The sequence below is a fragment of the Anopheles maculipalpis genome, chromosome 3RL (genome assembly GCF_943734695.1).
Source record: "Anopheles maculipalpis chromosome 3RL, idAnoMacuDA_375_x, whole genome shotgun sequence".
Lineage (NCBI taxonomy): Eukaryota > Metazoa > Arthropoda > Insecta > Diptera > Culicidae > Anopheles > Anopheles maculipalpis.
In genome coordinates, this window is record NC_064872.1 from 2,432,445 (window position 1) to 2,996,508 (window position 564,064).

A 564,064-nucleotide genomic window follows, 5' to 3' on the forward strand; every position below is an offset into this window, starting at 1 on the left:
CCTTAAGGTGGATAAGATAAGAACTAAACGAAGAAATAACAAAAAGGAGAGTTTGTTATGTTTAACCCACCCCCCAAAGTTCCGGAAATGCGTGTGCAAGGATTTTTCATTTTTCCACCCAAAACACACACACACAGCCATCACTCACTCGTACAGGTGTTGATGAACCGAATGTAGCGAAATTTTATCAAAAAAAATGTGCGTTCTGTGCGTGTAGAATCCTCCAACACAAAGAAAGGGAAATTAACCTACTTTCGGTCCATGGTCCATGTGCTTGTGCAGAAAACAGCCTCTGCTGCTGCTGCTGCTGCTGCTACTACGCTTCACGGGCCGATGCTCCTGCGCACAAAATTTCCACCATCAAATGCGTGCCCACAGTGGGCACGTACTGCAGAACGGTTTTCTCCCAACCGCCCACTTCCCACCCCCCCCCCCCCTCCCCTTCCACTCACTTGCGTATTTCCTGCGTACCGGGACCGACCGGCAATGGCACAACAAAGAGAACGCATGTTTCTTCTTACGCACCAGCGAGGGCTCTTTGATGATGTGTTCTAGCGTGTGGCGGGAGATGCTGGAAGTAAATCGTACCACTGGAACGACACTGAGGAAGGATGAAAAAACGTCGACAAGCCCACTACGGACATGCTTCCGTGGTGATACGCGCCTCGGGTACTCGAGGCACCAGCAACGCAAGTCCAATCCGCCATAAATTGTGCATGGTAATTCCCTCGTATAATCGACCATTGGACCATGGTTCATATCCGGGAAGGTTGCCGGAATGTCGGCAACATTAAGCAGCAGGACGACATTATTAAAGGACGATCCCGAGAGCCTGGGAAATTGGGAGCGAGTTTATATACGATTAAATGCTAGATTTAGTCCTTCTTTACTCATCTTTATTTGTTGTTTGTTCCCTTTTTTCTCACCACTCAACACAGGATTGGGCTTCCGGCCGCTACCGTCGGAGGATAATGTCGAGAGTACGCTGATCTGGTACAAGGGCACGGACGAGAAGAACTACAAGATGTGGACGGATGCGTTGGACGATTTTCTGCAAGGTAAGAACCAGCATACCGTGGATTTTCTATATTAGCTCGTAAGGGGTTTTTTTGTCCTCCTTTACGATTCGGTGTCATTTTTCGATGACAAGAAGATGAGCAATGCTGCGCTCATGTGTATTGCACTCAAAAACCAGTCAACTAATTAATAAAATAATGGACCAATGGAGCGGTGCCAGCTGTTCATGTCGCGGAATCGTTACGTTACGGGAACAGTAGGAGCAGTATGGCGTGAAGCACTGTTTCTATTTTCGTATTGTTTATGACATTTACACCGCATAGTCTGCCCGTTGGGGGACGATCGAGTGCTGCGAGTATCCTACTGCGAGCGACAGTGAATTATTCTTCACCCGGTACTAGACCAGAAAGAGTTAAAAGTGATGCTTGAGGAAGAATTATGAAGGCTGAAGTTGCAGAGCGCCTGAAGGGAAAAATCACATAACAAAAACCCCAACAATTCTCTGCCGAGCTCACATGATCGCAAGGAACGCTATTAGTTCTGTACCGAAAACACCGAAAACCCTAAAACAGGAGACATCACGGGACACACGGCGTAAATCCCTCCCCAAGCGCTGCTTCTCGCTTACGAAAACCAATATTTGCTCCTCAATTAAGGCCCAAGGACGTCATGCGGTTGAATGTGAATTTTATTTATATTTTGACAGTGCTTTCCCCTGCACTTTGTGTCCTAAGCTAACAAGTGATTTGCTGCTAGTACTTCTTGTGATGATTTAATGACACCTGGTAGTATCTAACAAGTCGACTGACGAAAATGTGTCCTAAATGAACTTTCCTTTTTTCTTCATCGCACAGACTACAGAACTCCCGGACAGGTTTCGGGCCGTGGTCAGAACATCTACAACTGCGATTACAATTCACCACCACCGAAGGGTATGGTGTGCGACGTGGACATCAAGCAGTACGGACCGTGCACTCTGGAGAACCACTACAACTATCACAAGAGTGCCCCGTGCATATTCCTCAAGTTGAACAAAATCTACGGCTGGATTCCGGAGTTCTTCAACGAGACGAGCCACCTGCCCTCGAACATGCCGGACGATCTGAAGGAGTACATCAAGGAGAAGGAACAGAAGGAGAGTCACACGGTAAGGAGCAGTTTCAGAAGCCTGTAGGATAAGCGGGAGTAACATGGACAATTTCTTCCCTTCACAGATGAACACGGTGTGGGTTTCGTGCGAGGGTGAAAATGCGGCCGATATTGAGAACGTTGGACAGATCCAGTACTATCCGCGACGCGGATTCCCCGGCTACTACTACCCGTACGAAAACTCGGAAGGTTATCTGAGCCCGCTGGTTGCGGTGCACTTCGAGCGTCCAGTTCGTAAGTATCTCTAGTTGATGTTTCGCAGTTTTTGGAGTAGTAATATCTAAATTTTTCCTTCATTATCCATTTTCTTAGGTGGAATCATCATCAACGTTGAGTGCAAAGCTTGGGCCTACAACATCCGGCACGATAATGACAGACACGAGCGACTCGGATCGGTCCACTTTGAGCTGATGATCGATTAAGACGGTGTCAATCACCGCGTGTTTTCAGTGGCGGGGCAGCCCTATGCGATCGTGCGCTGCCTGTACACGAGCCGCTGTACGAGACTCTAAAGTAAACTCGAATCTCTCAACAAACATCATCTGCGAAGCGGAAGTAGCTGCCGCGCACAAACAGCTATAAGCGCAGAATGGACGGAATCTCTAACCTGCCATCCAGGATGCTCTGGCTTGCATACACCAGCCACACCCTTCACCATCTTCCACCTCTTCCACCATCATCGGGCGCGTGCATTCTTCTCGAGGGCCCCAACCACGCTGTTGTTGATATGCAAAAAAGTGTGTTTGCATACAAGGGGATAAGCCAGTTTGGAGGGTGGGCAATAATTTTATCAATCGTGTTAAGTTCAACAGTGTTTTTTTTATGTACATCATTATTGTTTTCCTTTTCCTCTTATGCAGTGCAGATGTGTGTTTTTTTTTTTTTTAGTTTGTTCTCCTTTTACCATTAAGACCCATTCTTGAAAATGCGTGTGTGGTAGCGTTTTAAAAGGGGCGTGATTCTCTTTGTGCTTTTATAGTTTGAAACCGAATCTCCTACGCGTTTGTGGCAGCTTGTTGAAGCTTACTGCAGTATCTCGTTACATCCAAATTAATTCATCGTCAGATGGAGAAATTTTCTTCGTCTCTAAATCTAAAGCTTACACGATTATAGTACAGAAAAAGGCATACAGTTCTTGCGGATCTCAGCGATCAATTTACCAAGAGAGGTATCATCGGGTTAGGTCTTATTCTTGTACGTCTGTAAATATATGATCGCAGGAATTAAAGATCGCTGCAGCTACGTGCTGTATTATGAATAATGCTAGAAACCGAGTGTGCTCGATGGAATTGCTTCAGAAGCTACTCCCATCGGACATCACATCGTCCTCGTCAGCACTAGCCGTTACACGTCAATATTATCAACTCGTTCATTTTGTGTACTACTACTGCCAGTTGAGCAATAATAAGCGAAAACTAAAAACATCCAACAACCACTGTTCATAACTGATTGACATAGGCAACCCCTGATGACGTGATACAATTTTCGTTCTAGTATTACATTAAAGGTCAGATTAGAGGTCAGCAAAACATCTCGGTGATCTCTTCCCCCTCCGTTTAATAGTCAAAACTACAATTAATTTCTTTACAGTCTTTCGTTAACAATCTATGCGCACACTACAGTGTCAAATCGAATGATCTAAGGGAACAAATCTTTGTATGAATAGCAATAGAAAAACAAAAAAGGAGCATTATATTAAATGTGGCTTGAAATAGCTAAGCAAAACCCTTGTAACACCACCTCAAGCAACGCACAACACACTAGCAATAGCTCACAATTTTGGATGTCTTTTACGCCATTACGACCACCGTTTACTGTACACTAAACTCAAGTGCCAATCAGTAGAAAGAGTATACTTTACAAAACCGTGCAGAACCGTATCGTATTCGTTAAATCAAATGTTTCAAACTAAAAGTAAAGCCAAACATAGATATCCGCAGCTTCCGCTTATTGCCGTAAAGATGGCGCTAATTGCCGCAGCATGAAAGCTTTCTGGGCAGGGTTTGCCAACGTTACAATCGTGTGGAAGCAAACAAGCATACGTCGAAGACATGCAGAGCAGTGTGACATTTTTACTACAAATTTTATTCTAATTCTTGTTGAAAAAGGTTTCGGTAGATCTTTGATACTAATATTGCACTACTTTACAAAAAAATATTTCATGTGTCAGCCATCAAAAAGCTTCCTCTTAGTAAACATTAATCCGTGATCCATCACAATTTCAATAGAAAAAAGTGCAGTTCACACCAATCCCACTGATCGATTATCATCACAAACAGCCTTAGTTTATCAAAAACTGTCCAAAAAATACTTTCAGCCTGTTTTTTTTTTTTAATTCCTTCCTTAATGTAGAATAGTATTGTACAGAATTAGTTCCCTCGGTGTGTGTCCCTCCTTCAATATATTGCACAAAAGCACATTCGCGTGTCTGCATGAGTGTGTATGTGTGTGTGTATTCGTACTAGCAGAATAATGCTGTTTTTCTTTGTTAACTTTATCAAATTTTCTATCTATATATGACTATAAATTATTCTCTCAACAACAAAAAAACATCTCTTGACCAACTTTGTCACCATTCGTCCAAGGAATCAAAATTCCGCACTAATTTTACTATTGTTTGATTTGAATAAGAACAAGAAAAAGAATATGAGAATAATCTATTTACTAAAATCAATATCTATCACTCTCGCTCGATCGCGAAAAACGGAGCGAACTTTAAATCATGTTACAAAGTTAAGAAGGAAGTTGTAAAACAGATCTGAGAAAAAAACAAAAAGACAGTAGCATGATAGAACGCGTTCAAAGGATGCAGAAGGCAAGAACCAAGTTAGGTGGAAAATCAACATCATTATTGGGCGCCCTTACCCACCAAACGCGATGCTGCGAAAGGAAACATTACAAAGAGGAATCGAAGGGACATTTTTAACAAAATTTAGTAGATTTTCCAGGTCTCTTTCATCAAACAGCTCTAGCTGACCTTAAAATCAAATCTAACGCTTCAAACAGTTACTGCTTCATATATAAAAAAGTGTCCCCTAACAGTGGCCATCGTTTTGCCCTTTCGTATGCATTGCTATCGATAGTGCTATAATTGCAGTGACAGAGACAGACAGAAGAAACGAATCTGTAAGAAGCGATTTTCGTGTATCTACAATACCAATCGATCCGAATAAAGATTACAAAATGGAAAGACCATTTCGCGATGTGCACATGTGTTTGATGTTGGACCACCGTGACGGCGCCATGGGGTGAGTGCGTGTTGCGTAGTGTCGCATGTCGATGAGACTTCTATAAAATAATTCCTGTTCAAACACTTGTGCTAAATGAGTATCATAAGCAAGCGTCATCAACAGCAATTATCGACTACAGACGATTATCATCGAACCGTTGTGTAAGCGTGGTGTATTGAGCATTACCGACAGAATCGTACTAGTTACTAGATGATGACACCAGATAAGAGAAACACCATTTTGATCCAGGCTAAAACATCGCTCAAGTCATGTGAAGTAAGTCAACTTTTTAAAAATATTTAAAAAAAGAAAATCAATAATAAAGATGTCTGTTCAATTTTAAACGAAATTAAATGGCAACAGGAACATCACATCGTGCATCCTCGCTTGCCACTACGGAGCGATAATTAATATAGACCATCACGGCACAGCTTGAAGTGTCACTTAACTGTTCAATCGATCTTCCACACCAAGTCCAATTGCGAAGTAATAATAACAGTTTAACACATCCTGCTGGTTCTCGTAAAACTTCGTAAATGTCTCAATTAGATAAGCGCGGGGATGTCTTGTCTACGTCATGGTCATATACCCTTAACCTCAATTTGCTGCCACTGCCACTAATCACTCTCGCGCAATTCGATTTATGTTGAGATATTATGCGGACTGCAACTCCAATCGAGGTACGCAAAACCCACACACTTACACAAATTAAATGCATTTTCCATTCCTGCCTGGCGCCTGCAAGGTCTGCAAAGTCTACCGAGGAATGGTTTAGGGATATGAATCATTTTATCAGCGTAGCGTACCACGCGATACTCGTGCCCAGTTCTTACGCAACAAAGCCGTTGATGGATGGAGACACTGTTGCTGTTGTTTATCCTTTATTTCTTCGCCCTAGACATTCAGCATAACGTTTTTACCGTGCATGAGGTCGATCATAATCGGTCGCGTTCATGATTACACTCGCCACCCACCTTGTCGCAGTGCATGAAAATGCCCGACGCAGATAGCTCTGTACTGTCCCAACGTCATCGATGGTGATGGTGTTCGCCATCAAGATAAGTTCATTTCCTTTGATGAAAACAGCACCTTGAATTTCCGTACTCCAACATAATTAAAAGGAATGATATTACACCGATCGAGATGAAAGGGTTGGAAGCGCGCATAACCTTCAACCAGCTCCAGCGTCCGCCCATTACAAATCATGTACAGTGAATCCCTAATCTGTGATTGACACTGCGCCAAAAAAGCGAACGGCAACGGCTCTGCGGAACGCAACGACCCATCCGATTAGATAACGATTTTACCGGTGCTCGCCCTGCGCTGGAATTTGTAAGAATTCGATCGGTTTTTGTCATGTCGCCTTATAGGTTTCACTACAATGAAGATATTACACGATCTTCTTAAATGTCCTGTGATTCATCGTGGTTTTGTTTGCTTTTGTTAGCTTGCCAAAAAAGTTTTCTGTTCCGACGCAATTCGTGCTTAATTAGGGACTATGGAAAAAGAATGCCGAATGTGAAGCATGCAAAACAGTCAACAAACTGGTTAACAGCATCCGGTGAAGTTATTCAACCTTCTAGTCGTGGCTGTTTGTGCAAACAGCAGGTATGGGTAAGCTTAATCAATGCCTTAATATAAAGGTGATGGGGTTCAAAGTTGTATAACGTAGTATAGAACAAGATATCAATGAAAAAATGAAACATCTCTCGAAACATTCTTAAATCTTTCATTTTATTTATCAATTAGTAATTCCTATCGAAATTGGATGCATCGGTAAGAAATTTAGCACCTCTTTCCATGCCCAATAGATGCCAACCGTTGTGAATCACTAGGACTGTTTAGAGCGATAATGCAGTTACGAAACTTACAAAGGAGAGAAATCACACATGGGACGTTATTTTGAAGTCATGCTAAATTCGAACGTAGCTATTAATTAAATCATGGTGGATAGAAAAGTGTTACACAGGTGTCAGCAAAAAAGTCATTGTCCTAAGGAAAGATCAATGTAGAAGTTGAATTTAATCGAACTATCCATTATTTCGTACTGTATTTGATACCTCTCTTGGGAGAAGATCCTCGGGAAAAGCTCCTTTGACATGGTACTTTTGAAAAGGTTCCTTCGAGAACTACTACGCAAAAGGACTGTATCCAAGGACCCTCTCCAAACGTCTGCTCTTACACAAGGCCTCTTTTGATGGCAAGGACACAATCAGCATCCTACTACGCCCTCCTTTACCCGCTCCACTGTACACTTCTTAGACATGTGAACTCTTTCAGGATTTAATTTTATAATTATTACCATACTGCCTTGATTTTTCTGTGAAATCTTCTAAAACAATACCCTCTCGATACTCATGTCCCCACAGAGATCAGATAACCACCCGTCGCAAAGGGCATTGGGGCAACGTAACGTATCGACAACGTGCGTAAAGTGTGTCGTTGTTATCCCTACATCTCACCACCAGAATCGAGTCAGTCAACTCAATAATACGCGAACCTGGTGCAATCCGGTTATATCCCATTCATGCTTGACTGCCGCATGCGTGCTTCATTATGCCGATCGCTCGAGGTGTTGTCTGATGAGGAAGGTGAGGTACGCGTATCCGGTTTTAAACCATTCAAACACACACGCAACACCGTGCTGAAGACTTACTACTGCTCCAATAAGAATTGACAGCATAGTTTGTTGCTTTGTGCTGAACTTTAGATGATCGTGAAAATTTATAAGGTTTTTACTTAAAATTCTATTTAGCAGCATACGTTTTATCCCGCAGTACAGTTTGTTTATCTCGTAAACCAACGCCACGCGCCGTAGAAGAACCTGTCTCTCAGGTTTAATTACAAATTCAAAGCCGAGTTATTTCGTGCAGTACATAGTGTGATGATTTCTCGTACGCCCACACGATCGCACAGGAAAGATGTGTGTCTGCAGGGTAGTGCAGCTGGAGGGTGAGATGGCCTAAATAAATCCAAACGGTGTTCCTAAAATGTACCGCCAAATTACTTGGCAGCATGGATGAAGTCTTTCGAGACTAAAAATACGTAAAAATTTTATGTGAGCATCAACGAGTGTTTTCGTTAAATGACTGAATCTTGGAGTATCTTCAGGATATGCTTTAAAGCATCAGACAATAGACCAGCTATTATTAAATTGTCAAATGACAATCGTCCTCCCCCTTACTTTCAAGCGTTCCTATCAGCAGCATCCTGTTAAAACACACCATTTTTCCTCCAGTGCATGATTATGCTCAAATTCAACCACATCCCGAACGTCAATAATTACGGCAGCAGCACATCTCCCAGTCATCAAAAGCTGATATTATTAAGCCTCCCGAAAGGTGTGGCGAAGATGCAGTGCAGCGAGTGATCCCACCGGTAGCCTTTGGATGCACCCGGCTAAAACTGAACGAAACTAGTTCCTCCCGACGCGAATCAGTCGCCCAGCTCTCACCAGGTAACTCTGAGATCAGCACCAGCAGCAGCACGGTGACTTCGCATTTGTTGGGTGAAATATCTTGAGGGACAAACACGCTGAACCGAATCAAAACAATCGACATCGGTGGGAGCTGTTGCTCCACATCCAAAGCCCAAAATGCATCTTGTGGGCAAAACAGGTTTAAGATAGGGTTGAAGAGCAAAAGCAGCAACAACAAAAAAACACATGCTTCGGAGAAACGATTTAACCCTGACCGGACTACGTGCAGCACCACGAAGGCCACCAATTTTTGGAGCCCTTCATTATAGGGAAGCAAGCCCTCAGGGTGAAGAAGAGGGAGAAAGGTGGAGGAATCCGGTAGCGCGGTGGGGGATGTGACTGCTAACGATAGTAAATTTTGGAAGGGCACGGAGCCCTTTTTGGATGAATGACAGACGATCGTCAAAATCGCGTTAATCGTACAGTGCTCTCCAAAAAAGAAGTTCATCTCTTATTCTAGAGTGAGATTAAATCATTACTAAATAAATTGCTATCGAGATTTTGAGCTCAAAAAGCTCTTATTATGAGTCCAAAGTCTAAATTAAAGCTTATTTTAGTATGAAAATAATTATCAATAATGATCGTCATTCCCCAGGCCTGTCCATTATTCAGAACTAGGCATTACAACACGTTTCGCGTAGAAAATGAGATAAAAAAAAGCACGAAAAGTACATCGATTTCCGCACATGGTGCATGTTGAACCTTACCTGACCATTTTCATGAGCTACCAACCACCCCTACAGGGTTGTTGCGTTTATCAACGCCCTGCCACAAACCTTCACGTTATCAATCACCACCGGTTTTTCGATTCGAAATGTACCGTACCAGTGACGTCACGCTACTCATCACTCTTCGGCCACGGTAGGGTAGGCTACCAGACATCTTTTGCGTGCCGTACTGTGACGGTATGGTTGGTCTTTATCAAAACGATTAAGTCGCGTTGCTTATGTGGACAGAGAGAGCGAGAGAGGGCTTCCGATTTAAAGGGTTTCTCGATTGTGTCTCGCCAAGGGAGAGAGGGAGCCACGTTCATGGGAAAGCGCTACAAATTAGTTAATACAACAACTTATTTTTCTTTCCACAAGACTCATAAACATAGAAAGCTTCGATCATAGCACACTTAAATAATCGCACCTAGTAATTTGTAGCAGTAATCAGTTCAAGCGCCACCCATATACTAACCCTGCACGATTGCTTCTCTCGCTCACTGGCCTCATCGGGAATCGGTTTCCGAAAAACGCATCGTAAACAGGGCTGGCGCGATCTAACAGCTGTCAATTGTCTCTCGGTCGTCCACATGTGCGTACGCTCGTCTGGCTGCGAAAGCGCGACCATCAGCCGTAAGATCCCATAGTTGCCCAGCATCGTCTAGAGCTGGAGTAATCTGTTTCCAATAGTATGTGAGTGTCCGTGTGTGTGTGTGTGTGTGTGTGCCGCTGAATGTGTGTTTTTGGTGCTGCTGTACAATCTCATCTTTTCTAATCCACTTTCCGGCGGAGAAACAAACAAACGAATAAACAGTAACATAAATCGTAGTAGACAGTGGCGGTGTGCGTACTATCCAAGTCTCCAAAGTTCTAAAACAATCATTTGACAGTTTGCACACTTTCTTGTTGCTGCAGGGCGTGTAGATTTTATTTCCAAACCATTCGTTTACGCCGTTCGGAAGCTATCAGTATGAACGAAAGTATTAGTATCAGTATTAGACTCTTTCTTCATTAATCGACCGCAATTAGTGCAGTACAATTAATGTGTAGAGGAGTGTAGCAGCAAACAGCAGAAACAAAAGTATTTATTTCATTTATTTATTCACCTTTAACCCTGGCAGCATTTGCAGGCAGTGATCTTGATCGTGAGGTGTGTTGTGCTGTTGAAGTGGGTGAAGCCGTAAGAGGAGAGGACGAAAATCTCTCACAGTAGAAAACTAATAACATACAAGTAAAACGTATTGATACGCCGTAAGAATGCCTGCAGAAAAGCGCGTTAGTCAACCAAGGATCGTGCGAACGTACGAGTTTCCTACAAAGCCGGAGAAGCAAACACTTGGCCAGTATCTCTACAACACGCAGGATGGCAAAATTCTTGGCCGAACGGCGAAAAACTGGGGTAAGTAGGGTGTGCTAGTGACTAGTTGAATTTCAGCTTCATCGTTACACCAGTCGCCTTCGGTATATTGTGATGATCCTTCTCAATATAGTCCTCTTCAATCCGCACATCAGCGACAAAGGCCTTGGAAGTATTTGAACACACTTCCACACAGCCTGCTTAGCTCGTCCCGTGACTGATAACGTTATCATTAAACTAGGGTTGCGATGAAATGGTTTTAGGACCGTTTGCTTGGTTGCGGATGCATACACGCGCGCTCGTGATGTCCGTAGTGCCCATGATAAGGGCCCACCACCAGAGGGAAAGAATTATGCCTCACCTCAGCTCTCACCACTACTCCCCCCGAGAGTGTGGATTCCAGCTGGACTGGTGGTGGGGTTAAGCGTACGGGTGTTTGGCGGATTGTACCAGGTCGCAGAAATTGCAACACCACGGTCACATGGTTCCTGGCATCTTGGCACTCAAGTGCTCAAGGGCTATGGCTATGTTGCATTCGAGGGACGACTTTACGGTTTAAACTTGAAGCAAGTACTTCAGGCACGTGTCGTAATTGGTAACTGCAATAGCAAAATCGGACTCATCGGTATGTTACAACTGATGTGCGCTTTGAAGCTCAACTCGCAGTTCTAATCAAGCATTTGTTCGCTTATTATTAGAAACCCAAGGGATTTATCCCCGAAGCCTTTGAGCTCCGCTGTTTGATGTCTAAAATGGTCTTTCAACAAACACAATAACAATAACTGCCTGTAGAATCCCATAAACAAATTAAGGAAATTTTTGCAGTTGCAAAACAATTTAATCTATCAGATTTGGCTTTCCCATCATCTAGGACAGTAATTTCGCCATTCCATTCGAAGTTGACGTAACGTCTTTCGTTAGGATGTTAATGCTAATCATCATCCTTGCGTATTGATTATCACTTTGTCTATAGCTAGGAATTGGTCCATGAGACGATATGCTGTTAACACTACAAACGTATATCTCCATATCATTCATTTCGCGTACCTCCATTCTATATCGATAATATATCGTCTAATTAACACATTTTGTTTTTAACTTATCTTAACTGGATCGAACTAGATTCCATACGATCTGGATTTATCTCACTAATCATGGATGAGGAGTTTTTTGCCAAGATATACCACTTTCTTCTAATTATCTTTTCCTCATTCTTGGACTTCTATATCAGTACGCTGAGATCTCTAATCTCTCTGGACGATCCGTGCGTGCCAAGTAGCCAATGTGTACCGATCCACTTCCTACGGATATCTCAATTGCACCAGCAAACTGTCTGGTAGCATTTTTGGAGGTTAGCAGACTTTAGCAGAAAAATTTGAATCATTTTTTGAAGTGGATCATCACGAATATCGCTTAGCAGCATCCCATCTGGCTGTCTAAAAAGGGGGCAATGTTTTAGCGGTTTTTTAGAGGTCTAAAAATAAACGACGCGCCAAAAATCCATGCGGTTTCGTTACTTATCGCTCCATTTCGTCGCCCGGTGAGGCACAACTATAATTTAGCACGCCCAACAGGTGTCTTCAGTACGCCCCGTGGTGTTCGCGCGAAGATCTGGCTTGGTAGCGTGGCCAGAATCGAACCTAGAGCAACCTAGTGGCAACACATGGACGACCAAGGTCAACAAACAGTGTAAATGGGTCGTTGTACGTTTGGCCGCTGTAATGGAGCCGAACTTTGTCAAATAGAGGGCCTGGCACGGTTGCAGTTGCAAATGTTTGTTTAACGCGATGGAAGCCGGGATGGAATTCTTGAAGCAACTTTGTTGAATTACTTTTCTATTTACCATTATTTGTCCCAGAATTATGTCTCCGGTGTCTGTAACTCTAATGTCGCTCCATAGCAACATCGGCATGGAATGATAGTGTTATCATGCCCCCAGTCCTAGCACGGATGATTCATTCATTGAGAAGTGAATCCGGGAAACGATTATGCTTTTATTTTACCAAGTCTTCTTAGTGTCTGCAAAAGGAGCAATAAAAAACGAAACTTGTACGGCATGGCAAGATATGGGATTCCACAATTGAAGACACCTTCTCCATCCGCCCTTTCTTTTCCCTCCTTGCAGCTTCATTTCACACGAAGCCATGCTGTCCCATGCCGGCAAGATATCTGGCGTTATCTTGATGGCACTTAATTCGGTCGGTCCCTGTGTGTTTGTCTCACCGCTCGCTTGCCATTTAATTAGCGGATACGCCAGTTTCGGCTGCTGGCCCCGACTGTTTGCGAAGTGGTAAAAGTGTGAACAAAAACACACACACACACACGTGCACACGCACCGACTGGAACCTGAAACGGAAGAACTCGGATCCGGCGTCTCCGGACCACCTTCCCACGAGCACGAGTGCATCGGATGAGATTAAAATCGACAAATGGTGCGTTGTTGGTTCCGTTGTTTGGCTCTCATCGAGTGTTAAATTAGCAAGAGGAAGAGGAAATGCACCACATCTCGAATGATCGATCCGTGGTAGATGGACTCAGCACAAACAATGGGAAGGGGGTATAGTTTTCCATCTCTATTTTGCAGATCGGTTTGTTTACATAGCGCGGTTCAGGGGACGACTCTCGGACGGGTCGAACGGGCTGGAAGAGACGCAAAGTAAATTCGATCCGTGTCTATATGATGAACAAATTAGTGGTCGAATGATAGATTCGCAGTGGTGCGCAGTATTTTTGATTATCGAAGGCGTTTTGTGTGTGTATAAAGCACACAACAAAGAAGAAGACTTTAGCAAGGATAGCTGGAGCAGCTTATATCGCGAGATGGTGTAAATAGCATTTTAATGTGTATTTACTTTTGGGGAAGCCTTTTTGAGTTTGAGTGTTAAGATAAACAAAACACAGAGCATCAAACTGTGTGGCTTAGATGAGGACGACCTTCACCTAGTGTTTTGAGTTACTACTAATTCCTCTCAAGAATTGTCAACTAAGTCGTCTTATTTATCGACAGTGACACGAAAAAAGGACTGAGTTCTGTATGTGTGTGTTTGAATAGCATGATCCGACCAACATTTGAACTCCTCTACCTGGAGTGCTGTAGAGTCCCCGACTATCGCCCCCGGCTATCAGACCGCCCTTGATCGCCAACGCTAATACGTGCTAAAATTGATCGTAGGGCCATACATTATTGATCGAATCGAAGGTGTATCGTTATAATAACATGGAAATAATAACACAAATAACGAGTTTCCTCTCCCATAATTCTCCATGAACAGCTCAATCGAGGTGCTATAATAACGATCAATATGCGTTTGCACTCAAGCTCAATTTGCTTTGCCCTGCCGGTGCAGCTTCATCTGCATACAAATCAATGCCATTTTTGTTTTCCATTACGTCCATACACGTCAAAACTGCATCTCGATGTCGTGGTGGGTGGACGGTGGGCAGGTGAGGGTGTCAATCGTTCATGTCCACCACTAGTGTGTATCGCGCACTCCCTCGCATTTAACCGTGCCTTGGAATGCAAGTACGTTGGCGTGGGTAGAATGTTACGATGAAGTGAAAATGTTGGGAAATTGTAGCAGAATTCCGTTCGGCTAGTATTCTAGGAACGTACGCCATCACCAAAAGATAGAAGAGACTCTGCCAGACACAATGTTTCAGCAAACAGATAAAGCTTCATTTAGGTCAGCAAAATAACTCACACGTGCAAATGAGCATCTCTGCTTAAATTTCACCGACATTAACCGTTTTGTTTCGTTCAGGAAATTCAAACGCTTTTACTGTGGTTTGTAAGGCTCGGTTGTCTGGTGTGCAAAAAGAGCAGCTTCAAAACAATACAAAACAGAACACTTTCACCCACTCTCCTGCTTCGGCTTCTTCGCCTGTGTCCACCCATAGCATGCACCCAACAACTACAACCATCCATCCATGAGAGCTAAATTTAATCATCCAATTTCAACCGGTGTTTGTGTGTCGCGTTTCGTCCGCTTGCTCGCCAGTTTGCTTGTTTGATTGCTACGCCTCATGATAGGTATCAGTGTAATACTTTTTCGTGTCGTGTAACCTCGCCTAACCCTAAGGTGGTGGTGCCCGCAAACACGGAAGGAGTGCATTCGGTGGGACAGACGATCAGCTGCACGAGCAAGAGAGAGAGCGAGAGAGACCGTGAGGCATATTGCGATTGCATCGAACCGGATACGGGTGGTTTTTGGTTTCTAAATATACAGAAAACCGTTTAAGTCTCCTCCGCGATTAAACCGTCGATGGTACGTCGATGTGGCGGACTAATGTTGTGGTTGTTTTTTTCGATAGCTAGCTGGGTTGAAGGTTTAGGGTTTGCTCTCTGTTTACCAAAATGTTTGGGTTGAAACTAGAAGCTCGTGTTGTGGTAGCGTAAGAAATTAAAACAACACCAATTCCCACTTTAAACCGGTTTGCAATGTAAGCCTCTCTTAGCTCCATGATAAGATAGGATAGCCTCTTGGTCACACACGATAAATAGATTGTCACTTCCGATGATGTTTATAGCACCTTCCACCATTTAAATCTCATGATGCATTTGCAAAATGGACAGCAATTAGAGCGATATTAAAGCACCATTACGCCCGGTGGCTCGAACGGAGTGCGTTCGTTGATGCATATAATTTACAGCCACCCGATAACGAGTGCAACTGCAACTACGACCGAGCACTGTGTTGATCACATTAATTGTTGTCTGCTTGCCTACAAACAGGCGGTACTGGAGTGGGTCGTTACTATGTGCTCTTTGATTAAGATACCTTCTGTTGACGGTTGATCCAGTTATCGTTGATGTCGGATAGATCCACGTGTCGTGTAGATTGTTGTCCTTCTAAGGACGTCATCTTGTGATACGGGCGTTTTATGAGTTCGATTTCAGGAAGCGATCTTCGTGAGGTTCAGCTCCATTTAAATCAACATTTCTTCCCGTTACGCCGATTATGGAAGGCCTCTTCAGTACTCCAAAAAATCTTCTACATCTAGATTCCTTTAATGATGTCGCTCCCTTCTCTTCCATTCCAACAGCTCAATTGATGCTATTCTATGCCTGCTTCTACACCGTACTGGCTGCCCTCTTCGCCATCTGTATGCAAGGACTTTTGGTCACGCTAAACCATCAACACCCCAAGTGGCAGCTGGATGAGTCCCGTATCGGCACGAACCCTGGTGTCAGCTATCGTCCCCAGCCAGAGGATGCCGAAGGTGCCAACTCCATCCAGTACGTAGCGGCCAACAAAACGGACGTGACGCTATGGGTGAACATGATCAACGATTTTCTAGCACGTAAGTTGAAGGGCTTGGTGAAATGGTGCGTCAAAATTGATTAACTGGTTGGCAATGTCTTTACAGCGTACGCGGACCATACACTCCTTCCCGGTGGAGGCAAAAACCAGGTGATCTGTGATTTCAACACACCACCAACGAGTGGCAATGTGTGTGCCTTTGATGTGAAGAACCTTGGTCCATGTTCTGCATCGGAAGGATACGGTTACAACCGTTCAGCGCCCTGCATTTTCATCAAGATTAACAGAGTAAGACGAGAGGGGACAATCACTTAACATTCACACATAAATTGCTAATGTGATTCATTATTCCTCTTCATAGATTTATGCTTGGCAGCCCGTATTCTACGAAGACGTCGATGATCTTCCCACCGATATGCCCGACGATCTGGTGTCCCACATCCGATCGCTTCCTGCTCCTGAACGCCGACAGGTGTGGGTCTCCTGTAAGGAACTTACTAACAGCGAAGACAATCAACTCGGCCCGATCGAATATCTGCCGAGCCGAGGTTTTCCAGCGTATTACTACCCATACATGAACGTCGACGGCTATCTAAGCCCACTGGTGGCGGTACATCTAGCCCGACCGAAGCGTAAGTACCTCCGTCACGTAATCTCGCCGTATTACACTATCTGTGCTTACCTGTGCCTTTTTTTCTTTCTTCTGTCTCGATTGCAGCAAAAACGACCATCAGCGTTGAGTGCCGTGCCTGGGCGAAAAACATCATATTCCGTGGAGGAAGCCGCGACCGAGCAGGTTCGGTGCAGATATCGCTGCGTATCGATTAGATAGCGATGCGGTTGAATCCCACCTTGCAGCCATCGAGCCATTTGGGAGAGCATTGAGAAACGAAACAACCGTACCTTCCCCGCAGTGAATGTCGAAGAAGCGTTGTTTTTCTTTTTTCTTAGTTTTTTGTTATGTCGTTTGTCGTGGTAAATAGCGGTAAATCAAATTTAAACAACGGGGATAAATGTACGATATGAAATTCATTAGGGTGTCACAAATGCAGCATAGAAACAATCAGCGAAATACCATCGTCCTTCACCACGCCACACATGTGCTATGAAAGAGTTTACTTAAACGTTTTAGTCAAGTGAGAAATTAATAAAAAAGGAAAGTAAAGTATGAAAACCATACTATTTAGCGATTAATGTATGTACGAAGTTAGCACGTGTTCGCACGAGAAAAGAGAAGCATCCGTTTGAAAACAAGTTGAGTTTGAAGGTGAAATATTTCACGGTGAAAAGTTTCATTCAAACGCCCGTGGAAAGCACGTGCGTAGCCGCCGTTCGTATTCATCCGGGTTTTTAGTTTATAAAACTGTTGTTGTACTTTTAAACATTAGTAAGAATAGTGTTAAAAATCGTGTTACATTGAACAAAATAGAATTTATAAAGCTTCCATTAGTACGCTACAAAATGTTTTTCAAACATGTCGATTTCGCCCCAGTTTTGGAATTGGTTTGAGGGTTTATTTCTGTCTTAGTTGGTTTAGTTTGTGATAGGCGAGAAAATCTATGTAGTTTTGGAAATAGATACGGTTGCGCTACTATTACACATCTCGGTACACAACCCGTGTGTGTCATTCTTGCTTCTTACCCCCATTCTCTCGATCGCGCGAATACTTTGGGAAATATTTTTTTATGAACTAGTTAACGTTTTATCACGATTATCTTATCCTCTCTTGCTTCCTGTCCTTCTCAAAGGTCTAAATGTACGAGTGTTTGTGTGTGTGTGTTCCTTATTGCTTATTCAATATAACAACTGGTGTAGGGTGTCGCATATCGTCTGCTGCATCACGTCACATTTACATCATTAACCCTACTTAAAGCATTTCTTCACATATCGCTTAGTTTAACGATCTCTCGATCTACTGATCACGTCTTGTGGTTCACTGTTGTGTTATTGGGAATGATATACAATTTTAGTCTATCGCATGCCCGTCCTAACAGTTTCTTCCTTCATCCCATTTTTCCATCTGTAGTATGCTTTATTGTCAAATCTTTTGCATATCACTCACCCGGATTGTTTGTATTGCTTTCTTGACCTAGGCATGTTGCTTCCTTTCCAAACAGTTTCGCATTTCTTGCTGTCCATCTCATGCTGCTAGTTTTGTTAAATAATAGTTCGAAAGAGTGCACAGCTAGCTTCGTGCTGCCGAAGGAACTCAGGAGGAACTATCCTTGGGTTTAAACACGAACTAGACTAGCCGCTGGACACTCTGAGCAACGTTCTTAGCTCATCCTCTGTTGGACATCACAAAAAGTTATCACAAAATACTATTTCGCCATCATTATTGTTGCTGCTGTTGCTCTCATCTTAGTTCTCTCTCCAGGGGTCCGTTTCGCGGTACATACGATCGACGTTCTCTTGCAGAAGTTTCTGTTGCTCTACAAAAGTAAGAATCGATGCTTTAGTATAAAAAAAATGTTATGATGCTTACAAGATGCTTACCTGATGAAAGGTTCGCGATTACACTCTGCTTCACAAGGAACTCATTGCACAACTCTCGCGAAAGTCCAAATGCATGCATATTGCACGTGAAGCTCCTGCAAAAATGTAATCTCTATACGTTAGATTTCTCGAGAATTTTTGCGTGCATATGCTTCACATACCCTAACTGTCCGAAGCTAAGATTCTGATGATAATGTTTGTCCTCCTGCAGTTCGGCTGGATCTGTACGATCACAAGCACTGGTAGAGGAGGATCTTTCCATCTCCGGAACAGTAAGGGTGGTCGCACTAGTGGTACCGTCTTCCGTACACCCCAGAAAAGGGTCTGCTGCGTTGAGAGTTGTACTGCCCTTAACCGCATGCTTTACCTGTGCCGTTGGAGCACTCGGCGAATGTTTAACCGTCGGAGGCACCGGCCGATGCTTTCTTTCCATCTGCAATGCATCGAAGAAGGCCGCATTCCAGAAGCGCAACGTTTGCCAGATCGGTTGATCGCGCAGATAAGTGTACAGGTACTCCCGGTACGGATCACAGCCCGGCACATCGACTGTCATGAAGAAGAAAGAGAAAGATTGATATTAATTTAACTGCAACAACACGACACTTCACGATTACTTACTATCATGGTAAAAGGTAAAGCACATGTTCATAAGCGTTTTGGCCGGAGAGTAGTCCTCGCTTTCGGCACACTCAAACAGGACGATCGCAAAGTATTGGATGAGTGAGTAGAACGTCGACTCGTCCACACGCTTCGTTTTTGCGCGCTGTGCATTCACCAGGCGTGAAAACCATAGCCTTCCCGTCTCCGTCTTGGAAAACGGTTGCAAAATATTCGCAGATATGTTAAATATTTCCCCAGAAGAATTTTTCCCTCTCCCTCCTCTTTGCTAGGGAACACAAACAACATACACTCACCCTTGCGTACTGTCCGAAGTCTGACTTTAGCTGCAGCGTGATGCTAGAGCTATCGTGGAAGAGAATGCGCACGAATCGCTTCATAAAGTCCAGCACCGCTTCCTCCGACTGACTGTCCAGGCTGATGGACGAAGCCCACGATGGTACCGAGTTTTCCGACTCCGACCGTATCCACATCTTTAGCTCGGACGACTCAAGCGTACCACTGAAGGCACACGATTCGTTGTCACTGGTGGAGGCACTGCTTGGAATACCTGAGCGTGACCCGAGACGTGGAGTTTTAATGTTGGTTGCATTCCATTTCGAAATTTCCCCCTTTACACACACACACATACAAAGGTACAGGCCCACTTACCTAACCGTGGCTCTCGGCCGTAATGGAAGTCTTTGCCCCAAGGAAACCCATCCGGAGTGGGAACGGTGTTGATGGCCATCTTTAGAGCCGGTTCTCCGACTTCGGGTCCACCACCAGCGGACGGTTGTGGCGACTTGGAATCGAGCGAATACGAGTTCTGGCTGTAGTTGCTGTGGCTAAAGTCGGCACTGATACTGTGCGAGGGTGCTCGATCCGCAACACGCTCCTCGCTCTCTTTGCTGCTGGTGGTCGTCGGTTTGACCGTGGTCGTTGCTGTTGGCACCGGTTGTGATGGCGTGCTCGGAACAGGAGGTGGTGGAGGAGGTGGAGGTGGTGGTGGTAATACTGTCAATGAAAAAATCGTTTAAAATGTTTATTCCACCAAAGTTTTTCTGTGGACGTACAATGCGAAAAGGCAGGATTCCGATAGCGTCCCGATAGGACTTCCTCGTGGGCTCTTCTCTCCTTCGCCCGACGCAGCTCGTAGTCTATTTGATGTTCACCACGGGCATCATCTGTTAATATTAAGATATTATTCTAGCAATTTTTATGTAAAAGAGATGACACGGGGGGTGAGACGCTGACCTGGATGTTTCATGTTGGACGACTCGTACTTTCGTCTCAACATATCGTCCACCTTCATTTGGTTGCGGTTGGCCGTAGTTTCGGTATCGGAGGACGAGGTGAGACTGAGGGCGGCATCGATCTGCAAATAGGTGATGAGAAAAGTGGATTGGAGGTAAACCCTTACTACTGATTGTGATTCGTGTTATGATGAGTCTTGGGTAAGGGCTTTTAGTGAATGATATTGAACGACAAACCCTCCTTCTAACTTTTGCTTTTGTGGACTCTTTGTCGTACATTCTCAATAGTCTAAACCTTCGAAATTCAAAGACCAGTGAAACGATTCTCCGTAAATAGCTAACTAACAGCATTTTTCAACCTTACACCTTCATCTCATTCATCTCTTTTCTCATAAAACTACACTTTAAAGCCGCTTCTGAAGTAGACCCCACTAGAAACGTTCGCAAATTGATTGTGAAATCCTCTCATCCGTCCCCGTTTTCACGGACCGTTCCTGTTGATGATACATTGTCCGCGTGAAGTAATCATAACCTCACGAACCACTCACTTAAAATTAACGTCAAATCATAAAACAGGACACCACTTCGCACCATCTCCCACACACAGCTACACAGAGTTCGTGAGAGCAGCGCAAAAGGCAATGGCAATTTCGCAACGGCAATGCCAGTAACTAGCCGCTATCATCAGCCGTGAGCACTTTGTGCACCACCATCAAGGTTCGGTCAAGGACGCTCTCGAAGCGAACGAACTGATCGGGGAACCTTCCATGGGTTCCATTCATCTTCAACCGGGGACACCGGGATTCAAATGAAAACCAATCAATGAAATGAATGAAACGAGAAACGAGCTATCAGATGGTGGATGATTCGATGTCCTTGCCACCACCACAAAGGGCCGCCACGTGCCGGTTGTCGATGTTGATTGCCCTTAGAAGTATCGGAGCCGTCATCATTCGAGGACAGTAAATCCTCCAGAAGTTTTTTTTTGTTTTTTATCGTTTGCATCTTTGGCCCAATTTTGGAACGATTTGGAACAGAAAGAGCAAAAACGTCGTTGGATTTGATGTGTGCAGAGTTTTAATTTTTCGTGCACAGAACCGTTGTGTTAGGTTGTTTGAATAACAGCTACCCAGTAAAGGAGGAAAAAATGAAACCAAACCACCGGTCGGTATTTTCCAGCAGTCAAACGAACATTCCCGGGAACGTGTAGCCTCCGTGAGAGTCAGTACAGTCAAACATTTGTCCAACACGTCGGTCGACATGATGTTTGCATCTATTTTGCATACATGGAAAGCAGAACAACGGAAGAATGCTGTGTAGTGGTGTGTTGGTGTGTATTATCCTTTTTTGTTTGCTTTTTCGGTAAACTTTTCCTCCCCTTTCTTGCACTGACCACTAACGAACAGTGTTTCCTATGGCATTCCTGCACGATGCGCCAGCAGGACATGATGATGGTCTTTTGCATGGCCACGAACCTGACTGTGTTTACCTGACCAACTTTTACGCTACCTGTCGTTGAATTATTCAGCCCTGTCTAATTGACGCTAAGTGTTGTCCGGGGAATTACAATAATGTTTATTGGGGAAGGATTTTTGCTCTACATTCTGAGAATTTTGTTCCTATAATGATATTTTCTTAGAGCTGTTCTACCTCGAACAACTTGACCACAATAGTTCAAAACCTCAGACAAAAATTCCCTACAAAAAATTGAAGCACTCCTCTAAGTCTAAAGACTCTTCCAATAATTCTTCTTGTTTTGAAATGCTCTACACTGCAGGACTTTACTGCTGTTACGAGAACTTTTCAACCTATAAATTTAAACTATGCACGCTGTCCTTTTTCAAAGCCGAGCCGGTGTAAATAATGTTCCTGCCTGCAGCACTGGATCATCCTTATCTCTCTCCAAGGCCGTACCAACCGTTCACACCTGATCACCGGAAAGGCCACAAGGACACAACCGCTCCTTATTCTCCACTCTTTCTTCCTTAACTTCCTGCTCGTTGTCGACTAAACAGCCAATTGAGCGAAACTGGATAAGACGCAACACCGGTCTGGTCTGGTCTTCACTTCCCACATTCCCCTAGAGCGCTTGACCTGCCCAATCTACCATCTTGCAGCACCGCTCGGCCACACACACACACTGTGTCGCAGCACCACCGCACCATAAACACCGATCAATATCTCGGGAAAAGTCGCGCCAGTACACATTCTTGCACAACTTTTCCGCACCATAAATTCCGAGATTCTACCGCATACGGCCCAGACGTACGGGTAAGTGAGCAACAGTGGAAATGACTCTACACACACACATGCGCTCGCACACAGCAACGGATGGTTGTGGTTGCTCCAAACTCCAAACCCCAAAAAAGAGGGACAAAGATCACATTTTACCACACACACACACAACCACCACAACCACCACAATGGTGTGAGTCATCCTTTACATCCTGTGGGTATTGTACGTTCGTCTGTTGGAGGGGGCTTTTTTCCCAAGGACGGACATTGCTCACTTCATCGAATCAGCGACACTGAACTGCACACCGGGGAATCGTTTGACACTATCCACAACCACCTGGTTACTGGAAACGGGCTGGCTGCAATGCCGATAGTGTGTTTATGTCTAACTTTTTTTCATGGTGGATGAGGACACTTTTGGTGGATGAGGGCTACACAAACCCAATACATAATTTATGCAACGACCAGCTAAGCGATAAAGCGCGCGCGCGAACGCTTGTAGAGGCCCCACCGTACACCGTCGTCCACAGGCGACGGAAACACTTTCCGATAAATCCGTAGCAGCAATTTGTTTTCTAATTAGTCGCATAATGGGGTTGCGACTTGGGGTTGGAATTGCATCACAATAAAAAGAGGAAACGGACCATTACCAGTGCCGCAACAGTGCGTGTAATCAGAGTAATGCGTGTGATGGGAAACGATCGAATATCTGGGTGATTGTGAAATAAATTTACACGAAAAGAGAAAAAGACTGCAAACCGTCTTTTTTTAAACCGTTTCGATTGGATATTACTGCAATAAATATTAATCCGGTTCTGCTGACTGATACATTATTTATTGCGCTCTTTTTTCGACACAGCCTCAAATCAACCTAAGCTACGACCCGCCTGAATAATTTATCCACTTTAATCAAGCAGTAAAGAGGCAGCGAATCTTTTAACCATTTAAATTCATGCATTCTGGCCGACCCATTTAGGGTACTAGGTCAGCACTATGGGCAGCCAGTGGCAGTTTCAATATTAGCTTATAAATGATCCCACACAAATATAAGCAACAAAATTTAATTTTATTAATTACTAAGAATGACGGCACCGTCAGCTTATGGTCCAATTAAATTTAAAATATGGGTTAGAGAATTATTTTCAATTCATTTCAATTCATTTGTTTGACTAGTTACTTAAAAAATAGAAAAATCTAGCATTAGGGATGCGATAAAGGAGCATTGGCATGATGAGATTCGAGGGAAACTAAACCGAGTATCCGACATCTGACATCATAATACCCGCTCGAGGCGGTCTATGTGGATCTTGGCCGAGGGCGACAAGAGCACAGAACAGTATTCCAGCAGCGATCTGACCAAAGAGACAAATAGTACCTAGAGACAAGAGGCAGCGTGAAAGTCCTTAGCAACACGCTTAAGCACACCAAGGGTCCTCCGAGCCCTACGGACTATGGAGTCGATATGAAGTGAAAAAATGAAGCCATAGTCAAGGAATACACCCAGGTCCTTAACAACAAAAACACGGTTAACTTGAACATGTACTGGGGCAACTGAATAGGCATGCAAAATCAGGACCAACAGGAGAACAGGTAAACGAGCTAACAGTGTTATTACTATAGAAGATTATATTAAAAGTTTTTTTGTAACTTACGGTTGGATTTGTATTTAAAAACTTTTTAATTTCCTCGTGTATTTTTCTGTAGATAACACTCTACTTTTTCCTATTATTATAAATGTCTTAATCTCTCAAGCAGTGTTGAATAATGAGCACTATTTAGAATTTTTCTAGGGTCCAATTTTCCTCATCAAGACCACTGTGCACGGGTTACATCGTAGATTGATGCTTCTCAATACCCCTTTTTTTTAGGGGTGAAAAGAATCGAAGTGTTCGTGAAGAAGGTTCACTCGAAAGGATCATTGGTAAGGGTTTCATCGCGCATCTTGTATCCCTTGCAATACAATCCCATCTAAAGCGCGAGCCATTTTTACGACTGATTCCATCCGATGTAAGTGCATTAAACATTCTGCCATCAGTTCATGGGATCGGTAACGTTATTTTTCTTCTAAATGAATGTTATTCAATAGGAAGCGTTTCTTTTTCCTTGCAAAAACGAGTAGAAACACCTTTTCCCTTGACTGTTTGTTGACACACTTTGGCAGTGCTTTGTAGCAAACATCGAAATAAACCCTTTTCGTGAATAAATCAATCAAGCGCCATTTCCCATCACTTCCGCTCAATCAATTATCCTTAGACAACAATTTCACAACCCACCAATTCGTGTACATACGGAGGTACGATACAGCATAAGAAAACCGAACTCTAAGCGATCGATTGGGTGAAGGAAATTCTTGGAAACTCATATCTAAACTCTATCCCAGGACCAAACCGGTTCCATCGCCGTGTAGAAAGCAGCGTGAAAACGAAAGCGGAAAAGCGCCGTAAAAGCTGCGTTTCATAACGTGGCAAAGGCGAGGATGTTTGCTCGTTTTACTTATCGGAGGAAGCCTTTGCTGGCCTGCGCCTCTGTAAGAAGGTGTGCTTCTCGGTCCTTGAACATCGAACACCAGATCGATTATCCGTATGCTCCGTACCAGGCGTGCTTTGCTTCGAAACAGAAGGTCGCGCATGGTTTTCCATATTTTCACCTACGATGAATTTGATTGGGAACTGATTTGAATGCAAAAGTTCAAAGGAAGAGACACATGATTCGAACGGAAAAAGATGCCGGATGTTTGTGATTCCATACGCTACAAGAATAATCCATTTTTTTCGAGCAATCGTTGTCGAAAAATGTGAAACAAATTGATCGAAATAATGGTTTCCACGGAAGTTCTTTTTTCTGTGTTGATAAATAATTTATCCCGGTCGTGATGGAAAACTCATCCGACAATGACAGCGTACCAGAACTACCTTCCAGGGGTAAAAGAGCGCCTGTTTGAAGTTCACCTTGAAATCACTTTCACTCGCTCGTTCCATTCAACTGAGTGATATTTTAAAAGAGGTCACAAGAACTTTGCTCCACCGAAAGTTCGTCCTAACTCCACTGGCTAACGATAGCGCAAAGAAAGGGTGACAAAAACGTTGGACAAACTTCACCTAACCAACCACACCGATTCTCCGATAGTTTTGAAGGCAAGCAAGTTTGATAAGCCGTGAAGCGCTCTGAACTCGCCTTGGTCGAGCCGCGAACAACAAGTTTGCACCCGTATTTGTCGTTCGTCAGCTTAACACCCATAGGACACACACGGCAGTGCAGTGCAGCAGAAACGACAACACTCTGGTGACCTTTGTCTCAAGGGGACGACCATCAAAACACCTGCTGGAGCAAGCAATAGTAAGCCGATAGTCAAATTTGCTGTTCAGTGACGCTTGTCGGTCGAATGAAAAGAGTTTTTCATTGCAAATTATAAAAGAAACGAGTTTGTATAAGCATGTAATAAACTTAAACTAACCAGTAATGTTCTTAACTTTAACTGATACTGTGATATCATCTGGTGCTAAAGTGATTTTTGATTATTATAATGAGACATTGTCTAGCGAATTTTTTAATCTGTCTTTTTAATCTTCGTGTTATAATCATGAGCCTTTAATATTTAGTTAATTTTACCGATTAATTATCTTCAGTTTACTTGGAGTCGTTATTAATATTTAAATCCTAATAATTGCATTAAATGCCACTGAATAAAATTATTCCATCGTATTGTCTCCTTATTACATTAATCAACACTCGCTCCAGCGAATTCCAATCAGCTGATTTAATTAGCGCATTCACCCATAAGGTCCATTCGACAGCACACCATATGGGGACCTAGATGAGAACCAACAAACAGACACTCTAACGTAACATAGACACTCAAATAAATAAGACACGTGCTTGTGAACTCATCCATCCCAACCGCGGGACGACGCATGCACTAATGCTAATTAGTGACACCTTAGTGGGAGAAAGATTTATCCATCGATTACACCAAACAAAAAGCCCACTTCATGGCTTCCCTTTCGCATTCCCTTATTCCCAATGGATCCAAATAAAGCTTACCTTGTTGGAGATTCCGTTAATGATTTCGGTACTGTTGCCCAACACGGACAGAAACTTGGACTTGATAGCGCTCGGCGTTTTGCCCATAAACGTCCGGATCCGATTCGCTGCGGCCGGTGAATCGCGTGGACTGTTCGGTACCGTCGTTTCCCTTCGCTCCCGTCGCTCTCCTCCCATCGCACCACCGTTGGGCAACGATTCGCGGGTACGGTCGGGCTTACCGTTGCTGGGTTCGTTCGTTGTGGCGAGCGTTGTTGCGGCCATCGTTTGACTCGCGGTTCGCTTCGGACTTAAACGTGAGCCACGCGAAAAGGTAGAAAGGGCCGATCCATCCATCCTGATGTCACACACACACACACACACACACACACACACACACAGCACAGAAGTACTCAATGCAAACAAGCAAACGTGTGTGATAAAAACGCTCAAAGTGTGTAACTATTTGCACACGGCTATCGGCACTAGTTGGTTGGTGCGTGTGTTCCAATTAAAATTATCCACCTCCGTAGTTCGACTCCATTTCCAATTGTTTTAATTATTTGCCTTTGTTCCTTCCGATCCGATTAGTTAGAATTTCTAAATTCTTCATAAGCTCGGGGTCTGTTTTTTTTCTGGCGATAAACAACGATCGTCGTATCACGAGGCAATTAATCGTGCGCCATGTGAGAAAGCACGTTTCCTATAAAACACAATTATTCTTCGATTTTCGCGCTTCACTTCATTCTTATCGCGCTCCTGCTCTTATTGTCAACAGGACAACCGCAACCCATGTCCTTCTCGTGTGAGTGTGTGCGTGTGCGAGCCTTTTCTTGCTGCTCTTTATCGACGACGATGACTACGACTACGACGACAAGGGGTTTGGTACTTTCAATTTATGACCCAAGGATAAACCGCTTCGCCGTCGTCCTTTTGGAGATATTCATGCTGTTCCGCTCTGGCGTACGCCGACGTATCGTCTTACTGTAGACAAGCATACTAAAGTGGGTCCGTGAGTGCGTGAAACCCCTGGGAAACCGATCGGTGCCGCATTATGTCACAGCCGCCACACGAAAAAAAAATGGGAACTTCAACTTCAACGAAATCTTCAACGCTCACACGCGCTCATTGTGCTTTTCACAACCTCAAGCTGCATTTCATAACGATGATTTATTTAGGCACACACATTTGTAGCTTCCAAGGCTTTTATTTTTCGCCCAAACCACAGTGCTGAAACTACAATTCTTCACAGAACATTCTCGATAACTACTGGTGTTGGTAGTAATTAGAATAAACCAAGAGGGAGAAACACTTAAGCGCCACAACATCAAACACAAACGCACACACACACACGAACGCACTGCGGCAACACTAGGTTTTTTGCAGGTTAAATTTTCCGGCCACACTTCGAAGAAAAGCCGATTGACCGATAAACTAGTGCGGGTGCACAAAGGGAAGCAGACTGCGTGTGTGATGAAGCGCTTACGGTAGAGGTTCAGTTGTTGTTCTTGTTTTTGCTGTGAAAAAAGTGGACCAAAATCGAGCCAACTCGCAGCCAACGCAGCCGGGCACGATCGCTTCAACTAACCTACGGAAAAGCTACGAAACAACTGACTAGCAGCAACACTGCGGAATCCGTGCTGCAAGTGTTTCGTGGAAATATGCAGTCGAAAGAGAGCGAGAGAGAGAGAGTGAGTGAGAGAGTGCTCACTCGGAATGAAACAGCCTGAGAGAGAACTGTCAAACTTCGGACCACGAGTGTTTATTTTGCTGCCAACAATCAACCCACTGCCGTTGTTTGATGCATCCTTCTCTGTTCACCCTATTGATGCCGGCTGCTACGGAGAGTTCCTTGACTCTGCGCACACGCACACTGTACTAATTCTGATGCCGGTAGTGAAAGAGAAATGTCAAACGGACTCCCGACATCGAATCGCATTTCCCCTCTTCTCTAATGCTTTTGGCCCGAAAGTGTTGCGAACGCTTTTTCCAATCCCAGCTCGTGTTTGTTTTCATCCATCAATCAAACGGATCACCGTAAAGTGTGAGCGTGTATTTTATTGACACGGAAGTATATATGTGTGTGTGATGCCACGGAACTGTCAACACTCGCACTAGCGTAGTACGTGCCTGTTGAAGCCTAAGAACGAGGTCATAAAAACAAACACGAAAAAGCTTCCCCGCGTGAATGGGTTGTTGTACACACAGAGCAGTATGAAAAGAAGCGAAACGAATGGGCAAAGGTTAATGTCGATGAAATGGAACGCAAGGCTCGTCTGTCAATGCACGTCGTCACGGTTCGATGTTTGACTTTGGCAAGGTCTATGTTAAGAAAAGGTGAGTTTATTTCCGTATTTCGGTAGGTGTTGTAACATGATTTGCAGCAAAGAAGAGGCAAAAACTTATTCAACCGAGTGGTTCGTTCGATGGAGACACCTGGTGCTTTGTAGAAATGATTTTACTTTTAAAGTTTCAAATCGAATTTTTCACAACAAATTTCAATTTCTTAAACACAACTCCAAAAGAGTCCTATTTCATGGTTTTTTGTTATGTATAAATATTCCCACCTTTTGGGGCACAATTATTTTATAAACTACTAGGCGCCTCCACCATCTCGTCCTTGAGAGGCGTTTGACAATTTAACAACACCGCTGAGTGATCAAATCTACCCACCATGTCCGTACATGCTTCTTACTCTCTCTGCTCCTCCCTCAATCACATCCATCAAACCATTTGACGTGGTACCGCCGGCTATGACGCAAAAGTGAAATCGCGCGCGACGATTTCGAAACGTGCTGCCGGCCAAATCGAACGGCTGTCGGCAAAAAAACATGATCCTCTCAACATCCAAGCGGCAGTGGCGAGTGTGTGGGTAAGCTCACACACAGCGTAAGTCAAGCGGAAAAGTTCGGCTAAAATTAGGTTCTTTCAAAAGGCACAGTCGGCTGCCTGCTGGTGGTGGCTGATGCGTGTTTGCGGGACCGTAAACGAACGGCGCAAAATCGCTCAATCGATGCAACGGGAGTAGCTTAGGATAGTTGAACTTTGGTGGTAAAAATGGTTCCAAATTATCTTAGGAAAACGTTCAATCTTTATACTTTTTATTTGCATTACTTCACCAAAATAAATTTAACTTTATATTCGTCTAAAATAAGGCCCACTGCAATACATTCATTATACTATTTAACATCACAAGTATACAGTAGGAACTAACAGGAAAATGGAAGCTAAGACTTCTCCATTGTCTCCATAGCAAAGGAAAATATCACAATTTTTCCAAAAAATATTCATAACACTACTAATCATCCAATGTGCCAAAACTCATGCAGAACAAGAGCGAATACTCTGTCTGCTACTCATCAACACTTCACAATATCTCTTTCTCTCCCTCTCATCTACACCACACCGACTTAGCTCAGACACTTTCACCAGTAAGTGATTGAATCTCGGCGCGTACGCAACTCGGTCTCAGCTCGGTAACGGCCTACAACCTATCCGGTGGTAAAGTTATATAAAAAGGAGCGAGAGTAAAAATTTTCTATTTTCACTCTCCCGGTGCAAGTCGGATCGTGTGCTACCGAAAAAGATACACCTGGAATTTGCCAAAATAAGTTTGAATCTATTTTAACATTGTTTTAATTCTCCAAAAAAGAGTTTGCGTGTGTGTGTTTTTGAGAGTAGTGAAAAGTGTGCAGTTGGATATGGTAGTCCTGTTCAAATTTTTGCCGACCATCCGAAACCATCCAGACTTTTCGACCTAGCTCGCGCAGCTTACTTTCCTCCGCTGCATAAGAAAAGGTGACCGATAGAGTAAAATACTGTGTGAAGTTTGATTCTACAGCTAATTAATATTGCCATTTTGCAATCGAAGTGAAAACCCGATTTTCCGAAGTAATCGTCATTTTATTAATATAGCGCTCCCGGGCAAAGGAGATTGCGATGAGCGTAAGTGATGTGTGTGTGTGTGTGTGTGTGTATGTGGAAGCAGTGTGGAATTATGGTGCCTATGCATTGCCAAACCGAATATCTATCGCTCTGTGTGTGTGAGTGTGTAAATGTGCGCTAACTGTCTGCCCTCAGTTGGGCCGTCTGCCTGCACTAGGATTATATTAAAAATAGAAAATCGGTACCATTTTAGTGGGTCTCGATACGTTGTGTCGTCCGGCCCACTCTTCTGTTGCGTGCCCGCTTTAAAGCCGAGCCTCCAACCTGCCCTTGCCCCTTGCCTTGCAATAATACCGCAGCAGTGCCGCAGGTTGATCACTGTGGTCATCATCGTCCAAATCTCTGCCTCTAACGATCTCTGACATTACCGGCCCGAATGTGAGAAGTGACGTGTCGTAAGAAAAGAGAATGCTGTGAGATTGCTGTGTGTGTGTACTTATGGCCTGTAGATGAAGTGACATTCCTACTTCACTCTTGTAGAGGTTTGTCTGGAGAGACTGCTTGCTTATATCTCTGTGGCGCCAACGATGCAGAGACGCTCATCAGTGTGATGTGTCTTGTGAGAACCATTTTCAGACTGAAATTGTGGAATGCGGAAATGTGACGACTCTGATCTCATGCTATAGCAATTAATTCACTTACAATGTACAATGTGTGTCTGTAAGCAACACAAGCTGGGGATTAAGTGACTTATGTAATAAATTGCTCTCACAGGTCGCACATGGTGTGAGGCTACAAAAATAAGTGTGAAAAATGAATTTTAATTTTCTTTAAATATCGTTTATTCACACAAGCGGGCGTGAGACTTGCAATTCCGTTCTAATCAACCATTTACGTCAATATCTATTACTTTGACATGATTTAAATAAAACATTTGACGATATTCTTGACGCAATTTCTTGCTCTGTGGACCTTCCTATTTTTTCTTATTTTCAACTAGTTTTTCTTTGCCTGAAGGTTGACAATTTACTCCTGAACTTGGTGCAAGGTGCAAGGATTTTCTTCGGTGTCACTTTTAGCAGCGAACAGTCAATGAACGGGAACCGCACGAATCGCTTTAAATAAATTCGCACAACAACTCTCGACTCGAAAATGTCGCTACGGGATTCTAATTTAGTTTGACGATTAGCGACCCTAGCGTGTTCCCGCCATCGGTTTAGACAAATGGGGGGGGGGGGGATGACTTTCTGTTTTGCTTATTACCCCCCCCCCCCCCCCTGCTATACTGGCTTGCTGGTGTTTTCCAGCAGTGGGAAACATGTGGAATATTTTATTTTTGGAATTGGGTTGAGAAGTTGCATTTTTTTCAACCAATTATGATCGTGATCGAGAGTAAATAGAACCAAAGGAGTTGATGCTGAGTTTTCCTTTCCTTCCTGTTTTATAAGGTGCTATGAAATACACATTAACCTCGATTCATGGGGTAATGATGTGGTTTATCATGAAGTTCATAAAAATAATATTAAAAAAGGGCATAACATGGTATTAAAAATGCTCCTATCGTATTGATTATCAATGACATCAAGTAATCATTGATTCCTTTTTGCATTCATAAACACATTTATCACATGGGACTTTCCGAAAAAAAAAATCTTTATGTAAACTTGAGCCCACACGACCGACGAAAAGCACCATGCTTCTCCATCACATTAAGTAGGCTCATTTTTAAATTATTTAAAGAAACCACTACTACAGGAACATATATTCATTCCATCAACAATATAAGAATATTTTCTCTTAAAACTATTCGTCATTTTCCAACAGCAAGTAGATCATTTGAACACAAAAAGTAATTTCGGTTACCAATAATGAAAAGTACCATGCGTCTCCATCGCTACACGAAAACCTCTCTCCGCATACATTTCCTGTTATTTCTTTTGACGGACTGAAAGTGAATTACACACATCAACAAAACACATTCGATCTATTTGTATTGAAAAGAAAAGGAACACAAAAAATAAAGATAGGAAAACCATTACAAAACATCACACATTAAACACTGAACTCGAGCGGTAAGTGCAGTGGAATGTTTGCACCGCGTACATCGTACCTTACCTTCGCAACAAAACTCGTACTTCGGACGCACAGCCGTACATGCAACTTGAATGTAAATAATGTTTAAAAATAAATCACCATCTTGAGAAGATCACCATTGGTTTGGTGGCGGTGATTGTGAGGCACGTACTGTTTGTTTTAGTTGATATGTGAACGAGAGAGTAAATAATTTGATCGCTTGCTGTACAAACAATTGGAAGGGCTTATCAATCCTTTTCTTTCATATATCATTTGGATAATTCCTCGTATCTCATTTAATTTACTTAATCTCTTTACATTTTAAATCGTTTTCTTTCGAACAGAACTATCCACCAGCTAGCGCAACTCCATTAAATAGTATGGCCTCCAGCCCTTCAAATAGATTCCGCAGCCGAAATATGCCAGCTTGGGTGGTAAGAATAGAATGAAGCGCTAGCTTTCACAGTGTACCACAAATCATTTCTTCTCCATTCGTAACAGACCGAAAGCAGTGATCGTGTTGGTCCACCACCTCCACCACCACCGATCAACAACGATCCAGAGTATGAGGTCATCGATGTGGCGAACCAGCAGCAATATTCCAATGCACCTCCTCCAGTACCACTCAAATCGCCAGGTAGAGCAAAACCATCTTGAAAAACCCTCCTTCCTTATACTAATACAAATATTTTCCTGTCTGCATTTCACTTCACGGCGCCATTTGGTGGAAAACAACAACGTTCTTCCTTTGCCCGAAAAAAAGCAGACATCAAACGACTCACCGTGATGAAGTGCGATCTGTGCGGTTCCGTGGCGCCCGTCGTACGATGCGAACAGTGCGATCAGAATCTGTTCTGTGTTTCCTGTGACGATCGTTACCATCGCCACCCGAAACGCCAAACACATGTCAGAAAGGTAAGGTAGTGTGTTTATCGATGGCAGTCTCTGTAGTCATTTGCTAGTTCGTTTCATTCCGATGAATGCATGCCATTTGTTGCCATTTGAATCTGTTTCGTCCTCATTCCAATGTTCACACTGGACCTCAAACCACGCACTACCGGGAAAGGTTGTGATCTGCGCATCTTCTCACACGAATCCACTCCATCCTTGATCACCCTCGAAAAGCTTTTGACCCATCGTTCGCCTCACTAATTCCGTTCGCCGGTCAACTCTGTGCACTTCCGTACCGTATTTTTCTTCTTCGCAGCCAATTGAACCGCCCGCGGTTGTGTCGCCGGCCCCAAGCATGGTGAAACCGCCGCTGCCACCGAAAGGTGAGGCCGGATCGAGCGGGCCACTGCCGCCGCCGAGAAGGAACAAGCGCCCCGGAAGCTTCCACTTTCCCAGTCCCATGTTTGGCCGCAAGCAGGACCAGCAGGTACGGCGCTGCATACTTTCGTGAGGACGGTTGTTGACTGGCCACACCCCCCACACTGACCCACTTTCCGATAAGAAGAATAGTTGCAAATTTTGGACAAGAAAATGGCTGACGTACTGTGACAAAAATAATTATATAAATTGGCGAAAGAATCAACCTACAAAACAACCTCAAATAACAAAACTAAGTCGTAGACGATCGCTTCACTAAATACTTGTTACAATGAAATCTCGTAAAAAGTTCCTATGAAAAGATATTTATTTTTATTACCGGAACCTAACGCTTTTAGACGATTTTAACTACCACAAAATGTTCAAGAAAAAACAACGAAATCGAAATATACAACTTATCTACGATTGCTTTTTGACAAATTGTGCATGTGTTGTTTTCTTATTGCGTTTTGTATTTTTTCAAGATGGTTTGTCCCGCAGCTTTTGATTAGGTAGTACAAGCTTTAACCAGTACTAGTAGAAGCTAGTTTGAAGTTTTTTGATAATAAAAGCTTCCGAGGAAGAAATACTGCTTGCTGTATAATTTTCTTTTCCTATTTTACATTCCCACCTCCCATCTCTTCCTGAAGACTATACCAACGACGGTTCCACAAGGACAGACGGAGCAGCAGCAGCACCAGCAGAAACCGCCTCAACCGCCGCCGAGTCCAGCTCTCTCGTTGCGAGAAAAAATGAACTCCCTCAAGCGCTTCATTCATCCCTCTAACAGGCCACTACCTGACCCCCCGGAGAATAAAATTCATTGTAAGTGCATCTCTTTACAAGCCACACACTTGAGGCTAACGAATTGCTGATTCTCCAATACTCTTCTTAGCTTCCAACTCATCCCTGGACACCGTCTCGAAACGTTCGCCATCAACTGGCCCCAGCCGGGCCGTTTCAACCACGATGGAAAAGATCCAAAACAATACGGCCGCCACGCTGGATCGTATGACGCTGCTACAGCAACGCTACCGACAGCACCAGGAAGCGATGAAGTCTGACGGAGACCGCAGCAGACGAGCGAGTCTTACATCTAACATGGACCTGCAGGTAACGCATGCAAGCTTTTGGGCGAATGGACACGGGGTCTGAATTTTGGATTTTGTTGTTTTGGGATGGGCAAAACTTAGTTTTTTTTTTGTGTGGTCAGTGTATCTTCATTTGTGTCTGTGTGCTCAAAAATCATCGCTTTCAACGTACGATTTGAAATGCACTATGTGACACGAGTTCCCATTTGTGGAATGCCAAAAATTGTACCAAATTATTGCTTTTACTCATCACTGTGCTTCTCTGTGTAACTGTCCTGGTTCAACTACAGTCATCCGCCACTGAGTCATCAAACAGCTTCCGCAACAAGACATCAGGTGCTTTTCAGCAGCATCAGCAGCAGCAGCAGATACAGCAACCTCATCTACTGCATCAGCCGATACCGTCTTCGCAACAGCTGCACTCACGGTGGCTTAATCCACCGGCACCCAGAATACGATCTGGCAGTGTTGCTTCCGGCATTAATCTACTGTCCGTCCCGGGGACACCGAACGGACCAGGCGCTGGCTATGTTCACGAACTGACGAGCTCACCAGGCAATAGTAATGCACCGTCTGTCTCTCCTATACAGCACTCGGAGTTTGGAGATACAATGCCGACGATGCCCAACGGGAATCGAAGTCTCAGTACGTTCAATTTGCATCAGCCACCACCGCCACAGCCAAACATGTGGGGATTCAATCCATTGCATCAGGTTAGACGATCCTCCTGAAATAAATCCAGACTAGTTGATCTAATCTGTATCTGGATAATCTTTATTACAGGCTCAGTCAATGGCACACTTTAATCCGATGCAGTGGAATCAGATGAATGCCTGGATGGGACGAGGATCACAGAATGGCTCCAACATGAGTCTCAATCTACCACCACCACACGGCTATCCACCGCAGGATCCCTCCGGTTATCCACCGGCGTGGGGTAACGCATGGAATGGCATGTATCCCTACCCGATGGGTATGATGCCAATGATGCCAGGTACGCTCGAACACAAACCCACCCCCGACAACATTTCCACCTCATCTCAACCCTTTTCTACTCCTCCTCCAGGTGTCGCCATGCCACCACCAAGATCCCGAGCCAACTCACGATCGCGTGCCGCTTCACCAGCACTCAGTATCAAGTCGCGCAAATCCACCATGTCCATGCGCAATCTCAACCGTAACAGCTTCATCGACGACCTTACCGATGACGAAGATTCCGACGATGGATTTCACCGCTCGCGAGGACGTGGTGGTGGTGATCGCCGTCGCCGAGAGCGTCTCAATTCAACCAGCAGTATCGATTTCAACGAACCTGAACCACCGGCACAATCCTTTGTGCGTTCGTCAAGTGTAAAACATTCGCGGTTCAACCGGGATCGTCGTCCAGGAGCAGGCTCCTCCGCTCGATCGCTGATCGACTATCCAGTGTCGAGAAAGGTCACAGCTCCGGCCGCTCGCTACGATCGGGAAGAGTTGACAAGGGATCGCTTCGACAAGATGTCTCTTTCATCGCCCCGCAAAGAGCCTTCCGATTCCTTCACAAACGATTCCGATCTTGAGCCGGAGGGTCGACGTGTCGCATCCAATCGATCACGCTCTGGAAACGAAAGTATCAGCTCACCACGCAAAATCAACTCCGATTCGCTGACGAATGATTCCGACGCAGACTTTGAGCGTAGACGGCAAGCGAAACTGAAGGCAGCTCAGAACAATCTTTCCGCTTCGAGACGAATGACGTCCGATTCGCACACGAACGATTCCGAGCCAGATCAGGACCGTCGCCGGCAGCAAAAGAGTAAGGCTTCTCCAGTACCTCCAGTACCAAAGAAACCCATACCAAGCTCTGATTCGGATGGGCGTGAGAAACAACGGCGAAAGAGCGACACCAAGTCCCCGAGTGTGAAGGTGGCCAGTACTGTACCCAAGAAGATTCCCTCCGATTCTCACACACCGGACACGGATGGTTCGGAGCAAAGGAGACGCTTCGCCTCAAAGCAACAGCGCCAGCGCAAAAACTCCAGCACTGAGTTCATCGCCAACGAGTCGGACGAAGAAAAGCCGGCAAAAACGATCGACAAGGAACAGGTTGTAAATGGATTGCTCGAGTTCCGCACCATCTCTCCAACGAAGTCGGACTCTGACGAGCAGCGGCATCTCAAGACGGTTGAGATCAAGAACATCATCAACGACACCCGTTCGGAAGTGGACTATGACCATACGGACATCCCGGAAAATTCACCTCCTCCACCGGCTCCCGTCACACCCGATCGTGAGTGGGAATGTGAGTTCTGCACATACGTCAACGAACCCGGTGTGAAGATATGTGCCATCTGCTGCAAAACGGCTACCATCGGTGTAGTGAGCGGTGTGACCCGTTCCGAGTCCGATCCACACACACAATCACCTCAGCCGGACATTGTTCAGGAGACGCCACAGGTTACGGAGGTGAAACTGCAAATTGTACCACCCCAGAAGCCGACCAACGGTAAGCCACCAGGAGAAACGAAGAAGAAAGGTAGGATTCGTAAAATATCCTTTTGGCCCGGTACTAAAGCGAAGTAATAAAGCAAACCATGTTCCACCCCTTCACTGTAACCCTTAAGCACGGTAATAAGCACGCAAAGCACCCGCATTCACCCGTATGCACCAACTCCATTTATGAGGACTAAATGTCCACACTTGCCAATCCAAACTTCACACCTTCTAATAAACGTGACGTACCTTCCTTTCTGTTAATATACGCGAACACAGTCTTATATATCTTATGTTAAGAACCCTGGCAACCGGTAAACGAAAACTAGGTTCAACCCTTCAAGAATTGCCGTCCATATCATAGTAATAATGATACGTGTTTCTGAGTGCTTTCTTCCGTTCCAATAAGAGTCCAAAAAGATTTTAACCAACCCAACATCAGCACGATCGTTACCCGCGTACTTCTAATCAAAACCCTGAAAACCCGTTTGTAACTTAGTGAGTTATTTATATGTGTTGCATAACCTCAATAAAGGCCGCACTAGTTCTCGTGCAAAATGTACACCTGCATTGAACGATGGGAGGGAATTTTCGAACCCGAAATGTAAAAAGTTTTTGGAGTGGATTCTTTTTTAATCGGAACCGTGTCTTTTCTCGTGTTCTCTCTCGTTCTAGATATTGACGACGAGATGGACACCGAGATGGACCAAGTTGTTGAGGGCGAGGTTGTCAAATCGTTTGGTGAGGGGCTTAAGGAAACGGTTGAGATTCTCCCCGCTGACGAAACTGACCACGTTGAGAAAAGGGTCGTTAAAGCAAAGGTATCCACAGGTTGCGGTCCTTCGCCTCCGAGGGAAATTGTACAGGTTAAACATGTGCAGGCGGAAGAAGAAGAAAGATCTCGTGCCAGAGCATCCATTGGAACGTCACCACCACCACAAGATATGTCCACTCAGGTAAGGAGAAACAAGGCTGGATGGAGACTAATGAGGATTAATCGTTGTCCAGCGGGTCCTTGTCCAAGGAACAAGCCTTTTTTTAAGAACGCTTTATTTAATTGATTCATAATTGATATTAATCTTCATGCCGACTAAGATAAAAAGAACCACACATTAGGTAGCAAACTATACTTTCAATACAATTTTTGTCATACCATCACAACCAGACATATGACTCATTCGAGCAGGTGCGTCACGAAATTGCCACCCACCAGCAATCCATCGATAAACCCGACACCGAACCTTCCCCGGAACCGACCCAAGCAACGTCAGCACTTTACAAACGATCGTATTCGCTTGCCACACCACAACTTCTCCAAGTGGAACGTCCCGCAAGCCGCAACAGCATCTCGAGTGATACGCAGGTACGTCGTTATAAGAATCGACCCTAGACGATTAACTCTCCCAGACGCTCCCGGTGATTATGCATCGAGTGTTCACTATCGCGACACACTTCATTATTTCATCGTTGACAGACGCTGTTGTTGTTGATCGTCTATTTTTGGCCTGTGTCTTGTATTGAGACGCATAAAAGACGCATCAGCCACCGCACCAAACAGCTCATTAACAAGACGCTTCCTTATGGTCTTCCCGTTCGTCACGCCGACTTTTGGCAGTTGCGGCATTAAAATCGTTATGCACAAAAATAGCTCACACGCACGATGCGATGTCACTGACTCTCTCACACGATTCGTTACGACGAGTTTCGTGAGATATGCGGTAATGCTGTGTCTCTAATACACTTCCTTGCTAGTCAGTGGACGTTCGGTAGAGGATAATTTGCGTCTACCATGACGTCGTGATAGATAATAATGCTTGTACGATTTATATGAGCCCCCTAGTATCTCACTACTAGCAACCGATCGTGGATCGATCATTTCCGAAGGGTAAACGTTAGAAATAGACGTACTTCATAGCCAGAACGCGACAGTGTGGTTTTGAGTGTCGGTTGCTATTTAGCTATAATCGGTAAGCGGAGTCACGAAGTGCTTTTAACAATATCCTGCAATCAACGTTCCAAAAAACTACTCATTATAATCATGCAACATGAAACTGATAACCCGCTTCGTGATCATGTTTCAGAGTCTACCACCATCTCCACACGAACTGAGCCCTCAGCCAGGCCTGCAGAGCTCGTCACGGTACCACGCCAACCAAGCATTGAATCAAACGTCCCATCCGACACCTTCATCAGCCCCATCTAATCGCTATGGTCAGCAACAGGATGATAGCCTATCCTATCTGGACCGAGCTATCCATCAGATCATTCAAACGGCCGCCACTCAGACACTCGGAGCTACGGGCCGTCCGGCAGCAGTTCCCGAGGAGAACATGTATCGCACATTTAACGATCTTCGTCACATAGATTCGAAGACACCTGCAAAGATTACCACACTGTCTGTTGGTGGTGCACAAGTGCAACCGAAACAACCAACGGTGAAAATGGTTCTCCGCTTCCTGTTGAAGATGCTACGCTGGAGAAAATACTGACTCAAGCTTTTTTTGGTTCGTAATTTTTCTAGCAATCAGCAGCTATGGACGATCATCGGAATCCCGAAGATGCAGTGCCTCTGCTGGCGAGAGAGCAGTCAAAAGAGATGCAGAACAAAGAGGAACCTTCCGAGATGACACTACTTTTGCGGGTATGTCTGAAACAGGCTCCAATTTTTGCCATTTGCGTATTTACTAATGCCTCAACTCAACCCCACTCAGGAAGCAGAACGCTATCAATTTACGGCCGAAGAATTGCAGGCCGCTATGAATCACTGTGGTGAGAAGCATCCGGTACAGTGGCTACGAAGCAATTGGAACAAACTGATCGAAACCGTACAAACGTTAGCCACCAAGTATGGGCATGAAAAGCGGGAAAATACCATCGGCACCATTTCGACCGTGGAAGCACGGGAAGCACTGAAAATGCATAAAGGCAACATCTGGCGTGCGATCACCGAATGCATTGAGCAACGGCAGCGCAAATATCGCGAAATCGCCTCGAAAGGAAACTTCACCCGGGAGGATATTGTCACCAGCCTGACGGCGCACCACGGTAACCTTGAGCTGGCGCTCGTTGAGCTAAGCAAAACGCAGCTGAAACCGTTTCTGATGCGCATCTGGGGACCACCGAGCGGGGCCGACAACGATAGTGGCAACTTGCTGCTACACCAAGCGCTCCAAGAGGATCGCACCGGAATCAGTAAGAAACGATCGCACTGATCGCGGCTTGTAGCGTGGAGGGTAGTAGTGTGTGGTCCAGTGGTATTAATGCTAGTTTTCTCTTTCCCTTTTCCTGTGTTTTTTTTACTTGCATTGCGACACACTGCCAAACAACGGATGGAAATCCTGTAACAATGCTGTGTTTCTATGTGTGTTTGTCTTGCGTACATGTATCACCCCTGCCCTGGTTGAACATCCTCGTGACTCCTTTAACGTGTTTGTGATAATACGAAATCCTTCCCTGAATCTGGATGGGTGGATCTTATCGAATCTAGGCAGTGAAATTCAACAGTTCATCAGTGCTCATGTCGAACAAGAGCTGCTTGGCATAGGTTCAATGGCAGATAATGCCGAACATGCGCCGGAGCCTGAGTTACAATCAGAGAAAGAGGACATAGAACCAGAATTACAAGAGCTAACGGAACACGACATCACAGCAACTGCAACGTCACCACCACCACCGGAAGAAGATCAGCACGAAGAGGTATGTGAAGAACGAACGACATCTGCTTCCAATACGGAAATACTAAAGGACATCGAGGCACTGATCACGCAAATGGAAAGGAAGCAACAATCCACCAACGGGTCTGTCCTCCGCAACATACAGCAACTGCTCAGTCAGCTGGTAGACGCTGAACCCAACTCGCGGTCTCCATCTGCAACCTCAATACGATCGCAGGCAAGTGATCAGCGTATCATGAGCAAAAGTCCCATTCCCGTACGTGCGAACAGTAAGCCAACTCCACTCCAAACACCCGATCCCGATCGATCCATCGAGGACGATGTACGTGACTTTGTACAGGAAAACATACAGGACATCCTGCCGACCCTGGTCCAACAGGTACGGCAGGAGCTAGACGCGGTAAAAGTTAATCTACGGACGAAACCGAAATCATTGGAAGACGACATACGAGAAACGTTGATGCGGGCAGAGTACACTGAGAACGATTACAGTAACATTCATTACTTTCCATTCGATAAAACCAGCGACTCGCCGATCGTTTTCCCCGAGCGTCAGCAAACGGCAAAGGTTACCCAGCAGTCAGCTGCTCCAGATGAAATGGATGAGTATGCCAATATTCAGAAATTTCTTGAACGTGCGATAAGGAACGAAAAAACGACTACCGTCTTTGATCAGATGAAGCGAAGCAGCTATCTGATCGATAGCAGTTCCGATGAAGCACGGCAAACGGCGGAGTCTACGGATTATTACGATATGGTCTTGATCAATGAGAAGTTGATGAACCTGTTCACTGAAGCTCCTTCGAAGGAGCTTCAACCAGTGCAACCGATCGAGATAGTGACGAAGCATCAAGCTTCGTTAGCTATTAATGAAGTGGAACCAGTTGTTCAGCAAGCACTCCAAGAATTGACGCCACCAGTAGAAGCAGTGGCTGAGAAGAAGGGAGTGAAGAAACGACGAGGATCTCGCATTCCTGTCAACAAGAATAATTATCTCTACCGACGCCCTGTCAAGAGTTCCTCCGAGAGTGACTTTGAAGTACTACTGGCGACCAGCTCCAAACCAAATCAGTCCTCTGTGGTAGCAATAGATCACGTGGCGGAATTGCGGCACGTGGTAGATAACATTGAGCGTATCGAGCAAGCTATTGAAGTAGGAGATGAAGCTGAAGAAGAAGATTCTCAGAATGATTTTGAGTTCGTCGATGAGCCCATCTACATTAATCTGCCTCCTCAGCGAGATTCTCCTGTAGAGGATAATGTGGGTGAACCACAACAGAACGGAATTGAAGAACTGGGAAACGAAGAGTCTGTTGGGCTAACAGAATCTATTGCTCTGATTGATCCTATCAAAGAAGAGCCTACGCAACAAGTAATGAAGGATCCTCTACTAGAGAATTCGAATATTGTTGAAGAAGCTCCTCAGCAAACTATCAAAACTGATGCCATTGTGGCTAGCGAGCCTAGTGTCGAAGAACTTAAACCAAAAGATTTTGCACCTGTTGTGCCAAGTGCGGCTGTGGAACCTCCTCTTCAACAGGTTGAACCTACTACTGATGCTGTTATTCAGCCAGTTGTAGAAACACCAGTTCAGATTGAATCTCAAATTCTTCCATTGAGTAGTTTGAGTATAAATGAGGTCCAGCTAAACGAACCAGAACCCCTACGAGAAACCCAACCAAATGTTGAAACTACAATTTCAGATGTAAGGGAATCTATTCTGCCAGATCAACCACAAAATTCGTATAATCATGAATTTCCCACTTCAGTAGAAGAGACTCCAGCTAATCCGACTACAGAAACAGGGCCAATAGCTACAGCTTCTGATCTAATTTCAAACGATTCTGTCCTAGATACAACGCCCACCGCACAGGAAGATACTCAAGAAGAAGACGTAATTAGGCATAGTTCTAAGCTGGCAAATAATCTATCTGAGCTAGTTCTAGACACCAAGCGGCTCATACAACAAATGAAAGATGAGATCAATTCTGACATAGCAACATTCAATGAAGATGACGCAGCGTATGAAGAAGAGTATTACGAAGACGAGTACGAAGACGAATGGGAAGGCGAGGAGGAAGAAGAAGAAGAGTGGGATTCCAACGAGGAGTACGATGTGGACGAAAATGGTGATTTCTACGAGTACGAAGATGATGACGACGATGGATCGGTAATGTTCTCCGAAATGACCATCATCGATTCGGCCAACGGGAAGTCGAGAAGTGTCCAACAGCCACCGCATGAAGTGATCCCAGTTCAAGCACCACCACAGATGATACTTCCCATGATCAACATGGCGATCGTAAGAGAAAACGAACGAAACAGTGCATCGGAGGTGAGTGATCTTCCACTGGACAGTGATTTCAACGATGCTATGAGCGTGATCGAACAATCAGTAGGTGAGCTGCGAAGCATGCTACACCTAACCGAGCAAGCACTTGGTCCACTCGAACTTGCCTCTCCACTGCATCATGCTTCCAGCGTGGAAACGCTTCAGAACAGCTCGGAACAGAGTGAGATAAGTGAGATAACGCTTGTGCCTGAGATCCACAGTATAACGGCGGGAGAAGAATCAAGCGATCGGACACTCGTTGCGGACGAGAACCTACCGATGACAATGAAGGATGTGCAAACGTTGATGAACGCTAAAGCAGTTATTGGAGGGTTTATAAAAACTGTGCAGCAAATAGAACAATCAGGCGAAGAACGTGCGATGCAGGAACAGGCGTCTTTGCCAGAGGAACCAATGGTAATATACGATTCGGTGAAGACATCCTCCACGGAGACTACGGATAATAAACCGCCTTCCGTTATTGAGAGGAATGCTATGAATGGAACGATGACGATTATTGAGGAACCATTCGGGACAAAGGATGAAACACAGGTGGAAGCTAATGATGAGAGTGCAGGTTTTCCTAGTGCAGGTTCTCATCATCGAATAGAACCTGCAGGAAATAATACTATTAATCCTCAAATCACTCAAGCAGTTGAAGGTTTGGCAAGCAGTCTACCATTGCCGATCGTTACTGAAGCTACAGTAAAACCTCTTCAACCACCAGATTTATTTGAAGCTGCTAAGATGGAACAAATTTTAGTAAATCCATCGACGTCTTCTATGCTCTCTTTAGCAGGACATCCAACAACAAACATTATAAATGCTCAAGATCATTCGCTTGAGCCTGCCTCCGAAACTGTGCCTGATCTTCAGGTCGAAACCGGAAGTACACCAGCAGAAAGTTTGAATCCAAATGAACCACCCAATGAAACCCAAAATATTGTTTCGATTGAAAATGCAGCACCAGAGTATGTGAATGTAAACGCCTTAGATGCTAACGGTTCTAGTACAGCTATTCCCGAATATGCCACAGTATTCAAAGCAGGATCTAAACTTCAAGTTATTGAGCCTTCTGTGGAAGAAATTGATACTTCAAATAAGAATTTAAACAATCAAGAAGCAACCACAAATGGAGAGAGTACTCTTGGCCCAGCTGCAGAAGCCTCAGAAGCACCTGAGAATATTCCTAATGAACTACAAATCACATCAGTAGTTAGCCCTGTTTCTATGCTGCCAAACAAAGAAGAATCAAGTGTTGATGATAGTAAACCACCCGCAGTAGTTGATACTTCTTCAGCAAGTCCCCAGGGATCGCAAGTAGAGGAGGAAACTTCTGTAGCTGATGCTCTGGACCGTACTGTTAGTAACTCGCAAGCTGAGAACACTATCAGTCCAGATGCTGAGGATCCTGTAAAATCATCAAAAACTATCGCATCAACGACAGACGATCATCATACCGAGTCATCGCCTTCAAATCTCGCACCAATTTCTACTGCTAGTATAACTGAGCAGCCTTCACTAGAGCCAAACACGAGCCATTTGCTCAACGGACATGCACCGGACAATCGTACCCAATCGCGTGCCTCTTCCGAAGAGCCTTCATCCAGCTTCGTTGAAATACAGTCATCACAGGTCATTGTTCACTCACCACAGACCGAAACTCTACCACCACCTGAAGCACCACCCCGTACCACAAACATCTACCAAAATGTGGACATTCATCCTCCTGCTTCTACTACCACTCCCGCTACTACCACCATCTCCACCCCCAAGGCTCCACCCACCCGTTCAAAATCAAAAGCCCCCAAACTAACCGTTAAAGTTGCATCCGCCGCTACTTCGCAGTCGGAGGATGGTGCCTCCCCGACAACACCACCAACTCCCACTGGCCAGAAGGCTAACGCCAAAGCTTCCAAAACTAAATCCGAAAGTAAGAAGAAATCCACCACCACCGCAAGCGCCTCATCCCCTACGGCCGATTCTACCGGCCGTCGGCCATCGGTGACGCGCAAGAAATCGATCGGCGGTGGCGTGTTTGGTCCAGTGCAAACCAACACGGTCAAGAACATGCAAAAAGAGTTCCTTAATAAAGCGAAGGAATCACCCAAACCGAGCACATCCAAGGTTACGCCCAAACCGGCCAAACTCGTACAGCCAAAGGTGTTTACCGCACGCTCGTCCGCTACACCGCCGGCTTCCACGAGCAAAGCTGCAACGCCGGCCTCCGAGGAGGCTAGTACGTCCTCGGCTAGGTCCACCCCCGGGCCAAGCGAACCAATGCCGGGTAGTTCGCGCGATACGACGTACATGTGCGAAAAGATGCTGAAGAAGAAGTATCGCGAAACGTGCTTTAGCGATGAGTACCAAACGACCGACGATGAGGACGAAAGTCGGATGACGATCACGGAAAGCGAGCGCACCATTATCAAGAGCCTGGTGAAACCGTACGAACCGAACAGTGAACCGCCAGAAGTAAGTTGCGTGCGTGCGTGCGTGTGTGCTTGTAGGAACCATTCCTAGTCCTTTCGCCACATAGGTAGAAACTCTTCTGTCTCGCTTTTGGAAAAGAGGGAGTTCGGGAAAAGTCATCATCACTCACTCCAACTATTGGAAACGTGCTGAAGAACCAGTTCCTATAAAATTTAATCAAAAGTTCATGTAGACTCTCTTAATACCTCAGGTTGTCTCTACCTTGCAATTCTCGTTCTTCCTTTCCGCAGGTCCAAGCGCAGCAGCTGCTAGAGGATGGTTTAGTTCAAACTCAGGCCCAAGCAGAGCTTGCCGTGCAGCTGATTGAGCTTCGATACGCCCGCGATAATGCAATCTGGGCCGCCACACAGTCTCACACGATCGATGAAGCGCGTGATCTTCTGCAAAAGGAATGTGAGCTTTGTCTCGGCTTGTTCCCGATGAACGAGATCGTGTCGATGCTTAAATGTACTCACACTTGTTGTCTGGAGTGTGCGAAGGAGTACTTCACGCAGGAGATCACCAACCGATCGATCACCAACTGTAACTGTCCTTACTGTAAGGAACCAGATCTGAATGGACCGGACGTTACGGAGGACGACGTGCTGGAATACTTCTCCAATTTGGACATTCTGCTGAAGAACATAGTTGACGTAGAGGTTCACGATCTATTCCAGCGCAAAATCCGTGATCGTACGCTAACGAAAGATCCCAACTTTAAGTGGTGCGTTCATTGCTCAAGTGGGTTCTTCGCTCGGCCCAAACAACGACGTCTGGTGTGTCCGGACTGTGGTTCAATCACCTGTGCCTCGTGTCGGAAACCGGTAAGGAATTGGAACTTCCAGCATTATTTTGATTTTGTGGGAGAATTAATTGGAGCGACTCTCTTCGTTGACAGTGGGAATCTCAGCACGAAGGACTTACGTGCGATAAATTTGCCGAATGGAAGGAGGCAAACGATCCGGAACTCCAAGCGGAAGGTGTCCAGCGTCATCTGCAGACGCACGGTATTAGCTGCCCCAACTGTAAGTTCCGCTACTCACTAGCCCGTGGTGGTTGTATGCACTTTACCTGCACGCAATGCAAGTTTGAGTTCTGCTACGGATGCAACAAACCGTTCATGATGGGCGCAAAGTGTAGCGTATCACCGTACTGTGCCAAGCTGGGTTTGCATGCCCATCACCCGAGAAACTGTCTGTTCTATCTGCGCGACAAGGAACCTCGGGATCTTCAAAACTTACTGTTGGTAAGGATACAGTTTAAGTGTTCGATAATGCCCGAGGAACTCATCGCAAACTTCTATCACTCTTTTTCAGATGAACAACGTATCGTTTGACACTGAACCATCGGAGCAAATGAAACAGGAGCTGACGAATGGAGAAGGTGCCATCATGAAGTGTCCCATTCCACTGCAAAAGGAAACACCAGCCGGTCTGATGGATATGATCTGCAGTGCAGACGTTCCCGAAAATCATGCCGGATTGTGCAGGTAACTTTGGGAGGACATCTGTTTGCTTCCTCAAATGAGGGCAAACGCTACTTTTTTGAGCATTTCAGTTATTCCTGTGAAGCGACTCGGTATTTTGGGGTAATTGATGACTTCTTAGTGACATCAAAAGCGTAAATCTTATTAAATCGCGATACCATGCCGATCAAGCACCAAACAAATGACCGGAAATTAAACAGTCTCGACGTCTCCCAAGACCAGTACTAATACATTCCTTCCGCCTCACTTTTCATCCTTGACCACCTCACGGTACCTCCACTCTTCTAGAGCGCATTACATTGAGTATCTTAGCTTCCTGGTGACGCACAATAGCATCGATCCGATCAACATCCTCAATGCGGACGATCTCGAGTCGATTGTGCGACGTGCTAACAAGCGTATGCCTCCGCGCCCGTATGGCATGGTGGATGGCATCTATCGCGAATACTTGCTGCAGGTGAGAACGGGGACCTCCGAGCATGATGTCCACTAAGCGTTGCGTTTTTTTTTTCTTTTTTCTATCTGCTTCTTCCAGAACCCATTACGTTGAATATTTGGTCGGTACGGTATCGAAAGCGCAGATCGATCCGCTACCGATACTGGATCTAACCGATTGTGTCCAAGAGTTGCGCCGGCGCGGCATACCACTCCCGGAACGGGGTCCCTGGGACACCGATGAAATTTATCGGGAAATGTGCCAGAAGGTGAGCGCGAGAGAGGATGCTTCATGCTAGAACGCTTTTTCGAGTAAAAAAAGGGGAAATTCCCCGGTCTGTGTGGTTGGGAATGCGTTCGTCGAGACACTTACGCACAACGCAATCACCACAACCGGGACCTACCCATTTGCGCTTGTAGCTCTCTTTTTATGTGACTTTCATGAGAAACTGGACCCCACTGGACACATACGGTAGCGGATTCTGACTGCACTGACTGCCATTTCAATGGACGATACCATGTTACAAGCCGAATGAAAATATTTTATGTAAATGTTTGTAATGTACAAATGCACCGTTTTGCACCTTTACACTAACTTTTGTAGCGATAGTAATAATGTCACTAACCAGGGTGGATTTAGAGATCGTGACACTAATTCTTACTAATGCTTTTTAATCGACTCCCAAAAGAGTTGTTGAGTTGTTAGAGATGGATCTAGAACTTCTGAGGCTCTAAGCGGAAATGATGTTGGGACACTATCATGAAGGACCCTGTAATTCAACATCCTGTGGCCAGGGAGCAAACACGAACTGAAGGCCTTTGCAGGAGTGGATTTCGGGGCCCTTCACTATGGGCTTCAGCTCGAGGCCGCTTAGAGGAAGATCCGCCTCTTTTGACACTCACTGGAAATCGATTTTCTGTGATGACTAGCAACTCATTCTAGCGAATGAGTTGGATTAGGCTGGAGTCACGATACTTGGTCGTACGATTGTTTCAAATTTCTTCATCTCTTTCATACTTTCATCTGTCAAATTGTAAAATTTGAAATGATCATATGATCAAAAATCTTACGACTGAGCAATGACCCAACCCTAACTAATTACTTCTTTCATAAGTATACCAACAAAACAATATCAGAGATTATCTCTTTAAATAGCTCTAAACGCAGTCTGTTTCTTATTTTCCATTTTCCACAGCTCGTTAAAGAGAAAATTCCTCTCGACAATTAGCAGAGTTGTCGTCCGAATCAGGAGGATCCAGCTGATCCAATGGAAAAGATACTTCTACTTAATAATTAAATAGGAATTCAACATGGATTCTAGGGGACTGATCCTAGAGCTGTCCTTTCACCATTCAACGGGATTTGCTTAGGTTAAGAAATATGTATCCAATAAATCTATCTAGATATTCTCTTTGTACAACCTTTTATTGCTACATCTGCTCCTAGCTTCTGCTATACCGTAATTTCCCTACTGGTTGGTTAGCTTTTGGCTTTGCTTTGCCTTTATTGTTCGCTTCACCAGATAAGGAATTTTTGAGATATTGCTGTATCAACTTGAAGTCCGCAGGTGTGTGTCGATTGTTAGCGCTAGAAGGAGTATTGGCCGGAGTGGTCCTGACACCCTTAACTGATTTGTTATTCTGGTTGTTGCTTAGCGGGGTTGATGGCATCTTCAAGCCGGCTTTTTCAATCTTTTCGTCTGATTTTTTCATCGGGTTGTTGTTGGACGGCATTGATGGTATTTTCAATCCAGCTTTTTCAATCTTTTTATCCAATTTCTTGGTCTGATTGTCGGACAGTTTTGTTGGTATCTTCAAGCCGGCCTTTTCAATTTTATCTCGCTTCCTTTTCCGCTGCTTTTCCTTAAGCCATTGATTGTAGATCTCCTTAAATTCAGCACCTTCTTCAGAATCTGCTACCGCTGAAGTAGAAGCTTTAGGTGTGGGCCATTTCACTTTTGGATCCAGCGGGATTCGTGTTTTGTACGAACAAATTTGACACGTGTATTTCTGATGTAGAACGATGTCACATTATGATATGAAAACATTTCTAGATGAAAGATTGATTAGTTCAACACTTACCGCAACACGGCCCGTTCGCGTTTTCAGATATTTAACCAACGATTGTTGCTGTTTGGTGAGTTTGTCTTTGCATTGGAGTTTTTCTATCTGCATTCGGCTGCGCTTACAACCCGGTACAACCTCCACGTTAAAGAAACCATCCGTCCACGGTATGTGACACTTTCGGCACATTTTATTATGTTCGTCTGTATCTATTGTCTCCCAATCACCGAGCGATTTTCTCCTAAAAATGAAGCAAGGTTAGAGGCAAAGTTCCATTAGCGGAGAACACACCGGTTAGCGGTGTACTTACAGCAACTCTAGCTTGAGGATAGCATGAAACTTATTCTCTACGGGCAATTGCTGCCCAAATCTCCATAATCGTTTGTCCATGTTGCACAGCACAAAAATACACAAAAAAGAAGCACGAGTAATTTTTGAACACACAATTCTATCGGGCCGCACAAGAGAGAGAACACGCGAAACCCGCGAGGAATTGTAAACAATAACAAACCAGCTGTTTGACAGTGTGTCTGCCGCAAGCTGACAGCATTTTAACTAACAGATATTTGAAATTTGAAATTTGCTACTCTTTATATATGAATTATAATTTAATTTGTTTATTTTCGATTTAAATTTTATTTACATTTTAAAGCACAATTTAATAAGCATTTAATCTTAAATTAAATTCTCCCGACTTGTTAAACTGACAGCACTCCGAGTGACATTTCGCCCGGTGTCAAAATTCTTGCCAGAGACAGATTTTCACGCAGATTTTTTGCTTTTGTCGCCTTCCACTCGTTCGTTCTGTGCGCCGCGAAAAATAAGGACCGTGGTGTAGCTTTTCCCTTCCCAGAGCAGTGAAATTCCGTGTGGTTTGCCAGGGCTCAGAAGCTATCACGCCCGGATAACTATCGTTTCGCGATAGCAAGATGTCGTTTATCGCACGAAATGTGGCCAGAACGTTGGCACAGGTGGGTAGCACGGCAAAATGCGACCTCTTCCGTACGTATCGGGGTCGTTTAAATTTGTGTTGATCAATGTTTATGTAACACCCGTGTTTCGGGACGGCGACGAGAGGACGGTTCTAATGGCTTTTCGCTTTTTAATGTTTCGCAGGCGTCATGCCGTGGCATTCATTCCACGGCCGTAGCTCAAAACCCGGTAAGTATTGCAGAGGGACTTCCTATGCCAGTAATTGTGTGTTTGTAATTCCTTTGTGTATCCACCTTTTCCAGCGTCAGGGAAAGAGTGAAGGTCGCATCACTTGTACGCTGATTCCCGGCGATGGTGTTGGTCCCGAGCTGGTGTACTCGGTGCAGGAAGTGTTCAAGGCCGCCGACGTGCCGGTTGACTTTGAGACATTCTTCCTGTCCGAGGTGAACCCAACGCTGAGCGCACCGCTGGAGGATGTCGTACGGTCGATCAACAAGAACAAGGTGTGCCTGAAGGGAATCCTGGCAACGCCGGATTTCAGCCGTACCGGTGAGCTGGAAACGCTCAACATGAAGCTACGTAACGAGCTCGATTTGTACGCGAACGTCGTGCACGTGGTGAGCCTGGAAGGTGTCCATACGCGCCACAAGGGCATCGATGCGGTCGTCATTCGCGAGCAAACGGAGGGTGAATATTCCGCTCTGGAGCACGAAGCGGTACCTGGGGTAATTGAGTGTTTGAAGGTTATTACCGCCCAAAAGTCGGCCCGAATTGCCAAGTTCGCATTCGACTATGCGACCAAGCACAACCGCAAGAAGGTCACGTGCGTGCACAAGGCCAACATCATGAAGCTGGGTGATGGATTGTTCATGAGGAAGTGTGAGCAGGTAAGGATGGTCAAACTGAATGAAGATTGCGGGAGAGTAATCCGAATTTCATTTTAGATCGGAAAACTGTATCCCAGAATTCAGTTCGAAAAGATGATCGTTGACAACACGACGATGCAGCTGGTCAGTAACCCGAATCAGTTCGACGTGATGGTGGCCCCGAATCTGTACGGTAACATTATCGATAATATCGCATCCGGACTGGTTGGTGGTGCAGGTGTTGTTGCAGGTGCTTCGTATTCCGCCGAGCATGCCGTCTTTGAACCGGTAAGTTGGAACTGCTTTCGAAGAATAATGCTATAACCGCTAATCAAATTCACGAATTTCATTACCTAAGGGTGCACGACACACGTTCGCCGAGGGTGTTGGTAAGAACATTGCCAACCCAACGGCAATGCTGCTCTGCTCGTCCAAGATGTTGCGCCACGTCAACTTGCTGCCATACAGCCAAATGATTTTCCAGGCAGTCCAGAACGTACTGCGCGCCGGTAAGGTCCGCACCAAGGATCTCGGTGGTCAAAATACGACCAACGAATTTACCCAGGCTGTCATTCACAATCTGCGATAAGTAATGGACGCAAGATAGTGGAGCCAGAACGAATTTGACCTACTAAAACTCTTCTCACAATCCTGCGGAAATACGATAGAAAGTACTTGCAATCCGTCTTTCTTTTCATCCCAAATCTAACTTATTTTGTTTCTGGATACTTTAAACCGCCCACGGTCTATTTCGAAATGAATGCAAGGTTGTACCTTTTTTAGTGGAAATCTGTTTGTAAAACAACGGTTTAGTAGCCCTATTTATTGAACCCCCTCTACCAAAGCACCAGAGAAAAAATCAAGACACGCTCGTTGATCGCCGTCGATCACAGTCAGTCAGTGTAGGAATGCCATCAGAATGCTCGGATAATCCCGAGAGAGAGTATTAACAAAGTTTAAAGACAGTCGACAAAGACGAAACGGTCTCCCACTAGCAAAAATCGACGAGTCATCGAATAAAATAATAACCACCGTTGGTTGGTAAAGCAAATACTCTTCTAGTTCGTATAACAATTATCGTATTGTGCTTTTCTTTCTGCTTAAACACACGCGCACAATTTTGATTACAAAGTTTTACCAATAGTCAAACAGCTCAACAAACTCAGCTTACTTTTTCGCCTTTTTCGGTTTTGCCAACTCCAAAATTCGATCGGTCGGTTTCGCCTTTAACGCGTTTCGTTCCACCGTAAACGGATTATCTCGGTATTCGTTATTTACGTTCCGATAGGACTTAGCAACTGCCAACTCTGCCACCCGACTAGATGCCACAGCTTTCAGAACGTTTTCCGGTAGCCGAGTGTCCTCCAGGATGACTCCTTTCGCACGCCGACGTCTTTGAAGGGGTTCGGCAAGCCTCGCTACATGTTCCGACGGTATCGCTTTGAGTGCGGCCGGTTTCGCAGCCGGTCCTGGCTTCTCCGGACCGGCAAACTTCTTTCGTGCGAACCGTGGTTCCGATAGGCTCTCGATGCGATTAATCAACACCGCCAACGGTTTCCGATCGCGTTTCGGTTCATCCGGAGCAGGTGCTTGCTTTGGCTGTGCGTTCCTGTTCAACCAATCTTGATGCTTTTGCCACTCGTCCGGAGACATTCCCTTCAGTTTGTCTACTGACGGTAGCTGAACGTTCGCCAGCCGGCTGTACACCGTAAAGATGCTCTTCTTGATACGCTCTTCGAGTTGATCCTGTCGGCGCCGGGCGATAAAGCGCCGATATTCCTGCTGTGCCGCTACCAACTTCCGGACGTGCGGTAGGGCTAGCTGCTGTAGCCGCTTCGATGCGTACGGTTCCTTGTACGCGCGATGCACTTCCGTTTGCTTGGTGCCACGTATTCCGGCACGTGGTTCGTACTTACACCGAGGGAGGCGCGGTTTGGCCAGATATTGGGTCCGTCGCGAAACCCGGTGAACGGTGGGCATGCGAGGCTTTTCACACCGGACCTGGTGCTGCTGTTGGCGGAGGAGTTTTCCCACCGGACAGTGACACGGCGTGAAGAGGAAAGAATTTTCGGCTTGCTTGGAAGTGGCACCCTTCATGCAAGAAATGGCCATTTTCTACGTCCCTGTTTTTTGGCAAGCAGAGTGAAGCTTTTTTTCTCCTGCACTAGACTAACTAAACTGGAATGGTTGGATGTTCCCGATAAAATGGTTGCTATGATGATGGGCTTTTTTTGAAATCAATAACATTACCAACGACCGCCGCTACTAACGTTGGTAACGTAACACACCGGGGAAAGATAGTAACGCAGTAACGTTATTCCGTTGTAAATAGTAGCTTTTATTTTTATTTAAAAAATGCAGTTATGTAACAGAAAGCAAACAAACCATAAAGAGTTCTAAGGGTATTGATGTTACGCTAAACAGGAGACGATAATAATAATCAGTTTCGAGCCCCCGGGGGGAGTCAGTTGGGGTAGTGACCTAAATTAAACACGACCGACGATCCAGAAAATTGGAACGCTAGAACCTCCCCACGGCATAACGCTTTCTTTCGCTAACGTACTTAAGTGCTACGAAGGACCGTTCCAGATATACACGAATACAGGTTGAACGAAATGATTGGTGATGATAACACGATAACGCTTAACTTCCTATAAGATTGTCTTCCCTTACTTGCTCGGGTAAAACTTCTTGCCCGAATCTTTGGCCATATCGAGCAGAGTTTGTGCCGGTACGAACGGTGCACCGTACAGATCGGCGTACGAGCGCATCTTGCTCACCAACCGCTCGGCACCGTACTGATCAACCCAGCGGAATGGTCCACCGGTGAATGGTGGGAAGCCAAGTCCGAACACTGCACCGACATCACCTTCCAGTGGACTGTCAAGGATTTTCTCCTCCAGACATAGGACGGCTTCGTTGACGAATCGTGACACCATACGCAACTGCATGTCCTCCACGCTGTTAGCACCCCGGGACTGGAGGGCGTACTTGGACTTCAGAATGGCCAGCGCATCCTGGTTCACTTCACGGTTCTTGCTGCGACCTCCCGAGTACACAAACACACCCTTACCGGACTTGCGGCCCATAAAACCTGCCTTGACGAGGTCCTCCATAACGCCAAGATTGCCTCCAGAGAATCGGTCACCGAACGCCTTCGCCAAATCGACCGCAATATGTGCTCCCACATCGATACCGACCTCATCGGCAAGGGTGGCCGCACCGACTGGGAATCCGAACGATTTGGTCATCTTGTCTAGTTCCTTCGGATCAACACCCTCTTGTAAAAGTCTGTTGACCAGGAACGAAAGGAAAATATTGAGGGTTAGAGAATTTAAATAAACACTAGAATTTGGGCTCTCTATCGCTTACCGAATTGCCTCAGACAACATCGTCGAGAGGATGCGCGTCGTGTAGAAACCTGGACCATCCCCTACCGTGATGACCACCTTACCCTGTCGCAGACCCACCTCAACAGCAGCCGCTGCCGTTTCTTTCGACGTCCCCGGATGCGTAATAATCTCCAACAGTTGCATCTTGTCAACCGGGGAGAAATAGTGCATGCCGACCACGTTCTCCGGCCGAGAGCTGCCGGCAGCAATCTTCGTAATCGGAATAGCGGACGTGTTCGTGGCGATGATGCAATGCTTCGGCACCACCTGCTCCAACTCCTTAATTACACGATGCTTAATGTCGATATTTTCAAACACGGCCTCAATCACGATATCGGTCTGACGGAACGGTTCGTAGCTCAGGGTGGAGGTCAGGTTCGCCAGGATCTGATCACGTTCGATCGCACTGATGCGCTTACGCTTGATCGCACCCTGCAGTCCGGTCTGGATCTGTCCAATACCACGGCCCAGTCCCGCCTCCGTCGTGTCCTTCATTATCACATTGTAACCCTTATCGATGCTGACCTGCACGATACCGGCACCCATCAGACCGGCTCCCAGCACGCCGATCGTTTTCGGTGGGTTTGCTGGCCTGCCGAAGCGATTCTTCTTACACTCGGTTTGTCCACGGAACAGCCCAATCAGACCCTTCGATTGGGGAGTCTGCGAGAGTTCCCCAAATCCTTTCCGTTCCGCCTCGTAACCAGCATCCGGACCCTTATCCACGCCGACCCGGATGACATCCAAGATCTTGAGCGGTGCCGGGTACAGACCGCCGGAAAGCTTCATCACCTGTTCGCGTGCCTTCTCGAACACTTTGTTCTTTACCCATTCGATGCCGAACGCGAATTCGGTCACTTTTGCTACTAGGCCAGTCTTTTGACGGTTCACCTTTAGCTTTTCGGTGGCGAGGTCTTTGGCGACCTGTATCGCAACCTGTTCCAGGTACTCGAGTGTGTTTTGATCCGCTGGCTTTAGCCCGGGTCCGAGTGGATTCACCAAAAGGTCTACAATTCCAAGCTTCTTTGCCTTGTCGGCCTTTACTGACTTGCCGGTTAAGGCAAGATCCAGCGCGGTTGGGATTGAGGTTAATTTCGGCAATCGCTGAGTGCCACCAGCTCCTGGTAGCAGGCCCAACATCACCTCTGGCAAACCCATGGTCGTTTTCTTGTCCTTTAACGCTACCCGGTAATGGCAAGCGAGCGCCAGCTCAAGTCCACCGCCCAAACAAACACCGTTGATGGCGGCCACAACAGGTTTGCGTGACTTTTCCAGCTTTGCAAACTGAATTTGTCCTTCGTGCGAAATCTTCGTGGCCGCTTCAACCGTCTTGCACTGCTCTAGCATGGTAATGTCCGCCCCGGCCACGAAGCATCCCGGCTTGCCGGAGATCAGCACAGCCGAACTTACGGCCGGGTTCGTTTCGACCTCGCGCAGCACGGCATCAAACTCGGACTGTACCTCAGCATTTAGGGAGTTTACCTTCACACCAGGTGAATCCAGCGTGATGACCATCACGTTGTCGACGATGCGGGTCTTCATGTGTTTGGCGACGGCGGGCGTGGTGGCCAGACTGCGCACATGCATCTGCGATTGTAGTGCTGCAAAGGGAACGGGAAGCGATCGAAAAATTGAACATTCATGCATTTCCGTGTTTTTGTCGATGTTGCCAACGATTGCAATATTCCCAATTCCCTCATCCGGCATATCAGTACAATCGCTGGTAACAGTTTGTAGATTGTTTTGAAATCGGAGTTGATTTCATAACGATTTTCAATGTTTCTCGCGGGCGGCAACTTATCAGCTGTAAAAATGTAAAGCCGGACCAGACAGACGTAACCAGCACAACCAACACCGTAAACCACAATCCCGTGTTACGTGTGTCTCCGCCTGTGTATGTGTTTCTACACGGGGAAGCGAAGAGTCATGTTTATGCACTCTACCCACGACGCATGCACACGCCCCACCATCCCCTCCCTACCGTCCTACCCACATCAAGTCACGGCGGTCAAAGTCCAACGTGTCCAACAATCTTTCGCGATTAGTACGAATCTTCCCTTGGCACCGCCGATAAAGCAACACACAAAAAAGATCTGTCCCAAAAATGGAAGACAAATATGTAATCCCTTACCCTTCAATCGGAGCGCCCGTCCAAAGGTCACATTTTGCTGTAGCGCCGCACCGATCAGTCTTACGCTGGCCATTTTCGGTTTTGCTTTTATTATGCACACTTTCTCCCTATGCTTGTAGCTTCTCTCTGGCGATCTCTCTTCCGGAGCCTGCAACAATCAATCAGTAATAATCAACATCGATTAATATATTCACGGCCGCCGTAGGTGTAACATAAGATGCGCCGGATACTTACTCTTCTAAAAAGCTAAGCACAAAACGAACATAAATAAAATAAAAGAGCTCTGTGTCCGCAATCTATCGGTGGCCGCCGTGTACAAAATCAGACTCTCGATTATTCGGATCGGTGCACGAACTTATACACAGGCACGAATAAACCGGATGAACGAGATTGAACAGTTCTGTCACTTGAATGTTGACAGCATGGCAGCAATTCTGGGGGATTATTTGAATTTATCGTTAGAAAATCGATAGGATAACTGAACTTAATAGTGTACGAGAACATGTGGCATTAGTAGCTGGACCGTAAACCTTTAGAAGTAATGGTAATAATACAAAAGCACGGTGTAACTCGGGAAGACCCAGGAAGCTGGATTCCTATCGTGGCATCACCTCGACGAAACAGAAGAGGAATAGTGTACGTAATAATGTTTAAGTGTGAATTAGTGATGGGTGGCTCGACCCGAACCAATCGGGTCGAACCCGAAGCGGTTCAGGTCGTATTCTCAATTACAATGAGCTCGGGTTGACCCATGGGTTCGGGGGTGGTTTGGGCTTCAGGTCAGGGCCCCTTTCGAGCCGCATTGTTTTTTTCTCCTTTATTTATAGAGGCTTTGAGTCTTAGAGACTACATTCACCTCTATGCGAGCCGCAGTTCCGCGGACGCTCAGTCTGCTGATAGAAAGCTTTGTCTCTGACCAGTCAGATTAGGATTTAAGCAGATTGGATGTTTGGGTCCCCTTCATATCCAATCTGCCAATCTGAAAGCTTAAAGGAGGATAGAGAGTCACTATGTATTATCCCAGCTTTTACGGGGCATCCATACGATTATCTTTCCACACACATCGAGCCATACATTCCGCTGAGCATCTTCCTCTCGTAATTGGGGTATGGATTGTTGCGATTCTGATCAAGTAAGCTTCAGGTCGTCTTCAAAATTATAAAAATTATTTCCAGTTAAAATCAGTTCCTTATACACTTTAAACTGTACATATTGCCCTTTAAACTTCTTATGCCATTTGCTCATCATAAGATCCTCACCATGCTTCTTGTGATGAAAGCAATTAATCCATAATTAGATCAAAAGGTTAAGTTTTGTCACTCACCATTCTGTTCCAGCTCTATTTCCCAGCGTTCGCTCCGTTAAACCTCCTACAACCCACAACAACCGAGCCACTGAATTACAGCCGGATTACACACGGATCCTGAGCGAAAGAAGCGCAAAGTAAATACAAATATTTGCGCAACAAATTCAAATCGAAGCTTGACGACAAGCTGTACAAATAGAAGCAAATTCCCGGTCCGCGCGCACTCTTCACGAGTGGGAGTTCTTTTTCTGTCGGCATCCTTCTCGCATCCATCCCTCGGCACGCTTCCAAAACCGAATGATTGAGAGTATAAAACACTATAACCCACGTCTAGAGCAGCGTATAGAAACACTACACCTAATCAACTGCTGCGATTGCCTCGGGGGTTGGGTCGGAGTCATCGTGAGATAATGCGGGGGTGCGAAGGATTGGTACTTCCGAACAGCGCACTGGTTTCCGCTCGAACGATCCAAGCATCCGATTTCATTATATCTGAATTAATATTGATCTAATAGATTATCGGTGGCACGTTAAATGCCGCTCATCGACACCCGGGCGGGAGGAAGCTCGTGGATGTAAAGGTCGGTGGCATCCGATACTTGTGTAACCGAAGGAACACAAACAATCCGCTACGCGAAGGGAGATTCACTGTTGCAAGACAAAAGAAGGGATGCCGCGACTATCTGGTCCTTATGCAGCCCTTCGCCGTTTTTACAGCCCTCCCATGTTGTTGTTGTTGATGTTTGGTATTACAACGCTTTGTCACGAGCATCCCGAGCATATCCTTCTTGCTATCCGTCCTGCACGACGAGTGGCGTTTGATGTTCCCATTATATGATGCTAGAAAAGGGAGTGAACTTAGGGAGTGTCCGCTTTCCACGTTGATGCTGCGGCCATTGTTTGCTATCATTTGTACCTTTTGTGTGTATGTGTGTGTGTCTTTTTCGTCTCTCGTTCAGACATCCTCCCCTTTTGAGCACCTCTTTCCTCCTGGATTCTTGGTCCCGTGGAATGGTACATTTTGATTGAACGATGGATGGGAAACGAAAGGTCGGTTTCGATCAACTCCGATTCAGCTGCCCCGGACCACGATCTGGGCGACGAAACGAGAGGAGAGCAACGTCCTGACTGTATAAGCACCGGTAAATGGAAGGATAATTACATTATCTTGTGGTTAAGGACCCGTTGTCTTTCGGAAAGCGACTCGTGCGACGATCGGAACCGCATGTTGAGATTGATTTGGTGAGGATATTGGAATGAATACGTGGGAAGTGCAGGCATTTGCTAGGTGAGGATGTTTTGCTACATTTTAGACAATTTTATCAAATAGTTGCAGTTGGCAGAACTCATCTTTCTCTCTTTGATTCGACCTCAACCTGTAACGCTTTGTCAAAAATTAATATTGGCATGTCTTTAGTACCTTTAAGACCATAGATATCAGTTGATCTATCATCTTCTAAATCCATCTCTGCAGATAAGCATTGAAAATCGCTTCTATCACCGAACATCGAACCCACAAGGAACCTCCCACCGGTCTGCAGCTTCAATATGACAGGGTCACTCAACTTGCACTCCGCTTAAGGGCTCCGTGGCTTCAAAATCCTCCAGTGGTCTCTTCTTGAGCCTTGAGTAGAATATGTTTTGAACGAGCTTTGTAAATCGTCTTCTGGAGTGGTCATCTCCAATATGGCGACAAATCTGCGCCCTTTAGATGGATGCACTGACAGGAACTTGTCTCCTATTTGAAGTTCCCATACCCAAATAAATAAATATATTCGTCCTCCTCTATATCACTCAAAAACTGTTCATCTCTAAACGTGATTTAATTCCTTATCAGTTCACATCAATCTTCACTGTCACGGTTAATTTTCCTCTTCCACGTGTCAGCTTTTAAACATAAAACAACTTCATTTTCCTGCTGCGTGTGTGCGTGGGAAAAGGCATTTTCCAATTTCGATCTGATTTATTCTACCGCACGCCACCACTGCACATTTAATCCTTTATCCTGTCTGATCTGACCTCAAAACAATCTATTTTTAAGCTGTTTGTGGCGAATTTGTTAAAAAAAACTCATTTTTATCGTTCAATTCTGCAACGACACCCGTGAGCTGGATTAAATTGAACAGCATTGATCCGATACGGAAGGTCCAGCTTACAGGGAAAGGAAGTGATTGGCCCTTTACATGCGGAAAATTATTCACTAACCGGATTACCGGGACCGACGTCCGTGCCTGCCTGGTCCGATTCCGCATCATGCACAGGAAATGCTGCATTTAACGGGCTGTCGAATTACAAAATTTGCGCCACTTCAATCGCTCATTGATCGCTCATTCCTTCTCCTCGCTTTTTTGCTCCCGTGGCTTACCCCTTTTTTCCTTCGGTTGTTGGTCGCCGGAAGCTGCCTGCCAAAAACCCGATGGTTATTTAACGCCCGGCAGGGGTTGATTGAATTAACACCTCGTCAAACGCAACCACCGCACCCCACAGGAACGAGCAATACAAAGTGGCAATGTTTCCCAACGCAAAGAAAAACCCTTCCAGCAGAGGAAACACCACCGGGGTGCGTCGAAACGAGTGACACCTTTCGGGCGATCAGAACTCTGGTGCGAGAAGTGTTCGTAACAAATCTGCCAACGAACAACAACAATATTCTGCTTTCTGCTGCTCTGTGCCGAAAAGAAGGGACAAAAGACGTCACCCCACTAGCAGCGCGAAGATGGCAACCGATGGTACCGCTACAAAAGTGGGCCAACTGAAGGAAAACGTACGGAACGTGATCGAAAATTTGCACACAGAAAAGGCTCAAAAGGCAGTGAAAAGAGAAAAGGATAATGATGGGTTCATTTACTGCGTTTAAGCGTTCCGACCCATAGGGCTGGGTGCTATAGTGAGTGATTTGGAGGATAGAAAAAGGAGCAGTGAAAATATTTAATGCACAAAGCAATGTAATCACCCAGCGCCACTTCTTTACACATGAAGTGTTAACAGACTTTAAGCAAATTTGTTTGCCTCCTCAACTGTTAGGGCCTCTGAAGTCTGAAGCACTCACTGTAAAGACGATCACCCCTGTTTTGTTTCGAAATTCGAAAGGGCTACGACTACGGTACGGAAATTACACGGTAGCGACTTTTACGGCGTTTTATCTTGATTGATTTCTATCCACAATCAGCGCAGAGGACGCGAAGAATTGCGTGAGGCACTTTTTCCTCAGTTCTCACACCAACTGTGTCTGTAAGTGAATGGGGTGTCTCGGTTGTGTGTTGGCCAATGTTGATTTTTCCTCCCCAAGAATACCTCCAAAGAGCGGTGCGTGTAATGGCAGTTACACGCTGTAAGGTCCTTCTGTGTATCCTTACAAGAAAGGGCACTGGTCTGGTTTGATAGTTTTGTGATCGTGCTGAGATTGATTTACCGGGAGATAATACTGTCTCGGTAGGAGATCTTAAAGGAGATTCTTGTCAGGCATGTGGAACTCAAACTGGTAAAGGGTGAAAAGGATTAGTTTCCAAGGCAACTCAATACGAGGTGATGCTATAAAGTTATAAAATTATTTAGACAAAAAAGGCAGCTATAAAATGGTGACATTTTGAGTGTGAAACATGCTGGCTAGGGTTTCTCGTTTCGCTCTTTCTTAAGTCGAGAATGACTTAAAGTATTTTTTAACGGAATATGAAAAGAGTTCGCCATAAACTTATAATAAAGTTATTTACATTGCATCGAAACAATGTAACGGGTTGAAGGATATTTCTGCTGGAATGTCGTTGGCACGAAGTACTTAATCGTAAAGTCAACAAGGATTCAAAAAGAGCATCCAAAAAGAGCGATCTTGTGCTTTAAAAAAAATCTTGTTAAGTGCGATTTTACGCTCAAGATTTCAATGATTGGTAGAATTGAAAAGTTCGTTCGTTTTGGTCCAATATAAATTATTTATGTTTTAAAAGATTTCTAAGGTTCATTACGAGTTTTGCTCCCATTTTAAGATATTCCATTTTATTCGAATAAAGAAAACTTGTCATATTTTAATACAGTTTTCAAAACCTTTTCCCAACTACTCAACATACCCAACATACTTACACCACATTCAGAGCATCGTTTAAAAATCCAATCAATCATAATTTCCCTAAATTATCCAAAGTAAATACGGAACAAGAAGGAAAGAAAAATCATTCCAAGCACAGATTATACAACTACCTGTCGCCGTGTTCGTGTTCAGTTCAATCCTCGCTGGCTGCGCTGGCCGGCCATCACAACTACACGTCACAAATTGGCCATAATTGCACACCATTCGGCGGTGCACTTTCATTAACGATATTGATAATTATCGAACACCGTTGGCGGGAAGTGGCAGCGGAAGAACGAGGCCTGCCGGCATACAACCGACAACCCGAAGGATCTGCTAAATGAACCTCCCTAAACCCGAATTTCGCCCGAGCATCCCTGCGTTCGACACCCATTCACGGAGCACCACCTTCGAGGCAATTGCGTGATTGTGCGTTTGCGCTCCATCTTTCGCTCCGGGTTGTATGCTCAGGCAGGAGCAATCGGGAAGCGAATGGACATTGCTTCGGGCGGGTGATGAACCGTGACGAACGGCGTTGCAAACGGTGCAAAAACAAACACTCAATTTTCGCGTCGTGTCGAGTCATGACTTATTGGCAGGAGAAATTTGGGAAGGATCTTGAAGATCACATGAAGATCACTGTAACATTATAGAACGGAAGCTACACCTTGCTTGGTGGGTTCGGAAACATAAAAACACAAAAATCCGTTCATCCCTGACCCCGTAAGCGAGGCTGATTAGCGGTCGTTTTCGGTGGGGCCAACATGCAAAGCGATCGTTTCGGGGGGATCGATTTAAATGCGAGCAACAGCAAGCTTTCCCCCTCCATGTTTCCCAACCTTTATCAACACCCAACCAGGTCCAGGTCGATTTTGTCGGTTTGTTAAATGTGACTTTTACTTGGAGGCCTCGCCCAACGATCGACGCTACAATCAACGCAAATTACCACGGTACACAGCAGCCAAAATGAAGTTATTATGTCGCGGCGGGGCAGATCCGATCCTGTGTGCCTTCCCGGTACATCGCGAGGCGTAGAAACCCCGAGGGCGAGGGATGATTATTTTTCCCAATTGTTTTTCTCCTTGTTGTCGAGCTTGTTAAAGTACAGTCCCATTATAAGTGGAGTGCGGAGTGGATGTGTTTTTTTTTTTCGGAGTTTTGTTTTATTGGGAAAGGAGACTCGGACTTGTTTGCGTGCGCCCGATACGTTTTGGGGAAGGCAGTACTACTCTAAGTACCAGCCAGGAGGATGATCATAGGGCTTGCCAAATGTGTGTCATTGTAACAATGACCGTTTTGTCCCTGACATGTCTGTTCCAGAGGGGAGTCCTACTGGTTCTTTAAACCGTTGTGGCTTTCCACAACGAGACTGTTCAATTGCAAGAATTCCGCTCAAAAAACCCGGTGTTCAATTGCCTCTTGGCATTTGACATGGATGTTGTTTGTCCTCTTTGAAGTGAAACGATTGACATCGTACCATCATAATGCCGAACTACGTGTGGAATCAAAGCTTGGTTGGTACCGGAAGAAAGGCAGCTAATAAGCCACTCGAAGGATAACCTTTCGCACCATATCCTTGTGCGTCAGTTTCGCACGCATACGCATACACTCTCTTTCTCTCTTCTCCGGCAGAAAACGGAAGAACCCATCGAACCTCATCGATCAAAGTCTGGTGACAGCACAATGATTTCTAATTGAACACTTTCCATGCCCATCGTGCCACGAGCCTGGTGGTCCTGGGTGTATATGCTCAGGCACAGGTCAGGATCAGCCGTCGTTTAGCGGATCTCTATGGTTGCAAGGGATAAGCTGGTTTGCTAGGTTGGTGGCGTGTGCCTCTTTACCAGCCTAAACAAGCTTTATACAAGCACTTGAAACGAGTCATTGGAAGCAAATAGGCAAAAAGGGACGTGAAAAGAGGAGTAGTATGTGAAGGGCGAAAGTATTTTTCTATTACTCATCCATTGCCCTTACTTTGTTTGTATTACAGTACGTTATTTACTTTAATACACATTTTAAAGCCTCTTTTTTTAGCTTTCAGTAAGATCTAAGTTAGTCCAAGAGAACTTTTGGTTTCGCAGGACTAACCAACACGCTTGGATTCAGGTTCATATCCAGGATTCTGATCCATGCTTCTTCCCATACATTTTGTATTGTTTGTCTCAGACAAATATACTCTCACACAGAGCACTTTCATCCCAAAACGGTTTCTTTTTGCATAAAAACAACCACAATTGTGTTTCTGACAGGACAGCATATTCCACGTGACGTTTCCATAGTGACTAAACCTACCATAACCGTTTTACCGCCTTAAGGACCCACAATTCATCAGTGTTTCGAATCAGTCGGCAACATCCGACGTCCACGGTAAGGTAACATTCCCAAAATACAAATTATTATCTGTGCAATAAAATCTTCTAAAAGACACATACACACGGAACACGGAAGCAAGCCACAAAATGAAAGGTCCCCAAGGCAAGTTGCGCTGTGTTTTTGGCATTCCGAAACTATCCGTTTCACGCGACTATTCACCGCATCCAAGAGTGCGTGAATAATTCCGTTTGCGATAGTGTCAAACTCGGTTACCATGGCGACCCCTCCGTCATCCCGGAAAGGGCTCGGCGTACGTTTCGTCTATAACTCCGGAACGAGCTGGTACGAGAACCCGAGAACAATAACCTCTTGAAAGTCACCCGCCCCTAAGCAACCACCATCCCTTTGTGGGCCCCCGTTGGTGGCTGTCGTTGCAAGCCGTGCGATACAGTAGCAACTTTGAAGCGATTTTTGAGGAGGTCTTTCTGGCGCTTGCTTGGACGGAACAGCCAGTGAGACTCAGAGAAGCAGGATTTTGTGAGATTAAAGCAATTCAACAAGAAGCATACAATCGTGCAGAGAAGGGGATTGTGGTTGCTAAGGAAACGGTAGTGCTTCCTGCAAGACATCAACCCTGTAGATCTCGTGCTAGAAACTATTGTTGTTGAGAGGGTCTGCCTCTTGGAAGGTTTTATTGCGATTGTATCATGCACCATATTACACGGTCGGAAGGAATTATGCGTGTTTGTGGCTGTGAAGGTTCTGCGATGTTTTATTGGGCATTACTTCTGTGCGAATGTGTTTTCGCGCTTGTCGATCGTTTGAAATCGATAGCTCGCCTGCTGAAGAACGCCTTCTTGAGGTCCTTTGAAGGGTTTCGCGCCAGTGTGGTGTTCCGCATTGCTGCTAAGAAGTCTTTAATTACACAAAGGGAATAGTTCTCATAAATTTAAGCGAAGAAAAGCGAAGTACCGAAGGGAACAGTACAAGAGTTCTAGAAACGTTCTGCACAATGTAGAAGAACATACGGACAATGAAGTGCTTTAGAAGCCGTTATTAGCAGCTTGTTTGTTTATTCTGTTGATGCAAAAATATGTAAGCCCAATGAAACAATTACAACTCTAATACAAATCACCCCACACGATAAAACCCACATCGGAATAAACAAAACCGTACCTACTCGCCTACTTCTCGGCGGAGATATTCATTAGCGACGACTTCGCCTTCATGTGCAATTGAGCAATTATTTCTCATTTCTGTCAAAAAAATGAATTGTTGCTTCGTTTCTCACATATTCCATCCCCCGGGGCTGGGATTTTTGGCACACACACATACACTTTTTTCGCAAACGGTCACTAAACCCTCCGGCAGAAGGGAGCGACGAGTGTTGTCGAGTGCGATCGAATGCAGTTTTTAGGCTAATTTGCATAACACATGTAAACCTCGCATTGACACGGGGATGATATATTGTGCTCTTTTAATTATGCACGCACTCATAAAAGCACCTCCCAACGTATATTTGCCCACTTTTCGTCACACCTCTCCGCTTGTCGAAGTCTGTGTCCTATCGGGGAAGGGCACGCGCACGCTTTGGAGTCGGCAAACGGATCTATCCAGACAATTCCGGACGCTCTATTTAACTTACTATTCTACAAAGCCAATCGATAATGTATGCAAATCACGGTGATTAATGCGACTTTTAAACGTACACCCAAGGCTCAAAATTGGATGTACAAAAAACGGATTTGTATTCAAATTAGTTTTTTTGTCTGCTCACTTACTTCGGTAAAGATACTTCAATTCCTGGTCCCCCTTGAGGGACTAGGACGAGATGACAATTTGTGCAGGAAGAGTAAACTCTCGATCCGATCGATGCTGAACGCACGCGTTTCGGCTTCGATTACCGTCACTAAACGTCGGTAACGCTAACTCTTCCCTGGGAAGAGGGAAGGCTTTCCCGTTTTACGGCCCAATGGAAGGGTGTTGAACGGGATACGGTTGCGGTCATCGAGCCCAGAGAGCATCATAATAGAAATATAAATATTGTTTTGATAAATGACATACTTGCAGCACCGTTTACCCTCTCTCTCTCGCTCTCGGTAGCGTCAAATTCGGGCGTTCGATTTCAATCGCTTCAAGGACTTCGTTATAGCCAAAAGCCTGCCAAAAGGCGTGCACGGAACGCGGGCGCGAACTTCTGTCCCACTCGCGCGGTAGGACCTTCCCACGATTGGCAGGACCATGAGGTTCACTTCATTTAACGTATGTTAGCTGTTTAGCAGGGTTTGCTGGTAGGTTTTTGCCCGCTTAATTGCAGGGGCGTACGACGGATCAAATTAATCAAAATTCTAACCCCTCTGGCTGCGGGATGAAAAACGGCGCCTTGCCGTGGGATTATGGTGAAAGTTGTTTGTTTGCTTCTTTTCCGTTTTGCGTGTTTTCCATTTTATCCTAGGTGTTGTCGATTGTCGGTTTTTTTTCGGTCGGTGACGGTTGGCCTTTTTTTATTGACTGACTGCATTTCCCTTGCTTCCTGACCTTTTTTTGCATCACTGGGTGAGGGGTGATTTTCTGCTTTCTTTTTTTTATGTTGCACCGGTGTGGATGCCAGTGGAAAAGTGGCATTAAAACTGCCGTTATGACACGCTTTTTGAAGTGTGTTGTGAGCGTTTGTCGTGTCCTTTTTCATCCTTTTTGGTTCGTTGCGGATGCTGTTTTGATGTTTATTTGCTTGTAACCGTTTTAAATTGGTCCGATAAAAGCTCATTATGTGACATTGATTTTTTCAAAAATGTATGTTTGTGTGCGACTGGTGCGAGCGAAAGAAACAGGGGGAAAGTAATTGACGAGAAAGTAGAGAAAACACATATAGCCAGTATAGAATAAATGTGAAAAGTGTAAGAGAAGGAATGATTCGGTGAATATTAAAAACGAAACATAAATCAAAGCAACTGAATATAAACAGAGAAAAAGAAAATTGCACAAGAAACTTTTGTTATCATTTATATCATAATCTTTTTCTTTATTTTTCACAAATATAATCAAATTCCAGTGACTAGAACTGTTTTAACAAAACAAACCTTACACAACTTATCAGCCATTCTCAACAAACACCGGTACTTCACCTTAGTTGGTGAAAGTTTGTATGAGACCGAGAGATACGGATACAGATAGGGAGAGAAAGATAAAAATATTCTCATCCACCTGGTCTGTGGTAATGTAAAAATAATAAGAAAAAAACACGCTAGCAATTATCCTATGAAACATCCCTACCTTGGTACTTTGATTTACGTTCCTTTGAGTGTTTGTCTTAGCTTAGTTTTAATCTAAAAACTGAAACTAAGTTAGAAGGCTTATTGGCTAACTTAATTTGGAATGATCAGCACAGAAATCAAGAACAACACAAGAGATCACCTTCCATCTACTATCTACACATGGATGAGTTAGAAGCCGCCGCTATCTGTCTAGCTGAGGTATTCACACTGCTCCAGTCCGTAGAATTGTTGGTCCAGCTGATGCTGATTGCCGACGGCACTCGAACTCTCCTGATACGTCTGATTCCATCCCTCCGAGCTCGTAGATGATGTCCCCAATGTAGTCTGGAAGAAGCTATTGTTCCACCAGCATCCACCATCGGCCGTCGTTGACTGTTGCTGCTGGTCACAAGAAGTCATGCTCGAAGCTACCAACTGTGTCGTCGGTACCATCCGTCCATCAGTCGAGTGAGGCGATGAGGTGGACGTTTGATGAGTCAACGATTGTCCCAAACCCGCCTGCCCGATTATCGCCGTCTCGTAGCTACCGTACAGCTGGGACGCACTCGGCGAGGAAGACGCACTATAATTCTCGTAACTTAGTGTCCCGGAGCCGTACGCAGTACCATCCAGCTGAGTGTGTTGCGTGTGTACGTGGTGGCCCGGGTCAGACGACTTGCGATCATTAGTCGTCGTCGGTGACACGCAACTTGATTGGCTAATAAAGAACGAATTGATGCCATCGCACGCACGCAGTCCGATCTTGTTCATGTCGAGTTGCGCAAGGGAGTTGTTGTTGGTGGCGTGGTTGTTGTTGTTCTGGTAATCGACCTGCGGACTGGCGTAGTACGCAATATCGTCTAGAACACTGGAGCATCCACTGCTGGTAAGACTCGCCGTGTCCGTATCGGTACTGCTTTCGTACTTGACACAATCAAAGTATCGACCAATGCCGGTGGAGGAAAATTCGGTGCCTCGGTAGGGGGAGAACTGATCGGGTTTACTGCTGTACGTAGATTTGCCATCTGTTCCCAGGTCCAGATCAAACATGTTGCCTGGAGGAGATCCAACTAGCTGTTGCTGCGGCTGTTGGTACTTGTTGCTCACGGTGCCAGTTACTGGACGTAGCGGTTGGTCGAGCTGGAAGATCTCCTCGGGGTGGATAAAGTTTGTGTCATAGAAACAATTTTGTGAATAATCCTGTGGTGGGTTCTGTGCACATTGGAGAGGTGGTTGCTGTTGCTGAAGCTGGTGCACTTGGGAATGGTGACTGTTTCCGTAGTGGCAACCGTTCGGTGCGGCAGTTCCGTTAACATAATCTATTTGGTAGCTACTCTCCTCGAAGGAGGAATCTGGCGATTTGACGACCTCATTTGACGAGAGAGAGCTGTAGCTAGTTGCCTTTGCGATGGTGTAAAGCTGCTTAGACGTTTTCCTCGACTGTTTGATGCCATTTATCTAAAGGATGAAAGGAATACACACGGAAAGGATCTTGTTAGCAAACGTCGCAACTTTATCCCTAAATCACTTTCACCTTACCTTGTTCATTTTAGACTGCACCGTCCGTAGTACACGCTCACGACGTCCCAATCCCAACACTCGACGCGTTTCACCAGATGATTTCGCTTCCGGCCGTGGATGATCGTGCACTCCTTTGGCTTGGAAAAATATTGCGTGCGGTGTGTGACGCCAAAAGTGAGTCACCGGGTAACCACAGTGTCCCCGGCAAGGCAGTATCTCCAGTATACCTCCAATGCACAATCTAATTGCAGAACAGAACCATTAGTCACTGTTGTCACGGGTGAGTATCGATTGAGTCGGTGTACAATTCTCACCTGTTTGGACAGGCCTTGCCTTGCTGCTTGCGCCGTGCCTTGTCACATATGGCCGGCCGTAGATGTATCTTATCCCCGTTCGGCAGGATGCACCCAGCCGAACATACCAACACACCGAGGCAACTCTTCTTCAGGATATTCACATTGTGGTTGTTGGTGTTGCGCATCGCCCAGCCTGACGAATGGCGCTTTGCCTCCTCGCTCGTTGCCCGATAGATATACCGACAGTGGCCATCGCTCCACTCGTTAAATCCATCGTAGTCCGACTCGGTCACGATCGGCACGCTGGGATCGTTAATGTCCCAGTCGATGCCAAGCTGTCCACCGGCACCGCTCGAGTTGATCACGTTCGATTGCCTGTTAGCGAAAACGATAATCAAAAAACATATTCGACACCATTAATCAAATAACGAGTACCACGGCGACACTCCAGAAACGGAAACTGCTGCTCCGATTGAGCTTGATCGATCACGGCACGCAAACCGTTCCAGAAACTTACACAATCACCATGCTGCCGGTTTGGGGCTGATGTCTCAATGGGCAAGTTGCGCTATTTTTGCTTCCCCCTAATTCTTCGGGAACTTTGAGATCCTCAAAAAGGCTCAATTAAATTTCGGGACAATAATTTAATTTATCTTGCCAAGCGGTTTGCACACGGTCCACTCTTCTTTCCACTCGCATCGGTTCAGGGTGTAATGATTGGAACACACACACAGACACTGTTTCTTTATTTCACGAGTCAAGTATCCAAACGATTGTCACTTAGAATTCATTGCATTTTTAAAGCACTCACTCGTTGCTCGTTGTTTGCGCAGTTCACATAAATTGCACTCCACACGTCCTCGAAAACATCATCAACAACTTCGTCAGTCAATATTTGCCTTTACTTTCTGGCCCCGGATTTCCCGTGTCCTAGCGGGTCGACTGCGTAATGCAAACTGATCGGAGACTGCGTCCTCAGCGAGCCTCTACGACCCACAGCAACTGCAGCAGCCTCTAAACATACAACATAACTGAGCATCGACTCTCTCGGTCGCTCTATTTCCCTCGGAGAGACACTCTTTCCCGATAGCATAAAAACATAGTGCAGCATAAAAACCGAACCTTGGCTCTCTCTCTCTTTCGCCTGCTCACCGCAAACAGCTTCATGCTCTCGCCCATCAACCGGATCCGTTCCACTTGAACGCACTTATGCTCGCTTAGCTCCGCCTTCCGTGTAGTGAAGCACAACGAATCAGATGCCTCGAACAACGACAACCGGACGAACTATTCGGTGGAAAACTCCATGCAAGTCTTGAAAGAATCTCCAGTCGGTTCTTTTTTTTCCCAAAGTCCATTAACTTCCAAACCTCCACAGAGATTGCAGCATTATGTTTTAATTATCGATGCACAATATCCTGTCCACTCAAGACTCGACGACTCTGACTGACCTTTAACTTGCGTGACCCCGAGAAACCTTGAGCTTACTTCTGCCTTTACTTGGCCGCCTATTAGACGGGTGTCACAATTTAGTGGCACAATCTCAGCTCGTACACTTTGTTGTCCCGGTCAACCACCAGCAGAAGTTGGTTCCGTTTTCGTCGGCGGCGCAAAGCAAATCAAATTAAAGCCAATCCATTGTCGCCATGCTATATGTAGACCGGATTTATAATGCCCCCTCTTGGACCCTATTCCTTGGGGTTTTGTTGCAATCTTCACCACCGTGCTGCTGGTTGGGGATGCTTCGCGGAGTGGATCTCATGTCATCATTTGTGGTTATAGGTCGGGATCGCAAAGCTGAATGAGCCCGGATCTGACATTGATCAACTGCTCTATTACGCTAATACGTCCCATTTGCTGATCATCATTTGTCGCGCCCAAAAAAGTGTCAATTAATCTATATTAATACATCAATATCTTGGACATCTTGAGCACTAGCTGCGGCTGGATTCGTCTTCAATGGCGGCTGATTACTGAAGTTTTTGAGTTGATTGACTAAATGTTCTAATCAGAGAGGATTACTCTCTTGTGCCTCGTGAATACTTTTTGTAGAATTTAACCTTCATTGATTCTCTTAATTTTAAGAATTTTTGGCTTTAATTTCCTTCCAAATGTTCTTTTATTTTTCTTTCCAGTCCCATCACATATCCCGGGTTCCGTGCCGGATCCTTCTCCCCGTAAGTCCAAAAGTCAACGTTGGCAACGAGATCTTTATCGATTGGTCATTGTTTCCCGAGGTATCATGATACACCAGCCAGGTGAGCAATACTCAACTTCCGACAGCAAAATTCGCAACGATCGTTTTCAAATCCTTCCCCACTTCCCGAAGCTAATTGCTATCACCTCAAACCGATCTGAGCTCCGAGATTTTACCGAGTGAGAAACGACCGGCGACTGGTGGGCAAACTGGGCGCAAAAACAGTTACCACACAATTCCCAGCCCTCAATCCCTTTGGAATATCTGTGGACGCCCTAGTGTTTGTCTTATCAGCAGCGAGGAATCGCATTTAATGAGCAGCAATTGAACCCGTCAGCTTTCCCGCCGGTGTGCTGACGCGTACAAACACACATTTTCCGGATAAGCTAACTGCCGGTCGTTTGTCTTGTTCCCGGAGCGTCCTCGTAGGAGCTCATCGGAACTCTGGCTCGGCTAGGGGTGATTCTAGCTTCTTTCTTATCGTGATCCAACTATCGGTCGGAAGGAAAAATATGATTTTTCCATTCACACCACGGGTGGCCACTCTGGTGTTTGAAAAGTTGCAGTTCGAGTGTTGCATTTCTCAGTGCTATTCCCGCGTTGTTGCACACTCGGCAAACGATGGGAACGATGGACGATCGTCAATTGAAAATAAGAGCAAAAAGTAGGACAAGCGGAAAATGCAAGGCTCCGAAGGAAGGGACTCAATTGGTTTCAGTCCCTGCTTGCCGTCCCTTTTGCTCCCTTCGTTCGATTGAACCTTGCCTCAGGATTTGGTGTCCGCGCTTTGTCCGCTTCAATGGATGGATAATTTTTATCCGATTAGGAAATCTACTCCATAAAATACAATTAAGTGGTGGAAGTGGTATTCGCGCGCAAACGATGATGATCGGATCCGGTTGTTTATCTTTTCCGTTCTTGGAGCAGTAAGTGCGACGTAGGGAAAAACGAAATCTTAATGCGTTCACAGTCAAGAAGTGCCCCTATTTTTCCTTCTATTTTCCTTTTTTACTAGACACATCCGGTCGCCGATGTCAAAGTTTGAATGCAGATTAGGACAGGAAAACCTTCGTTTGTCTATATCCTAGAACACTTGTCCTAAGTTCCGGTCCCATACTAAGGAAAGCCGAGTTCCACAGGTGTCTTTAGCGTGTTTGTATTTTTTTCTTCTTCTATCCTGCTCCATTCCGTGAGAAGATTTCTGTATCAAAACTCAGCATGAGCCGGATTTCCCTACCGAGATATCCAAATTTGGTCGGGGCCTTAATTTCGGATGAAACAGAATCCTTCACACGGGTCGTCTGTTCTCGCTGCTCCCTGCCCTTGCGTTTGTGGTGTCTTTCCTCCCGCAGCTCGTCGATACAGGAAAGGGAAATTCTGAAGGGCTCCGTCCGGCGTCCGGGAGGAGCATGCCAATAAAATATTGTTTATGATTGAGTACTGCAATAAACGACCTTCCACTCCGGTACACGCCAGAGTTATGTAGGGAAATTTTAATAACTATTAATTAATGCATCGATGCGGGCACTTTAAAAAGCAGTTCTTTGGTCGCTTCGTTTGCATTGTGCACGTCTTGTTTGGAGGGTTTGGAAGGTTTTGTGAAGTATACGTATTTGGTGGCACGATCTATTTCATACGGTTGTGCATAAGGATTTGAAAAGTAAAATAACTTCTCCACTCTAAAATGGTGGCCATCTCCAGGAATGGCTTAGCTTCCTTTGTGCACGACCAACCAACCATACGAACGGCCATTTGCCATCAAAACAGCGTACATCAAACAGACTCAGAAACAAATTAACCCTCTTCTTTCGCGTGACGGTGATGACCGGTGGGAGAACTTAAGCTTCCTTTGTTACCGTTTCTTTGGGGTGTAGTTGACACCAACTCAACTCCCACAGGTGGACACGGTTATACCGGATGCACACATACACACACAAACGCACACCGAAAGTGCCCTGCGGATGCTCCCAGGTGTGTCCAGCCACATACAATTGATTGTTTACAGTGAGTGACTTGCGGTGCACAAAAAGACCGGTGGGCCTCCTTTCTTAACGTCTGTTGCAGCTTTGTCGCCAACCAGCATCTTTCGATTGGCCAACGATAAGAAGGGGGTAACGGCAAGACTACCTTACCAGAGCTACCCCAACGTACATTTGTCCAGATGTGCGTCCATTTCTTCGCTACGATTAAGCAGTTGGCTAGACACGAAAGAACTTCAACGGTCTTCCAACGGAGGTACGTTCCCCGTGCTTCGAGTCCACTGAACTGATGATTAATACACACACCATACCAAGTAACACCGTCGTCCTCCAAAATGTGCACGAGGCGTGTTAATTCATGGTGGCCCTTAACGGAGCGGAATTTTCTTCCCAACTTCGCTCGGGCGGAAAAAATTGTCTGTTGCAGCAGAGGCTGCAAAATGCACCTCTTCCATCCAGACACCCGCTCACCCAACAAAAGCAACAGGGAGCAGGGTAACGTACGCTAGCAAATGATTTGATTATTAACTACGAGAGAGCTTACTACTCCACCCCACAGCGGTAAGGCACTTTTAAGCATCAACATACTACAGCCAAGGTCCCTGGTTTACAGCCGGGACATTCTTCTTCAATTAATTTTCATTAAGCACCAAAAACTCCAGGCCCATAATCACACGCACGCACTCACTGAACGTTATACCAAATTTAGCGTCCCGAAAACAGGGAATTTTCCATGGCGATACGATTTGCCGAGCCGCATTTTATGTGAGAGGCCACTTAATTGAGTGTAACGCGTTGCGAGTATTTACCATACAGTGCCGTGGGTCGCATCATGGGTATGGAAAACCGAACAAAATGGAGTTGATTTGATGTCTTTGTGGAAACGATCAATGGTGCGTAGCTTTTGTGGCTTTTCCTTTAGACCAACGAAAGAGAGCATGGTGAGTTTATTTTATTTTCAATGTGGATTCTGTCGGATAAATCTGATCAATCGTAATGCAGAGGAGTATCAGGTCTTTTGTTGGCTAATCTAATCATAATTATTCTTCACAGTACCATCATTATTTTACACCATACGGCGAAAATCAAGACACTTTTCCTGAAAAGGAGAGTTTTTTTTAACGAAAATTTATTAATTGTCACATTCCATGAGACAGACTGACTGATGCAAAACCAAAATTGTATTCTAGCGAAGTAAGGGCTTTCTAGAATCAATGATCGAGCATCATCATCGCTTCAAAGTTCGAGCTCTGCACGGCTTTCACTACAGGCAACTAAAGGCTCTAGAATCTAGAGAAATAATAGCCCGCCTTGCTCGTGTCTTAAAAAAATTTATTTATTTAATTCCAAATTTAAGTTGATAGCACTGCTCAACTAAGAACACCTACCTCATAGAGAGCAATGATCCGACATACAAGTTCAAGCGACAGTTGATGAATTTGAATCTTTAAGGACTTTGCCAAAAAGGACAAAATATGAAGCTTTAAAAGACTTTCTTTCTCACATAGAGGAGATGATCGCTTTATCGACGATCCTGCTAGACTTTAGAACTGCTTGTATATCAATCATTCGCCAGGCTACAGGAATTCTAGCACTAAACCCAGTTTTATTACCTCTTATCAGTTTTACGTTAAAAACGGCCTGCATATCTATATCCGAAACATTTGAAAAGTTTCAATTTTACAATTATAAAACAGGATTCCAAAACATATGTCCATAAAAACACACATATGACATCACACAAATTACAAATCAACAAAACCAACAAAACAAAAAAAAAACTCCGAACCAACCGATTTGTCCACGCCCGGTTGAATCACTGTTGTTTGCGATAACGTGTAATCGAGCCACCCGTGTTTGTTTGTACATCTAAATTAATCTCTAACTTCCATGCCCCATTCCCGGGGCGTAAAAACTCCACACCGAGCGACGAATCTCTATTTCCATCGAACGTCATCAGGCATCGGGAAAAGGGCGCGGGAAAATCAGACCGACCATGTTTAACGAAGCGATTCACGCCCAGCGAAAGATTAGACCACACATAGACACATGAGGACACATGATCTGGGGTTGGGAGTGGGATGATTCTATTTCTACATTTTCTGCGCTGGCCAATTATCACAGGTTCAGGCTTCCGGCACGAGTGACTGCACATTTATGTAGTGATCGGATCAGCAGAGTTCCGGTTTTGTGGCTGCGGTTGTCGGGTTGTGGTACAGATTTCTTTTATGTTCGTCTACTCCTCTCTGCTGTGCTCCTCATCTTCATCCACCTCTCTAATTAGATATTTTATCAGATAAAACATGTGTGAGTGTGTGGCTCCACTCGCATGTTGTGTAGTTCAACCGGATGATATGCGTCATCGTTTGAACTGGAAATCGCTTGCCAGGACATCAACGATACACTACTGCTGTACTGTTTGTCTCAAGACTGTCATCAACTCCGTTTTCATCCTTTTTCCGATAATAACTAGAACCTGGAAAGCTTCGTTTGTTCCTTCATTTGATTGTGTTTGAATTTAAGGATGAGCCGTTTTACAAGCCGGCAAACGGAAGGCTCACACACGTAGCGATAAGAAAACAACAGAGCGACGTTTGTGTGTTGCATCGATGGTGTAGGGTCTTTCTCTCTGCCGGAGAGATGAAACACAATCAGTAAATGAAGCTGTGCGAAAGCAAACCAACCGAGTCATTCGAGGCAGCAGTTGATTGGTTCGGTATTGTCTCGTACCTGAGCAAATATACAATCAGGTCCTTCCAAATTGCTGTTTGATGCTGTGAGGACTGTTGGCAATTTCTGCGCTCAGAGAAATAGTTCTGAAATAATTGAAATTCTGTTGAGCAACATCCACTGTGATGAATATTCAATCAAAATCCTCGAAAAGTTAATCTCATGAAGTCTCTCAATCAACTTTTTTGGGATCGGAGTGCCAATCCCGCGATCCCTAGCAAATTAAATTCCTTTTTACGGTGTCAAACCCATTCACAAGCGTGTCTCAGGCATAACAAACACCCAACGCATCGCAAGCGCACGTAACGTACTTTTATGGAAATAGTTTCCACCTGCCGTTGCATATCAGCCACAGAAAGAACGGTAAAGGACTCAAGAGTCATAATCGTTCAACGGTTTCAAAGTGTGTGTGTGTGAGAGAGAGAGAGAGAGAAAGAGAGAGAGAGAGTGAAAGAGAAGTCGAAAAAAGGATTGCCAATGACTCGTGGGTTTATGTGTCCTGCACAGCCATCCCTTCTCGGACGATCCTGACGATGATGATGAGCAGATAAAGGCCAATGTTTGTACCGTACCGTTTTGAACCCTTCGACTGGTCGAGAAGGCACGCATAATAGAAACATAAAAGGCAGATGTAAATCCTGGTGAATTAATACGTATTTAACCGCAACACACACACACTCACAGTAAGACAACACTCGAGGTGCAACACAATAGTACTGTCTTTGACACGGGGACGACACCAGGGGATATTCCCTCGTCGGCGGATCTTTCCCTCTCAGTGTGTTAATCCGATGATTGCGGTGTGCATGTAAGTCTGCCAGGGATACACATACACACACCAAACTAAAGACGCATCAGTAAAGAAGGAAAGGAATGCAAACAGTCAAATAGGAAGAAGTGATCACAACCGTGAACTATCCCTGCAGAACCCTCGGCAGCCCTGAAATCATCATCTTGCATCTGCGCCCAGCACACCGTCTAGCTGCAGCCGGGCCTTTTGCATAAGAAATCATAAAAAGGGAACGCAAGCCGGGCGCGCGCGTTCGCGCTCACGAGCCGTTGAATCAAGACACACGTTCCCCGTGGTCTAGGAGACGGGTACGCTTTTGACCGTTGTGGACACATGATTAAGCCGTCTGGATTGAGTATGCAGGCTTGGTGCGCAGATGGACGGCACTGAAGCACGTGCTTCGTTTGGCGGCAGGCTAGATCGAACTAGGCGTAAAGGTGTGCACCCTGGTGGCAAGTGGGCTGGAGGAGAAAATAAAAACCTGCGTAATCGTTGTGTGTTTCTAGTAGAGCTGCACTCTCTGGACTCATTAAGCATGGTGGAAGCAGATTGCAGCAGTGACATTGGTTTTGCAGCTTGGTCTGGGACGATGGCGGTATCAATAAAGCACAGATGGTGGTGGTTTGCACATGTTTCGCGCCACCTTGAGGATCTGGTTGAGTAGGTTTTTCAGTAGGCATTCAGAAAAGGTTGGACTGTAATTAAAACTGTATTTTATTGTCGTCTTATCGATGCTGAAGGAGATTGCTGGAGGCGATAAATGGGTAGCTGGTGGGTTTGTTATTTTAGGAACAAATTCATAATACATGTAAGCTTAAACAAATTCTTCATATTCCTGTAGTTGTTGGACAGTTTATTCGGGTTGGCTTAACTTGTTTTCTGCCAATAAGTTGGTTAAATTAATGATCAAGTTCTACTACATTTTCGACATCGAAGTCTAAAGACTTTTACTAATATATCATTGAAGATGATCGGATTGGGGCTGGGAGAATTCATGATAAAAGCTTTAAAATACTTCAGGCACTTCAGGAACCATTTTCGTCTATTGAACTCAGATTTTGACTAAACTCGATCGTGGTCATAAAAATCATTCGATCAAACCACTATAATAATACGAGACAACCCAACGTTATATGTCTAAATTATCCTACGAGACGGACGATGTTTGGTAGACTGAAATCGAGATGCAGGCGACAACACAGTCGACCTAGCACGCTTTAGATTCTTTGATTTCGCATCCAAGAGGAAGAGGCTTAATTTCCGATGACAAATGGCGATTAGCATTTTGAAAGCCATAACTGTTTTCGATCCATAAAACGCAATTTGCATTGAATTGTTCCTTGTTTTTTTTAGCGAAAACTTTTTTACTACTCAACGGATATTCCACGCCAATGATTGACAGATGATAAAACAATATCTAAATACAAACGTGCAATAAAATGTCCACATGCGATATTGAACGATTTCGTTGCTTATCGATACTCGGCTGCATCCATCCCGCTCAAAAACTCGTTCTCGTCAATATCCCATACTGATGCCAACGTTTAGTTTCACAAACATTATGCGGGACTCATAACATCCTCGTCCTGATGTGTTTCTGCCGTGCGAACCAGGATTCGTATTACATTGTCAATCATTGCCATCTACGCCACGCTACCGTATCCTTTCCTTGGTGCAAGCTACACTGACGATATACTTGACATTTATCGTCAGCTCGGCACAATGCAACCGTACATTTCGGAATAGAGTATTAATTTACGCAAATTTCAATCCCCTTTTGCGAAGAGGCGGATGGGAAGGACATTTCGGGGATAAAAATTCTGATGAACAAAATTTACGATTACGTCCCAAATATTATCAAAAGCGAAGCGCATCAACCAGTAGGCACCGAAAGGATTTATCGAGCCACAATGTCACCCATTAGGGGTACTCGTATAGGGCGCACTGCACTGCTGGTCGTAAATATTCACACGTAAAATACGGCGACCGCAGTGGGACAGAGTTTGCAATTATTGCAACCAACACGCTTATGGATGTGTCATTTCATGCGCCATCATCATCGGTTTTTGTGGAAATTCTCGTCCCAATCGATTGGCAATGATTGGCGAGCATCAGAAACTCATCAGCATACGTGTGAGCAGTGACAAAACCACATTCGAAGGCCCATCGAAGAAGGAACAGCAGCACGCTGTCAGTCATAATCGTTAACTTTTACCACAATTCATCGGGCATTCTGTCGAGGTTCATAAAACGGTTCGCACTATTCTGCACTCATCGTGCACCGCAGGACGTATCCCAACGGTGACTCTCGTATGCATTTGGTCGTGACGGTTAATGGTTTGTTTTTATCGCTTTCTGTGCGAGTTATTCGACGCATCTGTTCTGGGTTGAACTGGGGAAAAGCAACATTATTGCAACAAATTTGAATCGAATGAAACAATGCGTACGTGTGAACGAATGTACCGATGACGACACGGAACACTCACGGAAAAAGGGTTGTGGTTGAAGTTGCGTTAACAAAACAAGGGGACGAATAACATTTGTCTTCCGTGAAGTGCAATAGGGCGATAGTCAAACAAACAAACGAAGCTCGCTGTCCTATCCTATTGATTTTGTATAATCCTATTGATTTTATTAAAAGCATATAGAAACAATTAATGAATAACTAACAAAAATGGTTAAGAAATTAAGTAATGTTTAATACAACAAGCAAACCAACATACTTTCCTTTGACCCACTGAGTCATAGAACTCATCCAAGAATTCCTCATAATCATCATCATCAGCTTCTTAACCGTTTTTCTTCGAACAACTGCTAATTGGCAGCTCGCTAGCTTTCCTCACCTAACGATCAACTGATCGTCATCACCGGCCGAGAACCAAAAAAAAAGCCCAGACGAACAAAAAAACAATTAACCATTTCCACGCTCAGCGTTCGTGATGTCTCAACTACGAACTGTTAATGGAAACATCACCTCGGCCTGATTGTGCCGCACTTCAATGTGGCCAACGGTGGAGCATAATTTATGCTTGCTGCTCGCTATCGAGCACCCTCAGTGTCTAGCACGGCGAACATTCCACGCGTCCGGTCAGCCGGTCAATGCGCGAATGCGCCCCAGATTGATGATTCTGTTTTGACGAGCTGAAGTTGAAGTGATTCCTGTCGGGTTTGGGGCACGTTTTTCCATTTGCGGTGAGTGAGTGTGTGCAAGCGCGCCTCCAACGAGAGCGTGGGATCGTGTCAAAAGGTTGTGCGGTAAAATTGTGTCCTTGATTGGGCTAGAAATACTCGATCGAAGGCAAGGAATTTTGCCCTCTTTTGGGAAAGAGATAACATTGTACGGCATATTCGCGAGAGAATATAATAGAAATGATAATTATGATTTTGTGCAAAACTAATGCAAACCTTTATACCGTGGGAAAACAAAACATCCCGTACTTGTCACAAGGAATAATAATTTTATGTGTTTTTAAAAATTGTTGCCTGAAAAGGCTTCAAGAGCGAGCAAAAAACCCCTTCAGCAGGTCAACTCAACGAGCGGCGTCCTGTGAAACCTCTGCCGCTCAATTCTCAAGTGGCCACTTGGCCAATTGTTCGTCGTGCAACATATTGTGCCACATATCCTGCTGTGCCCGCTTCCGTACCACCCCTTCATGCTCATGCGCTTAATGTGGCAACAGTTTCGTCTCTTGAGATTTTTAATTTAAAGCTTGGAGTGTCACTTTTAAGGCTGCAATCGGTCGGTGACATTTCCATACGAATAGCAACCGTAACCCGTCTCGAGGGGACAATCGTTTAGGAGCGGTACGGCGTTCGGCATAAGAATGTCCTCGTCCGGATGATGATCCTTTTGTTGTGGAGTTTCATCCGTGGTCTGGGAGACACTCTCCGGGGGTGCTTGAGGACGATCTTCCCACGTGTAATTTTTGAATAATAATTAGAATCTTTCGTTTGAAATAAAGGTCTTTAAACTACTTTTAATAGTTAAAATTATATGTCCGTTGCAATGTAAATATCATAAATAAATTCTCTTTCAACTTCATCTGTTCAATTTTCCTTTTAAAAAAACCCTTCGTAACATTGTATTCGATGTGGCTACTTCAGCAACTACTTTAGCTGCCCAGCAGGAGCTCACCAACGCTCGAAACGCGTGCGCCAAAATCTTTCACCGTGCGCGCCTGCAGCGCGATGACACGCACGGATAAAAGGAATGCCTGTCAGCCTGCACTTTTCATCATCAGGCAGCTCAATCCCTCAATCAAGCTACCGACCACCGAGAGCGTAACTGGCGGTTGGAAAAACAAGAACAAAAGCGCATTTAGTACGCGTATTTGATTTCGTCATACTGAAATTTTGAAGCCCATAGTTTGATGATCGAAGCGAGCAACAACCACTGGATTCGTCTCCACATACTCGAAAGCCACCCGGGACGACCTTTTTCCCTGATTTTTAAACACTTTTCCAACACACCGGAGAGGATGCTCCGCGCTCGTGCGCTTATTGTTGTGGTCCACTGCGGATACGAAAGGACACGAGCCCGTGTACACATTTCTTGTAGACAGGGCTAAAGGCCATTGCGGCTCTTCCAGCGATTCCGCCGACCACAGACATCCAACCGGCCGGAACCCTGCGGTGCAACATAAACAGTGCGATGCAGCATAACAGCAACCAATCGACTGGTCGTTTCGCTGATCGGTGCAGGATCATCGCATAGGGCACGCATTGTTTCGAGCAGCGACTGAGGATGGTATGTAAACAGATATCGAGGTAGGGGAAGAATAAGAGAAATTCCTCTTCGAACGGTGACGGCATAAGGAGACGAGTGTCTGATCCAGTTCGAACATTCTCGAAACATGCAAGAACTTGCAAGAGAAGAACAGTTTTGTTGAAGAAAACAAACAAAAATTTGAAATAATTGAAATCGCTCAGGTTCGTCGCTTAAAAATTATACGATCATTGAAGTCTTTTGTTGCTTTTGTGAGTTTAATGTTTTTAAATAATTCGTGGGGAATTATAATGCTCATAAATTGCTTTTCCTACCCATTAGGGGGATAGATCACGATCTGCTCTGCTTATTCTATCAAGATCAGCCTCTTAATATGATTCAATGCCAAGTGCCTTCACGTCATGATGGACCGCGTCATCCAGTTGGCGAAAACAAAACCTTGGCCATGGTGCGCGGTGCACAGCTGGAAGCTTCTTGCAAGAGAAGTGTGCCTCAACACACAACCATACCCAGACCTACACTAACTAACAAGACGGTCGACAACGACAACCAAACATCGCCAGACAAAACGTCTTCGCTGAACCCTCTTCCTTGACGTAGGCCCCCTTTCGGAACATGGGCAATTGTTCAACGCAAATCGTCCTTTTTGGTGATGCTCACTGGAGAAGGGAAAAAAAGGACTACGAACAATACATCCAACCGAGGGAAGCATTTTCGATGAGGTATTAATTTGATCATTTAGTGCGACACCATTTGAAGAAGACTTGGTCTTTGGGGTTCTTTTTATCCCTGCTTTCGTCTTTCAGAAACGCCATACACAGGGTACTTTAGGAAGGATTAGTGGACTCCACTGTGTCCTTTTTCGTGGGTTTTGTGGCCGTTAATTTGTTTTTATAACACACATACACACCAACCAGGAGGAGGCATATTGCTCGCTGGACGCGATTAAAGGATAACGCTGATCGTTTTTTCCGAGAAAATCGTTAAACGATTTATGTATCTCTTGCTGATATTTATTACCAACGATGAGCTTGTAATGAAGATGATACGTAGAAAAGGGATGAGTTTTCGTTTACACATGTTATCGAACATCGATTGCTTAGGCCACCCTGGGAGAAGAAAAGGATATCTTTAGCTGTCTATTGTGGAGAAATCATTGTGAAAAGGATAACATTTTAATAGACCTCTCGAGTCTGGTAATCATAAAAGAGTTCATTTTGGTTGCGTGTGGTATGAAAATGTGTCAAAACAAACGCTTTATGAACCTTAATGCTGGTAAGATTTACGACTGAACACCTTTCATATGACATGATGGAATTTTAATTATGAGTTGTGAATTTATGTCAAATGTTACTCAATTAAATACAAGCGGCTTTAACGGACGATCCTTTCAATACGTGACATATGTCTTTCAACGGACAAGTAGACTAAATTCCCTTAAACAACATGAATCTAGAACAAACAAATAAACAAATAAACGACTTTGAGACATCTTCACAGAATCTGCACACAAACAAATTGCAATTCTGTAATCGAACATCACTCATCAAATGACACATCCGGAAAGCAATCACGGAAAGCTACACCATTGTCCCTTGCCCTGCACTGCATATGTAAGGCACTGCTTGACAAGGCCAAAATCAAGGCCACAGCACCGTAAACATACAACCCCCTTTGGAAACGCCTCTCGTGCGCGTGCTCGCGCCAAAAACAAAAAACCTCCAGAGAGATATGATAGCAAAGCCGAGCACCTAAAACGGGTAGCCCAAAATGCAACCGGAGCAACACACGAGTCGCGTGCCATCCGCTTCCTGTCAAACGTCAGCGCGCCGGGCTGATAAATGCACAACGTCGTGCGCACACGGTATCCGGAAGTTATTCGAGCCGTTTTAAATTGATTACGACGGCCATTGTTGGCGTCGAGCGCTAATAGTTCGGTGTCTATCAGTAGCGCCCTTTTTAACCCCTTTCTTTCGCCTCGGAGAAAAACTGCGAATGAGCGCTGGAGAACAAAACCGGGCGACCGACAAAACTTTAAACTTCCTGTCGTAAATCACCCATTGCGTCATCCTTTTGTGTTTTTCTGGGCACCGAGTTTAAAGCTGATGTTTCCGGAGATTTTTTACAAAGTTTTCCCTTTTTTTCTTTTTGCCGCATGTAGAACTTCCTCTATTTGTGTAATATGTAACCCTTTTTTTCCATTTTCCCGGAGTACAAAAAGGTTTCAAGTGGAAAAGCGAGCGCACCCTCTCCACCCAGGGGAAAACTCATCGCGAGTCTTTCCGGGATACGCATGACCGCTAATAGATGTCTGCTTTTGTCAGTTTTGTTGTGTCAACATGGCCGACTGGTGAAAATTTAATCCTTTTTCATCCTTTGTCGTTGGCGGTAGAGTTTGCCATGGCATGATGAGTGAACTGAAGTTGATGAACCTGATCAAATTACAAGCCTTTCCAGGAGACCCTTGTTTTCAGAGCATCTTTTGGGTGGTTGGCCCTTGTCTGGGCGAGGTGAGCGAGGGGTGCCTCGTTGTGGCGCGTGTGGCGATTATGCAGATTAGCATCTTCAATGCTGAATGTGATCTGAAGTGTGTGGTCCATCTCCTACGCAGAAGACAATAACGAACCCAACCAAAGGAGTCCTAACCGTTTTGGTAAATAAGAAAATTTTATGTAAATAGAGTGGCTCTTCATTAACTTTTAACCTATGCAAGGGTAAACAAGAAAAAGGCATTCTGTCCTTCAAGGGCACAAGAATTTCCTCGAGAGTTTGTGACATGTTCCCAAGTTCAAGTGTTTCGGTTTCTAAATGTCAAATAGTCGGAATCCTTACACATACACACACAGGAAACACATGGGAGCAATATCCCACCAGCTAGCTACAACCGCAAAACCTTTGTCGGGAAAGAACTAACACCCTACAAGAGAATTAGATCAAATTTTTGGAAGCGATTTTCTCACGCCTTTTCCATCGGCCCACTAGCGAGAATGCCGGTGAGTCACGCTATACATTGGATGGGTGTTATGTGTGGTCAAATTAACGTAACTAATGGAGCGATTTATCTTCACTTTGGGCAATTGCGTTCCGCGCTTCCAGGTCATCAAACACATCGGACTTAAGGGGATTTGCTCTGTAAAAGAAATTACTACATTACTGCGTCCTGAGCACTTGAGATATCCTTTAAGATATTTTAGTTAAAAAATAGCTTCAAAGTTGCAGATTCTAATAATGTAAACATTACTACAAACAAACAAACTTAATATACTCTCACTCCAATCCTCAGTACTTGTGTTCTCGGAACTTCCCGGTACGATTGTTCCGGCTCATAATTACCAATGAGCATAAATCATTCCACCCCTCGGCTTGGCTAAGCCAACTTTAGCCCTGCCAGACAGGACAGGAGAATATGTTTTTTGTTCTCACTGTTCTCCACTCACATTATATTTGGCACGGGACTTTCTTCTCTAGGTAGAGGTAGAGAACGGATGCGATTGCGGTTCTCGGTTTATTTATCATTAACAATTTAACAGCTATTGAGTTCGAATTAGGGGTTGCGCGTTTTGAGGTTAGCGTACGTGTCGGAAGAAAGTGCCTCAGAACCGGAATAGGAAACGCATAGCAACAACAGCAACAATACCAACAAAAAAAATTAGGACCAACAAAACGGTGAGAAAAATCGAACATTATCAACCGAAAGCGTTACGACACGCTATGTTCCGGTTGCCACGTGTCGAGATGGACCGTTTTCTTCAAGGTGTTCCTCTCTCGATCCCCCTTTTCTCACCACCTTAAACCTTAATTCTAAGTCGATCCAACTACAATCGGAATGCCGCTAGGCCGGAGCGTGAGATACCTAACCCGGTGCACTCTCTTTCTCTGTCAAAAGTGAATTCTGCGATAGTAAAGTTTCCTATTCCGCTAATTGCTTTGATTAATGGTGGGATGGTGTGCCGTGGAAACGGTGAAAGAAAATGCCGCCGTCACCCCCCTCGCTTGTGCCAATTGCCATCGCATTGCCGGCTTCGGAAGGTGATTTTGATTAATGGTTGTTCCGCCAGCGAGCTCCATTCGAGTACGCAACGGAGTCAGAATCGAAAGACGCACAAGGATCTGTTGATGGGTCGCCGGTTGATGTTTGTTGTGTGTCTCGTCAAACAAGGCTGACGAGGAGGGATTTGGGTTGATGTGTGGTGCCTGTTTTTGTTGTTGTGTGTTACATAATCAAAAGTTAATTAGCACTTGTTTTTTTTTCTTCTCTCCTTTGTTGTAATATCACTTCTAACAAGCATCGTCTTAATGGGTCAACTAAACCATTTTATCGGGTCATGATCGTTTTGTTGTAATCGGTTCTTTGATTGTTTTTTGTCACATTTTTTTTCATTTCTTCGATTATTTTCTTATTAGTTTCGTATTTTTTATCTATTTTTAGCTAGTTTTTAAGTTAAATTTTTATTCTAATATTTTGACTAATTTTTTTTATTTATTTTCAACTATTCATCATGACATTTCCATTTACTAAACAATCTGTGTTGCCTACTCTGTTTTTTTCAGTTTATTATTCCGTTCTGCTGTGATACCTTGCTTTCGTCCTATATTACTCTCATAAATTTTCTCTTCAGTTTTTTGCTTTACTTCGCTGCCTGTTTTGTCTCCTTCATGTCGTTTTTCTGTATCTTTTTTATTGACTTTTCTTTATTTTCTCACAAGATAATGTTTTTTTACTTACATATTTTGGACAAAGTTTTTTCATCAATTTCTTCATTAGCATTACAAATATGCACGCTTTTTATGCACATATTTACACAAACAATTAATGCTACCGGTACGTTTCTTTTTTACTTTCACATTTTTCCCTCATTTCTTTACTTTCCTTTTTTTTGCTGCTGCTCCTTTTATCAACAGGATTTGATTACAGCGCAGCATACGCGTAGATTGTGTACTTAAATTTTAAAATTCACTTTTTTCCCGGCCACGGCTCCACGTGGGCCGGTTTGTCCGGTAGTTGCGCAACGCACCGTGCCGTGATGTGGTTCTTTATCACATAATTACTCCTTTCGGGTTGTCACTTTCGCCCCGATCATACTCAAACAGATTCGCCACTTGTCCATCCTAATTAAATTCAGCGCCCAGCGCGCGCGGGTCCATCAGCCGACGCTACGCTCGTACCGAAATTAAAAACAAACAAATGGCCCCCTGAAACGAGGTGAAAAATATCGACACCTTAAAAACGTAACAACCCTTAAGGGTGTCCGAACCCGCAAACTTGCCCCGTAGGTAGATAGAGAAAAAGAGAGAGAGAGATTAATGACAAAGAGGCATGATGAAGAAGCAGTAACAAAAAATAAGGAATGTTTTCAAAGGACAACCCCGAAAAAAGCTTCCCGAAGCAAAAAAAAAAGGCTGTGTGACCATCTTTGCCGAGGGTGCTCATTAAAAACCACTTACCGGGTGCTTGGACAAGCGTGTGTGTGTGTTTGTCACAGTATCGAAATTGCTACAGGCACTAAATACATAGCACATCGGTATCGGCTACACACAAAAGCTCACAAGCGTGTTCTGGTGTCCTTCGTACACCAAAAAGGACACAATCATGTGCAGTCATCGTTCGTCATACTCTTATCAGTTGGGTGATGGGGTTGATAAGACCGGGAGATGCGGAGATGGAAGGGTAAACAGCTGGGAATGCTTTTACATCATAAAATCCCGTTTCCCTCTTTACGATGCCGATTTTCCATCCTTCGCGACATAACGATCGCGATTGTCGCGAGTGTTGATCGAATAATTCACGCATTGACACTTTCGATGCAGGTAGCTGTGCGTAGGGAGGCAGCCTACAAGTCTGGCGTCAGGTGATACGAATCGCGCGAACCGTAATCAATAATCTGGCTCCTTTTGCCACCGCAAATATGCTAATGAGAAGACAAAAAGCCATGTCATAAACAGAAGAGTGGCAGGCAAGCGCGAAAAATCCCGAAACGTTTTACAGTGTCCGTGTGTCCTACCACTAAAGTGCATGGAATTAACAGCTTCGAAATCGAAAGTGCATCACTCATTGCCGTGCCGTGTAGCGTCGAACCGTCGTACAGAGAACACCGACGAATTAAGTGTCCCGAAAATATCATCCGCCCTGTCGTCAGAAAAACACCTTCAAAAGCTCCTCACAAAATCGCAGGTCGCGTGCATCCACTGTTAAAGCTGAGTAGCGAAAAGCCACGAAGAAAAAAAAAGCGCAACAGTTCACAACACCCAGCCGTATGAATAAATTACCTCCAGCAAACCTCCTGAAGGCCCCCTGTTGGGCGTTGGGTGTGCAACTGCGATTCATAGCGCAACAGCTCCAGGTGCACAGATCTCTTACGCTACAACGTAAGCGAATGTTTGTGATGTGATGTGTTGCTGCCGGCGAAAAACATATGCGTAACCCGTTGAAGGACCCCGGAACGATCGATCGCTTTGCTGTACTTTTTTGCTGGCTACTCTTTTGCACCGGAACGATTGGAGAGAACGACGTAGACCAAACGAATACGGAACCCTACATCTGACAACTTTATTCGCCACCGATTCTTCTCGGCGGACTTCTCGGGCCCATCATCATCATCATCGGCATCGTCATCTTGCGCTTCTCTTGAGCCAGAGACAAATGTTGCCGTGGAATGTGGACACATAGCAGCTAGATGTAGCAATTCCCGGAACATCCGCGATCGCAACCGGCTGATATGTTTTTTGCTAGAACTTGCCTTCCAAGTGGTTTTCCTGCTCGTGCACCGAAGAAGCTGACCTACGCCAACAACGACACGTGCGTCACGTTCAAGTGCGAATCGAGTGCATTCTTCCCGCCCAGCTTATGCATGGTTCAAAGTTCATGCCGCGTTCGAAACTGCAATGGAACGAGCGGACGAGGAGTGGCTGGCGATGGTGAACAATACTATCGACAAATCGATTGGAATTCAGTTCGACGGCCGTATTTCACTTTTCCGTTCGTCGATCGCCGGTACGGACCGGACGCTACACCGTACACGCGATTGGAATATTGTGGTTTTATTCCTTCACTGTTCGCTGCTTATCTGGTGGCACTGTGTGAATGACTATTTTCTACACCGCACCTAACTATGGGGCGCAATTACAGCAACTATGCGAAGGGCTTCCAATCGGGCAGATGGCAGGCAGGTTCTTGTATTTTGTGCATACCGCTTAACGATAAGACGCTGGACAAGGGAGAATTATGAGCTATGGTTGAAATGTTTTTGCTAGCAGGATTTATTGTTCTTTTGAACCGTGACAGAGAAAACCCGGGGCGAGGGAATTTTTCAGAGAGAAAAGGTATTTTAATAGAAAAATTCTAATTGCATTTTGGGTACGAGTTTATAGAACCAGGATATCAGGAAAATGGTTGCCAAAGAGTTTTGTTTTCTAATTTGCTTTTTAAGACGTTTAAGAACGCTTATTAACGTCCTTTTCCCGAGGTCAGTTCAGAGGCTTCTTCCTTCGATGATTGGTCTTATGCACTGAAGGTATTTGCATCCGAATATCATTAAAAGCAGAGCAGTTTTTAAAAAAATTGCAGAATGTTTAAAAATATTTCCTTGGATGCGAACCAGATTAGATAAAAGAGGACTGCGCGAAAGGACTGGTAGACTGGCGGCTCAAATGAAGATTTTTGTTAAGGTTTTCTTCGATGATTCACTCAGATAAATTGCTATCTAAACCTTGAAAGCAACGTCTCTCTGATCGATTGCATATGTTTCTAGGTGCAATAAGCAAAAACTCGAGGTGACACATCGCTCCAATGTCATCTTCCCTCAACAAAGCCGTTTAACTATTCAACTATGTAAAAAAAAAATTAAAAACAAAAAACTCCAACCCTTCCAACCAGTAAAACACTTCAAGGGAAGCGTTACTGTCACTCGGATGCGCGCGTGTCTGTGTGTGTCTTCAACCTGGGCAGGGTGAATAATTTAGCAATAAAACGCTCATGAATTAACAAACAGTGAGCAGAAATTGAGAGCAATGAAACTGAGGCGAACAACACAATAAAAAACCAACCAAAAAAAATAAACGCACACAATACGCCGAAAAACCAAAGGAAGATCAGGCTGAAGATCATGGGTGTGAGTGAGTAGTTTTTATGCGCTTTTTTCGGTTCACTGTAGTGAAGCTTTTTTTTTTTTGGGTTTCGTCTTTTTGGGGTTCACTTGGGAAAATCAACCAAAAAACAAAAGAAAAAACTACAAACAATCCTTCCCTGAACATCAGACAGGGTAAAACAAGTCAAACAGAGCAACAACAAAAAAAAAAACGGTGACCAACAACATACGGTTGTGGCGTGGTTGTAATTTATTGAAATGTTATGTAAATTATCCCAAACACAAACACACAACAGAGCGAAAAAAATACCCTTTCTCGCTGTTTGCTCCCTTTCCCCTTCCTGTAGACTTTAGCCACACGTTTGTTAGGAATTGATGATGCAGAAGCCACGACGAGGCGTTTCGTCATCACATCCAACCAAGCCCGCCTTGCAGACTTCTTCGTCGTCTGCCTTGTCCATCATTTGGCCATACACCTAACAAACGATTTGTCTAGGATTGCAGAGTGAGTGAGTGACGATATTAAATTAATTTTCTGATTGACAGGCCCAAAGCTCTCGCTGCTAGGCTGCTTTGGGGCATCGTTCCCTTGGCGTGTACCTGTTGCCAACTCCGCGCAAGCAGACGAATGTTTAAATTGTTTCAACAAGCAGGCACGATCGCGGGTGCGGTCGGAAACGATTCAATAAACGATATTTCATTCCAACTGAAATAGAGCTCTCGGGATCCATTTCTGTGAAACCATTCTTTCAACAAGAAAAAAAGCATGTTCTGGCGCTATCGGTCCCATTGGACAGTGAAGCAGTCGATCGATTATCGTGTAAAATTAATCAATCTTCAACCAACCAAAGCACGACGACGAAGAAAGTAAGCTTTGGACACAAAGAAAACGCTGCTTAAAAACAATAAAACACGAACGAAAGGTAAACAATCGAAAATATCTATTTCACCCATCAACCGTGTGACCCCGGGAGCCTTTACTAACCATTAATCATTAGCCGAAATACTTGAGTGTGTGTGTATGACTAGGATTGTGAGAAGCAATCGAGACTGGTTGAAATTTTTATCCTAAACGAGAGCGCTGACGTCATCGAATCTGAACACAAGATGCAAATGCAATTCTACAGCAAGAGCTACCGTTCGCAGCTGTTCAACCCGTTTGAAGCCGCGCGCAAGGATACTTAAAGTTCGCCTTAATTACTCCCTTAGCATCGCGTTATCCTCCAACAGCATAACGGGTGAAGCTTAATGAGGTGCGAGCGCCTGATCGCGGGACATAAAGAAGGTAGGAAACAAAAAACCTGCTTGATCGTCGAGCTCGAACCAACTAAAGCACAGCTGCGCTCGGGTTTCGATTGCAATACGCAAGGATTTGGAAGATTTTACGCTTTTTTGTTTCAATTTCGCTGCCGTCGTCGTCGTAGATAGGGCGCACACGACTGTGTATGTGGGTCAATCGATATGAATATTAATGCACTGTGCACAGCTAGTGAGGCGAACGGGCGAGGTGGAAAGAGATTGTACATGGATGGGTTTTAATTTCTTCAGGACTTGCATGGTGCATTTAAACACACCAAAGGAAAGCTTGACAACATTGATGAAGTTATGGAAGTTTTGATAGATTGTCTGGATGCCCTCTATCTTCAGTGTGTTTAGTCAAAAGATGGAAGTCATAGACTGAGCAATTGTGTCTCTAATTTTCCAATTTCCAAATTCAAGACACACAGCGTGCCGTTTTTAGGGTTTAAAGTTCAACCTGATATGAGTAGGAATGAGAACGGCTACGTGGCTGAATTATTACAGCATAATTTGGGTTAAGAATAAGGCCTACAGCACAATTTTACGCAGTGGCGCATCAAGACCTTGGGAGGCTCCACTCCCACAGCAAGGACCGCAAGTGAGGGCATATAGAGTAGATACTTTCTGCTTTCGAAGAGGCCCCTTAAAATTGTTCGGGGGAAGATTTGACTCTGTTAGAGGTCCATCCCTACACAACGAGGAATGTGTCGGGCTTCTGCCGAGTATTTAAATGAGTCTACGAAATCGAGACCTCGTCTAAGGGGCTTAACCTATGAAAAAGTCTCATTGACTATGGGATAAAACAATTCCAATTGAAACAATAGATCTGAGGTAAGGAAAGGCAAGGACATGCAAGTGATACTAAAGTTTAAAAATAAGACTTGTTCACTGAATTAAAATCTTTTTCTTCGGAGTTTATCCTCTTGCTCAAGGTGGCCGTCACAGTAATGTAAAACACTACACAGTAATGTGACAATAGCTAAAATATAGCTGCAATTGATCGACTGGGATCTTAGTAGCAATGCCACCTCAACCACCCGGTCAGTCTAATCGATCATACGTTCTCCACACAGCTGGTGGCATCGCTTTTTTGCGCTTGTTCAATTGCCCAATCATAACTCTTGGGGTGGGCCATTACAAAAACGTATTGCAAAACATACGCTCTGCACCCCCCCTGGGTATTCCATTTGTGCAACAACAACAAAAAACCCATCCCGAACATCCGATAACTGCTGTCGTTCATTAGCATAAATGAAAGCATTTTTAATTATTGTCACCTCTCTTCGGCGAGCTTTCCCTACCAAGCCGTACAGTAAGTTTACCTTTTTTACGTTTTTTTTTGCACACAAAAAAAAGAGCAAGACACTGGATGATGCATCACCGTGTCCGATTGGCGTGTGCGTGCACCTATTGCGCATATCACGTATCCCTATTTGCCTATTGTTCAATTAGTGACGAAGGGACGCGTGCTATTTAAAACCCATTTTTACCACACAGGTAACAGATAAAAATGAACCGGGTCCGGGTGTTTGCCGTGGGGTCTTTGCACGAGCTATCAATGTGTGCGAAAAAAACACCTTAGGCACAAGCATAAGGCACACGCTACATAACTGCTGTACAAGAGATATGCGCGCCTCCATAAGGCCCGATTTATCACAAAGAATGTGCGTAAACGCGCTGTATTGTGCACGTGCCCGATATTATGAGTCGAATGGGGAAGGAGACCAGGAAGAAAATGGGAAAAACGCCGTTACGGGTTGTTGCACAGCCCATCGGGGTGGTTAAGAATGAGACACGACTCTTTATGCTCACCTGAATTTTTGAACCAACCCGATGATGAGTTTGTTAAAGTTCCCTGTATCAACTCAGTTCGATCGACTGCAAGAAGTTGTAGTAAAAAGTCCCACTTTACATTAAAATTAAAAAAGAAATAATATTTTGACGCCTAATTTTAATAAGACGTAATTCTATTATGCTACCAGAAGGACAATTGAACAATACCGTGGCATGCTTCACTGTGGATGTGCCATTCCACGTCCATTCACCTACCGACCAGGTGATGATCATGCCCTTTTTCTGGCCCTTTTCTATTTTGCCCACATCGATCGGTCATTCTCTGCTGCTGCTGCTGCTGCTCGCTGTCATTGACACCGTTGGAAGTCCTTTTTCGCTTTGCTTTCTACACCAAAACCACTGAATTTTGTCTCCTGGTACGGAAAAGGGACCTCCACTGTAAGCTTTTCGCTGTTTCAGGGACAAATAGCAATCGTATTACACTGACCACACCACTTCAAAAACCTTCCCTTCCCGGACAACGATCTGTGTCCGATAATTTATGAGGCTCTTGTGGCCGTTTTTTTTTTTTTTTGCTTTGTGATTCTTTCCTATTTGAACAGGAAACTCGTCCCGGATAGATAGCGTGAAGGAATCGATTTTCTAGTGCACAAAATACATGCTGGGCGGTGGACAATGTGCCGCACGAATGGCAATGCTAATAGTGTTCTCCATTTTCATGTACCATTTATTGGTGGTTGTTAATGTACTCGATGAAATTCGGAAGTCTCGTGCGCGGATTGGGTGCCTTTGGCTCTTTTCCGGACGGGAGTTGGTGGTTCATTAATATTGGTCATTGATTGTTGTGTTTTGTTTTGATTATTAGTCATAGGCGCACACATACACACATGTGCTGACCACAAAGCGATATGGTTTCTATTGGATTGATGATTGAAATTTATGTGCGTTTAGCTGTGGTCCTTTGGGAGCAGCATTGTTCGGGAAATTTGTTTAACACCACCGTAGTTAAAGTGATGGTGGTTTTGTGGTAATTTCTATGGAGAGATTTGTTGCACCGGCATTTTTTCGGATGTAGATAATACACGCGCCCCATAAGCTAAATGAGCAACTTTCTCCTGGAATGCTTTTAATGTGCAATTGTTCGTGTCCCTCATAAAAAGAGCGGCATGAAACGGCTTTGTTTTAGTAATTAATTAATGGGGTTTTCTCCGTTGGCTCGACATTTTAAATTGGTAGAAAAATATGCAGATCTTTCCAGGTGGTAGTAGACAGAGCAAACCACGTGCAAGATAAATGCAATACCTGCTAAAGAGCATGTCATTGTGGTGATACACAAGCTCGCCATTCGCCAATTGTGTGACAAGCCGGTGTATGATGAGCCTTCTTCTATCAGGCTCCCCATCCATCCACCTAATAACCCACCGACTGGAATTCACCGCACGCTATTTACCCAACCAGACCTCACCAAACGGCTGCTGAATGTTTAAAGACAATTGAGAAGCGTCGACGACAAAAACGAGCAAGCGTTAAAGAAATATCACCTGAGCACGATTAAAACACCCGCATGATGCCCATTTTTCCAGCGAGGCTTTTGTCATCTTTTCAATATATATTTTCCACCACCGGCCGGGGCCGGTTTCGGTATTTCGTTTCATTTGTGTTGTGGTCCGCCGACGAGGTCTTTCGCATCGTTTGAGTTGCTGTCTTTCTTTTGTACTTATTTTTTATGATTTTCCTCGCTAAAGGGTGAAGAGAGCATCACACCTTTGATGGCTGGCCACCCGGAAAATTAAGTTTGTCTGCTTTAGGAGCATTTATGTATTATTTTCATGTAATCGATACTAATTTTAAGAGAATTTTTTTTTATTTTATAGGAACGATTGAACTCTGATGCTGACGAGAATCGAAATCGAGAATCGAGGTATAAAAGCCCGACCTGCAAGCCACAGGAGCATGATGTGATGGACGATCTGTAGGTAAGTAGCAAGATCTATCCTTTTTTTCAACTTTTAATGCTAATGTCCGTTCCTATCCGTGCAATCGAGGAACAAATTAGAGCTTATCTATCATACAATATCCACCCGTAATAATTATCGCCTACATCACTTTTTCATAATGATCATATTTTTTCACTTCTGACCCACCGTGGATCATCCCACAAAAAAAAAAGGAAAATCACTTAGCAAGTCCATAAAAATCCTTCCCAAAAACCACTTTTGTTCGCCTGCCACGGACGATAGCTACACTTTTGAAGCATTTGAAACATCCCCCTGGTGCCATATGGTGCCATGACGCGGGCTACAATTTACTGGCAACGCGACGCCTGCTTTCCGGATACCAGATGCACCCGGGATGCATTTGCATTTTTCCGAAACCATTTCCCCTCTCGGGAGCCTCACGCTAAGCGAGTTATTCCGTCCGAGCTCATCCCTCTACGTGAAAAACGCAGCAGCAACCCCATTGAATGTGTTATGGCACGCGCGATCCACGGTTTAATTGAGCGTCACGTTTTTATCCTCCATCGTTTTTTGGAGGACGTGTCAAAATTGTTCTCGCTTAGCATGCAATTAAAACTGACCACTTCTAATGGTGGAATGGGACGGGTGGGGCGGAGGAGGCGGACAATGATATGTACTGCAGACTGGTGAACAATAGAGATATGGATCTAAACTGTAGGAGTGCAGGCTGATCGGTGTTACGATCAGCAGACGTGTCGTGTCAGATCGAAATTGGTCATGGGTTGGTTGGGGTGGACATTGAAGAAGTCGTCTAATTTTTGCAAATTTCAATCCCTGAAGATCAAGAAAGATCCTCAAGAATATTGAGCTTTTTTTAAAGAACTCCAGAATCAACCTTCAATCAACGAGAGCTTCAAGCCTATTCATCCTCCAAAGGCTAGAGTGTCATTAGAATTCTCTTCCGTGTCCTCCAGGAACCATATGGCCGATGTGTCGAGGATGACACGCCAACTACGCTGCTGACTAGCTCATCGACATGCCTGTTCTGGCCCTTCCTTATTTCGGAAGCACTTCCATTCCTTTATGGACAGACAAGAATATATTAGATCCTATCAACACTCGTGGCGCATGGTGTAGCCCTTTAATGTTTAAATTGCCTCCACTTGCACGCATGGACACGGTTTTACGATATGGATTTTTCCACCCAAAGCCCCGACAGTAGCGCTAGCTAGCGACAGGGGATCGGTGTCCAGTGGAGCATTTAATTTATTCACGCATTGACCAGTCTAAATTAAAGGGACTTTGCCGACTAGTTCCCCCCAAAAAAAAGAAGCCCAACAGGGGGATGCACTTAGGAACGTCCCCAGCGAAAGATTGATTGCTTGACTGTTCACAGCCATCCGTCCTGATCTGTCACTGCCTCTGTCTGGGTGCAGAAATCGCGGAACAAACTGAAACATCTGTTTTTTTGTTGTTGAGATGTGGTGCATTTCGTTTGCAGAGAACCCTCTGGAACTCTCTTGCTCCTGGTTGCATTTTACCACCCCAAAACCCAAACTGTAAAGTAATGCACCCGTGCACAACTTAGACACACACACACTGTTTCCCAATCGCGTGCTGTTATCAGCGTATGTTGCCTGTACAGGGAAAGATAGCCGATGACTAATTTTTTTCCGACGTGTGCTGGCCTGGCGTGTGCAGCAGCGAGTGGATGCCGGTGGTCTTTTTGATGATGTTTGGAAAATTTATCGTCCATCACCGGCCGATGAGGGTACGCGTGCATCTTTGCTACTGGTGTGCATTGCGATGCAGTGCTTGGGGGCAGCTAATGCATGTAGAGGTGAATTATGACACGTGGTGGTCGATCGTTTGGTACCGTAAGGACGGGCGCGTTACGCATCAATGGTTCGTGCTGGACGATTAGCGGCTAATGCTATGATGTAGTGCTATTGATTTGGGATTGATAGGAGTTGCAGCGTCATCGTGAAAAAGTATCATCGTTTGTTGACAGAAGGTGTAGCCATTATAGGAGGATCCATAACCAACTCGTTATCGTTATTGGGGTGGAAATTAGGTTAAATTTGATGGTTAGGAAAAGTTCAGCTAAGGGTATGATTATATAGAATACCTGTAAATATACTCAATTGTAGTATACTTATGAGCAACTCTAAACAACTTTTACAAGAAAGTTTAAATTCACATTTCAGAATACATAGTTCGGACTTAGGGTGATCCGGTGGTAAAGGCGACAGCGGTGTCCATCTGCAGGATCCTTGTATATCCTGACGGAAGATTTAAAGGCATCAATAGTCCAGAGAGCATATGAGGCGATGTGCGAGGCGTACAACCGACTGAAAAGCGAGACCAATACAATTGGATTGAGAATCATTGAGACGAAGACAAAATGCCTGCTTGCCGGAGGCTCTAACCCTGTTGGAGCCCGACAGGTACGATCGTAACTTCGGACAACAACGTAAGCAACAAAATCCGAAGGCGCATTGTTCAGGGGAATCCTGCCTACTATGGACTCCACAAACTCCTGCGATCCAGTAGACTCCAACAACACACGAAAAACACAACATATCGCACACTGATACGTCTGGTAGTCCTCTATGGGTACGAGTCTTGGACTATGCTGACGGAGAACGCCAGCTGTCTTTGGCAGTGTGCGCCCACCAAGAAGGCGCTCGTCAGCGACCCGTTCGGCAGGAGCCATAAAAGAGCAGAGAGAGCCCGTTTGCTGGATCAAGTGGAGTCAAACCTGTCGGTGATCGGATGCAGCCGTCGATGGAGGACTGCAGTCCTAGACTGGGGTTCCTGGAAACAGATTGACGACCTGGCCATATCTACGCGACGTGCTCAACCCTAAGCAGATCAAGAAGAAGAAAAAAACTCCAGAGAAATAGGAAAGATATTGTTATACTATGCTCCTTGGAGATTTTTACAGCATTTCACCTACATAGAGTAAGATGGACTGGGTCAATTGTAGTTACTTTCTTTGGTTATGACATAACCAGAGAAAAGTTTAGAAACTTTTCTTTGGTTATGTCTACCATCTCTCTCCTCTTGCCATCCATACTCCACAGGCCCCAGAAAGTGATTCAGAAATTAAGTATTCTAACTCTCAGATCTTAACAAATACAGACAAATAAGACAAGAGGCCTTGGCACTACAGTTCGTTTAGTTGTGAATTTTAGTAATTTGTCAACTATTCTTCTACAAATGGTTTTTTATCATGTTGAGGACATCAAAGCGCTAAAGAGCTGTTTTCTTTGTGAGCGAAAGCGTATATCTCCTTCCTACTATGAGGTTCTACTCTATGAAGAAAAGTGTATCAATTGCCTATTTGACTCGTATCGTAAACTCGTAAAGGCAAAAAATTCTCACGAGAAAAAACAAGACTCCCCTACCGCAGCATTTCAAGGTGTTTCCTATTTATGACCGTTTAATATTCTCACCCCTTCGCGATGGATTATCTACCCTTAAGCCTCTAGCAGTGGTGAAAAAGCAAAACAAAATGTAAAAAAACGCTACCCACCACTTCGACGACCACAAATAGATAAACCGACGTCACCGTTGATTAGTGCACCTTCAAAATAAGGACTTCTATTTGTAGGGGAAACGAGCTACAATACAAAAAAAAGCAGTGATCGATAAAAACAAAAACACAACGAAATGACTCCCATTATCTCCCCCTTCGGATCTCGCAGACGCAGAAGAAACAAAAACAAGGTGCGCTAGTTGCAAGCACCCGCAAAACGCAACGGAAGGACGACGACGACTTCGGCACGATCGTTCCCTTCCGATACGATTCGACTTTGAGACAGTCGAACCCCAACAATAAGATCTTCCGACCAGCCATACCGGGCCACCAGTATGAAAGTGGCGTGGAAAAGCTGCCAAACAAACGTACCAAACGATGGATGATGGTTTTATTAGCACTCGTCGAACGTGGGAACCGTTGGTGCGTATCCCGTTCCGACGTGTCCTGAGACTGCGTTGCGCCCTACTTGAGCGCGCGTCCTTTTTTTCCACGAGGCCAGCAGAATTATGAGGGTGGCCTTGGCTTTGTTTTCCCGGGGTGGCCCACGGTAAATCGGTTGCACGAGTCCAAACACCAAGGAACTAGGTGAGCGAAGCGTCTTGTATTTCCCATTTTCTCTCGCACGCCAAACAAATATACAAATTGAAAAGCACACACATGTAGCGAAAAAGGCACAAGAATTGTCTCACATACATACGTTTGAGTGGTTTTAATATGAAATGTCAATACAGGCAAGCTTTCTCCCTTCGATTTTCCCAATCCCGAAAGTGACACTTTGTTTATGAGTGTTTTTTTTTTTCAATTTAAATTTTAAATATCCGTAAAAAATCTTCACTCCTCATCAGAATGTGTCGAGGGTGCATCAAACACTTTCACACGTAAGCCTGTCTACACCATCACCGTCATCCTGCGTTGGATTTCGGGTTGGTGGTGAAAAAAAAAAATTGAGAGTGTTGGATTTTCATCAATTAAGTCCCAATAAAACGTCGGAGAACAACACACACACACACACACAACAACAACCGATCAAAAAAATAGAAAATATAATCAATTTCCATCAAAAAACCCCTTGCGCCCGGGAGTTCAGAGTTGGTTCGATGTTGGCCGAAATCACTGTGCCGGTGTGGGTATGGGTGAGAAAAGACCTCCGCGCTTGGGGTCGTGGCGTAGATTTTCCAATCCCGACCCCGACGGACGGGATAAACACAGCCCAGACGCGCAGTTGATTATGCGGGCAGTGGGTAAACGGTGAAAGTGGGAAATCGGGGTACGAAACTTTCGCCTCGGAGCAAGAAGCACCAACAAGTACTGGGAGACAAATGCGGCACTTGGTGTGGCATTTGGATGATGGGAAAATGACACTATTTAGAATGAAAAATTATATTCAAAATTTATAATAAAATTTATGAAAAAACTTTTCAAACCTAGATATTTGTAGTGAATTCCTGACTTTTCCAAACCATAAAGGGTAAGGTTTCTGTTCGATTGATTCTAGAAATTCCATCCCAAGTCAAGGGAGGCCCTATCTCTGTCTCAGACAACGAGGCAATCGATCGAGAACTGGTTGACGATGGTCATTACGTCGATGGGTTGCACTGACGGCCACGAAACGGCATTGCATCGTAAATCACGACATTCCTCGCAATGAGTGGAGGAGCAGTAGGGTGAAAGTCCACTGGAGGCGATTATTGATCGATATCGGTCAAGTTTTTCAGTTGATTGGTGAGAAAAACGTCACACCCTCGCATAGCCAAAACGGCATTTATGACAGAAGGAATGAAGTTCACCAGGATCAGTTCATCCGCTGATTGCTAATCAATCTTTTGACACTTAATCAAGGGTGTTTTTGGGTTTTTGGTGGAATAAAATTTCGTCCATGATACTGGGACCTCGGGGTAGGTCGTGGGAAATTCTTTACTTGTTTGCGAATTGGATTTTATTTGTAATTTGGACTTATTTGGGAATTGGATTGTATTTGTATCAGTAATCCATTTTGAAAGATTATTTTTAGTTTATGGTGTATTCCACTAAAGGAAGGTCGATAGACTAGTAGGTAGTAGGGTTCAAATCCCATTCGAACCGTTTCCCCCGTAGTGCTGGCAATCCAACTACGAGGTACTACTAAATCTATTGCTTGCTCCCAATTTACCAGCTTTGTCTATCTAGTAGGCCGTTAGCCTGAAAATTAGAAGAAGAATATTTTAGTCTCATTTTGCTTTACTATTATTTTTCTACTTAATTGTTTAATACGATTTACCGGTTTAACTGTAGAAATTATTACAATGAAACGAACTTTCTTCACCCTGCTTGTGCTTCACATTAGAGCAGCTCAACCATTTCAAAGGTATTTTCCCTTGAAATGTTGGAAAATTTTCCAGTTCCGTTTTACACATCACAGCTTTCCTTCCCGCCGTCCCATCAAAGCAGGCGGTGCTTATTTTCATTGGCTCCGCGGAAAAGGTGGAGCCTTTTTTGATGGAGTTTTCAACCGTGAAGAGAGCGAGAGAATGTGTGTGTCTTAAAGGTTTTTCCTACCCTTTTATAATCTCTCGCTCTTTCTCACTCTCTCACTCTCTTCCAAAATGTCACCACATCAACATCAGCATCGGAGCGCGTGTGCAAACGATGGATTTTCCACCCCTACCATAGGAAGCATAAAAAAGCTATCCCCTTGACAACAACAGCAACAAAAAAATGGGTATGGAAATTTTCTAGTGCGCGTGAATGAGAAAAGCGAACCCCTTTTTTATGGTACTTTCGAGGACGAAAAGAGTGGGATGACATTTTTGTTTCACCCTCTTGAATATTTCCCTATTTTTATAGCTTTTTCCCTTTTGTGTATTTTTTCTCTTTCTTCTTCTCTATCACAAAAAGGAAGGCTGACAGGGCGTCAGTACACTGGCAGACATTCCAAAGAACAAGAGCTTCTCGAGCAACTGGAAACGATCGTATTAGTAGCCCATGGCAGCAGTCGAGAAAACTCCCGTCACAGTGAGGATGTGTTTTGACAAACGAGATCCCACAAACGGTGTGTGTTTTTACGAGCAGCAAGAAAATGACGATGATGATGATGATGATGATGATGATTGTGCTAGAAGATGGTGGTTCAGCTGTGTAATTGACGCCGCCACCAATCGTCGCCGCCCTGGCTGGCTACCCGTGGGACAATTATTATGTGTTTCCCCTTCGTGAACTTGGAGAAGGCAACCGAAGGAAAAACTCCCGTCAAATTAATACGCCGCTCAGCAGAAAAAGATGTGAGGGTGAGAGAATTCGATCTCCCGCGGAATTTTGGTGGGCTGTATTTAGCTGGTTTTGGTGTTTCATTTCGCCCTTATCCCAAAACCCTATGTCCCGGTCGGTCTGGCCTCCGATCGTGCCAGGGCAGGGGAGCGCGTAGAAGAAAAAGAAGGAAAAAAAACGAGAGCAAAACTTTTCTATTCGCGAGAGACAGCATAAAGCGTGAGCGCCAGTGTTGCGAGATGAGTGGGAGATGATGATGGTACATAGCGTTACAAGAAACAAACACATTTCATCAAATTTCGTTCAATTGTTCCCGGCGACGATAGTGCGTCCGTCGTCGATCGTGGAAGCGTGCGCGCGCGTGTGTGTCGCCCATCGAGCTTGTCGTGGAAAAGTGGTCGCTGAAAGTGGTTGAAAATTGTTTTCATATTGAAGTGTTTTAGTGGAAGTGAGAGAAAGTGGAAAAATTGAATGAAAAGTGAAGTGAAATATTAAATAAAATAAAATAAAATAAGCAAAACAGTGGAAAAGAAGATAAAAATATAAATTAAAATATATAAAAAGTAAAATAAAGTGTGGAAAAAAGTGAAAGAAGGTGAAGAAAAAAGAGGAAAATGAATAAATTATTCGAGTGAAACAAACGCATATTGTGGTACTTAATTTATAGCACAAAAGTAGCCTAAGAATGACCCATGAACAGTGATAGTGAGCAACAAAACGGAGAACCTACAGCAAATATACTTAACTGGTTTACATAAATCGTTACAGTGATAGTTTAAGAAAACGTAGGTAACTCATAATGTTAAGCAAAACCAATCTCGCTTCAATCTTCGCTAATACAAGACTTGCATCTCACGGCTTACAAACATGCCTACGATACCAATCAAATGCAACCATTTTTAATTGATTTTTAACTGGCTTTGATCAAATAATTACACATGTTAGCTATCAGTGTTTACTGTCCACAGTCTCATGTAAGGAATTGATTGCGCTTCTGCACAAAAACCAGCTTAATTACTATCTATTAAAGTTGTAACAAACCACCCTAAAAAACCGAAGAATCGCCTTAATTGATCCGTTCTTAGTAGATTCATGATGAGTAAGTGTACGTTTCTTCTATGATTTAATGTTATCTACCGTTAGGAGCGTTTGCTGTAATAAAAAAAGGCTTCGAAGCTCAAGATCGCGTTTTCACGTTTTCACGTCTTCTAGAACAAAATGGCCGGCGGCGAATGGGACATTAATGATGCGCACATCCCATTCATCCAGGAGCTGGCGTACGAAAAATTTAACGAATGGGCCGACGGGCACGTACGGCACGTCTATCATCCGACGGACGATCACGCTCGCAAGCACATCTCCGGATGGGCGATGCGTAACACCAACAATCACAACGTTAGCATCCTGAAGAAAAGTTGTCTCGGTGTGCTTATCTGTACCGCTCGCTGTAAGCTACCGAACGGGGGACAAATCAATCTACGACCTGCCATCTGTGATAAGGCACGCCGGAAGCAGCAGGGACGGGCCTGCCCCAATCGGCACTGTAAGGCAGGCCGGTTGGAGGTGTTGCCGTGTCGGGGACACTGTGGATATCCGGTCACTCACTACTGGCGCCACACGGAGAAAGCGATCTTCTTCCAGGCGAAGGGCAACCATGACCATCCGAAGCCAGAATCGAAAACGTCCGGTGAGACGAGAAAGCTGATCGGTGCGACGGGAAGTGGTGGTGCGAAGGGTTCGGCGGGTAGGAGTAAAAAGCTGTCCGTACTTTTGCTGAGAGATGCGGCACTAGGCAATAAGGTAGATGGGTGACGTTCGTTTTTGTGCACAGATTTTAATTCTAATTGCCTTTTTTCTTCCCCGATAGTTAATGTCACTTAAAACATCCAGTAAGGTGCACGGTACTTCGGGGCCAGAAATTCTTCAACCACCGCCATTGATTCCTGATCCCAGTTATGGTACAGTTTTTTTAGTAACTTCGTGAATGCAAACTAGTTGTTTAATTACATATTTCTCCTACTTTTAGAAGACTCCTCAAAGTGCTCAACATGCACCCGAACACCGTGTGTCTGTAGAACCAAACTTGGAGTCACCTCTCTGTCTTCGTCCCTCTCAAGAACTTCTGAAGCAACGGGGATATTTTTCGATCCTTCAAACCAACAAACGAACCTTCAGAATCATCATCATCACCATTCCAGTGGGACATGGCAATCATACGAACCCAACATGGAATCCTTTACACCGTCCTCCGCATACGACACAACGGTTCCTGCCAATGGTTCCTGCAATTCTAGCCTAATGAACGAGTGTTTCCATCCAGAAGAAATCTTCCAGCTTGATCAGCCTCTTCGACAACAACAGCAGCCTCAGCACCAGAACACTAGCGGTAGTGCATCTGCTATAGTTAATCAACTGGCTACGACGACTCCTACCACTCTGCTCGATCTTGGTAGTGGAGCTATCTACAAGAAGTGTAACCAGATTAGCCCCGAGTACATATTTGGAACGAATCCTGTCACCAACACGGGTGCTGATCCGTTAACCGGGAATTATCACTCATCGAACCTATCCTGTTCTTACGGAACTCCTGCAAATGATGGCTGTAACGCACCGGTAACGTCAGACCATCACAACTCCCTACACAACAGCAAATACTTCGCTAATAACGATACTGGCTTCAGCAATCCTTCCCATGATGATACTTCTTCCAAGGATTTATTAAGATACATCAAAAAAGAAATTGGTTCAACCACGGCGGGGAAGCCCGTTGCGCTAGCAGATTCCTCCCTAACTGTGTCACGATCACGACCGTACGACTGTGATCAGAACCAATACAAAAAAGCACCCTACCCCTTCCGAGGGACATCCACCGGCACCTACTTTAGCAACAGTGTCAACAACAATAGTAGCAGCATCATTAATAACAATAGCATAACCTCGGTGATATCACCCAACAAACAGGCTAATTATGACCATCTTGCCAGCGAAGCATCCTCTGTCAATTACGGCTATCACCCGGCGGATCATCATACCACCCCGCCCGAGAGTCATGCGAACTCCAACTTCTCCGATCAGCAACCATATAGTGCGAGCAGTTGTAGCTATATGAGTGCAGCGATGGCCGGAGCATCGCACAATCAGGAGATACACTACTCCTATGCTGCCGGTGATAATTATCGATTTGGGAGTAATTACGTAAAGGGTTCGTCCCTTGCGCCCATTCATGGTGGAGGTGGTGGTGCATCGTTTCAAGCGACTGCAGTGCAACAAATGCATCCGGAGCTACCACTAGCGGCGTATGAGTTTTATTAGAGGTAGCGTTGGGTTTGAGATAGGTCAAGATCGTGTTGGGGGCGAATAAATGGTTGATTAATTCCTGTGAATATGTTCTTAATATATGCTGTACAAATGGTTTAGGTAGAAATTTATTCAAAATTTATTCGTTCACACTGTGATGTCGAAATACGAAGCGATGACGAATCTTTGTGACTAAGCCCTTTTATTCAGCAGCGATTCCTTGCTGTAGAAAATAATGGAAAAATGTCGTCTTACTAATGTTATTTCTATTACTATCCTAAAACTCCTCTTTAATCCCTTTATATCTGATTTAAACAAGACAGTCGATTGGGAACGCAATCATGTATCATCATTGCATACCATCAGGGGCGATTGTAGGAAGCGGTGCTAGCGCCATCTATACGTAATGGTTTTAAACAGCGCATAGCGCCACCTATTATCGAGATGTAGTACCAAACTGCTAACGCATCGTGTTTGTTGTTTATTTTGAACATCTCTATTGTTTATTTCTTTCCATAAATTACATGAATATGATTTATTACCATTTTTTCGTTGCTGATAAACTAGACAGTTTTAATGTGACTTCGGTTCCCTTTCCCAATCGTCCCCATACCTGCCGTGATGTTGAGAAACACTTAACATTCACAAGAACAACTTCGTGCAGACAGGTACACTCACCCAAAACCATATGCGAAATTTCCTGTTCTATTGTGAAATAGCAGCATTCAAATGGAAATCAATTCCGTTTTCCTCCTCCCTTCCTTTATGCGAATTGCTGTTCCGCACCTAAGAAAGAGAAGCCTCAAGAAACGCTAAATACCGTTAGTAGCCGTCGAGTAGCATGTATGGCTCAGTATGTTCCGAAGGCGGAAAGGACCTTGATCATCGACAGTGGCTCGGTTGTTCGTTCGCTCGACGTGGACCGGTTTTTGGGGTAGCGGGTGTCTAGACGGCTTGTTTGAACCGTGCGCCAACCATCGAGGCATCGGGCGGACAATAAATTGCTACCATCAGCACTTTATTGGCACCGGTGGCGTTAACATTAGAGCACGATCAACATTAGACTCTCCTCCATTAAAGGAGAGTCACCGAGTGCAACCATCAACATCATAAAACTCCTAGAGGAATTTTTCGAGACTTTCCCTTTCATTTTCTTACTTTGTATTTTCTAGCATCTTGGAACAGTGTGTGCAAATTGTCATCAATTCCCCTATTTCTAATTGTGATTTAATTATAAAGACATATATCCTCATTCATCAGCAGTATTTCCATTGCTGCCACTGAACTACTCCACTCCTCAACATGCAGCAAGTAGCGACTGTTGTAATTGACAGTGAAATATGATCAACACTCTCCTGGGCACGCCACTCAGTGGACAGTATTCCTATGCCTTCCATCCAGCTCTGCAAGAACACATGTGGAAAGTAAACTATCCGGATCGGATAGATCGGATAACAAGAAGTTTGTTTTCAATTCGCCAACTACTGCTGCTGCTGCTGCTATTCGATCACGTGTCGTCGATATGTGTCGCGTAGTTGTTCCTTGCCATTTCCAACAAACAAACAGTGTCGAGTGTAGGAATACAAATACGGGAATAACAAAATATACGCATTTGATTGAAGATTGTTTCTCAACGCGTCAAGCACGCACGAATCAATTCAAAAATGACTCATTAACTTCATGCTTATCCAAGAGGGTTTTGCGATCGACCACTTCCTCGATTCCCTGCTTGAAGTGCTCCAAGTGTAGTTATCCAAGTATTAATTCTAAACAGCGTCTTAAAATGTCGCCGGACACTAAAATAGCTCTCCGTCCCGTAACCTCACTCACTCTCTCCTTCCAACATGGGGAACTAGTTGATTTCCTGTCCAGAACGTCCAGAGAACCTTAAAACAAGTCGTGCCCATAATATGCTAAAACCCAGCTTGAATAAGTGCCGTGCCCCCATCGCGCGAGTCTCACTTGGCCCGGCGCTTGACGTAAACAACCGTATGGAGACGCATTTGCTTCATTTAGCTTCGCTTCACTCATAAGCACGCACACGCACACACAAACATACACTTACCCCCCGGTCAAGCAGGCGATAAACAACGGAACGGAGTAAAAAATAAAAGCCAAAACAGCTCCCGCCGATTCATATGGACACATGCCTTTACACTACCCCTTTCAACGGTACTCTCTAGTGGGGCGGTGCATCACTGCTTAGGGTGACGTGATGCTGGCGCTTAACAATGTGGTACCACTGCGCACTAGTCGGTTCTAGGTAGTAAACACAAACACAAGCCAGGTCAACCGATAATTATATCATCCGATTAGAAGTTGGAATCGATCGACACACCCTGGCGTCGTGGTCGTAGCAGCCCACGAGAGATCCGCGCTGATGCAATTAGTCTTGGACGGTTATTGGCATCAAAGTAGTCTCAGATGAAGCTGTCAGTGAAGACAGGTAGTCTGGCAGGGTTGCTTTATTGGCTGTCAAAATTTATTTGCTCTTTCTTGCAGATGTACTACAGAGGATACTACGAACACAATACCCACAATCACACAAAAAAACCAAAGATAGTGTTAATCGTGTGATCGTAGTTAAAAACAGAAACCATCCAACCTAAACAACTAAAAATAACCTTACCCTTTTGCGATATTTTTCAATGAACCAACACCGTCAATTGGTAGTAATTCGATACGATGCCATACGGTGCCCCATCATATCCTTGGCTTGTGTGGTTGGAATGTGTTGACCACCGAATATATAGGTCAAGGAAACTGACGCCGGCCACTTCTGGATAGCGAACACTTTCGATGCACCTTCGTCGAGTATCAAAATCTTTGCCAGAGCGCAAGTCAAAATCCAAGTAAATGTTCCACCAAGGAACGTGGTTGGTCGGTTGATCCTCATTGAAATGTTTTGAAAAGTCGCTTTGAAAATTGATTCAATCGGAGCATTTGGCTTATGCACTGTTTAGGACGGGAGGTTCGGGCATGAGGGTGTATACATTTGGTAGTCAATTTTATCCACCCCAGGGTTAACGATACGATTTTCGGCAATGTTTTTGTTTTCGGGTTCTGTGCATTAGGTTGTAAAGAAAGTTTAGAGGGGATTATTTACTAGAAAAGAAGTCCTAGAACTGTTCGCAATTTGGAATTTATTATTCGGTTCACTATTCTCCAATAAAAACAAACAGGATAAACAATCGTTTTATCCTTCACCAACGACACTTACTTTGCCCTAGCCCTCTGGTGTGGATTGGCGTTCAGTTACGTAACGGTGACAAGCCTTGCTACAGAAATAAACGCTACAAAACACCAATTACGATGGCTAGTGTTCGTTGACATTCTGATAAGATAAGAACTTTACGGGTCTAAGACTTCTACCGCTTATCAGGCTGGCCCGGCCCCAGTGCAAACGGCGCGTACTAATGTTTACTCACGATTCTTCACAAACCAGTTAGTTTGATCATGTTGATTCGTTCTCGGTCTATACATGTGGTTCTATCATTAACATACTGGGAAGAAATATTAGCGACTTCATAAGGAAACAAATGATGACTTACGTAGTGTACTAAACCTCCAGAACACTCTCTAGCAATGAAATAATGAAAGAGAAAGTGAACCTAAGTCACCTTTACCGTAGTACCGTATGAGCTACCTTTTTGCAGACACCAAACAGCAGCCAAAAAATAATTACAGATTAAATACCAACATGCTTCACTTCCTTATTTTTGGCTGTCGGTATAAAAACACCTTCTCCACCCCAAAACGTGGTGTTTTTGTTTACACACTGATCCATCCAGTCCGACCGGTCCGATGATCCGATCATCCTGCCTCAGCCGTACTTTGGAATGCCCGGCTTAAATTCGCTCGTGATCCAGATCACGTTAATTACGCTGCAAACAAGTACCGCTTTTCAGGTCATCCTTGGTCCGCCCCACGAACAAGCGTGTCAATTGTTTACACGCAAAAGAAGTGCACGGTGCAACAATCATATTTCACCCATCCGATCCGAATGACCTTCGGTTTTTCGGAGGGCTGCACGGAACTGATTAGCGGAACCTTCTTCATGGCGATCGACGATCGATGTGCCGGAGCAGCGAGAGCAAGCAGGCAAAATTTAACGTTTCATACAAACAGATCCAACGCTCGATTTGGGTTCGCTTCTAACATCAAACAGCTTCGCAACGCGTTCGAGATGAGATAAAGCATTCCAGAGCCCTGAAAACCTTAGTGTGAAGTTCTCTCATCATTCAAACGTTGCTTATTCTTAACTTTCTTGCGACATGTGCGCTGCAAGTGGTATTTTGACTGCAACATGACGGATTTTTGCGTCGTAGCATTCACATACAAATACATATGTAGATGGAGGGGCTGCATGTGCAGCTAATAAGAGGCAGAAAGTGATAGACACCGAGAGTCACACTTGATGCATCGCCCTGGGCACGTGATTTCGGGTGGAGGATCCGTTACGCGCGAGGCAAAGGGAAACGAAATTTGAAACAATGTTGAACGCATCGTGTCGAGGAGAAGTCTAGACCGATCTGTTTAGCCCTAGAGGAGTGGGATGTTTGTGTTTTACTTTCCTAATAGAACAACACGTTCTTTGGAGACTCTCAACTTGCAGTTCGGTCACGGTGTGAAGAACACAAAGGCGATGGCTTTGTACGATGTAGCATTTTTAATGGATTCTCTTCGCAACGGAGCTGTGAGCGATCATGCTCCAAAACGCGACGTTCCGGATGAATCCAATCCCTAGGGGCAACTGTAACCTCCGATGGGAGACATGTAGCAAAAAGGGTAGTTTAATCGCTTCACACGATTTAATGTGAAAGCTGTTTACTTCACTACACTTCTGAAAATTGCATCCGCATCCCCGAGTGTTGTTTGAACGATCACAACCACAAATATTAGAATCTCCCAACGTTGGAAGCAAAATATTTATTGCTTCCTGCTGGTGCTGCTGTGTACATCGGGATACAAATAGTTGCCAAGACGGAAGAACGGCCCTGCGAGAGGTAATTAAGATAGAAGCAAAACCAGCTCGAACTGAAACCTCTACTTCCCACAATGTATGTCCGTCGATCGAGATTAAAGCAATTGAAGGGGGAAACAAACAGTGTGAGTGTTGCAAACTGATTAGTGTCCGACGACAGCACTTTATACTTGATTGAGTCTAATGCCGCTTATGGAATGCCACCTCTAAGTCAATGAGCATGTCTTGCAGCTTTCTTTCGCACCTCAAAACCCTTGTAGGGAGTAGTTCGGGAAGCATCAGACCATATGTCAATGAGTTTTGGAGCTAATCTTAAACAGCTGGATTTATTTTTTCTTTTGCAACGATCACTAAACTCGTGGTGTCTTCTTCGTGCACAGTTATTCAAATTTATTCCGATGGCTATGTGCGAGCAAGAGTTGACCTGAACCTACAACCGAAGCTACGCACACATCTAGCTGTCAACTTCCTGAAGTTGACTTGCCCACCGCTCACACCACTTACAACAAAGCACGCCGGAGACCGGTTCGGAAAGAGTTAATTCTTGCGCACCCACGATATCGCAGCCAACCAACGGTGTTCGTGACCGGCATTCGGGAGTGTTTCGAAGTTGAAGTCTTTGTGCCGGCGCAAAATACAAAGACCTCTCGGTAGGAGCTTCTTAAGCCATTGAAAGTGTCAATACTGCGATACGGAAATGCGATGATTTGTACTTTAATGTAATTTGCAGCTCTTTACTAGCTACTTTTGAGGGATGGAATTGGAGAAGAAGAAAAGTCCTGCTAATGAACACCATCGCCATCGGGTCCAGAGGGCAATCCTTTTAAGGTGATCATCCCTCCTTCGCCATATCTTGTAATCAGCTTGTTTATTGGTTTATTCTGTTTGACCAGAACCAAACGAAACCAGTATCGTTACACCTTCTAGTATCCCCACTATCTAATTCCATCGGTCAGGGGGGGGGGGGGGGGGGGGTGGAAACAGGAAACAACATGACATTTAGATTGCGCTGACGAGATACGTGTTCCGGGCAGCACTGCCGAACCTTCTCTCCCACTGATAGGAAATCCATCGTAACTGACCTTGCCATTTACTAAATCACCATTCGAATGCATCGCCACGCGTGGTAAACAGATATAAATGATCTAATAACGTGTGGTGTTGCCTTCTTGTTGTTTTCGCTAGAAATCCATCAAAACGAAAATAAACGAAACGCATTTTACTTCGCAAGCTGAGCTTTGAAAACACATTCGGAAGCGGGCATTATGCCATGGCCAAGCAGGAAAACAAACCCCACCCGGGGCAAGGGATAAGCAGCCCAAGGTGGTGTAAACAACAGCGCGCCGGATCAACAATAACCGATAAACCGGATTTTGGGTGGTGTACTTTGCAAACCCAAAAGCAACAAACATGTGCGCCAACAGTAACAGCAAAGTTGACAAAAAGTGGGCGATAAGAAGCCTCCGCTCAGCACTCAGTAATGAGTGGGCAGTATTGCATCAGACTCGAGCGGTGTTATCGGAATCGGTGTTTGTTGTGTAGAGGAGCAGCAAAATGCAACAAACCTAGAAGAAACCGAATGGTTTCACATATAAATAAGTATATTCTTCTTACTACCGGCGGGTTCGTAGCGTTCCGGAAATCATTCCCGAAAAACGTGGTTCGGTTAGCGCACTCTGCACACATCTCCACATCTCCAACCACATGGCAAGAAGGAACGCATAATGGCGCGTAACTCACATTTTGCGCCTGCTTTTTTGTTTCTTTCATCTGTACAACCCCCCGAAAATAGAACCCATTTGTTGTTTGGGACTATCGGCTGAGAAATAGCGTCCTGCCTCTAGTCTAATCCCGTAGTCCAACGTCCAATGACCACACACACACACACACCACACACGGCCAAGACAGTTTAGTAGCATAAGACACATGGTGCAGGGTTAGCGTGCAGCTAATTCGATGCTCTTTTTGACACCCGTGACACATGCCTTTGTAAAAAGCTAATAATAATTTCTAGTAATACTCAGCAGCACAGCCATACTACCAATCGTGTCTCACCGTTGACAGCTAGTGGAAACTACTTGTTTTGAAGCAAAATGGCAACGATTAGTATCCAACCATAAGCAAACCCTTCAACGGTCCCTCTAGTCTAGAGCCGAAATTTGACCTAATTTCGTACCAGTAGGCGATGGTCGCCATTCGCGTTTTTTTTTTTATTTCCGTTGCTATCTTCTACCCTCCCTGGCAACCGTGCGCCTCCTTCAGGTTGCTGGGGTGAACGGATTTCTTGTCCCCTTCATCATCACCACCAGCGGTTGGTGGTGTGCCCAATCGCACCAATTAGGTATCGTTGGCGAACGTGGCATGCGGCACAGAAGACACATCAGCGTGGCCTCGGCGCTAGCAGCAGCAGTTCCGTACACAAAAACGTAGGAGAGAAGAATATTTTTCGACCAAATTTTCCATTACTTAGGCCAGTGTATGGATGTCTGCGTGAAGAAAGATAGCTAACGATAAGATGCGTAGTATGCCATGTGCGTTGCGATGATTGATAAAAACCGTCTCATCGCGTGTCTTGTGTATGGCAACGCATCACCACCACGTGGTTCTTTTTTTGACGAAGCAAGGCTCATTCAAAAGACAAGCAGCAGGTAGCTAAGATTGACAACTTCACGAGAACCTAGGAGGTTGAAGTTCGTTGACAGATGGCGCGCGTGGTCTAGTATACGATCGTTTTATCACGTACACACCCGTGAGCGGTTCCCATCGCGTCCTATCCATGCTCTCTTTGGTTGGCTGATGCAATACCAAGCACAGACAAATGTTTACTAAAACATCGCATCTTCACACCAACAGAATCCGATACTTAATTATTCCTCCGCACCACTACCCGCCCCAGGCCGACACCTTCACTGTCCTTGAGAGAGAAAAGGCGCGAAGTGCGAAGTGGAATACATTTGCAAGATCTATCTAGCGCTGGTGTGTTTGAGGGGTGATAAAACCGGCAGATGAACCCGGAGTGAGGAAACAATTTCAAGGTGAAATCGTCCGGCATTTCTAATCGCCAAACGGGCCACCGGTCTGTCTCTCGGAGGGGGGCTGCTGCTGCTGATGGCTCGAAGGTGTTTGACACGAGTAAACATGCGGCATTATCGGACGTGTCGGATTCCTATTCCAGCCCGCTTGCATGGGAAATGAGATACGTCGCAGACACGCTGAACCGAACCGATGTCAATACACCGTTACGCGCGGGGGAGGGGATGTTGTGTTCCCGCCAGTACATTCCGGATTCACTTACTTTGCATAGCATAGTTCGGGCTTCGGAACCGATACAGAAGGTCCGTTGCTATTCTAACGCTTCATTCATCTGGTGCGGAATTGAACACTTGTGCCAATAAATAGTCATAGGATGGGAAATTCCGCAAAAGCTTTCGCCCTTACTTTGTGAGAGGTTGATCAATCAAAACAAGCCACTGTATTTTTGTTGCTAATCGATCTTTTCTAAAATTGTAGTGAGTTTTTTTTTTCAACAATTCTTAGATTCGATGACAAATAGGTCCCAAAATGTCTGCAGTACAATGAGTCACTTAATTTCTGAAGCCAAGATAAGTGAAGATGAACTAGCCGACTTTGTTCGCAAAACGTGTCCTAACAGCTGGGTGGAGTGATGAGTAATCGCTCTACTTACAACCCACATCATACTCCTGGCAACAAAGCCGCATTCTTGATGATTAAGTCGAAAACCTTTCCATGTGCAAAACACCTCATCTTAAGCGATCTTCTGGTGTATAAAGGTGTTGCATTGTTTTTTTTTTTTAATAATTATCCTTTTCTTTATCCAAATACACACAACTAGTGGAATTTTGAACGTTCGATCAAATTCTCGACTGTCAATAATGATGATGCAAACCCCGAGAGGTCCGAAAAACCGGAATTTTTAAGTTCGACACTCGGTAACTTTCCACCAAGGGGAAACAAACTCTCCTCATCGTGTGTTTACTGTTTACCTGCTCACCAGTCAAAAAGATAGATTATACTCTTATCAAACGTGAGTCACGCTTTTTTCACAAGGGTTCTCCTTGTTTTACTACAGAACTCCCTTTTTTTATCAACCTCACAGCCACGTAGAAAAACACACACACACACACGAGGGAAACAAAAACAACAAAGAACCAACAGCATTGCTAAACCTTCGTCGGAAACTAAGTGCATTCAGTTTAAAGAAGGCAAGCAAGAACTTTAATTGAACCAGGAAGAAAAAGACGTAACAACTACAAGAAAGCAGTACTAAAAGTGCATGGTTTACGATGCAGATGGGATATAAACACAAACAGCCAGAAATATCTGCGTCACCCTTTTCCCATTTGCCGGCTATATTGCCTCCCGCAATTATTTTAGAGCTTAAAATAGCGCGCGGATAAAATTGGATAAATGAAGCACACATTAGTACGATGTGTGAATTTGTGATTCGCGTAGATAAAATATTATTGTAAGATGGTTTACACACTCTGCTTCCTTAAGACAGCGTGATCATGAGGCTTTTTTTCATGAAGAAGAAGTTATTTGCGTTCGCACTCAAGTTCAATGCACTATCGATCGCTGATCGAGGAATTAATGTTACCACCAACCAAACCGATGTCCAATACGGAGAAGTCTGCATTTGTTTATGCTCAACGAAGCATTGCAGCATGCAAAGCATTGACAATATTGCAGAAAAAGCGGTCTTTTTTCTGGAGGCTCGTCCCCATGAAAAGCAGCCATGCCCTTCATCGTTGACCTTCGTGCGGATGACACGGCGCAGTAGCCGAAATATGGAGTCGGACAAAAATTTGGTAGAGCCCTTAAAAAAAAACAGAGAAATGGAATGAAAAACCGGTTTCGGTCACTAAACGCACCATTGGAGGCATTGGTCGCCAGTCGACGAGGGAATTGTTTGCGTGGAAGATAAACAAACGGCGCTGAGGGGTTCGCTATCGGTGGTAATACTACACTCAAGTGACACTCCCTTTGGGCTGCGTGGTTTAACAAAAAGACTAATTTATCAATCATTTAAAACAAAAACGCTTTGCAGAAAAGCATTTATACATTGAGCTTGGATATCAACTTGATAAATTGATTCATCATTGTCCAACAAGCTGTTAAGTTTTGAACATTTCGGAAGCAGCCGACGAAATTTAAAATGTTCAACACGATCAATATACGAACGATCGATCGATCGATAAGCGCCAAAGTGTTTTGCTGATGCGTCGTAAATAAATAGACACACCGAAGCTTGACGATAAACTGCCAACGTACTACTCACTCTCTAATCAGTCGCCACTGACCAAAACAACGCAAACCGTTGACTGGCTGTCAACCGTGTGTTTTGCTTCCCTTCAATCACAGATAATCGCAAATGCGCGCGTTCACGTTCCCTATTTTTTGACCATTCTCTCACTCTTGGGATGTTTACTCTTGTTAATATGCCACACGATGTCAGTTGGACGATATTGGTGTTTACTACGATGGCTACTATGACGACCATTTGGTGCAATGGTGAGACTTGCGGCTCACCACCGTTCGTTGAGCATTCATCTGACGCAATCGGATGGATTGCCCTTTTTTAATTGCGCTTGCTACGTGTGTGTTTGAACGGTTGTCACAGCAACCTTCGTGCTTAACACAAGGATCGTTCGATCATCGGTTTGTGCGCAGCTTCACGTTTGTGATGATGATCATGATGAAATTATACAGTCAATGGGAAATTCGGTATTCGGCCGTGAGGATGACGCACCGTAGGAAAACTTCAGCAATTGAAGGACGACAGCCGTCCAAAGTGGATGCCGCCCTTTATTGCAGGTGTAATGCTGTCTTATTGTACCCCCTTTGAAACTAATCCCTATAACTCTAATCTTGTTGGAATAGAGTCCACTTGAAGGAAAGTTTATGATGAATCAGATAAGAAATCCAGTTAAAACCAAACTGAGAAACTGTTTTTAGGACTCAACTCTAATATGCTCAATCAGTTTAAAATACTAAAAATAAATAAAATAAAAATAAAAAAAATCTACGACCTTTTTTGTACTATTTGCAGCATATTATTTGCTTCTTCTTGAATGACATCAACCCGCCATTCAGACATTTCATTGGAAAAAGGGAACGAATCGGTACAATCTGGATCTGAGAGGAAAGATTACTAATTACCGTTGATATATGGGCCCGTCTGTGTTGTGCATTTGGCACAACTCACCTCGGATTATGGTACCGAAAAGGATTAAATGCCCACTACACCACGGTACAGAGCAATCATTGCTAGAAATTGACAGTAACGCTCTCCAGACGCTGATAATCTTTTCAAGAGGGTAATGAAGGAAGGATGAATCAATCAACCCCAAACGTGTACGGGGGTGAAGGATGGTGATCTTGCAAAAAGTTTGCAATCTTCCCTAATAAAACAGGAAAGCTGAAACTTATCGACGTCGTCATGATTTCACACAATCTTTTCTCGATAGTAAAAATAACATTTTATTGCTCCGATCTGATGTACCTCGCTGAGAGCTCGTCCGAGAATTTGCTCCCCAAAAACCGGGAGCCTCTTTGTTTCCAAACGTACGTAAGTTATCAAACTGCTGCTGCTACTACGAATATACGCTCACGAACGCCCTTTCTGTGTCTTATCGCGGTCCGATAAGACAGCTCCAGGTGTAGTTTTGTTAACAAAAAAACAGTGCCCGTGTTCTTCTTGCTGTTGGCCGTGTACAACACACGAGTACGATTTCAGTTTCGATTTCGCACCCACCGCGAACCAGTTCGGGCCAGTTCTGTTAAGGGTGAAAGATTAGACGCGTTTACATTGCGGATAGACATGGATGCCGCCCGGTGAATTACTGACGCAGCAGATGAAGACAGACAGGAGGCAAACCTATCATCGAGCGAGGAAAATGCCGTTGTCCGTACCGTCTCTGCTAGCACTGATAATAGTGCTTCGGCAGGCAATTGAAGGCAAGCTCTTGTGGCCCAATCAGCGGTGGCTCGCCTTGTGCCATCAACCAGGCCCGGTCCGGCTGCGTGCGTCAGAGTCATCGGAATTGGAACTCCGATGGAATCAGACGCCTGGCTTGGCTCACATTTTTGCACACAGAAGCCATACATAGCACGCTGTACTTGCTAGTTAAATAAAGCGCAATTGTTTCTTCCTGCTTGGTGATATCGGCAAGGCAAGGCGTGGCTTTTTTTGCATAGAATTATCACGCCACTCGCTCGAGACAACATGGTTCCGAGTTGTGAAGGATTGGGGATTCGGAAAGGGAAAAAAAAGATCGTAAGGAAGGGTAGGGGATCACGCCACAAAGCATCACAGTCCCACCAGACATAATGCGTCGTTTGGGGGTGATGTGCGGGGGTGGATATCAGTATGCAAAATATGTTGTTGTGGTAGGTGCTGGTTACAGATACAGGCCGTCGACGCTAGAACAACAAATTGCGCCTCCGTGCAAGATCTCTATGTATGAGGCACGATCGCGTATCTAATCCACCCACCCTAAACGTCCCATTTCTAGCAAACCTTCCACCGAACCAATCGGTTTACATTGCTTGTCTATAGTAGAATTCTGCATAACAACAAGAACTTCTGAAGGTTTTTGCTTTGCTTCAGCTTGAGCACCACAATTCCCCAAGAGAGATCATTCAGCACGCATTTGTTTATGGAGCTCGGACTGCCCAGTGTACCAACCGAGTGCGATTTACATTCCTTGCTGTGTGTATGCAAAGCCGCTTAAACCGGTTCGCACACTGGTGTTTGTAAACATGGCCACCATGACGTACCATGCGGGGCTATCATGGTTGAAGGGCTTGCGATGATCTTCTCCATGACTCAACTCAACCGAACAGAGAAACCATTTTCATTTTCATTTTTCAAACAGTCGTGCCTTCTTTTCGTTGGGTGAAGAAGACTTTAAAAAAAGCATAAGAAACACACCACCATTCCAAGGGCGAAGAGAGGTCTTCGGCTAAGCAAGAAGGCTTCAATTTTTGGCCCATTAAGAGCGACTCCCCTACCTTCTCGTCCAAGAAGATGAAACACCCAAAACTCATATAAAAACACATCATAAGCGCATGATCAATCCACCAAAGAGCATGAGAGATCACAAGAAACTTCAGAAGGAAAGTGTGTTATTTCGTACTTTTACTTTTTTTTTTTTTGGGGGTTATATTTAACATTGAATGTTACGCTGCAACGCTCCACGGCGATGTTCTTCTTAAAGAGCGTATCAAAAATTGTTGATATGCGCCACAAACTTTATCGCGGTGCCCCCTTCATGTACGCAAGAACGGATTGTTGTGCAGAAACATTTGTGGAAAATTCCCTACTGCTGGAAACTGTTGCTGTTACAGCTGGTTACGAACAAAAATCCCTGTCTTGATAATTTGAGGTGGGATACTGGGTAGGGGAGGCCATAAATAGAATTGTATTTTTTTGTTTGTTCCTTCTTTGGGGGGCATCTGGAAGTAGTGCACACGCGTTCAGTTTATCGCGTACAGCAAACTATTTTTATGTGCTTTTCCTTCACTTTTTCCTTTTTAACTTTGGGCATCATATTCCGATATCAAAAAACACACATGTCCAATTTTATGATTACACCGGCAACACACATCGGACACCGGTCGGCATTAAACGAGCGAGAACAGTAAACAGCCAGAGCAAAGCCTACTGCGACTGATGTAAAAATGCGGTACGCACACTACACTAAATTCGTGTTGCTATGTTATACACACATGCGTGCGTACAGCCAGAAAGACATAATTATTTATTTAATTTATCTCTTTAAAAAAACATTCAATATTCTTATACAAAAAAAAAAAAGTTTTCCGATAAGAGGACGAAAGCGTGCTAATAAATTGTCCTCATCACTTTTTCACAAACTATTCCACGGTGTGTTCCCATGATGTTCCTCGATCCCTATGCTGCAAACACACCGGCATGCTATTATTTTGAAGGCCACAGCCAATTCGTCGTGTCGTATCCAAAACATCGTCCGAGTTCCACCCCATCGTTCCCTCATCTTTTCTCCCCTCCTCGCTTTCCAAAAAAGCCGGTTCCACAAGCTCACCTGATGATGACGATACCTTACGCACACACACACACACATTACCCCTTACTTAACGCTATTAAGGGTATATGGAGGTATAACCTACCAAAGGTCCCGAGCGGGGGGTTGGTTCGCGAAGGGATGAAGTTGATGTAGATGGGTGGAGAAAGAATTGTATTTGCCTTCCTCGGTACAAAAAAAAACGCCCGATACGGGTGGAACCACCCGAAAACCGAGGGAAGGCTGAGAGGGAAAGAAATTGTTTTGAGAAACTGCGTCGTAGCGAAATCGGGGCCCCGGAACACGGGAGAACCAAGCCGGCATTTTGGTGTTTTGGCGTGTATATTTATGTTCTTGCTGTTCCGCAACCGGCAAATGTGTGTGTGTGAGTGTGTGATTTTTTCCATCAGCAACATGTAAGCAAACGAGCCTCTTTTTAATAATCTCAAACCATAATAAAAAACTGCAAAAAACGCTCTTCTCTTGGTGCAATTTTCCCTAACCGAACAGCTAAAATTTCATCTAGAAAAGGTAAAATTTACTTAAAAGTAAGCAAAAGTAGTTGGAAAATTTATACAAGCTTCACATTACTACCACCGCCGCCGGGTCCAGTAATCGCCGCTTGGCCCAGCGCAGAGTGTGCGCCTGGTTTTTGGGTACGGTACGTGATAAGAGAAGCGGCCACCCCTTACACGAACTGTAACACACGCACACTACTGTAAGCTGTGAGTTGCTGCTGCGTAACTTGCGTGCTATGTAAAGAAAGGGGTGTTTTTGGGTGGTGGGGATGGATTACCAATGGTAGCAAATGGGGAACTGTTGGTAACAATTTACCTGAAGAAAAAGGAAATTCGGTGGAAATTTGATTTTCACTCATAAAAATAAGCTTCTAATTTCAGGGTTTTGAAGACAGGAAATTGTCAATCAAATTGCATAATATTTCTATCACATTTACATGAATTTTGGCCCAACTTTTTTATAACCACCTTTTCCCTTCTAATCACCCATAGTGCGAGTACGATTAGGTAAGCGTAAAATCTACTCGCGGTTTCTTTTGTCTTTCTATGTGTGTGTGTGCGTGGTTACAGTTTTTCGCGATTACAACGAGCGCGTTACATCCGACACGAGCGCGTATGTGTAGTGGTGTTGTTTTGGTATGGCTTTAAATGCGGCGGGCACGCCGCGTTCTGGCTATAGTTCGGTTTCAGAGATTGTTCCGTGCGTACACCTCTCTCTCGCAAGAACGGCAAATAAAGCTACGACGCCACACACTTGCTTGTACTGCACCTGCACGCCAACCAGAATTATCTACCCTTCCGAAGTGCTGTTACACACACGTTACTAGTGTATCTGCCCACAGAGAAGAACAAAAAAAGAGTGTACAACCTGCTGCAGTTGAACCGAAACTACTCCAACATACACACAAACACTGCCTTCCAAAATTCACCGGTATTCTGTGTTGTTGTCTAACTGCCAACGAAAGGAAGTACAAATCACCTTCAAAAGTACAAATCGCTTACCACGCCGAGAGTAAGGAAACCCAGCACGAAAAGTGTTTGCTAAGAGATATCAAAACAAAAAGACAGAACCCAGCAGCATCATGTCGGCATCACCGATCGCACGTCAGGCCTGTGCCTCCATCTCCCAGGCCATCCCGTCCAAGCGAGTGCTCATCCATGACGCATCCGAGCTGCCGGATCTCTACTCCTCCACGCCCGGTGGCACCCTCTACTCGACCACACCCGGAGGTAAGCATAAGCAATTGTCCCCCGCAGAATGGGGTGAACCAAAGAGGTGGCCAGTGTTTTGTAGAACGTTACGAGCCAGAACGCACGTACGCACTCTGGTGGTGCGCAAACTCGGTTCTATGCTGCTAGAGGGCCGTGTTTCCATTCATTGTACGATGCCTCGGTGCCTCAGTGATGTGAAGTTTTTTTTACGTGAAAAAGCCGAAGAAAGTGCGAACGGGGAAAGAGGTGTATGTTATTATTGTTTGGATTAATTGGGCTCCGAATTTACGGACACGCGCGTAAAGAGTGTTGTTTGGGTGCCTTTGAAAAGCGAAACATTACTACGCAATAAGCAGATGGGGCTGATGAGAAGGCCGAACAGGTGTTAAGAGTAGAACCGATTTAATGGTAGAACCAGTGAGCTTAACAGAAACAGTGGCTTCAGGTCTTGGTGAGATAGAATCTGCAATTGATTGATGCAACTCCATCGAACTAGTCTAACTAGTTGTCAAATTTGTTTCAAAATGTCAAACTGTGGAAGAATGATCTCAGTAGGCCGCCGCAAATTCAAATGATGTGACAAGCAAATGGAAGCGCTAACACGTGTTTCTCCGTGGTGTTGCATTATTTGAAGTTCCACGTCTACACACGTTCTTAGGAACAATTTCCTTCTTCGTTAGCGTATGATGTCTTGGGAAGCTTCTTCTAGCTTCTTGTTGAGATTGGCTAAACGAATTATTTTTTTACTCAACGCAAAAAAAAAAACACTCTGCTTGTATGTGCGATGGGTGTTCGTTTTCTATTTTCGGTGTGTTGTGGCGAAACACTTCCCGTATTTCTGTTTGGACGTTGACGCACTTTGGCCCCCCATCATACAATTTGTGTTGGTCAAACCGCGAATGTGTGTGTGCGTTGTGCTCTATGCCCACATGGGACATTAACAATTCGCGTTTGATTTAAATTTTATTCCCCACTGGTGGCTTAACATGGCGGACAAAGACCCCCTCATTTTCTGACAGCGAGGGAGCCAGGGGCTAGATTCAAAGCTCTCCTTCCGTTTAGAGACACCTGGGAGACCCGATCTGTCTGCCTGTTCGCGGCACATTTGGTCCGTTCCGTGTCACTTCACCAGCTAATAATTGCGAATCGTGCGCGACACGAACACCGTACGAGGGCGCCTCAGATGTGGAAAGAAAACGCAAAACCGGTTCCTCCCACTAGACGTTAGTTGGGGAGGGGGGGGGGATTAAAAAAAGAAAAAGAAATCAAGAATAGACGAATGTCTCCAACCGTGGTTCCACAATCATTTAATTCCACAGAGAGAAAAGATGGATTCAGAATTTTGATGCAATGATGATGTCCCATATCTATCCATCCCCAAGTGGCGGAGGGATTTGTTCATTGCCAACAATCTCTGTGTTGTTGTTGTCTTTCCATCCTCAGGAATTCCCTCCGCAAGGGGAGAGTTTATCCATAATAAGAAGCTGTTATTGTTGGTCGAATTGCTACTAACAAGCTCGGAGTCTGATGAAACATCTCTCCATTCGAACGCCTTTCCTAGAAGTAGTCCAATTTATTTCGGAAATTCGGTTGAAGGACTCCTGGAACATGTAAGTTCGAGTTGCACTCATCCGTAGCAAACTCAACATTGGGTGACTGATGGAGAAACTGGTTTTACTGTAAAAATAACCAAGCATTCCAATCCAAGAGCTTCAAAATAGAAGGAACTTTATTTATTTTGTGGAACTCAACTTTCCAACTTCGCAGGCTGATAATTCTGCCGTGCGTCCTTCGCACGCATTTTTTTGTAAACTACTTTCATACGATCTTGATCCGCTTTTAGGGGGTTTAAAAAAAGAAAATGGCTCTCCCTACTGAACAGGATCTATAAATTGCCTACCGACTCGAAGATCGACCGGACACCCCAGTTTTGGTCTGGATGATTGTAAAAGTGAACGTTTTATGGCTTTTTTGTGGCCTCGTCTAGTATTTGAACTATTTGGACTACAACAAAAGGTTTTGCGGGATCAGAAGCTGGACATTTTGCACACGGCTTGCAACCACCAACACACCACTGCGGCCCTAAGATCGGCCATCTTATCAACCCGCACTCGCGTAAAAGCCAATGAACCGATTAACAACAACACACAAGTAGGAAGAACAACACAAATCCTTCGCTTGCTGTACCGAAATCAGCACAATGTGTGATTGTGTGTTGCTGCCACATGCTCTGGGGTCTCTAATCAGTGCCGCCGCTTGCCAAGGTCCTTTTCGACCAATCTTATCTTACTAACCCCGACGAGAGGAGAGACTTCACACAATCTAGCACAGTAAGCTCACTGGGGACAGTTATGGTTTCATTGTTTGGAATTGGAGGAGTGTATTTTCCTGGTGTTCCGTACATATTGCATAATTCGGAAGCTATATGAACAGATTGGCGGATGGACAGCACTGGCACGCATCGCACACCGTACACCCCCAGGGGTGGCAAGTTAAAAATAATCATCTAAATGCTTCTGTAGTTGTGAAGAACCGGCAGACGTGGTCGTCGACTTTGTCTTGCTTCAAAGATATCATCACTTTAAAGCGATGTAGAGCTAATAGAGCAGTCAGTCGAGAGGATCGTTTTAACTTAACTATCTGTAAATTGGTCGCACTCGGTGAGAATCAGCTGGGAGGCAGCACTACCAGACAGATGGGCGATCCCGGTTAAATATAAAGTACACTACCTACTCTAGTTGTTGTTGAGTAGCTGCTTAATACGACTCGGAAAGCTACCACAAAGGAACGCGCATTTAAAGCTGCCATATCAACCGATTCCTATATTGAGACATTGAACTTTGAGTCGTTTGCTTAAAAATTGGAGACTTCTTTCTAGCCTCCCCCCCCCCCCCCCCCCCCAAAAAAAAAGGCCAAACGTGGTCTCAATTTTTGCGATCTCCACGCATACGCATCTGTTTTGTGCGCGATATGCAAATGCAAAAAGTAAACCTTTCCTGTTGCTGTTGTGTGTTTGGGGGTTTATGTGTTGGGCCACCATGCGCCATTTTGGTAGGTGGTGGTAATCTTCTCGAATATTTGTGTTTGTGTTTTTTTTTACGCAACAAAAGTACACTAATGTATCGTGGAGGGTACTGGGGGGACAATAACAGCAATAAGCAATTTCAGAAGCTTCTGGAATTATATGGAAAGCGGGCAAACATGAAGATGGTTGCCAGATTTCGCACTCATTTGGCCCGATTTTGTTTGCTTTTTTCCCGCCAGCGTGTGCGACGTTCTGCCTTCTTATCAGCACAAGAAGAAAAGATTCTCGATCTCTGTGCTTCTAAAAGAGTGGAAGATCTTTGGCGAAATTTTTTTCTGTCTACCAAAGAATCTTGTACAAACATGATGAAGTTGCTTAAAGCTAATTGATATTGAAATCATCAACACACAACTTCTCTTCCTATTCACGCTGCGCGAAAAGATGGCGCAGACGGACAAGACACTCATTGGGGAGGGATGATGGGATGTGGGACCGGCGAATGCGAACGCAACGTGTGGTTAAACGCGCGTCCGGGGTTCTATGAAGGTCAAACTCGTCTAGAGTTTGGCTGTGTTCGTTGCTCAAATATCCAACACACACACACTGAATAGATCATGGTGTGCGATCGTTCTGCTCGTTAGAAGAGATCTTTCTCTTATAATGATTTGAAAGAATAAAGTATTAACGAATGGTCCTTCTCTCTTTCGACACCCCGGCATTCAGGTACTCGCATCGTGTATGAACGTGCCTTCCTGATGAACCTGAAGAATTCCCCGCTGGCACGCACTCCACCAAACAACGTGCCACTGAACCTGCTCCGATCGGGTGGCGGAAGCCCGAACTCAAAGCCACTGTCGACACTGTCGCTGAAGCAGCAGAAACCGGCCCGGAACTCACCGCCAAAGTACGACGAGCATCAGGAACAGTTCGATATGGATCTGTAAGATGGGCCCTTCTTTGCCCGCTTCTTGCTACTGTCGGCTGCACTGAGGATCCATCCCGGATGCCTTGGAAGATGCCGCGCAAGGAGCACAGGAGAAGGATCGTCTCTTGAAAAAAAAGCGTCGAGGACAGAGAGAAAGAGAGAGAGAGAGAGAGAGAGAGAGAGAGAGAGAGGGAGAGTGAGAGAGAGAGGGAGACAGTGGAGCGGAAGATATTATTATTACCTTTCCGTTTTACCTTTTAGTCTTTTTTGCGCAATTTTTCGTTGTCGTCTTGTTAACTTTGTTACACACATCTCCAGCAATCGCGCTGTGTGTGTGTTTTTTTTTTTTTGAAAAATAATATTATAGACATCTCTGATTATTTTGTGAGCATAGGGCAGCGGGACAGACTAGCTATGGGTGGGTGGCGTTCATTAGCCCCTTTTTCCCTAACTTTTACCTAACCGACGCACACGCTAACAATGGCACCCAGAGAGAGTAGGCATCTCGATAAATCGTTGGATGTAGACTTTATAAGTTTATCGTTCCTTCGGTAGTAAGATTAGCGTTCTATATGTGTTTTAAAACACGTGTGTAGACACACCCAATAGTCACGTAAGAATCACGACACACAAAAAGGAGCCCTTTTATTCTATTAGTATGACATTTGGTTCGGTTCACATCACCAGCAAGGCGCAGGAGACGATCGATCCAACGATCGAAAAACAAGAAACACTTTGTAAGGATAATGTGTAGGAGAATTAGGTGTCGTTACTACAAAGTCGATACTAAGCGTTCATCTCACGTTTTATGGACCCTTTCTTTTCGCTATTGCTGGTTCCGCGCACGTGCCAGAAAACTTGCGTGCGCCCTCCGGTGTGTCTCCCTTGAACAGATGAGCATAGCTCCATCCAATTACTTCCTAAAGTCGACAAACGGGAGGAACCCTGTTGTGGCGCCCAAGTTGAATGGCACAAGCAATCATCAGGACGGCAAGAGCTTAGAGTGCGAATAGGGGTGTATTTTTTTGTTTTGTTTTTGTCTGTTTAGAAGGAAAAAAGCCCCCCTCTACTGGTGATTTGTGATAATTGGTGAAAGATTTCATTGACTGCATCCCGCACCCGAACGAAACCGAGCGCCTCCAGAAGAGCGGCGGGAAAGTTTTGTGGGACGAAAACGGAATCTTTCATAGTTTTTTTTTTTTGTATTGTTTAAGGCAAGAGTTTAATTTTATCGCATGTAAGAATTTATGAAAACAAAAACACAAAAGAAAAAAGAATGATATAAAAAAAACCATTTAAAAGTGAAATGAGATTTTGAGTTTGTGCAACGTTTAGGATGCGGGAGAAAAAGCTTATAAAGCTCTTATAAATATGGTTTCCATTTTTTTTTCTCTTTGTGAGCAAGGTTTATTTGGAAAGCGAGCGGTTTTAGGTGTATTACATAGATTACATTGCAAAGCAATTTAAAATGTATCACCGCACACATGTAGCCCGTAGCAGATTTAGTTGCGATCTTTGGTTGTGTTTCGATGTGGTTCGTCTCTCGATGTCTCGTAATTTGAAATGTACAAATGGTCGAATATGCACCAAAAATAACGTAAATCCTTTTCTCATCAGGTATCGTATTGTCGTATTGAAACAATGAAAAAGATTGTATTTAAATCTTCGACACTCCTTATCATCCCGAAGGAATGGGTGAATACATTTACTAGCATTGGAGTATTAGCTGTTAGAGAAGCTGAAACCGAGTGGACCCACACTAATTGAGTCAGATAGAACTTTATAGAGCGTATTTGTATTCGTTATATTGCTAAAAGCGGTATAGTTACTGCTGCTGCTATCAGTCAGTCGCGCTAAGCACGTTCAAAACATCTCAACAATGATTACATATAAATATCCTTTGAGAAGTAATGGTGTAATGTATTGCAAATGGAATAAAAAAAAGCAAAGATTTCTCATATTACTACAAACAGGAACTAATCGAAATTGTGTATCTTGCCATTCATTTTCCATTCGTAAGTAGTTTGCCTTTAATCCAGAAAGAAAAGCGAACTTTAACCATCATTTTCCAACGCGTTTTATTCCATCCTACCATGCTTGATTTGAATCGTCTTGTTCGTTCGTTCGATAAGGTGCAGTTTTTTCACCGGGAAGCACGACTGACACCAGCACGAAGGGTGCCCGGAGCGTTTGACAGTCAGCCTGCGTTGAACTGTCAAAACGTTACGGAATTTTCGGTGTTTTGGTTTGTGGAGTATGTTTTGCGAAAATCGCTTTAAATTGCTTAATTATTCATCTAACCAACTCTTTCTTCTTTTAGTAAGTACCGATCGATCAAAATGCCGGAGGCTCCTGCTCGTAATCCGCTCGAAAGCTTCATGAATGCCGTACAGGCAACCATCGATGCGCCCGTAACATGGTTCCGTGGTATGTATGGGAAGCAAGGAGAGAAATATCATTTTTGGAGACTTTAAATGAATATTGTGGTGGTTTTTCGGTTACTAACGCTTCTTCGGGCCTCTTGTCGATTAGAATTGAGGCTAAAGAGGCATGTTGAAAGCGTGAATGCATCGAAACTGTGTAACATTTCTACACGCGAAAAGACCATTACATAATTCCCTGCCAACCTCCAGACAGCGGACGCCAACTACCGACCGTCACCGCAGTCGTTTGGCCGTTTTCAACACACTGAAATCAAAGTTTGTTTACCTTTTTTTTTTGCAGAGAAAATCGTCGAACCTAACCGGCAAACGTACCCGTGGTATCATCAGCAGTTCCGCCGTGTGCCCACGATTGATCAATGCTACACTGACGATGCGGTGTGCATTTTCGAGGCGAACCAACAGTTTAGACGCGACAAGTAAGTGGTTGTGATCTCGAAGGAAGTCAAAACAGAGAAACCAATAATTTCTCTCTAGGTTATAGAGCCAAAGAAGAAGTTGTAATTTTTTTTCTAAGCCGACGTCTTGTTTGATTATGAATCTTTTCACCATGTGAGGATGGACAAAGGGCTAAATTATAAGTGCTCTCCATTACTACTAGTAATACTACTAGTTCATAATATGTCACCTACGGATGGAAATCCAAAGGCATCTGCAGCTGAGAAATAACCTATAAGTCGAAAAAATCAAGAAAAAACGGTGAAACCACCATATAGTTTCGAGGCATTCCAAGAAAAGCTTTCAACTCAGCAAAGCAAGAAGCCAGATTCTGCATACCAAAGACTTCCTTGAAGGAAAAGAGTCCTTAACACCTTCTGAAGTTGTAGCTCCAAAGAAGAAGAACATGTTTTGAAGTCTAGACTTGTTCACTGCATCCAATCGCGGATTTAAAAGTACCCGTATTGAGCGGCCCCATATAAGGAAGGGGCTTTACATAGAAGGAAGCGAAGGGCCCCGAATTCACATAGAACTTCCCACCGGTCAGCAGCTTCAATTTAATTTAAAGTCCGCAACTTCAATTTCCACTCCGCTAACTTATCAATTTTGGCTAAACAGTCTCTATTTTGAATACATGGACTGTGAAACGAAGCTCTAAGAAGAAGAAAGAAAAGAATCTACCGGCTGGCGAAGTAGGCGGCCGCCTATGGCCCTGACAGCTGTCTCGTATAAGGGGTCTCGTGTTGAGAGACGTTCAAGTTGGGGGCCCCGTTAAATGGAAGCAGCCCCCAAGCATTATCCCCCCTGTCTTGTCTTCACAGGACCTTCAATCTCACTCCCTCACGGTCGACGCTTTTGATTTTGATGGTATTGGGCCCCGAAATACATTCCAATAAAAGACTCCAAACGGCTTGATTCGCCACTGAAAAGAAACCTCTCTTACAACCATTTAAATTCGCTGCTCAATATGTGGAGAGCATGAGATATTTATTGTGTCTTGCTCCTCATACTCTCCTAACTTGTCCCGACTTTTACTGTCCTTTATTTCCAATTATAATTCTTTCGAATTGCAATCGAATCGGTTGTCTTTTTTCGGATGTAAAATTTCAACCGTGTGGTCGTCGATTAAATATCAAACAATCTCCCACCTTTCTCGTACAATCGTCCCAAGCCGATGGGAAAGCTGTAGTTGTATATTTTTTGTTAGAAAATTCCTTACATAACACATATGCTAATAACCAGTCACATGTAGTTCTTTATCGCTTTCATTTAGCCTAGTCTTTGCCGGCTAAAGTAAACACACGCAAATACCACGAATTCGATTCCACGAAGAAGAAGAAAAAAAACCCCAAAACCCAGCGCGTCCCAAACCACATGTATGGCGCCACCACAGCACGCTGTGAAGCTCACTCCGCGATGCTCACTTGGCATTTCAGTGTTGGTCGTGCAAGTGTGCATCATCCATCCAGTCACAATCCATTAGCCATCGATCATAATTTGCCGTAATATCTTCCTTCCGTGCCTGATCGTTTCTGATCCGTCACTGTCGATTGGTCGGGGTGAAATAAAAATAAACGGAGGAAATTAATATTTTATTAACCGCAAGCAAAGCAGCAAAACAAATAAAACACAGAACACGACGGCACGTACGAAGAAATCACAACATGGTTGGTGATCGCTGAACGATGATGAGCCGAAATGTTGCGGACAGACAGCGCACACACCACACAGCCACATCACATATCGAAGAAACGTTCCGCATCCAGCATCCGTTTGCAGTAGTGGGAAGCAAACGAACGGGAAACGGAATGGAACACGCCAATGGAAGTGTGGTAACAGGGACGAAAGAAGCACCGAAACATATAAACACTATAGACACTTGTTGACAATGTTGTTGAGAATGGTAAAGATTTTGATCAATATCAGATAGAACAGGTTGCCACTGCCGAGCCGGAACATGCCACGCTGCACCGGTATGCATTTCTTCACCCGCACCTCGGCCGTGTTTTTGCTGTACTTTGTGTACTGCTTCGGGTTTGGCGCATTTCCCATGGTGATCGCTAAACGGCTAGAATTATCGCGTTGTACGTTATTTTGTGTGACGGGAGACGGGAGAGGGCACGTGTCGTGACGTGAATTTCGAGCACTCGAGCAACCTCGGTTACCTTGACCACGACCACCGAAATCCGTGTGTGTGCGATGAGATGGAATTGAGAATGAAGACTGAGACTGTGCTCGGTTTCGGGCTGAAATCGATTTTGAATGCTGCCAATACACGATCGCCGATCGATATGGTTGTGAACTATGGGAAAGTTTTACAATTGTGTGGTCACAATAGGGCAGTCCAGGAGCTCAATTCGGAGCTCTGGATGCCAGCAATGGCATGCCAAAACTTCTTAAGATAGATCCTGTTTAAAGTCAACTTTAAGCACAAATTTACATTTTTATACCCAATTTTCAGCTAGTCTTTTTCCCAATGTGCAATGGAACGATCGCGGAAAATGCGTTCCAATCGCGTGTCCATTCAATGTAATCGATACTCGATAGCATTTCCAACAGGTTAACGATCTTGTTTTTCCTTTTCTTCGACTTAGCTTTTGCTTTACCGATCCACAAACACGCGGCCGAGCTGTTGAAAGTTACCGGTCCCGTATTTATAGGGTGATTATGGCTTTATCTCGGCACATCCCCCCAACAAAGGGTTTGTGTGTGTGTGTACTTTCCCCGAGCTATAAAAAGCAATATTGCATCGTGCTGATTTGTACAGTTACAACCCGCAAGATCCGTGTATGATCTTACACATTAAAAGCAACTTCAAGTGCTTTCTCGGTGTAAACCTAGTCTGAAAGGTACTAAATCTTAGACCTTCGAGCGTTTGGAGGAGAGTGAAAAAAAATCCGCCACCGGAAATCCATTACAACGGCGAATGTTGTGGTTAAAACGCGTTTTAAGTGGCAGTGGTTTTAAATCCCGAAAGGTGTCGACGCTAGCAACACTCCACATAAACATCCTTTTGCACATAACGTGTGCCCATGCACCCCAGAGAGAGTACACACAATGTCAATGATCATCTGTTTTATGTTTTCAAACGAACGAGCGACGAGGTAGTAGTGCTGCAAGCGGTGGTCTGAAGAGAAGAAAAATATCAAATGTAAACTTACACGCGTACGACACACCTGCAACGGCAGTCGGCTGGCAACATCTTCATTCGGGTAGCATCGTCTGAGACGTGTATGTTTACTTTAAAAAAAATCCCTTACCTTACCATCTCCTCGCATCCCTCGTAAATCGTTGCCAAAATAGTTGATCGTGTCTCCGATCGGGCTCACGATTTACCTATCTAAAGCTCCGTCCGGCAATGAAGTGATCGGTTGCGAGCGTTGACAGATTATAGTTATTCTAATTAATTGGTGCTTTGATGCTGACGTTGATGCAATCTGCACAGATCCGCTGGTGATGGCGATGATGCACCGAGAAAAAAGGTTAACGATCATGCTAACATTTGCGATCGACTGTGTTGTAGAAACGTTATTTTGTGTTGTTTTTGAGTGGTTGAGCTGGACAAACGAATAATCCTCAACACAGTAATAATAGCTTTTATGTGACTTCCACGTGCTACGAATAATTTGCGAACGAACAATTACATTTTTAACATTTTGCTTGCCTTTTTGCTCCGGTTCCAGATGAGCAAAACTGCAAAGCGCAAAAATATTCACTTCGTATCGGGTAACGAGCGAAGGGAAACCTCTGGAACGCATAAACAAATGCACTTTTGCTATCCAAAAAAAAAAACGACTTTCGAGAGCAGAATTTGTTTGGTTGTTCGACACAATGTAAATAAAAGATATTTTTATCGCTCCCCACCGAAGAAAAAACAAAACGGGACAACATTATCATCTCATTTGGGTGTTTTTTTTTTGTGAAATATTGCGTGTTTCCTGTATTTTATTTACATTTTACATGTGTGATTTGTTTCAACCTCGCCACACTCGTTGCGAAAAAGATAAAGCAATGGAGACGCCTGGTCGTTTGTAAGAAAAATCCAGCAACACGTGTTCAATGGGATTTATGGAAAATAAAATAAAATCCTATTAAAAGAAGCTGTTTCACGGACAATACGATTAAATGATTTCATTTTGCCCTCCAATTATTGCTATTTTTGGATGTGACATTTGTTTACTCATATTTTGATGGATAATTTGTTTACCAAAGGCAAAGTCTTCATGTTTGTAATGAACTCGCGGGCTGATTGATGCAGTACGAACCGCAGGGGGAACACTATTTTCCTTTCCTGTCATTAGCATCAATTAAACTCTCAACGATCATTATTGCCTCGTCGAATCGATCGATGGAAAAACAATAATCAAAAATTAGTGTTTTAAAGTGCGATGCTGTGCTATCGGTCTGCCTTGAAAATTGTTTGGAGACTATCTGTCTAGGCTGGTGAGAATCAAATCTCCATGGACGGTATTGAAAATGAATTCATCTAGCTCCATCAAGCACTTGAGCGCCATGCTACACGCCCATCATTCGGGTTCAAATGTTTCAATTCGCTCAACGAGTAGTGAGAGATAGAAGAGTCATAAATAAAGGCAACCCTTAGAAATGCATTTTGATTTTTGCTTCAATTTACATGCTCATTATTATCATCTCGATAAGCTTGAAATATTTACATCTTTTCACTCTCTAATTCCCAGGATGGTCGACAATGAAATTCTGGCTATCTTGCGCCAACGTTTCGAGGACTGTGTGCTGTACGAGCAGCCCGACCACGAGCGCAAATGCCGCTCAATCCTAGACACGTACGAAAAGGCGGCCGAGAACTGGTTTATCAAGTGTAAGTAGTGTTTGCGCGAATTTTTCCAAGCAAACTCGAAACTCTTTAACTGTAACCCTTTCCAATAGATGGCGATCTCGGTGGTTATGCGAATGCGAAGACGGCCTACATGAAGCAGAAGCACCGTATGATCTGGGAAAGACGCCACGGACCGGTTGGTAGCGGTATGAAGCAGGTTGGCGACGACCAGCAAGCTGCCAGTGACCATTAGAGACAGGTGTGTGGATGAGCACAAAGGAACTTTAATCAATTCCTCTGTTTGATAGAGGCGTTCGATCAAAAATCGATGCTCGCTGAAACGGGGAAACGGTCGCGTAGTAGTGGAAATCCTGTCTTGTCGTCGCTCTTACAATTTGCTGAATTGGAGTGTAAATATAAAAGCAACGAGTAAAAAAAACGTTAAATTTGAAAATGCAACACAAAACAATCGATGGAATTTACGTGAAAGAAAAGTGAAACGAATTGAGTAACGAACGATCCTCGTTGAGTTGGCTTGCGCTCATTTATTGTACGCGATTTTCAAAGCAGATCTTGTTGCATACAAGATCGACTTGGGAAGATAATTAGGTTGTACAAATAGTTTGGATAGGAAAATGATGTTCGTGGTTTTCATGCCGCTTGACAATTTATGCTACTCCATTATCCCTGGAGAAATATGGAATGTAAAGATCATCTCCCAATTCAAACCACACTACAAAATAAAGCGAAACCTATCTCAACAAGCTTTACAGCCACCTTATGCATGTGCTCCTCCGCTCATCTCCCACTTAAGCAAAGCAGTTTCTCCTGAGTAAAGTTTTCTTTTAACCCGCCTGTTTACTCAGCCAAAATCACAAATCTCGCATGCGCATTAGACGCAACACTCTCACCTCCCTTACGCACTTGCAGACGGGAAGAAAATTCCTACGATCCGTGATTCACCTTAAAAACCAGCAGACCAAAGAGGATAATGAGACGAGGAAGCGAAGGATGATGAGTATTATGCGGTGCGAAGTGCAAGACCTCGATCATCAAATTAGCTTACACTTGTTTGGCCACTTACCGCAAAAGCAAATAATATGGAGATGGATGGCGCAGCTGCCGGTGATGGTGAAAGCAAATTTTCTCGATAATGAACGATTCATCGAGGATTGGTTGAAATGCTAAGGAAGAGAATGCATCTCAAAGTGCGCGATGACGTTTCACGATGTCGAATTACTCGACCACTTTCTCGATCGGAGTGTCTCGCAGCTACCAATCTTCGTACCTTTTTTTCTAGGTTTCTCTAGAATCGCCAGAACTACCATTCTAGCACGAAAGGACGCGCTTGGTGGGAAAATAATGACAAACCAAACGATGCACCTCGCTTCACTTCACAGCGAGGGCGACGACGGGTTGTTGTGGGGGCCTGGCTGGCTTCGCTTTTTTTTGTATCCCAGTTAAAAATATCATCCTGTAGATGGACAGGGAATGGGAGGAGTGAAAAGCGAAGGCAGGAGGATCGTGGGGGAAAGCAGCGAAAATAGCATCACCGCGCGAAAAGCATAACAAACACAAGCTGACCGAAAATTCCGAACCGAAGTCCCAACCGAAACAACCGGCCGGTTCCGAACGATGGAAGTAGTTTGGTGGACAAAACGTCGTTTATTTGAAATAAATGACAGAGATGTGCTCCAATACACGAGTTTCATCAGAATTCGGAGTACAAAAATTCATTGAGAAATTAAATAAAATTAACATTAAACGGAATCACTCAAAATATGGCATATATTCAAGTAATTGTGGCCACCGTAAGTGTAGCCCCACCGTGCATCGGTCACGGTTCCGAGGTCGTGAAATCTATAAATGCAACCACCCCGAACCCGAAGTGCGCCATTAATTCGTTCGTTAGCAAGCGGGAAACAATCCTGACAAACCACGCGGTCTCTCGGTCAGTGAGTGTGTGTAACGTGCACAGGGAAATACGTGCCTAAAGCATGGGTGACGGTACTTACAAGGTGCTGGAATGTCCGGAACTCGGTCGTTATGGTGTGGCCGGACGCGATCTGAAGGCAGGTGATCGACTCTTCGAAGAGCTCCCGTTTGCTGTCGGTCCAAAGCTGGACAGTCCACCGCTCTGTCTGGAATGTTGCTGTCCGGTCGATGGTGGTGAAGGTGGTCCAAGGTGTTCGCGATGTGGTTGGCCACTGTGCGAAGATTGTAGTGCTCCCGACAGCGAGATCGTTTATCATCGGGGCGAGTGTGAGGTGTTTGCGGCGAGTGGTGTTCGATTCCGGCCGGTGGAAGACTCAACGGCCGGATGTGTGCAGCTCGATTGCATAACGCCGCTACGGGTGCTGCTGGCGAAGGAAGCGGATGAAGCCCGGTGGAAACGGGAGATCGAACCGATGGAGTACCACGATGCGGAACGACGCGAAAGTGCCAACTGGAAGGTGGACGAAAACAATATTGTGTCGTTTCTGTGTGGTCATTGTAAGCTTGGGGACAGATTTTCGCACGAGTTGGTGCAACGTGCTATCGGACTGTTGGATGTGAATGCGTTCGAGGGTCGTACCTGTAACGGGTACAGCTTGCGTGGCCTCTATCCTCAGCTAGCGATCATGGCGCACAACTGCGTACCGAACGTGGTTCATTCGATTCATCCGAGCGACGGTTACAGGTGAGGGCGCGCGTACAACAATCTAACATTATTCAGGTCATCCAACCACATTGTCGATTGAACGTCGATCCCTGACCTGACCCCGTGCACGAGGGGATGGTGGGAGGGGGCATTCCTATCCAATCGAGCAATCGGCAGGCATCGCAAGCAGTACAGTAAAAATAGATTTTCCACCGTTTTCGGGAGAAAAAACCACTGTAGTCATGTAGGGCGTGTGTGAGTGAAGAGAAGGTAATATGGGGTTCCTAAGAACGGTGATCACACCGAGCCGGTGCAGCGCAGCAGCATCGATCGACAACAAAACGCAACACACATGTTGAGCAATGTTAAGGAAGGAATTCTTCTACGGCGAAGTTGACGGGACAGACCATTAAGTTTAGTGTGCCTTGGAGTGACATTCTACTGTTGAAACCATTGATGGGTAACAGGCTTCAATAGTGGTTTGGGTTGAACTTCAAGGATTTTTGGGGATAGTGGCGACTCACTTGAAAACTACAATCAACAAAATGGTGTAGAGTTTCACTATCTAATGATCCTCGTGAATCTAAGTAAATCCATCTCAATTTGGAGTGTTGTGATTATTCCGGAGAAAATTGGAGTCGCTTGCCGGAATTCTCAGTTGTCTGAAGTAGTTCAGAATAGACGGGATTATTTCAGAGAAATTCCAAACATTCTGGAGCATTCTCAAGGAATTTGAAGCTGTGAACTCCGAAATTTCTAAACATTTGAATACTACTACATTCCAGTTCGGGTCAGTCTAGAGTAGCTGGAATAATTTCGGCTCATATCAAGCAGAATGTTCTCTGTTTCGTTAAAACGTTCTTTAGTTGACTCTAAATTTCCCATTACTAAGTTTAGGAAAATTGAGAGTAATTCAAAAAGAATCAATCCGAACACTGCGGAATAGTGAATGGCGATCACCAAAGTTATTTTTCTGGATTCAAGGCCAACATTTCAAGAGTTTCTCGCTCTGCAGAAGTACGAAGTATTCCGGATCAACCTATCACTGAAATTCTCCATCTCTTCCCACATACAGGTTGGAAGGCCGTGTGGCCGTCGACGTCCCTGAAGGTGGAAAGCTCTACACGACCTACACCTACACCCTGACCGGCACAGTCGCCCGTCAATCGATCCTAAAGATGAGCAAATTCTTCACATGTCGCTGTACCCGCTGCCTAGATCCGACCGAGCTAGGAACGCACTTCAGCACACTCCTCTGCAACAAATGCCACGGAGGATTCATTACCTCTACCAATCCACTCGGTAAGTTACTTTACAGTTCTTAACTCCACATTCAAATGCTAACATTCGTTTATTGTATCCACCAAAAAAACATTCCAGATGATAACGCAGAATGGAATTGTGCTCAATGTAGCTTCAAAACATCCGGTGCCGCCGTCCAGAAAGCCGTCATGACCATACACAACGAAATAGACGAGCTAGCCTGTCTTGAGTACGAAGCCAGCCGGCTCGAAGCGTACGAAGCCGTCTACAAGAAGTACCGCAGTGTGCTACATCCGCTGCACTTCATCAACACCTCCATCCGCCACAGTTTGATCGAGCTGTACGGGCGCATTCCCGGGTACGAGATAGCCGAACTGCCGGACGTACTGCTCGAGCGTAAGGTTGAGCTCTGTCGCAGCATTCTCCGCGTGTTGGATGTGTTTGAGCCGGGAAAATCGAGGGCCCGGGCAATGATACTGTACGAACTGCATGCACCGCTCATCATGCTCGCCCAGTCCGCCTTCTCACGGGGCGAGGACAATCGGGATGGAAAATCGTTAAAACAACAGCTCACCGAGGCGGCCCACATACTGGAGGAATGTGGCGAAATACTCGAGTGGGAGGATCCAATGACACCCGAGGGTATACTGGCGAACGTGACCAAACAATCGCTCGCACAGCTAAGGCAGAGCATCGAAACACTCGACTAAGCAATTTGTTTTGTGTAGGATTAAAAATTATTTGTGATGTACTTTGTCGGGCTTGGGAAAGATTCCCCAGTGGTGGTTGCAACTGCCACGGGTAATCCCGACAGTTGTTTTCTTATGTGTTTAGGTGTCGCTCTAGGTGTCTTCTAGCTTTAATCGTGCGTTTCTCGCTACGACTCGCGAGCACGAGTTTGTTTTCCGTGTCACTCCGTGTTCATAATCATTTCCGTTACGATCGATATATTACAACAATAAAGATGGTCCCCTTACGTACCTTACGGCTTTCTTTCATTTTGTCAGTAAAAAAACGAATGTTTCTTACCTAAAAAAAAGACTTCTGTTTTAATGGCTTCAGCGTACCTGGCGTCGCTTGCTAACGGAGCAAAACTCATCACTTCAGAGCACTTTCGTTGACAATAGTCAATACAGCAAAACCCTTCCTCGCACGTTCAACGGTTGATTCTGGATGTATAAAATTCAGTCCACTGGGAAAGCGGGACACTGTTGTAAGGCAGGACACCGAAGATTATGATGTCCGATCGAACCTGAGGGTCCAAAAAAAGCAGCATTCGAGCGAAGCGGATGACACAATACTGGGCAGTGCTCGTCACGGCATGACTAGACTACAAATCCTTTCAATTTGATGGACTTTCCCTTTCTAGCTGAAAAAGTACACCGAATCGAGCACCTTGCGTAGATCGAAATCACCCTTGTCGGGGCACTGCTGCAGGATGCGGTTCAGTTTGCGCTTGGTGAGATCAATTACCGAACCATCATTACTGATTTCACTGGTGGGAAGAAGATAGCAATAGCATTTGGTTAATATTTTTTGGGATGTTACAGGAGACTCTATTGAAAAACTGCAAAATCCACCCCAATACGAATGCAATGGTGGATAGTAAAAACGCGCGAAATCTGCGGGAAGCGCAAGATCCGCTCCAACTGTAATAGCCTTGTATTTTGTGCACTTACTTTTCATCGTAGCTGTACTTTTGTACCAGAAACTTCGACAAATCTTCCAATATCGGTTCGGAATGCAGGGCAACAAACTGTTCGCGACAAATCTATTGGGAAAAAGAAATTAATAACCCGAATTAGTCAGCTATTTTACCTTCCAAAAACCTTCCCACTTACCCTGTTCATCGTTGGCACGGTGCAGGCATGCGTCCAGTAGCAATCGTGCACCGAAATGAACGTTAATCCGGCCCGTTCACAGTAAAGCGACGTCAGCATCATATGGCTCGAGTCAAGCGAATGTACAAAGTTGGGCGGAAACGCATTCTTCTGCTTCATTATGTTTGGTTTCTCGTACGAATCCATCGCAAAATGTTCTGGCAGCTGTACCGACTTGCTGGAACCGACCGGTCGATCCGCACGATTGTACGGTTGAACGACGGGCAGGCCGAGCGGTGTTACCCACTCTACGTTCTGTGCACAAACGGCCGATATTAACCGTGCACAGTCGGTAAACCAATCCTGTATTTCCTTGGCCGAGGTAAACATTTCACTTAGCGCATCGAACGTTTTCACGGTAAGATAGCTTGAGGCGGGCCAGATCCATTCTTTGGGAAATTCATCGATGTATTCAAGCTGGCGGGCAATCTGCTTGCGGGCACCGTATCGTGTTACACCGTACACGGTCGTCATCACAGTTTGTTTGATAACCTTGCGCCGGATGAAACCTTCCAGCACGGCTGCCACCTTAACGTTGTTTTGGGCATCTTTGGCTCGATTTTCTTCCACCAGTGCGGCGACTGCACTGTATACGTCTTGTGGAACGTCCGCTGGCGCTAGATTGACGCTTATTGCACCGGGTGTGTCGCGTCCCAGGGCGGCATAGTGTTGCAGTCCGTTGCAGGAACCATCCTGGTGTATTGGGAATCCGCTTTCAAACTCTAAAGGAGTTTTCAATAAAAATCATATAATTATTATCTTTCACATCAAAAATTGATTTCTTCTAAGATCATACTTTCCGGATCCGGGCATCGGTGCACCTTCGCAATCTCCATACAGCACGCCAGCGTTTGCCACGGTTCATCCGAGTTGCTCCACCACATCTTGCCTGTCAGCGGTCGATCGGCCGAATCCAGTATATCTTCCATTATTTCGTCCGCATACTTGAGACGCTCCTCAACCGAATTTCGCTTCTTCAAGCCGGTTAAATTGATGCAATGAAGCTTCAACCACCGGAACCCATCCGGGCCGAGTGGCTTTTTCTGATGAAACACCAACAAACAGCGGGCCAGATCGTGTCCCAGATGGTTAAGGTGCGGCGGAATCGGATAAACTCTTCCCCGGAAGTCAATGTTCTGTGGCAACCAGAACACTTTATCCCGATAGTAGCTTGCCAACGAGAGACGGTACAGTGCGTCACACCACAAGCTGTACATGTCACCCTGCTTCCGTCGATGGTAAAGCCGCTTCCGGAGCAAATGATACTTCTCGTACCCACTCATCTCACTTCTCGGAACCGATTCTACAATCGGTGGCAATGATGAAGGTGGTTCCGGTACGTCCAGTTTCGAATTGCCACCATTATTAAACACCTGTACAATCACGTCCAGAATCTGTCCGTTAACAACCCACGGAATGCTGGCTAGCTGGTTCAATGCATCCAACGTTGGATACATGTCCTGCGGATCTGCATCATCTATCCGCTCCGTTTGCTGGTGTGCTTGGTGTGGCAATCGAATAAGATCGGACTCGGCCAATATGTACCCACCGTTCCGTGGTGTACTCCAGGGCTGCGGTGGACATAGCATCGGGACGAGATTAACGTCAAACTTGAGTGTGTCTGGTTGCGATTTGCGGTACAGCTTCATCAGCACTGGATGCGGTTTTATCTGTTCCTTCGCCATTTTCGCCTCGTACCGGAAGAGGGTATAGAACGCCGGTACCAGTTTTACCTTCCGGTTGGATTTGTTCGTTGCATTGACGTTTATCTTCAGATCACACTTGAGGATGTTGTACAGAAATTTGCCCACCCCGAGCACTGCAGCCTTGGGCCACGCTACGCTCTGTATATCCATACTCGGGCCCGAGCTGCGCGTTTCGTGTACCAGGCGCTGCCAAAGCTGTCTTGGATTGTCGCTCGATTTACCCTCAGCCAGTGCTGTCGCGTATCGATCGTAAATCTCACACGTTTTCCCTAACACTCCGTTCATCCGCTTCTGTTCGACGTGATAGCGGGACTCTACCTTACGGCCAAGTTCCCGATGGAGTTGCGAAATTACGAAACTAAACGTATCCGATCCTTCCAGCAACATCTGTACCTCGTCCAGCAGGATCTCCGTAAACTGTGCCACGGAAAGGGCTTTGAGGTATGGAAACAGATTGATTGTACGGGATGATTTCGTTTCCGTGACCGCTTTGAGCGTATTAAAATCACGATGGAAAGCCATGGCAATCTGTTTGGACCACACTTTCTTCAGCTCGTCCAGTTCTTTGCGCTAGAAATAGAAAAAGGAGCATTCATTACAATTAGAACAGGACTTTCCTTTCGATTCGAGTTTTCCATCACTACTTACATACTGCATCACTTGCTCGGTTGGTGCGGGAAACTTTTCGATGCTTTTCACCGTTAAATAACCGCTCAGTTCAAGGTCAACCTGCTGCTGTGCTAACTGTTGCAGCTCTTCCTTGCTAAAGCCCGCTTTTGAGGTCATTATTTCCGATCCAGCGCATTCTTGCTCGGCGGAAGGCTCACTTCCAATAGGCAGCACGTTCTCGTTCAGCGGATCTAGCAAATGATTGTTGTATGTGAGGATTGGTGCCCGGTATTCGGGAACATAGTTTGGTTCCAGCCGGCGGAACAGCGACAACACAACGTCTAGCTGATCGTGCGAGAATTTACTCTGATCGAGAATATCGGTCATCGTGAAACCTGCCGTGCTTGCTTCCTGCAGGTACTGTTTCGCTTGTTTCAGTACCTCGGCCGTTGGTTCCAACCTTCCCAAGCATTCGAATATTCCGGCGTACATTTGTGCATTCGGTACAATCGAATCCTCCCGCATAACCCTCAAAATGTCCTTGACGCGTGAGAAATTTCCCTTTCCGGCGTACGCATGAATTAGTTGATTGTACGTCCCCACATCAAACTCGCGGCGTTTGCGTTTGTGGCGATAGTTAAGCGTGGTAGCGTACGCACGATTTACCATCCCCGTTGTGATGCAAATGTCCAGATATGCGTTCAGCGTCATCTGGAAGCTACGCTGCCGGGCAAGGTTCTCGATTTCCGACGTTTTGTAATACTTTGAGCAAAACTTTTTACCTTTTTCCGGCCCATCGTGTCCGCCGCCACGCTTTGACTTCTTTGAACTTCCAGGATTTGTGGTCGTTAAATCGATTGGATCTTCAAACACGAGTTCTGCTTCCTCTGGGAGTATCGCTTCCGATTCTAGCAAGCCCACTTCTTCCTCGAGCGCCGGGTCTAGTTCGTCGTGTGCCGCTAATACACCGCTCACGCGAAGTGCTCGGTTTTGATGTACTTCCTTGAGTACATGAACGCTTTCGATAATTTCCGAAAGAACGTCGGGCGATATGTCTGTTTCCTTCATCTCACCACCGATGTAGATGACCGGCGTTTCCTCGAAGTTCCAGTGTGACATATCTGCGGGTAGAACTGGTCCACCCGGAACTCTACTACTCGTGTGAGGTAGTTCCTGTGTATTTGCGATGGAAGACGAAATTGGTGTGCTTTTCGAACAGGCCTCATACGCGATCTGATCGTGTATGAAGTTGGCCAACTTTTTCGACTTTAGCTTCTGTACCGTTGCTTTCGTTTCTTTGGTTGCACCATCTTGCACTGCAAGGAATCAAGAGCATTAGAAAGAAAATTACATTAGGGTGAAATATCGGGCTTCAATACCTGCTAGTAGTTCGGTAAATTTATTCTCATTCGAGCGTCTCCGTTTCGTCTTCTTTCCTCCTACGGTGGAAACAATCTCCGCGGACGGTGTTGTCGAGTGAACGCGTTTTATGTTCACCGTAGCATTACCTAAAATCGAGATAACGAAAAAAGCCGGCTTTACTTCCACTTTTGTTTACCAACGGCGCACGTTTGTTAAAGAATGTGATGATGCAAGAAGGGGGTGAGGATTCGCACAGGGTAGGTGAAGTTCATCTGTCAAGATGCACGCTCTCGCGCGACGTAAAATAAAAACGCAATATCGCGCAAGCACATGTTTTCCCCCACCCGATGATGTAATAATTGGTCTCGCGCTTGGGAGGAAAATTCTTCACGACATTCACAACCCCGAACACACATTTTCCAATCCTCTCGATTGCTGGAATACGATTAGCTTACCTCGTGCTATAAGTAGATCGGGCACTCGCTGCCGGTTACATAAATGGGACAGTTTGCGAAACGGGCAGAATACCACACTGCTGCTGGTTGAGTCCACCCGTACGATTCCACTTTTGTGTGCGAGTACTTTGTTCTTACTTTGTGCTAAACTTCGCAAATTAAGCATTCGAAACATTTTTATCACGCAAAGCCACAAATTCCGTCGCCGTTTGCAACCATCGGTGCGCGCACGAGACCAACGAAAAGAATGTAAACAAACCAACTGTCAAACAAGGGCGAGCGAGTCGAGCTGTCAAACCGTGTGTATGTATCGTTTGTGTTGTGTTTTGTTTGGGAAGCAAAGCTGTGCAATTCTGGTGGTAGAATTAAATAGAATTAAAATAGAAGATTAGTTTGATAAATAGTTAGTTAAGTGGAGTAGGTACATTGAAACGATGTCTAGAAATACAAAAGAAATGGGTCGTTCGCCGTATGTTGAAAGTGTTTATAGCATCAGTTGGAGAAGCTGGAGCGTGCCGCACATATGTTACGAGCGATGGACATAAAAATGGTATTTTTAATATTTTTAAATTCTTATGCCTATTAATATTTCAATAATAGCAGAATAGCAAACTAGAAAAAATCCCGAAATAGGACTGCTTTATGAACTCCATCTAAACCCTCAACGCTCTCATCCCAAGAGCGCACTACCTACTCATCACAAAATACATAAAACCGCCCAAAGAAGATCATTACACCTTCACAAGGCTCTGGCCCAGGGCAATCCGATGTGTTCTTCTCCAGAATGGATAACGTTAATGATGTTGATCACTACACGGTGCATACGGTGCACCGTCTTTCGGTCTTTCATCGCCTCACCATCATTGTAACTGCAGCAAGAGGTGCAGCCACATATGCATCCCTCGCTCAAACCGATGCAGATGCATCCGTGCCGCAGGGATATAAAATTCTTGAAAAAAAAAACTCACCACTCACTGAGGGAGAGTGTTGTGTAAACAAAGCTCGTGCTCGCCTATGCGCGTCGCCAGAGGACCACAAACGTTAGCATACGATCCCTCCAAACACTTACCCAGTCCGGCCTTACTTGTAGGGACGTCGCCTATAGCCTCGTTAATGGGCTGAAAGTAGTCCGATCGTGAGAAGACGATAGCGTCACGTTCTAGCACCAAGCAACTCTTGGGAACAGTACATTACGAAGCACTTACCACATGAGAATAGTAAACTAAAATAAAATATTTTAAATTTCAACACATTAAACTAAATGCTACAACTGTTCATGTTGCCAATGAGAAACAAATATTGAGGAAAAACGAGCCTGAATTGAAGTAAAGTTTGCACAACTTATCCTTTTTGCGTCCAGCACTGTGGTTCTCGGATCTCAGACAATAGAAGTGAAGATCACAGCATCCTTCCTTCGTACCTTCCCTCCTGGTTCCCTGCAACAGACACATACAACCAAGCCAACCAACGAGATCAAACAGCAATCGGACACCTCTCTATTTCTCTCTGTTGCTTTGGCCACACATATGGGAGCCAGCCGCATCCAAACGGCACATAAACAGAGCTGTCCAGAACTGTGCGTTTCATCCGTTGTCAGAGAAAGAAAGAGAGAGCCATTTTTAAGGCGATGATCATCACGCACAAAGAGTCACCGGGAGCTGAAGTCTCGCGGATGGCTCGTCCAGATCCTTCATTCATTCGGCTGCCGTTGTCCGTGGAGATCGTTTGAAGTACTCGGCCGAAGATCATTCAGTGTTGTGCAGTAGTGTCACGGTGCATCGGAGAACAGTTTGTGCCATTCAGTGGACGATATTTAAGACGAGCGTTCTTAGCAGAAAGGTTTTTATTTTATTTTGATAATTAGTTTTAAAGTAATAGAACAAGTTACATAGATGTAAGACAAACTTTGTTAGAACAGTTCATCGAAATGGTTCCTCAAGAAGTACCAAAGAAATTCGATCCGGGTCCTCTTTCCATGGGCATTAATTATCCAGCATTTGTGAGCATGTGTTTTCCCGAGTCCCAAGAGCTTGCTGCTTGAGAGTAGCAGGGGGTCAAATATTATCCAAAATCTAAACATGGGAAACCCTAAACAGACAGGCCTTTGATTAGTCTCAGAGCTCAAGAGCACAGACACACTAAAACCCCAGTAGGAAATGGTTCAATTTATCAATGAACTGTTCGAGTTGCACGAGTTGAATTCGAACACCATATGCCCAGCTCGCTCGTTGAAGATGTTTACGAGTTTTGAGCATCAAATTTTAACCGCCAATCGTCCGTTAGTGGATTTATTTATGGGATCAAGTGCGGTCTTTTTCAATTTTTCTCTCTCCCTACGAGGGGCATCGAGATTCTAGGAGCAAGCGGGTTAAACAAACTGTGTAAATCGATTATCAGTTAGAAAGAAAAGCCAAATAAGACGAAAGAAACTGGTGAGGCAGTAAAAACCAAATCAAACAGAGGTCACAGAGTGGCGATCTTTGCTTCCTGAAGCGGTGATCGTCGATTTTATGTGCACCTTGACTGTGAGACTTAATTTTTGGCATGGAAAGGAAGCTCTATATAGCTTTCCCTTTGCTTGGTAACATTCTCATGAATGGAATCAAATTCATTAATCGTGCGACAAAGCAACTCTCAGACTTCGATCAGAAGATCAGTGCCGTCTATCAGAGCCGTCAAAGAAAGCTGATAGGGAGAGATACACTTGCAACAAACGAAATCGTCATCCTGTGATCGATGATGCGAATGTTGAATAATTTAAAACCAATTTATCATCATTCGTAGTTGAGACTAAAAACAAACACTAAACACACTCGCACGCAACTCTCCTCGGCGTGCGGCAAGCATCAACAAGGAAACGTAAAATGATCGGTCGATCGTCGACAGTAGTACTTGCTCGTGATGTGCAGATTGCTTGTATAATCTTCCATGCATCTTCGGAGCATGTTTTACATAGCTACAAAGGGAGAAAGATCTAAAACGAATCAATATTTTCTCAGAACTCACCATGGTAGAGCAAGCACAGAATCATCCATCCATCCGTCACACATCAACACTTCGCCGAGAGGCTTGCCGAACATGGAAAAGGGTCCGATTGTATCGTGCATGTCCTTCACACTAGCCACACCAGATGACATGCATTAAGTGCCTCATGCAATCCAATACGGATAATAACGACGGGTGTTAAAAATGTTTAATGGAACTGAAATTGCTTTTCTCTCTCTCTCTCCCTTTTCCTTACTTTGCAGCACTTGCACCAGTACTCTGTGCGTGTGTGTGTGAACCGCAACGATGACGACTCAGTTCTGTTGGTTGATCTTGTTGGCGTTATCCACCCTAGCGTATCGTGCGGCCGGTGCTGCACATCCTGCCACAGAAGTTACGTAAGTACAGAGAGACCTTCTGTCACTGTTTCCCTATTCCCTTGGTCGCGTTCGAGAAGTTTTTGGCAAACGTACAGAGCTCCAAACAATCGAAATCCCTCAGAGCTTCGAAAAGAAGACAGTCGCCAGAAGCGAGAAGATGAATGTTAATGACCGGCATCCCTTTTTGGCCCTGGGGTATCGAGTTCAAACAATCAAACGAACTGTCTCAGGGTCTTCTTTCCGTGGCTGTTTAACTCCCGACGAGTTAACCGACTCCGATGCCGATGCCGCATCACTATCATCGGATGGCAATGAACCCGAACGATAGAATAACCTCCAACCGCGGCCAACGTCAAAGAAAGTCTAGCATTCTGGTGGACGGCCGTGGATCGATAACGAACCCGGCTCCCCCATAACGCTCAGCTCCCAATGTGTGTTACTATAATTGATCATAATTGGTGGGACTTAACCCCGAAAACTGGCAGAGAAACCACGGGCCGATATAGCAGACATTGTTGGAAGCACGTTAGTGCTTACTCGTTGGGCAACGCGTTCGTCTTTCTTCCTGACTCGTTGCATTTGGCGTACTTTTGCTATTTGCTTCACGCTTCACGCGCCGCAATTTTCACGCGCATCTTGCCGCGTGCAGTTTATGACCGGCAGAAACGACCCTTTTTTGGTAGGACGCCTGGATGGCCGGTTGCTATATTTACTGCACTTTGCACTGATTTACCGTCTGTGCTGTTCCTGTGCATGTTTATCAAGAGCGATTCGGGGTCTTTCCAGGTCTCCTCTTTGTTCGCGCTGCCGTTGGATTGGATGTGCGCACATGCCAAGCTGCTGTAAACAGGAATTGAAAATGTGTGTCCATCAACTGCAAATGTGCTGCTGAGCTATGGTGATGTAGCGTTAAATATTTGTACACAGTTTGCGAGACATTTGATGGCCAATTTCTCATTCTAGGTGGCATGTTTATAAATGCTTCCATCAAATGGTGCATTGTTGAGACTTTCAAGGCTATGGGAGACTATCTAAAACATGCCGAAATCGTGGGATATCCCTTGTGGGATATTTGGAGTAGTTTAACTTTTGCATAAGACTACATTTTTACATTTTTTTACTCTCCTTTCAAATAGCAATCAAGAGATTCGTGATGCCATCCTATCACTGGTACACTCCTACAACACGCTGGACAACAAGCTGGAACGCCATGAGCAGCGTGAACGGGCCCATGCCGAGATGATTAAGAAGAGCTTGATTACGGTGCAGAAGAATCTGCGTGCGCTGGATCCACTGCCGGGAATGATCGGTCGTTTGGAGAGTCGTACCGGAGACATCGAGACAACGCTGATGAATGTAAGTTGATGCTGTTGGGATAAACTTATCGTGTTTAAGTGTTATCTTTATCATTTCTGTACAATTTCAGCATGATGACAAAATCACCACCTTCACCCAAGAGCAAGTGAAAGTCGCCAAAACGCTGGAGGGCATTCTGAAGTGGCTGACCGAGAACGCGCAGATCTTAGAGACGCGCTCGGGCAATGGAGGAGCGGGCCGTGATGAGGATGAGGAAAGTGTGGCCAACAAGCTGGATGAGGTGGCGACAACTGTACGCGAGTTGCGTCGGGAGTTGGCCGAGCTGAAGAGTGATCGTGATGCTACTGAGGTACTGTTTCTGCATTCGGATGCACTTTCGGATCAATATCATTCACTCTTATCGATCCATTCCTACCCTTCTCAGGACGTTAATCGACAGTTGCTTAAGGAAACGGAGAAACTCGTCAACTCGAAGCTTTCCTCAGCGGATGAAATCATCTCGAAGATGGAAGAGAAACTGTCCCAGTTCTATCTTACCAGCCCGGTCATTGCGACTCAGAACGTAGAATTCGAGGACAAAGTGCTGCGTAAGCTGGAAAGCTTAAGCAACACGATTCCAGCCGCAGGATCGGCCACTACTGACCCATCTTCCCTACCCGACAAGCAATTCATCCAAGGCCTTGTCAACGAAACACTGGAAGCGATCAACGATATGCGGCTGGAGGTGTTGACTGCATCGGACAAGAGCTTCACCAAGACCGCCACTCGCATCAAGGAGAATAACGAAGTGCTGCAGTCATCCGTAGACGAGATACTGAAGACACTGACCGAAGAGTTGACGACAGCTGAAGCGTTCCACAACACGGCACGGGATCAGTTTAATATGATGAACGCAACCATGGCACGGCTGTCCGATTTCCTCCTCAAGACGAGCGATAATATACTGGACGCGAAGCGTGGTATCGATTATGGAATATTGCAGATTACGCGCGACGTTAGCGACGTAATTAAGGCCAGCTCGGGTAACCTAAACTCAACCGTTTCGAAGCGCTTCGATGAGATCGATGCAACGATCCTGAACAATCACAACGGTGCGCTGGCGAACCTTAGCTCGAAGATCGAAACGGAGATCAGCCAGGTGTGGCGTCAGATCGGTATCATGTATCAGGAAATCTCGTCCAGCAAGCAGGCGCTCGATCGGCTTCAGGAGCAGACGGAAACGTACGTAAACGGTACGCTCACCACAATGGACGGTATGGAGGGCAAGGTTTCGCTCATTACCAACCGCATGGCAGAGGTCGATTCGAACCTGAACTATCTGCTCGGCCGCCTTTCGATGGTGACGCAGGAGTTCAATCAGATTAAGCACGGTCTCGGTAAAGCACTGGACGAGATTAAGGACAGTTTCGCGGAGGTACACAACCGTGTCCGAGGTCCGGGACCGCATCGAATCTCGTCGGACGAAGTGGTCGATGATTTGGGCAATGGCTCGGCCTAGTAGCAAGGGAAGGGTACAGAAGTATTCTTTATTAGAAAACCAAAAAGAAGGAAACATACCCACAAACAATAGGCCAATTGAGTGCATCCCTTGTGCGAAAAGCGTCAGCGTTTTAGGCTAGTAGAAGTAGAGTAGATGTAAGGTATTTTTTTAGAACATTTTCTTACAATTGGCAAACGATGTGCTGAAGCGCGAGTTGGCGAGGTGAATTGGCATTTCCCTTTTTTTACACTTTGCTGTATGAATTTACTTACTTAGACTTTAGAAAGTATCGACTGTACTGGTATGGTTAAAGTATGGAGGATGATAGAAAGCTGGATAAATCGTATTGTATTACCGATTATGATGCACCAAATAAAGTGTGAAAAGTGCTTGGAAATGTGGGTCTTAATCAGTGAAAGGTAAGTTTTGTTCATTACCGCTAAGCGAACAACCCGTTTGAATTCGAATATCGACTTTGGTTTAATCGAGGTCGACATACAAATGCTTCCAGGCCTGAGAGTATGCAATGCGCATGCTTCTACAAGTATCAACCGGTATGCAATGTGCAGTACACTCGGTTCGATCGTTTTTTCAAATTCAACAGCATTGAAGCAATGCAAATTATTGTGATTTTATCATTTGCAGTTGCACTGGTGGTTCAACCTATGGACTTAGTTAGCGGCCGGCAAAGGCTTCGGACGGACAGGGAGCCTCCCCGACAGAGCAGTTATGAAACGAATATGAGCCTCGTCTATGACCCACCTACGGCCTCGTATAAAGTTCCTCCTCCTCTATTATAACTGGGCGGGTGGGAGGGAGGGATTGGGTGGTTGAAAGAACGGACTGAATTGTTCCACAAAAATATGCATGGCTCAAGGATGGATCGGTATGCTGCATCCCCATATTCGACTAAAAATGAGCGAGTTATCGCCGATTTTCTGCAGAAAACCTCTTTTTCATTGATTAACTGGGTAGGATCGTGGTGTAATGCTCAATAAAAATATGGGCGGCCTCAAGACGTATCCAACAGTATGCCGGACGCCAGGATCGGACTAAAAACGAGCGAGTTATCGCCGATTTTCTACGTATCGTTTTCGAGCTTTTACGAGCTATAAGCTAAGCATTTCATGAACCGCTAAGTATGCAAAGCGCATAGCACTGCAGGCGGTGTTTTTTCTGCCAGCAAAATTCGTTGTTTTTTTTTCAGGAAAATGCTACCTCTGGCATAAGTATGCTCTCCTGTTACTTGAAAACAAAGTTTGAAGCCAAAATTGCTTGCACTTTCCGATACAAATAAGAACGGAATATTTTTCTCTTCGGAAGGAAAACGTATTTTAGTGCCAAACGAAATGTAATTCTCATTATTTTTTAAAGTAATAAATCCAAAATGGAATGTTTTTTTTTCTTTATAGGTATTAATCAGAGAAAAGGCGATGATACTAAAATTAGGTAAATCACCAAATTAGACCTTCCTTTGCTGATAATGTGCATATTTCTCAAGGCATTTCCTCCAAGTTTTTTTTTTTTGGTTTGCTTTTTGGCGAGGGAGGGATGTCATTGACAAACTGAACCGAGTCCCTGTAGATTTGCATAGACTCTGGCGGGGATGAAAGTTTGGTGGGATTTACCCACCTAAGACGAAAAGGGTTCGCCGTTGAAAAAGCTTTCCCCAACTGATTTTCCTAGAACTATTGTAAGAAGCCCACTTTTTTTCGCTTACTGATACGAGGATAAAGTGGAAAAGGCTAAAATTCACCTCTAGAGTGAGAGAAGTGAAGGACAAAAATCTTCCTCTTTTTAAGCGCTAGAGAAGGACACAAAGGGAAGAAAAAAATGCATCCTTTGAAGTGAAAACTACGACACGTACGACGATCACAGCGAAACATAAAAATGAGGCAAAATTTTATTTGGTTTATTTTGTTTTCTCATTTTTCTCCCTACTGTTAAATTTAAATCAAGTGAATTTGAATTATTTTATAATTTTATTTCTCTGGTTTTAAATTACTTTCAGTATCTAGAATAATTTCAGTAAATTTGTTTCATTTTCTTCCTCCTCCGCTTCTCTTTGCTCGTTTTTTTTCCTTCTTCATCATCTGCTTTTTCGTTTATTTTTTCTTCTTCTTCTGTATTTCTGCAAGCTGCTGGCCGCATGCGGTGGTTAGTGCTTTTCTTCTCTTTCTTTCACCTCTTGCAGGCATTTTATGTGCACCACCGCGCGATTCGCTTTTCTTTGTTTCTCGCCTCGTTTTTCACTACTTTTCTTTCTCCTTCCTTTTTTTTCTTCTGCTTGTGGTTAAATGTTTTGCGAATGCAAGTTTTTTGCTGTATGTATTTTTTTTTTATCTCTTCTCTTTTATGTTATTGCTTGCAGCTATGGTGTGTGTGTTTTTTAATTTTCCTTGTTTTGTTTCGCTTGTCTATATTATTCCTTTATCTATTTCTTTTGCATTTTTGCACGCGTGCTGCTTTGTTCTATGCATTTGCTGCACACACACCCACACACGTACGCGTTGAATAGTGCTGCGGATTAAGCTACATAACTGCAATGTTCTTAAACAATCTTTTTTACAGTGTTTTGTTCGCCTTTCTGCTTGGTAGGATGATTTTAGTTTACGCGGAAATTGATGTTTGTTTTAGTCTCACTTTTTAAATCTATTTTTCGTACCTTGTAGAAGATGAAGCATATGTGGGTGTGTGCGTTTCTTGCTTCTTTGTTTTGTCACTTTGTTTTACGTTTGTGAAAGATTTTCTCCCTAAATGTTCGCTTTTTTTCTTTTTACTTTTTCAACTACAGATATAACGTGCTTCCGGGTGCGTGTAAGCACATTTCTTTTGCTGCTCCTTATAATGTTGTGTTGTTGTGTGTTATTTTGCTTACTTTTATCGGTTCTTCTGGTTCCGTGTTCCGTAATTGAGTTTCGTATTGCGCACTACATTTATTTTTTCCAGTGTTTGTTTTGGGTTTTTCTTTATTTTGGGGTTGTTTGAAAGAATTCTCTATTTTCTTCCCTTACAGCTGTGTGGTTTTGTGTGTGCTTTGCTGTTTTTCTAATTGTTTTTGCATTCGCTAACATTGCACGGTATTCGGTAGTGAGTGAGAGACTGATTTTCCCTGACGCTTTTGGCCCTTCGTTTTAAATTCTACACTGTAGCCAAACAAACGGTGCTCGTTCAGGACAGCCATTTAATCGTTCACTACTACAATCCATCCGTCCCATATCTCATCGCTTTCATCATACACACCTTCTTCTCATCCACTTTATGTAGCGCAGCAATGGATGCCCGCTTTTCATTTGCTTCAGAGCTTTGTGACTTTCAGTTCTCTATTCCGTATAAGTATAACCATAGCTACTAAATAACATGTAAATGGCAAATCTATACACAAAATCAAGTTTTTTCCATTAATAAATAATTCCCCATTCCGCATACGCGGAAAGAAGCAGCTGGTTTTGTGCTCTCTGGCTTTCCTTATAGCCGGGCAGGAAATGAACGAACGAAACCGAGCAGAAGAAGCTTAAGCGCTTAAGTAGAAGTAACCGTAAGCGAGTCCGATTTACTTAACCATTCACACATCGATACTGCTGTCCACATTGACTCCAAATGTGCCCAAATGTGACGCCAAAAAATAAAAACGGGGGGAAGAAAATAGATCGTTACACGATGATCTCTTATCGTTTGATCGATGCATACCCACCAACACATAAGATGTAAGAACTTACAAGAACAAACTATATATACACTACACCATTTTGTACAGAGAGTAGCAGCAGTCACAACAGTACGTACAACGCTACAAACAGAGTAGAATAGCATCGTTTCATCGACGATTGCGTCCGATCGATCTCGCTAATATAGTGAATAACGTCGCGATGAAAAAAATGAGGAGGAGTTTGAGGGTTTTTTTTTTAAGAAACGGAATCGAGTTAATAGTTTTTGCTTCTTCTTTTTTCCAAAAAAAGGCACAGCCAAAATAATAATTTTTAACACACCCGAAACAAACGGATTTTGTCACTAAGCTTCTCCGGCGCGTGCGTTTGCGTGTTTCGATTGTTAGTTTCAGTCAAAAACATTATGTTTGCATCTTCACGGGTTATCTTTTTTCGTTTTTTTTTTTCATTTTTCTTTTTCGTTTTGTACATTCCGATAAATTGTTTTTGTGTGTCTATTTAAGTTTGATTCTTTTTGCTTGACTACTTTTGTTTGTTAGTTGTTGTCATAACTCTTGCTGTGTTTTTTTTTAGTGTTTATCTGCTTCGGTTTTTTTTCTCTATGTTTTCTCTACGTACGAGTAATTTCTCTTAATGTTTTTCCACTTTCCCCTTTACGAGGTTATGCGATTTTTGTTTTACTTTAAACGCCAATGTATGGTTTTCGATATTTATACAAGTTTTGCTGTCCGTTTTCTTTTCTTACATCATCCGAACCGGCCCACAAATTATGGAGCATTTCTAAAATGTTCTATGCCAGTGTGTAAGTGTTTACTTTAGAACGCTCATAGTTGTCGCTACTGGTTGTTTGGCTAATTATGTATTATCGATCGCGTGTGTCTCGTGGTTTTGCTACAAGTTTTGTGTATTATGCAAACTGCGTTTACGTTTTGTATTACCAACAAGTGCATTCAGGGGAAAAACAGGGATAAAGCAAACTACTTTTTATCTTCGTATCCCACCTCCCCTAAGGCAGCAGGTAAAGCAAAAGTCGGTTTTTGGTGAGAAACTATTTGCAAAAAACGGGGAAAATTCTACACTGTACACAGGAAAGAAAGGCCCAATTGTTGTGGTGAAGACAAGCGAAAACATTGGAAAAGTACATTACATGTGTAATTTTGTGAACGTGTCCGTGTGTACTATTTTGCCTCTTCTACTGCTGAATTATGCATAATATTTTCAAAGCCAGTTCCCGCATTAACGCACATACAGAATGCACATTTGACTATTAAATTCGTGTACGATTTATCAACCGCTTTTTTTAGTTGCTGCTGCTTTTATCCTTTTTATTCGTTTTCTTCCTTTTTTACTTTCCATTTCTTTTTTCTTATTATTTTTATAATAATTTTCCAAACCCCATTACATTTTCTTCTTTTTTTAATATTTGTTTATGTGTAGAAAAATAGTATGGCAAAGGTTTTTAACGGTGCAGTTTTGTGTGTGTTTTGTTCTTCTTTTCTATGTGTTTGATGTTATCTTGTTTGCTCTATACATATACTATTTTGATTTTCTCATTTACTATTGTTCGTTTGCGGAAAGTTTGAATATTTTTCTCTGTTTGTTTAAAATGAATTTCTGTTTTACAGAAAACAGCCTATATGTCCTTTAGGAAAATAAAAAAAAAGACAAACGAAAACTATTATTCGTGCCTGAACGCAAAAAAAGGAAAAAGACAGCTTTTCGTAACAGTTAAAAAAATCGCTTCACAGTTTGGTAACACACGCGAAATCAAACCACATTGGCACATGAAATTTTCAAATTTTAGTAAGAAAAACCGACCCAAACAAACAACACCATGAAAAGCTTCTTTTCAACAAGTGAATTTGCATTTAATAAATGAGTGAATTTGTAATAAACAAGTGAATTTGCATGCTTTGTTGGCGTTTGTTTTTTTGTGAATTCGTGCTTTACGTTTTTTTTCCTCCACTTTGTATGTATATTAAGTAAGTAGCTTATTTATTTGTGTGCTGTAGAGTAGTGAATGTTTCTTTTTTTGCGTTTACTTTATGTATTTTATTTTATTTTTTTCGTCATTTTCCTATGAGTGGTTTTAATGTTGTTTTGTTTTGTTTAAAGCATACATTCTAATTTGTACTTCGTTTCGCAATCAGGAGTCTAGAAAGTGAATCTTGACGATAGTGAATCGTACATGTATATATATCTATGTATATTTATTTATTGTATTTGTTATATGTGTGTGTGTTTTACTTACTCTCCCTTATTTCTGAGTGTGTCCGTTTTTTTTTTCTTGATGTGTTTCAATTATTTGCATGTTTTTTTTTTTTTTTTGTTTGAGAATGTTCTTTATCTGTTATGGGAGTTGTGTGTAATGATTTTATCGTCCTTTCTTCTACTTTCCGGTTGTGTTTTTTTTTTCGTCCCAGTTTGCACCCTGTTGCTTCTCGTTCGTTTGTATCTCCCGCGGAATCTTACGTTACTAAATTGCTTGTTAGTCTCTTTACTGTTCGCTACACACACGCACACACACACGCTGCCGAGGGACAGACGATTCTCTATTCGTAAAACATGAAACCACCATGTGAATGTGTGTAACAGTGGAGCAATTGTTGCAGCATAGAACACAGAATCGTAGCACAACTAGCAAACACAAGTTCACAGTTACAGCAAAACAGCATTCGAAACGGAAAAATTACACGCAAAAAACCCTTCAACAAACCACCCCCCCTCAAAGGGCGCTTTTGTTCGGTTTGTTAAAGCAAAACGACGATCGCCTTTTCTGCCACGATGTTGATTGTATTGGTTTTATGTTTTGTTTTTTTCCCGACCATCCATAAGGCAAACAGTTTCGCTAGTTGGGTTTTAAGTTCGCTAAATCTATCGCTTTTGCATCACCTGCTGTCCCTTAATGTACCGTGCTAAGGGACACATCAGGTGCACAAACAATACAAAACAACCGATATGGAACAGATCATAAAACAACTGTCCAATATGCCCAATAAATAATAGCAGGCAAATTCCCTTACTTTGAAGATTTATGAAGACGTGTTGCATTAAGCGATTCTTTTTAAATTTAATTTTAAGTTGCTTTTCAAACTGGCAGTTACACGAAAATTTGGGACTTTGCGAACCGAACCCTTTCTGCTCCTCGATTTGCAGCAGAAGAAGATTTATTGCAGTAGTAGTAAGCTCCTATTACTTATGAACGTTTTTCTGCCATTCGTTGTCATTCCTACTGCGCCATATGCATTCAGCCAATTTCTCAATACATCAACCACCAAACGGAAAAAGAAAAATAGTCAGCACATCGACACAGAGCGCGCCAGAGAGACGGAGAAATGCACACGAAAAAAAAAAAACACACACACATTCATGTAACATTTTCGACTTTGTTCGATTCCTTTCTTGGGGCAGGGAGTTGATTTTTCCACGTTTTCTTTACTTATATATCGGTAAGGTTCATTTAACGCTAGTAGAAGAAGCATTCGCGGGATTTTTCTTATTAAAACGGACTGAACTTTGTTGCTTTTGTAACGTTATTTTCGATTTCTTTTTTTTTTTACAAAAAAAATTACATGTAAGATCGACAAGCAGCATTGCTACGCTACTAACTATAATAATAATAATAATAATATATTTCGACTCGAATCCTCGCTCTTATCCACACACACTCACAATGGGAACTCGTCTCCGTTTTGGCGATGGGAGAGAGTGAAGAAAGTTTTTTTTACACAAAAAAATATAAAAGAAGGAAGCTTTAAGCTAGAAGGAATTTTATCCCAACTCACACCGATTTTTGAAAATATAAAGCGAAATAAAAATTAAAGGAAGCATAAGCAGTTGGTAGCAAAAAAAACCGAACGTAAGACTTATTTCTTATTTAATTTTTTGGGTTCCGAGCATGGTTTTTAACGCATCCATTCCATTTTCTTGGAGCGGGAATCCTGATTTTTATCTAAACACAAAACCGCAAACGCATTGAATGCTTTCAGCAATCAAAATTAAGGACATACTCATGTAAATTAAATTTTATGGCTTTTTTTTTCTTCGTTTCGATTCCTTTTTTGTTAGTGCTGATTTCAAATAAATAAATTTTGGTAAGGATTGGTAGCAGCAGTAGTAGTAACAGTAATTCCAGGCAAGAAGCTTCGATGGAGATACCCCATCGAAAGGGAAACCGTGGCTTGGAGGGCTCTGTTGCTTTGCAACTTGCCCACCAAATCAACAGTTTTTTGAAAAGATTGGCCAAAAAAACGTTTAACACCAAAATCGTGAATTGTGGTTCCCAAAAATACCAAAAGTGGAAGTCGAGGGCCTTGATTTCTGCGTGACACAGTGATTAGTAGTTTTACGATAATTTTCCAACACAATCTTTTATCGACCTACAGTTTAAAAAAATAATTTAGCAAATTTACAAGGACGTTCAGTTGATCAGAGCAGAATCAGCCAGTAAAGAAACAAGGAATAGAGCGAAAGAACCGACAATTATAACTGGCACTAGAATATGCTTCTTTCGATACGAGAGTAAAACAAAAGCTAATCGAAAGAAGTGATCAAACAAACGAAAAACAGAAAGTGGAAAACTAAACTTGAAAAACACAATACCTAACCACACGGTTTCGTTTGTTTTGGGATGGGGAAAACTATTTACATGCGGCATTTTCTAACACTAATTCTCCTCTGGTGCACTATTTTACGATTTTACCAATTACCGATGGTTTGCTTGTTCTTTACTGCTTCTTCTCCTTCTTCTTCTTCTCTACTACTACATTACTTTGTGTTTTTGTGTTGTGTGTGTGTGTCGTGTTATTTGTTATACATACTTTTTACTTTTTAAATCGTTAGGGGTTTAACTCTTGAAACGTTTGTTTTAAAAACAGTTTTGCCTTTTCTTCGATAACTTATCCTTTTAAGATGGTTCCATAAGCTTAATATGCGCTCTCAGTTTTTCGAAGCTGCTGCTGCTTAGTTTTCTTTTTTCTTCTTCTTTTGTTTTTCGTTCGTTTTGCTTATGTGCACATGTTTAAATGTAGTAGTTGTTGTAGTAGTAGTGGTAGTAGTAGTGCTAATAGTAGTTATCATCTGACGTTATCCGTTTTAGCGTTTTAACTTACTTGTTACTAGCAGATAGTTCGTTTCCTTCTACATGTTTATCTCGTTTTCTTTGCTCTTGTGCATTTTTTCGCTTTCTTTTCACTTTTACTGATCGTCTTACTTATCTTCTGCTCGTCGTCGTTCCGGGTTTTGTGTATCGATATAGTTAGCATATTTTAAACCACTTAGTGGTTAATTAAACGAAACTAAAATCTACTTTATCGCTCGTCTTCTGCTGCCCTTATACCTAACCGGACAGTGCCGCAGAACATCGAACAGAGGGAAGAAGTATTATCGTGTCTTGTCTAATCTCACAACTAGTGGATCTTTTTTTATCCGGTTTTTGCCGTATCGCGATTGATAAGTATTATTTAACACTTTTCGATGTTTCGATGTTAACGGCTCTCGCCGCAGTTTTGTGCTCCGGTTGAGCGGCTAATTTGCGCGTATTATATATATATAGATAGATGTGTCCTGTTACGCTTGTAATAATTCGCACGTTTTGTAACCGGAGCGCTCATTAGTTGTATGGTGAGTAAACCTAAGTTCCATATCGAACTTCCAGAGGCTCTTGGTCTACTTTAATCCTGTCCATCTGTCCTGCTCTGCGTGTCTATCATTATATATTTATACATAAATAATTTAGGTGGGAACGAAACGAATACCAATTAAAACACAAAACTTTGATTTTGGCTTGGACAAACTCGAAGCAAACGTCTTCAATTTTCTTCTTCCAAGAATGGCTTCGTACAAATGCTTCACCATCGTGTATGCGTGTGCTTGTGCATGAGCTTTCGCACAACCGGCCTACAAACAGCCACTTAGCCAGCAAAGGTTAACGGTAACGAAAAAGATAAATAACATTTTTAAGGTGCTAATGACACACGATACTACTCCTTAGGATACGATTTGCCAGTTGCGTAACGTTGATTCGCTGGTTCAGCGCCAACGGATTACAAACTATCAGTTGTCACAGCTACTCCGGACACCGGCGCCGGAGCTGCTGTTACTTCCTTTGGACCGATTCGGAGAATCGTTCTCCTGATTGCTGGCACCGGATGATGTACTGCTGCTGGTAATGGTAGCTGGCCCAATGGTCGCTTTCACGCTGATCGAAGCTTTCGTCGTCTGTGCACCGTGTCCATCCGGATCATCCTTCGCATTCGTTGCTGGAGCTGGAGAACCTGCAACACGTGGCGCATCTTCCATCGGTTCGTCTTCATCTTCCTCGTCGTGCTCATCCTTCCCTTCCGGCGATGTTGGTGGACATCCTTTGGCATCACGATCGCACCGTGGCGAAGCAGCCGGCGACACACTGCGGGACGCCTGTGGTCTCGGTGAGCTGGCTTCCTTTGGCAACGGTCCACTGCTGCTCACCGGAATAACCACAACGATCGGAGATCCCGACGATGGACCGTTCTCTACCGACGGGGTCGAGGATTTGGTGACGGAGGTCGCCGTCGCTGGTCCACTGCCATTCACTACGGAGCTCACGGCCGTTATCGTTGTCGTTGATACAGGTACATTGGTGGCACTTGTTGGTGGTGGTTGTTGGTGTGGAGCAGCAGGTGAAGGCGATTGTAACACTCCCCCCCGCGTTTGCTGTCCCATTGGCGATGGAGAAGTAGAGGAGGAGGATGAGGAGGAGGAGCTGTGATGCTGCCGCCGTATGTCTTCGCGTCCTGAGTCAGCATCCTGCGGCTGGTTGGAGGACGGTTTCGGTGCCACCGACACCGTGGTAGCCGTAATTGACAGACAAGCTGGCAGCGACGGTGGCAAGCTGCCAGTGGTTTGCGGCGGTGGCGATGCCAGCATCAGCACCGTCGTCGAATCATCCGGACTCCGGCGCAACAGCTTCTTCAGCGGCTTCATGATGATCTCCGACTTCTCCGGGAAGCTGTTCCGCCGCTCGATCAGCTGATGACTGTGGTTACTATTGCTACCATTGCTGACCAACGACAACGGCGAGGGAGGCGTCGAGGACGTGCTGGACTCGCCAACTCCGCCCAACGCTTCCCGTACCATTATGTGATGCTGCTGATGTTGCTGATGATGATGTTGCGAGAGTTGGTGATGTTGGTGCTCTCGCAGCGAATCGATCTTCAGTAGCGCTCGATCAAGCTCATTCCGCAGGTGATGGTTCTGTTGCTGGAAGTGGTCCGTCTGTCGCTGCAACTCCATGTTGTGCCGCTGCATCTCGATCACCTGCTCGTCCTTGGCGCGAATCTCCATCTGCAACCGATGATGCTCAACACGGCTTTCTTGCAGCAGCACATTGAAGATATCCAGTATCTGTTTCTTCGTTTCCGGCTCCACCTCCTTTAGCACCTCACCGATCAGTTCCATCGTGGAGGGCACGTTGCTACTGTCCGGCTCGCCTGCCTGACTATCGTCATCAGTGTCTGTCGACAGTTCAAACTCAGAATTGCCCACGATCGGAAGGCCGTTCCGGTGGATAATCGTACCCGGTGCTGTCGTACCGGGATGATGAGATCGGAAGTGATGGTGCTGCGGCTGTTGTAACATCTGGTGATGATGCAGATACAGCGGCTGATGGTGTGAAGGGGGCGGTGACGACACGACCTGCTGCGAATGATGACCAGTACCACCAACACCTACTACTTGCTGCTGTTGAAGCATATGGCCGGGAGGAGTACGCCGGGACGTGGGAGTATGGGAGCTCAGCGGAGGACTGATCGGTTCTTTTATTAGCACTAGCTTTGGCTTGTCTACTCTACCTCCCTCACCACCTCCTCCCGCAACACCCTCACCACCGTTCATGTTTATAACGATGGAGGTGGGCGGTAGCGGAGACGTTGACGAGGTGATTTCGTTCGATCCCGACGATCTAGAATGTGGCACATCCAGTGGGATCGGACCGGGGCTATTACTGTTGCTACCTCCGCCGTACGTTGCCATCGAAGAGACCTGCTGCGGGTGATGCTGTTTGGCAATGATCGTACTGATCGCGATCGCACCCTGCGACAGTTGGTGCTGATGCGATGTCCCAGGTGGTGGTGGTGGTGGTGGCGATACAGGAATGTGTGCCGGCGGACCGGGTGATCGACTGTTGTCGCCCCTGTCACCTCTTCCACCGTGATCCAGTGGTCCCGATGCGGTCGACAAAGGTGTACCGGGACGCTCTTGCTTGATCTGCACATCACATTTTATCACCGATCGCATCGGTCCATCCACTGCTGGGCTGCCACCGGAAACTAGCGCTGATGTTGCCGGAGGTGTCGATGGACTTTCCTGCTTGATCTGCACCAACTCACACTTGATCACTGAGCGATCTTTTCCATCGTACTCTCGTCGCTGCACCGGGGTGACCGTGGTGGAAGGTTCCTTACCGCACAGAATCGTTTTACGTGGTACAAGCGCTACATTCGGCTGGTAGGACCGTTCGAACTTGTCCGTCTCCGACATCGGTACAACATTTTCGGGATTCTGCAGCAATGGCGGTTCTTGACTAAGGGTGAGAATGGTTCCACCGGGTGAGGTTGCTCGAATCGTTCCATTCACAATCGTGGTGGTTGTACCGTTCGCGTAAGGAGCCATTTGCTGTAGTAGAAACGCTTGTTGCTGCTGCTGTGCAAACTTCTGTGCCTTCTGCTGAGCTGTCCAGGGTCGGAAGGCTGCACTCGTTTGCTGCTGTTGCTGGTGGTGATGCAGATGGTGCTGTTGCTGCTGCACAAGCAGTTGCTGTTGGGCAGCGTAGTGTTGTTGCCGACTGCTGCCACCATTGTTACTGCTGCTACTGTTGGTGCTGCAGTGATATAGCGACGTAACGTCGCTCATAAGCTTTGGTTTCTTTAGTGGAATGTCCAGTGGTTCCGCTTTGATGGCAATTGGACCGCCATCTTCGAAGGCCGCCTAAAAAGAGAAGAATTATATGTAGTCGGATGTTAGTAGGACGTTCAAATAAACCATTTTTATAAAGAAAATTGACAGACAGTTTAACATCATATCCATTTTCAGTCAATCGAAAGAGATACTAGAGACTTAATAGTTTTATATCTTCGGCCCCATACCCTGGAGAATGCGTCGAAGAAGATTTCTCCCGAGACTTCATACTATGAAACATGGAACAGGCTTTCGAATAAATTGACGAATTCCGGTTATTTTGGCTGGTACCTTATACATTACCAGAATGGTTTACTACAATTACACAATTTCTGGCAATAACTTTTTCCAAAACCATCTCACACAAACATCTTACAATTTTAATACATTTCATAGCTAGTAAAGAATATCTCCCAAATCTCTTAAATCTTATCACGATAAATTCCTAAAGCGAGCGAAAGATAAAGGACCAAAGGTACAAACTGACTACGATGTTCCGTTTCTCGGCCAACAACTATTCTTTTCCATACAAGGTGTTACGTCTTTTTCTCTCTCGCTTTCTCTATTCTATCCACCTCTTCAACTTGCACTTGGACAATCGGTTGGGAACTTAACTCCCAATGCATAACCTTCCCATCATCCGGCTAAGGAAAAAGCCATTTCATAAATTAAGTTATCACAACGAGATGGGGGTTGCGCGAAGACGGTGGCGCACTAGACTAGGTAAGGGTGCACATGCTCCTGCTTACACACGCTCACCAACTACATTCCTTTGCCCAGTTGCATTTGTCAACTATGCTACTATGCTGTCATGCCCGGCTAGGCCGGGACCCAAGCAGCAGGGTGAATGTGAGCAACCTAAAGAAAAGAATGAAGAGATTCCCTTCCGCCCGGAGTTCCGCCAACGACAGGTTGATCATTCGACTTCTCTCATGGTTCGCTGTTGGTTCGTTTGTCAGAAGGAAAGCCACCTTATCGCCACACTGTCTCATCCGGCTACAGTGAGGCGGAAAGTCAGAAAAATGCAACCGTTTCTCTACGACTCAAAAAAAGGAACGTAACCATCGATCAAACCCAGCATTGGCGCACACACAGACCCACTGGTATTGCTTTATATTCATCACCAATCGTCCGCCCGGTGCATTCTTTCCTAGCTCTACACAAAAGGGGATACCTCTCTGTTGCTGGGGGAATATTTGTACAACTTGTAAGGAGCGAAGGTTCCCGTCGGGTGTTGAGCCGTTTGGGAATGTAGCCGCAGCATCATTGATCGGTGTGCGAACCGAGACGGGACGGAACCGGGCTTACACACGCGGCTGATAATTGAACAGGTTTCTTTTTTCTATTCTAGACGGTCTTCGTGCCATGCTGCACTTGTCCAGACACAGGTCGTGTTCAACTGTCAACTGTGCGCACGTGTGAAACTTCAGTGGAAGTACGACACAAAGGCAAATGTATAGTGTGTGTGTGCAACAAATAAAAGCTTAATTTTATTTTAAATCGTGCTTTTAAGATCGTATCTTAAGCATCTTATCCACGAGGATTCAAATCATTCCCGACTTGTGTCTTTCTTCTTAGACACCTTAATAAAATAGTAAAACTGGTTGCAAACGTTAATGCAGTACCTTATTAATTACCGCTGGCAATAAGGGAATCGATAGAAAAATTATTGTTTTTTAATCCGTTACAATGTTTAAGACTCTCCAAAGGGGAGGTTGAAGCGATATAGAAATTCGATTTTCTTCATTTACTTTATCGATTGCACTTAAATGCACAAAACATGCTATCCTACCAATCCGATCGATTCCCTACATTGTATTCACCGCGACCCGGAGACCGATGAATACGATGATGCTGCATACTGTTTTCAGATGCAACACTTTAAGTAGCAGGATAAAGAGCACAAGAGAATTGCCACCATTTGCACAAGACCTAGAGGCGACTCGGAACCAGGAGCATGGGTAAACGGTGACACACAAAACAGCTCACTGCTGCCAGACAGAAACAAACAACGAAGCAAATTAACACGCGATAGCCCAGCATAATTAATGCTAGAGACAACAAGCCACTGCACACGGTGGGGCCCTATGGCAAAGCGATGAAATCGATCGCTTCCACGAGCACCACGCGCTGTGCGGTTCATACAATGTTGCAGCATGAAGTAGTAAAGGACGAAGAACCGAACGTACGACCAGAAACCACCGAATGCGCTCTGGTAACCCGGGATGATTATGTTAAGGAAAGCGCTTTATATGTGCCCAGCACACGGTTTGAATGGGCTTTGTGTTGTATCATGCTAGTGAGGGCCCTGAGTAGGAAGGCCCAGGGATAGGTAGTGTTCGCATCTGAGACATCTTTGTATATTAGATGCGTTTGTTGCTTGTATTGAGGTTATGTTCACCTCCAGATAAAAACAATAAAACAAACAAATGAAGATAAATAGTTGGGACATTTTAAAGTGGTTCCCAAAAATTGAACATCAATTCAAACTCTCAGCCAAGTCATCTAATGCTCGAGTTTTCCCGGTGTCATGTGTTCCCGTTCTAGGATCAACACATTTTTTCCCCAACAAGGATAGTTCCTGTGTAAGGATGGTAAAGAGATGACGTACTCCCCTTTTTCAACGTGGAATAATATCATCACGATAAAGCCACACAAAAAAAACGACACCGACACTACAAAACACTAAACCCGTCGACGTTGTAGGGAACTTTTTTTTATTATTTTTAAGTCACCAAGTTCTGTCGACATGGTTGTCGACGACAAGTCGCTTCGATTCAGCGCAAAATTCCATACCACTTTGAACTAGACACGGACAAGGACCGGAGTGCCGGCGGAGGTACTGTGCCATTCGATATCTACTAAATCTTTCTAATTAGAACCGCGTCGGACGGTTAATTTATCACCTTAATAGGAACTTCACGACGACGTCCCGGCGTCTCGGTGGCGGTTTGGCACGACAAAACCTAGCGACATAGAACCCGTCGGGGCGGCCCTTAGAAAACTCGCCTCGAGCTGTGCTAGTTGCTGTTTAATTTGCGGAAGGAAGAAAAATGAAGCGGCTGTGTGGTTCGAACCGCAGCGCATTAGTAGAGAGACAAAATTTACAGCCTCCGCGGTCGAATGAACATTATGGCTGCATTCTTGTTTTGCGAGCGCATGACGTTGTCTCCGTCCGTGATCGAGTTATCTGGTAATTAGAAGTGAACGGGAAAGAGCGAGAAAGAGTGCGATGATCCATAATGAAGATGCAGGTCGTTTGCTTCAGTTTGGTTTTCTACAATCTTGTCGAAAGCAGGGCCTAGCACGGAAGTTGAGGGAATCACACTTTGATGTGGTAAAAGAATTTTAACACGAGGAAATATTTTTTCCGAAAAGTGACGCTGGATTCCAAAGACCTGTTTATGTTGCTAAAACTATTACTAGCCACAACATTGTATGCAGCGTTACCGTACTCCTTGCAGTTGAAACGGCAACAAGAGCCGCATTAATGCAAATCCCCTGTTCAATCTTTCAATGGGTGAGGAGATCTCTCGTCGTGTTACGTATTAGATGTCATTAAATCAATTAACGTAATCCTCGTTCGTTGCATTCGAAACGCAATGGTTTGTTTTTCCCTTCAAGGTGGATTACAACTACGGTGCATCCGGATCACAGCGCAGGGTAAAAGGGCACGCAAACTACAAACTAAATAGCTAAGATCAAAACATTGCAACATTCTTCGCATCGAACGTCGGCATGGGAAAGTAAATTAGTGTTTATCCTGCTGTCACAATAAACAGTGTTTAAAGTCTGAGAGGATATACACGGACGTTGAAGTTCATTTGCATGTGTGAGCTTCCTATGTTGAATGATGTTTCTTCATTGAAGTGACAGAAGAATATTTCTATACTGAACGACAAATCACATCATGATTCGAAGCTGATGAATCTGAATTTTGAAGACTAATAACTCCTGGTAATAAATGATTCTACTCTTAATACCTTCACAAGAGCAAGTAATCATCCGTAGTTTACCAAAACCTACATATCTGTGGTCGCTGTGCTAATAAGACATCTCATACTCCATCGGTAGTAATCATGTCGTGGAACATGCTCCAACAAGCCTTCCCAAAACGACTCAACCGACAGTGACCGGATGCCTTCCTGACGCATGTAAACCATGACAAACCAAATCAATATAATTGATCTGCGAAAACCCCTTAACCTTCTTTCCATTTACTACGAACACTTGTGAGCCGCCATCACCATCCTCTCCTTACATTTATTTCCCATTTTTCGACATTGACATATCCGGGCGTATCAGTGGTCAAACTGCCGGTTCGAGGTCGAACGCAAAAACCGTACGATGAGGCCCCGCGTCTGCTCGCTCTATCTCTCCTCTTCAATATTATTTCACACTCCTATATTTTTAAATCATCACTTGCAGCACCAGCTCGAGAAAGAGTAGAAAAAATGTGTACACCGCAAGGTGTCCGGCTTACGGTTCAGCAATAAACGGCCAGCGAGTTTGGCAGACACGCGGGTAACATGGACATGGCGGGTAAAAATAAAAGGGAAGCAAACACACAACACGCGCGCTTTGGCGTAAATTAACAGCGATCTTGATGCATTTACACCCGCTTGCGTCGGCCGGTCGGCCTGTTTCTGTCTTCTGGCAGGACGCACTAGACACACTAGGTGCATAGCGTCGTGCACCACGAGAAAACAGGCGGCTCATCATCTTTTCTTTGCCGTCTAACGATGCTTGTGAGAGACTGGGCCCACGAGGTTCGACATACTAGCGGTAACGTCTTCAATCAACGCCACGTCGCGTCTTCTCGTGACTTCTTTCCACTGGTCTGGCCCGGAACGAGTTCGTAGAAGTCGTGCGATAATTTGTGTATCTCATAAAGCAACACACAACGGGCTGTTTCCTTCATGTTAGTCGTGGTTCGCGGGTGGCGGATGGATAATCCACTCTCGGACATCTTGGCCGGTTCCAAATCTACACCACGCGGACGGATCAAACCGGGTGAAGCTGAGGCTTTTCAATTTCTGCTCGTCATCCCCAGCCCGATCCTGTCACACTTCCGTAGCAATTATAGCCACAGCTCCGTTCTGTTGAACGTCGATAACCCTCGCGAAGAAGTAACTCTAGCGGCGTTTTTTTTTTCGTGCATCGGATGCATCCGTATTTTGCTGTTGCACTCTGAATCTTTCTTTTTCTTCTGCGCGTCGTTATAGATCAAGATCCAATTATGATCGTGTATATTCCTCATCGGCACACGGGCACAACCATCGACAACCACCGTTTCGCGAGACGGACCGCGATGAGATGAATCTGCAGCAGCATCGAGTAGAGTCGTGGTAAATCGGTTCATTTTAGCTCCTCTCCGGAACCCATCCGTGCCCTACAGCTTCCGGCAGGTGTGATGGGAATTCGTAGTACACCAGGGTGATGATGTGTATTGGGCTGGTGATGCTGCAGTAAAATTCTATTAACGCTTCCCGTTAGAAATGACCGATGCATCATACGGAGATGGGAAATCGGTTGTGCCACTGATGCCAACTAACGACTTTACAGATGAACTCGCATTGAGTCGCTGAATAGCGTGAAGCAGTGGTTTTCCTTCCTTGTATTGATCTTCGAATCAATCATTTAGATGCCGCGTTTTTTCCTTACTTCTTTATCTAAGTTGCTCAAAGTTGTGGAGATTTTATGGCACAACCAAGGTGGTTTTGTAAACTAAATGAAGCTGTTTCCTGGTTGTATAATTTTCAAACCTCAGGTATCTGTAATATCTCTTCCTTGTAGCTCAAAGACGACTTGGATTTTGACTGCCTTGCAGAATACTAATTAACTGTAAAATTGAAAAACAAATATTTGCTGCAAAGAATTCGTCTCAACATCAACTTTGTTGTTGATAGCAGGCTAAGATAGTTGCATCGTTTGATCCTCGGCAAATCTACGAAATTGATGAGTCTTCACATTACCCCCATGACCTCTACAAAACGTGCAGACGGACTTCTTTCGATCAAAGACATATTTCAAGGCAACGCTAGCCCGGTGATGAGTATCTTTAAAACCTACGCCGAGAATCCTAGCTCCTAGCTCCAGCGTTAATTCGCGAATCAAGATGTGCTGCGGACGACTGGCGACTTTCAAACAAAAATTCCCGTTGCTGCTATCAGCATCATCATCATCATCCGCTTCACGTGGTGCACAAATCCTAATTTATGTCCTTACACGGAAGCGAAGCGAGCTTCCATCAATGCGGCGCAATTTGTGTATTTGCCGTTTGCCGTTTAGACGTACCTTCGGTCTATAAGAGAGCATAAGAAAATAAGAACGACAGCGACAGCGAAATCATGCTCACGAGCGCTAATGTTTATGATATGTGCATGAGCATGAAGCGGCATGATTCTTTCTGACTTCTTCTTTCCCCTATATCTCGCGCCTACCATCCACCAGTGTGCCCGGCGTAATTCGCATTGCTGCGTGGTTGTGTGCTTCCCCTCCCCTAAAGGTGTCAGATTGAGAAGTGTCGAGCTTCCCGCTCGCTGGGAGAATGTGTACGGACTTTTCAACCTTCCTATCATTCCTTCATCCAGCTCTCAGTCACTGTAACATTATTGCGAGTGTGCCTAGAACAACCCTTTCGGCGCGTTTTGCGGAAAAGTTCCCCAGCAAGCATTGGGAAGCAGCCAGGGAAGGAAACATCTCCATGGGGTCCGGTTGGCGGATGTCGGTGCCCGTCAAACAATCGTTTTCTTAACGGCTGGACGGCAGCTGGGATTGAGGTCTTTATTTATGTTCGTCGTGACATTTGAAAGAATGTAACACATTACAGGAGACCCTATCGATCCGACAAATGTGACCACCGGATCCGAGGGTGATGATGAGAGACGACAACGGGTTTGAAAAAAAAAACCTCAATTTAAATATTGACATACGCGTACCCTGGTGTTGGACTTTTTTTTTTTTGCTTCTTTTTGGTAACTACATTAGCATATAAAAAGCGTATCATTGAAAAAAGAAAGAATGTTCTAGAGGAAATTTTTCCATAAAACGTTTTAATCGAAGTGAACATTCGCTTCTTCTCCAAGGTTATGTCTTGGTTAGGGTAAATTTCGCCTGCTTTAAACCCAAGACGACGAGAGGGATTGACAAAAATGCGCAACTGATACATTAAGCAAACGCACAAACATTGATTGTTTGTGACCATTTGGCCCACAGATTCTGTTCGCCTCGCTACTGTCGTCACCAGAGCGTTAATCATTACCCAGGCCTGGAGATGTATGAAACGTTGTGCCCTATTCCCTTTCCGCATTCACAATACAAAGTGCTGGTTTATTTTTTACATTACGTTTCTCCTGTACGAGCACTAAGCAACATCGAAATATGATACTTTTCAAGGTTTCAAGCACATATAATTCTGGTTGACTTTTTGGTGGGGTCTGGAAGCAGCATGGAAAATGTGTTCCCGAGAAGCAGGAGAGTGGTTACCACAGACGCGAATATTCAAACGATCTACAGTAATGATGGCGTTCTTCATTATACAAAATCTTTTAGTAGCCAGAGACACAGCTGGAAGTATGTTGCGGAACGCGGAAAGGCACGTCATATATTGCTGTATTTTTGGGAGGATTAATATGGACCCGCCACGACATTATTTAAAAATGGTTTCATCTTTATATGGGACCAGTATACGACGCACATGTGTGCTGGAGATTAAGAAATGGTTCGAGATTTTAAAATTCATTTCCCACACTGTTGTGTGAGATTGATATTTTACATCTGGGCATTATACTTTGCAGATACTTCAAATATTGATTCTCATGATGATTGCAAACCCTCCCTCCTCTCCTTCAATGGGTCACTCCAATGGGTAAACGATCCAATTACCTGCAATGAAAAGGAAGAGAAAAAAAACATAGCTTTAGAAACTGCAGCTAAACACTGTTATCTGTAAAAGTTCATCAAGTCGCTAAATAGCCCTTCGTTTACAATAAATTGCTCATTAACTATCTACGAACATCAGCAGCTTCAATGGATACGACTTGAAACGAGTCATATATCTACGAGATGAGCATCAAGATAATCTCTTCTATTTGCTTGCCTGGTAGATTATAGATTTTGCTTTAAAAAACCTGTTGACAACGGCATTATGAGTTCCGAACGGTACAGCATGGTCTTTTTTGTAGCTTATGCCCTGAATTTGCCCCACACTAGCGCCCATCCGGTCTTTCCAGCTTGTACCGTGCGTGTGTGTACGTGGTAAGCACCAAAGAATCTAGCAAATATCAGCATATCACCACGCTCGAAAACCGACCACGGGCAGTGCAGCATCAGCATAATCACTTCTAACGCGATAAACAAATTGGCCATGAGAAAATAAATCAACCGCCTACCGGAAATCACTGCGCCACAGCAACACACGAGACCCAGGGTCCACATGCTGCATGCTGGTGGAGCACCAACAACAACAAAAAAAAAAAACAGGGGGTAATCAGCCGTCAGCCGTTTGTTCCGTTGCAACCGGGAGATGATTTAGCGCTGGTTTGCCGACGTCTGCTCGAAATCGCACCCCATCGCACTAACTCGTACCTCACCTGAGGGGCTAAGCAATTGTAAGCAAACGGGCGTTGGCTGCAGCGGAAGATCGGAAAATGCATCCTGAAGGAAAGTATACACCTATTTCCTTCAGTTCGCTTCGCTATACTCCTTCAGTACTCTCGGAACGGAACTCTCTCTCTCTCTCTCTAACGAGCACTTTTCATCGCGGCACCATCAATCGAATGTACACCACAAGACACTGTCGCGGACGCGGACGGAAGAGGAAACTGCTGGCATGAAAACCGATCTGGTCGTTCGTGTTCTGATTATGACGCTGACGGAGCACTTCTTTTATGACCACTTTGCAAACGAGAATTGGTTTCCTCTACGCTGCGCGCCAGTGTGCCAGTGTAAAGATGTTGATGATCGTTGCAAGTACACCCACCAAACGATTGGATTTTGAACTCATTCCCAGCGGTTTGAAAGGAAGAGAGCCCAAGGGACTATAATGATCATCTTGTGTAATCTTGTTTAACACGGTTCTACGCCCCTGATTGACAATCAAACCACTACTGTTCATGAAAAGAAAAAAAAACTGTATTACGATGGAAAGCGTATCAAAACATAAATACGACCAATGGAAATCCTTATGAATATGTGACAATGTCCAAACGTCCAGGTAGCATAAGCAGCACGGTTACATTTCCTCGACAGCATTACCATATGTTACAATGCATATTTTCGAGTCATCTCCACACAGGCACACACAAGAGGGTCGGCCTGTCCGGAATGACATCCTTTTTTGCATACAACCCACACGACTGTTGTATCCCAAATCCGGAGCACCCGTCTGTTCGCTGATCAGCAGAATCCAGTAGCTCCCATTCTAATGTCCATCAAAAATTGCATCAGCCGACCGAGTAGAGACCCCAACTGATGCAAATTGTTCACCCTTACCAGGTGAGAATAGAAAGGTAAGTACATGCTAATGACCTTCGCAGCCTCGGGAAAAGGGAAGAATTCTACAAGAGCTTCGCGTCAAAACTTGTCCGCTGACGGTAGCTTAGCGCCTTGAGCAGTATTAACGAAGCTGAGTGGACCTCTTAAGCTGAAACCGGACCTAATAACAGCCCGGCAGAGTTGTCGTCTGAGTCGTCTGCGCTCATCCACGATGAAGGAAAGCGAGGTCCTCCACAAAAACTGATGCAAATCGCGACAATGCGTTGCCCCGTTAGAGCGTGCCTGGCGTGTTGTGGTGCGTGTCTGCCTATATTTAATGTCAAAATTGGCGCACCCAACGTCCGGGGGTCTTCAGGTTGGTGGTCGTGCCCGGTCGTTCGTGTCTGATGCGTCGCATTTAAGGCTTAACATGCACATAAAATTAGATTCCGTCAATCACCAACCACACAGTCAAACCCGGCTAGAAGATGTCACGGATTTGAATTGCGTGGCCCTATTCTCGCTATCCGCTCAGGGTTGCCTGTTTGCTCCCAAGAAAGCTGATATCCCTTGCCGCATGCGTTAATCTTAGGCGACATTTCATCCCGAACGCAAACAACACCCCAGAATCCTAGTTCCCACGATTAACGAGAAGGTGTAGCGCCATAACAGCAGCAGGACACTCCTCCCCAAACGAAGACACAGCGTGGAACATTGTTTGCACACAGTGCAATGCGTTGGGAGAACCTGCCCCGGCGCGTGAGTCGGGTGACAGTAACGACTTGTATGTTTGCTTTGGCTATATGACTGTTGAATATTAATTTCCGTCTGTCTGCGCGGGATTGAAACATCAGACGCTGGCGACGTGTTCCGGGAAAGGCGAGCGATGCGACACGGCTTTGGCAAAGCTTAAATACACTCTCGCGTACCGGACCAGACGGAGCGAACCACTCGAAAAGTACCCAATTTTGCGACTCCAATTAATTGTGCTTGAAAACCTTGAAACTATGGCTGCAACAAAGTTGCAAGTACTTGCAAATGCACGGCGAATCACGATGCAGCTGAAATCGTAAATTTAATGCATATTTAATCCACTCAACCTGTTGTTTTCTTCTGGGCAGTGGGGAGATGGTACCTGATTCTGCATATTCAATCCCATTCCCAGTATGCGGCGGCCAAACGCCTCCACCCTGCACTGGGAAACACGAGTTCTTTGGCATACTAATTTCGCTGACAATTTCTGGTTGATCCTTACCTCGAATGCGGATCTACTGTTCCCGAACACGACCTAATCTGATATCCATTAGAGCGGACGCGACACGTCAATTGTGGAATGCAACCTCCCATGATGGGGTGACGACGAGATCGGTGAGCAATAAAAATCGCTTTACGCGAATGCCATTTGCTTTAGATCACACTTTGGCCACAGCTGTAGTGCGGGTGGAGGCCGAGGTCATAAAGACGGTATCAATAAATGCATTTTGCAGGAAGAGGTGTAGAATGTGTCCGCCGTTAAGCTCCAGTCTTTCTGTCTACAGTTGCATTTCGGCGTTCAAGACCAATCCTCACACTAATTCCTTCAGGCAGGGAGAGAACCGTACAGAATCGATGCACTTGAACCTGGGTGCAGCGCAAGTGCAATCACACACCATATCTTCCCATTTTTACCTCGTCACCTCCTTCAACTAAAGCAATAGGGCGAGTCATTTCGGTCGGATCAGGTCGCACAAAATGTCACATCAAATTCCCATAAACGTCGGAGTCATTTCGCTTCTCTCTTCGTTCGCTTGGGACTCTTGTCGGTTACGGTCTCGGCGTTAATATGCGTTCTGCGGAAGAACCCGATAGAATACGCCAAATACGCGGGATAGTCTGAGACCATCAAAATGGAATTGCACTTTGGTATGGAAGCTGCCTCCGGTGGCAGATGTGCGATGGAAGAATTAATTTAATTTCATTCCACACCCTTAAGAAGCAGGCCTGTCGAAGTCAGTAAAGTTGAAAGAAACAGATAATCAACAACACCCGAACGATATTGTTAGGAGGATGGTATTTTTAACTGCAAGAAGCTTATCTGCAAGAAGCCCTTTCAATTGTTTCTTGTAGATTTTTTTAAATGTCGCTGCGTCTTTCATGCTCAACTGTTAGCTATGACAGGATACGATAGAGTTGAGAAGCAATTGTAAAATAAAACTGATCCAAACAATACGGACATCACTTAAGTTAAACGAATTAAAGCTTGAACTATAGGAAGAATCAATTTTGCATACAGCAGCGGCCGCGGACGACGCAACCACAGTAGAAATCCTCAGCCAAAGATCGCTTGCAGATGCCATAAAAATGCAGTTTTCAACGCAAATTTATGACACTTTTTACCGTCCCCACAGTGTCCTTACTGCGGTTGCAAAAATGGTTCCCGCGTGGACTTCTCTCTCCGTGGGGTAGGGTTCCAGAGTTTCAACGGAATGAAGACGTCCACACATACGTTCGTTCCATGTTATCTATGATTTCCACGCCTAAAATACCAACACCAATTGCTGGTATAGGTGCAAACAGTGTACGAGCTAACGTTGGCACAATTTCGCACCAGTTTGGGTTTTGCTGGGGTAATAATTTTCCCTCCCATTTTTAACCCTTAAAGTTCCGACAAAACAATTCGAAAACCACCGTCAGGCAGAGCCATTTTCGGTCGACGATGCTTGCTGTCAGTTTGCTCGCTCGCTTGCTACCACCTTTGGGGGGCTCAGCTGGGTTAAAAAAGGATAATGCCGATTTGTGACAGTTTAACGATTGGTTCCGCACCCATCCTCCCAACGCCAATGCCAGCTGCAATATCTATGCTGTGCAAGTCCGTAACGCTCGGCGCTAAACTGTAAATACAAATTGAACATAAATTTAATGGAAAACTGCGTCATAAAACTATAACGCGTCTGCAAACCATCCTTTGGCCATGGACATTCACCAGCGCTATGCTGCTGTGGCGCAGCGTTTGCTTTAGATGCACCTACCTTACGCGTTTACATAGTGTCGGAAGGGTCGTGGACACAGAAAAACGCGTGATGAGCGCACACCATCACCATCGCCGAAGCGCGCAATAATTGATTTTCTTTTTCCAATGAAAGTGAACATAATTGCTCGTTTGACAATTATCGTACATTTTGTGCACAACAGGCATCGTTGGAAAATATTTGCATTAGACCAGCGGTACTCTAGCATCCTTCGCGCTTTGGAGTTTGGTTGATGGTTTACTAAGCTGACGACTTTTGAATAGTTTTAAAAACTTTAATTCGCAAGCTTAACAAAACAAAATCCATTGACACAGACTTACCGTTTGCCTGTTTCGTTTCTCAAATATGACACTGTAAAAAAAGTGAAAATAATGACGACAGTTCGAAAAACACTAGCCAAGATGATTCATTGCCACACAGCACTGGAACTCGCGCGATTCCCAACATCTTTCCAGCGAGCGGGTGTTAACAGTTTTTTTTTTGCTTCTAACGAGTATTTGAAGCACAAGAAAAACTTACCCAACGAATACGGTATCAAAAGTGGAAAACGAAAAAAACTTTTCTTTTGCCGTTGGTGTAGCGTTAAGAAACAGGGAATCGATCGATGAAGCACAACAATCCTGCTCGCCGCTCAAGAATGGAGAGATTATGGAGCAAAGATCTTTCAAACGGCAAGCATTTGGAGTTTTGCACCTCTTTTTTTTTTTGGTGCTTGTGTGTCGCTGTCAAGAATGATGAAGACAAAGTTCTATTGCGGGGTATATTAATCATCTCGCGCCTTTGGCACAAACACCAGTGCCAGTGCTGATGGGAAGAGGGTAACTGTTTTGAGAGAGAGAAACGCGGAATAATGTACTTTTTCGTCATTTGACTCAGTTTGGGAGATGAAGAACAAACAAGAAAAGTGGAGGAAATGTTTCGAAAGTGTGCTGAAAAACGTAAATTGATTGTAAATATCTTTATGAAATAAGTGTATTAAACTTTTTAGTTCTAATATAACTACGAGCTGCTCCAAGTGGTGGTGAAGTATTCAATCAATGTTTATAGTACAAGTCATCGCGAGGGCAACAGATGAGATGAATTACAACAACACCATACAAGGGCACAATAAACATCTTGGACATGATTCTTATGCCACTCATCGTTCGAAATGACTCGCCCACTACTCTACACCCTGCACACCTCCGGCGCACATTCCCACTGTCTTGTGTTAATTTATTTAATTTCATCTTGCATGCCAGGTCCTCCTCCAACGATCTGGATCTTTATTTCACTTTCTTTCATCCCTGGGATGGGCGAGAAATAGGACTAGAGCGATTAAAGTTTGATGGGACTGTTGCAATTGCACCCCGAACGATCGTACCAGCACGGAACCAATCTGAAGCGTATAAAAAGCGAGTCGAGTCGTCGAAGGGATTTTCCAATCGCCGTAGATGGTTGGTGACATAAATTTGCTTATTATTTATAGTCCATAAATCTAGCGATCACGACGCGAACGTTTCCCCAGCAATAACAATCCATCTCGCCCTCCTCTCCGGATCGTCTATCGCAGTGCGCAAGCAAGGTTGCAATCTGATGCACTTCAAAGACGAATGCAACTTGCAGAAAACGCGACCACCGCCCAAAGTTCCAGAGGGCGGATGAGATACACTTTTTGCCCGCAGCGCTTTGCCACCAGATTTCCAAACGTGCGCGCTCTCTCCTTCGTGCTTGGATTGCGTCTCCGGTGCGATGGACGGTACAAAGACAACCGGACATGACACGGCACGTTTCGCGTACCGCCCTCGTCCCGTGTCCAAGTCACGCTGGATGCCACCCAAGCAACACACTGTAATGGGCGGTGCTGCAGTTTACTGCACTGTCGTCTGTGTCTCTCCTGCCGATTCTTCGGTTTGTCCCGTGCCTTCGCGGTAAAGTAAACTTTACCGCCAAGATCGTCGCCTGTGTGCAATGAACCGTACAAAGATGTCCACTGTTGGATGGAGGTTGAACATGGTTGCACCACATTTCGGTCAAAAAGCACGGCGACCGGTAAGGGTGTTTATGTTATTTAACGATGCTCCCCCTGCTTGGTGTGTTTGCTTTTTCTTCCATTCTATTGTTTCTAATTGTCTATAAATATTGACCAACGGTGCCATTGCTACATTCGCTCGGACGATGCTCTAGAATCTTTTATATGCCACGAGTACGACGAGTTTTTTTTTTTTTGGATGACTTCAGTTTTTTTACAAAACCTTCCAAAGACAGATGAAACGATGGAAGTATAGCAAGATAGGGACTCAGATTAATTGAAAACGATTCTGAATACAGAATTTACGCTCAAATTCGGGATGCTGACTTCTTTATGAGCCTTGAAGGAGACCGTAAACTACAGATTTTGATGGAAAACTTACTTTGTAAAATTCCTGTATCCTTCAACCAAAATATCTCACCAAAACACGAAAATCAATCAAGAATTGTTGATCATCCCACTCATCCATCAGTCGGCAATTTGCATCCAGGCTTACCAACGACGTTTCAGTTGATTAAAATGAATAACAAATGAGGATTTGCTGGATGCACTTAAATGCGTACGTTTCTTCACAAACCTCAACCCATCCCTTATGCTTCTTTGCTTTTAACACGAGCCAGATTACTTCAAACATTCACCAAATATTCTTCCGATTAATTCTGCACTTCAAGCACACAGCAGGGCATTATACATAGCGCCAACACATACAAACCTCCACCAAAATTTCACCAGTTTATGTTCTTCTTTAGCTCAGAGTATTTTTGTTTTCATTTTGCTCAATCCATCCCCTAATTCCCGTATTTTTGGCTACCCTATCAAGCTGTCTGGTGTCTGTCTCACTGGAGCGAGGAAAGAAATAAAAAAAAAAAACACACACACACAAGGGGAACAGATCAGCCCGCAGGTCATATTCTCATCTTTTAACCTTCTGTTAGTTGCTTCTTTTGCCTTCTCCTGCAATACTGGATTTATTCGCTCAGGTTTCTTCGGTGTTTTATATCGCTTTTTTAAATCCGCATCAAACTTTCGGTTCTGTCCGTAAAAAAACCGGTCTTTTCAGATGAGCCCTGACGATCTCTACCCCCCCGGATCCTGGTGATTCGTCCCACCGCTGAAAATATTTGTGCAACATTGTCATCCCAACCAGCAAGGGGGAAAGCAAACTGTCAGCTCGAAGGATAACTGATCTGTTCCAGCGTAAAGGATGAAGGTAAGCCTCGAAAAAATATTCAAGCGCAATATTCGGACAGGTTTCGCGTCCGATGAGGAGTTTTGCTCGTTAATTATGGTTTTGTAATGTAAATAGCGAACCATTTTAGCTTTGAACTGTTGTTTGGTAGTATGTAATGCAGGTTTTTGGATTAAAAATCATTTACTGGGGGATATGATCATCCCCTTTAACGTTCATGGCATAGGATTAGGGAATTTGCGCAGTTGTGTATTTCTTCATAAAATAATCTTGAAAGTACGAATGTATCTCTATTCTATAAAATGATAGGTTATTATGTTCCTTCTTGAACGAAAGACACCAAACATTAAACATTTCAACACCTCCAACGAACGGTAAAGAATCCGCTTCTAGTCTTCTTTCAATCTAACCAAAGCACGCCTTTCTTCCATTCCGAAAACCATGCTCTGCATAAGGATAAATAGTTGAGCTGAAAAGCGGATTGCTTGCTGTACGTTTTTGCATTCAAATGTCCATTTTCTTCTGGTGAGGAAATGTTTCCACAGCACACGCGTTCGCGTTCTCTTACCTAATAATTACCGGCTATAAATTTATTCGCCTTCGGTGAGCGAGAAAATGATATGACTCAACGCAATTGATAGCCGGCACTGTGGACAGCAGCTAACCAGCCGCGGCCATGCCGTGGCGTGTGCTCAAGAAAAGTGCTATCCAGTTAGAATTCCCTGGGTTAGAATTTGTACGTCCAACGATTCCATTTCTTCGCGGGACGTTCTTTCTCTCATCCTTTTGTTCGTAGAGCAGATCCGCGATTTAAACATGGCTTAATTTTACTGCTTTAAATTGTAATCATAAAATTTCATCGACTAAAATTTGCATCCTAGGAAAAAATCTAACTGCTTGCCTCGGCTCTCTTTACACGATGCTTTACATTTACTAACCGCGAGGATCCGATGTTAACGACGCTCGTTAAGAAATGGTTTCAATTTCTAAGGTTTATAAGAAATCGATGTTCAACAATCCATTTATGATCACAATTTGAAAAATTTTGCTCAATAAAAGCTCTCTCTTCCGCGCTCTATGCTCGCTCTAGATGTCACGATAACAGCTATAAAATAAAATGCTATCTTCTCTCGATCGTATCGTAGTTTAACTCGCCAAACTACACGCTACAGATAGATGCTGTAAACGTGTATCTGCTGCTGAGCACAATCTGGAGCAGTTTTATGACATATCTAACCAGCACGATGGAAATCACATCATAAGTTAGGCAGACATTTCTGGATGCACTTATTCGAACAATTTTATAGCACCTACATGCAATAATCGTTTTCCGATGGTCAAGAGCAGATCATTTTATGACTCTCTGCGGGCTCGCCTGTGCACCACATAGTGCTTGTTTGGTGCAATTTTTCACAATGCTACGAGTCTTTGGAATTAGAAGAAGATACAGAGCCAGCTAGCCACTTTTTTCTTCCCGATAGGTCCAAACGAAAAGATTTGCCTTATCGAACCGAGGCTAAAATCAATCTCGTTGAGTTCAAGGTGCTCCCTGCAACCAATCGATTACGTCCCGATGGTGAAAACTCGTCCTGGGGTACAGGGAAACCTTTTCCACCGGTACAAGTGAATGCCATCCCACCAACAGCACACTAATCGATTCTTTATGGCTCGCGTCTACTAAATTTCCCATCTTTCTATGGGGCGCGCAATGGGTATCTGCATTAGGCAAGAATCAATTCCAACACAAACCGCCCAGGCAAGGTTGGACTATGTTAGCGAAGGGCGTTCCGAGAGCCTTTCACCATAAAGTTCGTTCTTAACAACCGCACCGATGTCGTTCATACTAATAATATAGCCACACAGCAGAGGACCAATGTGAAGTAACGATATAATCGGCCGACGAATGGTCGCGATCATTTCGACCGACAGGAGCGCTAAATCCTTCAAAGCAAACCATCTGCCCCATCGGTCGGTCGCAGATTGTCCTCTTTATGGGCTAGAAACATCTTGTCCGAAACCACCCGCTCCCTTATGGGCCGCAGTGTAATCAGCGTTCCTTAAAAAGGATGGACAAAATAAAAACGAACGGCTTGCAGCAACAGCAGCAAAATGGGAGATATATTAGCCGAGCCAGAGTAATAGAGAATGGGAAAAATGAAATACGCCTCTCGAAGCGAAATTGCAATTATCCACCCTAAGGAAGAAGATTTTTCAGGATGATTAACCATTTTGTTTCGCGATTAAATTAAAAAATTTAACTTAGGAACTAGCGGAAAATAATCAAATTGCGGAAAATAATACAAATTCTGGTCACGACACCACAGGTCCGGCAACGGCCCTGCAGTACAAATTATGCTGCAAATATTCTGCGGTAAAGGTAGCTCTAGAAAAAAGAATACTTCTGGACATAAACCTTCCATTAAGTTATTGATAAATAATGACCAAAAATTCACATTAAACTGTACCTTTCTTCCCATAAAAATAAATCATCAAAAACACGTTCCGAATTCTGACTCCCCACCATAAGTGCGCTGGAACCTCTTTTAAGGATGCATTTTAATTACTGCAAGCGCTTTCGGAGAACCCAATCAACGGTCCATTAACGTGAGCCCGTATCATACGTTAGCGAGAAAGCATTACGACTGATTACAATCAGTGTGATCGTAAAACGAGATTTTAACATTCAATGCACCCTTCACGACGAGCACAAATTTTACTCCTTTTTTAATTAACTACATACGGCACATAGCAATGGACTTAAAGCATCACCGTCATCCAATGGAATGAAAAACCGGGAGTTCTCTATTGGTCCATAGCAACAAAACGATGGTATGCAGAGAAGTTCTTTTTTCTGACTCGATAAAATCAACCAGAACTTTGCGCTGAAACCGTTGCCCGTTGCATAATAACCGAAAGTGCAGCTTAAAGTCTCGTCCAGTGGATGCAGTTTTAGCATGCAACAGCGTCCGAGATTTGAACTTTCAACCCCTCGCGACCGTACTGGTTCGTTAAGGAGTTTCGGTATGTTTGTGTGTGTGTGTGTGGCTTTTGAAAAAGGGAATATTATTCGTTTTCTCAAATTTCCCTGTTAAATTGGCCGATCTCGGCCAGACATTCCGTGAAGCACGCCTTCACCGATGACACCAACCAACCTACCGCTGTAAAACATCATCGTCCAGCGGAATCATCTCCAGTTTACAAAGCGAAAACAAGCAGAACTTTGGGAGAGGGGATGCATTCACTGACTGGAAGGAAGAACATAGCGCCAGGGAACGGTCATGCTGGCAGACGACGCCGGTAAAAGTGCAGGCAGAGAGACGCGTTCTTCTCGAGTTTGCTTTCTTAGACGACGGTCGCATTCGTTCGCTGCAGGTGGATGTGTTTGATCATGTAATTTATTTTATTATTGTTATGTTCGTGATCACAGCGATGGATGGGGAGGCGAGACTGGGGACGAGCTGGAGTTAGATGGACGTAAAAGTACGCCACTCTTTACCGTTTCGTCGGTTGCATGCTGATACGACTGCTGATGGTGTGCTTTTTTGTCGTAAACATTGCCGTCGTTGTCGTCGTCACCGGGAAAACCGCAAATCTTTGGCATCGTTCTGCTCGTCCATCGGTGACAGTGGATGCTGGAATGTTCAATTAAGCGCCCTCCTCATGCTTTCGTCCACTCATCAGGGATTACGAATCCGTCGCCGAACTTGAGGTTGAGCTTTAAGAGCAATTTCATAGGACACGGTCACCTCTGCTTCTGCTGCTGCTAGTGTCATTTTTAGCCGTCGCCTTTGTCCTAGGAAAAGGATTTGTGCTTATTACTGCTAGGAGTCTTATTGTGGGTGTCCTTCCTTCTCAGCGTGGAAGTCCTAGAGCATCAAACCATCGAGCGTAAACAGCCAGTGCTTCCTTCAAGAGGCAAAAAGAAAGCAAAGAATCGCCGTTGCCAACACCAACAAGCACACAGCCCGTCACAGGCGAGTTTATGCTCGTGATTTTATGGACATGCCAAGCATTCCCCGGCCACTTTCCAGCAACTCGACGCACGGTTTCGAGACAGAGTTTGCTGGAGTGCCGCAGACGCTTACCGAGCGGACGAACCACTCACGAAGAAAGTGTCCTTCACTTCTGGCTGGAACGTTCGCTGGCATAAGCAGTAGCTGCACCACAATTACCGAGCTCGGTGCAAAAGGATTCCATCATCATCAGGTTCTAGCAGCAAGAACTGGCAGAATAATTTTGCATTTATTGTACGCTCGATAGACGCTGCAAACCGCTTGTGTCTGGAGATGATTAAAACAGACGGTTTACTGGCTAAGTATGATAAGGTTTACATGCCAGCAAAGTTACGGATATTTGAGTCACCACAACCAATGAACTTTTCTTTGTTTCTGCCAAGGACTGATTTACTTCAAACGCTACACTTTTACAAAAAAATGTCCAGCCAATCATACCTTCAAGCATGCCAGCAAATCTTCGCGAAAAATACCACACACAAAGCACGCCACGGCAATCACATGCCTGGTCGCACACCAGCACACATAATTTACATTTCTTTTGCCACCAGACACACACACACGGAGCACAGCATGGGATGCAGCTTTACTGCTTTCTACCGCTTAAAAAAGCGTTCATCATCTTTGAAATCTTGACCTACGGATAGGTGAGTGTGCCTTGAGCACCGGCAGCTTGCAATTTTTTGCAGTGCAATATAGAGCATAAAACGTACATCAATCTTTGGGCTACGGGCAGAAGTTTGCCACGGTGGTTAAAGGCCAGGGCCCTAATATATCTGCAATATTATCTAATGCAGAAACTCTTCTTCTCCCAAGCCCCAAAGGACGGCACTATGTTATGGCTATGTGTCTGTCTGTGTGTGTGTGTGTGAGAGAGTATAGAAGGCCCAACGCCATCACCGAACGCTACTAACGATCAAAAACGTAAGCGCCATAAATCATAGCATTAGCGCTGGGCTACCGGTATCTTTTTCCCGATTGCTCGACCAGCGCCGTGTTACACCCCTGACCGTGCGAGGCGTAACGGCAATAGCCATGCGGTAGCCAGAGTTGCACGTTATCGGAAAAAGGTATACAGACACACACCACCTTCCGTCTGACTTTGATCGGTTCAAGTTCAACGGTGCAATCGGTAAACCTATTCCCGCTTAGCAGCACCGTCATTTTGAGATGAGAGGAACGGTACGTTAACATAAATCATACTCTTATGTTACACGACTACAAACCTGACCTCGGACACATCCTCGGCTACGTGAGGGACTCGGATGGGAGCTTGTGACGGGTAGCGCGTCTGCTATTACCCACGACGAGGCCAAGGATTTTCCACACCAAGTGAGTTGAGATAAGCGCACATCTTGGTAACAAGTGTTCAACAGCATCGCGATTAAACACTACAGTAAGAACATTCGAACTTCGTACCGCATGACCGAACAATGCGGAACATGATGACCGAAGAAAATTTGCATACTACCAGCAGAAGCCGCAGCATCATATCCAATGTCAGGCAGTGTGTAGGATTGAAGAACGGTTCAATGAAGATTATCCTACCCAGATCGCTGTCTGAAAGCAAAAGACTTCGCGCACACATCGAAAATGTACTCCAAAAGTGCACAAAAGCACACCGTAATCGAGCGTATTATACATCCATAAATTGCACGATGCATTTACTTTATTTCCCTGCTCGCTTTTTTACGTATCAAAGAGGCAAAAGGTGTCAAAAGAGTGCCATATAAACGCGATAGAGTAGTTTCACTCTACACGAATCATTAAACCACACTATAACAAGATACTACTTGGTGCACACACGCACGCACTCACGGACACAAACAATCGTAAATAGTAATTTATGTCAGCGGGCAACATTTTATAAATTTAAACGTATAATAACCCATAACCGTTCGCGCGTTAAACTGCACTATTGGATTGGTTGATTTGCATTTCCAACACGCGGACATTGCGGAGTGGATAAGCGACTTTTTTGCTTTTTGTTTTTTTTTTGGCGCGCCAGTGACATCCAATAAATGTAAAACAGAGTTCCTGCCGTTTTGTTTGACGTTAATTCATATTTATGTGACAAAAACAAGGCACACGCAGCGCTCTATGACTGGGTGCGAAAAAAGAAACATCATTATGGCTGGGTAATCTATGTGACCTTTGCAGTAAAATTAATCCGAAGAAATTCCAGGTGGTGAAGCTGCAGCAAAATCAATCGAGCTTTATCGGGTTGATCAAATGGAGTGGTTGGTAGCGTACGGCTCATACTACACGCACGCTTGGATTTGGGTTTAAAACTCAGTAGAGACTAAGTTTGCTTGTTATACGTAAGAAAAGTAAGTCACTTGCAGGAAAAAAAAGCAAGCATTAAGAAAAAAGAAGCATATCGTTCTTCAGTATAATAAATATAAAGCATTTTAACTGTTGAAGGGCTATAATTCCACATTTTTGCATACATCTGCGATATATGGTCCGTCAAACTGTACAATCCCAGAGTGGAATGGAAACAGCAACAGCATACTGAGGGTCAATAAGGAGCAGCCATTTTTTGCAGCCCGTTGCGAGCACCTGAGTGTGTCCGTAACGCGCAAATGAAAATGCAAGTTTATGACCTCGGCGTGCCCGCGCGGTTGCTTGGACCTGTGGATTCGATGGTTTGCTGTTGATTTTTTACGACTCTCGCTCTTTCCCTTTGCAGTTGATGACAGTAAAGACTGCTGCGTTTTCGTACCGTACCATAAAGTACTTCTGCCGGTCTCTGAAGTGCGATTTGCTCGCTGTGCATCGATTTGTTTCAACTGTCCTGGCACAAACGCAAAAAAAACTATGGCAATCATGCCCTCGGATCTTGCATACCTATGAGAGTGAAGAAATAGAAGCAGAAAAAACGAACAAATGAGCATGAACAAATAAAAACAAAAGCATACAAAAACAAAAACAAATCAACTTGACGTGTGGTGCATCATCAGCTAGAATGAAATCGCGAATTTTTTAAGACAAAAACGTGCACTAGAAACTTAAGACTTGGAATAAATTAATTCCAGCACGATCGAGTGGCAACATTGCAAGAAGGACACACTAAGGCTAGAAAAGGCGCGTCCTCTTTTCTCTCTTCTGCTGTGACTCGTTGGCTCACTGATACGCGTGCGCAAGAACAACTACGGTCTGCCGGAGAGGGGAGGGGGGGAGGAGGGGGAGGGGGAGGGGCTAGGACCCATTCAGTCGTCCCGGATGATTGCTGCCATTGAGCGATTTATCCGATATTGGTCAATAAATTTCGTCTCCAAACGATTTCATTATGGAAACGATCATAAATTGTGGCGCGGAACTTTTCGTGTGTGAATTGGTGCGACACAATAGTGTACACGCACGCACGCACGCACGCAGCAGAGATGATGGTGCATTGAACTCGCGACCGGTGAATTCTCCATTGTCCGTTGCGCTGAGATGTAGCTAGATTGATACTTTATTTTATTGCGCAATGCTTCTTTTGTACCACATTTCTGCCGCGCCGAAGAGATCCTGCTTGAGTGCGTGCCGTTGACAAACGGGTCAATAAAGTTCGCGCTGGTCACCCACTAGTGGTGGATGGGTGAATGCGAATCGTCGAATTAGTAGTAAGTATGGGCGGTACGGTTTTTTCATCGACAGTCTTGAATGGCAATAAAATAGGCACAATTGATTGGAAGCATGTTTGATGTTCAATGTCTTGAAGTTCCACAACAATTCTCGATACTTCTTTCCAATGTTACATCAAACACGTCTAAGGTGCTCATACACAGCAAACTTCGAAAAGCTTTCTATGTGGGTTTTTTGTTTCTCTAATCTCTTAACATACAGTTAGAGTTACACAGTAGTACAGTTACAGAAGTCCTTCAGAAACGTGCCGATTTCCTTCAACACTTGGCGTACACTAGCCTCAAGCAAAACGTACAAAAACACACACGAACGTCGGTGTTGCGGACGAGACGAACAACATAAACAGTACCAACGCACAACTTTCACCCAACCAACCATCCGGCCCACCCACTAACCCTACCCGTTAGAACCGTTCGGAACGGTCACTGTGTTTAACAATTGCTGACGATGTGCGCTTGTTATGTCAGACGAAACATGATGCCTCCTCGGAAGGTTGTGGAAGGTGTGAAAGCTTCTCACGCGGCCGATTAGAGCTTCAGCCAGGCCCCCCTCCCGCCCATGATACAACGAAACCCAGCAAACGGACAGCACGTTTACCGTTTGGTTGGGCGATTTTTGGCACGCAATTCGGTCGTTAGGGCAGGGCACGAAAATCCGCGTCCCAACCGAAGCTTGGATGTCTACCTCCCCGGGAAAAAAAAGAAACAAGCTGCGCGCTGTAAGTTTTCTTCGCCTGCCCTGCAATGCCAACGGCGCTTCTCCAGCGATGGCGTTCTCAATGACAACGGCCGCAACAACGCCGTGTGGCAATTAATTGATACATTGTAGGTATGCTGGCGGTACTACTGCTGCAACGATTTCGATTACACCAAGACCTTCGTGGGTACTCCTTTTTTTTTTTTGCTTTTAGTTTGAAAAAACAAACACAACACACACGCTGCTTGACAATCCGATGCCAATCAAACAGCACCAATTACAATTGTTTTCAATTTTATTCGCGCCATAGACATCGTGCTACACAAAAATGGCTTCTTTTTCCCCGAAGACCTAGACTTGGTGCTCGCTCGCACAGCAAACTACATCTTCTTCGGAGTCTAGCGCAGAAAATGTAAACCTTCGCAAGAAAAATATTAGACACAGGAAACCATAAAAATTGCCATTGTTTTTGGCCCCGGTGTGCGACAATGTTGTGCGGTGTCGCGTACGGAGGCGTCGTCCCAGGGCTTGTGCCGTGTCGTGTGATCACATTCGGCGCTTTTTATGATCGTGTGCCCAACAAGAACGATCTCGATCGCTGTATGCTGTTTTACGATCTTTATAAATATTCCGTAGGAAGCAGGTTTGAGCAAGGATCGAAAGTATAGGTTGGTGATCGTTGACATAAGATGTTTTCAGATGAAACGATTAATAGAAGGAAAAAACGAAACGATAGATTTGATGGCTAGCCGATTGTTCTCCTCCAAATATATTCCTGGTATTGAAAATTCATTATATATTTATGACTTTTCGTGTCTCTTGGCATAACCAAGCCGCTAGGATCAAACGTAAAGGGAAAAGAAGAGTTGTATAGTGCGTATGATTTATGGCAAACCACATTCAACATTGAAATATACTATATTGATCACTCATCTTTTATCTGCAGGAAACTGAAGCTAGTAAAGGGAACGCTTTTCAACAGCATATTGAATATTGTATGCTGCACATTACGTCACACGTCATGTGCAATTTTGATTGCCACCACAAAAAAAAATCCACCAACTCGAATGCATAACAAAGCGTTTGCCCTTATCAAAAGATTAAATCTAATGTAGGCATCGGTGTACGGCGGGAGATGCGGTATTGTTTCGAAATAAATCAACCACATAAGCCCACACCTGCCCACAAAACACAAAGAGCAAACTACGTCAAACGGTACTACCGCCCCAATCAGGGCGGGAAGCGAGCACCACCCATTGTGGGTCAATTCTAGCATCAATTCTATCACGTGAGGAGATCATCTGCTGTGCGAAAAAAAAGATTGGAGGCAAAAAACATACAAGCAAAAATGTATAGTAAACAAATCCACATAATTCCTTCCTTTTACAACTATTTTAAAATGACTAGATGATGTTTCTCGCATTTTACTTGATCCGATGATACTCTACACTCAACGGGTAGCGTTTACAGTGCGTCCGAGAATAATTTATTACGTTTTTAAAACGCTTGCAAATCGATAAACAATCTGTTTTGAACGGTTTCTCCGTATCGAGGTGTCATCTTGTGCTTGTTAAACGATCATAGCCACTCGGCAGCCGATGATTCATTGCATAAAATTGCCTGGGCGAGCAAGAATGCGTCCGTCCATCGAATAAGAGAAATCGAGAATCGAGGTTAACGAACTTCCTTCCGTAGCTGGCCCTATAACCTCTTTTTCTCCTTTTTATAGCACCCTCCGGATCTATTTGATGTCGTGTAAAATTATTTACACTCCAACGCGCCCCGGATGGACGTGAATAAGGCAAAATAATAACGTAACAATTATTCAATTTCTCCTCCATTTTAATCATAGCCGTCAAAGCACAATTCTAACAAGCTTCAACTCCCGGCAACTATGGGCCGGATCGAAAGGCAGGCGTGACAGCTCATTAACTTTGGGTGTAAAAGAAAATATAAAGATCGGTCATTAATACAAAATAAAACCCATTTTAATCAAGAAAATACAATTTGCTTAATGGAAATACCTAAATACAAATACGACATTAGTGAAACACAATGAAATTAGTCAATTTTCTTCCAAAAATAAAAAAAACCTTACATTCCCCTTGTGAGCGTCAGCACTCTTCCGCTTCTCTTGCTCAACGCAATGCTGAAGCATTCCGCAAACAAGAATGGGCTTTGGAGATTCCATTTTCGTATGTCAAAGGCGTAGGCGAAAAGAGCACTCTAAATGAATATTCAAATTTAACTACTGCATCGCGGGGACACTCAACCCCTGTTCCCCTTTCCGCCGCTTCCAGATGCGAAGATTTGCATCGTGTCGGGTAAAGGTTTGCTGCTGCAACAAAATAATGATGCATAATTTACAGCGAAACGAACGATTACGATCGCATTGCTAATGCACCGGAGCGGACGCGCGCGTCTCGTAGCCCATCATCTCCTCCCCTTCTGGATGTACTACCAAACGTCGCACCTAGCAAGTAATGACGCCATGTTCTAATGAGATCTTGATTAAGCTGTGCGATAAACGGCCCGTCCTGTCTGGTGCAGCCAGCGAATGGACGGCGCTGGGATTTATTTTTTCTGGACCCTTTTTTTATTTGTTACTGCTTTTTGTTTGTTGAAGCTTCGCATTTTAATTTTAATTTCGCTATCCCCATTGAGCATGGCAGACACGCATAAGCCCGCCACGGAGCGAAGGGCGGATGCTGTGATGCAGGATATGTGACAGAGCGGGCTTGGTTGTGGTGTGGAACTGTTTTGCGAATTGCTAAAATATATTGACAAAAAAACAACTCACGTTGCACCGTACGAGCCTGGGAGGTCCCGATCAGATATGTAGCCATGTTTACCTTTTCATGACCTAAATCCATTTCTAATGGGGGAGAAATGAAACAAAATATATAGCCGAAAGAGACACTGGAGCAAAACACAGTTAGGTGAATTCATTTCAAGATATGTCTTATACACATAAGACAAAAAAAAACGATAGAGCATTAAGACACACCGGAATCCATCGCAACGATAAACAAAATCAAAACAAATATCAACAGTACGCACAGATCGATTGGCGAACCCTCAGCTTTAAGTCACGCAATCAATAATCCTCACTTTTTCGTGTAGGAGTTACAAGACACCTTACCGGCAAGCTGTTTCCTCGATCCTCGTTAAGTGCGCACCAGTAATTAATTACGCAAAGTCGACATGATCCCATTACTGGAGGGCCTGGCCTGAAGCTCCATGAGTCTGTAGTCAGCGAAAAAGGTGACACACCGGCTAATGAGAGAAATCTGCTGTTTAAACGAATCGAAAACAGATTTTTAAAAGCTAACAACTGCGTACGCTTGATAGTCAAGGTACGGAAACATGCAGATGGAGCAGAGTGGAAATATACACTTAAACGCTGCTAATGAGCATGCACGTCAGACCGTCTGTAGTAAATCATCGATTGCTGCTGCTAAATAATCTAGGTCTTTGTGTGGGCACCAAGGAACTTTTCGCGCCTGTTCTGATCAGCTCAACTTCAATGCAATTGAATAACTCGAAGTTATTTGTTAGGATCAACATCACCAGAACACGTTCTTCACGTCCTGGGTTGATCTGTCAACACTGCATCAGCCAGACCTCTCAGACACGCAGCCCCAAACATACACATACCCAACATCATTCCTTTACATCTGGTCCCAGCCATAATTGGAGGTGAATTATAAGGTTCGCACCAGTAATAATGCAGAAAATTAAATATTATTCATAGATTATTTATGCACTTCCCGGGCGGTGTAATTCATCATATTTCACCCAACATCCAGTACCGCACGTACGTACACCGGCTAAGAGCAGTGGTACGATTAACTCGTGGTAGGACTCCTAACTGCTGCAGCTACAGTCCGTGGCGCACCCATCCGCAATCGATCGAGCTTCCCGCGCTATCGATCGATGTTCTACATGACGGTGACGGCGAAGCAATTACACGCAGCTGCACCAATAGCAACGTTCAACTGCAGCCAGTAGCAGGCAGCCACACAGGGTGGGAGGAACAACAAATTGGCGATCGAATCCCGCCGAAGCCGATCAATGGTCGAGAGATCAGTCAACGCGCGCTCAGGAAGTCGCAGGCCCGTTTTACTTGGACCAGTTTTACGTCCGTAGACACAGGGCTACAGGGCGGGGAGTTTCATTGATCATTTGTTTCGCTATTAGTCATCCGTGTGACCCTTTGCAGCCAATGCAGCACACGACATTGAGAGCTCTGCTGCAAGAATTAATGCCAGAGATTATCGATTACTTCGGGTTTAACGGCGAGCGAAACTACTAAAACCCGCTCTGCAGTGCACGAACACTGTGTTACGTTTGGGACGAATCTATGTAAGATACTGCAAACGAACGAGGTGAGCGCATTAATTTGCATGCAAATAGAGTTCTACACAACAGTATTCCTTCTTTTACAGCTGTCGCCGTCGGCAGCATACAGCAAACCAATGATTTACACGTTCCTTTCTCGCTACGCTTTTTGATGGACGTAGTTGGATTATTTGTAGTACAAAGTCTGCGTTTCCTTGGTTTTCCTGCTTTACGAACAGATACAACCGAGACAGAAATCACCTCCCCCTTTAGTTTCCTATATCAATAGCCTAACTAATTGCAAGAAATCGCGCGCGCTTTAGTGCAGCGCGTCTGGCGACTCACACGCATCTACACTACGGGTTGGTGTACAGCCCAGATCCATGCGAAACGATATCATAACGGCAACTTCACTGACGAACCCCACAGGTTGTGGACATTCGCTTCCAGGAGGTCTCAGACATCCCAGCAACTTGCTAATCTCTGGACAGCGATCGACATGCTTCCATCAAGATTCATTAGTTGCCGTCCTGTCGGTGTGCAACAACATCAGTGTGCGGCCCTGCACAAAACCGGGCTAATTGTCCCAGTCTTCACGCGCCGAGCCCTAACGTACAGATACAGATTGGCCCTTGGGTGATTTATTGATCATCAAAGCTAGCTCTCCCCCATCAGTACGTTCCCATTCCTGCTGATGTACTCGATGTCGGTACACACCGGGTTGTCCTGAGCACTCGGCATGTGAGACGTTCACTTCTCACCAACGGCTGCACAGACGAAGAAGGATTGTGTGTCTGTGTGTGTGTGTGTGTGTGTGTGTGTGTGTGTGTGTGTGTGTGTGTGTCCGGGTCTCGATGTGCCGGGTGTCCACAATTCAGAATTGATGAGGTAATTATCGAGAGTCGGCAAATAAGCGCAACAACCTGCCAACAGCACACCGTGCAGTCTCCGAATGTACCGAAAGACCCAAGTGTTGCACGCGAAACGGGGGTGTTTGGTTGTGGCATCCTTCACCGTACGTACGTGCCCTTCATTCTGAGACGTGTGCGCGCGTGAACCAAGAAACGAAAAACAACCGAGTGCGCACACACACACACGTGATTTGGCTTTGCTCGATCAGAAGACAAGAGCGACTGGCCTGATGACAGGCACCTCGAGTCGCGAGAAACATATATCCGTAGTGCCGCCTGCCTGAGTACCATATCATTACGCAACCATCCTTCCATGCACTCGACACACGGAGATACTTGGCACATAACTGTCGCTCGAAACTTGTAGAGCACAGATGTATTCAACATCGTGGTAATCAACAAAAAAAGGGGATGGAGGGGGGAGGTAGTTCTTCGGGTACGAGGCGATATTTGCACGGATTTCCGTACTAGATCTCAGGATGTGAGGGAAGCAGCAAGGTTTGAATGTGGAGATATCTGTTGCAACCGAGGATGCGATTGGGTGATCCTCCCGCTATGAGATCCCTTCACCTGTGTCAATCTGTAAAAAAAAAGTACCGCGCACTAAATCTGCAACCTCTGCCCACTCACCCCCATCCTCAGTGTCTTCGCGTCCGAGAGATCAACTTCTCTTGGCTCTTAAGTTGATCGAGATTAAATGTGATCACTTTACAAATGTACGTGAGTGTGTGTGTGTTTCGTGCAAAACTTTGCTTAGCTCGGCAAGCTGTAAAACTGTCGGTGGTTAAGCCCCCTGTCCGAAGGACAGGAAGGGAAGAAATTTATAGTCACTCTACTCCCTTCTCTGCCATCCAGTAGTAGGTGGAACAGATACACAACTTGCGGCTCGTGGAAAGGTAGGAATTAACCGATCGCTGTCATAAACTTGTGACAGAGGAATTTATTAGCAAGCCGGTAGGGATTGCGCGACCACAACACGACCCTTTTTTGCCATCCAGTTTCCGCTGGCTCCTCACAAGAAGGGGCAGCTAACTTCCATCGGGCTGAAACTGGCTAAGAAACACGACAATCACTACCATCAGGTTCAGGTACGTAGTGCTCTCTTGGGGATTGAGAGAAAAAGCGCAAAAAGATCATTCCAGAACGATCAGCATTAGCCGAGATCCGGAGGCTGAGAAACAGGACAGTGTGACGTAGTTGCACCACACAAAAAAAAAACCCATTCCCTTTTACAAGGTTACCCGATCGTCGGTCTACACTTGTGTTTTGCGCTGCAGCAGTTGCCAATTGGCACAGGAAGCATGGCACAAAGACTGGAAGGTGCCAACGACTGCACCGGAAGTGCAAGACAGCCTCTCGCGGTATCTGTCAGCTTAGTCAGCCCCGGACAACGTATCATCCCGGGGGAGGATCAGGCATTTGTAATTTTGCGATCGACCGACGGCATAAATCTCTGCTGAAGAATCCCGGAAAACAAATTCCCCAAGCCTTCATTAAGTATAGGATGGAGCTTCTCTTGTTCGCAGAAATCAAGAAGCGGTGATGCTTAATTTCAAGGATTGTATCATACAGACCTTGCATACATTAATAAGGACAGTGTTGCGTATAAAAGATGATCGCTTTGGAATTTGGTTAAATATGTAAAATTCAATACAGAAGATTTCTCATGCTCACTCACGCCTGCCAGAGATCATGTTGTACGGGGCGCTGTAAAAAAAAGCTGTTCTTCTACAGCAACATGCAACTGCACGCAACGAAACAACCAGCACGAGGCTTCTTGTAACTTCTATCACTACATTAAGCGTGCCTCCTAACCTGTCAAGCTATCCGGATCTCTCGTGATCTCGCGTGCGTGGGGTAGGCCGTGTGCCCCGTATATGCGCACATTCCATCCATCATATTTAACACCTTTGCGCGTCGTTGCACTACGTACAGTTGCAGTTTTGTGTGTGCGCGCGAGCGCGCGCGTGTGCTGCGCTGAGTGGCACATGGACACATTCGACGTTTCACGCACAAGCTTCCGAACCGTGAAAAGCCGTCAAACCGATCAAGCGCCCTGTTCGCGCCTATGAACCGTGAATGATGGATGATTTTCTAATTGATTGGATATTGGCCACCCGTACTACCCGTTGTTCCGTGTTTCCTACCAAATCTGTTGTTCTTTTTTGTTTTTGCTTCAAGTTTAACATATAAACAAACATTCAGCAAACGGAATTAAAGTGTCCTTCAAGGCGAGGGCTGCACATAAAAAGGCAAAGCCTTCCTCACACACAACGAAACATGCGCTTGCCTTTAATGCGTTAATCAGCTCCACCTTCATTTAAAGGAATGCAATAGTTTTTAGTTTAAAAGAAGGGAGAAATAAAACATCCGCCTTACATCCTTCTTAGGGTCAATATCATGCAACGAAAATGAAAATTTTTTTCGGTTACTTAGAAACTCTACACTAACCCTAATAAACATTCTACGGTTTAGAAATAACTCCGTTTTCTGCAACCTAACATCAACGCGCATTGAAGTATTTGGGGTGAAAACATCCAAAAGGGCATGTCAAAAGCAAGCAATGAATGCTTCGACATACATTCTAAGGTTGAGTTTTAGCAAACCGAAGCTGTTGTGTGCTACTGGTAACTCTTGGTAGGAGGAGCAGAGTACGTAGGCAAACATATTTATGAAAATTATTAAACAAGTAAAACATTTTACCCACAGCCCACAGCTGATCAGTGGGCCACTGTTAACACCTTTTCGCTAGAGAATGCATACAATGTTGTACCTGTACATCAAACTTACGATCGTGTGATTTCTTCAAAGCACCTTCATCGGTATGCTTCATTGAGCATACGCACCCCCCTTCAGAATGCTTCAGAGGTATGAGCATTCAAACCAACAACAAAAAAAAAAAAAAGACAAAACAGTGATACATGCATTCAAACAACAATTGACTGGTTTTATTAGCAAAATAGCATGATTTCCATTTACATTGCGCGCACTTCTCTTACAGCACACGCGTGTGCTGTAACGTTCAATTTCTCATCATCACCTCATAAATAACTTTGGGCGGCCGCTTTGATCAGCGGCACCCAAGAAGCACGCGATGTGCACCCAAAAAAAACATTACTATACACTTTGCGTATGTTAATTACCATCAAGAATGCCGATTAGAGCAAGCATGCACAAATGATTATTCATTTCCATAATGCAAAATATGATTGACAGCTATCGGCTAATTGTTTGACGGGTAATCAAAAACGGTGTAAAAATATGCGCCTTTAGATATCTTACTTCAAAAAGCTGACATCAAGGTACACTAAGGTTTGCATATTTTTGCTATAAAATGTAAGGGGGCGCTGCTGCAAGGTGCTACAATAATACTAATTGACGTTTAAGACGAATAAAAACATGTTACAAACTAAGCTACTAAGCGTAGCTAAAAAGCAAGGTTCACTAGTGTTGTGTTTTTTGGGATAAAAACTTAAGGACATTAACGACATGCCATAATACTAATTGCTTTAAGAATTATTTATTGCAAAACACGGATCGTCCTCAGAGAGAAAACCAATCCAAGAAAAATAATCTTCTGTTTGTGTACGGTTTCGAACAGATAATTGGTTGATTGCTTTTGAAGGAAAGCCAACAGCTATAAGAGATACATTTTTCAACATATCAGCTCATTGGCCATCGGATCTAGGACACAAAGCCACAGTCAACTTTCTTTCTTCTTCGGAAAACGTTGGGAGCTTATGGAATTTGAATGTATAGAAAAACGAACTCCTGGTTCGCACCTGGCACACAGCACAGGTTGATGGACAGAGTTTTGCAGTAACAGAACCTCACAATACTTGGTAAATCTTTTCTTTTCCCCTTTCCTCCAAGCGGATCCGTTGCAACAACACGGTAACGATTATTTATTATTTAAATTGTAAACCACTCACTGCACAACTGCAGTTGGGGCCTTACTGGTCGGTGGTTGACCAGTTAGCTGAGATGACGTTGCAATACGGTGGCGGTCTAGTCTACCTCGTCTATCGATTGCATCACGTGTCCTATGCTCGCCAGTCTCGTCGTCTCCGCACACACACACAGACACATTCGACATCTTTTTACCTTACCAGAGCAGAGGCAGTAACTAGTAGGGAAGCATAAGCTCCAATATAATAGGTGACACACATAAATTGGCCACACGAAACGTCGATTGGCGGTGGTGGTGATGGTTGTGGTGGCTTAGACGAACGCCAACCAGGAACCCCCAATACCATTTTTAATGTATCGACTCGGCAAACGAGTGACGTTCGAAAAGCGACTCAAACTGTCGTTGCAAAATGCAGTACAATGGTCAGACCTCGCCCACAAAGTGCAATAGGCTTGCCGGGGGTCAATCACCACGTAGCGGAACTGAGAAAGGTTAGGTACCGTGGCTTGCAGAGTCACCCAATTGTGACCTGAATTTTCCTTCAATTATAAAACTGTTCCTACCTCAAGCGAATGTCCGCAGAGGGGCGCATATGGGCAAGTTATTTGCCGAGAAAATTAATCGACACTTAAAGATTGGCGGTCGGAAGTGGTTTGAAAATAATCGCTAAAATGTAATGCCTTAATATTGCTCACAAGCGTGTGTCGGGTCAGTAGACATTCCCACTCATGGTGGTTTGTGATTGAATTACACGAAATGAAAATGCCGCATCGAACTTCATAATTTGCGAACTGGCGGTTTAACGTAAAACGATAGAGAAAATCAAGGCATGAACTCTTGCAAAAGGGTTTAAAGTTTTAAAACAGCCATTCGCAAAACATTTCCTGGTTCCGAAGGTTGTTTACAACCAACACCGGACATTTTCCCATGGGCTCTTGCACGGAGCATAACCGTGGTCCCGAAAGGTGCATAAACAAGACATGTTTTAATAACAAAAATGAACATTTAAACAATGTAAATATAAAGCCTGCAGCAGAGCAGAGCAGAGCAGATTGACCAGTGTTGAACCAGACGATAAAGTCAGAATAAATTACCATTTTAATCTGTGTATCGTTTTTCAATTATACTGTAAAAAAACGGAAATAATTGTCAAACCAACTCTTGGGCAGTCACACTAGTCATTTGCTTCCTTTCTGTTCATGTGAGCACCAAAACCAAGCACCAGCAGAAATCTTATCACAATAAACCGGCTCGGAAAAGCTCAAAGTGGTGTGTTGAAGTTTTGTTGAAAAAAAAAACAAACAAACAAACACAAGACACTACCAAAGACTGCCGAAAATGATAGACATTCAAGCCAAAGGCTTTTTCGTTAAAAATTCGTGTGCAAAGTGTTTGGCAAACTATCCGCACGCCATGGGAAAGTTTTGCTTTTGCAGCACCGTCAATCGGAGGGATGGCTACAACATGTGCCCGGAGAGGTCTCCGGGCCTATAGACACTACCGCAGCTGATAAGCAACTGCCTGCGGGCGCTTTTTTCGGCAAGACGTAACTATTTTTCTCACCAAATGTTGCGGCTGTCTGTGGGGACAGTGAGACGTGTGGAGAATTTGAAGAAGGAAGCAAAACAGTACGTGCGGCCGCGTCTGGAGCATAGTTTTGGCTACGTTTAATAACCGACTCCACTTCCGATGACAGCGTATTTGCTCTGAATCAGCGTAAAACAAATGGATCATTTGTTTGCGGGGTTTCGTAACAATTCAATTGCTGACAGTAGTAAAACCAAAATCTAATTAATGCAAAGGCCTAATCATCTGGTCAGGCTGCGCCACTTACGGACATAGCGTGGAATGAAAGCAACAAAAACTCATTCTATTCAAAACAAACATATTTGATTTGCTCTACACTGATACGATGAGATTCTTAAAATCTGTTCCATTCACAGCCAGCGATTGAGAAACGTCGATCGTGCCATGCGGCATCCATATGTAAATAATAAACTGTTCTGTTTTTTTTCTTGCATGGTCGCGTCAATACATTTTCAGCCAACATTCATATTACAGCTGGTGTCGTAAACTTGAATTTTATGTCCCAATTTTACACACCATACCACACACACAGATGGATTTGGTATTTGAAGGTTCAGGCTGGAAGTGATTATGACATCGTGTGCTTAGCGGTTGTACGCATTCTTTAATTTAAATAAAAACTTCTCTAAGAAATAGATGAACTGAATGGCATTGCTAAAAACATTGGAAAACTATTAAGAATAAATCTTGATCGAATGCCTCACCATAAATCCTTCTTTTGAAGCTCCAAACGAATCTATATTGGTCAACAGATTCTACGATCTCTTGCTCAGCCTTTTTGGTCATATACACCAGAAGATCGCGAATCGAACCTCGTTGAACCTAACCCTAGATCTTTATATCGGAAATAGTTGCAGGAAAGGTTTACCTCTCTTCAACTTCAATGCTAAACATCCAAGTCACAAGGAATTAATTATAATTTCCAGTCATCCAGACGCTTACTTTAATAAATCTTTTCTTCCTGAGCACCTCCAGTTTTTGCCAACCAATGCGTGCGTGTATCTGTTTGTACATATTGCACAATTCAATTAACATTCTATCATACGCAACAAAATAAAACAGCAAAGTCGCGTGGCTTTGGCAGTAGTCGATGAAGTGGTACGTTCCGGCGCGACCCTTAGCAATCCCCAATTCCTTCACCGCACCATCACCGAACACGTGTGCGAGCATAATAAAGCCGGAATCGACGCGCGACACGGCAACGGTGTGACGTTCGACACGTTGAGCTTCTTAAACCATGGTCAAACCATGGCCGAGGGTGAGCCGTTAAAGGTGTGCCAGGTCAGGACCCGTCGTTAGGTGGCATAAGAAGGAAAAGATGAATAAAACGCAAAACTCCCGGTTACCGCGGACGGAATCAGTACCATGAGGGAGCGCATAAATTATGTGCACCACACGCTACACATATGCATTTTATGTGCATGCATAAATGCACGTGAATGCAGCGGCCGGCGAAAAAAGGAAGGCACACACAATGAAGGCGGAACACATTGCAACTTCGCGCGACGAAAGCGCCTGTAACTTGGCGGTTGGGTGCTGTGGTGCTCAAGTCATCGAGCAATGGCATCCTCTGTCTAAGAGGAACCGCCATAGGCCCTAACACGGGTACCAACGACACTGTGGCGCACACACACGATTGGGAAGAGAGTTTAGGCTTTTGGACGGAATACCAGAACGAAGGAAACATTCCTTTTTGCCACCTGCGCTACCGCATCAAACTGGGGGGTAGTCTATGTTGACCATCACCATCGAGCCATAGTACGAAAACCAAGACACGGGTAAGAAAAAGAATCAAATACGAAATGCGGAACACGCGAATAGCCCAACCCGGGCCAGCATTATATACGCTCGGGGTTACCGCGGCGTAGTGCGAAAGCGCGTTCCGGGCGCGCGTAATTGTAGCCATGTGTGGGGGTGTTATATCGCGCGCACATTGATGCATTTCGCTCCTCGGAGTCCTGTGTTCGGTTCGGTATAGGCTGTAGTGAAGGTGTGCAAGAAAAATGTTGAGTAATTTCTGTTCGGGCGCAGACAAGTATGCGGTGAACGAGAAACTGAACCAGACTGGAAAGAAAACACCGAACGTAACGCGACTAGATTGTCTGCAAGGAGGTATTTATTATGGAGTTGCATTACGATTTGGTAGACTCACAGACGAATCTAAGATTGTACGAAAAATGTTTGGATGGTGGACATTAAACTAAAGCCATTTAGAACACATGACGCTTTCATGACGAAAGGGTTCGTAAACGAGCTAGAAATAAATGGAACACGGCGACAGCTGCACCGGTCTTCAAACGGCAGTACCGGGGTTCTAATCCCATCCTGACCGTTTCCCCCGGTGTGAGGACTGGCCATACAATTACGTGGTACCAACAAGCCTAGTAAGCCATTCGATGGCCGACGTAACCAAATTACAATGAATTAAAACCTATCTTCAAAACTGTCAGTAAAGAAACCAAGCAATTCTACTGACATATGTCGTCCTTTTATGCACCTCGCGAGATACTACCACTTTTCCACTTATGCAGATAAAAGGAATGGACTCATCACTCGGCAGTGGACGTCCAACTTTCCATTCCAAAAACAAGCATAACAACGTTGCATTTAGCTCAGTGCAAGAAATTCTGCGATATTCTCGTCTTTCACTTCATAAATTCTTTTAATGTTTTTTGGTTTTGTTTAAGTGTGTTTTGTTTGACTCTATTCACATACACAGGCGCTTCTCAGAAATCCCAAACATGAAAACTTTATTTATGCTTCAGATGGACATGATTCTTGCGCTCGTTCTGACCTTTCTTCCATGAACGCGAGACCGGGAGTGCATTTACATTGAAACTTTTGATTGCAATTTCCCGCCCTTTTTTTTCCTATGCTCGTAACTCTGCATAAAGATACACCACCACGTGGTCTGTCTTTGTGTGTCTGGATATTTCTATACTGCATGTCCTGATACGGGGAAGGGCGAATGCAGAAAAGGAGCTTCGCTTTTCCTCACCACTAGTGAAACAAACGAAAAAATAGAAGCAACTCCAACGAAGGGTAACGGAACCTGCTCCTCCTGCTATACAAAGAGTGTAGGGTTCTACGGTGAACTTTGTTGCCACGTGCTGCAACACCGCGCTCGTTGGCTCTCTCTCTCTCTCTATCTCCCAAACCAAACAAGGACATTCGAAGGACGACGAAAGCAAAATCGAATGCGCTGACACGCCAGTCCTTACTGCAGGGCCTGTTTCTTGCTGCGATACGTCCCAAGCGTTCCTTTGTGTCGGATAGCGCATAGCAACGGCAACAGGGCAAACTCAGGGCAAAACTGATGATCCTATCTTTGGGTATAGGCGAACTAAACAACAAAAAAGTGGAGCAATCATGAAGCTGCAGCGCTAATTTGAATCTGAAAAGCGGTTCCAAAGAGGTGTTCCGCGGGTTCCAAGAGGCGAAGATGAGCTGAAGCTGCAGTAAAATCGATATATTCTGTAGCGAAAAGGAACGATATAGCGAGCGAAAGAGATGGACGCAGCTAGAAAAGTGCAGTATAAATTGTGCTGACACTGCACCTTCGATAAGAGTGTGCATTTCGAAAAGAACCCGGGGGATAGGGGATGAGTTTTCCATCCTTCCGTTCACCAGCACATCCTTACCCATGACGCCAGTCATTGTTCGACCTACCGAAACCCACCGAACCACCCATCCCATCCAGAGCTACCCCTGCTCGGTATGCTCTATGTTCATAAAATGCAAAGCTAGGTCACGAAAATACAAAAACACTCATACAATGTGAGGGTGCGCGCACTCCAAATTGCAACCGACACCCCCCCCCCCCCTTCCTCCCTTTCTGGCAACTTCAAAACCAACAGCAGAGAGATCACTAGAGCATTGGTCGATGATGATGATGTTGACATCCTTTCTTTCGGCATCATCCACAACCCAGACGAATGCTTAATGTCATTGCTCCAGTCCAGGCTGGCGTTACATTGTAAAACGGCGCATTGGAACAAGCGCGATGAAACGGTTGTTCACATTTTAATTGGTTCACTGACTTTCGACTCGACGATGAAGTTTTTAAATCCTTGGCACAACATTTCGGTTCGCCTTTGCGGTTGGTCGACACAGGTCGATTCTAATGCAAAACTTGGACGATTTAATTTTACGATCCGAGCACGAAACCAGACAAAATGGCGCGATAAGAAAAGCAGTGGGTGAATGGGTTGATTTTCACAGCAAGCTTGCCGTAAACTGGATCACATGCATTCGAATTCTTTGTTCAATCGATTATGGATGAGTGGGTTGCCCATTGGTAAGATAATGTGAATTTTGCACTGAATTTATCACAGCAAGAAGAAAGAACTTGTTAGAGATGCAGTTTCTCATTCAAAGTATACAAGCGATCAAACTGTCTCCACTAAAGCTGAAATCAAGAAGCTTATGACCCAGACTTAAGAGTACTATATCTCGAATATAAGTCAATAGCACACGTATCGTGAATGAGCAGTTGTCAAAGGTTCTTAAATATTCTGAATATAAATTCTCCAAACTTCTGGTGAAACATTCGACCATGTCCCAGACGTTGGAGAAAATTGGAGAAAACTTGAAGCCCAAAAAGAGATGAAAGAAACCTATACGAATGCTAGCCTCCTTGAAACGTACACAACATTGAAGATAGATTATTCTTCTATATGCGCACAGTCCCTAGATCAGGACTAATAAAAACCAGTTAATTTAAAATATATCTTCGTGTAGGTTATATTAAAAAACACGACTTTAATTGCAATTACTTTGATTGAGCTCATTTTCGATGCCAGCAATCAGCGCACAATGACATTTAATGTTCTTATTTGTGCTGTCTCCGATGTCAGTGAAACAAACGATCCTTTCCATGAACTCCAACTATCCACAGACATCCACTTGCACACACCTCCGCTGCATTAAAGCATATTATTTAAAATTACACACCTTCTTCACAATGCGCTCATTGACATCATTAGATGCATCGTTTCATCAAACCAGGGCTGTAATTTGAAATTCGTCTGTTCGTTCCGGTGGTGGCCTGGTTGTGCCTGTATGCTAGACAATTTTCAATATTTTAACACTCCTGCACACAAAGCCACACTCGGATTCGAGGGTTTCGAGATTGGGTCACGTTTAGCTCACATTCGATGATTAGCAGATGGTTGTTGTTCAGTCTCTAGATTTTTCTCTTCAGCTCCAGCTTCGCAGCTGGAAGCCCAAACGCAGAAGGACGGATTGTGAAATGGAGCTATACAATTCCGTGCTACACATCTGCCCCATTCTCGACCACCCGACCCGTACACGATCAATAAATCAATATTATGGCGATGAAGTGTATAGGGAAGTCCTTGCGGGAGGGCCGATTGCGATCAGCTTCCACACCAGAAAACGGTCAACGAGAGGGAGAGAATGCATTTATTGATCCCACATTGACACCTTCTTTCCGTTTCGATTGGCATTCGGGGGAGAGACGACAGTGAGACGGACTTGCACCTTTTTCACGTTGCAGAGATCTCACGCAGTGCGATGAGTGGTGCAAACTGTGAGGGCCCTCGAACAGTCGAACTGCATCGTAAATTACTCACCCACAAAATCCGGGTCACAACAAGGTGGAAAGGGGAACGGTCTACCGCTCTGGGGATGGGGACACATAACGTACGCAAAATTCGATCCATCAAATGGTGTGTGATTTGGAAGTAAGTTGGACACTTCCAAACGTTCTCCATCTCCCGCTTCGCTAACTAGCTTTGCGTAACAGAGCACCCTCCGCTTACGGCTAGTGCCGTGGTACAATCAAAATAAATTCAAAGAGGAGAGTTTTCCCGAACGTGACGTGTTGTGGTGCATAAGGACGGCCTCAGCACACACACACACACCTCGGTGCTCGATGTCACAACAGGGCATGCAAAACACGTAAGAGGCGTGAGATGATCGTCGAAGGGATCCCCACTTTAGGCCTCATCCAATTTGCGCGATCGAGATGATCATCATTCGGTATGATCGTGCATCGTGTATACCGTCGCAAGCCTTCCTCAACCTACCCTTGGGATGCGAGAGAACATCGATGATCGCTAGTAGTAGCATCGATGTGTGTACGAGGAAACCTTAGCCGCGATTTACGACGCTAATTCCCATGAATTGTGACTTCAATCATGCGGCTCTAATCAAACTGGAAGCTACCATTCGCCGAGCTACTGGAGCTGGCCCTCGCTACCACAAGAGAAGCAAATGGTTTCTAATGATAGTTCCTTTGCTGATGGGGCGCGCACGCGCTCGAGCTCTCAAGCCAAGAAATGGCTCTAGCTATGGCTCTCGATGCGTTCCACCTACGATCCAGAGCCGGTGTTGCGGATTATGGTCGGCAATTGATCAAACTGCAGGTCAAAAATGCGAAGATGAATAAAAAAACGCACAAAAAGGGAATGGCATGATCCCATGAGATTTTATTTAAACGACTAGAACGAGCTCTTGTAGGGTTATGATTTTTCTGCAATTTCTCATAATCAATCCATCAATTGATCGATTAAAAACCAACAGCCTATGGGACACTCATTGTGCCTTCTGCTGTATCAAAAAGAGCTTTTCCCACGGCCCTTTGGAGTCCTCCAAAGCTCGCCCACCCACTTCCACTAGCATAGGGACCCGCACATGCCTCATTTCCCGTGATTGCTACATCAGCGACCAACCAATCAACCAGCAACATATTAAACCAGCATATGATCGGCGCGTGTGTTCCCGCAATCGTTTCGCACCTTCACCCGCGCGCGTACCCCAACAGCAGATGCATTCGGCTGGCTTGCTAATTATGACGAACTGGGCGCCCCACCTCGCACCATCAATCGATTGACAACACATTTCCTGTGAAGCGTTCATCAAGCGGCACTCGGCACGGCCGACCGAGTGTCCATTGACGGGTGGCGTGGGCATAAAGTGCCACGATCGTGTACTAATCATACTAATTCCGAATGCCGTCTCGGTTGTATCCTGATAGAACGGAGAAAAACCAAACGTGAGCAAATAGGGGTTCCACTGTCCTAGGTTGTACTACGGTACAAAGATGTACCACTTTGCAAGGAAAACCGCCGACACAAACAAGCCATCTACATACGCGTTTCGCTGAAGTATAATGATTCTGCAACTAATAAGCCTATCGCGGCAGCCGGTTTTTCACCTACAGAGATCGATATGCTCGATTGAAACGACCGTTGCATCCTCGTGCATATGCACGACAACTTCCAAGTAAGGAATGGGGGGAAGAAAAAAGCGACTTCACTAGGTCGCGACGGCACCCGACTGAACTCGACCGCTCCCTCCCCCCCTCATGCAAACTATGACTGTATTTATTGTAACAAATTACAAGCACTAATTACCATAATCATTTGACCGGTAGCGTTCTTCTCACGCCATCACGCACCGAACGCCGGCACTCTTAAGGCTTACGATCTGTGGTGCTGGATAGTTGTTTGACGTGTCGTTCGCGGAGAGTTTGCCTCCACTCATACCGTTCGGCGTTGGGCTTGGTAAGGAAAACCAGTGTGTGTATGTAGCTGAGAATTAAAATAAATCGATACGCCGCCATGGTTTATAGCGCATGAAGTGAAAAGCTAAGCAATTGAGGAAATGATTTCTTCTTTCCTGAACCTCTTTTATACGGACAGGCAAATAAATGGCGTAAGATTAGGGACAACACTGTTTCGCTGCTAAGGGTAAATGATTTTAATCTTTCGTAGGCTAGTCAGCTTGTAGAAAAAAGGCCCTTTTTCCTAGAAATTTGATAAAATTTGTGCAAAATAATAGATTGAACCAGTACGCTAGGATGGAATGGACACGCGAATCGGGGGTTTAACTTCTTGGAAAATTAGGCCTTATCCTACCACTATTAAGATACTTTTCAAATTGGTTTTGAACTTCAAAAGTCTAGTCAAAAGTTTCCTTTCGGTTAACGTAATATAATACAGATAGAAAATACTTCGAATCCCGCTGGTACAATAACTATATCCGTCCAATAAATTCTCTCAACTCTCCCCAGGTCCAGCCGAAAGTGATAAAGTCGCTCCCTTGCGTGTGCTTGCAATGAGGACGCCACTCGATAGGCAAAACTAGATGTGCAGTAAGCTTCTTATCCTTAAATGCATCTTTAGCACTGCACAGTTTTGTTTGAAATTCGCAAAAAAAAAATACCACTGCCCACTAAATCGCAGCGAGAAATCCGCCAAAAACTAAATTGTACTTTATTGAGCAAAACTTTAGAGAAATAATAAAGAGATAAACTCGCCAGCCCTATCTTTGCAGCCTTTGGTGCAATAATTTTGGAACCAGCAACCTCTTAAATCCTCCCAAACAAAACTGTGCTGCTGCAGTGGGAAACTTTTCACCGGGCGATTTTCTCGCTTAATTCGTCACAAGTTTTTTCGGACGGCGAAAACTGTTTCCCGCAATTCCTTGCCCAAGAAGAATAGGGTAAAGTTTTTTGTCGGAAAACTCTATCATCCTAAAGTCCCATCAGTCTGAGACTTAACAGAGAGCGTAAAAGAGCGAGTGTGTGTGAGGACAAAGTATTATTTTTAAGATTTTGTAATGAAAAGTGCAGTGCGGTGCAAGTGAAATCGTTCCAATATCGCATATATCTGTGATGATGTAATTGGATTTGCATTAAGCTTCTTTTTTTTGCAGCAGAGCATTTTTTTATTTGCGCCAAAGCTAGCAGAGTGTTTCAGGTTGATTGATGATGATGGGATTCTAATTGATTTTAATCTGGAAGGTGCACTTTGGCACATGTTTCATACTTTCTAGGCGCAATGTGATTCCATTTGCAACTGTTGGAACATCTTTTTCGATGGATTTGTGCCCTATTTCCATGGGGAAATATCGGTAAGTGTGCTTTGGAAGGTATTAAAACTATATCGTACAGAGGGACAACTGCTGTAAAAATGCATCAATGTCCGTTTTTTAAGTCTTTCTTTGAGCGAGCATTAAATAACATCGGAATCCAAAAACGTGTGACATAATAAACGCACCAAAGTGTAACAATTAGATTAAATAAACTTTTCAATTTACCGTCCGAAAAAGCAACATAAACAGCCAATTAATCATTCTTTCCCTGCACCGCAAACATGCAACGGAAACACGATACCACTAACGGTCACAACACTTTTTTGCAATGCCACGGCAAAACCGTTCGTACGAATGCACTTTTCGTCAATGGTTTATTTATTTAGCTTTTGGTGTCCCACATTTCCACGGTCGCTCGTATGTGTCGGTGTGCGCCATAACGCTAACAGTACAACATTAGATTGTTTACTTGTCCGGTAAAGCACAGCGAACGAGGCGGGACACATTTAGGTGCATCAAACACTGTCAAGAAACGCAACAAGAGACAAAATAAAATCAAGCTTTTTGCTGTAATTAGTAAAAATTACACCTGTCGCGACCCATTGCGTGTGCAAGACAAACCGCATACAGGCGCAATAAACACGCCTTGTTATGTGTGGCCGCAAAATTCACATGCAAAAGTGGGACCACCGATTGCTGTTTGCATCAAATCATCACAAACAAACACACGCTGCAAAAATATGGATGCATCCGGGGCGACATGGGAAAACAACGGCCGGCCAACTCCAAAGTAATGCAGCGGAATGGTAACGCACACCCGGCCTCTCGGACATAGCGACCGACAGTTGCAGCTGCAATTTGCATTAGCAGCAAAACATTGGCATTTGTTTGTGCATTTGTTGCGTCCAGCTGTGGGAGGAGGTGGAAGTAGATGGCACTGTCCAGTTGGTAAACGGGTGAGAATGTTTCTCGCACCCCGCACCCCCAAACCGGACTTGGTTTTGCATTCTAAACGATGTTTTCTTCGTATTTGGCGGTGTCCAACATAAGAAGAACCGTTGACGATGCTTTTGCTGTTAACAATTTGCTTAGAAAACATGCGCTTTTTACACAAGAGTTTATGTTACTTTTGCTTGTAGAACTCCACTCTCATACGAGGAACCAGCCGACTAACATAAAATAACAATCAACAAACAACCGCTAGACTAAGCAAACCAGTCGTTGTATTAGAATATTTTACTTTTATATCAAAGAAAATGCGAATTAATCGTTTATAAACATGCATTCAACGGACGAATGCACTGTCCAGACGCTTTGATCATCCATCTAGCGCGAAAGTTTTTGCAACGAAAACACACAAAAGTCACACATCTAAACGGACACGTACAAAAATACAATCCCTTTGACAGCAAAGACAAACAAATACGGCCATTACTGCACACACACACGCACACCGAATCGTTAAGCAAATTGCTCATCACCCAGGACAGCAGTGCATACAAACAAGCCCAACTTGCCCAAGCACGCAAACAAACAAGCTAACAAACAAACATGTAAAATGCACACACAACATGCAACCTGCCTGCACATGCACGGAGAGATGCGTACGTGTCAGGAAAACTTTCACCAAACGGAAGTGCACTGTGAGCCTAAAAGGGATATCGTTTACTTTTGATATAGCAACATTTTCTTCTGAAACAAATTGGACTAAGGTTTGCAACATGTAGTCTACACAAAATCAAAGCATATATGACATTTTGCTCTATTTTTAACTATTCCCGTGCGTGAAAGAAACATAATAACAAACTACTTCTAAACATCAAAACCAGATGGTGGCAAACATTAGTTGAAACATACGACCTGCTACTACTCCGCTTTCCTTCGCTTTTGACAGAAGCATAAATACCATAATTACACCCATAACAGTATAGCCACAGCCATCGGACGAGTTCGCAATTCTGCGGCTGCGGAGTTATTCTTAGAACACCTTAGGGGACTGTATTTATTTGTGCGTGAATTTGGCAATGCACACAACACGCCAGTACTCTTGCCCTCAAAATAACTAAAGCCCTTTCACACACACACACACACACACACACCGCTCTCTGTTACTTCAAATCATATCCGCATTAACGCATGGTACCAGTTGTCGTAAACTAGACATTCCCCATGTCCGGTCCCCCATCCCGCTTCCCGTTTGTGTCGGAGTATGTCCTGTGTAAGTACTGCCTCCAACCTGGTATACTGAAGAAGAAGAAATTTCGCTTCCCAAGTGGAAAAACTGGGCGGTGTCGCACCGCACGCGAGACACAAGAGAGGATGATTCGTGTCTGTGCCATCTTCTAGTCTGTTTCCGACGTTGCTTTACCTCGGGCCAGAAATAACATCGGTGAATTTGCTGCCATCGCACGGACAACGGTGGATCGTCCGTCCGGTCGTCGTCGTCGCGGCGCGAATATCCAGGAAACAAACCAGACACTTGCGTTCCGTTGCGACCGGACGACCGAGGCACAACAAATTCTGTCGACTTTAACGATCGGGGAGATGGCAGACTGGCAGTGGCGAGGGTAAAGTGACATCCCTTGCGATGGCACATCCGAAAACGGGGAAAAAATATGTTTTCCATCTTGGAAACATTGCTATCGCTTTCTGTAACGTTGCGTGTTGTGTGTCAAAAAAATGCGTTTGGTGCTAATAAAGTAATACATGGGGCAATATTTGCAGCAAATGCAATTCGGTTTCCCATCAAACGAGCTAATGTGAATTTTACTATTCTTTTGGCAAAAAATAGAGCAGAAGTTCAAGTTCACGAATACTTCACATTTTCCAAATCATCCGCCTCGTACGAACTAATATTTTATTACCAAACAGACATTGCTTCTATTACCAACACCATTACACACACACACAACGCTGCCCCCAATTTTTCAACTACATCGGAATTCCATTCAGGTTACGGTCCCGACAACAACACGGGAACAATTTATCGGGACACCGTGTGCCCATGCGCATATCCTATCCCGCAGGAACTCCTGTGCACGGTGGAACCAACTTCGATACCGAAGGCGACGACCAACAACATCACAATTCCATAAATAACCTTCAGAGTGTCCTTCAACGCTGGTGGGGCGTCATCGCACTCGCCCTAGTTTGCAAACCAGAATGGACATTGGTCCTTGCTCTAATACATCCACCACCATGGGGGTTGGAAGAACGGCATGTGGAACCGAATCTATCGAATTCTATTTCATAATTGCCTTCTTTAATGGGGGAGAGGAGACAACGTTCTGTGCGAGTGTTTGTGTGTGTTTGGGTACTGTACTGCGTAGAAAACATCAATCACGTAACGGTGGGTCGGGAATTTACACCGCTTTTGCTTAGAAGTCCATCGAACGCCCTGGAACGCCTGAAGCTATGCAATCGTTCGTGTGGCTTTAAGGCGTAACGAAAGGGAAACTGAGACGCAGAGCAATAATAATGCAGGTCAATCAATGTTTTGATACGTTTGAGAGTGTCCTGAAATATTGAGTTACCTGTTACATCGCATAAACCTGCTTCAATAAAATGAACAATTTAATTCTTCAAACATTTTGAGCTTTGCGGCTGTCGGTTGAGCATGTTATAAATGTGCATATTACCGAAAAAACACCGTCCATTTGCTAAATAAAATCAACAACCCGTCAAACTCAGGGACACATCGACAGTACGCGCAGCACAATAAAGCATAAAATGCGTGACCATCCGAAAGGGACTCGTGTCTACCCAAAACTGCACCCCATCGCGCGTTCGCGTCTGGAGAGATGATTATCGGTAGGAGGGAATGCAATGGCACGATAACCGCTTTTCGAGGACAAAACTGAGGACAATGGGGGCAAGAAAACAACCCCCTACTCTCACCACACCCTAGACTGCTGCCTGGACGGGATGGATGGAGCCCATGCTCCCGCCAGACGACGACGACGGTAACCGACACGAAACCCGTCAGGCGCCTTTCAGGCGAGTCGTCTCGTCTATTGATTTTACGCAAAAGTACACATAATCGCGCCGGTCCGTCCCGACGACGACGATGATGGCGCTTCGTATGCCGAGTGTCCTTCCCCAACACTCACACCCACACATTCCCTCCTTTCACATCCTTCAAGCGATAACGTCAGTCTGGCCATTCGTGCGACTTTGTTCTCTCTTTCACACTTGATCAGAAGGACAAATGCGTCCGTATGTGCCGCACACGAACTAGTTTGCGCAAGGATCCGGACCAGTGAAGAGGATATGCGGCAAACAGAGAGCACCACACCCTTGTGTGAGTGTCCTATTGACGTACGTGGCGAGCTCCAATCAAGGACCTGTGAGTTCCTTCCTGCTGTCGATGTTGCAATGCGCACTCTTTTTCTCTTTTCCCGGGAATAATTTCGCTCCATGGTCGCTCTCTCAGAAAAATAATGGTGGTCGATTCGTGCTCAGGTACGACCTCGAATTCCACAAAACCGGGACACCAAACCGATTGCGTACGAACGACGGTACGATGATACATAAACACTTCGCTTCCTTCAATAGCACCTGCATCCGGTGAGGTCACAGCGTTAGAACCAGCTGGCTTCCATTTTTGGTTTTTCCCCTCACGAAAAATTGCTTGTCCAGCAAAAAAACGCAATATCGTAACTGCGAATCGTATAATTCATTGCTGCACAACGATGTTTGTGCGAGAAGCGAGATAAAATTCATCCTTTCCAATCTTTCGCTTGTACGTAGAGGATTGGTGTCCCAAAAAAACCATTCCTACAATGTAACATCAGGACACCAATCCTGAGACTTGAAGAAAACCCTCGTGCACGCCTATCTCTCTCTCACACATGTGCAACTCAGAAGAGAGAATTGGTCAGAAATGAAAACAAAATCCTTGCAGCCATGTTATGACGCAGTTAAATCGTTCACACGGTGACCTCCACGCGGCACATCCGCATGGTAGCAACCAAGGATCGAGGAGCAATGTAAACAGGAGCTTCAGGCTCTCCAAAGCCCTTCCCATTCTCTGTGCATTGTGTTCCTGTCCACCCTCGCTCTCCTGCGCCATAATATCAGTAGTTGCCAGGCCGCACCACAAATATCGAGCCAATACATTTAAGGCGTACATGATGATGTACGGTAAGAACTCTCAGCGGCACACACAGCAACATGATGCCTCAATGCCAATACCCCCAGTAAGCCCGGTTATTCGGTTCATACAACTCCTGCCCCGCTTTAATCCGTTGCTCAAACGAGAGGATGGAGTGTAGGAATAGGTTCACGAGAGTTTGCGTTTATGGCCACCGAAGCGAGATGGAAGTTGTCTGGAGTGCAATCCTAGACAACGGCTGGCACAGCTACCGTTGGGAGTGGAGCGGAAAACAACGTCATGGAGGACATGAAGCTCGGGGAATTGGTGTTTTTCTACCACGTGCGCAGAGCAGAGCAACGAGAAGCACTGAGTTACCGTTGGGTAAGTATCGCGAGCAAGAGAGACAAATTGAGTTGTCAACTGAGCATAGAATTTTCACTCATTTCAAATCAGGCACGCCACACAGGGCACAGGATAAGGAAGTTTGGGAGGTGTCTAGGCAAACATTGAAGCGTTGATAACGGGTGCACCACTGACAGGTTCGGGTTTGTTTTATTTTTGCAACTTCCTGACATCAGCAACACCAATGTTTACTGACTTATCCATCCATACGACTTCTCCGGATACATTCTGCTGAAGAGTAAACCCTCACGGTCCAGCAAGGGAGCAACCTTGACTCAGCCCTAATTTTCTCTTCCAATTTCCCACACCTTTCTCTCACTGGTTGCCTATCCAAGAGCAAGCATTTTATGGCAGCACCAGTGTAATTATTCCAGCAACATGATACAAGGGCTATTTAATGATTTCTGGATTGACAAGTGACATTGCGATGAGCATTGTAAGCAAATGAAACACGATACATGTACACATGGGCTAGGATAATTATGAAGTTCACAGAACAATGGAGCTGCATTTCAATATCAAAATCAATAGAAGCTCAGAAGTAGCTGGGATGGGATTCATTCAGTACCCTGGTGTTGAGCACCCGTTATTGCTATTGCTTCAAGTTTATTTTTCTTCTCAAAAATTGACGTAGCTTTATCGTAGTAAAATAGCATAAGCAATACACACCGTTATACACACTAGGTGAGCAAAGTCTTGACTGCGGTGCCACCTTCCCGATCCAACACCGTCTAATTGGATTTTCAACACTCCATACCAGGCTTCCAATAAACGAACCCCGGGTTTGGTGTGAAGCTAAGGAAAGCTAATAACGTAACCTGTGCGTGGTAAGTTAGTTTAAACGAAATAGCAATCGGTTGGTGTGAGCTAATTTTGCCTTCATTTCTATTTCTACTGGACAATGGACAAGGTTCAATGTCTTACAACCATTTCAAGCCTTACTGTAGTAGGATTCCTCGCTTTCACTGGATATTTTCTGTACTGTAGTTACGAATACGTCGATATTTGACCCTGAAAATATGTAATACTGCAATGGTAAAAATAGTTGTGCTTAGGAAATTTTCTGAAAAGCATTTTCTCGATTTCGTCATTTTCTTCAAGGTTCTCCAAGAAAACAACTTCACCAACAAGAAAGGTTCGACGGAAGTGTCGAAACGGAAATGAAATGGCCACAAGAAAAGGAGACATCATCCCACAGGAACGGCGAAGAAACCTATTCTCCCAGCGACGGACGATATGCTGTTAAAAAACAAGCTAGACAAGTGACAACAACATGGTGACAGTCAGCCTGGCGGCAAGTTCCTATCCTAAGTTCGTGCCGTGTCGTTTCTGTCAGCGTCCCAGCCAACATGCTCCGCTCTCGTAACTTTATCGGCCGAGATCTTTCATCGTTTTCCAAGAAAATATTCGCCGTCTGTGTCACTTAATAGTTCGTTTGATGGACCTCTATGGACTTTTTTCGAGTGCAACTAAATGTTTAGATACATCATATCATAATACATAAAAATAAGTAAATAATGAACTACTAGCAGTTACAAAAACATAATGGTAAGAGTTCCTAAAGCTCATAAATCCAACTTAACTTATGATTATACGCTCTACCGTGCTTCATTCTTTCTGCACCTTTGCTTTCCAAACGCTACTCAGGCGGGCCATGCTCAATCGATGCATAGTTTCGCACTCGATCATATATTCTTTTCCACCGTTTCGCGTTTGATCCTTTCAGGCGTATAAAGAATAAAGCGCAAATAGAGCTGTAGCAAACAGAAACCCAACACTATGACAAATCAAAAACACAAGTAGTTCATTTTTTTATTGTTGTCCTACATCCATCCTCCATTGCAATATAGGCCTTTACTTTCATTAGTCAAGCACATGCTCTCAGAAGCTCTTGCACTACACTACTACCATCTTGGAATCCTTTGAAAATGATTTCTTTTCATAGTGCACAGATCATCATTCTGCAGCCAGTGCACAAAACTACAAAATGAAGACAAACAAGGAAGAACAAAACAAACATAAAAAAACCACACATCTAAGCTTCCCTGCTAGTGCCCATGCTCGTCAAAGGACTCCTGGCTCAAGGACGTCAACACCACCAAAGCTGAAGCCAACTTCTGACGCCTTCGGGCAGGATAATCCTCGGCATACATCCCTCAACTCTTCCCATCCGTCGGCTTGTATCCGTTCCCTGTGGATGAGGATATTTCATTTCACGTCCAGATTTTTCTTGCCCACTTTTTTGTCCTACACGTCTCGAAAGCTGATGTGTCGCGCTGGAGGGTCTTTTTTCTTAGAAAAGCTCACTTTTAACGGGAAACGAGTGCCATCACTTCACACGTGCCCGACTCGAGATGAAAAAATAAAATGCATTCTTGGGCATTGACATGACCCACTGAAACGAAGAAACTGGGTCGCGAACTGCTGAGCCAAAAAGCCTGCCGTGGCGGAAGAACGTGTCCCGAGGAAGACCACGTTGTACTGGTATGGTGCATTGAATGGTTTTCTTTTTCAAGCATGCAGCCTGCATTATCCATAGAGGATCTCAAGAGGTGTCCTACGACACAATCGCCTCGGTGTGTTGTATTGTATAAGAACGAAAGACGGCTACTTTTAATGCTTCAAAGTTTTGCTCCTTAGAATATTCATCCACCAATTTTCTTTGGGTTTATTTTAGGTTACAGGTTCTATGGTCAGTTTCTGTTTTAATTAAATGTTCACTTTATCATATTAAATACACGCTCAATAGCTCAGCGAACACTCAACCGGGAAAAACAATTCTGACAACTAACAACCTTAATGGAGTCACCTGGTGCCTCGTAACACGAAGCTGATTTATTTGAACGTCCAGAGACCTCGCACACACACGTCTATATCATCAGCACCATCACGTGTTCACACCACTGTTGCGGAAACACACATACCTGAAAGTAGAGAGAAAGCAAAAGGCAAACAGTTATTGATTATTCACCTTGTGCATAATTATTCATGAAGATGGAATTTTCTTAACGACTTGCTGCTTCTTTTTCCCTCTTCTGATACAGGCGGATAATGATTTAGCCAAGCAATTACGTTTGCCCTTAAACCGCACCTGGACTCCCGGTTAAATCAAAGAAAAATAGAGGCAGTTGCTCATTTAAAAGCATGAATTAGGTATATTTCATTTGTGTATCTCGGTTTAGCTCACACAGCTTTATAAAAAAGCAGTATAAAAAGAATGGAATTTTAGATAACTATGTAACGCAGATGATGGCCCAAACGAACATAATAACATAATGAATAAGAGTGAAAAAGGAAAAGGCAACGTACAGTTTTCCTTAGATAATAAAACAAAAAGACCATCATGTTGCAGCAGCTCTCATTACACTTTCGCCCCAGTTCGGAACTTTTTAACACTATTCATCGCACCGAACACGCGAATGTCCTTTGAACACACACAAAAAAATGAATAATCGTCCCAAGGGCACCTCCCTGAAAAAACACACACAAAAAACTAAATTCCTGGAACAACGCGCACTTAATTGACTTTTTCCAAAGTTACGCATAGTCCTCAAAAACCGGGTCGGGACAGGACGCTTGCAGACACATTTCTGCTCCCTTCTAACCCATCTCTTTCGCACAGGACAATGGAGTTGAGGTGGTGAGTCCCAGCATTCCAGGCACTCCTTCAGAAAACCATGCTGCAGAAAGTCCTCCCGGAGAAAAAGCTACACTTGCGGCGGGAGAAAATCGATGAAGGTTGCTGTATATAATCGCGCACGTTCCCGGAAAGCCCGAAAAATGTGGGATCGAGAATACACACACACACATATATACACAATACCGCACCGGGAACGAGATATAAATAAGGAAAAACAGGATTCAGACCCATGGTGGCGTCAGGATACGATCCGGGATACACACAGTCGGGATAGTCGGGCAGAAGAAAGAGTAAATGAATAAATAAAAAAAAGCCTCTGCCGCTCGCCGCTTGGGCAAATTCGGTTTACCCCAGTAAAGTAAATGAAGGAAAAAAGCTAAACACAGTCGACACAGTGTGTTCACACATACACCTTTCCGCCTTTTCGGCGTAGGCAGGCAGCAGAATTTAACGTTCAAAGCTAGGTCAATTCTGGAGCTTTAGAAAAGAATGGTCACGACTAAACACGCCTGGCAGGGAATGAAGAAAAGAAGAAAAAGCACGGTGTCCATATAATACAATAATTATATACGACGACGATGAGAAGGACGATGTCCACAGCTAATGATTATGTTGCGTTATGCGTCAAGAGCTTTACTACGAATAACTCATGTGTGCAAGCAGGCGGAGAAATGCGTTAGCAAACGGAGCTACCCAAAATTACCACCAAAATGTTAGGTCAGTGAATTAACAAGCTTTGTGTTCCCATGTTTAACGCAACGAGTTCGATTATTATAACAACAATTCAAGGATTGGTTGGATTGTTGTCTAACAACAACGGAGCATCTGTTTTAAATATGTAATACATTGAACAATATATAACCCGCTATATACATAAATGAAACGAAAGCTTCCAATGGTTTCAAACTTCGAAATACATCGATTTCACAACATTGCTTATCATTGTCGACCGGCTACTCTACACCTCACAAGCAGCCGCTACTTACCACCGTCGACGCCCAAAAAGCAATCGAATAAAACCGGCGGCAAATAAAATCGAAAGTGAAGCACAAATGTGTAGCTCCATTACTACACTGATACGTTGCTCCCGAACAGCAGCAAAATACAACTTTTCGCTCCTTCCAACCGTCATAAAGAATTTTGCAAAAAAACACCGCCTTAAAGTAGCCAAAGAAAAGCGCTATTTGATCAGGACGCTGAGAATGATCGTTCTGCCAGAAGTTCCGCAGAAAGCGTTTGCCACCTTTTTGGGCCATTCTCTTTTCCCTCGCTTTCCCCTTTTGGCAGGAGTTTTTTCCTTCCATCCAGTGTGCGTAAGACACTAATGGTTCACCGGGCCAGTGGTTGTGACGAAGGCCTACGCACCACCACTGACGTGTATATACTTCGAGACTTCTGTCTGGTTTCTTTCTACCCAATTTTCGGGTAGTCTTTTCGCTGCAGTAAAAATGAAACTCCACCAGCAAACTTTTACATAGCAAAAGCGGCCCTGTTTTTTATGTCTTTTCGCCGGAAAATTCGGGAACGTCGGGATATGAGGTGAGTTGCGCTCGAACAACATGGCGCCATGTACATAAGATCCAGACACGCACGCATAATTCGTTCCCTCTTCTTCTCACGCACGCACGCACAGTAATCGGGACCGGGGTCCATCACCGAGCACGACCGAACGGACGACTCATAACCTTGTCGTCGAACCTTCTGGAGCCATACCCAAACCCAAACGGCAGGATGAACGGGACCTCTTTTCACACACTTTTTCCTCCTCCAACAAACACATCATCCTCCCTGTTGATCGTTTTTCGTACGCACAAGCGCTTACCGTACTACAGAGCAAAACTTGGAACCCGACAAAAGGCACTCGGATGGAGAGGGGCGTATGGGTAAGGCTTCTTCTGGGGCCAAGTTTTAGAGGGATAATTTCGGGATACAATCCAAGAGAGCTTTTTGCTAATGCACGCACTTGCCCTTCCACCCAGACGCTTTGGGCCCGAAAAGCATTACTTTTTCTGGATACAATTTCACATTTGAAATAAGATAACGTGATCCTTTTCGGAAGTAGTGCAGGCACAGATACATGGGCAGCACACACACGCACGGAAAGGGACGCATTTTATTGGAAGAAAATCGTTCCGTTTTCTGCCTGAAGATGAAAATATAGGCCAGCGCACATTCCGATTCCTTCCGAGCGTGATCTTATCTTTCACTTTCAAACCAACTGAAAGAATCCACCCACTCACTGCCGACGTAGCGGACAATGTCGCAATCAATCTTATCCTCGTTTATGTCCGCTCATCCTTGCTGTACGAACCATCGGTTTCATTTGAGCGAAAAGCGAAAAGAAAATCACATAAAATCTTTAACTAGACTTAAGCATCCGTTGCAAAGCTGTACGACGTCTTTGCACAACGATGGAAGATAAATGGGTTAACATTTAAATCTTTCCTGAAGCGTCGTCGCGTTGCGGGAGCGATTTTGTGCGTGTGCTTGTTGCTAAATAAATGACGAACAGGCCTTGGTTCCATTTTAAAATCTGGAGCTTGATATTAGTGTTACATGCGAAATGGCAAGAAAACGCGCCATTTCACAACACTGAAAAACGGTTTTTGCTTTGCAAAAATTAAACACCATTTTTTTTAAGCCGCATGCCACACCTAGCGCTTGGAATGATGAGGTTTCAAAGTATTTTTCCAATTTTTCTGAATAGCAAACAAAAATCAAACATTCCCATGTTTCATTATACAGTGTACTGTTACTACGCAAATCCTATCTATCTTCGAGTCACACTAAAGACATTTGAAGGGCGTTTCTTACAAATCAACGCAATGCTATGCGAATATCTGCTACAAAATGCCAATAATATAAAAAAGGCGGTGATTTCGGCAATCCTAAGAACCGGCACATACAGGGCAAAGGTCATCAAATGGTAACGATGGACAGGTAGATTGCTAAGCTTTCGCGGAAATTATTTCCAAGAATTACAACGTGAAGCATTCGAACTCTGAAATGCGGGACCAATGAGGCGTGCTCAATTAAATTTAGGTCTGGTTTGCTGCAGGTAATACTACTTAAATATTTAATTTGATGGAAAATATTTGAACGACCAGGCGTCTCCATTGACCACGCGTTTCGATCGAATTAAATAATTATATACTTTCAAACCGACGCAGCAACACTCAATAAACAGTTTTCTCACGACTAATGTAATGTTTTTCCTATGAAATATATGTTTGTTTTCCAGAAGCCAATATTTCTCATTTTCACAAGATTACACACACACAAGCCCGCATACAATAATGGCATAATCCCGACGGAAAAGAAAACCCGGGAAATCGAAAGGAATGGATCCAGTCCACTCGATCCAAAACCCGAAACGGATGGAAAGGTGAAAAACGGCAAGAAACGGTTTGGCGCTAGTTGGCTGGCGACGGGAAAATACTGTCGCCGTTTATTTGGCGCGACAATGTCGGGAAGCACACAGCGGTTCGCGTTCCGCGTACCCATCATTCGGTCAACAAAACAACTTCCAATCGGGTGGTCGATCTTTCGGAGTACAGCATTCCCCCCTCCCTCTCCCCATCATCATCATCATCATCATGACGGCGTGTGTTATCATTGGCATTGGAGCCGATAGCATCATTAACCCACTAGCAGCAGCAGGCCAAAGGCGTTATGTTTATGTCGCGCAGTGGTCGCTTTGGCGGGCGCTTCTTTTATTGCCGCTTGGCGTCAACGGCAACCCATATTTTCACAATCACTGGTGGCCAACGTTAGGTTGTTGTTGTCGGCATGATAAATAGAGAAAAAAGACATTTTCAGATTTTTTTTTTGTTCCAAAAAAAGGGGTAAACAAGAAAAGAGAAACGCCACGAGAGTGGGATTTCTATTTTTGGACACGCATTTGCACGATGACGATTCAATATTGTGGAGTAGATTTCACTTTCTTCTGCATCATCCTCACTACATGGCGCTCTCTTCCTCTTTCTCTCTCTCTCTCTCTCTCTCTCTCTCTAGTCGTTTTTCTCTCGTTGTTATATTCTTCTCTTGCTAGGAAAAACAGGACACCGGAACCTTTACTACTTTAACCTTACTAACGATACAGCATCCTTGAAGCGACGACGCCCAGATTTCGCATGGCACGGATCTTCCACCGACGTACCGAAGTCTGACAACGGAGAAACTGCTGACGTTTGACGACTCGCACTCACTTGCCTAGATTTCAATCACGAACGAAGCAAAACCACGCTCTCAAAACCGCTTCCCTCTTATCATCGCAGTACATCAACGTTCGCCCGATGATATCCTTGTGCCTGTTTGTGGGCCGGGAGGATTCAGAGCGAAAGGGCTAGCGAAAGGCAAGGCACGAAAGCGCCCAATGTGAGGCGTCACAAATATTGGCGCTGCTGGTGCAAAGAGACGAAAAGCAACTTCCGTAGATGCCGTCGCCGTCGGGGCGAAGACGCAGCATTAACCGTCGTCTGCCGCCGCCACCGACCAGAAATATAAGAAACTGCAAGCGTCTGCAGGACGAGCCAGCACCACAAAAACACAACCTCGCACCAGAGCTATACATACACACTCAAGCGAAAACGTGGAACGCTAGTTTGACGTTAGTGTTTTCCAGGATATCTTCGTCAGATTTTTGGGGATAGATTTTTGCCACGCGGCAAAACTTTGACCCGACCCGATAAAAACTGAGAAATGATAAAATTTTATGTTTCTTTCTCTAGGACTGAAGTATATGAGGGCTACCTAAGGGAAAAAATATCTCTCTTTGGGATTTGGCTGCAAACGTTGGTGTCGTGGTCATCTTGGTTGGTTTATGTGTGCTTTCAACAACATGGATTTAACTTTACCTAGCGAGTCATTCTTTGGCGCTCTTCTTTTTTTATTAATTATAGAGAACAAATATTAAAAATAAAAACTAAAATTTCACGAAAAAGTGTCTGTTGTTAATTTCCTGTTTTCCTGTTCTACTGTTTTTAATAAAAAAAAACGTATCTTCCAATACTCCAATAACTGAAAACTCCGTTCATAGTTTTATCATGTAATACATTCTTTGTTCAAACTGTCACAAGCAAGCGATGCGGGTTTTCCACTCGTTTTCTCTCTGTTAAGACATCGAACGAAACGCGTGTGTCCTGCCGATATCTACGTAGTAGAGAGCTCCCTCGAGTTTATACGCTTTGTGCGTCTGACAGGAATATATGGTAATAAATGTCAGGACACTCTGAAGTACAGCCCAAGGTACGAAATCGGCTAAAGCAACTTCTGGAACGAACCCTTCTCTCCTTTGTTGGAATATCTTTCATTTTTCTTATCCTTTCATAGAACAGCATAGTATAGTTTCTGTAGAATTTTCTTTCTACAGAAACTATCCCATTTATCGAATCGAAATCCTTTTGATCACTCTTTCGTACGCACACGCTGCTTTTGGTACAGTCTCTTTCTCTGATTGATCGTACATCCTCAACCTCCCAGCGTTACAACAAAACAACAGGGAGGGATCCAACACTACTACTGAATTATCCCCTTGTTCAAGTTAAATGAAGGGTAAAACCAGGACACAACATCCTACCGACGCCATTGTACCCGCTGCTTCCCACCTTTTAATCGGCCCTTACCCCTCGTTTAGCAGGTCTCGTGATAAAATCCGCTGGATTGAATCGATCCACACGAGCCCGTCCCCACAAAAGCGGTCACACAATTTGTTTTGTACATTCTGGGATAATGGATGAGTGCGTGTGTCACCAGGAATGGGAGCATACGGTATACAATTAATTCAATTGAGTGTGCAAGCTACGGTCCGAATTCCTATTGTTACCGTCATTCGTCGATATAATGGATGACAGGGTAAAGGGTTCGAATACTTTTACAACTCCAATTACCATACCACTATGGAATAGTTTCGAAAAGCATTCGTTGCTGCAAAAAAAATGGATAGGTTTAAGTCGGTCATGCCATGAAATATTCGTTATTCCTCCAACACGTAATGAAGAATTGATCACAAAAGATATACCTTGAAAAGGACCAATGCTTTAGTGGTAGTGCCGTTGGTTTCTGATAAGAAGAACCCGATTTTTGATTTCATCCGAACAAATTGAGTCCAAGACCAAGACCTTCCCAGGTTTTGTAGCAACAAAGAAGAAGGAAATCATACCCAAATGACTGCACATCATCAACACACCAATCCTATTCACACCTCGGGAAACCTCTTCCCAAGTTCAAATCACCCGCTTCAAGTAGCCACGAACGATAATTACTTTTCATTAGCAAGATTATGAAGACATCTCTTCTGGAGTGTGGATTTACCAGTAGCAATGTTCATCTTCGCATTCACACCCGCCGGCATGCATCCAGAGCACCCACTGCACTACACCAAGAAGTGCATCACAGCGGTAAACACGCGTGTTGGAATGCAGTCTTGATTGCCGATAGGATGCACGCAACCCAAACGCCACGCCATACAACAAAGTCGACTCGATGAGGACTCCGTAAGTGACCGATTGAATATCTCAATCAATGCGAACTTTAAATTGCTTTCCGGAGCAGCAAAAGCAGCAAAGACAACATAACCTTGGATTCTTGATTTTTCTTCAACGAGAGCAAGCGCGGAAGATTTAATGCAATTCTATCTCACGGTCTATGATATATACGCTGATTAAATATGGAAAGAGTTGGTAAAAAACCATCAACGAAACGAATAAATTTTACGTCCTCCGGGCAAATCCTTTGATCTTCTAGGGCCACGCGACTTGCTATTTTGCTACCGAGAATTGATTCAATACACCGCTCGGTTTCATCGTTCTTGAATCCGAAAAAGATGAAACGTCTTATAAAAACCGTTCCATAGAGAGAAACAATTCGCTCTCGCTTTTGCTCTCCGTCCCTAATGCCGTATGGAGACATGTGATTGAAATAAAATACAAACCCATCGGGAAACATCTTCATCAACCGACCCAACTTCCCTCTAGTCACCATGGATGAGAGACGATCGAGCTCACTGGATACATCATCGAATTGATGGTCGAAGCGGAGAGCAGTAGCAACAAACAGCAAACATTCAAATCATCGTCAGCCCAACCTCATCATCATCCCCATCATCAGGTTTGAGTTTTATGATTCACAGGGCCACACAACACAACACCACAATCGCCCTAGCTCCCTAGGGTGCCACAAGCAGACACACCGACCAATCCGTTTCGACAGCTTTACGACGGGATGAAGAAACACTTTCCGCTCCGGAAGTGGGAAATTCGGCCCCATCCCAACGCACGCACGCACAGGCGATGCGGATGCGTCAAGTGAACCAAGTAATAAAGCGCATTTTTCGGGAACCCACCCTCTAGCGAGGAAAAATGAAACTTCTTTTCCTGCGAAATTTCCCTCACCACCACCACCAACATCCGGCGCCCGAAACTGAAAGTGTCAATTCGAGGGGCCACAAGTCACCGTCCGTCTTTTTTTTTTACGACTCACCAACTATCCACGCGGCAAGTGCGTCGACTAGCTTCGGTGGAGATGCATGGTGTCTAGCGCGTAACGCATCAAGTTACGCACCATTTTTCGGTTTGATGATTTTTATTGTGAGTGGAAAAAATATATAAAGTTTAAATCTTTGCTGCTTCAAAACCATCCGGTTTGAATGTCTTCGAAATGATTCATCGAACCGTGAAATTAGTTAGAACTAAAGCTGCCATTCATCTCCAATTTTTGACCAGAAATTCTTGGGTCACTTTAAAAGTCACTGTCGCTCAAAATTTTCTGAGCACTTTTTAGTTTTTTTATAGACTCTATAACCTACTTCGGAAATGATCATCAACATCATTTCATTAGTGGCGCTAGAATCACGAACGAATTCTCCCAAGGAATCACGCCCTCAAAGCCAAAACCTTCAGCTCAATAACGGGAGAAAGCAAACATCAAAAACAATTCCTTCGGAAAAGGATCGTGTAAGCGTGGAAGCGATGTACGTGCCTGTTTGTTGAAAAGAAGAAACCTTCGCTCCAGACCGAGACCGAAGAGCGAAAAACAGACCTCCCGCTGGGAACAGAACACTCATCGGTCATCGCACTGCAACACGCACAAAAGCATAAAATATGACCCCGCCTCGACTTATAATGAGGTGATTTACGAACCAAGCGGGCCACTCACTACTGCCACTAGGTTCACGGTATGAAAAACTTGAAAAATCCCTAAATCTTCGAATCGAAAGATCCGAAACCGGGAGATGCCGCACGAATATGCCCTACGTCCCAAGCTGCTCGTTATTAACCCAATTTAAATAATAATTAACGACCTGGCACAAAGGGACGTAAGTTGGACGATCCCAAACTAAAAAAAAAAAAAACCAAACGAGAAAGATTCTTTGGCGAACCGTAAGCAGATTCAAAAACGGTCCGGAGCCAATTGATTTTTAGCTTGATGTAGCTATTAACAGCAGAACGAAAAAGATTAACCACATCGTGCCAAAAAAAAAAACAGTTATCCAAAACACAGAAATGCATTCATCCAATTTCCAAAAAATCCGAAAGATAACTGACAACCAATCACTATCGATCGACACACTGTCGGATTATTGCATCATGTACGGAAATTGTAAAAGTATGCGCTGTGTAATACGCTCCCAGCCCTATCGTTAACTTCCACATTTTCCTGCTACATTCGCACAAACGGAAGCAATCACATGTCCTCATGTTCGACCGGAAATGGTGGCAAAGTAATGGTGTGCAAGACCGGGAGGGAGGGGGGAAGCGACAAGGGCACGTACGTACGGCTGAAGAGCATCCGATGCCATGCGCTCTGCATTTGACAGCTATCGACGAGGAACTAATGTGGAGTGTGGAAGCCAATGACACAAGCTGCCTGGCAGCTTGGATAGCTTCAAATTCCAAACACCGAAACCCGGGCATGGGAATCGATGCTAAACTAATCGAACGTCATTTCTGACGGAACAGAACTGACAGTATTTTACATAGAGAATGAGCAAGGGCTGTGTTGAAGGGAGTGCAATGGATGCGTGTCATGGGTACCGCTCCACAATGTCCGTAATCGGTGCAATCAAAATTTACATACCATGAGCATGGATGAGCATCATGATAGCCTACATACACACACACAAACCTACGCTTGTGAAGGCAGCAGAACCAAAACCATCCTATGAACCCATGTCTAGAGCTATAGCTTGTAAGATAGATGAGCAAAAGCTTTCATATTTCCTATTGGATAATGTCATGACTGATGCTCTGGTCGTCAGAATTCATTTCCCTCGTACATGGTTTAAACTACAGGTACCAGTAACCGACCAAAATCAGACATTGAAGATTTAGAGACTGATGGCCATAGGTGGCCTTTGCCTACATAATTGATGAAATAATTGGAAATCTTCAAGTTGGTTTTATTTTTCTTTTCTATGAAGATGGATCTCTAAAATTGATAAGTATTTTCATGCACATGAAGACTCCCTGATACTCAAATGATTTACAGAAAATATCATGAAAATTCGAAGAAATTAAATTATGATCGATGATGATTGATTACAATCGCATATCGGATGGAAAATTCGCATGAGGATGATCATGACTCTAGAGAACCGATTACTTATCTTTACTTCTTAGCAGTGGATTCTGGTTAGTCGTTTTGGACCTTACACATTCCCAGTGTTACTTACCTAAAGAAGAAAAGGAGAAAGACAAACCGTTAGGAAATTCAATCACTATGACCCGGTTAAATTTTGCCCACCATAAACTACGTCACATACGGGACCATCATCATCTTGGAGCTTAAATTGCCAATTTTCGACACACAACATCCATTGCTTTCCTGTCTCTATTTGTCCTTCAGCGGTGACTTTATTGCATCTTTCCCTGTTTGCTGTTCTCCCGTCCCCAAAACTACTATCAGTGACGTACGAACGAACTTAGAACGACCCGCCACTTTTAACGCTTCGCCTGTTATTTCACTCTACCAGCGCGAGAGAGCAATCCAAATGCAACACATTCAATGTTCTTCTTGTTCTAGCGCAGTGTTATGCGAATGCTTACAATAAATTGATTCAATAAGATGTCAACCTTAACATGTACACCCGATTTCGGTACCGACCCGCTTCAATGTCTCGCTCAGAATGCTTCCAACCAACCAACCACCAACCTGCGCGGAGCATACTTTAGCCTCTTCTCAATCAGTTTGATGCACGTGAGAATTCTTCCTCAATTCTTCCAACCAACCTCTAATGGCAGCGAAGAGCGAACACTCACACACCTGCAACCATACCGACGGCATCTTACACTTTCACTGAAGTTAATATGGATGTCTTCACTTGATGCGATACGATTTCTTCTAGGAAAGACCACTTTCGGGACTTCATATCACTCGCTTCGAGAGCATCAGGCTCATCAAGTTATCAAGTTCATCGAAAGTTCAATTAGTTGGCGGCGTAGTCGTTCGTTCGAAACAAAGAAACGTAGCTGTACGCTCGCTACAGTAAAGGGGCAGACGAAATTACGCGTTCGCTAATAGTCGATTGTAGCATTCGACCCGTCATCTGGCCCATTCAATCTTTGTTAATTTTAGGTTCCTCTATTTGCATTTCCCTGCTGTGGTGTCTTTTCTTCGCGAGTCGTTTTGTTCTTAAAACCCACACAATGTTCTACCATATTGGGGCTCTACTTCAGCCAGTCAGAAATTGCGACAACTCCGGCCACTTCCTCGCCAAAGTGTCCCTTGCAAAGATGACGTTTACAAAGCTTCCTATGCTTCAAGTGTTATCCAAGTAGGTGGTAGTTCCCTTGAACTTTTCTCTGAGAAAGGCACAAATCAATCTACGCGACTTGGTCAGCAGACCTCGCAATAAAGCCACCACACGATCACGGGCGTGTGTTCTTCCGATACACTCTTTTTAAGGCGATTTAATCCCTCCATTCAGAAGCCGACGCTGTAAAGTTACGGGGTTTTATTGCTTCATTGACCAACGCAACAGCAACTCCTACGCCACGTGACACTGGACATCGAACAATTCTGAAGCAAATATTACATACGTTGGCTTTACTTTAAGTGAACTTCAGCTTCATGAATTTCCCTAAACACCCTGCCAGACTTCCAAGCATCAAAAACCATACTTCCCGTAAATTGTTCCAGTTTCGGTAACGCCCCACAATCTCCGTGTGACTTTGATTCGCAATTTATATCCAAAGGAATGGCAATCTTTTTCCCACCCTCAAGGAGAGATCCCAACAGGACCTACGGCATGCTACGTCGGTGTCAGATCATTAAAATGCTAATCGAACGGGCCACACCACCACCGCCTTCAGTGTAAACGATTTGCGCGGAACACAGCTACGGTGTTCTCGATCGGTACACCAAATCGAGCAAACGCCACTCTACTCTAAGTGTTCCTCATTCTTCGATGCACTCCAGCATCAGGGCACGCGTGTGGGCACCAGTCAAACAGTCGCAACTGTAATGGATCTGGAAGACAAACGTTCTATGAATATGGTGACGCGGCCCTCCCGCTGTGAGCGTGTGTACCAGCAGCCAGATGCATACGCCGGGGTGCATTAAAATCGGATCGTATCGTGTCGTGCCGCTGGAAATTGCTTCTAAACCCGAACCCGAACCGGACGAGGATTCATGGCACTTTTATATTGAACGGTAGCGCGTACAGTTCCCGAGTGTCCGAGAAGAATACAAACTTCAAAACCTTTCCTTTTGACCTTCGAATCTCGCAACTACAAAACTTGAACTGTCAGCAGGAAGGTGTCAGTTGGGGCATTTTATATCGTAAGTAAAGTATCAAGATTTTATTTTCCCATAAAAAACGGAGTGATTTTGCTTGCAATTTTCACCCTCATGAGGTACTCTTTTCTGCGCTGCTTCAATTATAAACGGCTTCATCTTCTTCCAGCCTGGGATTCTGCTACCTTTATAGTAAAACCCTTAAAAAAGCGGTTTAAGAAGCGCAACGTTAATGAAGCTAACTGGTTGCGCACGCGCGCAATAAACTACACATGCCGCCTACGCACACACACACAGATTCGCGCGTGGCATCGGGGGAACAAAAAAAAAAGAAAAAACACATCGCACATGCAATTAGTATAAATTTGATATTGCATTAATTTCAACCTACTAGAACAGCACAGCCGCACTCAGCTTTTCTGGCGTGGCGTGCTGCAGTTTTATGCTCAACCGAATCGAACAGAGCGCGCGCGCGCTTTACTTTGACATTGAATTTGCTTGTTGCCATGTTTTCTCAACCCTGGTGCATGGGAGGAAGGCTAACGAGGGGAGGTGAGGGTTTTTTGTTGTTGGTGGGTGGATTTTTATTTATGTTTTTAAAAGCGCGTTTACGCAGCACAGCGCGGCGTGTTTAACCTTCCGCGTGCAATGGATCGGAATGCGTTGGATATGTGGATTTTTTTATATATCTTCATCGATTACGATCTTGTTTTGCTCTAAATGTTTCATTCGTTTTTGCCTCAAAAATATTATTGTCAAGGTAAGGTTAGATGAGTTGGTTGCATTTTTGAAGTTATAATCAAACATGCGGCAGGGCAAGGCGGCCAACGAAGCCTAACTCATTCATTCCTTACTAAATATCTAAACAAATTTTGTTTTGTAAATAGCCTTTACATCCGCTATAGGTTCCCGTCGCATAGGAACCGGCGCAAGCCAGCGAGACTATTTTAGACCATCATCACCATCATCATTATCATCATCATCATCTTCAACATCAAACATCATCGTTAATATTTTTGTCGCGCAGCCACTCACGGCGCCACGTGTTTTTATTTCCACCAAAATATTGCACCGCGCGTCCTACAGAAACTACAGAGCCGTTAAAAGTAAAACAACAACAACACTACACGCATGACACACAAAAGAGGAAAACTCCGCAAAGACACAAAGCTACAAAAACAACACCGACATCGAACAACTTTGAGGAACAAACGGAAAACAGAAATAGGATCGTCTGCGGAACGCCGTCGCCGCCGACTACGGGAAGGTGTATTTCTATTTTTTTTTTTGTCTTTCGCTTTCGGGATTTGCGCGCTAGACGAAAATAATAATAATGTTCACCCGTCTCCACCCGTCTCCTAACACATTCTCGAGAAAATATGCTCATCCCATCCCGGTACGGTTTTCCTGCACCGTACGATCCCTCCTGCTGGTGGAGAGAAAAACGATCGTTTGCCGCGTAGACAACGGCCGATCGCGACACGGCTCCCCCAGACTATGTCGACGACGAATGTGGAATGTTGTAGAAAGAAAATTAATTTAGTTATTATTATGTCTTGGATAAAAGGGGAGGACACACTAGCATACGCTTTTCATCCCAAAGAGGGTAACCTGTGCCTGTCCGCGACACGGCTTAGGAAAACGTCGCTATAACGTCGGGAAGATCTGCTGACGCACACACAGTTTTCCCACACTCGGGGGCAACCCTTTCCCCGTACGAGAGAAGGGGGTTTTGTTGTTGGCTTTCAGTTTTCTTCGTCACACCATTAAACGCCATTCGCAGGTCGTGTAAATGTTGTCGCAACCTCAGTCATTCCTAGTTTCTAGCTTCTAGCGTTAGAAGAAGAAGCAGAACCCAATCGAAAGTGAATGGAAAAAGCGTCCATCAACGACGAAACAACAAAAACGAACATCCAGAAAGAGCGAGAGCCGAGCCGACATCCTTCCATAAGTGATCGTCTGGCTTAAGTTATGACAACTAACATAAAATCCATGTACAATATCCCTGATGCGCTTTTTATAGCCGACAGCGACCGAAGTCTGAACCAACCAAAACAACGAAAACGGCTCCAGCAGCCTGAAAACGGGGTAATAAACATTTCTCACCCAGAGCTCCCAGTGCAAGTGGAGATTATTTTTAAGCAGGTTGCCACACGGAAAAGCGCCCCACCATAAATCGCCACCGGTAAGTATTTATTTAGGAATTTTCATATGCTGTCTCGTGCGAGATATATTTTGCTTTTACGGTCCCCGGCACAAACTGATTGACAAACGGTTTATGTTTCTCGAATAAATAATCGGAGCCGGCGAACGATGGGAGAGGCCACTTGTGGTGTCGAGAATTCGATTTGTGATATGTCATAATTTCTCACCACGTGGGTCGGGCGCGATTTGGGAGATTTACTTGATAAAGAGACGAGAGGAAGATTTGAAGAGAAAAAAACGGTAAGCTTTTTGGGCCGTTTTCCACACGCTGCAAGTCAGTTGGAAAATTGGCTAACCTACTCTCTTGCAACATTCGCTTTATCGCTTTGAATTGCTTGTTCAGCCTTCTTCTCAACATGCCCAACGGGCGTTAATCAACCTCAATCAAACAATCGTCCATTCCTGGCCGAGAAAATGAAAGAGATTTCCCGTGTTTTTTTGTTTTTTTTTTTTTCATGCAACTGCATTAAACTCTTCGCATTAGCACTGCAGTCCAAAGAACATCGGCAGCGAACAATTACAGCATCAAACACGTCACGCACACACAGTTGCACGTTGGATGCACGATCGGCGGATTGAAGCAGGCTCGGACAAACATAATCCGTAACACGCCCGATTGATCGGCTTCTGTCGATTAGCGTGATTAACCGTCGGGAAAATATTTGGTGTGAAATCTACAAGATGCGCCAGCAGATTCTGGTGAGTGAAGGCCCTTATTAGATGCGGCTAGTAGAAACCCCTTGGCTTTTTGTTGTAAACGCCTCTCTCCTCAACCGCATGTCACAAAAAAAAATCGTGAAATAATTCATTTGATTTAAAATGGCTGCGTTTCATAAATACACACACACACACACACACACACACACACACACACACACACACACACACACACACACACACACACACACACACACACACACACACACACACACACACACACACACACACACACACACACACACACACACACACACACACACACACACACACACACACACACACACACCAGTGACAGATTACACGGCCACTGGGCGATAGCTGAACAACAGTATCAAACACGATAAAATACAGCATGTTATGCTCGTTTCGACGTTAATCAACTGTGCAAACCCCTAAATACCATAGGCAATGGCGAATAATTCTGCACAACAGCAACAAAAACCCACCACCCCATCTGGTTGTGGTTGGTTGGCGGTTTGGGTTTTGGGGTGGTTGAAAGATAACGCACACTCACACACGCATACATAATACCCAAACCTACCTCCGACTGTGCAGAAAGTTGTGCGAATATTTTTTTTTTTCGCCAACATCACTAGCCAACTTCGCCAACTTTGCCTCCCGTTCCTGACCGTGCGACCCATCTAACGGTTGACATAAATTAAATAAGTGGTCCCCATCATGATCCGCTTCGCAAATCAGCTCTGCATTGACCCAGTTGAATGCTAAACACACACACCCATTCACGAGTGTTTCCATGCGGTTGCCGGGGAAGGTTAAGTGAGGGTAAAAGGCGAAAAAGAAAGTTCCCTAAATTATGCCACCATGATAGCGAAGGCATTATCACGCACTGATTTAGACTACTGTTCGCTGCAAGTAGCATAAAGCAATATTTAAAAATACAAAAAATGATTCCTGGTTAAAACATTTTTGTTTGCCCGATAAAAACAATAAAAATATGTGGTCTTCTTTCGAAGGTCTCTTGATCTAATCGAAGGAAGGATGACTTGATCTGAGATTTTTGGCATTCGTGTGTTCTTCCTTGCCTTTCACTAGCGAATAAAACCCAATTCCGTCCCAAATAGGGGACCAATCTGGATGGGTTTTGATAACTAGGTACTGTGTTTTGAGAGCACGATCACATTGCTACCTGCTCCCAACAGAAAATCGCTATAGACTGCGAGGTTTTATCATGCTCGAAGGTCAACCACGTTTGATGCAAATGTCGTGAATTTGGATAAAGTGTGCGTCCTTCAAGAAAATCCGTTTTTGCAACACATTCATTTTAATTTCGATGATGGATCCTAATGGAAAAGTTAATATCGATGATGTCCCTACAACATTTGGACATCTGCCGATAAAACCTGAATCACAAGAAAAAGCAGGACATTTCCATACCATCGTGTGCTGGTCATGTTTTTTCAAATCACTACGTTTCACGGCTCGTGTTGAGAAGCCGTGGGCCTGACGCAAAGGAAAAGCCGCTGCCGCTGTCAAATGGTCGATGCACGGAACAGCATACAAAAAAGAAAGCAAAAAGAAACGAAGAAAATGCGCGAACCACAGACAATGCACACCAGAGGACAGAACACTTGCCCAGGACAAGCCCGCCCCGCATAGCAGCAGACAGACATAGTAGCACATCTCGCCTTCAAATCTACCGTCGTCTCGCGATACTAGTTTCGTCTGTGCCATGCAACAACGGACCGCCAAAGACCGAAACAAAGGTACAGGAATAAAGGGAACATGGTTTTCTGGCCGGACAATTTTATGCATGCATCTAGCATGTTTTTTTAATGCACACAATCAGACTGACGGGTTTTTGTCGGTGCCGTTTGTCTAGGTTTGGTTCGATGATTTATTGCATTGCGACGCATCCAGTGGCATCGTGGTGCATATCTAAGCACAACTGTGTGTATCTCGTTCTAGTTTTAGAAAACACTCTTTTCTTATCTTTAGTTGTTGAATAAATCTATTTTCTTATTGTTGTTTCCATAAGTAATCCTACTTTTTTTTTAAATGAGGATTAAACCAGAGAATATTAACACTATCCCTACTTGAATTTCCGCTATACCGTCCTCTTTTTCCACACAAAACAACACCCAGACACGATTGGCAAATGGTTCAGAACCGTTTACGCAAAGTAACAGTAACAAAATGCCATTTCGTACTTTACATTCGCTAAACGCGACGATCGTCACACCGCCAAAACCACACGTCAAGGGCCGTACAACACAAGATGGTCGGTTTGACTGACGGTGGCCTCGCCTCGTTGGTCAAACCCACGCAACGTTCCCGATGAAGCGCAACAATTTGCCCCACTGCCTCTATCCCGTTGTTCCGCATACTGTTCGCGCACTACCGTCAACCGACACTACCCCTTAGTAAAAACGCACTGTCGTTAGTCATGCCATGAGGAACGACGGTACTTGTGTTTTGACAGCGTTTTGCTTACGAAACGGAATGGCCAAACCTATGCCTGAGATCTCGACGACGATGGTGGAGGATGGTGATGCGAAAGCGACGCCAGCATTTTGAATCCTTGAGCCGTACGAGCACGCGAAGACCACCCTGTCCCGGGAGCGAAACATGTTCGAGGTGATCATCCTCTTCGTTGCCGTTGCCGCATCAGATGTACGCGAAACTGTACTAAACCATCGCGATGAAACGTGGACATCATCACTGTCTATCATTACAACGCGCCGATCGCGGCCCAACAGCAAATAAAGCAACCAACTCCGGCAATATTCATGATTTGTAAAATATTGTCACAGCAAAATACACAATCACTGTGCCGAGCTGGTGTGCCGTGTCATTAAGCAGAGCGTGGGGCCGTTGGCCCATCGTCATCCTCAAGCAATCGAGCAAAAAACCCTTCTATATTCTATGATGCTTCTTTTCCCATTATACTGCCACCACACGAAACCCATATCCAAGCCACGCGCACGCGAAATGAAACGATGCATTTTACTCGTGCAAAACCTCATCTAGCTGCCGTGTCCCGCCGTGCGTCCTTTAACAATGCCTCGGGCAGCCCCCCCCCTCCCCCCTCCCGGGCGGATGGACGCACACAAATGTGTGACAAAAATGCACAATCTACTGCAAATTGCTGCAAACTGTGTGCAGGGCCGGGACGCTTCAACACCATTCGGGATTCGTAACGCTCGTTTCGTTCGGCAGGGGCAAGATATTGCTGGGTGTCCGTGGGGTTTGCGAGCAAGTGCAAGATTTATTAGTGCCGATTAATGACCGTTACTGAGTAGGAACGATTTGCAGATGCTCAAAACGATGCTAAGTGTGCGATGGGATGGGGGATTGCACTCGGAATGTTATTATTTGTGCGGTGATGCAGCAGTTTGTGTGTGTGTACAACACGTTGCAAATTCTTTTCCAAGCAGCGTCTTCGAAACCTTCGAACTTTTCCAATAGGAATTCTGACCAAAAGTATGAGCTCCAAAGATATTTCAAATATTTCAAATGATGTCATAGAACTAAGTGCAATCATGTTCTACATTTTCCAGAGATTGACACTCCAACAACGTAACGACACATATAACACCTCGACTAAAATAGGAATCAAATGGGTGGTAAACGCCCGGAAATGGAATGGCTCACTGTTGCACAGGAGATGCGAATCTAGAACGAGGGAATCAAACCCCCCCTTTTCTTCCTTATGTACATAACGCTCCACAAGTGTAAAACAAGAATTGGAACGCGATTCTAGACTTTCCACCCCGCCAAATGATGCACTAACGTGCTTTCGCTTGAAGAAGCATAAAGAACAATGCTGCATCACAACACGCGAACGAGATGTCTTCGAGGACCCAATTCTGCTTGAAAGCGTACAAACAACGGAATCCTTGCAGCACAATGCGTAGTTGAAGGAGCAATTCCTCGATGGCGCAAGGCACCACCACTAAACTCATCCAGCATCCTGAAAACGCATCAGAGCGGCAAGAATTTTAACATCTCGTTCCGACAAAAATCCGCGCTTCGTACCAAGAATAAAAGGGGTAGAAGAAAAACACATCTCATCGTACGTTTCTTCTCTGCACTATACCTCTGATGAATGTGCGCACAACAACCTCTCCTTTGTCCTGCTGTTGTGCAGTGTAATATTTCACCGCTCATCCTTACCCTTTTTTATTTAGTCCAGGAAAAAACTCTATACACAGTGTTGGAACTCACATACAGTGTTGGACCAAACAGTAAGACTACCCTCTTTAGAAACTCATGCTTGTGCTCTTATATCCAACACTGTACACTTCCGGAGTACCACGATAAATAGTGTGTGGAGTTTTTTTCTTCGAAATATGGCCGCAGACAAAAGGAAGCCATCATTGAACCATTATCGTTATGACTGGGAAGAAGGATGCTGGGTGGACTGCAGACCTACAACAGTATGATAATATAACGCACCTTAATGCAGACAGACAAGAGTTTCTGTTCCTTGAGCATTTCAATTACCTCGCAAGCAGTAGTTTATAGTTACTAAAACATAAAAAATGGCACCTCTCTGCATTATCTTGAGGTCCTGATAACCAGTCATTCAATTATCAAATTTAATATGAGATTTGAATTGAATATTACCGTACTATCGGAGGCGCTTTTTTAATTAACTAAAGCGCTCAATTTTAGGTCAAAGATTCGAGCAGCATTGCTTAACTGTAATGCATGTAAAAGTCTAAAAATGTCATAATTTCGCCATATGTAAAACATGTAAAACCTGCAATTTTTTCCTCGCAGACATCGACCGTGTCGCTAAAAATTAAATGAATCATAAAAAACTGAGAAAACAACAGCTCTGCCTCGTCTTACTAACGAGAAATGCATCATCCTCCCAGGGAGGGAGGGGGAGGTTGTTCATCCCTTGCGGGCCTACGAAACAAAAGATGCACAGCGCAAGTAAGACACAAACGTAATCATGTTCTTACATGTACTCGAAGCAGGGTGCGCGCATCATCAAACTCTGACGAACGAACGACTGCTGCTGCTGCTGGGGGAGGCAAGAACCAACCAGCACCTTTGCCGATCTGTGTGTGTGTGTGTGGTCCACAAAGTGTCAGTGTGCGACCGAGCATAAATTCATGCGTCATACTACATGTACATGGGTGCGTTTCTGCGTCATAAATTTCTCTTCTTGGTATCAAACTGACGCATCGAACAAACGAACGAAAAAAAAAAACCTAAAGCGAAAAATGCTTATCCACCGAGAATCATGTTCTCTTAATCATTTGATCCGGCCATTGCAGATGCACTGAAACGGAAGGTTCTACACCCTACACCTGGGGAGAAGCGATCTCCCATAGTCGAAAGGGTTGAAGTAGCACACAACCAGGAGGCATAAAACCATGCTCCCTTCACATATCTTAAATCGGAACAATTTAACCGATAGGATAATTTATATAACTACATAACTACAGCCAACATTTAAACCATTTACGAGTACATCTACACAGACCGCTCTACGTTTGGGGTAAGGTAAATATTCGCGCTTCACTTCGTTGCACCGTTTCAAACATTAAAATGCGTTTTCTTAAAAGCGTACTCAGCGCTCCCGCATTAAATCCTTTTAAAAAAAATCCCTAGATGTCTTTGATTGCATCACCACCATTCGCCATTCCCAGCAGCACATAGGCATTAGAGAGTTCAGTGCACTTTCGGTAGCGCACAGCAAAGTCATTTGAGCGACCCTTTCTTTGCTTCAAGAAAAGAGGACGAAAAAAACGCTTTTGCAAAACGGATGCAAATCAAGGCGGCCCCCTCCCCCTCCTCGTCAGTCACACCGTACTGCATCAACAAAAAAAAATATTCGCTCCCTTTTGCAAAAGATGACGAATATCTCTACGTTGCGCTGAAATCCTGTGAAGGACAAAAATGTCGTTGAACTTGCCCGGTTCGCTAGTGCTAGGGAGAGAAATTATTTACGGACGAATGTTTTAATCTGGTCAAACGTATGTGTTTTTTCTTTCTTCCTCTTCACAACACGGTAACCCATTCTTCCCCTAAACATTATTTACCATCACAGTTTACTACACCGACAGCCTCGCATATCCCAAACGACAAACGAGGATGATGCGGTCTGCTTCTTATCTTAATCGCAAAATAAACGTTTCCATTGAAAAAAAAACGCTCTATCTCGGTTGCACGCACTTATCGACCATCGATCGGCCGTATACCTCAAGCAAGCAACGCTCTCATCTAACGCTATATTTAATTACACTATCACGACTCCATGATAAGGCCTTACCGGCCCGTTGCGAAGAAAAAGAATGCGAGGGATGATGCTATAGAGCATAACTGATAAGCGCAACACACACAGAAAAAACGCATCCCAACACTTTTTTGCTGCAGCAAATCATCCCCGATCACTTGTTGTGCCGTTTTGCTATCGTAGGGCTATCAAGAGCAAAATGCTTATTTTTAATTGAAGTAGAAAGAGGTGGATTCTTCTGTCGTCGGGTAGAATCTGCTCCCCATGGACTGCGCATCCCTACATAGCTATCCAGGAAACCCTTGGGGGGAACGGCATATGCTTCGGAAGTACAGGAGTTAATTGCAATCACTCATCAGCGTTTTATGCGTACAGAGTTTAGTGTAAACCGTTCAGAGAGCTTCTTTTCTTGATGGTATCGCTGCTCGTGGTATCGTGTGTATGTTGCACTGCTGCTGCTGCTGCTCCACAAGGGTGTTTTGCCTCGTTGCAACTCCGTGCACTCGAGTGGGAGTGTTCGAGGGGGCCTAACCTAGCCGTAACCTTCTACCCGGCAAGATCACTTTCCATTAACGCCCCAAGATTTTTCACAAAGTGCCGACTCTGTTAGTTTGCCGCCCGCTATCGGACAATCGACAAATTCTGCCCCGCCAGAATCTAGAGGTATACCTTGCACCTACCTCCTACTTACAATCATCCGGAGACGGTAGTTTTTAGCTGCAGATTACTCTTCTTTAGATTACTCTTGCTTGTCTATCGGTTGGATCGCTCCAGAAAATGTAGGACTTCAATGGAAGTAATGCGACGATGACAAACGCACACAGCAAACTTAGAGAGAGAGAGAGATGATCACTTTAATGAGGTTGATGATGGTGTGGCATGCTATCTCCCATGAAGTTGAACGTACTGAAGAATTATTCAAGAGATGCTGGATGCTGGACAATCGTTTTAACTGCAGGGTTCTACGCTCCATTCCCGGACCCGGAAGCCCAGTAAGCAATTGTCTGTCATCTTCAAGGTTTGTATTTCAACAAGTTTATGTTGCTAGCAGGTTGCACGGTTTCAAGGAAAAATAGAACATAAATCTAAAATGCTTTGCCCGTACAATATGCCCGAGAGATGCCCGAATTTCAATCTTCCAACTGTGCTACAACCTTCTGCCACCCTAAAGAAATCTATGTTCTTCCACGAGTACGCCAGAACTAATTCGGAAGTCTGCTCGTGTCGTACAAATCTCTGAAAAGAACACCACCCTAATTCGATTACGAAAATGAAGCAAGCGGTGTAGGAAATCTTCTTTCCAACACCGGGTCTAGGACACACACACCTGCTCCGACATCTATGTGCATTCGGAAGGAAGTTAATGAAGTTTTGACGAAAATGATTAAAATTCAAATTAATTTTACACCTACAGCCCCGCAAGCAAATGCAGTCTCCGCTATAGTTCCTCGTTCATGTGTGTATGTGTGTGTGTGTTTCCATTTTCCACCTACAAGCTCATCAAACCGAGGTACCCTACTATATGGAAACGCGAGCTAAGCAGGCACCAGGGCAGCAGACAGTGTTGACGTCTTCTAACAGTGGTTGACTTAGTGGCACTGGCACTAGCCCCCTGCTACAAGACCACCATGTGCTAATCGTTCCAGTTCATCCCACATGCGACATACGTCGTGGAACCGTTGGTCGGGCACATGGACATGTAGGAGCAGGCCCTCCCCTGTTCGTGCACGAACATTGGCTTAACTGATGTAGAACTAATTGCTTCGCGATATCATATCTCTTTTTCGGAACGGTAAACACATGTTCGACAAATTTGTCCTCCACGGATGCCGGACTGGGTTTCGCAGCCAATACGTGGGAAATCTATTTGTTTGAGTTAATGGCGGGCTGAGCTCACCAGCTTACGATGTTAATTTTCGATTCCAATTGATTAGAGTAGATTGCTCGTGATGAAATTAGTTGGAAACTCGTAAAAAAAATTCAGTCCAGTGTCCTGTGTGCGCAATTAAAATGGTTTCTGTACGTTAAATACACATTACTTCGTCGCTCTTTGTGCACTTAGAATAACGTCCTTTGTACTCGGGGCCGCAAGTAAATCGCCCGTTTCAATTACGATTTCATGTTACATGCATTTTTGGTCAACCTCAGTGCCCATGTTATCTCAACCAAATTCAAATGCCCAGTTTGGTTTGCGTTCCAATAAAGCCAACCCTGCACTTTTATCCTACCGCTCTCTGGCTCTCTGCTTGATTTCTTCCTGTAAATTGCACGTCACAGCAAGCATACAGAGACAAAGTGACATGCTACGGTAACGTTTCGCTTGCTGCTAGCTGCCCTACCGAACAGCTCACAGCATACACACACAGCATAATTCAACCGTTGCGCCACCGGTTTGACAACGATGAAAACGGCACGAAGCTTACACTCGGGCACGGATGGCTTTTGATGGCTCTCTGCCGTCGGTAGGTGGTGCATTTTGTGCAATTGACTGGTGCATTGTTATTCCCCTCGATTCCTTATTCCTTCATGTCGCGCGCTGCACAACCAGTAAAGTCAGGAAAATGGTAATCCTTTCCACCTTTTTCCCCGCCAACCGAATCGTCGCGCTTGTGCCACAGTTTTGATACTGCACAGCCTAAAAGAAGAGTACCTGCAACGATAGATTGCTGGTTCCTGCTGCGCTGATAGGAAGTCACATTTACATAATGTCATGCATTCGGGCACCTCCCCACCTCCGGGACACTTTGCTGCGGATTTGGTGGTGCAAATGAAAAGGAGGAAACACGAGTCGCTAACGTTAACATTAAACTGTCCCTCGGGCGAATGGGTATGGAACGGTTCCCGGTTCACCGATGGTTATGCTCGACCGGACCGCACAAAGAACAAACGACCGAAACCTTTGAGTTTCGTTCTTCTTCCCTCGGTGATGCATAGTGCACCTGGGCACTATGGGGTCAGTCGATGCTACGGCGAGTGACAGAGGTACGCGATTTTGGACGCACCGTAAATGATGCAAATTTAATGCCAATTCACCATTTTCTCCGCGATTAAACACATCTTGCACTTCGCGAAGGAAGTGGATTCCGGAAGCGGAAGAAGAAATGTACGTTACTTTGCGGTGGAGAACAATGAATGCGCGTGTCCAGGCCCTTTAATAGCAAGGATTTGCGAAACAACTTGAGTGTTAAGCTTGCTAACCGGACTATGCGAAACATACTATGACGTTAGAGATTTTTAAAGGACCAATACCTCTCTATTTTTACAACAATTAAACCTTCACTGATACACCTCCGTCACAGATAGATAATTAGGATGCTAAAGTTGGGTCTCAAGATTGACTGGAACTTACCTAAAAAGAAAGCAAACATAAAAAGGTGCGATTAGTAACATATTCAGATTGAAAAGCACAAAAACTAGAACGTGTTGATATGCTAGAGCTCGAAACTTCAAGATCGGATAATGAGCAGCAAAACACAACCGCACTGATAATGATGAAAACACTTTATCAAATTGTTTTCCAAGAACATCCCTCAAAGTACGCCTTACAGCTAAGATGAAGAACACCCATCATGGGTTGCTCAGCCCGGCCACAATCACACTCGCAGAGAAATGTTTTTCCCTCATTAGGAGCACAACTGTTATGCAGAATGTAATGCATTAAAGTTTAACACTAGAGCTCCCGTATCCGAACCACCCGATAGCTCAGAAAATCCACCTACATCCCCACGAAAAGAGGGCAACACACACACACACACAAGAAGTACACCGAGCAGTGGTCACTGCACACAATTAAGATTACGTGCTGGGGTTGAGAATGGAGATTTTCCTAGAACTGGGTCACCATTAACCAGCTGTACCACGCCAGCATTCCCACACCATCGCCCCCATCACGTGTAAACACACACACAACCCACCGTGTACCATACCTAACGATACCTTGGGCACAACAAGTGCAGCATAAATGTTTAAAGTGCTGAGAATAGATGGATACTATCGTGAGAGTACATACGGTATGAGGCGGGCCCGCGCACATGTACTACGAATGTTCTCCGTGGTCAACCCCTGCAAAGGGGGTGACGCTACGAGCAACGTGGAAGAAGACGCAAAAGACACACACTCTCAAGCAACACTTCCAGCATGATTCCGGTGTAGCGGAAACTAACTGATTCCCAGAATCCAATCAAATGATAGGCACTGTGTGCTCTGTTCTGTGTGCCCAACTATTATGCTGGACCGTCGGCTCGTTTGCCGATGGATAGCGGCGGACCGAGATCTAAGCCGACAGCTGCTGCACATTCATTTTGCTGTAATAATTCAGCACTACACACCACCCTGGTATAAAGAATGGGCCACAAGGAGAGCACTAGATATGGTGGACAATTTTCAAATGAGAGCAGTAACAGCTCGGCCTGGAGCTGAAGACAAAATGTCCAACGGTTGTTGCCGGTGTCACCGAAAGGTACACATCACATGGATCCACAATGTGATATTTAGATTCAGTAAAGGCCTTCTTCCTTCAGCAAAGGGATTACTATTTCAAAGCACTGGAGCCTTCGCCACTGCGGACAGATACTAATAATGCAAAAGCCATGCCCACTAACAAACCGGGTCGACCGGCTTTAATTTTGCTCGGCCAGCCAGCCAGCCGCTACTCAAAATGACTGCCAAGCACACGATGAAGTAACAAATGCGTGGTAGAGCTGGGCGTCGTACAAATATGAATTGTCGATGTCACGCAATTTTTCGGTTCAACAGTAAAATTCTGTGTTCTACGACGTATCCGGAGATTCACCTAGGAGTATTCACCCTGGCGAAACTTATTACACATCTTGCCTTTTTTCCTTCGCCACTTTTTTTTCTCTCTATCCTGGCCCTCATCTAACCCAGAGTTCGTGGCCCTTTGGTCGCAAAAAAAACAACAACAAAAAAAAAACGCCACCCATGTTCTGAGCAAGAGGTTCCGTTAGCGAGAGAGGAGGTCTCTTCTAGAGCGTGTATAGTTCACGTGGCAGCAGTACCGACTAGGAAGAACAACCGGACAGTGCCGCGTCACTGATACACGAGATACAGTGGTTGCCGCGTTGTATCCACCGACACACACAATAATTATTATAATTACAGCTAATCACGAATATAATAACGACCCGGGTGTGTGCTCGGGACCTTTTGTGCGGTCGTCTTCGCAGTCGCCAAAGAGGGAGATTCGCTAAAATCGAGACCTTATAACTACAACCAAAATCGTGTCTACTATCTACAGACAACATCGCATAGGATGAACAGAACCGTCGAGAGAGTTTGTATGTCCGGTTGGATAAATATATGTTTCTCTATTCATGCACGTTTTTCACAGCAAATATTTATATCGCTGGAATTCGAATGGAGCTTCAGTAATTTTGCAAATGTCCACACCAACCGCCCCAATAAGAAAGTCTTAAAAAAACTCCGATTTAAAATAGCTCCATTGCAGCAAAACAGGAAGAGTAATTAGACCACTCCTTGCGAGAAATTCAAACCATACGATACGACCGCATCTCTTAGAGCCTACATTTTGATTGTCTATTTAAAGCGAAGATGCAACTAAGACCTCATTGTACTGCGGGCAACCTAGTCAGTCTAGCTGGGACTTCTCCAAACGTCAACGACTAGGAAGTCTACCAATCATCACCACCGCGTGTTGTTGGTTCCACACAAAACACAAACCCTGTTGTTGCAAAGGAAAACCCCATGTCTAGAGAGACCCGGCGCGTCGATATGAAACGTCTTGGCGATGGAGATTGCCACGAAGATAAGCCGGATGGCAGCAAACCGCCTGGTGGTGGTGCTGCTGCTGCTCCAGGCTCGACATCTTGACGCCGCGCGCACTTGCACTTGTCGAGATAAACGTTAAATTTATTTGATGTCAGCTCATCTCTGCGCGCGCGAGCGCACCATCAGTCTCATCAAGCGAATCGTTGACGCCGCGCCATCCACTCTGGTGATGTGAGGCAAAAAGGAAAATTACTATATTCGGAACGCACACTCGCGCTTGGTGGATCACTTTGACAAAGCTCGATCTGTTGTACTGTGAGGTTGCCCCTTTTGCTAGAAAGTTTGACACGTGAAAGATGTTAAACAGCGATTACGAGAGTCTATTTGCACTAGGAAAACTCCTGTCAAACGTACAGTGGACTCAGCCTAGTCTTCATTAGAATAAGCACAATCATTCCCTTAATTGGCTCAGAATGTACCTTTTCAGCACAACACGTTAGCAGGTTCCTGCAATAATTTCTTCTTATCATTCACCACGATACGTTAAGCAATAGTCACGGATGCGTAACCTAGTCCGATTATTAAATATTCAACTTCATTACGCGCATAATGCTGCTGATTCAGGCATGCAAATTAGCTTCCCCCTTAACCACTACTGTGCTATTCCCGTCCAGTTTGGTTCGCCGAACAGAAAACGCCAAGCAAAATCACAGCTGCATAACCGGAGCAGCAGCAAAAGCATGGTGCCGATTATGAAAGGTTCAAGGGCGATTGAGACGGACGAACGGCAATCCTTTCCCCTGTTCCAAATGCACACAATAATGCATTTGCCTGGAGAAGATTAGCTTCTCCCAAAAAGGGGTAACCACCAGCTGGTTCACCCGATCCGAGCACGTGAAAGGCACTACACAAAACGGAGTTGCTTGGTTGCTGGTCGCGGGCTTTATCACACAACATTCTTCTCCAGACACACACACAGTTGTGGTGGTACACGCTGAACGCGAACGAGCGGTTTATTGAATTTTACCAAAGGTCCGCGCATAAGACAAACACGCGTATATCGATGATTCTGCATCAACAAAGTGCAGCCCGATATGGGGACGGTGCACACATAAACGCTCAACCCCGAAGCAGGGCTCTCTATTGAAATGCCCGACACGATGCGCGACTATTGCTTATGCAACTCGACCCTGCGCACCGCTTCAATACAATGGCGGTTCCTTGCAGCTTCTCGTCGTCAACTTAACCACAGCTCCTGTTTTGTTCTGCCATGCTTAGAATTTTAAACATTTACCAACGTGCGGTGAGCGCGATAGTGAAATCACAGCATGCAGAACTTCTCTCAACTTCGCTATCGATACGGCCAGAATCCAATGGTCGATTATATTTGCAATTGTAAGCCGTGCAAGTTGATGCACCTTTTGTCTGCATTATTTCAACAAACATCACCATACCGGTTAACAATCATCACCCCAGCCTTTCCTGTATTCTGCTTTCCAACTACATTTTATTGCATTTCTACTATTTGCAATTGGAAACCTAGTGCGAATAAAAATTATGCACACGCATACGCAGCTCAGCCGATTAGAACGCTCGCGGATACGCACACAACCGAACAGAATGTGTCGCCATATTTGAAGAAAAGACTGTGTGTGGTTGCCGGCAGAGCATTGCGTTTTATGCATGCAGAATAATTCCACCAAACGAATGCAGTTAGAACCCTCAAGCAATGAGCGAGGATGCAGATCAGGTAGGGAGAGATTTGTTTCCTGTAGCCTTGAAATTACAATATCACTGCAACAAAATCTTTCCCCTGGGATAGAGCACTCGCAAAATTGTATATGCCCTTCAAATATATTAACTTAGGTACGGAATAATCTTCAGACTTTGTAAGTAAAGTGCTCGATTATCTCACCACTCTGCATAGTTTTCCGACAGCTCTGGTGCGCGGTGGCCTTCCTTGTTGAGGTCCACACAAAGATTTATGGGACTCGTCCTAATCGACACACCGAAACCGAGCGAAAGACCGGGGGAGCGAGTTCACGAGCCAGCCAGCAACCATCCCAGTGAGATGTTAATTGTCAATAATAATTAATTGCAACCAGAGACACGGTGCGACGAAAATAAGCACAGATCGCGCGTCCTTTCTATTCGCGGCGTTGAAAATTCAACGCTCAGGGACTCTGGGCTGCTGGGGGCGACGAGCGTGCCCAGAGTGTCGTTCAGCAAAAACTCACCGAATCCGTTCATGAAGCGTGAACGATGTTACGCACGCTAAATTAAAAGTGTATGAAGGTGTACTACGAAGGGATCGTTAGACGTGTTCGCGCGTGTATGATACGCACACGCATTGGCGAACCTGCGGAAATCAGCATACTTAGTCGTCGGATATACGCGGGACTACGAAAGACGGTCTTTGCACAGCGACGACATCAGTAGTCTGATCCGGCTGCGGTTGCATATTTTCGGATGCATCGCCGCTTGCACAAAACACACACACACACACAAATGCTTGATTGCTAGACAGCTTTACCCACCCATCCCAAAGATCACCTACCGCCTCACAAGCAAACTCGTGGTGGTGCACGCGTGGTCTAATCAAATAAACGATCGGAATGTTAATTGCTCCGCGGTGGCGGTGGTCAGTAAGATGCTTTGGTCGTGATAGTGCACCTGCCGTTGTCCTCACACCCCCCCCCCCCTCCAACCCTCTCCTCCGAATGCCTTCCCTCCTCTTTTCTATGCCATCCCAAAATTTCATCTTCTGTACCTCATGCAAGAGCTCACACTCGATGTGAGGGTTTACTTTCGCTTTAGACAGATTCGTGGCGGACTACGACTACGACGACGACGACGTGGGGGTATGAATGTCCTCAACGCTCGTTTCGAATCGGGTAGCAATTGAACTAGATGTCAATAACATAAATTACAGACGATAGTAGTAGCGGTACTAGCTAAAGCGACAGCCAAAAATGTGAAGTGCTTGTTCGAAATCAACGAACCAGACGAAACAACATGACTGAAAGAAGACGTTGCATATGGGCTAAGGATATCTGCCAGAGGGGAACAATGTTGCAAGTGTAGCAAAATGTTCTTTCGTCAAAATTACAAATACGAACTAGTCTTATCAGCTTAGCTATATTTGAATATTTGAAAAAGCCTCCATGCTAGTCCATATTTGACAGTTAATTTTACTCGCAACATGGACTCCTAACAACAAATGCCTAACTATTGCACAGAGCACAACAATCTCAGTGATTCATTACTCAGAATGGGACATTTACCACTAGAAGCACCTCGCGAAACGTTCCCGATCGGGTGCCATCCTCATTAGCTCAAGTGTCCCCCCCCCAGACCGCATTACGCAATCGATACACGCCTTCATCAGGCACATGATGCCGCCTGGGTGACGGTAGACAACGAGAAGCGGTGTGCTGGATCGTGGGTGATCTTGAAGTGCCACTCCTTCGCCCATACACACATACACGAGCCCGTACGCAGCGATGCAGTTACCGCCTTTATTCTCCAGCGAAACTGCGAGACGCAACGACTCAAGGGCCCTACAACAACTTGGCGCTCTTTCTCTCTCGTGCAGTTCGATCCGTTTGATACCAGGGGGTTGACAACGATGACTGTCACGTGGCAGAGAGGAGAATGATGCAGCTGCTGCTGCAACTGCGGTTGCGGTTTTCCATTTCCGTCGCTTCTGTGTTTCGCGATGCGCACGATTCCGTCTCCTGACGCGGCAGATCAAAGCAAAAGTGCAACCCACACACCCGCCACCCTGCTCTGTGTAAAGACCACCCAACCAGAGACTCTTCTACTGCTGCACCCAACAGTCAGTGGCAAACAACCTCGTTCGCATTCACACCACATACACTCGTCAATTTTTTCCCACCAAAGCCCTGGACGGGTTTAAGAAACACAATGGGCCATTTTTTTTTTGCATGACAACGACAACAACGACGCCGGTGACACGATCATATTCCGCTAATTTGAATATTTGCGTACGAGTTTAGAGCGCAGTTTTAACGCTCTCGGTTAGCACAATTTTTATTCTCATTCACCGTTTGCTTTTCGTTAACGGAACTGCAGGGGCTCTGCAACAGCACGTGTTGGTTGATGCGGAAGAGATAGACAGCAAGGGGGTAATTCCAGCTCGTTGATGAATAAATGACAGATAGGTTGAGTTTAATTATCAGCATTCTTTCATCGTTTCATGGTTTAATTAGTTAGAAAAGGAAAGATCTTCACACAACATCATCGCCATTTTAATACATCAAATGTAGATGGAGTTCTCACACACAGTACCCGTGGGTAGATGGTGGATTCATGTGACATTTTTACCATTCATTGGACACATACCAGAGCAGTTCTATAGCAGCGTACCTCGTGAATCGAATCTCATCTGGGCCGGACACTCCTTAGTAAAAGTGAACTGAGTAGATCTCTCAGCAAAAGAGAATACAGAATACAGGGGCAAGATTTCATACTCCGATAAGTTGATAGATGCAAGCCTCGCGCGATACTGATGCATTTTTTATCCACCTTGTCCTGCTATCCATCATAACTCATTTTAACTGATCTAAATTCAAATCGTCGGAGTGAACCAGGTACCAACTGAAGGACGACTCGCCTGTAGTAGAGAAGCTTGTCGGTCCTTTTACTTCGGAACAACCTAGAATATCTTGAGGCAATATTTTTGTAATGCAAAGTTAACGCAAGCGTTCAATATCGATTGTAGTGATTGAAGTATACTAATACATGTAAACCTGTTTTATTTGTCCTTTAATGCTCCATATTGGGGCGGTCCGGTGGTATAGGAGACAGTGGTGCCGATCTTCAAAAACAGCAGGACTAATTGGATGGTCAGTCCTCACTACGTGGGGACGATTCGAATGGGATTTGAAACCCGGTCTTGCCGTTTTTGAAGACCGGCGACGATGTCGCTTACACCAACGGACCTTTAATCCTTATTTTGGAGACTTCAAACACTACATTTTCTCATGATCATTGTAAAATACCTAGAAGAACTTAATTGCAATTGTTTAGGCTCTATCAAACACAATTTGCAGCGATCCTAATCCTGCTCCACAGACTATTTCCCATTGACACGTGTTGTCACATCAGCTCACCTGTCACTCCTGTCCAGTTAATCTCGAAAAGCGTATCGGAATGTACTGTGTGATCATCGTCATCGCGGTTTTTTTTTTTTTGCTGCTGTTGTTTTCGTTCGCGTGTTTGGCTTTTTGCAATTATTTCAACTCTGTAGCTACTTTTTATCGACTGCATGCGATCAACATACGGTTGGCGCTTCCCGCCAGCGGGTGGTGGTGCTCTATCAGCTTGATATCAGTGTGTTTCGCCCGTGCTGCTGTCGATTATTTCCAACTGTGCAACAAACGGTGTGCAAAGGCAGAGGCGAAAAACGGACGCTTAACACGCCAGTCAATCACAAAAAAAAAACGCAACAATCCCGTAACGCCCGAATAGCTCACTCACTTTTCGAGCTGCTTTTCCGAAGGAGTTGTAAAGGGCTTTAAAGAAAGAAAACAACAATCTGTTCCCACTGAGCCAGAGAAGGAAAATTAGCAGTATTGCAACGTCGAACATGTCAAACTGTCAACCGAGCGTTTGGTTGAAGGTTGAAACCCGAGCGATACAAAGTAACTGAAATCGGCTGAAACGTCATCAAGCTGCTAGTTGAAAGACAAATTAAGGTTTCTTGAAGCTATCCAGCTATCGATTAAATTGAAATGTAACTATGTATAAATTTGCAATTCTAAAAGCATCTGGTTGAACTGCGTGCCTTAATGCTTGCCTGCAAACAACGATGAGAGGTTTTTAAATAAATAATTGTTTCACATTTTAACTAAAACTTTAGACACGTCTCTGGAACACTTCCTATTTTTTTATATGTATTTTTCGCAACACTCGGAAACAAAATGTAGTACACAAACACTCTCTCGCGATGTCATCTAAACAATCAATAAACAATAGAATTTTCGGGCCCAAAACAAAACTCACCAAACAGAAAAGCCAAACATCTTCGCGTGCGTTTCTTGCTAATAGTGACAACTTCCCCAAAACTCGAGGCACTTTACGGATTGTTTACCAAACATTGTCACCCATAAGCATTAACCAACAGGATGGGACCGCAATTGATGAACCCTTCAGAGGGTAAATCGCCCAATTCGCGCTGCGTTTGCCGTCCGGATATAGGTTCATTCATTAAAACTCATGTGTTCCCCCCCAAAAATATTGCTTCGGTCGTCAACAATTGCTGCCGAAATGCAATGCCGGCGGGATTCTTCCGCACGAATTGGGCTTCTTATGTGACGGTTGCCCAATCAGCCAGTGTAATGCGTGAGCGTGTTTCTTCTTCCTTCGGCTATTTTGTTGATTTTGTGCCAGTTTTTCGTAAGCAAAACAATACACAAAAACATGCTTGCAATATTCTTTTTTTTTTGTCCACGAAAAATGATTGCGAAACAGACACATCAGTTTTCATGAAAGAAGTAAACCTCCGTGTCGGTTTGGCGGGTTCACCAGTTTCATTGATTTATCTGTGCTTTTGGGCTGCTTTTGTGTTTTTATTTATTTAAGCTTAATTTTCTTTTTTTCGGCTGCTAGTTTCTCATTTCCGCAAGTTTACATTTTGAAGCTACGGGCGCCTCATACACACAACTCGGTAGGAATAAGTCAGTGTTTTACGTTTTGGGAGTGTCTGCAAATTTTAATTCCCGACTTCGGATAAGGAATTTAAATTTAATTATTTAAAGGAGAGGTCAAATCAAAAGTGTCATAATTATTCATGTTGAAAACTACAAATAAACAAATTAAACACCCTTTTGGAGAAAATTACTCAAAATTTTGAGACATCAATACACTATCAATTATTCGCATTATCATCGTCATCATCATCATGTTCGGCTGCTCTTTTAAAGAACACGTCGTCGTGACATGGCCCGGTCAACAATAGATGTCCAGGAAACTCGATCCCTGGCTGCAGCTTTCCATCCATCGTGTGCTTAGATTTCTGACAGGTCTCCTCTTCACCTGATCTAGCCAGCGAGCTCGCTGTGCTCCCCGACGCCTCGTGCCGAACTGAGGGTCGCAGACGAATACTTTCTTGGCGGGGCATGAGTCCGGCATCTTCGCCACCATCAGGATGTCCGGTTCTCCGTATAGCTCAGCAAGCTCGTGGTTCATCCTTCTCCACACTCCATGCTCGAACACCACCGCCAAAGATGGTCCGGAGGAGGTGTTCTGTTGTCAGTGTTTGTAGCAAAATCCGCACTGATACGGGTATAGTCCGACACCTCTTGAAGGTTAACATAGGATCTCCATACCCTACTCCGACTCAATACGTTCACGTCGTACAGAATGGTAACATATCTCTCCAAATATCTGAGCTTGGGTATACGGGGAAACCCAATGGCCAGCGTCTGTTCTCCATGTTAGGGACGGCTGGTTGTCCCTTCCTAGCATCCGAAGGGACATTGAGCAAGGATGCGTAGGCCCTCCGACGACACAGGAGGTTGGGGGGCGAGGCGTTGCAAGCCACCACTCGAAAACAACACACACTACGGACCAATCGATACAGACCCCCGCAAGGAAAAAGGACTTGCTTAAAGGAGACTCGGAACCTGAAACTGTTGATCCCTTACAGCTGATGGAAGTACCCGAATCCTGTATTCGCATCAAATTAGCATCAATTAATTCCTTTTTAACATCAGAATTCTAATGCGTGCTTAAAATTACTATCTTGACTTCAACAGCATCAGCATCGTTCGTCTAGACAACAACAAAAAGTCACAATCATCGAAAATCAAACGGCTTTGCATGTGTCTTAAGAGCCGATCTTTACATCTGAGGCTCAGTGTGACCTTGAGCAAATCTATTCTGCGTAAAAACGAGCTGTGAAAAACTGGAAATCTAAAGTCTTCGTGATAACGACGCACTAATGGACGCTTTGATACCACATTATACAAACTGCCATGCAAATCGATTCGGTTCCATGGCCATTATCTCCGTCGTTTCGGGCAGACATAAATTTTGTTGGTGAATTGTAAATGGATTCTAAATTTTGAAGAGTTTACTAGCGAATAGAAAATCGTCAAGATTTTGCCAGAGGGCTTCTTATTGTCACCTTTTGTCCTTGAATGTCTTGCGAGCAAACTTAGCTTTCGGTGCGACTAATTATGTTCCCTCCGCGTTGTTGTAATGTGGCAGCAAACAACGAAGGAAAAACCGGTCATCAGTACCTTCATGCTCAACGCCGGCCAACAAGAAGAAGTGATAAAAAGCGTTACACATGAACACAGCAAGCAAGTGCAGCAAGTCATATCGGTTGACCGTGAAAATGCAGCTCACAAAACGTTGAAAGAAGCAAAAGGAAAAACCACTACACTCTCGCACGCACGCCGGTCGGTGAAGGTCAAACGGACGATCCGGAAAACGGCGCGACGAGAGCGGGAAACGGTGCAGCAGAGGTGAAGCAAAAACAGGCGACGTAACACATCGGCATCGGAAGATATGATTGTTCCCTTCGATGCAGCTGTATGTCTGCGCGCGGAAACAAATGACATGATATCCGCATGTCTTCCGAATGCGGGAAGTGAGCGAGAAAGCGACCCGAGGAACAACCCGAACAAGAACTGGACAAGAACTGGTCTAGAAAGAGAGCCGAAGCCGAATACGGCCAAAGGCACAAGTGCAACGACAAGCAAATATGTTCGCTCATGTATGTCTCCCTTAAGCCGGCAGCACAAGAAGAAGGCCCGGGCTGACCGTCGAGACGCAAAGAGCTAAACAGGAAACATGATCAAAAAGGTTCCAACAAAAGGAAGTGGGGAAGCCGGTGGAGCAGTGGAATATATGAGAGGGAATTAAAACATCAACAGGAAACACATTCCAATGCTAACCACCGGAGCTGAGACCCGGAACGGAACATCGAAGCGGAAGAAATTGACCGAATCAAACGTGCGTCTGGTTGCCCCTGGAGGCAAAATGCGATACAACATAACGAGCATAGCAATAAAGGTATAGACGAGATGCTAAGGACTACAATTTTGAAGTTCAGAAGTTCTAGGAAAAATGTTAATAATACTCAATTTCATTTTAATTTTACAAAGTAGCAACAGTCAACTTCAGAAAATGACAATTATTTTTTGGGGATTTTGACATCAAACTGAAAGAACATCTCGTTTGCAAAAATAGTTTGTTCTGGTTGTCTTTTCCGCTATACGCTCGGCACAGACAACCGGTTACCTCCGATCACTACTTACAACAGACAACCCTCCTGCAGCTGATCTTCCTACCGGACCCATCACTACTCTCTTCTTTCCTCTTCTACCAACTCTGGCAGTACTTATTCAACAGTCATGGAAGCAAACACATATGGCGCCGCTTCAACAGGGAAAACAACAGACGTACACACCCCGTGTCTCTCACCTTGACGACTCCATTTAATCGCTTCATTCGTCCACAGCCCATCCATAGCCAGACAAGAGTGCACACACTAGAGCACATGCTCAGTACCGCGCAAACCGGAGTAGCGCGATCGTGATTCGCGATAGGCTGATAAGGGTGAGTGTGCACAAACCCGCCATTGACAATAGACATGCCGGGGCGTGATAATGGAGTGGCGGCTTCCGTCCGTCTTATCACAGATGCAAAACCTTCTATACACACACACGTATCTGCAAGAAACTAGTGTATAGACACATTTTGTCACTCTAGACATCATCACCGCGCAATAAAAACAAACCGTTCTACTACAGCAATCAGGCCCTTATGTCACAGTCTATAGCACACTCCTATTTCAGAGGTGACTCTGTGTATGATCAGTCTGTCTGCCTGTGATTGTAGTTGAATGTGGAGAAGCAGAGGGGTCCTCTTCCTAGCTTTTGTGCTAACGAGATGAATAAGGAGTTATACGGATAGGGGGAGGAGGGGGGGGGGGGGGGCAAAGCAAATAAGGTTGGCCTTGAAAATTAGCGCGCATGTGCGAAGAGAAAATTGCAATCAATCGCAGTCAGCCAGAAGCCAGAACACACTCTAATTTCCACACGGTTTTTATCAATTGTGTTTGGTGACAGTACTGTTTGGCGTACGATCGACGACGACGACATCAGTGTGTGCTGCTTTTATCAGTGCTTTTACCGTACCACTTATCATGAAGTAATCGATAATTGGCCTCTTTTAGGTTTATGTTTGGCTCTACTACCCTTCTCTGGTCCCTGGACAGGGAACGCCAAGCTGAAACACTATCGAATATGATGTTGGCGCTGCTCGTCCTTCACAGAGTCACATCACCAACAGGTTTGAAGTTGTGAAATTAATTTAAATGAAAAGCTGTCGTCTTAAGCGTATTTCAAACCAAAGACAAGAGCATAAGTTTTTCAAAATCATTCTCAAAAATTTACACACGATACCGCATACCCGCAAATAACAAAAATCCAGATATATTTATTCAACCGTAAACAAAAAAACAGACCTACAGACAGCGTTCCCATGAGAAGCAGACAGCAGAAGTTCCCACCCCTGAACCCCCCTATCTTCTTACCCAAAGCGGCAGAAGAGAAACCACTGCCATCAACAACAACCAAAAAATCCAGATTTGATGCGTCCACACAATGCCAATGCCGTAGAGAGGGTTTTTTTTCGATTCGAGACAAGACAAATGTGTCTCTTGTGTCCCCACCACCGGCCAAATACATCTCGACGGCCTTGCCCACGTTCTGCTATCTGTCTGCCGAATACCGAATAAAAAGGATCGTGTGACGCATTGAGTCCGCAAGGTACACACAAAGTACACGCCTAAGGTGACTCCATCGCAGCTCACTCTTTATTCCCGGAGTTTTGCTTTAAGGTTATGTATTTTATGGCTCTTGCTGGTGCTGCAGCATACTGTATGCTGCGGACGGACGGATCTAGCAAGATGAAAATTCTAACAAACAAACGACAAGTCGAACCTCATAAAACAGTGCCAATGAAAGCAAAAAAAAAGCGCCGTGATACAGATCGTGCAGAAGAAAAGACGAGCAAAAGTATAGACGAAAATCTGAGGTCTTCTTGTACGGGGAAAAAAAGCAAAAATGCACACAAAACCCGTTCTTGCTTGCGAGAAGCAGGGAACAATTTGAAAATAAAAACATCTACCAACGATCTGAAGCCGGCAGACACATGCAGCAGCATAGAGACGCGACATCATTCTACTGCTCTGCTCTTCTTACCCGTGGTTCCATCAGCAAACAACACAGAGGATCTTTGTCCACACCGCGGTTGCCGAAACAGGCTGGCGCAGCAGCCGCACGGGCAAAGTGCATGGAAACACACGAGCCCCAGCCATATGTGCTTGGAGCGATCTTGGCGAACGGTTCGCGTGTTATGCTGCAACAAGACGCATACAAACGCACGGAGAGCGAGACATCAACAGCAAGACGCACATATGCATGGGAAACAACAACGAAAAACACATCGCAAGACAGCACGACAGTGAAGAAGAGAGATCCCACGACGAGAATCCGTTGATGTGGATCGTAAAAATGCCCAAACTTTGGAAGGCTCTTTGGATGAGGAGTTTCGAAACTGAACCCGACTTTGTCATCGGAATCGGTTCGCAAACCATTGTGCCAAGAGAGTCGTCTAGTAGCAAAGGCGCACACCTTAGACGACTTTTTCCAACCAAAAAGACCTACCTGACTTTCACTTCCGAGAATCTGCTCCAAAAACACGATTTTTGGTAGTCTTTACAAGTAGGAACCACCATTGTTCGATGATCGTTAATGGAGTGCTTTGGTAAAGAAAAAACCCCACTACAGGGCCACACCTCGGTCATCCTCTCATATCTGCACCCCTTCGGCATCGATGACAGGAGCAACAACTACAAAAAAAGGGTCCAAAAGAACCGTCTTGTCACTACCGAACCGGAAGGGACCGATCAGACTCGATGATGCGTGAGCAATAAAAAGGGAGCTCTCGCTTAGACGCGGGCAGCGATGACAACAAATGAATAGCGTTCGAGCGCGCACACAGAGAGAGCTTCAACATGAATCCACCAACAACGAGGGAGGGATGATGATGATCGTCAGTTTGGTACACACGTAATGGATAAATAAGCGATTCACCGGAACGTCCTTCACTGGAATGTTTTCTCGTTTTGCACGGTCTCTCTCTCTCTCTCCCTCCCTCTCGAGCTCTGTCTTTTCTAAGCCTAAATTATTGTGCCATTGCAAGAATTGTGTTGTAAAAGCGCGTGTGGTGATGGCTGCGTTTGCTTTTTCCTCCAAAAAATGCTGTCGCCAATCAATAAAAGATCGCGATGTGCAACGAGTGCAAATTAACAAACGATTCCACGTCCGGTAGACGTTACAAAGAGGGCAGCAAGAAACAAAAAAACCCAGTATTTTAGTGCGTGTGTGTGTGGCAAACAACAACCAACAGCCAGCAACATATAAAAAAAAACAACCAAAAAGGACATGCAAAGTAAAGAAGATAAGGACAAGCAAAATGCAGACCGGTTTTAACGATACGTTTGTGCGTCTGTGTGTGTGTGTTTTTATGCTGTTTTTTCCCGACCCATCCATCCCCTCTCGGATGGATTTCTTTTTGCATTAATTTCTGCTTCTCCACAACATTTCGTCTGTCTGTTACGCTCGCCTGAACAACGCACGTTCCAAGCGGATTGTAAGCGTTTTTTTTTTTTGTGTCGCTCCTCCTGCACCAGGTGAGGCCCCCGGGAGGTGTAGAGGTGGTAGAGTGCCGGGTGGGGGGGGGGGGGGGGTGCAAAAGGGTCCATCGGTCATCGGTCTTTTGCGGCAGAAGTGGAACGAAGCGAACGAAACCCCACAGGCACAAACACTGGACGGAAAGAGTAAAAAGAAACCAAAAAACCGAAAACCACCGAAACGCGAAAAGAAACGCAACGAAAGAGCGCGCGGCAACAACGACTACGACGACGACAACACCACAGCGCCAAAAAATAGAATGGAACGAAGAGGAAAAACCACGATATACACGGGCAGATATAACAGCATAGCAAGCAAGCCGCAGAGCAGCATGATGAAGGAACGCGCGCCAGTGCAACCGGAGCACCGTACAGAGAAAAACCTGGGGTGAAAAAAAGGGACTGAAAGGAAGTATGCAGGGAGATGGAGGTGGAATAAAAAACACAAACCCCGAAACAGAGCCGAAAAGGAAGCGCGGAAAACGCGCGGCTCACACAACACGCAACGCTGAGCAAAAGTAAACGCAGACGACGATGGCGACGGTGGCACAAAATGCATGCATATTACGCATACTTCCACACGAACGCAAGCCAACCCCAGGCCAGGCCGGATGGATACCACACCAAGAGCGGCGGCGAGAAAAGGCGGTAGAAAATAAAATTAAAATAAAAAGCCTCACTACACACACACACACACATGCACGAGTGAGGGATGTGACGAGACAAAACGCCAAGTCTTTTCGACCTTTGGGGGGATGATGATGGGAGGGAGTTCTCGTTTCTTCGTGTCTACTCCCCAAAAAGCCGTTCGCTTTACTCTGGTGGACTGACAGATCCACCAGCACTTTGCAACGCGGTTCTTGCTTTCCCTCTCATCCTCCTGCCAACAACAACAACTACAACAACAAAAAACCCACAAAAAAGCATCTTTTAACCCCTTAAAAAGACCTTCTTCACCATGAAATGAGATGTGATATCTCATACATGAGACGAGAGTCTCTGTAATAATATATATACACCCAAATGACGCAATAAATGGGGAAGGTCATTCGAGTCTTATTTCTTGAAGATCACTCGAGACGCCTCAAGATGGCTTTTGTTTTGTAATTCTACTATTGCACTCGAAACTTATTGGAGAGTTTTCCAGAATTCGTTCCTGACTACCAAACGCTCAAAACACCTGACGAATCCGTCTGATTTTATAGAACTTTTACAGTTCCAGCACTCAGATACGCCTAAGAGGCATAAGTTCGCGATTGTCAGGCTGCGGTGGCCTGGTCAAGTCATGAGAAAGTCACCGGACAACCCAGCTGATAAAGTCTTTTAAACCTCTCCACGACAAAGGATAGGTTTGTCCGAATGTCCGGGATTTTATCTTGACAGGTAAAGACGCTAAACCGTAAATGACGTTGAGGATGTTTGCAGCAGTTTCATAATACATACATAATACATAATACATGCGTTCACCAAGGCGGCAAATCTTGGAGAAGATGGCTGAACAGCAGATGAACAAGTACCATCTCTTCATAGATTTCAAGGCCGCATATGACAGCATAGCCAGGGTAAAACTTTATGAGGCCAATGAGCCAGGTGAAGGAGGATGGAAAACTCTCAGGGTCCTTTGCTACCACCAAAGGTCTGCGTCAGGGAGATGGGCTCGCCTGTCTCCTATTCAACTTGGCGCTAGAGGGGGACATCCGTGACTCGGAGGTGTAGACTTCGGGAACCATCGTCTATAAGACAACCTAGATCCTGGCATACGCTGATGATATAGACATATCGTCGGTTGTAGCTCCTGATAAGTAAATAAGTAAGATGTCTGTGCCCGCTTCCATGGTCTCCATCGCCCAACTGTACTCTTACTGTACACTCCCTTAGCTTCAATCTTGAACACTTTGATTCGAGTTGCTTAAGCTGACAATGTTTTGCAGTTCGCGTACGCCTCCCTTCAGACCGCCATTAACGTCTTCCCATTCCCTCATTTGGTCGAGGAAAACAAAAATCCTACTTTGCTCTGGGCCACCAAAATATGTCCTCCTTCCCGACACAGTTCAGTAGTTCTTCTTCTTGGCCCCAGACGGTGCAGTCAGCAGAAATCCCGCACGTCTGTCTGGGTAGGACAGACGCGCCCCGACAGACAAACAGAAAAGCGCGAGTGGATGTATGTATATTTTTATCTCTCTTCCGATCTTACCCCGACTGGCGCACATGCGCTTACTTAGGCAGCTAAATTGCAGCATCCTCCCCCTCTCTCCTTTGTCTCCTAAGCTTCCCCTTCCCTAGGTCGGGAGCACCACACGAAAGTGAGCAAATCTGTTTTTCTCGCATAACTCATGAGCTTTTTTTCAGGTGTAATTTTTTGGTGAATGTTGTCGATGTAATACCGGGAGAGCGTTTGTATTTTAGATGTTTTTGAGTCATTACAAGTACTGTTTAAAGGTGTTAAAAAATTCACCTGAAGTCTCTGTATGTAATCAATTGCTAAAAAGACACCCCTCACATCAGTCTAATGCACTGTTTACATACAAAAACGATCGCGTAGAAAAAAGACGTCTTTCTTGTCTTGTCGATTTCTTCCCCTCCAGATTGATATGGGTGGAAAAAAAATTCAAAAAAAACCATCCATTTTCATTGTGTGAGCTGCAAAACACGTTGCTAAGCAACCGGAACACACCAATGAGTGAAAAACTTACTTCACAAAGCGATAAACAAATTCCAACACTCTCGGAATTTGTGTTGGGTTTTTTTTTCAAAAACAGTGCCTTCGTTTGCAGCTGGTTGAGTTTGTTCGGCTAAGGTTTTTCCTCCCAACAGACATCCAGTGGGAAGGTGTGGAAAAACGCATTTTCCTAACTGATGTTGCCCCTTTTTTATGAATCGCTTTGATTGCACAGCCCTCAAAAGAAATGTTTTCCACACTCCACACACACATACACCTAAAGCGGCTTGCCAAATATGATCATGATGCGCACATTGATTCGTTCTGCTCATCATATTCATTCGCTAGAAAGGGAGGGAAAGCGAGCGTGAGAGAACGAGCAAGACACGAGCGAGCAAATCAAGAGCTGAAAAAGCCCCTCGGGTCGCGCGAGAAAAAGCTAAATTTAGCAAATGTGTCAAAAAAGACGTTTTCCTCGGGCCATTCCAACGATCGCACCCAATTTTGCTGGGAAGACACGGGCAGAGCGGGGCGTGCAGCGGCACTCAAAGGCCGTAGCATGTACGCGCGCGGGTGTGTGGGTACGAGGGTTTTTCGCTGTTTTCTTCTATGACCGTGACCGTTTGACTAACGCAGACGGACGGACGGAACAGGGACGACGACAGCCGACAAAACAACAAGCAACCAAATTCCACCCCCTCCTCCCACGAGAAAAGGGGGTGCTGCTGCTCTGCGGGTAAGGTACAGGAGGTCCCACCATCATACCATCATTTGCAAGTAAAAAGAAGGCAGGCGACAGTTCCAAGAGACCAAATCGGCCACCAACTCGGCGACGGTGGCGAATGACGTCAGAATGTGCTCTCTCATAGTGCACAAACACACACATGCACCCGGTGTTGGAATGAAGGAATGTAAAGTAGGGACCAGAAATTCACCATCGAAGCATGACCCTACAAAACCCACCCCAATAGGAACGCCCGCCCGCCCCACATACACACCACTTTTCAATGGAGAATGTGCCAATGCAGATCTCGATGGCTCGATTGATGCTGGGCTGCTGTCCGACTGGCTCATTGAAATGTAAAACTTGATTGGTATCACATTTAAATCATTTCATTCAATGGCACAGAGCAGAACAAGAGACAAAACAAAACAACACTACGGAATCGTTCGATGTGATTGAACTCACGCGGTCAAAATAGGTTCAAAATTGATTCCATGACCTCCACCGCGCTCTTGATCACCAACCTCTCCCTCCCGGCATGGAAGTCAAAATCGATTGGGCGCGCAAAATAGACACTTTCCAATGTAGGGGGCCACACCGACGCCCACTGTTTGTTGTGTTATGTCTAGCGCGTCTGTCCTGCTGAATTCCATAGCAAGCAAGAAGATGATGAAGGTGCTGTGTGTGTTGCATGGTTACATCGATGATTATTACCATTCGCCACACACACGCCGGTCACGATCGACCGAGACGCGCCTCTGTCGAGATGACCCTGAGCCGCGTGCACACACGAAGAAAACGGGCGCACTCAGGGCACCCAACAACGCAAAACAATAACAAATGCGAGCACACAAACGCGCGCAACAATGTCGCTGGTCGCATCGGACGTGTTGGTTGTGTCGTGACCGAAGAAGAAGCGGCGGCGCCGGCGACCACGATCTCTGATGCTGAAAATCTGACGACGATGATGATGGCCTTCTCTAGGACGGACGAACACGACGAATGACCCCACTGACGGAGTGCGTGTCCCTCACACCCGTCTAGAAAAGGGTAGGGAAGGGAGTGGGAGCTGTGTGAGAGCAGAAACTGGGGATGTCACAATGACCTTTCGGCTTAGGATTCAGTTTCAGGGGAAACGATCGGACGATTTTGTTAAATTTTGTCTCCAGGATTCAACATAAGAGAATTCAAATCGAAATTACAAACTTATAAATATTTATAGCGCTATGAGAAGATGCGAAGCTATATTTAGTCTTGCATTAGAATACGAAACGAGTTTCAAACAAGTCTTGGCTGAGGGTAGCCCTAAGCCTACACCATCGAGAATCGCCAAAGTGGATGCCATTTCAAAACTGAACGACGAACAGATAAATCTTGCTAATTTAAAGGAACTTCAGGGTCATTCTTTTGAAATTTTTGTTTCATTTTTACATCCGCAACAAAGATGCTGCTACAAAGATTTGTATCTTAATTTGCAAGACCATCAGACGCTTGCGGTAAGGGTGGCCTAATCTCTCTCTCCCTCTCAGCAACCCAAATACTCTCTCTTCGTCAAACAGACATTTTATATTCAAACACACACTCACACCCTCCAACAACCACCAAACCTAGCCAAAAACAACAACATTACCTCCCCTAATCTTGCCCCCAATCATCCCAATCATCACTCCGTCGTTACTTTGGTTTGGCAGCTAAAAACAAGAAAGGCAAAAATTGCTCTGAACGCCACACCGCCGAATAAAAACGAGACTCTCCCCTTTCTAATGGCAATCCAACCTGCGGTCTTTCACCTTCTTACCAATCTACTCCGTACGCCACAGCGCGCCAAAATTCATAGCGAAGGTCAAACATTGGTTTGACGGGGGTACTGGAGGTATCTCTCGATTGCCAAGGATCAGCGAAGACAGGTTCATTCCTTCAAAGCTCGAAGCCGCTATTGCTGATGCTGAAAAAGGTGCGTTGTGAACTAACTCTTAATAATTTGAGATCGTTAGGACGAAGGACCCATACTAAGAAAATATTTGGAGCATTTGCCCATAACTAGTCAATCGGCTCAGTTACAGGGCTACGCAACATAACTCCGGGGTATATCTGAACACCAGGGAGTATGCTTTTTCGGGATGCATGACAACATATTCAAATTTGATCGGCCAATACTTTGCAGAGTTGAGACATTTCGAGGAAAGTAGTAAGCATTATTGTTGGAGGCTCTCCGCGAGGATACTGATCGATGGTACGAAAAGGTCTAAAATGCTTTTTTGCGCAAGAGTTGATTCTCATCTGAATCCTCTGTAGTGTATCGATCTCGATGGTTGCGATGCAAATCTTCGCAAAGATCGTCCACGTACGTGGCCTAAAGGCGATGAGGATTCTGAGGCATTCCTTCAGAAAGAATGAGAGTGGACAGTTGACGCAGAGTGCACGATCCCACTCGACATCGTCTTGCAAAAGTCCGGCTGCAATGGCTGCCTTCTGAAAGGGACCACGTTCTACTGTCCGAAGATCCATAAATGGCGTTGGACTCTTTCGATAGCACAACATTAACCGAAGGCAGTACAATTAAATCTACGACATAGGACAGTAAATCATGCAGCCGATATCAGTGAGATGATCGCGGGGAATCCACTGTTTCCCAGGACCGTTGTACCACAGCCGTTGTCTGGTTGGCTTTGCAAAACGATTATGGGCCGGAACTTATTGAAACGTCAATGTGCGTGTGGCTGCATTGTTGGCCATCAGTCCAAAAAGTCACGTTAGCATAGAGTGATGCAGTGGCCGATTAACCAACGGGCGGGCTTCGCCGGACAAATGAGCTTCACCGATCAGGGAGCCTCACGGGTTTCAGACTTAGGCCAAGGCCATGAAACGTGAAATACACGAAAACAACCGTAAAAGAGTAGACGAAGATGACCTAGGTTTAAAGTTCGCCTCAGACATTTCACCCAGATTGAAATCTATGCATCGATTAGGCGATTGCTTCATCATGTTTTAGGATTTCCAAACTGTTCAACGTTCGGCTTTTTGATCGAGTCCAATAAACGCTTTTCAAGGGTTTAAAAACCAATCAAATGCTCAATTGTGAAACATCTATTCGACAACCTATCTTATCGTCCCCGATAAGCCAAATCGCAAGACAAAGTGACACATTTTTGGCTTGTGCAGATATTAACCAGACATACTGTACACCTGACACGATCATCGAAAGAGAGCCACGGTGGCAGCCAGAAAAGTTTGATTAACGATGCGCGCGTTGCGTGTGTAAAATAGCGGGACAGACCGAAAACCAACACCAGCATTGCACAAAACAGCGTCACGAGAGTGAACAAACTTGCCACGCCACACGGTGGACGTTTCCCTTCGTACCGCGCCGCACAAACGGATGGAGTAGGCGCCACAGTACAGTATGCATACTGTTTCATCGAGAGCGCGCGATGTCGATACCAGTGGAGCACAACGGGCTTACGCCAGATTCGCATTCCCTCTTATCGCTTCCAGCCGCAACCCTCTTTCGTTCCCAAGGTCCCACCACCTTGGTCAGTCTGCCTGTAAAGACGTGGCCGTGAAAAAATGGTTTGGCGTTGTAACACCGAAAAGAAAATGATCAACAACACTCAGAAATCGTGTTGCTGCTGGCAGAGCGAGGTTGGAATAGGACGAAGTGTGAAATGCTGTCTTACAGACTGCCCCGTTCGCGCCTTCGAATTGAATGCTAAGGAAAACTTTAGGTTTTTTTTTTCATTTATGATGATTAACTAAAGTCATCGAAGAACTAAACAAATTCAAAACGAACAAAGAACATTGATGTAATGAAATTGTTTACAAAATAAAAATATCTCTCCCTCTCTCTCTCTCTCTCTTCGCACGCAAAATTAGACATCGACAAATGATCCAATTTTTCAGCCCATGATTTACTGAGGCGTCGTTTTCCTCACCCAAGCGCACCACACACACTTGACGCAAGTGGCTGACATCACCCATAGAGGCCAAGCAGCAGAACAACACATTGCAAACATAAGCCATCACCACATATACAGAGCGACATAACATTCGTTCACGGATCAGAACATAAACATCGGAACGACACTTGAAACTTTGCGTCGAACTCAAAACCACAATAAAAAAACGCTCGTTCCCTCGCTCTTTCACTCGCTTCAAAGTTTGTACAAACACAGCAAAGGATTGACTGAAATTAAGTCCTCGGAAAAATAGGAACGAGCATTACAAGTTGCATTTCGAAAAACTTCTCTTCCTGACAAATAATTTCTAACGTTCTCCCTCCCAAGATAGAGAATGTCGCACAGGAAATAAGTTCTTAGCAAAGCGACAGGGATCTCTAAACAAAAAAATAGAGTCCCTCTCCTTGCAACCCTGTTCGCTGGGCCGCGTTAGAGCTGCAAAGAAAGAAGTGATTGTTTGTCAAGTATCGCAACGTGTCAGCAACAATTGAATAAAGTGTGAGTTTTTTTTTTGTTGGTGTTGTTACGCTCGCTGAATTCTGCTGTCTAGTGCCTGTTTGGTAAAGTGCTGCTTAAGATCGAATAGTGAAGCTAAGAGTGCAAGGCAGGGTGCTTCAGGGCAGAGTTTTGGACATTGATGTTAACACTTAGTTCTTGTTCTTGGTTCGATTCGGATGCAGAGATGCAATAAAGAGAATTGATCTCTCTCTCAGACAACAACGTAAGCAGCGAAATCCGAAGGCCCATTGTTCAGGGGAATCGTGCCAACTACAGACTCCACAGACTCCTACGATCCAGAAGACTACGATCCAGATTTACCACATCTTGATACGTCCGGTAGTCGTCTACGGGTTCGAGTCCTGGACTATGCTGACGGACGACGCCATGGCACTCGCCATTTTCCAGGACCAGCTTTGGCGGTGTGTGCGAGCAGGGCGTGTGGCGAAGGTGATGAAGATGCCGGACTCGTGTAAAGGATCACAGCGAGCTCGTTGATGGGATCAACCTGTCGGAGACAGGATGTAGTCGTGGATGGAGGACTGCAGTTTCCAGGAAAGTGATTAGCGACCTGGCCATGTCTACGCGGAGCGCTCAATCCTGAGCAAGCCAAGAAGAAAAAGCACGATCTGCTATGCTAAAGGTCCTGCCGGTCATCTAATGCCACGTAGTTGGATAGTCAAGTCCTCACTACGGCTCCGAATCGGATTTAAAACATGGTTTCTGTCGCGTGAAGACTGGCGGTTTATCACCGGATCGTCCCCTGATCCTATATTAATATTAATATTAATGACTAATTATTAAAGGTTTTAGGAAGTTCAAGGTCCCAGATATCTCAGCTCAATACTGTGCTCAAAGTCCACAACTAGGAATACAGTACATGCTCATACAGTCCCCCGACAATGGTGATAGTCCTGCCAAACATTCATCATAGTGGCAAATTCTTTGCAATAAACACCTCTCTAAATAAGGGCAAAAACTCTCGGCGTGTTGTGGTTATTTATTATTTCCGCTTCCCATTAGCAATCACCTGCTTTCTAGCAATAAATCAAACACACAAAAGGGCCCAGAACACTTCATCCCATCGTCATCATCCTACGCGCCAGAAGAAGGGGTGATAATTGACAACCGACCACCGACAACGACAACACATCCACACAGCACCAACAGCAATGTGCGTTCCATTTGCGTCATAGGCTCATGCAATCAACGCCAGCCTAGACAAGTCGCAGACGGCTACTAGCAGCAAACAGAGACGTCGCCCGTTATCTCACACACTGGAGTGCGTCTCGCTTTGTGCAAAAGTATTAAACCCCGCACTGTAGTAAACCCATTTAATCCTCTCCGTGCTCCTCGTACTCGCCACATTGTGGTAGTAAAACGATCACCTCCCTCAGTCAACACGATAAGAATACTGCAACCATTCACTTGGCAGACGAGAAGTATTTTGAATGGTGTCCTGATAAGAGAGAAACAAAAAGCCCTCTCTGATATGCCTTTGAACAATGCGAAAAATCCTTACCTTTCGTCTCGCAAATATGAAAGCCCGTTCACATTCCATCTCCTCGATCTCCCGCTCCTTTAGCCAGATTTTATCCAGCACCTGCGCATGCTCGTCCCGATTCTTTTCGCTCTCCACCACGTGGATGTACGAGCGCCAGTTGCTCGAATTGAACCCCCAGTGGCAGGTGCGGATCTCCTGCGGCTCATGCTGGTGGCACACGAACTTTTGCGGCGAGAACAGGCCCCGACATTCGGCACACTCAATGCAGGTCGGTTCCTTGAAGCTATACAGCTCCGGCAGAAACAGCCCTTCACCCTTCCCGAAGCATCGATGGTACACGCGGAAAGATCCGTTCAGCACCACACCGCCACCCTTCAGCCGGGGTCGTAGTTCGTGCGCTTGGTGCAACAGCGAGCTGCACAGCCGTTCGGCATTGGTGCGCGTTATCAATCCACAGGTCTTGGCCGTGTCCGGGATGATGTTGGCGCGCTTAAACTCGGCCAGCTGCTGATCGGTACAATTGTACAGGTAGATCATTAGCTCCTGAATGCTGCGATTGATCTGCTCCACGGTAAAGTCCATCAGGATGTTGTTGAAGATCTGCGGCAGACAGAGTCGGGTTTCGCCACCGAGCAGAAAGCAACCGATGCGCTTACCCTCCAGAACGGTCATCTGCACGATGCCACAGTCTGGATCGGGTGTGGTCATGATCGGTACGCCTGGGACCGGTGGTCCCATCGGTGTCTGCTGTCTTGCCACCGTCTGGACATCCTCGTCACTACCGGCACGGGATGAACCTCCATGCTCTCCACCGTGCGTACTGTGCTGATGATGCAGTGGGAGATGCTGTGATCCGGCACCCGAACCATGAAGATCGGGCGTGTCCGGCCGCCCAACAACGATCGCGGAACTGCTGCTGCTGCTGCTCGCTTTGCTCGGATGCACCAGGGAAAGGCCCGGACCGTGCAGACTCCGAGGCGCTTTGTCCTGGTACGTCTTCAGCACCGAGATGACATGTGGTGGCACGTATTCCGTCATGTTTGCTAAACACTAAACCGTGTACAGAGACACACGTACGCGTACACGCACTACCAAACGCAACTGCACAACATGTGCGCTCGCACACACAAACGCACTCTAACTCGCAATTTCTTCCACCGACACACGCACACACAAAACAAAACACAATGGGAAAAAACCGCACTGGCGCCGATTCACTTTCGACCCCTCACTCGGTGTGATGCTGCGGCTCACTATTCAGGATCTCACTATGGAGATGCTCACCACCTGCTTCCTTGCTTCTTCTGCGCTATCCTCTCGTTTTATGCGCAATCAAATTTTCCTTTTCGCATCCTTTAATTTTCCTTTCCCTTTTCCTCTTTTCTTCTTTACTTTACACTTCTTCCTGAGCACACTTGCCTCCTTAAAGCACACAAACACACAATACGTAGAGCTCCCCAAACATACACAAATACACACGCGGAGAAGAAAAACGCTCACACAATGCACGCACAACTCATCCGATCCACGCACACCACCCACCACCCCCGTTTCTTAGCACAACCTTTCCTCTTTCTCGCTCTCTCTCTCTTTCACACACACACACGAACGCACTCTTCTCTTGCTCACTTTCTATAGTGACTTGGGGGAGGTTTTCCACATGCTCCACACACACGCCGCCTTTCACGCTGGGTCGAGCGGGGTCGCTTTTGCTTTGCTCATCGCTTGCCTGCTGGGGTGCTCACTGACTGATTTGCTTCTGCGCCATCATCTTCTCTCACGACCGTACCGTTGCTGCCGTTGGGGCTTTCATCTCATTTCTCATCATCATCATTTCGCATCGTCGTCGGCGCGATCAGCTCGCTCGTACAGCATCGCGGCTGATGACGCTGCTGCTGCGCGTCGAATTATTTTGGCGAGCCATCTTTTCTCATTTCCTTTTCTTTTCCACCCTTTTTTTTTTTGCTTTTTTGCTCGTCGCACAAGCTCATACACACGCACACTCGTTCTCGCAAGCACAAGCACAGAGAATTCTGTATATCTTAGCTGATCACCACTTCACTGTGGCGCGTATCCCGCGGACCGCGGTTGTTTCTTTTTGCTTTCATACGTTTCGAACGCTCGTATCCATCTCGGGGGCGCCAACTGCTACCCCTTACTTAAGCCGCGCCAGAACGCACAACCTCGCACACACACACGCGCGTGCTTAGCTGTCTGAAAAAGAAAAAAGGAAAAGAAAACAACATAACATTATGCGTCCGGATTGCATGCTATGCTAATATCGTTCGAGAAGGGTTCCATTTGGGAAGCTTTTTGAGTTTTGCGTTTTTTCTGATCCTGCCCAGTCAAAATCGGTAACCAAGGCATTCTTGCACACCTTTATGCGACTTTTTCCCCTTAAAAATGCACCCTTCTTTTGCTTCGACTAGGCCACGCCGGTCATCGAATGGATAGTCAGCTCTGACCTGACGATTGGACTTTTTTTTATTTTACATTTTCTCCACAGCCTACCACGACTTTGATGTCCGATCTCGTCGTGTTCTTTTGTGAAGCTAAGAGAAGTGCATACAAGACACCTCAGGCACACAAGTACGCGCCACGGATTCTGGACACCACGCGGAGGGTGGCTTTTTATCGACAGATAGTTTTGAAGTGAAAAGCCGGTTGAGATGGCTGGTTGAATGACTTTAACTGCAACCTCTAAAATGAGTTTGATATTACAGACCGGGAGCTATTCAGTAGCTTATGGCAACACTATTTCTCTTCCCTTACATTACAAAAAAAAAGAAACGGAAGTAAATTTAATAGTTCTCGTGCGAATCTGATGCATGCGTCATCTGTCATTAAGAACTCAACCCCTGATAAGTGTTGCAAAATGGCGGTCACAGACAGCTTTGCAGGGGATGGAGTGTCATATCAACAACATTGCACAAATCTGCTCAACGTTGTTGTAGGGTTGGTTTAATCAGTGTCTCCCTTCCGTAACACACACACATACATATACAGTGACGCAGAACGCATTGAAATGGATTGATAAGAGCGATCTCGTGTATTGCTGTACTTAGACCGCCCGCCTGTCGGTGTAGGAATGCAAAAAACAAGGAGCACAACAACCAAACGTCACACAACAATCCCCCCCTGAACACAACACACATACACAACAATGGTGGCGCACCAGGCACCGCGTGCGCAATTGTGCTCGTTTTCACCGCAATCCAGCCCTCTCCGCACTCCCATCCAACACCCACCGACCGTGTCTCAGCACTTACGCAACTCGACTTTTATTATAATCGTGCACACACACACATACGCACTCCCATCCCCCGGAATCACCCTCGTGTCGTGTCGCGTCGCAGCAGCAGCACTGAGAAGCTGTCTGCCGCTTCAACCCTTCTTTCCCGACAGAGGGTTGCAAACCGAGCAGACAGGGAATGGATGGGTGGGCTGGGTGGGTTGGGTTTGCTCGGAATCAGTCTGTCTGACTGTCTGACCCCGTCGTCGTCGTCGTCACCGTCATCATCACACGCACCCCTCCGCGTTCGCTTTCTTGCTCTCTCTCTCTCTCTCTCACTCTCTTTTGTGCGCGCACGCTCTCTCACTCTCGCTGCTCTATCCCGCTCTATCTCTTTTCAACGCATGCGCTCGCTTTTGACGTTTTGTTAACTGCCACAGCCATTCGCGCGACGTTCCGTTTCGCCTACACTCGGGAGACACGGGCGCGCGCGTTACTTCGCGCTCCCCCATCAACAATGCACACATACGCACACACACACATATCTCGCTCTCTAGACACAGTCGCAACCTGTCGTCTCGCACACCCAAACCCCAACCCTACCCACGTACGCATACCTCTCAACCCTTCCTTGCACACGTTTTCACACCTCGAGGAGTTGAATTTTTCGGTGCTTTACGGTGAGAAGATGTTCGCTCGCTTTTTTTTCTTGTTTGCGCGCTGCGAATATGCACAACCCCCCCGCTTCCACTTCGCACCAAAGGAGTGTGTCCGACCGCCTGCTTTTGTTTCCCCTTACTTTGTTACACTACACCCTTCAATCATCCCTCTAAAAAAAAAAATATTAGCATCAACCCCTGTGTACCAAATATCGAGCAGCGACGGTGCGAGCTTTTCCAAACGACGGACGCACGCGACAAACAAAAATCGTCCACGTCCGTTTTCCTGCCGCTGCTGCTGCTGCCACGGGAGGATTTTTGGCCGCGTTTCCCCCGACATTGCTTTTGCATCGCGAGCCACGAAAAAACGCAAATTCGATGCTAGGTTTGCCGAAACACCATTGAAAAAAGACAGACAGAAACACACTGGTACCCCGATAGCTGCGGCGCACACAGAAAAACCCACCGAAACGCAGCAGCCAGCGGTAACACCACGGGTGGAAAACCGATGCTGTTGGATGGTGCGGTTTTCTTCTTGCTAGATGAATTTTCCTCCCCAGTAGAGTAGGCCCGACGGACAGACAGCAGCAGCAGCACCGGCCTACTAGATCGAGGTGTTTTGCATGTGCATGTGTGTCGTTTTGTCGGGCATCACACGTTTGCAGCGTTTTTGTTCTGAAGGCAGATTTTCCTTCGTCGCCTTGTGCTTGTTGTGTGTTTTTCATCGATTTTACAACACATTGCACGAAAATATGCACCCACCCTGCTGCTGCTACTGCTGCTGGCGGGTGTGCTCGTCCGTTTGCACCGCGTAGTTTTGCACACCGCCAGTGGGTGAATTTTTCTGCACCACTCGAATCAACATTCGCCCTGTTTCGCACACACTTTTAGAACCTTTTCTCTTCCTTCCGAGAGCGAATAACCCTTACATTGGTCACGATTTTCCGCCGAACCAAACATTCGCCTTTTTCCGCACCAGAATCTCACGCAGAAAGCTTCCTACTTCCCAAACAGAAACTCCCCGGCAGGTGTTGAGAAATCGGCTTTTCTTGCCTACCTTTTCTGCGCTGCCGAAAATTTCGAATTTCCAACGAAAATCTTCCCTTTTTGTTGCTTCCTTTGCTTCACACTTATCTCTTCTTTTTTATATCGGGATGCACCACAAGCCCTTAGCAGCCTCCCTGGGTAGAGTTGATGGTAGGACACGGGGACACTCCGCTACGCTCTTTGCGCAAAAAAAAAAAAACACACTGTGCGGGCCCCTTTTGGGCTGTCCGATTTGGGGGAAACGCGCGAGCCCCAACGAATGCACGGGAGGAAAAACCACATACATACACACACGGCACACGGGCCAGCAGCAATCCAAGCACATACACTCGACACCCCGAACAACAACCGACTGACTCTGGCTATGGTATGTGTACATGCGCGACCGACACACACCGCACGCACAGCTCGCTGCCCAAGAGCTGTTCTCTTGCGTACTCTGCACACACACACGCACGCACGCAGCCACAAACGCGAAGGGACGCGCGAAAAGGGGGTCCGCTATTATTCCCGATGTTTGGCTAGCGTGTCGCGCCGCTGAATTCGCAACTGTCGAGCCATCTCTTTTGGCCACCTTATGTGAGGTGGATCGGAGCAAGCGAGAAAGCAAGCTTTACCGAGAGAGAGAAGAGAGAACGGCGAGAGTAAACTGGTGAGGCGAAAAAGTAATTGAGAGCAAGAAAACATTGTCATGAGAATATTTTTCAAGCAAGCGTGATAGCTACAGTGAAGGAAATTCAAACGAATAGTTATACGAGGCGAAATGCGCATTTATTAAATTATTGATTTATTTTCGAGAAAATTGCTTAAAAAATTAAGCTTGGGAAAGAAATTTGTCATCAATTACTTTTCTCTCCTTGAAAACATCGACGAAAGAACCATGTTTAGTGTTTTATAAATCACCGGCGACTCTTTCCACGCACATATTTAAGTGGTAAATAAATCTATTAATCCATGTATTTGTATTATTAGAAAATATTGTGTTGCTGAACGCATAATCACAAAACGTTAAGTTACATACACGTTATTTTACCGAACGAATTGTCTCGATGAAAATACTTTCTGGAAAAGAATTGCTAATTGCTTACTTAATCGTCATCAGCGGTTTGCTCATGATCGCTTTCGAGAGTCCCATTGCCGAGAGAGATTTCTTGATGCCACGACGTTTCACTGCCACCGGTTCCATACTATTCACAGCGTTGATTCTTTTCCGCAGATCGCGATAAAATTCGAGCACTTTTGTGTTGGCCCACACCTGTCGCAGGTCAAAGTCGAGCACACGGATGCTGTCCAGACTTTGGGCACGGCTGAGGGCTACGTATGCTTGACCCGCCTCGAAAACTTTCGAGAGCGATAGTTCTACGCAGTCCAAGGTTAACCCTTGCGATTTATGAATTGAAAATGCCCAGGCAAGCTTAAGGGGAAGCTGTATGCGGGTCAGAATCATCCCACTACCAGTCTTAACCGACCACTTTTCGTGGCGAATTAGAAGCTCGCGATGTTTAAACTTTACCAGTGGCATACCTTGCACAAAGTTTACTACTACACCACGTGCCCCGTTGACTAGCCCCTCGGCAATGTTGTAGTTCTTCAACAACATCACCTGTGCGCCGATCTTGAGCGTTAGTTTGGCCGGTGCCTGTAACATCATGTCGATCTGCTTCACACTGTACGGATCGCTATCTTTCGCCTCGAACGTTTTAGGCTCAGTTCGAAGCGCTTCCAGCTTTGCCTGATTAATTGCGTCCACTTCGCTCGTGTGTGAACAGAGCTGGGTCGCAAGGATGCCTTCAGTTTCAATCCGTTGAGAGGCGGTTTTACGCAACCGATCACTGATATCGTCCGTCACACGTCCAATCCGAATGCTGTTCAGAATGGTAATGAATTCCTGGTCATGCTGCCGATGTACGACCGTCAGTTCGTACGACGCCTGGATGCATTCCTGCCACACTTTCGATTCGAAGCAAAACCGAACTCGTCCCAAATCGTCATCTTGGTACGCATCCTGAGAATATTGGCCGGGCCGGGAACGGTCAGGCAGTCGACCTACTGGAGGCAGTTGGAAGAAGTCACCGCAAAGGATGAGTTGAATGCCACCGAATGGTTTATCGTTTTTTCTAACGTATCGTGCCACTGCTTCAATTTTCTACAATAATAAAACAAAGTAATAATCAGAGAAAATATTCTTTTAATATTCAATTTTGGCCACTTACCTCAAAGAAATCCGCTTCTATCATAGATATCTCGTCGATAATCAGTCTTTTACACTTGCGCCACGCCTGGGCCGTATTCGGACGGGATGCCTTTTCGTAGCAGTTCTGCAGTGTCGCTTCTCCTGTCCCGATGCCAGCAAACGAATGCAACGTAGTGCCACCGATCAAACAGGCTGCCACACCCGTCGAAGCCGTCGCTATCGTACCGTCCGGAGGCAGGGTCGCAATGATCTTACGCAGCAGGAAACTCTTGCCCGTACCTGCGGACCCTGTAAAGAATATGCTCTGGCCCGATTGACAAGCGGATAAGACACGTTTCTGCTCTTCGTTCAGTTGCACCCCGTCAATTAAAGCTGCCTCGTCGATCGACTGATCGGACAGCAATTTCTTCGGTCTCGGACGTTCGCTGGACGGATCATCATCCGAAGGTCGTTTTCGCTTCTGAGACGGTGAAGGTGTCGTAACGGAGCCTTTCCCAAGCGCCAACTTCCGTGCACGGTGCAGTTCATTCGTCGTTACGGGACTGATCTCATCGAAGTGGTTAAGCGACTTGCCGGCTAGCACTTGTGCGCGTGACTTCTTCAGCAGCTCAGTTTTGCTGAGAGGTTCCTCCTTCTTTCCAGCTACCCCGGCGCCACCATTCGTTAGCTTTACAAAGACTATCTTCAGAAACTGCACCAACAACCCGGGCGGTGCGTTCGACAGGAACAGTGTGCACTTTTCATCATTGAACTTGATGCTTGCCTTACCCTCGGCCATAAACTTCGAATGTACCTGTACACTCCGTAGCTTAAATCGTATCGTACTATGCTTTTCGGCGGACAGCTCGAGGAACATCTCCTTCAGCGCGTTCCGGGAAAGCCTTAGCGTGGTTTGCTTGTGGGCAAATTTTCGCAACGTCGTCCCATGTGGATCGTTCCATTCTACGTTGACGGCACACGTTAGGGAGGCGTCATTCGGGTCCATGAGTTTCAGATTGATATGTTTGAATGTGCAGAGCTCAATCGCACTTACTAACGAGGTCAATTACCGCGCCCGGAGGGATGAAAACCGATGCCAACAGAATGCTTCCCTCCAAACGGATTTAAATGTGACAGCTGTAACCGTAAACAAAGCGGGGCTTGCCAGGTGTCAATGTAATCGATCCCAATTAACAAAATGGGTGGTACTAGATGGCGCTCGTGTGGAAGAATTGTAATTGTTCGTTGTAATAATATTTGACAATATTTGATAAATATTTTTTGGAAATTTCTAACAGCTAACTTCTCAATTATTTTAGTTCTGAGCGAACCGAAAAACCAAAGTTATGCAAGACCATTGTTCGTTTGGCCAAACAGATTATCTATCTTTTTTTATTGTGATACTTTGTTTTCTTATTATAATCTCACTAATCCCGGGTTGGCAAATTTTGGGTTTCCTTAGCAACAGATACTCGTAGCTGGAAAGACGTAAGCAGAAAAGAAGACATCTTTCAATAAGAGACTATTCATCTACAATATCTCTTAAGTAAAGTAAACACGAAGGGAACACATGGGAGGATCATTTGGTAAACATTGCAAAAAAAGGAATATTTCGTTGTTTTATTTTTATCAAAATAGCGTGTAAAGGATTAACAATAATTTTTTAGTTAATCTCTCTAAATCTAGCTCTTGTTAAGCCCTCTCACTGTGCCACGTCTTTGTCAGCGGGGAACAGCCCACCCATTTTGAGTTCCACTCTCTTTTGTTCATTGCGAGCGCTCATTTCTTTTTCGTGTTTTTGTGAGCAAGCCTTTCTTGCGTGCGCTAGAGCGAGAAGGATCGATAAAACACAACCCGTGCAAACGAAATACCAATATCAAACCATATTTTATCTCTCGCTCTCTCATGCCGTCACTCACCGCATTGCACGCTCACGTTAAACACCCAACACTGCGATGTAAGTTAAAAAAATCTCAACTTTCAACGGTGTCGGGTGCGTTTTTGGTGCCGTGGTCCGCTACGCGAACGGGATACAAAATTACAGTCAGTGTAAAAACTTGAAGTGTACGGTTTATCTGCGGTACAAGCATTACATACAGAGAATGATACCTATCGATCGCCAAAGATCGCTATTAGGGCAAGGAATAAAAATAAAATAGTGATGCAACAAGCGAAATAAAGTATCAAGAGGAAGAATTATGCAGCTGATATTGTGGGTGTTTGAGAATAAATAAATTAAAAAAAAAAACGAATCAGTGTGTTGGAAATCCCTCATCTTCGCGTCTTCTACAAAACCGATAAAGATCTTCGAAACGAAAATAAAAAACGAAAACAAAACAAACGTGTAGAAACTAAGGAAGAAAGTGTATGCGAATTTCTAGCTTATCGAGTGTGTTATTGTGAGTGATTTAGCTACTAAAAAATATTATTTTCTAACGAAAAGTGCATCTTATTGCCCCGTACAAGTTCTTGGAAGAAATAGGAAATTATATCCGAGATCCGGTCCCAAAATCCGGTCAATGTAGAGAGATCGCGTGTAGAAGTGCTGCAGCACGAAAAAACAACCATTGAATTGTGTGCAGATTGTGTGTGAGTGTGTGTGCAAGGAAAACAGGAGCATCTGGTGAGTGTGTGGGCTGCATTCTTCCTTTTTTAAGCTTCTCTTCTCTTCCTGATTTTTCCTGAGTCGAGTAAAGCGAAATAATGCATTTTAATGTAAAATACGGCTCGATTTCACCCCGTTATAAATGATTAATCCATATTCTACCCTTGACATGACTGCATCTTGGATGCAAATGCAGCGTGTGCTGCGTTGTGTGCAATGTCACAGCAAACTGGTCATCGATTGCAGTAGAAAACCTCGATTTTTACCAGTCATCATCCTCATCATCATCGATCGGGTGATCTTGAAGAATGATCGTGCTCGATCGAGCACATAATTCCGATCGTACGTTGTGTATGGTACACGCTAATGATCGGTGGACATTATTAATGGTCCTTTATCATGCCTAAAACCTCTTTACGCCGCTCGAGAACGATTTGCTGCCCGTATGCTGCTGACCGTCATGAAAGTCTTAGACCCCGGCCATAAAAGTCAATTTGCTGATGGAAGTCAATTTGTTTGATACACATCTCGGAACGACTCTGTTAAACTCTTGCTTTAAATGTTTTTTTTTTTTTTTGCTCTCTTTCTCGCTGTGTCTAGTCAATTTGAAAGCTTCAAACGTTTTACAAGCTCGAGTTATTGGTGATACGATCATGCAAAAAACGAGATCTATTTAAGCTTGATTTTAAAAAGACATGCCCGGTGAAAAATGTTCAGCCAACAGCTGTTGTGTGTGTGTGTGTGTGTGTTTTTTTTTCGATTAACTAAGACCAGTGAGGCAAGTTTTTTTTTTTGCATTATTTGGTCCAATCATTCAAATCAATCCAGATCCGGGCAATATTTATTATCTAGTGCCGTGAATTACACCTCCCCCACCCCGTCATTCCGACTCCTTTCGCCACCCTTTCCCCCTAACGAACCCGATGGCAGGCATTATCGTCCCAGCGGAACAGTCCGCTTGTCAATCAAGTGGTTGGCGATAATGATACAGCGATAATGACGTCGAGATAGTTGTGAAGCTTAACGCAAAGTGACCGCTTCTAGTCGATGCAAAAAAAAAAAAAAACGATACCCTGATACTTGTGGGCGCACAAGTGTGTTTCGTTCTATTCCTTATGCCTTTTTTGTTTCAGAAACTGCCTTTCATGAATAATTTGGTAGGGAAATATTGACTCAAAAACCTTCTTGTATCCTGCCCGCTTCTTTGTGTTATCTTTTGCACTCAAGAAGCAACACTTTTCCTTTTCTTGCTTTGCTCCCATTCTTGCTCCCACGAAAAATCCATAGCATAAGAAATAAAACAGGACTTACGACGCTCACCGTTTGTTCACTCTCTCGCGCGCCAAACGAGAGACATCAACACTAGCAACGGCGACGAACCTTTTTGCGAACCAAAAATCTTAAAACGAACGGGCGGGCGGGCGTGCGCGCGCTCGACTTTAGCGAAGACAGAGAAGTGCAATGAACCACGCCACACTTTTCGCCAGAATATATCCCCTCACGGGATCGCAGTTGCGTACGACGATCGCGAAAAAAAGCGGGGTGAAAAGAGTGCACACATCGGTTTTTTTTTTTTTGTTCGTTTTTCTTGTGTCCATCTTTCCCCAGCTTTTTTTTCTTCTTCTTTTTGGCCACCACGAACCGGACCGAATTGTTTCAAGGTTGAGACGGTTTTCATTTTTATAGCAATCCAGCGGGAATCTGCAATCGCCATTCCTGGTGGGGTAGCAAAAAAAAGACAAGACGAGCAAAAACTAGGGGCCGGAACTTGAAGCGCTGCTGGCTTAAACACAGTTTGGGAAGCTTCCGTGGCACGGTTTGAGATTGATCATGCTTTTTCTGCTAGCCGTTGTTTGTAAGAACCGCCGACATTTTTCTCTTGCGCTTGTTAATAGTTAAATTGGTTGTAAATTAAGTGCCAGGGTTTTGCTGTCTCTCTCTTTCTCTCTCACACTTTCTATGCTTACGTTTTTGGTTGCAATTTTCCTGTTTAGTTCTCACTTTTTCGGATGGGAAAAAATGGGCTTGGCTGGCCGGAACATTTCCCAACATGGTTTGTCGGCTTCGTTAGGTTCTAATAGTAAGAAAAACTAAATTTGATGGCAATGTTATTACGACAGAAAACAAAAACCCCACCCGCATTCCTAGCAGGCCTAAAATCAGAACTAGCTAGACAATTACCTTTGATTCGTTTTTGGGAAACAAGATTCTTCCAGCGGGAAAAGTCAAACCCCATTAGGGTTGCATTTTTCTACCGGTGTTTTGTGTTGTTTTTTTTTTTTTTTTTGTTGTGGGGGTTGGATAACCAGGCTGGAACATTTCTTAGCCATTAAAATGCCAAAACAACCACCGATCTAACAAACAGCTATAATCACTGCTAAATGGCAGAAGATCCGTCCGTCCTATTCGATACTGAGGACGATCCAGAACATCGAGAGGAATAGTTTTATTGTGATAAAATGCTAAAATGCTTCCTCCCTTAATCAGCTCCGCTCCAGGCTTTAATATGGTCGATTTTTTATGGTTTGTCTTTTGGTTTTTGTTGTGGTAAAGGTTAACGTTCTTGTGTCTAAGCTATCTGTATATTAATGGGCGATCGTAGAACGATCCCTTCCTATTGGTGTGATGGCGCTAAAGCTTTGCTTAATTTATCAGGCAAAAAGAAACGTGCGACATTTGGGTGCAGAATGTCATGGCAACGGTGGCAGGACTAACCCAAGGAGGCTAATTTAGAATGATATTTCACTAAGCATTTACTGACAGGACTTGTTTTGAAATTTGAGGAATAAATAATTTGATAATTTTTTTTTGTGAAAGTAGTTCAATTTTTTGTACGATTATTAAATTCTTAACCATCAAAAGAACTCTCAAACATAATAAAATACTTTTCATACACACGCAACACACGCTAAGCCTCTTCCCAGGCCGAGCAAGAAGCGATAACCCTTACCTTCTTTACCTTTTTTCTCGGGTCAATGCACCCTCACGCAAGCAGAGAGATGAGTATGCAATCGCTTGCTATTGCTGCTTCTTCTTGCTATATAATCCCGGACGGCGGGTTGTTTCATGCCAGCGCGAGACCTTACAGTTCGTGAAATCTCGCCGGAGATGTGTGCACGTTGTGGAAGAGAATGCGCTTCAATTATAATATTTCGCGCTTTTCCCTTCCCACCTCCATCTTCTTTTTTCTCATCTTGTTCCCTTTAATCCATTTTTTGTAGCAGGACTTGAACTCTTAATTTTCCAAATTCGATAATTACAACAACAAAAAAAACCTCCCAACCTCGGAGAAACAGGCTGGTTCAGCAACAGCAATTCTCCAGCGTTCGGAATTTCACTCCCTAATGATGATCGTTTCCCAGTGCATCTTCATCCCAGGCAAACCCCCTGATCAGCGATTACGGCACCAGAGTTGGTTGCTAGTGCAAGGCCGATCTGGTGTGCCGGTGCGTTGCGTTATGCGTAATCTCTTTGCTTCCCTCTTAAAATGCCTCAACAAAACGCTAACGCGATCGTGGTGGCGGAGATGGTACCGTTCTTTAGTTGCGTGCTTTGCGTCCCAGGGAAATATACTCCCGTGGCTCACGATCGTCAACCAGCAGGCCAATTATGTTGTGTACGGGGAGAGGGAAAAATACAAATTTATTTCCCAGTCACGACGACTCTGTCACAGCAGAGGCTCTCAAGGTCGTTTGTGGCCACGTTTAGCATCAAGTGCGTTTTTTCCCATCCAGTTGCTGCCAACTGCCAAGCAGCCTAGGCAGGGCGTGTACTGTTAAGTACTGCCGGCGGATGTTTGATTAGTTGCTGGAACGTGATAACGCCCAGTATGAGACCACAAACCCACCTACATCGGTTACATTTTTTTCGGGTGAGTTTAAACGCTCTTAAATGGAACCCATTTTGTTTGGCTCTTTTGTTGGGTTAAAATAAGTTAGAAACAAATGTTCACCAAAAACTAAAACGAAACCCTTTTCCATATCAACGGTGTGGGTAGTTGTGTTGTTTCATAAGCAAAAATGCTAATTGGTGGTTGATAATGAACCGCTTTTTGGGTGGTGCAGCATGATTGCAACACTATCCACTTCGCCGCAAAACTTGTTTCTTTTGTTGTTCTTATTTATTTTACAATTATACATCGATATGGTTGATTGTTACAAATTATTTACTCAAAATTTTATCTGTTGTTTTTATATTGTATTTCATTTTGTTTGCGAATGTTGTATTGTACATGAAAATGGATAAAATTTATTAATTTTTGTATTTGGAGCCCCAGCTTTCATCATTATTCTCTTTCGATTATTTCCTTTTTTAATAGCATTTCTTAAATTTAATTTAACATTTCCTTCCCTTCTTATATTATTTAAGTTACTCTTTCTCCCAAAAACCGTTAATACACAGATAACACACAACTCATACACAAATGCTGTGTGCTGTAAAACGCACATTAACTTCTTTATTGTTCCTTCCTGTTGTGGAGGTTGCATAACACCACACGAAACCCGACCTTCGACGGGCGACCAGCAATCGAGTTCGGCGAAGGTCGCTAATGGAGCCCAAGAAAGCAAACACACACATACTACACCACACACCCTTTTAGTGTAAGAAAGCCTTAGACCTGAGTTTATGGCTCCAATCATAACAGACTCCGTCACGGTGACATACGTCGCTAACCACGCTTAATTAAACCATAATGTCTCCCCTCAGCTATAAATGTCACCCTTGAAGGGTGGCTTGCAATTGAAAAGGTTACGGTGTAATTGTTTTAAAATTAAAATCACACATCAATCGGTGTGGTGTGGTTTACGAGCGATTAATCGTACCTTTTCATCTGAATATTTGTATAAAATACATCGCCACTTTTCTTCTACACATGCAATAAAAGTCTCATAAATTAACTTCTATTCCTGAAAAGGCACAATCATAACGTGAATTTAAATCCACCCCTTTTAGCCGATTATCATCCTTATTATCTACGCTTTGCGAAGAGGGCGCAGAATAAAGATGACACAGCTAGCGATAAAGACAAACGATCTACCATTTTACATTCTTCCTCCGTGTTCGATCGCGAATCCCACTTCATTATGAGCGGTCAAATGGCTCACCTAAACAATGTCTATAAATATGTCGTCAATGTGAGAATAGAATCGGTTAAATGAGCAAAAAATCCCACAACCAGGCAGGTGGGAAAACCGACGACGGTGGGAAGGAAAGAACTGATCATAATCTTTCCACACTCCCGAGCAGCCCCGTGGGGTAAGAATTTTTGGAGTGCTGGCGAAATTCCGCAATAAGCCGCGTCACCCGGAGCCGTTAGAATTTCTTGGACCTTGGATGATTCCCCCATCCGGGCCGTAACCACAACCACGGGGAATCACATTCAATCGCCTATCGAACCGTGACCGATTATGCACCTTCCAATGGGTTCGTAGTTTATCGGCGATCGACTCATTAATCTCACAAAGTTTGAGCTTTTTTTTTGTGTGTGTACGATCATCTCCGGGATCTTGGGGAGATATCCCGGATCTTTGGGCCGCTTATCATACCTCAACAAGACACAACAAAAAGCAGAGGTTATTAAAGTTTCCGGAAGAAATTCTGTGATTTTTTCCCTCTTCTGCTTCCGTGGGCTCGTTTAGCTCGATCACATCATGAAGATCTGAGAACTTCATCGAAAATAGACTTTTCCCGTTATAGAACTTCTTTTTTCTGCTTAAGGTTTTCGGGCGGACGTAATAAAGAAGTGTTTTTTATACTAACGCCGCCCAATAGAACATCTCAACAACAAGTGTCTATATTTTCAGGTCCCCCGTAGCCGATCATTATCTACCGCGAGGGTCGCGAGTTTTGCGTTCGGCGATCAGGATTTATGCACAGTAATTTATCGCCATTACTTTTCGTGATTCTCGCCCATTCTAGGTTGGCTCTAGCATACCCGAAGAAAAAAATAAACGCAAACGCGTTTAAATAATGCAAATTCTCTCCCTATTTTCGCTTCGATCAACGTCGAGCTCGCTAAGAAAAGAGATTTGTGGGAAGGGGGAAAGAAAGACAGAAAGCTACGAGGCTTAATGTAAGAAATTATTAATAATTTCTATTTCTCTTTGCCTTCGTGCGTTCGCGCATTCTCTGGGTTCTGTGGGGGGAAGAGAAAAGGTGTTCGACCCTTTCGATGGGCTCCAAGGCATGCCGGTAAGCTTGAAATCACCGTTATATAGGGCTGTCTGGGATGGCTGGCTGTGGCAGGTAACGGTGGTAGTTGTAAGAGACGTCTAGTTCAGGCTGACTTGCTTGGTCACGTTCTTACTCACCTGGCGAGGAGAAACCGTCGTCTAGGGTTTGGTGTCGTTTACCTTGGGAGAGACGCAAAGCCATAGAAAAAAGAGGGTGCTTAGCTAGGTTGCTTTAAGGGAAATTCTGGATCGAATGATAATTTCTTCGTGGAGAGCAGATCGGAGACAAAAATGAAGCTTATCTGTAGATGGAGACAACCGGACAACCCGGTTGTACATTTTCTATGTGAAGCTCTATGACCCACAAAGGAGCAGGTTGTCTATTTTTACAACAAAACAGATAAGAACGGCATCAGAAATTCCCAGACAGACAGAGCTACACTCACTTAACAATGTAAGCGATTAATTCCTATTTAAGTAAACATTTTATGTCTGCGATTAAAAAGGCATCAGGTGAGTGTTTCGTATGACTCCCGCATTATATTGGCACACTTTCATGAATGTCGCAGGTTGTTTTGTATTATGCAGCACTATCTTTCCGATCGCTTTGTGCACAACTATCGCTCGCGAAGTGAGAGGATCCTCCCGTCAGCAAACAATCTTTAATTGTGGGTCACTATCGGTTGGTGAAGATCGAACAAGGTCTTCTCCGGCCGTGGCACAGTCACAATTTCGTTCATTCATTGACTGACTGATCGACAAAAATTCGACCACAAACTTCACCAAAACTCTCTCACGTCCAGCGCTTATCGACGGAGGCAAGCAGGTCGATTGCGCCAACACACAGGAAGGTGACGCCACTCGACTCGATAGCAAACTGCGCAAACCTTCACCACCAAAGGCCGTCGCTCATTTCCTGCCTTGGTGGGATCATTGTGTCCGATTACCACTTCTTCGACAAACCAACCGACAAAAAAGTGCCATTTAATGGGGTGTGAGTTTACATAATGCTGAATATTTGGACCCCGGCTCGCTGACGTTAGATTCGGAAAGGATCGATCGAGGCTCTGGGCCTGGATTCTTCTTTCACATTTTCAAAGAAATTACATACCGATTCGAAGGCACCACCACAGGGTGTCTGTCGCCGGAGACATCACGAAGATCTTCCTTCTTCGTAGTTGTAAGGGCGTGATGAGTTCACGCTGCGATGAACTCCACTCGTTTTTCTTTGAAATATTTCCTTTCGGCGGGTATTTTTATCTTGTTGGTGAATGTGTTGTACTTGCTTGTACGCGATATCCGTGTGACAACCTACTAGATGTATCGCTTCCAAAGTACAGGTTTTAATCATTCCTGCAATAGATATTCCCACAGTTTCGAAGATTAGTAAGCGCTGCCTGTTTGTGAAGATTGCCCTGAACGCCCGTGTGTGTAAACCAAGCAATCTCCCGATCAAAGTAGCTACTATAACTGCAACATACTCCGGGGCAAACCGGACCGGATTTTGTTTCTATCTACCAGGAAGGAATCAAGTCCTGTAAATATCCCGCAGCGTTATTCTCCCTTCCCGCATATATCTAGTGGAATAGTCAGGTATTGGCTTGAACTTGCCGGAGATAACCTTGGGTCCGTTAAGTGACAACAGATGTACAGGCCGGCATGGCTACGAAGGTGGAAACAGTAGAATCGTCCGTCTGAGGCTTCGCTGATGCTGATATGCTCGTGGAATTCTCCCGTTTCTAGGGTCCATGAGGTCAGCCTTAAATCCATGCGCTCTGGGGTGACGTACCGGTAGATAACGACGTGACGTTTCTACAAGAGAAACTCGTTTTTTAGAATGTAGAATCGTGTTTTTCGCTTGATAGGTAGGGGGGAAAGCCAAGCGATGGGGATGTCCACCCTTGCCACACGAGTATGAATAATGCTCATCTTATATGATTCGTGGAATATCTAGAGGGGTGTATATTCTCCAAGACTCAAAGCTTCTATAAATAAACGAAAAAAAAAAAATAATCGTGGAATATCAAATGGCGTGCATTAGTATATTGATGCCCTTCTCATTCACCGATTCTTCTTCAGTAATATCCGCTTGACGTCAACCGTTTTCGGAATATCTTCAAAAAATGTCTAGAATTCTTTAAATATTTAATTTGCCTTAAGTTTACAAGCGTCTTCTCATACTAAAATACGTCATCCACAATCGGTCTGGTCTGGTTGAACCTTTTACCCTGTCCGCAAATTCATTTCGATTGGTACGTACCGCTCCTCTCGGAAGTGACCCATTTCCGCAACCGGTCCACTACCTCAATATGTTTTCCGGCCACCGTAGGGCCACCAAGCAGTAGCAACATTCCCGAAAAATGTTTGTCCGCAATGAGGTCAGGCAATTATTTCGCTCTTGCTTTTTTTTTTCTGCTTCCATCACCCGTTCTCTGGTACAGAGCCATTCCGGTTTTAACAATCGGCCGTACGGCTAGGTCGATGGGACCAACCACTCATCTCTCACCTTCCCTTTCCCCTTCCTGCCAAAATGGAACCCACGGCAGATACCCATTTCGGAAACAATTCCTTTCAATCGTAATGGATGATTGTTGTTGTGGAGGAGGTCGCGCCGATCAAGCCACTAGAGTCAAACGTGACGGAAATTGGGTGCGAGATAATAATGCTACTGGATTCGTCGGGTAGGAACATTTGAAGAGGGCGTCTCCTAGTTCGCGAAGCTAAAATGTGACTGTATTACGTTAGCTTCCTCCCCGGGCCTGCTAAAGAAAATAGACAGCAACAAAAAAAAAAGAAAGAGCGGCGCCTGACCACTAAGGTGATCAGCTGTGAAAGTTACATTCTACGCGATCGCGTCGTCACAGTCGGTGAAAGAGTTTCTTCAGTGACCTCTAAATACAGCGTTGCGCAGATGATCGTTCACGTACGATCGAACCCACAGCTCACATCTGCCACTGGCTGGATAAAGCGTCTTCTAGCGTCTATTTGCTCAACAATGGCTTTACAGTTACAAAACACTTCACTGACATTGTTTGGTGTGTGTGCATCGCTCCCCATGGAAGGGAAATGGATCGCAAACTAGGTTGACCTACATCCGGCGCGCTTGGGATGTGGATGACAAACTGCTGGGACTGGATCTTGCTTACGCAACCGTGCAATAGGTATGGCTCGAGATCCGCGCGAGTTGAATAACTGGATGGCACGTTACAATTATCAGTCTAAGGACCGCACTAAAGAGACAGACACTTTGCTGATCACCGTGTAAACTCGATAAGCACTGTCTCGTCACTTATCGGGAAAGTGTTTTAGGTGACGATCAACTTCACGGCTACATGCGCGCATGAGTCTACACAGCAAATCAAACCGATAAGCGGGCCGTTTTGTACGTGCTGGAATAATCTTTAGCTAGAGGTCCTGAAGCTCGGAGCAACGTCAACTCCCACGAGCGTTGGTTGATCTCCCACAGACGCACGAACCTCTGGAGGCTAGTCGTGAACTCCCCAACAGTTAAAAAAGGGTGCGAGCAGAGCAATTAGCCAAACCGTAGCGCTAATTACTGACATTTCGCTATCGTAAACCCCCCACACACAACAAACAGGCTTTACATACTATGTGCTAATTTCTGATCGCATGCATCACCACGACTCGCACGCTTTGCAGATATCCCTTGGAGTAAGATTACCTTATCTGTCTTTCCCTCCCAGAAATCCCTCACCGTACGCGTGTCTCCTATCCTGCGCTATCAAAAGCGAAAGAAAGCATGAACTCGATCAAACGAAACGTTTCAGACGTGCATCCAGTCATCTCTCAAAGAAGTCCTCCTTCCTTTGGCATATCCACTTTCCACTGCGGCGATTTGTCCCGCGAGACTTGATGCCACGACTTCGAACGATTCGGAGGGCATCTTTCGCTCTGTCTCTCGTCGGGGAACACCAAACAAAACCGCCAGACAGAAACTCCTTTTCGCTTTGCGCGGGTTTCATGTCTTTCCGCGGCTTCTAACCGGTTACTCTGAACCTCCCCGTGTACACGTGTACAATCGTGCGCGCGCGTGCACTCCCGGCTTGGTCTTTGGAGTCCACTTAACTGTGCCACGTTAGCACCATCCCGCTGCTGGTTCGCTGTATCGATTGCATAATGTCTCGTGTCTCCAACATCCAACGGCCTTCCATATTGCGGTGCCCGTGTTGTTGCTTTTTCTTCTTCTTGTCGCTCGTCATCAAGCTTTTATTTTGTACAGCTTGTCTTGACGATGCAAACCACTACCTTCTCAAGGTTGTTTTGGTGTGATGCAGCTGTCCAGAAAAGACAGAAAGCTGTAAAGTTGGCCCCTTCTTCGTTCCGGTGGCTGTCGCTCGGTAAGATCCCCATTTTTTTTGCGGTTCACAAAATGGCCTCTCTGGGCACAGGGATACGCACAGGGATAAACGATGCGAGTAACAGAGGGAAATAGGGTGGTCTTGTCGCAGAAGAGACACCGTAAAACCTTACCAAGGGAACGATGGGAACGATTATTATATATGACTGAATCGTTTCATTTGCTCCTTCTGCGAATGTTACTTTCTTCATCATGGCGTAGAAAGACACACGGACTGATGTTTCCTTTGTGCATTCGCGAGTTCTAAGTACGGTTGCTGACGCGCTCCATTAGGGGGCAAGAAATTAGCTTTCTGTCAATACAAGTCCATCGTTTGCATTCGATTGCTTCCTTTCGATGAGAATTCCATAGATGCATGATTTATGATGCTTGGCAGGTTCAATATTTTGTGTGAAAATAGTCGACAACTTCCAACGTCGTCCATCTTCACTGGAACGAATCTTCAAGGATGAATGTAATGATACAGGAACTAGCCGCATTGCATGCCATTACATTCCGGACCGTCTATCAGGTTGATTAATGGGTTTGTGTAGCGAGTGTCATTCGAGAATTTCTTGCTGTATGCTGTTAGAAAATGGCGATGCCTATATATTATCGTTACGAATACACATGATTAGCAGCTGTGCATTATATAGTGGAACGCTAGTTATTATGTCACTCGTGTAATACACTCAGCGCGATAATATCATCGTCACCATCGTCGTCGTCGTCGTCGTCGTCGTCGTCGTCCTCCTGCTAATATCAACTATTGTCGTGAAAATTACATGCCCAACCCCTATTACCTACTTGTTAGCCGATGCTCTTTGAACTTCCCTTCTCTATAGTAAGGTGGAAATCTCTGCATCAAACCACATACACATAACACAGAGGGAACACTTCTCTTTCTCTCTCGCTCTTGCCCGATCCGGGATTTGTTGTGGTGTATTCCGATAATGTCATGTTCGGTTCGTGTGTATTACACAAACGATGGTTGTTGATAGGGGAACCTAAAAGCCCGAAAGGTGGGCTGGCCTGGTCCACTTAGTTTTCAATTTGTAGTTTTCAACTACATCGATCGATAGAAAACACGAATCGAATGCTTTAATAAACTTATTAATTTCACTCTAATCCTTAGAGCTAGGCGAACGAGCAGGCACGCTGTTGCTCTCCAAGGAGTTTTGGCATCATTAATCAGCGACTCTTTGGACGGAGGACACGGATTCAATCTGATCAATCTAACGCGTGATTTTAAAGCATACACCGCCGGAGGGAATTGTATGCATTGGGAACCCAACACGTACACCAAACATTGGATCTTTGTATGCAGCCGGGCGGGATCAGCACGCGGGTCGACGAAACTTCCTACTCTAAAGTGTCTGGGGAGATCTAGGGAAACCAATATTTGTAGGTCTTTCTCTATCGTTGGCTCGCTCGCACTCTAGGTCCCTACAGAGCGAGAAGATTGATATCTTAATTACGATATCCAAGGCATTTCGACCGTATCCACCAACTCTACCCCCGATCCTGGCGAAGGTTCTCGTACGATTGCTGCTGAATCTGGTGTTGTTGTTCGTCGAACATTTTCCTACAAGATCACTTTCAGCGATCGCGCGCTTTTACTATATGCGCCTTTGGGGCTTGTTGCAGCCACCATCAAGACATGTGCTAATAAATATTCAAATTCAATTCCCAACCCAAACCTACTGACTATTCGCTACCGAGCCGAGCCCTCTGGGGAGCCTGTATACATGCAACTTGCCAGAATTCGCCATTCGAACCAGCAGCAGCAAACCCTCCCCGGTTTGCACCACCCCCTTTGCACTTACACGCTAAAGCTTATTGGATCCTCCTCTGCGTCTGTGGCTCAGATTACATCATCCTTCCCTCGCCGTCATGTGCGGAAAAATTGTGTTTGGAACAAGAATCTCCCGTCCCGCCTCGGACCTACCGCCTCCAGGTCCACACCAGTGGTCCAACAAAGAGCGAAAGTACCGTAGGCTTAATGTGTTGTGTTGGTAACCCGTGATGCAAAAGCCGGCGTCCCGTATCGGCCATAGATTTATAGACGAGCGCAGACTAAGTGCAGCGAAACCTCTGCTCTGCTCTCTCCATAGCCAGGGCCAGAAAACGACGATCGGTCGAGATCGGTCGGCAGCGTTTTATGGACCAATTTGACTAAGTACTTTATTGCACTCTTGGATCGGTGGTCCTATTATTCGCGCAACGAACACTCCGTTCTCGAACCCCAGAGAGTATGTAGAACTGCTGCGATGCTGGAGCAGGCAACTTCACTCTGGAATTAATTACTGACGTTTAAGTGATTTTTTATGGTCATATCGATTGTGTGTATGTGTATTTGTGCCCGACCGGCCGCCTGAGACCACAATCGATGCGGGTGACGACCTGTTTTGACTTGCATTTATTAGCAGGTCGCAGAGCTCACAGCTGGGCAAGTGGGAGGCATTTTTAATAGAGCAACTAGTGGGGATCCCTGCCAAGCTCCCCAAGGTCTCAATGTCCCAGAGTTCCAATTCTAGCAATTCTGGAACTTGCATCGCTTTGAAAAAATAAGGAAATGTTCCACCTGAAGATCAACTACCATACACGGTTGTGGGGTGTCTGAAAGCTTGCAGCACTACATCTGTTTTGTCCACGTTTCTGCTGCCAAGAATTGTGGGAGGTAAAATGTACATGTCGGGAACCGGGTGCTGTTGTTGTCTAGTGGCACCAGTAATTAATGTTTCTCATTATCGACCACTGTCCCAGTCCCACTGACTCTGTACTCGAGTTATTTGCTACTGACTGCTGTCACTACACGCTCAACGTTCTGTTTGACACCTACACGGAATCTCGCACTCGCAATCGCGCGTACTCTAAACGAGCCATTCCTGGTGGACGCCCGGAGGGAGATCGAGCGAAACACACACACGTATGTAGCTAAATTGGTGACTTAATAAATGATCGCCAACTAGCGGATGATTTATGGAGAACTCCAACAACTGACCTATCCTAAACGCAGGCCTCCTGCATCGCGATGGAGGTTTTTTCTTACCGTAGCTGCTCAGCCCAGCGCAGGAGGGCGTCCATCGAAGGTAGCGCCAATTAATGGTGACCATTTCTTCGCAAAGTGCTGTCGGTATATGTGATTGTATGTTAATGCGTTAGATCGCCACCCTCTCCGATCTGTCCGGATGATGGGCAGTCCATTACAGCAATGGATCCTCTTCAACTCAACCCTTTTTTTTTTTTGGTTTCTTCGAAAAGCTTTCCATCGCAGTTTAGCCTTGCGCTTCCGTTTCCTCTCTTCTCGAGGTGCATTTTGCTTCCATTTTAATGTTTGCATGTTTTCTCTATTTTTGCAGATCCGTGGACTCGTTGTACATTCGTCATCAAGTGTGAAGACAGCGAGCAACTTCTTGCGCGAGCTGTGATCGCTCAAACGATCGACACTCGTGCGGGACATCTCGCCATCTCGCAAGCCTCATCCTGCTCTCTAAGGTCAGTCAGCTTCTGCGGGAGGCCCTGCGCGTATTACCCTCAATGCAAACTCTCACCTATCATCAACACCAGCCACACTCTGCACACTGCGCACTCTTTAATGCGTATGCGCGCGATTATCCACGGACCAATTTTCTTCAAACCCCGCGCCATCCGTCCCTTTTGGAAATCTGTGCGTGTGTCTGTTCCGAAGCAAAGCAGTCAAGTCACCCCACATCATCACCACACGATCCATTATGTAATTGTAGCTCGAAGGGGTCGTCACCACCAACAGCAGCAGCACCCTTTCCACCGTGCCATTTGTGGCCTCCATCTGCTTTTTTTTCGCCACTGGGCCGGCCCCACACACACCTTATGTGCCTGTCTGTATGCATGCTGCAAACACACCGCGATCGACGTTGATTGGCATCGACTGATTTCGTACAATTATGTCTAACGGTGATCTCCGAAGAAATGAGCTTCTGTTTCATGCGAGATCTAGTTTTTCTTAACCCTTCTTTTTTTGATTTCACTTCGAACCTTGACGATTTATCATATCTGTTTGCTCGCAAAGCGAATACAAGAGATGTGTCGATTACTTGATCTTGTTGATCGTTTTCTATTTTGTTCTTTATTTATTTTCTAAAACATGCGTCTGTGTGTCGAAGGGGTCGGAAAATCAATCATCGCGATTAGCGCGTGTGTCGCAACGATCGCAACGAGGTGAACAGAGAGCATTATCGATCGCTTCCAATGTTTAGTGAAATAAATTTTCCTTCTATTCAACCGAAAAAGGGTGTCCAGTTGTGGTGGCTGGGCGAAAATTCGACACCCCATTCAATCTGTGTCAGCAACACGCACACACACACACACACACACACACACACACACACACACACACACACACACACACACACACACACAATAGAGACTAGAGGGGACTCTATGTACAGATTATACGTACACAGTTCGTTCGTCAGCCCTATTTGTTCCCTCTTTCTCCAGCACCCCGAGCACTCGAGTGAAGTGTTCTCGCACACTGGAATGATTCGTGGCTCGGAATGCATCCATTCGTACTCCAATTAAATTCCGTTACTCAATGCTCATGAATATTCAGTGTGCCCTGTTCCGCACCGTGCTTGACCCGGTCGGCCTTGTCCGGGGGAGAATAGGGCCGTTTTGAGCCCGTTTTCACATATGCTTCGGTTGTTGGAGTTCTATCCATCCTTCCCAATATTCGATACCTTTTGCAAAGTCCTCTGGTGTTATTAATTTGATCATTAGCAGCAGCGTCAGCAGCACGGTACCGGTGGTTGCAGCATTCCCACTGGGGGACAGGTCCATCGTTGAGATCCGACGATCTATTTCGTGTGAGCAGATTAATCTAGCTTAAGCTGTGTTTTGTTATTTCTTTCTATTTTTGGGTCCATAGCTGTCTGTAGCTTCTGTCACTTTTTGTCGTAGCAACATTCATTTTCATAAAGCAATCATTAGTTGACAAAATCTTCTCATATCCGAATGACCATTAGTTTGCCGAAAATTTCGCATCATCCTGCCTAGATTTATGCATAGAGTGTCTTGAGTCTAAGTCGCAGAAATATGATTAAATTGTTGCTTCCTCTGTTGGGACCTATACTTCTGCCAAGTTTGGTAACATCCCGCAGAGCGCAGGATTAATTTCTTGCTGGTTCTATGATTTTTATGACAAAAGAAAAAGATGCGATACAGAGAGAAAAACAAACCGAATATTGTCGTCGATCCCCATCGTCAAACGATCATCTTAGGTGATGCTTCTCAACTTTATCCTGCACACTTTCCAATTAGAATAGCTAGGGAACGAGGAGATTTATCGAGACCACCGGGTGGGAAAATAAATTGCCTGTTTAATGCACAACTTTTGCGAGTTATAGGCTACGAAGGTTGAGTTATTGCATAAAGCTGTAGGATTTTGTCGTTTTTATTTTTGAGTGAGCTTGAGAATGTGTAGTGAATAGATAGTTAAGGAGTTCAATCTCAATTTAATGGACATAAATGAGTAGAAAATACAAATCGGCACTTTGGAGTGTTAGTGATAACGAACCATGCGGACAAGTATTAGATCAGGTGTCTAGGCCACGATTAAGAACATACAAAACAGTCCTCAAGATACCCAGCGTGAGTTTGCTCCCTTCTATGGGGACATCTATGAGGAAGCTTTCTCAAGAGCTCACAACACAATGTAAGCCACAAAAAATATTTCTATATCCCATAATGATTTAGATTCACCAAAAATATAAATTTTTGGACTCCCTCCCTACACCATCCCATATACACACGCCAGTTCCCCTCGTCGACCTCATAAATGTAGCCCATTTTTTCGGACAATTATACGCTCGCTTAGCAACCAGCGAATCCGTTGCTCGCTTGCTCTCACACGCGGCCTAAAGCCGGCGTTTAAAGGTCGGCCGGCGTAATGCGAGGATCTCTAAACACCGAGTAATCGATTCCGCTAGCTAATCGAATAAATAAAATACAATCCGCCCCGAAAAGCGGCAGCCTCTATAGCAGCGTCAAGTCACGTGTACGAGTGGTAGAGAGGGCCGTCGAGATTAGGGCTACAAAATTGAAGTATAAGGAGAAGGGTGCGTTCCTCCATATCAAGATTGAAGCCTCGACAGGCAACGAGTGCCCATGTGTATGTTGCATCGTACATCGTGGGGCGCACGGGAGAGAACTGCGCCCCAACGTGAATGTCGCGAAACGTGGGCTTCTCCTTCGGCTGTGGTCGACTGACTTAAATGTGCAACCAAGCGGCACCACCATCAGGCCACATACACCACTACTTTATTCTGTTTATGTGTGTACGAAGAGCGGAGTGCGAAATATTAGAGCTCAAATTGATTTCGGTCTGAAAAAGGGGCCCACACGATCGTTGGGGCATCGTCGATGTTAAAAACTTTCGCTTTCGCAAATGCAAATGCATTCTCGCACTCTAACACCAGTTGCAGTGCAGCGGTGCATTTAGCGAGCGATTTGAATTTATTTTTAGGTTCCTTCCACAGGTCAGGGTTTTTTTTTCAAAGATTGATCGGGGTTTCACTTTCGATAAGAGATATTTATTTTTATTGCCCATTTCAGGCTAGCGGTGTAGGCCGAACCTCGAACAGATGACTAATTTTTGCAAATAAAATTGATCGATTGACAGCAGGAGCCACTTACCCAGCGTACGTGGTACGTGTATGGCTGTACGGCCATCTCAAGTGGAGTGTTGACAGCTTGAAGCTTGAAGTGGTTCCTCGATGACGGGTACGCAAGAACATCTGCCGCAATCCTCACCGATTTCGACGAGGAGAAGTCCCAACTGAGATGGGAATTAGACCACTCGAGCTCACCGCGATCGATATTGTTGTCGGGAGGGCGCTCTATGGTGCTGGTGTGGTGTGTAGGTGTACGATGATCACACTGTTTGTACACCCGTGCAAACACACTACCTCTACGCACACGCAATCAGCTACAGTAGTAAGCAAACCGTAAACATATGTTTTCCTAAAAGCGTGAAAACCCAACGCCACTCTCTGCAATGTTTCACCGTGTGAAATTTTTCTTTTTCCGCTACTATATGCACTTCTTCGGAGTGTTTAGCAGCCGAACGTTTTAAGCAATGTGCACCAACCAACCAGATAATACGGGTTGGTTAGACGCACACACACACACACACACACACACACACACACATACTGTTTAACCGAAGCATATTAAGATTCGAACGGATTTTGAAATTGGTTGCAGTCAGTGCATATCTACTGCCGCTGGTGTTGGGCAAAGCGGGTTGAAATTGTGAGGGAAAAAATTGTGGGTCAAGTTACAAAATGTTGCAGTTTGATGTTTTCTTTTCGTTGTTTCCAACATACTTCCCCAAGTGTAAACACTCTCAAATTGAGTTTTTCATCTAGATTGGAGTTTTTCGCTGCTTTAAAAGGGCGCCCAGTTGCGTGTGCCTGTTTGTGTTTATCATTTTTTGGCGTAGGTATTGATCTATTAACACAATTTACAAACATATTATTTATGCTTTTTGTTTGTTATGTAAATGCTTCTTTTAGATTGTATTTCCTCTTGCCTTTTTTTCATGATCATGTTTATTTGTTACGTAAAACTTGATCAAATTGTACTTTTCTTTTATGTATGTTTTATTTTTCACATTTTTTCATTGTGATTTTTAATGTTTTTAAACTTATTTTGTAAATTTCTTATTTCCTTTTTCAACTAATTTTGTTTGAATCAGTTTGGGTTTCATTACCAATTCTTGACAAAAATTTTGTTGCTCAATAATTGTTCTTAGTTTACTTCACAACAAGTTAGCCTTCGCCTTTTGAAACCTTTTTTCCTTCTATTTTGATCACAAAGCATGTGTTTTCTAAAGTAAAATATTTTATATTTTCCCACCAGAGGTCGTACGTTACTTCCTTGCACCTTTTATGGGTAGCCTTTACCAAACACGCACACACTCCAAAAAACGAGGTCACAGTGCACCCTAATGCCCACCGTAGTCACAGAAAAATATTATATTTGTGTACAGCGATTTGTCATTGGTGGCCTTCTTTAAACCGTTCCTAAACATCTACGCCACCGGATGCCAAACAGTGCTGATCGGAACAGTCGTAGCCCGCGAGCGTTTGCAATTGCCAACTGCCAGCAGCTCGAGAGGACATTAAAAGCGTGATGATCGCTTCCGTACCCCCTTGTTTGCTTACCACGACGTGGCGACCTTGGTGACCTTAAGAAGAATGGTGCGTTAATACCATAAATGGAAAACGCCCGCAAGCCAACGTGTGTCGAGGTTGGCACAAAACGCACACATACACCCATTACAAAACGGGAAAAGATTTATGCGTACGTTTGCAGGCATGCGCATGTACGTGTCTTTATGCCTTTTTTCGCTTGCGGCATCTTATTTGGCACAAAACTTGGTGGATTTTGTCAGCGCAGCTGGGTTGGAAATGGAAATAAAAATTATATTTATTTAGACATACTTTACAGCTATAGAATCTTCTAGAGGATAACAGTGTTTAAACGCATAAGAGGCTCATAATTATCACTCTACTCCCCGCATATCGGCGTAATTGTTCTCGTATCATTGAGATCGAAGCTCGGCCAAAGCGTTGCTTTGTTGCGCCTGTTCTTGAGCGAACCAGATGTTTTCGGCTGGTAGAACTGATTTGATTTTAACTACTCCAGCTCAAGCACTCAAGCACTCTATCGTAGTCAATCGATCGATAGACTTTGCAGCCAGACAAAAGTAATAGCGAACGAGTGATGTTCCAAGCTAAAATGCAGTTATACGGCCATTGCCCGATCGATAATGCTTTTTTCGAATGGTATTTTTGCGTCCAGCTCGTCTAGGAAGAAAAACTCCGTTACAAACCGCCGCTTGTTGATCGTACCAGCGAACATCAGACACGGGAGGGAGACTTCAAAACGAACTTCAAACGCACCTCAAGTCAACGTCAGCTGGATCGCCAAAATTGTTGACGGCCGAACCGAGCCTAGCGGCAACTGGCGACGCCGAAACTGTTCCGAATTGTTGCCATGATGCTGTGCTTCACCAGGCTGGCGTGGCTGGCTTTTTGTTGAACCGATCGCCACGTCTTGAGAGGTATTGATTTTTGCGAAGATGTGCGATGTGCTTGTTTTTCTTAATGGCTGTGCGTCTATCATTACGTGTTTCTTTCAAAAAAGCTTGGCAAATCTTTTTCTTGTTTCGTGCTTTTGTTCGGTACAAATTCTGGACCAGGATACACGGGCTCCCTACATAATACAGGGGAGCTTTTTTTGTGTGTGAGAATCTGCCTGCTTCTAGCGATCTTTTGTTTCTTTTTATTGTTTTCGATAGCCATTCAGTTTTGGAGAGTATTGCGAAAAAATAAAACCCCAGGAACATCAATAAGTCGAACCCCGGGCAGGATAATTTATGGGCGAACGTTGCAGAGGATAGAGAGCCCATAGAACTCCACCCCCTTCCCGGATGTTTTTGGCCCTGTCTGTCTCTGTTTGTGTGCGTGTGTAGGGAGGGAACAGGAAATGTCTTCCCAGAAGAAACAATCCCATCCTCTTCCAAGGCCAGAAACCTTGGAGCCCTGCTTCAACCTCACAGTGTTGACCTCACACCCCGAATTCGGAGGCGCTTTTACCGAACGACCTCCATCCATTTCCCTTTACTAGGTCAGTGGAGGTTGATGAAGATGGCCCCAAACCTCAATCTGTGTGTGTTGGTTCGTCACGTCACGTCACACGCGGCCTGAGGATGAAAATTGAAACTGGCGATCGCGATCGGTCCAAACCTTATTAACTAACCATTCAATTTGTGGTCCAAGTATTGTGTCTGCAACACGCTCGAGAGGAAGGAATGTTTTCCATCGAAACAGAAGGAAAAACGAAATGGCCTCCATCTGTCTTTCTCTCTCCCCCCCTTCCCCTCACCACTTCATTTCCTTTCATTTCCCAAACGGTGATGAAAGTTGATGATAGCATCGTCTGTTTTGTTACTGTTCGATGTACTAAAACCTATTCATCCTGCAAACTTTTTCCTTTCCTGCTCATATGACCGTGTCTCGCGAGTCTCTTTTTTTGCAGTGCTCCCGATGGCCCTCTCTTTAAATTAGACACACTTTCATGGTCGATCTTTGTCGAGCGAAACACCTCCCCTCCTCCTCCCATCCATTCCAAAGAAGAAAATAAAAACCGACCCCGATGGTACTTGCACTCCTACGGACTAAGGTTTTTGGGGTTTTTCTACATTTCGGGCTAAAAATTAGATCAAGCAGCGTGTGTAACGAAGATGCTGCTCTCCCGCCGATCTCCAACCCATCAAAAGAGGCCTTCTTTTATGAACAGAAAGCCTTCCAAGATGTAGGTTGCTGCAGTAGGACACCTGGTTTGATAGTTTCCAATTTTTTGGACATTAAAAGATGAATACTCTGCCCCGGTCATTTATTGTGTGTCCTAACGCGGGGGGTCACATATAGCCCCTTTTTTATGCTCGTTCGAATCTAACCTCGTTTTGAGGGTGCTCCGGGCGTAGCTCGATAGACGACGAGACTGTTTGAAACCCGACCTTGTCTTATCGGTCAACCGATCCATCAAAAGTAGCATGCCGGCTGCTCGCGTAATCACAATCATTCTCTGTCGGCGGCTGTCCACCCTATCATGTGTTATCTAGTCGTTCGATGCAGCAGCTGCAACTGCAGTTCGTAGAATGCGTCGGTTCATTGGACGACCTTCGTACGACTCTACTCGCATGCTCGCGTTCACAGCACAGCGCTGTATAATTGAAGGGGATGGTTTGAATATTACATTTTAATCGTTTTGCTAAACGAAAGACGCCTTTGAGAGATACATTTTAACATGTGATCATTATCAGCTTTGATCCCTAAGAAAAAAGAACAAATCGTACAAGACAACCAGACCTCAGTGCAGCGCGCTGCAACTTCCAACTCCCGCCACAATGATTGATAGCGCGTCCCGATGGAAATCAAATTCACGATTTCTTCTGATGCGTTAATAATCGTTCCCGGTTCTTTGCTTGGGGATTGCAATAAGAAACCTTGTTGACAGACCGTCTGACCCTTTTAGATCTTGACGTCCACAGCCTTGTACTGAAACAAAACACCGGGGATCGAGCGTGCGCTTGTCTGCAGCATGCAGAAATAAGGTCAATTTCGATGCCCTTCTCTGATCCACTCCCGGTGCAACCTGTGGCTGAAACAGACACAACGCTCCAGTGGACGATTTCAACGTAACCTGCTTAAATTGTTGACGTAAACGGATTTTTTCCATCCGTTCCTCGTTTGTCATTTTGTAATACGATCGTGTGAAGATTCCGTGCGATCGTGCACCGTACCGGAAAGAGATCGTAGCGCTTGCCCCAACATAAGCAGTACGGCCACAGCAAGCGACTGAAATTAATTTCTTCCAAACAACCTTACTATTAACTATTCACAACACTTTTTTTCACTTAACTCACAAGCGCGTTTTGCACAATAATAGAAAATCTCTCCGTCCCGGCACGGCTCATTACGACTGTTTTGCGCGAAATTGCACTACTTCCTACAAGCTGATGTGCGCGACTGTAAAGGGGATTTATGTAATATCGCTGCTGCTATTTAGTTGCACCTGACTGAAGTTACCAGGGCGCTACACACGTACACAGATCGGCACTGTGCTTGAACAAATTGGACCGTATAAATCATTAACCGCAGGGCATAGTATTGCAGGACTTCCGATATTGCAGTAGGGCCCGATCGCAGCAACCAGCAACAATGTATTCATATCGGGATAAGACGATGTATCTCGGAAAGTAGAAGTGATAAAATGTCTGCTCCATTCTACATAAATGGATCCCAAACCCTTGCGGGATGGCGTAAACCTGGCGAGCATGACAAAAAAAAAAAGCGTAGGACCAAAAACTGGTCCAGAGTGTGTCTGTGTGAAGGTTTTACGGTAGTTTTCGGTAGGCAAAGTAGGCTGCTCCATTACCTTAGGAGGCGTTACTGCCAGCTTTCTTCTTGCTTGCCCGGTTGCTAGGCGACGACGCACAGGCACGCAGATGTCCAAAGTAACTGAAGACTCTAAGTATCTCCCCAATATTCTTTGACAGGGGGTTCGTTCGTTTTCGTCGGTAAGCTCTTGTACTTGTACTTTCCCAGCAACGGTCATTGACACAAACTCGTACTGCCACTGGGCCCGGCAATCGGCGTTGGTTCGAACAGCCGAATCTCTCTAGCCAAAAAGGGGGTGAAAAAGAACAGCAAATCAAACGGACGGAGAACCCAACTAGGTCAGGGCAATCGGTCCGGTTCGGATTGATTCTGCCAGTTCTTAGAGGCGCGCGCGTGGAGCCATCGATCAAATCCCTATGTGTGTGCGCGCGCGCCCGCTCAACTTTGGTAGTTACTCTGGGCAAATGGAAACTCTGTTACCAACGTCTGCTAGTCGTACAACGGAGAACGGAACGGCAACATCCAAGAAGCTAAAAGACTCCCGAGTGGACGGGTGTACGCGCATGGTCACACCTAATTTCCAGCCACCCAACACCGCTGCACCGCGCACACTGTTAGGCAGCAGCTGGTGGGGCAGCTCGTTCTGTTGCTTTTTTTTTTCGCCGTATGTTGAATTTCGATTGCTTCGCAGCTTCGTCAAACATTAGTTTCCTTTCTCAAACAATCATCCAAACCGTTGCCGCCCGCTACGCTACGTTAAGAAGTTTGCACCACCAAGCCTGCGCGCGCCACAAACACCGCACGCTAATCGAAGCAGGACGACGCCCTGACCACTGTGCCGTTTTGATGTACTGTAGCACTGGACTGAACCACGGCAAGCCGGGTCAGCAAATTTACTCTTGCCGTGGGATGTTGGCCGCGTGTGAGGCGATCAGCGGCGAAGAGTGGCAGGCAAACCGGCTTTCCGAAAGATTTTCAAACCAAACGAACGAAACGAAACGAACGAAACGAGCCACCGGCCATTCGTTTAAAAAAGGGGTCTGCGATATCTGACCTGCACGGGCTGGACACTGACGTTGTAGCCACAGTGCGCGCCGTTGCGGTCAGAATGTTGTTTTGCGGAAACTGGTTTTCCAGGCGATCACGTGTTACCGTGCCTGCGCCTGTGTCTGCCCGATTTGCGCTTAATCCGGTGCGATTTTCGTACGATGTCTTCGTGTAGAACGTTTGCGTCTTGCGATATCCCAAAGACCTCCTATTCGGCGACGAATATTCGAAAACGTTAATGCTGATCTGTTGGGAGCGTTAGAAAGCGTGAGAAGATCGTAAAAAACTACGACTTCTTGGACATTCCCGAAGATGATGTCCCTCCCCTAGAAATTTTCTACTTCATTCATTAAGCGCGTATCTTGGGGATCATACCTCCACCGACCGCCCTGCCAAAGCACTCACGCAAATGGCGCAAAGGTAACTCAAAGCTGGGAACAACTGGTTTGAAGGTTAGTGCTACCGGTCCTTGGGCGACGACTTCTGAACGCAAACCACCACCACCAACACCGATGACATCATAGTCGAGAGTGCGTTCCGGCTACTGTCACTGTCACACCACGGTGTCCACGTAATCCGGACCGTTCCGTTTCGGAGGGCCAAGATTAGTTAATTTGCCTACAACCGGCTACCCGCTCCGGTCGGCGATTATCGGTAACAGGTTTTTGCGTCCATAAAATGTCCCAGCCTCCAGAGTACTGTCCCGCGGGATGTTCGGAAGATGTTTGCGTTGTCGTACGCGAGTGCTCGCGCACGTCCCTCTCTGGGTCTCTCTCTCTTAAGCAGGAAATGTCAATAACCCTGCCTGGAGAACGATGCTGGTGGTGATGCTGAACCACCTTACGGATTATTCGCAAAGTGACGAAATGCTCTCTCCTCACACACAAACCACACCAAACGGCCAAACCACGTCATAGCCGGTGGAATGTGGTTTCGCCGTTTTGGTAGCAAAAGTAAAACTCTTCCAACCCGGAGTTGAGTGATCGGTAATCGAAACTTTGACTCACCCGAGTGAATGGTATTTCACATATCATCAACGAAACAGGCGGCGGTGAAATTGTGTCAATGTTCCCATTTGCGGACGACAATGCGGCGGGTGCTACTACCGGACTGGGGAGAGAAATTATGGCAGAATGAGTTCCCCCGGGGCTAGACGTGTGCGTTGAATCATCGTATGCTAATTGTGTATGCTTCTCCATCCGTTGCCGCAGTAGTGTGATTTAAATCACGACCGTAGCTAATTTAACGGCCAGATAACTCGCGGTTAGTAGATGATGGAACGGAATGGGTTTTTTTTGTTCTTTGTGGGTTTTTTTACAAAATGGACCAATTTAAGATATGCGTGTTGATTTGTCTTCTTTTTGGCTGCAAAATAAGATGTTCAAGATCACGGACAGCAGACACAGACAGATGTGTGAGACCTAAGCAACACAGCCGGGTGCGTTATTATACACAACAAAGTACCTACAGCTACCGTTCAGATCCGGGCCCCGGTAGAAAAAACGGTGGTTCGCTTTCTGATTCTGTTATATTTCGAACGGACAACCAATGCTCAGCACTCGGAATAATGAAACTGCCAGAACACACATATCATTTGTTAGTCAGATGCTCGATGAGCTTTGGATAATTTGAGTTGATGCGAAAGATACGAGATTGTACGGTTGCACGATTTCGGTTCTGGTTCTGAGCGTTTTTTGTGGTTCCCTTTCCCCTTGCACTGTCCGTCTTGCTCTGGGAGAAGCCTTTCAATGTCCTTGCGGTGAGCAAAGGCAAAACCAACTAAGCTCCGATTCGTGTGGTATTTCCGATGACAGGGCTGATAGTGCAGAATAGCTGCAGTTCCTTGGAAATCGAACAAAACTCATCGCAAAAATTCCCCAACCTCAAGCGAACGCAAGGCTGTCCAGAGCTTGGTTTTATCTGGCCATTAATTCATTCCACCTTCAACACACATGCACACACGTTACGTATTACGTTAACGTTGCATTTCGAACTCATACATGTGTGTCCACTTTTGGAATTCAGCACACCACACCAACGCGTGCAAGTCCCGGCAAAACTGGTACCATGACCACCATATTGTGCGTTCCATACCGGAACCAACCCGTTTGTCGTTCAGCGGCAGAAGAAAACTCCTCAGAAGATCAAGTAAGTGGCGGAAAACTTTGCTTCTCGATAAGTGCACCTCGAGATGGATACGAGATAACAGAGAGAGAGGGGCTGACAAGAAGACTTCTCTTCACTTCGATTCGATTATGGCACCATAGCCCATCCACGTGCAGTTTGTGACGTGCGAGTTGCTTCACAGTAGGGTTTTTAATTTACTCGACGACCCACCACGGGGCTACCCTGATCCTCATCCCAGGGGTGCTTCCTCGGTACTCTCTAATTCAAATTATTACCAGGCACCCTTCTCGGGTGCCGGCACTACCAATCTGAAGCAGTATCACTTATCGGGGAAGTAGTCACAAACCCTCACCCGGTTAGGAAGCAAAATATAGTATTTGAGTGTTCGCCGGAACGCCCCTTAGGACGGGGTTGTGAGATTGTGGACAAGTTATGCCACGCCACCCGGTTGTTGATGACGGATGATGAGGATTTGTGTTTTTTTGTTGTTGTTGTTTTCGTTGTTCACCCGTGCGCCAATTTGACCCACGGATCGGTGTTGCATCATCGATTCAATCCTATATGTGGCTCCCCGGGGGAGAAAGTTGAGTCAGTGAGATTTTGTGGCTCTTGGAAGGCTTCAAAGTTATAACTTCCAACGGTCTTTGCTGTTGTTAGTTTTATACATACAAATATCAAAATCACAGTCGACTTTTGAAGTCTATTGCGTTTTACTTAGGTGTCCCGGAGTTCCGAACCATCACCTAAACCTTGGAGGAACTTCAAACATGACAATTCTAACCTTTTCCCCTTTGTCTCGCTTTCCCTTACAGATATGATAACAGTAGGATCGAGCCTTCCAGACCGAACTTAGCTTGTGTAGTTTAGACCATCCCAACGCAGAGGTAAATATTCCATCGCAACTGCGCGAATCTTGTACGTCAATATTTAGTATTCGAGAGCCTCTAAACGGAGCGCTAGCGACATTCCCTTCGACGATGACATGTTCAAATATTAGTCCAAACCGCGACAATGCACGCTCTTTGTTCGTGGCCGTGCAGTTCTGTGGCGTTGCTGTGCTGGGCATATGTCGGTAAAGTCTGGAAACTTGTTTGATGCACGACGCAGTGATAAGAGCATGCCCCGACGAGCGCAGCACAGAATGCACCACTCGGATGCGGTGTAGATACCTCGTTGGCGTATATCCTCAAAAAGCTCTTAAAAAGGCACGTGCGACCTTGGTTTGGGTCGTTGGGCCGTCGTAGTTGGGCGATCGACGAAATTTGAACCCATACCGCCCGCCACAAATGAGGTCATCCTGTGGAGTGCTGGCGCGCTGAAAACATGCTGTCATGCTGGATCGGTTACTGTGTAGAAGGCTTTATATTCCAGCGAGCGAGAGGATGATAGCTTTCGTTATATTTTCGTGTGTTTGTGTGTGCGTGAAATATTACATTTTGGCACATCAATCAAACTGCCCCAATGTGCGCCGCGGGATGTCGAAGAACGCAGCAGTTTTATTGTTGCGTTGTGAGACGATACGATGTGCCTACAAGCAGCAGCAGTAGTGTAACACATCAGTGACAGCATATTATTGTACTGGGGAGAATGATCTCATCTGCTCACAACTATCTGATCTTCCATTCATTTCCTACTAATGCTTTGGAATGTATCAGTTTCTCTCTTTTTGTGCGCAAAATGAATGCGGGTATTCTTCTTAGATAGCTTCAAAAATAACTGAAGTATCAATTATTTTAAACCGGTTATTCATTACCGTAGATCACTCCTGAATTCTGAAGGGATTCCTCAAGTCAGCAATCTGGAAGTATTATAGCGTGCTGATTTTTTTGATTGCTTAATTAAGTCCTACCGAACGTAGCATCCGATCGTTCATCCAAGGGTCCGCGTTGTCAGTGACCTTGCCTGAGCATGATAAGTTCCGTGGTACGTCCAAGTCCACCGCCGAAGGTGAGGAAGGGATCAAATTGCTCGCCTACCGTCTCTCGTCCGGCGAGACCCATGTTGCTGGTCATCGATAGCATCACCTTCGGTGGGTTTTGTGTCATGGCCGGTACGATTCATTCGATACACAACGCGTAGGGATTAAAGGGAGTCTGCACATGAGTGTTTTGTTGTTGTTCTTGTATATTTTTAGGAGCCTTCTAGAACTGTCGACGCTCGAGTTGTGAGGGGGAGGGGGGGGGGGAATTCTGTGTGGAAAAGTATCAAATTACATCCACCAATGTCTGTGGATCTTTCCGAATCTCCGAACTTCTGTACGGAAACCATGTTGTGTAGCAGGAAACGTTGTCCTCGTGTATCGTATGTTGATGGGAGGTTAATACCGTTTGCCGAATGACTTGTAAAGCAGCTCCAACGTTGTTTTTCTTCTCTTGAAATCCTCTCAGTTATTGCTGAGGCTTCTCTACTGCGCCGCAGCGCCATCTGGGCAACATTTGCAAGATCGAGTCATGGGAATTGGCTTTCGATTGCACAAAATGTAGATGTGGTGTGACTAAAACTAGCTCACTGTCACATTCAAGGCATATTTTTTTCTGTGGGGAGTCTGGCAAGACCTGGCTCGTGGTCCTCCCGCTTTAACAATTTGACAATTAATTACACGTTTGTTCGTCACATCGGCCGTAAGCTCTGCGCGGCTGCGTAACGCGCGTGAGCCATCGTGCGCAATGCGATGCTGTTGTGCGCGGTCTTGTTAGTGGTAGAAGCGCTCTTGACGCGCAGGTTTTGGGACGAAAATTCCATTGTCCGACAATGGCAATTTTATGTGGCTGAGAACCGGTGCAGGAAGCTGCACCAGCGCAAACACCGCGTCCATATTGCACCACGGGCAACCGTTTTGTTAGCCCAATGGTTGCGTAGTTAGCCATTTACCTACGGCGGCAGGCATTGCGTTTGACGCCGATCTTCACGATGCCGCGCGTGAGATTATCATTAACACCACCACCGGTGGGCACGCGAGTTTGTTTCTCACATGATGCTGCACGTGTACCGTAAGGCGCGTTGCTCGTTGGCAACAGTGGCCTGTAGCGAATGTGTATCTTTATGCCCTTGCATTGAGACACCGACAGCTCGTTATACGGTGCTAACGTCACTTTTATCTCACGACTCTTTGCGAGGCAAGCGGGAGTGTGTGTAAGAATTTCATCTCCGGATTACTCGCTCTTAAATCCACCCACGGTAAGCGCGGTCGCGGTGACAAAACATCCAGACCCCCTCCCCTCCCGGGGCACATCGAGCTTCAGCCGGGTGAAGATTAATTTCTGACTGTGTCTATTGTTTTAGCGACGACGTTGCGCGACGCAGTTTTCATTAACCTCGTTTCCCGGCCGGATGGGAGCATGAACCGGGCGGACGGGGAAAGGGGCATTAAAACACTTTGGATTTCAGAGCGGCCACCGGCTCTCTGCCGCCCCATTGCGAAAAAGGGGAGCACGATACTGTGCTGCAGTTGAAGTGTCGGAATCGTGTTGTTTGCTTTTTGCTCTTACCATTTGCCAAAGGATCCAGAAGGGGAGTTAGAGACAGAAGAGGGCTATCCCATGTTCATTGCCGTAGAGGTGTACACTCCTCCGGTACTCGGTACACCATTTTCTTAACGTGTGCGGCGTCGTAAAAAATGTTAATTTTAATTACATGGTGATTGAATGGCCCCCGCCAGGTACGTACGTGACAGCACGAGAGGCGGCTTTAGAGGCCGCGAAATTGCAGCACATAAAGTGCGCATGCAAAAGGATGATTGTTTGCCTTTTGGATGACTAATTTCGCATCAACCACCACTGCACTTTGATAGTGGGCTGCCTGTTCCAGAACCTCGTATAGCACGCGAAATGTGTACCTCGCCGAAATAATGGCCCCCCGCCATTAAAAGCTCACGGCAGTTACAAGTGGATGGCATCAATCGGCGATCGTAAAACTTCTAGACACCTGAATTAAGTGATCCAATTACCTGATATCTTTCTTGCAAACAAACACTCAAAAATGTCATGATCAACGTGATCCACAAGGCGGTTGCACCTTCCTTTTTTACTCAGTTTAATCCAGTTGGCATTGAAGGGGTTGCTAGGACAGACGAATCTCTCCAGATTATTCGCAATTTCATATTTCCCATGCTGTTGAAGCTGAAGCATGATCACCTCACAGTGAAGACGGCGAGGTCACACCGGTATTTTCATATGGGCAAACGACTTCCACCTCATTAATTCCTTCCGTGGCCCAACGCTCTTACGCCACAGCGCAACCACTGGTCTCCAACCTACCCCTGCCGTTCAATGTCAAGTGAGGTGTCGATGACGCGATCTGCGCGTACGTATTGGACTGCAAATATTGACCATTCCATGAATATTTATGTCCATAACGAATGTCCATGTACGCTCCCAGCACTGTACAGGGATAAAGTTCGTTTCGAAAGAAAAGAGTAATTTTACGTCATTTTTAGGCAACGAGTTGAAGAATTGGACGATTCTTGATGATGAATTTGAATAAATATTTGCGTTGGTTTTCTTTCAATCTCTATGTCAAGCAGTTCGTGACTTCGTTCCCGAAGCTAGATGTGTCCCAGCTTCCGGACTCTCCGTTTTAATTTTGATCGTAAAATGGAAAGGGGAAATGACCACATTTAAATAACATTACCCAGCTACATCGGTCAATGGTCCAGCGCTGTGACTGATGCTGTCGTAAGCACTTTCCATTTCAATGCTGCTCTTAGATCACCTTCCCGGTAGAACCCATATAACCTAGGACTAGGTCGTCGAAGCTTTCGATCGACACGCTGCGGAACCCACCTCGATCCCTCTTGATGAAGCGGGAATGAATATTCATGTGCACATGCGCATTTTGATGGCTTATGTACGCGCACTATCCCTTTTTCTCTCTGCCCCGGTGCAGGACGATTAAATCGATGCCATCTGGCGGCTTAAATCCGTCCTCCTAGCTCCTTTCCGAATGATAATTAGATGATCGTACGCGCGGGCCGTGTTGGAATTTATTAAGCTCGATAAGGTCCTCCGTTTGGATTGTTGGTTGGTGTCGGTCGATGGTCTTCATCCTCATCTCTCTCTCTCTCTCTCTCTAGCCTCGCCCCGATGAAAGATGCCGATGATTTGTCACCTTCAATTTGTCATGCCACACGTCGCGAATGTACACCGCGCGCCTGGGCCGGATTTCGTTCTGCTGCCGGTTGCTATGCGCCTGTTGACATGTTGGGACTGTTGTACAGCAATGTCCAACCAGCGCTGCATTCTGTGCATTGCTGTCTGTACTTTTATGAGTGAGCGTGCGGCGATGTCTACCAGGACGGACGTGTGCCAAGGTTCTCTCCACCTTTGTGGGCACCCCGGAGAATTTCCCTATACGGACGGCAGCGATCAGCGAGCGATGAAGAAAATGTGATTCGAGTTATTTCCGAAAATGCCATCGAACATCGATGGTGGAAAAATGCGTTCCACTTTCTCACAGATGGACATACACACGATTTTGAGTTCAAGGATCGCAAGCATTGCTACTACTATTACGTGCATATGGTTCTCGAACGAGCTCGTTGGCCGGCCTCTTTGCGTTTAGGATGCGTTCGGTAGTGCGTGCGATGTTGTTGTTTGCATTAACCTTGACACCAGCATCGGAAAGTTGCCTTGGCAATACAAATTGCGGCTAATCGATCAAGGATCGAGATCAATGCAAAAGCAAACGCCGACGCGTGATCGATGTTGCTGGTGTCATTCATTTAATTAAGGAAAAAAAATAATTTAATTGCCTTCTTTCCCGCAAACCATTTCCTTTCAGTGGAATAATCTGATTTCTTGATATAAATTATGTTTGTTTTTTTGTTGTTGCGATGAAACTACAACAAGAAAGTGAAATCTCAACTGATGGTGGTTTGGACGAGAAGCGAATATCATCATCGCTCAAGATAATTACAGGACCCAATGTCAATGTTCGACCATATATTTTTTCACGTTTTCCAATTCATGCTGTCGTTTGTGCGCGTCAATGCATGACTCGTTTCTACAAACGATCGCCCATTGCAGGCTGTATGCAAAGGCACATCAAGCCATGTCTGCCGTAGGTATGAACAGACGTAATAACGAAATTTGAACAACTTCACTACATCTCTCAGACTCTGCCACGATCGCTTGCTCGCTACTCCGGTTCATCCTCATCGACTTCGACGAGGTGCTCCCGGCAAGTCGCGAAAACGGCGCGAAAATGACTTCATCATCATTCACGACTGCGCGAGCGCACACGGTGGTCAACGCGTGCGAATCGATAAGTTATGAAATCACGCTCACTGGGAAGGTATTAATTATGGAGAAAAAAAACGTCCAGCTTTTCTTTCTATGCAGACCCATCTGAGAGGTTTGGGGCGCTGTTTTGCTCACCCGTTTGGCTCGTACAGCCCTTTTCACGATCCCGGGGGACTACAAATTGCATCCTTTTAGGAGGAGAGATGATCCTCTTGCCGTAATCGGTGGTAACTACCGAGGGTCAACGACATTTGACGCCATTGTCTGAGGGTCTTGTGCCTGCCGCCTTCCCCGAAGTGTTTAAGATGCAGAAACGCCCCGGATCTACCACGAAAACTTCCCAAAAGCGGAACAATTTAGTGTGCGTGTACGCGCGAGCGGGTAAATAATAATGATGGCTTAGAAAAGGTTGGATGACTCACGGGAATCGTAGCACAGTTTCTTTGGAGATTATAGTATTTTTGGTTGAGTCCGGGCGAAGGCAACAGCTAGTGCCGGTCTTCACACGGTAGGACTGGGGTTCAAATCCTATTCGGACCGTTCCTCCGTAGCAAGATATAATGATCATCCTACTATGCGGTACCAACAAGTTCAGCAAGCCATTCGATAGCCGGTGTTACCTTGTAGGTCGTTTAGTCAAGCAGAACAAAAAGAAAAATATTGAATCCAGTAAAAACTATTCCTGTTAGAGCACTGACACTTACTTGTGAATTTGGGAATTCGTAGCTCCTAAGCTTGCTCCGTAGCTTGAAGATCATAGAACTTCAGTTTCAGTTCATTAAAAAGAACATCTGAGAGAGCTTTATCAAGAGACTATACTGTTTTAATTTCTTGAACGATTTTGTTATTGTAAAATTGCCATCCAAAATGTCAAACTTGGCGCAGTACACATGAACAGAACATGTTCACCCATAAACACCGGCAACCGGGTAGTGTAGGGTGTATGGTGCTGCACGTAATCGTGCGTGCATGCGTCCGTTTGTCGATTAACGTCTAACGCGCCATGCGATCACGCCACCAACAGTTATGAATTTATGCTGCCATGTTGCATCGTGTGCGCTCAAGGTTAAACACAGTCAGCCGTTATGACGTAAGCGTTGTAATTTCCTTTCTAAAGCACACGAAAAGAAAAACCGCCTTCCGTCACCCTCGCACCCCGATAGGGTCGGACAGGTCTCGTCTAAAACCGGCCCGTGTACATTATTTTTTGTTATCATTAGTATTAGATTGTTAGTGCTAGTGACCGTTAGAGTAGTGCATTCAGAGGGTTTGACGTTTGACATGCAACCTCTAAAACAGGGGCGTAATACGGGAAGCAGCTAACTGTATAACTCCCTTTCCATAGGCCAGCACCATAGGGTGCACACATTGATTTATGGCCCATTCCACCACCACCACGCACGGTGACGACGACGGGTTTGATGCAATTTCGCACAAAAATGGGCTGCTAAATTATGCGGGAAAAACGTCCCCATCATTGGTACGTACCTTGGGGAAGGTTTTGCTTTTTCGGTTAGAAGTTAATGCAAAAGAGCACACATTCACTCACCTCTAGTTTTACGGTTTTATTCCAGTTCGTCACGGATAGTGTGATGAGAGTGAGTTGTAAAGCGGTTTATGAAGCTTCAGACCACACCAGATCGCTTCGACTACCATAACATACATGGCCTGGCTGTCGTGTTTGGGGAAAAGAATCCGTTAGGTTATGTTTTTATGTGAATATGTACATTTCTTCACCAAAGCGGCGGTGAACTTCTAAAACATCACACAAAACCAACGGTACCAGCGATCGCACAACACACAAAGATTGCGGCTTTTCTGCGTTAAGCATTAATTATTATTGGGTGAAATTTCGCGTATCATCGATCGACGCCTGGTCGAGAGTCCCTTGCCTTTTTTTTTTTTCATTAAACCTTTATTGTTGGCCTTTTTTTTGGACCGCGAACTTTTGGGATAATTTCCAGCTTTGACCAACCTAGAACACGATCACGTGCCAATAAATTTGAGACGCTAACGATCACAGAACTGTTTCTTTCTCCGCTGATTGGACGCGAGAACCGTTTTTTGTTAGAATGGAATTTTCTGGGGCGCAGGACCCAGGACAGCATCGGTCAAGGTGGTAATTTGCTCGGGCGAAATGAGGCGAACCTGGCTGACTTCACCAACGTGTCTTAAATCACTCGTGGATCAATCTTGTTAGCGAAATGTTCGCAATCGTGCTCTTGATGGTTATTGTGCCGGACAGCAACAACACGTCTTCGAAGATAAAAAACGCCTCACCAAGCACCCAAAAAGACCTTGAGCGGTTATGCTGCCCGCCTTACCTGACTAAACCTATCGAACGAAAGTAGAGTGCCGTAGGGGCGCGAGTGAGATGTGTTTTATGGCTATCATAAAGAAGATTTCAAACACACAGACGCGCGCGCGCTCACTCTGGATGAATGTGCGAATAAAACGGTCTTTTGGCTACATGAATCGGGGCCAACGATCAACGGGGCTCCGTTGATGATGGGGGGTCATTGTATGCAGATGCGAAAGGATGGAGGAGCGGAGGTTGTCCGTGGTCCGTGTCCATTTTTTCTCTGCGCCTTATTTTGACCACACCCGAAGGCGAATTTGTTTGCAACGACGCTTCTTTGGAAGGGTCTCAGCCTCTTGTGAGACTCTTACATAATTCATGGGGACATGTCACTAGCCGCGGGGACCTTCCCGCCATCCGGTCGTGTATCCTGCACACCAGCGCCGAGTGGACTTTGTTTTTGTTTCACTTTCTACCATAATTGTTTGTTTGTGTGCATTGTTGGTGCGGTTTGTTTAACCCCAGTCTCCGGTTGAAGTTCGTGATGACACCAGGGTTTTTTGGGGTCTGCGCTACAACTTCCTTCTAGTTGTGCACGTTGTCCACGTTGAGGAGGAGGCTTCTTCTTCTCCTAGCGGTTTTGGGTTGGGTTGGGTGCAAGGTCATGAGAAAATGAGCATGTTTTTTAAAGGAAGGTAGCGCATTATGATTGTGAGCAGCTGTCACATTAAATTTATTAATGGTCCCTCGTCGTAGACATTACTGGCGTGGTGTATGGGAGTTTTTAAGGCGGAGTTGTTGCATGTTTTTTTTTCTGTTGCGTATATTAAATTTATTTCTTTAAAGGTGTTGTCTGTGGCGAAACCGAAAATAGGAGGCAAAAAAATAGCAACAGTGTGTAACAGGAAGCTAAGAAAAGTTGTTTTTTTGATGTCACGCGTACTACGACATCCTGTTCCCTGATGTGGTTTTGTTCCCCTTATTCCATTTAATAACTTTCTCCCAACAGCTAGTGGAACAATTTTGTCTCTTAAAAAGCTCCTTTGAAGTTCCGGTTTTGAAGGGAAATCTTTAAGAATTCCTCACGAACTAGCAAAGTGCGCTCACGTTGTAAGAAAGGACATACTTTGTATGCGCTTGAGTAAGCAACGCTCCAGGCAACGCTCGATCCAGCCAACCGGTCATCCAGAGCCGAGGCCGAAGACCTGCCCACAGTCCAACAGTGTCATTGCCAGGGTTTTGCACGTCATCATTAAGCGGTAACTCTCCTCAGGGGCAAATATTGACAAAGCACGAGTACAGAGCCCTCCAACTTCTGCCACATCTCGCCCCATCTCGCTCGAGAACTTCCAACCACCACAACCAGTTCCCTCCTGCCACAGGTCTCCGAAATATGAAAAATGACACTTTCAATTGCTTATCTATTCAGCAGAGGAGTTGTTGTGCGCGCGTCAACCCCTCCGTTCGATGGTGGTTATGCGGGATAGGGCTCCCGAGATAAAAACACTTCCTCCCGTCGGTGTGAGTGTGCAAAAATACCACACATAAAAAATGGCCCGAACCTTTTTCACTGCCGTTTCTGCTCTTTTCTAACCTGTTCTCGTTCTAACCGATAGGCCGATGGATGCGTGTAGTGCCACGCACAGTCAACCGTCATTAGCATACACACTCTGAAGTGGCCTGAAGCTGTTCGAGACGCGACTGCTTCTTTCCCCCGGTAGTGCCCCATCGTTGCCCATCAGCTTCTTCTCGGAAGGGACGATTGAAGCGCATTCCCAACTCTGTACAACTATCGGTCGATGCTCGTCTTCGTCAGGTCTTCAATGCCGGTGCAGCAGCAGCAGCAATGCAGCACACACACACACACACGCAGCACTCATCAGAATGTTTTGCGGCCCCATCTTCCTTGCTGCATGAATTCTGCGGAGAAGCTTTTGTAGAAATGTATAAATTATAGCCCCCACCATCGGTTCGGTTTGGGCTATTAATCTCCCGCTAGACGTCGCAAAAGGGATGGAGGTTAACCGCGAGGCAAAAACCCTTTGAGCGCCACTCTATTGCCTATTATTGGCTCATTATTTTTTCCACACATTTCAAAAGTGAGTACTTTTATCAAAGTAATACATTTTAATCTCGCCCAGTTTGCGCTCTATTCGCACACGCCACGAAGTTGTGATCGTGGTCGTTATCGTGTTTGCAGCGGCGTAATTTCTATTCTAGTACCGCCTCTATTTCTCATTAGCAGAAGAATGATCTTAAGAATGTTTTATAGTGATTCTTTGCTGTGTGGAGTTTTCTCCTTATTCCTCCTCGTTCGAGACCGAGTTTACTAACCCTACTTAGCATATCATTAGTCTGCGTTATAAGCTTAATCTACATGTTGCTGGCAACATTTTGAGCTGAAGCTTGTACTTGCTCTTCTAGTTGCACTGCATGAAGATCGAGCTCTAGAATTTGCCATCCAAATTCATGTCTTATTGACACTTTGGAGCTTAATATTGTGGATGTCTTTTTGGTAGATTCTTCCAACCGCACAGATTCATTTGTTTCTTTTGACAGACCTAGACTTCATCAACTTCACACATGATCATTATTCTATAGCGAAGGTTGCGCGATCTTTGCTAAAAACAACACATTTTCGCGAAAAAAAAAGGACCCCTTAGACTCCCCGATCTAACACGATCAATCATTCTGGCCGGCTGGTTGGCTGCCTTTGGCATTATTTAAATCGAACAAGTTTCACCGGATCCGGCAATCGGACAAGAACCATCAATATATATCTCTCTATATACGCCAAGGTCACGCTAGAGACCAAACCCAAGCCATTCGCAATACAGGAAGGCACCCGGTTCGGTTGATCGGTTGACATTTGCCGCACGATTGCATACATCCCCAAGCCGCCTACTTTCGCGCCCTTGCCTACATTTTACCAGCAAACGACGAAAAGCAAAAAAAACTGCAAACGGATGTCGCATAAACCAATGGCTGCTAATCCCACCCCTGTTCGGGGCAGTCTGGCCACAGGTCGGCGAAAAATCATTTATAACATACGGGCACACACACACACACACACGTATGACAGTCATAAAATGCCACCGACCGCGACCACGGACTACCACGGCGGAGCTAACGGTTTCCGGAGTTATCGCATAAGAAGCGCGCGCGGTGTTTCGCGTCTACCACGGTCCCATAAAATGCTGCCTTCTGCTGTCACAGCCGGAGAATGCACCGGAAGCCATCAGCCTCCCCGAAAAAAAACCGCAAAACTCGCGTACACGTCGGTAGAAATGGCTTTGAACATATTCGTTTGATTTTATTTTACTAGCGCTTAAAACGATCACACCGCTGCCGTCTTGCCGTCAAAGTGCGTCCCAGAATGTCCCAGCAAACACTCTGCGGTCAGGCGGGAAAATATGAAATGCATTTGCGTAAGAAAAAAAACCCCGCCAGCCGCATCCAAGCGAGTGATGTTCTTGTTGGCGGCTAAAACTGGCAGACTATTATTGTTTCCCGATTGTCTGCCCACGTTACTTCACGTGATCATTGGTGGAGCCGCGCGTACTAACGGAACGGAACACGGCTTGTGATGGTGGGATTTAGCAGTAAGGATGCAAAATGTTCATCTTCAAATTTATGGACAAGCTCAATTCTTTCGATATTAATTATCGGATCGATTCAGAATGGTTCATTTCTCCATCGTCTTTTTGTTCTTCGTTGCTGTTTAAGCTTTGCCGGTGTGACTTTAAGTTACACTTCAATCGGACACCATCTGGTGAACCGAACCTGTCCACTTCCAAATGAAGAAGTCTCGAGTTATATGACACTTCACAGAAATTGTGTGTTGGTTGTGAGTAGCCTCCGTCTACTTTTTGCTCACTTTCTTGCCACCGGTGCCCGTATGATGATGATGATGATGACCGGCATAGAGGCCAAAGGCTGCGATCCGGCTGCTACGCTCCTATAATTTAAGAGTCCCCAACAGCGAGGTACGCTGTGTGTTGCGCGTATAATTGAAAACGAAAACCTTGTCGCCTACGCCTGTCGTTTGCCTTTGGGTAATTGGTGGTCAATGCGTCGTTGCGTATGCGTAATATTGATTATAGCCATCTGGGCGCAGAAACCATCCACATCTGGTGAACTGTGAAGTTTCGTTTCCGAGAGCCACTCGTCTAAAACACCAAGAGAGCTTCTTAAGCGGTCAGAACTTCACTGCCGGGGTATGGTTTGGAATGACATTGCAAGGACGACGGTACCAGTGTACTGCAAGTCATTCCGTCTGAGGTGTTAAATTGGCCAGTGCAGATTTCGCCAACGTGGCCAGTGCAAAGCTAGTAAAAAAAAAACGTCCCCAATTTGTAAGAGTTTTTGCAGAACGGGGTGGAGTTTAACGTACGAAGGACACGATGAGTGGGAGAACATGAGGTCCTTGATGTGTACAGCAGGATAATAGTAGGTGGAATACACTACAGTACGTTCGTACTAAATGCCCTTTCAAGAGAATGAAATGAATGGGCATTTTTATGGGATCTGGAGCGTGCTTACCGGTTTTGGGGCGCAATTTGTGGAACTCCTTTACCAAATAAAACATGGATGTTTATGGTGAGACTTTTCGACTTGATCGGACAACTAGTTCCGCAGAGACATTTAATGTCAAGAAATCTGGCCTCAAAAATAGTTTATATTAGATCACTAGCTGATATCTAGCGTCTAGTCCATCCAATTAGGATGAAAAGAATAGTTAGCGTAGTCCATTCTACAACATATACCAACAACTAATAAAACATCTTAAGCACTTAATCCAAGCTAGGATTAATCCCCTTAATAGACAACGGCATTTCAAGGACAATTCCATCCTCGCAGTCTAAAGTCCGAGCCAGACACTTTTTTTTATAATTTAAATAAAATGATTTACAACGGTATAAGCTCACTACTATCCGGGCCTATAAAATCGGTTCCATTGTTGCGATAAATCCCGCATACCTTGATGACAGGCGACCACATATTAGCGATACTAATCGCCCGTCGTCCCTCACACCTCCGGGGACCATCCGGGGCGGCTGCGGCGAAAAACCGGCTTATCATAAACAAAAGCGCGCCCTCCTACAAGGAACTTCAACACAGCTCAAGTGGTCCTGATTATATCACCACCGGATTACTACTACCGTTTGTCGATCGCCCACCAGTTTTTGGGCAGCTTCGGAGCCTGTATGGACAAAACCGTGGCTTCATCAAGACGTTCCAATCCGTGTGCGGTGTGTCCACCACCGTGCCATAACGTAATCTGCTATTAATTCTCATTCATCTCGTGTCTGAGACGTGTACACACGCCGGTATAATAATAAACGGTCTCTCCGCGCGGTGGACAGCATTCCGGTTGCTGATCAATTATTTCTCTTCCATGTACGCACACACAATAAGAAGTATACCTTTTCACCGAAAGTGGATTTAAAAACGGTGCTGTGTGTCCTGCCAAAAAAGGTCATTCGGGTTGGACGGAAAGCGTTGCAGGGAGCTTCGAAACGTCGAGACGGTATGGCACGATTTTATGGTAACCGGACCCATCTTCTCCGCTGACTAGTAAACCGGCCCTCGACGGTGGAATCCACTGTGCGTAGGTGGACATCCCGTGGTCAGTGGACGCGTTAACGAATGACTTCTTGAGGCGTAGGTGCTGGTTATTACAGCCCGTAATGCGGAAACCACCGACATCACCGACAACGCGTACTGAGTGTAGCGGATCTCTACATGAGGAAGGATTGAATCTTTCCTTCTGCCATAACCAATCAAGGCCAGAGTTGGAGGAGTTCTCGCCGTGCTTTCGCTTTCGTGCTCCGGCACTAGTAAATAGCATTCCTGCGGGTTCCAGCTTCCTGGTTGCGCTCGGTTCCTGAAACTCGATAACGCACCCGCGTACTTTGTCGGCTTCTCGGCCGCACTGATCGCAGCGGCTGCGAAAGTGAGATCCTCCTTCGGTCGAGCGATCGTGATTTTTGCGTTCGCGTGCCTAACGACCATTTAACATTTCCCGCGCTTGGTCGACGGATAGATCCATCGCTCGCCTCGCGCTGACGGCGCTAGCCAGCTGTGACGTTTATGAATTCATAAAGCATAATTAGCCTGGACGGTGTGCGCTGTCACCCTGATGGTGTGTTCTGTTTCGTCTGGGGCTGCTGATTATGCAGTGTTCGATATGCGTTATGCTTCCGACTTTACGCCTTACGCTTGATGTTGCCGAACGGACAATTGAGGTCGGCTTGTTGTAACGCCAACACGATTTCACTTCCGTTCACCTTCCCAGCGGGTCCGCACCGTAGACCGGCGACTCGGAGACTCGGAGGACCTACCCGACGCGCCGTCACTTGCAAACTCACTGATTTCGGTGACCGGTACGCGGGCCCTACGATGCACACCAATGCACGTGTGACGAAGCACTCAGTCGGGGAGTCGTTTTTTTTTGCATCAAAAAACTTTCTCCCCACAAACGGCCAACTAGGTTTGTGTGTGTGTGTGTTTGTGTTTAGGCCTGCTCACCGAAACAGCACGCAGTGTTAAACGGAGTAGAACCAATGGTTTCGGGTGTTCTTTTCACTGACCAAACAGAGTAACCGCAGTACAAATCGTTCCTGGCTTATGTTTTGTAGGTTTTTTTTTTGTGGTTGTTTTTGCTGTTTGTTTGTTTTCCATATTTTTCCGTTGACCTAGTGCTCTCCCATCGACACGTTCCATTGTAGTTAGGTACTCGAAAGCATTCGTCTTCTTGCCCCCACGATTCGTCGAGGTCATGGGCAGCATATGTGAAGTGAGCCATTTTGAACCTTAACCTCCGCAATACGGTTCGGCCCCCAGGGGGTCTTGACCACATGATCAAGGCAAAACCGCCTCAAGTACCTACCCACGGATTGAACAATGTTTTCTGAGCGATTAATGTATGGTAATATGGTGCCAAATTGCGGACTGCTAAAAGATCTGTCCTGTCGTCGGTCAAATCATAACCACATAACTAGCTGAGGACATGTTGTCCAGGTCAAATGTTTCCTGCCTCTACCAGTGCCACAATTGACGCCGATTCTTAACGACAAGAAGAGGAGGGTCATTCGGTGGAGGCTCAAGAAGGTGGCCCAGTCTTTTGCAAGGCTAGAGGAAGTGTTCTGGCCATTTTGAGGCTCCAAACTAGCGCGTCATTTTAGGTTAATTCTTTGTCTTCATGTCACCCATGTACTTCAGCTGTATTCTACATTGAAGGTCATAGACACAGAAAACTCACCGTGGCTTTGTTGAAAGACAACGCACGACAAGGAGGCTGTTATGTAAATCGATGTTAAACATTTTATTATTCTAAGACGACCGGCCACCAAGAGTGGACAAGTGCGTCCGGTCGCTCATTGTTACTTCCGCCGACTACTGATCTACTGACTTTCGGAGATACATGCACAGGTATAGACCGATCGTTTACGTAGTAATTAAATCGCCAGCTAAACTTTTGTGTCTTCAGGCGTTACATCCGTGTCATGGATATGTCCTTCAGCGCACTGTACAGTATTGTTTGCCTAGGCAGCACTGCCGCATTGTACACACAGAGTAGTAATTTATTTTTTCTGTTCTTTTTTCGTTACAGGTAAGGCAGAAGAATGCCAATGTTTGCTCGTCAGGTTAGCATTATCAAGATCGTCATGATCTTAATAACTTTGTGGCAAAATGTGCTTTAAATGGTGCCCACCGTTTGAAGGATTATCTTTAACGATCTTTAGCAAAATTTTGCATTAAATGGACGATCATCAGCAAAACTTGACTCGTTGAGCAGCTTTTAAGTATGAAGCGCAATAGAAGGGAAGGACAAACGGGGTTGCATTGTTGCGGGATCGCTTCTTTTTTTTTTTTTGGCAAGCCAATCTCTGTAGACGTTTGTGCATAAGTTGATGAGGTGACATCGGTTTAAAGCCCGTTGCCAAGGGTGACTCCCACGATTATGTCGCAAGCACGTATCCACGATATAAAGCTCACACACCGTGCAAACGTGCACAAAACCCGGGCGCGGTACCCGCGCTATCAATCACTGGCAAAAGGGCGAGAAGCAGTCATTTGCTGTATAATGCTGCTATTTAGTAGCAGCCCAGTCGTGTTAGCCACTTGCTGATGTGAAAAACGAAAACACCAGTGTGACAAAACAAACCTCAGCTCAGCCATCCCATCGCAACACAATCGGAACGTTAAGTGGCTACACACTGAAGTGATCTCGCAGGGAAAGAATAGGCAAATCAATGGACTGTGACATTGCTGCGGCTGCCTGTTTCGGTGCCGTTTTTTTTGCGATTGTCTAATAATAATGTACATGGGGGGAACAACAGCAACAACAAAAAAACGCCAAGCAAAGGTGATCGATTAAATGCGTCTACTCGGGTGTATAGTTGGAAACATTACTGACTCGCAGCCAGTTAGATGTGTAGCTAATGTACTGCGCGAAAAGAAAAACCAGCGAGAAACAGCAAAACATGCTTAAACCGTATCGCAAATTGCATAATTTATTCGGAAACACCCCCACATGTGGACAATTGACATTTCGGTAGCATAAACTACTGCATAAAAACCCCCCAAAAAAAACCGGAGGCCCAGGCCCGTCAATTCCATTGGTTAAGTGTTTGACACAATCACGGTGAATGGGGTGAACCGTTCGACATGTTTATTGTCCATTATTCGGTAGCTCGGTTTGTTGGCCAAGGAAAAGCGTCACAGCATAATTTATTGCCCACCAAAGCTACCTGGCGGGACAGTAGCGAACGAATGCTCGAGACTCGGCTCAATTTGAGTGGCACGGTGACAGATTTAGTTTCACTTACGTTTTTCACGATGCCTCAGAAATCGCCAGGAGTGTGAGCTCAGTTCACGATTTATGTTAATAGAGCTTACCTATTGCTACTGCCCGCTGGTGCTTCGAAATGAAGTTCCCGCGAACCATCATGACATCTCTGCACTCGATCTCTGGCAAATGCGGTGGAAAACCAAATTCGCGATCATTCGTAGATTACGCTTAATATGGTGGTGGAAAAGGAAGGTACGCCAAGATGCTGCACACGATCGTAGATGCCCGAGCGAAGTCTTATGCAAAAAAGCGATAAGCGCTAACCTACCAAGGTGGCCACCACCTTCGCTGGTTGACGACCATAATTTGTCCAACCGACCCATTCGGTGCCCTGCGGCGCCATTCGACCAGGCACGCTATCGGTCGGTCATATTCCGCAGAATTCCCTTACCAACCAAACCAACCAGCCAGTAGGAAGCTTGTCATAATAATTGAGCAAGATTACGATCCATCGTTTGGCAAATCGGGGCCGAAGCGCTGCTCCCGGGGGGGAGGGTTGACGTTCGATGAAAATCGACCAAAAATTCGAACGGTAGATTCGGGGCGCGTACGCGAGATGCGTGGTGTGATGCAATACGGTGAATGTTAAACCTTCGCGACCCGGCTATATCAAACATTTTTCTTCCTCCTGTACAACGCAGCCCTACATGACGTTTAAATTCGCTCCAGGGCGTATCATTGTTGCTTTGCATTCTTCATGGCGTTGTGTTTCCCCCGCTCCCTCAATCTTTACCCCTGCTTGTCACTTATTAGGTATCGATCGATCGTAGCCGATCGAATGCAAAGATTGTGAGATAATCAGATCATATGGATCTCTTGAATTTATGTTTCTGTTGACACCGCTCTCGACCGCCGAAAGTATTTGTACGCAAGCAAGTTAAATTAGTGCGCTGTCACAACACGGGCGACGGGCTGGGTGATAAATTACACTCTACCAATACTCGCACGGTGGCTTACTCTTGACGTCGAAAATGTGGCATATTTTGAGGAACTGTTGCAACTTACTTAGGACTGCGAGTGTGTTTAAACAACATCAGTTGAAGATTGAGTATGAATAATGATGTTTGATTTTGTGATTAGCAAATAAACAAATAGAGAAAGATTGGATCACAGCGAGACATGGGGAGATCCAGAAGAGAGGTTTACCAAGATAGATAGATAGAAGAGCAGCAAAAATACTTCATATCTGAGATGCTGAAAAGAGGATAAGTGATCAGTGATCCTGATCATAGAAAGAGAGGGAGTCATCTGAAGCTTTCGAAGACTCAGATATTCAGATACTATCATCCAAACCATAGAACTTCTTCCTGAGTAGAATATCTGATTGCTTCTCGAGGTCCTCTGGAGCAGTTAATGCTTGCCGGATTATTTGGTCGCATTCCTAGAAGGATCTACTCCTGCAGGATCTAGGACACATTTCACTTCAAACCTTAAGAACAATATACCAATTTAATTATTTTCGACTATGAATGCCCGTTATACCTCAAAAGCTAACCCAAACACTCTTGTCTTGTTCTTCATGTTTTAAACCCAAAAATAACTCACTCGCCATTAAAATACACCAGGAAACACATAAAATAATCTCCTGACCAGACAATTTGTGTTCTACATTGTTGCAACCACCCGTAGCACATCCCTATGTCACCGTCCCGTGTGTGTGTGCTCCGTACCTTAATTTGCATTCGCGCTGGCACACAGACAAATCCGTTCGATCGCTCAAGCTTTGCAGATCCATCGCTGATTTACTGCATTTCATTTCCTTGTGCAAAAGTGTCCGTTCGCTGACCTGACCCAGCAGCAGCGAACAGAGCCAATAAACCCCGAACGTCACACCAAGCGTCTGGATGCACATTCTATACCTCCTCCAGTTCAGCTGTGTGTTCTACGGCAGCAAAGCGGGACAGAAAGGGATTCATCATGCAAAACGCTTCGAGACAGATTATGCAGGGAATAAATAAACCCTTGAGGATGGGGATTTCTTGGGACCGGTGTGCCCCTTGCCAATGACCCAACCGTGAGCGCAGGAATGGTGGTGTGCATCTCGTTAAAATTTCATTGCGGAACAAATATTTTTATGGGTCCCATAAATTGTGCGTCGCTCCGGGTCCGGTCACCCATCACCTAAAGGCAGCGAATGTGATTTGTGTGTGTGTGCCCCTTTTTTTGTAGTAAGATGGTGCAATGTGGAACGAAATTAGAGTGTTATTGGCACTGCATTATCCGTGCTCACCTTCTTGACCAGGAGAGTCTCCACAGATGACCTCGTGCGCGCCTGATCTTTTGTGGCCAGTAGCTCAACTATTTGCGCTAGATTCCACCGTAGTCAAAGCCCGAATGCTCAGTGCCATGCTGGCAGTAGTAGGTTAGTGCCCAAAGCGGAAAATGTTATCCGTTGGTTTTCTGGTCGCTCTTGCGCCCATCGAGGAGGTTGCGAAGCGGCGGACAGGGTTCGATCACGCCGTCAAAATTTGCGACCTCCTTCGCTAGAGGGCATCACCATCTCTTGCAGAACTCGTAGTCGCCCGTCGGAAGATGGTTGCGACTTTAGCTTTACGAAACATTTGCTACTTTTTTTATTGAGGTTAATGGTTCGATTCTTTCAGCAGCATCATCTGTGACATTCCGATTGTCAAATTCGATATCCGCTTCACATCCCATCACGCTCGCTCACGATTCTGTCCGAGTTGTTCCGAGGTTCAGCAAAAGCACAATAATAGAAACATCATAATCGATGTGTTCCGTGCCCACCGCCACACACATGCGCTAGCAAAAAGGGATCAATTCTCGCGTACAACATTCGACACTTTGTTGCTGCAAGAAAGTCGATACATCCCGCTACAAAAAGTTCGTGCAGTTCGGGCACGTTCCGGCCATGTTTTGCTTACCACTCGCTACGATGGGCTTGGATCTGTCGCTGTTGAACTGGCTGCGGAAACAAAAATCTAATCGAGGTCGGTGTACAACCACAAAGATTGTTGCCCATAGTTACCTCCCCAATAGCGGTGGTGGTGGTGGTATGGTACACATGTTTACGATAACTGTCTCATAACACATACACCGCTTGCTTCGGACCAAGTATCGAACCGTTTTGCATCGTTTAGTCTAATTCCACTGTCTGCCGCTAATCGAAACCTTCGTTCCGTAAGCGTTTATTCCACTTACGTGCCTGCCGAGTGATGATCGCGATGTTGGGTTATGCTTTTCCGTGTTGCTTCTCCTCTCGTATTACGTCCCCGATCGCCTTCTACATCAACACCCGATCGTTGCTACTCCCAAAACAATAGGGAAACGAAAACGGTAAAGAGCAATAAAATCCCTTCCATTTGTTGATGCTGTCCGTGGCCACTTGGCCGCTGCAACATAATTCCAAAAACTTGACTCCTAACTATTTAGATGGTGATCTTGGCTCTCGATCGTACGTTATGTGGTCTCTATGGGTCTGTGTTTTCCTGTGGTCAGTAGGCTTGTAACGAAATGAGGCCACTACCCCCAATACAGCGGCCCTTCGCATCTGGTGGACAATGGTAATATTCGTACGTGGCCGAAGAACTAAACATTTGCACATTTGTTGCGTTTTACATCAGTGCAGTGATCGCGCTGAGTTCTTGGTGGAAGTCTCTATTAGCGATGAAGTGATTTTGGATGCTATAGGAGCTCCACCAGTGCTTAGCAGGAGCTACCTTAGAATACTCTTAAGTAGAATATATGAATTTCGCCCCAAGTCACTGTGCCATGTTTGCTCAGCCTTTCTCTTCAACCAAGAACAAATCGAGACAGTCGTGAGTGTTTGCCATCCACAAGCAGTTCCGCTTTCGATCGCATTTTACCGACCCTGACTACCCTCTTGTGTATTTGCTAATGCTTAATCAACAATCTGAGAAAGACACCAACAGCAGCGGCAGAAATCCATACGTGTTTGTTTTTTTTTTTTACCACTTTAAACTATTGTGTCACCTTTAGTTCGCGCGACGCCAAGCATGAAATTTTACATGCGTCCAACAACTTTAGCAGAGCAGCGAGGAGGGCGGTTCTTATGGACCAGAACACAGTGCCCAAGGTCTGCTTCCTGCTGACGTGACATTGTGCAACAAATCGTCGTCGTCGTGGTTGGAGCTGTGTTGCACATTTGCACAAACCCAACCTCCATGAACGTGCAGCATGTAGACAAGATTGGGACTTAAGATTATTCTACACACTACACACCACCGAACGCGCGCGCTTTTTGTACGTTGTACGCTTTGATATATTTATGAAGCATAATTATCGCCTTAGTTGTTTTTTCTTGCTCTTCAAGAGACCAAAAACCTCCTTTTGCTTGCCCAATTCTCATCGATGCACTCAAGAAGGTAAAAGTAAATGTCCGTAAAAACGAGGGTCCTTCACTGTCTGGACCAAGAAAGAGCTGATCCGAGGGCTCCCGATGTTCTGACCACGTCTTGTCGAGCGTTGAGGCAATGATGGTTTTCTTATTTGCAAAATTTTTCTGCAACACATTTTGCAAGGCGTGTCGATGGATTAGCAGCTGGGTGTGTCCCATCCGAACTGCATCCAAACGCGACGGGCGATCCCGACGATCATCCTTCAGAGACGATGCGATCCTTCAGCGTGTTAGGGTTACGATCGCATGATCGTATGCGGAGCTTCACGAATGGATTGTCGCTTTAGCAAAAACAAAAAAAAAACGATACCTTTCCCTTTGCCTGTGAGCTTGATTCCTGATCTCCGATGGTCCAGTTTTCGATACCGTACCACTCTAGACCAAATTAGCGGCAAAGGTCGACAGGTCATCGCCGTTTGGATCCAATCTCGGGACGCACATACGCGAGGCTCGCCTTTTTTTACGCTGAACGATGCAAGACTCGAAACCGAGTCCAAGATCGGTGGTCATAAATCATTCGCACCAACGGCGGCGCCGTTCAGTGCTGTACGGGAGGGAACACATGGCGACGACCTTCGACTGTCGCTCGTAACGCGCTGCCTGGACAACGCCAGGTCCCAGGGAGGGCGTCAAAGCCTATGGAGTGAGCCTCCTGCATTTGGCGTTGCAATGGCTTGACATTTCAATTCGGTGGCCACGGATTTGGTGCGGGCTTTTCGGGGGCTACGTAATGGTCAAGCGAGCGCATTCGATTGATTCTAATCATTAATGGAGCCTGACCGAGTAAAGTAACGTAATATAGGAGCTCTTTCGAAGTTCATTTTTTTCGTTGGTATGTGGAGACTCTCAAGAAATTGGTTAATCAAACGGAAGTGAAATTAGAAAACGATTAAATGAAAAGTTCATAATCGAGGCTTACGGGCATCTTGCAAAAGCTTTCTCATCTCATGTACTACTTCTTGAAGACCTTAACCTGAAATCTGAGACTTGAAGTAGGTCCAAACAATTTCGCAACGAAAGCAACCATATCACCTAAAACCGATCATTCGGATTAGGTCCAATCAAACTGTGATCAAAGAAACCAAGCGATCGTCAACATATCATTATGAAACACTGTTCCTCAGCGCTACATTTCACACATGCTCGCCAAGTGCTCATGATTAGCGCATAAATTGTGATCGTATTTTTCGGTTGCAGCTGGTCTGTTGCAACTGCAACTCCGAGCGTTTTGTTTCCCTCTCCCTTAACTAACTGTTGTGCTTTGATGATCGCAAAACATTGGCCAGCAACATTCGTCTCTCTCCTCCGAATCTTTGCCATGCAGAATCATTAAAATAAAGCGACCATCTCTCACCGAGTCGTTTGAAGTCTTTATCGACGATTTCAGCTGTCGGAAGGGTTACAAATAACAACAGCAAAACACGACATAAAGAAAAAAAAACCTAGGGCCACACTAATTATAACGAGCAGATTCACCCGTCGTCTGATGGTGAACGTTACGTGCTGCTTGTTGGTAGCTGTGGTTTTTTGTTTCGGAATTTCAAACCATCACTGTCATTCGCGCGTCCTCTCGCGGGCCGATAGTGGTGGGCCGGGAAAAAGAAATCTGCGCACCACATGGCTCCACGATCGGACGATCTGCGTTGCAGAGTGATAGGTAGCAGCGCAGAAAAAAAACGACCCATGTCTGAAACAATTAAAGCATTTTATTACCCCATTAATCTTGCCGCATCCCTGGAACTGGAGCAGCAGCAACACGCTGACTGACTCTCGCTCGCGCCATTATGCAGAGCCGCGTCGATGATTTTATGTTCGTCTCGGAATCGTGTATGATGGGACACTCTTTTTGGATCACAAACTCGCCCTTGTCGTTAACATGTCGTCGGTCTATGGGAAAAGGTTCGATTGCGATAAGGAGCCGTTGGTTCGAAATCGAGAAAAGCTGGGAGAAGCTTACTAGTTCGAATTTTTACTACGTGTGTAACAAGAGAAGAGTATTACTACCCCGGAAGCCGCTTGCTGCGGGGAAATTAAAAATAATACTCCTTGCACAGTAGTGGGATATCAAATTTGACTCCTATTCGAATAACTTAATTTAAATTTCGATTGTTTTGGAGTGTTGATTTTGACGTCTGAAAAGATAATTCCTTAAAGGTGGAGGTAACACGCTGCAGGCGAGATTTTATCCCCAGGGATGCGTGTGGTGTGATGTTGCATCGTGCTTTTACTGTCTTACGTATTCCAACAGCTCTAATACTAGTAATAATTTAAATGAATTAAATGAACAACTGCTTGCTTCTTAAACAAAGCATAATCTACATAAAGAGTTGTTTACCTTTCTAAGCCACGCCGGCCATCGAATGGCCGGTACCAAGTAGTTGGATAGTCAGTCCTCACTACGGGATGACGATCCGGATGGAATTTGAACCCTGGTCCTGCCATGTAAAGACCGGAGCCGCTGTAACCTACGCCACCGAACCGCCCCATTTACGTTGCTTAATTGATTATACAGCTCATGTATTTATGTTAATGATTAGTGATAACTTATCAGTTTTTTTTTAGTTTTTCTACATTGTTCTTTGTTAATCTAAATAATAAAAAATGGATACCACTTGAATAGCTCAAAAAAATATTTTTCATACATTTACACTTTAAAAAGTCGCTTAAAATATTTGTTTAATCAGACAATTTTTTAGAGAAGTTTCATATTTTCTTTTAGAGAGGCGAATGTAGCCTCAGGGGTGCAAGGCCTCTATTAAGGAACGAAAACATATTATTTTTGAATGAAACAACACAGCTAAACGTGTTTATTTATCCACTCTAACTTCCCGTAAATGGTTTTTGTTTCATTCTAAAATAAAAAGGAGAGGTTCGTGTAGTTATGTCACCGATTGTATGTGCTGTTTTTCTAGGTTAAATAACAAGTAAAAAGCTCCAAGTTTCTAACTTCCCTTCTTTTTCGGAAATTGGAATTGGAACCATGGAGCAACACGATCTTGTTGTTTGTCGATTGGTTTGCTTCTAATGAATCTGACCTGCTTCAAGAAATTTGAACATTACTTGCGGGTTGTTTTGTTACGACAAGCATCAATAAGTTTAAGTTTCAAACAGGAACGTGAGCTTTTGTTTTTTGCGAGCGTCGGATGTAGGAAAAAAACAGTAGAATTTCCACTCGAAACCCCTCGATGTACGGAAAATTCGAAACAACAACAACCACAAAAAATTGTCCAATTGAACAAACGACGATGAGGTGAAACGAAGGTCCGGCTTACGCAACGTGCACCAAATTGAAAACAACTTTCCTCCTCTGCACGCTGGGTCTGGGTGGCGTGTGATGTTGGGGTGGTGCACTTTCACCCCACCCGGCTCATATCATTTCCGTCCTTCCGCTTCGTCGTACGATCGTCCCATTCTGAATGGAAAGCATTTCGATACGGTTATGCGATTATGATCGTCGTCCTGGCTGCTCGAGCCAGCCGATCGAGCTGGCGCTGCGTTGTCAATGGACGTAGTCCGCCTTCGCGTTTTGTAATTATGCGGCTGCAATTATCTGCACGGTGAAAAACGCGCTTCGATCCAGCTACACCTAACCTCTCCGGCCGTTGGTAACAGCGAAAGCCGCTCGCTCACTCGAACCGCTTTTTCGGAGAAGTTTTGTTAAGAGTATTAGCATAATCACACCGAAACTTTTTCTCTAAACAAACATGAGGTTAGAAAAACCGATCGACAGCGTACGCCCGGCCATCCTCCTTCTTAATGGTGCCCCGGAGGCTTCAAATTAGCTCACCCGCCGGCGTATGATGGCATCGCGTCGCTGGCAAGAAGGACCGTGCTGCCGTCTAATTATGATATAATTGTAGCACATCTACATCACAACCGTATGCCCTCCGCATAATGATGTCAGACCGCGCCTTGGTGGCCAGCATCCGGGAGAGGGTCCGACGCGATCATCGTCGTAGTAGCATGGTGTCTCATGCCGGTGACGTGTAAAGAAAAGTGTCTTAAAGCTTTTTACTTACGACGATGGAGGAGGAGTCAGATAATTGCCCTCTTACTGCCAAATTGAATTAACAGCAGAAAAAACAACCCCCTGGGAGGAAAATAAACAAAACAATCCACTTTCCGTGGCCCCAAAAAAAAGCAGATGCATGTCAATTGCACAAAGTTTGTACCACCACCCTTTTGTTGCCAATTGCTAAGTGCACAATATTATGCGCACAATGGCGAGCTCCAATAAAGAGAGCACAGCACAAACTCTTCACGAAAAATTCGCCTTGGATGGATGGATGGAGATTTGAGCAGCAATGGAAGACCGGCATCGAAAAGAGGCATCGATTTCTGTGCGGGATGTTGAGTTGGGACGTTATGTAAATGACGATGATGATTGATGAATTGAGGGTGCAGAATTGAAACCGGGCGTAAAAGTGAAAGTGTTGTACGCGTGTCGACCAGAGGACGACGCGCACGCTCGCACTCCTCGTGTGTATCGTGTGTGTGTGTACTTAATGGTGATGTTTGCAAAAACATTCTCACAACAGTGTCGCTTTAATGTACATATTGGGCCGGGTTTGACAGCGGCGAAGGCAGAATGGTTGATCGCAACAATTTTGGGCCAATTTAATTGTGTGTGCAGTAAATGTGGCGCTGGCTATTCATGCTCTAAACGATCGTCACAAAAACGCACGCCATTTAATGAAAAATTTCAACATGTGATAGGTCCAAGAGAAAGAAATACTTTTTTGTGGGATACAGCGTAAGATTGGAATTTCAAAACTATCTAGACTCTTCACAAAAGTAATATATTTGAAACTAAAAAAACACCTTTCATTGCTTTTTGTTTGATCGATGCAAAGGTAAGCAACAGGATGTTTAAAATTATGGCCGGCCTACAGGACTTTTGAAGATGTAGAGTTTAAGAAAAAGTCCCAGTAAACACACAGCCCACTGAAGCATGGACTGACAATGTCCAAAGCTGACGAAAACGTCTGAACTCCATTTGCGAGGATAATGTTCTGAAAAAAATTATGACCCTACATATATGTGTGGTAGAGAATCAGGATTAATTTGGAACTAAATAAACTGTACAAGGACATACATTTACTACATCAAGTTAGGTTTCGGAGCGTCGATCATGTCTTTCTATCTGGATACAGAGAAGAAGTTTGACTGATCACAATGATCTGCCGTGAATCAGCTAACTCTGTTGTGGAACTTGTCGTTTATGAAGTCTACTCTAGTCTTCTAAGAATTCTCGTCGTCTAGATGCCTCATCGCTTAAAAGCTCTGAGTGGCAGTGCTCTTCCAAGGCCTAGAACAGCCTTATCGCTTATTACACATTTGGTGGGATCTATAATGTTGCATCTCATCTTCATACCTGAACTCGCAGGTCAAGAAATCATCCTTGTTCTACTATATGGTCGAAATCAGTGGTACAAGCCTAAAACCTTCTTATATTTCCTTGCAAATTTCTTATTTTTTGAATGAAACGAATCTAACACTAAGTGATAATTGTGACAAACAATTACCCAGCATTTTTGAACGACAGAGTCCAAGGATCTCCTCTGATAGAAACATCAAGTATTTATTTTCTCCAACAGTATTGTGGACTTCTTTTCCCTCATCCAAAAATGCGGGCTCACCTTTGGATCATACAAACAACAATCCGAATACAAACAACATACCTCGCGAAAGTCAACTCTCGTCACACAGTACGTGATGGGATGGTACTGATTCATCGATCATTATCGACCATTCCAACTCCGTCGTGTATGTTATGTCTCATCCCAAGCATTACCCACCAATAAGTATCTCTCTGTCTCTCTGTCTTCAAAACGCGCAAAATATCGCCCGCCAAACACTAATTCCTGCACGTCATATTCTGCCTGTGATGTCAATTTTTCGAACCCCAAGCCTTCTTCTGCATGCCTTATCTCCGTTTTTATGTAAATTTTAACGTTACTGTTTCAGCAACGAAACATCGAAATGGAAAGTTTGCTGTAAGGCTTCACAGCACTATGATTCAATTGCAATGTGCGTAAAATGGCATTTGAAAGCGCTTTACGATCATTCACGGAATCAATAACAAGCACTCGCGGGATGCGTGCGAATTGTGAAACCGAACACGGTTATGCATTTCGTCGCCGTCAGATTATGCCGTGGACAGCTTGGTTGTTTTATGGTTTGGCTCTCTGTGCTTCACTGTGCTCGAAAATAGACCAACAGCCGATAAGCTTTTTAATGAGCGTCTGTAATAAAGTGGTTTAATTGTGCTTTTCGAAACGGAATCGATTCCATTCGGGTTTTAAAACGCAAACGCTTATCATCGGCTACAGGTATCACAACCAACACAAGGAAACAACACCGACCGTGTGTCTTGTGCACTCAGCAAATGACTGCACTTTATTGCATCTGCGATAAAACGAAAGGAAGGGAGTGTGGCAAAAAAAAAGGGACAGGAAAACATCATCCTTCTCCTCGTGGACATTCGAACCTGACGGGGGATATGTATTTTCACTAGCTGGCTTATCATCATAAACTTTGAAGCGAATGATTAATACGCACCGATTGAAACTGCATCGACCAGGCCAACAGACTCTTCGTGCGTGATTCATCATGGAAGAAAAACAGGCTCACATACAAACACACACACACCCAGGAAGGAAGAAGATGCTGGGATGAATGAGGCTCATTAGTTGCAAATGGTTCATCATTTTCTTTGCGTCCCATCTCAACGCCGACGGACGATCGCATTGGACGCGAAGCGCAGGACACATTTTGTGGCCACCTTTGTATGGGCGTTCTTTGTCCTTGCACGTGGTGGAGCATGAGGCAACAACGAACCGACCCACACGATCACATTTCACACTGATGAATTGCATCTGGGCGGCATTGGGCGACGATATACCGGGCAGCATTATTGCATTCGTGCGGAGCGCGACGGAAAGCTTACCTTTTAGTGCTTTTCTCTAATTGGCCATTCATTAGATGTGGATGCAGATGTACTGCCGTCGTAGGGGATGAGGGACGTGATGGTGCAGGAATGTGCATTGAAATGCATTCGCCCTATTCGCGTGTGTAATAGATGCATGCGTGTGCGCTCGTTAATCAAATGGACGAATCGTTCATCACATGTCTTTTTTCCATTGCGGTTGGTTGGTTGGTTTACCGTTTATCGTGATCCTTCATAGTCCTTAAAGGTGGGACAGATTAGGAGGATTTTATTGCATGCAATGACCATACTATGGAAGGTGTAATTTAGGCGGAAAAAATCGACTTAGAGAAGCAGGTGTTTGCATGATGATTATTGCTTTTAGCACGCAAAGGTTGCCTAATCGACGTAATTGATTTAATGATATTTTATTTAGAATTTACTTGATATGAAATATTGTTAAAAATCTGCATAAATGCAAGGCAGTATTATCTTATCGTATATGTATCCTGGTCATGGCACCTAGCAATCTTTCGTATTCCTTACATTTTAATATTTTAAAACTGGTAGCTACATATATTAATATAAAATTTGGAATATAATAGCTGACTGCATAAGAAACATGATATAATAAGCACATTCGATTTAGTTTTAGGAAGAAAAAAACAGTGCTACAAAACAACAAACATTCACTCCAGTTGCGACGATAGAAATCCACCAATTCTTGTTCTGCAGATTGCATATCTTCAGGCATTATTGTTAGTTTAGTATTTTTAGGCATTTTTTAAAGTTAAAATTCGCTTTGCCGACTTTTATGACAAATCATAAAGCTAAGCGCTACCCAAAACAGTTCAATAGCGCCACCCCGGCGAGTGAAATCTAACCAATTGGCCAAAAACGTGAGTGCATTTGCAATTTTACCCTTTTTTCGCAACCGCACAGCAGGGAAAAAATAAACCATAAATCATCATCGCATCGCTACCGGCGTTTATTTCGCACTGTTTCGTGCGTGCGTGCGTGCGTTCAATTTTCAATCGGAACGCGGGAAATTTGAAGGAGAGCGTATCGATGCATTATGCATCGCCGTGCAATCGCTCGAGGAATTCGAACACGATCACGTGCTACAAAGCACGCACGCGAAATATATTTTGCTTCAAATAAATGATACACACCTGGGGGGTGTGTGTGTGTGTGTAAGTGGTCGAAGAGTGAAAGGGATATTTTATTTATTTCTAACACCTTTTTTGTACTGCAGTCTTCGGAAGCCATTTTACAGCCGGTGACATTCCAGGACCGCTCGCTACGTATTTATTGTAATAAATGGTGTCAATTTTGGGGTGGTCTAAACAGGTACGTCCGTCGGCTTGCTACATCTTGCCTCCGGTTGGAAGAAATAATAATTAAAAAAACATGCAATTAATGCAGTTTGTGTTACTCCACCCGACCCGGTTGAAGGAAACATCAGAGAACTGAACTCGTCATTTGACGCTCGCGCGATTCGCGCAGCTCGGGGGCGCCAGTCAGTTTTGTAAACCGAGTGCCGCTTCGATGAGGATCATCCCTCTCCGGCTGTTTGCTAGGGGTTTGAAGGTTGCGCATTTTTTGTTCGCAGTTATTTTCCTATTGTAATTTTGTTATAGAAAAAGGAAACTCATGGCTGGCGGAGAAGCAAACAACAACGCGAGACTGACGAAAGAAAATACAGTCCGCCGGCTGAAACCTGCCAACGATGCGCTTTTTGGTCACGCTCTGGTCGGGTGCAATATGCAACTGCAACAAATGGGTGAATCATTCGTTTGCCAATATCAGTGTGAGGGGACCGTCTTCGCTCTTCTTTTTTTTTTCTTCAACGAATGAAGGATGCGTATTGATGAAATGATTTAATTTATTGAGAAAATCTTGAGCAATTGAAGAGCTGAATTGCTTGTAGACCATTAGCAGCAGATCTTGAAGAGTATGGCTTTTGTAATATTGAAAAAAAAATCATTTGTGTAGAAAGAAAATGATTTAACGGAGCTTAAGTTAAAATCTCTATTTTTCTTCTCAAGGTTTTTTAAATCATTCGATAAATCGAAAAGAGGAAAAAATTCCAAACCCTAATTTTCAATCAATCACCACTTTGGAACACAACTAAAACACAATCAAGCTACGGCATGAAACTGGGTGAAGCTCCTCGAGCCAATCGAGTTTTTCTCCTAGGACCGATCAGCCATATCAATTTCCCATTTGCCTTTCTTTTTGAAGGTCGATTGCAGGCGCATTATTAGTCGATTGCTTAAAATTAACCAACTAAAATAACAAAGCCCCCCAGCCTCGCCTTCAAAATGTGGGACCAAACCAACCTCTGTTTCCCCGACTGCCCACGATGATCCGCTCGATGGTCCGCGACGTGGACGGGACGGGATGATGATGGGCCGGCGCGTGAATAAATTTGCAAACGAAAGCAACAACTCCGGTAGACACGATTGCGATTGGGGGCTGCCACAGGTCCAGCCAGTCCCGCCAGTTAGTCAGTCAGTGTGGTGAGCTCGTGGTGAATTAAGCATGCACGTGGTACTGCTGGTGAATCTCGATACGAAGCGCAAGAAACATGCGTCCTTCTTCAAGGCCATCGCGACCGGTGATACAAAGTGTAAGAGTCACTCCAATTCGTTCGTTGAAGAAATATTTTGGAAAAAGATCCTCCCAAAAACGAATCATGTTTCATGTTCAAAATTCCAAAAGGATTGACTATCAGGGCCTCTGGAAGTGACATGTTGTGAGTGTGGTTTTGTGCTGTGAAATGAAGCTCTTATCTCGCCTAAGTCACTCCAAACTAATGCTCTCAAACCAAACACAAAACGCCCATAAAACGTGACGGCTCAATTCCAACCGTCGCTACTAAAAATAGGGACTTCCATCCTGTGTGTCTGCAAACTGCGTGGGGTATAACCTCCCCGAAGCGAAATATGACACACTCCAGCTATGCAGTTCTATCTCGCACTGGGATCACTTTCTCGAATCACAAACTTCTCCCAACAACACGGCTATTGCAATTTCCAATCTTAGAATCAAACTATCCGATACGCGGAGTAGTGTAGCGCACTCGGAAAAGGTGTGGCGTGAATATATTTTAATAAATTTCAAACAATTTATTATACACCGAGAAGCATCACGACACGACGAAGCAGTAATGGAAATGCCCCAAGGGGCTTAGAAACTCGAACAAATCCAGATGAACATTAGAGAGTGTGTAGAGGGATGCATTATGCGACGCGGAAGTACACCATTGAGGGTTTTAGTTTCGCGCATTGCTTTCGGTTGGCAGTGTTTTGGCGAAATAAAGTGATTTGTGAAAGTGGTACGCGCACGACAAAGTGAATAATCGCACAAGAAGGAACTCCGGCACTTTGTTGGATATTAGGTTGGAAAGTCGATAGGAGGAAGAATAACTTTTTGGAGAGAAAAAAGATGCATTCAAGTGCACAATTTCGCGACAAGTTAGCTTAACTTTAAATTGTAAATCCTGGTCACGGCATCAATTGGATCCATCGTAGATCCAGGATTCTCCAAAGATTCCAAAGTTCTTTATCTACTAATCTGTCTCAGACGGAAGTATAGTAAAGACCACCTATCAATCCATAGTGCACTATGTCCTCCCCCCTTTTACAGAGAAAAGTGCCACAAAGCCAAAAAATTTATTAATGTTGCCACGTGACGAGAGTGCCATATAAATGTTGTAAACGTGAGATTTCATATTACTTCTTTCTCTCTCTCTCTCCTTCCAGTGCTAATCATGACCGACGCACTCAAGATGACCGACATGCAGCAGCGCGCCAGTATCGAGTTCGAGCGCCAGCGCCACCTGGCAAACTGGCTGATCGAGTCGAGCCCGCACATGCCCAAACCGACCGCCGCCCAACAAAAGCAGCTCCAGCAACACCAACAGCAATTGCAACAGCAGCAACTACAGCAACTAGCCGGTGGTGCAATTACCGGCAAACAAGCGTCTAAAGCGGCAGCCAAACTCAAACAAAGTCCAATGTTTCTTTTGGCAAAAATTGGCCACAACATGAACCTAGCCGTTGGTGGTGGCGGAGGAACTGGAGGCGGTGGTGGTGGTGGAGGAGGAGGAGGAGGAGGAGGAGGTGGTGGTGGGAACTCACTCGTAGCCGGTTCCACCTTCAACTCCCAGACGAACCTTCCGCTTCAAATTCTCGCCCCGGGTGGTGGCCGCGAAGGAAACAAACCGAAGCTGCGACGGTTTAACTCGCACGACACCAGCGCCAACATGTTCTCGGTGGCGGAGTTTGAGAACGCACGGATGGCACGTCGGAACGAGCTGGAAAGTGCGGCTCTGCTACGTCAGCGGGCTCGCTACAAGCTCAACTCTCTCAATTCTTCTGGAGGTGGTGGTGGTGGCGGCGGCGGAGGAGGAGGTGGTGCAGGAGGTGGCGGCGACTGCTCAACGGGGGAAAGCAAGGGTTCAAAGCTGAGCTCCAGCGAATCAACCACCGAACCACTGTTTGCGGAACAATTTCTCGAACGCTTCTCGTTGCCCCGTGTCATTCGCCTGTCGTACACTTCCTCCACCTCGCCGATGCCGGGCGGTGGTCAGGGTGATCAGACGATGACTTCCTCTAGTTCGGCCGAATCGAGCAGTACGGCAGAACGGCCCAGCAATGGTTCCAAGGGAGGCGGCAAGTCGAAGAAGGGCAAAGGGTCGGCCACGATCGGTGGCGATCTGTTTCTGCTGTATCGGTATATGCGCGGCTATCGGAGCTACCACGTGTTCAACACCAAGGCGGGCACTAGTCGAAAGAAGGGCTACAAGATACCGCACGATTTTCCCGGTAAGTTTTTTGAGTGGATTTATTCGAGGCTTTGAAATGCCTAAATCTCTTTTAACCTAAAAATGTGCAATACATAATTAGTATCAAGGTGTACCTGGTCCATCCTATGGTGATAGGAGAAAGTACGTTGAATGCTTCAATCAACTTAATTAGTGTTGTGAAGTCAGTTGGTCACGCAAAATGATTTTAACTGCTCGTATGATAATTTCAATCTCAGCACGTACGCACCTCATTCACAACAGAAGAAAAGAGGCTTTTTCGTTTTGCTGTTTATGGCTGACTTTCAAAACAAGTCCCAGCTAAGGATCGAATCTCAGTTCGGATTTTCTCTAGCTCTTACTTCACAATGTCCTAAGTGTGTCCTAAGAGCTCACTAGGTAAATCTCCCTTGACTAAGTAACTGATAAATTATACGTAGATTTGATTTCACTGAAGGTATCTCTGCCGTTACTAGTCAGTTTTGTCATAATTTAGAAGCTCATGCTCTTACTGTGTAATGCAACTATGTCCTCTCTAGGTTATGGTTGGTTGAGTTCTTGAGCTATGGCTCTTGCTCCTCATTGTGATGCTCTGTCTTCACTACATAGCTCTATTCTCATAGGTCCTCAGCCTCGCTTGGAAGCTCTTTCATCACTAGGATCAATCTAGTCTCACTGTGAACCACTGACCTAAGATGTTCTGTGTTCCAGGCTCTAGTCTCCAAATGATGTGTCTTCAGCCTCGCTATGCTAGTTTGGCTAGCTTAAGTCATTGAACTTCATCTATTGAACCTATGAAGCTCTGTTCTCCCTAGAAAACTCAACCGTCTTTAGGGTGCTCTTCCCTCATCTGTTAGCTCAGGCATTGCTATGAAATTCTGTGCAGTCAGTGGACTATTTACTCAATGTTTTTGTTAAATTCAACTTATAAAATGAATATCCAGACGTGTGACGACATTGTTGTCTCATTTCGTCTCCCAAACCCGAATGCCCACCACTCTTCTGAGTAGCTGATTAATCGCACACATCTCTCTCGCTGTGTGTGCACTCATTTTCACACCTTTGCAGTGTTTTTTTTTTTTTTTTGATCGCGTCCAAACGCTCTTCAAACAGCATTCACGCGTTTCCGACTCATCCGAATGCGGCGGCGCACGGGGAACAACGCGTAACTTTGGAAAAGTGGTTTCGTTGGCGCAATAATTTTCTACGCTTCGCGCTACAGTTCCTTTGGCTTTGGCCGCCCCCCGGGATCGCCACGTTACCAATTTGCATAATTCAGCTCGCGCTCGATCGAGTTGTGAGGAGAGCTTCCATTGGTTTTTTTTTTTTTTTTCACTGGTGCTCTTCGTGGCTGTGGCAATGAAAATTGCATTATTTCACCGCCGGTCAGAGTTTGTTGCCTCTCCGTCTAAAAAAAGCTAGCAAAAAAAAAACCGTACAATTGCCTATGGGTTGCTGGCGCGTTCTATCCCTCTCGAATGGTTGGTGGGATTGGATGCGGATAGATAGCAGATAGCAATCATGTTAATATGCACCAAACACAACACAACACCCTATCGCACCGTACCAATCAATCGCTTCAGCGATGCACATTCTTCACCGACGAAAGAATGTGTTCTGATAAAAGTGCGCGCGTAAGGCAAATAGTATCGGGCTGGTTGCATATGTATGACGATGCATTTTTAATTGCGCGCAACAACGGCGCACTTCGCATCGCAAGATGAAGGTTGGAAACTCTGCCGCTAGTGCACCATCATTTATTTGCTGAGCTTCTCCTGCCTAAGGTCCCCGTTCTCGCATCTTTCCACCGCTCCCGCCATGGCAAACCATTGTTAGTGATGCGTTTCGGTTTGGCAGGAAGGTGAAAAGTGCACCGTCAAACTCTCGATCGTTAGCATGGCATTATCGCCCGGTGTAATGTGTTGCTAGGCTATAGAGATCGGGAGAACGGTGGTGAAGAGGGATCTGGGAAAGGGTCTGGAAAAATCAACACCCAACCAACCCCCATCACATTCCGCTTCTGTATCCCCCACCGCAAAACACCAGATCAGCAAAAGAGAAACGTGACTGGGAACTGTATCAGAATAGAATCTCTTGGCTGTGATGGCCGCGTGTCATCATTAATCAAACATGGCAGCAACATCGCGTAGCAACATCGCAATGCATCGGATGCAACTAATCTGCATGTGTGCACCCCTTGTCCCTTGTACTGGAAGAGAGAGGGTAGAGAGAGAACAAGAGAGAGTGAGAAGAATTCTAGCTTTGTGTAGGAATCGTTGTCAAACGTCGGCGATCGCTCTTCCACCAGAAACTGTCCAATTTCGACGATTTGTTCTTCTAATTTTTAACTAACTTTATGGCAAAAGATTTTTCTAAGTTCCCTTAAAGTGTGCTTCATTCGTGCCAACAAACAATGCACGGATATTCGTCTCGATCGATCTAAAGACGGAAAAAGGCCCCGCATAGTTTTACATAACCGGCGGGATGAACTTGAGCCTTGAGGATGAAGGTGTCCCGGGTGTGGTACTCATTGTTCAACGCTTTGCTTTCGATGTACGATGCGGGCGGTGAATTATGTATTCCCAACGATGAAACACCGAATATCTCGATCAATTGATCTCCGGGGCACAATGTAGACAATCGGAAGAAGCGAGTTAAATATGAGATATTGATAATGACTACCCTGTCCCCTACTAGTTACTGAGCAAAATGATCTACATAATCTACTAATTTCCATTACTAAACTGTAGCTCATTTTCACCACTTTCTTCAATACGGAAAACGATGTGCAAGAAGGTTATAATTTCAACACATCATTAAAGACTTAGTGCCTTTCCCAGACATGGTTTCTGGACCAACCACATACGCTTAAAGTGAGACTTTGTTTGGAACGGGAACTGACCTCGGATGCAATTCTTGATCTCAGCGTTTTCCCACCCAACGCCATTGTTGCGACGAAGGTGTACACCATTGTTTTGTTCGCTTTAACTGACATCATAGCCGGGGACTTCTCATGCTGGAGTTTGGATTTCGTGCAAGACATTGCGTTGAATTGAAATCAAAACTAAATAACGAAGAAAGTTGTGTTAGAATAGATTGCACGTGTACAAGAAGGAAAGAATTTTTAGCTTATTTATCAGGTCTACTAGGGTGGCCCGGTGGTATAGGCGACAACGGCGGAGGCCTTCAAACGACAGGTCCAGGATTCAAATCCCAACCATGACCTTCACCCGTAGTGAGAACTGACTATGAAATAAAGTGGTGTTGGAAAATCCCCCAATGGCCGGCGTGACCTTAGAGGTCGTTCAACCAAGAATAAGTTCAGTCTACTACTTTGAGGTTTTGGTTTATACTACGAGTTCTCTTTTAAGAGACTGTACATTACTAACAAATGGTTTAGAATAGAAGATCGAAGAATAGAACGATAATATAGCCAGAGATGGATGGATTTTTTAAAGATATTTCCCAAGATCAGGATATAATAGGCTTGAGGATACGATTTTAGGATCCAAATCATGCTGCAAAGCTCAAAGATCCAGCACGAAGAAGAAGTTAGCGCCTCTAAATCATGCAGAGCCTTGGTGATACCAGTGAGCCGAGATAGTTTATATGCTTTATAGTGTGTAGTCCTCATTGCTAATACTCATCTAGCCCTTGATGTTGAGCGTGATTGAAGCAAGACATATGCTTATTCCTCTAAAGTCTACACTAGATGACGGTGCTGTGAGCACTTTTGCTTGTCAATTAATACTTCTTTTCTAACCCAAATACATACCATCTTTCGAGTGCCTTATCTACATTCATCACCGAACCAAAACCATATATGGTGTTGTCCCGGCAGTGTAGGAGTGTGATTTTGTCACAGTTCCTTAAGCAAGGCATATCTTCTCCAACAACGGCGAACAACGGCTATCACACTCACGAAACCCAATTTAAGAGCTAAATACCCTCATAAGTAAACTCATTCACTGCTACCGTGGACAACGCGGCGACTGATGGATGAAAAACCAAAATCGATCGTATCGGACTTCTTTCGGACTCGAAAATTCACTCCCACATACAGTCACACACGCGCTCGTCTGATTCGATCACTTCCAGCAGGCGTATAACAGAGCCATTTGTCCGCATATGTTAATCAGGTTAGCGCTTCTTCGCTCTAGAAAGAAATAAAAAAACGACCCGCTCATTAACGATGTCCGATCTCACGATCCCGCTACTGATCATTATGCAATGGACAGGTGACTACCGGGTTTTTTTTCGTAGCTGACACAGCAGATAGGGTAGAGTAGATACTACGCAAAAACAATAACTCAATTCGAATAACAGGCTCGGTGCATCAAAGGGGAGAAACTAGGAGGGCGGGGGGGGGGGGTCATATCTTAGCATGCATTCTTTAATTATCTGTCACTTTTTCAAATGACCACTAAGGGTCCAAACGAGCAAAACCATATAGTAAAAATGGGAGGCTCCACGGGGCCATGGTTTGATATGCAAATATGGGAAAATGGCCTGGCTGTGCTGGCAGACCAGAAGCGAAAAAGGGAATAGAAAAGCTATAATCAAACCCGCTGTAGATAGCACTCGTGTGGGAACTTTGCCTTTACGTTCCCAGATATGGTAGACGTCGGTACTTTACGGTTTTCTTTGTTTCTTTTTTTTTTTTGCTACGCTGCCTAGGTTACTTCTCGTTCATCAACGACAAGGGCGCACCGACGGCCACCGTGTATACGACGATCGTGCAACTGGTAAGGGATCAGGTGTACAAGTTCCTGTCGCTGGATAACCTTTCCGCTTACACCGAATCGCATGGTGAGTGTGCTCTGTGTGCTGTAGTTTATAAACAGTTTCTTAAATAGCGGAATTCTCCACTCTCTTCTCAGACAACTTTAGCCACAAAACGCACTACGTGAAGGCGACAGCCAAGGCGGGTCAGGTATACCGACTGTTGGCAGTCTTCCAGGATGGAGATCACAAGTCTTCCACGTCGCCCTCTAGTCACAAGGATGCGTCCGGTGCTGGGAACGCTAACGTTGGTGGCCGCGAGAAGGAACGGGGCAAGTACGCGCAGCTGTTGGACGACAATCGTCAGGTAGGGATCCCATTTACTCCTCTGCATTGAACATGTTAGAAACTCTCCATTTTCCCTCCAGATATACTACGTGTCGCTGTCCGCCAAAGGCAAGTTCTACGAGATAGAGCAGCATAGTGCTCCAGTTCTTCAGAAGTACACCAACTTTGGCAACCATCATCAGCTGCACAGCCTCAATGGGAATAATACGAGCAGCAGTAGCGTTGGGACCAATGGTGGAAACCAGACGTCCCAACAGCATCAACACATGCACCAGAACCACCAGAACCAGCAGCAGCAGCACCGAAAACCGAAACAACTGAGCAGGGATTGTGTGCATCGGATCGGGTTCATAATGCAGTCGGAGCCGTGTTTACCGCTAAACCTTAAGCTCATCTCACCACAGACGGGGGCCCACTCCTCCACCGTACCTGGTAAGAACTTGCCAGAGCAAGGATTACCCCTTTGTCCTTCGATTTTTCTGATTTTCAATATATTTTTTTCTTTCTGCCAGAGTACGTCACGATCGCAAAGATCAGTGAGGAGAACTTCCTGATTGCGTGCCCACTAGACGAGCAACATCTGACGACGACTCTCACCCTTACCAAGCTACATCTGACACCTCAGATGAAGTTCGCCAAGTGTACGATGGGATTCGAGAACGAGCAGCACATGTTCCTGAACGCAAACGTCCAGACAGTGCTCAAGTTCTGCCAGTTTAACTGTGACAACTTCCTGCGTGTAGTTGACCACGAAACCAATGCAATCGAACTGCTGCAAATGACGGCCCTCTCGGTAGGACAGCAACAGCAGTCCTCCCTTACTATGACTTCCAACACAACGACAACTACCGGCCCAAGTTCTCTAGGATCAAGTGGCAGCGGTGGTGGTGGAAAGCACGAATCGAAGAGTGGAGGATCGGATGTGCTCCGACGATTCGGACGCCTGTTTGGTGGCGGTGGTTCCAGCGGTGGACACGATCGAAATGGCGGTTCCGGCCACGAGAAGGAAGATTCCATCATATTTTTAAGTAAAAATGATCTGGAAAGTCTCGAATGCAATGGTGCCGGTGGCCGAGAATTGGATGACCATCATCACCACTCTACTCCCTACCACCAACACCACCACCATCACAGTTTGGTAGACGAACGGTCTACGCTCGGTGGACGATCGTCGTCGGATGGGGCCACCAACCACGAACCCCACTCCCTCCCAATCCCTAGCTATCGAAGCGAGAAGATGAAAGTGTTTGCATCGCCGAATGGGAAAAGCAAACCGTCAACGACCACCCCAGCGGGCGCTACATCCTCTTCCACTTCGAAATGGTTCCGAGGATTCGGAAATCGTTCAAGTGCGAACGAATCCGTATCGGCGGATGACGAGTGGGACAAGCGAACCAGTCTCGATCGTTACCGGGACATGTCGAAGCTCATTCAGGAACGGTTCGGAACGTTGGGAATGCTTTCGCTCTCATCCCGTGCGGCCAGTACCGATCGAATCAGTGCGTTTGACGATGGTACGATCGTAAGCCACGACCCTTCTTCCTCGGTCGCCGGTGTCGGTGCTCGCGAGAAGTGTCTTTCGCTACAGCACATCGAGCAGAAGAGTAAACCGGATCTGGTACCACCCGGTCATCACGGTTCCGGTGGTGATGAAACGATCCGCAACGATGAGGACGATGATAATGCTAGCGAACTGACAGCATCCGAACTTGGGGACACAATATTCTTCCCACTTCGGCACAGCACCAACCAACAATCATTCATGACGCAGAAGCTTTACAGCGAGTTCCACGTAAAGACGAAGCAGTACAGCAAATCTTCCTCCAGCATTCAGCAGCTGTTACATCTTGCTAGCAATGGTGGTAATCGATCTAGCGAACCTGCGGGTAGTAAGAAAAGTGCCCTCAAGAATCGTTTCAGAAATAGCGCCTCTAGCCACAATGAGGTGGTACTATCGTTCGAGGATCTTCGCTACATGAACAGGGATAGTGATGAGGGTGCTGAGGTGAAGGAGGAGAAACGTCCAACGAAGACAGTTTCCCTGCGAGAACCCCAACCACAACCGGGTGTAAGCGAAAGGACGATTCTGGATGATTTACCGTACAGTAGTGTGCGTGATTCGATCGTACTGCAGGCGGATGATTCCGACCAGGACGACAGTAGCTCCGTACCGGCCGAAAGCATTTATGCGGAAATTTGTACCGAGGCCACAGCAGCAGTGGTGGTCGTGGCGTCACCACCACCACAACCGAAACCGGAAAAACGGTTCGTTAGTATACGCATCAATGTGCCGCCGTGCGATAGTGTGGCGGGTGTTGGTTCGGTCTGTCTAAATCCGGCCGGTGCTACCACGCAAACCAGCAGCAGCTGTAACAGCAACACCAGCAGCAGCAGTCGCTGCTCATCGGCCGTTTCTAGTCCGATCGAAGACAACATTTACAACACGATAAAATAGTAAGGAGCAGGAGTAAGTGTGCGAATGTTGTTTGAGGACGACGACCAAAGTATTATTACCGGAATTTGTGATAAAACCGAGGGGAATGTGAATGTTGGTGCTTGTTGTAAAAATCCCCCCCCCCCACCCTCCCCCGTCAAACAGGAGCGGCCAGAAGAAGCGTTTTTTAAAAACGAATGCAGCTACACTAAGCGAAACGCTATTCTTTTTCTTTCGGAAGAAGAAAATCTTAATCTTACCAACTATGGCAAATACGGAAAGGAGCTATAGATTTGAATCTGATCGAAGTTTTTTTTTCCAAAGTAGAGTGGAAAATACAGCGGTTTATTTAAAATCTAAAGTTGATCACGAGCGTCTCGAATAAGAACACATACACCGAACCACCACCGGGCACGGAAAACGGAATCACGCTTGATCGTTTGGGGTTTTACTGTGGTGAGATAAGGGGGAAAAAGAAGTTGTTAAGAAATTTACTTATAGAACTATACATACTATTGGCCACCGTAAGGTAAAAAGCAAAGCAAGCATGACAAAAAGATGAAAGGAAAGGGCAAAATAAAAAAAGCAAATCGCGATAGTAGATAGTGGAACGTGGTAATGCGCGAACGAACACGCACACACATATTTGTAAAATAAAAATCGCACACAACGATGCGCTTAGCAGTTTGTGAACTATTTAAAATAGAAAGGAAAAATAAAGCAATTGCGGTGCAGTAAATCCCAAACCAACAGGAAGTGGAGTGGGAAGGATTTAACGTTTGTGCATCTCAATAAAAAAATATCTTTGATTGTAAAAAGCGATTTAAGATTAATTTGTGTTAAACACTTACATCTGTTCGTACAGCTTTTGTACCAGGTAGAAGGCGAAATCGAATTGTTCGTAATTCCCAGCCAGATCCTCCATGATGCGTTTCAGTAGCTGTAGCAGTGTGTTAAACTCACGCAGCAGTAAACCTTGCTTGAGCAGAATGTGTTCGCCAACTTCCAAATCAACTACCGTAAATAGGAAAATATAGAAAACATTAAGCATCATTTCCGCCAGCCGAAAAACGAACCCTCCACTCACATTGCGTTCGTGACAGCAGTTCCACCTCATCCGCCTTGTTCATTGCGTTGAAAATTTTGTTCATCTTTGCCATCATCATTGGCTTCTCCTTTGCGACCTTTTTCCCTATCGCCGTGCGGATCGCTTTGAGCGACGGTTTGTTAGCACTATCATCTTCCGTCCGCAGCACTATTAGCCGATCCTGTTGCTGCTGGACGAACGTTACCATCTGCATTTCCACGTACTGTTTCGGGCTGTCGAGCAGCGTGTCAAACGACGGCAGACCAAACTGGTAGAAGAAATGTTCCTGACTGCCTACCGGTGTGTTGGACGATTTACGTTTCATGCCTTTGGCCTTGGCGGTGGGCGGTGGTTGGTGGTCGTCTTTGTTTGCTTGATACTTGACGATCATTTCGTCCAGCGTGTCGATCGGGACACCGTTCCGGTCGTACATTTTGTAGCCCATTATTTGGAGCGCAATGTCTGTGAGGGCCGATACGTTCATTGTGTCGGGGTTTTTCACTTTTTCACTGTAAAAACAACACTAGGCGACACTGTTCATTTGGTGAGTAAGAAATTTGCGTAAAAGGCTTGCTAGAAAGTTAAATTAAGTGAAATTTATGCCGTTGGTCGAACATATCGCATGCATTGTTTACGATTGTTCCGCTTGCACTGAACGAGAACTGTCAGTTGGGTTTGTTTGATTCATGCGTTTATACTACTCGTAGTTGGGGAGTTCAACTGAACGACAGGCGGCTCCCAAGAAACAATACATTTTTGAACATTTTATTTTTATTTTTTGTGATAAAATCTTTGCTAATTCATTGGAAAAAGGCTCAAGTAATGAACAAATTTCGCCAGGGTGGGCCTTATCTAGTCTTTAATCAATTTGTTTCACAATCCGCATTTCAATTATTTTTCACTTAGCTCAAGTGAAATTTTTGGGGCTGCCCGGTGGATTTGTGACAGCGGCGTCGATCTTCAAACGGCAGAACCGGGGATCAAATCTCATCCGGCCGCCCCCTGTAGTAAGGACTGGACTATCCAACTATCGGCATCGGCAAGTCTAGTAAGCCATTCGACGGCCGGCGTGACCTAGAAGGTCGTTAAGCCAAGGAGAGGATGTGAAATTGTAAATTTGATTCGTTTATTTTCTGTAATCGTTTCCTATCATTTTCGCCGTTTGTTCCCCGCCCTATACGTTTTTTTTACCTCACTTTCCCATTATTGCTATTTCGACTCTCGTGTTTCTTTATCAAAATTCGTAGCAGAAATAACGGTATTATTGAATACTCCAATAAATATTAAATTAAAAAATCGAAACGAAACAAACGAGCAAACAAAGCTAAATAAGCAAAAGAAAGAATGTGAACAAGTTAACAATATTCTTGTGACGCTGTTTATGCGCCTTTTGTTGCACGTTAAACAATAACACATGATGAGGATAGGAGAAATTGTTTTAATTGGTATGGGCAAATTGGGCTAGAACTATTTACCGCCATCACAATCGTACGATCGCTGTAATGGGACACCTTGAGCTAGGATCGGATCGGAAGCAAACGTACTATCGCCACAACCGCGTCTCTGTGAATGATGATGACGATGCTGATGGTGATGTTGGTGATGATCGACGACCACCGTATCGATTCCGCTACTACTGTTCGAAAGCTTACCCTGCTGCTGCAACGGATGCTGCCGGTACTGGTTTTGCATATGCTGCCGTCGATCCTGAAACCGGTCCGTGTAGTTATCAACCGAACGGGAAATTCTACACGGAAAGATTACAGGAGAAGGTAAAAAATAAGCACGTTCAGGCGATGGCAGACTTTCCGGCTACCTATTGCTGGTTGAGGGACTTTCCCGAAGAAAAGAGCCACTGCTGCTACTTCCGCTACTACTGCCGACGGACGCTGGTAGCGGAACAAATCCGGGCGACATCTTTAAATCGACCGAAGACGAACCGTACAAAGAGACGGGTAGTGGCTGGAACGCTTCCTCAAGGGTACGGTTTGATAGGGAACCGATTCCCGGGATAGTGAGAATGTCCAGCAGGTTAATGAGTGTGGCACGCGGATCACCACGACTCAGCGAAAGCTGATGCTTCAGCTGTGAAATGTTCTGATTCAACAGGTACACACCGTAGAGGAGTGCGTTCGGTGCTGGGCCCGAGCGACAGTGTAAAGGGAAGCTAAAAAAAAAGGAGAATAAAGCCTTTAATCGCTAGGCTTGAGCGGATTGGTAGTTGAAAGTCTTACTCTCGATCCATCGTCGGTAGAACCTTAATGTGGTCCACTATTTTCGATCGGGAACCATCATACTTTATAGGATTTCTGTTAACGAAAGGAAAGTAAACGAGTTTGATAGCTTCTTAAGCGTTGCCGACGCGCGGTGGCAACAAGCAAATGCAAATCACGACCACTGACGGTGGAACGTACCGTAATGGAATATCTAAGAACGAGGAACACATCATCACAGCATGAGCAACGAAACCGAGGGCAACGCTAAGGGCCAGTGCCGGCGTTGAGTCGGAGTACGATTCCGCATTCGGCAACGGTACATCGTTAATCGTGTAGATGCCTTGATTCGTCTGCAAATTTCAAATACAGAAAAGCATACATTAGTATTTCTTCTAAATTTATCGCCCTTTCTTAAAAAACCCACTTACCGATTTGATATAATAAATCTCATTCAATTCACGTAACAACCGATGGCGCACATGCAACATCTTCCCGCATACTTCCCGCACACTGTCCTTCTGGCTCGCGTACGCCATCTTCTGCTGGTACAACTGTTCTTTCTCCCTTCCGTACGTCCGATATCGTTCCATCAGTGCCGATTCGCGCTCAATATTACTATCACAGGCCACATTTAACCGATTGCGTAGCTGCTGCATACCGCCACACATTCGGTCCCGTTCCTGCGCCAACAACCGACAGCGAAACCGAGCCCGCTCGATCTGTCGTCTCAGTTCCTGGCCGCGCAGCAACACGGTCGGATCGATCGGTTCCCGTTCCTGGTAGAGCAGTTTACTCAGCTGCTTACCCATTCCACCGGTTCGGCCTTGATTCGTCCCGGTCCGGTACACCAGATGCTTACTGCTAAACAGTTCCATATTCAAACAGTAGGCACTCTTCATGCAGATACGTTCCGTGAGCGTTTTGGCGCTATCGGCTTCATACCGGATGCGTCTTTGCCGTTCCTGTATCGCTAGTAGACGCGTTACATCGTAGCTAGGGCGTACCTCTGGAGTGGTGAATTCCATCACAAGATACCGCAACTTTAAGCTCATCTCGAACGGTTCCGTCCAACTGATCGGTGTGGATGGGCTTGTGGATCTTGCGTGGGGAAATCCGGTTCCCGTACTGCTTCCACCATTGCTGACCACCGGTGATACGGATAGCTTATCGAGACGACCTTCCACACCGCCCAGCATCCCTCCATTCGAGAAGGTCCACTGATTCGGCGAAGCGGAAGATGGCGTCTGGTAAGAAAGCTGAGGCCCAGCCGCCAAAGGGGAAGAATTATTGCTAGTATCACAGTGTAAGACGTTGTTCTCGCGGCCACTACGTCGACTACCACCACCAAGTATCGGAATCGTTGCCGAGGATGAGTGTGTGGTCGCTGTTTTTGGTATCGTTCCTTCCGTCACGACGCCCGTACCCACCATCGGTCGCCGTTCGTCCGGCTCAAGTATGCAAGCGGCCGACGTAAAGTATCCACCGTGCAGCTGAAACACGAGCGTATTCGGCCGGAGACGCTTGTCGTTCCGTCGTGCCAGAGGTACCAGTCCGGAAAAATAAACGCCCCATGCAAACAGCATACGATCGGAGGTGTTTTTTGTCGACAGATTCTCATCGTCGTTTTCGTTCCCGTGAGGCACTTGCGTTGCACCCTCACCGCCCAATGTTTCCCAAACGCGTACACACACACTCCGGAGGGAGGATTTGATCGTCGCCGGACAGTCGATTTCCGCCCACAGTACGTTCCGGTGCAGGTCAAGCTTTTCACTCGTGTAAAATGGGGCGGAATGAGGCGTCTGGTGAAGCGTAAAGTAAACGGTACATTTAAATCTTCCTTCTGCCGGTGCAGGTACGGTGATGTTGTGTCCGGAAATTTGTATTAAGCTGCGCAACCGTAGCTGCTGCGTCGATAGTGGACTCCAGTCGCGACATCTCGGACGGTCAAACATTTTCTACAAGCAGAAGAAGAAAAACAATTAATTAAACCATGGAAACTAGAGTTAATTGTACAGTTCGTTCAGTTCATCAAAAAGAACGAAGCAGTCCGCCTCAAGTTCACATGAAAGTAGGAACTTTACCAACACTCATGGAAACACGGTGTGACGTAAATAGTCGACCATTAGAACAATGCTTATGTTGATGCAGATAAAACGAAACCACGCAAGGAACGCACGAACGCTTTATCGTATGAAAAACATGCGTAACCGCCACAACTTTCTATCCAGTCTGTTCTCGAGGGGGCCACCGAGGGAGATACGCTTTCAACGGAATGAGAAAAATCCCCATGGGAGGCAAAATCAGGCAATGAGACGCCTTTCCCTCAGTAATCAGTCTGCGCTGCTCTACATTTCCTTTCTCTGCGTTGGATTTTTTTTTTGGCTGGCCTAGTAATCGCATAATTAGCTGACTGCATCTTCACTACACGCGAAAATGCGTTCCTCGAAATTGGCCTCGAAATCGATCAACGAACAACTTAATCGATGACTGCATACATCGGACCGGGTAAATGAGTAATTAGATTAGCTTTTAGGCAATGCATCGTGCACACAGTTGCATACGGTTTACACCATATGTTTACAACCAGACCCAGGTGCTTCCACACACTGCAGTTGTGTGAATGTTTCTGGCAAGTTTCGAGTCCCTGCCCATCTATCAGCACGCAACACCTTAAGGTTGTTCCTTTTTTCCAATACGATGCACATACACGCGCGTTCGAATTACCTCATTTTTCGCTTGTTTCGCTCGATTGGGAAACGCGTTTTACGACGAAAGCACTTCACTGTGCCTTGATAGTGTCGACGGTATTTGGCTGCTTGCTACGGACAATGACCAATTTCCCTCCGTCGATAAATATGCTAGTTTCCTTTACTTCTTGTTGTTTAGCCACCACTGACGAGCACGCACGTAACTGCAAACACACTTCCAATGCTACAACAATAGAACCATATTCTGAGAACTATATTTTTGTGAAAACTCTTTCTCGATACGCGTCGCTCGACGCTATCATCGATATTACTAAGCTGTCGTTTTTTTTTTGCGTGTGAGTTTCTTTTCGCACTCTTCCCTAAACGTTTTCTCGCTTTGTTTGCATCGCTGAGTTTGCACAATGGGAGCACCGACGGTCTACCCGAGTTGACAGTGAAAATGACACTTCGTTGACATTGGTTTCTGTCACCCTGTGTCAGGGTGGAAAAAAATATTTAAAAATTAAAATAAACCCCCATACCTCCGTTTCAAATAAAATTACTATAAATTTAATGAATTTTACATTACTCATACAGCTGAAAGCTGCTGTTCTGGACACTTTCCTTTATTGTAACTCTTACAAGTTTCCTTTTCTCTGATAAATCGTACCCCGTCCCTTCGCAAAGAAAATGCTGCTTCAGTCCAGGAGTTGTTTTTTTTTTTGGTTTCAATTATTCATTTATTTCCTTTTGTTTTACTCATTTATTATCCAGCAGGTTTTTGTGTACTTTCGTGTATTTTTTGTTTTGTTTTTGTTTTTCTTCGTAAAATAAAACAACTTTTTCCGTTTTCTTTTTTAACACAATTGTATGATATATCTATTCAACAATATTTATATGTATAGAGCTTAGATTATCAACCTGTTCACAAACAAATCTACAAATATTACAATTGTTTTTCTTCCTTACTTTTTCACTTGCTGAACTGTGTGTGTGTGTGTGGTTGGGGGGGAGAGAAGGGAGGAGAAGGAGGAGGAAGTGAAAGGAGTGTTGTACGTGTGTCGCGTATGCTTTTGTATCCGAGTGTATGTGTGCTTCTCTTACGGGGGAAACTAACTTGCACAGCATTACACTTCCATTGCTCTTCTTTAGCGCGCGCGCCCGTCTAGACGATGCCTCTCCTTGTGTACCGATACCGATTTGTATTATCATACTTATTAATGCTTAGGTTGCATATTTACCATCCGTCCACGTGAAGGATTGTGTTTGTTTTGTTTTTTTGTATGCATTTTCATTTTGTTTTTTCTTATCGCATTTCATACACATATGCATGCAAAAACCGTTTGTCCATTTGTCCTATATTATCCTGTTCGCTGGTGGTGTGATTGTTAGTTGGTATGTGTTTGTGTGAGTGAAACTCTAGTGAATCTTTATCACTCCTTGCACAATTTCTTTTAGCTGACATGATTTTCCTTGAACATTTTCTTTTCCCCTTTAACTAATTTTCCAAATTTTCCGCCTTGTCTGAGGTATGATCGTCTTTGTGTGTTTCAGTGTTTCAAGCAGTGCTTTTGCGCCACGAAAAGAATTTGACTGCGTACTGTGTATGGCAATGAAAAAAAAAAACTATATTTTACAAACAACATAAAACTTCAATGAAAACCAGCGCTCCCAACACACTATACGATCAACAAGTATACAGTCGCAAGCGTACAGATTCCGTAACTAAAAATGCGTTCCTGTTGTTATGCTTTTTGTTCTCTTCGTAGGCTTTCACAAAAACTGGTGGCGAACATTATCAGGTTTGACTAATGCACACACAAGGGAACACATCCCATGTAATATCTACAATACTACTACTTGTTCGGGGTTTTTCCTTACTCGCGTTTTTTTTTTTTTGGTTCAATCTTACCAGCAGTGTAGGGGCTTACACACACACAAAACAAACCATCAGAAGCTTTCAATTCAAAACTAACCGGTCATCTCCAAACGGGTTAAATTATATAGAGAGCACTACTTTCGCCCTGCTGTCTCCTCCCCAAGGGGTGGAAATTAGAAGTGTGTCCGCGAATAAAGTCTTGCGCGCCCAGTAGAGAAGAGCTCCACATACACAGTCAGCGCGCCCTAACAAGCAAGCAACACAAGAAGGGATCGGGAAGAAAGGTATGAGAAAATTCGTACAAGCACGCGAATGGAACAAAACACAGTACGATCTCGATCGAGGAAAATCCTGCTGTAGCAGCTCGTTAACTAAGTGAATAAATCTACTTCTTATCTTCCCTATACCGGCGCCACGGATACCACACGTCATATATTAAACGGATCTGGATGTGGTGTGTACGTACGTCTGGGATGTTTGCGTGTGTGTGTGTGTGTGTGTGTGTGTGTGTGTGTGTGTGTGTGCGTTCCTCTCGCTGACTTCTCTACTTGCAAACGTGCACGTGGGGGTTGGTGTGGCGTAGATACTTGTCGGCCTTTTTTCCTCAATTAACGAATGGGATTTATAGAGCAGTAGTCTATGTGTCTGTCTAAATGTCTCTCTTTATGTATGTGTGTTTGTGTGTATGTATACCGTTCACTAAACATAGAATTGGGGAAGAAAGGGGTTGGTGGAAAACTCAGTGTCCGTCCTTAGATACGGATATCTTCAATATTACGTGTGTTTGTTGCTGTGCACCTATATACGTCATAATAATTTCTATATATACAATCAAATTTTAAGCTCTGCAGCATTCTCCTGCATTCAATAGCGCAATACCGGCGGCCCCGTATTTATATATCCTTCTCTCTCTTTCTCTCTTTCTTTCTCTCGCTTTCTTTCTTCGGTCATTGTCTTTCATCGTCATACACCGGGTACATCAGAACGATCTTTGATCACTATCTCTCTCTCCTTCTTTTACACCTTTCTGACTGACTTACTGACTGTTTGACTGTGGCTGACTAACACCGCTGATGCACCGACGAAATCGCAAACTTATTACTTTTAGTTTAAACGCACTTAACGCACGTACGCACGCACACAAACACACACACATTCGCATTCAACTAAACATAATACGGATAAATTATTTTAAACTATGATCGTTCTACTCAATCCGCGTTCCTTACACACAACACTGTGCAATAAAAAGCAAGCATATTACGTGGTATTCCTGTGTATTGTTGTGTGTTGCTAGTGAATAGCGATATTTTGTGTATTTGTGTTTTGGACGTATGTGTGTGTGTGAGGTGTAGGTGTGTTTTATTCTTAATACATCTTATCCACCGCTTCTCATTTTGTCACCTCTTCAATTTCGTTATCCTCCCCATGAAGATCCTAATCCTTTCCTCTTTTCAGCCAGATTTTTCACCGTTGTGAGACTTTTTTTTTGTTCTGGAAAACGCACATACACGAGTCGAAAAACTAGCTCGTTCCTTGTGTGGGCAATTAAGCGAAATATTTACCCCCACCGTGGGGATTATTTATTGCACATGTTCGTATAATGACAAACGACGATTCGAGTGATTATTAGTTCTGTTCTGTCTAAGCAGTAGTGGGTAAACGGCGCGTGCCTTCCTTCTTTGCTTAACTCTTCCACTCTGGAGAATGATCACTTTTATCTCGTGCGTGTGTTTGTTTGTGTGATTCCGCAAATTCTTTCCTTTGTTCTGTGTACAATGAGTGTGCATGTGTGTTGTTTGTTTGTTTGTGTTGCTAAACAAAACCTTTACCAAGAGACACGCAACAACAAAAAAAAAAATGAGATCAAAACATAGATGGGTTTGCGCTCTAAAAGACAGTTCACCCAACAAAATACCGAGAAAAAGAGCAATCTCGGAAAGATAAATTAAATATATCTAGATTTACATCATTTTCGTAAATGAAGCCATCACAAACAATTAACCTTACAGACAGTTCAGGTGTGTTGCCAAAGCAAAACCAGGTACTTAAACACATTAACAAGCAAGAGACATTCTAACAGAAACACAATGAACTGGAAAATTTAAAAAAATCGATCTGTTATCGTACTTTTTCTAGCTTGGTTCTTTTAGTTTTTGCACATTTTATGGACTTTCAGAAAATAAACATTTTACTCTTTGCTCCCCCTTTCTCTCGTTCTTGATTCTTATTGCCCCTACTCCGTTAGATATAAGACACTTTTTTTAGACAACAGCATTCCTATGGTTTGTAAGCATGTTGCAGCCATTGCATACGCTAGTCAAAGGTTTTTTTTTTTGTTAAATTTCATTTGTGTAAGTGTTCTGCAAGGCGCGCTCCATTTGGTTAATTTTTCCCTGATAACGAGGACAAACACATCGTTTATACTTTTCCTCAAATTATAATAGAATTTTGCAAATTTAACAGAAGAACTCTATATCAAATTCTTCTCGAAACACAAACACACATAGAAAAATATATAAATAAACATAAAATGGATCCAAAACAAATTTACACACAACACAGAATAGTTCACTCAGTAGAGAAGAAGGTGATAAGGAGAACAAAAAGAAACATTTGTCAAAAATTATCAAAACCAAAAGAGTACGGAATCACACTGAAAAAAACACTAAAACCCTGCCCAAAAAATGGGTTAAAGTGGGACAAATAAGCGTTTTTTCTCTCTCTGTCTACCCCGATAACACTCAACCTAGTCATCCGTTCGGACCGACCTCTCCTGCTTCAAGCTCAATACAACGAAATAGTTACCACCGATATCTCCAGATTGCTGTCGTCATCCGAGGACACAAACTCGTCCAAACTACAGTCACTGTTGGTGGTGAGAATGATTTCGCTCGCATACGAATCATCGTCCAGCTCGTTGTTGCCACCGGAAACATTTTTCGCCACTACTGTCGTCGATGGTACTTGCGCTTGGTCACCTGTACCAATCACACCGGTATCATCGCGAATCGTCTCCGAAGTGGAGGAAGTGCCACCGCTCATCAGCGACGACCCATCATGCCCCGATGGCCGTTTAATGGACGATCCTTTCAACACCGTTGGCGGCTCGCGTGGAGGTAATTGCGTCTCAGCTGTATGCAGCAGGTCGACAACATCGTGTAGGTTTTTCTTACTGACATGCCAAATTCCGTCACCACTGCTGTCGTTTCGATCATCATCGTTCATGCCCGGGTGGCTAAAGTACACTCCATTCTCTGCCACATCTTCACTTTCCACCACTACAATGGTTTCGGGTGATGAAGCCGTGACGTCTTCGTTAGCGTAACTGGTCACCAGATTGTTACGATGATGGTCATCAACACAGCGGTTGGAGGAATCGTTTATGATACCTTCAGGCCTACGCCGATAGTATTTGTCATCGTCACTAACGGCTGAGGCGCAAGCTATTGGTCACTTGCTGTCTCGCGAGATCCTTCTCCGGCGCCCTTCGGCAACGGTTACTTCAAGCCCGGCTGAAAGATGAGAAAGTAAAAACCATGAGATGAATTCATTCATTACGACACTTGAAAATCGCAGGGTAACCCGAGACGTTCCCATATATTTTTGTTCTCGTCCCAAGATGCCCAAGTGTCCAGAGATTTTTGTTCCTGTCCCACCACTTTTTGACTCATTCCAAAATATATTTTGGATTCTCCTATTGAATTTTTATTTCGTTTTGGAATGATCGATCATAGATTCAAATTATTCAAAGTGAACCACATTCAAAACTACTCAGAGTTCTAGAATAGCAATACGAAATCAAAAATCAGTGTAAAAACCAAAAAAATACAATAAGAGAACAAAAATGTTTGGACACACGGCAAAAAATCATAGGACAGGTGTAAATTTTTTTCCCGTAACTATCATACCTGCGCTTCTCGTTTTTCGACGCAGTTCCGTCGCTGTGCTGGTCTCGGTTGCCGGTGCCGCCGTACTACCACCACCACCACTATGAGCATTTGCTAAGATGGCCGCTTTTCCATCGCCACCATTACCCGATGTTCCGGCTCCTTTCAAACCACCTCCAACGGAAGGATGATGATGTTGGCTTACGTGGTTAGCCACTTTGGTACTGGTGTTGTGATTGCCATTAGAACCGCCCGATACAGCTCCTCCGCCGGATGCGGCGACGGCATTTGTAGCAGCCGGTGATCCACCGTTACCACCATGGCCGACAGTTACAGCACTGCCTGCGGGTGAACCACCACTGGCAGCTTCATTCACAGCGGTACTGTTGTTAGGAACGATGGCGTTCCCATGATGATTACTGTCGATATTGTGGTTGGTTGTAGCGGTGGCGGGTCCAGCAGCCGACATCGTTGCTGTTGTAGACGAGGTGTTCTGCAGCAATAAAGCATTTGCAGCCGCTTTCGCCTTATTATTCATAGCCGCCGTCGAAAGTGTCGATGATGTCATGCGGACGCTGCGCCGTGTGCTGATTTTCTCATCCGTAGCCGGTGATGTGACCGTCACATTCGTTCCAGAAGCCGGTGTCGCCGTCGTCTGTCGACTGTCATTGTCGGGTATTGCGTTGCTCGTCGGACCATTGCTTCCAGTAGCAACAGTACCGCTGCTACTAGTCGTGGTGGATGTTGTGACTGATCCGGAACTCGACGATTGATCCACCGACGATGATGATGCTATGGAAGACGACTGCTTGCCACTACTCTTGTTCGGATGATTGCGAAGCGATTTTTCTTTCTCAACACCGGCTGACGATGGTACGCTTTCACTGGCAACTTGCTGGGATGCGAGCGTGGCGGACAACAGTGCATTTCTCTCGCAGGAAGCACCTGCAGCGGCTAAGGTTTTACACGAAGTTGAGGAAGATGAAGCAGAATTTGTAGTCGAAGTATTGTTGTTGTTGTTGGCTGGGGTGGCATTGTTGCGAATAGTATTGATATTGATGGTCGTGGTAGCAGTAGTAGCAGAGGTGAGAGTAGAAGTAGTAATAGAAGTAGCGGTAAAAGATTGTATGGTAGTAGTGGAAGTGGTAGTAGTAGTAGTAATAGTAGTAGTTGTAGTAGTAGTTGCATTACTAGTAGTACTAGAAGTTGAGCTGATTTTGGAGGTTAGTTTAGAATGTCGAGCTTTACCCGCGATTTCTATCAAAGGTTCGTCGCTGTCAGACGAATCCGCAACGATCGTTACTGTCGGTGGTGTTGCTGTTGGTGTACTGGCGGCGGCCGCAGCAACAGCTGCCGCTGCAGCAGCTGCGGCAGCCATTTTTCTCGATACGCGACCCTTGGCGAGCGTGTTTTCAGCAGATCTTCGCAGCGCCGGCTTCGCAGGTGTATCTGGGAGAGCTGTCGTTCCCGACTCGGAGGAGGAAGCAGCTGCGGCAGCTGTCGTCGCCACTTTACGCGACTTCTTGGCACGTGTCGGAACATCGTCGCTGACGCCGGACTGGTTTGAACTTTCCGATCCCTGCCGCTTCCGTTTGTTGGCAGCAGTTCCGGGGCGGGTAGAACTTGTGGCCGATTTTGGACTCTGGCGATCGTTACCAGCAGCTGCGTTGGATGTTGGATTTGGAGTAGAAGTAGTAGCAGCAACACCTGTATTGGATTTTACACTGCCAACCGTTGTTGTTGTAGCTCCATTCTTCGATGCAGATGTTGGGGGACCTGCCGAAGTGTTGAATCCATTGTTTGCACCGGCTGCAACAGAACCGTGCAAATCATGCAACGCTGAAGGACTCTGCCTCGGTGGAAGTTCCAGAGGACTCTCCAGTTTGCTCGAGGCACGTGTCCTTATTCGATGCTCACCACTGTCCGAATGGGATGGTATTTCTATCGACAGTTGAGTCAACATCTCTTTCCCTTGCTCAGATGTTGCCGATGGCTCGTTTGCTACTTTTGCAGTAGTACGTGTAGTAGCTGCATCCTGGTCAACGGCGGCGGCGGCACTGTTCACAGGTGTCCTCGTTTTGCTCAAAGACTCATTTTCCGAATCCACCATAGGATTGGCAACATCACTGCCTTCAGCCGACGATGATACCACGGACGAACTTCGTCGCGATCTCGCTGCTACCCCGTTTCCCGACTGGACCTGAATGCCATCACTGGCCGCAGCAGCCGTCCGTCGCTCACGCGCCTTTTCACTGGAATAGCTGTACAGCGGTGGTTGCTCGTGGCGCGGTTTTAGATCGATGTGCGGCTGCTCAGCTGCTATATCAGGACTTTCCGGTTCCATCTTCAACGTTGCAGGTGGAGTTTGTGGTGTCGGTACCGGTTCGAGCTTCACGGAAACAGAAGCAACTGTCACAGTAGTAGTAGCAGCAACAGCAGCAGCAGCAGCAGCAACAACAACCGCAGCAGCTTGTGTGCAAGCCGTGGTGGTGGTTGTGGTGGTAACTGATTGCCGTTCGTCAGAAGATTTTCTTAAACTCTTCTTTACACTACTAACGATAGCCTCGTCGGGATCAGACTTAACTAGGTGTTGTTTATCGTCCACTAACACTATTACCTTACTATCACATTCGCTTTTCACACTTTTAGGGATATCTTTACTATGGTTGCAGCATTCATCGTTTGCTGGTGGAACGGTGCCTGATACATCATCGCATCCATCTACAGCAACACCATCGAACGCTTGCGACGAATCGAGTCCAGGCAGCAATAATTTGCGCCCGTCCTCTTCCGGATGATTGTTGTTGCCGACAAGCTCCTTTTGTTTCTGCTTTTCTTTTTCAGCAGTTATCGAGGAAGCTTTCGCACGCTTTTCTACGATTTTCTTCTTCCCTGTCGTGCCCGATTCTTGCTGCTGTTGTTGCTGTTTATGCTGCTGCTTCTGTTCTTCGTCCTCCACTAGCCTGTGAGTGGCTTGTTTAGTGGCGACATCGACATCCTTCTCAATAATACTCTGATGCTTTCGCTCCTCTTCCAAGTCTCCCATGTCAAGGATCTTCCGCAGGTTTGTCGTCTGGTCTAGTGCACTCTCCAGCGCATCGTCATGATGATTGTGGTGATGATGGTCATCGAGCATATCAGCGGAGGGTTTCAGGTGTATGGAATGATCTCCGTTTAGCTTTGCATCAGTAACATCTCCACCGCAGCTCATCCCGTCCGCAAGGTCATTCAAACCTTCCATTTTTGCCAGTGCTGCCTCTATATCACTATAGTCCTCGAGGTTCGCGGCGTCGAGCAAAGCAGTCGCTTTTTGGTTCTCTGTTGCACTTTTCTCCACCTCACCACTACTAGCTCCATCCACAAGTATCTTGCTAGAGGGTGTTGGTTTCCTCTCCAGGTTACTATCCGCATTTGTACTGCTGCTTATGTTGCCATTTCCAGCTGTAGTAGTCACTCCATTGCCATTACCACTACTACTGCTGCTGCTACTGCTGCTACTACTACTGTGCGAACCCTGCGGACTATGCGTGGAGAGTTGGTGGGGACTTTTCTCCGACAGCGCATCCATCGACTCGATGCCACTATCCTCTCCCTGCGCCTGAGATCCTGGTGAACCTCGGACATTCGAATGTCCGAGTAGATGATGATTTACGCCGACGATCGCCGCACTCGCAACCGCTGCCGCTGTCGCTGACGCTGCCGCCGTTGTCAGTGTTGTTCCTGTCGCGGGAGAATGAGGCGATGATCCTTTTTCAGCTACTGCTGCTACTGCTCCTGCTGCTGTTACTTCTGTACAGTCGAGTTTGCTTTTCTCTAGCGATGATGGGTCGTCCGCAAGCAGTTGCTCCGGTGGTCGATTACTACTACTACTACTACTACTACTAGCACTATGGTGCTGCTCCCGCAACTGATCCGGATGATGGTGTTGTTGTTGTTGGTGATGCTGAAGAACGTGATGTAGGATGGTGTTGGTTTTTTCTTGCTGTATTTGCTCCTCACCGCACGGTTGACTGTCCAGGTTAAGGGAGGATTTCTCACTTGAGGTAGATGTTGGTGTGGTGGTGGTGGAGATGATGGTCGTGTTGCTGATGATGGAACTGGTGTCGGCAGTAGTGATGGAGTTGACTGAAGATGAAGGTGATGTTGACGATGTTACTACTAATGTCGCAGGGACACACTCGTCTTTACTACTCGCGTCCGTCGCTTCAGCCGTCACTTGGGCAGCCATTGTTCCCGTGCTCCCGGCACTCTCGGCATCCACCAACGCCGCTTTAACTGTCAGACTTCTCTGACCCTTGCTACCATAACTGCCACCATTGTTATTAATGTTGATATTGTTGTTGTTGATGTTGTTGCCGCCATTGTTGTTACTGTTATGGTTGTTGTTGTTATTAACATTGTTCGCACCGGAGCTCTTGCAGTTTTTTGCAGCCGACTGGAGCAAATTGGACGTTGGAGGAGCTACTGTACCGACGTTGGTAGAACCGATCGGTCCACTAGCGCTTGTCGTCACGATCGATTCATAGATGTCGTTTATTTCCTGCACACTGGTTGTGACAGTGCTGCTGGGGGTGGTCATTGCTTCTGCTGCCGTGCTACTACTACTACCACTACTACTACTCATCACGTTAGTTCCAGAGGCAAGGGCACCGGTTGCAGTTAAACTCACGGCGCTACCACCATTACTGAGCCTGCGTTTCTTTTCCGGACAAACATATCCGTTCGGATGATGGCCCATGGAGGTGGAGGTGGTGGTGTTGGCCGAACCACTGTTACTCGTGCCTTCCGCGCTTGCTGGGCGTTTCTGAGATGAGCTTAGTAGCCCGGCACATCCTGCGTCAACCGTCACCGTCTCGGATGTTCCGATGTGATTGTGATAAGCAGGTGGAGATGATGACGGAGGAGCGTTTAGCTCAATTGGATTACGTTTGCCGGTCGAGGATCGTTTCGCCAACCCACCTCCGCCGTCACTACTGTCCTCTTCGCCTCCGCTCTGACTTTTCTTACGATCTTTGCGGGAATTCTTTATCACTACAGAGTTCTTCCCCCGCAAGCTGATGTGTAGCGGTGGCACCCGCAGTTCCTCAGAACTTGGTGCACTCAAGGAAGGTGTCCCTGCGGGACCACCGATACTGTTTGTGCTACTATTACCAGCAACAAGCGAAGAAGTAGGTGTAGTGGCAATATTACTGGAAGTTGTAACATTTCCCGCTTCGGAGCTGACTGTAACCGAAATCGAGGTACCAAGCGTCTGATGAGATTGCTGCAATGAGGCAGGATTCAATTGCAACGATGTCAGCAATGCAGCACCGTCACTGTCTAGTGTTAACCGTTCCACCGGAGCGGATGTTGCAGTGGTTGGCAAAACACTCATTCCCACACCACCTCCTGTGCGCACTGCCACAGATTCGGGTTTTTCCAGCTTGAATCGAAGCTTCAGTTCGGTTCCATTTTTACTCGGCGAATCACCCGACCCGAACACTCCATCCACAAGCAGCGCGGGCGTGGCAAGCACTTTCGCTTTTTGCTTTACGACCGCCTTTAGAGATGCTTTAACCCTTTCCTTCGTTTTGTCCTTGGACGATACTGGTACCTTCTGTTTGTCTTTGCCCTTGACAGGTTTCGCACGTTCCTTCTTCACCTTGCCAGATTTTCCTGTGACACCACCGGGCGCCGTTTCCAGTGGCATAGACATACCGCCACCAACGACAGATGTTGACGGCGGGACACCCACGGAGGATACGCCACTAGTACCCTCAACTCCTACCAAGCCCGAAAGCGGTGAAGGACGATCAGAATCACTCGCATCCGAAAAGATTCGCGAAGAAGAAAGCCCTCCAGCACTGCCAGTGGTATCTTCGTCCGAGTACAACAAATTCGGTACTTCCGGTGGGAAATCGTTCACACGAACAGCATTTACCATCCTTCCCAGCTTGCCCTTGTCCGCATCTTCGGTGCCGAGGTCTTCCACCTGTGTTTCTTCCAGCTCGCCGGTGAGTGGATTGATTAGCAGTTGGGCCTTCCATCGACGTTCTCGGGATTGAGCATCGGTCAACGTCGAGACGCCAGGGGCTCCCACCATACCGGGCATACCAACGGAGAGACCCGGTGCTAAGGAAGTGCTATTACTGGACGACGCACCACCACCGAGAAGTGTACCCGGGGCATTCGCTGACAGATCACCCGTTACCGTACCAAGCTGCTGCTGTTGATGATGATCCATCAGATCCAGCTCGTCCAGATCCTCCAGCTTCGCATCGAGAAATGCGCTACTGTCGAGATAGCTTGGTAGTAACGAATCAAGATCATTTTTCGCTAAATCAGGCAGATCCACCAAACAGTTGCCTAATTCAAGCGGATCCGAACCAACATTCGTCGACGCAGCAGTTGGCGCGGTTTCATCGAGCTGGCCCAACACAGTCGCACTATTACTACCGGGCTTGTTTAACTGTTGCTGACTGAGATTGTACTGCATCTGAAAGCGTGCAAACTCCTGGTAGCCCGACTTGGTTGCCGAATCCATTGGCAACGTTGGCCATCGTTGAGTATATCCAACAACTGGTTGATGTCCTTGTTGTTGTAACTGCTGCTGCTGCTGCTGCTGAGGCGGTAGTGGCATTGGATTTGGTTGTCGAAAAGGTAGCTGTTGCTGTTGCTGAATCGGAAAACGGTTCAGTTGCTGGGAATGTTGTGGTTGCTGCTGCATTTGTAGTTGGTCGTGCAGCTGGAACGCCGCCGGAGTCGCGGGTGGCCGCATTACCTGAGACTGGCTATGCGACGGTCCCATCACAGGTGCTCGAATGCTGTTCGTGGCGCCGAGCTGTTGCTGTTGTGGAGTCCTAATGCCAGGACCCAACCCGACAGCCACTCCTCCGACCACTCCACTCGTAGAAGGAGCGCCACCCGGCACAAGACTGTATCGTTGCAGCTTAACCGTGTTTGTGGAGGCGGCGTTGACACTGCTGCTGCTACTATTTGAAGGCACTGACAATGGTGGAGTTACTAGAGAGGAAGGCGACACACTCAACGCACTCTGATTGTTACTGTTACTGTCATTACTGCTGTTCGCTGATGGTAGAACCGTCGACGCTACCGCCGCTGGTGGCAGATTGTTATTTCTATTCACACCACTAGGACTACTGAGCATCGCGCTCGACACACCCGGCGGCACTGTTGTGGACGCCACCGCCGATCCACGCAATGAACTATTATTATTCACTAAGGTCAGCTGCTGATGCTGCTGCGGCTGCTGAGCGACAGCAGACGCTGCCGTTGCCCGTCCCGAAACCATAGACGTGGACATCGTCGGTGTCCCGCCACCAATCACTGGATGATGCACTAGATGCTGTTGCTGATTCACAACAGCGCTACCACTCTTAAGGTTTCCGCCTCCCATTACAACACCGTGCACACTCGGATCATTGTCACTCATCACGTTCGACACCGAACTGCCACCAACAACACCACTCTGCGACATGTTTGGAATGACTCCACCTTTCACCACACCACCTGCAACACCGCCACCGCCACCGGCTATCAACAATTCCTGCTTCAGGATAGGTTGACCTACGACGCCACGCATTAATTGCTGCTGCTGCTGCTGTTGCGGTGAAACATTTTGCTGCTGTGGACTATTTTCATTCTGCAACAAATTCACCAACAAAGGACTTGACATGGCCACATTGTTGCCAGCATTCGCAACACCCACCGGAATCGATGCCGTTGCTGCAACGGCATTATCCTTCACAACGACGTTTCCAGTCCCAACCGCCGATTGATATGGTGGTGGCGGTGGTTGAATTGGGCCTACACCAGTCGCACCAGCGAATGGACCATTCGACGGCTGTTTAGCCACCGTACCAACGCCAACACCGGAAACCGTGGCTAGGGAGGGACCAGCCGATACCGCCACACCACTGCTACCGCCTCCGCTACCCAATCCGAGCGTATTTTCCCGCCGCTGTATCACCCTTGCCTGGGTCATGCTTTCGAACGGATACTCGCAGGCGTCGACCACATTTGGCACATGGGCGGGTACCTTGCCGTCCATCGGGCAGATTGTGTTGGGTGATTTGAACATAACGGCTGGCGCACCACTACCAGTGCCTCCGCCACTGGGAACGCTGACCGTGGCGCCATCCAGCGGCAGAGGACCATTGCTGAGCGTTTTCGGCAGATTCGAGTGGACGAGTTTGGACGAGGTGCTGGGACCGGGATTACCATCCGCTGTACCGTGTAGTAACTGCTGCTGCTGCTGCTGATGGTGTAGCTGCAGATGGTGCTGCTGTTGCAGGTGGAGAAGATGCTGTTGTTGTGGCTGGTGCTGTTGTGGAGTCGGTGGTATTGGCTGAACATAAACGCCTTGAGGTTGATGTAACCCCGTAGAATGGGATTGAGTTTGATGTTGTAAGCCAACGGCAGCTTGATGCTGTGGCTGGGATAGAACTCGCGTTAGTTCACCCAAACCACCAACAGCTCCACCACTGCTGCCAGCAACCGCACCATCGAGCGCTGAGTTATCTAAAAGGCAAACAACGAACAATACAATTAGTAAGCTTCTTGGATCGGGTGATTTCGGCGTTCGAAAGCATACTAACCCGTCCGCAAAACAATTTCCTGCTGGCCGGCTAACCGCAACGACAGTACCGTTTCACCTTCCAGCTGCACGGACAGGATGCCGAGGGCCCGCAACGCGCTGTTACCTTCCGCAGCAAGCCTCCGTAACCGTATTGCGGCCTCCTTCGGTATCGATAACGTAACTCGCACACTGTTCCATGGTTCCACCTGTAAATCCAAAACAAAAAAAAAAGGTTTAATATTAATACAGTGTTATGCTGTGGATACAGAGGTTTTCTGTTGATAATGGTTTTACATCAATGAATTTGGTGAATGCTTGAGATGAAATGATATTGTAATGGCGATGGATGACATAGTAAAGCAGTAAAGTTACCAGATGATATTTTAATCGCATCAGATGAGATTAAACGAGCCACAGAAAGACACCGTCTCACAAAATCATTGATGCTTATAGAATTGATGCATTGATGTTGATGCTTACATTATCAACAGAACAACCCTGTAAAAGACATTTTTCTTGACTCGTAGCACCATCCAAATACATACCTTATCGACCGTAAGCTTGCCACCGGTCTCCTGTTTTTCTTTGCTGCCATCGTCCGGTTGCTTTTCTTCTACCAGCGTTGTTAGACTTGCCACCAAGCTTTCGAGCCGTGTCGGAAAGTCGGGATCGTGCAGATTTCCTTCACATATGACAACCGCCTTCAGTGTGCTAGGGCTGCCTGGCGTTTCTTCACTGACACTACTACTGGGTTTGCAGTTGACGTTGTTTTTATTGCAGCCCTTGTTTCGGTTTCCATCTTTTCCGGCATTTCGAAGCCTGCTACTACTACTGTTTGTCCGTTTCTGTTGATCACCGTCACTATCGGCCGCCATTCTGTGGTAATTAATGCAACCAAACACATAGCAAATCAACTAACCATCATCAATACAACGCCGAATTTCGCAACCTCTTTGATAAAGGGACACATTTTTTGAAATAATAAACATATTTTTTTCATTGAACCCACGGTGAGGATATTTACAGCCATGTGTCCGCCAGCGGAGTTTAAGAACCTGGGTGTGTGCGTGCGTGTGTGTGTGTGGCACGATTGGTAATAGTCTCCGCTATCGCATCATAAGCGATACGCCGGAACGAAAAGCCATGGGGCCTTGATTATTTGAAAACGACCAAACTTCTTGCTGACCCTACGACCTTTAACATTTACTGAACTTTTGATATACCCTGCGGCGCGCTTACTTATAGCATCTCATTCCATTCTATAGATTCCCAGCTGTCGCAGCATCGTCCATCGTCCATAGTAGAATTTAAAAGTGCGGAATTCATTCACATACGCTTTTTTTATTACTAATTACACATCCATTTGAAATCGTCCATCATAATCATTTATGGATGGTGAACTAGCAGAAGAAGGGTTCTGACACCGGCACAACCTGTTGCACCCGATTGATTGTATCAACATTACAGGGGTTTTCAGACAATTTCACAACAGTACAGTAAACAACGGAAACACTTGATAGAGCAACGGCATCGGTGGATTTCGCAATGTCCAGATGATATCACAATCTTTTTACCTCTTTTGCTCGTTTAAGGCTGGTTTCTGAATTTAAATTGTCCACTGATGGATAATCACTTCTATCAATGGGGAGACGATCAGGGTGACATTTGATACCGAGCATGCCTATTATTGATAAGTCAACTAGTCCTGTAATACCTGTAATTATCTGAAATCGTCTCTAGCCGGTAATGTTCGACTATAAAGCATTAACAATTCCTTCCTTCCTTCACAATATCTTCATTCTTTGTGGGGGAAATTTTAACCTTAAAATGCCTAAATCTCTTGCAATGTGTATCACGAAAGCCGTCAGCAATTGATACACAATTGATCGTAAACAAATCGTAATTATGATGTTACTTTTTTGCTCATATCACACACCATCATCAGCAGCAGCAGGCGGCTCAATTACACGCGGGATTTAGAAATGCTCGACCAAAGCTGCTATTTGCTCGCTCGCTCTCACCGCATCGCTAGGGCCTTCTCGCTCTAGCGCGCTTTATGCTTCTCTCTTATCAAAAGATAGGCGTGCGCGCATACACCGCCACCACACCACACCAGACAGACCCTTCCTTCCTTCCTTCCGACAGTGTTTTGTAATCACTCTTCTGCGTAAAGGCGGGAACTCGTGTCATCTTTAAGAAAATGCTTTTCTAGCTTCGATGGATATCGAACGCAGCTAAAAAACAGTATCTGTTGGAATCGTTTCCTTAGGGTTTCCATAAGAAAAAACTTTATATAGAAAAAAACCCGCTACGACGGCACGTAAACCAATTTGACGTTTCTTCTCGCCACGGAAAACCGGTCTCAAGGGGAGCAGGTTTGGATTGGATGCGCGTCCACGCAGAAGAAGGCGAAAACCTTTTGGGTCTGCCTTGGTGGCGCTCCTTGTCCTATCACACACGCATATATCTTACGCCTCCTTTGCCAGCCCATGGCTAACTCAGCATGGAGCATAGCATACGCTGGTGTTGGTGCACAATGTTACCTGTCAACGGGAACACTAACACACCACATACGCATAACAAAACAGGAGAGCGAGAGAAAAAATCCTGCCACACTTCTCTCTGTGTGTTTGTAGGCGTTTTGTATGTGTGCAAAGAAAGGAGAAAAAGAGCGAGAGCAACATATCGGTAGGAAAAATAAATTGGTATATCTTTTAAGGACGACGATTATCACCCTAAACTGTTGTTGTATTAAAAAGAAAATTGCAATCGAATTACTATCGAACACGATTGAACATCAAACATAACAAATGTATGCTTTCATTGCGGGTGCTGCTCTTAAAATCCTCTTGACTTTCGAGACCATCTCGCGGCATCATAATTATGTAACCCAGAATCAACAATCCGCCATGCTAACGTACGTTTGGCGCATACAAATTTATGTTCATTTTTCTTCTCCGTCAGATGTTTTAGTTGTGTGGCAGTTTTTTCTCCCCTTACAGCATAAATTCGGTTCCGCAATCAAGCAAGAAACACAAGAATCCAACCCAGACTCGCACCAGACCAAAATGTGAGAAGCAGCCATTTTGATTTTAAACCACGACAGGAAAGGAAAATATATTCCTTTCGCTCAAGAGTGACTGAGACGGATACAACATACGCACACACGTTCAAATCCAACCTGCTGTGAAACTGAAGGCCAACATATCTACGCTCTCACTCACGCATCCTTTCTCTCTTTCTGTTTCTCTCACTCAACTCTCTATGCAATATTTGACCACACGGATCTCTTTTTTTATATTCGGTACGTTTTCACGCACACACACACGCCGCATACACACTTTAACTCACACACATAAATGAGCGCACGCACAAACACGCACACTTCTACACGCAATACACATATGCACATACGGTGCAAAACCGCTCCATAATCAGTGCTGGAAGAGATTTCCTGTTTTTCAAGTTATTCCGTAGGCTTGGGCAGGCGCGCATTTCCCGGAAACGGGACTTTTGATATCAAATTATCTTCCATTTCTTCTTCGTTGTTTCTTTCATTCCGCTTCGCCAGCGTACGAGATGCGTAGAAAGGAACCACAAACTCTACACGCACTTTTTTTCCTGTGCCTTTTTTGAGGGAACATTTTTTCACACACACACACACACACACAAGCTCCAAGCGGACACAGCAGCAGCACACACATGCGACACGGTTCTTTGGTAGATGCGAAAGAAAAAAAAACGTTGCTTTGACGTTACTTGACGAATAAAATCGAGAAAAAACACGCTTACTTCGATCCCAACAAGCACATTGTCATCCATTTTCTGTTCTGCGATGGTTTGCACGTGTGGAAAACACCGTTTTCCTTCGGTATGCGCGACTATTAGCGTATGTTTTGGCGATGGTAGCAAGCAAAACCGACCGAAATTCTTGCTTCACTATGTAGGAGTGTGTTTGCATTGGTATAGAGGACCGTGAACAAGTAGCGAACCTCTCTCATCGACACACAACGAACGAGCTCTCTTTCCTTCTCGCTATTTTACACACACGCGCACGCATTTGCATGGAAATCAACTCGTTGCATTTACAACAGAATATGATGCTCGCACCAGTGTCGTGTTCGACCAGGGAAAAGTTCATTTCCCTTTCCGCGGTCTCACTTGGAAAAATGGAATAGTTGCGTACCGAAATGATCCGCAATCAGTTTCGCATTGTTTGACAACGTTGATTTTCTTCCCGTTTGCGTTTCACGCGACACGCACGCAAAGGCAAGCACGCACGACTCTATAGCAATGTGGGTAAAGGTTTTCGAACGAGAACCGCCGCATCCACGCACCGACCCACAAGCAGCAACATGCACACACACTCTCCTATACTGTACTACAAAAACATCATCGAACGAGGAGGATGGTAATTATACATACACACACACGCCAAATCGAATCAACAAAACATACACGCACACACATGTGCGCGCGCGTTTTTCATACACACACACACACACACAAACGAACAGCACACCAACGGCGAGCTCCAGTGCACAAACACATACGCATCGCATCATTCATCAAACTGTGCGACAGAGAGAGAGAGAGAGAGAGAAAGAGAGACAGGCAGAAACAATCGAAGAAAGAGAGAAAGAGACGCTCACGACACGAAACACGAAAAAGAACTCCAGGCACTTCTTCTTCCAGCTTTTAATTTCAGGTTGTTACGATTTCCGTTTCTTTTAGGAGCTTTTTGATGAAAGAAAATGCGACAATCTTTAGCAAGTGGAGGTCGCTTCGAGCAGGTTGCATAGATTTAGGCGTCGAGGACACCACAATTAATTGGTGGAAAGCTCCAATTGAATATCGAATCATTCGATTTTCCTCTTCTCTTCTTCGCTGTCAACTACACACCACCACCACCGCACGTACACCACACACCTCTTAAACAAAACCGTTTGAACGAATGCGAGCCACTTAAGCACCTAACCCCACACGCACAGCATGAACCTCGGAATCACTTTTCACACGGACACCCCTAATGCCTTCCCCTTGCCTCCTCCACCTCCACGTGAGAGAACAAAAAGGTGGACACAGCACCACCGCTCGCCTTCTCAGCTTCCCTTGGAACGCCAAACGGGGACGGAAGTTATCCCGCTTTTCTTCCGTCCGGGGGAAGACCCGGGTCGGGTCTTCATGGTTCGCACACACACACACACACACACATTATTTATACGCTTCGCCACATACGTATGCACCAACAGCGTACGTGAAAAAAGGCACTCTTCGTTCACAATGATTATTCAAGCCCGTTGGCATATAAACCGCACATAAACGAAAATGCGAAACCCACACCGACCAGGGTGCCACCCGTTTCTTTTTCGATGGTCTACCGAAGGCTGGTACGCGCTCTGGGCACACCACCAACTTTCTTACCCATTTGAGCCTTGCTCAGCAGAGAAGCCGAGGGTGACACACTTTTTGCGACGACAAATATCCACTTTGCACGCTCAGTTGCCGCCAAACAATAACGAAAACACGATCGCCAGATGCCAAATAAACATAGTTCACTCGTTTACGGGCTGCACTGTGCGTGGAAAGTTTGCATTTAGCGAAAATTCAGTACGTTTGTTACAATTGAACAATAACAACGACCGCCATTTGCATTTTTTCCCATTTTCTTTCTCTCGCATTTTGCTGGCGAGAGCGAGAATGGAACAGTGCGCGCTGACCGGTTGGCGCGAACGAGACAGCACGAACGTGGGGCGAAAATCGAAATTAACGGGCGAAAAACGTTGCCTTTGCTGGTGTGTTCGAACACGATTTTGGTTCTCTTTGGTGAACTATTTGTTCTGAGAATGATTAACAAAATTTGGAAAAATATTTTGATAACAATATCTTCAATTTATTGTAAGTTGTGAAGAAGTAATTCCCGCAAAAACTTCGTATAACAGCATACGATTCCGAAATGTCGAACTGTCATTTTGATGGCTGTGTGCTTCGCAAACGGAATGCACAATGGGCGCTTCCCATGAAAATAAAAAATAATTTGGTCAAGAAGTTCCATCAATTCCGTTTTCTTCCAGATTATTTTTCATCATTTGCGTGAAGCAAGGTATGTTTTTGTTGATTTATTCCACAATCTGTCTCTTTTTTTACTTAAGTTGATTTTTAAAAAATCTTGATGCATGATGCAAAGTAATAACCGAACTAAAAAGGGCATGCTAAAAAAGGCGCGTGTGCGTTTGTTTTCACACCGCCCGTCCAGTCCGTCGATCAACAAAACATAAAACGCGTACTACGATGGAGGACGACTCGTCTGCTAATGTTGAGCTATTATGCTTCTTGCTACGTCAATTAGATGAAACAGTTAAGCTTAACAATACCCGCAATGCTGTAGACGAATTGCGCAACTCAAATTATCTGCTTTACAAGGAAACGGCTGAAACGTGTGTATTGAAAAAAACAAGTGTCTTCTATCTTAATCACCTTTACAAATCAATTATCGCGCTCTTTTGTTGCAGAGATGATGAGAAACTGTCGGCACACGTGCTGGAGGATGGCTTGGGCCGATATCAGGATTTGATGATCGATCCCGAGGGGGTTAACAACTATTGTGACGATGTGATCGAGCTGCTCAATACGCATGCGGTGGAGTTTTCCGATGATGACTTTGAAATAACCGAACCGGCTTTGGATGATCCTCTTTCCTATCTAGCAAATGAGGAATGTCAAGGAGAATACGAAAACTGTTCCAAGAACGAACTTTCCTCGTCTACGCTTGCTGCGATTGTTAGCAATACCTTGCGAATCGAAAATCAACAGTCAGTAGAAAGTCGAGTGACTAATAAGCTACCTTCCACTTCAAATAATAGCGCAGAAGATGTTTCCCGACCAGTGACTACCTCCAGCGGAATTCCAGTTTTTACACCAAAAATACCCATCTCCAAAGCAACGTCTTCGAAACTTCCCATAAGTTCTGCTGACACTGCCAAATCTACTGCTAGCAGCCTTGAGAGTGGTGCAGCTGGTAACGGGGGTGCTTTTCGAACGGCAAAAGACGAGCTGATCATACAAAATATTAAGGTAAATATTAGGAGTTACTTTATAGATAATATTCAAAATAAACTAACAAGTTTATACATCTTTCCGTAGAAATACGGTACATCGAACCTGCCCGGCAAGGCGCCTCTGATTGCATGCGGCCGTAAAACACTCGGAGGACGCCGCACGATCGGCAGTAAGTTTGTCTGTCCCACGCGAACGGAGCAGGACGAACGGGCGGGTAAACAAGGCCAACACGTCCATGATAGTGGCAGCAACGACGATAGCCAAGAGGATGAGATCGATGAGCGTTTGAAGAATATCGATCCGAAAATGGTGGAATTGATTCGGAGCGAGATTATGGATCGCTTTCAACCACTTTCGTGGGACGATATTGCGGGGTTGGAGTATGCAAAAACCATCATCAAGGAAGCAGTTGTTTGGCCAATTCTGCGACCGGATATTTTTACCGGTTTGCGCAAACCACCCCGCGGCATACTGCTTTTCGGTCCACCCGGTACGGGCAAAACGCTGATCGGCAAGTGTATCGCATCGCAATCGAAATCGACGTTTTTCAGCATAAGTGCGTCATCGCTTACCTCCAAATGGATCGGCGATGGGGAAAAGATGGTACGGGCACTGTTCGCGGTGGCCGTAGTTCATCAACCGGCAGTAGTTTTCATAGACGAGATTGATTCGCTGCTCTGCCAACGATCCGACACGGAGCACGAAAGTTCGCGACGTTTAAAGACGGAATTTCTGGTACAACTGGACGGTGCGGCAACGGCGGAAGACGAACGGATTCTAATTGTTGGTGCAACAAATCGACCCCAAGAGCTCGATGAAGCTGCCCGTCGTCGGTTGGTGAAACGGTTGTACATTCCACTGCCGGAACGGGCAGCTCGTATTCAAATTTTAACCCGATTACTGCAAAGGGAACGGAACAGCCTGGAAGTGGAGGAAATTGCACGCATCGGTGACCTAACGGAAGGATTTTCCGGTGCCGACATGAAAGTGTTGTGCCACGAAGCTTCCATGGGACCGATACGATCGATACCGTTCGAACAGTTGGGAGACATTGCGAAGGATCAGGTTCGAGCGATATGTTACGAGGATTTTCGGCTAGCGCTAACCAAGGTGAAAGCTAGCGTATCGCCGAATGATTTGCAGCAGTACGTCGTTTGGGATCGGATCTATGGTGCGGGAGCGATTTAATTCTGCATGCATGCCATCACCAGTGAAGTACTGAATATTGTTGTGCGTATTGTGTAAGAGTGAATGAATGATTTAAATAAATTCCTCAAAAAGAGTTTTTACAAGCCTTACAAGAGTGTTTGTACTCTTTTGGGAATCGTTATTATGCAAATCACTCCCAAGGAGTTAATAGTCATCAGAGGGACTCGATTCAAAAGGAGTGTTTAAACTCTTTTGGGATTCAAATCAACATAGAGGTATGAAAGCGAGTTGTCACAGCTGTTATGAGAAGCGTGACGTCGTTTTGAGAGTTAATCCCGCAACCCTTCCGGCCATTAAAAGTGGAAATATGTAAGATATCTTCTCAGCATATCTTTAAGTTGTTGTTAAATGGTTTAAAGAACTAAATCCTAGTAGAGAGTGAGTAAGAGCGAATTATTTCCTTGAAAACAGTTGTCATTCTCATCACGAATACACGGTGCGGGAAGTATGATGATCAAACCCAGAAACCGGAAGCACGCTTTACTTACACGCGAGAGTAGAACACTTGTTCAGCTAATATTTGGATCAACCGCCCTTTATTTTACTGCACGATTACCATCGGTTGCTTGATTGCACCCAGTGGATCATATATGCACTTTCTCTCTCTCTTTTTATCTCTCTCTCTCTCGCTCAGTTACTAGGATGGCGTATACTAATCTGCGCCATATTTAATCCTTAACCGATTGCAGCAAACCGGCATCCTTCATGCGCTGGAAAGCCTTGTTCGCGTCGTAGGTCCTGAAATGGGAAGAGAAAAAGTCGGGATCACTTTATCCACACACCCTCTTTACTGTATGGCAGCAACACTCACTTGTAGAACTCCGCGTAGTCCCGCACTTTCGGATCGTTGTGCATCACTTTCATCGCAATGACGGCAACGGTACACAGGACGCCGGACACGATCAGGTTGCGCTTGATGGTGGCATTGTGGAGTCCACGCAGCACCGGTTTCGGAATTCTGGTAGCGACTTCAGACATGCTACAGTGGGGAAGGAACAACAGAAAGCGAGTTTTTATTACGTAATTTTATTACACCAATAGCGGCACATCGTTCGTGCAGGATCCACTATCTCGAAGGGGTAGATTAGCTGCACCATTACCAAGCTACCTTTTGTAGTTCGGTACGGTTAAGGTGCCCGTGAAATTCAATATAGGGAAATAAAGCAACTTTACCTTGGCCGTGTGTTCTGTTTTTCTTCAGCACCACAAAATTTAGTTCTGCAAAACCACAGCTGTGTGAAAAAAGACAAGGCGTTGACAGACCAAGTGAACTCGAGGCGGATATAAACGCCGAACGGACCGAAGGCACTGACAGCAAAACGATAAGCAAGCGAACGATTTAAATTTACAAGAAAGCGTTTTTAATCCAGCATGGGAACCCCTTATTAATATAAATTCAGATCGCTAATATAAATTCAAAATTGCTTTAATTCGTTACGGCTTACCTTTAACTTCGTGCGCGCGTGTGAGAAAAGAGAAATAAAAACAAAAGGGTAGTAAAAATTTCTGCCTATCGTCACGTAACACAAAAAACCGTTAAAATTTATAAAAACAACATATTCTTTACCTAGATTGAACTAGTAACGAATCTCTATTTTATCTTCTCCTCCCTTCTCTCACTCACATTCAGAAAACTTTACCCTTACATTACATCGTTACACAAAGGTCCTGTTGGACGGTCGGGTAGCCAAAACCACGAAAAGCATCGTAAAGGCGTAGGCAGATCACCAGCAAATGACCGTTAATACCCGACAACCGACTTCTTATTTAATTACCCCGGAAAAAGCCACAACTTTAGCATAATTCATGGTTACCATTTGTCCTTTTGCTGGTTTGAGGAGGAGCCATCATGAAACAACCACCACAGGTAAAATCGATCCGATACCATCGTCGTAGTAGTACCCGAGGTGTACACGATGACGATCGTGGTATGCGGTTGGGTAAAATTGTTGCATGTAGAGATTAGTATATAAATGGGGCCCGGATCGTCCATTTGCGTTAATTACTGTTCGTCCTTCTTTCTGTGTGGATCGGATTGTGCGAGTTGCAGAACCTTGTGGCGTCCTGTGCGTGTGTTTAGTTTGCTATCTGTGTAAGTGTGTGTATTCGAGTGAAAATTGCTGATTTTCAAGAAAAGGTAAGAACCAAATTGCGTATGCCTGAGTGATGTATTGTGATTAAATGGTGGTCGTTCATATTTTTCCTGCTGGCTGTGAATGTCTCTTGACCGTATTTGGCACTGCTATGATGTTCGTAAAGTAGTACGAATACGTACGGGAGACATGTGCAAACCAAAGTTCTGGATGAATTGAACGCTAATCGATGGAGGAAGATGAAAGTACAGGAATGGCTACCGGGAAAGGGATAGATGGGAATAGTTTCGGATGATGCTACTGCTTTTTACCATATGTAGGCTATACAGGCCGTCCCCAAAACGTATAGTACGGAGTAGTAACACATTCCGAGGTCATTCACACACATTCCACTCCAGTCGCGATATCCGTTCCCCTTAGACAAAGATGTGATATTTGCATCGTACGCACATTCCGCGCCTTCCGGTATGACGAGCACGATCATGTGTTTCGCGTATGGCAGGAATGTAACATTAAACCGTGTAACGCTTATTCATACCCCATTTTTGTTCTCTTCGATTTCCAGCCATGACTGACTTCGATGCTGCATCCGCACTTCTGATGCTGAGTTCCGGATATCAGCAATATAAGAATGAGAACAACAATATTCGTACAGTGCTAAAAACCGTCAACTCCACAACAGCCAACAACAGCTCAGCAGCTTCATCTCCAGTGAAAAAACGCGAGCGAAAGAACGGATCGCCCAAACAACGGATTACTGCTGTATCACAATCGCCACCGTTCTCCATTGCAGCTGTACACGAAAACGTCAGCCAGAAGGAACTGTTTGTTCGATTGATCGACTCTGGAATGCAAAAGAAGAAAAACACCCGTACTACATCGATCAGAATGGATTCATCGTCACCGGAAATGGAGAAATGGGATAGCAGCGGCAGTACCTTATCCCCCACGCTAGAACTGCATCAGAATGTGACGTCTACTGCCAGAAATGTTCCCTCAATGCTGTACGCAAGTCCCGATATGAATGGGTTCGCATTGATGCTGAAATCGAACGGCAACCAGTACACTAGCTCCCCGGACATTCCATCCGGGGTGGTCGGTGGTGGTATGCTTTCGAAAGGAAGTAATAAAAAACGGTTTCTGGATAATGATCTGGTTGATGAGGAGGACGAGGATGAAGGCGCTATTGCGATGGTCGTAACGGCCGACAAACCAGCACGATCTCCTTCAGATTCTGGTGTTTCATCGATTCTCGACGAACTGCAACGACCGGTACTGCAGCGCTGGAGCGCTGGAGATAGGGGTGAGATAGACACGGCAGTGCCGGCCAGTGTGCAGATGGAGTTGGACAAAATTAACGAAATATCCGCCTACAATAAGGACATCTACACCAAATCAAAGTTGGCCTGCTTTCCACTGGAAATGAGTAAGTAAGAAGCATGGAACTTCTCCGATGTACTTAACTGGATTTGACTCTTACTTCCCTATCCTCGTAGCTTTCAACCCGGCTAAGTCTCGCATACGGAAGAAATGCTCGAACGAAATCGACGATCAGGAACGCATCAAGAACAACGAAGCATCGCGTCGATCGCGCCACAAGAAGAAGCTCATTACGCACATGCTCAACATTAACCTCGAGTTCGATCGCATGGAAAACCGGAAACTGTACATGGAGGAACGCCGGTTGACCGATATCATTATGGAGCTGGAGGAAAAGGCGCTCAACCGTGGAATCGATGCGCAGGTGGTTCAACATTTGCGATCCTCGTGCGGATTTCAGTGAGTACGGATGTGGTGACGATGGCGATGGCTGGAAAGGCGTGGCGCTAACGAAGGGTTCAGAATCCTGATTGTGACCTACTTACTTAGAATCGACGACGGTGATCCCTTCACCCCATTTTTAGGCGAGGTTTTTGTATGTTTGTATGGGGTTGTATTTATTGTTTTTTTAGCTGATATATGTCCTTGATTTCATATCGATTGTGATGTTCATATTTTTTAAATCATTCTTTTTACAATTTATTTCTATTTGTATTGAGTATTGCCACAATCAACTTTATCTTGGATAACTATGAAATTTAAAGAAAATTACGAAAGAATGAAGAGCATTTTTCGAGTTTGTGAAACAAAATTTTTAAGCTGGTCGATGTTCATATTTTTTGAATCTTTCTTTATACAAATTATTTCTATTTGTATTGAGTATTGACGCAAGAAGCTTTATCTTTGATGAATATGAAATGTAAATAAAATTATGAAAGAATGAAGAGCATTTTTTTAGTTTGCGAGACAAAATTATTTAAGCTGGTCGGTTTTGGCTATTGGGTGCTTTAGCAGAGTCAGTTGATCCTCTAACTAGTAAAAACTATAGTGAAACAGTTCCTCCAGTTGAACTTGGTGCTAACTATATCCTTGAGAGGAGCTAAAATTTTCCTGAGGAGTTACTTGTAGGGTAACAACTACCGCTTTTTTGTTTGAATCGCTTAGTGTTTGGATGATTTTCTAATTGTTGTATCCTAGGCTAAGAAGAGACTTTTTCGAACCGCAAATACCCCAGGTTAAATTACCACGAGTCAAAAATTTAATTTAAAACAATCACTCATAATAATTTATTGACCATAATTGCACAATTTCTCCATCATTCTGTAGAAACAATAGCGTGCATCGTACTCCATGTCGTACCAAAAGTTGACCGCAATGCATTTGTGGCTTTGACGTACGTGATGATACCAAAGACTGGGCAGATACAGCAGATCACCAGCGTTTAACCGTATTTCGTACGTCGTCGCATCGGCATAACACGGAAAACGTTCCAAATCCGGTTCCAGCGGATCGACACTAACCCATTCGATGAGCCGTGGTTTACCTATTTCTGTAAAAGGACTCACATTAGTACAACAGGCTTCTCCCTATAACAATTTTTCCCACCGCTTACTTACCATCAAGAATAGGTTCGATCACTATTTTATCGTCATTTTCCTGCATGTAAATGCCCATCGGGTAGTGGCGCCGGGGCACATTGTGCAGATCGATCGGAGGAATCAAAATAAAATCTTTGTAGCCCGAAATCACGCAGTAGATGTTCTCGTACGGATCCTTATGCACTACGAATAAAGGCAATAAAAGGGTTAAAATGGAACCACAAACACAGTTTTAGCTGGTACCAACTGGATGTGATTGCCCGTTCATCGCCCATCCAGAAATTGATAGCATCCGGTTTTTTGTTGAATGCTTCTGAAGCAAAATCAAGACTACTTTCGTTGACGTCCATCCACAGCTCTTGAAAATCCTCGGTAAGATTTGAATTTTGGCGCTGTATGTAAGGAATCGCATCCGGACTAAGCAATCCGACATTAATAAAAAGGGATTAGCAGTGTGCCATAGTTACTCGTTGCAATTTGACTGTTTTTACTTACTTCTTGTCATCGAGAGCGTCTAAAAACTCTTCCATACACATGCTTTGCTCTAGCGGCAGGACGAAATACTCTTCCTCCTCGTGAAAGGCCAACCCATCCGCGTAGCCGTTGGGCGTGATCGCTACCGTTACCTCCTTGTCGGCAAGCGTTTCTCTGCGGAACTTACAAAGGGTAAGAGGATTGTTCGATCTTGGGTTATTTGAAGCCATTCACAAAACCAACAATCTACGACGTTTGCAAATCTAAACTACACTAAGCCATTATAGTGAGGTTGAAACAAATTACAAAGGATGATTTGTTGCGTGCACAAACAGGTGCACAGAGCGATGCATCATAATTTTATCATTTCCTTAACAGGAGAATCAGGGAGGGGGGGGGGGGGGGGATGTAATAATTTAATTTTGATGCTGCGTCCCAGCTGTGAAGGTTGCTCCTCCCCAGTCAATGAAAGGTGAGATGATCGTCCAATGAAACTTTTCCTCTCGCGATGACTGTATTTGGCCGTGGTTCAAAAATGCAACAGCGGCTTGGCCGTTGCCAATAAACGCGATATGACGGTACGCAACGGTGCAACAGAACACAAACATTCGGAGCCGGAAAGGCCACACACACACACACACACACTCGAACTAACCGAAAGTATTTAGAGTTCCATTTCTCCACCGCTGGCCAATCGTTTATCGCTTCCCGCATGATGAGAGGCAAATTTTTCGCTACACTATCACGGACAAATTCCAGCGCACTCGGAATTCCGAACGTTTCCGGTATGCTGGCAGGAAGGAACAAATCTGTGTTGGAAAGAAAGCAGGCCAACGGCACATTTAATGTTGATGATTTGATACGGTTACAAGCACCAAATACCTTTAGCTTCGTTGGTAAGCACTTGGAAAGCGTCGCGGAGGTTTGAATTGTTCATGCTTTGCCAGGGAAGGAGGTTTGCACCGTTCAAAAATACACCGTCGTTCCGTCCGGAACCACCGTTTCGTTCTGTTTTGTAGATTTTGTTGTGTTGATTGCAAGCCGCCATAGCAAACGGTTGACAGCTGTCAAACGCCGGTTTGTTTACATCAAGCCGTGGACAGATGGTGTGTGTTGTACGTGGGTAGGTAAAAAATTATTTATTTCCCTTTTTCCATAATTAATTGAAGAGCATTTTGTGTGAAAAAAATGCGAGAAATGTAAAGCATCAATTTGCTCATTTTAGTAAAAATAATTTCGGTTGAGCACGTTACAAATATTTTTTTTTACTCTCTTTCAAACAAAACTGTCACTTTGAGACAGTTTGAACGGACCTTGCGATCATCCCGTTTTGCACTGTTTTCGTTCTGCGGGCCGCAAAAAAGGGGTGGAAAAATCTTTGCTCCACGGATGGCTCCAATGGTTGTCGCACATTTATTTCATCCCGGTGCGCGATACCGTGCACACTACGTGCTTTTTGTCTCATGGTGTGGTTAGATTTCGTGAAAAGATTGCACTTGAAAGCAGCCCACCCACCGGTAGCAGTGCATATACGGTGTAGTTTTTGCTCTCTTCCATTCAAGGCAAGGAACCTGCTCTAGTCAATGGCCAAGTGAAAAGTAAATAGTTGCACCAACAGGCTGGAATGTGAAACGATAATACAAACTTGGCTAAAAAAGGCATTAAATAGGCCCAAGCTGCTCTGTTGTGTGTGGGGAATGTGCGTTTGTTTATGATAGTTGTGTAAAGCGGTTGTCTGTAAACGTGCGACGTGATATACTAATTAATATCTCAAGTGGGAAAGGTAAATATTGCGCTTGATAACAAGGGATGTGCAACAGAGCGGCCAGGATTTACTAGGAAATGCAGCAGGGTGGAAGTGATCATAATCTCTATGTCGAATGTTTACGCTATGTCCTTCCGTGTGTGTGTGCGAGTGCGTACAAGTGAGAAAGCAAAGGGAATAATAATATTACTTCCACTAGTAATAGCTACTGTATTTTTGATGACATCTGATGGTGTGGTGGAGGTGGAGGGGGAGGGGAAGTGACGGGGGAGGGGGTCGAAGATAAAAGGTCTACTTTTTGCAATCACACCTCCCAACTCCCACCCAACCCACTACTACTACACCCTATGTAAACAAGGCAGCCTTCTGTCCTCGGAGCAGCAGAACGAAACGCGTGTAGTTTTAATAATGTTGCGGGATATGCTCATGTGATCACCCTGAGCTTGAAACTATAGCAGTGCGACCTGCTTCAGGTGTCTTCGAAATTGTCTTAAATCGATTCAGTGTTTGTTGCTCGTGTTCTAATTGAAATGTGATTTTAAAAATAAATTGCCGCCTATTATAAAAAGTGTGTTAAAGTGTGTGTTACATTATAAAGTTTCTCTTCAGGAAGGCAGATAAAAATGAAAAGTCCATTAATCTAACCTCATAGGATGATAATAAAGCAAGTTTTTTATAGCTACTAGATTGATTTGATTCGCTGTTCAGCAACGCTGCAGACTGTATCGATCTTTCGTCTACTTCGATCTCTGCACCTGCCTACCAATACCTCAAGTTGATAAGGGGATCATCATCATGACCGACCCCGAGGCTGCTTCAGTATTGCGTATGCCGTTCATCATGTGCCCAAATAAGCAGATAAGCCGTCTCGATCGTCCAATAAACAATTTATGATACTCTGCAGTTTCTGGTGGGGCTCAAGGTGCGGGAGGAGGAGGAGGAGTCCGCAAACCTCGTTGAGTGTGACAATGGATGGAAAGGAAAGATAAAATATGCCCAGAGAGTTTTCCCCAACTCAACGGTGTTGAGTCATGGCATGTCGCTTTGTGCTCAGGGTTGATCGATGAATGAAGTCGTTCGGTCGATGATTTTCGAAGATAACGACCCGATGATGAAGTTTGCTGTCGGATGATGTGGCTGCCACGTCCAGTCTGTGGCGAAAGTACTATGCTAATAAAAATGTTATTAAGTAAAAGAGACTCAAAATAGTAGATCAAAACTTCCAGATTTTGTAGTACCATAGAAATAGCTTAAGATGAATATGGAAATGAATGAATAAGGAAAACCCCGGCCCGCGGAATGGGTTAGATGTAATTAAAACGACCGGGGCACTACTGAATATCGTTGGCAATTATACATTTTCTAATATCGTTTCGCCATTTTTCCATTTTCCTCTGCAGCGTCTCCATATCGCCATCGCTTCTTCGCCACAAACCGCAACTGACCATTAATGCGTCCTGGTGACGCTTTTTAATTACACACCAGACGAACCAGGCGAAGCGAGATGGGGAACTCGAGCACAAAGCTGGCAGAAAAATGTTCGCTGCTGGCGAAGAGCGAGGTACCGGTGGTGGCAAGCTCCTTCAAGCTAGTCAGCAAAAACTCGGAACGCATCAAGGAAGATGATCTCATGGTTGGTGTCGCTTCGTTTCTATTTATTTTACTTCCATCTGCGCTCTGACTCTCTGTCCCTGTCACTGACTCTTCCGACAAAAATCTTGCCCTGGCTTGGTTTCATCGTTTTTTTGTCTTTCTCCAATTGGCAGAAATTCTGGGGCTCACAGATGGATCCACGGTTGGCACAGTACATTACCAACTTCCTATTTGGGCCACTCGGTTCCCGTTCGCCGGTGGTTGAATTTCAACGGTTCGCCGAACTGTACGTGTACTGTGTCCGTGGTACCATCGATGAAAGAATCAATGTGCTGCTGTGCAGTCTCGGCCAGCAGCCCGAATCGGAATCGACCGAAATCGCTTATCCGCTTATCAAAGAGGTAAGGCAGAATCGTTACGATTGGGGTGGTGGAGTGCCTTCGATTTTATCATCGTTATCAGCTGTTTCGGATATCGGGGGGAAATTATCCTTTCATTCATTGCCCTTTTTTATGATTATTTGTTCTCGTTCCCCCATCATGTACGTCTAGTACGTGGAGGCGGTTGTGAGCAGCTATATGCGAGCGATCCGACTCGAAGCAGGTCCACAGTACAAATCGTGGGAATCGAGAGGATTCCGCATAGTTAAGGACTGCATACAGAAGCTGGCCGAGAGCTTAGCGTACGATGTGGTGCAGCAGGGCACGCAGAAGGTTACCCGGGCCGATGCGGAACGATGGTAAGTTGCATCTAATCGGTTTTGCAGTGGGACGTGTTGCGCATTTTCTCAAAACACGAAATCAAAAGGATGCACCTGTTTCGGGGAAAGGCAATTAAAATTGAATTTCTGGTCCAGAGTAGCAAAACAAACTATAAAATCGATAAGCGTTTTTCTGATTTCCATGTTCAGTATCTGCTTTTGTACCTTCCCGAATGTGCTCCCCTAGCGATAGCTTCCTCTTGGGGGTTGGCCGTTGTTTGGAAAAAGCCTCGTCTCATTTCCCAAGTTTTTTTTGTACTTTTTTGCTACCATTAAATGGCGTCCGTAACCGTTCGTTCGAACATGCATTATCAATTGGCAGGTTACATAAAAATCCAACCTTCCTGAAGATGCTGGAACACGTGTTTTCCCACCTGTACCATTATCGCAACGTGAAGAATGCGTCCGAAGCGGATGGAAACGCACGCAAAAGCATCATCCCACAGGAGGCCCTTCAATCGATGCTACCGTACTGCGAGGGCCTCCAGTACGTACCGGACTATCCGGCGTTTACTGATCTGTCGCAGATGCTGTTTATCAATTCCAATCTACCGGGGACGCAACAGAACAAGTGGCGCTTTCTCTTCTCATCGCAAATACATGGCGAAAGTTTCTCAACCTTACTGGGTACGTGTTCTTTAGTGCGGGGTTTTTTTTTACTGTGTTGCAAGTCGGCTAAAGAACTTCTCTTTCTCGTACAGGTCGCATAATGGATCAAGGATCGACGGTGGTTATTGTGGAGGATGCGAATGGATACATCTTTGGTGGCTATGCGACGGAATCGTGGGCCCTTAGTCCCAATTATGTGGGTAATGAAAATTCGTTTCTTTTCACTTTGCGGCCAAAGATGCGAAGCTTTCCTAGCACCGGATATAATGACCATTATCAGTATCTGAATCTACACCAGCAAACGATGCCAAATGGAATGGTAAGTCGAGCTAGTCGGTGTGGTTGTCTGTATGTAACATAGGTTAATTGAATGTTTTTTTTTTATATCTGCGCCAAGGGTATGGGAGGACAGCACGGCTATTGGGGAATGTGGCTGGACAGTGAGTACGGTATAGGCGAGTGTTCCGAGTCCTGCACGACATACAAAGGCTACTTTCAGCTGAGCGCCACCAAGAAGTTTAACATCCGAAATGTGGAAGTATGGGGCGTCGGTGATAAACCAGTAAAGGAGGATGAAGCGGTGCGTAAAAGGATGAGGAAGGGCCACACAATCCTGTTTTCTAATCCACTACTTTTCCCATTTAATTTAACTTTTTTGCTATAGGAGGACGAAAATTCTGGCGCTCGCTCCGTACTGGATGGTAATGCAGACAGCAAGGCAATCCTCAAGATGAGTGGCCGAGAGCAATATTCGGACGGCTATCGAGAGGAACCGAAAGATTAAGGATTGCGAAAGCACGCCAGAAAGCAAAAGTGTTTCGTGCTGGGCCGGTCGATGGAGATCAACTTGGTGGATGTAACGGATACGTTCAATTTCAACTTTTTGTAACCGTGTGTACCACACAAATCAAAAGATGGATCTGTAGCGTTTTAAGAACCAAAGTCTGAATAGTTTTCTCATGCGGGTTTTATTGTACCTTACCGTTTTTGTTTCCGCTTTCGTAATTTCTCTACATCTCTCTTAATTAAATCAGTAAAAAAAACTTCAACAAGAAAACAACACCAACTTGCACCAAGAAAACAACCAAATCCAGGAACAACATCAAGCACTGCGCAATCACGAAACTCTTTATCTGGCGTGTAGATATAATAATCTGAAAAGGGAACGTTTTGGAAAGCACAAGTTTGGTTTTTTTTGCACAGCAAATTTAGCGCAGATATCATATAGTAGTAGTAGCAGCACAGCGGTATCAAAGATACACCATTAGCTCTAAAGGAAGACTTTCGATAGAGTCATATAAAGCAATGTAAATTCGCAAAACGGTTTGAAGTAGCTGTGAAGATGTATGGGACGATGTTTTAAGGACAGAAACCGTTGCTGGATTTAGAAAGATTTAGTTTTGTTCTCTTTCTCTCTATTACTTAACACAAGCAGTAGGATAGGAGCAGTAAAAATCACTCCTTTATCTGCAATAGAACACAGTGTACCGTTTGTAAAGAGTTTACAGATTAGCTCATAATATCTGTCGATGTCTCCTAACAGTCCTACCCCTAAGAACACATCCGCAAACAAATCACACCAAGGTATTCAGAAATAGTGCAAAATGTTTGTATGCGAACGATAACAGGCTGTATGTAGCGTAGATTCGATGTATATTTATTTATATATGTACCTTTTTTTCAATTGTTTCCTATTGTTTAAGAAATGTTATTGTACCCATCGTGTGGTAAGGTTTGTGGTTAGAAAATGTGCCATATGCGGTACCGAATTAATTATCGATGGGAATGAGAAAACGCGCGCCTTCGCTGCAAAAATCTAATTTAAATCCCGTTTGTGTTTCATGTATGTGCGCGCGTACAGCAAAAACAATAGGACAAAAAAGCAACAAGTATCCCATAGTGGGAATGAAACCCGTTTCCGTCTACCCGAGCCATTGTTGTCAGCCTCTACTCGGTGTGCGTGTTTTGCGTGTGTATTGTATGTACCTATTCCCATTTGTCGTCGTCTCTGTAGTTGGTTAGGATGCACGGATTTGAACGGAGTAACGAAAAATATAAAACAGCATGTGAATTAAGAGCAAACAAAAAAAAAGGCAATGTGTGTTTTTCTTTCACTCATTCAGCTATTGTACTCCCTTTTGGCATTTCAGCTTGTACCGGTTGCAGGATGCCACCGTATGACGTCCTAAAAAGCGTTGACTTCCGAACCGTTTGTTACATTGCTGGCAAATCACCTGCCAGTTATGGTGACCGCTAGTACGCTGATGTTTTGTCAGCTGGTAAGGAAACTGAAAGTTAAGCGCACATGACGCTTCGGGACACACGTTAAGTTGCTCACCACTATGCTGATACGCATGGTGATAGTTGAGGTCCGATGGCCAGCGAAAAACGGCGTCGCAATCCGAACAGCGATGCTTCGCATTAGTACTTGTAGCGCCGTGTCGTTTTCGGGCTCGTTTGCGTTTGAACGTAATCTTCACTGGTTGTTGGACCGTGGCGTCACCGAATGGGTTCCAGAATAGGCGACAGAATTCCGCTGAAAATGGGGGTAAAATAAATAGTGGAAGTTAAATTTTATAATCCTTCGCTAAAAGTAAACCTCACCATCGAACTGTTCGTTTTGCAGGATCAAATCAGCGTTATATCGCTGAGAATGTAGATTTCGCAGCATTGTGGCTTGTGAATAGATAGTGGCACTACTTCGATGTAATCTAGCTGTGAAATTCATAATGGTTCATTTTTACCCCGCGAGAGGGCTCCAACGAGTAATCCGAGAGGTTGTCAACTAAAAGCCGTTATTGAAACGTTTAAATACGGTTTAAATCCGAAATCCGGCCCACATTTTCCATCCATACACTGTAGAGTGTGTAAAGTGCGTACGGTACTGCGCATGTTCACCCCGTAGTGATAACCTGGAAAATTTCTGTTTCCCATTTTGCACAGTACATGTGTGTGTGTGGTGGTGGTTGACAAGTGACAGGGACAGATGTGCGTCCTCACCGTGGAAAAAAGCGCTAGGAAAAACAGAAGTAATATCCATCTCGGGTAGGTCAATCTGCTTCTCGCACAGTAAACCAGCGAGTAATCGACCGTGAAGGTACAATTTCCAACTTCAAACTGAGCATCGCGATTCTGTGACTCTAGTTGCTGTGGTAAAAAGGAAAGCGCTTTCGTGTGTAACAATTCTTGGCAGAATAGCGTTTGGCTACGGTGTGCCACATCGATGGCAAAGTGTGTGCCTGCCTTGGTACCGTGTCCGTTGTTCCGTGTGCAAATAGAGCTGTCATCCAGCTGTGTGTGGAAAAAGTCGTTCGTGTGATAAGCGAAAAACTTGCGAGGCGGAGGATGAATTTGTGTTTTTCTTTGAGTGAGCAAGGGTTTGTGGAGAACTTCATTAGTCTTTCCAAATTTAAAACATAGCTCTTCATAGTTTGAACATGGACTCGTTGCTCGTTGCGTTGTATGTTGCTCGAGATAAAATACAAAGCACCTTAAAAAAGTTGTACAAGATCAGTCCGTGAGATACAGTTCCTTATTGCGGTTTCGGGGTCTTCTTCTCGCGCCTGTGAGATGAGCTGAGCTGAGGTGATGATGGTGAAGTGACAAGCATTGCTCGCGTTCGTTGTGTTGGTGTGGAAAACCTTGCAGCGCGTTGGTAGTGTTTGTGGTATGCTCATTTTCTCACATTTTCACACACATTTCCTCACTCACTCACCACCGTCCAGCTCGCTCGTACGGGCGCTCTCACCAAGCAGCAAAAAACCCATGCGGAATCATTTTCACAGTCGCACCGAGAGAGTGAACGGGGTTAGTAGCAGCTAGCTAGTGCTCTGAGCTCACTGTGGCCACATTTTGCTAGTTATCGCGTGGATCTTCATCGTAGATATACGTGTCCTGCGGTCCGCAGGCGAAAGTGCGGCTGCCAAGTATGGTTCTGCTGATCTGTTGTTGTTTATTCAGCTGGAAAATAGAGTCTTCTCATCTTGTGGGTGTGTGTGTGTGTGTGTTTGGGTGGGAGAATGTGATGTGCAATTTGTGAAGGTGCAAGTGTATCATTTTTCCTGGCTTAAGTTAGGTGGGAATGTCACGGTCTGCATTAAGTGATGCTGTTGAAGTTTCTGAGGTGTCTTCGAGTCAGGTTAATTCTCTTTTCCTCTCTCCGTCCCAGGAGCTCTTTTCTTTGGGGCAGTGGTAGTGGTCGTTCGTGTCCGAGGTCGCCGTGCGTGATCTTGCTCTGACCTCGACCGCCACCTTTAGAGAGTGTCGTATCGGTCGGTGGCATGACAGTGGGTGTAACGGGGAACGGGGATGACGGGAGCAGGCAAGAATGTCGAACCGGGCCACCAGCATTATCACCCAGAATCTCTCAACATTCTTTATCGGTTCACGCTCACTCTCACTGTGAGCTCCCTATGTCGCATGGTTCGCTGTAATATCTTCGAGAGTTGTACATATCAGAATGGAGTGTGTGCGCGCGGATTCCCAGATGTTCCCGTCGTGTGTCCGTGTGTTTACAGTGTAAAGATCTTTTCGCTACGGTTGACCCTTCCTCCCAGCCATAAGACTGGACTGGAGGAGTCTGATAAAAGGGAAATTTTGTGATTATTGAGCGGAACAAATGTCTTCACCTGTTCTGCAGAATTGATGCAGATCAACTTATGGCAAACGGCGTGAATTGGGGACAGTGAAGTGATGCTACTTTTCGAACCATAATCTAATTTGGTGATACGTTTATGCACCAATCTGCACACGGCTGCACATGGCTTGGAGGTGAATTGATTCGTGTCAATAATTTATTTTTAATTTTGATCAGTGAAGTATATTTAATAACTGACCTGGCTCGTTACCAGACTTTGGGTGTAGTTGGTAGCATACAGAAGTTGCCAAGAATGTTTCAGGTTCACCCAGAGTTCAGTAGATAACAAGGAGTTAACGTTGACACATTTTAAAAATGTGTCTTAAATCCAACGACGATCCTGGGTAGCAATTTGATTTGAGGATTGTCCCTCTGAAGTGACTTATCCTTTAGTGGTAGACATGTTGATGTTTGATCATTCTCCAAATTAAAACAGAAACTAATAAAACCCGGCCAAAGATCATCTTCAGATGGGGTGATCAGATAGAGAAGTCGGCAGGGAACAACTCCTCAACACGTCCCGAAAAGCATTCAAGTCTCCACTGGACCTTGACTCTTCCAGGGATGTATTATGGGTAAACTTTATAGTAGTATACAAGGACAAAGACCCGCCTGTGATTCAAATACCAAATACACCGAACATAAAATACCGAAAGTAGAGAAGATGTGGTATAATTCAGCACCTATTTCGCTTTGCAAATAAACACACGACCACAAAGGTATTATTTTTATATGCCTCGCTAAACCGTACATCTTTTGCTACAACCGAAATAAATTAATAATTTACAAGGAAACGATTTTCGTCCTGACATGCGACACACGGCACGTCCCTAACTTGGGAGCGTTTATTAGCGGAAAAAAAGAAAGCACTCATTTTTTCCTCCAAAACAGAAACGAGAGGTACACAAGCGAGTTCCAGTTTCAAGAGCATGAAAAAAGAAAATGGGAGGAATCCAACAAAAAACAAAAAAATTGCCACTATCTCTTCGTATTGCTATTATTAGCCGCGAAAAAAAGTGTCGTGCACGGACGGTGGTCGTGGTAATATGTGTAAGAAATCCGATTGACCAGTTTTGTGCTGCGACTGCGAGCAGGAAGGCAATAGGCCATCATCAACCCGAGATTGGTTGGAGAGTTTTATTTTGGATCAGAGCAGAGTGAAACGGCTTGGTTCGACACTGCAACTTCACATCGATCGTACACGTTGATCACTGAATACAGAACGTCGATTGAATTACTGTAGGAAATACAGCATTCAGTGTAAAGAATGCAGACCCTCATTCAGGTGTTGGAAGGTTTATTAAAGTTTTCAAATCCACGATCCACGAACAACCGATACCGCTATCGCTTAATTAACCGCCGACAGACGAGCAGAGCTGCATCTTTGCATGACACTGGTGGACAGTGACGTGTGCGGTATTCGCGCAGCATCGTTGTACAGTACCGTCGCGTCATTGGCGTCGATTGGGATCAATTTGTAATTTCGTCCGTTCGTTTATGGCTACAGTTGGTCTCCTCTACAACTCCCCGGTCTCTACGGGCAATAAAGCGAACGTACGAGTCGTCATACGCTTACATTCACTGGCACAGTGAACGGCGGGATAATTATCGTCGTAGCTAAATTGTATGTCGTCATCGATTGTGCCGTGTGCCACTATGCTACGTACCACGGAACTATTTGCCGACTTGGTGACGCACGATCCCTCGAACTCGGTAACATCGTTGGGATTGTTTTGTGCTTGATTGTGCCGATTTTATGCAAAGGGATGGAGGGGTGGATGGATAGAATAGATGTCGTCAAATGCCAAATTGCTTTGATAGTACTGCACCGAGCGGTTTGTACCGTGTAAGAGCGAAGGCATCGAACACGTTCCACGTTCCCGGACGATTAATCGCGGTGGTCGCTGTGGGGGTTTGGTTTATATTTTTGGATACTTGTTTGGGTGCTGGTGTAGGTGTGTGTATCGGTGGGAGGTTCTTCTTCTCGTTACAAACACATTAACACACACACACACACACACACACACACACACCGCCCCGCAGAGCACTCATTTAACGCGCGAACGTTGATGGATGGAATGGAGGCGCGACAACACGACACAGTCTCGATAGACGAGACGAACGGCTTGCGATATCGGTAGGTCAGTGTTTTAGTTGACCCGATAGTGTCGCTGCGTGCTGTATCAGGGGTGGACCGTTACTCCATCGAGCACTTAATGCAGCAGTCGTTCCAGCTTGAAAGCAGCCACTGTCACGCTACTAAGGTTTTATCCTTTGCCAGCAGTGAGCCGAATGTAACCGTGTATCTGTAGAAACTGCAAGGGAACGATTGCTCCCGCAACGGTAATTATTTAGTATTCAGCTCACGAGCGCGCCGCCGTAATTCGCTTGTGATCTCACCACTGTAAGCAAGAAGTGCAGCGCGTCTATGTTGCTGCCGAGCAGTTCTCCAAATGCGCACAGTTTAGGCCACATATTTGCAGGGCTGACAAGCGTGAACAGCTGTGTGCTGTGTGTAGTAAGTGTGTAGTGGCTTTCAAAAAGTAAACACAGTGTGCTTATCCATTCTTTGCCCTCTTCTAACCCACCGCACCGGTTCCCCAGTTCCGTCGCTTATCGCAGTCACCAGCGCAAACCATTGGCAAGTGTCAGTGGCGGTGGCAATCGGTTGAGTACGGACGTTTTGTGGTTCGCTTGTTGCTTTTCGGTGCTATAATTGAATCCGGCGATGTTGCTTCTCAGCCAAACCTGGCTACCCACTGGCAGCGCTATATTAGATTAGTTTGCTCGTGTGTGTGTGTGTGAGTGTGTGCGTGAGTGGCTGTTTGTGCACCGTATAAATGGATGAAGGTGGCAATGCGCCCAGTGGGGAGGGATAGGTTTATCTACCGAACGGTTATCGGTCTGCCATATGGTGCTGCTGTTGACGCGGATTGCCAGATATGACCCAAAGCCATAGTGTGCATGGGATGTGTGTGTGTGTGTGGGTATAGTGTATGTGTGCATGCTGTTCGTGTTGATCTTGGTTGGTGGTTGGGATTCGCGTCACGAATGCACAATCTTGCCACTATTTTGTATTGAGTGAATTGTTAGAAATTGGTACTTTGTTGCTTTGTTGGCGCTTGGTTAGAGGATTAACTTTCCCTTCTACATTTCGAAAAGCATGATGTCAGGAGAAGCAGAAAAGCGAGTGTTCTTAGCATGATAATCAGTCTGGGTGAGGGTATTTTAGAGATGTAAGCAAACTCCATGTTTAGTCTTGGCAGAAGTGAGGAAGTGAGCACTAGAGCACGAGTAGTATTTGATAAGACGAAGTCCTCTATAAGCAAGTCAAGGCCTAACAGAACTAAAATAGCACAAGATACGAGAATGCATATGCACTTATGCACTCTCCGCTAATTAATTATGAAGTGTAATTGTATAAATCAATATGAACCATTAGTTCCATCCAAGTTAAGTTTCCTTCACATGCTCGCTCCATTACACATGATTCTGATCTCAATTTCATATCTGTATTCCCTCAAGTCTCCTTTCGCAAAGGTTAATGTTGCATTCTGGCGAAAAAAAGCGGAAATTAAATACATAAAAGGATAGACAAATCGGTCAAAGTATCGTCGTTTGATCCTGCCGCAAAGAGCCTGATAATTAAACAAGTGGAAAATGACGTTAAGGTGTTGAACGCATTAGCAGAATGCTTGGAATCGGTCACCCTGGGCTCTGGGTAGATTCGTACGCTTCGCCCATGGATAGCAACAGTCCCGATGTGCGCGGGAACCGAGGTCCATCGAATCGATCGCTTGTGATGACGGAGTGCTGTTAAAGTGTGCGTTTTTGTTGTTGTTGTTGTTGTGTGCGAGCTTCTGTCGGAGGGAAAACCATAACGTTCGATAGAGCAGAAGCTATCAGACCGGAAGCAGAAGAGGACCGCCAACGTACCAACCAATTGTAGTGATTTCGGATCTGCGGTGTTGATGAAAGAAGGAGACGCTAAAGCAAAATAAGAAATTATACTGTGAGTTTCGAGTGAACATGAAGTGAGTAAAGGTGTGAGTGTGTGTGTGTGTGTACATAATGCATCCGGTGTGGAGCAACGTTACAGTAAAGGGCTCGTCGCCCGCGTCAAGGCTTGCAGTGAAGCGTACGATGCAGACGGGGCAATGGTACCGATAAAGCCGCACAGTAGAACAAAACGAAAAGCGAAAAGCTGGATCAGAATCCGGACGATCTGACAAGCGAACCGGAGCAGTGTCACGAGCATTGTGAGGTGAAGAAAGAAAAAATTTGTGAAAGCATCCTTTTTTGGAGACGTTAGAGTTGTCAGCAGAGTCTGAGCGATTGCGGTTGTGTGAGTGTGTGTATGCGTGTGTGTAGAGCGGTTCATAGTGTAAAATGGGCAACTACTGTAGTTCCGGCCAGACCAAAAAGGATAAGGATAATGTATCGGAAAAGTCTGAAGAGTAAGTACTGAAAAATTTCAATACATGAACTGAAGGATTAATGATTAATTTTTCCTAATTTAAATAGAAATACGAACTACATTACAAAGCAATAAAAAAACTCAGAATAACCCCTTTTGAGTGTTTAAAGTGTAAGAAAGCGCACATGCACAGACACAGATAGAGTTGAACGAATATTAATTTTGTATGCTCACCGTTCCCTTGTCGCTGACGAGAACGTAGCCCTTTTTTGTTGGCAAAACATATTTCACACATCGACTCGACACACGGTGATGCATAGGGAGAGTCGTCGACCGGGCCTCCACGGGGTATCGATCGATCCCGGGTAGAACGTGGTTCTGAGGGGCTGTGAGACACACACTGTCGGAAAATTAAATTTTATGCCTCCATAATAACCGTATTTGCTGTGCTGGGGTGATGATTTACGTGACGATACCTGCCAGTGGTGGGCCTGGATATAGCGGTTGCGATAAGCAGCCAACAGAGCAACATGTGGTCGTGCAGTGTTTGGGTAATGGGGTTATCCATCCAAAGCTACCTGCAGTTACTTTTACCCTTAGTTTGTTTGATGTGTAGAGAAAAAAGAGCGAAAAACGTATTTTGTTGTTGTTCATTTTTAATAAAACAATACCATACGAGGCTTTCCTAATGGAGGCGCATGGTGTTTCATGTAAATGTTAACCATAACTAATTAAAGTGATTAAATGTGGGAACGCAGTTTTTTGAACTTCCTAAATGAGACTTCACAGTTCAACCAACTGCCAATTTGATTACTTTTTTTTTTCCTCGCGTTCGAAAAAATCCTAATTAATTTTTCCTTTCCCACCCATAATGGAGACGCATGGTGCTGAGTGATGATGTGCTCGAGTGCGCCGTAGATTTATTATTGATGCACGAACACGTTGGCACGATGCATCAACTGCGCGCTGTTTATCTTGGCTAAGGGTGTATTGTCGAGAGTGTGCGCCAATGTTGACGTCAACCATCACTAGACACATAATATTTAATCTGCGTAGCCACCTATCGGTATTTGCCACCTATCGGCCTCTTCGGTATTTGCGGTACCGTGCGTAGGTTAAAAGAGACGGGGTTGCCTTTTTACGTCGCATTATCATCAATCACAGGACAGGGTGTGTGTGTGTATGTGTTGATTTGATACTTGAAGTGTTACTTAAAATATTGTGAAAGAAAACGGTTTTGCTAATTAGTTTGTAATACGTTTGGTATAACTTCAGATCGCCATCCTATCAGCTGGCGGATAAGGGCAAAAGTAAGGCAAACGATGTAAAGGAGGCACCGTTAGCGGCCCCGGAAGTTACATCGGATGCTTCCGGTACGGGCCAAGTCTCGAACAGCTCCAACGCTACCAACGGTTGCAACGCACCAGGTGGAGCGGATGGAGCCAGAGCACAACCGAAGGCACTCCAGAACGTGCAATCGATGACGCTGTCGGGTAAGATGAATAATGAATAGCAGCTTGTTGGTAGCCGTCGGGAGATTTATTGATGCTGGTTTTTAGTAACTTTAGTAATGCTGTTTTTAAATAAAATTATCTCCATATATTGATAAAAAATTGAAGTTTAATCGGTCCATTGTAATACTAAACATGCCCTTTAAATAAATCTCCCAACACGTGCACATCACTGTGAAGAACAGTGTTCGAAGATAGTAATTTTTCAATCGCCAATCAACTAACCTATCAATCACAATTTGTTGCTCACTACTTGCTGCTGCTGCTGCTGCCAGATTCCACCACCAACAGCCCGATGACCGTGTCGCCACCATGTGATATACCGCTAGTGCATCAGAACTTACCGCAAAACCTGACACCACTGTACGGCAAACCGACCACCAATAGGCGAACGGACAAGTACAAAAAGATCGTCCTCTACATACTGGCAGCGGATGATGGTAAGCGTTCTGGACGAACGTTCAGCAGTATACAGTGTGTTGCATACATTTAGGAGTGAAGTCTGGTTGTGTAATTGTGACTGAAAATTGTTGTATTCTGTTGGTGGATTTCCGTAGAATAACCATTGAAGTTGCAATAGAATTTTTGAATAAACCCACCACTGTAGATTGGGAAACCAGCAACAGCTAGTATCAGGCGAGGACACGCCAAAAGAAGCTCTACAGAACGCTGTGATTGAATATGTGCCCGATGTGGCTTGCAACACCATATCCTGACCTGACCTATTTTCGTCCCAATTGGTACCCTGCCTTCCCCTGCCACCTAAAACCCCAAAACTCCCTCTTTTTCCCACCTGACAAGAACCGTAGAAGGTTAGCGGTGATGTCGAATCGTTCACCGACTGGATTTGATTCCCTTATGTCAATTATGGTTCCGATTTGCGCTGGTTAGTTTATTTATATGCTAGCAGCTTCGGTAGCAGTGACACTACTGCACAGCCCCCATCGTGTTATAGCGTCACGCTTCAGTGCGCTTCCATGACCGCGTGACCCGGCGTCGAAATCGACGTAATATCCTCCGGTGATCGAATTGACCCTTTCCGGTTCCGTGCATGTGCGGTACGAATGGAAAACAAGGAAATGAAAAAAAGAGCAAACAGGAAAGAGTTATACAAACTACAGGGACTGCATGCAACATGGATTACGATTGGGGGCAATTGATTCGTGTATTGATATCGCGCTTATCGTGCTTTTTCACAGGCTTCCAGACGGAGAAAGCTATGCTGCGGGAGGTGTTTAAGGCGCTGAATCAGAAGTGTCAGAGCCGTGGGTTCGAGCTGCACGTAGCCGATCTGCATGTCCTACAGCCGAAAGGGAACAGTTTCGATGTGAACAAGTGGTTTAGTGGGCCTCTAGAAGCGCAGGGCGGACACGAGCTGGCCGCGAACTGTTTGGCGGAAATTGCACGTCAGTCCTGTGATTCGTACCTCATACCGGTGCTGTTCCTTGGTGGTACGTTGGGTGATCCACTGCTGCCGTTGACGATCGAAAGCCAGGACTTTGTGGCTGCGCTTCAGATGGCCGAGCGAAATCCGTCGGAGCGAGCGATTTTGGAGAAGTGGTACGTGCTGGATGACAAATCGCAGCCAGCGTGCTATCGGTTGAATGCAACCGCTACACCGGTATGTAGAGGATGTATTCGAAAAGTTAAGATTCCGATTGCTTCATGCTTCTTTTGGGAACATCATTCCAGGTAATGTCGTCGGAAGAATCGCAGAAGGAGCTCGCGTTGCTGCTCCAGACGTTGATCGATATTTTCTCGAAAGAGCTGCGCGATTCCTACTTAACTACCGTTGTTGAACAGGTTTGGATTCTTGATGAACTCTCATTTTCGGAGTTAATCCTTAATGGAACCTTTTTTTTTCATCGTACAGGAAATTAACAATACCGTTCTGATTAGCCAAGAGCTTTCCAAGCGTTGTATCTGGATACAGAGCGCTGTAGCAGCACCCAAATCGGAAGGACTGTCCTCGGTTGAGGCAGAAATGGTCCGAAGGTTGAGCAACATACAGAATGATCTAAAGGTATGGTACGATGTGACAACGGCATAGCTTCCAAGCGTTACTAACTACTTCTTCCCAATTTTACTCTCTCCTCTTAGAATCAACTGTCCGAAAAGCACATCATCCGCATCCCGGCCAACATTGCCCAACAGCAACAGGAGCAGTTTGGTACAATGCTGGATACTTGTCTAGCGCACGAGATCGATTCTATCATCGACGAACACATTAGCAAGTACTCGATACCGCACTGCACGTACGGCGTCGATCGTCGTCTGTTGAGTGAGCTCGAAGAGGTGAATCGGCATTCGCGTGTGCTGAATGAAAACTGCGCCAACTTCAGTACGACCGAGCGTGTTCGTGAGTATCTAACATCGACCCGCGGCAAACCGCTCGTTGTATACGGTTCGATGGGGGCAGGCAAGAGCGTTTTCATGGCAAAGCTGTCACAAAATCTTCACACCTGGTTGCCAGAATCACATCTGGTGATGAGGTGAGGCTCGTCTAAGCTGGACGACGAAACAATAGATGCGTGATTGCAAACCTAATGGCTTTGTTTTGGTGTTTACAGGTACGCTAATCTTACTATGCAAAGTTCGGACGTTACTGGACTGTTGGGATCGATCACGGAGCAGATATCAGTATTAATCAAAGGAGTTCCGACACGCTGCCAGCATGTAAGTGGAGAAATCTTTAGACGATGTAAGGACAAAGTCAGAACTCTTCGTAACTTTCATTTACAGACCATTCCATCCTATGCTGGTGTGCTGAAATCATTGCTCGAGAGCTCTAAGCAGCAGATCACCATCTTGATCGACTCAATCGATTCACTCCGTGATGTGGAGGACCTCGATTGGTTGCCTGTTACGCTGTTGGACAACGTGAAGCTTGTGCTGACGGTTAGTTCCGCTGGCACCGGGCAAGATCTAGCAAATGCTGACAGTGTTGTTCTCCAACGTCTTCGAGAACGTATTGGAGACGATAGCTGCTTCCTCTTTCTCACACCATTCACCCAGGAGCAATGGGAAGATGTGCTTTGCTTCGGAGGAGGTGATATATACGCTGCCAATGGGGCTTTGCAGTTGCCAGAATGCTGGAAGAAGTCCGGTGAAAAGATTTCGATTCAAGCAAAGGTATGGGTTTCAGAGTGGCCAAACTTTCTCAGATGCTAGTGATACAAGGGGTTTTCTTTTTAGATTCTGTGGTGGCTCGGATGGCTTGGCATCACCAACCTTTCGGACACATCCGTATCACACATCAGTGAGCGTGTGTTTGAGATTCTAGAAGAGAAGTTTACTGCTGCCATCGTAAGGCTGATCGTTTCACTGCTGCTAGCCTCTCGAGAAGGCTTATTGGAGACAGAAATCATTACACTTATAAGGAACTCTAATTTAGTTACCGGTATGAAATGCTCTTACGTTAACGTTAGGACACTCAGTCATTTCTCAACTGTGGTTTCTTTCCCCCGTAGGATCAACTACTAAACTGTGGACGCACTTTTGCTGGAAGATGGGACCACTTTTTCTGCACAATAAGAACATTATCGTCGTAGATAGGACGCTCCGGCAGGTGGCGGAAAAGCGGTACGAGGCCGACATTAAGCAGGCGCATCGAATTCTGTACGATTTCTACGAGCTGCAACCAAACGCGTTTCTCGATAAGAAGGGCAAAGAGAAATGGTGAGTAGGACGCATTCTCTGGAGTGGAAGAACAAGATCATTTATCCAACTGTTTCCCATTCTAGTTTTAACTATAGGAAGTTTGTCGAACTGCCATACCACAAGTACAAGCTCGATGCGATGGTGACCGGAAGCTCATTTTCCAACTCTGCGTACCTGACCGATCTAGCCTGGTTGCAAGACAAACTGATCGCTACCGGATGTGTTCATATTTTAAACGACATTTGTCTAGTAGACGGTGCCACTAGTGCTGGTACCCATGTGGCGCTTCTAAAATCGTTCATCGAGTCACATTTTAAGGCGCTCAACTACGATGGCCATCAGCTGTATTCGTTACTACGTCCGGTGTTGGTAGCTGAGCGACAGCCTGCTGGGTCGCCGTACGCAGACAGTGTGATTGTGCAGCAATGGCTTGAGACGATCGATAGCAGTACTGTACCGTTCCTGGAGCGTTTGATGCTGGACGAGATGACAGTTGAGAGTGAGAAGGCAGCAGATGATAAGCTTCCAAACGTTGGGTTCGATCTGATGATGAACTTGAGCATCGAGGGATACTTTGTTATATCGCTTAGTACCGAGCGGGAAGAAATCTGCGTGTGGGATGTTGCGAAGTAAGTATTATGTCTGATGAATTTCTCTGCAAGAGGTTCTTACTAACAGTGTGGCTCATTTCTCACTTCTAGATGCCGCAAGGTACGCACACTCACGGGAGTACCCCAACCATCAGCAATCTGCCCGGTCGGTGACTATGGAGTTGCGGTACTATGCCGTCGGGAGATACGTATCATTGATCTTAACGAAGGCAAGTTCAAGGTGACGCTAAAGGGTGTGATGAACCAAAAGATGCCCTACTTTGGACTGCACGATCCGTCACATCTGGTATGTCTATCCCGCAACCGTATGTACGTGAATCTGATGAACATCGAGTCGGGCGATTGTGTGACCACGTTCAAGGCGGGTGAAGATCGCTTCCTGAACTCACTTCTAGTGTCCGGCGATGGAAGGTAAGGTGTTTGATTTCGCTAGGTACCCTCAAAAGAGCTCTCTAACGCCTGATGTTGTCTTCCAGAATTCTCGTTTGTGGTGATGAAACGCAGAAACCTTTCCCACTGCTGGTGTGGCATCTCTCGCAGAAAAAGTTACTGTACGATCTCCGCATACCGCACCATGATTTTATCACCTCACTGTCCGCGATCACGCACGAAGGATCGTACGTGTGTGTTGTGGCTAAGGAGCTGGCAGAACCGAGTCCCAACTTTATCGTGGTGTACGATCTGCAGAGTGGCACACTGTTCAAGAAGTGGAAACCGTCCTGCAACACGGTATCGCTAGCGATCTCGCAAACCAACACCTGTGTCATCGCTGGACTGGAAGATGCGAGAATTTTAATCTGGGACTTGGTAACCGGTAAGTCGTCGTGAATGTCTCCAACGACGCGCGTTTAATAAGGTAACTTACTTCTCGTATGATTGCAGGTAATTGTCGTAGTACGCTGGTAGGACACAGTGCCCCGGTGACCCTGCTAAAGATAGATCCCACAGGCAAAATTTTACTCTCGAGTGATAAGGAAGGACGCGATCTGTCCATTCGGCTCTGGCAGCTCGACAGTGGCAATCTGCTGGCCGTGTACACACCAGAGGAACGCATCACGACGTGCGAAATTCTTAGCGGTGGTTCTTATCTGGCACTAGCACTAGAGAACCGTCACAATCTGATCACACTGAAGCTTCGAGCGGGCAAAGATGGAGCACCTGCAGCCGAGGACGATCGATCATCTGTAGTATACGGCAATTCGGAACACGACGGTAAGCAATTCGATTTGAAGCAGTAAGAAAGTTGAGTGGAACGATGCCAGTAAGATTAAGAATCTCCCCATCACACAAGCGTAACGTTAGATAACGAATTGTGTTCATAAAGGACATTAGGAAAATACTTGTCCAACGCGATGTCAGGACACACGCCTGCACACTGTGTTAGCAAAAAAAAAAAAATGAAATGAATTCACCCTTTTGCACATCCATCTTCTTAAGGTTAACAGAGCCATATTGTAATAGAATTCAAACAATTCCGTATTCGGAGCGGAGTTGTCTTGTCGCGAGTATATGAATAGACGTAAGAGTCCTCACAACACAAACAAAAACTGCATGCAGCATGTAAAATTGCTTAGCGAATCAAAAGGATCCTACAAAAACGCTACCTAAAGATAGGACGCACTGTATCCATCAGACTTCGCGACGATTATCTTCCCATCAACTGAAAAGTTTTATGTGAAGATTACAGGAATGAAATTATGTAGTGATGTGTAACACTCACTGGTACTGCTCAGATACTGCTACTTAACACTTACGTTCACTTTATGCTCTGGTGAGTTTAGTTCTCTGCGCAAACCTGACTCGATCGCGAATGTAACTCGCGGCATTCAACAGAGATCGCACAGTCATCGCTCAAAATATTGTTACTATGGAGTTGGCATTGATTATTTAATCGCTCTACGAACTGGATTACTGACAGGGATTATAATTTCGCTACAAAATTGATTGTGATCGAACTATAAATATCGTTGATTATTATTTAGTTTAAGGTTAAGGATTTGCTTATTTGGGTGCATACGACTTTTGGGCGAAGAATTGAATCTGCTTTAAAAAAAATAGCTTGTAAATTATGTTGAAGGTTCACGAGTTGATTAATTTGCATTATTTGAAGTGCGGAATTGATGCTTTGTTTATAAATCAGTTGGCTGTTTTAATCCTATCATGACATTATCGAAAACATCTTTTTGAACTTCCTGAGAACATATACTGACCCAGATTAACTGTGCGCAGGTATGTTTTGAAGAACATATTTTAGTTTTGTCGATCCACAAGATTGAGAGAATTTTATTGTACTGAAAGTTTTGAATTCTCTTGAGTGCAACGTCTGACAAAAACAGGAGAAGAAAAGAAAAGTATGAAAAATATAACATATACACATTGCACAAATCCTAGCTTATCCAGCATACAACAATAGTTGTAAAACGTAACACGTAAGATATCAATAGAAGAAGCAAAAAACTAGTAGTTGTCATATCTTTACCGCATCCATTGCAACATTTAAAAAATCACAAAACGGAAAAGAAACCACACAAAAAAACAATATCTATAGTAAATTCCCATCGTTTTGATGTCGTACCAAATGAGCGAATAGTCACTAGAGAGTCATACAACTGGACACGATTTAGCAATCAGCAGTAACATGTGCAACATAATACAAATACTACTAAAGCCCAAGAAGCACGAAACATAGTTTAGGTGGTTTCCTTCAACCCTCTCACTCACACAAATATCGCCACCTGACACACATACACACTCAAAGCAAGAGTTTCAGCTAATTGAAAAAAAAAAAAAAAAACATTCTCATCTGGAATGAGAAATTGAGGCTGGTCCTTGATAATGAAATCTTGCACAGAAAACCACCCCGGCCGGACATGATGCTTCAGTATCAATTCAATGTTCACGCTTCGAACCACCTCTCCCCACTTTTCAACAGCTGTGAGACAAACCAGGTAACCTATATATATATAAACATAAATGTGTAGAGTAGGTGCTGCTGTACGGTAGAGTCCTTAGGCTCACGATCCGATCGGTGGTTGAAACTCGTTTAACCTAAGTGTGGGTGTGATAGTGTTTCAGGTTTAGTATTACCGTAACTGTACCAGGTCGAACACGTTTAGACAGTCGAATGGTAATGCATGTGTGTGTGTATGATGTATGCAATACAGACTAAAAAAACAGAACTTACACACAGCCTCTTACAAAATAATTCAATTGATCGCAAAATAGAAAATGAAATCAAAAGAAACCCACAGCGGAAGAAATAAAAAAGCTTCAAAGAAATGTGCAAACAAGTAAAATCTTATAAATATATGAATAACACGCACAAGTAAATGAAACAAGTAATCATTAGTAAAAGACAAACACACACACACACACACACACGCGCAGACAGCATACAGGAAAGAAAGACAGCGAGGAAAAGAAAGTAGCATAAAGCAACAAACCGCAGCACAACACACAATATTATGCGATGAAGAACTATCAAATTTTTATGTAAAATCTTTTAAGTAATATATTGCATTAGTTACTTTTGATTTATACATACATATAAAGAATGCGTCTGTATTTGTGTGTGTGTGTGTATGTGAGTGTATTTTCAAGATCAGAACAAGCAACAAAAACAACAACAAAACACACAAACTATATTATACGTATATATATCACGAGAAAAAAAAGAGAAAGAAACGTAAAAAAAACGGAAACATTGTATTAAGGGCGCAAAACAGCATAAACCGAGAGATGAGAAGAAAATGAATAATGACGCTGCTGATGAATGATGATGTTTCGGTTTTTTTGTTTTCGTATGAATATGTTTGAAAGAAAGAATTAAAGTTAGGCGGATAAAACTGCCTTGGCCAACCATAACCTTACCTTGCGTACAATTTTTGTTTTTGCACACCGGACACACCCATCTTCTCCTCTACGCTTTATGGTCAATAAATCTAAATTTAAAATCCGACGCTTAAAGGCTCCTGTCATGCGGCGAATCGTTTATCATCCGTCCATTATGGGTTAGTCAATTTGTGTTGTGAATGTTTTTGGTTTATAACACAACGCTAGAGAGCAGTAAACAGATGGTGAAAATAATGTGAAAATAAGTCACATGATCATCAAGCGCAAGGATAACACCATCTACAATAAACAATCTTACGGTGTGTACCGACAGGCAACGAATTATTCGGTGTGAAAGTAGTAACCGCAACAATAAAAAAAACGTATCACACCCACATGAACTATTTTCGAAATCACTACGCTTCACACGGTCGACCGTACCGAGAGCAGTGCGTCCCGGGTCGTTGTCGTCAGAACGTCTGTGCTCGTGAGATACCGTGCGTACTGAGAAAAGGGTAGACTGAACGTCGGCCCGATCGTTTCAGTATTCTGTACACGGAAAGGGAAACGGAGTGTAATGAAGTAACACTTCTGGTGAAAGTTGTTTGTTTGAGCTTAAATATTAAAGTGTTTGGTGTTTAAGTGTAATAAAAAATAAAAAATCTAGTGAATATTGTAATAAGCACAATTATTTGAAGAATAATTTATCAATGTGAATAATTTATCAATCAATCAATGTGAAATTGTTAAAATTATCGATATACTAAGTACCGCTATCGGGAATAAAGCAATTCATTGAGGAGGTGTAATGTGTATTGCATACTTTTTGGCGTAAAACGCTTAAACCATTTGAAAGTGCTGCAAATGAAGCAACCCTACAGTGAACACGTGTTGGTGGATTAAATTTTCTTCTGAAATATGACGATGTAATACTTCCTCTTTAGAGGGTAATTTTTTATGGAGTTTGTTTAAAACATGTCTATTCATATACATATTTCTTAATTCGCAAAAATAACCTAAAATAATTGTCTTAATTTAAAAGTTGAGTCACAAAAACCTGTCAAAATTAAGCGTTTTTGAAGCGTTTGGTATGCTGTCGAGAAAATCGCAACGAATTACTTCAAAAAACCATACTATCATCTCCGTGAGCGACCAAGAAGATTTTCCCACCCTCAGTATCAAGTGCACCGAACTCGCTCTCTCTCTCGCACAAACGATGTCGCTCTGCCTGACAAAACAGTCATGAAAACAGTTCAATTGAATCCACTAACGTCACGTCGGGTTGCTGGGGAAGTGCTGTAAAGCGGAACTCGGAAACGGCAGTGTGGCATAACAGACAAGGATCGGATCGGATCGCCTGGTCGCAGAACCAGCGGCGACCGAGCGTTGTGAAATCGTCGTGAGAATCGACCCGACACTGTTCGCGAGTGGAAGCAGCTCTCGGCTAGTGCTGCTTGCTCGCGCGCGCGTGTCCCATAGGCACAAGACGGAAAAGTGAATGAGTAGAAAATAAGGCGAACGGAGGAAGGCAACAGAACGGCGAAAAAAAAACCCCCTTGCCAAGCGGAAGCTGCAGCAGCCCGTACTTAGTTGTGCAGCTGGATGGACAGTGCTTGGCGTTTTCCGGAAGCTGTGCGTGTTTTTTTCGGACTGGAAAATCGATCCCACTACTAGTGCTCCTGCGGTGGTCAAGTGTGGTTAAGTGAGCAAAAGTGTGGAGCAAAGTACAAAAAGAAGCAAGAAGAAAAAAACAACGGTGGCCTCCCTTATGAAATTGTGTATCGCTTGACGCGAAGTTTGGAGAACGCGCATTTTAACGACGACGGCAAAGTTGTGTTGTAAGGAAAAATGTTGCTGCTCAAGAAAAATCTTCTCTGCTGGCTGCTCCTGTCAGCCATATTGGTGAAAACGGGTGAGCCTTTTCGGTTGGGCAATCTAAGGCTTGCTCTATGAGTACAACGCGTACGCGGGAGGTGCTGTGTCTGGGTCGGGTCACGTCAGGGGTCGCTCTAAGTAGTGTGAAGCGTCTTTTTTCTCCATTCTCCAAAGTGCAAAACAGGCCGTGACCTTTACGTACCCCGTAAGTACGTAAGCGAGGCAGCGCAGAGCAAAAAAGTGACAATCCAGAACAAGCCAGCTCACAGCGTACAAGAGATCCTGTGACATCCTTTTCGTGTGACCTCACTTTTCCACGAGCTTCTGGTCTTTGTAACTCGCGTGAGGACAAATCTCCATTTTCTGCATGCTTTTATCTACAAAAAAAAAATGGGGCCAAAGCATTCGAGTGTGTGAGCAAGCTCTCCACATCGTCGTTATCGGTGACATTCCGGGAGGGCTTTTAAGGGCTGGTCGACACGGGAAGGTCGTTTAGGGATTTCTTATTTATTTTGTTTTTGCACACACGGGCAATGTGTGCGTGCGTGTGTAAATGGGCCCGCGCTCTTCGGGTGTGTTTGTATGGGTGAGGGAGCGCTCTCACGTGTTCTCTCACGTGTGGCGCGAATCCTGAACGTTTCGGCCGAATCTCTCGCAACTGTATTCGGCTCCGTCCTGGACACCGCGGGACAGCTGATTTTGAAATGTTTACATCGCTGTTTTTCCCGCTTGTTTCATCAGGTGTGAGAACGAAGACGCGCCCAACGTAGTATTAGGGAGGCGTTTAGGAGTGGCAAGTCCCAAAAGTTGGGGTAAAATATGAACATGTTCTTCTATGCGTTTTTGAGTACGTAAATGGATAGAATTTGTAAACATTTTGCATCGGAAAGTTTATAAATATAATCAAATTTTTCTAATATGTTTCTAAAACTCTATCGAAGTTCAAGTAAACGATCACATAATGGAACAAATAATCCACTCTTTTCAGCTACCTATACGTTATATAAGTCAGCTCAACACAAATAACTGATACAGCACCATACCAATTTGTGGCAAACCTCGCCAACACGGCCCGATCGCGCCTTCTCGCGTCAGACAAGTTCGAATGCACTACTCCCTACCGGCTACGGCTCAGTTCACCTGGCGGTAATAAACGAGTTAGTGACCTTTCCGGTCAAACCAATCGACCGGGAGCGCGTGCGTTTGTTTTCGGTGCACTTTGGCGTACAAAAGCCGTTTGCCCTACAAAAATAGCCCTCGCGCTGTTCCCTGCTGTCACCGGCACCGGCAGTTACACGTAATCGGTCCGGATTTGTCATCATTTGCTGTGTGCTCCCGTCGCGCAGTTGCATACGACGCAGGATCTGTTAACTAACCTTAAGTAGCATATTTCTCTGCGGTGTGTCATAACTGCCGCAACTGAATCGGTGACCGGGAACCGGGCAAACAAAACCGACACAAACAAACTCACAAAGTGTGTCTCGCAGACTCCAAGTTGCGATCCCACGATCAAACAACTCCAACGTGTCCTGCGAGCTGCAGAGAGATGATGCGGTGACGCTCGGTGGAGAGATGTACCGTCTGAGACTGTCTGTCTGTCCTGTCTGCCCTGTCTGGTTGTTCGTCGTTTGTGCACACGTCTAGCCACGATGTCTGCCAACAATTGCCCAAACGTGTGTACGCTCTTCAGTGTTTCTGTCTGTAAGTTTGTGCGCGTGTGTCTGCGAGATCAGCGACAAGAGGCTTTCGTCACAGTCTGGCAAACTGCTGCTCGTACACCACATTCACACACACACACACCCGGGGGGTTGGTTATTTCGGGATTTGCGGTCGCGAAATCTTGTTCCCCGTTCGCCGGTGTTTCGGGTGCGCGTACACTCACGCTCGTCAGCTATGCTCGCTTTCCCCGGCAACGCAACAGCAGCAGCAGCAGCAGCTGGTGCAATGCAGTGCAGAGTCTCTAACCAGTGCAATGGCTCCAACAAGTCTCGCTAGGTGTCGGCAGACAACGATCGTACGATCACGCGGTCGCACTCTGCCACACTCTGCCTTTGGTGCGTAGTAAACCCCAAGCAGCGGAAGTACTTGAGTCGCCGGTTCTTGGGTTTCCGTTTCGGCTGCACCAGACATCGTGTCTCGGTTGGGCCGCACACGGGCATGTGTGTCGACACAGTCTCGCGCTCTTGGATGGCTTTTTTTAGAGCAGCCATGGCCTGTGTGTGTATATGTGTGTGTGTGTGTGGCCTGTGTGTGTATGTTAGATGGTGTGACATTATGTTACGCATCTTGGGCGCGCGTTTTCGCGACTGATAAGGAGAGAGAAGCCAGCTGCGTGTTCGATTGCACTGCATTGGACCGAATTGGAATCTTCTGACCTTTTTGTATGCATTTCTCATCCGACGCGGAAATAGTGATTCTGTTGCGATAATGGCGAGCCTGTCGAATGTAAAATTGTGGCCTGTTGTCTGTAGTCTGTAATCACACCAACCATAAGCCTCTTACAGGCTCCAAAAATAGAATGTTATTCTGTTAGCGAAAGAAAGCGAAATACGAATGCGATGTAAACAAGCATTCCTCGCTGATCAGTTTGTAAATTAGCTATTTAGTTGCCAATGTTGAGGAATTTCATTATTTTCACTCTCATACCCTCATACCTTGCTACGCGCTTCCTTCCCTCCGAGTTGACCTCCTATAGCACAACCACGGCTTAACTCGTTCGAGACGAAGGAAACTTAAAATAAGTACCCAGTGGTACTAACACCGCCGACACAAACAATGACAACATAGCGTTGGATCGCGGCCAGTACGTCGATCGTGACTCGACCCCCAGACGTGCGCGGCCTCTCGTTCTCGTCTGCAATGAGCTTGCACATTACGTGCAGGTGCACGTTTGGCGGGAAATATTTATATTCAATATCTGCATTCCTGGCGACTGTTCCTTCCCCAGTTTACTGCGTCCCGACAGCGGCCGTTACCGAAGCGGACGACGACAACGATTCGGAATGGGACGAGGACGAAGAATCGTCCGAGGCGGATGACGATGGGCGGGTCTACAAGAATCCGAGGAATTCACCCTCGACCGAATGTCCACGGGACGAGGAACAGGCAACACTGCTGGTAAGAGGCTCGCTTCGGGCGACCGTAGGTGAGAGTCTACCCCATAACTGCGATTGTTTCTGCTCCCACAGGGTCAAAAGTGTTTGCGCAAATGTTCGTCGGATGAGGACTGCAAGAGCAAGAAGAAAAAGTGTCTGTGTGATGGGGCGTGCGGTATGTCCTGCATCAAACCAGATCGGGAGTGTCCGGATCTGGCGCAACCCAGTCTAGGGTCGGTAACGTTGTCCGGGAAGCATTTTGGATCGCGTGCTACCTACACCTGCCCGCATGGATATCACGTGGTAGGGTTGCAGAGTCGGCTCTGTCAGGCGGACGGAAGTTGGGCGGGAAGTGAGCCGGTTTGCAAGCAGAACAGTAAGTACGAGTTGTGGTTTGGTAAGCGCTGAAAAATAAAATCGTTTTTCTCGATTGACTTGCTTTGCAGTCTACTGTCTGGAACCACCGACTATCGAACACGCCAGACACTCCGCCCTCCCGGAACAGGCCACCTTTGATCTTGACTCAACGGTCCAGTACCACTGCCACACGGGTTATGCTACAGCCGGTTTTCCTCGAGCCAAGTGTTTGGCCGTTGATGGACAAGCGAGCTGGTACGGTCCGGATATTTCGTGTGAACGTAAGTAAACGTTAAGGAAGCGTGGTAGAGAAGTTGTAAAATCGGGTGTGGAGTAAAATTGCGTGCTTCGTGTATTTGATCCAGCACGCTCCTGTGGACAGCCCCCAGATCCTGCTCATGGTTGGCATGCAGGGGAGAGTTACACGTTTGGAGGCAAGGTAACGTACCATTGCGGTGAAGGGTATGAGCTGGTTGGACGAGCTGAACGTTACTGTCAAGCTGATGGATCGTGGACACCCAAGGAGCTGCCGACCTGTGTTCGTAAGTAATTTTCTAGCTCTTCTTTTAATATTGCTACAACTTGGATTCCTTGAGCATTGAAGTTCTTCCCGTTAGAAGAATAATGGAAGCTTCCGCATGTACTAATAAATTTGTGCACTTGTTTTCTCCACTAACATCCCAACATTGAATACTCCAAACTACTAAGCTCTACCTGCGGCGGACTAGATTAGACACTTCTCTAATGGGCAGTATTGGAAGTAGCGGGTCCAAGAACATTAGGGACTCAGATTCCGTTTAGATCACCATCATATAGATAGAGTACCTATCTATCTCTTGGTTTATATAGTCCAGTATTACACTAAGACACTACTAGTAGTGTAGTAGCTTTGGCACAGTCTGACCAATGTGACAAGGACAGCAGACGTCGAAAGTCCTACCGATTTTGATGACTCCACCACGAACGGTCCCTGCCATGCTCGGTGATACGATTCGCTCGTTGATCAGATATGCGCGTGGCCTATCGTGGCAGAGTGTAGTACATTAAAGTGACCAGAAAAACAGTATCATAACTTACATCCTCCCTCCCCAGTGTAGTATTTAAAGGCGTAGGGTATAAACATGGCAGCACATAGTTGAGGCAAAGCGGGACTGGGTAGAGCGTTGAAAAAGCGTTGAAAAAGAGTTACGAAGCTAACACGCTACCCCAAATTTATCACTCTTAAAATTAGCCAACGTCAGCACGGCGTGCGAGGCAGATCTGTGCTTCTCACAATCATTTCACATTCTCACCGTTTCTTATTGCTTTGCGACGGATTGCGGGAGTACCGGATTTTATCGTGCTTCGTGAGTGGGTAGGGGACGTAGAGGAGCTAGATGGATGGGAACGGTGGATGGATGCTACATATATTAAAGCAAATATTTACGTAGTGAAAAACCGTAGCATAGAGTGTCGCTTTGAATTTACTAGAAGCTGTCCGTGTGTACGTACTGTGTGGATCAAGGTGTAGTAAAAGAGAAGGTTGTCGAGAGACGCAACAACAGATTTAATGGATCATGAAAGAAAATCTCAATCTGTAGACAGCATGGGCGAAGATAGTAAGACGGAAGGGAAGTGGAGGGTGTGAAAGGCAAGCAGAAAAGGGCAAAGCAGGGAGCAAAAACGGACTCGCATCAAACTGTCACATAAGTCTTGGCACGCGATTAAAATTGTACTCAAGTGTGACGTTTATTTCATGAATAAATTCATTGCCGCAATCTCTAATACTTGTTTCATTTCGTTTCATTTTGTTTAACCTTTCCGGGTAGCCGCATAATTGCCATGCCACGGGGTTTTGGGGTTGGGTGTGGGAAACACGGAAGAAAATCCGGAAGTTTATGTTTCTCGTTTATGTTTGCTGCTTATCGGGCTTTATGTTTTTGTTGTACGATTTTGAGTTTTATTACGTTTGTCTTCGGTACTCAGGCAATGAAACAGTAGAAGAAGGTGTTAAACAAAATGAAGTGATCTGTAATACGGGTATTAGCGATTGGCGGTGGTGATTTTGGTTTTTGCCCCAAAACAGGGGATGACAAGCGGTGACGTTAGCTGTGTAGTAAATTGCGCAATGTGGACACTTTAATGGAGTATAGTTTGTTCGCTAGACGAAGAATTGGCAAGCAAAGGGACGTATGGAAGAGTGTCATACGGGTTTTTTTGGTGGGAGAAAGAGTGTTTTCTTTTCTCGCAAACTAGCAACTCCTTTAACTGGTAGAATAATACGCACCTTCTTCTCCTATTTCATTCACTCGTAATCTGTAGATTGTATCGAATTATCTGTTCTGTTGCTCTTGAGAATATTGCTTTGTAAGTCACAAACGGGGGAAAAATAGAAAGAAATTAAACAAAGGCTTCAGTTTGTTACACTATTTGGCAATCATTTTGGTTTATTTGTTAGTATGTGTACACAATACTATTATACACGCAGGTTCGTATTACTCAAATATGGCAGCAGTCAGCCATTTCGATTGTAAATGTGTTGTAAACAAGCACGGACACTATTTCATTTCAGTGGTAACTTCGGTGCAGTGTCCATCGCCGGAAAATCCGAGAAATGGCAAGGCCATCTACACGAGCACGTCCTACAACTCCGTGGTTAGTTACGAGTGTCGCTACGGATATACGCTTGTGGGCGAAAGTTCCCGTCGATGTGGTGCTGATAAGCGATGGACTGGAACGCTTCCAGCATGCAAGGGTAAGTATAATTGTCATGTTTATTTTTGTCGCTATTTCTTAGTTAATTTGTGTTCTTCTTCTGTTCTCAGAAATCAACTGTGGTCATCCAGGAACGCTGTACAACGGTTGGCTGGAAAACATCGAGAGTGGCACCGGGCTTGGAGCTAGTATAATTTTCCGTTGTCATCCAGAGATGCTGCTAGTAGGCAACACCTCTTCCGTGTGTCAGATTGACGGCCGTTGGCGATACCCGTTGCCGCAGTGCTTGGCACCATGTGTCGTCCCATCCATCTCACAAGGGCAGGTGATTCCGATCGAGTTCGACATAGATGTGAATGCCACGACTATTGTGCCAACTAGCGGTAGTAGCTCGAAAGTGAAGCATGGAACAGTGCTGGAAGTTATCTGCGATGAACACTACGAATTTCCGTTCTCGTCCTTATCGCCTCCGACGTGCAACAATGGAACGTGGAGCGTGATCCCGCGATGTGCACCAGCACGGTGTAAGACGATGCCAAAGCCGCCTAAATTTGGCATGGTGTTGGCACCGAAAACGGAACACGGTATGAGGGCAAGGTTCAAGTGTAAGGATGGCTATAATCTCACCGCACCGGGTGGAAAACCAATCCCGGATCCGAACAACTACGTGCTGATCTGCTCGTTCGGTAACTGGACTGGTGAAATGCCACAGTGTACGGAGGTGTACTGCCAGTTTCCGGGATACATCCCTAACGGGAAGGTGTTGCTGGTAGGCAATATGGGATTGTACGACTATCGACCGTACGTGCGGAAGGTTATCAACAATAAGCAGATAATGTACGAGTGTGACAAGGGATATGTGATCGAAACAGGCCCACCGGGGGCGACTTGTATCGGTGGCAAGTGGAGTCCGACAGAGTTACCGATCTGTACACCCGGACAGCATCCTCGGTTGCGTTGGAATCGTCGACGACGCTCGCTGGATCTCCGTATGCGCTTCCACCGATCAAACCAGCTCAAGCAACATTATCGATATTTGCGGCGTAAGCTAGAGGAGCATGACGCCTATCAGCAGCACGAGATAGTGAAGCGTTCTGCTACACCGTATCGCGGACAGACCCCTTCCAAGCGTCACTACACCTTCGAGGACTTTCAACGTTTCCGTGCGAAGCGTAGCATCGAGGCTAGCCGAAACGCAATGCTAAGAAGCGCCTTCCGTACGGCGATGGTACGCGAACGGCGTGAGCTTTCGGATGTGGAGAAAGCTTACAGCAAGTACTACGAGCGCATAAAGGCAAAGTATCGGAATTATGTGCAGAATCTTCTAGGCTTCAACAAGGCAAGAACGATGCCGACACATGACGACATTCACGTGCAGGACGGTCGATGGCATTCGTACCCGGAATCGGATCCGGTTAGTCGCAACCGTGGCATGCAGAATGGGCGCGAAACTGAAACGGGTCAAATGGTAGGCACGCCTGCTCCATCACCTGCAACCCGTCGACCACGACCGCACAAGACGAAGCAAGGTAAGGCAAGAAAACCGAAGCTTCCACCACCTATTACCATTCCGGACATAAACGAACAGTCTCGCTATCGGTTGGATTTTGTCGAGAGTGCAGAAAACAACCGCACAACGGATCATCTGAACGAAAACGATATCTACAGCAACTATTTCCCACCGCCACTGACTGGCCGATATCATACGAGCTGGCAGTTTGCTTCGGAGGTAATACCAAGCCATCGAAACGAAGGCAACCAGTATCGTGCGACGCAGTATCGTGGACGTAATCGAACAGAACCACCTTTGGACGAAAATCCGTACACGCTAATGGAGAAGCTACAGTCGCAAATTATACGACGCAAGCGAGATACGGCCAGTTCGATCGAGGAAACGAAACGAGCTCAGAAGGCGAACCGAAAGGCAGCGAATCAGACCGACGTGGATAGTATGGATCCGGCACGGAAGGTGAAGTTTAAGGGGCCTTGCGAACCGCTGGCTAGTGAACCGTACGCGCAGCTGGAAATTGTACGTCCGGGCAAGGATCCGAACGAAACGTTCGGTCCGGGAACGATTGTGCGGGTTACCTGCACGAAGGGATACGTGTCGAACATTGTCAATCCGAATGCGACGGCCAAGTGTGTACGAGGGCGTTGGAAACCGACCAAGCCGACGTGTAGCATGAGTAAGTGGGATGGACAGGTGTGTAAGGAGAGTTTTTAATTTTTAATTTTCTTTAACTCTAGAGCCTTGTTTTGTACCATCTACTGAGCACGGCAAGTATTACGATGCCTCGGTGGATCTGACGACTATTGATGCAGTGCGACCAACCACTGCTTCCCTGACACCGATGGAGATGATCGAGAACGGGAAGATGATCAATTTCCAGTGTGACCATGGCTATAACACACAGGTAAGAGGACGTGTTCTACGTCAAGGATTAATGTGGACCTCGATTAATGTGCAATTAAAAAATTTTTTAAAAGGGTCCTTCAAATTTACGCTGTTGGAACGGTGAGTGGGCTGTCAGTTCCTTGCCAGAGTGTTTACCAGCGCCTTGTGTTCTACCACCAATCATGCATGCAATGTATCAGGTAAGAAGAGACTTGTATTAAATAGAAAGTTTATTTTAAAGAGAGTTCTGGTTTCAGGGAGGATACCGTGCTGGACTTACCATCGCTCACGGTAGTTCCGTGATGATCCAGTGCGAAAGTGGCATGGGAAGTGCATCATCTGTGCAGATGGGTAAGTATTCTAGCTCTCCAGTACTTTGCGTCCAGAAGCTCACACTTACTAACGTTCCATTCCCTTCTCAGATTGTGCCCTCGGTTCACTGACACCCGAAACGATCAACTGTGGATACATCTCATCACGCAAATCGCGCGATGATGACAGCAGCTCAATCATCGTGCTCGACGGTAACAATGTGACCTCGTCCGAGGATGAAAACGACGGTAGAGAGTGTGGTCCACCGGGCAAGATCCATGGCTCGTTGGTTTACAAGAATGGAGAGCAGATGGATGAAAGCAGTGACGAAGGGTTTCCATCCGGGACGGAGATAACGTTCGATTGCATTGCGTCAATTACTGGAGAACAGACGACGTGGAAAATTATCTGCGAGGATGGGCAGTGGATTGGTAGATCAATGAATTGCGGTACGAACATTGAAAACACAGTTTATTATTGATTTGACTGTAACACACATTTATATGCTACGAATATTATATTCTTTAGATGACGACGATCCACTGTTTCATCGGTTACCGTCCGCAAACGGATCGTGCATGTTCCGTAATAATGAACCGCACGTGGTTAGCTTCTACAACGATCTGGAGATACGGGAGGATATCGTGGAGTTTCCACCGGGGACGACAATCATCTCAAGGTAGGTGGACGTAGCTTAGTCGTATTCTGCTCCAACGGTGATACTGATCGGGCCGGGAAGAACGTTCGTTTTGTGGTACCATTTGTTGGTGTCTAGAACAACTGAGCGAAGGAAGTGGCAGAGTTAGAAAAAAACATATTAAATGAGTTATTCAGAGTACATACTTGTTTCCCCGGTTTGCACAACGACGGATAAGAATTCACACTGATAGAAACATTCTGGCGGTGGTGCAAGAATCCACTCTTTGGCTCCCTTCAGTTGAGATTGCCAGGATGGAAGACGAACGTTGTCGACCTGAGAGGAGAGGTAATTTCTAGATTGTGTGAGACAGTTTGTCTTCAGCACTCCTTCCAAACACTACCTACATGCATGTGTGCTCCAAGACCAGGCCCACCCATAAATACCCAGTCGATAGCACTGTTCTCCGAATCGGCCGGTAGAAAGTATGGACGTTGATAATGCTCTCGCAGCACCTTCACAATTGCCGGATCGCAGTTACTCCATCCGAAGTACCACGGTTCTGTGCCCGGGTCGTATCGGACGCGTGATTCCGATAGTGACAACGCTTCCCGGATGTCCCGAAATCCCGTCTGATAAGGGAAAAACTGACACCGTTCTGCTTTCGGTCCTGTTCCGTACGTTTCGTACACACGCTTGAAGAACCAATAGTCAAAGCGCTCGACAGCGGTCCAATTTACGGTGGCATCCGTCACAATAACTGGTCCACCACGGTATGCATAGTTACGAGCAAACTCCACCGGACTCACGTTCGACAGCCTTGGAACGGTTCCGTGAACTGCCCGACAGAAGCCACAACTCTCCGGTGGTCGAAACGCTTTCTGTAACTGCGCCGGCATGGTAAGAATGCACTGCAAATAGAGCAAGAAAGGAGTCCGTTTTTTGATGTTTTCAAACTGGAAAAGGATGCGCTTCAAACAGAACGCAGAGAGACGTTCGCTCGGCGAAAATATGTAAACTCGCGAGGAAAGCGTTCATTACGCGAAATTAATTCCATTTCTCATTTACATCTTCATTTGCAAACAACGTTGCCAGCGGTGGTCGCCATCGTCGTCCTTCGCCTTCTCCGATTGTCGTGTGGTTGATCACGGTGAGCAGCAGTAGCGGCAGGAGCACTAGAAGCAGCACCAGAGAACCCACCCTCCATCGGTTGCCCAAACGTCGTCGTATCCATTGGCCAGTCCCCGGCGGGAAGAGGGCAAGATAGGGTGCAACCGGTGCGGGGAATCGGTTTGCTAGAAACTCGCCCAACTCGATACCACTCGTGTCGGAATTAATTAAAAAATTCTTCATCTTTTCGTGCACTTCATCCATGATGGTGCAAGGGAGCACACGAGCGGGCAAAAAGTTGGACTATTTTAGTTGCTGTAACGAATTTCGGGTGCCGTTTTCACGACGCTTTTCCCGGCCTTACGGAGGAAAAAATCGTATTAATTCCACACTGAGAAATCACTTCACTTTTTGCATTGTTGTACGAGCTAGTCCTTCAGATGCCGCTTGCCCGAACCACTTCAATCGAAACCAACCAGGCCAAGGCTAGGTTTTCGGCGGCGGCAGCGATGGTGGAGTGATTTTCGATGCAAATTTTTCACAAATTTTCCTCTATTTTTGTTTTTGTTTCACTTTTTCTCTCTGGCGCACACACAAACTCGCCAGCTGGTGGATGGATTGGATTAATTTTTCGTACTCTAATTGAGCCAGCCCGACCTAGATGGAGAAAGAGGTAGTAAGGTGGGCGTTGATGCTGCAGTTAGTAAAAACTGATGCAGCACGTTTTATTTTTTGTTTCCGGGGAATGTTTCTGGTGCTGTGCCACCACTCGATATTCGAAATCCTTGTTACAAGTGAATGGTGTTACAGTATTCGATTGTGCGAGAACCACTTGTTTGTTAAAATGGGCGCGCGTTCCGCCAGTTGTGCCGTACGGATTGGTACTGTAAAATGGTTGCATTGATCCGTTGCTGTTTGTGGCCTGCGTGTGCTTTGTGTTGTGAGTGCTGTGGGGTTTTTAGTGAGTAGAAGGGTGGATATATCCCTGAAAGGGAATTGAATTTTCGAAGTCGTGGAACCGTGGAGCCTGTGGACTATGGGAGTGTGAAACGAAGATTTTTGGACAGCTTTAAAAACAATTTTTCATAAGCCTTAAGGTGGCTTCCGTTCCATAAGGCAACAACATGAACTTACGGGATTTTTGAGATGAAATAACAAAATCGATTCATTGTTGGTGTTCCTTTCATCGGTAAAGTACATACATTATTTTTTATATAGAATTATCTAAAACGATTCTACTTCAATTCTATTCGAGAAAGAGCAACAGTACTAAACAGATTGCAGGGCTATTTGAATTGCAGATATTCGATACTTGACTTGGACAGTTTTTTTTGCGGTGTTGAGTTTTTCACGCCCAAGTAAGAGTTGCTGTAAACTGATGGGTACAGCAATCTGTACCCCAACTAAAACCTCTGTTTAGCTCTAATCAAATCGTTTCGTGAAATCAAAATTAAAATCGCCCACACCACGAACTCTACAATATTCTTCAATGCACAATTTAATTAACTTAGCTCTAATATGATACATCTAACAAACATCTAGTTCGTGCCGTTCGTTTAGCAACAAAAAACCGGAAACAAAACAAAATTGAAACAACTTCAACAGCACAACAATTCCCGGAAAACATTATTTACCGGAAACGGTGACATTTATTTGATGTTAGCCCACCTGTGCCGGCGACTGCAGTTCGTTAGTGAAATCGCTTTTCTCGTGAACTTTTTTCCAAATGAAGTTTTTGTTTTGTAAGTTGTTTGTATATTTTTTTTTTGGGTTGTGTGGCGCAAATTTTAAGCACACTCTGACCAACGTACCCTCTTTTCTCGGTCCGCTGTGCGGTACGGTACAGTGATCAAACGGTTTTGCAGCTGATGTCTCACACCCTCTGTACTTACTGCCCTTATCAGTGGCTCAGCAGACACGCATTCACGCAATTGTGATCATTCGTGACGCGGAGGTCCTCGTTTCCGGCTTGGTGTGTGTGTATTGCTCACCCATCCCATTACCATTATCAAATAAAGCGATTTGCCTTCTGCTTCTCAAGAGGGTGTTGTATTTTTTTTGTTGTCTTCGTTTATTTCACGGAGCTCTTCGCAAAGAGCTTTTCCCCACTAAAGACTTCTCTTGAGTGAGGCAGCTTCAAGGTGGCACAGAGCTCATTGTACTGATGTGACTATTTATGCCACTTGCTTTAAATTCTGAGAAACCACTATGATGAAACAGCGAAACTTGTCCGAAATGAGCTAACTGAGATCCTCCTGACTCCTGAAGCTTCGGTGATTTTTGTTTTATTTTCCATTTTTCGAATCGGTTTCCGGTACCCCATTGGGGTAATGTTTTGTTAGTGTTTGTGAGTTTTCGCTTATGCTTTCGTTATTTGATCGCATCGTTTTAAAAACTGGTAGTAGTAGGGAGCTTTCCTTTATTGAAGAAAGAAAGGATGACGCTAGGCGTCCATTTACTGCGAAACACTGAGAGTCCTCGAACGGTTCGTTAACTTTTGTGTCAGAGATTGAATAAACATCACACTTCGATTGCTAATCGACATAAAAATGGCACTTTTGACTGACGTACGGACGAGCCGGGGGAAAACTTAAGGCCGGAAAAGTTTATCTGATTAAGCCAAACCAAGAAGCCGTGACGGAGAGTGCCTGCCCTGTCGATGACTGACGACTGATTTCGGATGAATGAAATGCCAACCATTTTTTTGTTGCTGGATTCGACATGTTTTACACAAACCCATCCTTCAGCGTTACTGAGTAGCGCAATGAAAGTTGGTCTCCGGATTTTTTTTTCGCCTGGTGCAAAGGAAGAAGGGCCGGAAAACTGTACGGATGCTGGTGATGGACTGTGCTGTGATTGAACCGCCCACAAGGCGCTTTGTTTGTGTTGATGAAGCGGGAAATGAATGCGATTTAATTTGATAGACCCGTGCCGTGCTGTGCCCGGTGGCAGCGTCGATACAAAAAAGGTATCATATTGCATGATTGAATTGAAAATGAACCATCGGGTGTGCCTTCTTTCTATTCCTAATTTTTTTTTCGTTTTTGTGTTGGAATTTGGACGATCCTCCCCTCCACCGGAACACGAACACACTCTACTGGAAGTGACGATTTGCCAATTTTCCAATTAAAAAGAATATTCCTTCTGATGTACAGGATGTGCAGACCTTGGCATTGGTGTTGTTTGCAAAGTTGTTTCTAGGAAATTGCTGTATTAACGAATCGGAAACAGAGCTGTGCCTAGCATTGGAGAGAAAGTTGTAGTTATTTTCCGCAACGATGAAATCTTTTGGAAGAATCTTTAGAAAATGTGTAGGAGTTTATGACTAATGTAATGTCTAATCGTTCAAGAGTCGTTTTCGATGAAGCGATAAGGCAGTTTTAATGGCGTGTTGAATGTGCTTGTCACAAATTCGGCAATGCTGATTGTGTCAAAACAAATTGTAGTCGGTTTCTTATGCTAAACTTGATGGCTTTCTGGTCTTTGGAATCGATGCTCTTGGTCTCTCAAACTCACCAAACTCGACACTTAATTTACCAGCTTAAAGTTGGATAGTTATACAGCACACTCTTGGGTTTAGTTTTCGATTTTTTGTGGTTGGACCGATCGCTCTCTTTGTCTCTTGAAGTATTTATGAAATATATCCTATCTTCCTGAACAAAATATTCTCACCACTTCTTCAACAGATGTGTTGATATCGGAAAGTACGCAATGATCGGCACTAGTGTGCGCACATGCGTCCGTTCGGAGTGGAGCGGTCAAAAACCATCCTGTTTTGGGTTGAATCAAGAAAATGACTATGCAAGTAAGTCGCTTTCGATGAAGGAAACTGATTGGAACTGTAACAGATCACATCATTTAATTGCTTTTGCAGTGGAGAAACCTCCAACCATATTGATACGCCACCAGAATGGACCTATTGCGCAGAGCAATGATGGAAAGTTGATCGTGTATCCGGGCACGACCGTACATCTGGAGTGTCTGTGGATGCGTCGCTTTGGAAATCCACGATGGAATGTAAGCCACGATTATCGGTATGTTGTTGGGACGCTTATTGGCTTAGGGTGATCAGATTTGTAGAAGAGCCCTTGATGCTTTATTTGCAGCAAGTATCCGGAAGGCTGGAGCTCGGATGAGGGTCGTGATCCACAGTTGGAGTATCGTATTAGCATCATGCACGCGGTGAAGGATGACTCTGGTAGCTTCACCTGTGTTACACCTGCACGCCATACGCATACGGTTGAGGTGATCGTGAAGGTATGTCACCGCTGCTACTACTTTGCTCGTTTTCGGAATCTACTATTACTGTTTTGTCTTTATGCAGGCAGTTCATTGTAATGAAATACAGGTACGGCGAGGACTCTCCGCAAGCACCGGAGAAACAATGATGGGTACACGGGTTCTGTTTTCGTGTACGAACGGTAATGCACTGATCGGTACACCGGAGATCTCCTGTCTACCGAGCGGCAACTGGAGTGCACCGTTACCCGTGTGTGAGAGCGTTGAGTGCGGTGAGGTTCCAATACAACCGAGCAGCAATGGGTCAGCACCTCGAGTTGCCATTTTGTCCAGGGAAGTTGGAGGACGAGCTGCATTCTCTTGCCCACCGGGTTACGGATTGAGGGGACCTAGTGAGGCGATCTGTTTGCCAACGGGTGAATGGGGTGGTCCTTTCCCATCGTGCGTCGGTAAGTTGCTTTGTAGATGCAGACGTAGAGAAGAAGATGTAAAGAAGAATCTCCTATGACAGAGGTACAGTGTTTTCATCCGGGAGCACCACAGAATGGTTACGCTCAAGGCACACCACCGTACAGGGCGGGTGATGTGGTACAGTTCAACTGCAATCCGGAGTACATGATGCAGGGACAACCAATCATCGCCTGTCAGGATAATGGCCGCTGGTCGGGAGGTTTACCCAAGTGTAAGTAGCATTTGCTAAGCAATTCCTGTGAGGATCTCCTCACGCTTTCTTTTACCTTACCCGGCATTACCTTTTTCTCCAACAGGTGTGCAGGCTTGCTCGTATCCCGGCACCGCCATCAGTGGCCGAATGTCGTCGGTGAAGTTCTACTACTCCATCGGTGAAAGCATCACGTTCACGTGTGACGCTGGACTGGAGCTACGGGGTGCCAAGATGCTCAAGTGTCTGAAGAACGGCAAATGGTCGAACGCAATTCCGACCTGTGTTAATCCGGACGCAGTGAATGTGCGCACTGACGCCAAGGGAGTGTTCAAGCGGGACAATTAAACGGTTTCGAACCCGTTCGTCATTACAGGAACGGTACAAACGACCCACCTACTAGTTGGTGGTGGTGGTGGTCTTGATGGCACGGCAGCACCACCACAAACAAGACACGAACCCTATGGAAATCGGTTTCGAGATAACGCAAGAGTGAAGAGCGGTGAGATTCAGCAATGGCAATAGTAATTTCCAGCAATCAAAAGGAATTGTTTTCAGCATAGCTCAGCAGCCACATAAATCCGTATCGTTGTAAGGGTAGCAAAGGCGTGTTAGGGGAAAGGGTGGGTGGTACAGCTACTTAATAATAGTATATAAGAATAGTAAGCAAGAAAACAATACAATAACAAACGCATAGCAATGGAAAACACAAACATAAACATAATCAAAATCAACACACACACGCACACATGCATACGCAATACTATGAAATTGTCAGTATCCAAGCAAGCTACGCTACGGTGTGCGATTAATCAGCAGTTAATCAGCTTCTTCGCCTCACTCACTGGCTGTCACGCTCGGAAGTACATATCGCGTGTGTTAAGTAGTAGACGAAGAAGGAAAAACGTTAATTTGTTCACAATACCTTCTTCACTAAGCTGATGTTTTCCTCACAAAAGTGAACAAGTAAAAGAGCAAATCCAACTCATCATACTCGTAGAGTTATCGCAAGAAGACCAGACACGGATGGGATATTTATACTTCATACATAAATTCTACAAAGAAGAAGACAAAAACAACACCGCTAATATCGGAATCAGGGCCAAGGCTTTGAAGTGTTTGCCGCAAGGAAGATTAGTAGTTAAGAGTGGAAAATAAGTCGCAAAAAATATCTCCCGAAATGAAGCAAACGTTACGTTAGTGCCACCGGGGCCACCATCTTGTTAATGCACCATTCCTCTGGATGGTTGTTTTGTTTTGATCATGCTTGCTGCACATCGCTTTCTCTCTCTCTCTCTCTCTCTCTCTCTCTCTCTGTGTATGTCTTTTTCTCTCTCCTCTCGGTGTTGTCACTGTTGTTGATGAGGATGATGATGATGATGATGTACGTACTGATGGTGTTGTCTGTTTGATGGATTGCACGCACTGAAGGTTCTGACGGTATTGTGCTCCGCACTTGACGCACATTTAATTGTATCGATGAATGTCCGCCCTCACCCATGGACACCGATCTGGGAGGTTCGGAGGAGGACAAGGCGATATTTATAATTGTACGCCTTCATCCCTGCAGAGGCAGAATGTACCGAGGGTGTTAGTGGTTTATGACGCTGGTGAATAAATAATAACCAGCACCAACGTGTGTGCGATCAATCGATGATGTATTGGTAGCATTTTTTGCAGATGCAAAATGCAGATTTATCGACAGCAGCGAACCGATAACAAAACGCCGGTCCTGCCAGAGTGTACTAATTTATGCACAACTTAATCGCAAATGTAATACCAACATGGTGTGGTGTGGTCAGCGCGCCTGTTTGTTGTTGCATGTGCGCGCGATATCCTTACTGATGTCCGAGGATGGTTTTTTTGCTGTTGTTGTTTGGGTTGATACTGATCCTTCTCCACGATAATCGCTCCTGCCTGTCAGTGGGAAATTCGTCAAAAAAGCAGGAAATTGTTTTGTTGGTGTATGCAAAATAAGTGTCCATGGTATAATTGCTTTCATCAAGGGTTTGCGTTGAGCCGGTTGGACAGCAGTGGGACAGCAAACTATCCTTACGCACAATATAAAGGACACACAGGACACACGGGAACAGTGAGAGAAGGGTGTTTCAGGCTGGTGTTTGTGCAGCAAAAAGTAATCGTTTTTTATCGCCTCAGCAATGCCGCCTCACCATATATGTGTAGCCCACAGTTAGAGGTGCTGTTATTATTATGCGCACAATTTATCTCCCTTTCATTATTGGCCGACGGCTTACACAAACCCGGCATAATAAACACTGTAAATAATAAGCAGGTGGAATTTATTGAACATATTATATATTATATATACTTACAAATGAAATAAATATATATTATATCAATGGTTTACTATTTTGGTGAGCGCACACTAACTTTTTGCTCTTCCCCGAGTATACAACATACAATCAAATTCTGCTTCTCGGTCGGGTTTTTTTGTTTGTTTTTTTTTTTCTTTGTAGTACCTTTTAATTAATCCGAACTTCGATCGTTTTTTTTTGTTGGGTTTTTTTCGGCGCACAACTGTGTCATGATGGGTGGCATGTGGTTACGCTGGGTGACAGTTTTTAACCGCCACCACGGGCACCAACGTGCCAACCAGATAACGATTCATTTAATAGGTACGATTCATTTTAATGAGTGATTTTTTTCTCTTGTTGGTTGGAGTGCGATACATACCTTATAATTTGTAAGCTAATGAATCGGCGGTGATGCATCGATCTAATATTAAATTATGAGTTTATGTAGCATTCATTTTAATCAACGAAAGCAAATGCAACACGCAGCACTGATGGTTAATTAATTATTTAATCATTTTTTCCCGAGCTTGGTTTGTATTTTTTTGGCCGATGTTTCAGTGGGGGTAATCAGCAATTCCTTTTTAGATGGTTAATTATAGATATAGTTGTAGTTTTATAGTGATAATTCAAGAAAATTAATTATTAGATAATTGGTAAGTAGACATGTCAAACCAAAACCACTTAATATTGTAGTACCAAAGAAGAAGAAAAATATGAAGAAGAGGTGAGAATTTAATAGATATTTTGTCCTGCTTTAGAATCCTTTTAACCCTCTCATGAACTGGATCGTTTGGCACCGTTTTTGTAGCACGAGCAGCGCTGTAGTGAGGTTATTTCAACAACCCATATCTTAATATTTGTTTTTCTCTCAGTGAAGAGCAACATTGTATTATGAAATAAATTAAACTCTTTACGAAGAGCCTTCCAATTTCACCGTTGAATGGTAGAGTCAAGCAGAGAAGGAAATCCTACAGACAATATCAATTTAACTCACCTTTTCCCCTTATTGAAGGTTATCTAGCCATCCTTCACTGTTCACAAGATTCTTTGCCAATTTACCGACCTATGAAACCTTGCCATTGAATGTCTGCTAAAGAAGGTAACAGTGGATGCAATTTAAGAACGCATACGATAGCAAACCGTTCGATGTGAAAGCGTTCTAGCCCGGATGTAAAACTGCATTATCACTTACTGGTGGACTATTCGTCTGGTGGTGCCATTTTTCACCTAGTGACATTACTCCGGAGGGCTCTTTGGGAACCAATCAGCATTGTAGAGGTTTCGGGAACATTCGGAACAGAATGGTCATCCCCATCAATCAACCAATTTGTGTGAATCGGTCCAGATTCATTCTATGTACACGGTACGAGAATCGTATGGAAATGTTGTGACCTCAGGGGAATCCTTTGTACAGCGTACGGTTGGAACAGAGATCAAGTTCTGGAATATTTAAAAATGCCTCCAATAAAGGCAGATTAATTCAATTGTCCGAGGTACATGTGTCATTCCTTTAAGCTGCAAAGAAGAGTTTCAATTATAATCATGTAAAGCGTAAAAATTATTTCCATGCACCATTCGGATGCAAATGAGAAGCTTTTCCCGTGAGACTTGAGCCCGTACCAAGCTAGGCAGCACAGCTTCCACAGAAAAGGGCGCCGAACTCCTAGGGGGCCAACCATTGATCGTACACATTTTCCGTTTGATTGCACCGTACACATCACCAATCCCAGACAGCGAAAGGAACGACGAACGAATCATGCAAAAATCGGTTCGTACACTGTGCACATTCCGAATGGACTTAATGCCCGTAACGTGAGTGGTGCTATTTTTGGATTCCGCACATTCTCGATAGGATTGGATTGGATGAGCAGAAGGCTGACGAAGACCGGCAGACAGGCAGGCAGGCAAATAACCGAAGTAAACATGCCACGATCCCGATTCATTTCCAATTCGCCTTAATATGCAAATAATGCTGTAAGGAAAAGCTTCCGCCTTCCATTCGGTGTTGCATTTCGCAGGGGAAATGTGTTCCGTTTGCTTTGCATCGTTGGCTTTTTTTTGCACAGCTCCAGCGTTGCGTTGTCGTCGATGTTTTCGGTGAAAAGAAGTACACATGCACACCTTGACAATGTGTCCCCCAGGGATAAGGGGGTCCTTCTGTTGTGCGAGAGAGAAGGAGGAAAAAAGTGCACGATGTCGGTGACCCAGTTAACTCAGTTGAATAACTTTGCTAATTGGTTCTGTTGTGCAAATCGGTAATTGCAGTGAATGAGTGAGCTGGTCTGGAGTATTCCGTGGGATGTAAGGATGAAGCGCACAGTGGATGTAGCGGACGACTGTAGTGTTTAATTACATGCAAATTAACGATCTTGGTGTTGGTGGTGGTGGTTTCGCGAGCTTAGAAACATGAAGCGGTTAGGTATTGTTTACAGATCGCTTGATCTATATGAAGAAAAGCTTTAAGGTTTAAGTTAGGCAAACGTCAAAAAGTCAAACATTACACGGGAGAGTCTTGCTGGTTTGAAAGTTTTTTTTTCCCAGACGACAAAGTCATGTTGAGATTGTTGACTTTTTTGCACTGCGGTATTTACCGCTACCGGAAGTTAGTTGCAGCACGCTGCAGAAGCATCAACAAGACAAACCAACAAAGATTTAATCTTTCAATTGAATGGAAATGTACGTGCGAAGCGTAGTAAATATAGAAGAGCAGGTAAAACCAGCCAAACAGGTACCTAGGAATTCGGTTTTCACGATGGTCAATTTGACAAAACTCACTCGAGTAGCTAAACTTTTGAAAGTTCAAGAGAGAAAAAAGGGGGACTCGGAAATAGGAAGCGAAAAGAAAGAGGGCTAAGAAATGCAGTGCACAGGATGTTCAACAAACATTGCACAGCTGCGGATATCGTGGACACTGTGGAAGTTATACTGCGATAAGAATATTTTTATATTTCTCTTCATTTTGTTTCAAAAAGACCGAACATTTCACGAGAATAAGTGAACGAATGAAAGAGTGTTTCTGGATTTCCCATACTATGGTGAAACTTTATGTTAGCTTTCCAGGACTAAATCAACAAGAACTCTTAATTGAATAAACGAAATTTTTCTCCCAACAAATGCCCACTGTGCTAGTGGTTTGGTTTGGTGAAACGCTCTGACTACAACTTTGTGGCAACCGTTTCGTCATGCTGGTAGACACGAATTTTGAACCGGAAGTTGCAGAAATATCCATTGTCCTGGGGAGGTGAGATTTCTTTGTTCTTTCTTTTTATTTCTACCGGAGGAGCGTCGAAGACTAGCGTACGAGAGGTGTGAACTTCATAACCGTCAGAGATTCGTGATGGAATCCGGAAGGATGTGTCCTAAGACATGCTTGCTGTACTCCGGAAAAGTCTTTGTTTCTCTGGACACTTTTCGGAACATTCTCTTAAGTTCAACTTAAGACGCAGCAACAGCGAAAGAGGGATAAGACTAAAGTTAGTGTCTCGGTGTGACAGTTTAGTTCTTGACAAACAGAATTTAGACCATTTCGGATAGCGGAAACTGCAACAACATTTTGTATGTTTTTAAGCTGCGTCGTACTAGAAAAGCAATGTAAATGATTAACATTTATTAATCTGCTCCTTCAATTGGTTTCAGGAGAGTCGACAAAGTCTCTGGTGCCGGTTTGGTTGCAATCGAAAACGTACGCAGAATTTATTCCTGCAGCAAAACTTCAATTAACTGCAAGCACCTATCTTGAAGTGCATATCCTGTAACACATCGCATCCTGGGAGCTTTTGTAAGCCTTGAATTACCCGATGGTAATTTTCAGAGATCATCTTCAAAACCAGGAGGTTCCCGGCGTTCGGTTCCGATTGCAACTGGCAACACAGGCACCCGTATTCATTGAGTCTCGGGGTGGAAATGTCGAGCCGCAAAACCATGATCCCTGGTATAGTTCCGGCATATACGCCTTCGAACTTTCTCGTCCGGATCTCGTCCGTGGCAAATGTTTATTACAAATGCGACTCCTGAGACACCCAGGATAGCCCTGACACTATCGGCAATAGTCGACTACAGGCTTTTCTCTACGTTCCGAGTGCAAAGGTGGGACCCGTTTCGCTAGAACTCGGACAAAAGGGTTATATCTACTGTATTTCTTCCTGTTCTTTGCAGGGCGAACCTCGCCCTTTCCCTCTCCCCTCGTCCAGGGTAGGATGGAAAGGTTTTATTTGTTCCGCACTCTGGCTAGGTTTGTAACAGCTGTGCAAGGAGTCGTACGGCGTGTGCTGCGTTCAACGGTAGCTTTTTCCCCGGTGGGAGTTTTGAGGTTAACCAGCAGCGTAAGCAGGAGAAGAAAGAAGCTCAGTGCTCAGATGCTACGGATCCGGTCGGTTTGTTTCGAGGCCTTTTTGAGAGCTGCTGCTGCTGCTGCTGCTGCCACCAGGTCGTATGTCGTATGAATAACAATTTCTCGTAATTAAAGTAAAACCCGTACCATTCCGGGTTGGTTGGTTGGTTGGTTTGGACGAACTGTACAAACTGTGAATATTCCTTCGAACCGAGCGGATCATGTTGGCACACCGGGAAGACATTTTAACTCGCCTGAAAAATCCTCCCTCCCCATGAATTGCACAACGGGGGAGAGATAGTGGAGCAATCGACCTGTGGTTGTGTTTTGTTGGAGTGAGAAAAGTGGGCGATTTGGTGGCTTTCCTGGCCTGCTGAATACAGCGCGGATATTCTCGTGTTCTAAGAGAATGCTAAGGAGAAGGACCATCGCTTTGGTGCGTGGTAGATGAGCAGGAAGAAAATTATTATCGTTAAGAAACGTTGGGAAGGTTCATGTGCATAAGTTTTCCCACCCTTTTGTTGAGTGGCGTTCCGCTTGGCAGAAGCAACACAATGCCAAGCTACACACACACACACACACACACACACACGCACGCAAGCACACAGTTTAGAAGGGTTGTTGTTGCTTCACCGTTGCTCGCGTGATGGAAAGGACACCGGCCGTAAAGGAAAAGCGCAGTGACTTACTTACAACTCCACTTACCCATAATTATAGGCCATGAAAGAAAGCTCGGCGAAGCAAGTAAGTCACGGTTTCGAAAATCGTCCTCCACCGCTACGATGGTTTTGATCTTTTTCGCACGAGAATATAACCACAGCGGTACATAAAAGATCCGCTCATGTGAGATGTGCAATTTTGTGCAGGCCAAGGATCAACCCACCGGAAACGAGAAGCTTTCGTACGTACTGTAACGGTATCAGGTTACGTTGTTATGATACACTGGACCGGCTGCTGGCAGCTGCTGCATGTGGCTCGCTGGTCGCGAACAGTGGCACACACCAGAAGAGGCACATCATTTGAATTATGATGCTTTTAAACAACCATCAACGCGACGTTACGATGGGCGTTACGTGCAGTGGAAACTGTACAGCAACAGCACCTGTGTGCATCGGTGTGTTTGGGGCCATTTTTTTATTTGTGTGTCAGTGGTGAACTTAAGTAGCGTTCTTTGCTTCGTGCTTCGTGTGTTAAAAAAGTGGGTAAATTAATGATATTATGCTCTAATTAGTAAAATTTACTTCCAAGAATGTAATAGAATAAGCGAACCATACTTTCCGGTGAATGTGGAGCGAAAATGTACGGTAAGTTGCTAGTGAAAAAGCATGCGAAAATCGCTACAAATATGTTACGATACTAAATTTTGGTGTGGTATACTTCCTGCGATGTAATGCTTTCGTTATTTGTTATACACATTAAGCTAAAGCTTTTAGCTCGAGCTGATACAGCCCAGTGAATACTATTTTTATTCTGAAAGAACAGGCTGTCGGCATGTCTATTGCAATCAACTTTCAGGTAAGGAAAAATGTCGTATTTTTACGTTCCTTTTTGTAAATGAAAAATAAGTGAAAAATAAAATTATTTTGGGCTTATATTATTATTACATTAATTATAGCTAAAATACTCTGTTACATAAAAGGTTTCAGCTTACAATTTGTTGGGAAAATGAAATAGAACAATCGGTAAAATAAACCATTCCGCACTTTCAGCAAATGAAAAACTTTATGCAAACTCCTATCAGTCTATTATTATCCTCACGCAAAACAATCAAACTTGTTGCCACAACCACCAACTGGATTAAAAAAGGAGAAAACGCAACATAATTTTCATAAACTCATTTTCGCTTCACCATTCGTTCATTAGAATAATCCGTCGAATGGTTCCACTATCACCAACAAAACACAAACGAGCGAAAAGAGCAGGAAAGTTAGCAATGTATGAAAAACAAAAAATGAGAAAAAGGAAGAAACAGGAGGATGAAGGAATGAAACTTTCGCTGACTGTTTGTTGATACGGTAAGAAGACTGCTTCGGCGAGAGTGGAAAATATATTAGTTTAATCGCTTTATAAATGAATTTGTCCTAAGGGGATAATGTTTTGCTCGCTTTAGGCAATGGTACATTTGCAAATATCGCTACTACCGAACCGGGGGAAGCATTTGATTCACTTTGTGTTCTATTCTCTTGCTAGCATTTCAACGCATCGGAATGAATCGGTTTGGAGCGCGTGTGCACGGTGTGCGATAAGCAAGAAAGTTTCATTTGCATAGTTTTGGGGGTAAAGTGTTACGTGCAGTGCACTGGGCTTTTTTTTATTCTTTTCGAAGGGACTGTATTGAAATAAGGTACAATTTATGAAGGTTATGTTTCATCGGTAAAAGTTTAAGAAAGCGAAGGAACTTTCTTTGCCGTTGCCACTGCAGGTGGTGAGATAATTTAAGACGAAACTGAACACCGAAACAAGTAGCAATGATTCTAAAGTTTCCAATGAAAACGGAATAAAAACACCGTTCATTTATTCTTACATGGAAAAGAAAAAAAAAGACATATATGCCAGCACAACAGAAACAGTTTATGCCGTAGTGGAAGACGTGTGCAGGCTCCAGAAAATTTGTTACTTCACATAAAATATAATGAGTTCCGGAGTAGCCTGTTCCACTAAATTTGCCATCCTTCTTGGGATTGGGTCCTTTTGCTTTCTGTTCGCCGAAACGAACCCAACGTAGGCTCGTTCCTATTTTTTTTTTTTGGTTCAATGCCACACACCAGTTCGGCGGTGACTTCGGGGTTTTGGTAAGATTCCAGGGAAACTTTTCTTCGCTCGTTCGCTTGCTGGTATCCTTTTCTTTTTGCCTATGGGAAGAGCGACTCACTGTGGAGTACGTTGCGAAAAAGTGGAGCAACTGCAAATGCTGGTCCCAGGATTCGGTTGAGCGGTCGAGCGAAAGCGACAACAAAGCGTGTGGAATGCTCACGTTTGATGCTTCCAATAGGAAGAAGTTACGATGACGCGCGTGTGAGCCGTGCCGTGTACTCGAACGGCGCGTTTACATGCCGTGCTCGAGCGCTCTCAAGAGCTGTGGAACGGTTTTGTGAACCGGGTATCGTTTTCCTTCCGAACGCGTCCGAGGCACGCAGATAGCAGCCAGCGTCCTTTCACAGCCAACCGTTTTTGCTTTCCATTAGCATAAATAAGACTCATTCATTTTCGTTCCTGCCACTCGTACGCGGCACTCGTAATGACTGCCATTTCGTGAAGCTGGAAGACGAAGCCTGGGATGCCGGGCGGATAAATCAGCACTTCAGTATCATCTGGTTGGCTGAAGATACTTTGTTCCACGGTTGGTTGGATTGCCGAGAAACGTTCTTGTGTCGCACCGTAGCGTACACCGTATGAAGGGTAGCACGCCGCTCCATCATCAATGCCAAACGGTCATATTTTGAGAGTGAGAATTTTCAAATATGCTAGAAATAATTCCAGCAAATATACTCCATCTCCCACTCCGAATCCAATGACATGCTACACCATAAGCTACATTTAAAGCCAAGCCAAACAACGGCCACGCGGCTGGGAATGAGTTAATTTGAGCGAATGTGTTGCTGAAGCCTGCCAAATATTCTTAAAACGCTTTCGGGTTGCTCATGGTAGAACATGCTGTTGTCGCTTTGATGTAAGTAAGCGACACTTTGTTAGCACACATACGAGAACCGGGTAATTGGGTTGTGGTAGGATAATGCTCCAATGGTAGGCTTCACTTTTCCGGAAGTATGATCCGGTTCCCTGAGCATTAATGGTGTTAAAAAGCGAATCGTTACCTCTGGCGGGAAGCTACGTAGGAAAAACTAAATGGGGTAGGATATAAAATTTGGGAGCTTTCGAAGGAAGAAAGCATATTTAAACATGTGTGTGATAATAACACTAATGTAGTTTGGAGGAAGTAATGGTGGGCGAGTAAAGTTTCATTTCCACAACCTCGATGGACGATGTAGCTTTTACATAATGGACACTGGATGAGGTACGTGATATTAGGGGTTGCGTTGTACAAATATCCGATGGAATTGCGTACCACTTAACTGTATGGTTGAGCAACATAATGGAAGCTTACGCGTAAATCATTGCTTTACTTAGTTGACATAGTTTGTTGGATTGACAAATTCTCAACTTTGTTATGGTGTGGTTAATCTTCTGTTCTGTTCGGAAAACGGTCCACAGACTGTTATTGGAGAGACTGTTATACAGAGGGAAGATAAAATTAAATAGAAAGACTAGAAGTTAACATATCACACGCCACCAGAAAGCTTCCAACGCGGCAACTTTGTTAGCTGTTTGTGGTGCAATTTTCAAGACTATTAAATGAACAGGGCACCACTATACGGCGAGCAATTAGAAAGCGAAATGAGCGACACAGTCACCGAACAAATCGACAATGCAGTGCATTAGTGGCTGTGACGCGGATAATGAGACGGAAGACGACTGTTGACTTGAATCCATTGAGGGAAGCAGTTTCGCAAGTACTTTAGTGTGGTTTTCCCCTTTCTCCGTGTTACAGCTGTGCCGTACAGTGAGCGCTGGCAGCAGCGGCAAAGTTATGTCTCGACGTGATTTGTTTGGCAAGAGTGATGAAGTTTTTAAACAGGCACGTTCAAGAATGTTCGTAACTCTGTAACTCGAAATGGAACAACAATCAGTCAGCAGCGGACGAGAGAAGACATTTCCAAATGTGAGCATATGAGCCGGATGCTTCTTCTGCCATTTGTTTCCTCTGGTATTTTTTTTTAATGGCCATCAACCCTTTGTGCTACCGCTGCTTCAGTGAATTTCGAATCGCAAACAAATCGCAAGCCATAGCTGCTCTCAGCGTCCCTGTAAGCCAACTTTTGCCATTAGAATTAACGGGCATCTGGGAAGTGCTTTATTTGCGGTTTGGAGCGAGAAAGGTGTGTTGCGAAATTGTCAGGCAATAAAAGAGGCAGATTCGTAGCCTCGTCTAGGCAGACGTTCCTCCCGAAAAAACATGCATTCGTGTCAAACGCCATGCTCGGGCGGCGTTTTATAGCCGCGAAGAGTTTAATTAAAATTTTACGCGTTCAAACACATTTTGCCGAGCTGGATTTGAGAATGGTGCTGGGGCTGGGATGTTTTCAAGGTATTTATGTGTTGTGAAGAGGACAGGACAGGTTGACAGCGTGTCGTGATGCCGACTGTTGATGACGGTGACAAGACGATTTGTTCTCATTTGCGCTCGGTGCTAATGGTAGACGAGGGAATCGGATTGGAGCTGGGTTATGTTGCAATTGACAGCAATTAGAGCACGTACGATAAAGAAATTGATTGTTACAATGTGAATAGCTGAAAAAGCATAACAAGATTCAATGCTAGATTTCGTGAAATTGATATTATAAACTCTCGAACTGTTGTAGTTTCGTCACTCAAGCTTAGATCTAGGAATGCTTGAGAACATGAGCTTAGATGCTTAGAGAACATAGCATCTAGGCCTGAGAAGGCTTGAAGAACACTCCTAGTAGTTGATGTCGTTTCCATTATGAGGTCTCTTGACTGATGAGGTTTCAAGACAGATAAATTTATCTTTTAGGCTTCTTGCGAGGCGAAGCCTTTTTGACTACGATATCTCTTGATTGACCAAGAGTATGACGAGACCTCCTCGACTATGACGTCGAAGTCCTCTCTTAGGCGCCGAACTATCTTTCATTCCGAGCGACAAAGCTTATTCGGCTACGAAATTCGTTAGATAACAATGCCTTTTCTATTGTGTCTTCTTTGACGAGATCATTTGAAACATTAAACTCTAGACTAGAGTCTCCTAAATGACTACAAGAGTCCTCGTGGAATGATCTCATCACCGGTCAAATGTTAGCCTCGCAAATTTGTAATAAATAAATTCCAAAACTGCTTTCGAATCGCATTGAAAAAATGCCAACAAATGTATATTAATAAAAACATAACTTGACATGCTCACTTCGCCTAATTATTATGTTATTCGCCAAAAAGCAACCAAACACTGACAGCATGTACTGTGTCCCCATGTTGGAGTTATTGTTTCGTGCTTAAAATCGTATTTGGTTAATTTTACACTTTGTCAACGTGCTCGCACACCCACTCGGGAAGCGCACGCTCACCACTATCCAACGACACAAACACGTTCGACTCCTAACTCATCAAATTACAGTTCAATTAAGCTTCACCCGTTTCCCCATCCACTGGGTAACCGGTGCGTTTGTCTACTTTTCATCCCTTTATAATTGGAGTAATTTTTGCAGCACGTTTAGCTAATTGCTATTAGCGGGCCCGGTGCCCATCCCGAAAAAGCACTACACAAGCGTACGGCACATTGGCTGTGCTCATAATGGTAACCCAAACGCCATGGGTGACCCAAACGTGGTGGCGCGTCGTGGCATAACGGGAAACATGGATTGTAAATGTCCGATTCGCATTGTACAAGGGTGTTTACATGGTTATGGTAGCAGCTGCAAACGTCGTTTGACGACAACAACGACAAAACTCAACGCCACCACCCATCGTCAAGGCCGTCGCGGTAATAATGCAGTGGGCAAGTTCCGGGTGGCTGGACAACCTACGGGGTGGTGCGATAATTGGTTGGAATTGATTTCCCCTTTTACGCTCCCACCAAACGGCTGGGTGATCGGTTTTTTGGGGCCAGTTTTCTTCCTGTGGCTGAAAGGATCGACCACGGAGAAGAGACCACTTTTGTAGGTCGGTTTGTGGAAGGTAAAAGAAATTTAAAACCATCAGCACTGCTGGAAAACGATACAGAGCTTTTCCCACATTCACATTGGTGAGCCGTACCATATTCCGGTGCGGTAACACTATTGTGGAGTGACTTTACCATTTGCTCCAAAGCACCACATAACACAAAACGGGGAGGGCACAATAGGTTCGGGAAAAGTGTATGAGTGATTCTATAAATTTTAAACGCTTTCTCCCATTTTTGACGCGTCCCTCGAAACGGGCAGGAATCTCTACCCAAGCGAACCGAACCAATAATGGGATGTTTGTGGAATGTTCATTATTTTCCGAAAAAGCCACCGTTGCGTTACCTAAACTCGTCCCCTTTTTCCTTCTGTGGGTCTGTGTGTGCACCATCTATCTTGCCGGCTTTCCAGAAAACAAAAGTCAACCACCGCTTTGCAATTGGTCGATTTGTGCAAAAGTTGCACCATTTATGGGATGTGTATGTGTGTGTGTGTGTACTTTGGTCTTGCTCCAAGCGTAGAAGCAGTGACGAAAACCGTCGACGAGTGTTTGGCAATTTGCCAGCAAAATACCGACCGTGAAAGCATACCACAGCGCGAGAGCGAATCGTCCGGGGACTATTTGAGCTAAGCGAGGATCAATACGAGAGAGACTGGCCGAACGGACCAGTGATGTTGATTCGTGTACGTGAATGTTACGGTCTCGCGTTACAATGAACCCTGGAAAAAGGGTAAAGGGGTGGAAACTGACCGGGCAATAGCCCAAATTTCGCCGGTGAGATATTAGCTTATTTATTAAAACAAGTTCTGCGGGGCTTTTGTATTGGCAGGTTGAATGATGGATTGCAAAACTTTCCCGCCGGCGTGCCAGGCCAGAGAACCGATTTTGTATGTGCGTAGTAATAAAACCGGGCATGTTTCAGTTCCTATGCGCATGATGTTTCGCTAAGCTGTACTTGTTTAACATCTTGTAGTATTCGGTGTGTTTGTGTAAGCGTGATGTCGGAACAAGTTGTTGTAGTTGTGGAGAAATTCAATTGACGAGAGATTGGAAAAGTTGTCTTGAACAAGAAGCAATATCATATATCTCCGAACAATAGAATCAATGGAGAAGACTAAAGGTATTGCTCTAAGTTTGGACTTTGAATGTGTAGTGACTCTTGTCAGAAGTTCAAGCATCAAAAGTTCTAAAGTTCACTCTTGGTGTGAAGTTGGGTTGATTGTTTTATCAGTAGGGACGACGGCGATTTCGGAATGATGCGAACACTATTCCTACCAGAAATCTTCATCCACCGTTCGATAAAGGTCTATAACTTTGTCCTTGAAAAGTGTGCACTCTAAGGCATCATTGCTAGATGAGTCCGGAATCTTGAGCACGAAGGCATAGGTGGTGCCGAGTAAGTGCGATAGGGATTATACCTTAAAATAGATTCTGAAGCTCATCGCGACTCACAAAGTCATCAGATAGCTAACAGATAGATGAGCGTGTTGTTTCTGATTCACAAATAGGAAATTTTGAGTGTAGTTGAATGGTTTTATTGACCAACGGGCCTTACGATACGTCCTCAGGACGATGAACTATGAAGTACGACCCATCAAGATAAAATTTATAAAGCCTTGCCTCGACAGCACTAATAGTTTGCTAATCTTCAGCCTGATTGGCAAGACGAAGTGGCCAATGCTAACGTTGCGACGAACCTCATCGAGCGAGTATATTGCTGTGGATTTTTTTTATACACGGACATTCATCACACTTTAAAAATGCTCAATTCCATCAGGCACAACCTGTAGATGCTTTGAACTGCGAAGCACCCGACCTGGACGAAGCTCTGTTGGGTACCTTCTTCTTCATTATTATAGGCTTTTTATTTTAGGAGGCTGTAAAATTCTCTTCTACCCAAACTTGCAAAGATCAGCCATTATTATAAGAGTTCGATTAGCTTTTAAAGAAGGTTGCAAATCTTGCCACACTTTGGATAATGTTTTTACAGACTACGACCAGCTCCATTGAAGCAGTTTTTTACCCCGAAATGATCGTTTTACTGCTACCACTATTCTGCCTGAAGTAGTAGTTGTAAGAAATGAGCTCACGTCTAGTGGATCCCAGACAGTAGGCAAACATGTGCTTGTATGAATACGGTGCGATAGGACAGGAGAAAACAAAATCCGGCTAAGAAGACAGAAGAAAAAGGGACAAACATGTTTCCAAAGAAAATCACGTTGCAAACCAGTAAAACCATAAGTAAAACCGGTTACGGTGGCTGAGCGCTACATGGTGTTTGAAGAATGCATAAAGAAAGGAAAGGGAAACACTTAAATAAGTAACGAACCGGACAGACAGATACAGAGGTGGGTATAAAAATGAAAACATCCTTCAGTAAATAGCTATTCCCTTATGCTCTCGGTCTCTTCCTTCTCCGCATAACCGATATGACGATGCTGCCACCAGAAACCAGGAAGGATCGAGTGCAAAATAAACATTATATTTTGCCCGTGTCTTCCACCATTAGCACTGATCCTTTCGCACACGCATTCGCCCGTGCTGAAGGGTGTGGAAAATGCAAACAAATGATAAAAAAAAAAACAGGAAAGGAAAACCGAATCCGGTACGAGCACATGTTGATTGAGAAATGGAAAACCATATGAGTGCAAACGTGGCGTAGCGAAGCGAAGAAGAAGACCAATCTCTTTGAGGCCTATTTCGCCCTATCACGAGGTTTGGGGTTTTGTGAAACACATCCATTTACGGGTTAGCGGATGACACAACGGGCACCACGCTCACCTTCTGCGTTCGTTTGCGATGACGGTAAGGGACAGTTATGAATAATTCAGTGCTATCATTTATGTTTTTCTTTATTTTTTGGGAGAAAACCAGCCAACCGACAACCGGTTTGACAGTGCGGCATGCAAGCGATCCCGTCACGGTCACGTCACATCAGCGATTTTTGCGATGGTTTCTTTTTTGTTTGGTTTCATTTTATTGTTGCACCAAACGCGCCAAATGCTTCCGAAAGGGACTGTTCGCTTCGCCTTCAGGAACCCAGAATGGTGAGCGAAACGGAAAATGATGAAAATATATTTTACCCCGTTGTTTTATGTGTTTGAAAATTGAGTTTTAAATAATTTCATTTCCTTCGCCGATGTGAAGGATGAATGTGAATAATATTTTTGCTCTCCTAGTTTTTCCCAAAGAGATTTATACGCGCTTGTCAGTGTTTATCCATCAATTGACGAAAGGGAAGTTTGTGCAAAGAGACGTAGAATTTTGATTACCTACGGTGGTGGTGGTGGTGATGGGACAAACATAGTGGATCGAAATTAAAAATGGCGTGAACTGTTAAGGGCAAGAGAAGCCTTACTGATGGTGGTTTTGTTGGAAAAGGAATTTAAAAAAAACCGTGCCAATGAAAATATTTTTTCACTAGGGTTGTATTTTTAACGTTCGTTTGTAGATCTGTTTGCACAATACAATGTGTCACAATGTTTATACAATGCTGTGCAAAGTAGTCAAGGGAAATTCATTTATGCTCAATAATATAAAAAAATATCCCGCCATGAAAGAGTTTGCCGTAATATATTTTTATGTCTCATTAGTACAGTTCTCTAATGCAAACGATTTTCATAAAGGCCGGGCTACATTGATCGTACTCCTGAGTGTAATTTTTGTGAACGCATACGCCATCTAGCGGCGGCGGGTCGAAGCTAGAGGCTGGTATAATTTATCTGTCAAAAAGCGTTTTGGGTCGAGGAGCCTATAATTTTGATCACAAACCAGTAAACAAACAGCTCGGTGAGTATGTTCGATATTTTGTCGTGTATGTTTTTTTGAAAATATGTGGTAATTTAACATACATATTGTATTTCTAGCCATGGAACAAGCAGGAAGCAGTGGACGCAATGAAAAAATAGTAAGTACAACTGTTTTTAACGAAAATTGTGTGTGTGTGTGTGTGAACTGTTGTCTGTGAATCGCCGGCTCGGCTCGGGGCCGCAATTGAGCTGAACATTTTATTGAAAAATGTAGTGTTTGTAGGTTTCACAAGTGCTTAAATAATTTGTTGTAGGGTTTGTCCATCTATTTCATCATTTAAACTACATTGCAGAGTGTGTGAAACTGGTTGTTCGTTTTGGTATTGTAGCGGTTTTTAGTATAGAGCGAGTTTTTTTATTCATGAGGAACGGCTTTGTCATATTGCTTGGTAGAACTTTTTTTTTTATAAAATTGTAAGCAAAATTTACCGGCCTATTTGTATACATTTAATATAAAAATAGCACGTGTTATTATTATCACTGTGGTTCCGGTGTGACGGCTAGCATGACCGAATTATCACGCGATTGTCGACCTTTCTGTTGTTTTAATTTAAATTAAAAAAGGGAAGTATTTAACTGAATTTTCTTTTTCATTCCAGGATCATGAAATGACGATTTGCCCCGCAGTACTCGGCGTCCTGACCTGTAGCAATTTATTGATTTTGATCAACATGTCAAACGGCATACAGACAGCCTGGTCGAAAATTGATGAGACACCAAGCATGAATAATTTTGGCACTTAAATTATACCCACATCTAGCTTGCGCTGGTCGCCGCCAGATGCGCTAGTGAATATAAAAATTACGCTTGCGAGTACGATCAATGTAGCCCGGCCTTAACATCGACAAGCTATTTACACAACCATAACCCCTGATGTAAGTGCCTAAACATTGGATCAAATTTGATGGATACTTACCACTGACTACACTGACTTTCACACACAGTCACACATATTATCTTATGGCGCTAGCGACGGGTCAAACAGTGCGAGAGCAGAGCACTGGACGTTGTTTGAATATTAATCTGCTTCAACACTCAAATCATTAGCTTGAGCAAACAGCTAAACGTGCATGCTGGATACTGCATTACATTAGGGCAGAGTTTCACAGCGCTTGCACCTGTTGACGGCTGTGGCGTCGTTGTTGCACGTTCGACGCACCAAGCGGTGTGATAACGTTCGCGTCCAAATGGGGAGTCGTTCGATGGTGGCAGGATTTACTTAGTTCTAGGGCAAGGCAAGGTTTGCTTTAGGGGTTAGTAGCATAGGTACAAACAGATCATTACGATGGCGCCGTGTGCGAACGCAACCGATTCGAATATCGCGCAAATTGAATGGAATCTATAAAGCTAATCAGCTACTAATCCGCGTATCCCCAGTGTCCCCACTGGGCCCCCACTGGGGACACTCTCGTGTTTAGTCCCGAATGTCCTTTGATGCGGTGCAGCGGTGAGTAACAAGACCAATACAATCAACTGACAAGGCTTGGAAATGAAAAGACTAACATTGGTTTTTGGTGCTTGAGAGAACTCAACACTGTACTATTATCCTGCATTATGACTTCCACTGTGAGACTCATTTTACGAAAGGAATAGTTCATTATCATTGTTTAATTTCGTTTGTGAGCTGGACTAGGATTAAACTGTTTTCTCGTAACTCGCACGGTCTGCACACGTTTTACGGGTCGTTCATTAGCAGTTGGAATCTAATTAGAACTCAACGGGGCTAGATAAGGTAGTTACAAATCGAGGTAAAATATGATTCTATTCACAGTTGTGACAGACAAACCGGTTCCTAATGTCAGCGTCTGATTGCTTGCTCTGTCTCTCTTTCTCCACAGTGTATGTTTATTACGTACGATGTAATCAGTTCCGCCTGTTTGATGGTCCAGTCGGCCGAAACGGAAATGTAATCTGTTTCTATAATATTTGTCTAATGAGTGGATATCTCAGTATGGGGTGCATGCATGCCGTCGTGACGTATAGAGGTTATGATCGAATTTGCGCAGGTAAAGTAAGGAATGGCTGGCTTTTAGGGAGGTTATTTTGATTAGTCTCGGTATTTTGATTCCACCCAGATCAAAGCGCTTTTAAAATATTAATAGCTCGGTTTGATTGGAGTGAAAATGAACTTAGGCTAAAGCTAAAAGCTACGTCAAAAAGATTCAAAAATTCCTGACGTGGCAATAATTTGAATATCATTTGTTCGAACATAACAGTTGGAGGTTCCTTTAAAATCATTATTGAGAGTAAATAACTGATTTTTATATCATCGTGTTGTGCTTCTAGCGGTCATTCTATTCGCCTACGATTGTATTTGCATTAAAACGCCTGTCTATTTCGATGTTTTTTGTTTGAACCGCCTGTCTCTCACCGTATTGAATGAATATTTTAAAACGATAAGGTATTGAACTGGTAAATGAGACTAGCCCTGATAATAACGCTAAGACAAGAAGCTATCGTTCCTACGAAAGCACCAAATAGTTCGACAGGAAGGCCACTTGCCACTGATTTACAGCTAGTACACTGACTTAAGGGTATGTAAACAGCTTTCTCGCCATCAGCTCGAGCAACAGCCAGCTGCGTAAAACCGGAAATAATCCAATTAGCAAAACGGTACTACACTCACCAACCCTGGAGCCTCATTTCCCTTCCCAAAATCACTGACTGTATTTGTTTCGCACAACTAATCCCTTTCAATTCTGGTGGGAGCCGACTAAACGATACACGATTGCTGCCCGTTTGCTGTGTGGAGTGTGAGCGGGAGCTTCCGGACATTTCCCTTCGGGGCAAAAACCCCTTCCATATCTCGACGTGTGTATCTCGGTGGCGGTGATTATGGTGCCAAAGCCAAACCATCACGTGCGGAACGAATCTCCGACAGGGCTCCGAATAAAAACAGCCGGTCAACTGGCTACTAGCAACAGGCCGTTTCGAGTGTGGGATAGGTGTTACGTGGCGTTAGTGAGATGCAAACGTGGGGGCAATGTACCACACGGTACACACTTCTTCTCTTGCTGCTGCTGTTCATTTCTCGAATCAGTGACCCATTCTCAGGAGTGTTGATGCCCGGGAAAGGATTATCCTATTTCCCAAAGTTTTGCAGCTCTGTACAGGGCAGCTCTTGCTTAATGTCTCCTTCAATTATACTTTCTCCCTCCAACTCCATTTTCGATTGTTTGTCTGGGATTGCACAAAATCTGGGACCTTTATTCGAGACAGATAGACAAGAAAAAGGAAGATGTGCCGATTCGAGAGCTCGGACACAAGAGCTCGAGCTGGCTTAACGGAGTAAATCTGTGTGTGGCTGTGTGAGTGGTAGCTTGATTGCTTGTGGCAATCTGCATGAGTAACGCTCCCGGGATCGTCACTGTCGATAGCAAAAAAAAAAAAAAAACGATTACTGACTAATGCTTGGTGGCATTTGGATCGATTCAGAAACTCGAAAACCGGCCAGCAAATGTAACCGTAGGGCAAGCAGCAGTCTTAAGCTGTAGTCCGGTGGGAAATACGAACCACCACGAACCACTGCTTTGCAATTCAGTCGGAGCGTTCTGTTTGCTTTTGGATAATGTTGATTTGAGTCGAATGCCGAAAGGGAAACTCATCACAGAGAAAATGAGATCGAAAATGGACAGTGAAAAGTCTGTGTGAACATGTAACTGGCTGAATAGAGTGCAACTGAGCATGGAACTGGTAATACTGTACAGAATCGTAAAATTTTACTATTCAATCCAGGAATTGAAGTTCGCTATTTGAGTTTGTCATGTGTTTATTTTTTTGTATTCTTCAAATAAAATTCCTTCGAAGTTGCCAGTTTTCAAGCAAGTTTTATTCACTTTTGACTGATAATCGTAAGGATCCGTTTAAGAATTTGTTCCCATAAAACTGAAACTCCGTTAAACGGCCACACATGATCCGTTGTTGCACGCGAATCTTTACACAATGAAAACATAGCAATAATCGTGTAGAAACTCTATAACAACCTCACGGGCTGGACGTGATCCGAAGTTGGAATGAATCGTCCATAAAACACGTTGCCCGTCACACAACGACGCATTTATTGGTGCTTGGGAAACGCACTATGGTTCAAGGGTGGACATTTGATCGGGGAAAGTAATTGATTTTCTGAAAGTATTAGTAGTATGCGATAAAGGGCATTTTTGGTGAATGTTTTGAGTGTTGGGGATTCAATTCTGAATCTTTTCCTCTCGTTGCGAATGTTAGTACAGTCCGAGCTTCATCTACCGCGATAGATGGTTTTAAAGATGCCTAAGAGTTGAAGGATGTAGATAGAAATAAATCGAAAAACGACAGAACTAGGTACTGAATCCCATTAGGATTGTCTCATCGTACGAAAGGCTGACTCCAGTAAGTCAAATAATTCCTTAGTACAACTCTTAACATAGTTCCCCGCATTGGTCTTATCTAGACTACTATGCAATGGTAGCTTTACTTCACAAAATTCGTAAAGGCATGCTTCTTTTCTGGGCTTCCCATCGACATCCGCCTCGGCCCATTCCACCGCACGGATAGCTGACCGGAAAGTTTATCGAACACAGTAGCACACAGACACAGTGGATTAATCAGTGAATGGTGTTTGCAGCTGTGACAGCTTTTATTGAGCGTTGGGCGAACCGAATAACTCGCCCATAAACGAGGGTCCATATATGTAGTGACAGACAGGTTTTCCTCGAGATGAACGAGTTCCGGACCGGGCGACCCGTTTGATCCATTAGTGGTGCAACGGGGCGTCGACAAACCGTCGTAGTGACACATATATAAGAACCTTTTTTGTGTTGTTGTTGCTTCTCATGCAAGTCAGCACAATTCACTGAGCTGAGACAGGTCGTTTTCGTTTTCATGACGCGTTTTCATCCTCACAAAAGGATCAAGAAAAAAAGGGGACACCAAAAAAAGAGGACAAGACACGTTTTATAAATTTTAACACACTCATTACGCCGTTGTCTTACCACATTCTTTCAGTATTTTATGGCACTTCGGTCCCACTGCGAACTGTCGACGGGGGTGGATTCTGCACGTTGCATGTTACCAGCACACGGCACAACAGCAGCATCCGTGGGCCACTGATAAATCACCGGCAGTATAAAGATTAATTATGCAGGTCAAATGGATAATTATTGTCCGAAGAAGTGAAAAAGAACCGACGAGAAAAAAAAAGCGTTGGACAAGAGTAATGCTCTCCGACACAGATCACGCAACGTCAGGTTCGGGAAAGGATCAAACGAATACTCATACCGGTAAGGAAGAAGATGAACGAGAAGAGGGAGAGACTTTCAAAAGTATCGCTACCGTAAGCGGATTTTACGCGAAAAAATCCTTCAACCCGCGATTTCACCATGGTAAGTGTGTGGCTTCTTAGTGTAGAGCCGGCGAGAAGTGAACCACTCCAGGAATTTTGCATCAAATGTTGTTCTGGTTGTTGTCATCCATCTGTCGCCGGGGTTTGCGTTGTGTAATGCTGCGTTAGGGGATTTTTGGCCCTTTTTTCAGTTCCAATTCCAGCACGATACGCACCTGTGCCATTCTTTCTTGTTTGTCGGTGAGTTTAGCGATGATTTATGATCGGCCGTGAAAATGGAGTTTAGCTGATTATTGCAGCCAGCCAGTGACTTCCGATTTCGGCATTTTGGGTCAACGGGCAATCGGGCGGGCGAGGTAGGCCCGATGATTTATCCGGGCAGTATTTGGGTGGGGGGGGGGGGGGGGGTTGTTTTTTGTTGTTGTTGGTTTGCTTCATTCGGGATTATCCGACGGGATTAATTTTTATGTGCCGTTGCAATGGAATGGCAATCGTTGCTGATGCTGCTAGCTAGCCAGCGAAAGGTAGGTGGTTTGATTTATGAAGAGATTCATCCCGTGTTTTTCTTTTTTTGTAGTAGTATCAGTATCTACTGGCAGTTAAGTCAAACCGGTCTATCAAAATTTGATGAACCAGCGATTGGACACGGCGTGGAGTTGAAGGGATGTTGGTTTTCCCGTTTGTTTCGCCTCTCGGTGGATAATAAATCTCATCAACCGTCGTTGTCTGCCATTTTATCGGTGAAGAAATATGGATGAGGATGATGATCCTTTTACAGCTCATCAGGTGTTTGTATCGTTCAAATAGGTAGAATGTGATAAATGTGGCAGGCATTGGTGTGATGATAGGGAAGCCCTGAGTGAAAAATGGGAATGTTGCTTATTTTGAAGGGAAGCCTTCCATGCCAGTAATTACAGCACAATTCATAATTTCTGCTAAGGGATGCACTGAAGGAACTTTCAATGGCTCTGAAGAGCTCGTTTATTTTTTGACACTTTTCAACATATTTCCCAAAAACAATGGCATAAAAAAGATCTAAAAATATAGAAGACTTGACATCTCAAAGATCTTTGGCCCAAAATGCTTTCGCAAAACTCCGTGTTGGATTGAATTTTCTAAAATTGTTTTTCTTTCAACTGGAAACTAAAACCATCCTCTTGCAATATTATTTTACGCAAAAAGAAAAGAAAACCACAAGATGCACCAACACTAAAAGGCTGGTGATCATTCATCTAACATGCAATGTTTCATTGGTTGCTTCTGTTCTGTAGCAGCACACTACCCTCGGGCAAGCAATAACGTTCTTCTTGAGTGGGATGGAGGGAGGCGGGAGAGTTTGAGATTTTTCTTCCTATCGACGTCATCATCATCGTCACTCGTCCATGTGGCAGCACCGACCGGGATGCCGGTTCTGAATACCAAACCATCCATCCGGGGCATGCATGGTGTCACCCTGGCGATAGTAGGCGCACTAGGGCATGTGCGACACTGATTGCATCCACCGCTTCCGGCAGCCCGGGACCACAAGCGTACGGACGGAAACGTGAAACGACACGTAGGACACAAGAAGCTCGCAATTGCATTCTCTTGTCACGTCCATCCAAAAGCGGAACGCTCGGGACCGGGAACTGGGAACTGGGTGCCATTTTCAAAACCAAGAAAGAACGGCTTGCTTTCTTCGATTCTCCTAAAACCAAAGCCACATCCTAGGTTGGATTAGCCGCAGGCGCAACATTGCGCACCACTGCAATTGGGCTCGGGTATGCTCCGGATCTTGATGGCCGAATGGTTGGATGGATATCAACTGAAGGCCTACCGATGCCTCCGGGTGGCATGGAACCACCTCCTGATGAAAGGCCATTAATTTGCGCAAACAATGTTGTGGTTTGGTGGCATCGGTAATGGTGGTGGGTTAGCATATGTGTTTGTGTGTGTGAATCTCCCGAGGTAAAGGAGACTGATATACAGTCCTTCTAAAGCGGGTCATTGCCCGCAGGGTAGTTGTAGTAGTGCTAGCAAAGACAGGTAAGTTATTTTTGGTACAAAAAGGGCCCCCGAAAGAACCACTCTTTTATTCGCGCACTGTTAGTTGTGGAGAATGTTTTCTGTCTCGTTAATAAAGACGAGCCCATCCTGACATGTATGGCGCAATGTACCTATTTCGCGGTGAAAACCCGTCCGTGTGACCTTGTTTTTTTTTTCTCTTCTATAAGAACAGTCGAGAATTCTTTTCTTTCAATTTTCTGATGACGTACGGGATTACAAATTGAATATAGCAAAAACAAAAAAGAAATAAAATTTATGTAAAGGTCCAACCTCAAGACTTCATGGTACATTTCGTTAGGTGTGTAGTGAAGGACTTGAAGAAAAATGGGTGCTTGCCTCTTACATACGGTCGCCGTTGTTGTATGTTCTGAGACATGCTTACCACGTAATGTCCGTAGGCGATCGGAGCTAGTGTATCCCAGCTTTGATCGAAGCTTTTTACCCGTAAGCGTACGCTCACCACGCTCAGGCAGGAGTTTGTGTCGGTTTAGCTTCGTCCCTCCCTTCACCTGCTGGATCGCTGTGCCTGGCTAGAGTAGAACGATTCAACTAAGCTGTAGATTTCTTCATGCAGCTTCCCACGTGGTAAGGTGTTCATTGCCGCAAACTAGAATCATCGAAATCCTTGCATGCTGTAAGCTGCTTACAAAGGGATCTGCTCGTTTTCAATTTAACCTGCCTTGGTTGTGCGGCAGGCAAGCTGTACGGAGGAAGGAAATGAAGGAGAAAGAGCAGGGAAGAATGCAGATAGAGGGGAAACATTGGAATTGAAAAATAATAAAGCATCAGGTGGAGTGGCTTTTGTTTCGAATTGCTGGTAGTGGTGGTTGTTTAATTGAGGAGAAATCGGCTTATTTGTAGTTTTACACTCCATTCATATTTTATAAATAATGTATAGAAAAGAAAAATAATTTACTAAGCTTTGTTTCGTCTTACGCGTTATTACGATGGAGACGCCTGGTAATTCATAATAAAATCGAGGAACTGAGGCTTTGAAAATGAAGCACCGGTCTGCTGTGTAAAAAATCTTGTTTTCAACGGAAGTAAACACAATGGAGACGCTTGGTCAGTCATCATAAATGTCATGTATTCAGTCATGGTAAGTAAAAAACTGGTCACCAGAGCTGTGATTGAATGAAATTGTTTGAAGATTTTCATGTTATAAAATAGCGTTAATAAATTGTAAAACTGAAATAAATAGACAAAATAATTTTTAAAAGACAAAATCATTCTTAGGTCGATACTTCCCTCAACAATGATCAGTCGCCTGGTCAGTCGTGCTAAATTCCATCCCACTAAAGCCATGGTAAATGAAGCACCACTTGTCATCCACGATCACTGAGGATGATGATATCAACAAACAATTTCTGAAGCCATCGAGAAGCTAAGGTGTTGGACATTAGAAAAAAAGGCAGTAGAAGCAAATTTAACACTACACTCGGACGAAGATGAACGACGACACGGGGATGAGTCGAGTCGGTCCTTGTCGACAAGGATAACAAACGACGAATATTAATACACACGCTGGGAACACACGCAGCTGCGAAGGAACGCCCGGGTGTCATTATTTTCCCCGTCAGCAAACATTCTCTAAACAGCAGCGTCCCTGGATGTCCCTGGGCGTGGTGGAGGCGACAACACGCAGACAAATTTCCCGAGAGCGTAATCACGGTGACGGCACGGTGCTCCAAGTACCTAGTGTGGTGGTGGAGGTTGAAGGAAAAAGCAGAACAGGGATAATTGAATGAGCTGTACCATCGCACGACGGCTGATGCAATCCCGGTTTGCCTGGGATGCTGGGAAAGTGAGAGAAAATGGGTAAATTATTTTGTAGAGATTAGAACGGATAGAGGCGACACAGATAGAGGCAGCATCGTGTGGTACGTGAGCCGTGTAGCCGTGATGAATGTATTCTGGGAAAAATAGGTTAGACCAGCGCCATCATTGGGTCAATAAGGTTGGAGCATTGCGAGCGGCTTTTCGTTTCCAATATTTGTGTTGAATTTATGAATATTATGTTGTTGACAGCTTAAATAAGCGTTGACACGATGTTTCCAGAGCACTTTTTTTTGTGTTCAAACAAACGACACGTCAACTCACATGTGTCGAGATTTCAAGCTGCCGGAAATGTCTCCTTCAACACCGTCTGGCACCGAAAACGGATGCAACGGGGCGCAACAAATGAGCAGCGAAAGAAACGGAGTCTCCACTCGTTCATCGTTCACAATCGGTTCGACACGGTTTGCATTCTCTCCTTCGCTACGACACTTAAGTGCGTGGCATAGTGCCATTTATCTTTTTCTCAGCCCGGCCTTGGCCACGCTATCGCTCGGTCGCTTGGTAATAGTTTTTTAAATGCGCTCTTGGCCGCACTTGAGTACAAAAAGGGAATCGGGCCACGGAATGTGCCACGTCGAACATGAAGGCGTTCGAGAGCAGGTGTGTGGGTATGCTGTTGGGTTGGTGTTTTGGGTGTAATCAAGTTAAGTGCAGGTTAAAGCCGGGTGCTAGCGGAGTAAGGCTAGAATAATATCACCTTTTTGCTTTGCGTTTCTGTTCCGACAACACCGTGTTGAGCGGGATTTCTCACTCGCCCAGCAAGCGGAACAGGGAAATTGTTCAGCATAATTATTGCCTTTTGCATCGGGAAGGGGAGGCGGTGCAACGGGAGCGTGTAGTTGAGAAGGATCTTGCTGGTCGGTGCTAGAGACGGCCATTAGAAAATTGCTTAGTATTTCTCGAAAGAAATAAAGAACCCGTTGCTGGCGAAAGACTTAACACAGCGGCTACACTAGCATGAAGCGCCTCCATCCCCGTTGCAACTTAAGCTCAGCAGGGCTGGAACTCTTTGTTGATCTTCTTGCCCAGATAAGCGTTCTCTCCTCGACTAATACTTGTGCCACAAATTGCCGGTGTGGATTGGTAGTAGATAAAATTGCATCCTTTTGCCTTATTGCAGTCATGATGGGGTGTGAGAAATCAATTATCAACATTTACCGATGGCTTTTCCCGGGTGTAGAACCGTATGCAACGTGCTTTAGCTGGTTCCATTTAACATTCGTTTCGATGGAACAACCAGGCATAGGGCACCATCGATTCAGTAACGATTCATCATCAGTATTAAGCAGCAGGTAGGAGTGATGAAGCTGTTTAACGACTGCATACGGAGGGGAGCATTGCAAGTGCAATAGCACTGATTGTTTGTTAGGTGGGGGGGGGGGGGGGGGGACTGGTAAAGGTAACTGCGGCAAGTAGCAAATTGAGTGTGGTTCATTGGAAGAAAGCTTCATCTGTTGTGTTGTGATTCGTAGAAGGCATTGTAACAACAGATTCATTACATTCCTTTTGCGTTTGCTATGTGGTGTGCGATAGGATTACAAAGAAAATAATTTGTTTAAAACACCACCAGTGTTTATAGTGATTATAACGTTTCTTAGTATATGAAATCTTAAATTAATATGCTCGTTAGAAGGTTGTGAGCGTTCATCAATGATGTACGCTGTGATTGATAACAATTTTTGGAATTTAAAAATGTAAAATAAAATATTTTCGGTGTAAAGAAAATCGTACGAAAATTATAAAAATAATGGAAAAACCAGTTACAAAATTTTCCAATTCAATGAGCTTTATCGCTTTTCTTTCACTGCATTATCATGGGTTGGTGGTAAATGCACGATAACGAACCGATTGAATGAAAATTACGAAACATCATCAATATTTACCTTCACGGAATGGCATGGCAACCCGTGGAACTACATTCCAACACCACTCCAGATCCCGCCCATTGTTCACCTCATTCGTGATGAAATGAATTCATTGAGTGAATTTGGAATCAATTCGTTTGCAGTGGAACAGTGGGCGGAAATGCCGAGTGTGTGCACGCGTAAGCTTTCGGCTCACTTCACTTAACGACACTTATGTGTGTGGCAAAAATTCTGAGCACGAACGGATTGCAAAGTTGTGTTGCGAGCAGCGCAAGCAGAAACGTTTTTTTTTGCCCACCATCGAAACCGTGCTACAACTGCTTTACGACACTTTGGCCATAGTTGAATTGATGCCGAATGGTTATGCTGCTTATGCGGTGGCTCTGCTCGGGCCTGTGTTTTAGGAAGGTTCTTTTCTTTTGGTGGCGGTTTCGTTTTGCCTGTACGCATGCCGCGACGCGTCCAAAACGCACTTAGGTATTGGGCTCTGCTGGCTGACAGGCGGGTGGCAAGGGATGAGGCAAACGTTACTGCCATAAATATTCATAACTGCCCACATTTGTCTTGGTGCAGCATAATTTTCGCTGATGTATTACATTTCAAACAATTTAATAAAGAGCAGCGGCACAGAGGTGGGATAAAATATTTAAATTACATATTCCTGCACCGCAAATCACGCGACCCGTTGCTTTCATCGGTTCGGCGCTAGGGCTGATGATAATGGATGCGAAAGCGTAGCGCATTTGGGTTTTTCGGCACAAAACGCGGGATTTCTAGCTAAGCCGCTGAAGAGCATGTTTAGATAGGAATGGATGGGAGTATATCAAACTGTGTGCTGCACGTGTTTCGAGCGAATGAGAGGCAAATGATTGAATTGTTGCAACACTATGATAAAGAGGATCGAAATTCGTCGAGATGTAGAAGGTGCTTTAGCGAGAAGGTGCCTGATAGTATCTTTTGATATTAGGATTTTAAAATAAGTTAATAGTAAATATTTTCGCTCTTCAACATACAAAAGTGAGCTCAAATTAAGTAGATGCTACTCACACACACACATTCACAAAGAAAGCATTGTGAGTTGATGAAAATTTATTGCTAATTTATCACGGTGATTATAATTTAGCAAACCGACAAATCATAACCCGACTGAAGCAGACCGTGCGTTGCGTTGCGTGTGTTGAAGTAGAAATTGCAATTTATGCTACGAATCGTACGGGTGCGGGCGCATAATTCACCGCGCTGGTTTTGCTAGTTACCATTCACATGTAATTTCGTTGAAAGCTAAAATAACAGCCGCATGACAGCTGGGCTGATTCTCTTGAGCGCAGAAAGCGCAGGCTGCGTTTGGTGGTTCGGTTGGCCAATTTTCATGTTTCTTTAAATGTCTTGCATAAATCCGGACAGGAAAAACGCATGAATAATTGATTGGTTTGCCATCGTTCGGGAGGGTCGAAATGATTGTTGGTTAATGTATTTTTTGTTTTCTCTTACATTTGCAGACTTCCGTAGGCTGTGGTTGGAATAATTTCACTGCATATTTCTAAATCCCCAAAACAGAAGTTCACAGTGCACGGACCAAACGGCTGCTGCGGTTTGTATTGGGATACTTTTACGCTTCTATTGTTGGTTGTCGCTTGATTCGGGAGATACGGTTATCATTATGCATAAGCCAAGATTATGCAGATGGAATTCGTCATCAGCGTGAAGCAGCAAGTAGCAGCAAGAACCATCGTCAACGTGATTGGATCGAAAGGCTAGACTTATCTAGCCCGTCGTTACCCGTCCGAGGCTCGCCTCGAACCTGTGTGAGGCGCAGGAGTGAACGGTGAGGAGTTCAAATTTTCCATGACATCGAACACCGATAGGGAGCAGAAAGTATCGGATACATTTCTCCAATAATCAATTTCTGCGAAAAGCTTGATCCTCGGTGCCCACTTTTTCTGCGTCTGATGCTATGGATCAGTTTTCTCCCGAAAATCGGAACATTAGGGAAAGATAAAGCTGGCTGAGTAGTGGGTACGTAGAATGGTTTTTCTGCGAACAGGTTTTGTTGCCCATGTTCGGTCCCGTGCCCGGGAGGGGATCTAAGAAATGTGGTTGAGTGTCACTTAATGGTCGATACGTGGGCCGTTTTCAGTTAAAAAGACACTCCACAAAAGTAAACTTGGGTTTTTTTGTTTGAAAAGAAAGGACACAATACATAAATATTGTTGTTATCTATTGTGCATTTTTGTGTGCCACAGTCTGGAAATCTTCGTGAGACAAGTTTGAACGAGAAATTTCGCTAGTGAAAAGCATTAAGCGAGTGTCATCAGTGAGCGTGTATGCGTTTGAAAGCTGTTTTATAGTCAGCTGGCTGCCCTGTTTGTCAACACCGAAGCCGTATAAAATGCAATATTTGAAAATTGTACAGATGGGACCGATAACTTCATATTGCACATGAAGTTTGGCAAAATCGACATGCCTAGCCGTGATACATTTTTTTCAATTATGTGACATGTACTGGCTGACGCGACATCTGAGCTGGATGGTAAAGTAAAATGTGTAATAATATAATGAAAATTGTAGATAAAGCGAAACATGATGCTATCTTGACTTAAACTTTGAGTAAATGAACAAGTGAAACCAGTTGTCTTTTACACTTACTATCAAATTGTCAAAACTAATATTATCCCCACAATGTTCCGGGAACTTTCATAGAACACTTATTACTACGTTACATTCGGTACCGCTGTGCTCGAAAACATATTGCACATCATGTGTTGACTAGTATTGTTTTAACACATTCAGGTATTCCCACCTCCAATATGCACACAGTTTCTTGCTCGTCAGCAGTGCTCAAGAGAGAGATAAAAAAAAGGAGAAAGAACTCAACATCGCGTTCTCCGTGCCCCACGAGCTACATTCCGGTACGGTAGTCGAAGCAGCTACGGCAGTTCATTTAAATACTGGTAAACACAGTTGCCGGTGGGCAGAAAGTACGATGAGCGCATAGGAATAAATTTGACTACGGAACGCTACATGCCATAGCATTCCGGCGCGCGCGATTCACACGTACGTACTGAATGAGTGAGAAGGAGATATCCGATGGCGGTGGCAAATGGCTTCATCGTCACTTTCAATGCATCGCAATGAGCTACAATTTACGTCTTTGTGGCACTTGCGAAAGCTACCATGGGTGTGTGTGTGTGTCTGTATGCTCACACAAAAGTCTCTCCCATCGGTTGCCCTTCGGAGTGCTGCAAACGCTGCAATTCGAAAAGCCATAAAATGGGGCCTTTTCAAAATGGGGAGGGTAAGAGGAAAGAGATGAGTGGGGTTTGGAAGGAATTTGGGATGTTGGTGCATTCCTCAGGCGCAACTGTCGTCCCTTGGGTGGTTGGCGACTAGTTGTGGCTGTGCGTCTCGAAGGAGCTGTGCCAGTGTTTCGACCATGGTTTCGTTGTGCGAATAAGATGCCACACATGCAGGAAGCAGTTGCTTGCTGCTGCACATAGAATATGTCGTCCCAACGACCAACAGAACGTAAAAAAAAACATCCCTAGAAGCTCACAAAAAAGGCGCTGAGCTGAGTGTGGCGTAATTTATGGTGTTTTTCGTATTTTGTAATATATCTTTTTATTTTTACGGAGTTGCTCCTGCAGCGCTGAAGGAAAGAGGGATCGCTCACTGCAATGTTCACTGTACCCCGGGTTTCATTTTTAACAAATACCTTTTTAATGTGGGAAAAAGCACACACACACACACACACACACACACACACACACACACACACACACACAGCAGCAGCAGCAGCAGCAGCAGCAGCAGCAGCAGCAGCAGCAGCAGCAGCAACATACAGGCACACGGTGCCAAGTTGCACTCTGCATGCGTTTTGTAGCCGGAAAGACTAAAGTGAACAAAAAATCAAACATCATAATACCCAGTGCGAATTGGGCCGAACGAGCAACGGGTCTCGGAATCCTTTCACTTTTCCAACCTTACTTCACACAATGCAGAGAGTGGGAGCACGAGGAAGCGGGTGGGGCTATATTTCATAAATAAATGCATTTGCTCCGGGCTTATAATGTTCCCGCAGCGTAACATAAATAAACACATGATCCAACCTGGGCAGAAACGGCCTGACGGGTTCCGGGGCACTAGTGAGGGCACTTTATCTCGCGCGGTAAACCGGCATGTTCTGTGTGGTGGCACGGCACGAATTTTGGTTTTCCTTTTTGCCTGTCTAAACCGCTTCCAGCAGCACGGTGTTTGTTGGTGGGTTTATTAGTGTGGTTTCGTTTCTTCGATTCGTCGGTTCGGTTTGTTTGGTTGAACTTTTGCACACACAACAAGCATCGGAACATCTTATAGCCCTCACACATCCATTACAAGCCCGCGTGTTATGTGTGTTTGTGTGAGTGTGTGTGATCATGATATTAAAGTCAGTGCCGCCCGCATGCAGTGGCAAACGATGACAATCTACGATTTATTGTTGGCACGCTCCACGGTTGGCTCGCTGCTGCCTGTTGATTGCGGGTCTCTGGTGCTGGTGCGCTGGGTCAGATAAAATAGATAGCATTTTTATTCGACTTTAACATACTCCACTTCCAGTCAAAGAAAATGAGAAAAAAAATGAGAAAGGAATTATGATCTGAAGTCCTTGTTTCATTGAGATATTAAGCAAAGTTTTTAAAGATCCAACGCCTCAATCCAAATACATTGATGATAGTGCGTGACGTACATCAGATACACGAGATTTTCCTACTTTGGATTCTAAGCCACTCGTTGTAATCAGTGAAGCTGGGCATATGCATGTTGAATTGGTGTTCTCAAACGTAGCGAATCAGATCCAATCTTTGGTCCTTGGTTTGCTATCTAAAGAATACCTAGGAATGTCTGTGGAATGGAAAATGATCCATTTTCTTCGGTGGATTCATGTTGGTCATCATAAACGCGTGAGTCGGTGAACTTTTCAGAATGCTCGTTAATGCTCCCAACTACTCGTAGCTTTATTTTTATTTTTACTTTTAAGCCAAAATTCAGAGTAAAATTATCTTTATGATAATTTCGTCCTTCTCAAACCATTGTTGGGGTAAGAGCTGAGACTTATCATCATCATCTGTTGGACATGAACATAATTATTTGACGTTCCATGCTACATATGTGGTCTTTTAATATTGTAGAAAAATGTAATTGTTTGCGCTTATCAGTTATGCAATCCGTTTTAGTTAAGATATGGGTCAAGATAGCAAGTTAATGCAATTTATGAACTTTTGCAAGTCAAAAACTGTGCGTAAGAATGCTTTTTTTCGAACCTTTCTTATTGAATTGCTTTCCGTTTTTCTCCCTGCGTTGGAGAAATGAATAGAAGCCGGGTAAATAGCAAACCAAACACAAACCATCATGACTATAGCTAACGATGACGTGTGGAAGCGAAAAAAAAGCGCAAGTAAAAAGGTATTACGACGTCTTTATCATCGCGTGCAACCGTACCATATGCATGTGTAAGCGTGAAAAGTGCATGAAGCGTTTCACACTGGCACCAAACACGCCCGTTGTCATTTCACGGCAAGCGCACCATTTGTCATCGGGTTGGGTGTTGCAGGAGGAGAAAAAGCTAGGCGAAAAGTGATGGAAAGTCACACAGTCGTACATGCATTTCGGAGCGGAGCGTTTAGTCACACACATACACACTTGTACAGCGGTGCCGATGATGGATGGCTATATTTGGTAATGCTAGTCGATGGTGGAGGGTTTGATTTCATGATTAAGTTGCTGAAATGGGACGGCTTTTGCATGCAGAAATGTTGTTATATTTTCTTGACGTGTTGAAGCAGCGTTTACTGTGCGCACTTAACTACTAAGAGGAGGAGTGTCACTACCTTATAAGCTCCTGGAAGGATTGGAGTTGGCTTGCTGTGTGGTTGCAACAAAACAAGTGCAGACATCTCAGCTCAGCTTTGAAATTCACTTTTGAGGAAGAACGAACAACCTCGGCTTGCTAATCTTACCGCAACGCAACTGGGACGCCAGTAAATGTCAAGGATTACTATTAATAATGGTGGCGTCTGACAATGCACCGAATGCAAGGCGTGGGAAAAAAGGTTTTGTTTTTCCTTTTCCGTATGCAGCGCAGTACGGTAAAGAGCCTCTGGTTCCTGCGCTTTCCTGCGCATTGACTGGCTGCGTTCGGATCACACATTCGTATTGTGATTCGTAAATGATGAGTGCAGTGACAGCGAATACAAACGTGTGCAAACGCATACACTCACACACACACACGCACAAACACAAAGACGGAGGTACATGGCAGGTAATGAATCTTCATTTCCCAAAACCCCAAAAAGCACAGTTACATTGTTGCACGATTGGTACGCTCGCTTCGCAGAATGGAGACGCCTGGTGGTTGTGCTGAGTCCCGAGGGAAATGTTTATGCTGCAGTTCATAAATCATTTCAGCTGGATACGGCAATGGGAAAGCTGGCTTTTGAAGAGATGAGAGAGGGGGGGGGGGGGGGGTTAAGGGAAGTGGGTGGGTGCTTCTGCCTTCGGGCTACTATTTCATCTCGAAAACAAGCTCTAAAAGTCGTCGGGACTTGTGCTTGGTGATACGTGCTGTACAGGAATTGCTTCCTGAGTTGTGCTGTCGTTTTGAAAAATCACATTTTTTGAAAGAAATGCTGAAGAAATGATTATCAATGTGGCGCACCGAAGAGTGAGTCCTTCGATAGCGGCCACTTCAATTCTTCCTGGAAGTTGTTAAGAAGGATCACTTAATATTGTTTTTGCTCCGAATCCCATCGGCTCATAAGGCGAATATTTACAAGGTGAAGAAACTTTTTAAGATGGATGCCATGTCTCCAAGTGGGTGGTCGCGGTTTGCAGAGAAAAATGACTTAAGCACCTTGAGCACCGGGGAGGGGGTTTTATATAAAAAAAATCAACATAACTTGAATGAGCGAAGACAAAAGCAAGACTGTTTTTTGTTTTGTTTCCTCTCATATACTCATATATTCAGTGATCTTTCAACGCTTCATCTGGCGCTTTACATTGCCGGACTTGAAGGATGTTCGAGTATATATTACATTCTCGCAAAGTATCACTTAGGGCGTTCGAGGTTCATAAGTTTTCACGTCGTGAGCTGTTGTAATATGCTAAGTGGATCGGATGGCTGAGAATTATCTGTTTGAGGAGAAAGAGAGGGCGAGAAAGTGAGAAAGTGAGAGGGCGCATGATTAATGTGCCTCACACGCGTACTGACCTTCGTGGTCGGCAAAACCGTTCCCAAGGGATTGGTGCGTCGTGATTTCCATCATGAGCGTTTGCGGTGTGCGGTGTGGAGTGGAGAAATGGCCGTCCTTGAATATTTCAGTGCGTGTGTGCATGAAGGTGAATAATTTCTTAAGACATTGGTTATGTAAACATGCCATGTTTAAAGCGAGTGAAATCCCAAAAAAAAAAACATCTTTCCTGGTGGGATTGCATTGCGGAATGATTAATGGTGAACCGTTTATATTTATATGAGGAGGAGCGTGAGAACAGGATCTCCCACATCTACGGAAAAAGTTCCGGCAGGAGTAAAAAGTTGTGAAAATAACAATTCACTTTCCATGCTTCACAAGCCGCAGCATTTGGGTAGGTTAAGACATGTGTTGGCTGCAAAGTTAGGGGTTTTTGGGACACAAAATGTGTTCCTTGAACTTTATGTTGCCTATTAATTTCAATACTGGCCTTACTGTGTCCGAAGCATCGAGCCCCATTTTAGTTCATTTTAATTTTTAACACTAACAACGTATGTTTGTGGCAGCCATCGATTAGTTCACTAATCATTCTAGCAGGTGGGAAAGCTTTTATTACAATGTTAAGCCGGGTTGTATGAAGCTTGTTGTTTTAGAAAAGATCGGTTAGCTCCTTGGATTAATAGGCGAAGCATATTTTGTGTGGTTTGTAAAAAAATCCTCCCTCCAGATGGCATGACATTTATGAATGAGTCGTTATCAGAAAATCAACAGCTGGTTTGGTGGTTCCTTTTTCTTCCTTAATAGCAGCCAGGTAGCTCTCCCATTCCCTTGTAAACTAGTTTGAACATAAAATCGAATTGCTTTACCAAATCGAAATGCAGCAATGCCTTTCCCAAACAAGGTGAGTGATAAATGGGCTCGTCTTGCTCGATAAATGATTTAGATTTGCTCGATTGCCTTTTGCCTCGGTGGGCTCGTGTTCGGTGCCCAATTCGGTGACATTCTGTGGCAATTTAATATGATCGTTTTCGTTTTGACATGACAAGGGAGAAAATTTATTATTGTCAAAAGGGGAAGGAGACGCTTCTGTGCAAACGTTTCTTCAAGAAGGCTTAAGGTTTTGGCAGGTGAACAATGGCGTGGAAATGTTCGAAACGCCCTCTTATGATGTATTTGATGAAAACGATTGGGTTTTTGTGTTTGAAAAAGGTTGAATGGTTAATTTAGAACATTAATATATGTTTGTGACTGCACGCCAATTATTGACTGTGATGTGTGCAAACAAAGGAGAAATGAACTGTTTGAAACATCTCGATAAAACTAGTTTAGATGCTTTCCGAAAACACAGCATAGCAATATGGCCAAATCGTTTTGATAGAATAAATAATAGAGAAAGCAAAACAAATTCAAATTTCTCAACATATTTTCAATATTTTGTACAATTACTTTCTACTAAGTATTATTGTACAATTACAAGTAGCTCACAAAAATCTGCTTTCTGTGTGTTACTTTTGATGAAAAAGTTAAGTTTGTTTTTTGTATTTACTTAATTATTTTATCTCTCATGCCTCATGCACTCTCACCTTTCCCCTTGTAGAAGTCGTCGCTCACAGGCCATAGAGCTCGATTTTGTTCCTCCACACATATGACAGCCATAGTTGGACCAAACAACAGTCATGATTGGACCAAACAATCATTCCATATCATAAAACAACACACAGAACTGACTTCACAAAATAAAACTGAAACCAAAAATTAATTTTCCCCTTCAAGTACATTCCAGTACATTCACCCGAAAGGAAGCGAAGTGTATGTAGCTCCTGTTTTTTTTTTTTTTTAAAGAGGACGTAAATGAAGCGTGTCACTTGTTTCTCTACAATATCATAAAACGTATTGCAAGCATAAAATGATGCGTGAGACATGCTTTGGTGAGTATAAAGCTACAATCTTACACCAGTAACGCCATAACCCAAGCCAACAATAGCGCAAGAGACACTCGGTGTTTTTAAAGTCCGTTTCGAAGAGAAAAATCACAGAAGCAGAAAATCGGTACATCCACACCGGTAAAGCCACCCGACTGCACATTGACTACACCGGCTCATTGGCCATTAAATCTTTTTCACCTCCCCTCTGGGTTGAGCGCTGGGATCCAGCCATGCCCAAAGGATGCCACTTGGTTTTGGGGCAACATAAAAATGGACAAAAAATGGTGCTTTACATTACAGTTAGTAAGCGTCGTCGTGGTCGTCGTCGTAGCTTAGCTTCAGCATGGGAATGCACTTGGGAAGGCTGGGTGGGGTGAATTGTAAAGCAAACTAGAAACTGGACTAAAGAGTGGAGACGACGGCGGCGACGACGGGCCAGCTGATACAATACTTAAAGCTTGATGTTTATGTAGAGAAGAGAGTGTGTGAAGCACGAACCTCTCCAGGGTGTCAGGTTTTAATAGAGGGATTTAAAATGGACAGTTTTATTTTGAAACCCTAGACAGCTCGAAGAGGGTTTGTTTTTGGAGGGGGAGTGCACGAAGTGGCTCACATTTGCCCTTATTATGTGATACTACTTCGGGTTGTTTAAGAGAGCGCAGTATGGGCTGGAAGTGGAAATAAAATTAGCACTTGTGATTAGAGTTTAAATCCCTCGGTGTAATGAAAGCTGTACATTTCTCTTTTGTAGTAAAAAAGGGAGGAAAAAATCCATTAACTAGAACATGTGTTTGTTTCCAGTTTTGTGCTTTGTTTCATTGTACGTTTCACGGATAAAGTTAGTATTTGGTTGATGTTTGATTTTTGAGAACTCGTTAATATTAATGAAAACAAGCATTGCCAGACTGTCATGAAACGCTGGCTGCTTTCGCTTCCCATTTCAAGCTGTAAAAAGCCACTCCCGATGCCAATCATTGCCTCTTTTCCTAACCTTTTTTACCTAAGGACGTAAAAAATCACAAACGGATTCAAATCAACCGGAAAGAAATCCGTCCAGTTATAGCTTAACCTTTTTTTGTTCATTTAGTTCCCACAACCATCCTATCCACCAGTCAGCCGGGAAGTTCACCGGTAAATTAGAAACCATTCGCACCCACCTTAATATCGTTAAAACTGCCTCGTAATCGGGAATTTTTGTGGAATCCCTGAATTTTTCTGAGAGCCTAATTTTCCCATTTATTTGCTGCTGATTTGATGTTCGTTTTTTTTTTCGAGCGGAAAGAAAATATTCATTAGACACTGGATGTGCTGGACGGGACGGGTTTCGAGAATCTTCCGAGCCTGAAGGATGCTGTTTCGGTGTGATGCGAAAATTGTAGGCAAACCTCACAACCTGGACATTGATTAGGGTACGCACAGGTACGTGAGGGAGTTGTGTCGTTTCCTACTTGGCGGACGAAAGGGGCCGCTAATGACCGACTGATTTGGGTGTGAATTGGGCACACGATTGTACGATGATTCGGACTGTACTTGCGGTTAAAAGGCTTCCACCGTACAACCGTGTTAGCTAGCGTGAAGATACATTGCTACAAGACTTTTCCATTTTCACGACCAATTCTAAAGCGAACATCATTTACCTACCCGATTCCCGTGAAGAAGTGGATCATTCGTTTTCTCTTCCCAAGATGAATTGGCTCTCGTCAAAGTCGATAGTCTTTTCGTGGGTGAGGGCACAATAGTTCTTCCCGGGGAACATGCCTCACGAAACATACAGGGGTGACAGTACCGGGAACCAACTAAGCCGCTGTAATCCGTTTGGTCGTGGGCAACACAAGGGCTTAATTTTTCCACCATTTCCATTGCGTTCCCTGCCATTACTGGCGGTAATCCGATCGCAATCAACCGAATGTCCAGCGCATACCGTTCACGGTTGGACAAATCACGAAGGATCACTCGGTGACGCTGTGCGCTTTTGTGTGTGTGTGTGTGTGTGTGTGTGTGGGTGGTCCGTTACATGTCAACGGCACACGAAATGGTGGAGCCATTCCCCGATTCAAACGCAACCGGGCACACTCGTAAGTAGAATTCGATGTTTTCCCATTTTTCATAGTTCACCGAGCGAGAAGCGAAATGTCTTTCTGGCCGGATTTTATGCTCCTTTTCACGTCGCATCGTGTGATCGGTTGATTGGGATTCAATCCCATTATGCGTTGCAAGGAGTCCACGGGCTGGGCTGTGCTGGGAGCGAAATTTCTATTATCCTCTTCCTGGGAATGGTTGTTGCTCGCTGCTCAGTGTCAGTTTCACAATTTTCCCGTTTTTCGTTGATGGATTTCTTTCGAAATTTGAGCTTTTGTGATGGTGAAATATTGTGGTGTTTAGTTATTTTCCTCGGTTCGATGTGCTCTTGCTCTGAACTGTCTTCAGCTTCTGCTTATGCAAAGAAGCATTAGCGTTGGTTTCGATTGTGTTGAGCCGGCATGCTGATTTAGGAAAGCTTCAGCAGTCGCGTTTTTGGTCGATTGTCGTTAATCCATATTTAATTGAGAGTATAATTGTCTGCTCGAATAATCGATCAAATGGCGGATGATTGACAGATCCGGCATTTTCGAGCTAAGATGCTATTAAAAATGCGGTTCTAGACGTCTTGCTAGCTGATAGGAGTGTTCTAGGAGCATTGATGGCATGATATCTTTAATAAAGGAAAATAACTCTCTTTGCGCAAATTTGAATGACAGCGTTCTCGTAGCTTTTATATTAAATTAACTTAAAGTAAGCATAACTTCAGCATATAAAAATAAAAGATTATGTTATATGACACATATGAGGTTTTTCTTCATAAATGATCCACATCATCCCTGATATATCAATTCATTTAGGAAAAAAAACCCCGAAACACTTAGCAAAGCTGCCAAGTACCGGAGCAAACCGATTCAGTTTCTTACATTTTGGTCAATTTTCCCTGGGCATTTTCTAGCTCACTGCACAAACGGGCTGGCTGACCGAACACAAACGACTCCCGAAACATGGTTTCTTGGTGCTTGCTACAAATCTTCCAACATACTTTTGATTAGCTTTTTATGATCGCCATATCATCTTCTTCGCCATCATCAGATTTACGCTTTCGGCGGTTCACGATGCAAGCGGAGCACAGAAAAGTCGGTCAAGTTCAGATTGGGTGGGAAAGCGGGACGATTCGGGTACATGTCACCACAGTAGGTTTGCAGCCGATTTTCACCAGATTCCCCGAGTCACCGATTTTATTCACCCGAGACGATCGAAACGCTTTACTCCCTCGCGTTGGGACCGTGAATGAAACCATAAGTTTTCGATGCATTCGGCAAGACAGATGGCGGAACTCTAGGGACGTAGGAATGAGACGAGGTCAAAAGGAAATATGGTATGAACTCGTTGGTCTCGAAACGCTCAATTTTGGAACTCCAAGTGGAAAGAAGTTCAAGGGAAGGGGCGAAAAGTTAAGCTACTCCCGAGCAGTGCTCGATGAAGAAAATACCAAGAAAAGCGTAATAGTTGGACGGTTTCTTTGAGCAGCAGCGTTATCACCATCATCATCATCATCATTGCCATCATCATCGTGGCCATCGTCATCTATGTCAGGATTGACTTTTAGTAGTACTGTGAATGCCGTTGTTAGATGTCACGGTACAGATTATTTCCTTTTCTTTCCCTTTTTGTTCCAACAGTCAGTCTGTCGACCTCGAATTTGTAACGACGAATTGGTGTACTCGGATTAACTATCAGTGTGTTTGTGTGCACACAAACAAGTGGCGAACGAACCACCACAACTACTACCAGCAGCGAATCAGCCAGAAGGACAGATAGCAAACTATTAATCATAATAGTGACGCTCCGATGGAGACGCCTGGTGCGCCTGGTGGGAATCGCTTGCTATCTGTTTGAAAATTCGAATCGATTCCCAGTTTTCGTGCTAAAGCTGTGGGCTCCATTCGGTGTCAGCACTATCAAATACCCTCTTGCCCCACAACGAGTTGGGTATGGTATGCACAACCTTGTGTAGGGCAGGGAAAAAATTTAAAATAAACGAGCGTTTGTTTTTCTATCCGCGAAATATTGCTCCAGCTCGAGTTAGCGAGCGCAGGAGGGTTCGGGAACGATATCTGCCACTCAATGTTTGATCATAAGGTTGGACAACAAAGATGCTGGTACGCTGAGTCGTTGATCCCGCTGGACAAATTACGGTTTTCGATAAAAGAGTGTGATTTATATGCGGAATGTGGTTTCGTTTCTTTTTGGATTCTTTTGAGGGTTAGTTGGCTAGAGGGAGAGCATTTGTTTTCATTCGATCAGGAATAATATCTGGAAGAGAACTGGTTATGTGAGTGGTATTTGTAAAAATTGGGTTTGAAATTTCTACAGCTTTGTTTTCACCGATCACCAGGCTCCTCCGTCGAAGCTCCAAAGTCTGCGGTAGACAGTGACAAAAACATCCTTTTCTCTTCTTTGCAAGATCTTTCTACCGAAAGGGTAACCTGCAATAAGTAAGTGAAGAAACCGCAACATAAACTTGAAAATGGCCACTCCAGATAGTCGAAAACTAGCATCTTCTTAAGGACCGAAGCGAACAAGAACGAAACCATCTCGAAAACTTTGGACCGAAAGTAGCAACTCTCGGTTCGACGGTTCTGACTCACTTCCGGCTCTTTAGCGATGCAGCGATCATTAGTGTGGGTGTCTGTGTGTTTCTCGAGATAAGCTTTCTTTAGTAGATAATTACAATCATTACTCTCTCTTCCTTTCCCCGTTCTCTGTACTGCTTTAAAACGCTCGCGCTCTTTCTATTTTATTTCAACCCATTTCCGGGAGTAGAATGGCCCGGAGGGCTTTTCCTTCCAATTGAAGCCATCCCGAACAATTTCGAAAAAAGTTGGACTTCACGGTCTAGGACAACGGAGCAAGTTTCTTCGTTGATTAAATTGTTGATATTGGAAAAGTGTAATTTCTTTTGAAGTCCGATAAAATCATTCTCAACTCTTTAATTCAATCACGTTGCTCGGGAAGCGTTTTTTGTGTTGGCTTTTGTTTGTGTAAGAGGCTTTCACTGTCACTTTGGCTACTTTTTAGCTCGAGCTGTCTGTCTGGACGGGGTCGGCGAATGTAATTTTCTTATCTTGTCGCTGTCCAGACTAAATGACGCTGAACTGAGCTAGGGATTTTCGGCAGTGCTTTGGTTTGCTATCGTCCCCGGGAGGTTTAGATGGCTGAAGTGATTTCATTCATCTTTTGTCACAACTTTCATGTTTTACGGGGGTTTAGCGAAGAAACATTTCTATCCGATAAGCGTTGACTTGATAAATAGATTAGACCATTTTTGATACTGTGTTGTATTGAGCTGTCCAAAGTGAGGTATAATCAAGCAAACAAAATGGTGATCGTGGGCTGTCATTGTGACATTTATATCACACGGGTCAGAAAGGAATGAGTCGCTAGGCTTATAAATCGATCTGATTGCATCGCAATCAATTAATTTTTAGATATTCCTGTTTCCCTCCGACTGTGCACCTCCGACTTCCAGGGAAGGACTATCGTTGTCCAATAAATTGGTTTTAATAAACGAACAACGCCAGACGAGCGTTGCCGCCTGCTACCGTTAATTAATACAGCAACGCGCGCCATGCAAACACACGCGCTCGCCCCTGATTGCAAAGCTGGGTGTAGCATGAAAATTGAATGTTGCTAAAGTTGGCGTCAAATTGACGGCAGGTCCTGTCGACACGGGCTGGAAGGTATTATAAATGCGCCAGACCAGCTACCGGAGCAGTGGAGCACCGTGGACGACGATATCATAAACATCCGAGCCCCACAACCGCACACGCGCTCACACACACGCTGCACGGAGTGTATGCAAACAGGGCTGAAAATTTAATTTACCAAAACCCATACCGGAAGTGAAGTGAAGTCCGAACAACGTGGAAGGGCTGCAGTACCATGGTCGTCGACGTCGTCACCGTCGTCGTCGTCGTCGTGCGAAATCACTGCAGCACAAGCACAAGCCACGAGGTTTTACGCCAATTTATGCTTTCCGAGTGGCGGACGGAATTTCGGTGGGCAACTTTGTCGTGAAAAGGCGAAAAGTTTTGCTCGTCTTGTACCAATGGCTTCTTATTACTTGTGGAGAGAGAGAGAGAGAGAGAGAAAGAGAGAGAGAGAGAGAGAGTTGGGTGGAAAATTTAACTTTTCGGATCGCCTCAGTGTGTTTGGGTTTTCTTTTCCTACTTTTTGTTTCTATTTCTTTCCGTGTTCTTGGTGTTGAACGTGTGTGTGTGTTTTTTTGTTGTTGGGAGGAACCGGAAATGCAAAAGCTATATGAGCCCGTCTACGAGTCAACGAGAGTTTTGTAATAAGCCTACACGATACAGCTTTTCCAACCCGGCAAAAGGGTACAAGTGAGGACGGTTATCCTGTAGCAAGGTAAACGAAACTAAAGCTTGCCTGCAAGTTAAACTTTGAGCAAAGATTATTATTTAACTTACCGGGTCGCGATTAGCCTAGGGGATGGAAACGGTTGAGAAAAACTCTCCGGGACGAAAGCGGTTGTAGTGGAAAGTTTTGCTAGTACGAGCGCACGAAGTAGAATTTCGTTAGGTTTGCTTAGGATCGGGCGCTGGGGAAAGTTAAACAAATCACACATTTTCGTCAGATTTGATGATACCGGAAAGCATGGATGTGCGGATGCCACGTTGTACGGCATTATGTGACGGAGTGTCAAATCAACTTGAGATGAGAAGAGACGCGCGATACCGGAAAGGATGTTGAAACTGTTGCTTTGGCTTCGAGGTAAAGGTTAGAGATGGATTTCTTGTTTACTCTTAAATACATTCTTAGGGAAGAACTTTAAGAAGCTCAGTTTCATTATTGGAAAAGGCTTAAAGAAGGCTTCTATTCGAGCATAAAAGAAACATTGTTGGAAGGTGCAAAGTATGGATTCTGTCTTGGAAAACTAGTTTGAAATTAGCATTTGCTTGAAAAAAAATTACACCTAAAAAATATGCAATTTTAAATTATTTTACATCACTGTTTGGTAAAATTAAACGTGACATTGCATACTAACAGCACGCACATGTTAAATGAAAAGTAATGTAATTTACCCTTTTCATACGTAATTTAAAACAGATTAGACACATCAAATTTTAGCACAAGCATACCAAAGAATAACTATAATTGATTAATATATTTAGCTTCACGTCTCACTCGTGTGCATCCAATTGCATACTTCTGGGCGCTTATGGCAAAGTTGCGCAAGCAATCAATTTCACATTAAAAAACAGCGTCATAAATCAAATTAAAAGTGGAAACTCTGTTTTTATTTAGTTGTAAAGAATTGCCGTAAAGCACATTAAAATACTTGCAGTAAATTTCCGAATCCGTTGGATCGATGGGACGATAAAGAATTGTTTCTCGTTTTTGGCGCATCCCATTAATGTACAGCTATTGCGGCAATTAATTAAACTTGAACTAAATTATGCTGCCTAACGCTGGGCAAAGCGAAATGGCTTTGCTACTTCACCCTCTCACTCTGTAACATCGTTTCCACCCTGTTCCCGAGAAACTGAAACGCCAGTGAACGGATAATTTGCTGTCATTCATTTATATTTAATGATGATCTCTGGACGACGGTTATGAATATCTAGTGCCGTGCGAGCTCAAATTTTTTAAACCCAAATGAAGCCGATGAAGCGTAAACCGTGTGTCCTACCCAAGCACTCGAAGCACGGTTTGAGCACGATTTGTTTTTGATTTACCGATTTTCTGCAGCGCCGCAACCGACCCCTTCCATTTTTCACCAAGAGATCTGTACCGTGTCGAGCCGGCACGATGTCAAACAAATGTGGTGTGTGCGTGTACGTATTTTAAGAGGTTTGAGTGTTTATTTTGTTGTGTCTCTCGCTCGAATGTTTGGCTCTACTTTGGTTCGCCGTTCATCTCGTTCAACCGCCGGGAGCGGTTGTTAGAAAAGGTTTTTAATTTGTGAAACGACAGCTTTCTTCGACATTCCATTTAATTTATATCGCCCATAATTTATCCAAATGATTTGCCGGATTCTTAATTTCATTTTCAAGTGGCTAGCAGTTTTTTGTGTCTTGCTCTTTCTTGCTCTCTCTCTCTCTCTGTGTGTGCGTGTGTTTGGTTGTTTTCGTAGGTCAGCTCAGCTTTTATCCCCCCAAAAAAGGGAGTTTGTTCGTCACTTGGAGAATACGAAAATATTTTGCCAGTGTGCGTGCGGATGTGCAGTTGGTGCTCTCTAGCAACACTTCCGTTGGGTTTGTATTTCCGTTCCTGCTTGATACTACTATACTACACGGTGGTGTTGGTGAGTGTCGCGTCGAAACGTCAGCGAATATAAATTATTCACTTGATTCATTCGCATTCCGCTCGGCTACGGGTAGCTATGGGAAAATGGTACCGACACTGCTGAACAGGCCGCCCAAAAACGAAGAAGAATGGACTCAACTGGACTGTGTAATGGGAGCGCATTTCAACCTACCGTGGACGGTCTTGGATACTGCGTTACAACTATGGCAACCGCGACGCTAAGGGAGCATTCTTCTCGCTAAATGGTGGTTAGTTTCAATGCAATTTTAACGAATTGTTAGATATCAACCACCATGGTCCTATTCAAAAACCGCAAATGTAAAATTGTTTAATTGAAATGGACACAAAACAACTGGTGCTTGTTTTCCCGTGTAGCGTTTTTTTCCTTTCTCGGACTCAGAAAAAGAAGCAAAAATTTGAAAGCAAAAAGTTTGCCCGAACAGCTCAAATAATGAAATTGCTGGTGTCAAATGTATTATGTATGGAAGGACTACAAGTGGAACAAAAACCCAAACTTTTGCTGCGAAACCGGCAGCAACAGCTCAAATCCAAACCGAAAACTAAGACCCCGGAAACGGCAAGAAAAAGGCGGCGCCAACGAAGCAGTGAAAACAGTTTTATTAGCACCATTTTCCATTTTCATGCACCGGAAATTTTCGGTACCTTAGCAACAGTTTGACGTAATTTTGACGAGACGGGGATTCGGAGGACTGGTGTCTGCTGCCGGTGGCCTTGGTGGCGTGGTGGTAAATATTGAAATTAATTAAGCAGTTGTTTGCTAGCTAGCTCCGACCGTCATAGTCGCCATTATGGTTGTGTCTGTTAGCAGGTTAGTTTGACTAGCAATGATCTATTTGGGGTACAGCTAGACGGAAATCGTGAATGAATCATTTTAAACTAAAAGCATTTCAGTTTCAACAAAAATTTAACCATCTGCTTTAATCGCAGCTCACCGAAGCGGAGTCCTATTGCAGTAAGTGATGACTAGTGGCAGAGTTCAGAGTAAAACAGTTTTGATTGTAATTGCATTTTATGCTCGTAAAAGATGCGCCTCGTTTGGGACTTGGAAGAGGATAGTCTCGCATCTAATGACGGACGACAGTTCTGCAAAAAACGAATGATGCCAGCCGCATGGGGACTGGCATTTTGTGCTGGTACGAGCCTGATTGGTACGGGAGTTAGGTTTCTTTGAGCAGGCGAAGTTTTGGACTCATTTCTGGGTCAAAATCGGCAGACGTGATCGAGATGCCGTAGGAAAATTCCCATGCCCAAGAATCGTAATGCATTTGATCTTGTCAGGCCAAATGTCATAGGGAAAATAGTGACATGGTCATTATGGGTCTGTTAACTTTTTTTTCGTCGTAAAATGAGCTGTATGAGATGCATTTTTTAACGACATGGATCAAAAACGAGGAACGGGAAGTAAGAGAATATTTTTAAAGATCTTGGAAGAAAAAGTGATTTGCTTTACCGATTTAATTTGAGCTGGCACTGGAAATAGGAATTCCACCAGCGTGTAGGATAATTATTCTAAAAACTTTTGGGAGAATAATTTGAGACATTTTGTTGTAATGTTTTCAGTTTAAAGTCTTCACAAGTTTTAGTCAGAGTGTTACAAGAAATTCGTATTTTAAACAACAAAATTGAAAAATAAGTATTCTTCATCATTTTACTCAATCAAAAATAGTAAAATACTAAGACGCTCTGCTATGTTATTCCAACATGAGATGTGGGCATGAGGAATTCAATCCGTATATGCAACTGTTTGCTGTCATTAATGAACGATAACCTTGTTAGAAAAGTCCTGATTGACGATCTTTTTGGTTTGTGTGTTGAACCTCATCGAAATAAACCGAAGAAAACAAGTCTTAGAAAGGATAACGAGATAGGGCACAACATCTTTTGCCGTCTTTCAACATAAACATGATGGATTCACTGTGTGGTGTTCACCTCTGTCGTTCACGTGGCATCACAGCCTCGTGAACAGGCACCATGTATACCGCCGGGTGATTCCATCGACAAGGCTCCATGCTCGTCAGAAACGACAGCTACGATGATGAGGTCAGTGATGTACACGATGAGCCCTTTTTCGACCCACGAACACACCGAAAAAACGTGCGCCCGCCAGCAGCGGTATGGAACAAACCGCTGCCCATCTAGATGAGAAGCCAATTCATCGCGATAGACAACACCGACCGAGCGATTCCTCGGGCTTTTCGGCTAACTGCCCCGAAGAGGGAAATTACATTAAGAAACATGGACCTCGCAATCGGCACTGGACCAGGCCAGGCGCGAGACATCTTTCTCATTTATCTGAAATTATTTAGTGCCCGCGCTTGGTTTGTTTGCCCGAGCTAATGGGGCGATTGTGGCGATGATTGCTATCTGCACGAATTGCCCAAAACCCACCCCGAACGCCACTTGAAGTCGTTGGCCAGGGCTCCGGTGGTAATCGTTGCGGTAGAGCAATAATTCACACCACAAACCCAAGACGACCAAGACGCTTTTCGGAATAGATGGATGGATGAATGGACTTTTGGGTTGGGTAGGTTTGGCAGGGTGTGGTTTTGGGGGGAAGGGCCAGCGAAACATGGGCAATTTAAATGCAAATGAATCGTAAACAGTGAAACCGCGCCTCGAATCGTTCATCTCGTTGCACGTACAAGAATGATTGTGAGTGTGTGTGAAGATTGGACTTTAGAGTGGTCCACGTGGATGCTCTGAAGTTTTCGATAAGACTTGGCAATAAGCTCACTTCCGTACAGCGGTCAATGATGATTAGTTTAGTGTTAAAGTTGGAGGTGAACAGCAATATGTAGAAATTATTTTCATGTTAATCAAACACTTATTTGTCATGCTGTAAAAGTACAAATTGCAGGTACTATAACCGTTAGTAGTAGCATATTCCACTTCTGGGAATGATTTCTTGAATAGGACTTTAAAACATGAAAATTAAAACCGACGAGCAACAGTTCAGCTCGAGAGTGAATGGTTGTTTTGGTCTTCGTTTCTTCGAAACCAAAGTTTCTCAGCTACAAGTTGAGTTGATGAGCACTTAGTAACTTTGACTAGCGACGAGAGATTGAGAGAGAGAGAGAGAAAGAGAGAGAGAGAGAGAGAAAAGAGGAATCACGAAAAATATCAAAAAATACCTAACTTAAGCGTAATTAAATATGTTTTCGCATTTCTCGGAATTCACAGCAACAGACGAAACGAGGACTGTGCGTCAAGGCGTGACTTCGCTTATCCAGCACGAGTTTTCGAAAACAACACCATTAATAGGTTGGCGCACGGTAAAATCCAAACACACTGAATATGTTTGACGTGACCGGAGAAAGATCGCTTCTCGCGAATCGGTAGGTCGGTCGGTCGGTCGGTTGGTTGGTTTTGCGGTCTAAACTGACAGTTTGGACAGAACGAAACCACACTTACTCACACACACACACACACACGAGCTCAATCCATTATCCACTTTCAATTACAGCATTAACTTCTGGCGAAAAAGCGTCCTGTCCGGTTGGATGGTCGATTCGTTTCGTTTCGCTTAGTGTGAGTGGAAAGGCATTGTATTTGTTGGTGTGTGGAAAAATGGAGCTAGGAAAAACTCTCACTTCGATGCGAGTTGAGTTGAGACTGTAGGAGGGATGACTCAAGTTTCGGATACATGGATTGGATGGGATTTTATGCTTCATTCGACTGTGTCTAAACCCCTTTTGGAGCATGGTGGAAACTTTTTTTCCCCGAGCAAGTGATGATTAGCAATCCCGAAGGGAAAACAAGTAAGTTGGCTTGGGAAAACATGTTTAGCAGAAAGCATGTGTCGAAGTGATGCTTCTTTTTTCGTGGCTATGATTCTATCCATTATAAGCCACCTTCCAATATGTCGAAGGTGTAAATAGGGTTACAGATGAACTATCGTAAAAAGTTTGCTTCCAACTTGTTGCTAGTTGGAGCATCCATTTAGGTGAAGTAAGTAGGGATTAAAAATTTATTTTTTTGAGTAGATAATATAGGTAGTGAACGTAAAGCAGAAATCGTTTGGGTTTTATTTTGAGCTAAAATATACGTTTACGTATTGAAATAAACTTTGAACGTTGAAGAGCTTTACTTCACGGAAATTGACATAACACATCAATTTTCTTTCAATATTATTAATCGCTTCTCACACACCTTTCAAGGGTAACAATAGGCGTTATAATTCTCTCCAGCACCTCGAACACGAACGGATTTGATTGCTTCATTACGTTCTTATTCTGCTTTCCATAATCAACTTTTTACCTGCATGAAGATTCGTTACTCACTTCCTTCATTCGCACCTTCCCATTCTTTCACATCACCATCGTCGGCATAAGCATAAAGCAAAAGGAAGATCAACTTTTAATCGGATTACCGCATTCGGGTTTCATCTCAACGATTTTACACCTTACACCTGCAACTTTGCGGAACGACATTAAGGGCTAGGGCGTGATAAAAAAGAGCGCATTAGCACCTGCTACTACAACGACTACGGCTCCTACACCAGCGGACGCTTTCAGTACACACATACCACCCATTGGTCGAAATCAATTTCAAGCCACATTCCATTCCATCGACTGCAAAAACGAATGGGCCGACATGCTGTGATGGTCCGAGTCGGCATTGAGTCGGCAAACGATCGTTTTGGGTACCCGTTTTGGGGGGGTGCGTTTGAATTTGAATAATGTCTTGCACTGTCGGCAATCGATCGGAAAAAAAGCATCCCGGTTGCCAACAGCTGGGCACCGAGCAGTGGGAAAAATCAAAATAAAAAATAAAGGCCTTCCCGGATGTTTTGTGGTGTCGAAGCATAGAATATGGCCCCGCATTGTGAAGGTTTTGTAGTTGGGTCGAAAATACCATTAGCATATTTCATCATCATCGGCGAGAGAACGAGATCAGTGAAGCGTTTGGAATGGTACGATAGAAAAAAAAAGCACTGCCTCGTTTCAAATGTCGGCAGTAAAAAGAAAAGCACATTGAGGCTCAAGATATCGCTAATCATGCAATCGGATTCGATGGAAGTTTTTTTTTTTTTGTTGCTTCCTTGGAGGAGACGGTTTCTGGAAAGAAAAATGTGTTTTACCCTGTGACATGTGGTTCATAGGACAGACCAATGTTGATTTTTTATGGTCATAAAATATGCATTATATGGGTACAGGTTATTGAAAAAGGTTTGTGACACTAGCATTATAACCTGTTGGTTCGAAATGTTTTCTATTGTTTTATTTATTTCTTTTTGCTCCTCACAGTTCAAATTCTGAACTAATTGAAAGACTATGCCGTACTTAGCACCTCCACCAAAACGTAATGCATTAGGCGTCTCCATTTCAGTGTGAAGCATCAGCCGTCTCTATTTTAGCGTGAAACATCAGGTGTCTCTATTTAAATTTCACCCGATAGTTGTTAAGCAGATGTACTCTAAGATCTATGCTTTTAATTACTGTCAAAATTTGAGCATAAAATCTTTTTTTTTTCAAAAAAATTATACGCGGTTGTTCGAATCAATTGACTGTTTTACCTTAGTGATAATAAAAAGCTAGCAAATCCAAACTGTAATGTTTGAATAGCAGAATTATGGCGAAATGATTACAACGCTGGCGCATTAGTCAGTGAGATAAATCTTGTGAACATGCGTTAACATTTCATAATGAATGGAAATAATGTTCGATTTTCTTCTTTGCGCTCATACAGCTCGTGTAGCTCTAAAATGCAATGCATTAACAACGTCAAATATTGATGAAATTGCTTCTTGTATAATATTCCAAGCAAAAAGTGTATTGTATGCATCATTTTCGAACGAAATGTGTACAATACAATAAAATACTCAAAGCATAGATATTGCTCACTGAGCACTTTGTTTCAGTGTAAACGGGCTCGATGGATTATAGCGTACCGAGAATGTGCCCATACAAAATATCACATAAAACTTGGATTTTTTATTTTATTTTTCATAACCCAGTGTTGTCCAGTAAGCTTGCCTTTTTCCTCTCTATTTTTCGCCTCGTCAAAGAGATGTGCTTGATCAATCAATTGCGAGGATTTTAGTGGTGGTTAAAATTTGATGAAAAAATCTTTATGGATTTGGTGTAGTTTTCCTCCCCGGTACGAAAAACATGCTCGCATCGTGGTTGATGCAGATTGCACGCAGTGACACGGTGTCCTGTTACATCAAAACACACCTGACCGGAGGCGTTATTGCAAGAGCTGAAGGACTTAGCAGATGCCCCCAAAAATCCAATCCAACGGTGCATGGCTAGCCGAACGATAGTGTGGACTCCTAACGAATTCGTTACGGTGGTCCACATACGAGGCGCACACACACCCACATACGCTACCCCGAAAAAAAGGGGACCACTGCATGCCACAAACATTTCGCACCAGCAAAGCATTTGTGGACACTGGCACCGTGGACACCGTTTTGTACCGGGTGCATGGTTTCGGTTATGGCACCAAGTAACCATTTCCATTAATCCGCCATCTGACAAAACACGAAATGGGTCACCATGGTTCGATGGGTTATTCGTCCCTCGGATCGAGGTAGCCGAACCAGGAAAAAAACTCCTCTACCAAGCTACCTTTCCTGTATTTTTGGGTTTTAGATTGGCAAAGCTAAAGGAGGTGGCGCGAGGTGGGTGAGCGGTGAGTTTTGTTTGCTGCAGAAGCGATTGCACTTTTTAACTGCCCCTTGCACAATTGATGAGTGTCGTGCTTGCGACATTTTAGCGGCGAAAAATAGCGGCCCAAAAAAGTCATCAAAATTTCCTGCACAAGGGGCCTTGCTCTGGGTTTTCTGGAGCGGATTTCCCGTTGTGTGAGGCGTAGTTCTAGAACTGTGGCTTGTAGTACCGCACCGGAAAGCGATGAATATTTTCGGTGAGTAAAATTAGCGAGCGCGAGTTATGGGGCCAATGTAACAGCGAGGAAGCGATTGTGTTGGGAAATGGGTTCGGGAAGTGTTCCAGTGATGCATGGAATAGAAGTAGATTTTTTTATTGCGAAATCATTCAAGAAATAGGGGTGAAATGGAGCAGAATAATGTGGGGGAAACGAAATGAAAAGAAATAAATTTAGCTATGCAGCAGTTGGGATGTTTTGGGGAATGAGTCGGAATACTACAAACATAAATCAGTAAAAACGGATTGCTTTCCGAGAAAATTCTATACAAAATTAGTCACCAGGAAAACTTCAATGAATCCAAATGATTTTATCGCTGGCTTCCACGCCTTTGCCACTGTCAAAATGGTACCCTTTGATAGCATGAACATAAAATAATTGTGATCTCTCACCAGATGACAAGAGCTTCTGCAAGCAACCTGTCAGCACCACGCTCAGTGAACTGAACTGAACCGAAAGAACGATAGAGGTAAAATCTGAAAACAATTTCAATCTCTCGCTTCAAAGTAATCATCTCCAGCCGGCATCCGGTCGTGCAGCAGTGGCAGCAGCAGCAAGCGAAGAATTGATTTTTAATGTCTTTTGCGCGTTGCAGTTGTTGGCAGGCAGTCTCAGCATTATCGTTCAAATTCAATCAGTTTAATCTTTGTAATTGATCCGTCGGGGTACATACACACACACAAACACTGACACACTGACGGTTGCAGCTGCAGCATCTTGTGGCAGTTTTGTTTTCTATCAAAAAAGGAACACTTTAGTTGGCAAAAGTGGTTTTACTGTCAGATGCACTCAATTGCAGCATCTGTGTGTTAAGAGATAATGATGTTGTAAGGGAGAAAATGCCAAAGAGTGCAATTAAGCTTTCGGTTAAACGTGTCAGGTAACGTCTGTTTCAGATGGGAAGGATTAAAGGCACAGTGACACAAATGCGTATCTGGACATTTGTTATTATGAATGTAACAAGTTCATGTGTTACAGAATGTTCATATTTTCTTGCTAGGCCTCTAACCGAAAAGATGGTCGATTGCAGCCTGTCCAGCTTTGCCGTTGGGACACTGTACTTTTCCCTTGCCTGGCACAAAGATTCGATTGTTAAAGATTTTTTTAAGAAGTAGTTTTTGAAAATAAATGTAAAGATCATGCAATAGTTTTCTAATTGATGAAGTTTTCGTGTAATCAGAACGAGTCTTGATGCACATGATGCACATTCTGTTCCATTGAGGCAAACACAATGAAAACCGAATCGATTGATGTGGGGATCTACTATAGGGGGCGCCTTAAAATGAAAGAAAACAAATCATTCTACCACTACCGGCCACCACCCAGCTCTAATCATGCTCCATCTCGTCCCTCGACTCAACCGGTAGTTCACAAAAAGGAAATGGAATTCAAAAAGGGAAATTAACTGCGTCCTTCGTCAGAGCTGACGGAACAGTCGAGATTCGAGATGATTGAATGTGTTCTGTTCGGCTGTTCGGTTGGAGGATGAAAAAGGTATTTTAGTACTGTAAAATAGAGAGCTTTACCCCGCATCACCCGAGCCACCGGGTGAAATTACTTTAATAAAGCAGAAGTTTTTCGTCCAACACCAAGTTGTGTGTCTTCAAGAAGCGTTTAAAACACCTCTCTCGCTTTTATTTTTAAGGCAGGCGCTCAAAGCAATAAATGCAGTAAAAGTCCACCAAGAACTACCCTTAAAAGTGACACAAGGAAAGACAGGAAAACACTAACACAAACACACGTTGGTAAATCAATTACATGGACGTTAATTGATTTCACGCCTACTTAGAACGTTGGCGCTCAGATAATTGCAGAACTTGTGTTTAACTTTACTCTTCGCCTTTTCCCTCTTCTTCCTTGTTACCTCAGACTATCAACAAGTTTATGAGACGCAACGCAAACTTTTTGACGCACCAAACACCAAGTAAGTGACTGTTATAAACAGGGAGAGGTTAATTACTGTTTATCAGTTCGCCGAAGATAATGAGCGGTGGCCGTGTCTGGCACGTTTGATGTCTGGCCATGGTTCGATTCCCCGACTGATACGATTTGTTTCGGTGTGATTTAGAGTGGAGGAAGAAAAACGAAGTTCTCAAGTCTGACATAGTTTTAATAGCCGGCCGTGTTCGTTCTTTCTTCTTAAAATCATCGACCAGAAACTTTAAATGTTTGTTTTCATATTTAAGCAAACTATCAACACTTTTGCATGGAAACATACTCACACTTATATCCAACCCCCAATGGTATGATGGAAGGAAAACTTTTGCCCCAACAAAACTCACTCCCTCATGTGTTTAGTGGAAGGTGTAAACTTCGTGCAGACATTACTGCCCATTGTAGTCTTGTTGGAAATTGTTTTAATTTTTTACGTAGAAAAAGAGAAAAGATATAACCTGGGTTGATGGGGATGACTGCTGGTTGGTTGGTTGTTTTTTTATTACTATTTTCTCTACCTTCATCAAAGCTCAGTTATTGTGGGTTGGTTTTTTGTGTACACGCGAGTAAAGTTTGCTGCTGCTGCTGTTGGAAACTTATTTTCATTCACTGGACGTGAAAGGATTTGTTTAGCTATTTTTTTTGGGTTTGTTCGTTTGTTGTGATCCCGTGAGGAAAATGTCAGTTTTCGTGATGTCATATAAAACACGATTGCCAGTTGATGAGTTTTTGGGCGCCTGCATGTCAACACGAGGTGAAAGGTTTATTTTTTTTACCTTTCCTTCGCCATTTTATTTGACAGCTGTGCTAGAGTGCTTTAAACAATTTGCCTGAGAGGTGAAAACGCGGTTGGAAAAGAGCTTTAAAACTTTGCCACGCTTAATTTGATTTGAGATGGACGAGATGGAGGCCGGTATAAATATTCAAACTGGCCGTTAAAAGGGTGTATTGAGAAATGAATAGTAATGACCATTCTGTTTACAATTCAAATCTTTCTGTCATGATATTTCTAAACTTTTATTTTTTTTTTAGATGAAGTCCCGAATTTAGTCCTTCTTTTTTCCATGTCTCTTTGTGTAACATATCCGACTTTTTGATTTCAGGATAAAAGGGTCATTTGTTGCTCGTGCTTACCCTTTAACGCACGAAAAATTGCGAGAAGTGATGTTAGTTTTTCTTTTTCTTTACACCGAGCCCCTCGATGAATTATTCAGCAGCGTAAAATTCCCTGGCCTGGCCCTTTGTGAGACGATTTCCATCTATTAAGCTGCATTCCTTTCCTTTGAATCGATAGTGATGTTTGAGACCATTTTCATACAACTGGCAAATCACCCAGCGGCATAGCTATGGAGCTAATGATGTGGACCTAAAAGCCTCCTAAAGAAGCAGCACCAGATGCACGGTTTTCCCACCAAGAATCGGGTGTGGGGATCATATCTCGCTTGTGGTCCTTTTGTTGGTTCACATAATCAATATGGGGGGTGTTTCTTCTTAGACATAATCTTCGTACATCAAATGAAATAACAAAACATAATTCCGTTATAAAAATCCATTTCATGTCTTCATTACCCAACCATATGCTTCATGTCTCGAGCAAGGTGTTGCTTTAGTACGATTGCACCCGCTGGCTCCAAAAATGCTGAGGGTGTCATTTTTAACAGATAATTAAACTCCGCGAGCCACACAGGCAGGAAGTCGAGGGGCATCGATCTGGGATGAAGTGTGGAAGGTGAAGGTGCGTGTTTGTCGTGCTGATGTGTCGAAGCTGAGAGTGTGGTTCAATCAATAGATTGTTTAACATTTCGCTGTACCTCGAAGCCTCGGAATGGAATTCTTGGAAGCATCGTCTTAGCACAACGATCGAGACGATGACGACGACGACGGTGGAACAAAATGTTCATTAAAAGCTAATTTGACGTACATTTTGTTTGCTTTCATTTTGCTTTGTGTTGAAACACGAGCAATTAAAAGATGTGTATGTTGCGTTGTGGCTGTTTTTGAGGATGCTTTTGGAGGGTAAAATTTTACGTATTTTGAGTAGATTGCTTAACGAAAAGTAAACGATCACATAAGATTGTTGTGTCTTTACGTAAGCCGAATTTAAAAGGTGTGTTGTTGAAAACATTACGTCGGCATTATCGAGCAAAACCGGTTTGATGTATTTTTTTTTTTAAATAAATTGCTCTGATGTAATTTAACTGTGAAAGCATTGAAACCAATTCTTCCGCCTTTCCCAAGTTCTCACAAAGTAGTTTCTGCAGCTATTTGAGTAAAAAGTAGCCTAGCATCTATGTAAGATTTAAAAAAAATGGGAATATTCAGCAGTACTGCCAAATGGCATCGGGAAGAAAGTGCGGAGAAGGTTGAGCGTCGACAATACGCTCGGGCAGTCAGAAGCCAACCACCGAAAAGATAAGATGGAATAAAGTGAAAGCACTCTTTAGCTAAACAATCGCTTTACCAGTTCACTCTCTCGGCGGCAAGGCGGGTTGAGCTTCCTTACATCTACAACATGCTGGGACTCATAATGCTGTCCAGATATCATATATTGGGTGAAAATCAAGCTGAGAACGCCCATTTGAAATACCAGAACAAATGAACATCTATCAGTAGCAGTAAAAGCAAGGTTTAAAGTGTTGAATATCCATCTTTCTGAGGCTCGCTTGGTATGTTTTTGTCTGATGTCTAGGCCGTTGACTTCGCATTTTTATTACCATTCGTAAATTGAATCTCTATTTTTATTTGAACTTCTCCATCATTCGGTCTTTGGCTTATTAAAGAAATTCGCGTCGTAATAAATCACTTGCAACAAACATATGCTAAATAAATACAAAAGCAGAACCCTTCCGAACGATGGAATAAACGCACGTCAGTAATCAATATGCTTTCAAAGCAAAGCACTCACTCACACCCCGAAGGTAATCATCGGCAAACAAACAATAGGCAGAGCGCTGTTAGCAGTGCAAATGTAAATGAGGTAAACAGTATCCCCGTGCTTTGTTTGCCTTGCTCTGCTTGATAACCGGAAATTCATCCACAATGGTCGGTCAGGTGTCGTTTTGCGGTTGAGTACGTACGAATCGTGAGACAGGTAAGCGTAGCCTACAAGTCTGCATGCACACAAACATAGCTAATGTCTTACGTGCGAAAGGAAAACTCGAGGAGCTTTTTAACGGTCCATTCAACAGCAAGCAGAAACAAGGTTCAAAGTGAAAAGGTGTACATGGATCGCTTTCTTCGGAGCTTTCTTCTACGGGTTGAAAGGTAAACATCGGAACGTGGATAAGCGGGTTAGAAACAGTGAGTTCGTTTTTTTGGGAGCCTATTTTGTACCAATACGATACACGCAGCAACCAGCAAAACTAGCATAAGCAGTTTGGCTTCCTTCGGGGCGAAAAATCCGGTGTTTCGGTTCGATTCCTTTCCCTGCGCCTGGCTGTGTGTTTAGCATTTGCGGTTGCATTAGTTAACCGGACCCGGGTAAGAGTTAAAGGGTGAGCCTTTCGGGGGCGGTTGGGATGTGGGTGAAAAATACAATCCTCTTGATTTCGAGCCGCCCTGCAGGTTGGTTTGGTTATGGCCACGTTCAGCGGTTCGCCTTAATCCCTTTTTTCTACGTCCTTTGCTGATTACCTTAGCTTCGGCGACGCTCGGCATCGTTTATATGCGTTTATTCTTGCGCTGTCGAGAGTTGTGGTGGTGATGGTGGTGGTGCTGCTGCTGCTGGTTGCCCGATGTGCCGTGTGACGCCGATGCTGCAAGGAGACAAAAGACGTGGGAGGTATACGGGCAACGCCTAAGTGCTGAAAACCATTAATGGAGCAACCATGGGGCCATGGGTTTGAAAAATGGTTTCAGATTTACGTGAAGCCGCACACACCGGGTGAACCGGTCGCTTGCGGGCGTTTTCTCCCCTTTTGCCTCCCCTCCCTCATCCACCTTCTCCTTCTTGCTGCACAAAACGTCAAGCGAAGCAAGTGGCACACAGCACACAAGGTGAAAAAATGTTTTCTATTTGCGATATCATGCTGCTTGGCGCGCGTGTTTTTCTTTTCTCCGTTGTTCCTTCCCACTCGAATCCCCACCGGGGTGGTGCTGGTGGTTCTTCCTTTAACTGTCCGTTTGTTTAAGCAGCACCGGTTTTGTTTTTTAGCCTCCACAAAACGATGCCCATTCTCATTTTCCAACCCCATACCATTCCAACCAACCAAAACCGGTACTGATTCAGTTCGGGAAAAACCTCCACTCGATGGGGCCGGGAAAACCGCACCGAGCATGCAGCGCTGCTCGTTTCCCTTTTTATGTTTGGGAGGTTTTCTTTTTGGTTGTATCTATGTGCGTGTGTGTGCGGCGCTTACTTTCCACCCAACGCTTTACCAGCGATGGATGTCAGGACAATGTCCTCCGGGTTGTCATAAATTACGCTTAACGAAACACACACACAGAGAAAGCGGCATTTCGGCTTAAGCGGATTGGCCATTTTGGAATCTCATTTGGACAGCTGGCTGCTGGTGTTATTTGAAGGGGAACCGGGAAAATACAACCGGCTCTACATCGAGGTCCGGGTGTATTTCTTTCCCGTTATCAGGTTTCTCAGCGAAACACAAACAGGTAGTGGTTTCAATCTCACGAGGATAGGTAAGGATAATGTTTTTCTATGCTTGTTTTTCGCGTGACCACAATGGCTGTCTAGACAGGCGCTTGAATTGAAACAGATTGAAGCAAACCCACAAAGACACACACACACACACACACACACACACACACACACACACACACACACACACACACACACCGTCGGTACACCGTCGGAAGAAAAAGGCAGCCGACCCAATGGCCCTCTGTAAGCACTCGTGGTTGGAGACTAAAATTCTTCGACGAGGAACTGTTTGTGGAGGCTCTAAGCTTTGGCGGCTTCGGAGAGGTGCAGAACGCCCAAGAGTTGGTATCCGCTCTGGCAGGGGCCTGTGATGCAACGATGCCGAGGAGGAATTTTGCTGGCTGTAGGCGGGCTCCCGTGTATTGGTGGAACGACAGCATCAAAATTCAGCGTGCCGAGTGCATCGCATCCCGGAGAAAGCTACAACGTGAGACAAGTCCTGCGATCAGAGAGCGGTTGCGAGTCGACTACGTTACGGCCAGATCAAATCTGAAACGCGAAATAAAGGCGAGTAAACGACGCTGCTTCCTTGAGCTCTGTGCAGAGATCGCCCATAAACCCTGGGGTTTTGCATACAAAACAATTATGCACAAGGTGAAAAGCAGTCGCGAGCCGGTCGAGCGCAGCCCTTCAAAACTTAAGGAGATTGTAGAGCAGCTGTTCCCCACCCACGATCCTCCGGTATTAAGCTCAACGTTCAATACACCGGAGACAGAAGCAGAGCATATAACAACGGCCGAGATCCTGAAGCTAGCGGACCGCCTCAAACCTGGGAAAGCACCCGGTCCTGATGGCATCCCCAACGAGGCAGTGAAGGCAGCGATGCAGGCCTACCCCGAGGTTTTTCGAACGGTGCTTCAGTGTCCTCTATCGACAGGACAATTTCCAGCATTTTGGAAGAAGCAGAAACTGGTGTTGATTCCAAAGCCGGGTAAACCAGCAGGCGATCCGTCAGCCCTTAGGCCATTGGGACTCGTCGACTCCCTGGCTAAGGCACAAGAGATTCCAATCCTGGATCGCTTGGCTGTCTACACTGAAGGACGACACGGCCTTTCAGAGAGGCAGTACGGATTTCGGAAGGGGAGGTCAACGGTCGACGCCATGTTAGCTGTGCTGAAAAGAGGCGAGGCCGCGTTCAAACGGAAGAGAGGTGGAGCTCGCTACTGTGCCGTCATCACAATTGATGTTAAGAATGCCTTCAACAGTGCAAGCTGGGCAGCAATTGCGATGGCGCTGGATCGCATGAAGGTTCCCCCGTACCTGTGTAGGCTGCTAAGGAGTTATCTCGACGAACGAGTTCTGCTGTACGACACGGAAGAAGGGCCGAAAACAGCCAAAATAACCGCTGGCGTTCCGCAGGGCTCAGTTCTCGGTCCCACTCTATGGAACGCCATGTATGACGCAGTGCTTACTCTCTCACTCCCGCCCGGAGCAGAGCTCACCGGATTTGCAGACGACATCGCACTGACAGTCACCGGGGAGTCGATAGAAGAGGTTGAAGTGTTGGCTACTGAAGCGGTCGGTACGATCGATGCATGGATGCGGGAGGCTCATCTCCAGATAGCTCACTCGAAAACTGAGTTTATCATCATTAGCAGCCATAAAGAAGTGCAGAAGGCGACGATACGAGTTGGCTCGAGCAACATCGAATCTGTACGACACCTCAGGTACCTTGGAGTTACCATCGATGATCGTTTAAACTTCAAGAAACACCTTGAGGAGTCCTGCACGAAAGCGATGAAAATATTCAACGCGTTGGCGTCCTTCATGCCCAATATTGGAGGAGCAAGCAGCAGAATAAGACGACTTCATTGCAACGTAGCCACTTCAGTGTTGAGATATGGTGCGCCAGTTTGGGCGCACATTTTGCAGCAGAAGCAGCACCAAGACGCAGTGAACAAAATACATAGGCGGCTGGCTATGCGAGTCGCTAGCGCCTATCGTACGATCTCGTACGAAGCAGTTTGCGTGATTGCTGGGTTGACGCCTGTGTGCATAACGCTCGAGGAGGACTCAGAGTGCTTCCAAATTGCACGTACGGGGGAACCCAACGCGGGAGCTGCTAGAAAGGCTGCGAGGGCGAACTCCATCAGGATGTGGCAGAACAGCTGGTCCAACGCTGTGAACGGTAGGTGGACACACACGCTGATCCCTGATATAGCAGCATGGTTGGATAGGAAGCACGGTGACGTGGACTTCTTTGTCACCCAGATACTTTCTGGCCATGGCTGTTTTAGGCACTACCTGTACAGGTTTCGGCACACGTCTTCACCTCAATGTCCAGCGTGTCCGGATGCAGACGAGACGGCAGAACATGTCATGTTCCGCTGCCCAAGATTCAGCGCAGAACGGCAGCAGCTGAACGGCATATGCGGTACAGAGGTGAGCCAGTCGAACCTGGTGCAGCTGATGCTGCAGAGCAGGGAGTTGTGGGAAGCAGCGTCAACAACGATGCGGCTGATAACGTCCAAACTGCAGCAGTGGTGGAAAGACGACCAGCTACATAGTCGTGCCTAAGCATTAAGCGTTCAGTGTTAAATGGTGTGCTGTTTGTATAGTGAATGTCCGTAAATGTCTGTGAACGTTTGTGTAGTGAACGAGAGTGTTATAGTTGCTAGCGCGTATTAGTCAGACTAAGTGCACAGCACTGCCCCTCCCATGAAGTAATACCGCGAGGTGATCCCGTGGGAGGGTGCATAGGGTCCAAGGAGAGTTTTTTTACTGGGTAAAAATCCCATGTCGCCTCACCAGGTGTCTTTATGAAGATTTTAAACTCCTTGTATAAAAAAAAAAAAAAAAAAACACACACACACACACACACACACATATACGAGAGTCAGTATAATCGATGCTCACTAACTGGGTAGGCGCTTTGATTTTGACAGGTGTCATTAGTGTCATATTTTTGGTGACTGGAGCTGGGGTCTCCCTAAGCTTCACCAAGATGTAGTCCTTCGCATAAAAGTGCAAAAAAAAAAACCAGTCGGCCAGTTTTGAAAGTATTCTAATTTCGGTATCGTATTTATTTTCTCTCGCAAGAAGGCCAAATAAATTTACTGCTCAAAAGAAGCGTCTCAAACCGGTCTGCCAGATGAGGAGTATGGGCGTCAACAGCAAGTAATGGCTTGCGCTAAAAATGGCCTGCTAAGAAAACAGGAAATTCCAAAAACAGAACAGCAAGACCAGACGCGACAGGACGTAGGAAGTGTTGTGGGTTGCACAGGTTCGCCCACCGCGGAGCAAACTTCATCGAGGAACGTACGGGGACTGCCTGCTTTTCGGTCGACATTCGAACGCTTTTCACGCCCAAAACTGACGCACACAGCTGCTGTCCCCTCACGGGTAAACGGACGGAGTGTCCGCGGTCGAAGATTAATTGTAATGGCTGTCGGAATGCGACAAACATTTCTCTTCGGCAGTTGCTTCCAGTGGCAAGGGCGATGAGATGGGCGATCGGCGATGGGTAGTAGGGAAGTGTGGTGCTATTGTTATTGTTGTTCTTCCTGGGCGCCACGTGCATGGATTCTGCGTGACAATTTTTATGATTTTCATGCCATCCACGTGGCGTTTTGCTTTCATTTTCGACTCGTCTTTTCGCTGTTGTTGTTTTGTTTTAGCACAGATCGAACCTGGCGATCGGTGTGTTTGCTTTGCTGCTGGAAATACAGTTAAATGCGTTTGTTTGTTAGCTTCAGTATTTGCGGAATGGAATTTAGTTTGATCGAATGAATGGGAAAGTATTTATTGAAATGGCGTCTAGTACAAAAAGACCGTAGGGATGAGAGAAATGGTGGAAAAGAAAAAAAGTAGCACCAAAGCTCCATTGCTTTCAAAAGATGGCTGAAAGTGGTCAGTAAATAGACGCATTTTTATTTGGACTTAATCGAACAGGCGGATCGGAGCGTTCGTGGTTAAAAGGTTGATAAGGCTGCGTGTGGCATTCAGCTGGCCCAAATTTAAATATGTTCCTCGGACACACTCCAGTTGATTTCCGTCCCATTGCCTTATCCAACAAGACGTTTCTTGGTTACTTCATTTCCGCATTCCAGTCAGCCATTTCCAGGACCATTCCCTTCTGGCTTTTTCTTTGCGTTTTTGAATGAATCTTCACGGGTGGGCTCCCCATGCAATGTGAACTGGGATTCAGTATCGATGGGTGGTTGGTTAGTCGCCCCGAGATAATCCGTTCGTTATTGCTCCCTAAACGAACCCGTAATTAGAGCTCGGAGGATTATGGTGCAGAAAGTGGTAGATAAAGTGAACTCGAGTTCCTTGCTCCTGGTTCGCTGGAAACATTTCAGGAAGCGTTTTGTGGCGACTCTATGTAGCTATTAGTTCATCCGGGAGTGCTTAAGGAAGTGGCAGTGAAATGCTGAAATAGTAAATTTTGTATTTGAGTATAATAACGAGTGCTTGAAATGATGTCATTAGTACGCTTGTTTATGGGTGTGAGAAGTTTTCTCTTTTTTTGGACATTATTGTCTGAGGCGAGTTAACATTATAATTGATTGCGTACTCGTCTCGTCTACTGTTTGTTGCTATAAAATATAAATTACCTGGGATCTAATTTGCCTTTAAAATTGGTTTACATGTGTGTCCAGTTTGTTTGTTTTTTAATTTTTTATTAAAAGGTTGAAAAAATGCTGCGGACTGCATTTAATTGATTTGCTTTCCGGTACTCGAACTTGATTGTGTTTTCACACAAAAATCAATTTACTAAAAGTTTTCACATGTAGCTCCATTCGTCAGTGGGCTGCGAGCTTCAATCTTGTTACGCAGAGCTGTCAGAGAATTCTCATTAAAATCTCAATCAATCACACGCACCGGAGACAATTATCGTTGATCAGGGAGATTTTTTTTCTGGCGGTGAAGCAGGTCGAGCATGAAAACTAATTCAACCGAAAGGTATCAATTGCATGTCCGATTTCAAAGGGTTTATTGAAATTTGGAACAAGAAGCTCCTGTTTACAATTTAATCTTGTTTGTCTAACATCAAAGCTGTTCAAAACAGTTAAACCAAGATTATTGTTGGCATATTTCTGAGACAAGTTTTTTTTTTTCATCTGTTCAATTGAAATTCCGTCTGAAAGATTATTATTTTTAACTAAAAGAGTTTGCGAGTTACAGCGAATGAGCGAATCGTGGCTTTTAGTACAGACCCGACGAGTACTGTTGAGTGAGTATCCAAGTAACTCAGAGCACTCTCTCTCTCTCTTTCTCTCGGCAGCACTGAACGTGTAGTTTGACTGCACTCGCTCTGTTTGAGTGGCAAGGAGTGGTGCACTTGCAAAATATTTTCCTTTTTTTGCCGTGTAGTTCATGGCCGTGAAAACCAAATTTTCGCACGGCACAGGCCCAAGTGAGAGTCGTTGTTTTGGACGGTTATCTATGGTGTGTTTTTTTGCTCAAGATGGATGAAAATTTCTTACATTTTCGTAGTTGTTTTTTTTTTTTGCTACACTAAACAAGAGGATTGAAGTGTTGTCATTCGCGTAGAAATTAGATTTAAATTTTGTATGAATTGTTGCGCTTAAAGAAATAAAGCTGACTTGACTATCATCGACTCGGTATTACCATCACGTACGTACAGGAAGGTCAGCCGTTGATTCTGATATTACTAGACTAGACAGAAATTTGGATCGTCAATCAGCATTCGAATCAGTTCACGGTATTCTGGGGCATTCTGTGTGCATAAAATTTTATACCTAGTGATTTTAAATGAGGAATGGAATGTACTGATTGTTTAAAGCTTTCGGTTTGATTCGAAAGTAATTTTAATGAGTTATTCAAATGCTTTGTTGAGATTAAATGTTCCAGCGAAATGGGACACAACTACTAAATGTCTTTGCTGGAACTCATTCATAATCTGTAAGCCGTATTTTAATGTTAAGCAGAAAACCGGTTGAATAATTAAACCACGGCTAATGGTTTATGTCTGTCCATCTGTCAGTTATGCTCCGTTTTTAAGTGTTGTGCTCCATGCACAATTAACACTTTTTGCTGCGCTTCATAGTTTGATCCAAATCCGGACAATTTGGCGTGTGTTAAAATATGTATGGAATGTGCCAACTAACTAAATCGTTTCCAATAATTGTAATGCTCTCGGCGGCATCGGCTCGGTGAGTGTGTGTGTGGGTATATGCTAATCGATATAATAGCAAAAAAACAAAGCGAAAACTTAATTCAAAACACATATTTCTATCAAGCCCGACCATGTTATTGTCATCCGAAATGGGAACAATTTCGTATGCAAAAGTAGTTTGCCTGTGTTAAGAATCACATTTTCCATCGTCTAGAGCACGCATAGCCCTTTTCCTGGCTTATGTAAATTAAGAAGTAGAGTGTATTCTTCCTCCTTTCTTCCACAGCATCTCGGATGTGGAATTCTCATCAGCAGAATGGAGAAAGAGTTCTGAAGTCTAGTCTAGAGTTGTAGTAATAGAATCAAACGAACGAAAACTATTTGCTGCCATTTAAGAGTGTTGGGTCTTATATTTGATTTGGCGCAATTTGTACAGGCAAATCAGCATCAGCCACCATTTGGTATGTGTGCCATTTGGTGGACAATTTTCCATGGCACTTACGCTGTACGTGTCAGTGTGACATTGTAAGGTGTTGGGAATGTTCCGATATTATGTTTATTGAATATTTAGGATTCCGAGTGGCAGAGGTCGAGGAGACACATGTTCAATTATTGGTTTGAAACCTCTTTAGTCCACCGGTTGTTCTTTACAAGAAAAGACAAGAAAATATGACGCATCTCACACAGTGGTAACAAATAAAAAACCAAAAAACTTCTGTCTAGTGCGATACAAATGCGATCAGCTAAAAATTTATTAAACGAAGCGTCGAATAGACGTTTCACGCACGTAAGCCGCTACGGTCGCTACGTTAATAAACATTTATGATGCTGCGGAGAATTTCGTTATTAGTCTGCTTGTAGCCCGTTCCATGGCGTGTAAAACACTCGGCATGCGCTAGGCCGTTTGCCAGTTTCCCTTTAAGTATCTTGTTTTTCCCGAATCGTTGTGTCAAATCCAGGCCACGCAGCCTTTCTCTCGCAAGCCAATTTAAAGTGCCAAACGCTCGAAACCCGGGCAAGGAGTTGTCATTTTTACACTTCTTAGTAACGGTTCGGATGCCGTTGATTCTACTTTACTGTTTGTGTTTTGATCTTTCCGTTTCGACCCTTTTTTGTGTTCTCGCTCTGAAACCTGCCGTTCCGTTCGTTTGTGTGTGTATTTGACTTTTGATAATGCCGGTAGTCGGTGCTTTTCCTCGAAATTGGAGCAAAACTGGGAAGCTGGATTTCATGTAGAAGGTTAGGTTAGACCATAAAAGGACGAGGCTTTTTAAACGCGTGAGCCGTTGTGAAATGAGAACTATGGTGGAGTCGCTAACAAGTCAGTGATAAGATTGTTTCATGAGTAATCGGAGAATGGGGCTTGTTTTTTTGTTTGTTTTTGCTGTAGCTTGAGAAAAGTGGTTGATAGCGATGGTAACGTTGAAAAAGGGAGATTTATAAAGATCGTTATTACGCTGTGAATTGGTATTATGATTTAAAGTTATGAAGCTATTGTTATAGAGAGAGCAAGTGCGAATGATTTTTTGTGTGTTTTATGTTTACAACAAAGCATTAAAAATATTACTTTCAGTTGAGCAAATGCGAAAATAATGAAGAAACGAAAATGTTGTTCGAGAACTCAGTGATGGTTGCGCCTAACTATATGCAATGTGCAAGACAGAGACTCAAAGCTCAAACAACAACAGACAGAATCTCGTTCAGAATGAAGAGTGATGCAATAAAATAAATTCAAAACTCATCCACGAACCACGAAATCGGTGCGAAACTTTGAAACAAATATAAAAACTAGTACAGAGATGGTAATAAAAGTTATAAAATAAGCAACTGAAGCATGCTTCTATCGCGTTGCATTCATCAGTGCACGAGGAGGACAGATTTTTCCTTCCGACATATGACACGTTACTCGCTCGAAGTAATTGCAAACTGTACTTTTTAAATTCACCATACTCTTGACTCTGCTAGCTCTCATCAGTAAGAAAACTTGCTCTATCAAGCGCCCCCTCGTGGTACGCTTGTTTTGCTTCTCCGCGCACTCATTGCGCAAAGTTTTGTGTCCACGAATTTGGCGTCCGTTTTTCATTGGGGAAGAAAATTTCAATTACGTTCGTCACACCAACCGGAGCGTCCGGGAGAGGCAACATTGCTCGAGGGCTTGTTTGGGTGGAAAGAAAGTGGAAAACTTCCCCACACAGCTCGCGCACACATACAATTGGAGTTTGGTTCGCTTTATCCCTTCTGAGTTTTGTTTTCTAGCGGAGTCGCATTTGATGATGGTGCCACCACCGTCCCTTGCTTGATGGGATGTGTTTCAAACCCCACTTGGCACCGAACCGTGTCCACTTTTCCATGCGGCTCTAGTGGTATCGGGTCATCCGTCCCGGGGGTGTCAAGAATCGCTGGCAGCTCGACCGGCCGGCCACGGTCGAGACACTCTCAGCTCGTTAAGCGAATGATCAAATGCACAGTGAGCGTTGAGGGATTTAGGCGCTGTGATGTTCATAAACGATTGCCTTTCTAATGCCACCGTTGCCACCACCATCATCATCATCATCAACAACATTGGGAGGTTTTGGCTGGAAAATGAAGCTGCTTGCTTTTTATTGTCACATCGGTTGCGCTGGTTCTTTGGGAGGCGTTTGGGAGCTATCGGGTGGAGTGCAGAGATGAAATTGAAAAACCGGCCGGCTGTAATGGAGAAAGCTTAAGCAGTAATGTACGAATGTTCGTGAGGATACATTTGGTTTTCATGTAGCAAGTGCCGGTTCTCATTACAGTTGGCAGAGACTGAAGCTTTTAGGCTATGGTTCTTATTCGCCTATTTATACTCCTTGGTAAAGCAGGTACTTTTCATAAACACGGGAATAAATGTTTGTTTAAATGGGAATCAGATGTATCGATACTATGAATAAAAATGCCACAAGGGCATTATAAGGGATGTGAAATGGTTGGAGTTATTTGATTTTGCATTATTAAACTACTAAACAGCATTGATTGTCTGTAAGCGTTTGACAGAGTGTTAACAGTATATCGTATAGCGTTTAGTACTCTCAAATCGAATTATCAAACCGAATGTTCTTGCCCGTATTCATACATGCATTTGTGGGAAGGTATTTGAAAAGAAATCAGACTAATATTTGTACTAAAACGGATGCCAGTTGCAAGCAAGAAGTCTTAATCACAGTAATTGTTTAACGAACGAAACCATTCCCGGTAATACATAGGTTGTTCCTTCCACTCTTCAACAAACATACAACTATCATCACCATTCGTGAGAGGTTTCACATTGTTTACAAATGTTTTCCCTTCTTTCCATCGGTGGCAACTTTCTCCATGTTGGTTATCTCGTAATTGGCCATTATTGACTGACAAGGGAATACGTGTTTCCCGGCTCACCCGGCAGAACAAACAAACAGTGTCGATTTCGGAAGGCCACAGCCCACAAGCACAAAAACATGAGATTTCTTTATCAGTGTGCGAGATATTCCGAAGGGAATGCCGTTTGAAATCTGATCCCTTACAGCACACAGACGCATTATGATGCAGTCATTTGGGGGATTGTTTACTCTTTTGTGGTATCTGCTTTTTTGGCTGCAGATAGTTGTTTCTGAGTCCCTTTTCATCTTTAATCGGGCTATTGGATGTGTTAGTTATTCGTTGGGAGTTTACTTCCCAATATTATATCTGATTCTGCATGAAATTCGAGATAAATTTGAAATTCTTTTTCCTATAATGAAAATATTGAGGCCTTTAAGTAGTAAATGGCTTCATGCACTTCCATTTCCTAATTAGACTAAATAAGTGCTCCTTTTGCAAGGTCCCGTAATGCTTTTCGAACCACCAGCCGCACCCTAAGCGACTTTAACGAATTACCAAGACATCACCATGGAGGAAAGTGGTTTCCATCGTACAAAACAACGTTACCCAACCGAATTAACCTTGTATAAAAAAAAAAAAAAAAAAACACACACACACACACACACACACATATACGAGAGTCAGTATAATCGATGCTCACTAACTGGGTAGGCGCTTTGATTTTGACAGGTGTCATTAGTGTCATATTTTTGGTGACTGGAGCTGGGGTCTCCCTAAGCTTCACCAAGATGTAGTCCTTCGCATAAAAGTGCAAAAAAAAAAAACCAGTCGGCCAGTTTTGAAAGTATTCTAATTTCGGTATCGTATTTATTTTCTCTCGCAAGAAGGCCAAATAAATTTACTGCTCAAAAGAAGCGTCTCAAACCGGTCTGCCAGATGAGGAGTATGGGCGTCAACAGCAAGTAATGGCTTGCGCTAAAAATGGCCTGCTAAGAAAACAGGAAATTCCAAAAACAGAACAGCAAGACCAGACGCGACAGGACGTAGGAAGTGTTGTGGGTTGCACAGGTTCGCCCACCGCGGAGCAAACTTCATCGAGGAACGTACGGGGACTGCCTGCTTTTCGGTCGACATTCGAACGCTTTTCACGCCCAAAACTGACGCACACAGCTGCTGTCCCCTCACGGGTAAACGGACGGAGTGTCCGCGGTCGAAGATTAATTGTAATGGCTGTCGGAATGCGACAAACATTTCTCTTCGGCAGTTGCTTCCAGTGGCAAGGGCGATGAGATGGGCGATCGGCGATGGGTAGTAGGGAAGTGTGGTGCTATTGTTATTGTTGTTCTTCCTGGGCGCCACGTGCATGGATTCTGCGTGACAATTTTTATGATTTTCATGCCATCCACGTGGCGTTTTGCTTTCATTTTCGACTCGTCTTTTCGCTGTTGTTGTTTTGTTTTAGCACAGATCGAACCTGGCGATCGGTGTGTTTGCTTTGCTGCTGGAAATACAGTTAAATGCGTTTGTTTGTTAGCTTCAGTATTTGCGGAATGGAATTTAGTTTGATCGAATGAATGGGAAAGTATTTATTGAAATGGCGTCTAGTACAAAAAGACCGTAGGGATGAGAGAAATGGTGGAAAAGAAAAAAAGTAGCACCAAAGCTCCATTGCTTTCAAAAGATGGCTGAAAGTGGTCAGTAAATAGACGCATTTTTATTTGGACTTAATCGAACAGGCGGATCGGAGCGTTCGTGGTTAAAAGGTTGATAAGGCTGCGTGTGGCATTCAGCTGGCCCAAATTTAAATATGTTCCTCGGACACACTCCAGTTGATTTCCGTCCCATTGCCTTATCCAACAAGACGTTTCTTGGTTACTTCATTTCCGCATTCCAGTCAGCCATTTCCAGGACCATTCCCTTCTGGCTTTTTCTTTGCGTTTTTGAATGAATCTTCACGGGTGGGCTCCCCATGCAATGTGAACTGGGATTCAGTATCGATGGGTGGTTGGTTAGTCGCCCCGAGATAATCCGTTCGTTATTGCTCCCTAAACGAACCCGTAATTAGAGCTCGGAGGATTATGGTGCAGAAAGTGGTAGATAAAGTGAACTCGAGTTCCTTGCTCCTGGTTCGCTGGAAACATTTCAGGAAGCGTTTTGTGGCGACTCTATGTAGCTATTAGTTCATCCGGGAGTGCTTAAGGAAGTGGCAGTGAAATGCTGAAATAGTAAATTTTGTATTTGAGTATAATAACGAGTGCTTGAAATGATGTCATTAGTACGCTTGTTTATGGGTGTGAGAAGTTTTCTCTTTTTTTGGACATTATTGTCTGAGGCGAGTTAACATTATAATTGATTGCGTACTCGTCTCGTCTACTGTTTGTTGCTATAAAATATAAATTACCTGGGATCTAATTTGCCTTTAAAATTGGTTTACATGTGTGTCCAGTTTGTTTGTTTTTTAATTTTTTATTAAAAGGTTGAAAAAATGCTGCGGACTGCATTTAATTGATTTGCTTTCCGGTACTCGAACTTGATTGTGTTTTCACACAAAAATCAATTTACTAAAAGTTTTCACATGTAGCTCCATTCGTCAGTGGGCTGCGAGCTTCAATCTTGTTACGCAGAGCTGTCAGAGAATTCTCATTAAAATCTCAATCAATCACACGCACCGGAGACAATTATCGTTGATCAGGGAGATTTTTTTTCTGGCGGTGAAGCAGGTCGAGCATGAAAACTAATTCAACCGAAAGGTATCAATTGCATGTCCGATTTCAAAGGGTTTATTGAAATTTGGAACAAGAAGCTCCTGTTTACAATTTAATCTTGTTTGTCTAACATCAAAGCTGTTCAAAACAGTTAAACCAAGATTATTGTTGGCATATTTCTGAGACAAGTTTTTTTTTTTCATCTGTTCAATTGAAATTCCGTCTGAAAGATTATTATTTTTAACTAAAAGAGTTTGCGAGTTACAGCGAATGAGCGAATCGTGGCTTTTAGTACAGACCCGACGAGTACTGTTGAGTGAGTATCCAAGTAACTCAGAGCACTCTCTCTCTCTCTTTCTCTCGGCAGCACTGAACGTGTAGTTTGACTGCACTCGCTCTGTTTGAGTGGCAAGGAGTGGTGCACTTGCAAAATATTTTCCTTTTTTTGCCGTGTAGTTCATGGCCGTGAAAACCAAATTTTCGCACGGCACAGGCCCAAGTGAGAGTCGTTGTTTTGGACGGTTATCTATGGTGTGTTTTTTTGCTCAAGATGGATGAAAATTTCTTACATTTTCGTAGTTGTTTTTTTTTTTTGCTACACTAAACAAGAGGATTGAAGTGTTGTCATTCGCGTAGAAATTAGATTTAAATTTTGTATGAATTGTTGCGCTTAAAGAAATAAAGCTGACTTGACTATCATCGACTCGGTATTACCATCACGTACGTACAGGAAGGTCAGCCGTTGATTCTGATATTACTAGACTAGACAGAAATTTGGATCGTCAATCAGCATTCGAATCAGTTCACGGTATTCTGGGGCATTCTGTGTGCATAAAATTTTATACCTAGTGATTTTAAATGAGGAATGGAATGTACTGATTGTTTAAAGCTTTCGGTTTGATTCGAAAGTAATTTTAATGAGTTATTCAAATGCTTTGTTGAGATTAAATGTTCCAGCGAAATGGGACACAACTACTAAATGTCTTTGCTGGAACTCATTCATAATCTGTAAGCCGTATTTTAATGTTAAGCAGAAAACCGGTTGAATAATTAAACCACGGCTAATGGTTTATGTCTGTCCATCTGTCAGTTATGCTCCGTTTTTAAGTGTTGTGCTCCATGCACAATTAACACTTTTTGCTGCGCTTCATAGTTTGATCCAAATCCGGACAATTTGGCGTGTGTTAAAATATGTATGGAATGTGCCAACTAACTAAATCGTTTCCAATAATTGTAATGCTCTCGGCGGCATCGGCTCGGTGAGTGTGTGTGTGGGTATATGCTAATCGATATAATAGCAAAAAAACAAAGCGAAAACTTAATTCAAAACACATATTTCTATCAAGCCCGACCATGTTATTGTCATCCGAAATGGGAACAATTTCGTATGCAAAAGTAGTTTGCCTGTGTTAAGAATCACATTTTCCATCGTCTAGAGCACGCATAGCCCTTTTCCTGGCTTATGTAAATTAAGAAGTAGAGTGTATTCTTCCTCCTTTCTTCCACAGCATCTCGGATGTGGAATTCTCATCAGCAGAATGGAGAAAGAGTTCTGAAGTCTAGTCTAGAGTTGTAGTAATAGAATCAAACGAACGAAAACTATTTGCTGCCATTTAAGAGTGTTGGGTCTTATATTTGATTTGGCGCAATTTGTACAGGCAAATCAGCATCAGCCACCATTTGGTATGTGTGCCATTTGGTGGACAATTTTCCATGGCACTTACGCTGTACGTGTCAGTGTGACATTGTAAGGTGTTGGGAATGTTCCGATATTATGTTTATTGAATATTTAGGATTCCGAGTGGCAGAGGTCGAGGAGACACATGTTCAATTATTGGTTTGAAACCTCTTTAGTCCACCGGTTGTTCTTTACAAGAAAAGACAAGAAAATATGACGCATCTCACACAGTGGTAACAAATAAAAAACCAAAAAACTTCTGTCTAGTGCGATACAAATGCGATCAGCTAAAAATTTATTAAACGAAGCGTCGAATAGACGTTTCACGCACGTAAGCCGCTACGGTCGCTACGTTAATAAACATTTATGATGCTGCGGAGAATTTCGTTATTAGTCTGCTTGTAGCCCGTTCCATGGCGTGTAAAACACTCGGCATGCGCTAGGCCGTTTGCCAGTTTCCCTTTAAGTATCTTGTTTTTCCCGAATCGTTGTGTCAAATCCAGGCCACGCAGCCTTTCTCTCGCAAGCCAATTTAAAGTGCCAAACGCTCGAAACCCGGGCAAGGAGTTGTCATTTTTACACTTCTTAGTAACGGTTCGGATGCCGTTGATTCTACTTTACTGTTTGTGTTTTGATCTTTCCGTTTCGACCCTTTTTTGTGTTCTCGCTCTGAAACCTGCCGTTCCGTTCGTTTGTGTGTGTATTTGACTTTTGATAATGCCGGTAGTCGGTGCTTTTCCTCGAAATTGGAGCAAAACTGGGAAGCTGGATTTCATGTAGAAGGTTAGGTTAGACCATAAAAGGACGAGGCTTTTTAAACGCGTGAGCCGTTGTGAAATGAGAACTATGGTGGAGTCGCTAACAAGTCAGTGATAAGATTGTTTCATGAGTAATCGGAGAATGGGGCTTGTTTTTTTGTTTGTTTTTGCTGTAGCTTGAGAAAAGTGGTTGATAGCGATGGTAACGTTGAAAAAGGGAGATTTATAAAGATCGTTATTACGCTGTGAATTGGTATTATGATTTAAAGTTATGAAGCTATTGTTATAGAGAGAGCAAGTGCGAATGATTTTTTGTGTGTTTTATGTTTACAACAAAGCATTAAAAATATTACTTTCAGTTGAGCAAATGCGAAAATAATGAAGAAACGAAAATGTTGTTCGAGAACTCAGTGATGGTTGCGCCTAACTATATGCAATGTGCAAGACAGAGACTCAAAGCTCAAACAACAACAGACAGAATCTCGTTCAGAATGAAGAGTGATGCAATAAAATAAATTCAAAACTCATCCACGAACCACGAAATCGGTGCGAAACTTTGAAACAAATATAAAAACTAGTACAGAGATGGTAATAAAAGTTATAAAATAAGCAACTGAAGCATGCTTCTATCGCGTTGCATTCATCAGTGCACGAGGAGGACAGATTTTTCCTTCCGACATATGACACGTTACTCGCTCGAAGTAATTGCAAACTGTACTTTTTAAATTCACCATACTCTTGACTCTGCTAGCTCTCATCAGTAAGAAAACTTGCTCTATCAAGCGCCCCCTCGTGGTACGCTTGTTTTGCTTCTCCGCGCACTCATTGCGCAAAGTTTTGTGTCCACGAATTTGGCGTCCGTTTTTCATTGGGGAAGAAAATTTCAATTACGTTCGTCACACCAACCGGAGCGTCCGGGAGAGGCAACATTGCTCGAGGGCTTGTTTGGGTGGAAAGAAAGTGGAAAACTTCCCCACACAGCTCGCGCACACATACAATTGGAGTTTGGTTCGCTTTATCCCTTCTGAGTTTTGTTTTCTAGCGGAGTCGCATTTGATGATGGTGCCACCACCGTCCCTTGCTTGATGGGATGTGTTTCAAACCCCACTTGGCACCGAACCGTGTCCACTTTTCCATGCGGCTCTAGTGGTATCGGGTCATCCGTCCCGGGGGTGTCAAGAATCGCTGGCAGCTCGACCGGCCGGCCACGGTCGAGACACTCTCAGCTCGTTAAGCGAATGATCAAATGCACAGTGAGCGTTGAGGGATTTAGGCGCTGTGATGTTCATAAACGATTGCCTTTCTAATGCCACCGTTGCCACCACCATCATCATCATCATCAACAACATTGGGAGGTTTTGGCTGGAAAATGAAGCTGCTTGCTTTTTATTGTCACATCGGTTGCGCTGGTTCTTTGGGAGGCGTTTGGGAGCTATCGGGTGGAGTGCAGAGATGAAATTGAAAAACCGGCCGGCTGTAATGGAGAAAGCTTAAGCAGTAATGTACGAATGTTCGTGAGGATACATTTGGTTTTCATGTAGCAAGTGCCGGTTCTCATTACAGTTGGCAGAGACTGAAGCTTTTAGGCTATGGTTCTTATTCGCCTATTTATACTCCTTGGTAAAGCAGGTACTTTTCATAAACACGGGAATAAATGTTTGTTTAAATGGGAATCAGATGTATCGATACTATGAATAAAAATGCCACAAGGGCATTATAAGGGATGTGAAATGGTTGGAGTTATTTGATTTTGCATTATTAAACTACTAAACAGCATTGATTGTCTGTAAGCGTTTGACAGAGTGTTAACAGTATATCGTATAGCGTTTAGTACTCTCAAATCGAATTATCAAACCGAATGTTCTTGCCCGTATTCATACATGCATTTGTGGGAAGGTATTTGAAAAGAAATCAGACTAATATTTGTACTAAAACGGATGCCAGTTGCAAGCAAGAAGTCTTAATCACAGTAATTGTTTAACGAACGAAACCATTCCCGGTAATACATAGGTTGTTCCTTCCACTCTTCAACAAACATACAACTATCATCACCATTCGTGAGAGGTTTCACATTGTTTACAAATGTTTTCCCTTCTTTCCATCGGTGGCAACTTTCTCCATGTTGGTTATCTCGTAATTGGCCATTATTGACTGACAAGGGAATACGTGTTTCCCGGCTCACCCGGCAGAACAAACAAACAGTGTCGATTTCGGAAGGCCACAGCCCACAAGCACAAAAACATGAGATTTCTTTATCAGTGTGCGAGATATTCCGAAGGGAATGCCGTTTGAAATCTGATCCCTTACAGCACACAGACGCATTATGATGCAGTCATTTGGGGGATTGTTTACTCTTTTGTGGTATCTGCTTTTTTGGCTGCAGATAGTTGTTTCTGAGTCCCTTTTCATCTTTAATCGGGCTATTGGATGTGTTAGTTATTCGTTGGGAGTTTACTTCCCAATATTATATCTGATTCTGCATGAAATTCGAGATAAATTTGAAATTCTTTTTCCTATAATGAAAATATTGAGGCCTTTAAGTAGTAAATGGCTTCATGCACTTCCATTTCCTAATTAGACTAAATAAGTGCTCCTTTTGCAAGGTCCCGTAATGCTTTTCGAACCACCAGCCGCACCCTAAGCGACTTTAACGAATTACCAAGACATCACCATGGAGGAAAGTGGTTTCCATCGTACAAAACAACGTTACCCAACCGAATTAACGCACCTTAAGGCACAAAACAACACAATGCGTTTCGCGTAACGATGTTGACGGTCTTACCTTGTTTTACGTGAAAAAGTTTTCCACCAATTTTTTTTTTCGTTTCATCAGGCCTTTCGCCTTTACCAGGACACCAGTGCGATCGATGTGCAGCCAGCTTTTATTGAGAGTGAGAGTTTGCCAAGCGCTCGGTGAAAGCATTTTAGGTATGACATTGTTTTCGGCGAACCTGGCAAAACCTGGGAAGGGCAGAAAAAAGCAATCCCCTAGCCCAACTTTTACCTAGTTGTTTCAAATCCAATGGCACAAAAAGACGTCTGAGGTGAAGTCTGAGTGAGATGCACCAACGGGAACGGAAGAGCGATGTGGTTCTGGTTTCTGACAAATGAACTTCAAGGGCAGGCAAGTGTTTGAGTGCTTTAATTTGTTTAGTTAGCAAGAAGCTTTTTCGGAAGACTTTTTCGGTGGAAGAGATAGAGAAAGACACAGTTTTCTGGTTTATCGAACGCAATACGAAAGTTTGAAAAGGTTCATGTAAAACGGATAACATTAAATTAGAAACAAAAGCAGTAAAATTGTCAGAACATGTTCTGGAGCTTTTGTCATATAACTCAAGTGACAGCTTAAAGCAGAACGTCCTCCTTCAGCTCGGGAAGATAAATAACAAGAATAAACATCTTACAAGATGCTTATGACACCTTCCGCACACGATTCCATCGGGTATCACCGTGATAAAACTGTCATTTCATGTTTGCACTTGCCCTAAGCCTGCCCGTTGAAGCTAATACCCATGCCTTCGGACAACATCCGGAACCGGTCGGCAGAAAGGAAATAAAGTAAACAAAGGTGTTTGTTTGGTGTGCTTCACCTGAGCGTGAGTGTGCGTTTATGTTTTTGTTTATACAGTTTATGGTGACAGTTGAATTGGAAGGATAAAGCATCATTGGTTCCAACAGGAAGGCATAACCATTTTGATTGAGGAGCTTTTCCTTTAAAGCTTTGCAATGCGAACCATACACAACCAGTTCTTGTGCTTTCTTTCTCTCTCGTTCTTTCTGGGCAACAGCGAAATATGAAACCTTGACCTAGTGGATCGCAAGCGTTTCAAGATGTGGATATAAAGAATAAGATAATGGCTTACCTTTTTGCCCGCAAAATTGTGCATTGCAGCGGCAACTGGAATGGGACAAACTTTTCTCTCTGTTCCGATTTCCGCCATCCTCGAGTATGTTTGTGTGTGTGAGTGAATGGACTATTTGATAGTGATGTTTACGAGCGCAAAACACAGTCCACCACTAGGGGAAGCCCTCAGAATAATTGAACTGAAGAAAGCCATAATTTATTCCCAATCTGGTCCTATTTCCGATAGACTGGACACACCTCGGCCTTTTCGCAAATGGTGTCCTTTTTTGAAAGGGAAAATCAGGATAGTTTTCCTTCGACTGGACTGAAATATCAACCCGGCATCTTTACGGCTCCGGGTTGTTGACAGAAGCGAAATTCTGTTGTGGACCGCAGTAAACAGGGCAGGACACAGTAAACTCCGCCAGAGCGAAGCGGACAGCATTTAAAGAACTGCGAAATTCGGTAGAAAATGTCATTCTGGTGACGTGTAAAAAATATGATCATGCGACGAACCCGGTCCTTACAATCCGGTCCTTACTACTGTGTAAAGTTTTTTTATGCGATGAAGCACAACAACAGTTTTCGTCCCGCTTTGGAACACATAAAGCACACACACAGTAACAAACGAATGTTGAAGCAGTGGGAATCCTTTTGCCCTTCAGCAACGCTCGATAAAAAGCCGCCTGGAAGCATCTTCACACACTTGCTCACCGCAATATATTAGTTTATAGCAGGGAAAAATAACGAAAGAAAGAAAACCGGGGAAACTTTCTTGGCCTGATCTTGGTCCTTTAAGGAACTACACATACACACCTATATGTTTTTTGTGAATGCACGCATTGAAATGGAGCCGATGGGACACCGGATCATAATGGCTTATGAAGTGGTCTTCCACTGCGCTGTGTCGGAACGTAACGGACCATAACGGATGTGGCCTTTTCTGAGGTTGTCGCGGAAAGATGGGTCATAAGAACCGACGCACGGCGGATGTCATAAATGGCTCTCCCAATGATGGTGGTGTCGCCATTTTCGTTGTGCCTCTTTTATTTGAGTTCGCACCACACAACAGATACTTGGGTGGTTTAGTCGTCTTTGACCTCAACTTTTCAGTGCAGGATTACCGAACGGATCGGGATGGTGCGAACGAGGTGGATTGAAATATGCGCCGTCCATTGTGTTTGTCCAGGTGTAGTTTTACATGTACGCTTTTTCATGTTTTATGGCGGAAGAGAGTGAAAACGTTATAGAAAATCGATCCATTTGATACGTTTCCTCGGCGGAGAAACATGAATTGATTTGTGGAAAATGATGCCAAATAAAGATTGGAAAGAGATATAATATTCTATGCTTTAAAGCGGGTTGAAAATTGTGAGATTTCGTCTGAGAGCTTTTGTTATATTGGAGCCAGATCCAAGCAAGATCACGTAAGACACTGATACACTGCGAAGATACATAATCTGGTCGCCTCTTCTTAGCTTTTTCTTAAGCTCTTACATCCTCAAGAGTTTCAGCATCGCTCTGGAAAGAGTCATAAGAAGTGCGTCCTCCGGTCAATGCTCTGATAGGATTGGATTGAGGATCAATACGACGAAGGCAAAGTATCTGCTTACCGGGGGCTCTGATTGTGATGGAGCGCGACTCTGAAGCAGAGTATCAATCAACGGTGACGGTATCGAGTTGATAGAGGAGTTGTAATAGCTTGGCTGGGTGGTAGAGGATCCCAGTGAGCTCTTTGGTTGGATCAAGTGGAGTCGAATCTGTAGGAGATCGGATGCAGTCGTAAAAGGACAGCGGCAGTCCTAGACCGAGTTTCCTGGCATGAGATTGATGATCTGGCCATATCATCACGACGTGCTAGACCTTGACCAGGTCAGGAAGATGATCCTCAAAATGTCTTTGCTTTCTTTGGCGCCATAAATAAGCATTCCGAATAGGTTTTTTTAAAATTCAATATTTTCTGTTGCTTTACTCATGTAGCAGCAAATTAAATGTTTCATGGTATTTTTCATAAGCATAACAAATCTAAAATATGCTCTTTAGGCCGATTAGGAGCTGAAAATATTCTCAAATATTTTTCAGATGTACAAACCTAGCTGCAAGAAGTGGTAGCAGTTTATAATTTATATCCTTTCAACCGTAAATACATCTTAACAGAATTCAACCAACTCAGGGGAATGAAATGAACAATTTTATATCGCTTGAAGGATAGAACAGACACTTAAGAAGGATGCTGCTGAATAATCAATCATCAGCACAATCCTGACCCGCATGCAAAGGTCCACCCAGCATGCAGAAGTTAACAAGCAGCTGCAGTTTGAAATGTCTCTCGTAAGTAACATTTGCGGGATAAGTTCTTCCCCAGCGCCTGGTAGCAGTGCATAATGTCAGTTCGGAACCACACCATTGTTTCCAAAAGCCCCCTTGATTGGAGAAAACTATAAATGAAAATGCTCGTACATCATGTTTTCGTACCAGCACGGGAAGGGGTTTTCACTCGTTCCATCAAACCAACCGTGACCGCCTTCCGTCCCACAAGGGCACAAGAAACGTTTTCGTGAGGCGATATTTCATCAGCAAAGTTTCCGGACCTCATTACGAAGGTAACGATAGTTTGGTGGAAAGTTCTGATTGAACTACACAAATTTATTTCCCGATGTGACCGATTTATGGTGGTGCGAAGTTATGGGGAAGTTTTTGGGATTTGTTTGAGTCTTGAGTGCTCAGTTAGCGTGGCAGTGATTGCATTATTAATCAGTGGTGAAAAAGCTGGTCACCCGAGCCGGTGACAACGTTGTTTGCCAAATATTGAACTTTATACGAACAGGATGGGTAAGATAAATTATTTGAGTTGTATGAAAGGGAATAGTGACATTAAGGTGTAAATGCGATGAAAGTTCCAGAGTAACCATTATTAATTTTCTTTATTATTAAAAAAAGGACTTATGGTTGTTCTAGCCGTAAATCGATGAATTTGTGGAAAGTTCCATTCAATCTCCATTTGCAGGAATACTGTCGGATATGTGATTTCGAGGAAAGCAGTCACCATGCACATTGAATTTCCAGGGAAGCCTTAGGTATTAATACACTGCATTGTGTTTTCAATTTCAAACACGTAGCCACACTCAACAACAGCCATTATCAAAGCGTTTCAGTGTGACGGGAGGCCCTACAAGTCGATGCAGAGCAGTATGCAGCTACAAACAATTCAATGTTTTTTCCTAAGAATCAATAAAAGACAACCTGGAACGTTTGCTGTGTTGTCGAAACTATTTTGAACACATTTTGCTGATTGATTGAGCTCCCTTGTTCTCGGAAGTTGGTACTGCTTTTTTATCGCATTAAGAAAAAACTACCATTAGAGGCTTTTGAAGAAGATGTGTCGATAAGTGGAAAACGGCATGAAGTCCTTTTGTTTGGATAATGTTTATTGGAAATGATCGCATTAAGCTTCGAAAATAGAGGTAAGGAATTTTACATTGGTGTGATAATTATTCACTAAAATTTGTTTGTTTGAAGGTATGGTCCCGGAAATGCAAATTTGAAGCGTGAAAATTCCATAAGCCGCTTACAATGACGAAAACTCCCCATTATAATTACTTTAGCAACCAGAAACTATCCAATCAACATCGAGTCAAAATGAAGCTTCAATGAAATGAGTTTATCGTGGAACTACTGTGAGATATTCATTGCAAATTCTTCTCCGTCATTGTCGGAAGCAGCTCAACGATAAATTCAAGCTCCCGGAGCTTAATTTTTCCCTTTGTTTTGTGGTCAGTGCGCGAAACCGAAATGCTACTTTATCTTCATTTGGTGTGTTTCGCCAGGGACTGCTTCAACCGATGTGCTTCCGGTGCGTTTTGTGTTCCTTCCCCTTTTGAATCCACCAACCGCTCTAACCAAGCGAGCGGTAAGTACCCTTCGGTGGGGTTAGTTTGGACACGGTTCGGTTAAACCGGACGACCAACAAGATGGATGCTCATTTTTGACGCACTGGTACTTCCTTTCCCCCAAGGGCAGGCTCGACTCGGTCGGAAGGATAAACATGCGTAACACACACACGGCTAGTATGTGTGTATTTCTGTGTGTGTGCGAAGAATGCAACTGGAAATCCGGAAGCGACAGTCCGGCCTGATAGATGAACCTGCTCTTATAGCCCGCAGTAAGACGTTTGCTTGACCTTGCCTTGGTTGCTGAACCATTAGCATAAATAAGACTCATTCGTTTTTCGTTTCCAGACTCTCTAGTGGTGGTGGTGGGAAAACTATGTTGCCACACACAAGGTCTGCCCGTACCATGGAGCAGGAAATCCGTTTTCCTCATCATCCAACGGGGGAATATCATTTTTCACCGAGAAGTATTTGCTGTGTAGAAATAAACGGAGTACCGTAATTTCTTTTGGGCGAGAAATTTATTCCTTCTGCATGGTTTGTTTTCGCAAAAGAAGGTGTGTGTGTTTTCACACCGTTTATTACCCATTTGAATTGAAATAGAATGAAAAGATTGAAGGAATGTTTGTAACACACCGTTGGCGTTCAAAATATGCGTTGAATGTTAAACGAAGATATTGTTTTTCATTAGTAAAATATGCAAATGAAATTTCAAAGTACAAATCGGATGATGAAATAAAATAATGGGACTTATTATCAACATTGGTTGTTAGGGAAATCGAAAAAAGGAAAATTTGATTTGAGGAGAACTGTTACACGACATAGCCAGCTAAAACCTTGTCGAGCTCTGTCGTGTTTACTTATGTATTGCTATAGCGCAGCGTTTTGCTGGAGGACACCGCCTGGGTACTGTTGGACTTAAGCCCTACCTTCAATATCACCACTAATTATTGTCATAGCTAATGAGACACCATCAGCGTTGAGATACCGATGAAGTCCGTAACGACAGCCCTCCCTTCGAGTCGTCGTTCGTTGACAATTTCTACGCTACATCACAAAGTCAAGCTATCGGTAAGCAGACGAGTTTCTGATCGGAAAAACATGTCTTTTTATATGACTTTTGTATGTAAGCAAGCACGGATCGACCAAAATGTGTCTGCGATCCTCGCTTAATTGCTTATATTGCGCTTTATTGCTTAGCTGCTTAAGAAGACATATTTTAAGAAGAGCTAAAGAGACAAGAAGATAAAAATAACTCCAAAGCAAATCAAACGAAAGTTTTCCTCCTTTTTGTTTGACAAACATTTGTGACAAAAATTTTCCGCTTGAAAATGACAATAGCCCTTAATATTGAATGACTCTAACCCGTTCGCACCACAAATAGCAAAAACCATACCATATTTTTTAACGCCAAAAGCAGCATTTTAATTATTTCTCCTACTGCTCTTGCTCCACATTCACGTACCAACTCGGCACAGGGTTGAAGGGTTAAAAACCAAAGTTTCGAAATCTATTTTATTCAGAATATCTACTTTTTTCCCACCCACCGTACGTGACAGCATGTGTAGGTGCACCTTCGTACATACACACATTGCACCTGGGTGAGAAATCTTACACACAAGCCGGTTTCTGTTTCGATGATTATTATTCCCCTTTGGCCGCCCATTTGAACAACCAATTGAACGTGAGGGTTCGTTCAATTGGTAAATTTAGTAATATAAATACGCCTTTTTTCCCTCACTCTCTCGTTCGAGCACGAATTGGGTTGGTAATTGAAAGACGTGGGTGGAGAAGTGTGTACACCGAGTGGCACAAGCTGTTGTCACAGGCAGTCAGTCAGTTAGCATACACGCGTGCAGATTACGGGGCTCTATCTGCACGTATTGAATTGAAAGCTCTCTGGGTTGGAATAAATTTAGAACCCTTTTTTCTTGTGCTGTTATTATTAGATGGTATGAAAGGTGGCAGAATTGAAATAGTATTTTGTTGGCAAGGTTGTGCAAACAACAGGAGAAATTATGTTTTGTGTTACAAAGTACGTAGGTAGAGCTTATTGCTGAGCTATGTTTAGCTGTCATAGACCGATTTTTTTTCTGGATTTATTTTAAAAAATAAATCGATGAGCTCTACACATATCAGTAGTTGTATTGTGTAGCTAAATGAACCTTTCAATAAATCACTTCATGAAAAAAAGACTCTCCTATTCCTAATCAATTCAAATTAATAATCAATCGTGCGCAATACATTGTATCCCGAAAATGATGTGTCCTTGCACACCGGGCATTGTCATCGGCATTGAGGCATCGAACACGTGCTAAACGTTCCCGAGTCACGGCGACCACAACGACGACGACAACGACGGCAGATGATGATCGCTTCAGTGTAGACGTCAATGTAGATGCATTAGCGACTATGTTTTAAACCAAAGCACTAACGCATGCACGCATTGCTTGATGCAAATTTAATGATTGCTTTCGCATCCGGCAGATTGTGTACATGCCGTGGTGCTAATTAGCTGCCAGTTTGCCACGGCCCTGCAACGAGTGCTCCATTCAGCATCTGCCTACGGTTGGACATCGTTGCGACAAGATGCAGCAGCTGGATTTGTCCCAGCAGTTGGTCGGGTTTCATTGGGTTTGAGATTTGGTGGCTTGGAATCAATTGGATTTTATGTCTAAGTAAAGTGGGACATTGGGAAAGTCCTACGGGAAGATTTGTTCAGATTAGCATTCGATGAAAAGTTGGCGTATTTTACCAGAGCGAATTCTTGTTTTCCAGAAGACTATTAAAATTGGTCAAGTAACAGATTGCACTAAGTGCCTACAATCATGCACTCTGCAATCATGCAAGTCAATGCTCAGTCAACAGGGACTCCGTTCAGTTGTTCAAGATGCTTCGCCCAAGCAATTTTGTCCAATGATCTTACATGTGTGCTTTATCCTAGATATTGTGGTATCGCCAACGATATCGTCAACGGAGATACCCAGTCATCCAGAAATATCGTCACACAAGCGGCATGAGGGCTAAATTTCCATGGCGTCTTTTAAATCATCCCTGTTGAAGGAGCTATTGAAGAGCTCTCGTAGTAAGCAGGTATTTAAAATGTTTTAGCAAATAGTTCAATGTATCAGCAACTGGTAGCATAACACCTCTTCGTTCAGGCTTCAATCCAGTGACTAACCAAATCACTGGGCCTCCGAAAGGCTGAATTGCTACATGAAATATTTTAAAACTGAAAATAACGGACAATTGGCTTGTGTGACTGGTTTAATAGAAATACGCTCCGTTATAAATTTGGATTTTTTCTCGTCACAGTATACAGTTCTCTTTGTTTACTCTTATGTTGCTTATGATGGGTGCGTTTTTTTTCAGATAAATAAAAAAAGGTAACAACTCTAAAAGTCATTTCCGTTTGGTCGCATGAAATGGAGAGGATTGGAAAATCATTTTGTTTTGGCCTCGAAGCAAAAACCGCTCCAAGCGAGGAAGCTCAAAGAAAAGCGAGAAACAAAAACAAACTCGTAACGCCTTTCGTATCTTTATGGCTGCAGGTGATGGGTTGAGCCCTTATTATTATAAGACAAACGGCTTCTACAACAAAACCAATAAAGGTCGACCGTTTTTATGGAATTGGATTGGATAGCTATCGGGATGTGCGATTGGGTGTGACTTGTTGATTTTTGCAAGCATTTGCCACGCAGAGCTGTGGAGCTAGGGTGTGTAAACAATGTTGAGGGTTAAGATAAAGAAAGTGACTGTTTTCCAGTGTGCGAAGTACAGTCGTGTGTACGTCGTGGTAGAAAGAATGGAGGGATGGTTTGTCAATTTTGTTTCCTGGAATAAAGAAAAGAAATTGAGGCTTGTTTATGGTAGCTTGTACATTCAAAAATCGATATGTTCTACCTACTTGCGAACGATTATATTTCAACATTCATTCCACATCAGCAATCAAGCACATCAATATACCATAAATATGCAAATCAATGGGAGATTCCAACACAAAAAAAAAGCAAAAGTTGAACATAATGAGAGGCAATTTTGAAAGAATTTTCGTAAAATAAAGACGATTCCATATTGATGCTTTGGAAAAGGAACAAAAAAAGTGGAGATATTTATGTGCATCACTTTTGAATAGACGAATGAAGTATTTCTTCTTCATGAATCACAAATGAACATCGCGGTGAAAAAGTGTACAAAGAAACACAGGTTTCATATGACGAGGCAATCACGTTCAATGCATCAGCGTTCAACAGAAGAAATGGAGGAAAAGTACATCACAAACACGTTCGCATTGTTCGTGCGCCTGTTCATTATTTCCCTGTCAGACTGCTGCTGGAAGCTGCACTTACAGATCCAGTTCGTTGCCCTTGACATCCGAAATTGAAACAGAGGCTAGGCCGGTTTGCCACACAGAAAAAAGGGAATAACCCTGCCACCCACCGAACGCGCTTGCCAACGCCAGCCAGACTTCGACTGTGATATGGCCATTAAATGACAGCTTTCAACCCTTACCCAGCACATTACCACCAACAAAGCACACAGAAAACAGCCCAAAAAAACCGCCTTTAAGTCATTGGGACGCACAACCGAAACAACAGTCAGTTGCTGCTTAGAAGAAGAACCGCCCGAGATCACTCCGAAACATAAATTCCCGTAGAGAGCAAGTCCGCTTCGGCAGAGTACTTACGGAGAAAGGCGTTGCAGAAATTATCCCTCAAGACAAAGGAGCTTCGTTTGGCATGTGCGGGGGATCGCCGGCATCTCCTTTTCTCCTCACAAACACAAGGCGGTTCTCAACTAGATTTCAAGAAAAAGCATTATCCCTACAGTACAAGACCCGACATTTGGGTGCGTCAGCAGACGTAACCCTTTAATGCGTGCCAGTTGTGCTGGGTGTTTTATGTTTTTCGGTGGGAGCTTTTATTATCCAACCCTTTATTGCACGCCGTCGTTTTATGCTCTTTTCATGAGCCTTACGTACGTACGCGTGGTTTGCGTGCTTTTTTTTTTTTGGTTTGTGTGTTTCGGTGTGTGGCTTAGCTGGCTAGATGCGTTTTTAAGAGACCTCCGCTGTATCTTTATCTTCGCTTTAAGCGCTGTGGTACGGTCGGTAGGTTGTATGTTATTTCGATGAGTCTCTCGGGATATAAGCGGATCTTGGTGCTGAAGTTACAAGTCAAACAGAGGTGGTAAAATGTTGAACAAAAACTAAAACTTGGATCTTTTGCTTTTTTGAGGATTGTGAGAGCAGAAATTCTTCGTGCATTTCTATTCGATTTATTTAAAATTTATCAAGAAACAAAATTGAGTGAATTGAAATTAATCTTGAGTAAAAAAGTCTACTATCATCTCAAGGATAATTGAACACAATCAGTCCAGAACTCTCAACTGCACATCGTAAACGCCAGTAGTGTGCTTACAATTTGACGTACTGCTTCGCAATCTTGTCTTCCTGTCGCTTTTTCCCTTTCTCTTTGCGTGTTGGTTTCTCTGGTCTACCAAGCAGATTTCTCGCCTGGCATGGCAGGTGTCAAGGCGGTAAGTGTTGTAACAGGAGCTTAATGGATTCCGGTAACCCTAACCTCCCTGGGCAGGTGATTTCGTTAGACGATGTCGGGGAGAGGATCTTTGTTCGGGACGCATCGCAGAAATCTCGCGCCCGTGGTTTTTGGATTACGGTTTCATGGGGCTGTGGTTTCGACGATGAGAGGATCGGGTGTGTGTTTGTGGTAAAGTGTTCGATTGCACGCAGGAGTAAATTGAAATCCATCGTGGTAGAGTGTCGACAAAGGGGAGGTTAATTATAGCAGCAAAGAAGTGCATTAGGTCACAATAAGGTAGGCGCTTACTGTTTAAGATTATAAGATGTTGGATTGAGTGGGACGATTCTATAAATATAAAATTGAAGTATTATTGTTCACGCGCGTGTAACACGTATCTGGAGAAGACTGTAATGTATAATAAAAACGATTAGAATCGGTTCTAAACCAATTGGTTTCGTATTTGCAGGTGTAAAGCTTTGTAAATCTTAAGTCAATTTCCAATAAATTTTTTTTCTATCCTATCAGACAAAGATTGCTCTCCAAAAAGCATCTTCTGTTATTTTGAAACTCTTGTTGGAAGTCACTTGAACAAGCGAAGTAAACATCGTGGGCATCCTGATACCTATATCAGGCTATTGTTAATTTATCTCACAAATTAAATGCTTATGATTAATGCGCTAACAAGCATCTAACCTTTTCTGGCCGTTGCGAACCATCGTTGGCGTTGGCGAGAGGGCAATGAAGTTGAAGAGCACTTCGACGCATGTAACGGTGAAGAGTTTGCCAAGCGCAATTTGTCCGGAAATTATTGATGTTAATATCTATGCTCGGGTGAGCGTGGCAACAAGCTAGTGCTCGCGGAATGATTAATGAAGTTTTCTGTTTGACGTTGTTACAACCTTCGGAGGCAGCACGTTTACTTATGTGCGTGTGTGTGTGTGCTTCCGGTGGGTAGATGGGAAAAACCGTTCAGAGTGAGTTTAATTCGTCTAGGAATCGAGTTCATCGCACGTTAAAGGTTATGACTATAATTATCTTCATCATAATAGCGCAATAGCATCAGAATAGCAGTGTGGAGTGCGAAGGTTGACTTGAGATTACCACAATATGTTTGCCGTGGCCTGATTGGATTGATTTAAACATGTTTTTTGTAACAGCATTTAATCAACGAAAATGATTCTTTTTCCGAAAGAAAATAAATAAATAATAAACATTTTTTGTTTGCAAATCTGATATCAAAAGGCGTCTATATTTATCTTCATCAATGAAGTAGGAAAATGTTGCCTAAAGGTTGAAGAGCAAAAATCAAGAGAACGAGGTCCGGCAAGTATCGAACAAAAAACCTGTTACTCAATCAAATGCAGGAGACAAAAAAAACTGCGCCGAACAGATACTGTCTGGCCACACTGTCGTACAGACGGTGATCCGGCTGGCAAAAATCAAAGAGATTAAATCCCTTTCGCCTTAATATAATCTCATTAAATTCCGCGCGCGATGAACATCTAACCGTAATCAACCTGGGGACTATGCCTCCACATTGCCCTTTTGCCTTCCCGGTTGATTCTCGCCAACAGCGATGGAAAGCTTTTTACACTAACGCTTTTATTTGCACCTAGTTCGTGAAAGGGTTTGATGGGTTCAACGCTGTCCGTCGCGAAGGGGGTATGAAAATATGGCAGGTCGGACAGGGTCAGTTTGACGTTGATGAAGGCTTACAACGCAAAGAGTGAGAAAGGGGAGAAATTATGTTAAGCGCAGGAAAATAGAATGAGGTGGTTGTGGGAGTTGCCCTGCAAGATTGGATAACATTAAACATTATTTTAAATGTTCATTTGCGTAGTGAAAGGGTTGATTGAGTAAGTCGGTTTCCTGGTCACAATTAAGCTTAAAGTTGATTTAATATCTAGTTGTGCAAGATTTAGAAAAGTAAAATTTTAAAACAGCTGCCACTTGGGAAGAAATGTTTGCCAACCGGAAATAGCATTCCAACATTGAATTATTTTCTTTGCCACATCTTTGACACCTAAACAGCTTGGAGGTGGAGAAAAAGAATTCCAATTTCTGAAGCCTCAAAACGGAAACGAGGCTGTCGAGAAGTGTTGGGAGCAGTATTGACCGCATACCACTGCGGTTTCGCTATTCACACGCTTTTGATGGACAGACACGTCCAGTGGTGATTAGTTTGTGTTTAAGAGAGCATTTTCTAATGCTGTCCTCGTTCTTTGGTTCGTGGCCGGAAATTCAAAACCCTAGCTCGAGAATAGATTGAAGTGTGTCAATCAAGAGTCAATCGAGAGGTTTGTGTGTGAGGAACGAAACATATAAAAATATTCACATTAAATTTTAGTGAGCACGGTCAGTTTTTAAAAAGTCTTCTTCCTCTTCTTGGCATAACGAACTTTAAGGTTATGCCGGCCATCGAAAATGGCTTTCTGGACTGCCGATACCACGTAGTTGGTTAGTCAGTCCTTACTAAGGGGGGACGGTCCGGATGGGATTAGAACCCCGGTCCTGCCGTTAGAAAACCGGCGCTGCTACAAACCGTGCCGCCCCTGAGTCTATCTCTAGTCTAGTCTATCGCCCCTGAGTCTGAAAGTCTATCAAAGTTTATTAAAAACCACGATTCTTGAAATTTTCTTAAGCAGCTTGTGAAAATGCAAACACCCTTCAAATGCGTAATACTTTGCACTGGAACTGCCAAAATGCTTGCTGCATTGTTAATTTTTACAATCATATAAACTCTTCCATCACAAAGGTCAACCAAAAAACCAGCAACAGTACAGCACCGGAATGAAATGTTTGGAAGAAAAGCGCGCGGTTATAAAATCGAGCACTAAATAGCCCTGTTGGGTTTCTCCTTACAAAATGACATGATAAAATCCACGTAACGTGACAGGCAGCAGTAGCTACTGCTGCCGCCCTTTCCCCACTTCCGGACCACTTCATTTGCGAAGCCTTTTTGCAGTGCAGCTGCTGCAAAAACCACCACACAAAAGATGGCTTCAACGTGTGCTTTTGCGAAGGGCAATTTGATGATGTTGCTGCTGTGGCACTACTGTTGCACATGCTGCTGCTGCTGTTGCTGTAACCACTGCCACACAAAAGAGCTCTGAAGGATGCCTCTTTCTGTGTGTTTTGTTGTGGTTTCGCACAGCTTTATACGCATACACAATGTACAACGGCTGCGGCTGCAGTGCAGCATGACGATGAGGTCTTCTGGGGCGCACGATAAGATGTTCAGCGAGTGGAATCAAGAGACAAAATGACAACAATCGGGGTACGTTGTGATATGAATTCTGTAATGCGCAATGTACACACATATACATACGCACACGTACTTGAACCATAATTCTGGAACCAAGTGGGACGCCGTTACACATATTTGTTGGCATCAATTTTCTCTTATCGTCCGCCTGCAACCATCGCGCCATCAAATGCCAATGGCTTATGAAATTATAGTCATTAGGGGCGGTGTGCGATGCAATTTGTTGATGCGGACAAAGGTTTTTTTCCTGCTTTGATGGTAGCTTGTTGCTATCGGAACTCTGCTATTAGGAGGCAATAGAAAACTGAAGGTTGCACTTTAGTTTGCCAAAAAAAGGAAATTAACATGACATAGAAGCAACCCTTTAATAAATAAAAAAATAATTACACTCTTCTGCTATTACAAGGTGAATAATCAGAAAAAAGGCCAGAAAATCACACCCAAAAGGATTTCGAGCAGCTGAGTAGAATTCTAAAAACTGAGGACCTCCTCGAAAGCAGGCCCATTTGCAACGGTTCCGCGAATGCGAAAGGGGGAAAAAAGGGACGCCTTCTCGAAGCAAATCCTTGCAAACCCTGGTGATTTATTGTCCAGCGTGAGGCGATGCTTTTAACGAGCAAAATTAAAATTAAGTAGGAAGTACGCGCGGGTTTTGTTTGGCTGAAAAAAAATCTCAAAGAACAAAAAAAAAACACCGGGCTTTTATTTTATCAAAACGACTTAAAAAAACTAAAATAAATTGATCTCTCGCATGATGGAAGAAAACGATACTAGTTTATGCGCAAATCGTGTTTCATGTTTTGGATCAAGTTCGTGAAAAGCCATTGTCGATTTTAGGCCAGCCGGATTGTTAATGATTTGGGGAAGGAAAATAGTACGGAAGAAAGATGGCGTTACGTGAATTGAAATCGTTTAACTTTAGATTTTTTTTCCCCCGTACTACAATTTGCTGGAAAATTGCCGCCCAACTCAATTCGGCGAAATTGAGTGAAAGGAAAGATGTGAAGTGGCGAAGAAACTGTATCGTGAAATCAATGGAAAAAGCCAGTTTCACCGTATCAATTCACCAAGATCAGTTGCTTCTGTGGGGGCTTAATTTTCATCCGGGGAAATACACCGTTCACCGACTGTTTCGATCCCTGCCATAGCCAGCACCGATAACAATTGAACTGTCTGCGTCTGTTGGGAGTTTTTGGAAGTTTGTTGCAGTATATGTATGTGTGTGAGAGTGTTGTTTTCCTTTTCCACCTTTCTTTTTCGTTTGTAGTCAAAAATAACCACCCTTTGAGCTAGCCACCGTTCAATCCGTTCGGTTAGACTTTCTCAATTCCCTCTGATTGGGCTAAAGGATCGATGGGATGGATTCTGGCAGTCGGCTGAGATGGAACACTGACAAGTGTAGTGGATACAAAATCAATATTTCTGGCGTAGTGGCGTAGGACCAATGATCGCTGCGGGCGTGGTACAGTAAAAGCAAGAATTCGATCAACAGAGAGAATGAAGCGAAAGTGGTGTTATCGCAGTGAAGCGTCAAGCGTTCGTCGAGTGGAGATGATTGCGAAATGGAGGGATTATGCAAGGACATGCAAAACTCACCGATCCGGACGGATGGTGTCTGGTGAAAGTGAGTACGATCTGGTGCAGTGTGTTGTAACCATCGTTTAGTCTTTGTTTGGATTGTAAGTACAAATCACATTCAGGTTCGTGGTGTTGTTGTTTGTAGAGAGACAGCATATCATCGTCGGTTGCTTCGATTTTGACAGATAGCATAATAAATGAACCTGTGTTTACTAGATGACGTATGGAACAAAAGCATCCTCAAACGCGGCACAGAGGCAGCAATAGAATTGAAAGAGCTTTTTTGAGAGAATTGGAAGTGTTTGACGGGTACTAAACATTGGAAGGCAGTTTTTCTGCTTTTCACATGATTATGTTAACCGGTGTCTAAAAACTGGATATTTGGTATTGAAGGTCCACCACACTTTTGGCATGGAATTTAAACCGATTCCAGCAGCTAAAGACCAGCATTTTAATCATTCTTCCACCAATGTTAGTCACTGATCGTGTCCCGAATTTTAACTCTTATTAGTCCAATGGGAGAATTTTCTTCGAACTTTGCATTTAATTCAAAATTCATCGTATTAGACTAGATTGAAACTCGATGTAAATTATTTTGCTTTGAATTTCAACCAGATACGTGATTTCTAGTAAACAAGTATGTTAAGAATACTTTGCCGAGTACACAATTACATCCTATCGCATTGTAGTCGGTGATGAATTTTCCCGTATTGCACTTCGAGCCATGAGAACAACTCCTTGATTAGAGTTCAGCATCGGTGGCGTTGGGAATTGTTTGCTGCTTTTTCTGCTTAGTGATGCAGCGTATGAGTCCGATGACCGTAAAATGCAACTGAATTCAATCAAAATGGTTTGATTCAAATTTTCTGATACCATGCATGTTTTTTCAGAAAACGTCAAGGGTTCTGTATCCTTGAACAAAGACCAAACCTTCTTCAATCGAAAGTGGTTCTCAGAAAGAAAAGGCTGTAAGCTATTTTCCCTTTTTTGCGGCCATTACAAAACAGCAATTGTTGAATTTTTAATCCACACTTCAAGAGAGCTCTTTGGTAATTAGAAGCACATAGCCGAATGACGATGGGACCGTGAAATGCGTCGTGCGCTTCACTCCATTTACCAAAGCGTTATGCGGTTGCGGCAGTTGAATAAATAATAATAATCTTTCTCATTAAACTTAATGTCCAGGCAACAGGCAACAGCACAATGGGAGGCTGCTATTTTTCGCGGAGTAGAAGCGATATTTGTACTCCCGTTTTGTAAGACACTGATGAAATCTTCGATTCCGGCCGAGTTTTGGTCGACCCTTCTGGAGATACTTTATTTGGGTCAAAGTAAAAAGCGAACGTAAATGGAGCGAAGGACTGAAATGAGGGCTGGATTTTGAGCTTTTTACAGTTTCTTACATCGGCAACAAGTTTGATTATTTTTGTCAATTTTTATCACACTCACTGTTTTGATTTTTTTAAAGCAGAAGGATGAATGAGGAAACAAATTTTTGGTTATTTTTTTTCAGATTTTAATGCAGGATTCCTTCCTCCTAAATCAAGTTATTGCAAGCAATCAACCATAAATATTATTTGTTCGTTCTGTCAAAATCCAAGCAGTCGGGGCTGTTGATTTGAGGTTTTAAAATGAATGTTAGAAAAACGTTCAAACTCAAAAGAGTAACTTCTCTATAGCTTTCAAAATCATAAACTTAATTTATCCGTTCACAACACGGTTCCACCATGTTAACATTATTTTAAAGAAAGAATTGATTTATTTCATCGTATTATTTCGGTAGACTTTTCTTCACCTAAAATTTGAAACCGTCTGCACAATTCTTCATCGAAAAGTCCATGCTCGGAAAGGAAATCGATCACACTGCGCACCGCACGTTACTTGTGGATAATTTATGGTTCAAAATTCAACCACAAGAAAGAAAAAAAAAACCCGATCGTAAAACTGCCGATTGCACACGTGCACATTTACCAACGTTTAAAGTTTCTCCTATCCGTACACGGCATTTAAACGCTGGCTTGCAGCCGGGAACGATGCACATGTAAGAGACGTTAAAACTTTGAGCCCAACTTGGCAAAGGTGCAAAACTTTGGCCTGGGAAGCTGTAAGAAAGTTCGCACGGCTTGTGCCGTAGGTAGAAATACTTGTTCAAATTCTTTTCTTGTGCTTGTTGAAGCAATTCTTTAAAATTTTTCCCTTCCAAACGCACAGAGACACTTGGCACAAACTTCAAGCCGAGAAATTGGAAGAAGCAGAGTAGTTTCGTAAGTGGGATGTCTGTGTGTGTGTCTGTGGGTGGGAAAGTATGCTGTAACTATACAGCTTCCACCTCCAATTTCAACGAAACAAATCACTGATTGGCAAAATCAATACCCTTTTCTCATTTTCGGCTGTAATCTTTTGTGTTTCTTCAAACCAGCATGATTTCGTCAGCAGAAATTGTTCCTGTGCGGGCGCAGGCCGAACAAGTTTGGTTGCGGAAAACTTTCACCCATCCCGTTCCATTTGATAAAGTATCATGAAGCCGGAGAAAAGGTAGTAGAATCAATATTTTCCTCTTCCTGGGAGCGTTCGAGTCATCCCGCCCGAAACGGATGAGGCTGAAATATCGATTTAACCCCTTTACTGGAATGATTTATGACCTTTCATTACGGGTGCATAGAATATTGACCATGTGTGAGTGTGTGTGCACGGTTTGTGAGGGAGTCCTGTTTCCTATTGTCGGGCATATCCGAGAACTGAGTGTTGATTGAATGCGATACTGGTCTGCCGATACTTGGTGATAGGAATTTTAAGCCGAATTTGTGTGTGTGTGTGCTTGTGTGTACATAATCCAGAAGATGTTTCGGTTGTGTGTAAAAATCAAATCCCCCAAAATAATGGACGTACCGTCATATGTTGCTCATGGGTTCCCAGTTCCATCCGCTGTCCAATCAATCTTGACGACCAGGAGGCTGAGCTGGTTCAAATCGTATCGATCTCGTATCATCAAATATGCAAAGGCAATAACTTTCCAAACCGAGTGTGGCGTAGAGAGCTGAGCTGCAAAGTTGACAAATAGAAGATGCCATGTTTTCTTTTACTGGGTCTGATTACTACACGGAACGTTGTTTACGTTGCTAGAACGAACGGTTGTGGGTGTTGCCGATCCGTTACGATTCAACAGATTCGATTTTTAATGAAAAATGCGTAAGGTAGGAAGTGCTCCCGGGGTGCAATGCCAGCATGAAAGTCAACTGATTTCTGCTTAGTTTACCGTAGCATACATCCATCGTTTGCTTCGGGATGAAACACTTTTGTGAGAATGTAACACAATCTTCCTTATTAAGCAAGCGAGTTCCCTTTTAAAGCAACCACATTGATACTATGTTATGGGGAAAAGCAACATTTGCTATTACCAACATCGGTTTCGAGCCTGCTAGTGTAGATTTAATAACCAGGAACCAGGCTCACTCAATAACTCAATTCGCGAAAGCGTACCAATACTAATGGAAGTCTGACGGGCAAATTGAGTGGATAAAGTGGATCATGCTTTATTTTTATCTTTTCCTTGTCGTGCTGCACGCCTAATGGAAAGCGATTGGCTGTTTTTGTGTGTGGCTGTATCATTGATCGATGTGAAATTCGTGGCAAAGTAGTGAAAGCTTGTAATAAAGCTATCGAAATAAAAAGTATATTTAAAGAAATTAAAAAGCCCTTTTTTGATGTCAAAAATAGCATTTAAAAAGAACTCGCACTGAAACGGGGATAGGCACCTATTGGTTAGGAAACTTGCACTACACCAAAACGCCGCATAGTTTAATTCACTTTTGTGATTTTTTAACTTGGTTTTGTGGAAGGATTAAATAAAATATTTTTGTTTAACATATTTCAAATATATTTTAATTGATTTATGATTGTTCTGCATCAAGTTGAAATAATTTTTTGAAAAACAAAAACAAAACACAGATGGTTGGGTCAGCAGAAAAAGGTCGTTGGACTTTATTATTAACACACGAAACGAGACCAATCCTCGTGCTATCCATTAGGCAGTTTGCCAACCTAGGAACACAGTTCAAACCTAAAAGCTGGTTATTTTTGTGTCGAGACACCAGAAAGAGTAGACACACAAGTCAACGTACCGTGTCAAGGTTCTAAAACAGGTTTGAACGAAACCAAAACGGGCCAATGACCGACATTCGAAGAAAGACCAAAGGCTTGACTAAAATTCAAACTAGCTTCATTAGTGAGTGATGGATGTTAAAGAGAAAAACATGAGTACATAAAGACATATTACAGAATTCTAAACAAACCAGGGAAAGTCCGTTTTCATGGTCAATGTGAGCCACAGCGAAGGCGCACGGAATGAGCATACTTTTCCAGCGATTCAAATTAACTCCCCAAATGGAGACGCCTGGTACCGCACGGCATCAAAGACCCAACTGGGCAATATTTCGCAATCAAGCGCAGCCAGCAATGCATTCTTCGGATCACGTCCAAAGGCCTCCTGCTCGGGATGAAGTGGCTATTCGTTCACTATTCGAGCTCGAACCACCATTCCCCGAACCACGCTCCGGGACAGAAAAACTGAGCAAAAGCTCGTTGTTTCTACATTTGTCCTGCCGCCAGGCTAGAGAAGGGCATATGGATGGTGCCAGATCAAAGATCATTCGTTTGCACCCGAACAATAACATTATACTTCAAAAACATCCCCACCGACAAGGTACAGGGTGGCCTGTAGGGCAAGAAAACTGGTGCCCTGATGATGATGGTCTGTCGCACTACAGCAAGCAATTAAGGTGAGCAGTTATAGTTATTTCTAGGTTATTTCGTGACCTCTTGCACTCGAGAGAGAGGAGGAAGGGGAAAAGGAGGGAGGGGCATGGACAAAGCAAAGAAGCAAGAAAGAAGCAGCTTCTAAAGTCTGGTCGCCTTCGCCTGACCTTATCTCGTGATCGTTTTCAAAAGCGGGACAAAGTGGGCATTGTTGTACGTACGCTACCGTGTCTTCCTTCATCCGTCCGGGAAGATTTATGTTATGTTGGTCCACTGTAAAGGGTTTGTTTGGGACATGGCCTCGTAAGTGTGTGTATGTAGCAAATGCTGCAGTGGAAGGTTATTAGAACGATGTCATCGTTGTTGAGTAGGCCACCAGCTTAAAATAACAATTCGGTTCCAGTCGTGTTCTACGGGATATCCGTGCCCGTAGCAGAAGGTAGCAGTAGGGGAATAATTGTCAAAATTACGTCATAATGGTAGGCTTGTATAGGGCAAGGGGTGAGCTGTGTTGTTTTCGGGCAATCAAGAAATGAATGCACGCCAAACTGCTTTCATTCACAAGCTGCCAAATGTGGGAAACGATTTAGGGCAGAATTCTTTTGTCACTTTTTTCGCTAATATGAGCATTATTAAATACAAGTTCTTCAATGTGGAATTATGTTGTTTTAAAGAGTTTGAAATAAATTTTGTACATCATTTCACAAGAAGGACAACATGCTTTGTGTAATGCATTCAAGTCATCTTCCTTAAAGCACGAATGACGTGACAAAGGTTTTACTTGGTACATTCTGTTATACTTACTGTTTGAAATTATAGGTTGATCTTGTGATATCTTCTGAAATCGGCTTGAAACACTTGAAATGTTATTATAAAAATGATTGATCCATTTGCCCCAATTCAACCGCTTCAGTTGATGAAGCTGAATGAAAAAATGATCTACTATTATGACAAAGACATCAGGTTTTATGATATGTACTTAATATGCCTTACCAAGAGCAGTATGAAGCTTGCTGGTATAATAAATTTGGTAATATGTTCCGTATTTGTGGCATATATAATTGTATGAAATGTGATCCAGCAAGAATTGATACTAATCGGGTTAATACTAACGAGTTTGCAAATTTACCTAAGGCTGACATTTGTCGTAGCGTTAAAATGAGTGAGTCACATTCCATCTCCAACCACCGAGCGATTAAGACGTCTTTTAAAGCGCTCCTAGGCGACGAAATAGGCGAGATTGCGATAACAGCAAAGCCGTTGACCCAGAAATCACGCATCGTAAGTGAGAGAGTGAAACAAGTGCGAAGCGAACCGTGTGTTTGGTGTCCAGTTGTGCTCTCCGTGCGTAGTTGTCCCCGTGCAGTGTTGTGTGTGTAGGTGAGAGAGCGGTGCCGCGTATAAGTACTCTCGCTACTTGCGCGGTGTACTACTTCTCTCACTAAGTGCCGTCCGGTAAGTTATCCTTACGTATCGTGTCATCCCTCTCCCTCTCATTTGTTCTGTGTTGATCCGTTAGCACCGGCTCTACCATGGAGGTAGAGCCGAACGATGGATCAGAAACGTGCTTCATTACAGTGAAGCGCAAAAATTCTGATCCAGGACTAACGGCAAAGAAAAGAACGGTTTTGTCTCACGGGGCCTCGTCGGCGTCTCCCGCAGTGGAGCCGAAACCGAGAAGCAGGGCGTATCATGCATCCTATAAAGGGGTGCATGATATTTTCTTCATGCCCAGGAATAAGCCCCTGGATGTAAGATCGATCACAGCATCGATCTATAAAAAATATCCAGGGGTCCTGGATGTTCTTCGGCTGCGTCCGAACAAGTTGCGGGTCTCTGCAAAAGACCGGGCACAGGCCAATATGATAGCGGCCGACCCGTCCTTTACGGAGGATTACCGGGTATATATACCCGGTGGATTGGTGGAAATCATCGGTGTTGTAGATGATTTCGAATACCCCCTAGAGGACATCCTAAAATACGGAGAGGGGGCATTTTTGCACCAATCAACTCCTCGTGCCAAGGTCCTTGAGGTAAAAAAATTGTACGCTTCAAGCTTGGTTGACGGAAAGAAGGTGTATCGCGAGACATCCTCGCTCCGAATCACCTTCGAGGGTACAGTCCTGCCAAATTCCCTTCTGTTTGAGGGACTTCGAGTACCAATCCGTCGACCATTTGTAACTAAAATCGCGACTTGCATTAACTGCAGTCAGATTGGGCATTCCGCTCCTTATTGCACGAATGCAACAAAATGCAGTAAGTGCAAAGGAGCGCACTCCACATTAGAGTGCAAGTCCGCAGCCGAAAAGTGTCTGCATTGCAATCAGCAATGGCACGAGGTAAACTCCTGTCCTGTCTACCGTAGAAGACAGGCAGAGCACAAGCGGGCCACAATAAAAAGTGCCAGGGGATCGTACGCCGATGTTTTGAAGACGGCCCCAAGCGTGAATCCGTTCGACCCGCTCTCAGTAGCAGCGGAAAACGAATCGTTGCCCAATCTGGCTCCACTCACGGGAGTAAAACGATCGATCTTCCCAAGGTTGCCAACAAAAAAGACCTTAAAAAAGATACAATCTTTACCCAAAAAGGCACCACGGCGTCACGTGGAAACAACGCCACTCCCCCCACGGGACAAACCCACACGTGATTCTCGTAGTATTCCCTCCCAATCCCGTGAAAAACCGAGTCCCAAAAACCTGGCGTTCCCAAGTGAACCCAGATCCTTCTCCCAGATCCCTAGCCTAACAGAGATTCTCCAATCTCTGATCGAGTCCCTCCACCTCCCGCAACCACTTGCGGGTATGATCCCTTTGGCTTTCCCTTTCCTAAGAGGAATGGTCAAACAATGGCTGCAACAATGGCCTTGTCTTAGTATGATGGTCCGTATGGACGAATAATATGTCCAATGGCTACCATACTACAATGGAACTGCAGAAGTTTTATTGGAAAAATAGACCTACTCAAAATTTTATTAGGGCATCATAATTGCAATGTGTTTGCCCTAAGCGAAACTTGGCTCTCACCAGAAAAACAAATAACCTTCCCGGGATATAACATCATACGTCAAGATCGTTTTGACCCAACTAGTAATAGGCGTGGTGGGGGAGTATTAATTGGTATTCGAAGTAGTCACAGCTTCAGCAGAGTACCCCTCCCTACACCCGAGGGCATCGAATATGTCGCGATCCAGGCAAAGCTAGGAAATCTTGACGTTTCTATTGCTTCTATTTATATCCCACCGGGAGCCAACATTGACTCTGAGAAGATCAAAAAGGATCTTGAAACGCTAGCTACGGTTCTACCAAAGCCGTTTTTTATCCTAGGCGATTTTAACGCTCATGGGCAAGATTGGGGATGCTTGCACGATGATAACCGTGCACCAATCATTAGGGATTTCTGCGACACATTTAGGTTGACTATTCTAAACTCTGGTGAAGCAACTAGGGTGTCATCACCTATGGCACGGAATAGCGCAATAGACCTATCTCTATGTACGTCATCCTTAGGGTTGGATTCAACATGGAAGGTTATCCAAGACCCGCTTGGCAGTGACCATCTGCCAATCAAGATCTCTATTATCAATGGGATTCGTTCAGCCGATCCAGTTCCCGTCGAATGTGACTTGACGAGGAACATCGACTGGACGAAATACGGCGATCTAATGTCTGCTTGGCTACGCCGTATTGAACCCAGTTTCTCTCCAAACGAGGAGCACAAAAATCTCGTTTTAGCGATAAATGAGTGCGCCCTTGGTGCCCAAACAAGGCCGCCCCCACAGGCAAGGAATTTCTTAAGACCCCCTACTCCTTGGTGGGATGCGGATTGTCAAGCGGCATTCTCAGCGAAGAGGAAGGCTTTTGCCCAGTATAGAGCCACTGCCTCCACAGATCTATATGATCAATATAGAGGACTGGAGCGCAAGTGCAAAAACTTGCTTAAGGCAAAAAAGAGAAGCTACTGGAGGAGGTATGTAAATAACCTCTGTCCTTCCACTTCGCTCAGTTCGCTACAGAGCATGGCGAGAAGGATGCGAAATAGCAGAGCGTCCAACGAGAGCGAAAGAGTTTCCGGGGCATGGCTAGAGCCATTTGCTCAGAAAATCTGCCCAGACTTCGCTCAAGCACCTCCTTTCACTCAGAGTGCTCCTGGTAGTGATTCCTCAATGGATTCCCCCTTCACAATGGTCGAGTTTTCGCTTGCACTGTACTCCAACAACAATTCCTCGCCAGGAATGGATCGTATCAGGAACAAGTTGCTCCATAACCTTCCAGATCTGGCGAAGAAACGGCTATTGAGGCTTTTCAACATCATGTTGGAGCTTAATACCGTCCCGTTGGAATGGAGGGAGGTGAAGGTTATCGCCCTGTTGAAACCTGGCAAACCCGCATCAGAGTTTGACTCGTATCGACCGATTTCGATGTTGTCGTGTCTGCGAAAACTTTTTGAGAAAATGATTCTTTTTAGATTGGACAACTGGCTCGAGTCCAACGGCCTTTTGTCAAGTACCCAATTTGGATTTCGCAAAGGCAAGGGTACCAACGACTGCTTGGCGCTTCTTGTATCCGAAATAGAGCTGGCGCATTCCCGAAAGGAAATGATGGCCTCTCTATTTCTTGACATCAAGGGGGCTTTTGACTCAGTGTCAGTACATGTGCTGTGTCAAAAGTTAGAAGCTGCGGGCTTAAGCCCGAAATTAAATAACATCGTTTTTAACCTCCTTTCGGAAAAGGCGATGAATTTCGATAACGGCCATCTAAAAATTCGAAGAGCCAGTTTCTATGGACTACCACAAGGGTCCTGCCTGAGTCCCTTGCTGTACAACTTTTATGTCAACGATATAGATACATGCCTAGCTCCCGGATGCAGCTTACGGCAATTGGCGGACGACGGTGTTGTATCAGTCGCCAGCAACAACATCGCAGATCTTCAAAGGCCTTTGCAAACCACACTGGACAACCTAGAAGTGTGGGCCAGAAACCTAGGTATCGAGTTTTCGCCCGAGAAAACAGAAATGCTCATTTTCTCGTTTTTCTACGACACAGAGAATAATAGACGCAATAATTTGATAAACCCCCATTTTGATATACATATGTATAACAAAAAGATATCCATTGCCAGATCTTTTCGATACCTAGGCGTTTGGTTCGATAGCAAGAATGTGTGGAGGGCACATATTGACTATCTCGTCAAAAAATGCACTAGAAGAATCAATTTTCTCAGAACAATTACAGGATTCTGGTGGGGTGCACACCCATCAGATATCCTCAAGCTATATAAGACAACGATACTGTCCGTCTTGGAATATGGATGCATATGCTTCCATTGGGCATCCAAGTCGCATTTGATCCGTCTTGAACGTATCCAGTACCGTTGTCTTAGAATCGCATTGGGTTGTATGAAATCAACCCACACGATGTCGCTCGAAGTGATGTGTGGAGTGATGCCGCTTCCGCTCCGTTTTGAGCTACTGTCGCTTCGCCTTCTCGTACGCTCTACAGTATCAAACCCATTGATAATCGAGAACTTTCGAACACTGCATGAGATAGGTTCTAAATGTAAAATCATGAAAACCTTTCATGATTTTACTTCCTTACAGGTACACCTAATTCAAATCGTGCCAGCTTACCAGGGTCCTGCAGTTCCCGGTTTAGAGTAGACACCTCGTTGAGAGAGCAAACCAAGTCTATCCCCGATAGTCTTCGCAGGACAGCAATTCCCAGCATTTTTGTGGAAAAGTATGGCCATTGTAACAGCAACCATTTTTATACTGACGGATCCTCATCAGAGCAGGGCATCGGTTTTGGCGTATATAACATTGTATCCGAGGCATATTTCCAACTACGCCAGCCATGCTCGATATATGTAGCGGAGCTCGCCGCAATCTTTTACGCCTTGTTAATAATAAGTGCTTGTCCTCCAGACGAATATTTTATATTCTCCGACAGTTTAAGCGCTGTCGAAGCATTAAAATCTGTGAAGGCTATTAAGAGCCCGGACTACTTCGTAAAAGAAATATTAAAGGTCTTAAGCTCATTGTTTGAGAAATCATTCCGGATATCTCTTGTTTGGCTGCCTGCACATTGCGGAATCTTCGGCAATGAAAAGGCAGACCAATTGGCCAAAAAGGGTGCTTCGGAAGGGTCCTTTTTCGACAGGCTTATCTTACCTCACGAGTACATGCGTGCCCCACAGTCTCTCTGCATGGCTCGGTGGCAGAGTTTGTGGGACACCGATGAGCTCGGGAGGTTTCTTTATTCGATCACTCCCCAAGTGTCCTTGAAGCCTTGGTTCCACGGCATCTCAGGTGATCGTGCGTTCATTCGAATGATGTCTAGGCTTAGGTCTAACCATTTCGCTTTGGGCGCGCATCTCCAGCGTATAGGACAGGTCGACTCCAAAGTATGTGGCTGCGGCCTCGGATACCATGACATAGATCATCTTCTATGGTCTTGTGTGGAATACGAGGCTGCTCGACCCGCCTTGTTAGACGCAGTCCGGGGCATTGGAAAGTTGCCGGATACTCCAATTCGGGACCTGCTGGGAGACTGCGACGAGGTCTACCTGAGAGTAATCTTTCTCTTCTGCCGTGCTAACGGATTATTAGTGTGATCCCCTTCCCCCCCACTACTCCCACTGTTTGTCTGTCTTATATATGTTGTACCTCGCTTGTATGAATGATGATGGATGAATGGATGAATGAATGAATGAATGTATGAATGAGTACGATGCGTGAAGGGTTGGGTACCATATGGAAGCAGTTGCAGCGGCCAATGCTATGGAAGGACATCCCAGCGAAAGGGAGAGGAAGACTTCAAGATTGGACACAATCAGGAATCTTCGAAATGGAAAACGATCAAGACCCCCGCTACCACCTGGACCACGAGCATGGAAACGCCTGACATACCCCGGGATAAGTTACCCTCACACGATAAGACCCTCGCTAGGAACACGACTTTGGCTTTGGATGACGGAACTTACGCAACGGAACAACCGAGCACACCCGGGATATGGTGCCCTTTCACAGCTCGGAGAAGGAAATGTCTCCCAGCAAAGAGGAAAGGAGTATACTAATTTTAAGTTTATTGTAAGCAATACGGCCTGGCCGTCCCTTATGAATAAAAAAAAAAAAAAAAAAAAAAAAAATGAGTGAGTGGAGTTGTGGCGTTGGCTTCATGATTAGCGAATAAATGTCAAAAACTTGATCAAAGTATAAATTGCAATTTCTTTCGTACCACCACACAAAACATGAAAATTTAAAAAATGGAAAATATTCCAACGGATCTTCTCAGAAGTGTAGGAGAGCTCATGCAAATGAAAAATCGCGTAAAGGTCATCGTTTGCATAGGATAGGAATGCGACCAACGGTGAAATCACTTTATCATCGGAATCAACATGAATTTGGCGTCTCCGAACACAACCCGAAGCAGTACAATGGCATCAACAATATTCGAGGAATGGAGACGGAGATAAGGAGTTTTTCTTTCGCAAAAGACATTTACTACCTATGAAAAAAGGAATACAAAACAAACTTAAAACGCTGTGTGAGCGTGTCTGAAATAAACATTCATATCTTTTCAGGTTTGTTTGATTTTCGGTTGTTTGTTTATGTCCTGTCCGGTTTTGAGATAATCTCAACTTTTATTTCCCAAATAAATAGCTTTAATGCTGCTACTCGTCCACCACCGTCCCCTTCACCACCATTCCGTCGCAAACACGTTCTAAAGAAAATTTTACTTTGGATTTGTCTTTTAAAAATTTGCTCTATAAGTAGAAGGTGTTTCTGGGGGAAGAAGGAAAAGGGAAGGGTAGGGAAGGATGGGAGGGACAGCTAACTGCGCTACTCCGTAAAGTTATCCGCTTTCCAATGCCTAATGAAGTTTCGAATGTACACGCTTGCCGTTTTCGGGGGTTGTTTCTTCTTAAATAATTTCACTCATTTCCTACCCTTTGCTTTGAATGAAGTTTTATAGTGAGACGGTTGATTCGATGAAATAAAACTGTTTTCTTTGTTCGCTTAATCGTTTTCCTCCCTTCTTTAATTGTTCACCGCACCAGAACAGATTTCGTCCTGCTGGTGATTGCTGTATCTACACTTACGTTACCTACTTATGCCTTCCTGCATCTAATCTCGTATCCAGCCCAAACAATGTGTCCTTTTTGCTTAACGATGAGCTATGAGCTACGTTCTAATGATCGGAACGGGGTCAACCATGAGGGTCCTTTACCCCACTAATCGTACGAATTGTAAAAACTTCTTTGAAGCTTTCACACACCATCATCACACCTGAAGCTGATTTATGATGTCCTTTTAACATCCTGTCTCTCCTGTAACGTATTCCCTCCTCTTTTTTGTGTGTTTGTGTCACCATTATTGCTTCCCTTGCTTTCTAGTCACATCGTAAAAGCATTCAGTAGTGACTCTTTTAAAACCCTACCGCTTAAACTCGGGATGAGCATAAGCGAGAGTGTCACTTACGGGTTACGACAGTAATCCTCATGGTGCACTTACTAAGACAAAGTGGGCATAGTAAAGGAAAGGAAGGAAGGCGGGTTGAAAGGGAGAAGTTTTGCTTTTTAAATCTTATACTATTCGTTTTACACCGTTCAGCGTCATTCAAAAATGCAACTCAACGAGTGTCCCCGCTTTTTTGCTCTTGAGAGTGATTATTGGGATCTCCAAAAGGACCATTTTTCTTTGTTATTTTGTATACTCTGTTCGGTGTAGTTTGGTTGTGTGTTTTGGAATTGATTCGTTCGCTTGTTTTATCGGTGAATGTTTTCGGTGTTTTTAAATGTGTTTCTGTCAATTGAATGAACGTTTCATCACTTTCGTTTTTCTTAATGCATTTTCCATCCACTCGCTACACTCCTTACAACAAACTGGTTTGTATCTTCTTCTCGTGTAAGTTGCTGTGAAGCAATAATTGTATGACATCGTCTGTGGTTCGCGTGCACACAGATTGCACACCTGGGCTTCCTGAGCATCGTACCACGTTGCATTACGCGCTGCAAGGCGAAGATGATAATATGCCGATGGCGGGCTGATCCGTTAGCACCTGCTTCGACGATGCCTGCCAGGACCTGTCACTGATGCCGCAGGGGATGGAGCAGGTGGACCGTGGACGTAGGAAATCTATCGGCCGAGGTCTTGCTGCGGGGACAGAAAACGATGCGCTGTTGAGATCGGTCCGATGCCAGACGAGCGTTAGCATCACCAGCAGCAGCATTGTCATCGTGAGCAGCTGCACACTCCGGTGTTGATCTTTGTTAGCGGTCGTCGCACAACCGCGTTGCATCGCCGCAGGATGCTCTCCTGTTGAACGATGGGCGGACACGAGATACATGAGAAAGAGAAAGAGATAGAACAGAATATGAAAGCAGTGCTATTGGTGTATAACACCGTAGGAGCGATTGAGGATTGAAAATAATCGAAAACAAATTTTCGCTTGCACAACGAGTAAGATAAGACGTACACTCCCATGGCAAAACAATATCCTTTAGATACCTCGCTTCGGTGAGGTTTACCTCGTTGCACATCGATCCGGGGATACGAAGCTTAAAAGCTTGGTCATCAATCACAGCGCGCGCGCGATTACAAAAGCATCAAATGGTAGTTTTACGTTTTGCTTTGCAATGCTGTAGTTGCCAGTGAAATCAAAGCAAAAGCCATGGCGCTGACGGCAAAGTATTATTTGAAATCGGTTGAGAGCATCGGCTGTAGTTGAGATCAAAAGTCGAATGGCAACTATTTGTTATGTTTCGAATGCTATTGACAAGAATAGAGAAAATGATACGCCCCACAGTTAGAAAGAGATTTAAAAATATTGCAACGTTACTTCAAAGGGAGCTTTTAAACCAGAGCGCCATTTGCGCTGAAAGATAACCTTTTTGGAAAATGGTTATCAATGACAAGCTTGTTTTAATAGGAGGATCCTGAGTGAAACTTCTTATTTCGTTGTCATGGTAAAACGATCGTCAAGATAGAGTTCTTAAAAGCTTCAGCTAGTGTTGACTTAACCTCATGACCAACCTCACGTGCTCATCTATGGTTAGTGAGCAACACAGCGTTATCAATGTGCTATTACCGTGATTGCCCAAAAGCTCACCGTTGCTCGTGCGCTCGAGCGACAACATGCTACAATTGCAGCTCACATGCGGATCTAGCTTTAAAGTATTTAACAAAGGAAATCGACAACAATTCATTTCTTAGTTAAGACTTCCATCTAGAAGCAAGCTATCAAATTTAGCAGCTAATATTTCGCATGCCTGAAAAGCAGTCAGCTTCCTTCAGAACCGGCTGTCAGCTCAAAGGCTTATCTTATTATCTAGTTCTGCGTAAAGGCGCTTAGCAGTCATTTACAACCGTTCTGACTGCAATATTATCTTGAATTTCAAAAATAAAACATGCTCGTTCTCTGCATAGATTTAAACATTTGTTTAATAATGCTTATTGCCCTTTTTTCTGTTGCTCCAGTCCAAATCCAGTGGAATTACCCCCAGTTTTTACGACAGTGTTGTTGTATCAAGTGCATATGCGTGCGCGTGAGTGTGTACTTCCCCATTTCGCATTAATGTTGCATCTGTGACCGTGCCGCATTGCACCCTTTACGATTTCCATTGTCCACCACGGGGTACATTAGCGCCAAAACACAGAAACACGGACTTTTCCCGTACCCGAAGGATTTTGCAGCCACCACCTCACGGCTTATGGTCGTCATTCTCTAACAACTATATCCACACCTCCGTTCTACCACCGACGAAACACATTTCCATAAACGAAAATCATTTAGTGTTGCGAGTCCGTTAAGACTTAAGCTAGCTCGGCTGAGACCAACACAAAAAAAACTCTGAAACTCCTTCTCGTGTTAAAGAGCGTTACATAAATACGCTCATATACTTTAGTGTACTCGCTTTTCGTAGCACACTTCCTTACACCCGGGCGTGTACTCAAGGTTGAGTCTTGCACTTGGACCATTCCTGCACATATTCCCCGTACCAAGAGCCAAACAGAGAGATAACAATTATGTTTTTCTTTTTCACTGCCTTTTTTTGCACTTCTGGGTGCAGAACTCTGCTGCTTCCTGTGTTGCATCGGTCTCGGGCCCGCTTAGCAGGCCCATCACCATCAGCATCATCATAATAAAGCCTGGCGCTCAACGGATCACTTCGCGGCAGACCTCTACTCACTCGATTCCACTTTTATTCCGCCGTAAGTTCACCTTTTCCACTTCGCTGTATTAACTACAAAAGATATTATCATCTTTTCAGCACCGTTTCTTGAGCTACTGCGCGTGGAAAGACAACCATGAACACAAAACCATCTTCATGGTTTTTTAGTGAGGAAGCAGTGCGCATTTTGTTGCTTTCATCTTGCAGAATGATGGATCATCAAAATTATTCTTTTTGCTTTTGTTGTTGTAATAATACACTCATTGTCTTTAGAAGGTCATTTTGTGTCAGGTTTTACGGGTATGAATAAATTTTAGATAACGAGAAAACAAACATTTTTTCATAATAGGATTTTTTAAAGAAATAGGTTTTTGTCAGCTGGCAGTAAAATATTTCAAACAACAATTAATCTGGTCAGGAGCACAGGATAATCTGGTCTAAAATCGATGCAACTCAAATAAGGATGCAGGCACTCGGAAAGAGTTTTCCGAGCTTTAAATTTAATCACCAGACGCCGTTTACATTCCATCACGCAATGCAAATTTAAACGTGACTTCAATTCAATTCCCGAAAAAACCACAGTTTGAACGGAAGCACGTACCGTCCAATTAAGTATTTAATTTACTGAAATTCAACATCACTCAATTACTGCACCAACAACGGGCTGAGTGGGTTTCAACCCCAGACCGGAACAGTTGCAATTTCAATTTCATTTACTCCATTCAGCGTAATATCCTCTTATTGAAGGTCGATAAATTCGAAACACAAAAATGCTGCAGGGCTCAAAACCGAACTCAATTCACGCTCTTTTAAATGTGTTTAATAATATTAAACTTTCCACATCGCGGTTGGTGATGAGACATGTAAATATGTGCAGTTTGAACTGAAATTTGTTCGAGCGGTAATTTGACAAATAACAAGATCAGCTAGCTTACCGTTTATCACATGCACCATCACGCTGGTTCCCTCCGCTGACGTCGGCAGACACGTGTAGTTCCCCGAGTCGGACAGTTTGGCGTCGAGAATTTTCAACCTGCAAAAGAAGCAGCAAGGGCAATAAAAACAAATGTACATCTTAAAGGGGCAAATTTTGTGTCATAGTGGAAAAATGGCATTAAAGTGGCCGGAGAATAAAGAACCAAACCCCTTGTCATATGAAAAATAGTACGACAACACAATGTATCCGCGAGGATGCAAACATATTACACTTACCGTGACGTGAGTGCCTCGGTCCACTTCAGCTCAACCGATATTCGATGTGGATATGCTAATGAAGGATCGTTGGGATGCAACTCGATTGGCTGCACGAGATTTGACCCTGTTGTTGAAGGATATTGGGGGAAAAAAAACCCGGAAAGAATTGCAATTGAAATTAATTAGCGCACGAAATGCACTCGAGCTTATCGAGTGTGTGTTTGAGTGTACGGTGTAATGAGATGCGATGAGCAATAATTAGATCCGCGTTCGAAAGATCATGACCCCCAACTTACCTCTGTACCAGTATATTGTCCCTAGATCATGTGGTCCCTGGCTAATGATGCACGTGAGCGTCACAATGCTGCCCATTTTTACGTATAGGTCCGTTGGTCCGAGGATAATCGCTTTAGCCTCTGGAAGAGTGAATTTCACCATAATATACGGCGAGCCAGAGCGGGTCGAACGGTGCTCTACACTTACCTACAACGTTCAGTCGAAATGCCATTGACATCTTTGGTTCCGTGTTTACCTGACACTCGTAGATGCCCGAGTCTCGCTGCTGGGCGAACTTTATCTGTAGTGTCCAATTTTCTGCCTTATCGGAACGTATCACCTGAAATGAAAAGGAAGAAAAACGATCGTAAAATTCGTAGAATTTGTGTGAAAAAAAGTTTAATTATTTTCTTGCTTTGCTTTTCTACGAATTAATCGAATTGTATTTACGAGTATCGGCTATCCGTTTCCTGTTCAAGAATATTTCTTTTCTTTGTCGGGTTTTAGGGATCGAAATGGTGCAAGCTCTTAGAATGGCAATGAAAAATACATTTAACCAAACAGCTGGAAGCGTTCAGTAGCATTTGAATATAGCTGCTGAAAAAGTGTCAAAAGGGAAATTCAGAAAACATTCTTTCTTTTCCTTGTGCTTGATATTATTAGAAGCTTTCTTATTACACTCAGAATATTTACAATTGCTTCCTGCTAGACAAAATGAACGAAGCAAAATCAAACAGATGAACAGGTCTGATTTCACAAAATGATCTTAAGTGGTTTAACTTTAAAACCGCGCCCAATTTGTTAAGTTTTTAACAGCAAAGGGACTTGCCCGCCTCTTCCTTTTTCTCTCTCTTTTTTTATATTTAACCTGTCAGCTTCGTTTAATTCCGTAGGTTCAATTTGGTCGGCATTTACTTTCTAGTTCGTTTACGATCCTATCGCTCCATCTCTTCCAATGTCAGCACAGAAACTCAACACTTATTCGTTACAGGCTGTTCTCTTCAACCTGATTTCACAATTCGTGTCATTCGATAACGGCGCACGGGCACGAAAATACGAACGACTCCACGATACACACAGAGGGAGATAAAAACAAACCGTAACAAATCGATGAAACGCGCACTCCCACACACTTACCTGAAATCGTTCGTCGGACGTGTAGACCGCGGTTCCCGCTGACAGGATGTGTAGATCTCGTTTCCGGATCCAGGAGACCTGTTGTCGGCCCGGAAAGTGTGCCCCGTGCGTTTGATATCGTTCCAGCATTATTCCCGGTGGAGTCGATAGAACGAACGACGCGATTGAATGGGATATTGGGGTGGGACGGGTTTTGAAATGAGAACAAATTGAAAGCGAAGTTAGAGAAAAAAAAACGCACAAACACATACACACAACAGGCCAAAACATGCAAACAAGAATCCTGCTGGGTGGTAAATTTGGGGGTTAAATCGTTTATTGAATTTTATTTACATACAGTCACAGAGCGCCACAGAATAAAAGCAAAACCTCCTCAACTTGAATGCAAATCACCGCTCGAAGAGAAATCGTCGGGCTTGTCTTCGGAACGGTTTTTTGTTGCAGGGGGCCAGAGCTTTGAGTGTATGTTTATTTTTTGCACAAAAGCGTAATAAGATGTGTGAGTGTATCTGCGTGGGCAGGTTTTAACACCAGCAACACTGGCCTGACAGATAAATACGTGCCGCTGATGATTGATGTGTTTATAAGAGTTGATAAATAAATGCAATCACTTGCGGGTGCGCAGGGCCCATGTAAGGAAAGTAGTCGGCATTTTTTGTGGCCAACAAGGAGAAAGACCGGTGGGAAGATAATTTTTCGCGGAATTTGAAATGTAAATTTGCTACGCAGCGTGCGTTGGGGCGTGTGATGGTGATATGGAAGTGATGAGATTCATGCATATGATTAATTACTCGTTAAAGCGGGTACATTGTGCTGTTTGTAAACAGGTGGAATTTATCCGTTTAGCATGGAGCTTTATGAAAGCTCTTGAAGCTTTTAATGGGCTTTTAGCGTGATGAGGCGTAGGCGATCTACTGGTAAGATGGCTTAGGTGTTGTGCTTTGGTACGACAAGTCTTTAAATTAAATCATATTTGTCTCCTTCATATTTATCAGACTACGTGCTCCCAAAGGTCTGCCCAAAATACGAAAAGAATGACGGTTTAGATATAAGTATGCGCTTGTTAGTAATGTTTTTCCACTTGAATCTACCACGCTCGCTGGTGCAATAAACACACGCTCTTCAAAATCATTCAAAATCGCCCTCATTTGCCAAATATCATAATCTTATTGCGCTGTTTTGAAATGAAATTAATTCCACAGAAATGTTCCTACCCACACACGGCGTTCTACGCCTTCCAAAACACACAACAAACATTCAGAGGAAAAGCGCCCTCCAACATACTCACCGATTTGTCACCCATCTGCTCGACCCGACAGTTGATGAAAGCGGTCTGACCGACGCGGGTCGTTATGTTCCGAGGCACATCGAAGTCGAAATAGGGATGGGGTGAAAATTTTTTGATGATTCTGTTTTCCTGCGGTGCCGGCAGATGATTAGCTACACCTTTGGTGGGAAGAGAAAAAAAGGAACGAAATGAAAAAAAGCACACGATGAATTGGTGAAAATGAGATTCCGGAAAAAGGACAGAAATTTTTGACAAAGGAAAAGGCCCATCAAACACCCTGTTAAAAAAAGCTCCGATTCCCTTCAGGTTGAGGCACACAGGACTCGTTAGGATTTTGGGAAATGGCTTTGAGCTGTTGGAGTGGTGTGTATGGGAAATAGCTGTGGCAATAACATTTTATGCGAATGACAAGTGGAACGAGCGCGCTACGAATGATTGCAAAATGGATTCTATTATAAGCCATTGAATTGATGCTAATGCCTTCCTGAGGATAAATAAAACAAATAGCATGATTTTATTCCCAACCTACATGGCATAACACTGCTCTGCTTTTTTTGTTGTAATCGACATCTTGACATGACACACAGCATGAAACAACACGTGTTGATTAAGGTGTATCGGTACCGAGAAGTTGTTAAACGAAATTGAATTTAAAAGCTACGTTCGAGACGAGAAAAGGTCCTGCCGATAAGGCTCTCTATTGAATAATTATCCTCTTCGTATGGCCTTAAAATAATTACACCTAGTACACCACTACATATGATGGAAACAAAGTGATTATGCGTCCTTTTGCAATCATATTAATCAAACTAACACACCGCTTGTCTTGATCCAACGGATCTACGAAACGCCAACCAAACGCACCAGTCGTCTTGGTCAAAGTGCGCAAAGTGTACTGCAAATTTAATTATCCTTGTACGCCGTACACTGCTGGAACTGTGCCAACATTGAACGCCCGGAGCCCATCGATGGGGGAGCAATTTATTTTATCATGTCCCGTGCTTAACTGTGGGGCCAAATTAGGCTCTGGTTTGGTGCTTCCGTGCTGGTACGTAGTGGAAAGGAAAAGTTTATTATTCCAGACCCTATATAGCCTCAAAAGCACATCCCAGACGATGCAAGTTTTTTTTTCCTATCTCGCTCTCTTTTAAAGCCCCTGAGCATCTTTCAACATCCGGAAAAATGTCTACTACAGAGACGATCGGGAAGATTACACGCACACAGCTTCGCTCTTCGTCTTTATGCAGTTCGATGAAAAGTTTCGCAACAGATGTGGCTAGTAAATGTTGTAAGAAAAGTGTGTTTATGTTGGTCAGCAAGCGGTTTTATTGCCTGATGAAGTTGGTGCAAAGTCATTCATTTACGGACACTTTGAGAAGTATGGAAAAGGTACGAAACATGATGCATGTATGTGATAGTCTCATGCAATCATCGATCGATTGTAGGATTAAAATGCGTGTGTGAAAATCATGTATAAATCGGCTTTGATAAGCTTGTAGCTTTCATTTGAATTAAATACACTTTCAATGTTTTGTTCAATGCCAGCACAAGCCAAAGGATGAACGTTCCTGTTTCGCTATAGTAGTTATAGTTAGTTTTTGTCATGAATTTAGTCTGAACACAAGATCGGATTATTGTGTTCTAAGTATTTCATGTATGTATTTCAAGAATGTATGTTTGACGGTATTCTACCCTCAAATTAAAAAACGGCTTATCAGAAAAATGGCTAGTGGATTATCTTCAATCTGTAGATAAAAACAAGACAAAATAACAGCATTAAACGAGCCTAGGATATTAAAAATGCTGCAAACTGAAATGATTTTTCTGAAGAATTGTTCAAACGCCCATTGCTTAGAGGACTTTAAATCGGCAGTGGCGGGAAAGAGTATTCCTAACCACGTCCTCAACCTAGTGTAAAAACCAACTCAAGCTATCAAACTAATAAACACTTCAATAACAAAGCAAACGTAAGCACTATTAGAAATTCCCAACAAAGAACTATTCTTCACCATATTTCTCCATCATCAATATGAACCGTTCTTTGTACTGTATTTTAATATTTTGCCTCAGTAAAAACCTCATCCCTTTTTCACGGTAAAAACAAATGGTCTCCTAACTACAAACACCCTTCCATTTAGTTGGTGCTTTGACCAGCCGCAGTACCTACCAGCCGAGTTTATGAGACGCATATACATTCCGAATAACTTGTTCGCCTCCCTCCCCGTTTCTATTCAACCAATATTTGCCAAGAAACTCGAGAGCTCTAGCAACGGGGAACAGAAGAATGGGAAGTTATATGTTTTGTGCCGGTGGAATTTTATTTCTTGTAGGTCATAAACCACTTAATAGGCAAACATGAAATGGAAGTATCGTGCCCAGGTTGGTACCGAAGGATGCGGGCAATTTTCGGAACTCCGGAACATTGCTGCATTTCATCGAGTGGAATTATAGACATTTCTTATACTTTCTCTATTGGACTTGATGGACCTGAGTGTGTTTTATTGCATGCGATTGGGGTGTTGTTTCTAGCTGACTTGAGGGTGGAGTTGTTGTGCTGCAAGTAAAGATCGAGTTTGATTAAATTTATGTTTGCAATCACCACGATGAGGATCAGATTACTTATAAAATCGCCCAGAAAACTCAACATTTATTTTCGAAGAAAGTGCATGATTAGATAATTTTAGCTTGTTTGCTCAAGTGATAACAAACAAAACATGGTCAAACCTCGATGGACTCCATCTTATGCCAGGTCGATCGATGGCATCTAATTGATTGATGATTATCAAAAAGTAAGGCCTCAAGAAACGCACAAAAACGCTCAATATCTACATCTGAACGATTTGACTGATGAAACAGAAAGAAGAGAGAAAAAAACTAAAGCAGTAAGTTGAAGCAACAAGATTAGATTGATTGATAAAATTAATTGATTAATTTTCCAATCCATTGCATCCAATCCGCGCCCCGGTGAAACTGTTGATCAACAACAGGGAGATTGATAACAGCTTAATTAGACTGAAGCTAGGGAGAAAAGATGGCGCAGATAGCGGCTCGTTAGATGCCGGTAATTGTCCTTTATTTTTGGGCCCATTTCTCGGGTGCGTTTTATCGCTTTTTGTGTCGACTATTTTTAAGCTTAGCTATCTGTTTCTCATATCGATCTTGTGGTCGTCTCCAACACACTAAAACATTAGAAGACTTGAAGTTGGGATGAATATCCGTTTTTAACGAAGACATCATACTGCTTTTGGATGATTGAATGTTGAAAACTGACGCCATTTTTGGTGCCATTTTGCACTAAAACAACACAACCAAAAATCTCAACAAGGTAAAAGTGTATTTTATTCGATGTGTATCCCAAAAATATTTCTATTAAAAATAATTTTACAAAAAAAATACTTTTTTATTGTCGCTTTAAAACATTCTTACCTTTTACAACCATGTGTCACCAAGTCAAAGACGTGTGTATTTAAGGCACAACAAAAAAAAAAGTTAAGCCTTGTAAAATGTTGTCCTCCTCCTGCATGCAAAATCCTGCGTCAGACGATACTTGAGACGAAGCATGTTAATGTCCCGTGACGGATGGCTCTGTCTCTCGCCGGCTGCCGTACTACTCTGGGTCTGGTTGTAATAAATCCAACCCGAGCCTGTCCTTGCCTGCCCTACTGAGATGTGCCATTTAGCCCTTTCGTTTGTCCGTCAGCTTGGCAGACGAAAACCCATTACGCCACGAAACCGTCAGAGACGATGCAGCAAAGTCGGCAAACTGAAGCGCGCTACTAAAGCTCACCCTGACGGTTCAGTGATGGGCTTGAATGAAATGCACTCCTCGTGAAGGTTGAAGGATGTACTTTTGAGCTTTGAGCCACTCGCTTCTTGGTGTATATCCCTTACTGGCCCGCTCTCTCTTTCTTTCTCTCACACGCTCTCTCTTCAAACCTTCTTTAGAATCAGATTTTGTTTGCACTAGCTGCTGTTGTTGCTGTTAAAATAACACTTGACGCTGCAGAAGTGTGCTTGAGCGCTGACGTGATGGTGTAGCGGAAATCCAGTCAGTCCTACGGAAACATTCTACGGACACGGATGGAATTTATGATGCTTAGGGTAGGAAGTTTGCAGTGTAAAACTTTCCTGGTGCATTTATTTATATTTGCGTCTGCTGTTGTAGTGTTTCTATTTATTTTGAACCGAATCACCAATGCGGTGCTGTGTTTTTTGTGAATTGTGAACGTGTGTTGAGAATTTTTGATTTTACAAGCATCACCGGCAGCTTCTATAGAGTCGGGGAGAGTCATTCAGGTGATTTGTTTTAATATTGAAGCTAAAAATTTTTATATTATTTTTCTACTTTTAAAAGGATTGCCTGTAGTGTTTCGTCAACTGAAAACGGATTGTTTCATTAATCGGAACGTGTGACAAATTCGTTTCTTCAAAAAGTTTCTTCAATAAAAAGTTTTTCTCTTGAGTTTATAATGCTTGTCATGCCAAGATCAATTCATTTCAAGATCATACTGACTATTGATTGGCTTACGCGGCTTATCGATACCACGTACTTGAATAGTCAGTCCCCACTACGAGGGAACGGTTTGAATGTTTTGATGATGGAATAGATCGAATGTAGTTAGGTTTCGCGTAGTATCCCGATTAGAGGCTCAAACTGGACTAATATACTAATATGTCCAGTTCATGGAAGATTGTATTGGAGCTTACGGACGGAAAGAGGATTATTATAAGCTTCAAATAAACTACAATTATAATATTCCACCAAACAAACTGTATGTATTTTCCAGCATTTACTATTCAATCGAGAGATTGAAAATGACATGAGCTAGGGATGGAATATCATCTTTCATTCACATCTAAATCCTCTATCGAAATTGAAATCGCATTAATGGCTGTCGCTGTCGCTAGCTAATGGATTTTGGATCCCATCATCAGCGGTTAAACCTGCAACCCCTTCCTCCATCCTTCACCCATATCGCTTATGTCGCTGATGACCGATCCATTCAACGAAACAAAATTCCACAGAAAGCTGAAGAAATTACTGACAGCCAATGGATGGAAAGTATTTTAAACATAAATACTGGGGTATTTGTAATGGAATATGCGACACAATTTTTATTGTGATTAGCCCAGTTACTTACCCATTGCGTTGTGATGGTTAAAATGCAGATTTGCCAGTACGAATAATCCACCTATGATGATATACTGCATTTTTATCTTCGATTAGGTAGCACTGTACGGACATTCATTTTATCAACACTTGCACTCTCTCGCTTTCGTTCGCACACAACTAAACAAAGCTCACAAAACAGAACACTTTTCGCACTATTTCGCACAAAAATAAAACAGCGCTATGATCTTATCACCGGTGGATGAAACTAGTTAGTTGAACAATTCTAGAAACTTGCCACATACTTCACACTGTTTCACCTTAACCATTCCAATTCCGGATTGTGGTGAGTATTCTGTTATGTGTATCCATTTATGTACCTTTCCACCAGAGCTGCGTTAGGTGCTCACAAATCTGAAATAGTGGAGAAAAAATTAAAGAATTAATAATTTGTTTACAAGCAAGCGGACAATAGACACAAACTTTAAATAATTAATACGAGACAATGGATTCAGATAATCAACACAAAACAAAAAAAAAAAAGGGCTTGAAAATAGAAACCACCCATCAACCCGTACCGAACGATGTAAACAAGTTGTTTTGAAAGTGTTCAACCCATCAAACGGTTCTTGACAGCATCTGGCACCGAATGCAGAATTAATCATCGCGAATCCGTTGCGACAGAACGAAACGAAACGAAGTGAGTGTAGAAAACCAAAACAACGCCTTGAATAAATTATAAAGTACAAATCCAGGTGAACCGTAAACCAGGTAAAAAAACACCGCTTGAAGATGTGCGAGGAAGCGAAAGAAACGAAAGCGACCGAAGCGCGATATGAATCGCTTGGCATCAAAACAAGCAATCAAAGAAATAAACTTTCCACAAGCTTCTGTGTTGAATTAATCAGAGCGGAAAAGCAAATGGGCATGAGGCTATAGCAATGCTTAATTTTGTTTATTTTGAAATTCGTCCAACTTGAGATTCGAAACAGTTCCGTTAGCGTAGAGTTCCTCAGCTCATGCCAGCTTTCTCAAGGAATGGTGCGGATTATTAGTTTCTAGGATACGATTCCCATGGTGTACGTTTGTCGCTCGTTTTGTACAATTAGGCCAACTTTTAAGCATAAACATTACAGCAAGACGACAAAAATGGCACTAACGCGTCAAGGGCACGAGACGCACCACCATGTCGCATGGCTTTGTTTTTGACATTGGCCTACGGTGAAACTTTTGTTCTTGCGAGAAACCTTTGCCGTTTGATGTAGTAGGACGGCCTCACGGCCAAACAACCCCAAACATTCCAATAAATATCCAGCTTGAGATGGCTCCAGGGGAGGAAAATGGGTCTTTGCTTTTGTGAGGCTTGTATTTTTTTTTGTCCTGGGAAAGTTTCTCTAAGCTGACCTTTGGACCCTTAGCTCAAACACAAAGCTGCTGTGCCATTTGCACCTTCTGACAACAGTGCGTAAGTTGACGTTAAGTGGTGACTCTAAATTAATACTTTTTATAGTAAAGTTTTTGCTCATCCTGCTAGCAAACCACCCGAGCGACCAACGCAGCTTGCTTCGAGGTGTGTTTTGATTTTGTTTGTTCCAGAAAAAAAGTAACTTCCTCCCCCCCAAAAAATCCGTTATCAATGCCAAAAGCAAATACACACACACACACACACACCAGCTAAATGCGGGAGAGCAATAATCGAAATAAGTTGTTGATTTTATCGCCCTCGAATCAGTACTCAGCAACTCGGATTGGCATTCATTCGCCAATCTGCGGAGGCAAACGGTTTGCTCAACTTTCAAAAACCCTGGAGTTTGTGTTTTTCTCTTCTTTCTAGTGTGAGGCGCCTCTGGGTGTGGGAAAAGATTAAAAGTATGCTTAGGGCAGAGTAGAAAAAGTACAGCTCGAGACAAAGTTTGTTTTGCGAACGTGCACTTCCTGGCACAGTGACAGATAAAACGAGTCTTAGCGGGCTTTGGCTGCTCAAAAGCAAAATAATGGATTGATAAATTAATATCATCGAATTGGCTGACTTGATTGTGAGTTAATCTTTCAGCTTTGCGAGGCTTAATCTTTTCGCTAAACTTTTCATTTAAGCTCTGCCGTGGAAGTACGAGTAGAGCTATCCATTTCCCAGCGCGGTGCAGTGTATTAAAGGCGTCGTAAAACCGTTAAACCGGAGTCATTTAAAACAGCAAAAGCACTTCAACATAGAAAGTTCTTTTAAGAGCAGGTATTGGTCCAATTTGATTAGCGGTGTGATTAAAAATGAACCAACAGCACATGGTCTGACGCATCCACTCAACTTTCGCTGAATTAAAGATTAGAAAACGTGTGCGAGAACTCGAAATGATTAAACAACATCCGTTCAGTCGACGCACCAGGCAACAACTGTCATACCTGGCACGGAGCTCTGGCTCGATGTCCTATGTGTAATTCGAGGCAAGCCGGGAGATGTTGCTCTACACGATCAACAACATGTACGGCCGGTGTACACACGCTCCGGCAGTGGTTTATGCTGGATTTCTCCTTCATCGTTCATCGTGTACGCTCGGTTTTCTTTTTTCGGGAGACTCAATTTGCATATGACTGCAATGTACCGGTATCGGGTGGATTTTCGGAGGTTTCTTTTTTGTGTTGGATCACCAAACAAGCGCCTGCTGGGGAAACATGCCACTCTTAGCCGAGCGTTTTTTTTTCGGGGCGAATTGATTGGGAATGGCAGAAGACGACAGTCAGCTGGCGCTGCCCGTAATTTGAGGCGGGAAAGTGCGAGCATAGTATAATCCGTTCTTTAAGTATGGGTTGAGAATCGGATAGAAAACAAACATATTGGGGAGTTGGTTTGAGTGGAATGATACCGACAAATGCGTACGGATGCTGCGGATGCTTTGGGTAAGCCCTGCGAACCGGTGAGTATCGATCCCATCGACGATGGGGTTGAATTGGGGAAGGATACGTATTAAACGTCAATTTGAAAAGATGTGTTAGAAGTAGATAACTTGACCGTAAATTATTCTTAAATATATGTATCGATGAGCAACAATTTATGCAAAACTTTACAACTTCATAAACCAAATTACCTTGAATTGGAATTCAATCAAATTAACACTCAACGTGGCGTAACCTTTTTGCGGAAGGTATAAAGCTCTCGAAAAAGACACGTGTCGCTGTAGCAAGTAGGGTCAAACTTCCGAACATTCCTTGGCACACAGACACGCACACACATATTCATATTCAGTTCCAACTAGCGTAGAATTGTCCCGCCTTTCCCGAGAAGAAACATCAATAGAAACTCTTATTGTGTACGTGACCACATTAACATAACATAATCAATTTGCTCTTTCCGAGCCAACTGCAAGCTGCGATCCATCGATACATGTAGCCCACCGGGTGTTAGTTTCGGTGGATTGAGTTGGACATGTAACGAGGGGGATCGGAAATACGGTAATTTAATAGAAGTGTAAATAAGTTTAGCAGACAAAAGATCTAGTTTGAAGTTTAGTGGGTGGTTAAGAGAAATTCTTTTTGGTGATTGAGGTTTTAAGTTATAAATTTTATCCGACTGGCTTACCTCTAGGGGAATGTTTATAGTTTATTTAGATTTTATTTAAGATCTTCGCTGAAAAACAATTTGGTTATGATTGCCGACAATTGACAACACTCGTGTTGGAAGCATCCAATTATGATGGCACTACTTATCACTTAGTATTTAATTAAATCACACAGAGGACGCTTTCATTATTTAGGAAGTTATACTTCACTAGATTTTCACCAAAAACATTAATCGATTGTTGATTGTATTACTTTAAAACACTGTCACCTTCTCCAGCAAATCACTCGTAACCAAATCGCATCGGTGATGACACATGGCACTAATACTCCGCTGATAATTGCTTATTGGCTTAAAGTATTTCCTCAATTTGTTTCCATCAAATCGAACTGATTCAGGAATCCTCTGGCACCACACCGACACAGCAACGAGCTAGTAATCCAACATCAATCAAAGCACCAATCTTCCCCGTTCCGGTTCACTATCCTCGAGCAAACCGTTGTGGTTACACAAGCACCGGTGGTCAAACTTTCCATGGAGCGCAGGACTCCTAACAACGAGCGTCAGGCTGTTAACCCTGGCGTGGTGGTACCGCACCGAACGCAGCACCAAACACAAAAACAACCGCCCGTACAACCGTCGTTACTGCGAAAGAACGGGAACGAAGTTTTGTCGGCACGGGACACGCGAATTGGCAAACATCGACAGAAACCGCTCGATTTGCACTGATCTTGGGTGCGCTCGTGCTGGTTCGTTGAGGTACCGGGTTCGGGTTTTGGATATGGGAAACTCACTCACCCCGGGCACTCAGCACATGTCCCGCGCAATTTTTCGTTGAGCGTTGCTGGTACGGTGAGTGAGTGAGATGTTGTACTAAAACGCATGGAATGAATTAAACGGCTGGACGTGTTGTACTAAATTGAGTGCGTGAGTGAGTGGCTCAGCTGATGGAAATGGTGCTGAGGATGGAGCTGGGTACACTGTAACACGTGTTGACCAGGTAAGTTGAGTTCGATGGAAGGAGAAGATTTATTTTCATTCTTATTTCTTTTTTATAATAAAGTAGGCAAATAAAATAAGTTATGACCGAACAAAAATCGAGTGATAATCTATTTAATAGACCTATTTTTTACAAAAGACTAGGCGTCTCCATCTGATCTGAGCAGTAGCATTTAGTTTGAAGTTGTGATGGAAATGGAAAAACAATCTACAAAAGACTGGACGAACCGTCCATTCCATTTGAACTGAAATTTTAAAGTTATTTAGAAGCTAATTTCAAATACTACATCAGTACAGCATAATTTTTATAATGAAGTCGGCGTTAAAGTGTATATGAAATGATTTAACATAAACATAACCTGTTGAAGTACATAATAACTTGTATGGAAGTCCGTATGGAATTGCACTTTTATTTCACTACAATAGCTTACCTCACGCTGTTGAAGCTGTTTCGTAGTAAATAAAAAAGGGTTTTGTATGTTACATCGATCCAATCAGTGTAATACCATAGAAATCTATCATTCATTCATTAAGTCAAAGTGGACGCCATTCTACTTTTGAACGAGGATATTACAGGAGATGAAAATTAAATGCTGCTCTTCAAATGATGCTGCTTTATTCATACATTATATGCGATAAAAGTGAAGTACGAAAAATACATTAACGATATTTTGTATCAGCTCATTTTATACACTATCCAACCATAGCGAAAATGTGGCGATATTGTGTTAAAATTGTTGAATGGTCTATGTTGTGCTCCACCAAACCCCTCAAGGACACGGTTCCACATGCAGCCCAACCGTTACCGATACGCTACCCCACAATGTGCAGCAATTTTACGAAATTGTTTGGGTGAAACCACGTCGTCACCATCGTTCGCTTGGCCCCAATGGCGAAATGGTACAGAAAAAAGGCGAAAAAGAAAAGGCCCATCCCGAGATCCCGACACTTACAATTCATAACGATGGTCAACAAACACTTCGGCAGTAAGCGCATGAAAATATGGGCACCAAAACCAGTAGCAGCGACAGCAGCAGCACCCAACAGCAGCGAGCGCCGCATAGACGTGGCCGTGAAATAAATCACTGTTTGACGGTTTCCGCCTCACTGAGCAATATTTCGCATTTCATTTCGACAGCACTAGGCACCAGCTAGAAGGTTTTCGCGTATTGTTCTCTGAGTCGCTTCCGCGTGCTTGTGTTGTATGTGTGGTTTGTGCTTTGGGCAGGCCCAAAAATCATCCACAAAAAAAATGCGAGAAAAGAAAAAGAAGCAAACAACAAAAACAGCAAACAGAACGGCTCAAATGTGTGTAATCCCCTTTCCGGGGACTCATTCCAAGCAGCAATGGCATTTGTGGCGCTGTTTCGCTCGACTGAAGTCAAGCGCTGTCCAGCTGACATCGGTAAAACGCGCTCCGTGAGAAGCGGGGGCATCTGCCGACCGGAAACCGAAGACGATATGCCCTGCCTGGGCGAAATGGGCGAAAGGCGACAGATGGACAGTTGGTACACTCGGTATCGAATGCGCACGTCATGTCACTAGTCACCGGTGGCCTAGTTTTTCGCGAGGAAAACGTCCATAGAACACCGGAGGCCTACACGTGAATCGCGAATCGTAGTCCGGCTACTACAAACACAGCTCGAAAATGCTGACTGGAGCTAGAAATTCTTCTGAACGAGAGAATGGGAAGAGCCAATTTTTACGCCAGCATCGTAATGTACTCTCCCGGCATGTCCAATTGGATTAGTCGCGTTTGGGGACTGTTGGCTGATGTTTGGAAGTTGCTCGGCATGAAAATGGAATCTCACTTGTGCACCTAGTGACTAACTTCAACAAGTTCTGATTTCCCGGGCAAACCTTCGTCGTCTATCTCCCTCACACTAGTCTATTCTTCTTCTGATTAGTGTTTGGCCGTTCGTTGGAGCCTTCGAGCTTGTCTCTCGACCGACTTGCCCTAAGCCTGCGATAAAATTTTACTCCAGCCTTGGAAGCTTTAGCAGTCTTTCGTAGGGATGGCTTTGCATTCACCAATTACCCACGAAAACAACCGAGTCTCCAGTTCAATTGACTGAGAGATTGTTTATTCGCATATGGTTAAAGCCAGCTGTGTCCACGACAGCCAAGCGTTGTGTCCCATGACTTACAGTTCAGTCAGTTTTTTTTTTTTTTGCGATATTAGATTATGATGGGTCGATACGTGTCCCCAAAGGGTACATGAGACATGCTTGGCCTCACGACACAATAGATTATTTCACATAGTTGTTTTGAAGCTCATAACTCTAAGCTCTAAGTGGTTTAATTGGACTATCCGATATTTATTCTCTGATATCCTGTCCTGCTCTTTAGTCCCTAGAGAAAGGTAAAATTACACAAAAATAAAATAAAAATCCAATAAAAAAAAACCTAGCCTATTGCACATTCATCAGCATAGTTGTTGGATTGATCGTGCCCGAAGCCGCAAAGCAATAGACGACAAACGAGTATCACCATCATCACCCGACAATCGGCGATTCACTTTCCACTTTTGCAGTTTGCAGCTTCGTGCACAATTTTCTAACTATTTGCTCACCATGGTCAAAGTTCTCAGTTGGACACCGGGATTTGAGGTTCTCCGGGAGGCTGTGTCTGTATCCGTGTAGGAGGTGTTGTTTGATTGACTTTTCATGGATCGCTTTTGTGCGCTTGGTTCGTCGTCCGGATCGTCGTCTGGAAGGATTTCCTGTCAACTTGTTCATTGACCATGCGGGAGCAAGGGAGCAAATGGATGCTTTCCTTCTTTTACCACCGATTCCCAACCGTTCTCGATGACAGCTGGTTAGGACATCGGAGCATGAATTCAACAACGACAACACGTTTCCGAAGCGAGAACGTGTGGCATTTTATTGGCCTTTGGTCGTCTCGAGAAGGAAGCAGACGGAATTTCGTAGTGAGCAAAAGTTTTGTTTTGCTTTTTTGTGTGTGTCACGCCCTACCATTACCAGCAACTATTACTATCATAATCAACTTCATCGTTTTCATCATCATCATCGCCGTCGTCATCACCGGTATCGGTAATTGTGGTTGTCAATCGACTTCTTCAAACGGTTCCATCAAAACGAACGATTCCGTCAGCGAGATTTCAAATATAAGATGTGTATTGAAACTGAATTTATTGCATCAATTCCAAGTGTCGAGCTAGTCCCGCCACTGGCAACATTAAGGAGGGAATTATTCTCAAAACCATACAATTCTTCACACGTCTAGCAGCATCGAATGATTCTATTATGTCTTGTTTATTTATCTGCAAATAACACAAAAACGCTTTCCTTTTTTCATATTAAATTACTCAACAAAATAAACACTAGCACCGATCCTACGCCACCAGCCTTCAATTTTTTCGAGTGTCCATTCGCATCGAGTGGCTCGCAATGTGCCAGCCTCCCAAGTATGGCATATGTTTTCTATTGAGAGATCTGCCAGACAAGTAGGAAATTGGAGCATAATGGATTTATGGCACGAACCTTTCTGCTGAGCTTTCGTTATTCGGCTTCGCTTGTTGAGTTGCAGGGCACTTTTTCCTTTTTTGCATTGTAACGTACGTCAGATCGATAGCCTTCAATGATCGAACCCCCGGTACACTAGGCACAGATTGCGGTAGAAAATCTCGACTCATTCATCGCACACACACATACACACATACACACGAGCCACCCACTCGGAAACCTTGAAAATTGAGGCAAGTATTCGATGAACGTGTACCTCCGGTGAAGAGATGATACAGCATTTGGTTGGATTCGTTAGGCTGAATCGGGTTGGTAGGCACAATACACGGCTCACAGCATGAACCCTGCCTCACTAGCTCTTGGTACACGATGATGAACCAAAACGAATCATATTTTGGCTAAATTGGAGGGTACAATCAGTTGATGGTATGGTTGAGAAGCATTGGGCAACACGTTTGGCACAGTCGGAAGGAGAACGCAGCATCTGATTGGGAAAGGCGTGCCAAATACAATAACAACAACAACCAAAAAGGACGCATAACGGAAATCATGGTGGCCGCACCATGCCACCTACATATTTCAACGTAGTGAGCATCAAGGCAAACGAGGTTTGATTGTTTAAGTGCAAATACTTGCGAAGAGACAATCCTGACATCACTTTGTGAGTAATAAGGAAATAGAATAAAAACGAACTAAATATTTCGCGCTAAACGCTTGAAGAAACTCCAAAATGCGCAAGGTTTACCCAGAAAATAGTCGTTACTGTCGTGTTCCCATCATCAGGGCACTAATCCTCCTCATTTTCGGTTGACAATAAACTCAAATCTCGTTCCCAATCTACCAGAAACAGCCAAACATTCACTTTGCTGTTTGCTTGCGCGTGTGGGCCGTGACTGTGTGTGTCGCTTTCTGTAGTTCGACCTGATTTTATTGACAGGAAAACGTACTCATTCCCGCTTGAGTGGCGGGAAATTCTACACCCACCCACCCATCAACACCACGAAAAGCTGTCCCATAATCACCGGGACCGAGAATCTTTCCTCTCTATTGATGCTATCAAAAATATCCAGCCTCAACAAACAACCACTTGAGTCGATCCGGAGATGCTCGTTTTTTTCCCCCAAACTTGTGCTTCGTTTGCCACCCGAGCTGGACCGAATAAATAGTGTCTTGGTCGGCTACGAACCTGGTCCGGTGCCTGGTGGGAAAATGGCGCAATTTATTTCAATAACAGCAATGCTTCCGGTAGCCGCCAGGAGTTGTGCTTTCTATGTGAGGGGGGAGTTTATCTGGCGACTCTGACTCTTGAATCTTGTTGGGAAAGAAATGGGCCTACCGGTTTATTTGCCATCTTGCTCCAATCTTCTCGACACACATACAAAAACACACTCACACGAAAGGAGTGTACACAGACCGGGCCGAAAAGCACAACAGCAAACAAACGATAACGAACAGAATTCGTGTTTCCAATTGTTAAAATATTAACTTTTCAACTTTACGGCCACACCCGGAAGTAGTGTGCACATTAAGGGAACGGCAAAAAAACCCGTCGAAAACAAAAACCTTCTTGTTCTTGATAGTATCGAGAATGAATCGAATGGTGGACCATCGTGGAATTTTTTTAGGAATTATTTGGGAAAGTGCACTAAAATTCGCACACTGACCAGCGGCGCTACTTACTCGTACGTGGAATTGTGTGCTCTAGCCAGAGTTCCTAATCACAAGAACCAAATAAGTGTGTATGTATTTGTGTTGCGTTTGTGTAATTTGAAGTTGCTAAGACATTAGGAAATCGATCGCATGAAAGGTCTATTTAAAATTCCACGAAACTGTTACACTTTGGGCATTGAACATGTGCGACTGAAATGTTGTAGCTTAGAAAACTAATTCTGTTTGTGTTTTTGTGCAAATGGAGTGGTATCTATTTCATTCAGGCAAACAATTTTCCGTTGTTTGTGTTCAGAAAACAGGCGGTCGCGAACTGTATTTGCAATGCCTGTGAATTGACAGCCTTTTCGATAGAATGCGTAACTAATTGCCAGAATTGCTAGTTGTGCGCGTTTACCGTGGTGGGATCAATTCTCATCATTCAGAGTTGGCAGCTAAGAGATCATATACATAGATAGACGAAGAAATAGCTCAAATTTTTGGAGCTGGTGTGTCAGGTTGAATAGTTTTCAAGTCAAGTTAATGACTAAATAATTATTTCTTTTTAGAAACAAAAGACACATGCGAGTTTATCACAGAAAAAATGCTCATAATTCCTCGCCTTCTAGCGTCCACCCGCATTTCTTTCTACAATATCAATTTCACGCTATTATTATCTACGAATAATAATGTTCACCTAACATCACATATCATAGGATTAGTTATGACATTGTCATCGAAACTGTTCTTCCTCTGCGGTAACTACAGCTGAGGTTTTGAGGGAATAAATGATACAAACCCGAAGATCGCATCCCCATCTCACGCTACAGGGCCTTTTGTTTGAAGTAACGAACCTTTTCCGCAAGCTATTTAATTTTCCTGTTTACGGAAAACCCCTTTTCTACCTCTCCTTCTGATAAAACCCAGTATAATGTATCAATGGTCATTTGCGGTGGGCCTTAAACGGATCACAAATAGTATGTGGAATACTTTCCAACCTCCCAAGAAAACTTCCCTTGCCTTTTCCCCTTGTGTGTTTTCCTGGGAAAGGAATTCAATCTCGCAGATTGGGTTTCGGAAAGCGATTGGGTACCTTCTTCCGATCAAGCGTGTCAACCTTTTTCCGTCATCTATTGCCGAGTTCTCTAAGTGTGTCCCCAAATTGTGCGAAATTGTGCAGTATACTTAGAACGGTTTCCAAAATGCGTCCTAAGGATGTGGGAATATTCGATTAAACCGTAGAATGAATGTCCTTATGAGTATATGATGCGAATATTCGTTTATTAGCATAGTTGATTAAGAAACAGACATTTTGATCCCAAATTTGTATTATTTTCTTTTCAAAAGATGCAACAACAAAAAAATGCTTCAAAATAGGGTTATTGTCCTCGACTGTCAAACTATCATGCGCCATCCTAGACAACCAAAAGTAATTTCGGGGAAAAGTTTTTTGCTTCCCTCTCCGAACTCACCAGGCGTCAGTCAGGCGTTGTCGCTTTCACAGTAACAATCGATCCAATCGTGAAACCGTTTCACGTGAGCTAGCCGTTTTTCCATCGCGTCCCCCTTAATGACGTATGGCGTTCGTGTACGTAATCGAAAAATCATTGATCGGTGCCAATCTCTGAACGATTGGGGCGACTTCTAATGCTTTAAAGAAAAAAGTAGCATGTCTGCCGATAGCATGTTCGACCAAGGAAAACAGCAAAAGTAACACAACCACATCATCTTACATGCTGCTGATGCTTTGTTACAATTTCAGCAGCCTTTCGCTTCTTCGCTGGAGGAATGGTGGCAAGAACGGGTGTGCAAAAACCAAAAGACCATCCATCGACATTACCCGCTTTCCCATCCATGATCAATGAGGTTGGGGCATGGTTTCCATCAGTATTGGAAAGCAGCCCGCACCAGGGTTGGTGACGGGATCGATCCGAGAGCGCATTAAATATGCAAAGCAATGGCAACGTTTAACCCCGGTGTAGCGCGTCGTGCTTTCATTTTGCAAAACAGCCATCCTGGGTATCCCAGGGAGTAGGGAAAAGGAAAGGGCGGGGGGTTGAAACGGATCGACTTGAACGCGGGGCAATTCCGGTTCGACAAGCCGCACGACAAGTGTTTTCGGATTAACGCTCACCCTTCCAACCCCGGCAGTTGGACCCACTCGTTTAACCTTGGCAAGCGGACGGCGGACATAAATATGGTAGCGTCCTTATGTGCGCGCCTTAAGAAAATCGAGCGTTCAAGTAGCGTAAAAAGCGAAAAAAGCACTGAACGTAGAAAGGAGTTTTAAAAGGAGTGCGAACATCGGACTGCTCAGTTCAAGCGTGCAAGCACAAGAAGCACACTCAGAAGCCGATTAAGCCTTAGCGGCACCAAGTGGCTCGCTCGAAACTGCTCGAAAAGCAATTCAACTTGGCAACTTGAGAAGAAGGCGTAAAAAAAGAAGAAAAAGACGCAGAAAGATATTATAGCAAATTACAATAGAAACATCAATAGTACGGTAATATGCGCGTGTTTGTGTGTGAGAGAGTGTGTTTGTGTAACAAATATCCTCCATAAAGACGATTTATGGCACAAAAATGGCGCTCGACTGTGCTGTGGTGCGTGTGGTGGATGAGCTGCTTTGCTTCATCTCAGAACAGAACGATGAACGTAATTAGCTTCGAACGAAAGACAAGAATCAATGCAGTTTTCCCAGATAAGTGGCCATTCTTTATGCTTGGACGTATTTATTAGTGTTTAAGATTAACTCGAAATCGGTCTATTTTCGTGCACAAAACATATTCTTGTGTAGTAATTTTCCAACTGTCCAACCAATTATGATGAAAGCAACATCACTTGCGCACCATAAAAGCAAACACAACGAGAACAGGTTAATAAAACGGTTGGTGTTTTGTCCCTATTTTTCTTCAACACAATTCCGCAAGCTTTATGAAGGCCGTACTAGGGCTCGCTCGGGAAAAAACCTCAACATTACCGTCATAAATTAAAACAAGCATAGAATATGCAATAACTCTAAACATAGCTCCCGTACCCGTGCAGGTGCAACACACATACTATAGCATGACGATGGTAGAAAGGCGTGCAAAGTCACACTGTCATAAAAATGTTGTCCCAACATCAAATTAATTTTCACGAAAGCTTGCACTTTTCTGCCCACACAACTGATTCATTGACATTTCCGTTTTCCCCCTTTTCTTCTTTCCTTGGTTTTCTTTGGTTGGTTTGTCTTCTTACAGCCGAATGTGAGCTCGTCAAGTGAACCGGGCAATTTAATTTCCCATTTTGCCTTTTTTTGCTGCACAAAAACATTCACATTTCGTGTGTGTGTGTGTGTGTGTGCGAGAGTGTTGGGCCAGATTCCCAGTCCTGGCACTAACATACATTCTTGCCACCATTTCTAACACATTTAATTAAGCGTGCCCAAAACCCGGTGTAGCACTCGCGACCAACTCTCGATGGCATAAAACCACCATTTATGAGCCGTTGTCCCCGCTTGTTTGTGACGCAAGCCGCGAGACCGACTGTGACACGCCGAAGCACACCGTCAGTCGGTCGGTCGTGTTTCCACGCTTGAGATTTGAATCTTTGACAGCGGCCAGTGGGAAAAAAGCAACCCAAGCGACACCGGGTTTGCTGTTGTGACTTTTTCCGCGGGATTCTTCATTTTTTATTTATTATTTATGTGCTCCGCGGAGTGAACGAACGACAATTCGTAGGCTGGAAATCGTTAAAGCAGGCGCGCGCTCCAGCCAGCCAGCCTGCCAGCGTGGTCGTTTGTGAAGCATTGCTGGGTTTCTTTTTTACTTTCATTGTACACAGACCCAACCAACCCCAAGAGCAATGCTTTCCCGTGGTATAAACCGTCGAGAAGAAGCCTGTTGAAAATAAATTGTTTAAAGTGTTGAGCATTAGTTTAGCGCACGGAAGCAACATTTCACGCATTTGCATTCGTGGAAGCAAAACTTTTGGCGAGCTTTTGGACCATTTGGTTTGGTTTGTGCGGGTTTTGCACATTATTTCACTGTCACCGGGCGTGAATGTTTCTTGTTTTTTGCCATTTTCCTTTTCGCCTAGGTCGATAGCTAACCGATGGGTGCTTTGGAACCGTTTGATAGTCCTTCGTGTGAAGGGAAAGAATCATGCCTGTACGCAACGCATAGGTGGGCTCTTGGTTGACTTTCGCAGAAAAACTTCATTCAGTTGTTTCTGCCGAATTGAGCTTGAGTAAAGTGTTTCGGGCGAAACTCAGCCACAGGCCATTTTGCTTACTTGTTACCTTTGAACTGGCAAGTGTTTTAGTCTGTAAGGATATGGCATGAAGTAATTCTGCCTAGGACTGCTTGGGGAATGAAGCAACCAATACCAAGTACTAGTAAAAGTGGTTTGATTTCACGATAATTTATTATTTTCATTAGGCATATAAAGCCCATATAAAGCTCCATTTTGAAGGGGATAGTAAAGGGTTTTGCGGGAAATAATTCGCAGGCGCCTGGGGAACTGTGTCACATTTCTGAACCAGTAGTGAACTCAACGTATGAGATATGGAATCTCGTCAGGATTGAATATCCAACTACGGAGAATTTTAGTTGTACCTATGCTCATGACATTGGCAATTGGTTGAGAGCAACAATGCCTAAGTCAAGGAACTGAAATTAAAGATTTGTTTGTCAATTTTTATCGGATGGTAGCTAACAGTACTTTTGATAATATTAAAAATGTGATATGTGCAATACGATCGATCGATTTAACGGAAAAAATAAAACAATACAATAAGACACTTCTTTCAATCAATGCCTGAAGTTGAACCATCTAGACGACAATCATTCCAAATGAGCTGTAGACATCGATTGTGAGTATGAGCTATTTGACTGTGAGTGATCAAAGAGACTGCAATAGAAACTGTCAATCAACTCTCTTTTGGAGGGCATTCTTCTTCTTAGCTTAACTTGGGGAAAGATCACAGCTAATTGGTGAAGATCCACTCGAGAAAAGGTCTTGTCAAATGCTTCTTGAATGTATTATTCGGCAAAATTTAGATCTCCTATAGTATTACTATCACTACCTTGCACACCTACCGCAGTAGCCCATAATTTCTCTAGAAGCACAATCGAATTATCAAAAGATTCTACTTCAAGTTGACCGTTCTATCTGAAAGTCTTCCTCATCATCTTGAACTTTATTCAGGAAAACCCTGTAAACGGCCTTACCAATGCCTGAATCACAAGGTGTTTCCATTTTAGTTGAAATTAACTGCTGCTATGATATACATTCGTTTCTTCTTTCTATCACAATGCCCAACTTAATCCATATTCTTTGCCATGAGTCGTGCTTGCTTGCACAATGTACATCACACACTACCGATTAGTGTCGGCCGACTATATCGACCCTTACGAACGACACAAGTAAACTATTGTTGTAGCTTCTATAGCGTTAGCAGACGATGAAGGAAATTGTGCGACTCATTCCACAGTCTATATTGGAGCAGTTCGGTTTCCGTGCAGCACTACTAATAGATTAATAAACGGTTTGACCCTGATTTGATCAAGAAATTATGTTGCTTGCGGAAAACTGCTTGCTGTGCCCGCAAACTATCAATCATCATCTATCCAGCGCCGGCTGCCGGAAGTGTGCCTGTTTGAGTTCGCGACGGCACCAAAGCGTTTCGAAGGAGTCAATTTTTCATCCATCAGCCGCCGCCAAGCTTCCTCAGCCTCCCCGTGCTCCAGCTTCTTCTTCCGTTACGTATGAAAATGAAAATTCAATTAGTGTAGGGCAAAGGACACGGACAGGTTGCGGATTTGCGGTGAAAACCTCAATAAAGCCCAATCGGTTGCCGTCTTTGGAAGGCATGGGACATTCGATCGCTGTCGATCGAGTGAGCCACCCCACCGTGGCGCGTGGTGCGTAAAGTTGTTGTGTCATGCGAAATTTTAGAAGCTGGTGCGACTAATCTTCTATCCATTGCGTTGTACTAAATTACCTCACCGAATGTAGCCGGTGTGGTGGAAGGATGGTAGGTCCTGCGTGTTCGTTGGTGCTTGGTTTACGATGAAATTAACATCCATTATCGAGACCGGGCACCTCGAGATGATGCAGCTCGTTTCATTATCGGATTCCAAGGAAAAATTACTTAATTTGTCTTACTTGGAGAACTTTTCATAAATCATCTTTCATGATAAATCATGGCACTGGTACGAAGCAGTGAGAGGGATGTAGAGAAAGACAATACGAGCGATGGGTGGTAGGTTTCGCTTGGCCACGCTTGGCTTGGAAAAGAAGCTAATGAAATATTGATTTCTACGATTCGCGTATCTTTGTCCTTCCTGTTTCAGCAAAATGTTTACATCTTTTTCAAATTTGAAATGTTTGTAACTTAAGGTATTGTTTTCATCCTAGTGTTAGTAACAGATCAGATAATAATAAAAAAACAACATAAGAATATGGAGATTTTATTCCTTAAAATAGACAATCTCTTCATGCTGCTGAAGAGTTCGTTGACTGATGATGGCCTCTCTCTCTTTCTCTCCACCCATCAAATGGCAAGAGAAAAAGATGCTCCAACAAAATGAGGACATTTATTTTCATCCTCTGTTTGTGCAGTAGACAGTTTGCACGTGGGACCAGCAAGGAACACAAACCTATCAGGGCGATGATTTAATGCGTCCGCCATATCTCATTTTACAATGATGGAGCTGTTGCGGGCCGTTTATTGACACAATTAAACCAGTTTCGTAAACCACCGACTCGAATGACATCATCAATTGAGAGGGGCAGCTGTTGACTGACTCTGGTTTTGAGCCTTTGTAACGTTCTTTATTATTCGTCACTCAAGATAAGCTGATTTATTTTCACAAATCATGCTAGGAGGATACTTAAGCAGCAAAAGCAGTCTGTTAAAGGGAAGATTTGGGTTTGTAAAATTGTAATAAAATGTGTGTTCAGTAAGAATGTCTGGGCCTCGGTTCTAATCGGTACATCGTTCGATCGTTCTAGTATCGGGGCTCATCAGGAACTTTGAACGTCTTTGATGGCGAATAGGAAAAAGCAAGTCAACGGAAGCGAAATAAAACTGAACCGGACTGGACACCCGCACGACCTACTCAAGCAACCAAAAGCTGGTTGCTCCAACATGGACTAATAAGAAAACTTTTTCGATCGATTTTCGTCCCATCGTGTATACATCATTTGGCGGCTTACTGGCTCAAGGAAGCAGTGCGCAGAAGGGACGAAAGTTTGCTCCTTTATGTGTTTGTGCACACGATCAAATTAATCAACAACGTTACAGAGAACGATTGAAGCAAGGCGAGAGCAACTATTCTATGTCACCATATTTGCAATTCTGTTAGTGAAAATATTTTTCGACCAATTTATGAGCTGCTGATGCCGGCGCCGCTATTTTATGACACGAAAACATATTAAATCTTTGCATCTTTGCCCCATCAATTACCGGCGTCTGGCCAGTCAATTGCTTGTACGCTTTCAAAACTCAAAAAGCATCGATTTGATGTGATGAATTTATAGGTTATGGCCGTATGGGTGTTTGCGCTTTGGAGCGTTTTGTGTAGTAATTGCAAATGAGACGCGCATACGGTTGGTTTTTTAAATGCCAATACAATTTCCATCCGGCTAATGATGATGGATCGCTATTGATAATTGGAATCGTTAGCTAATTTTTAATTTATGTACATACGGTGGACTGGTCTGGTCAGTGATGCGCACGTACGAGTTTTTATCTTCTTTTGCCTGTGTAATGAGCCAAATAAGCGATGATAGGTTGCGTTTAATTTTAATTAAAACAAGCAACAAATCAATTGCAGCGGCACTTATTGTCATAATGGAAAAATTTTCTGTCATTCAGCTGAGAGTGCGAAATGATTTGTTGTATTAACTGAAAAAAAAACCTTTGTTAATAAATTGCGGTTTGCAAAAAAAAGCAGCCGATTAAAAATATATCATTTGGTTGAGATCGGTATGAAAAAAAAGACCAGTAAGACAAAATGTCAGTTAAATTGGCTGAATCACTTCGCAAACAACAAAGCATTTGTTCCTTTCTTTTTTGCCAAAACTTTCATTTCAAAACTGTCTTCCCAAGTGCCACAACACACCATCAGAGGCACGTGTAGCTCTTGCACCTTGAATTTCCTTTTACGACGGCGCTATCCACAACTTTACCGGTAGTACGACATTTTCTGTGCAGCATTTATAATTGCTGCAAAGCAACAAAAGGTATACCTTTGGCGCAAAAACTTTGGCAGTTTGAGCGTATGAAAACGACACATACGCACACACATGTGTGTGTATGTGCGTAAGACGACAGTGTGGTGGTAGCTGCGTATGCTGTTGATTGCCGGGGAAAATGGTTTTGTGACTCGCATATTTTCCTAGCACATTCTGGGAATACTCGATACGCCTTGGCTTGGGAAATACGCATACGTGGCAGTATGTGAATTGACATTTATAGAGAGACAAACACAGGCAGGACAGAACGGCAGAACGGAAGGACGATTTACGGATGCTAAGACAGAGAGAGCGTTTGGGCCATTCACATAAAAGAGACACAATTGGCTTTGTGTTGAGAATATGCTCCATTTTTCTGCCATTTGTTTTAGTGGATGTTTTGGTAGACGAGCATTCAATAAACGGCAAACAATATGTTACAGTAAAAAAACTGTTTAAGAGACAAATTTGGGGTATGAAAAATAAGGAAGAGCCATTGTCCAAATTATTACCCTATTCTTGACAGTTTAAATACTACGCATTAGGTTTGGTTAGGTTGAATTATTGACTGAAAAAAACCAATATAGCTGAGATTGCTTTAAATAATTGATTTTGCAGATTAAACAAAAGCAACTCTGTTAAATAATTTATAGCATCCCGTGTAGAATGTCCTTCTAGTATATAAAATTACCTTTTAACAAGTACGCTTTAATGTTTATTTATCCTTTACGCTTCCGGTTTTGATGAAAATCGCCACCATAGTCCTAAACAAACTATTCCACACACAGGAGAACCCGTCTACGTTCACATCGTCCCAAGAGTGGCAGATTAAAACTAACTGTGAAAGCCTGATAACTGACTAACGACGGAAGCATCAGAAGGTGCATACTTGTAATGCGTGATGGCGTTTATTAATTAACCTTACCGTTGGCCCATACTTATCACACGCACATTCCTACCGACCTGCATTTCTTGCAAGCAACACAAGAGCTAAATCCACACAGCAGTACAGCGTATTTCCTTTTGCTGAAAAGATAACGCAATGAAGATGATAATGAAAATGCGTAACGAACCCACCGTAGACGGGTACAACCCTTCCGGTATTACGGTACGGTTGCACATGTTGCGCTGTTGCGTCGTTCGAGATCCGGAAATCGATGGAATATTTCACCGATTACAAAACGGCTTCTCCTTCGTCCGAGCACTCACGTACACGTTTTGCTTGAGCCAAAGTGGGTTCGTTCCCCGGAACCTTTTCTGCAGATGTGACCGGAGATTCCCTGCGAACGCCCCGAGCGGAACACGTGACATGTTGGAGATGGGGAGGGGGGGGGGGAGAAAAAGAAGAAGATTTATCACCGAGCGCGGCGGGTCGCTTTTCACCTGGCCTGTGGGACTGGGTTTAATTTGTCTCGGCAACAAATTTCAACCGAAAGGGACCTACAACCGGATGTGGTTGTGCCTTGCAAACACACGAAGCATGCACTGCAGTGTGGTACGGTGTGTGGAGCGACTCAGGTGACATTCATTCGTCAGTAATGATAAATCCTTCCGGGAGTTGGAAAAAGGGACCAAACGGCTTTATGTTTTCGGTGCGTGTGTGTGCGTTTGTCAGGCCATGATTTAGCGGAGATAAGAAATAAGGCGTGAAAATGTCGTTCAGCGGAAAGTGTGCAGAATGAACAAAGGGAGGTTTTTGGGGCGACACGCGATACTTTCGTGTAAATGCAGTTTGGTAGGGTTTTACATGAATTCATGGAACCAACAAGAAAATATTTACTAAATCACTACTTTCTAGAAACGGTTCTCTATTAGCTCCCGTAACTACACAAGAGCATCAGATGACAGCTTAAGCGATGTCTGTTTTCGTCATCTTAATTTACATTCATTGATATCATAATGCTTCTTCTAGGAATGTTTATGAATCTGTTAATCTCCTATTTCTCATCATTTGGTGATACTTATACTTATCGAAACCTTGCATCACAACACAACACGGAAATGCGCATCCCCACAAACACACACACACACACATACTGTGAGTGACCTATCAAGTGTTTTGACCTGTCGCCTTTTTGCCAACTTCCATACGTCCTCTGCCCTTCACAGGATCCTGTTTGACTTCTCTCAAACGAGAATCGATGATCCTTGACGGAAGGTCAGCAATTTCTGTGTTGTGTTTAGGGGCTCTGGACGCAAACGTTGGGTAACACCGTTGCGGACTGATGGATTATTTTCTCTCCTTCCCTCCCCGAGAGACATAAAGACGGCGACCCTGGCCTGGAGTAGAATGTGTTTATTCGTCGAAATTTATTCCATCAGACGGTCAGATTTGAAATGACTGCTGATGTTTGCAAACCATTATCGAAAATCAATCGAACATGTGTCGCTCCTTTTGGGTGGGGGTGAGTAAATCCCAGGTACATGTGCGACCACCCAGACTCGTTTTGAAACTCGTGATGCGTAACCCAAAAGCACTTTTGGCGATGAAGAGTCGCCTGTGTGACAGATCAATGACAGATGTTGACCGTTCAGATGTTCTCGAGGGTGGTGGGGTAGACACATCGAAAACGGAACATTGAGAACGTGTTTATGTTTTCTATTACTTATAGAAGTTGTGTGTATTAGAGGTGTGTATAGAAGTTGTGTGTAATAAGATTAAGATATTATTGATGTGAAATTTTTGGAAAGTATTCGAAATTCAAGTCCAAGGAAAGCAGTTCCCGATCCAGAACACAGGCTTTATTATGCATGTGTTACCGTTTTTAGACAACCAACCAAAAACATTGGCAGCTTGTTGGTAACTGCCGTTGTCGATGGAAAATTACTGCATTACCGAGCAACATAGAGCTCTTTGCCGTCTAAAAACTTCCATCTGGTGTTAATTGATAAATGAGTTTTCTTTGAAATTTTTAATTAATCCCCATTCTGAACCATTCGGTACTATTATTGCACAGGAAGTGTTCTTCCTTGTTGAGGTTTTTTTTTGCTTTTCTCTAGGTTTTTATGTTTGGAAAATGCTTAGAAAACGGTGTACAACAATGAAGATGGAGAAGCTTTTGAGAAGAGCTTGTGTGCGTTTTTTTTTTTTTCTATTTTCTGTTTTCGTAAAAGCGTTTACGCATAATCCTGACTTTGTGGCAGCTGTGATGACGGTTGGGCCAGAAATTTAATTAAGTTAAAACAAAACGTTCGATTGCTGCCGATCTGGCGTATGGTATGGATTATTTTTGTTGAAGTTGGGTTTATCTGACGGAATGAAGGGGTCGCTACTTAAAGAAGGGTTTGTCAAAAGTTTTAATAATTGTTCAGCAATTGGAGACGAAATAATTTTCCAGCTGATTAATGGTAAATATATTTTTTCTCTATCGGGTTTTACTACAAACTTATTTTAAAATAGTGCTTCAAGCGTTCAAAATGTCAGAAATTTTCATGCAGAAAACAAACAACATCTGGGGCGCTATTTAATTTTTTCCCACCGACAACCAACGGGAATGTCACTGTCAAGGGATCTGTCTTGTTTATTGGACAAAGCGTACTTTTTTTTTCTACCCCTACCAACAATTTCTCGTTCCTCGATGGTTTGTCATTCTGTCAAATACCGCTCACAATCAATACTCACCTTTTTTTTGCGCACGGTTTTGCATAACCATTTACACAAAAACTATGATTTCCGAATGATCCTCTCTATTTACCGTGTTTTTTTCTCTTACGCTCTGTTTAGTTGCGTTTTGCAAAATGCAGCCAGGTGCAGCAGTTATTTATGCACTTCCGGGATGCGGTACGCTATAAAACTTCAACCTATCCTAGGTGGTGCCTAGAGGTAGGTTTAGTTTTCATTTTTCGAGAAATAATGTTCACCACACCCCACCACTATCACCGCTGCACGTTACCCAGAGTGAAGGTTGGAATAAGTTTATCAATCGAGGAGAGCTTCGGAGAAATAAAAGTACGCTACGACACTGTAAAGTACGCTAACGCAATGAGCAACAAGGGGGAAAGTGTCCGTTGGGGCGTGACCCGAAGCTTTTACTTCTTACGCGGAAAAAGTTGTTTTATTTTTCGCCAAAGGTAAAGATGCATTTGAATCTGAGATGTAAATAGAATTTAATGGAAACTATTTACCGAAGAGTGGTTTTGTTTCTGCTCCTCAGTCCAGTACACGAGCCATGAACGTTGGCGTAAGAGAGAAACAGTAATTTATTTTAATAAGAACAAATTTACTTCCTCAAACAAGCAAACCGTTGTTGACACAACAAAATATTATTACATTATCATTATTCAAATGCAGCACTATCGTTTGCGTGACATAAAACTAAAACAAATTTCGACCATATTCGCTCAACGATGCATTCACCATCATCTCATCGGTATATTGTTCGACTCCAGACGTGGCACTGTCTCGCAGACGGTGCTATAATAGCTTCAGTGTTGCGAACGTCTTCTTCCACCTCAATAACTTCCACCTGTCTGTTACCTCGCTATGAAGCGAGCGAAGCTTTTCATCAGCATCGGTCACTAGCTCAGCGTTGATAGGATCGTGGCCTCCGGTGGAGGAAGAAATTTATGGATTCAATTAAAAGTTCCCACAACTATCGTTACCTTGTAATGAGGTTGGAAACTTTTTGCGGTAAAGTATCACTTCGTTTTCGGGCGGTACCACTTTTGGCGCACGAGGTACACCGAAAAATGGACGCGCTGACGAACGGGTATGGGGGTTGCAGGATTTCTTCAATTGTCCTCATTTCGGTGAAGGGACCGATAGTTTGAGAAGCAGTTTGAACCGTATGTAAGATGGGAACTGGTGGAGAGAACTGGTTGTTCATTAAACAAAAGCTACATTGGAGAAATGCATTCCTTGCACTGCGAAAACATGAAAGCTTTGTGTGGATTCGCAAATGGGACAATGAGATGAACTGTTAAAAACTAATAAGGAAGCTTTAGCACCGCGATGTCAGGGCCATGGTATCTTACTTGGCTTTCTGAAGGAGTGCGGTAGCCTGACTTGAGCAGATCATTAACAAGACATCAGCTTTAAGCACCCCAATTATTGATCCTCTTACGACCTTTACTATTCTTCTAAAGTCTGAATAAAGTCCCAAGAACTGAAATAAGTTGTGGTGAATTCTCTTTCTTCAGATGCCTCGTCAATCGATCGAGTACAATCAATGTCGTACATCTTGTGCCAAATAGTTGAGAGGAAACCCATAGTAATCACGATTTCGTTCAACAAGATGACCTTTCTGATAACTCAGATGATGCTCTGAAAATCTCATCCTTGTATACCGTAGCAATAAAATACCGAAAATTGCCGACATTATGATCGATTTTCAACCGCATATTCTCTACTTATGGGAAAATTTGCCGAAGCTGTCCTGATTTAATATAAAGTGAATTCAATAGGGTAGTGTCTGATAACTAAACTGGTAGTCAACTTTTCTGATAACTACAAAATTTGTAGCCTGTAGTCCATCTGAAATTCTGAAGAAATTTTAGGACATCGATATCGAAAAACGACGAGAGCTTAATCATAATACCTTCTTCATTCCTGGAGTGTCAGACACTCAGGTGATTCTTCCTGGTGCAAAATTTCAACCGATTCCTGATGGAGGATATCATGGATAGACTCTTGAAGACGCTTTATAAGGCAAATGTGGATAATCGTCATTGTTATTCGATGTATCCATCTCTTCAAATGAGAAACTTCTTGTATCTACCAAGACCCTCGCAGGAGCTTCTTGTCTTGAGGTAGTTTTTTGTTCTGGTTAGATATTTCCTTGCTAGATTGTTCACTCGGTTGAACTAACGTGCAAGCACGCATCGAGAGACATAACCAAACGTTCCGTACGCCTACGCTACCTTCTTAGACCCCAATCGCTCATTCTCATCGAAATGTCCAATTAATAATATTCATGTTTGTGCAAAGATCCTGTCAACGCCACAGTGCGTGCGAGTGTGAAAGACATAATTTTAGCATTAAGTTCTCCAGGTTCAGGTATTACTGCATGCTTCAGCAAACAATCCCAAGTATCATATCACACCGTATGACATTCCCCTAAGAGATTATGCAAACAAAAAGTGGAACGATAGGGGACGTCGACGACGACGACCGGAAACCGTCCAGTGAGCGTGTGCTCCGTTACTTTGTGATAGCAGAAAGATGAAAAGTCAACAGTTTCAAACGCTCAAAATCTTTCGACCCATTCGTTGTACAAAGTTGTCGCAGCAATCGGAACCAACGGACGCAGAAAAGGGTTTAAGAGACAGCATTCACCTAAAAGGCAAAATATTACTTCATACAATACGTTTTTCCCATTGATACGCGCTGCGCCCACTCGGCCAACCTCCTGCACAAACATTCTCCCTTTCCTGTGCGTTCCCCCGTTAGGGGAGGCGCTATTTTTGGGCCTTTTGATGGCTCTTAAGAATGTTTGCGGATTTTCACACGAAAGGATACCAGGTTCGGTCTCATCAGCTTTTATCGTGGCGAAATTTTAGTTTTACAATCATCACTTCTGCTGCTGCTACTCACCACGGTCCAATAATCAATTCTGGTTATTTGCACCCAGCCAACCATCAGAATACATCGAACATTCTGGGTGTTTGTGTGCATTAGATGGGAACGTGTGAACCGTTCTGCGTCACACACTCGCACAAACACAACCCAAAAACAAACAGTCGTCGATTTCGTTCCACAAGTCCCCGGTGAATGAGGGAAATGATAATTTTATCACGCCCGAATATGGGCAAGATAAACTCGTGATTATGTTTATTCATGGGCTCATCCTTGCTTCATTGCGTTACAAGCCGGCGTTGAAAGGGAAGCAGCAGTGTTCCTGATAACATTTTTATTTTATGTGTTTATTTTTCGCTCCGATCGTGTACATCCAAGGCCATGCAGTAGAAGAGAAAATTGAGGAAATTATTAGGAAAAACAAACAATTCCTTTAGTTCCTTTACCGGATTCTTTCAGGTTTAGTTTTCCCCTTCCTTTCAAACACATTGCTTTAGTCATTGACCACTCGGTAAGCGTTCAGTAATTTTCTCTGGTAGTAATTTTTCTTCTGTTTTCCTACACAGTTTTATGTTTTGCTATTTCATTTAGACCTTTTTGATTTCCATTCTTCATTTTCCACTGCAATGGACACCCGTTCGTGCCTGATGCACCGTGAGTTTTCGCTCCGGGGTTTCCGTTTTCGCTCCTACCAACCCTTCATTTGGCTTTTGCCTCACTGTATCAGTCGCTCCACAAATCGTGAAACAGGCAGGCGATATCATTTCCGCATGCCAGTCAATCGTATATTAGTCGCATTCCGTACCGCTTTTCCACCACGCTTCGCCCGGGCATAGTAGTTTCGTGGAAGAATTTTTCATCTTTTACGCACACCCCGGCCCCGGCTGTTGATTGAAATATTCTCACTTTGTTGTCTGGATGCTTGGCTGCTCGCTGCTCGCTTGTTTGCTATTCATGGTACGGCGCTGCACCGGGCCCGGGTTGACATCATAATGAAAATGTGTTTCTTTTTGTCGGGGTTTTGTGGCAAAAGTCCGTTGCGCACTATTTTCCAATGGATGGAGCGGTATGGCTGACCGGCCCGAAACCGTTGCCTTTCTTGCGCCTGGGCTGGATTGGAATGTAGTTTTCGTGCGAAGAGCGTGATGTCATTCCGGCCACTTGGCTTTCGGGTGGGTGCTGTGTGTTTTACAGTCTTTTATTTTCTGTCCTCCACCAGCTTTAAGTGGCTGGATACAGATAGCTTGCGAAGGGTTCTGTGCTATTTCAAACGAATATTTTTCCACATTTATTGTCAAGAACTGTTTGAAAAATACTGGATCACTTTATTTAATTCTTATTAATAGCTTTAGTTATTTTTCATTCCACTTATTTTTCGTATTAAAAACTCCGAATAGAAGTTTTTCTAACAGAAATAATCTTCAAACGAATAAATGAGTAAAGTTTATTGATTGTTTTTTTACACCTGATTGTAAAAATCCATTTTAAAAGCTACATATTTTACTTCAAGCTATATTTTCAAGCATTTGTGCTATAAAATTCAAAACAAAACTTCATTTATAACGACACGCTTACCTTACAATCAGTACTTTAAAAAATTCTGTCATTCTGTTCTGTGTTAGTAACAAAACGTAACTACACTTCATCACATTCGATTATTTCTCCAACTCTAGCACAAAGACTTTAACAATCGGCTAAAAAAGTGTTTCAAACACTCTCCGACACAATGCTTAAAATCTTTTTCTTTTCATTTCACGCCCCGGAAAAAAAGGGTTTCGACCATTATTCGCTCACCGTGTTTGATAACTGTCTCGCATGTCTGGCCATAAATTCATCTTGCAAAAGTCATCGCGCCACTGCTTCCTGGCCGACACAATACTCCCTTGCCTGGACGGTTTTAGTCTGACGTACTCTCACAACCTGCGAGCTGTCGGACTGCTCGGGGAAAAGTGGCACAAGAAAAGCTGGTTTAATTTCACCTGCAGCTCGATCGTTTTTTTTCCTTTTGCTTTTCTTTCTCACTTCGCTAGCTGCCTGTGAGCATAAGGACCGGAGCATTTTGGGTCGGAACAGATGAATTTTCTTCTAAACTTTTGCCTCCACTACTACCATGTCTGCTAGAGGCTTGAGATGATAGTCTTCTTTTTACCTATGAGTTTGTTTCCCCCCTTTTTCTTCGGATTTTCATTTTTCGAGTGATATATTCTACGAAAAATTTTCCGCACATACTCGCACACTTGGTAGCAGAGTCTGTGTTTCGGGAGCACTCTGATGCATCATTCCTTTTTTTGCTAGGACCAGTGAAACATATTTTGTACCTTTGTTGACATTGCCGCTAATTTTCCACTCGTCTTCAGCATCGTTCCAAGCTGCCCTCTTTTGAATTCAGGCATAACTCACAGTGACAAGCAGAAGAAGCATACACCAGTGTGCAACACACTTAAAAAGACATACACACACACAGACGTATGCACTACTTTTAATCAGCTTTTCGGCACTTAAATACCTTTGGCGCTCACAAACAAAACCCTGCCCGTGACATTTTTAAAGTATTTTGGGAGTGCATCCTATCGTACTTCGTTTTTTTTATTTTAGTTCAGAGAACACTGTCTGTTTTTTTTAAAGAAATTTCCCCATACAGGACAGGATGTCCGATGCATAGTCCGCTGCATCCGTCCAATGCATCAGTTGACAGAACATACATTAAATAGATTTGGCGTTTGAGGTTGAACTAGTTTTGTAAGTTAAGACCAAACAAAAGATCCAAAATGTTGAAAAGGTGTTCTAAAAGATTTTTGATGAATAAATTTCCTAGGAAGTTAAGTTGACTTGGGACAAAACCAACAGACCTTAGTACTAGCTACTAGGCGCCTCCATCGTGTGTTTTTTTTTTTTTTTTTGGTGGGTTGAGGCGCGAAGGTATTTATATTTTTGTCTCCAAGATACACATTTCCATCGGCGTTGCACTCTACCAGTATGTTATAGTACTACAAAAGCAATCGAGCAACATCAAACCATTGTGTTAAATTATTGAAAAATGTGTTATGCACCTTTGCTATCGTACCAATGCAGTCTTGATCGTACCAATGATCTTACACAGCGTAATAAATAAAATAAATAAAACAAAATAAAAAGCATTGAAGCAGATTGCTTTTATTGCTGCAATTTAATTTTTCCATACCTACCAACGGGGCCAGCGGGACGACCCATTTTACTATCGGCCAACAAATCGGAGTATTTTGGCTTTTCCCCGCTTCGCAGCACCAGTTCACTTTTTCGGTGGGGTTGATAATCTTTCAATTTGTGATTATTATTTTATCTTTGCTTCGATGCCGATGCTCACATCGCGATGAATGGTAAAACTCTCCTCCGCCAAACCGACGCATATCGCACAGATAATCGACCGGAAATTGAAAATTGTATTCGTTCGTAGCAGTTTTCTTCTTTACCTTGTGAACCCGCGCGTGAGCATGCAGTGTGTGTGTGTGTGTGGCGCGTTGTTGCGCTGCGATGATAATCTTTGCACACGTTGCAGATGCAATTCAATAAACGTGATTAATGCTGATTGCATTGGGAAGGGCTGATGGCGTACTGTGCTACGGGAAAGTATAGCTTTCCTTTTCATTCTCTCTTTTTTCGTAAAAAGTTTCTCTCCCAAGCGGTAATTGAAAATAAAATGATCTTTTTGATTGATTTTACAATGACACTTTTTCGCTGTGCACTTGTTCCTTGCTGCTAAAACCACTAAAAACTATCGATTTGTATGAATTATTTGAATTGAAATTTTGGTGCAGATAAATCATTGACTTTTCGCACCATAATTGATTGCTTGTTGAGGACGCCTCGAATGCTTTCAAATGCTAGTTTCGTTGCGTTGTATAAAAAATACACAGTTCAGTCGCCTGGATTCGAAGCTAACGGGACAACATTTTGTGAGTGTAATGCAATTAAATCAATTCAAGTGTGAATTTCTTTTGTGTGTATGTTTGTATCACACATACTCGGTGAAGCGTCTGATTGGGATATCATCCCACTTTCCCACACACGGCTGAATGGTTTTCCCGCAAATCACAGCCCCATATTACCAAACTTTACCTCACGTTTCAGACTTTTCAGAAGCGCTCGTTAAGGTCCAGTTGGAAAAAAAGCATAACGCTCGCGCCCTGGGACACACAAAACCCAAAAGCTCATACATTTCAATTCCTCTGTCTGGCGAGAGATTGTCTAGAGCATTTCGCTTGTGATACCATTTTCCCACAAAACAGTCGTAAAACCTGATTATGATAAATTATAATAGCTGGTGAAAGAAAAGGAAGCTTTCCAGAAGTTTTGGACGATAAATGCGGAACAATGATAAAATTCGGAATCATGGCATGTGGGCACACATGTGTAATCATCTAATCCTTAACACACGGTACACCGCAGCTGCATACCACCAGAAGTGGTACGCTGTCTCCTAAGCAAGCCCATCCAACCAGTAAGAGCGTGCCTTCGAAATCCTCATTTTTATGACCAAAAACTCTCCGTTTTTTTTTTTTTTTGCCTTGGAAGAGATAGAATCAATTTTAAGTAACTCTGGCCCAAACATTTGCCTCTATCTATTCACTTTGTTCTGCTTCCTGGAAAAGGATTTTAAAGGTACTTTAAGAGATAGTTACAGCCAACAAACTCCGATGGGATAAACGAATATCCCCGAATTAATTAGATTCGATGATTATGACCGGGAGATAATCTAGATGATGGTGGTTTTGATCAACCAAACAGGGAATGAATGGGGGTGAGGTTTCGGGTGCCCTAAATTGGGCGGAATTTGAACCACTTTACACACATCGTCTGCGTACAACAGGCGACACAGCTTTAAGATCCTCTTTACTCCAGAGCCAACCATTCGGGGCATTAGAGCGCTTCGTTTCGCGTACCCAACGGCGACTTCGTACACCGACAGGTCTGGCTAGAGGGCAACGAAATTACCATTTCTAAATTAAACAAAAGGTGAGATTCATCCCATACTACTTTCTCTATAGACTTTACCGGATAGACACTCTCGCTCGATTGCCAATATTCTAGATTGAACGGCTGCTTCAATCGATAATCGCAATACCTTGAGGATGATGCTTCTCATCGTGTGTCGGCTCGACTGGTGGATTCGGGAGGGCAGAGAGTGTGTGAGAGACCCAAGAAAAACAAAAACGTTCACACGTAACACGAAGGCGTAACGGTAGAACGGCATCGTTGGTGTGGTAAAAACCAAGACAACTTGCACATCATCCCTTCATGACTGGGGTTTATTTGGAAGCGTTTTTTTTTGTGTGTGTGCACTTGCCCGCCTGTTACACGATACAGATTCTTTCCCTTTTCGCAGCTTGCGAGGACCGTGTAAACATGCCAAATATTACGGCAACCGTACAGATATTCCCTAGGCAACGGAGCATCTTTCTGAACTTCGCTTGTTACGACACAATTGAAGGGCCCAATCGAAACCATATGGATGATTTCCTTTCCCATTAAAGGGCTTGTTTCTTTTTCTGAACTCCTGGGAAGCGTTTTAAAAATTCGACAAATTTACCGAAACATACGACCCGTTGCACGCTTAAATGCTGCCGGATATAGGCAGGAAATTGTGTAATTTCTTGTCTAGACTTTGCAGCAAAATAAACTGGATGTTGACGGCTTGTTTGTGGGCTATTAAAAGAAGGATATAAATAAAATAAGGTAAGAGTGGACGTATGTTTGGTTTTTTGTGCAATGAAAGAAAGCAGTAAGTGTATGAGATTGATCAATAAAATTCATTAATTTGCTAACAAGTTGTAAATTATACAGAAAATATTCTAAAACTACTCAAACTCCACAATTTTGACAATTTTGCTGGATGATAAATTATATACTTTAACCGAGATGAAGTATGAAACCTCCTTCATGGAAGCAAAATCTCCGAGTGATCCTTAATATATTAAACAAAGTTGTAAACCGGAGCAATAATTTCTTATCAATTCTGTTTGACGTGCTTGGTTGGATTGGAATGCTCTGGTCTTGTAAACTTGTCATCCTGAGCCTGTCCCATGCAAAAAGATTTGTCTTACGAAACGTGCAAGAAATCCCTTACCTTTTACACACGCCACACACACACACACACACACACACACACACACACACACACACACACACACACACACACACACACACACACACACACACACACACACTCTGAACAACATACTCCCGTAGAACAGAACTTTTACCTCCTACGTGCGCATATTACCATAATATTCAATTTTCGTTCTATTCGTTTGCCACACAGGGTAGCGAGTCGATAAAAATGCACTTCACGAAATCGATACGAGCCTCTAGAGCGGGAAATTTAACCCTCTCTAGACTGCACCACACACAATTGCACTTCCGCGTGAATGAATTCTTTCATTCCGTGTGCACATCGTGCTCCCGAATCAGAAGGAATCAATCATACGTGAATGGTTCCGTGTAGTTTGGCTTCAGAAACGATTGGATCGATTTCTTGTATCGTTCGTACTATTAATGGCAACAACGAGCATATCGCGACGTTTTACCAAATCTTCTTCCGGCTGGATGAGATCTAGCTTGACTGACATCTCTTTGCTGCTTACATCGAAGCTGCAATCCAATGGTTGGCATTCACTTCATAAATCCATTATGAACGAGAGCTCCGATTTCCTTCCAATGTGCCAACGTTTGCTGATACCGCTGGGAAAATGGAATGGAAGCAGCACCACCAGCTTTACCTTGATTTTCCGATACGAAACGTGCTTCGAAGGGAGAAGATTCTTTCTCGTACGCTGCTTCGAATGGTTAGTAGTGGGGTCATGGTTTGAAATAATACTCGCCTTGTTTTTGCGCTCATATTTCGCAACGCTTTACTGTTTGACCCAGTTTGGACCCAGTTGTATTAATAGGAAGCACTTGATTGTTGGTAAAATGCTCAACTGAGCAGGAGAATGCTCAGTGACACCATTCTGAGGTTGGTTTAGTTCAAGAGTTTAAATATTTACACCTCGTTTTGTATATATCTCCAATTATTGAAGAATGTATTGGATATTTGTCGACCACAACTGTGCTGAATGTGTCACTGAACTGTTTCCCTGAATATTCTGAAACCGTTTTACATCTTATCAAACTTTTGCAGCGGTTTCTTGGTTGAGTTCCTCTTGTAAACAACAATCTCAATAGATTTTTGTTGCTGCTCTACCTTAAACATTGCATGCTTTTAGGCATAAATAGATTCATTTCAATTTGTATCAGCTTAAAAGAACTTTTATGCTGCACACAACATCCATACAATGATGTTTCGTTTATTTCGTAGAATCGAAAAAGAATCTCCTGATTTTACACTTTTGTAAGGCACGAAAAAGATTTTAACATTTTGCCATTCACCACACTCGTGGCTTTTAGTGTATGCACTTTTACGCTTAACCCTTGCAATACCATATGACACATTCACACACACAAACATAGCGGGTGAACCACTTAGGATAAATGTACACTTTTTTGCTACCCATTGAGCATAATTTATTGCAAACTAAAAAGTGCGCACCAATACAAACTTCGCTCGGTGCGCTGTGGGTCCCTCCATTCCACGCACAGCAACGATAAAGTATGAGGTGTGTATTTTTGTTTTAAAAAAATAAAAATCCGAATGAAACTTTTAACATGTGAGAAGGAGAGAAAGAGAGCTAGAGAACGATGAGATGGGCAAAAGGAAAAATTGTTTCTATTCCATATGCAATGCACCTGGAAAAGTAGCTTACCCACAACCTTAAATATATCATGGTGCAGTCAACGTACTCAGCTTCCTAAATTGAAAAGTCTATTATTAACTTCCTTCCTTCTTGTTGCCTTTTCGCGCACAGCCAACACAGCTTCCCGTAGGTGCAGCCCACCTACCGACCAACATGAAATAATTAAAACAAGAGACAAGAAAGTCAAAGCATCTTCGCACCACCGTTTGCCCAAGTTTGCAAGCGAGGCGAAACTTTATCACCTAATATCTGCCGATAACATTACCGCATAATTAGATTAGTGGCGTTGGGTGCAACGTGTGCGCGACAGTTCACTCGCCCTTCCCGAGAGCAACCGTAACCGCCTGCAGGTATAAATTGATTAAAACTGGAACGGCTCGGGAAAGTTTTGTGGCTTGAAGATGTACGTGCGAGAAAGTGATGGAACACTCCATTCAGAAGCATTGCAAA

At 44.4% G+C, this 564,064-nt stretch overlaps 31 protein-coding genes across 31 annotated transcripts in view; 15 read left to right on the forward strand and 16 right to left on the reverse strand.

The window, feature by feature from the left end:
* LOC126565031 (sodium/potassium-transporting ATPase subunit beta-2-like) overlaps positions 1-2,600 on the forward strand; it is a 12,095-nt gene extending 9,495 nt beyond the window's left edge. Inside the window, exons 4-7 of the mRNA XM_050222170.1 lie at positions 939-1,058; positions 1,872-2,164; positions 2,232-2,400; positions 2,479-2,600. Of these exons, the coding sequence (XP_050078127.1) occupies positions 939-1,058; positions 1,872-2,164; positions 2,232-2,400; positions 2,479-2,588 (692 nt within the window). The 3' untranslated portion in view covers positions 2,589-2,600. The remainder of the gene's footprint in view (positions 1-938; positions 1,059-1,871; positions 2,165-2,231; positions 2,401-2,478) is intronic.
* An 8,226-nt stretch (positions 2,601-10,826) lies between these two features.
* LOC126565056 (sodium/potassium-transporting ATPase subunit beta-1-like) lies at positions 10,827-17,052 on the forward strand. Its single transcript, XM_050222195.1, has 5 exons — positions 10,827-10,980; positions 15,982-16,239; positions 16,306-16,487; positions 16,561-16,831; positions 16,918-17,052. The coding sequence occupies exons 1-5, from the start codon at positions 10,839-10,841 to the stop codon at positions 17,025-17,027; spliced, it is 963 nt and encodes a 320-aa protein (XP_050078152.1). The 5' UTR covers positions 10,827-10,838; the 3' UTR covers positions 17,028-17,052.
* Positions 17,053-18,558: 1,506 nt separating this feature from the next.
* On the reverse strand, positions 18,559-27,164 carry LOC126565835 (uncharacterized protein KIAA0513). The gene is made up of 9 exons (XM_050223045.1): positions 26,825-27,164; positions 20,550-20,670; positions 20,369-20,479; positions 19,965-20,309; positions 19,610-19,863; positions 19,314-19,503; positions 18,857-19,241; positions 18,696-18,790; positions 18,559-18,631 (listed from the first exon to the last, which is right to left on the reverse strand). Exons 1-9 carry the CDS (start codon positions 27,158-27,160, stop codon positions 18,561-18,563), a joined length of 1,908 nt encoding a protein of 635 aa, XP_050079002.1. The 5' UTR covers positions 27,161-27,164; the 3' UTR covers positions 18,559-18,560.
* A 5,941-nt stretch (positions 27,165-33,105) lies between these two features.
* Positions 33,106-49,293, forward strand: LOC126565759 (E3 ubiquitin-protein ligase lubel). Its single transcript, XM_050222966.1, has 20 exons — positions 33,106-33,195; positions 33,263-33,398; positions 33,528-33,676; positions 33,969-34,139; positions 34,720-34,894; positions 34,965-35,182; positions 35,451-35,873; positions 35,944-36,154; positions 36,227-37,675; positions 38,308-38,588; positions 38,798-38,995; positions 39,714-40,076; positions 40,154-40,273; positions 40,344-40,824; positions 41,120-46,113; positions 46,362-46,934; positions 47,009-47,356; positions 47,427-47,599; positions 48,132-48,300; positions 49,228-49,293. The coding sequence occupies exons 1-20, from the start codon at positions 33,142-33,144 to the stop codon at positions 49,258-49,260; spliced, it is 10,719 nt and encodes a 3,572-aa protein (XP_050078923.1). The 5' UTR covers positions 33,106-33,141; the 3' UTR covers positions 49,261-49,293.
* A 181-nt stretch (positions 49,294-49,474) lies between these two features.
* On the reverse strand, positions 49,475-50,485 carry LOC126565356 (uncharacterized). The gene is made up of 4 exons (XM_050222530.1): positions 50,406-50,485; positions 50,114-50,336; positions 49,830-50,041; positions 49,475-49,682 (listed from the first exon to the last, which is right to left on the reverse strand). The coding sequence occupies exons 1-4, from the start codon at positions 50,483-50,485 to the stop codon at positions 49,475-49,477; spliced, it is 723 nt and encodes a 240-aa protein (XP_050078487.1).
* Positions 50,486-50,982: 497 nt separating this feature from the next.
* Positions 50,983-52,483, forward strand: LOC126564881 (isocitrate dehydrogenase [NAD] subunit beta, mitochondrial). The gene is made up of 5 exons (XM_050222003.1): positions 50,983-51,066; positions 51,212-51,256; positions 51,331-51,915; positions 51,973-52,182; positions 52,253-52,483. The coding sequence occupies exons 1-5, from the start codon at positions 51,025-51,027 to the stop codon at positions 52,481-52,483; spliced, it is 1,113 nt and encodes a 370-aa protein (XP_050077960.1). The 5' UTR covers positions 50,983-51,024.
* A 578-nt stretch (positions 52,484-53,061) lies between these two features.
* Positions 53,062-54,006, reverse strand: LOC126565084 (uncharacterized). Its single transcript, XM_050222222.1, has one exon. The coding sequence runs from the start codon at positions 54,004-54,006 to the stop codon at positions 53,062-53,064; it is 945 nt and encodes a 314-aa protein (XP_050078179.1).
* A 509-nt stretch (positions 54,007-54,515) lies between these two features.
* Positions 54,516-57,561, reverse strand: LOC126564157 (trifunctional enzyme subunit alpha, mitochondrial). Its single transcript, XM_050221110.1, has 3 exons — positions 57,418-57,561; positions 55,267-56,887; positions 54,516-55,185 (listed from the first exon to the last, which is right to left on the reverse strand). Exons 1-3 carry the CDS (start codon positions 57,488-57,490, stop codon positions 54,564-54,566), a joined length of 2,316 nt encoding a protein of 771 aa, XP_050077067.1. The 5' UTR covers positions 57,491-57,561; the 3' UTR covers positions 54,516-54,563.
* A 10,194-nt stretch (positions 57,562-67,755) lies between these two features.
* Positions 67,756-414,970, forward strand: LOC126563780 (uncharacterized). The gene is made up of 19 exons (XM_050220514.1): positions 67,756-67,764; positions 399,046-399,114; positions 402,025-402,194; positions 402,266-402,548; positions 402,619-402,810; positions 402,895-403,071; positions 405,081-405,263; positions 405,334-407,409; positions 407,471-407,637; positions 407,711-407,818; positions 407,876-407,969; positions 408,041-408,379; positions 408,459-408,609; positions 413,364-413,482; positions 413,552-413,711; positions 413,784-413,934; positions 414,002-414,365; positions 414,428-414,598; positions 414,684-414,970. The coding sequence occupies exons 2-19, from the start codon at positions 399,051-399,053 to the stop codon at positions 414,923-414,925; spliced, it is 5,211 nt and encodes a 1,736-aa protein (XP_050076471.1). The 5' UTR covers positions 67,756-67,764; positions 399,046-399,050; the 3' UTR covers positions 414,926-414,970.
* LOC126564353 (transcription factor glial cells missing-like) lies at positions 68,561-70,742 on the reverse strand. The gene is made up of 4 exons (XM_050221374.1): positions 70,685-70,742; positions 70,186-70,542; positions 69,890-70,112; positions 68,561-69,808 (listed from the first exon to the last, which is right to left on the reverse strand). Exons 1-4 carry the CDS (start codon positions 70,693-70,695, stop codon positions 68,561-68,563), a joined length of 1,839 nt encoding a protein of 612 aa, XP_050077331.1. The 5' UTR covers positions 70,696-70,742.
* On the forward strand, positions 103,727-105,820 carry LOC126565996 (transcription factor glial cells missing 2-like). The gene is made up of 3 exons (XM_050223197.1): positions 103,727-104,308; positions 104,376-104,466; positions 104,535-105,820. Exons 1-3 carry the CDS (start codon positions 103,727-103,729, stop codon positions 105,818-105,820), a joined length of 1,959 nt encoding a protein of 652 aa, XP_050079154.1.
* Positions 121,432-125,587, forward strand: LOC126565632 (eukaryotic translation initiation factor 4E-binding protein). The gene is made up of 2 exons (XM_050222829.1): positions 121,432-121,602; positions 125,333-125,587. Exons 1-2 carry the CDS (start codon positions 121,455-121,457, stop codon positions 125,551-125,553), a joined length of 369 nt encoding a protein of 122 aa, XP_050078786.1. The 5' UTR covers positions 121,432-121,454; the 3' UTR covers positions 125,554-125,587.
* LOC126565513 (NADH dehydrogenase [ubiquinone] 1 beta subcomplex subunit 10) lies at positions 127,746-133,467 on the forward strand. The gene is made up of 5 exons (XM_050222698.1): positions 127,746-127,792; positions 127,859-127,961; positions 128,259-128,394; positions 133,111-133,250; positions 133,319-133,467. The coding sequence occupies exons 2-5, from the start codon at positions 127,874-127,876 to the stop codon at positions 133,459-133,461; spliced, it is 507 nt and encodes a 168-aa protein (XP_050078655.1). The 5' UTR covers positions 127,746-127,792; positions 127,859-127,873; the 3' UTR covers positions 133,462-133,467.
* Positions 135,206-137,822, forward strand: LOC126564564 (SET domain-containing protein SmydA-8). Its single transcript, XM_050221641.1, has 3 exons — positions 135,206-135,888; positions 136,925-137,151; positions 137,230-137,822. Exons 1-3 carry the CDS (start codon positions 135,206-135,208, stop codon positions 137,820-137,822), a joined length of 1,503 nt encoding a protein of 500 aa, XP_050077598.1.
* On the reverse strand, positions 138,478-143,389 carry LOC126563858 (DNA-directed RNA polymerase, mitochondrial). The gene is made up of 7 exons (XM_050220636.1): positions 143,125-143,389; positions 142,687-142,815; positions 141,347-142,623; positions 139,789-141,268; positions 138,954-139,714; positions 138,792-138,883; positions 138,478-138,607 (listed from the first exon to the last, which is right to left on the reverse strand). The coding sequence occupies exons 1-7, from the start codon at positions 143,297-143,299 to the stop codon at positions 138,478-138,480; spliced, it is 4,044 nt and encodes a 1,347-aa protein (XP_050076593.1). The 5' UTR covers positions 143,300-143,389.
* LOC126564472 (uncharacterized) lies at positions 146,400-149,312 on the forward strand. The gene is made up of 4 exons (XM_050221532.1): positions 146,400-146,507; positions 147,626-147,845; positions 147,916-148,155; positions 148,231-149,312. Exons 1-4 carry the CDS (start codon positions 146,416-146,418, stop codon positions 149,302-149,304), a joined length of 1,626 nt encoding a protein of 541 aa, XP_050077489.1. The 5' UTR covers positions 146,400-146,415; the 3' UTR covers positions 149,305-149,312.
* LOC126563877 (uncharacterized) lies at positions 159,009-264,400 on the reverse strand. Its single transcript, XM_050220659.1, has 2 exons — positions 263,352-264,400; positions 159,009-161,918 (listed from the first exon to the last, which is right to left on the reverse strand). Exons 1-2 carry the CDS (start codon positions 264,369-264,371, stop codon positions 159,009-159,011), a joined length of 3,930 nt encoding a protein of 1,309 aa, XP_050076616.1. The 5' UTR covers positions 264,372-264,400.
* LOC126564248 (ATP-dependent DNA helicase PIF1) lies at positions 269,356-271,450 on the reverse strand. The gene is made up of 2 exons (XM_050221239.1): positions 270,485-271,450; positions 269,356-270,417 (listed from the first exon to the last, which is right to left on the reverse strand). The coding sequence occupies exons 1-2, from the start codon at positions 271,448-271,450 to the stop codon at positions 269,356-269,358; spliced, it is 2,028 nt and encodes a 675-aa protein (XP_050077196.1).
* Positions 329,912-339,740, forward strand: LOC126563891 (uncharacterized). The gene is made up of 6 exons (XM_050220679.1): positions 329,912-330,037; positions 331,173-332,237; positions 336,893-337,024; positions 337,096-337,304; positions 337,366-337,717; positions 337,798-339,740. Exons 1-6 carry the CDS (start codon positions 329,950-329,952, stop codon positions 339,738-339,740), a joined length of 3,789 nt encoding a protein of 1,262 aa, XP_050076636.1. The 5' UTR covers positions 329,912-329,949.
* Positions 340,146-341,290, reverse strand: LOC126565997 (uncharacterized). The gene is made up of 3 exons (XM_050223198.1): positions 340,807-341,290; positions 340,571-340,733; positions 340,146-340,170 (listed from the first exon to the last, which is right to left on the reverse strand). Exons 1-3 carry the CDS (start codon positions 341,288-341,290, stop codon positions 340,146-340,148), a joined length of 672 nt encoding a protein of 223 aa, XP_050079155.1.
* LOC126564134 (UV radiation resistance-associated gene protein) lies at positions 342,274-345,797 on the reverse strand. The gene is made up of 6 exons (XM_050221079.1): positions 345,747-345,797; positions 343,451-344,977; positions 343,221-343,372; positions 343,041-343,115; positions 342,623-342,973; positions 342,274-342,553 (listed from the first exon to the last, which is right to left on the reverse strand). Exons 2-6 carry the CDS (start codon positions 344,972-344,974, stop codon positions 342,274-342,276), a joined length of 2,382 nt encoding a protein of 793 aa, XP_050077036.1. The 5' UTR covers positions 344,975-344,977; positions 345,747-345,797.
* On the reverse strand, positions 350,860-365,742 carry LOC126563724 (serine-rich adhesin for platelets-like). Its single transcript, XM_050220382.1, has 5 exons — positions 365,481-365,742; positions 360,602-360,932; positions 360,076-360,262; positions 351,500-359,998; positions 350,860-351,103 (listed from the first exon to the last, which is right to left on the reverse strand). Exons 2-5 carry the CDS (start codon positions 360,929-360,931, stop codon positions 351,042-351,044), a joined length of 9,078 nt encoding a protein of 3,025 aa, XP_050076339.1. The 5' UTR covers position 360,932; positions 365,481-365,742; the 3' UTR covers positions 350,860-351,041.
* Positions 366,348-368,311, forward strand: LOC126564382 (fidgetin-like protein 1). Its single transcript, XM_050221413.1, has 3 exons — positions 366,348-366,493; positions 366,569-367,130; positions 367,200-368,311. Exons 1-3 carry the CDS (start codon positions 366,348-366,350, stop codon positions 368,301-368,303), a joined length of 1,812 nt encoding a protein of 603 aa, XP_050077370.1. The 3' UTR covers positions 368,304-368,311.
* Positions 368,939-369,587, reverse strand: LOC126565716 (cytochrome c oxidase subunit 6C). The gene is made up of 3 exons (XM_050222921.1): positions 369,498-369,587; positions 369,136-369,302; positions 368,939-369,062 (listed from the first exon to the last, which is right to left on the reverse strand). Exons 2-3 carry the CDS (start codon positions 369,300-369,302, stop codon positions 368,993-368,995), a joined length of 237 nt encoding a protein of 78 aa, XP_050078878.1. The 5' UTR covers positions 369,498-369,587; the 3' UTR covers positions 368,939-368,992.
* Positions 370,969-372,203, forward strand: LOC126564857 (uncharacterized). Its single transcript, XM_050221979.1, has 2 exons — positions 370,969-371,843; positions 371,914-372,203. Exons 1-2 carry the CDS (start codon positions 370,985-370,987, stop codon positions 372,198-372,200), a joined length of 1,146 nt encoding a protein of 381 aa, XP_050077936.1. The 5' UTR covers positions 370,969-370,984; the 3' UTR covers positions 372,201-372,203.
* Positions 373,024-374,817, reverse strand: LOC126565061 (bifunctional peptidase and (3S)-lysyl hydroxylase Jmjd7). The gene is made up of 6 exons (XM_050222200.1): positions 374,692-374,817; positions 374,465-374,618; positions 373,831-373,983; positions 373,583-373,752; positions 373,354-373,518; positions 373,024-373,286 (listed from the first exon to the last, which is right to left on the reverse strand). Exons 1-6 carry the CDS (start codon positions 374,744-374,746, stop codon positions 373,024-373,026), a joined length of 960 nt encoding a protein of 319 aa, XP_050078157.1. The 5' UTR covers positions 374,747-374,817.
* LOC126564661 (MTOR-associated protein MEAK7) lies at positions 377,057-379,438 on the forward strand. The gene is made up of 7 exons (XM_050221748.1): positions 377,057-377,207; positions 377,341-377,568; positions 377,719-377,906; positions 378,250-378,554; positions 378,629-378,855; positions 378,934-379,116; positions 379,201-379,438. Exons 1-7 carry the CDS (start codon positions 377,079-377,081, stop codon positions 379,318-379,320), a joined length of 1,380 nt encoding a protein of 459 aa, XP_050077705.1. The 5' UTR covers positions 377,057-377,078; the 3' UTR covers positions 379,321-379,438.
* On the reverse strand, positions 380,660-381,207 carry LOC126565998 (zinc finger protein 729-like). The gene is made up of 2 exons (XM_050223199.1): positions 381,141-381,207; positions 380,660-381,072 (listed from the first exon to the last, which is right to left on the reverse strand). Exons 1-2 carry the CDS (start codon positions 381,205-381,207, stop codon positions 380,660-380,662), a joined length of 480 nt encoding a protein of 159 aa, XP_050079156.1.
* On the forward strand, positions 387,515-394,704 carry LOC126563867 (uncharacterized). The gene is made up of 15 exons (XM_050220647.1): positions 387,515-387,629; positions 388,865-389,082; positions 389,376-389,540; positions 390,300-390,721; positions 390,793-390,903; positions 390,974-391,123; positions 391,201-391,592; positions 391,671-391,776; positions 391,843-392,232; positions 392,296-392,500; positions 392,571-392,778; positions 392,844-393,389; positions 393,462-393,782; positions 393,848-394,185; positions 394,254-394,704. The coding sequence occupies exons 1-15, from the start codon at positions 387,562-387,564 to the stop codon at positions 394,607-394,609; spliced, it is 3,996 nt and encodes a 1,331-aa protein (XP_050076604.1). The 5' UTR covers positions 387,515-387,561; the 3' UTR covers positions 394,610-394,704.
* LOC126564983 (uncharacterized) lies at positions 408,625-409,997 on the reverse strand. Its single transcript, XM_050222117.1, has 4 exons — positions 409,636-409,997; positions 408,975-409,478; positions 408,774-408,903; positions 408,625-408,710 (listed from the first exon to the last, which is right to left on the reverse strand). Exons 1-4 carry the CDS (start codon positions 409,939-409,941, stop codon positions 408,625-408,627), a joined length of 1,026 nt encoding a protein of 341 aa, XP_050078074.1. The 5' UTR covers positions 409,942-409,997.
* A 105,285-nt stretch (positions 414,971-520,255) lies between the features above and the next one.
* On the reverse strand, positions 520,256-531,623 carry LOC126564925 (zwei Ig domain protein zig-8-like). The gene is made up of 8 exons (XM_050222051.1): positions 531,462-531,623; positions 526,321-526,478; positions 525,033-525,110; positions 524,103-524,235; positions 523,916-524,035; positions 523,638-523,743; positions 523,361-523,458; positions 520,256-520,569 (listed from the first exon to the last, which is right to left on the reverse strand). Exons 1-8 carry the CDS (start codon positions 531,529-531,531, stop codon positions 520,256-520,258), a joined length of 1,077 nt encoding a protein of 358 aa, XP_050078008.1. The 5' UTR covers positions 531,532-531,623.
* Positions 531,624-564,064: the final 32,441 nt, after the last annotated feature.

What these genes read in the sequence shown, in the direction of transcription:
- LOC126565056 (XM_050222195.1), top strand. Translation starts at nt 10,839, where the DNA reads ATGCCTGCAGAAAAGCGCGTTAGTCAACCAAGGATCGTGCGAACGTAC. An exon ending in GATCAACGATTTTCTAGCAC is followed by an intron (nt 16,240 to 16,305) that starts GTAAGTTGAAGG and finishes ATGTCTTTACAG; the next exon opens with CGTACGCGGACCATACACTC. An exon ending in TTTTCATCAAGATTAACAGA is followed by an intron (nt 16,488 to 16,560) that starts GTAAGACGAGAG and finishes TCCTCTTCATAG; the next exon opens with ATTTATGCTTGGCAGCCCGT.
- LOC126565835 (XM_050223045.1), bottom strand. Translation starts at nt 27,160, where the DNA reads ATGGATGGATCGGCCCTTTCTACCTTTTCGCGTGGCTCACGTTTAAGT. An exon ending in GTCCAACATGAAACATCCAG is followed by an intron (nt 20,480 to 20,549) that starts GTCAGCGTCTCA and finishes TAATATTAACAG; the next exon opens with ATGATGCCCGTGGTGAACAT. An exon ending in CGGCCGAGAGCCACGGTTAG is followed by an intron (nt 19,864 to 19,964) that starts GTAAGTGGGCCT and finishes GGTCACGCTCAG; the next exon opens with GTATTCCAAGCAGTGCCTCC.
- LOC126565759 (XM_050222966.1), top strand. Translation starts at nt 33,142, where the DNA reads ATGGCCTCCAGCCCTTCAAATAGATTCCGCAGCCGAAATATGCCAGCT. An exon ending in GCCAAACACATGTCAGAAAG is followed by an intron (nt 33,677 to 33,968) that starts GTAAGGTAGTGT and finishes TCTTCTTCGCAG; the next exon opens with CCAATTGAACCGCCCGCGGT. An exon ending in AATCATGCCGGATTGTGCAG is followed by an intron (nt 47,600 to 48,131) that starts GTAACTTTGGGA and finishes TGCTTCTTCCAG; the next exon opens with AACCCATTACGTTGAATATT.
- LOC126565356 (XM_050222530.1), bottom strand. Translation starts at nt 50,485, where the DNA reads ATGGACAAACGATTATGGAGATTTGGGCAGCAATTGCCCGTAGAGAAT. An exon ending in ATCCTCAAGCTAGAGTTGCT is followed by an intron (nt 50,337 to 50,405) that starts GTAAGTACACCG and finishes CTTCATTTTTAG; the next exon opens with GAGAAAATCGCTCGGTGATT. An exon ending in TTGAAGATACCAACAAAACT is followed by an intron (nt 49,683 to 49,829) that starts GTCCGACAATCA and finishes AACCCCGCTAAG; the next exon opens with CAACAACCAGAATAACAAAT.
- LOC126564881 (XM_050222003.1), top strand. Translation starts at nt 51,025, where the DNA reads ATGTCGTTTATCGCACGAAATGTGGCCAGAACGTTGGCACAG. An exon ending in TGGCCAGAACGTTGGCACAG is followed by an intron (nt 51,067 to 51,211) that starts GTGGGTAGCACG and finishes AATGTTTCGCAG; the next exon opens with GCGTCATGCCGTGGCATTCA. An exon ending in AGCATGCCGTCTTTGAACCG is followed by an intron (nt 52,183 to 52,252) that starts GTAAGTTGGAAC and finishes TCATTACCTAAG; the next exon opens with GGTGCACGACACACGTTCGC.
- LOC126565084 (XM_050222222.1), bottom strand. Translation starts at nt 54,006, where the DNA reads ATGGCCATTTCTTGCATGAAGGGTGCCACTTCCAAGCAAGCCGAAAAT.
- LOC126564157 (XM_050221110.1), bottom strand. Translation starts at nt 57,490, where the DNA reads ATGGCCAGCGTAAGACTGATCGGTGCGGCGCTACAGCAAAATGTGACC. An exon ending in ACGGGCGCTCCGATTGAAGG is followed by an intron (nt 56,888 to 57,417) that starts GTAAGGGATTAC and finishes TTCCCTTTGCAG; the next exon opens with CACTACAATCGCAGATGCAT. An exon ending in ATGTTGTCTGAGGCAATTCG is followed by an intron (nt 55,186 to 55,266) that starts GTAAGCGATAGA and finishes CCTGGTCAACAG; the next exon opens with ACTTTTACAAGAGGGTGTTG.
- LOC126564353 (XM_050221374.1), bottom strand. An exon ending in GGCAAGGCCTGTCCAAACAG is followed by an intron (nt 70,113 to 70,185) that starts GTGAGAATTGTA and finishes TTCTGCAATTAG; the next exon opens with ATTGTGCATTGGAGGTATAC. An exon ending in TGCAGTCTAAAATGAACAAG is followed by an intron (nt 69,809 to 69,889) that starts GTAAGGTGAAAG and finishes TTCATCCTTTAG; the next exon opens with ATAAATGGCATCAAACAGTC.
- LOC126565996 (XM_050223197.1), top strand. Translation starts at nt 103,727, where the DNA reads ATGGCCGGCGGCGAATGGGACATTAATGATGCGCACATCCCATTCATC. An exon ending in ATGCGGCACTAGGCAATAAG is followed by an intron (nt 104,309 to 104,375) that starts GTAGATGGGTGA and finishes CTTCCCCGATAG; the next exon opens with TTAATGTCACTTAAAACATC. An exon ending in GATTCCTGATCCCAGTTATG is followed by an intron (nt 104,467 to 104,534) that starts GTACAGTTTTTT and finishes TCCTACTTTTAG; the next exon opens with AAGACTCCTCAAAGTGCTCA.
- LOC126565632 (XM_050222829.1), top strand. Translation starts at nt 121,455, where the DNA reads ATGTCGGCATCACCGATCGCACGTCAGGCCTGTGCCTCCATCTCCCAG. An exon ending in CTACTCGACCACACCCGGAG is followed by an intron (nt 121,603 to 125,332) that starts GTAAGCATAAGC and finishes CCCGGCATTCAG; the next exon opens with GTACTCGCATCGTGTATGAA.
- LOC126565513 (XM_050222698.1), top strand. Translation starts at nt 127,874, where the DNA reads ATGCCGGAGGCTCCTGCTCGTAATCCGCTCGAAAGCTTCATGAATGCC. An exon ending in GCCCGTAACATGGTTCCGTG is followed by an intron (nt 127,962 to 128,258) that starts GTATGTATGGGA and finishes TTTTTTTTGCAG; the next exon opens with AGAAAATCGTCGAACCTAAC. An exon ending in CAACAGTTTAGACGCGACAA is followed by an intron (nt 128,395 to 133,110) that starts GTAAGTGGTTGT and finishes TCTAATTCCCAG; the next exon opens with GATGGTCGACAATGAAATTC.
- LOC126564564 (XM_050221641.1), top strand. Translation starts at nt 135,206, where the DNA reads ATGGGTGACGGTACTTACAAGGTGCTGGAATGTCCGGAACTCGGTCGT. An exon ending in CATCCGAGCGACGGTTACAG is followed by an intron (nt 135,889 to 136,924) that starts GTGAGGGCGCGC and finishes TCCCACATACAG; the next exon opens with GTTGGAAGGCCGTGTGGCCG. An exon ending in TACCTCTACCAATCCACTCG is followed by an intron (nt 137,152 to 137,229) that starts GTAAGTTACTTT and finishes AAAACATTCCAG; the next exon opens with ATGATAACGCAGAATGGAAT.
- LOC126563858 (XM_050220636.1), bottom strand. Translation starts at nt 143,299, where the DNA reads ATGTTTCGAATGCTTAATTTGCGAAGTTTAGCACAAAGTAAGAACAAA. An exon ending in CCGAGCAAGTGATGCAGTAT is followed by an intron (nt 141,269 to 141,346) that starts GTAAGTAGTGAT and finishes TTCTATTTCTAG; the next exon opens with CGCAAAGAACTGGACGAGCT. An exon ending in AAGTACAGCTACGATGAAAA is followed by an intron (nt 138,608 to 138,791) that starts GTAAGTGCACAA and finishes TCTTCCCACCAG; the next exon opens with TGAAATCAGTAATGATGGTT.
- LOC126564472 (XM_050221532.1), top strand. Translation starts at nt 146,416, where the DNA reads ATGACGACTCAGTTCTGTTGGTTGATCTTGTTGGCGTTATCCACCCTA. An exon ending in CATCCTGCCACAGAAGTTAC is followed by an intron (nt 146,508 to 147,625) that starts GTAAGTACAGAG and finishes CCTTTCAAATAG; the next exon opens with CAATCAAGAGATTCGTGATG. An exon ending in GTGATCGTGATGCTACTGAG is followed by an intron (nt 148,156 to 148,230) that starts GTACTGTTTCTG and finishes TACCCTTCTCAG; the next exon opens with GACGTTAATCGACAGTTGCT.
- LOC126563877 (XM_050220659.1), bottom strand. Translation starts at nt 264,371, where the DNA reads ATGACGGAATACGTGCCACCACATGTCATCTCGGTGCTGAAGACGTAC. An exon ending in TCATATTTGCGAGACGAAAG is followed by an intron (nt 161,919 to 263,351) that starts GTAAGGATTTTT and finishes TTCTCTTTTTAG; the next exon opens with GCGGCCTTCGAAGATGGCGG.
- LOC126564248 (XM_050221239.1), bottom strand. Translation starts at nt 271,450, where the DNA reads ATGGACCCGAATGACGCCTCCCTAACGTGTGCCGTCAACGTAGAATGG. An exon ending in TAGAAGCGGATTTCTTTGAG is followed by an intron (nt 270,418 to 270,484) that starts GTAAGTGGCCAA and finishes TTATTATTGTAG; the next exon opens with AAAATTGAAGCAGTGGCACG.
- LOC126563891 (XM_050220679.1), top strand. Translation starts at nt 329,950, where the DNA reads ATGCACGTGGTACTGCTGGTGAATCTCGATACGAAGCGCAAGAAACAT. An exon ending in CGCGACCGGTGATACAAAGT is followed by an intron (nt 330,038 to 331,172) that starts GTAAGAGTCACT and finishes CTCTCCTTCCAG; the next exon opens with TGCTAATCATGACCGACGCA. An exon ending in CCACTCCTCCACCGTACCTG is followed by an intron (nt 337,718 to 337,797) that starts GTAAGAACTTGC and finishes TCTTTCTGCCAG; the next exon opens with AGTACGTCACGATCGCAAAG.
- LOC126565997 (XM_050223198.1), bottom strand. Translation starts at nt 341,290, where the DNA reads ATGAACGTATCGGCCCTCACAGACATTGCGCTCCAAATAATGGGCTAC. An exon ending in ACTGCTGTCACGAACGCAAT is followed by an intron (nt 340,734 to 340,806) that starts GTGAGTGGAGGG and finishes TATTTACGGTAG; the next exon opens with TTGATTTGGAAGTTGGCGAA. An exon ending in CAAAAGCTGTACGAACAGAT is followed by an intron (nt 340,171 to 340,570) that starts GTAAGTGTTTAA and finishes ATCTCACCACAG; the next exon opens with TAAAACCCCAAACGATCAAG.
- LOC126564134 (XM_050221079.1), bottom strand. Translation starts at nt 344,974, where the DNA reads ATGTTTGACCGTCCGAGATGTCGCGACTGGAGTCCACTATCGACGCAG. An exon ending in TTCTTAGATATTCCATTACG is followed by an intron (nt 343,116 to 343,220) that starts GTACGTTCCACC and finishes TTTCGTTAACAG; the next exon opens with AAATCCTATAAAGTATGATG. An exon ending in CTACCGACGATGGATCGAGA is followed by an intron (nt 342,974 to 343,040) that starts GTAAGACTTTCA and finishes CTTTTTTTTTAG; the next exon opens with CTTCCCTTTACACTGTCGCT.
- LOC126563724 (XM_050220382.1), bottom strand. Translation starts at nt 360,931, where the DNA reads ATGGCGGCCGATAGTGACGGTGATCAACAGAAACGGACAAACAGTAGT. An exon ending in GGAAATTGTTTTGCGGACGG is followed by an intron (nt 359,999 to 360,075) that starts GTTAGTATGCTT and finishes TTTGCCTTTTAG; the next exon opens with ATAACTCAGCGCTCGATGGT. An exon ending in TCGAAAAACGAGAAGCGCAG is followed by an intron (nt 351,104 to 351,499) that starts GTATGATAGTTA and finishes CTCATCTTTCAG; the next exon opens with CCGGGCTTGAAGTAACCGTT.
- LOC126564382 (XM_050221413.1), top strand. Translation starts at nt 366,348, where the DNA reads ATGGAGGACGACTCGTCTGCTAATGTTGAGCTATTATGCTTCTTGCTA. An exon ending in TACAAGGAAACGGCTGAAAC is followed by an intron (nt 366,494 to 366,568) that starts GTGTGTATTGAA and finishes CTTTTGTTGCAG; the next exon opens with AGATGATGAGAAACTGTCGG. An exon ending in TGATCATACAAAATATTAAG is followed by an intron (nt 367,131 to 367,199) that starts GTAAATATTAGG and finishes ATCTTTCCGTAG; the next exon opens with AAATACGGTACATCGAACCT.
- LOC126565716 (XM_050222921.1), bottom strand. Translation starts at nt 369,302, where the DNA reads ATGTCTGAAGTCGCTACCAGAATTCCGAAACCGGTGCTGCGTGGACTC. An exon ending in GACTACGCGGAGTTCTACAA is followed by an intron (nt 369,063 to 369,135) that starts GTGAGTGTTGCT and finishes TTCCCATTTCAG; the next exon opens with GACCTACGACGCGAACAAGG.
- LOC126564857 (XM_050221979.1), top strand. Translation starts at nt 370,985, where the DNA reads ATGACTGACTTCGATGCTGCATCCGCACTTCTGATGCTGAGTTCCGGA. An exon ending in CTGCTTTCCACTGGAAATGA is followed by an intron (nt 371,844 to 371,913) that starts GTAAGTAAGAAG and finishes CTATCCTCGTAG; the next exon opens with CTTTCAACCCGGCTAAGTCT.
- LOC126565061 (XM_050222200.1), bottom strand. Translation starts at nt 374,746, where the DNA reads ATGAACAATTCAAACCTCCGCGACGCTTTCCAAGTGCTTACCAACGAA. An exon ending in GCTTACCAACGAAGCTAAAG is followed by an intron (nt 374,619 to 374,691) that starts GTATTTGGTGCT and finishes TTTCCAACACAG; the next exon opens with ATTTGTTCCTTCCTGCCAGC. An exon ending in TGGAACTCTAAATACTTTCG is followed by an intron (nt 373,984 to 374,464) that starts GTTAGTTCGAGT and finishes TAAGTTCCGCAG; the next exon opens with AGAAACGCTTGCCGACAAGG.
- LOC126564661 (XM_050221748.1), top strand. Translation starts at nt 377,079, where the DNA reads ATGGGGAACTCGAGCACAAAGCTGGCAGAAAAATGTTCGCTGCTGGCG. An exon ending in AAGTTTCTCAACCTTACTGG is followed by an intron (nt 378,555 to 378,628) that starts GTACGTGTTCTT and finishes TTTCTCGTACAG; the next exon opens with GTCGCATAATGGATCAAGGA. An exon ending in CAGTAAAGGAGGATGAAGCG is followed by an intron (nt 379,117 to 379,200) that starts GTGCGTAAAAGG and finishes TTTTTGCTATAG; the next exon opens with GAGGACGAAAATTCTGGCGC.
- LOC126565998 (XM_050223199.1), bottom strand. Translation starts at nt 381,207, where the DNA reads ATGCTGCGAAATCTACATTCTCAGCGATATAACGCTGATTTGATCCTG. An exon ending in GCAAAACGAACAGTTCGATG is followed by an intron (nt 381,073 to 381,140) that starts GTGAGGTTTACT and finishes CCCCATTTTCAG; the next exon opens with CGGAATTCTGTCGCCTATTC.
- LOC126563867 (XM_050220647.1), top strand. Translation starts at nt 387,562, where the DNA reads ATGGGCAACTACTGTAGTTCCGGCCAGACCAAAAAGGATAAGGATAAT. An exon ending in GTATCGGAAAAGTCTGAAGA is followed by an intron (nt 387,630 to 388,864) that starts GTAAGTACTGAA and finishes GTATAACTTCAG; the next exon opens with ATCGCCATCCTATCAGCTGG. An exon ending in TGAATGCAACCGCTACACCG is followed by an intron (nt 390,722 to 390,792) that starts GTATGTAGAGGA and finishes ACATCATTCCAG; the next exon opens with GTAATGTCGTCGGAAGAATC.
- LOC126563780 (XM_050220514.1), top strand. Translation starts at nt 399,051, where the DNA reads ATGTTGCTGCTCAAGAAAAATCTTCTCTGCTGGCTGCTCCTGTCAGCC. An exon ending in ACCATGGCTATAACACACAG is followed by an intron (nt 407,638 to 407,710) that starts GTAAGAGGACGT and finishes ATTTTTTAAAAG; the next exon opens with GGTCCTTCAAATTTACGCTG. An exon ending in TCATGCATGCAATGTATCAG is followed by an intron (nt 407,819 to 407,875) that starts GTAAGAAGAGAC and finishes TTCTGGTTTCAG; the next exon opens with GGAGGATACCGTGCTGGACT.
- LOC126564983 (XM_050222117.1), bottom strand. Translation starts at nt 409,941, where the DNA reads ATGGATGAAGTGCACGAAAAGATGAAGAATTTTTTAATTAATTCCGAC. An exon ending in CGTTGTTTGCAAATGAAGAT is followed by an intron (nt 409,479 to 409,635) that starts GTAAATGAGAAA and finishes CTCTATTTGCAG; the next exon opens with TGCATTCTTACCATGCCGGC. An exon ending in TGTGCAAACCGGGGAAACAA is followed by an intron (nt 408,711 to 408,773) that starts GTATGTACTCTG and finishes TCCTTCGCTCAG; the next exon opens with TTGTTCTAGACACCAACAAA.
- LOC126564925 (XM_050222051.1), bottom strand. Translation starts at nt 531,531, where the DNA reads ATGCAGTATATCATCATAGGTGGATTATTCGTACTGGCAAATCTGCAT. An exon ending in TAACCATCACAACGCAATGG is followed by an intron (nt 526,479 to 531,461) that starts GTAAGTAACTGG and finishes TTCCCACCAAAG; the next exon opens with GTGTAGCTAATCATCTGCCG. An exon ending in GACAATATACTGGTACAGAG is followed by an intron (nt 523,744 to 523,915) that starts GTAAGTTGGGGG and finishes CTTCAACAACAG; the next exon opens with GGTCAAATCTCGTGCAGCCA.